The following is a 569,157-nucleotide window of genomic DNA, read 5'->3' as shown; positions in this document are numbered from 1 at the left end:
TGGTTATGGCGGCCTTAGCAACGAATACAGCAAGTTGTCTCACTTCTCTACCTTAGTTTTCCTCTCTGTAAAATGGGGATAATGACAGTGCCTAGCCTATGGCAAAGATAGCAGTGGTCACCATTCTATCCGCTACCCCACATTTCCCCACCCGCCCCCAACCATTGGGCAGGTGCCACGTGACTGGCACTGACCGATGCCCTGTGTGTTGAAGTGACTTGAGCCACCTCTGGGGCAAACCATAAAAGAGCCAGCACGAGAGCCTCTAGCTGTCCTTTCCTGTACCTCTGCGCCTTTCCTGTGCAGTTGGCCGAGCCACAGGGTTGAAGCTGCCTGGGTCACTGGCTCACAGGATGAAGGACAGTTGCTTTGGACAGTCCCATGGCCCCACACTGACTTTGTGTACGTGAGACAGAAACCTTCGTTGGATGAGGCCCTGAGACTTTGGGGATTCCTTGTTACCACAGCACAACTGAGCCCATGCTGACTAATACATGACCACCAGGGTTGCTGTGAGGATTAAAATGGGTCAATATGTATAGAGCAAGGTTAGGGTCAATAAGTGTTGGCTGTTATACCAGCTGTGTGACTTTAGGCAGGATGCTTGACCTCTCTGAGACTCCATTTCCTCATCTTCAAAGTAAGACCACTGGCAGCATCTACTGTGGATTAAGTAAGGATTAAATAAGATACTGCTCGTGGCCGGGCGCTGTGGCTCATGCCTGTAATCCTAGCACTCTGGGAGGCCGAGGTGCCAGGAGTTCGAGACCAGCCTGAGCAAGAGGGAGACCCCGTCTCTACTAAAAAATAGAAAGAAATCATATGGACAGCTAAAAATATATATCAAAAAAATTAGCCAGGCATGGTGGTGCATGCCTGTAGTCCCAACTACTCGGGAGGCTGAGACAGGAGGATCCCTTGAGTTCAGGAGTTTGAGGTTGCTGTGAGCTAGGCTGACGCCACGGCACTCACTCTAGCCTGGGCAACAGAGTGAGACTCTGTCTCAAAAAAAAAAAAAAAGATACTGCTCGTAAGTGCCTGGCCCAGGGGAACGTCCTCTTCCCCTCCCACCCCCCCATGCTCACTGTGGCTGCCGGGTCAGTGTGTCTGCCTGCCTGTCTCTGAGCTCCTCTGAGCAGGGCTTGGCCAGCATCCACTGATCCTCCCCTTCCTGCTGTGAGTGCATTGGGACCTGCTCTGCAGTGAGGTCATTGTTCCAAGCATCTGCTCTTTGTTTTGTAAATCTTCCCACAGGTTTCCAGCTGCCCTCTGCCAGGCCTTGGATGGAGGCAGGGCCCACACGGGCCCAGTTTGGCAGGATTTATGCCCATGCAGACCAAGGGTCAGCCCCTCCCAGAGCCAGCTTCCCCGGGCAGACGACGAGGGCTCACAGGATCTTGGCTATTTGAAGGGTTAAGGCAAGTAGCTTTCTGTGTGCTCAGTCATGAGCAAGGCAAGACGTAGGGGAGCTCTGTGCCATGTCCAAGGAGAGGGAACATTTCTTCTGGAACAAAGGAAAGAGGGAGAGGCGCTGGAGAGAAAATCAGACTATTAAGATGCCGTTGAGCCAGCAAACTGAAAGCCAAGAGCTGTAACCAAGCATTCATGCCCCAGAGCTCAGCCAGGACCAGGAGCGGAGCAGGGACAGGCAGAGATGGCCTCTGAAGCTGCACAGGGGCCAAGGCAGAGAAAGGCGTGAAGAGGGAAGAGGAGTTAGAGAAAGCAGTGGCTGAGAGCAGCTGGAGTTGATACTGGAAGTTTGTGCTTCTACAACATGCGGTTATAGTAGGTCTCGCCTTACCTGGCCTAGGTGGTGTGAGCCATGGTTCTCCTGGGAGCCCCTGTGTGCTTTGAAGCAACACCTGCCCGGACCCCACTCCAGACCCAGTGAACCCGTCTCTGAGGACGGGGGTGGGTGATGCTTCTCAAAGTCAGAACTGCAACTAGCATCACCAGGGCATTTGTTAAAAAACTCTCAGCCCCCACCCCTGACCTATGGAACCAGAGAGTGTTGGGGTGAGGCCCAGAAATCTGTTTTTATAAGCCCTCCAGGGCAGGCTGAGGAACAGGAAAGTCTGAGAACCAGTGGGAGATTTAATGTGTGTCCAGAGTTGAAAACCACTGGACTCGTTTAGGGAGTTCGTTTTTTAACGAGTAGGGAAAGGGTGGATCTCGGTTTGGTGGCTCTCTTTTCTCTACTGAGGTCCGGAGATGAGAAGGAGGACAGCTGGCCTCTACTCCCTGGAGGGGGAAAGGGGATAATGACCTTCTCCTTCTTTAAACACCTTCTACATGCATAAGTGAGAACAAGACAAAAATTATTGTCACAGTTAATACTCCTGCCCACTCTGTCCTATTACCAACACCAACAACAGAAGAGCCCAGCCCCTCACCTGCTCAGGGCCGCCTGGACAACTCTACTGAGATGCAAAGACGGACAGCACAGGGTCCCCTCTCTGTGTCCTCGTGATCTCCACCTAAGCCAAAGTTCACACCCTGCAAACATAAAGCCTTTTTCTTGGGTTTTGGCACCTTCTTCACAATCCTGATCCTGGAGGAATTCATTTCTTGTTGTGGAATCACAGAGCGGTTGTGGGAAGTGGGTGGAGTGGGAACTTCTAGGAATCGCGGCTTCTTTTCATTCACGTCTTTCTGTTGTTTCCAGTCTTGTGTTCCTGTCAGCCTTTCCTGATGCGCTGGCCAGCAACAGCTACTCTGCTCTGTCTTGGGCCACCAGAATTTGACACCCACATTGGCGTTTCCAAGCAGAGGGCTGCAACGGCCTCCTAGATCAAATCAGCTAGAGGACGGAGTCTGGCTGAAACCCGGGACCCTTCTGCTTTCCTAGGCTGGGTGGAGAGGGGTGTGTGTGTGACAACTACATGTCCCTGATTCTATTCTTCTCCCACATCTGGAGAAACCTGTGACCCACACAAGCCGGCTCCTGCCCAGGGAGAGGCCACAGGAGAAGACAGAAACCAAGGCCAGGTGGACACGTCCAGAGGCCGCTACCGGCCTCAGTGGGCACGTCTCTGTCTGGCCCATGATCTCGGTTTCTGAACACATCAGCTTCGCCTCGCCCCTAGGCATGCCTGGCTTCCCTTGGTTATTAACCACCTTCCTCTTTCCTGTCTGTCTCTGCCTCGCGGGGTTCCGGCTGGCAACACTGCAGGGTTCCTCCTTGACTTCTTCCAAGTCTGCTGGGCAAAGAGAGATGTCTTGGATTTATTAAAATCAGCCCCATATTGGGGCCAGATGTTCTGCTGCAAGTGAAGTGGTCAGGACTGAAGTGGGGAAACAAAGTGAGAAAACAAGGAGGCCCCAGCAATGAATGAGGGTCTCTTCCCAGACTTCGCTGAAAAATCCCTTTCTGTCCTATTTTGCTCTGGGTATAGGCTCTGCCCTGCCTCTCCTCCCAAATCAAACATTTGGTTATGCATTTCTGTAAGCTTCCACGTCTCGCTCTGGGGCCAGGGGACTGGTGTTTGCTGGGCTGTTTCTTCCAAGACTTCTCGCCGCAGAGAGGGCACAGAGGAGCAAACACCAGAGTCCGGCAAGCGTGGGCTGAAGGCCTCGCAGCAAGTTGGTGAGTGAGTGCCAACCTGGTGGGCAGGAGCTGGTGGAACGGCTTTCGGTGAGGCTGGGTGGGCAGAGGATGTGGGCAAAGGGGCGGGCTTGTCACCTTCCTAATTGCAAAAGTTATATTAATAATTGTAACAATAAGTAGTCATAGTAATAATGGCAATGGTAACAAATGCTGTGTGAGGCATTATGCTAGGAACTTTGTATGTGTTGTACCATCTCATTTAGAGCCTCCAACACCACCTCCTTGCTGGCCCCAGCCAGGTTCTGTGGCTTTCTTATTATCCTCTGCATTTTGTACTTTATTTATTTATTTATTTATTTTTTGGAGACAGAGTCTCACTCTGTTGCCCAGGCTGGAGTGCAGTGGCGTCAGCCTAGCTCACTGCAACCTCAAACTCCGGGGCTCAAGCAATCCTTCTGCCTCAGCCTCCTGAGTATCTGGGACTACAGGCGCACCACCACGGCCGGCTAATTTTTTGTATTTTTGGTAGAGGCAGGGTCTCACTCTTGCTCAGGCTGGTTTCCTGAGCTCAAGCGATCCTCCAGCCTCGGCCTCCCAGAGTGCTAGGATTACAGGCATGAGCCACCACGCTGGGCCACATTTTGTACTTGAAGACTGAATCTCAGAGAGGTCTCAACTAATCAGGAAGGGAGTTGGGATTTGAACTCAGGCAGTTTGACTCCACAGGCTGCACTTTTACTGTTATGTGACGAACGCCCCAAGGGAATACGTGTTTGTCAAAGAAATTGTTAACAATTCAGATAAGGGAAGGGAAAAACCATAAAATACAATCTACTGACATTTGGTTTATATCTTTCCAGTCATTCATTTCTCTGTGCGGATATGCTTACATTATAGATAATACTTTATTATACAAAAATGGAATCATACGGTACTTGTTATATAGCCTACTTTTGTCATCTAGTATGTCCTAAATATCTTTAGCTGTCATTAAAAAAGTCTTCATTTTAATGGCTGCAAAGAATCATAATTTATTTAACCAACCCCCTATTATTCAACACCTGAGTTGTTTTCCAGCTTTTCCCTATTGTAAACAATGTTTAATGTTTAATAACGTTAAATCTTAGCATTCAGTCATAGTTACTTCCTTAGGATAAATTCCTGTAACAGAGTTTGCTGAATGAAAGGGCATGGAATGTGTTAAGGTGTTTGACACATATTACCAAACCGTCCTCCAAAAATCTCCCGTCAGATGAATGGGTGTTTCCCCACACTTCACCAGCACTGGGTTTTACTATTGTTTTTTTAAAATCGTTGCCAATTTTAGAGGTCATCGTTGTCTGGGTTTGCCTTTCTTTGATCTCTACTGAGCTTGAGTTTTATGCCTATGTTTATTTTGGGCTTGTATCTGGAGGGGAACAGGAGACACTTTGTCTAGGAATGTTTCGTGTGATGTTCCCCTGCCTTTGCACTGCATTGCTGGCATTGAAGCCAAGTTCTAAGGAGAGTCTCCTGGTACCACTGCCTCTTTCAGGTCAGGAGCCGATGAACACTGTTCCAAGAGGCAGACACATCCCCAGGGATTGCCCAAGACCCCAGAAAACCGGGCTGATGAATAAGTGCCTTTTATTTGTCCTATTACCAAAGAGAGGGACAAGGGTGCCAAAGGGCCTGAGCACAAGGATGTCCCTACCATGGTGTGTGGCACAGCTGTTCTGGGGCCAAACTCTGGGGGTGGAAAGACCTGGGTTTGCAACCTGGCTCCACCCTCGCTCCACGCCCCTCAAGCCTTATCAGTAAAATGGGGGGTAACCAGGCACCGGATTTCACAGGCTGGGAGGCCATGAGATGAGAGGAAGCATGGAAGGTGCTGGACACACAACTGTCATTCACTTATGAGTGTCTGGAGGGTTTCAAGAGAGGTATTTTGAGTGAGAAACAATATTACAAATGTTCACTTGCTTAAAATGTTCACGGACACACAACCAATCTTGTCATTTCTGGAAAAAAAAAAAACCATTAGAACTCCCCGTTTTACCTTCTTTATTTCCTCTGCCCAGGCTTAGTGTAATAGCTAACACTTATAAGCACCTACTACGTGCCAGGCCATTTACACGTGTTAACTTGACTTAATCCTTACCACAACCGCATGAGGTAGAAACCATCCGTATCCCAGTTTGCTTTTTACAGACGAGGACACTGTGGCAAAGACAGGTTGTGTGCTTTGCCGTAGGTCACACAGCGATGCAGTGGGTAGGGCCAGCACTGGAGACCGGCAGGCTGGCTGCGGAGTCCACACTCTTACCCTCCACGCGATACAAAGGCTGACGCTCGCAAAGATGGCGGCATCTCTGTGTATTTAAGAAAAAATGCCCAATGTCACTTACATTCCACTTCAGTCTGCCCTCTACGAGGTCACACGCGGCACCGCCCCAGCCACGCCAGCAGCTCCCACTCTTTGATGTCAGAGATACAATGCACTGCAGTGGAATTCCTGACCTCTGGAGGAGACTGATAAAGCTCCCGCAGGGCGCCGTTGCTGCAGATATGGGCCGAGCGATTCCGCAGGGCACGGGCAGAGCCGAGCTGCGGAGCCACACTTGCACCAGCCAGGCCCAGACCTCTCCGGACTGGACGACCCCATCAGTTACATGCAGGGAGGGCCTGACACAGGCACCGGGTTTGACTGCGGGTTTTATTGTTTCCTGATTGGGAACTTATTGGTACAAATGATTATAAATGAAGCCACACTGAAATCGTTGATGAATTTCCTTTATTGGAAAGTATAGAAGTATGTAGTAGTGAGTCTTCCCTGGAAACTCTGACATGGGACTCTGTGACCACGCAGATGTGGTGAGCTTCGGGAGCCAGGGACCCTGCTCTTCATTGCTGGGCCCCACAGCCTCGGGGGTCTGGCACACACAGGCACAATGACTGTCGGACTGAACTGCCTCTGCTGCTTTCTATCTTGGCAAGTTCCTTAAACCTTTCTGAGCCTCCGTTTCTTTATCTGTGAAATGGGAAAATAATATCCACCCAGATAGGAGTAGTTCTGAGGGTTCAATAAGAGATAATGAGCAAGTGCCCGGAACAGTGCCTGATTCATAGTGGGTGCTCGGGAAATGTTTAGTAAACGAAAGTGCTGCCCAAAGATGGAGACATCCCAAATCTCCATCAGTGGATGACCAGATAAACAAAATGTGGTATATCTACACAGTGCACTGAAATTCTGCAATATGCTGCAACATGCATGAACTTTGAAGGCGTTATGCTTAGTAAGAAACAGTAAGCCAGTAACAAAAGATCACATATTGTGTGATTCTATTTACGTGAAATGTCCAGATTAGGCACAATGGAGACAGCAGATTAGTGGTTACCAGGGGAACGGGGGCTTCCTTTCGGGGTGATGAAAATGTTCTGGAACTGTGTGGTGTGGTAGTGATGGTTGCACCTTGTGAATGTACTAAATGTCATTAATAGTAAATTTCTTGTTACGTGTATTTTACCACAATAAAAAATGTTATTACACATCATGGTGACTATAGTTGATAATATATTGTATATAGTCAGTATTCAGTACCGTAACCTGCTGTACAGGTTTGTAGCCTAGGAGCAATCGGCTAAACCAGGTAGCCTGGGTGTGTAGTAGGCTATAGCACGTAGGTTTGTGTAAGTGCATTCTATGATGTTCGACAGTGACAACATTGCCTAACAATGCATTTCTCAGAAGGCATCCCTATTGTTAAGTAACTCATAACTGTACTTGAAAATTGCTAGGAGAATAGATTTTAAGTGTTCTCACCACAAAAAAAAATATGTGAAGTAATGTATATGTTAATTAGCTTGATTTAGCCATTCCATAATGTATACATATATCAAAATATTATATTGTATGCCATAAATATATACGATTTTTAATTTGTCACTTAAAAAATAAATTTAAAAAAATGAAAGTGCTTATTTCAAGTGTTTCTTGAACGTCGTCCCCATTCGTTCATTCAACCCCTGCTCTTGCCGGGTCAGGCACAGTGGCAGAACACTGTGAATGCTGAGGTCAGGGACTGGGGCTTAACCACCCCTCAAAGATAAAGAGAAAGGCAGCGGCACCTAGAAGCGTGACGTCAGGAGCATTTCCTTCAAATGGGCTGCTTGGGTTCCTACTTCCACAGGCAAGTCTTGGCACACGTCTTCTCAACAGTCCCTCTGCTCCCCAGCCAAGCAGCACGTGAGCCAGGAAGCGGTGGGCTCCTGGCCAAGTGTGAACATGCCGCTAGCCAGCCAGCCAGACCCCTCAGGGCCAGGGCCACGAGGGAGAAGCGCCGCCCATCAGGCAATGTTTTGAATGCACTGATGTAAACCAGTGTCTTCTTGGCTCCCAGGTGTCATCTCTCACTCACGGAGGCAGCAGGCAGAGGGCATCTTTTCCTGGGAGGGAAACAGCTTAAATCAACAAGTCGGGGGGAAGAGAATGGTAAAAAATAGAAGTGGAATTAATGAACACTTCCAAAAGAAAAGAGAAAACCAGCCTCTACTCATTCATCCAAACTCTGGGAGATGCTCCGTGGAGCATCTCAGGATCCATCCCTGGAACCTCGGTTCTGGATTTCGGTGTTTGTCCTGCAGGAGGCAGCCTGCCTGCCTGGGACAGACGCTGAGGGACTCATTCTACTGGGCCCCCGTTCTGTTATAAGCTCTTCTGGGGCCTCCGTTCCAGACTTCTAAATATTTGTGGATTCAGTGATTAAGCGAGAAACGTCCAGACGAGGGCTAGCATGGGTGAAGGGCCCCAACCATCTTCAAGTGATGGTGGCCACGGTTCATTCCAAGGTCACCAGGAACCATGCATGCTACATACGTCATCCTGCCCTTCTTATTTTCCCCATTCTACACATGAGCAACCCAAGGCTCAGAGAGGGCAAGTCACTGGTCGGGGTCACACAGCTAGGACACACTGCTGCTATTTGAGCCTGGAGAAGAGCAGACTTGGGGTAGACTTTGAAAAGCTGGCACATGGGAAAGGGATCGGGCTTGTTCTGTGTGAGGGAAGCCTCTCATTTTGGGCTTGTTTCATGGCACTCACATGGTGTCTTAGGCTCTCTGTGCTGCTATAACAAAACACCACAGACTAGGCAATCGATAAACAATAGAAATTTATTTCTCACAGTTCTGGAGGCTGGGATGTCCAAGATCAAGGTGCTGCAGGTTTGGTGTCTGGTGAGGGCTGCTCTCTGCTTCTAAGATGGTGCTTGATTGCTGCTTCTTCTGGAAGGGATGAGCGCTGAGCCCTCACATGGTGGACGGGCAAACAGGGGTGATCGCTAGTTCCCTGCAGCCTTTTTATAAGATCGATAATCCCGTTCGTGAAGGTTCCACCCTCAGGATTTAATCATCTCCAAAGACCCCACTTCTTAATACCATCACATCGGTGGTTAGGTTTTGACACGTTAATTTGGGGGAATGCTCAGACCACAGCACACAGCCTGTGGGGTCTTAACAGATCGAGGTGAGAGACTGAAGGCCAAGGACAGGACAGAAGGATCCAAGGCCTGGGGTCTCTGTGAGGATGAGTGGCATGGATCCACTTCCCCACACTGTTGGTCATTTCAGCTCTCTGTGCCTCACTCATCTCATCCATAAAATGGGAAACAACTGATCAGGCCAAACCACTCTGCCTCACGCTGGCTTTCAACTGCTCCCTGTTGAATTAATAGTAAGCCCAACCCCTTCCTCTTAGCACAGCTCAGAGGCTCCTGCACCTTCAGGCCCCAGCTGTCCTCTCCAGCCTGCTGTCTCATCACCGCCTCCGACGCAGCAAACTGCTTCTTGGTCCCCAAACTCCCCGTGTCCCCTTCAGTCTCCAGGCCTTTGCATACGCTGTGTCCTGTCACTGTGTTGCATTTTCCTGGGTGGGAGAGAATGGGGCAGCAATTGAGCTCAGGCACTGGGCATTGGCTTGGTGATCCCAGCAAGAGTGTGCCCAAAACACCAGTGTGCCCCACAGGGGAGCATGCCCCACCGCGTGCACTGGGGCAGAAGGAGGTTGACTCCTTTCCAGCAGGGTGGCTCTGGCATGGACTGGATGCAGGCCTGGTCCTGTCCACCCTCCAGGTGGGCAAAAGCACCTGTCTCTTCCTTACTGCTCATTCTGGCCACCTGCTCAGGTGGGCAGGAGAAGCCCAGGTGGGGGCGGCAGCAAGGGGGTGTGGCATTCTGTGGTGGGCTGACCAGCCAGGCCCAGGCAGAGCCCGTGGTTTCCAGACCTACCCACTTACCCTGAGGTCTAAGCCTTAAGGAGCTAGACCTCAGCATTCCCCTGGGGTTGGACACTCAGAGGCCTGCAGTAGCTAGGGAGATGTCACAATGACTGGCAATGGCAGCTGTGGCCCTCTTGGCCTGCCGCTTCCTCAGTTTGGACAGACGTGGATTCACAGAGAAGACAGCGTGCTGGAAGTAAAACATCAGTGCAAGTGCTGTGATAAATGGTAAAGGGCACGCTGCCTGGGTGCTAGGGAGGCCCCGGGGGATGGGGGGACCCCACCCTTCTCCCCGTAGAGCGGCCGCTGCCTGCTCCCAGCGGCAGCCCATCGCTCCTGTGGGAGTGAGAGCAGCCGGGGTGTGGATGCTGTCGGGGCCTGCCCCTCCCTCACACCTCACCTCTCACTGGGCTGTGGGACCTTCCAGCCACCCCATCTTTGCCTGCGGGCGGAATGGCCTTTCCCAGAGTTCTGCAGTGCTGTTCTGCTGGGGCCATGGGCTGTGCAGGGGAACCAGTTCTCCCCAAGGGCAGGTTTGTGTGGGGATACGCCACCCTCGGCTCACCCCTGGGGTGGGCAATTCCAAGGCACAGGCTTCACACCGTGTCCGCAGGGGTTCTGCTCTGAGTCCCCAAGCTGGCAGCTGGCTTAACGTCACACCCTTTGCTGAATGCTCCTTTGCCAGCTGTCTGCAGCTCCCAGATAAACCATTTTGCTCCCAAACCCTTGTCCCACTGGCAGCTTCTGGTGTAACACAAACCAAGACACCCAATTTTTAAGAGAAATCAGAAATCAGATTTTTATATAAAATTCCTCATTTTTAAGTATTGGCCTCCAATGCCAATTGTTAAGAACAAAAACAAACACTGTGTGGGCCACACATCCATGGGGCAAACGTGGCCCGTGGCCAGAGGTGTGCAGGGCCGCGTGTGTACCTGGGTTTGCTGGCCTGGCCTGACAGTCCCCTAAATTCCTGGGCACTGTGCCTGTGGCTGTCTTCCTCCCCTGCACTGGCATCAGACTGCAGCCTTATTGTCACCATCCTCCTTTCCTTTCTCTCTTCCCTCTCCCTCCTTCCCCCTTCGGTCCTTCCTTCTCCCCACCGCCAATTTTCTTGGGCGGGCCCCCCTGCTGGGCCTTTACTACTGCTGCTTCTTCCAATAAACCGTGCAGCAGCGGCGGTCAGCAAAGGTTTTACTAGCTACTAGGGGATTACACCTCCAGGGAACCTATTTACTGTTAGTAACCTGTGTCCAGCTGTTGCAGAAATGGCTCCTTTAAGAACTATCTCAAACTCCTGTATCTCAGATAGTGTCCCGTGGTGTTTATGCCTGGCCTGGTTCCCCAGGGTCCCCACTCTCTGTGGGGGTCACCACATCTTTTGGGTAATGCCACGGAAGCCCCACAGGTGTGGGCTGAGTTGAGGAAACCAAGGACCAAGGAGGCTTTGTGACAGCGGCATGGATGTCTTGGGGCCTTGAACTCCCACCCACAGGGACCCTGAGGCTGCTGCAACCCCTGAAGGCTTCTCTTGCTCCCAGCCTGCAGCTCCGTGAGAATGTCGTGAAGGTGGGATGGGCCCTTAGACGGACCTGGACCTGTTCTCCCCAGTTACCACCTTCTTGTCTGCCTCCTGTGGCTGTTTGCACACAGCTGCAGGCTGCTGGTAGCTACACGCTCTTCTGTAGAATGGCAGAGTCTTGAAAATATTGTCTGGCAAAAAGAAAAACCCAAAAACCAAACAAACAACCCCCCCCCCCAGAAAGGTTTTCATGATAAAGGAATTCAACTCATAAGCATGGTTCTCTCCACAGTAAATCCGCAGTGCTGGGTCAGTCAGAGAAAAGCAGCCCCACTCAGAGCCTTTAATACGCTAATGCGCACTGCGACTTCACAAGAGCAATCCTGTGACCACAATTCCTCCAAACATACTTGGGGACGCACTGCCAGGCTCCAGGGCTGGGCAACTGCACAGGCCCCAGTTCCCAGGTCCCTACTGATCAAACTGCTTCCCAGACGGGTTCCAGCTGTCACTCTCAGAGATCCCTCCCAGGGCTGGGTAGAGTGGGGTGTAGGAAAGGAAGATTCAGGATCCCAAAGGGGTCTGAGAATGGGGGATGGGGAGGAGACTGAGGGGGTGGGTGGGTGGGGAGGTGTCTGGCTTCTCGGCTCTGCGATTAGGGCAATTTGTTTCTCCAGGGGGTCATTTGTGGTAGGAAACGCAGCCTAGAAATTAAACTAACTATATCCGGTCCCCAGAGCAGGCAGGGGAGACAGCAATAGCACCTGACTGCAGTGGGAGCTTCTATTCCGGTTGGGACGACGTTGCCTTGACTCAAATATTTTAGGGCTTGGGAGGGAAGTGGTTTGAGCTGCCAAACCTGGGTTGGGTGAAATGGCACAGACACAGGTGTGAGGCTGGGGGGAGGCGTCCTGTTCCCTCGCATCATACCTCACTGTGTCATCGCCCCCCTAAACTCGAAACACTATCCCCCCATCGCTCAGCTCTGCTCTGCTGCTGCCCCCTGCTGCTGTTCCTGCCTCCCCTGTCCCCAGACACACAAAACCTCACCAGCTCTGGCTTCCTGCGTGCCCAATGAACACTCTCCTTTCTCCCTGGGAAAACACCCACTCCCTCCAGGTAGCTCTTAGGAGACAAGAGGGGCTAAAATCTAATTTGAACTAAAGTTGTTATGACCGATAGACCAATGTAATCGCTATATGAAGACTCCATTAAATTTCTTAGCTGAAAGGTCCTTAGTAATCGGCTCCAGTGGTTTTTGAGATTTTGCTGAAGGTCAAACACATCTTAAGCAGGAGCTCAACCTGCAAAGCAGAGCAATGCGGTCCCCCGGCTCAAGCCCCATTGGCTGCCTGCCCTTTCAGCAGACTTTTACATTCCTAAAGGGGCTTTTTGGAACAAGGGTTGTAAACCACTGATTACACTCTTCATTCTAAAAGCAAACTGGGGCCCAGATAAAGTGAGTTATTCCAGGTCATACGGACAGATAGTGCAAAGCTGGGCCTTGACCCCGGGTCTCTTGATCGCTGACCTACTGCTCCTGCCCCGACCCATGACACCTGGGCACTTCCTCTCTCATACCTCATCCCTGCAGCTGGCGCCTCCAAGCACAGCCCCCACCAGACTGGTAACATAAAGAACGTGCTTCATGCCCCACACTTCATGCTGGAAGTCACCTCTTTCCTACTGCTGTTAATTTTTCCCCCGTTAATTTTTATGACCCCATTGCTGCTGAGAGCAAATGCAAAAGAAAGGCAGAGACACAGGGCAGATTTTGCTCATTGCATGTTTTCATTTTTAATTAAATAAGTCAAGTAAGCCATCAGGCGATGGGTTCACATTCTATTCCGCAAAGCAGACCCTGACCGCCGGCAGAGGCCAGCTCCCTGAAGGGCAGCCCTAGCGTTTCCAGGAGACGGCAGATTGTCTGTGGCCACGGCAAGGACATCTGGGATGACGGCAAGTGGGCTGGGAGCAACCTGTGGGGGAGCCAGAGGCTGACAGAATGAGCTACACACTACACATACACACGTGTGGACACATATGTAATACCATGGCCAAGTATGCCATGAAGGGGGTGTCTTAGAGCATGTGGCATGAAACATGATACAGGGCCGAGGTCTTGGCAAAAACACAGCATGTGCAGGATCCAGGAGGGAGCAGGGGATCCAGGCAAACTTGGACGAGAATATACAGATGAGATGGAGACTTCAGGCGGTGCCCAGCCCAAGCCCAGTGTCGGAGGAAGCAGCCTACAGGCGCATTCTATTCCTCAAATAAAGTGCCTGGTCTACAACACCAGCTGGGCCCGTGAAGATGGCGCCATGTCTGCATCCTTGGGAATATGCAACAAATTTGTCCCCATGCACAGTCATGGGATGCCAAAGGACACAAGACCAAAAGGATCTTGAAGCTCTTAAGTCTGAAGTTGCCAATTCTGCTTTGTGCTTTTGAGGTAAAGAGCAGCTTCCACTGCTTCTGACACCGCGGGCAGTGGAGGGTGACGTGGCTGTGCTCAGGAAACCCTCGACGCGGCTGCCCCGTCGCACCAGCCCCTGGCGGGAGCCCTCAGATGTGGAGTAAACTCGTCATGAAACATTTCTTTTCTGTCATTTCATTATTTATTTTCAAGTGTGTGTGTCACCCAGGGACAAAGGCTAGAATTTGCTTATGTTCCTCAGTATTTGCAGAGTGACTTGAACTTGGGCGTGCTACAGAGCTGCACAGCCAGGCTCCGCTTTCTCTTTCCTGGGGACTTGGGAAACGTGTCCCCCACTGACTACTCCCAAGGACACCCCAGGGTCCTCACCCACTCCACGGTTTATGGGCAGGCAGTGGGGCCATGGCCCTTGTGTATTAGACACTGCCCTGTTTCACCAAGGCCCGGGACGTTCTGAACCACCTACCTGGGCTGCGCTAAAGAGCTCATCCGCAAGGAGGAGAATGAGTACTCCCCTTGCTGCATGGGCCTCCTGTGCTGGGGAAGCTGGTGGCCGGTGAAGGCGAGGCCTCGCTGCTCCCCTGTCTCCAGGTAGGTTGGCTCTGTGGACAGGAAGGCTCCTGGTGGGGCCAGCTGGAACACAGCAGCAGCCGGGGCTGGCCTCTGCCCCCAGCTGGACCACCTGCTCCATCCACGCTGAAAACCCCAAACGCACGACTCTGACCACATCCACAGAGAGTCAAGCCAGTAGGTACCCCCACGCTGTCCTTCCCCAAACCCCGAGGGCTCCCAGAGCATCACTGAGCCCCAGGGGGATCCGTTTCAAGGCAATACCCATCCATTTAAGTCGTGCCCTCTCTCGGACACCTGGGCAAAGGTAACACAGCAGAAAGGGCCCAGTGTTGCATCTTCAAATCAACAAGAGAGAAACCAAGGATTCCCCTCGAACAATGTCCTGGGGCCGCCATGATGCTGGTTCACTCCCCTCTTGTATTCTGAATTCTTTTTGGGTGTCTTTGTGTGTTTGGTGTGTGTGTGAATGGTTTCTATTCTTTTGTCTTTCTTGATCTGGGTACTGCTTTGAGTCCCTGCAAATAATAAGGTATTTTCTGTCTCTTTTCACAAAATAAATAAATTAAGTCAACTTGCAATGTGCACATTGTCAATGTCCTGAGAAGTCCCAAAGGTCCATTTTCGGTACCGTCCTCACAGAGTGGAGACATGGCCTTGGCCCCAGAGGCACAGGATGAAGTTGGCTGTCCCCACACCAAGAGGGCCCCTAGGAAGAGCCCCGGATGGAGGTGGCTGGCCCCCAGCCCCAGTGGGGAACAGAGGAGGGAGCAGGGTGGAGACTGGGGAAGAATGGCCAGCACTTCTGGGCCTGCCAGAGACATCCTGGCCCCACTCTGCCCCGCGGTCAAGTTTTCAGAACTGGTGTCCCTTTGAACTCCAAATTAGAACCATCTCCCTGCAAAACTTATCCTTGGACTGTAAAACCAAGAGTGGAGACCTCCTTGAATGACGGAAGTCCCTGGAGACAGAGACCCCACAGCTCAAATACACTTATTCCACCAAATCCCACAAGCTGGCTCCTGTCCTCAAACAGTGGCTTCGTGCCAGGACACACTCTTCCCTTCCCCACAGCAATGCCAGCTGGACTCAGATCCTGTACTGCCCTGATGTCCGTATTACTCAGACCAAAACTCAGCCCTCTGGGTTTGACAGTGGGTTGTATCTGACAGAGAGGTTGTCCAGGAAATCAGAAACAGAGCAGAGCAGGCCATGGTGAAGCTCCCCGCAAGCTCTGAGGCGGCACTGAGTTCTGCTTGCTGCGTGGGGTGGGAGTGGGGAAGAGCCTCCACTTTGGAGATACTCACTGCTTAGTCCTAAGACCCTGGGGCCCCCAGGAAACCTGTCAGGGCCCAGGAGGGATTTTCAAATCTATCCTCTTCTCAGGGAGGGGGCAAGGGTCACTATTTATACTCCTTCTGACACTAAGCAAGAACACTGGTAATTCTGAGATTCATTCCACATGGGGTTCAAACAGAAAGCCCGTGGGATGCTGTGGGCTGCCACGTGGCCACCTAGGCTCCAGCCCTCTTGGGCAAGTCTCCTTCTCCCACCCCTTCCCTCTGTCAGGAGCCAAGTGCTCACTGCTGGCTTCCCCAGCCCCCCTCAGGCCCTCAAGCCCAGACTGCTTCAGGGCCACAGTCCTGCAGAAACAAAGCCAAAACACAGCCACAAAATAAGACACTAAGCCATAAATAACCTAAAATCCCCAAATAAAACACCCAGCCCATCCCGAGTTAAGCAATACTCTTCCCAGGGCCCTAAAGGAGGAATTCCAGATACTGGTTGTAACCATGGTGACCAGCTGGCTGACCTCTGTCCACGAGGGAGAAGGCAGGCTTCTCAGGGGAGGAGCGCATTGTGATGTGACTTCTCCCCCAAGAGCAGTCTGTACTTTCTTCTTGGCCCCACCCCAGTTGAGGCCTGGCTGGAAATGGCAGGACCGTGAGCTGCCTTTTGTCTCCAGGGACCACAGCTGCTTCTGCCAGTCAGGCCCCAGGCAACCTTCAAATATGGACATGTTCTCCGGGAGCCAGCCAAGCTGGACGGGCCTTCGGCCACACCATTTCAAAACATCCTGCCTGCCAGCCCTGAGGACGTGGAGGGTGGGTCTGAGGAGGTAGCCACTAGAATCCAAGGTGGGCAGGGCTTTGGACTCCGCAGTTCTGAATCCATTCAGTCCCAAACCTGGGCAGGGAACCGCGTCATTGCCTCCATTGTGTTTCCTTCCTCTGCCTCTCTAATAGTCCTAAAAATGCAATTAAAGGCTTCTCTTTAGATGTGTGATACAGATAAACCCTGTGGGCATAAACAACGGGAAAGGGTGTCTGTGTGCTTGTGTGCTTTTACGGTGCGTGTCTGTGTGTGTGGTCTGCTCCTAACGGGTATCTTTATATTCACGTGTGTGTTCTGCTGCTCTACACAGGGCGGATATTCATCAGTAACCAGAACAGCTAATCCATTTATGAAGATATTGAATCGTTCTGTGCTGGCAGGTAAACAGCCACTGTCACCTTATGAGCCTCAAATGCCACCCCTGATACCCTGGGTTGTCCCAGCATCTCCCCAAGGGCCCACCCAGACAGACTTCCCCACCATCCAGAAAAGAAAGGTTTGCAACGGGGGCGGGGCGACTGGGGCTGGCCAGTGCCTAGGCCCCACCTGGTTGTTAAATATTTGGACTTTGGCCCACAGGGTCTCCAGGCATTGATGTGTGTTTCATGTATGTTTATGTGTTTGTGTGTTTGTGTGTGTGTGTGAGGGAAATAAAGAGGCTTGTCAATAGGCCCCAGTCTGTCTGGGCCTGCCCAGGAGGCTGTAGCCCCTCAGGTCTGGGTGTGACGGCCCACAAAGGCACCAGGCACCGTCCTTCTCAGAGAGAAATCCCAGGGCCTGTGGCCGTGGCGGGGACACTAGCTGGCTGGGGGCCTACTGCTACAGCGAGGGGCTGCCTGCTCACGGGGCAGCGTCCCGCCCGCCCTCTGCGCGGGCTGCATTTCACCGCTGGCCTGGGTGTGAGGAAGGCAGGGCGGGCCTTTTGCCAGGAGGGGTACACAGGGCTCCAGGCCCCCTACGTGACCCAGAAGGTGCCCCGTTCCTCCAACAGGCTGACGGAGCGGTTGGTGAGGGAGGCGGCATCCCGTGCCAATTTGTAGCCGAAGAGGTGCATGGCGGGGCCGCAGGCCGCCTGCACCACCTCGGCCAGCTTGAAGGGCATGCTGAAGCGCCACTTCTCGAACTGCTCCGAGGAGTTCTTCTGGGTGGAGTAGATGCCGCTGCTGTCGCGGGCCGCCTGGGTGTTCTTCTGGATCCAGTCCTCCACCTGCGGGGTCAGGGGGATGCCTGCGAAGCGGTACATCTCTCGGGCCTTCTGCAGGGGCCTGCGCGCCACGTCCTCGTAGCGCACCAGCATGTAGCGGCCCTGGAGCCAGGCGGGCTGCCGCAGGCCCAGCTCCGCCGACAGGCGGATGCTCTCGCAGTTGCCCCGCAGCCGCTGCACCTCCTCCTCTCTCAGCCGGTCCTCTCCCTCGGCGAGCCACTTCTTCCAGGTCTCGTACTTGCCGGCGAAGGCCACCATGCGGGAGGCCAGCACGGCCCGGGGGTCGCGCACCAGCTGGATGACGCGCAGGTCCAGCCGGGGGTCCTCGGCCAGCGGCTGCAGGAACTCCAGCTGCCGGATGCGCACGGCCTTGAGGGCCATGTGCTCCTTGCGGCGGCAGGCCTCGGCGGCCAGCGTCACGTTGAGGGGGCCGCAGCGGCGGTTCTTGCAGTGGTACTTCTCAAAGACCTTCTTGACGAAGGGCGTGCAGACCGGGTCCTCGCAGAGGGAGCGGCTGGAGCCCCGGCGGAACATGAACTGGGTCAGGTGGTCCTCGGGCAGGGGCGTGATGAAGTGCTCCAGGACGTACAGGTCGCACAGGAAGAGCTGCTTGAGCACGTCGCGGTACACCAGCGCCGAGCCCGCGGCGTTGGCGCCTCCCGGCTCGAAGGACACGGTGCGCTCGATGTGCCACAGCGGCTCGAAGAGGTAGAAGATGTTGCCCTGCTGGTTGAAGAACTCGCCCACGAAGGAGGAGCCGGTGCGGGTCGTGGCCATGAGGAGCACGTGGCGCCGGGGCGGGCCAGGTCGGCGCGGCTCCGCCTCCTCCTCTTCCTCGCCGGCGGGCTCCACGCCCAGCTGCAGGCTGAGGTTGCGGAGGCGGCTCTGCAGCTGGGAAAAGGCTGAATCGAGCTCGCTCAGGGACAAGAGGGACGCGTTCTCAGCCAAGACCAGGGCTGGATCGGTGCTGTTGGCATCTGCCAGGGTTTGGGGGATCTGCTTCAGCTTGTCCGAGACCCTGTGAGGACAAAGGAAGAACATGGTCAGTGGCTGATTGGGGACCCCGTCTCCTGTGCAACTCTCAGGAGTCTTCCAAGCCAACCACCCAAAGCTGTCTTAGTTGGGTTCCCCCAAAAGCAGACTCTGAGACCAGGAGCTGAGTGTAAGTAGCTCATCTGGGACACGATCACAGGAAAAACTGGGTGGGGGAGTGAGGCAGGGGAGGAAAGAAGTCCATAGGGGAGGTGCTGCTATAGAGCAGGCTACCCCTGGGGCACACGAGGCTGAATCTGACGGAGAACTCTGGGAGACATTTACTCCCTGGTACTCCTCGCTTGCCAGCGTGCAGGTGCAGAGAGAGCTCCCAGGTGTAGACTTGTAGGGGCTTCCAGTAGGACGCAGTAGGCATGAAGAACAGCTGATGCTGAATGACCCGGGTGGGGCGTTGACCGTGTCTGCTACACAACCCGATCTTGGCTGATGCTTCGCCTGACCTACCCATCCTGGCCAATGCTTTCTTGCAGGGCTTGTGCCTGGGAGGAGAACAGGTCTAAGAAATCTTTCTATACCTGACAGGCCCACTGCACACAGTGGTACACTGCCCACCCAGGGGTGTGGGGGCATTCACAGAGTGGCCTATTTGAGGGACACTTCCCTGGAGTTGAGCAATACGCGACCTGGGAGGCTACACGGGGCAGCCCTGCCCACTGGCATATCCTGCCTGTCCAGGGGCTCATTCTCACACGTGACGTCAAGACTTGTATAGAAGATGCGCTGCTGACACAGGGCATCATTCTAGGCCAGGAAGTAAATTAATAGTCATAGCCACAGCCAGTGAATAATGGCACTGGGCTATACATGCTTTTACGTCTTCTCATTCAATCTTTATAACAAGGCAGGTCCCGCCATTAACTACATTTTAGAGAAGACGAATTGAAGACCCAGAAATGTGAAGTACTGGTATTATCAGTAAGTGTTTTCTCAAACTTTTCCTTTCTCTTACACCTGCCATCCCTCCCAAACTGGGCATTTAGTTCATCTTTGAACTGGTCATTCTCTTAGTTGCTAATTTAGTAAGTGCTTTTCTTCTAGAACCCCTTATTTATTTATTTGGAGACAGTGCTTGAGGACAGTGACACCATCATGGCTCATTGCAGCTTCCAAACTCCTGGGCTCAGGTGATCCTCCTGCCTCAGCCTCCCAAGTAGCTGGAACTAGAGATTCACGCCTGGCTATTTAAAAAAAATTTTTTTGTTTTTTTTTTGTTTAAGAGACGGGGGGGGGGGGGGGGGGGGGGCGGGTCTCGCTATGTTGCCCAGGTTGGTTTCATACTCCTGGGCTCAAGCAATCCTCCTGCCTCAGCCTCCCGAAGTGCTGAGATTACAGGTGTGAGCCACTGCACCTGCCTAGAACCCCTTCTTAATGAGCAATTGGCCTCCTTGTGTTATGAAATCTTTCTCATATGCATCAGAATTTTTTTTATAGATTAGTAAAAATGCTTTCCTGTTTTCATGTTACTTTATTCAAAGCTAATAAGTGCTTTCCTTAGTTTTCTATAACTAGGTATAAAAATCATGTGTTGCTTTACGGAGTTCTAAAGTTTTAAAAATACTTTATTCTTAAACGATGATGAGCCTTCTTAATGTCACTGTTTTGCCAGATTACTTGTCACTTGACTAAGACTGACCATCTTTGCCTCACCCACATGAATACACACTTCCTGTTGTTGCTTTGCCTAATAATGTTCCTTTGGGTCCATGAGGTTCTGTAAACTGTGCTAGCACTAATGATGTTCTGTATGACTAATTTTTTTTTTTTTTGGAGACAGAGTCTTGCTCTGTTGCCTGGGCGAGAATGCAAGTGGCATGATCATAGCTCACGACAACCTCAAACTCCTGGGCTCAAGTGATTCTCCTGCCTCAGCCTCTTGAGTAGCTGGGACTACAGGTGCGTACCACCACACCTGGCTAATTTTTCTATTTTTTGTAGAGATGGGGTCTTGCTCTTGCTCAGGCTGATCTTGAACGCCTGAGCTCAAGTGATCCTCCCACCTTGGCCTCCCAGAGTGCTGGGATTACAGGCGTGAGCCACTGCGCCCGGCCAGATGTTCTGAGCAACTTAACTCACTGGGAAGAATACAATGTTGGACCTTTCAACCAATAGAACAAATTTTTTTAAATTGACAGTTGCAGAATTGTGGTGTTTTTACATTTGATCTTTTGCTAATGCAATGAGCAGTATAAAGGAAAGGAAGGGAAAGGGAAAGGGAAAGGGAAGAAAGAAAGAAATGTGACGTGTCTTGCCTAAGCTGTCACAGCTGGAGAGGGCCAAGGTGGAGGATTCCAACCCAGGCTCCCTGAGTCCAGACCCCGAGTCTCACCCTGTGCAGGCGTGAGGATGTGTGCATGACCCACTGCCTGGGACACAGGAGGGGCCTGGTGATGACTGGTTAAAGAAATGCATTTGCAGGTCAACAGAGAGCCCTGCAGCACTCTCTGCCCCGACCCAGCCCACCTTATAAGGAAGACTTGTTGTACTTGTGTCCCTCACCTTGATATGATTTTATTTTCCTTTTCAATGAAGACAAAAACTATCACCACAAAAGCCAAGAAAAGGGCATATTTGCCCCTCATCCTCAGGCTGTGCACAAAGTCCCGGCAGTCCTGGGGCAGAGAGAGTCCTTTCTCCATGGGAAAAGTGGGGCTGTGGGGACTCCTCAGGCCGGCCGCAGACACTCAGCTCAGGGCCATCACTCGGGACCTGGCTTGTCGTCTTCAGGTGGGGGACACCCTCGTCCTGTGGAGAGACAGGTGGTCAGGACACCCTTGTCTGTAGACGAGGAACCTAGAGGATGCTTCTCCACCAGACTTTTGAGGACCCCCACCCTGCTTAGCAGCCAGGACCCCAGCCCCATTCTCTGGACAGACTATGGCCCCAAAAGACCTGAGGTCTCTCGAGTAGGTCATTTAAAATGCTAATGAACTCTCCAATTCATGCATCCCACCTCCATCAATTTCTCCCTTGACCTCACAGGTCAAAGGCAGATATATGGAAAAGAAGATTTCTTGCAGCATAAATATTTACAATAGCAAAAGACCATAAACACCTAAATAAAAAACAGTGGTGCATCCATGTGAGGGACTATTATGTGTCCACAAAGACTAATCAGGTGGCTCTATAAATGCTAATGTGAATAATCCACAAAATACATATTTAAAATAAAATCAAGGTGCAGACACAGTGTTTTTATGCAGGACAGGATTTCTCAACCTCAGCACTGTTGACATTTTGGACCAGATAATTCTTTGTTGTGGGGGCTTGTCCTGTGCGTTACAGAATGTTTAACGGCACCCTTGGCCTCTAGCCACTAGATGCCAGCAGCACCTGCCCTGCTCATTTGTGACAATCATAAATGTCTCCAGACATTGTCAAATGTCCCCTGGGGGTGGGGAGGTGGGGGGCGAAGAATCATCTCAGGTTGAGAACCTCTGATGTAGTATGATCCCGTTTGGGAAAAAAAGTGGGAAAAATATAGACGCTGGATACAGCGTGATACAGCTGTGACTGCAGGGACACAGGCGTGGTAACCATGGTTGCCTGTGGGACAAGGGGGATGGGTGGGTGGAGTGAGAAGGGTGGGTGAGCCTTATGTTTACTGAGTAACATTGTGCATTGTTAGACATTTTACCATGTGTATAAATTTTTAAAAGTCAACTACAGAGAAAAAAAACACCATAGCACATGCATTCTACCAAAATCCTTAACACGGCCGTAGTCCTCAGGTCTCCGGTTTCTGGGCAAGCTAGGTTAGGGCTCCCTACAGCCCCCCGACTGTGCAAAGACTCCCGTTCGTACCCGATGCTTTGTCCTAAAGTGACAACCGTTCAGTGCTGAGTATCCCTTCGCAGGGGACAGGGAGTGTGTGTGGGCCTCTCGTTATCCCTTATCCTGGGCTAGGACAGAGATACCCACACACAGTTGCTGAAGGACAGACGGATAAAGGAATAAATGACCCTTCACTAAAGCCATCTGTATTTGTTAAAGCTGGAGCATGACAGCATTGCCCCACGGAGCCTGGTCGCCATTGCTTTCATTCCCCCTCATCACCATCAGCAGCAACACGCACACCCTGTTCTGCACCAGCACCCCAGATTCCTGCACAGGCCCCGCTCCTGAAATTCCATCCCCCTTCTTGACCACCTGCTCCAATTTGGAGTTTGGGAACATCTTACCGTGACCTCACACAGGCACCCGGCTCTTGCTTGCCATTACTGCTTGTCGCTCTTTTTGGAAAAGATGGATTTTTCCCAAGGGAAGTGGCCAATGTTGACACAGGGGAGTGGGAGGGCAGAAAGGAGGGTCCCAGGGCTGTACTTTCATCATACAATGAAGTGGCCTCAGGAATAGCGAGAAAAATCTATCCTTTGGGGAAAGCAGTGAGGTGGGGGTTCCGAATGCAGGTAAGCAGATGGGCAGCCTGGCAGTGGGAGTGGAGGTCCCTGGCTGTGCTGGGGCGGAGGGTGCTGGGGGTACTTCCTGAGTATGGGTGAGTAGAGAGGAGCCCAGGAGGGAAGACAGCCACAGGCCAGCTCCAGGGCAGCTGGAATAGACCTGCCTCTTCCTACTTCTCCTGGGCCTTTTCCCATTAAATTAGTATTTCCTGAGCCCCTGTTATGTGCTGGTCTCTGGTCTAGGCATTGGGAATACAGCAGCAAACAAGCTGATGTGGCCCGTGCCCCCATGGGGCTTATACTCTGGCTGGGAGGGCCAAATGGAACGATGAGGGTAGCTGGAGCTTATTGAGTGCTTACTTCTCTGGGCCGGGTGCCATGCTAAGCACTTGCATTCCTCATCAAATTCTCCACAAAGCCCTGTTAGGTGGCAACTAGCCCATTTTACGGATCAGGTAACTGAGGATGAGAGAGATTAAGTAGCCTGCCCAAGGTTGCTCCAGCAGCAGCCCCTGACCACCCCTCCCAGGTCCAAGTCGCTTGAGTCTCCTGGTGCACCGCAGGCACCCCCATCATAGCACTTTGGTGGGGCTTTCCAGTTGAGCGTTTGCTCCCTTCCTAGACTGCAAGCTCCCTGAAGTTGGGACTAGCATCTAGATGGCACCTGGCATATACCAGCTGTCTCACAGATCACTGGTGAGCGAGTCTGTGGAGGCTGGTGCCTGGCGGGCTGTTGGCATGAATGTGTAGAATGACCAGTGGGGCCACATTCCCCATGCATGCTGTTTAGCCCGTCACAGGTGTGAGGCCACCTGTCCCATTGAGTGGGTGAGACCCAACGCTGAGTCTTCAGAACACAAGGTGTTGAAATCCTGACTTTCTGCCCTCTCAGCTCTGAGCTGCAAGTTGCCTGGGTCTGATGATGTGAGGGAAGCAAAAGGAGCTCGGGTCAGAATTGCTGGGTTCTAGTCCTTCCTATGCCTCTGCCATGCTGTGCAACCTTGTGTAAGTGACTTAATGTCTCTGGGCCTCAGTTTGTTCACCTGTAGCATGAAAAGGGCAGTCCCTACTGCATAAGGTTGCTGTGAGGAATATATCTGGTGCACGGTAACCATTCACTAAATAGGAGAAGGGTAAAAAGGTGGGAGTGGGTGGGGGGAGATGCCCCAGCTGCTCTCTCCCTTCTGGGTCTAGCATCTTTGGTAAGATTTAGAAGTTGGGTTGCCTTCATGACTAACTCCTGAACCTCTTCCTACCCTCCCTTCCAGGAACTATTTCTATTGTTGAGTTGCCGTCCCAGCCTCCTCAGCCCCAGAACAATACGGGGTTCTGAAGATCCCTCCTGACATTGCCCTAAAAGGAAGAAGTAAGGATTTCAAACAACTCTGACATGAAACACAAGGGCAGGCTCTTGGCTCCTTCGCCCTGCCCCAGGCAGGCCGCCCCTCTGTTTGGCTTTGGAAACTGACAGGGCAGCGGATGGGCAGGTACGGGAGATTTAGAGGTTCAGAAGAGGGGCGGGGGGTGGGGGAATGACAGAGGTCTCCAGGGCTAGGGGGTGGAAGAGGGTCACAGTGCCAGAAGTCACAGGGTCATGAAGGAGGGGACAGGGCCCGGATGGGGGTCACTCAGCAAAGCCCCAGGCAGAACCTGCCCTGCAGGAGGCTCTCTGTAAGAAGTGGGCCTGTGACATCTGTGACAGTGAACGAACCTTAGTGCCACCTCCTTCCCAAGTTGCCCAACACCAGGGCTAGTTCTGCCTCCCTTGCTTGGCTCATGAGAGGAACTGAAAAAAATCTCTTCCTCCTCCTCGTGGCATGGCAGATACCCCTCCTGGCCCCGAGTACTTGATACTTTTCATCCCTTCAACGCCCCAGCAACTATGTGACAGTCCAGGAAAAGGTGGCGTTCCCCTGCCTGTGTCCCAGCGGAGGCCACATTTGCGGGGCACCAGGGCCAGTGGTGAAGAATGCCAAGGGCACGTGCCAGCCCAGCTCTGCCTGGGTGCCGTGGGAGTGGGACAGCTTCCTTGGCCCCGTTGTGCCCAGTGCTCCGGCACGTTGAGAGCAGACACCGGAGGCAGGAAGAGAAGCACAGCGCTGCACAGCAGCAACCGTTTGGTGAGTGCACACGGTGTGCCAGGCCCCAGGCAGATGCCGGGAGTCACCCCAAGGGCTTAGTACCCGGCCCTCCAGTTGCTGGCAGTCAGCTGGGACAGGGACTCACACACTACCTATAACTACCGTACGGTTCTCAAAACACTGTCATTCCCTGTCTCACTTCTTCCCACCTCTCAGCCCGCTCCACCTGGCTTCTGTCCCCATCCCTCCCCATCCTGAGAGTGTCACCAATCTCTAGCTCTAGCGTGGCTTTGGCATGGCTGGTTTGGGTTTCCCACGCTCCAGGCTGCACTGCCCACGCCCTCCCTCCTGAGGCCTGCAGCCCGCTGGCTCCCCAACACCCCCTGTCCTCTTCCCGCCTGCCTCTCTGGCTTTCCCAGGCTCAGCCTCTTCTCTGGGAGCACACCTGGGAGTCTTCCCACCCGGGCAGGTGAGCACCTGCTCACAGCTGCGCCTCACTCAGCTCCTCAGCCACACCGAAGCCTCCTGGAGGCACAGACAATGCCGGTACTGCTGGAGCAGCTTCTGCTTCAAACACTCAACGCTCTGCTCAGTAAGACACAAGCCCTCCAAGGGCCTTTGAGACCCAGACCCTGCTCACCGCACCCACCTCTTCCCCTGAGACCCCCCCGCCTCTGCCCTTCCCTGCCCGGGGCTTCTGCACAGCTGGTCCCTCTGCCTGGGAGGCTCTTCTTCCAGACCTCCTCTGGCTGGCTCCTCCTAAGCAGTCAGGACTCAGCTCAAGTGTCCCCTCTTCCGGAGTCCCTCCCAGACCCCTGACCCAAAGGTGACCACCTCCCCTCCCCCATCCCTTCCCCCTCAGCATCTCGCTTCATTTCCTGCAGATGGAAACGTACCGTCGGCTGCCTCCTTCATCATCTCTACGAGGACAGCTCCACCTGTCCGCTCCACCGTTGCATTCCCAGTGCCCAGAACTGTCCCTGGCTCCATAAATACTTGTTGAATGAATGAATGAATGAATGCCTCTCCCAATGCATTTGGCCCGGTGCAAGTGCTTAATCATTCTAAGTTCACAGACAACATGAAGAGGAAGAAAGAAAAAGCAGTTGCTCCACATATGAGGGAGCCACCTGTCGGCACTGTGAGCACGTGCTCCGAGCGTATTCCACGCCCCGTGCAAGGAACTCGTGCGAGGCGTGTTGCGGTGGACGGATCCCATGGCTGCAACACCTGGGGCTTCCCGTAGTTCTTTCGGTGCAAACTGCTCCCAGCTGTGTGCTCGTCAGGGGAGGGCAGAAAACAGCCTAAGGCATCCCCAGGCAAATGGTGGTGAGGGAACACGTGGGAAGAAAAGTGGGCTGTGAGCTGAGGCCGGGCAAGCCCCAGCAAGCTGGGCTTTGGCTTCCTTCCCCTGCTCTCCCCGGGGGTCTTTCTGCTCAGGCCTCCCTCGTGACTTGGCAAGGCGCCTCACTGGAGAACGAGTTTTCTACTTGGATGGCCTCCAGCCAGGTCTTTCCACTGAGGCCCCAAATGGACCGCAGCCCATCTCTGCCTCCCTTCGGGAAGGGGGGACGTCCCGGCAAGCCGGCTGTGATAAGGGACGGCGCTGCCAGACATTGCATCAGGCAGCAAAACTCCACTCCCCTTGCTCGGGGAGAGAGCACAGGGGGTACGGGGCCTCGGCTGTTGCAGGCCCGGCTCACACGGCCTTTCCCACGGGCAGGAGGAGGAGCGCGGAATAGAGGAGCTGAGTGAGGGCAGGAGCTGGATGTGGAGGAGCTCTGGGCAGAGACGGGAGCACGAAACTCACTGTGGGAGTGCTCCAGCCAACCCGTGGGGGCCGGGAGGCTGCCCCCCGCCCCCTTGCCAAACACCTGGGAGGGGGCTCTTCTGTGAGTGGCCTCTGAGTCCCCAGAGAGTGGAGACAGAAGGAGGCAGGGAAGCCCCCAGGCCACTGGCACATGAGGACAGGAGAAGGAGCTCAGAGGGTGACCTGCCTTCCTCGGTTTTAGATGAGAAGAGCTTGTCCACCCAGTGCCTGTCCAGGCTGGGTTTTATTTTACTTGGGGACATCCTGAGATGCTCGGGAAGACCAAGGCCCCCAGGTACCAGGAGCGTAGTGTGTGACAGCAGAGGGAAGGCCCAGAGGCTGCCGGATGACCCAGTGAGTGAAGGAAGAAGAGGAGAGAATGCGACGTGCATGAAGGCGGACGCGGCTCTGTGCAGCAGAGCCATGGCCACTCCCCAGCACCCGAGCGCCCTGGGCTCCAGCTTCCCCTCCCAGGGAGGACCCGTCTCTAAATTCCTTGTGTCCATCCTCAGCCAAGACAGAGACAGAGTCGGAACAGCCCAAGTGAAGGTGTGTGTCACCTGAATGGCAGTGGACATTACATAGCTGGGAGGGATCACGGGCCAGAGCCACAAGGTGGACCATGGGACTGCCACAGACTCTCAGGGACCCGGCCCTGGCCAAGACATGCCCCGCTGCCCTTAGCCCTTCTATGCCTGCGTAAGACATAGAGGGGCACACTCTTTCTTGACCCCATTTGACACAGTCACTTCCAATAGCTGCATGAAGTGCAGGGCCCCAGAGGAGAGCTTTAGGCCCCCTGTCAGCCTGTCACACTGAACCCAGGCCCTGGGCCAGGTAGGAGCGGACCCACCCCTCCCAGCTTCGCTGCACTTGCAGGAGCAATGGTGGAGGCTGGGGTCCGGCATGCCCATGGCCATGCAGCCCGGTGGCCTGGGGAGAAGTCCACTGGCTCATTCAGAACTGGCCTGGACGTGGAGCAAGGTTCATGGCCAAGGATGTGCACCAAGCCCTGGAAATCCAACAGGTGAGAAGCTCCTCGAGCGTCCCATCAGGGTGGAGAGTGGGTGGGCTGGGCACCTGTGATGCACTGGCACAGTGAAGCAAGTCATGTGGGGACACAAATGCTGATGCAGAAATACGGAAATATTAATATTAATATTAAGTGATGGTTCTTCTCACTTTATACTCTTTTATGTTGTTTCAATTTTTGATGACCATGTACCTGTATCACTTTAATACCTTTTAAAAACCTAATCTAAAATTTCAAAAGTGGAATGTAAGATCATTTTGGAAGTGGTTTGAAAAATGCATGGGAAGAGGGCAGGACTGGAGGCCAGGAGCCCTGACAGTCCCTGCTGCAACGGTCCAGGAGAGAGACGGCGCCTGGGCAGGGCGGTGGCAGAGAGGTGGAGGGGAGGACAGACGATGCCCAACACGGGTGCCTCTGGAGGACGTCATGCTCCGTGAGATAAGCCAGTCCTAAAAGGACAAATACTGTACAATTCCACTTACATGAGGTGCCGAGACTAGTGAAAATCAGAGACAGACATCGGAAGGGTGTTTGCCAGGGGGCTGCAGGCTAGGGACTTAACGTCTAATGGGTACGGAGTTTCAGTTTTGCAAGATGAAAGGAGCGCTGGAGAGGGGTAGCAGTGAGGATTGCACAAGAATGGGAATATACTTAATGCCAATGAACTTAACAATGCACACTTAAAAATGGTTACAATGGTAAGTTTTATGCTATGTATATTTTTCCACAATAAAATAAACAAGTAGATAAATAAGCAACAATGCTCATGGACAAGGGGGGGGAGGGGGAACCGAGGAATCTAGGAGGACGCCTGGTTCTCGCAGTCTTGTTTGCCACTGCACCCGAGGCCCCTGGCACACAGCAGCACTCGGTACGTGCTTGTGAAGTGAATGAATGAACTTATGCACTATCTTAAAGAGTTGGCTGTTGTTTTCTGTCGATTGGTCTTCTCCCCCCAGGAGCTAGCAGACTAGGTACATATAAGATGCTTAATTTATTCTCCACTGAAAAAAGAAGATTGGCATAAAGTTAATTTCTTGCCCAGAAAGATGCTTATGTTATGCTGCTGCACCCAGAAAGCAGAACATCCCAATATCTACAGCTGTAGTCCATTTTATTTTTTTAAGTGTATGTGTGCGTGCATATACACACATGTGCACACACACAAACACGTGGGGGGAGGGGAGAGGGAGACTCACAAAGTCAGCAGTGATGTTCTTTAAAGCTACGGGTGCTCTGGGCTTCCTTGTTTTTACTTACTGCTTTTGAAGCCCTGTGACCTTGGGCAAGGAACTTAAACCTCTCTGAGCATGGTTTTCTCGTCTGTGAAATGGGGACATTATCTATAGCATCTATTGTATACTCAGGGTCATGAGAAGTCAGTGAGATGATGCCGGTAAAATGTTTCACCCAAGCCTGAGATGTGGTAAGTGGGGCCGGGAAGGAACTGCTGGCCTTAGTTCTACATGTAGATGCAGCAGATTCAGTGGCTTGCACACTGGTGTTGGAATCGGGGGGATGTCTCAGTCCTTCCGTCCCCCCAAAAAACACAAAGATGAACGAAGCAATGACAATCTGACCTGACCACCAGCTAGAAATGTCCCTCAGGCATAGCCACCACCTGGTCATTTACTGGACAGCGTTTGGCCCTGGGCATCTGATCCTGCCCCTCACCTCATCTGGGGGTAAACTTGCCAACTTGCCCTGTCCCAGACACTGCAGCGTCTGTGGCCCCAAGGCAGCAGGTCAGCTAGAGAGAGTCAGAAACCCCATGGCCAGACCCCCAAGCATGCCCTCCCCTCAGCTGCCCTGCAGGCCAGAGCTGCTCATACATTCCTTGTGGCCCCCTGTGGCCAGGAAGGGCTGAGTAGGCCACAGGAATGACAGGAGCCACGGAGTAGGGGGGAAAGACAACAGACCCTTGCAGGGCAGCCTTCTCCAGCCCACTCTGCTGTGTGAAGGGCGTGCACTCTGGGTCCTAGGTGCAAGGCCAGAACCCAGTAGATCTCAGAGCTATAGGGCTGAGAACAAGCTGAATGCCAGTGAATTTTGTCCCCAGGACACAGTCATGTTGTCAGCAGTGGCTCAGGTCAGCAGCCGTACACAAAGCAGCTTGGCTTTCCAATTTTAGTCGTACTTTCCTTCCACTGTGCGAGTCTTTCTGAGAGGTTCAAGAGAAATCCAACCTGTACATCATTCCACCAATCGTGAGAAAACATGGCTCTTATCTTAAAACTGTAGAATGCCAGGACTGGAAAGAGCTTGGAAATTCTGTTATCTACTCTTCCTCACTTTTCATTTACAGAAACTCGGGCTCAGAGAGGTAAAGTGCTTGACCAAGATATAAACTGGTGGTGACAAAACCTAGGTCTCCTGTCTCTGAGGTTACTGATGCCCCTGCCCAACTTGATCAGCTTGACTCTCATAGCTTAGCCCACTCTGGGATCTTCAGCATTGGAATGGCAAATACATGGCACTCACTCCACCATGCAGCAGTCCTGTGCCTGAGGCAGACATCACTAATCGATCATCATCCTCTTTTTTCAGGTGGGCCTGGATATAGCCTCACAAGCCTTCTCAACACAGGGCCAATCCATTAGAGTGGGCATGTGAGATAAAACCTAGTGGCCTTCACCACTTTAGAAGATCCTCCCCAGCTACCAAACAAAATTCCTCACGGCCCCTTAGTTTGGCATTCTATCATGTGACATCGCCCTACAATGCCCACCCAAATTCCAACTCTCCCCTGACTTACATAAACCCTCCATTCAAGCACATACACCATGTACACCCAGCCTTCAAACCTTTAAGCTATAAAGCTCTTTATTGCATAAACCACCACAGGTTACATTAACTGTGAGGTTATCAAGAATATAAAGCATCAAAGTTTGCAAAAAGATTTTTGCTTTTTGAAAAGAACTACAATGGGTGCAAGGTTCTCTTATAATTAATTCCACCCTCGTCCCTTGCTTGTCTTGTGCTTTCACGAACGAGAGAGGAGGTGGAGTTACAGCGAGCCTAGGAAATTGCCCGGAACTGCCGCCAACCCATTCCATGCCATAGCTGGCAAAAATCTGGACCTGGATAATTTTATATTATTACTCACATGCCTTTACATGTTTTTATGAATACAGGCAGACCTCATTGTGTTGTGCCTCACTCTATTGTACCTTGCGGTATTGCATTTTTTACAAATTGAAGGTTTGCGGCGACTCTGCATTGAGTAAGTCTATCAGCACCATTTTGCCAACAGCACGGGATCACTTTGTGTCTCTGTGTCACACTTCGGTGATTCTCACAATATTTCAAACTTTTTATTTATATATATATATATTTTTAATTTCAAAATATTGAGGGGGTACAAATGTTTTTGGTTACATGGATCACTTTTGTAATGCTTGAGTCAGGGCTACAAGTGTGCCCATCACCCAAATCATGTTCATTGTACCCATCAGACTTTTTCATTATTCTATCTGTTATGGTGATCTGTAATCAGTGATCTTTGATGTTACTATTGTAATTGTTTCAGACACTACAAACAGCACCCCTATATCTCTCCCCCTCCTGGGGTCTCCCTATTCCCCGATACACAACAATATTGATATTAGGCCAATTAATAACCCTACAGTGGCCTCTAAGTGTTCAAAGTGAAAGGAAGAGTCATCTCTCACTTGAAATCGAAAGCTAGAAATGATTAAGCTTAGCGAGGAAGGCACGCCACAAGCCAAGACAGGCCAAACACTAGGCTCTCACACCAGTTAGCCAAGTTGTGAGTGCAAAGGAAAAGCTCTTGATGGAATTTAAAAGTGCTACTCCAGTGAACACATGAATGATATGAAAGCCAGACAGCCTTATTGCTGATAAGGGGAAAGTTCTAGCGGTCTGGATAAGAGATCAAACCAGCCACTATATTCCTTAAGCCAAAGCCTAATCCAGAGCAAGGCCGTAACTCTCTTCAATTCTACGAAAATTAAGAGAGATGAGGAAGCTGTAGAAGAAAAGTTGGAAGCTAGCAGAGGTTGGTTCATGAGGTTTAAGGAAAGAAGTTGTCTTTATAATGTAAAAGTGCAAGGTGAAACAGCAAGTGCTGATGTAGAAGGTGCGGCAAGTTATCCTGAAGATCTAGCTAAGATCACTGATGAGGGTGGCTACACTGAACAACAGATTCTCCACGGAGACCAGGCCTTATATGGGAAGAAAATGCCACCAAGGACTTTCACAGCTAGAGAGGAGAAATCAGTGCCTGGCTTCAATGCTTGACAGGACAGGCTGACTTTCTTGTTAGGGGCTAATGCAGGTGGTAACTTTAACTTGAAGCCAGTGCTCATTGACCATTCCAAACATCCTAGGGCCCTTGAGAATTATGCTAAATCTAACTCTTCCTGTGCTCTGTAAATGGAACAACAAAGTCTGGATGATAGCACATGTGTTTACAGCATGGTTTAATTTTTGTTGTTGTTGGAGACAGAGTCTCACACTGTTGCCCTGGCTAGAGCGCAGTGGTGTTATCATAGCTCACTGCAACCTCAAAGTCCTAGGCTCAAGTGATCCTCCTGCCTCAGTCTCCCTAGCTGGGACTACAAATACAGGTACATGCCACCATGCCTGGCTAATTTTTTTTTTTTTTTTTTTTTGTAGACCAGGATCATGCTATGTTGCCCAAGCTGGTCTTGAACTTCTGGCCTCAAGGGATGCTCCTGCCTTGGCCTCCCAAAGTGCTAGGATTACAGGTGTGAGCCACTGTGCCCAGCCTATTTAATATTTTAAGCCCACTGTTGAGGCCTACTGCCTCCTGAGTAGCTACTACAGGTACATACCACCATGCCCAGCTAATTTGTACTTTTTTTGTAGAGATGGGATCTTGCTATGTTGCCCAGGCTGGTCATGAACTTCTGGCCTCAAGCCATTCTCCCACATCGGACTCCCAAAGTGCTGCGATTACAGACATGAGCTACCTTACACCACTGCGCCCAGTCTGGTGCCATCTTTGACACAGAGAACAAGCCCTCATCAGACCTGACCAGGCCAGTTCTGGTGGTTATCTTGATTTTGGACTTTCCAGCTTCCAGAACGGTGAGCAATACATTTCTGTTGTTTATAAGTTTCCTAGTATATGGTATTTTATAATAGCAACCTATGCAGACTAAGACACTCTTTGACCCAGCAATTCAACTTCTAGGAATGAATCTTGCAGATATATTTAATACTTGCATGAATACAACAAAGACACATATAATAGTAAGTTGTTTATAGTTGCAAAAAGTTGACCATGACCTTAATGCATGTTAATGGGCCAAAAAAAAAATTGTTAGCTCAATGTAATGTTAGGTACATTTATCAGTACAATACTCTGTAATGATTAAAAAGAAAGAGGCAGCTTTGTATGGGTTGATAAGAAATGCTATTTAATATATGAGTGATAAAAGGGGCAAGAGTATACGTGGCATACTTCCAACTGTGTAAAAATCGGAGTAGATACACACCAATGGTGACACGTGCGTAGGACAACTCTAGAGAGAGAAACAAGAAATTGGCAAGAGCGGTTGAGAGAAGTGGGAAATATGGTGGGAATTGACGTACACCTTTTTCTATTGTTTGAATTTGTTACCTTTTCAAAATATAAGGACATGGTTATAAAATAAATTGGAATAAAAAGAGTGTATAGGCTGGTCACAGTGGCTCATGCCTGTGATCCTAGCACTCTGGGAGGTTGAGGCAGGAGGATTGCTTGAGGCCAGGAGTTCGAGACAACAAGAGCAAAACGCCGTCTCTATAAAAAATAGAAAAATTAGCCAGGTGTCATGGCGTGCACCTGTAGTCCCAGCTACTCGGGAGGCTGAGGCAGGAGGATCACTTGAGCCCAGGAGTTTGAGGTTGCAGTGAGTGAAGATGACGCCACTGCACTCCAGCCTGGTCGGCAGAGCAAGACTCTGTCGCCAAAAAAAAAAAAAAAAAAGTATATAAAGTGGTGTCCCAATCCATCGCCCTACACAGTTAGTGCTTAACGCTTACTTGAGTGACCAAGTCCATCTAAGAAGGTTTGTGATGAAACTAACCCAGAACAAGCAGGAGCGAGCCTGAAAAAGATGGTGACTTGGTTTCCAGTGTCTTAAACCACAGAATGCTGTTAAGCTGAGGGTGGCAAATAGTTTTCATCCCATGAGCAAAAGCCAATAGGCTCATCTCGGCAGCCTAGAGCACTGTGCTGAGAAGAATGCTGAGGTCAGGACTGTTTTCTGTGGGAAAGAATGTGGTGGTTGATTAGTGATGTCTGTCATGTGTGTTGACAGGGGAAGGGTGGGCAGGTGTGTCACATATTTGCTACTCCTACTTTATGAGGAGCAGGCTGAGGAAGGCTAGGAATCTTCTGGGCCCTGGGGTTCTTTTTCTTCTTTCATTCCTTGTGTGCCCTATTATTCCTATTTTGGTCATGCTCATGACTGTAAAATCCTGTGTTCATTTGTGGGTTTTGGAGCTTTTGTCAGTTTTATTGATCAGCAACCTTTCGAGCAGAAATGTGTGCCTGTACGTATACATGCAGTGGGACTAGGGGCTGGCCTTCAGCACACACAGCTTTCCCATTTTGCTCTGCACCCCTGTAAAGACAGCTCTATTACAGAATTTCTGAGATAACTGGGTAGAGAAAGACTCCCCAGGCATAGGCCCAGGATTCCTAGTCCCGCTCTGTCTACTTACTGAACTTCCTAAGGAGAATTTGTCTCCCATCCAAGTACTAACCAGGCCCGACACTGCTTAGCTTCCAAGACCTAAGGAGAGTTTGAGTTTTCCTGCTCCTAGAGAATGTCTAAATAAGGGACAAGACAGAGAGAATTTCTTTTACTCCCTATTTTCTTCCAACCCCGCTTCTGAGTGTTTCCCCTTCCATTTCAATACAGAGGAAATTGAATTGGGATCCTGTGGGCGTAGGTTGGCATCCCACAGCCTCAAGCCCTCACTTAATGGCCCCAGTGAGAGCAGGAAGGGGATTTACTCCTGTGACAAAAAGAGGAACCCTAGCCTCTTCTCTTTTTCACCAGCGAGTTCTGCCCACCATCCCAGCTCGGGATCTATGGGGGCAGCAGGGGTCTCAGCCCGCATGTATCTGCGCTATCCCCTGGGCTGCCGTATGGCCACAAAGGAGCCCGTCTATACTCAGTCCTGGGACGGGAGAGCTACAGTCTGCAGGTGGGAACAGAGGCCAATTGTCCAAATGCTCTGAGCACTGGACAGAGGGCCGTGGACTTAGAGAGACTTGGGTTGGGTCCCAGCTCTCCCACGTACTCGCTGCCGACCTTGGGCAAGGGATTTAACTTCTCCGAGCCTAGGTTGGCCCCACAGGGTTGTTGTGAGCATCAGAGAAGCTGTGTGGGGCTCTAAAAATACTAATAGAAAAGACTGCACACAGGCTGATCATTATTGCTGGTCTGGAAAAATGTCACCCAGAGCCCGTCTATGCCGATGAGACTGTTGCTTTCCATTCCTTGGGAATCTCTCTTTCCCAGATGGGCTACAAGCTGCTGCAAGGAAAAGACACTGGCTGGTTCACTTCAGGTTTTTCTATGTACCAGCCCAGACGATCCTTGCCTGCTGCGGCTGTTACTGCTGGTCAAGGGCCCACCTTTCTAGCATTATTTGGAGGGATGCTCTCGCCTAACACACCAGGCCTCAGGCCTGGACACACCTGGATGTGGCCATGGCCAAACAGTCTGAAGCTTCTCAGCTAGGAGGGCACGTCAATTTCAACTCCTGGCCAAGGCTGATCAATGGGGAGGGGATGCCCGGAGTGCTGTAATTGACCAGGTGGGTCCCCAGCTGGAAGGGGTGCTGTGATTGTGGGTAGACCCGGGACATCAGGACTGTTTAAAGCTCCTTAGGTGATTCTAACCTAGAATCAGCAAAGATTGGGAACCACTACTTTTAGAGCACCCAACTTCACCACCTCAGGGCATCTCAGAGACAGCAGGAGCTGCTGCCTGTGCACACAGGAGCTGCCAGCAGGGCCACACTGGCGGGGGCTGCAGAGTCTCCTGCTGACCAGGAAGGGATGCCAGGAGAATGGGTCTGTGTTCCCTGCTTTACTCAGGACACAAGCGCTTGTGGAGCTTCCGGGACCGTATGTGAGTGATCCATTCAAAACCAGCTATACCTGGTATCCTACCACGGTATCCTACTCAGCAGTAAATGGGAACATTGATACACACAAAAACTCAGATGAATTTTGATGGAATTGTGCTGAGTGAAAAAAGCCAATCACAAAAGGTTACATACTGCATGATTCCATTTATATAACATTCTTGAAATGATAAAATGGTAAGAGAACAGATTAGTATTGCTGAGAGTTAAGTTAGGGGTGAGGGTGGGAGGGACGGGAGTGTAGGTATAAAAGGGCAACAGGGGCCGGGTGCGGTGGCTCATGCCTGTAATCCTAGCACTCTGGGAGGCTGAGGCGGGAGGATCGCTTGACACCAGGAGTTTGAGACCAGCCTGAGAAAGAGTGAGACCCTGTCTCCACAAAAAATTAAAAAATGAGCTGGGCATGGTGGCACATGCCTGTAGTCCCAGCTGCTTGGGAGGCTGAGGCAGGAGGATCACTTGAGCACAGGAGTTTGAGGCTGCAGTCAGCTATGATGATGCCACTGTGCTCTAGCTGGGGCAACAGAACGAGACTCTGCCAAAAAAAAAAAAAAAAAAAGAAGAAGAAGAAGAAGAAAGAAGCAAACTAGCTTCACAACAGTAGGTAGGGTTTAAAGAGATCTTTGCAAAATGGAACTAGAGGTGGGGTAGTAGAATTGAGCAGAAATGGCCACCCTGGGACAGAAGGGCGAACTAGTTGGGTTCAACCTGGAGCCTGGGTTTTTGCAGAACTATGGGTAGGTGACCCTCCTGGGGTCTATGCATGTGCAGTGATAAATGTGGGGACTTTCTGAGGGGGAGGCTGAAGGAGGAAGCCCCATCCTCATGACGAGGAGAGAAACAAGGGGACAGGACTCCGGAGGGAAGTACATGATATCTGGTCCTCCATCAGCTGGAGGACTCGAGGACTCCCCATTTAGGAGAGGAGCTGGGACTAGCGGCTGCAGCCACTGAGTCCTGTGAGACCAGACACAAGACCAGGTCCCCAAACAGTGCTGCTGCCGCAGCCCTGGGCAATCTCAGTGGGTCGGCAGGCATGGCCTTGGAGTGAAGGAGATTGGGGTGGCCGTGCCGGCTGTGCAGCACTGGCTGGGAGACCTGGGACTTCTGGGCTGTCTCTGAATTGCTCACTGGGCTCAGCAAGGGACACAGTAATAAGCCTCAGGCTGCTCTATGGCAATTCTGCAGCTCCCAGGCAGGAAGAAGAAGGGTTTGAAGAACTAAGACGGAAATTTTTAAAAGCGAAAGCTTTGGTCCCTAATGAACCTCCAAGTGGTAAAAGTTCACATGGAACAAGGACATTCATTTGCTGAGCACCTGCTCTGGGCCAAGCAAGGAACCAGGCACTGGGAAGAGAGAGGGAAAGAGCCCCTCCCCTGGGGGAGCCAAATAATTCCAGACGTTAATACCTAGTAATGAACCAGGGATTGTTCCAAGCACCTCATGCACATAAGTGAACTCGGGAAGAACTCTCGATAACGATCAGAGATGATCATCACCATCCCCATCTAATTAAGGAGGGGCATAAACTTATTCTCAGTTAAAGGACTCGCAGCTGGGATTTGAGCCCAGGAAGCCTGGCTCCACGGTCCATGGATTCAGCCACTCTGCTCCACAGCTAAGCCAGCCGATTCGGGCAGACAGAGGGAGCTTCACAGCAGGGGGCAGAGCAGTCCTGGCCAGGAACTGGTCTTTCAGGGCCTGTCACCAACTTGTGTGACTTTGGACAACTCTCTGGACCTCTGTGTGTCTCACATTCCTTCTCCAAGAAAGACACATGGCCCCAAATCCAAGGTTCTTGGAGGGTCTTGAAAGAAATATACTTGGGAGGCACCAGGCCACTGCTCACCTCCCAGGAAATGGGAGCCCACTGGCCGTCCCAGATAAGTGGCTGTCACTGGCTGCAGGTGACGAGGAGTAGAATGCTGCTCCTGACCCCAACCCTGGGGTTCTGACGGGAGCTGGGCTGCTGCATTAAGTCAGATCCCAAAGACTGAGTGGGCCTGGTCATCTGAGGCATCATCATGAAATGCAGCAGAGGAAACCAGGGACAGGGCCCTGTGGGCTCCAGTCCTCCACAATCAAGTCCAAACTCTGCCACCCGGGGACAACCTGGCCCAACCCCTCTTTCCAGCTGGTCTCCACACCTCCCCGCCTACCCTCCCTGTAGCCTCCCCATTCACAGAGGACGCACAGACAGACCATGACAGAGCTGGGATTTGAACCCGTGTCTGTCTGGCTGCAAAAAGGGGGCAGTGTGGTGAGGTGGGAGTAAGGGGCCAGACACCCCGGGTTATTCCAGCCTGGTAACTCACTAGCTGGGTGACTCCCAGGTGACTGCCTGACTTCTCTGTCCCATCTGTAGAGCAGGGTTAGTAACAGCATTGTGTTCATTTCCTGTGGCTAAGATAACATTATTACCACACACTTAGTGGCTTAAAACACATTATCTTAAGAGTTCTGAGTATCAGAAACCTGAGATTGGTTTCACTGGCCTAAAATTAAGGCGTCAGCAGGCCCACGTTCTTTCTGGAGGCCTTGGGGGAGAATGTGCTCTCTTGCCTTTTGCAGGTGCTAGAGGCTGCCCGCTTTCCCTGGCTCGTGGCCCCTTCCTCCTCTTCAAAGCCAGCAACGGCCGACTGAGCTTTTCTCATCATGCATTACTCCGACACACCTCTGTGTGGTCAGATCCCCTTTGGGGCTGCGTGCAGGGCCCACCTGGATGATCCAGGATAATCTCCCACCTCAAAATCTTAATCACATCCGTAAAGTCCTTTTACCATGCAAGGTAACATTCACAGGTGCTGGTGATTCATATGTGGACCTCTTTGGGGGCTGTTTTCAGCCTCGCACAAGCACTCACCTCATTAAATGGGGTACTACAAATTAAATGCTTCACACAGCGTTTAGCCCATAGGAGGCCAGTGATGCTTAGTCCCAGATGGGCATAAGAATCACTTTGAAAGCTTGAAAAAAATATCAGTGCTAGGGGTTCCCCTCTGAAGATTCTGAGGAGGGAGGTCTGTGCTTGGGAATTTTTTTTTTTTTAAGAGGACAGGGTCTCACTATGTTGCCCAGGCTGGAGTGCAGTGGCTGTTCACAGGTGTGATCATGGCTCACTGCAGCCCAAACTCCTGGGCTCAAGCCATCCTCCTGCCTCAGCCTCCCGAATAGCTGGGACAGGCGTGTGCCACTGCACCCAGCTTGCATGGGAATTTTTATAAGCTCCCTGGTGACCACTGGGCAGCCCGGGGTGGTTGACTGTCATCAGCATTGAATTCATGTTAGTAGCTATTCTTTGGTCCCCACAGCTACTTAGCACCAAACCTCAGTGCCTGGGAGCGGTTCAATAAATGTTTGCTAAATTGGATTGAACTGAATCACTCCAGGGGGCCCCAAACTGCCCCAGGGAAGGGGAGGAGGGTGAGAGGAGATGGGTTTCTCCCTGCTGCATCAGGGGCCTAAAGAATGAAGTTCTGTGGGCAGACAGAGGCTCGGGCCTCTGAATCAACCTCACACCCAGAAAGGGCTGCCTGGGGGGCTGGAGTGCTTTCTCCTCCCCAAAGTCCAGTCAAGGGGGCTGACCCCAGCAGAATCAGTCATCAACGGGCCATTGTTACTGGAACAGAGGGGCTCTGTGCCCATTCAACACTCCCCTCCCTGGAGAAGCTGCTCCCAGCTGAGGGCTGGCTTCTGCAGGGCTGCGAGGCTGGGGAGGGGGCCGTGGGGCCCCAAGGCTGTGGAGGAGGAGGATTAGGGGTGGGGGCTAAGAGTCCCCCAGTTGGAGGAGCAGAAACAATCTGGGATATATATAGGCTGGTCTCCAAAGTCGGCAGGCTGCAAAGCCTAGGTGCCGTGGTGGGCGTTCAGCTGCAATGCCAGGAAAGGTTCCGGTCAAAGCCGGGGAACCAGGGACAGCCAGTGAAACCCACCAGACTCCAACCAGAGCCAGTGGGGACAGCCTTCCCAGTGAGGCAGTCAAGCCTGACCTACCTTCTTCCCTTTAAAAAAACAGAAAGGTGAAACCCACATGGTAAATGGCGCCTTTCACTGCCTTTGGAAGAATAGTGTTTTCAAAAAGGCTGGGAGGGTTTTATGTTCTGTGGGTTTGGGATTTGAGAGGCAGGTAATTCAAACAGAGCAGGGCATAAATGTCCCTTTGCTTAGCAGACCTTTTCTACGTTCAGCACTTTATATTAACAGTGTGAGCTGGATTTTAGGAGGATGGTGTTAAAGATCTCAAAGCATCCTCAAAAATCTCAGAGATCCACAATTCTGGCGCAAGCCACCAGCAATTCTCATCTGTTCAATAAAGCAAATGCCCTGATGGTCTTTGCCAAGGGAGCACATTGCCTCAAAAATATCCTAGGAGGGTGGATCTCAAAATGGGGTCCTCAGGCCGGTGGCATCAGCATGACCCAGGAACTTGGTGGAAATGCAAATTCTCGGGCCCCATCCAGATCCTGAACCAGAATCTCTGGCGGGTGGGGCCCAGCAAGCTGTTTTAACAAGCTCTGCAGGTGACTTTGATGCTCACTAATGTTTAAAAATCACCGTTCTAGAGCGGCACTTCAAACTGTAGCTTGTGCAACTTGGTAGGTCGGACAGCTTTTGTTGTTGTTTTTTTAATATGACAGTATTGTGTAGATTAGAAAGTCTCATAGTGCTTCCTGTATGATAATGACAAATGTGAGTTTCATACAACTTTCGTTTCAGGGAGGGGTGTGTGTGTGTGTGTGTGTGTCTGAGGTTTTGGTCACTAAGTGTGAAAGCTACTGCTCTAGAGCAGGAATACAGGCCCGAGGAAGGCTCCCCTCTGTGATCTGTCTGAATGGGAGGTTTTAAAGATCACGGCAGGAGAGCTGCCCTTGCCCCATCTGATGCGGTCACGGTCACGTAGGCAGCGAATAGAGGAGAAGGACTGTGTCGGGGCAGACAGCCTCTTTACAACTCTGGCCTAAAGTTAAATTATTAATAAATTATGCATTTTCCCCATGCTTACGAAACTTTGTCCCCTGCCCCCGTGCAGATGTGCCTAGTGAGGTGTCTACAAGTGTGTGGACCAAATAGCTAATCAGTCACATCTAGGTAGTGGGCCTGGGGGTGATTTGTAATTTTCTTCTCTGTATTTATCCATTGTACTTGAATTTTGCATACTAAGCATCTAGCGTTGTTACAAAAACAATAAAGTCACTGCCTAAAAAAATTTCAAAGCCGAGGGTCCATCTCTCTGGAAATACAGAAAAAGGCAGGCAGTCCCCAAGGGAGGGCAGGGACCCTTACTCTAGGGCTGGTGGGGCCTCAAGTGCCACCCCCACCCCCATCTGTCCCTGGCCGAATTCCCCCCATCCCTGAGGCTAATCCCAAAACCCCACTTGTCCCCAAAGCCGTCCTGATCCTGCCCCAGAGACATAACCAATCCCCTAGGGGACTAGTACTACCCCCCCCCAAAACACACACATCTATCACCCTCATCTCCTTAGAAAGCCCTTTTGCACCTCCCAATTCTCACACCAGCCCCCTAGGCAGGCTGGGTTCTTACCTCTACTCTCCTCTTCATCATCCAGAGAAGCTACCTGACCTGGCCAAGGTCACCTGGCTGGAGGTAGGAGGCCAGGACATGAAGGGCGGGGTCTCTTGACCGCACATTCCTCTCCCAGCACCATTTATCTCTCTACCTTGCACAGTTCTTATATCTTTCACCTTTATCAGGTAATGTGCATACGCTATCAAGGTATAGCACCGAATACATAGAAAAAGCAAGGGAAGGGAAGGAGCCTATTCCAGGGCCAAGGAGAAACCTGGTATGTTGTTGAACTTCCCCTTGATACTGGGCCCCCAAGGTCAGACATGGGGGAGGCAGCCTGGTGGGGCTTGGGGGGAGTCCAGACATCACCTAGCTGTGCCTTGAACACTCCTGCTTTTGGCCCAGCAAGCTGTGCTGAACAGGGGCCCCTCAAGGTCATTTCTAAAGAATCAGCAGAGAGGAGGCAAGGCAGCTCCCCTCCGGGTGCAGGAGGAGCCCTCCCTGCCTTCCTGAAAGGCTGCTCCCTCGCTGCCCCGTCAACAGGGGCTGCCCTGTGCCTCAGCCTTCTCACCTGTAAACAGGGTGTGACGATATATATGATGACAGTGCCTACCCCACTGGAGCACTGTGAGGACTAAAAGATGGTAACGCATAAGCTCCCAGAACAATACCTTGCATAGAATAAAGGGTAGAGGGTCACTTAGTATGTCTACTAGTCCTTTTTTTTTTTTTTTTTTTTTTTTTTTTTTTTTTGAGACAGAGTCTCACTCTGCTGCCCTGGGTAGCGTGCATCATAGCTCACTGCAACCTCAAATTCCAGGGCTCAAGTGGTCCTCCTACATTAGCTTCCCGAGTAGCTGGGACTACAGGCACAGGCCACCACGCCTGGCTAATTTTTTCTATTTTTAGTATAGATGGGATCTCACTCTTGCTCAGGCTGGTTTCGAACTCCTGGCTTCAAGCAATCCTTCTGCCTCAGCCTCTCAGAGTGCTAGGATTACAGGCGTGAGCCACTGTACCCAGCCTTAGTACTAGTCTTGCTATTAAATTAGCTGTGGGGAATGAGAGGTCACCCTGCAGAGGAAGTGAGCCCCGAGATACCCTGCTGGGAAGCCTGGTATCACTGGGCTTAGAACCTGGTGATTGGCGCCGAGCAGCATGTTGGGGTTCTAGGCCCAGCCAAGCCACTATCTACTGTGTGACCTGCAAGTGGCTGACTTCTCTGGCTTCATCCCTCCTCTGTCAACTGGGGACAGCAATGCTACTTCACAGCGTTGCCGGGAAGACGAAATGGGATGACACCTGTAAAAGGGTGGAGGGGTGCCTGGCACGGAGGCGGGTTTCATTAGAGGAAGTGGTGGTGGTGTTACTATTACTGAATGCTCTATGGACCGCCCTTCTTAACAAGTGGCTCAGAGCTAGTCAAGGCAAGAGGGGAAAATGGAGACGGGCAGGGTTAACCGGAGCCTGGGAATGGCAGGCTTGGAAGCTGAGTGGACAGGCTGGGGCTGGCTCCCAGGAGCTACAGGGGATGGATGAGGGATGTGGGGGCCTCCATGCGTGCTGTGTGGGCGGAGTCCAACGCGACTGCTGAGGGCTGGGACTATGGGAAACCAACCTGGGAGCAACCTCTTAGCAATGAGCATAGGCAATTACCATAATAACAGTCCCAGGCAGAGCAGCACTCTGCAGGGGGCCCCTCAAGCTATTTCCAGGGCTGGTTATTTTCCAGGTTGTGCCTTGGGAGACCTAATGGTGGAACAGGGAACCCAATAGGGTAGAACTTTAATTGTTTTAAAACTGGATAATTTAAAATCAGCTTTTCCTGGGCTCGGTGGCTCACGCCTATAATCCTAGCACTTTGGGAGGTAGAGGCAGGATGATCGCTTGAGGCCAGGAGTTCAAGACCAGGCTGGGCAACATGGTAAGACCCTATCCCTACAAAAAAATTTTTAAATTAGCCAGACATGGTGGCATGCACCTGTAGTTCCCACTGCTTGGAAGGCTGAGGCAGGACTGCTTGAGACCAGGAGCTCGAGACCAGCCTGAGCAACATAGTGAGATGCTGTCTCTACAAAAAAATTAAAAAGTAAAAAACAATTAGCCAGGCGTAGTGGTGCATGCCTGTAGTCCCAGCTACTCAGGAGGCTGAGGCAAGAGGATCCCTTGAGCCCAGGAGTTTGAGGCTGCAATGAACTATGATCGCACCACTGCACTCTAGTCCAGGCAACAGAGTGAGACACTGTCTCAAAAAATACAAAACAAAAAAAATAAAAGCTTTCATACATGAAACTGATAATGCTGGTTGCCTCTATGGAGGGACCTGAGGTCTGAGTCAGGCGTGGGAAAGAGACTTCACCATGTATCTTTTCGTGCCCTTTCAACATTGTACTAGGGACATGTATTACTTATTTCATAAAACTTAATAAAACTACAAATAAAAGTAGGTGCCAGTTTTTTACCTATAGAGGTAGTGGCAAACTTCTTTTGAGGTTAAACTCGCTTATTTGGGAAAAGTTATTTTAACAGGCCTTTGGATGTAAGCAGAGGCAAAGACAAAATCCTATCCCAGAAAGGAAAATCTGGGGGCAATGAGAAGCAAAACTGCCCTGACACTCTAACTTCAAAGTCTACCTTTTCTGCAAGAGAAGTGACACCTCCGCAGAAATTACAAATGCAGTCATCAGGCCTGAGCCTGCAGGAGCCCGTAGGGAGGAATGGCTACCCCTACAGCTGTTGGGGATGGGGGTGAGAAGGAAGTGCAGGCGGAACCGCCCCGCAGGCTGTGGACTTATTAGCATTCCTGGGGGTTTCCCAGAAATGCTTGGGTGGGGGGACTGGAGTTGTGCAAACCACACAGAACTGGGGCTTGGGTACAGTGATGTGGGCACTAAAGGGCACAGGGGACCCCTGAAGGCTGTAGACACACAGACCTCTGGGTGTCCGCGCAGCACCTGTCCACTGAGGGCAGTGGCAATGTGTCACATGCCCACCTAGCCAGGCTTCTCATGGAGACCATGTGTTTCCAGGCCCTTCCACAGACAGGCACTGCTAAGGCCAGGGTGGTGCTGGCACCCAGGTGGAGAAAGGAACATGTCCCCTAAAGCCTGGGGAGGGCCTCTATGGCTTCAGAAGTACTCCAGGAGAAATGGTGACTCATTGCCTAAGGGACAGCAGAACTTTTCTCTCACCCCAGAGGGTCATTTGCCCCAAACACAAGCACCCGGTGACTGCAGAATGAATCAGAAGTGCCAGCCCGGGACAGAGAGAACTGAACAGGCCTGCGCTGCCCAGTGTCAGAGGGCAGGCTGGCTCCGCCCTCCTGCAGGAAGACACGGGCCCTCTCGCCTCTCTGCAGAAAGAAGACTCAAGTCTTGTTCCACCTCTTTCTGGCCGAGGGAGCTCAGGAGGCCAGAAAACTTCTCTAAGTCTCGGTGTCATTGCCTGGAAAATGGGGATAATCGTGCCTCCCTTGCAGGTGAGGGTGAGAGGGTGACATTCTGCACAGGGCAGGGCCACTGGCCCCTCCTCCCCAGCTAGCCTGGCTGTGGGCGGCATCAGCACCAGGAGAGAGCCGTGAGTCGCAGCAGCAGCTGTGGAGCTGGCGTCCTGCGCCCACAGGCTGGGCCAGGGGAGCTGGCACTAGGCCTCAAGCTTGACTCATAGTCCTTTTCCAGGTCTGGCCCACCAAAATCAGGACAGTCCCTGTGCTCCTTCCAGAGAGAACAATCAACAGGGGTTTAAAGAAACCTCTCACCCCAAACGGCCGCATCAGCAGGATTTGCATAGCCAAGGAAGCTGGCGCTCTCTGCCACCTCCCAAATGGATCCACAATCTCCAAGAAGCTCCGGGAGTGACCCACACTCGGAGATGGAAACGCCCCTGGCACTTCCTGTCTGCACTGCGCGATTTCTTGGGCAAATGTTGGGAACACTCCACCCCCCTGTGGTTCTCTCGTGGCTTTACTTGTGGCTGGATGGCAGAGTGGCTAAGAGCACATCTGGAGTTTGACAGCCATGGGTTTGAATCCTGGCTGAATGATCTTAGACAAATCACCTAACATCTCTGGGCCTCAGCAATGGCATCTGTAAAATGAGACTTCACGCGATCAGACTGATGCAAATAAAGCATCCAGCCCAAAGTACATAAAGAGCTCTCAGACACAACTGTATCCCCCGGGAAGGTAGGGCCAGTTTGTTAGTCTCTGAGTGTCTACCAGGACATGGCACAGTGTGGAGCACACAGCTCAGCCGGGCGCTACTTTCATAGGTGATTCCAACAGGACAGCAGGCACCATTGTCTTGGAAGAGCAACTCTAAAAGCTCAACACAGGCTCCTGAGCCATCCCCTCCCTGCCCAGAATTCCAAGTAGGAGCTTGGCACGGAAGCCCTTTTGGAAGCTCTTCGTGTCCATCACCACCTCCAGAAGCTTCTGCCTCAGCAGTGCGTATGAGTGGGGCCAGGGTGGGGGCCCCGGGGGTATGAGGCCAGCTGACTTGGCCCTGCCACCTGCGGTGTGAGAGTCCCCTCGTAGGGCTCTGGGCTCTGGGGTCATCAGAAGAACCACCGAGGGCAGACGGTAGGTGGGCGGCAGACAGTGAGACTCGATGATGTCATGTTTTCCCCAGATGAACTCCAAGGCTTGCCCCTGGGCTATGAATGGCGCTGTGTGCTGTGGCCTCCTGCCCTTCCTGTCGCAGGGACCCACGGCTGCAGCATCCCTGCCCTGCTCCTGGCTGCGGCCCCAGCCCAGGGCTTGTCCCGGGCTGCCGCTGCCATGGTATCTCCAATCTCTACTTAAAGAGAAGACTTGAGTGACAGCCAACGTGAATGTCATTACTGCCCCGTGACTGAGTGACCTTGGGCAGGTTACTCTGCCTCTCTGAGCCTCAGTTTCCTCATCTGTAAAATGGAGACGAGGGGAACAGCCTTGCTGGGTTGAATGGGGCTTGGTGAGGATGACTGTAAAGCACCTGGCACACAGCAGGTGCTTAGCAAGTGGAAAGTATGACATTCAAGGGCCTCCGTGACCACAATTTACTTTTTTAGCTGCAACAAAATCTGTCTCAATAATAGCTCACCCTTTTAGATGCTCACTGTGTGCCAGGCACTGCTCTAAATGCTTGTATAGAAATGCATTTTATTCTCTCATATCACCCCTATGCGGTGGGTATCACTAGTGAGAAAACCGAGGCACAGAGAGGGTAAGCAACTTGGCCATGGTCACACAGCCAGTGAGTGGGGAGCAGGGTTTCCCATGCAGGTAGCCTGGCTCTAGATCCTGAACTGTAACCACAACTCCACCCCACCTGTCTTTCTCTCTTCTCATGCAGCCCACAAATGACAGTTCAGTCCTACCAGACTCCTCACCAGTCCCTGCATTCGCTCTGAACTTTCCCAGCTCCGGGCCCTTGCCTGGCTTCCCTCTGTGCATCGGAGCACCCACCTCCCCCAGAAAGCCTTCCCCAAGTCCTCCCTCATGCCCACCTTTGTGGGCTCATCACAGTTGGACTCAAAGGTGGTTCCTGGTGCCCAAGTCTCCCCTCTTCATCTGGCCTGAAAGTGCCTATTGTTATCCCCAGCCCACCCTGCAGTGTCAGGCATGAGCAGGTGCACAGGTGAGGGCCAAGAATGCAGCACGGGGGGCCTCACTGCTTTTGCGAGGACGGCTTGCAGGCTGGAGCTGGAACCACAGAACACTCCTCCCCACCACTGGGGAGACAGCCTGCCGGCCGGGCTTCCTTCTCTCTGCTCAGGGGAAATGACTCAGCCACAAGAGGCCCCTGTTACCTGGGCATGGGGACTGGACCCTGGAGAGCTTGAATAGATGTCTGCAAAGGGGACAGAACTGCTGGTAGGGTTGGGTAATGGCCCCAGCTCATGTCATTCAAAAGGGTCTCCATGGACAGGCAGGAAGGGGCAGGACTGGGGGGCCTCTCAGAAGGTTTCAGGCCGACCTTCAGGATCCCAGCCCAGCACCCACAGGGTAATGACCTCAAGAGGCCATGTGCCCGGGGTCCCTCTCTCCTCGTCCCCTCCATCGCCCACACCAGCCACCCCTCCCACTCACTGTGACTCCCACCACGCTGCCCAGACACCAACTACCCCTGCAGGAGCACCCTGAACAGGGTCTGTCCCGCCGTCCCAGCCAGCAGGCCCGGGAGGGTCCTGCGTCACATCTGTCGCTCGCTCCTCCCACAATCAGGCGTAACCCCTCACTGTATGCCAGGGGCTATGCTAACGGGAGACACGAAGGTGAACCAGGCAGATGCTGTCCTGCCCTCGCAGAACTTATTACCTGGTGGAGACCACAGGCCACTGAACAGCAGTCGCAGTACAGCGGGGTAAGATGCGATGACAGGGACCCGCAGGCAGCTGTGGGGAGGGGCACTGGCCCAGCCTTCCAGGAGAATATGACATCTAAGCCGAGCGGAAAAGGGGGAGGAGGGAATGTCCTTGGCAGCCGGAAAGGCTACAGAGAGCAGGTGTGCACATCTGGAAATGAGGACAGTTTGGAACTTGGGGCGCAGAGTGCAGGTGAGGGCTGGGGAAGAAATATTCACTGAAACCCACAGGGCCCATGGAGGCCACTCGGCGTCCTGAGCCCTGTGCTTACTCTAGGTGGGGTTTCTGTCCTGCTGGAACAGCCACTGGGGAGACAGAGGCCTCCGATCTGCTCGTTCCCCTTGCTAGCGTAGACCACACCTGCTGCCGTCTGAGCCACGCGCTGAGAGCAGGTCAGAGCAGCGGGGAGCCGCGGAGGGCTGGGCCTTGCAAGAGGCAGCTGTACAGCCTGAAACGCCCTGCCCAGGTCAGCCAAGTGCCCAGGTCACACTTCACTCAACGTGCCCACAAAGGGCTGTGCGGCGCCAACCTCCCCAGAGCCTCCTAGCCAGAGCCCAGCGGCACCCCTCGGTGACAGTTAGGGAACGAGTGCTCATGAGTGCCACTTCTGTCCGTGCAGCCACAGCAGGACAGACGCACACAGGTGGTCCCACGGCAGGGCTGAAAGCACAGCCCTCGGAGCCAGAGCCAGCCTCGGCGCTCAGGCCCGGCGTTGCCCCTCACCAGCCGTGGGATGTCAGCAATGTCCCAGCCTGCCTGGCTCTGCCTTCCCGTCTGTGCAATGGCAGTAAAAGCGCAGCGACCTCAGGAGCTTCTGGTGACCACTCAATGCGTGGATGCCCGAAAGGCGCTCAGGACAGTGCAGGGCTTGCTAGCTGCGATTACTGTCACTGCTTCCTGTGTAACCCGCCCCAGACACCTGCGCCAGACGCAAAGGGAGAAGGAAAAGTGAAAGAGAAATAGCATCTCTGAGAACAAAAGTGAGACAGGGTGCCTGACCTTTGCGGTCATGGCCGCATTGGTTCTTCATCTTCGGTGGAGGGTGACATCCGCTTTGTGACTCCCAGGCTCTAGGTTTCTAATCTCAGGGCCTCTTCGGGCATGTCTGTCCTCACCCCTACAGGACAGGCCCTGGGCTTCCGTCCCCAGGGGAGAGTGGGGCACACGCAGCCTGCTGTAGCCCGACTTGTGAAATTCCTTTGCTGAAAATCGGAGCAGTCACAGCAGGGGGGTGGGGTGGCCCAGTTTGTTTTCAAAATATTTCCTCAGATAGCACTGCTTTGGCTCAGACACGTTAGCACTTTCCAGAATCCTGCAGATGGTGCGGCAGCTGGAGAGGAAGGGGAGGGGGGATGCGGGAGGAGAGTGGGCGTGGCCCAGGGCCAAGCTCAGGTAGCCGTGTGGGCCGGGGCTGGCGCAGGTGGGCGTCCACACGGCATGTGTGAACAGGAGTGTACACACGCACAACAGAAAGCGGATCAACCTGTACACGTGGTTTGCAAATGTCTAAGCTGTGGAGCCTTACTGTGAACCAGAACTTTCCTCAGAAGCCCAATGTGGAGAACAGATAAACGGAAGAGGGGCCTGGAGCCCCCTCCCATCAGGCCTCTGACGGGTCCCTGCAGAACTCTAGGGCTCCAGGGAACCTAGTTTGAAAACCCCTGCTGCTAAAGGAATCAGACCTTTCTCGGGGAGTCAGCACCCACACTGGTATAAAGTAATGAGCTTCCTGGGGAAGATGAGATTATCTTTCCAATAAATTCTAATCAGATACAGGAAATGCCATACATCCTGGAGAAGAGGGGCTCAAAGAGTGCAAAGTGATCGATCCCATTCGCTGACAAGCTTGTGGGTGTCCCTGGGAAGCCGCGCACTTGGGTCTGTGACTAGTGGGGCAGAGACTGTGTGGCGGATGACAGACACGTGCCTGGCTCTCACTGCAGCGGACACACTTCTAAACTCACATACACCAACCCGCTGGCAGCCCTGCGCTCCGGCAAGTTACTACTACCCTCCCCTCTTACAGATTAGGAAACTGGGTCCCAGAGAGGTTAAGTAACTTTCCCAAGGCCACACAGCTCCTAAGCAGCACCTCAGGCATTCTGGCTTTAGAATCCCGGCTCTTAACCACTACATAATTTGCCTTTCGAATCAGTGTGTCCCTGTGTTTGTGTACCTGTGTGTGCACGCATTTGTGCCTGTAAGGGTTGTTTGGGTGTGTATCTGTAATATGTCTGGCTGTTTACGGAAATGTTTGTGTGTGGGGGTCATTATCTGAGTGTGCGCGTGTGTGTGTGTGCACATTTCTGCCCACGATGATGCATGCGCTGGTCTGGGACCGTATGGGCGTGCAGCCCAGCCCACCAGCCCGTCTCCCACCGAGGCTGCGGCATTCAGGGCTTGCCTCACAACCCCCACTCCAGCAGCCTGGCAGCAGCAGGGCAAAGTAGCAGGACCCAGAACCTTCCAGCACTGCCCCGCTCCCCAGATCCCAGAGGAGTCAGGGTTTGCAGATTCAGCTCAGCACAGCCACACAGTGAGAAGGCCCCGTGACCACCCCCTGGCTATGAGGTGGGTGCCCCCCGCTGCCAAGCCCTGGTTCTCCCCCTCCTCATTGCTGGGTTTTTACAGTTGGTCACCAAAGAAATTGAAGTTAAGAGACTGACACTTTGCTTCCTATCTCATGGACTCCATCAAGTACAATAGTGCTGAGCTTCTCAAGATCACCACCACCCCTGAGCTATTACGACTACAGCCAAAAGCAAAGAAACTTGACATTTTAGTACAGGAAGCTACAAAGTAAAGGAATAGATGGATTTTGAACATTTCTTCACAGGTGGGTCCCACCTTAGGGAGACACGATGAGAAAAGTAGCTTTGGTCCACCCACCCTAAGGCCACGTTTAAGATACAAAGCTTCCTTAGATGCCACAAAACTGCAAAAAAACCTCCACTGGTCTCCACCATCAAAGTCAAACTCACCAACCCATCAAGAGGTCACCATCTGCCCCCTGGGCAGAGCCGGGGCCTGCGACTTAGTCAGATGGAGCAGGGCTGAGCTGGGACCCCCAGCGAGCTTCTCTCCCGCAAACATGTTCTTCCTGTCTGTGGCCACCGCGTCCCTGCAGCACAAGGACTGGCCGGTGCAGGGTGTGTTTCCTGACTTTTGAGGCGTCCAAAGTCAAGGAGGAGGGGCTGGGCAGGGAGGGGGCAGGTGTAACCACGGGAGGCCAAATAAGAACATCCCAGGCTGGCCTCCGAGGTGGTTGTTTACTTGTGGCATTCAGGAGAGGCTGAGCTGGGAACTGGCTTGTTTATTTTCCACACTTTTCCTCCAAATCCTTTTCATAGATTCCTCCCGAACCCCAGTGATAAATTTCCCAGAGCCCAGAGAAACCCACAGCCCTGCAGCACACAGCCATCTTTATTAGGAGGCCAGGGCGGGAGGAGGGGAGGGGGTGGGAGCTGGGAGACACGAAGTTACTGGTGGTCAGAGGAGGCCTGCCCCCTCCCTCCACACTGGCCAGGGCCCAGGAGCAACTGGCCAGATTTGGGGTGATGGAGACAGAAGGCTGAAGTGTGTCCACCCTCGGGCACAGAGCTAACTGTCCCGGCCTGCCAGGGGGCCACCCCACACCCAGCTGTGGAATCCACACGCTCTGGGTGGGACCAACAGCATTCTAGCATCTCTTCAGGCCTCAGAGAAGAAAAGGTCACAAGTATCAGTTCTGTTCAAGGACTGAAAAGGGGAACTGTTTCTGTTCAGACGTCACGCAAGCCAGAGACCTCTCTGAGTGGTCCCATGCAGCTAAGCCTCGCTCAGCACTCGTTGCTTTACAATTTCCCAGCAGAGACACTCACAGCCCCTCCCTGAACTTCACCCGTCACCTGACAACGGTCCCAAGTGTCTCCCGTGTGTACTGCCTGTGTGTCAGGCACTGGGGTGGAGCCAGGGGTACAAAGCCCCTGCCCCACAGGTGGAGCGGCATCTCCTCACACCCAGTCTCTCAACTTCCATACTGGTAGGCGTGCCCATTCTGCAGTGGAGCGGGGAGAGGGCCCCAGTGTCCTTGCAACTCAGCCTTGCAAAGGCTCTCGGAACTCACCCAGGTGGGCTTGCTGTGGACGTGGGCAGGGACCAGCAGGGCAGTACTCATCCAGTGCTTCTGGCTTCCTTTTAGGGGTGCCAGCCTCCCCTACTACGGACACCTGTGTCAGCAGCTCTTGGGGCACAGATGGGGCTGGGTGGAGCAGTGAGGACCTTCCCCAGCAGGGCAGGTAACCCCTCTCAGCCCTTGGGGGAGCAGGGGTATAGAATACCAACAGGCCTGGCACAGTGGCTTATGCCTGTAATCCCAGCACTTTGAGAGGCTGAGGTGGGAGGGCCACCTGAGGCCAGGAGTTCGAGACCAGCCTGGGCAACAGATTGAGGCCCCCATCTCTAAAATAATAATAAAAAAAAAAAATTAGCTGGACATGGTGGCACGTGTCTGTACTCTTAGCTACTCAGGAGGTTGAGGTGGGAGGATCACCCGAGCCCAGGAGTTCGAGGCTGCAGTGAGCTGTGATTGTACCACTGCACTCTAGCCTGAGTGACAGAGTAAGATCCTGTCTCTTAAAAACAAAACAAAACAAAACCCCAACCAGACTGAAACACGGGGGAATACTGAAGGCAGAACAGCTACAGCTCCGTGGCTTCACAATCTTGGCCCTCCACTGCACCTCTTCAAGCCTCATTTCCTCGTCTGTAAAGTGGGGGCAACAGACAACTGCTGTCCCTCTGTGGGGCATGTGTGTGAAAGGAGCAGCTGGGGAACAGATGAGCCAAGTGGTTGTCACCTCCCCTGGCCACCCCGGCTCCACTCATCCATCTCTTCTGTGGACCAGACACCGCCGGGGAGTCCATTGGGCTGGGAAGGATGGCCCCTCGTATGTACCAGTCAAGTGACAAGGAGAGGTGACAGGGAGGGCTGATTTCCCTAGGTAATAGATTACCCCGGGGAAGGCCAAAAAGGGAAAGGAATACAGTCATCTACTTGAGGATGTTTCCATTTACCTGGCAATTTCTTCCCTACGCAAGGTATGGCCATAGTGGCAGCTTTGTCCCCACTTCTCAGATAAGCAGCAAATCATCTCTCACTGGAGTTACTGCAACATATCTCTGAATTTGTCCGCAAACCGCTCACTGTTTCCTGACTCCAGATGCCACAGACGGCTCCAGCAGCTGGTACCACTCAGCCTTTGAGTCCTACGGCCTATAGTATAACCAGCTCGGCAGAGTGTGTGGAGAAAGAAGAATGCAGTCAGAGGCCCCAGGGCCACGTTAGTATACAGTAGCAGTGGTGTTTCCTTGTTGCCATGGAGAACCAGTAGGGACCTTACAGACAGCCTGGCATGATGGGGACAGCATGGGTTCTGGAGTCAGATGATCTAGGTTCAAATCTTGGCTCTGTCTCTCGCCACCTGTGTGACCTTAAAAAAATTACTTAACTTTTCTGACCCTCAGTTTCCTAATCTGTAATATGGAGATGAAATGCTAACCTTACAGGACGTAATGGCTTAAGGAGATAATATATACAGGGCTCCTGATTCACAGAAGGCATAAAGAAGGTGGAAAGGTGGTATGGGGAAGGGACTGGCTGCAGTGTCCCACCTGAAATTGGGGGTGGCCAAGCCCCAATCACCCCTTCTCTCATCTGGGGGCCATAGTCCTTGGCTTTGCTAATTTCAGCATTTCTTAATACAAGTCTGAAATGCACACTGAACCTAGTCAGAGTTCTTCATAGGGGGAATGAGTGGGGAATGATACATTTCTTTTCAATTATATTGAGCCACCCCCACATCTTTGTGTGCTCTGAATCACAAGACTACTGGCAATCCAGTTCTAGGAAGGTGGATGCTTCTGCTGTTCTGGGAAACTCACGCAAGCTGGCATGGAAGAACCCACACCAATACTCAGGACAGGGGCCATGACCACCCTCCACCTGCTGCCACCACAGAGCCACTGCTGGAGGACACTGCTCCTAGACCCTTCATGAGACCCATCTCCAGCCAGGCCAGAAGGAGCCAGGAAGAAAAGCAAATGCTCCCCAGTTCCGCATGTTCCCATGTCCCCTCTGCTCTCAGCACGTGGCCACCAACCTGGCCCATCTCTTTCTCCTCTTACCCACCCCTTTCCCCTGCAGCCAGGAGATGGGAGGGTTGATGGAATCAACTCCTCTCTGCCGCAGATCTAAAGTTATTCTTAAACTGAGACCCCACTGAATCTGCCAAACAGCACACTATCTACCAAACCCCACGCTGTCCCCAGCTTGGCCAGGTACAGAAATGGAACTTTTGCTGCTGCCCTCTTGGGGGGACAGAGGACAGAGGCCAATGATGGGGCTCAAGTCCTCAATGCCAGCCCACAGGGCACAGTACAACATGCTGTTTGGGTCACTTACCCAAACAGATTGGGCAGGGCTCCCTGGAGCCACTCAGAGTCCCCTCCTCTGTGGGAAGACCAATTCCAAGCTAGTGGAGGCCCACTGGGCTTGGCTCTTAGTGAGTCCATAATAAATATTAATTACTGGTGACGCTATTTATCACTCAAATACTTACCGAGTACTCACTGTGCCAGGCACTACACTAGGCCCAGGGAAACCCTTGGTTCACCTTGGACCCCAGGACACCACACATCAGAAAACAAACACAACTTCAGGTGCAAGTAAAATAAATAAGGCTTCAGGACCGCCCTGGTTTCTCCTGACCTTGGAAGCTTAAATTCCCCCAACTTCCCTTATACATCCACACCAGGGGCTGGAATCTCCTCACCGGGTCCCCCTGGAAGTCCCTCTGAGGAAGCACATCCGCTGGGGGGAGGGTCTCTGCTTCTCTCAAAGACCCTGTCACCGCCACGACCCAGCTGTCCGGCACAGCACCGACCTGCCAGCCTTTTCCACTGGGTTCCCAGACCCCAGCATGCCGGGCTGAGTTTATGAATCACTCCCTCCTCTCTCCGTGCCTCGCCTCCGGAAGGGCAGCACACACCCAGACACATCATCCAGACACCGAGTTTCCACACCAGATCCACCCCTGCTGAACCCCGAGAGCTGACTGCAATGTCTGCTTTCCCCCTCCCCACTCCTTGGCCTCGGTCCCGGCCACTACTTTGCAAAGACCAGGCAGCCCCTTCCCTGCCCGTTGCGCTTTGGGGGGAGGGGAGGGTCCTTCTCAGTGGGGGGCTGCGGGGGCAGCAAAGACCAGGGATTTATTTGAGGGGCATAAGGACGTGCCTGGTTTAAAGGCCAAACCCGCCCCGCGCTCCCAGGAATGCGCATTTCGGGCTGCGGCGTGTGCCCTGTCGGTGTGGCGTGCTCAGATCTGTATGCGCTGTGTGTCTGGGGCCTGAGTGGTGATGAGCTGTGTGTGTCTGGCAGGTGTGACTCTGGGTGCAGAGGTTGTGGGTGCCAGCGTGAGGTTTTCCCCGAGCCGGGATCTCCCTCTCCCACCCTCCGCTTCGCCCCCCTCTTCCCCCAAAGTTTGGCGCGCGCGCCGGGATGCGGAAGGCGGGGGGGCGCACGGCGGGGCGGCCTCCCCCAGGCCCGGGAGGCGGATCCGGGACGCCGGCGCCCCACTTACCCCGGCCGCCGAGCCTCCCCCGGCGCGGGCGGATCTGCTCCTCCGTGGCTGGGGTCCGACGCGGGCAGCATCCGCTCGCAACTTCGCCCTCCTCTCGGAAGATCCCGGCAGAAGCGGCCCAGCGGCCCCGGCTCCCGCGCGGCCCGGGCTCTGCGCCCTCCCCGGGGGCGGCGGCGGGCAGGGAGGGAGGGAGGCGCGGCCCGGCGGGTCGGCACGCGGGGCGGGAAGCGGCGCCAGGAGGGCGCCGTCCTGCCTGCGCGGCGAGCGGGCGAGCGAGCGGTCCTGCCTGGCGCCCTCCCGCTCCGGCCCGAGCCGGCGAGCGGCCCGCGACGGCGGCGGCAGCGGCAGCGGCAGCGGATTCCTGAACCGCGTCCAAGGCGCCCGGGGAGCCCTCCTCCTCCTCCTCTTCCTCACCCCACCCAGCTCCCACCACCGCGCGCCCTGCAACTTAGGAACCGTTGGCGAAGTTGGCGCTGCTCGGGCTGCGCGCCGGCCGGGCCTCTGGGGGAAGGAAGGGGAGGAGGAGGAGCTGAGGGGGAGGGGACCGGGACCCGCCCCCGGGGAGCCGCTCTCTCCAGGACCCCTCTGTAGGCCTTTGTTCCGGGCGCTGCACCTCGGCCCGCCCGTCCCCCGGGACTCGCTTGGGGTCGCTCGGATCCCCACCCCTTCCCAGCAAGGCCGGGAGGAGTTCCCAGCCACGGGGCGGGTGGGTGGGGCAAGAGGCTGCGTGGAGATCCCGCGGCTTCACCCTGCCAGAGCACCCCCAGGCTGTTAGTGACCCCCCATCCTACTCCCTCGGGAGACCCCACTGGTTGTGCGGGTTTCCGTCATCTCTGGCCTGGGGAGGATCTTCCTGCCCCGCCTCGGGGCAGGGAGACTAAATGCCAGGTCCTCCTGGTTTCCAAAGACCACAGCACCCTCTCCCCAGGCGGCAACAGGTCACCCTCCTGCCCTTCTGCGCCTTCCTGCGCCGCCGGCCCGTCCAGGGCTGCCGGAGTGCAAGACCCGGGAAGCGGGAAGGAAGTCGGTCCTCCCCGGCCAGCCGGAGCCTCTTGGCATTATCTTCGGACCATCCTGGGCAGATGGCGTCTCCGGCGGGGGCTGCCGGGCAAGCAGGGACCCTGTCGCCTCCCGCGTATGGGGCAGTGGCCGGCTGGGCAGCTCCGGCTCTGGCGAACAGAGGCTAGCTTCGCCAGGAACGTGGTCCAGGGCTCAGAACCGAAACACAAACCGAACCTCCCCGTCGCTTGTCCGAATCCTGGTGATGGCCGTGGCTCTGAGAACGCCAGAATGGCTTTGATGCCGCTTGTCCGGCTTTCCTCCTGGGACTTCCGAGTAATCAGCGTCCTGAGCTAATTCAGGCCTAAGACAGGAATCCTGATGTTCAATGGGAGTGTGGGGTTTAGACACAATAAGTGATTTCCTGTAGAGGAGAAGTAGGAAAAAAAAAAAAAAAGCAAAAACCTCAACATCTGCACTTGGCCTCCCCCTGTCATTCTCAACATTTACAGATGCGAAAACGGAGAGCAGACATGCTTCAGGCAGCAAATGAAGAACCAAATAGAGCGGAGCATGACGCGGGCCTTCCCAGGAGCCGGCCCCCTCGGGGGTGGGAGTTGAGGTCCCTGTTCCTTGCCTGGGTCCAGACCAGCTGAACTTCCACCAAGGCTGCCGGCAGAGCCAGCCTGGGCAAAGTGCTCCTGACTAGGATGCGAGACCTTGGTTTCTCTTTTAGCAGAAAAAACCCATTGGGTATCTTGGTCCTATGAGTAACAGTTCTGTGACCTAGTACAGGCAACCAGAGATTCAGTGTGAATTCAGACCCCATCTCACCTCTTGGGCAAACTTTCAGCATCCCTCTCTCTGCATCTTCCACAGACCTGGTTGCCCTCACGTCACCTCACCTCACCCCACCTCTGCCTTGAAGTCAGTCTGCGCTCTGGGACAGGTTTCCAGTGAGGGTATCTTTGCACGTGGGTTCCTGCCGATGCTATGGCGTCTTCTCGGATGGGAGGGCTGCCGTTGCAGCCTCACAGATTTGCCAAGAAGCTACATTTAACTGCACCCGCTGGCCTCATAAGGGAGACTTTCCCACTGGGACATATGAAGTCTTGGATTTTATTGTTGACACTTTGTGATGCACCTAAGGGATGCAAAGGCCAAAAGCCAGAACTGAGTCACCATCATATTAAAGAGAATGGGACTCTGGGCTGCTGTTGGAGGAAGGGGAAGGTGGAGCACAAGCGATCACTGAGAAATTCCTGTGTTCACCCAACCCTTACCAAGCACGTATTGGAGCGCATACTGGAGCCTACAGAGGTAAACAAACCTTAGTCCCACCCTCTGTCTAGAAAGGACATACGTCTAAACACACACTAATGATATAATGTGCTAGTTGAGGCAAGGGTGGTGAAGGGGTTTCCAGAGCATCACCACAGGCACAACTCCAGGGGGCACCAGGCACACAAAACGTGATATGACTCTTGGCCCCTGGGATTGTGCAATCTTGTAGCCTTATTCCTGGAGCTGAAGACTCTGGCCTGGGCTTAAGAGAGGAGCCGGAGTTGCACAGGCAGAGAAGGAGGCAGAGGTGAGACGAGGGCTTTCTGGGTGAAGGGACAGCAATTGAAAGGAACAGAAGTGTGAAAGGGCATTCATTCCCCAAGCCTGGGACTGGCATGACAGCCAACGCGTGGGCCTCCTGTGAAGGTATCCTCGGTGCAAATGAGAGGTAGAGGGTAAAGGTCTGATCCAAGACATTGCGAATTTTCATCCTAAAATAGTTTCCAGGCTCAACTTCTTCCCACAATTGCTCAGCCAAGAGAATTGGTCTCATTTTTTTACCCCGTTTGAAAAATGGTAAGAACGTTCCCAGCCAGAGGCAGAATTGCAAAGCGGTTAAAAATACGGGAGCTTGAGCACCATCTTAACCAAGCAATCCAAGTAACGTCACTAATAACAGGACAAACGTCCTGACGTGATGCACTAAGAACACAATGTTGAGTGTGAAGTATTCCTGCCAAAATATGCATCACTCCAACCTCACCATGAGGACACACCAGACAGACCCAAATGGAAAGATGTTTATGAAAGAACTGGCCTGTGATACTTAAAATGCCAATGACGTGAAAGACAAAAATAAATAAAAAGGCTAAGAAACCTTTCCATGTTAGAAGAGACTAAAGAGACAGAAGCACTGTGATAGGCAGGTTTCAGTGATGAGATGTCACTTCCGAGATTAGGTTACAAAAGACTGAGATTTCTGTCTTGCTAGAAGTCTCTCTCTGGCTCTTCTCAGTGTGCTTGCTCTGAGGAAGCAAGTTGCCAGTTGTGAGCTGCTCTCTGGAGAGGCCCATGTTTCAGGGAACCAAGGGAGGCCTGGCCAACAGCCAACAAGGAACTGAGGCCCTAAGTCCAACTGTCTGCAGTGACCTGAATCCTGCCAACAATCCCTGAATGAGCGTGGAAGCAGATCCTACCCCATTCGAACCCTGGGATGGCTTGCGCCCAACATCTTGATTGCTGTCTTGTGAGGGACCCTGAGCTAACGAGCCCAGCTAAGCCATGTCCAGATTCCTGACCCACAGAAACCAAGATGAAAAATATTGTTTTAAGCCACTAAGTTTGGGGTAACTTGTTATGCAGCTGAATATAGCTAACAGAACCTCTAAATGCAATGTGCCCTCCTGGAGTAGATTCTGGCACTGAACAAAAAAATTACTATAAATGACTATTTAGATAATTGGCAAAATATGAATAGGGACTGAAGAAATAATAATATTGTATCGATGTTAAATTTTCTGAGTGATAAATGTACTGTGGTTTCGGAAAAGGATGTTTTGTTCATTAGAGATAGATGCTGAAAGATTTAGGGTTATGGTCTCTCTCATTTCCTCTCAAGTGGTTCAGAAATAATAATGATAAATAATGATAAATATTATACATATTATATGTCACATATATAGTTACAGAGAGAGCATTTCATTCATATATAAATCATATTCATATATTAATTTGCATGACAAACCACCCAGAACTTAATGACTTAAAACAACAAAAATGTATTATTTCTCACAATCTTGTGGGTTGATTAGATTTAGCTGGAAGATTCCTTTGCTCCACATGGCATCAACTTAGACCACTCAGTCTACTGCACTTAGCTGGGCTGGGCTGGGCTGGGCTGGAAAGTCCAAGAAAGCTTCATTCACGTGTGTGGCGCCTTGGTGCTCCTCAACATGGCCTCTCTCTCCATGTGACTAGCTTGGGCTTCCTTACAGCATGGTGGTTTCAGAGTAGACAGATTTCTTACACAGTGGCTAGCTTCCAAGATGGAGGGATTGTAAGCTGCCCATCCTCCTAGGGCAGCCCAGCTGTATGCTGGGTCAGGAAGTTGCTGAGCCGTTCCAGGATCTAGGGCAAATCCTTTTCCATACTCCAGGAAAAGTTAGTTGGGCAGTGACTCAGGGAATAATCCTAGGCTCAAAGGAGGAGGGGAAGAGGAGGAACACAAAGCAGCTCCCCCAGCTGGAGGTTAAAGGGCCTACAGGTTGAACAGCCTAGAGTAAGCTCTTTTCTCACCCTGCTGCCTCCCTTGACACTTAAAGATGTCAAGGGGTCGAGAGAGGAAGAAAATATGTCGCTTCTTTAGCACAAAGTGCCAGGAGCTTAACCCATGCCATTTCATTTAATCCTCACATCAACCCTGCAAAGAAGCCTTCATTATCCACTTTGAAAAGAAGAGGTAGCAGAGGTCCTATGAGGTGCAGTGCCTTGAGCAGACTCATACTGCAAATGTTTTGGATCAAAGAATGTATTTGCTTCTCTATTCAACAAACATTTTTAGCTCAAGACTGTGCTTGGGAACACAAGGATGAATGATGTCTTAATTAGCTATTGCTGCAATAATGCTGCATAACACACATCCTCCAAATCTTGGAGGCTTACTCCACCAAATATTTATTTTCCTCATTCACAGGTCAATGGGTCAGCAGTATTCTGTTTCAGGCCATAGGTTGCTGGGCTAAGGACCAGGCTTTGGGTTCGGTTCAGGTCTACTGAATCTCTCCACATTCTACTTGGACCAGTGGCTACCCTGGGATACATACTGTGCGCATGCGGTGGGTCCTGCAGCCAGCTGGATATCTGGGAAGACTTTCTAGAGAAGGAGATGCCTGAGGTATAAGTGCCAAATGGCTGAAATGGAGAGAAGTAGGTGAGGAAGGGCATTGCGGGCAGTCAACACTGCGTGAGCCAAGGCAAGAAGGCTAGGAACAGAATGGCATGTGCAGGGAAAGTGAGGAGCGGTTTGCTGTGGCTGGAGTATAAAGGGAGAGGCAGTGGATGTGAGGAGGGGAAGGGAGGTAGAGGGAGGCAGGAGCCAGCCTTGGAGGGCTTTGCGCTGTTCTGGACATCGTCCCTCACTCCTCCAGGTTTCTCCCACATCTTAGTCCATTTGCTGTTGCTTATAACAGAATACCTGAAACTGGGTAATTTATAAAGAAAAGGAATTTATTTATTAGAGTTATGGAGGCTGAGAAGTCCAAGGTTAAGGGGCCGCATCTGGGGAGGGCCTCCTTGCTGGTGGGGACTCACTGCAGAGTCCCATGGTGACACAGGGCATCACATGGCAAAGAGGCCGAGTGTGCTAGCTCAGGTTTCTCTTACTCTTCTTATAAATCCCCCAGCCCCACACCCATGGTAACCCACTAATCCATGAGTCCATGAATGAATTAACACATTCATGGGGGCTCTGCCTATTACCTCTTAAGAGGCCTCAAGAGGCCCCACCTCTCAATAATGCCACACTGGGGATTAAATTTCAACATGAGTTTTGGAAGGGGCAAACATTCAAACCATAGCACCCCGCCTTGCTCCATTTGGCTCCATGTCCCCGGTAGCTGACCTGTATGGGCTATGCCCAAGGCTCTCTTATTTTGGGAAGATGAAGATGGCAGAATGTAGTTTTTGCCTTTTTTCAAATTACCCCTGTTGTGGACTCAATTGTGCCCCACCCCATTCATATGTTGAAGCCCTAAGCCCCAAAGTGACTGTATTTGGAGGTAAGGCCTAATGCTATGGTTTGAATGTATTTATATCTCCAAAATTCATGTTGGAACTTAAACCTTAAAATGATGGTATTAAGAAGTGGGGCCTCACAATCGCAAAGATGTGGAAACAACCCAAATGCCCATCAATACATGATTGGATTAGTAAACTGTGGTATATGTATACCATGGAATATTACTCAGCTATAAGGAATAATGAAGATACGACATCTCTATGGTTCTCCTGGAGAGAGTTGGAACCCATTATATTAAGTGAAGTATCCCAAGAATGGAAAAACAAGCATCACATGTACTCACCAGAAAATTGGTTTCCCTGAACATCACCTAAATACACATCTGGGAACGACACCAATCGGATATCAGACTGAGGTGGGGGGTGGGGGAGGGGATGGGGGTATGCCTACACAATGAGTGCATTGCACACCGTTTGGGGAGTGGTAACGCTTGAAGGTGCTGACTCGGGAAGGGGGGGTGGGGAAGGGAGGGATATATACCTACATGATGGGTGCAACGCGCACTACCTGGGGAACAGACACGCCTGGAGCTCTGACTTGGGGGGAAAGGCGGTACATGGGCAACGTATGTAACCTGCAATTCTGTATCCCCCATAACAATAAGATGAAATAAAAAAAAAAAAAAAAAGAAGTGGGGCCTTTGAGGGGGTGATTAGGCCATGAGGGCTCTGTTCTGATAAATGGAATTAACGCCCTTATAAAAGAGGCTTCAGAAAGCTGCCTGGCCCTCCCACCCCTTCCACCATGTGAGGACACCGCAGGAGATGCCAACTTGAGAGCAGAGAGCAAGCCTTTATCAGACACTGAATTTGCTGGTGCCTTGACCTTGGACTCTCCTGTCCAAGCCTCCAGAACTGTGAGAAATAAATTTCTGTCCTTTATGAATTACCCAGTCTCCAGTATTTTTGTTATAGCAGCACAAATGGACTAAGACAGGCCCTTATGGAGCTAACTAAAATTAAATGAGCCCCCCCCCAACAGACACAATTAGGCAGGGTCCTAATCCAATAGGGCCAGTATCATTATGAAAAGAAAACACACCATATATCTTTCTTTGTCTTCATGTGCACAGAGGAAAGCCCACATGAGGACACAGCAAGAAGGTAGCTGTCTGCCACCTAGAAGAGAGGCTTCCCCAGAAACCAAGCTAATGGTGCCTTGATCTTGGACTTCCAGCCTCTAGAAACGTGGTAAAATAAGTTTCTGTTTTTGAAGCTACCCAGTCTCTGGTATTTTGTTATGGCAGGCCTAGGAGAATAACATACCCCTAGTAAAAACAAAACTAGGATTAAAAATACCCAGAAGATCCACAGACAGTATCTACAACAAAACTAGGTTACAAGTGAAAACCAGAAGCTCAAAATACATGTGGGTGGGGACAATCCTAGCAGTTACAAGACTCGTGTGATATCAGTGTCTGGGGGCTTCTGATGGTCCCGAGAACAGGTAAACCCAGAAATTACCAATGAGTGGTCACACAATGGCAGGCGCATCTGGGAACAGCAGGTGAAACCAGAACATAATTCTACAGAATCCAATTTGCATGTGAGTGCAAGGGGACCACTGTGTGATCAGGTCTGATCGTTCTGGGGCCATCTGGGCCCAGTTTGGAAACATTTCATTTTATTGTGCTTCACTTTATTCTACTTTGTAGCTATTGCATTTTTTACAAATTGAAGGTTTGCAGCAACCCTGCGTTGAGCAAATCTATTGGTGTCATTTTTCCAACACCATGTGCTCACTTCATGTCTCTGTGTCATATTTTCACAATTTTCATAATATTTCAAACGTTTTCAGTATTATTATATTATTATGGTGACCTGTGATCAGTTATCTTTGATGCTACTGTAGTAATTGCTTTGGGGTGTCACGAATGGCTCCCATAGCAGACTGCAAACTTAATTGATGAATACGTGTATTCTGACTGCTCCACCAGCCAGCCGTCCCCCCTCTCACCCTCTCCCTGGGCCTCCCTCTTCTCTGAGACACAACAATATTGAAATAAGATGAATTGATAACCTTACATGTGTTTTACCCTACATAAGAATTTTTAAAAAAATCACCCTACAATGTCCTCAAGTGTTCAAGTGAAAGGAAGAGTCCCACATCTCTCACTTTAAATCAAAAGCTAAAAATGATCGAGTTTGGTGGGAAAGGCACGTCACAAGCCAGGACAGGCCAAAAGCTAGGTCTCTTTCACCAAACAGTTAACCAAGTTGTGAATGCAAAGGAAAAGTTCTTGAAAAAAGTGCAAAGTGCTACTCCAGTGAACACACACATGATAAAGTAAAAACAGCCTTATTGCAGATATGGGGAAGATTTAGCAATGTGGATAGATCAAACCAGCCACAGCATCCCCTTAAGCCAAAGCCTAATCCAGAGCAAAGCCCTAACTCTCTTCAATTCTGTGAAGGCTGAGAGAGGTGAGGAAGCTGCAGAAGAAAAGTTGGAAGCTAGCAGAGCTGAGTTCATGAGGTTTAAGAAGCCATTTCCAGGCCGGGTGCGGTGGCTCACGCCTATAATCCTAGTACTCTGGGAGGCTGACGCGGTAAGATTGCTTGGACTCAAGAGTTTGAGACCGGCCTGAGCAAGGGTGAGACCCTGTCTCTACTAAAAAAAAAAATAGAAAAAAAAATTAGCCAGGTGTGGTGGCGCATACCTGTAGTCCCAGCTACTGTGGAGGCCATGGCAGGAGGATTGCTTCAGCCCAGGAATTTGAGGTTGCAATGAGCTATGATCATGCCACTGCACACTAGCCTGCATGACAGAGTGAGACCCTGTCTCAAAAAACAAACAAACAAACAAAAAACCACAGATTTTCAATGTAGACAAAGCAGCCTTATATATAGGAAGAAGATGTCATCTAAGATTTTCATAGCTAGAAAGAAGTCATTGTCTGCCTTCAAAACCTCAAAGGACAGGCTGACTCTCTCGTTAAGGGCTAATGCACCTGGTGACTTTAAGTTGAAGTCAATGCTCATTGACCATTTCAGAAATCCTAAAGCTCTAAAAATTATGCAAGATTGGCCTGGCATGGTGGCTCACATCTGCAATCCCAGCACTCTGGGAGGCCGAGGCAGGAGAATCCCTTGAGGCCAGGAGTTCAAGACCAGCTTAAGCAACAGAGTGAGACCTTGTCTCTACAAAATTTTTTTAAAAAAATGAGCCAGCTCTGGTGGCATGTGCCTGTAGTCCCAGCTACTTCGGAGACTGAGGCAGGAGGATCCCTTGTGCCCCAGAGTTCAAGGTTGTGGTGAGCTATGATGATGCCATAGCACTCTAGCCTATGCAACAGAGTAAGACCCTGTCTCAAAAAAATAAAAAAAATGTTAAATCTACTCTGCTTGTGCTCTCTAAATGGAAAAACAAACCCTGGGCGACAGCACATGTTTTACAGCATGTGATAGAGAGTATTTTAAACCCACTGTTGAAACCTACCTGCTCAGAAAAAAAAAATTCCTTTAAAAATATTGGTGCTTTACTTATGTAAATTTGATGTTGTAAAAAAAATAAAATACTATTGCTCATTGACAATGTACCTGGTCACCCAAGAGATCTGAGGGAGATGTACAAGGAGATGAATGTTGTTTTCATGCCTACTAACACAACATCCATTCTGCAGCCCATGGATCAAGGAGTAGTTTTGACCTTCAAGTCTTATTATTTAAGGGGTACATTTCATAAGGGTACAGCTGCCATAGATAGTAGTTCTTAGTGCTAGATCTGGGCAAAGTAAATTGAAAACCTTCTGGAAAAGAATCACCACTCTAGATGCCATTAAAAACATTTCTGATTCATGGGAGGACGTCAGAATATCAACATTAATAGAAATTTGGAAGAAGTTGATTCCAACCCGCATGGCTGACTTTGGGGAGGAAGTCACTGCAGATGTGGTAGAAATAGCAAGAGATCTAAAATTATAAGTGGAGCCTGAAGATGTGACTGAATTGCTACAGTCTCATGATAAAACTTGAGAAAATGAGGAACTCCTTCCTATGGATGAGCAAAGAAAGTGGTTTTTTGAGATGAAATCTACTTCTTGTGAAGATGCTGTGAACATTGTTGAAATGACAGCAAAGGATTGAGAATATTACATAAGCTTAGTCGATAAAGCAACAGCAGGGTTTGAAAGGACTGACTCCAATTTTGAAAGAGATTCTATTGTGGGTAAAATGTTCGTATGCTACAGAGAAATCTTTCCTGAAAGGAAGAGTCAATCGATGTGGCAATCTGCATTGTTGTCTTGTAAGAAATTGCCAGAGCCACCCCAGACTTTAGTAACCACCATCCTGATCAGTCAGCATCCATCAGCTTTGAGGCAAGACCCTCCACGAGCGAAAAGATTACTATCAACACTTGGGGAAGGCTCAGATGATCATTTTTTAACAATAAACTATTTTTCAATTAAGGTATGTATATCATTTTTTAGACACAATGCTATCACATGCTTAATAGACTGCAGTATAGTGTAAACATAACTTTTATATGCACCAGGAAACCAAAAAATTTATGTGACCTGCTTTCTTGTAATACTCACGGTAGTCTGGAACTAAACCTGCAATATTTCCAAGGTATGCCTGTACACAGTTTTTTGGTTCCCCCATAAAATCTCAAAACTAATAGGTTGGAGCTCTCTTTCCTGTAAAATTCCCACACTGGGACTTTGAGAATAGACTCCAAACTGACCAGGACAGGCACACCGGGGATAGAGAAAGAAGTGCCCGATAAAAGCGGGCTTGAAGGATCATGGTGGGCTGAAGGATCAGAAAGTATAAACACACACACGCACACACACACACACACACACACATTGTCACTGGGACAGATTTAATTTTCCAAAAATGACTGCAAATCTGTCTCTTCATTTCACCTGCTCTTCTTACAGTATGACCTTGAAACTTGTCCCTTTAAATGGTAGGAACTGTGTCCCTGACTGGGACCTTGTGACTGGCTTGACCAAAGGAGTTCAGTGGAAGTAGAAGCCATGTAACTACCAAGATTAGTTCATAAAAATGCCACACATGTCCACATTTTTTTGTTAAAATGTTTGCTCTTGGAAATCAGCCACCATGCTGTGAGGAAGTCCAACAAGCCACATGTGGAGGTCACGTGTGGGTGTTCCAGTAGATAGCAGTGCTGACTGCCGGACATGTGCGGGAATGAGCTTCACATGTCCCCAGCTCTAGCTGCAAAGTCACCTCCCAGCCGAGTCACCAGAGAGATGGCCGTCCCTACTGTACTCTTGCTGAACTCCAGACCTACAGAATCGTGAACATGTTACGAATGGTTGTTGAGTTATGCCCTGAGTTTGGTGTGGTTTGTTATGCAGCAATAGTAACTAGAACAGTCACTTGTGGACTCAATAGAATTAGGAGCCCAAGAGCTGGGAAGTTAGAATATTATCCTTACTCCACGTCTCCTAAAATAACTGAAAATTCATTTTACTTTAAAAAGTAGCATCAGAAAAGGATCAAGTTTGGCTGGGCATGGTGGCATGCACCTGTAATCCCAGCTACTGGGGAGGCTGAGGTGGGAGGATTGCTTGAGCCCAAGAATTCGAGACCAACCTGAACAACATAGTAAGACCCTGTCTGAAAAACAAAAACCAAAAAACCATTTCAGAAACGAAGATGAAAACCGAAGGAATGGAAGAGAGAATAATCACAATACATAATAACTTAGGAGAAAAAATAAGATAGAAAAGAGGGCATTTTAAAATATAGAAATAAAACAAAGAGATAAAAAGGGTTCAAGAATAAATGCTAGATACAACAGATAGAAAAGGAAGGTTTTGTCTAGGTGTGGTGGCTCACGCCCATAATCCTAGCACTCTGAGAGGCCACTACGGGAGGATCACTTGAGGACAGGAATTCAAGACCAGCCTGAACAAGAGCAAGACCCCGTCTCTACAAAAAATAGAAAAATTAGCTGGATGTGGTAGTGCACATCTGTAGTCCCAGCTACTCGGGAGGCTGAGGCAGGAGGATCGCTTGAGCGCAGGAGTTGGAGGTTGCAGTGAGCTGTGATGACGACACTACACTCCAGCCTGGGTGACAGAATGAGACCCTGCTTCAGGAAAATAATAATAATAATAATACTTTGGTGAAATGTGAATTTTGATGGCATATTTGATGATCTAAGGAGCTATTGTTAAAAATTGTTAGGTGGTAACGGTACATATAATGGTATTGTGGTTCTGTTTTTGTGGATAACTCTCCTCACCTTGCTGTTACATGAGGAAATCCATCCAGATGAAATGACATGTGTGATGTGTGGGATTTCTGTCCAAATAACCCGAAGAGTGGGGGGCGGTGCACAGGGTGTGAATGAAACGTGGCCATGTGGTGATAATTGTTGAAGCTCATGATGGGGACACTGGGCTCATTGTGCTATTCATTCTGTTTTGCATGTGTTTACAGGTTTCTTTAATGAAAGGTTAGCTTAAAGGCTCCCTGTTCCTGCTGGTGCCCAGTGCCAGCCTGATGAAGAGGGGAGCGGGGCAGGCCGAGATGTCGGAGGTGGAGACAACGCAGACAGAGTGGCGGGAGGGGACAGCTGCTGTTGGGCAGCGGGGGAGGTCGGGGGAGGTCGGGGTGGAAGCCGGAGACTCAGGTCTCGCCACACCAAGGACTTTGAACATTTTTTAGAGTGGTGGGACACGTGGAAGAGTGCAGAGCAGAGGGGTGGCGTGAGCAGGCTTGCAGCTGGTGAGGTCGCTGTGGATGCAGCGTCAGAGTCGAGAAGGCTGGAGTTAGGACCCAGTTAGGGTCCAGCCAGGGAGCTGGTGCTGGCCTGGGCAAGGTGGTGGCAGTGGGGTGGAGCGAAGCGGACCCATCCTGGTTTATTTCAGAGCTGGCATCAGCAGGGCCTCGTGATTGGATGGCTGTGGGGAGGAGGGAGAGGGAGAAGCCCAGAGGTGAGGACAGAAGCCTGACCTGGGCCTTTTACAACCACAAACTTACTCCACTTCTCACAGCGCCTTAGAGGAAGACAGCATTGTGTTAGCCTGGGTTTCCTAGAGAGCAAAGCCTGAGATGCAGGGCTTGTGCCCCCGACTCTCTTAGGAAGCTGATCTCGGGGGACAGGGGCGGGGAGGGAAAGGGGAGAGTGAAGCGGGGCGGGAGGCAGTGGATGCAGGAGTGTGTCCCCAGCTGGCCACCACCCGGTGCGTTTGAATGAATGCTCTATTCCACGGAGGTATACTTCAAGAATTCCTATAAAGTACACCCCAGGACAGGCAGACCAGGGACAGGAGGCCAAAGGCAAGCAGCAGGGACGCGAGGCCAGGCGCCGGCAGGCTGCACCCTGGAGGAGCTGATCACAGTCGGTGCAGGGCTGGCTGCCCCTGCGGTGGTTGGAATGAGAACCAGGAGAGGTCAAGTGTATCTCGAAGTGGTGCCCAAGAGGTGTATGATACACTCTCATCGCTAATACCACCACCTCCAGCACCATCCTCGCTTCACAGATGAGGAAAATGACTGCTCACAAGGCCACCCCGATTCAAACCCAGTGGTCTGGCTCTCAGGACTGCATTCTGAGCCATTACGCTGAGCTGCCGCTTGGGGGCAGTGGCACCCCACCATCACCTTTGGTGGGGCTGGGGATTCAAAGCCTTTGAGGAGTTGGGGAATAGAGCCATCAGGATGGGCTTGATTGTTGATGGGTAGTCAAGGGTGGGAAAAAAGACAGAGAAGAAATGATAATCATATATTGGACAACAATATATTGCAATTTATACTCATCCATTCATTCATTGAACAAATACCTGCCAGGCACCCATTCCATGTCTAGTCCTGTGCCTGGTGCTGGAGAGACAGAGCTCAACCTGCTACGCTGTCCCCTTGCTGGGGAGCACACAGACGGGCGGAGAGACAGACACGCAGTAAGTATTGCAGAGCAAGGCAACAGGGTGAGAGGAGGGACAGTGCAGGGATTAAGAACGTGGGCTTCCGCATCGGCAGCCCTGCGCTCAGATCCAGTTCTGCCACCTGCTGGCTGTGACCTTTCTGAGCCTCAGTTTTCTCATCTGTAGAATGGAGCAATAGCAGTCTCTGCTGCATAGATACTTAGCATAGTTCCTGGCAGAGAGTGAGAGGCTTACAACTACCGCCATTGTGGGAGAGACACAGGGGAGGGAACACGCCCTTATCCTCAGGGATGCCACGAAAGGCTTTGCAGGGGAAAGATGCTTAACATAGGTTTTGCGGTGATTCCATTTGCCACCTTCACATCCCATCCATTCTCTGTCCCTCTCAGCCTGCTGTGTGCCCCAGGGGGTGGACTCTACAGACTGCATCGCCTGGGCCCCTGCCCCCTGGCTTCTGGATGGGCTCAGCCTATGACAGGCACTGGCAGGAGATGGAAGGGGGAGGGGAGAGAGGTCAGGATATTCACCCCTTCGTGGATCCAGCGCTCACTGGCTGCAGCAGCCCTGCCTCCTCTTCCTGCCCCAGAGGCCTCTAAGCTTCCCATGGGTACTATCCCTGAGTTGCTTCCCACCCCACATTGTCCCCCTAATCTTGCCCATGTCTCCATCCTCTGTCCTTTCACAAGAGCCTCCTAAGTGTGCCAGGACACTGACTGAATAAGCTTTGACTAGGCGTCCCTAGGAAAGAGGGAACAAGACCTTTAGGGCAGAGGGAACAGCATGTGCAAAGACACAGAGGCATTCATTCCTTCATTCATTCGTCATTATGTAAGACTGGCTACATAATTTGTGGGGCTCTGTAACAAATAAAAATGCTAGTATACTTGTTCACAAATTATTAAGAACTTCAAGACAGCATCAGCAGAGCATTAAACCAAGTGCAGAGCCCTTCTAAGCACAGGGCCCTGTGCAGTTGCACAGGCTGCACACTGATGAGGCTGGCCCTGCATTCATCAAATATTTGATGAATATCTCCTATATACCAAGCACTGGATCAGGCATTGGGGATACATTGGGAACAAGACAGACAAGAGCAGAGACATGGAGCTGGCAGCCTAGTGGGTGATAAAAGCAATTCTCACCAGGGGAGCTGCAAGAGTTTTGGGATTACTGAAATACAAAGTGAGAGGTGGGGGTGCCCAAGAGACAGAAGTTCCACATGCTCCAGAGAGAGGTGTGCACACCAAAGGAGACAGTGAAGGGTTAATGGGGAGCGGGGGTCAGTGGCGGGAAGTACCAGTGCCGTGTGGACAGTGAGGGGCTGGATTGGAAGGGGCGGCGGACTAGAGGCCTGGAAGCCCTCAAGCCTTCTGTGATGGTTAGAAGAGAACCAAAGAAGGCCCGAGCCTCGTCTGGGCCAGGCAGGTAGGGAGTCAGGGACAGGTATTATCCAATTTGAAAAATAACCAGTGAGCGCCCAGAACTGGGGCCAAAGGGGAGGGAGGCCGCCTGGGACTCCGCAGACCAAGCTCCGACCCTCTCACTCATCTGTGTAGCCTTGGGTGGTCATTGACTCTCAAGGCCTCAGTTTCCCCTTCTGCTGGTCAGGGGCATGGTGCCACGGCTCTGAGCACCCTCCCCGCTTTGGGATTCTGAAGTAGGGAGCAAAGCTGACTGCTCTGGGCTTGAGCCTCACTTCTGCTCCTCTGACTTCTCTGCACACACTGGTCTGGGCCATTGAGGAAGCCCACGTCTGCCAGCAAGTTCTGAGCGTTTCTGGAACGCCCCCTGTGTGCAAAGCCAGGCCATCAGTCGGAGCCAGACGTGCGGATGACTTGTCCAGGCATTGCCCACCTCCTTCTGGCTTTCGGAGTGTCTCCTCTTCCACCTCTCCAGTTTGGATACCTTGTTTCCAGCTGCTCAGGGTGGGAGCAGGACGAGAAACATCTGAATAAAGGGAAAACTCACTGGATTTGGAGCCAGGGGCGTTGGTCCCAGGCCTGGCTGTGCCATTAACTAGTGTGTGACCTCAAGCAAGTCACCTGCCTCCTCTGAGCATCAGCTTCCTTTGCCACACAATGAGGAGGAGAGATCGGATGATCTCTGCAGCAGACGGGGTCTTTCCTTCCATTCCACCTCCTGCCCCTTTATCCTTCTGCGCACACCGGCTCCCAGCAGCCAGGGCCTGCGTCTCTCTGTCGGAGGACTGCCCAGCACCGCCAGGACCTGCCTGGGCCGTGCTCACGAGGGAGCCATGGAAGGGCCTGGGAATTCACATCCTCCTGGGGCAGCTTTGTCAGCAGCCCCCTGATAGAACAACTCTAAGCCACGTCAACCTAAATAACAGAGAGGGGCTCTCTCCCATCCAGGTGCTAACCAAGCCCGACCCTGCTTAGCTTCCAAGATCAGACGAGACCGGGAGACAGGGTGGTATGGCCGTAGACCAGAGAGAGGCTTTCTACAAGAAAAGTATTTATCTGGGAATAGAGCATTGCAATGGGAATACACATGCCACAGTAAACTAGGTCATAGTCAGGGAGATAAATGAAGACAAAGGTTTTTAAAGAAAAAAATGAGGAGGATTACATACTTGTTTTAAAATAATCATCCTTGGCTACAATGATCCATAACAAGGGTGACACCAGTTCGAGGCTGGACAGGCAGTTGCTGGGCAGATGTCCTTGCAGAGGTATTTTTTGTGCAAGGTTGCTATGGCCTTTGTGCAAGGTTGTGGGTTTTGCAGTCTTTTGTGAAAGTTTTTGTTATCAGGCATGTAAGTGGGAGAACCCTCTCTATGGCCTTCCCGGGCTCTGGCTGTATTTGTCAGGGCTTATTTTTTTTAATGTTAGTGATTCCATTTTGAGTTTGACAACTTTCACAGGTGTGACCCATGCTGCCTCCAGAGCTGAGCTCCCTGCAGACGTGGGTCCCCTGTGGTTATTGGCATGACATCGCCCTCTTGCTTGGCCTCCATCACTTCCCAATCCTATTTAATAGTCCCAAATAATCACTGTCACGTGACTCCTAGACCTGCTTCAGAAAATCCCACCTAAAACCCTTCCCAGCCTGACCCTCACATCCTGTGTCACCTTGGGCAAATTACTTCTCTGGGCCTCGATCTTTCCATCTGGACAACAAAGACGTCGGACTGGCTGATGCTCAAGGTTCCTTGTAACTCTGGATCAGCAACTCTGCAGCCTTCCATTTCCCAGCCTTGAGCACAGCAGTCCAGCCCCCCAAACCTCCCTGCCAGATAAGCCGATGCGGCATTCTCTCCTTTCTCGGGGTCCAGATAAGAAATCGGTTCAGGCCGGGCTCGGTGGCTCACGCCTGTAATCCTAGCACTCTGGGAGGCCGAGGCAGGTGGATTGTTTGAGCTCAGGAGTTCGAGACCAGCCTGAGCAAGAGCAAGACCCCGTCTCTACTAAAAATAGAAAGAAATTAGCTGGACAACTAAAAATATATAGAAAATATTAGCCGGGAATGGTGGCGCATGCCTGTAGTCCCAGCTACTCGGGAGGCTGAGGCAGGAGGATTGCTCGAGCCCAGGAGTTTGAGGTTGCTATGAGCTAGGCTGACACCACGGCACTCACTCTAGCCTGGGCAACAGAGCAAGACTCTGTCTCAAAAAAAAAAAAAAAAAAGAAAAGAAAAGAAATCGGGTCAACAGTTCAGCCCTGCAGCCCTGGAGACCCTGGACCATTCTGAGCCTCTCCCCAGGGCCAGCTTGAGCAGCAGGGGCTCCTGGGCTGGTGGTATGTTGTCCAAAGATATCATTAGAAGGAAGCCCAGGGACCCGGTTTCCATGGTGACCAGAATGCCCACTCAGGGCTGGTGAAGAAGGCACAGAGCCACCTGACTGGGATTACAACAAGCCTGGCAACTAGACATCAGCCTTGGTCCAAGCTGGTCAAGGGTTTGCCTCCTTGCATGGGGAGGGGGTTCTTATACAGGGTGACTTATATATATATAGTGACTCCTACCCTGCTGGGGCACTTTGGATAGGTTTTGCTGCTGTGCTCAGAAATACCCCAGGTACCTCCCATCCCCTCAAATCCCTTTGCTTGAACTCTAAGAGATGGGAAGAAGGAGTGGGGTTGGTTGGCAAACTCTTTTACACCCTCTTCCACTAGGGACTCCAGGAGAGCCTGGGACTGGAGGACCAGGGTTCAAATCCTGAGCCCAGCTCAGCTGGCTCTGCAGCCTCCAGCCACCGCATAACCCTGCTATGCCTCAGCTGCCAGGCAGGCTGGTGATGAAAACAGCAACAATTTGGAGTCAGGCAGACCTGGCTTTGAATCTAGACTTTGCCCCTGAATTTATTCAACAAAACTTGCTGATTTGCCTTCAACATGCCATCCCTGTGCTGGGTGCTGGGATTCAGCTGTGATCAAAGCAGTCAAGGTCCCTGTTCTCCAGGGGCTTATTGTCTAGTGAGAAAAAGGCATAAACAATCAGACGATAGGCTGGAAAGTGGATGATATGCCAGGAGGTCGAGGTTGCTGCTGTGAAGAAATATAACGCAGGATCGGCTTTCTTTTTTTTCTTTTGTTAAGGTTTGTCTGTGCATATTAATGCATTACTACTTTTTATATAAACAATATTAACATTAAATATTAAGTAAATATAACCAATTAACATTACTTATATTTACTTTAAAAATTAAGTAAAATTAAGTTAAAATTTAAATTAAGTAAATATTAATACTCATGAATTTTATTAAACAAATGAAAATCTGCAAAAACAAAACCAAAAAAACCCTCAACTGTGTCAGTACTCTGTAAGTTCGCAATAACATGTTAGAAAGTAATTGAGGTACAATGACATTGGAAAGGGTTTATTTGAACAAATGACAACTTGCAGATTGGACAGGTCCAAACCAGAAGCAGTTCAAGAGCTCTGCAGAGGCGAAGCAAGGGATGGCTTTTATAGGACGAGCCCGGAAGTAAAGCCAAGAAAAGATGTGATTGGTCACAGTTATACAGTTGCCTTATTTGGTCTATCCCATTGGAAAATTCCTAGTTACATAATTGTAAGTTTGTTGGTTGCTTCTGATTGGTTGAGCTTCAGTTCTGTTTTTTTTTAATACAGGCATTTATAAGAAATAGCTCAAGTTGGCTGGGCACAGTGGCACATGCCTGTAGCCCCCAGCTACTGGGGAGGCTGAGGTTGGAGGATCGCTTGAGCCCAGGAGTTTGAGACTATAGTGAGCTATGATTAGGCCACTGTAGTCCAGCCTGGGCGACAGAACGAGACCCTGTCTCAAAAAAGAAAGAAAAGAAAGGAAGGAAGGAAGATGGGTGTGGTGGCTCACGCCTGTAATCCTAGCACTCTGGGAGGCTGAGGCAGGAGAATTGCTTGAGCTCAGGAGTTCGAGACCAGACTGAGCAAGAGCGAGACCTCGTCTCTACTAAAAATAGAAAAAGAAATTTAGAAAAAAGAAAAGAAAGAGAAATAGCTCAAGTTAAGTTTTACTTCTGTTTGCAAATCAAGCAAGGTCACTTACGACGCCAAACTGGCTCTATCTGCTCAGGGATTCCTCAGGCCTGGTTTCTGTTTCAATTTACTTTAACACACGTTAGATTCTCTTCCTCCTAAGGAGTTGGGGCTTTACTTTGTGGATTCTGGAGAAGGGGCAGGATGGAAGCAGAGTTTCAGTGAAATAACCCTGACAGGCACAAAAGGCCGCTAGTGTCTTCCCTGAGGCAGGACGGTGTGCAGCCAGCACTTGCTGGATGCCAAGACAGGCTGCAGAGGAACGTCAGTCCGCTGAAGTGCCCATGCACAGGAAGTGGGAGCCCGAGATGTGCTCTACCGAAGGTTGCCCTGGCACCTAAGCGACCATCCTCCCAAGCTGCACCGCCCCAGCCTGGCTGGTCGCAGCCAGCCCCACACTCAGCAGCAACCCGTCTCCTTTGGGGAGCAGTGGCACACCCATACTTCTAAGATGGCCAGGCGCAATTTGATGGTGGAGATGAAGCTCTTGCAGAAACTCCAGAGACCCCAGACTCCTCCCACCCCCTGGTTTTGACTCCACCCTACCAAGACCTGACTCCTAATTTGCAGAAGAGACTTCTGGCCACAGAGCATCACCAAAGTGCCAGTCGAGGGGGCCATCCGGAGGTCTGAGTGTCTGCCGGGGAATTACAGCACAGGGGTGGCCAGGCTCCCAAATTACAGGGCTGCCAGGCTAACTGGTGATTGGGATGGATAAAAATAACCCTGGCCAAGGGTCACAGTCCCTTCTGCACATAGCTCTGCAGCCAAGCAGGCTGCCACACACCTGCTTCCTCGGCTCGGAGTCTCCGCCACCAAGGGGAGTGGACAAGTCTCCATTTGTCCAGAGACAATCTGGATGAGAAAGGGGATATAAAATCCGATGTTAGTTATTTCACTTTTCTCCCCTCTTTGGGGCCTGATTTAAAAAAACAAATCTTGGGATAATATTTGGGGGCCTGTTTATAAAGCTTATAGTGTTGCAATTTATTTTTCTTAAAGTTCTTTGCTTTTAAAATGTGTCAGAAGGGCAAAACTGTGCACACACTTGGCTGCCACTTGTGTGAAAATGGCAGGGGAGGAATATCCCTATGCTTTTGTACAGAAGTGTGGATCATCTCCAGAAGAATTACCTAGAAACTAACAACATTAGTTATTTCCAGGAAGGGGAACTTGGTGGCGAGGACTAGAGGTGAGTAGAAATGTTTATGTTTTTCTTTTGCTTACTAAAGGGGGTCCCCAAAGACCCCCAAAATGGGGGCTGGTGTCACAGAGGCATGCCTTGGACCCAGCAACTCCATTTCTAGAAATTTGTCCCAGGAGATAACCAGTAAAGTACACAATGTCTACAAAAGGATTTTACACAGTATTGTTTGTGTACTGAACTAGGAGTAGTGAAATAAGTTATATATGTGTATGGAAAACTATGTAGCCTTCAAAAAGGACAACGTCGATCTAGAGACTTTGACCTGGAAAGACATACGTCATTGCTGAGGGAAAAAGGCACCTATAAACCAGCACGAGCTGCATGGTCCTGTTCATGTGAAACTCATGTGTGTACATCACATGGGTGATACCTGGGAAGATGATCGGGCAAAGGGTAAGAGTGACTTTTATCTCCCAGAAGTGGCAGAGTCACTTATATCAGATTGACAGACCTCCTGATAACAATTACACCTCTGGATGAAACAGAAAAACAACCATTTGGCGGGCCTGGAGCAGAAGAAGGAGGGGCCACAGGCTGACGGCTGGGTTTCTCCAGCCCAGGCCTTTGGTGCCCAGGGTATAAAAGCCACCCGGCACTGGCTCGAGGGGCCAGTTCCTGCACAGGTGTGGGGTGGGCGGGACTCTGAGGAGGCCAGGGGAAATAAGAAGCCAATGAAAATCCCACAACAGCTGAACATAATATCTGAAAATTTAAAATCTACTAAGAACTATTAATAGTACCCCCACCTACTTTAATATGCTATGCTTTCATTATCTTTCACTTCGCAATATTTTCTAATTACCCTTGTGGTTTCTTTCTTGACCCTGGAATATGTATTTAGAAGCCTTGCATAATTTTAAAATATTTGGGAGAGTTTCTGGATATCATACTATTATTGACTTCTGATAGAATGTGTCTAATTCCATCACATCAAAGAACATACTCCGTATTGTTTCAGTCCCTTTACGTATATTGAGACTTGCTTTATGGCTCAACACGTGGTTTATCTTGGTCAGCATTCCTTGGGCATCTAGAAGAACGTGTCTTCTGCAGTTGGTAAGGATACTGTTCTACGAATTTCAATTAGGGCTGAGTTCCTGGAGGAGGGATGCGGAAGATGAGATGACAACCCGATCAGGACAGCAAAGACTTTCCCGGGACTCCTCAGTAGCCGTGTTGGTCAGAAGTGTGTCACGGGGCCACTGCTAGCTGCAAGGGGTTGAGGCAAGCTGAGTTTGTAGTTTTCTAAGATTCTGCAGTAAACTCAAGAAAGGGCAGCTTGAATGTGTGCTGAGTGGGCCAACCCATAATACCTTCCAAACTGTCTTAGTCCCTCAGAAGTCGCATACTGTAACCATTGAGCCATTGCACATGTTGTTCCTTGCGCTGAGCACGCACACACCCATACACACATACACACGCACACCGTCTACACCGTCTTCCCATGAACATACCCAGCCTCTGGGCTCATCCTAAATGGCGCCTCCTCCTTGAAGCCTCCCCAGCTTCCCAAGGAGAGCTGCTTTCTTTATCTGGAGTCTTGTAGCTATTTCTGCCCACCTCTTATTATTTTAAAAACTTTCAAATTTAAGAAAAGTTGAGGGCCAGGTGCGGTGGCTCACGCCTGTAATCCTAGCACTCTAGGAGGCCGAGGTGGGTGGATCACTTGAGGTCAGGAGTTCGAGACCAGCCTGAGCAAGAGCGAGACCCTGTATCTACTAAAAATAGAAAGAAATTAGCTGGCCAACTAAAAATACATATAGAAAAAATTAGCTGGGCATGGTGGTGCATGCCTGTAGTCCCAGCTAGTCGGGAGGCTGAGGCAGGAGGATTGCTTGAGCCCAGGAGTTTGAGGTTGCTGTGAGCTAGGCTGACACCACGACTCTCTAGCCAGGGCAAAAGAGTGAGACTCTCTCTCAAAAAAAAAAAAAAAAAAAAAAAGAAAAGAAAGAAAAGTTGAAAGACTGGTAGAACAAACACCTGTGTATTCCTCATCCAGATTCACCAATTCTTAACATTTTTGCACATTTTCTCTCTCCCTCCTATCCTCCTAATCTCTCTCTCTCTCTCCTGATAATTTGAAAGTAACTTGCCAATATCTTGACACTTTACCTATAAACGTGTACATCCTCTAAGATTAAAGACTCCTACAGAATTGTAGAATCATTACGACACCCAAGAATAACATTAATTAGATAATATCATGGAACACACCGATGCCTGCATTGCATTCCAATTTCTTTAGCATTTTCCCACCAAGTGTCTTTTTTTTCCCCTGACCCGAGATCCAATGAAGTTTCACAGCTGCCTTTAGTTGCATCTCTCTTGTCTGTCTACACTGAAACCATCATCCCCCAACCCCATCTGTCGTGGGAGTGACTTTGTTGGGTCTCAGAGCCCTTTATTTATGCTCCTTCTGTACTTACCATACTCGGGTTTTGGTGGTGACCAATTCTGGGTGCCTTGTCTTGGGTTCCCCTGGAAGCAGAGCCTCAGATGAAGACTTGGGTGTGGGGGGGGGGGGTTATTGGGGGCGCTCTCAGGAAGCAGGGATGAAAAACAGAGGGGTGTGACAGGGAAGGAGGAAAAGCTGATAAAAGGCGTGTGGTTGAGGTCACTGTCTCACATACAATGGTGCGTCTGGTGGCGGAAGGTGAGGCTCCTCCGCTGGCTCCTGCTGGGTGTGGTTGGGGATGGCATCAGCTAGTGTCACCACCTCCCAGACTGCACCTGCCTGGGGGCCCACAGGCTTCCGTGGCTTTGGAGAAATCCCCGGGGCAGAAAAGCCTAGGGCTGCACACAGCAAGCCTCGGGTAACAAGCTGCCATCAGCATCCAGAGGGGCGGCCACCACAGCTGTGGCTGTGGTCAGAGGGAGTGTCGGGGCCACTGATGGCACCTGCTGCAGTGTGGGTGCCTTCCTGCACTAACCAAGTTAAAGCTCTTGAGGGCACAGAGAGGAGCAACCCTGCCTCACCCTTCAGGGCCAGAGCTGGCCTGGAGACGCGCCCAGGCACACGCAGGACCACGTGTCCTCTGTGGGTCTGTGCATCCCAGATGGATTCGGGCCTCGAATCCATCTCTTCTCTCCTCCTCCCTCCTGACAAAAGAGGGCCCAGGTGAGCCCAGGTGATCCGCACTGTGTTAAAGGAACAGGAGCTCCCTGAGGCTTGGCCGGGCTGCAGGAGGTGGGGAGGTGCAGGGGCTGGGCTGGAAAGGAGCCCAAGGGCAAGTTCATGGGGAGGAAGTGGGCCGTCTGGGGGCAGGATCCACACAGAGCAGGCAAGCTGTGGTGAGGAGAACATCGTGGCTAAAGGCTTCCTCCCAGAAGGAGGAGTGGGAACTAGGGAGGCCAGCCCAGCCTTGCAGGTAGGTCCCAAGAAACCTGGCTGGGGTAACGGGCAGTTCTCTGCTTGCCGAGTGTATGCATTCTCTGTTGCTGCCATAACAAATACTCCCAACCATCGTGGCTTAAAACAACACAGATTAATGATCTTACAGTTCTGTCGGCCAAAAGTCTAGAGAAGAGGCCATTTCTTTGCCTTGTCTGGCTTCTAGGGGCTGCTCACGCTCCTTGGCCCATAGCCAAGGAAGGCCTCTCTGGCTTTAAGGACTCATATGATTAATTTGGGCTGGCCTGGATAATCAGAATAATCTCCCCATCTCAAAGTCCCTAGCCTTAATCACATCTGCAAAGCCCTTTGCCTTGCCAAGTAGCATAGCCACAGGCCCTGGGCGGGGGCAGTGGGGCTCAAAGGTGGGGGCGTTACTCATCAGGCACACCTGCCCCCACCCTGCTGGGGCTGACCTGTTTCCGCCAAGGCGCCCTTAGGTTTTGTAAAGGAAGAGGGGAAGCAAAAATTTTAAAGACAGAAAAAATTTCAAATCCAGGGCCAGGGAGCCCGTAGGAAACAGGTACTCTCAACCCTCATGCGTGGGAGAATAAATTGGTCCACTTTTAGGGGAGTAATTTGGCAGCAGGTACTAAAATTTCAAATCCACAAACCCTCTGAATTAGCCACCCGCTTCCAGGAACCAGCCCTGTAGAAATACAGCATGACAATGTCGGTTAGATATTGATACAAATGCACAGTCACAGGTGTAGATGTTAATCTTTGTTGTAATATTGTAACACAGAAAAACTGAAAATTATATCCATGTCTGTGTCTGTATCTGTAGCTATATATCAACAGAGCACTGAGCAAACAAATCACGCTATATCCATGCCGTGGAATTCTATGCAGTCATTTAAAAAGGATAAAGTAGATCTATAAATACTGACCTAAAAATGTCTGTTTTTTCTTTTCTTTTTTTTTGAGACAGAGTCTTGCTCAATCACACACAAAATTTTGAGACCAGCCTGAGCTAGAGCAAGACCTCATCTCTACTAAAAATAGAACAATTAGCTGGGCTTCGTGGTGCACGCCTGTAGTCCCAGCTACTCGGAGGCTGAGGCAGGAGGATCCCTCAAGCCCAGGAGTTGGAGGTTGCAGTGAGCTGTGATGATGTCACTGCGCTCTAGCCCACCGTGCCCGGTCTGCGCTTCTTTAGCGACTCCCAGTATAAATGAGACCCCTCTCTCAGGTCCCCATTTTCCTTCACAGCCTCTAACCAAATTTTGATTCTTTTTGTAAAGTTTTTGTTCCCCTAGATCAGAAGTCCCATGTGGGCGGGACCTGGGTCCCTTTGTTCATCACTGCGTCCTCAGCGACCAGACAGTACCTGGCGCTTTGCAGGTGCACAAACATCTTTTCTTGATTACATGAATGAGTGAAAGTCTTTATTAAGCACCTACTAGAGATTAAAAGTTTTAACCAGGGGGCAAGTTTTCCCAGAGCCAAGCACAGTGGTGGCCAGAGTTAGCGCCCCATAGCTCGCTGCCCGATTCTGCGTCCTCCTCGGTCTCTGGGTTTAGGGGTCAGGGCTGTGCCCCTCCCTCGGGCTGCTGTAGGTCACGTGGAAGCCAGAGAAGACACCAATTAGCCAGCTAATGGGGCGCTTCAGGCATCACGATCGCGGGCAGCTCTAGGTCACTCCTGCCCCAGCCTGGCTCTTCCTGCCCACCTGCCCCAGCCCCTGGGCACCCGGCTGGGGGCGAGGTTTCAGAGCACCACCGTGCAGATTAGGGACCGGGGCTCCCCCGACGGCCCGCCCAGCCCTGCGGTTAGCGCCGTAAATGTTGTGTTCTTCTGCCCTCTTGTGGTCTGTTCTAGGATAGCAAGGGCTGGCTGCCTCACCTCCCTGGTGCTGTGCTGGAAGTGGCCACCAGAGGACAGTGTGCTCAACGCTCTCACTCAATCCCAGCTTTTCTTTTTTTTCCATGACAGCCTACCATTGAATAAAACCAGCTTTTAAAAAAGTAGATTTTTTTTTTCTTGCCCAAAGTTGGTATATAAAAAAGAAAGGAAGGCCAGGCGCGGTGGCTCACGCCTGTAATCCTAGCACTCTGGGCGGCCGAGGCGGGAGGATCGCTCGAGGTCAGGAGTTTGAGACCAGCCTGAGCAAGAGTGAGACCACGTCTCTACTAAAAATAGAAAGAAATGATTTGGACAGCTAAAAACATATGTAGAAAAAAAATTAGCCGGGCATTGTGGCGCATGCCTGTAGTCCCAGCTACTCAGGAGGCTGAGGCAGGAGGATTTGCTTGAGCCCAGGAGTTTGAGGTTGCTGTGAGCTAGGCTGATGGCACTCTAGCCCAGGCAACAGAGCAAGACTCTATCAAAAAAAAAAAAAAAAAAAGAAAGGAAGATATTTTTAACAGATTTATTGAGATATAATTCATATACTACACACTTCATCCCTTCAAAGTGTACCATTCAATGTTTTTAGTTTATTAGTGGAGTTATACAACCATTACGATGATCTAATTTTAAAACATTTTCATCACCCCAGGACAAATCTCCATCCCTTAGCTGTTAAACCCCCTGGATTTCCCCCAGCCCCTGGCCTTAGGCAACCACTAATCCACTTTCTGTCTCTATAGATCTGTCTCTTGCCTGCTTTTTGTCTGTTCTAGACATTTCATGTAAATAGAATCAAACAATATGTGTTTAACTGTGACTGGGCTTTTACCGCTTAGCACAACGTTTTCAAGTTTCATCCACGTTGTAGTATGTATTAGTACTTCGTTCATTTTTATTGCAAAACCATTATTCCATTGAATGGCTGAAATCTGACATTTTACTTATCCATTCAGGAGTTGATGGACATTTGGGCTGTTTCTGCTTTTGACTATTAGGAATAATCCTGCCATAAACATTCCTGTACAAGTTTTTATGTTGGATGTATGTTTTCGTTTCTCTTGAGTAGATATACCTAAGAATAGAATAGCTTGACTCTGTGTTTAATATTTTGAGGAACCACCAGACTTTTCCCACAGTGGCTGCACCATCCTACATTCCTACCCAAGTCTATAAAGGTTCCGTTTCCTCCACATCCTCACCAACGCTTGTGGTTGTCTGTCATTTTTACTGTTACCATCCTAGTGGGTGTGAAGTGGTAGCTCATTGCATCTTTTTGCAAAGCAAACATTTTCAAATGTTCTCTTCCTGTTTTCAAATTAGATGCATAAATTAGCAGTTCTCAAACTTTTAAATCTTGGGACGCTTTTACAGACTTAGGAATTTTCAGGGGCCCAAATATTTATAAATTTATCAAAAAGTAACAATAATAAAGCCACTACATGTAAACATAAACCACACATTTTTATGAAAAAAGTCTTCATTTCCAAAACTGACAAAGAAATTTACTGAGAAAACTAACATTGTTTTACGCTTTTGCAAATCTCTTAAACGCCCATCTTGGTAGAAGACTGTTGGATCCTCATATCCTATTAATACTCCTGCATTCGGGCTGTCACAATATGTTGTTTTGATTGAGGAAGATCCAGCCTCACACAAACATGCAGTTGGAAAAGAGAGGAGTATTTTCGTAGCCTTTTCAGACAACTGTGTATATTCTCCTTCGATGCTACCCCCAAACTCAACAAGTGGTAGTTTCTCCAAGGTTAGTTGCAATGTGGAATCTGAAACCATATCAATGAACATTTCATGTTCTTGCATTAAAATGCTTGGGTCTATCTTGTACTTTGAATTGATCTTTTACACACATATGACTTTGCAGCATCATATATTGGTCATTTGGAAAGTTTGGGTTCATTAAATCATGAAGATGTTCCCAAAAAATGACACATCACTAAACAATGTCAAAAAGTACCATTCATTAACATCACTATCCGTCTCATCAGAAAAATCTTGAAATACTGGGAAGTTCTCAAGCTTGTGGTAATGGATACAAATTTTCCAAAATTCTATTTTCCCTTGAAAGCTTCAACTTTATGATGATGCCACTGCACTCTAGCCTAGGTGACATACTCGGTCTCAAAAAAAAAAAAAAAAAAAAAAAAAATTTTGGGCCAGGTGTGGTGGCTCACTCCTGCAATCCTAGCACTCTGGGAGGCCAAGGTGGGAGGATTGCTTTTGCGGTCAGGAGTTCAAGACCAGCCTGAGCAAGAGTGAGACCCCCATCTCTACTAAAAAAATAGAAAAAATTACCTGGCCATGGTGGTATAGACCTGTAGTCCCAGCTACTCGGGAGGCTGAGGCAGGAGGACCACTTGAGCCCAGGAGTTTGAGGTTACTGTGAGCTATGATGACACCACTGCACTCTAGCCCGGGCGGGCAACAGAGCAAGACTCTGTCTCAAAAAAAAAAAAAAAAAAAAAAGTCTTTTTTGCCAAATACCCAAATCTGAATACCCATCATTCATCAGTCAGTTACTCTTGCAAGTAAAAATAGTGTTCCCTGGACCGGAGGCTAGTTCAGCTCCAACTCTAGCAAGCTCTTTTCCTCGAGACAGTCACCTTACTTAGGTGTGCAATTCCTGTTCGATCGCACAGAATATCAAAAAGATGTGTACTCAACGGCTCAGATTCGATGAAAGTTATCATTTTTACTGCTTCATCTATGACACCCTTACGCGACGCTGGCGCATTTTGTCACCGCCAGTGCATGTCTATGAGGAACACAGTGAGACCAGCCCAGTTTGGGGCCACTGCCTTGCTTCCTGCTGAGGTTCCAGCAGTTTTACCCACAGTGGCTTTTGAGCCACCAAATGTCATCACAGTGAAAAGTCAATCATGTCTTTGTGCTGTCTGGAAAGGGTTGTAGGCACTCCAGGAGTCTGTGGGCCTCACTGTAAAATCATCGACACAGATAATAAAACCCACAGCACTCACAATTTTTTTTTTTTTTTTGAGACAGAGTCTCACTCTGTTGCCCGGGCTAGAGTGAGTGCCGTGGCGTCAGCCTAGCTCACAGCAACCTCAAACTCCTGGGCTTAAGCAATCCTACTGCCTCAGCCTCCCGAGTAGCTGGGACTACAGGCATGCGCCACCATGCCCGGCTAATTTTTTCTCTATATATTTTAGTTGGCCAGATAATTTCTTTCTATTTTTAGTAGAGACGGGGCGGGGGGAGGGTCTCGCTCTTGCTCAGGCTGGTCTCAAACTCCTGACCTTGAGTGATCCACCCGCCTCGGCCTCCCAGAGTGCTAGGATTACAGGCGTGAGCCACCGCGGCCGACCAATACTCACAATTTTTTAAGAAAAGTCAGTATAACGTCTCAACCAATATATAATGGAAAAATAAAAAGGAAGTCATAAGTGATTTATAGTAAGTTCATGTGCATCTCAGTAGGTAGTTGTGCCTTGGCCAATCCCACAGCAGGTGTAAGGAGGGCGGCCACTCACACCCCGTGTGAAAGGTCACGGACGCCTTAAGGATACTGCTTTGGGGACTTGAATCCCAGGAGAGAAGCTGCTGCCAGTGCTATGATTTCCTGAAATGTTTAAACTCTTGGCAAAGCTCCCTACAAAACAAAGTGCTGTTTTCCATTCATTTGCATTCTCAGAGTATGTTTTAAAATAAGCAAAAAAATCTCTGTGTTTAGAGTGCAATGGAGTTTGGTTTTGCACTGACTTGAATATCTGAAGCTGTTTCCTCCCCCCAAGGTTGCAGCTGGAGTTGCCCCAAAAGTGGCGACAGGGGAATTCCCACAACGGAGTGCCCCAAACTGTCCCAAGATGGGGCTGGTTGGGATTTCAAAGAAAGCAGCACGAGGCTGGAGAGAGCAGCCAGAGCGTTTGTGCGGAGACCGTGCGGGGGCTGCAGCCGTCCTCAGTCCTGCCCGGTCTGTCCCCAGCGCGGGTAGGGTTTAAGGCATTTGGCTCAGGCCCGGGGCGGTTCTTCCAGTGTTTAGGGCAACAGCCTACGCACCTTTCTCAGTTCTCCAGGAATGCGCACGGCCCCGGTTGGGGTGCAAGCCTGCTGGGGAAACCCGCCGCGGGCTGGGGCACAGGGCTGGTCAGGACACAGAAAGAAAGCGAGGAAACTGGGGGACCCTACAGAAGGGACATTCGGAAGTCAGGAGAAGACACCTGGGACAGCTTTTTTGTCCCGACAGGCAGCACTGAGCATTGCGGGACGTCCGGCCTTCCCGGCCTCCACCTGCGCTCCCTCCCGCCCACGCGGGCGTGTCCCCAGCTAAGGCACCTGCGGCCCAGTCTCCATCTCACACCCCACGGGGGCTCCGGGGGGCTGGCGGGGACACACCCCACAGCTCAGCGAGTGACCGCCACCCTGCAGGAGAGTGCCCGAACGTGACACGATCTCTCGATGTGAAATGTTGGCAATGAGCTGAAATTATCTCTAAAAACCAGACGTGGGTGCCTTCAAGATTGTGCAAGTCAAAAGAATCCAGGGGACAGACTCCTCCGTGGCCTCCCATCTGAAGGTCCAGTTTCGGGCTCGACTTCCTCATTAGTTTGGAAATCCCCGGAGTGGTGATGTTGGGACGTTTTCCAAGGGGGGGGGTCTTGGGGGGCAGGATGGCAGGAGGGGGCAGGGTAGGGGCAGAGGGGAAGTTGGGGATGGGAAGCAAACCTGCTTCCTTTTAATGTGGTCGTTTATAGCACTGCTATAGAATTCCTGAGCGGCTTCACCCTTCATTTTAGAGCTGGGAAAATGAAAGGCGTGATTTGCCCCGAGAGCCAGCAGGGGGGTGGCAGGGCCAGCCTGGGGGGAGGGTGGGGGCAGGGCTGGAATTCAGGCCTCCAGGTTCATTCCTTGTCCAGGTAGAAGGTGACAGTGAGTGTACACACATTATCCCATTTTACAGACAAGGACACTGAGGCACAGGGAGAGGGAGGAACCCTCCCAACCTTCCCTAGGCAGCCAGCAGCCAGCATGGATGGCCCAGCTCAGGCCGGAGAAGCTCCCAGGAAGGAGAAGTCGCGATGGGCTGGGACAGAGGGGTGGCTTCATGGAGGAGGTGGCCCCCAAAAGACAGAAGGAGGACAGAGATAGGAAGCCAGGAGAGGGGCGTGTGTGTGTGTGTGTGTGTGTGTGATCTTAAAATTAATAAACACTCAGGAAAGGTGTGAAGTGACAACTGAGGCCTCCAATGGACTCTCTTGTTAGTTACACTGCCACCTCACCCCACGCAGACCACTGTCCACACTTCCCGCGTGTCCCCCAGTGCCACGGTGGACCTGCACAGATGCACATGTTGCACACAGACCCGAGCTCTTCTCCACGCCTCCGCCTCCCTCCACAAGGACACCCTTGCATCTGAAACCACTCAGCAGGGTTGGGGATCCTCTTTCACTTCTCTATCTGAAGTTTCTTCCATTAACGGTTGCATAAAAGTTGCATTTCCAGAGTCGAGGAGGGTGCGAGCCTGCCCAGAGCCCGCCCAGATTGCCAGGCTGGGAGGGACTTTCGAAACCCTGTTGGGTGGGTGTCCGAAGAGGGAACTGGAGTCTGCTGGTCCCAGAAACTTCCTTGAGTGCCTCCCCTGCAAGCAGACTTGTGGTTAAAAATGCAATCAATGTGTCCTTTAAAAGTCAGGACAAGCGTAACTCCTTATGGAAGAGGGAGGGGCTTCGGGGGTGGCTGGCAATGTCCTTTTCCTTGGTCTTGGTGGCAGTTCACCTGGTAGTAATTAGTTAAGCCGTAGTTGGATCAATGGAATTTTCTGTATCTGTATTTTATTTTACAATAAAAACGTGTTTAAAATAGTCGGTCAGGCTGGGCATGGTGGCTTACACCTGTAATCCAAACACTTTGGGACGCAGGAGGATCATTTAAGCCCAAGAGTTCCAGAGCAGCCTGGACAAGATAGTGAGACCCTCATCTCTAAAAAAACAAAAGAAAAGAAAAGAAAAATTAGCCAGGCTGGTGGCACAGGCCTGTAGTCCCAGATACTCCAAAGGCTGAGGCAGGAGGATCGCTTGGGACCAGGAGCTTGTGGCTGCAGTGAGCAAGGAGTGCACCACTGCACTCCAGCCTGGGTGACAGAGCATGACCTCGTCTGTGGAAAAAAAAAGAAGAAGAAAAGTGTATTGTGGGAAATTTACCAGCTGGCACTTGCAGTCTACCTCGTTATCTTTGATAGCTGCACTGTATGCTACTTACAGATGTGGGGTTGCTGCCTCAACGACTCTCACAGATCCCTGGTGCACCTGGAGAAGCCTGGGGGAGGCTGGGGAGTGGGCCACGGGCCGTGGGGTCTGCAGCTCTGCCTGGCTCTGGGCACAGGACCCCGGCTTAACGCATGACCCTCCGCCCTAGCTGCTCGTGAGAATCGCCTGGGCTGCTTTGTATTCGGGCACTGTGAGGTTCCCCTAATTTCCGCAAAGGGAGCTGGGTGAGAAGCACTACTGCTTCCCACATGCAGAGCCACGGACCTGAAGGAGGGAGCAGAGGCCCCAAGAACCCCAAGGGCAGACTTTGTTTCCTAAAAAAAGCTTTTTTGAAATATATATTACTGTTCCAATTATTAAAGCAATGCAGCTCTAATAAATAAATAATCCAAAGATGTACGTAAATAGACCATTCACAAAAGAAGAAATCCAAATGGCCTGTAACCATGGAAAAGGAGTCTCACTAGGATGTAGAGGGACATAAATTAAACCAGCAATGAAACATGTTCCCACCTGCAACATTGGCAAAGATAAAATGCTTAGCGCTGCAACACGGTGGCAGTCGGACCTCATTTCATATTCACACCTGCACAGTCTTCTACGTGGAATTGAGTAATACAGAGCAAAAGCATCGAACGTGCATTCTGTTTGCGGAGCAATTCCATTCTAGGAAAACACGTGCCAAGACATATGTTCATTGCAGAATTATATGTAATGGTTAACATAATTGGAAATAACACCAATGTCCAGAAATAAATCATTCAGTGCCCCACAGGGGAACATTAAGCAGCCATCAAAAGGGATGAGACTGATCTGTGTGAATTGACATGGAGAAATGGATACATTATAGTACATGAAAAAAGCAAATATTTATATATACACATATACATATGTGTATTTGTGCATGTATGTATGTATATATGTGTAAATATAGATGTGTCTATGTATATAAATGTTTATATATTAGGTATGTATATGTGTATGTGTTCACATATGTGTGGGTGTATATGTGTATGTCTCTATGTATGTGTATATGTGTGACTAAGAAGATATTAACTTTTTTTTTTGAGACAGTGTCTAACTCTATTGCCTGGGCTAGAGGACAGTGGTGTCATCATAGCTCACTGCAACCTCAAACTCCTGGGCTCAAGCCATCCTCTTGCCTCAGCCTCCCAAGTAGCTGGGACTATAGGCAGGTACCACCATGCCTGGCTAATTTTGTCTATTTTTTGTAGTGTCTCCCTATGTTGCTCAGGCTGGTCTCAAACTCCTGGTCTCAAGTGATCCTCCGACCTTGGCCTCCCATGATGCTGGGATTACAGGAGTGAACCACCACACCCGGCTGATATTAACTATTACCACTGGTTACCTCTGGGCAGTGGAATTATAGGGGTTCTTTCACTTCTTACTCCCATACACGTCTATACATATTTATTTTTTACCAGCAGAATGCACTGATTTTATAATCAGAAAAAAAGTTGAAAAATACCTTTTATTTTTAAAGAAAAAGGCATCTTCCAGTTCCACTATGTGCTTGGGTGGGAGTGCCACCTTTGAGAAAGGGTGCCCGCCTTTCCCAGCGGCGAAGCTGGGTAGCTCCAGGGTCTCCAGCCCTTCTTGGTCTTTGTTAATGGGGATGGAGGCAGTAATTTTTGCAGCAACAGGAAGTCTAGAGATTAGATTATAAGAAAAGAAAATAGGCCGGGCGCGGTGGCTCACGCCTGTAATCCTAGCACTCTGGGAGGCCGAGGTGGGCGGATCGTTTGAACTCAGGAGTTAGAGACCAGCCTGAGCAAGAGCGAGACCCCATCTCTACTAAAAATAGAAAGAAATTATATGGACAGCTAAAAATATATATAGAAAAAATTAGCCGGGCATGGTGGCGCATGCCTGTAGTCCCAGCTACTCGGGAGGCTGAGGCAGGAGGATCGCTTGAGCCCAGGAGTTTGAGGTTGCTGTGAGCTAGGCTGACGCCACGGCACTCACTCTAGCCTGGGCAACAGAGTGAGACTCTGTCTCAAAAAAAAAAAAAAGAAAAGAAAAGAAAATAGAAGCCATATTTCAAAGACCTGTATTACAAGTTTGTAAGACATGAGTCCAAAATAGCTAGCAGTTTGGTTCTTGAAAGAGCCCTGAATCGTGCGCGGTTAGTAACTTGAGCAAGTGGGTCAGAACCCTGTCATGAGACAGGTGGAAGGAAAAAATCCAGTCGATATTTTCTCCAGCAGCAAGTGAGACGTGGGGATCAGGGGGCAGTGAAGTCTATCAAATGGATGATGTCAGTCAAAGGACAATGTGGCACAGAACGTCAGTGTTGCGGCCGGGCCTCCGAGATGTGGCATATCAGTGTGTGAAAAGGTGGTCTTGAATTTCTGTGGGAGGGAAAGTAGACTATGGCGAGTACATGGATAAAAGTAACATGAGGCAACACGTGACAACGATCGTAGCTGATAACATTCTATTTCTGAGTGACCAGGCAAAAGAGAAGGCGTAGGCCGGGCGCGGTGGCTCAGGCCTGTAATCCCAGCACTCTGGGAGGCCGAGGCGGGTGGATCGTTCGAGCTCAGGAGTTTAAGACCAGCCTGAGCAAGAGCGAGACCCCGTCTCTACTAAAAAATAGAAAGAAATGATTTGGACAACTAAAAATATATAGAAAAAATTAGCCGGGCATGGTGGTGCATGCCTGTAGTCTCAGCTACTCGGGAGGCTGAGGCAGGGGGATTGCTTGAGCCCAGGAGTTTGAGGTTGCTGTGAGCTAGGCTGACGCCACTGCACTCTAGCCTGGGTGACAGAGCGGGATTCTGCCTCAGAAAAAAAAAAAAAAGAGAAGGCGTAGAATGGACGATTCTTCTTTGGCCACTGGTACAGTCTCAATTCCAAATCATGCATAGTCTTTGTGGTTTCTAAAGATAAGAATTAAAATCCTCTTTGATGTAACAAAATTAAGAAAAGGCACAAGTAATGCATAGTTATTAAAGAAAATGCAGAGAACCAGAGTAAGTTCTCCCTGGTTCTGACCCACAAAAGCTACTGCAGTGCTATTTTGGCTCGTTCACCTCCGATCTCTAGCCTAAGCCCTTTCTAGACAGCTGTTGTAAATAATGTCACATCCTGTTTTTCTCCACCTGATATTTTAGTGTCAGCATTTTCCTCCATCATGAAAAAGCCCCCACAAATGTCACTGTGATTGGTTGTATAATGTGTTACGAGTGTCTTGATTTTCTTTTTTTTTCTTAGTATGCGTGATCTGATTGGATCGATTTTCTTAATAACTGTATTATTGTCAGACATTAGATCATCTCCAATCTTTTGCTGTTCTGACTAATGCCCTGATAAGCATCTTTGTACGGATGCTCTCCTGGCCGTGGGCCTTAGGATCCATTCCCAGCGTCAAATTACTGCGCAAAGGAGAAGGAACACATTTAAGTCGCTGGGTACGCACTGCCAAATTCCTCTCTGCGAGGGTGAAGCCTGTCTCCACCACTGCGGCTGTGCACGAGCCCGCCCCTTGAGACAGAATTTTCCGTTTCATTCTCTAGTCAGGCTAGTTGGTTTTCTGAATTTTCTTCCTTCAGGCAGACTCAGTTTTCCCCACTTCTGTCCTCCCCTGTGGTTTAGTGCACAAAACCAGGCTCTGTGGGCTCACATCATGGCTGAGCACGATTGTCTGTGTGGCTTTGGGAAAATCACTTGACCTCCCTGGGCCTCCGTTTTCTTCCTCTAGCTTTTGCCTTCCTTCCCAGGTGGCTTGAAAGATAATGTATCTGACCTTGCTTTCCAGAGGTCAGGCGGGGTTCGATATTATTGTTCTCTTTCTTCTCCAAGTCAGCACCAAAACCCTCCCTCCGAGTGAGTTTTCCGGCCAGACATGCTTTGCAAGGAGAGCACCCTTGTCTCCCCAGCACCATGGAAGTGCCGCACACCTGTAGAAAGGTGCCTTTCCTGGGAACTGCTCCCTGTGGCCACCCCTGTCCCAGGAGAAAGAGAGCAGGGCCTATTGGCTCACGGATAGCTCTGTTTCCCCTTCCTTGGAAATCAGTGCAGAGAAGATGCAAGTAACCTTCCTCCTCCTTGGCCTGCCCAGAGACCGGAAAACACAGGGGAAGCAGCACCAAACCCCTCCATCCATTCACCCATGCACACGTGCATGGGGAGAAAATACGTCATCTTTTCTCAACCCTCAGAAATTCTTAGTCCAGATGCTCTCCTGAAACAAAAGACAGATTCCCAAGAGGAAAGCAGCATTTATATTTTTAACGTGTCTCCTGCCCATCACGTGGGAGAAATCTCAGCTCAAAAGTAGCTCTCAAAATAGGGGCTCAGAGTCCCAGCTTAGGTAGCATATCTAACAGAGAACAATAAATTTAGAGGTGACTTAGATCCGGAGCCAAGAGAAAGAGACACACGAAGCCTCATGTGTAGTAAAATGTTGTTTATTTTGGACATCCCGGTGCAGGTGGGTGGAGGCCAAAGAGCGTCCACACTGAGGGAGGGGAGAGCCTTGGGTTTTATAGAGGGTTGCTCAGGGGGAAGTGAGTACCTGGGCCAGAACAGCTGCTGCAAGAAAATTTTTTTCTTTTTTTTTTTTTTTTGAGACAGAGTCTCACTCTGTTGCCCAGGCTAGAGTGAGTGCCGTGGCGTCAGCCTAGCTCACAGCAACCTCAAACTCCTGAGCTCAAGGGATCCTCCTGCCTCAGCCTCCCGAGTAGCTGGGACTACAGGCATGCACCACCATGCCCAGCTAATTTTTTCTATATATATTTTTAGCTGTCCATATAATTTCTTTCTATTTTTAGTAGAGATGGGGTCTCGCTCTTGCTCAGGCTGGTCTCTAACTCCTGAGCTCAAACGATCCGCCCACCTCGGCCTCCCAGAGTGCTAGGATTACAGGCGTGAGCCACTGCGCCCGGCCAGAAAATTTTTTTCAAACGACCAATTTCTGGGACCCCTGGGTCAGTCTGATCCTGTAGAGATAAGGGAGGGGGCTACTTCCATCCTTATCAGGGGAGATAGGCACGCTGGCTGCAGCTGTCTGTTAGGTTTACAACCTCCAGGACTCTCCAGACTCCTGCAGCTATTGATTCAAAAACCTCAGTTTTCCAATAACCGCATTCTGTCCCATACATACTTTTCGAGTTCCCACCTGGAACAAACCTAACAGCGACAAAACAAAAAGAAAGCAGGGCTGAGTGCAGTGGCTCATGCCTGTAATCCCAGCACTTTGGGAGGCCAAGGTGGAAGGATATCTTGTGGCCAGCAGTTCAAGAGCCCGTCTCTACAAAAAATAGAAGAATTAGCTGGGTGTGGTGGTGCACACCTGTAGTCCCAGCTACTCGGGAGGCTGAGGCAGGAAGATCTCTTGAGCCCAGGAGTTTGAGGTTGCAGTGAGCTATGATGACGCCACGGCACTCTAGCCTGGGGAACAGAGTGAGACCCAGTCTCAAAAAGAAAAAATGTTTTTTGAGGAATAAGCGAAAGATGCAAAGAGAACCAAGAGCAGTCGGTGTGAAGTGCAGGCAGTGTGAAGTGCAGGCGGTGTGAAGTGCAGGCGGTGTGAAGTGCAGGCGGTGTGAAGTGCAGGCGGTGTGAAGTGCAGGGGATGTGAAGTGCAGCTCTCTGAGAGCTGACTGGGGCTGAGACGTGGGAGACCTGGATGAAGTGGGACAGGAGATGGCCTTGCAGAGTGCACGGGCATCAGCCCAGTGGAGGGAGGACAGGCATCCCAGGTGAAAGCAATGGCGTGAGCAAAGACAAGGGGTGCAGTGTGTTATGCCCGCGTGGGCTGGCTTGGCTGGAGCAGAGGGCGTGGGCAGGGAGGTGCGTTGGGAAGGTGGCATTGCAGGCTGTGGGCACAGGGGCAGAACGTGGAGGGGGCATGTTGGAAAGGTGAGGGAGAAGGAGAATAGAGCGTTGACTGCCAGGGAGACGAGTTCGGCCTCGATCCTGTGGGCACTAGAGAGCCAGTGAAAATTACCAAGCTACACGGAGGCAACAGGGTATGGTGGTGTGAGTGTGGCGGGCCAGGCTCCTTACAGTCAGCCTGGAGACCCAGGTTCAAATCCTCTACCACCTTCTAGCCAAGCAAGTCTTTTTAGCTTCTCCAAGTCTCATTCACTGAACAAAAAATACTGAGCTCCTACCACGCTGTTCTGCACCCTGGGAATTCAGTGGAAATCATGGCCCGCCACGTGCTGTTCTCACAACCATAACATCTGCTGTGAGGACTATGGATTGTGAGTAATAAGATTTCATTATCTTATAGGTGAATTGCAACACAGGCCAAAAAAAAAAAAAAAAAAAAACACACATTATCTAATGTCTGTTAAAAAAAAAGACAGCTAATATTATTCAGCTTTAAAAAGGTAGGAAATTCTGACACATGCATAACATGGATGAACCTGAGGACATACATCATGCGAAGTGAAATAAGCCAGTCACCAAAAAACGAATACTGTATGATTCCACTTCTGTGAGGTCCCCAGAGTCATAAGAATCACAGACAGGAAGTAGAATAGAAGACACCAGGGCTGTGGGGGAGGGGCTGGGGAGTTAATTTTTGGTGGGTGCAGAGTGTCAGTTTTACAAGTTGGAGGAAGTTCTGGCCATGGATGGTTGTGTAACATAACGCATGTGCTTCATACCACTGAACTGCACACTTTTTTTTTTTTTAATAGAGACAAGGTCTCACTCTGTCACCCAGGCTAGAACTCCTGGACTCTAGTGATCCTCCTGCCTCGGCTTCCCAAAACGCTGGGATTATAGGCATGAGCCACCACACCCGGCCTGAACTACACACTTAAAAATGGTTAAGCTGGTAAATTTTATGTTATGTTTTTTTTGCCACAATAAAAAATTAGGCTGAGCTGAGACTGAAGCCCAACCCCAGGCCCCACTCCCAGGACCCCTTCCAGAACTTCACTGGGTGAGGCTTCTCAGGGAGTCGACCACCCCACCCCATCCCCAGGCCTTTCTTTGGCCCAGACTGTGTCCAGACTGTGGACGCTTCACCTCTGTTCCTCCAGAGCCCATCCCACAAAGGGCCCTCTTCCAGCTTGATACACACCCAGGTGTGAAGGTGATCAGCTGGAGACAGGTAAGGGGGAGGTGTCTGTCAAGTTGCTTGGTTCTGATTATGGGCCTATAGGCACAGAATTTTAGGAGAATTGTGTTTTTCTTCTTTATAGTTTTCTTTTTCTGTGTTTTCTAAATTTTTTCAGTGACTATTCTTTTGAGAAGTGTTAAAGAAAGACTACATTTCAATTGGCAAGATATAAAAATAAATGCGTTAAGAATTAAAATATGGCCAGGCACGGTGGCTCACACCTGTAATCCCAGCACTTTGGGAGGCTGGGGTGGGAGGATTGCTTGTGGCCAGGAGTTCAAGACCAGCCTGGGAAACATAGTGAGAACCCATCTTCACAAAAATAAAAAAAAATTTTTAAAACTAAAATATAAAAGGTAAGGGTTGCTTTTGCCTCCCAGAATGTGGGATGTGGAGATCAGTGCTGGGTGTGTCCAGTTTGGCAATCTCGTTCTGTGTTCTCAGTTCTTGGTGTGCTCTTGGTGGAATAAAACCCGGACACACCAAAGACAAGCACGAGGTGAAATTTATTGAGGGGGAGCAAGATAGGATTATAGAGCAAGAGCAAGATACAGATGACAACTGGACCCCTTGTCGTAGCAAAAGAAACCTTGGTTGTGCTCTAGGTCTTGTTTTATAGTGTCGGGATAGGGACCTCCCCATGGTTCAGACGTCATCATGGAACCACTTTGAGGGACAGCTGGGAGTTATGAGCTGGGTCTTACTGCACATGTGGATCCCATGAGCCTCTCTGAAAGCCCGTTTGGGGGAGTGAATTGCAACATAGATTTAAGCTAATGACATGATAATTAGCCTTAGGTTGTCTTAAGTCACCTTCCAGATGCTATTGTATTAATACCTATGCCGCTTGGCTGGGCCCATGGGCTACAGAGTCCTCTGCATTCTTTGCATTCTTTTGCTGTTGGCGTGCTAAGTTCTTTTTTTTTTTTTTTGAGATAGAATCTCACCCTGTTGCCCAGGCTAGAGTGCCGTGGCATCAGCCTAGCTCACAGCAACCTCAAATTCCTGGGCTCAAGTGATCCTCCTGCCTCAGCCTCCCGAGTAGCTGGGACTACAGGCACGTGCCACCATGCCAGGCTAAGTTTTTCTATATATATATTTTTTAGCTGTCCGTATAATTTCTTTCTATTTTTAGTAGAGACGGGGGTCTCGCTCTTGCTCTGGCTGGTCTCGAACTCCTGACCTCTAGTGATCCGCCTGCCTCGGCCTCCCAGAGTGCTAGGATTACAGGCCTGAGCCACTGGCGTGCTAAATTCTGATTGGTAGATTGGCAGGGCGTTTCCTCCTCCCCCAGGTATGGCAGTCGCTTGGGACAGGATTAAGGTGGGGCAGCACCAAGACCAGAGCCTGGGGCTCACCCTTGTCCTTCTTCCCAGGTGGGGCAATTGCTCGAGGCAGCACCAAGGCAAGGCACCCACTTTGATCCCTGGGAGACCCGGAATTCCTGGCTATCTGCCTAACAGGCATATGGTAGGTACTCAAAGTGTTGAATGAGAGGCAGGTAGGGGTAATGGGTGAGGGGGCAGCTGCTGTGTCCTCTCTCACCACCACCCGTTTGTCCGTAAAGCGTTTTCTGAGGAGCTCCTAGGTGCTAGGAGCCTGGGAGCCGGGGGGGATTGGGCTCCTCAGCGGGTGGGGAGGTGGCAGGTTCAGGCCCTGGGGAATGCTGTGTCACGGGGGCCCGTGCTCACTGTGGGCTACAGGAAGCTTCCATAAAAGCTGGTGATGCTGGCACTGGATCAGGAGGGCGGCGAGGAGTTTGTGGGACTGGGAGAAGGGTACAGGCTTTCCCGGCCAGGAGTCCGCATTCCTTTCCTCCTTCACTATTCTCCCACGCAGTCATTCCGCAAGAGGCACTGAGCTGCGGTCCACACTGGACCCAACTCCCCCACGTCACCTCTGTTCCTAGAGACTGTTTCCAAAGCAACAAGTACGTACTAGGCCTTGACCTAGTGGCCGGAGATACAGCAAGATCATCTCTGCCCTCTTCACACTTATATCCAGGTACCCTAGACAGTAAATAAACGTATGCCAGCAAGGCAAGGGTAATGCCAGGTGGCAGAGAGAGGGGCCGGCAGGGAGGTGTGGGGTGAATATCTGGAGGGCATCAACCGCTAGGTGGGAATGACCTGCGGGGGGTGGGGAGGAGGGGGAGAGGAAGGAATGGCAAAAAAGACACTGGAGATTTGTGAGCCCCGAAGTAGGTGTGATTTGACTGGCACTTTATTATTAGTATTATTATTTAGAGGTGGGGTCTCGCTATGTTGCTCAGGCTGGTCTCCAACTCCTGGCCTCAAGAGATCCTCCCACTTCAGCCTCCCATAGTGCTGTGATTACAGGCGTGAGCCACGGCACCTGGCCCAGACTGGTGCTTTAAAGGCTGGCTTTAATTGGACAATGATCATGTTTTTCCACAAGCACCCTTTAAAAAAACACATGTGAAATTTTTTTTAATCATTAGTTTAAACGTGCAAATGATGCATTTTGTGACTTGTATATCGTATATGTTCTTTAAATATTTTTCCCATCTAAACTTGGGGCTGCAGATGTAGTTCCTTTGATTTAAGAAGAATGCCTGCTGCATCACACCCTGTCAACACAGTCAGCCAAGAGACGAGACTTGCTGCTGCCTTCATTTTCTAAATTCAAATAAGCCTGTGTCCCCATGACAACCTTTTTGCTTCTGAGCCTTGACTGGCCAAATGAGCGCTGGCCTCGTTCCTGCCCTCACTGATGTGCTGGGAGCCGGCTCTGCCTTCCCGTCCCTTCTCTAACGGCCCCTCGTTGGGGGCGGGGTTTTCGTGGAGCAATGCCCCACGGAAGACGTGTTGGGCAGGACTTGTGCCTTCTCTGTGGAAGGTGGGAGAACACCAGGAATGGGGACTCAGGGAAGCAAGAAAGACTGACCTCAGCCGTGGGGACTTGGTTGTGCATGCAGGACTTAGGCAAGAACAGCTTCGGGGGAGGGTTGGGTGAGATCTGCACCCGGGCACCCTGCTCTGGCGTGGAGGACGCAGAGCAGGGGACAAGGGAGGGAGCCGGGGGACCACCTGGAGCCCAGGCTGGGGTGGATTAGTTCAGGAACTATTTGCCTTCTCCCCATGTTCCTGAGCTTGGCACGCTTCTCTGGACAGGTGACTGACCCCAAGGTCTAAGAACTTAAGGCCCAACCCTACCAGAAAGCATCTGTATGACCTTGACAAGTCACCTAACTTCTCTGGGGCTAATTTGTCAGGTAGGAGAAGTCAGCCCAGCCCTGCCTAACTCTCAGGGAGCGGGAAAGATGGAACTGGGAGGGGACTGGCTTCGGGAAGGTCGTCATGCTGAGCTCCCCGCAGACTCCCCTGTCTAGCCGCAGCCTTACCTTAGACTCACCCTGCTTTGTGGCTCCAGGGCTCAGGGTCCCAGAGGCCCAGGGTGCCCAGGATCAGGGACTCGGGAACCAAGTGGTCAGCTGGCCAGCTTGGCTGCTGTTCCTGGCTACCCACGGCCCAAGCTTACACCTCAAGGGCATTTCTGAATCAGTGATATCGCTTAATCATGATCTCACTGGCCCAGTTCACGGGAGAGTGGAGAGGCAGGAAGGAAAGAGCTGCTAACAGGCCCCACTCACCCTAATTCTCCCTCACAGTGGCACCTCTGGCCTCAGTTTCCTTTTTGAGGTCTTGCTGTGTTCAGAGGCTGACCTCTGAAGGCCTGGCGCTGAGGGTCCAATGGGAGAGGTGTAGACCCACTGGGTGCCTAGTGCCCTACTAGGTCAGGGTCTCCCTGCCCACAGGGGCTGCAGGGCTGGGAAGCCACACACACAGGCAAAGCCACATACCTGTCCCGGGTAAGAAATACATTTCAAACCCCAATGCAAGCCAGCTCCTGGGCTGCGTGCACAACTTCCAGAGAGGTGGGGGCATTTGCGGGTGAAAGGGAGCCGGTGGCGCAGTGCACACTGGGCCGAGAGTTGGGAATCTGCGTTTGACTCGCTGATCTTCTGGGGGGTGACCTTGCGCAAGGCCCCTCTCAGAGCTGCCTGTTCCCCACCGGCACAATCGGGGCAATAATCTAGACCTTCCAGCTTTGCTGGTTTCAGTTCTTCTTTCTGAGGTCACGTTGGCTCTGTTCTCTCCCTCCTGCTAGGGCTGTGGTTTCGCAGGACTGGGACTCGGGCCTGCTTTCTCATCAGGCAGGGACCCCCAGTACAGTGAGTGGGTCCTCACCGCCGTGGTCACTGACCCTCTCACCTGTCATGACGCTCGGTAGGACCCGCCCGCACGTCCGTCTCTGAAGGGCCGCGGCGGGCCAGAGTCCGGCAGTCACCCCGCACGGGGAGGGAAGCCGAGAGCAATGTGGAACCCGCTGTGTCATGGGGCCCCCTGCCCTGCCCCCCAGAAGGAACGTGCCTGCTGGCCTTGACCTGCCCTCAAACATTAAGCCTTTTCCAGAAATACAAGCTGCTACTTGCTGGGGGGAGGGTGGTACACATCAGTTTCTAGCCCTGCTCTTTAGCCTTGTCCCTGTAACTCCCGGAACAAAGCGTGACAATCACCCTTCGTCTTTCCTTGGGCAAGACTCCTGAAGCCTCAGAGATTAAATGAATTCTCACATTAATTTTTTAAACAGATTATTGTTACCTAACCATTATCTCTAGGGCAAAAAACCAAAACAGTGGAAAAAGACTTGCTCAGGGAGTCGGGAAAATTAGGTTCTGTCTGAGCTCCAAGTTCACAGTTGCTGGGTGAACTTGGAGAAGTCCCTTGCCGCCTCTGAGCCTCAGTTTCCCTTCCTGTGAAAGAAGGCCATTGGGCGAAGGGCTTTCTGAGCGGCCGTAAGTTCTATTTTAACAGGTGTTGGTGTCTCAGGACCAGGGTCCCCATAGCCCCGGCACCAGGGCCCGGGGAGTCCTTCGCTCATTTTCTGAAAGTGGTGACATTTGGCCTGCAGACACTGACATCTGTGGCTCACCACGTGACCTGCTGAATCATATGGCTCACACAGGGCCTTCTCAGCCACCCTGCCGGTCCTGAGGGGCCGAGCCCTGTGGCTCAGCATCCACAGGAGCATGTGACCCAGGCGGCTGCTGCGGTGGCTTGCGGTGCCTTTCCTCAAGGCAGTGACCCCAGGTGAGGGCTCGAAGGCCTGGGTGGGGAGGGGCTGTGTCTGCCCCCGCGAGGCTGGCCCTGGCCCCGTCTCCTCCTGGGCCCCTGGAAGAAACGCCTGGCTTCAGTTGAGGGAAGGCCACTTCCCTTTGACCGTTGTAACAGCACCAAGGACTTTAGGCTTTTGTGAAGCCCTGAAGGGAGAAGGGTTCATACTTCTCTTTACGAGTTCTCAGTTCTTGACAGTGAACATGTAGAGTAGTCCCGCCTTATCCTCGGGGGACACATTCCAGCAGCCCCAGTGAGGCCTGAAAGTACCAAGCCCTGTAGGTAATACATTTTTCCCTAGACAAACAAAACTGTGTTGAAGTTTAATTTGTAAATTTGTCATGGTAAGGAAATAACACAACAACTGATAAGTAAACAGAACCATTATAACAATGGACTATAACAAAAATTATGTGAATGTGGTCTCTCTCTCTCAAAATATCTTAATATTTTCAGCCCACAGTTGACCACGCGTAACTGAAACCATGGAAAGCAAAATTTCAGATAACACGGCACTCCTGTACTGTCTTGGTAATCAGAAAACAAACAAACCCTATTGTTACTATTTTTTAATGACATTCCTGAGATCATCAGCATTCACAACTCTGTTCATCTCAGTATTCTTTTTTTTTTTTTTTTAGAGTTAGGGTCTCCCTGTGTTGCCCAGGGCTAGAGCACAGTGGTGTCCTCACAGCTCACTACAACCTCAAACTCCTGGGCTCAAGCAATCCTCCTGCCTCAGCCTCCCGAGTAGCTGGGACCAGAGGCACACACCACCTGTCAGGCTATGTTGCCCAGGCTGGTCTCAAATTCCTGGCCTCAAGTGATCCTTTGCCTCGGCCTCCCAGAGTACTAGGATTACAGATTACAGGCCTGAGCCACTGTACCTGACCTCATCTCAGGATTTTTTTAAAATAAAGAGCCCAGTCCTGGGTGGTAGAAGGAATATCAACTTCAGAGTAGACAGATCTGGACTGAAAGCCTGGCCCTACCATTTTCTAGCTGTGTGTCCCTGGGCAAGTGACCTAGCTTTTCTGAGTCCCAAGGTCCTTATAAAAGGGGAACAATAATATAATAGTCAACCTTATTGTGCACTGTCCTAGTCACTTTACATGTATTAACTCAGTCCCTCACAATACAAGGAAGCCACTATCATTGGCCTCATTTTACAGATGAGGAAATTGAGGCACAGAGAGGTTAAACATTTTGCCCAGGTCACTCAGTCCATGGTGGAGCTGGGCTGAGCTGGGCTGTCTGACCTCAGGCCTGGAAGAAAGAGCCTGCTCCTCATTCACACTTGGCTCTGGGCTCGGTGAAGTTTAAATGAGATAGAGTGTACGGAGGGCACCAAGCTCAGCACTTAGTGGGGGCGCAGCCCTTCCCCTCACTCCCTCCAGGGTTAGAGAGAGCCCATGTAAATGCCCAGCAACCCTGGGGACATCTGCCACCTGGGAGCACTGGACTCCAGAGCTACCATGTCACCATGGGGGCCCAGAGCTGGGTAGGGCCTGGATGTCCCACACCTGGGTCTCTCATGGTCCCACTGGTGATGAGGACAGCACAACTGGAGAGGGGCAGTGCCTTGCCCAAGGTCCTGCAGCTCAGTTGTGGTGAGTGGGAGCCAGGAACAAGGAACAAGGTCTGACTCCTGCCAGGGCCTTCTCTGTAGACCACAGCCTCCTAGACCAGGGTAGGGACCCGCTGGGATGCGGGGACAGGCCCTGCCAACTTGAGTCTGGATGTTGTCAGACACTCCCTTAGCAGGTGCTGGGCAGCCGGGGGAGGGGCCCTGGGGCTGCTGGGGACACCTGCCGGTTGTGGGCAGACCAGGGGCAGCTCCAGCCCACAGCCAGCACATAGCACTCCTCCTCCTCCTCCGCAGCTGGTGTTGGGAGGGCTGGTGGCTGCGGACTGGGGTTCCCGCTCCCTCCCTGATGTGGATGTCACTGCCACATCAGCCACTGCAGGCCCCTCACCCTCCTACCACCGCAGGGGTGAGGGGACTGTGGCCATGGGGCTGTAAGGTGGTTGCACTTGAGGGAGCGGGGCCAGCAGAGAGTTGTGGCTCTAGGCTGTGGAGCAAATATGGGCCCATCTGGGGGAAAAGGAGAGGGTGGGAGAACAGCTGTCCCCTGGCTCTGGGCGTTTCCCCCACTTTCTCCCCTTCTTAATAAACAAAAGGCAAACAACCCTCCCTGCCCCCAAGCTGATCGTTCACCTGTAACCTCCTCCTCCCTGGGGTTCCTGTTTCTGGTGTGCTCAGCGCCTGCCTCCTACCCACTCTTGCCTCATTTGCACAACAGTCTGCGACGAATGAGGACGGAAAGATCCAAACTCTGAAATATTTGAAAGAAGCTTATTCTGAGCCACATTTGAGGACCATGGCCAGGAGCCACGCCCAAGAAGCCTTGAGCAAGTGGACTCGCTGTGGTTGGTCACAGTTTGGTTTTATACATTTCAGAGAGACAGGGGTTCCAGGTAAAGTCATAAATCAATACATGAGAGGCATACGTTGGTTTGGCCCCAAAAGGTGGGACATCTGGAAGCAGGGGGGAGGGGGCTTACAGGTTATAGGTGGGTTTGAAGATTCTTTGGCTGACAATTGGATGAGAGAGTTAGGCTTTATCTAATAGACCAGAAAGGAAATGCTTAATTTAAGATAAAGATGTACACGCTCTGGGAGGTCCAGACAGGAGAATCTTTCAAGTTAAGGATCTGCTGGGGTACTTGGGTTAAGATGGGGGCTTTCTATCTTTTAGGTGATGTTAATGCTATACCGGAGTCAGGTTGGGAAGTAAACCACACTATATTTGGTAAACAAACCTACTTAGTAGGAATTTACCGTTTGTGATCGTGACTCATCTGGCCTCCTCAGGAAGGAATTTTGAGCAAAGGTAAAAGATTAGAGTTAAGTCCTCACGAAGGTGCAATTATTCACCTCTTATCTGGGTGAGGACACTGAGACTTGGTCACATGCCCAAGATCCCACAGTTGGTACAGCAAACCACAGTGTCTCTTCCTCTGGAAATGTTAAGACCTAGATTGTTTAAGGAAAATATTTTCTTGCTTCTTTCCCCTCCCCCCAAAAACAGCTTTATTAAGATATAATTCACATACCATACAATTCACACCAAGTGTACAATTCAGCTCAGCGCAAGAGCATGTGCTTGTAGTTCCAGCTACTTGGGAGGCTGAAGTGGGAGGATTGCCAGAGTCCAGGAGTTCAGGGCTGTAATGTGCAATGATCTCACCTATGAATAGCTACTGCATTCCAGACTGGGCAACATAGTGAGACCCCATCTCTAAAAATAAACGAATACATATGTACAGGCCAGTCATGGTGGCTCAGACCTATAATCCCAGCACTTTTGGAGGCCAAGGTGGGAGAATCAATTGCGGTCAGGCATTGGAGACCAGCCTGGGCAACACAACGAAACCCTGTCTCTACAAAAACATTTAAAGATTAGCTGGTCATGGTGGCACACACCAGTAGTCCCAGCTACTCGGGAGGCTGAGGCAGGAGGATCGCTTGAGCCCAGCAGTTCGAAGCTGCAGTGAGCTATGATGAGGCCACTGTACTCCAGCCTAGGGTGACAGCGGGATTCTTTCTCTAAAAAAAAAGAGAAAGAGAGAAATAAATAAAGTTACAATGTGTACAATTCATTGACTTTTAGTATATTCATAGAATTGTGCAACCATCGCCACAATTGATTTTAGAACAATTTTAGATTATTACCTGCCAAAGAAACTTTGCACCCCTTAGCTGGCCACCCCAATGTCCCCAACCCTGCTCCCACAAGTCCCCCACAACCACTAATCTACTTCCTATCTCTTTGGATTTGACTATTCCGGACATTTCCTATCCGTGGAACCACAGGATACGTGGCCTTTTGTGTCTGGCCTCTTTCATTTAGCATGATATTTTCAAGGTTTACTCGTGTTATAGCATGTGTCACTGCTTCATTCCTTTTCATTGCTGAATAATATTGCATTGTATGGCTACATCACACCTTTTTATTTTTATTTTATTTTATTTTATTTTATTTTTTTTTGAGACAGTGTCTCACTCTGTTGCCCGGGCTAGAGTGCCGTGGCGTCAGCCTAGCTCACAGCAACCTCAAACTCCTGGGCTCAAGCGATCCTGCAGCCTCAGCCTCCCGAGTAGCTGGGACTACAGGCACGCGCCACCATGCCTGGCTAATTTTTTCTATATATTTTTAGTTGTCAGGCTAATTTGTTTCTATTTTTTAGTAGAGACGGGGTCTCGCTCTTGCTCAGGCTGGCCTTGAACTCCTGAGCTCAAGTGATCCTCCCGCCTCGGCCTCCCAGAGTGTAGGATTACAGGCGTGAGCCATCACACTGGGCCAAGGATACATCACATTTTGTTTATCCCCATATCAGTTTATGGACTTTTGGGCTACTGTGAATAATGGTGCCATAAACATGCATGTATTAATACATGTTTTCAGGTGGACTTATCAGTTCACAAGGGAATACACCTAGGATCATGTGGTAACTCTATGTTTAACCTTTTGAGGAACTGCCGGACTTTTTCACAGCAGCTGCAGCATTTTATATTCCCACCAGCAACATAACAGGGTCCCAATTGCTCCACCGCCCGCCAACACTGTTATTATCATCTTTTGGATACTGGCCACCCTAGGGGGTGTGGAGTAGTAGCTCATTGTGGTTTTGGTTTGCATTTCTCTGATGATTAATGTTGAGTCTACTTTCATGTGCTTCTTAGCCATTCAAGTTTATTCTTTGTTAGGTTTTTTTTTTTTTTTTTTTTGAGACAGAGTCTCACTCTCTTGCCTGGGCTAGTGCCGTGGCATCAGCCTAGCTCACAGCAACCTCAAACTCCTGGGCTCAAGCAATCCTCTTGCCTCAGCCTCCCAGAGTGCTAGGATTACAGGTGTGAGCCACCACGCCAGGCCTCTTTTTTAAGTTTTAATCTTCTTTCTCTATTTTTTAAAAATGAGAAATACCTTCACAGTATATGGTGTGAACTAAAATAAAATCTTAAGGCTCCCCCTTACCAGCTGACTGAATGGAACCCCCCTCCTGACCAAGGGGATATCTGAAAACTAAATTTCCTGTCACGAGGAGGGAGGTCAGACATGCCTCATCATGTCCCGCTCCCTTAATGGAGACATCCTTCGTAACCCATTAACAGGCCTAGGGGTATGCAAGACAATTATGCAAGGTCTCAATTTACAACAACAAATGTATGTCTGGTGGCTTGCAGACCTCCTGATCTTAAAACATTCCTAGCCTTTAGACAAAGCTTAATGTCTTCAACAATTATAAGTCAAAGTATCTTTAAACCCACCTATAACCTGTAACCCTCCACTTCGAGATGGCCCACCTTTTCAGGCCAAACCAATGTATGCCTTCCATGTATTGATTTATGACTTTATGACTTTATCTGTAATTCTTGTCTCCCTGAAATATATAAAACCAAACTGTGACCAACCACAGCCAGTCCACTTGCTCAAGGCTTCTTGGGCATGGCTCCGGGTCGTGGTCCTCAAAATTTGGCTCAGAATAAGTCTCTTTAAAATTATTTTACAGAGTTTGGCTTCTTTTCTGTTGACAATGGTTTGAACTCTAAACTGCCCTACATCCTTCTAGAGATATTCTATGCAAATATGATGAAATATGTGTACATATTTTCTTTTTTTGAATACAAGTGGAGCATATCAAAAACTTCTCTGTCCTTTGATTTTCCACTTTATATTGTTATACATTTCAACATTGCTTTAGTGCTATAAAAGTCATGGGAAGTCCCAGTTCTCCGCAGGTCATGACCATTTTATTTACTTCCAGGGTAAATCAGACACCCTGGCCCCAGAACCCTCAAGGCCTCTGGTCTCTGCATGCAGCAGGGTTTTGTTTTGTTTTAATTAATAAACTTTTTATTTTTTTTGAGACAGGGTCTTGCTGTATTGCCCAGGTTGGAGTATAGTGGTGTGATCATAGCTCGCAGCAGCCTCAAACACCAGGGCTCAAGCTACTCTCCTGAAGTAGTCCCAGCTACTTCAGCCTCCAAGTAGCTGGGACTACACGCGTGTGCCACCACACCCAGCTAATTTTTCTATTTTTTTGTAGAGGTAGGGTCTTGCTATGTTGCCTAGGCTGGTCTTGAACTCCTGGGCTCAAGCAATCCTCCTGCCTTGGCCTCCCAAAGTGCTAGGATTACAGGTGAGAGCCACTGCCAATAAATTTTTTTTTTTAGAACAGTTTTTTAGGTTTACAGAAAACTGAGCAGAGGATACAGAGAGTTCTCATATGTCCCTTCCCCCTTCACAATTTCCCCTATTATTAACATATTGTATTCGTAGGCTATATGCTAGGGTGGAACTCACAGCTCAGGATGGGAAAGAATTTTCAACACAAAGATTAGCATAGTTTTAAAGAAAGAAAGTTTATTTTACTTCCCAAGGGAGGGAAGGGTGCAGCACAAGAGATAAAAAGGAGAAGTGCCAGCCCAGTGGACCAGCGGTTTGGGTTTTTATTGAGGGTAAAAGGAGAAGAAAAAAGAGAATAGCTATTGTTGCCATCTTAGCGAGAGGGCTGTGAAGAGGCTGTGTCTGTTTTTCTTTTTCTCTTCTCTGTGAGACTGGCTGATTACGGTCCTTGGAATGTGGTCTGGCAGGAACTGGGAGCTCACACCCTGGCTGTCACAGCTCCAGGCTATTCAAGGCTGTTAAAACAAACTAGCAAGTAAAACAACAGGTGATTAATCTGGTGGTTAATGAAACAAAGGGACAGTTGTGCCCTGTGATTTTTCTCTTCAGTGAAGCAATTATGTGCTGTGAGTTTATTTCTCTTTCTTTCTGTTAGATTGTTTATTTTTCTCCGTTAGATAGTTTATTAGTAAGGCCATCCTATCACTGTATTTGTTACAATTGGTGAGTCAACATTGATACATTACTATTAGAGTTCCTGCTTTGTGTTGTGCTTTCTATGGCTTTGGATAAATGTTTAATGTCCGTACCCACCACTCCAGTGTCACACAGAACAGCTGAGTAGCCCCTGTGCTCCCCTCCCTTTCATCCCACCTCCCGCCTCCCCTACCACCTGGCCACCACCCATCTCTGTGCTGTTTCTCCAGGTTCGTGGGGCAGGGCTTTGAAGGAGAAGCCTGCCCAGTTCACATATCCTCCTGGCCCCAGGGAGGGGCTAGAGCCAACTCTAGGTGCGGAGTGGGGGTCTGATGAGAGCCCACTTTACTGTGCCCTTGGAGAGCGGCTGGAGTCAGGAGTTACATGGGTCTCCTTGGTGCAAGATTTGGGTCTTACATTTTAAAGTGCCAGGAGGAGCTTACTTTGGTGATCCTCTGTGCAGAGGGAAGAGATTGCTTAGAAATCTTCAGCCATTGTGTCCTCTCAGAAAGGCAGTGTTCACACATCTGAATCCCCACCAGGACCTGAGGACAGGAACACCTGTACGTCATATACCCAGTGTGTAGCCTGGGGCTGGCCATGAATACCCATTAGGGGAATTAGTCGTTGAATGGGAGAATTTTTTTTGTTGAGACAGAGTCTTGCTCTGTTGCCCAGGCTAGAGTGCCATGGCATCATCATAGCTCACAGCAACCTCAAACTCCTGGGCTCAAGCAATCCTCCTGCCTCAGCCTCCCAAGTAGCTGGGACTATAGGCTTGCACCACCGCGTCTGGCTAATTTTTCTATTTTCTGTAGAGATGGGGTCTTGCTCTTGCTCAGGCTGGTCTCAAACTCCTGGCCTCAAGCAATCCTCCCGTCCCATCTTCCCAGAGTGCTAGGAGGTGTAAGCTTGGCCCCTAGCAAGCTTCTTTTTTTTTTTTTTTTTGAGACAGAGTCTTGCTCTGTTGCCCAGGCTAGAGTGCCATGGCATCATCATAGCTCACTGCAACCTCAAGCTCCTGGGCTCAAGTGATCCTCCTGCCTCAGCCTCCCGAGTAGCTGAGACTATAGGCGTGCACCACCATGCCCGGCTAATTTTTTCTTTATATTTTTAGTTGTCCAGCTAATTTCTTTCTATTTTTTTTTTTTTTTTTCAGTAGAGACAGGTCTCGCTCTTGCTCAGGCTGGTCTTGAACTCCTGAGCTCAAACGATCCGCCTGCCTCGACCTCCCAGAGTGCTAGGATTACAGGCGTGAGCCACCGTGCCCGGCCGCAAGCTTCTTAAAGATACACTAATGTAGTCAATTTGATTATAGCCCAGTTTTTGCTATCTTTTCAGGCTCCGAAACTATTTGATCTAATCTCATCTTTGCTATTGGTCACCCTCCGAGCTTGGCCAGGAGTACGGACTCCAGAAGGAAGGTGCTTCGGAAATTAGAGGAAGAAAAAGACACTCGAGGCTAGAGGGAGCAGTGTGGCTTCCCAGCAGGTGAAATGCAGCCACCTTGAAGTAAAGGGAGGCTTTGATAGATGCTAGGGACAGCGATGTTAAGCTGGTAAGTAGAACTAGAATTCTGGAGGGCTCTGGTCTCAGTTCTGTTATTTACTGGTGATGTTAGCAGTTGAGTCACTTCCCCTCTTTGGGTTTACTATGGTTCTCATTCTGACATCTGCAGATGCACAGCCAAGGCTGGCGAACCTCTTGAAATCAGTGCAAAATGTCGTGTCTGAGCATTTTTCTGGCAGAGTATTCTCAGCTTTCATCAGATTCTCAAGTGGGCTCTGGCCTCAGCAACTTGCTGAGTTTGCTACAGTGACTCAGCAGCTCCCTGTCTGCTCTGATGTCCTGCTGCCGCCACTGACTCACCAACAGGTGCACGCCCTCTCAGGGCAGCTCCTGTTCAGACTTCCCAAGAGAGCAGCCGATTGGCTCAGCAGTCCAGGATGAGTACATCCGTGGGTGGAGCTGCAGGGCCAGGCCACATCCTGGGCACCAGTCTGGCCTCCAAAACAGACTGGCTGCGTGGAAGTGTGCTCATCCCCAGCCCAGAGGGTGACCGGGCCCCAAGATGCCGAATGGGACCCGTGTGCAAGGAACCATAATGGAGCTGCGGGCCTGGTCAACACTGTGGCTTCCCCGTAGGGGGCCAAGATGACAGCAAGCCCCTTGTGTGGCCTTTCCACTCAGCCTGTATGTTTCACTTCCGTGTCCTCAGCCCCTGGTACAGTGCTGGGTATATATCACGTGCTCAGTAAATGTATTGCTAAGACAGTAACGAGACAAAAGGAGAAATGCTACTAGAAAAGCGAACGAAGCCCAGTGGGAACGGTGAGGAAGAAGTTTCTACCATTTCCTAAAGCATCGAAGAGGATTCCCTCTGATACTATCATTTTAACTGGGCTTGGAGGGTTGACTAAGGTTCACCGGGGAAAGAGGTAGGAAAGGGAGCTTGAGTAGGGGAGGGGGCATTTACAGGGTACATAAATGGGTACACAGCTCATTTGGGCACGCATAGAGAACGTGGGCAGAGGGGCTGGAACCACGGGATGGAGGGCAAGGTTGGGCATTTGAGGGAACACAGATTGCAAAATTGGGTTAGGGCCAAGGCCTTGTATTTTAAAAAGAAATGGTCAGAGAAGTGTGAGGACAACTGAGAGAGAGCGTATGTGCAGTGAGCGGTGTACTGTACTACCTAGAGTCCCCTTGCAGGACCCTCACCCAAGGTTATGACACCTCCCCTGGGGCAGTATTATCTTGGAGTATAAATACCCATAAGCCAGGTGTGGTGGTTTAGCACTTTGGGAGGTGGAGATGGGAGGATTGCTTGAGGCCAGGAGTAGCCTGGGCAACATAGCAAGACCCTATTGCTACAAAAAAATAAAAAATTAACCAGGTACAATGGCACAGGTCTATGGTCCTAGCTACTCCAGAGGCTGAGGCAGGAAGATTGCCTGGGCCAGGGACTGCAGTGAGCTATGATTGGGCCACTGCACTCAGGCTAGGGCAGCAGAGAAAGATCCTGTCTCTAATTAAAAAAAAACCCCATACCCCTTGCCCTAGTTGAGGACAATTCTACAGGGCTATCCTTAAAACAAGGTATTTGAAAGGACAGTCTTGCTAGTGAAATAACCAAAAAATATCAATAACAGAAAAGTTCTCTAACTCAGTTTTTCAGTAAGGGCTAAGATCAATCACATGAGCTTTCTCTCTCTCCCTTGGTCTGTGGCTCTGTTTGCACAATATCTGAAAAGAGCCAAGCAGAGAGAGAGAAAATATACATTTTTCTCCTTTACATCTGCTAGACCTATAGACTAAAAATTGCTTTTAGAATTTTCTTTTCACAGCCTTGAAGGGTTCCTGAGCAGACAGAAGGGTGTGTGTGTGTGTGTGTCTGCTCCGCGCAAGCTTCAGGCCTCAGTTCCTGCCCAAAACCATATCTCAAGGATGAAATTGCCACAAGATCAAACCCCGAGCGAAAAGCCTGCTTCTCTAGACCAATTTGCCCACATTCCAGATGTAACCAAATCTCCGGGACCAGAAACCGGGAGAGATGCACAACCCGATATCCTGTAGCTGCCTCCTGCTAGTTACCCCACAGCCACTTCTGTTATCAACTGACAACAATCACTGTTTTTTCCTTTCTCTGTCCCCATAAAAGCAGCAAGCCTCTTGGCCTCTGCGTGTGCACCTCCCTACCCCTTTTTTCTTTATTTTATTTATAAAATATTTTTAAAAAATTATTGTTTCTTCTTCTTCTTCTTCTTCTTCTTCTTTTTTTAACCACAAACTGCATCCATATAAAACCTCCCTAGTCTTTCTTTGGGTGCCATGCCATCTCTCCTCTTGCTCTTTTTCCCTTCTCTCTATCTCCTTCTAAGAAAGTAAAATAAACTTTTTTACTTTTATATATCCTAATCTGTGTGTGAGAAATCTTTTTCCCTCCACCGTGAGCACCTAGTGAGTTTCCACTCTTACCGTGTGGGCTGAGGCATCTGCTGCAACTTCTTTGCAGTTCAGTTTCCCCCTCTGCCCCATCTTGCTACCCTCACTGCCTCACAGGTGTGGTCCTCAGAGCATGCCCCAGTAAACTCCTGCCCAGGTCTCTCAGCCTCACAGGGTGCTTCCCAGGCAACCTCACCTAAGATACATGGCAAATATGTATCAATCCAAGAGCCAACTTTGATCAGTTGGTAAAAGCAGCTAGAGTCAAGGTCTACTGGTGGCAGGTGCCATGGGCGAGGAAGTGGGCAGTGATGCCAGGGGGGAGTTAGCAAGGAAGGAGGAGGAGGAGCAAACCAACAGTGCCAGGAGGTGCTGGTGGACTTCCAAGTGGGAATTGACTGTCTACTTTCAAAAAGCCATTTGGTGGAGCGATGGGCAGGGTTAGACTTAGTTGGGAAGGGGAGCAGTAGATGTGGCAAGTGTAGATGTCTGCTTCAAGGAGTAAGGCAGTTAAGGGAAGGGAAGAGAAAGGACAGTGGCATTAGTGAGGGTCGGGGTGAGGAAAGGTTTCTTTTAGGATGAGAGAGCCTTGGGCATATTTATAGTCTGAGAGGGAAATGCCAGTGAGGACAATTGACAGAGCAAAGCACTGGAGGGTGATATTAAAAATATTCTACAATGAGTAGGACGTGGGCATCAAACAACCTAAATGGACACAATATCAGTCCTGCCCTGAGGTCACAGGAGCTAATCAGCAAAAGCATATCTGGGTTTAGTGGCTAAACTCACAAAAAGGAGAAGAGCACACAATGCCTTGCAAAGAGAAGGAAAGACATTTCTTCCTCGGGGACACAAAGGAAGGGGTAAAGTAGGAATTGAGCATGAAGTAAAAAAGATTATGTAGGGACTTGAGCATTATTGAAAAGATCTGGAATGTAACAGAAAACTCAAGACAATGAAAACTTTATCAAGATATGAGTTTGTTTAAATAAATAAAGTCTTCAGGCCTACAATCTAGAGTGAGCATAATCATTAGGAACACAGGCTTCATCTTGTTGCTTTGTCATCCTTAACATGGCTTCTACCTCATGGTCCAGGATGGATGCTTAAGCTCCTGCCATTATGTCTGCATTCCAGGTAGCAGGAAGAAGTGAGGCTGTTGCCAGGGCTGATATTTAGGTGGTACACATCAGTAGAGCCATACCAGTAATTAAATTATGAAATACTTCTGTACCAGTTGGCAAACAGCTGCCAGCTCCCTGCTGCCTACCCTCTTGCTGGCTCATCCCCAGGAGCCATCCACCCCTCCAGGATAATAACCTGGCTTGGTTGTGGCCTTCCAGGACATTCCCCCAGCACTATGGCCGGTGTCCTGGTAGTACTGGTTGTAAAACATTTGAATATTTGCACCGGACATATTCCTTCTTTTTAAGAACAATACTTAGGGGCACCTGTTCTTTTCTCTCACTGGCCAGAATGAAGTCTTGTGGCTGCAAGGGAGGTAGGGAAATCTACTCTTTATTCTAGGTAGCCATGTATCCAGCTGGACATAGGGTTTTGATTACTAACTACCAAGGTCAAGGAGAAAGGGGTGAAGGCTATTAGAGACAGTAGCAGATCCCACCACAAGGGAGGGCCAAATAGGTGCTGAGGAGCACAGAGGGCTCACGGGCCTGGCTGGCCTGTTGATTCCTCCAGCAGCCCAGGGAATGGTGGGGGCAGAGGAGAAGTCAGAGGCTGGGGACTGGCGGGTAATTGGGACAGGTACCTGTGGGAGGGGATGAGCCTGCCTTGAGAGATGCCTCAGATCTCCAGACTTGGTGAAACAGCAAGCGTAGGCCGGGGACTGAAGGCCTGAGGTCTTGAGTAGGAGGATGCTGGGGAGAGAGAGCCTGTCATTGTTTGAGGCACAGTGGGGAGGGGACTTCCAGGGCAAGAGGGGGCTCCATGGTGGCTGTTTGGGGAGCCAGAGTGGAGCTTGGGAGCCAAGCAGGTGGGCTGGGCCTTCACAGTGGACGCCACTGTCCCCTTGGCTGTCCTGGCCAAGAACTCTTTCAGTGGTAGAAACAGTAGCAGACAAAGGCTCTTTGGGGCCAGACGGGAAATTATTAAAAGGGTCTGGGCCGGGCGCGGTGGCTCATGGCCGGGCGCGGTGGCTCACGCCTGTAATCCTAGCACTCTGGGAGGCCGAGGCGGGTGGATTGCTCAAGGTCAGGAGTTCGAGACCAGCCTGAGCGAGACCCCGTCTCTACTAAAAATGGAAAGACATTATATGGACAACTAAAAATCTATATAGAAAAAATTAGCCGGGCATAGTGGCGCATGCCTGTAGTCCCAGCTACTCGGGAGGCTGAGGCAGTAGGATCGCTTAAGCCGAGGAGTCTGAGGTTGCTGTGAGCTAAGCTGACGCCACGGCACTCACTCTAGCCTGGGCAACAAAGTGAGACTCTGTCTCAACAAAAAAAAAAAAAAAAAAAAAAAAAAAAAAAAAAAAAAAAAAGGGTCTGGTAGGTGGAGAGGGGGCGTCCCAGGAAATCCCAGGCATTATAATTGGAGCCTTATGCAGAACTGAGATCCAGAACTAGAAAGCCATCAGGAACCCCATAAGCGTGGCTCACATTTCTAAGGAAAAATATCTTTTCAGTTCCCTGAAGACTTGAACTACCAGAAAGGTGGAGGTGGAAGGGATTTTCTTTTCTCTTTAAAATTTTCCCATATTAGGGAGTGGTGGCTCACACCTGTAATCCTAGCACTCTGGGAGGTCAAGGCCTGAGGATTGCTTGAGGCCAGGAGTTTGAGACCAGCCTGGGCAATATAGCAAGATGCCGTCTCTATGAAAAATAAAAAATTTAATCAAGTGTGGTAGCCTGCACCTGTAGTTCCAGCTATTTGGAAGCTGAGACAGGAGAATCACTTCAGCCCAGGAGTTTGAGGTTATAGTGAGCTAAGACCATGCCACTGCACTCCAGCCTGGGTGACAGAGTGAGACCCTATCTCTATCTAGAAAATAAAAATAAAAAACACAGTCAGTGATCTCTCTTCCCCCCACAATCCAGTCACTTCTGAGCGGGGCGGGCTAGGAGCGCTGTGGCTGCCCCGTGGTTCACCCCCTCTGCGTGGTGCTGTGGGATGGAGAGTCGTGAATCTCCCCCACCAGCTCCACTGTCCCCTCCGGGAAGTCAGTAGTGGGGCTTGACTAGAAGATGGGGCCTTGGGCCCTTGCTCTGCCCATATTTCCTGGAACCCACTTCCCTGATGGGCTTGTCATGACCAGCCCTCGCTGCTTCCGCCTCAGGCCTCAAGGTTGGGCTTGACAGGTACCTGTCCCTTGGGGGGTGGCATTCCTTTGCTTCAGTACCATTGTTCCTTCCGGCTGGTTTCCTTAGTCATCCCATCGCTGTTCACCGTTTGGGATCTTTCCAGTTCCCACTCTTATAAAGGGCCCTCCTGTGAACGCTTTGAATAACATTCTCCTTGGCTTCCGGATTATCTCCCTGGGGGTACATAGCTAGAGAATGGTAGAATAGGGCCAAAGGGTCTTGTTGCCTACGACATACAGTTAAAAAGGGGTTTTAAGAGGATTTAAGCATCTGCCAACTTGCTAAAAAAATTGTAACAATCCACTTATTGTTTTTATAATCTTTATTAAAATTCCGTCCTCATAGGTTTCAGAAGGGGGCGGATGAAGTAGCATATTACTGTTGAGTTACAGGTCAGCAAAAGTTCATCTCAAGAACACTGACATGCTCCTCTAGGTAAGTAGGAGGAGTGCTAAAAAAGACTCTCTTGGTTCGGGTGTTAGTGAACCCACGAAGGGGGTCCACTGTTGCTCCCTGGACAGAAAACCAACTACTGAGACAAGGAGGATTGTCAAAGAAGAAAGGACTTATTGCAGGAGACCGGTGAACCGGGAGGTTGGAGGTACGGACTGTCTCAAATCAGCTTCCCCAACTAACAGGGCCAGGGGTTTTTCTGGAGGCGACATGAAGAATGCACGAGGGGCATGAGCATCGTTACATTTGGGGTGGAGTGCAGGGCACGCAAGCACAGTGAGAGATCATGCTAGTACATACATACCAGGATCAACGAATGGCGGATACGTCCCTCTCAGGGTGGAATTTTAGCAGTATGATGAGCTAGGGGTTAATATCGGTCATTCTTCCAGCCTTGTGCGCAGGTGGGATGCGGGGATGCAGGGAGTAGGCTGCTCAGCAGGTCCTTGGGCACGATCTGTGGTGTGGTGTCCTTATCTTGTCTCCTCTCGACAAATAGATAGTGTAAGGCTTTGTAGTTATCTGGTGGCTGCAAGGAGGTTCCACCGTTTCTGGGAAGGAAACTCAAAAGGAATGCATCCGTGCAACAGCAAGTTACAAAGTTCTGGTCGGCAAATCTTACTGGCCTAGAAACTGGAAACATAAGAGAACTACAAAACAAACAAACAAACAAACAAACAAAAAACAAAAAACTGCATAAAAATGTTTTCTTGCGTATGGAGCCGTTACACGGTCTCTGTTGTTAACCAGCCCTGAGGTCTCAGTAACTCCAGCAGAGTGAAAGGGTAGGACCTGAAGGTCTCCAAGCTTCCTTTTGGCTTGGAGTCTTGTAAGCTCTGTATGGAACACGGAGGTGCTTTCCTCTGCCACTGGCAAGGAGCTGAGGGAGAGGGGCTTGCCCTAGAGCCCCACCACCCTTGCACTTATCCAGCTTTTGGAGTGGTTTGCTTCACGCTTGTGCTTGGCCTTGGGGAGCCCAAAGATGGGGCAGCCACGAAGTCTCCATCTAGCCACTGAGGTTGACCTGTGAGGCATCCAGTTCAGACATGTTCTCCCAACTTACTCAGTGGCTTCACGTGGCCCACTGTGGTGCACACTTCCCCATCTGGCTCCCTAGTGGGAAGTCACAGCTGCAGTGTGCGGGTAGTGGCAGGGAGGAGAAGCAAAGGGTCTGAGACCTTTGTCTGCGGGCAGTTTCCCAGAGGGGACCCTAGATTGTAGGAGGTGGGAGGAACTGTGGATTTGCCCCTCCCTGGTCAGGAGACCTGGTGTCAGGCCACATACTGTCCCTGCCTGTTTTGTGACCTTGGATAAATATCTTTCTTTCCCTTTCCAGGCCTCAGTTTCCCCACAGGTACAATGATGGAATGGAACTAAATGACTTCTTAGGGCCTGCTCCAATGGGCTGAAATTCCCCTCCTTTCCTTTCCTTGGGGTTGACAGGTACCTGTCCCTTGGGAGGGGGTCATTCCTCTGCCCAGAACCTGGCAAGGTCAGCCACAGGTAGACAGTGGCTGGTTTTGTGTGGGCCACCCAGGCCTCCCTTTCTTTTTCTGGAATAAGGTAAGGATTGAGGGCTAGACAGGGCGGGGCTGCTTCCTTCTCCAGCAAGGCTGATTTTTAGCTAGGTTCTCAAATTCTGGCTTCGCTTCTTGGTCCTTCTCCAGGGGCTGGGGCACTTCTCATTCTCCCTCATCTTACTCCTCAGTCCATCTCCTTCACTCCCTCCAACTCCAGGGAGAAACCGTGGTAGGACCTTGGGAGGGATTGTATCTAATACTGTGGGTCATGGGGAGTGAAAGTGATTGTCTGTATAAAATGCTAAGAGGGAAACGCAGGGCACAGAATAAAGCTACACACCTACCGGACCAGGTAAGTACAACACAATTTAGGAGACAGTATGGGTCCAGTGGGAAGTCTGAATCCTAACTATGAGAACTTGGATAAGTCATTAACCTTTTTGAGTTGTTGAGGCTCAGAAAACAATACTCCAAAGTATGGTGCGGTGGCATGCTCAGTACTTTGTGTTTTTTTTTTTGAGTCAGAGTCTTGCACGCTCTGTTGCCCGTACTAGAGTGCCATGGCATCAGCTTAGTTCACAACAACCTCAACCTCCTGGGCTCAAGCAATCATCCCGCCTCGGCCTCCCGCTGGGACTACAGGCCAGAGCCACCACTCCTGGCTAACTTTTTCTATTTTCAGTTGCCTGGCTAATTTCTTTCTATTTTTAGTGGAGACAGGGTCTCGCTCTTGCTGAGGCTGGTCTCAAACTCCTGACATCAAGCGATCCTCCTGCCTCGGCCTCCCAGAGTGCTAGTATTACAGGCATGAGCTACCACACCTGGCCCAGTACTTTTTTTTTTGTTTGTTTGTTTTCTAAGCACATCACCTGGCAAATGCTTAGTACTTTTTTTTTCTTTCTTTTTTTTTTCTTCCATATAATAAGTACGGTTAAAATGCTTAGTACTTTGAACTAAAGGAGCCTGGAAGGCCTCAGAAGAGCCTAGAAGCAGAGTCTCTCTGACCTTCTCCTGCCCCTCTGTTTCTCACCATTCTTTCTTCCCCAAAGCGAGTCATAGAAACTAGAATTCTCTTCCCCCAAGCAATAAAACCTAGAAAGGTCACTCTCTCCCTTTTCCTTCGAAGAGCCTCATTCCAGAGCGGCCCTCTCCCATACCAGGGAGGAAGGAATCCTACACAGAGAGACAAAGAAGAATCTGAACAGATAGGCCTTGCTGGCCTCACCCCTCAGTCTATTATCATTAGATCATACTGTTTGTCTAATCACATTTCTATACACTGTTCATCAAATCTAAGCATAAAAGTAGTTTTCCCTGGGTCTTTGGATCTTCATTTCTGAAGGCTCCCATGTCACGTAAAACTTGGATTAAATTAATGTGTTATGCTTTTCTCTTGTTAACCTGTCTTTTGTTATAGGAGTGTAGGCTATGACCCTTATGACAGGTGAGGAAAGGTATTATACCTTTTTGCCCCTGTAACCAGCTCCATAAACAAGAAAACATTTTTATAGTTTTTTTATAGTTCTCTTATGTTTCAAGTTCCCAGGCCAGTAAGATTTGCTGACCAGAACTTTGTAACTTTCTGTTGCACTGATGCATTCCCTTTTGAGGTGTTTTTTTTCTTTTGCCAGAAATAGCGGAACCTCCTCGCAGCCACGAGATAACTACAAAGCCTTACACCTGCACACAAGGCTGAAAGAATGACTTATATTAACCCCTAGCTCATTATACCGCTAAAATCCCCACCCTGAGAGGAACGTATCCACCATTCTTTGATCATGGGATGTATGTACTAGCATGATTTCTCACAGCACCTGTGTGCCCTGCACTCTGCCCCAGACGTGTGATGATGCTCACTCCCCTCATGCATTATTCATGTCACCTCCAGAAAAACCCCTGATCCTGTTGGTTGGGGAGGTGGATTTGTGGCAGTCCATACCTCCCATCTCCTATAATAAGTCCTTTCTTCTTTGGTCTCAGTAATTAGCAACAGTGAACCCCCTTGTGGGTTCGTTAACACCCCTACAGAGTACTAATTCTCATCTGCAAAATGGTACCACTAATAGCAAATGGTATGGCATAGAAGAAAATATGAGGCTGAAATGGTATTTTACACACATAATTCCTAGCACCAACTTATTCAATTAGCAGGGTTTTCCTTTTAGGACCTTCACTTTTCCTTTCTCCACAAGATCCTCCCCCAACCCCCTCCTTTCCTCGCCCCCTTTCTGTCCCTCTCCTCCCCATCACGCCTCCCCTTCGCGCAGGCGCCCTGAGCGGCGCTGAGTCAGGCCGCAGGCCCAGCCGGGGGCGGGGCTTGCGCCTGCGCAGTGGACGGCGTTGGGGCGGGGCAGCTTTATAACAGCGGGGCGTCAGCTGACGGTCTGCATTGCAGACTGCGGAGTCAGGCAGCGCCATGTACGCCCTCTTCCTCCTGTCCAGCCTGCTGGGCGCGGGTAAGCTCTGCGACCCCCCTGCCTGAGAAAAGGCCCACGCGCAGCGTCCACCGGCCCCTGACGGGGCTCTACTGGGCCTTGCCCCTATGCTCCCCTGCCCGGGTTGGCGAGGGACGCGCACTGCGCAGGCGCGGACGCCGGGCCTGTCCCTGTGGGGCGGCCGGGGGCTACGGGCGGCGGTTGGGAGACGGGTGTTTTTGCGCCCCGGGACGAGTTGCCCAGGGCCTGGGTGGGGACGAGTGGGCGAGGCGCTGTGGTTGGGTAGGTGACCTTTCTCTTGGGGCTCGAGTGGGTATCTTCACGGCAGGGGCCGCCCGGAGCCTTCCGTCAGGCCGCCCTTCAAGTGTGGGGGTGGGTCTTGTAGGCTGACCCTTCGCGCAGCTGTGTTACGCAGGTGCCCGGCGCACGTGATAGAGATGGACGGCCGCCCCATCCCGCCCCACAGGGCACTGGCCCTTGGCCTCGCTTGCTCCAGTTTGTAAGGGCATTGAAGCTGCAAGGAAGCACACAAGTCTGTCGTCTGTTGATGTTTATGTTTGCATATATATTTACTCTGGAGCCTAGGTATTTGTTGCACGTGTTATGGGGTTTTGTGGTCCCAGTTATTTTGCCGTGTAGTCCTCATTTCACTCGCTTTAAAAATGTCTTGCACAGCTATTGACCGGTTTTAGCAGTGGCCTTTATTTTGGGAAAAATGCAAGTACCGTGAGAAGTTGTGCACAAAGAGTCTTATTCCTATTTGTTGCCCTGAAATAGTCCTGGTGGTTGTAATCACTGCAGGTTCTGAAGGCAGCGCTTAGGAACCAGCTGCACCGCCTTCTGGAATTAGAAGGGGCCCTCCTCCCCTCCCTGTGTCACCATGACCCTTCTTTATTCCCTGACTCTTGATTTCAGATCTTAACCTAGTTTAAATCATCCTGGTAAAAGGAAAGAAGAGAGGTTGAATAATTATAGAAATTTTATGGTTTCATAGTCATGGAGCCGGATTTTAGTTTCCATAAAGTGAGGATCCCACGTCTGAGTGTTTTCAGATAATGGCTCACTGAAGGATAATAAACCTCATCTTTAGGTTCCCTGACCTCAATTTCTGTTTTTTAGTAAATGTGTGTAATTTAGGGGCTAGCTTCCATTCTAATTACTATGCACCCACTCAGATTTTAATAAATAGTAACAAAGTGGGTAACAGTTGTGGAAAACTAAAGAAGTAACCTTACACCAAGCTGTTTTACTTGTGCGCTACGAAAGGTGATGTGCTTATAAAGAAAGATTTTTCTTTTGTAAATCAACTTTGTATTGCAGTTATTCCATGATCTGTATAACAAACTAATGCTAGTCCCTAAATTTCTATACTGATTCAGAGCAATCTTTTCCCTTTCTCTTTTATTTTTGCAGTGTTAAACAATTGTTCTTCCTGACATCGAGTCATTACTCACAAGACCCTTAAGAGTTCTGATTCACTCACATCACCCAAAAGTGACTTGATTGTTTCTTTTTTTTTTTTTGAGACAGAGTCTCACTCTGTTGCCTGGGCTGGAGTGCTGTGGCATCAGCCTAGCTCACAGCAACCTCAAACTCCTGGGCTCAAGCGATCCTGCTGCCTCAGCCTCCCGAGTAGCTGGGACTACAGGCATGCGCCACCATGCCCGGCTAATTTTTGTGTATATACATACATATATATATATATATATTTTAGCTGTCCATATAATTTCTTTCTATTTTTAGTAGAGACGGGGTCTCGCTCTTGCTCAGGCTGGTCTTGAACTCCTGAGCTCAAACGATCCGCCCACCTCGGCCTCCCAGAGTGGTAGGATTACAGGCGTGAGCCACCGAGCCCGGCCTTAATTGTTTCTTTGCAAATGTGAAATCCATCTCCAGTATCGATGGGAGAATGGTTAACCACGATATTTAGTTAACCAAGGGACCCTCTTTGAACGCTTGACTAAATGGAAGGTGTCATAATTGCCCTGGTGTAACTTTGCTGCCCTGCTTTTAGGATTATACCAAGGTCATGCTGGTAACAGTGTTTGAATGCTAACTTCCCTCGACAGCTCTGGTCCCATTGTGTCTTTTTGGAAATATTATTCCTAAAATTTCTTAAAAAAAAAAAAAAAAAGTCAGTATTGACTTTGTTAGTAAAAGTGCACAGTGACTGCTTCCTGGGAGGCACTTAGAACTTTAATCATGGAACTACTGTAGTACAGAGTGCCATCCTGGATCTGCAGAGGCTTTATGTGTACATTTTAATGATGTCCTAGTGGTAGAGACACTTGCTTTATTTATTTATTTTTGGAGACAGGGTCTTGCTTTGTTGCCTGGGATAGAATGCAGTGGCATCATCATAGCTCAATGCAACTTGCCACTCCTGGGCTCAAGTGATCCTCCTGCCTCAGCCTCCCGAGTAGCTGGGACTACAGGCTTACGCCACCTGTCCCAGCTAATTTTTCTATTTTTTGTAAAGATTGGGGTCTTGCTCTTCCTCAAGCTTGTCTCGAACTCTTGACCTCAAGTGATCCTCCTGCATTGGCCTCCCAGAGTGGTAGGATTACAGGTGTGAGCCACAGCACCCGGCTGAGATACTTGCTTTTTAGTTCCTTTTCTACCCATCCGGTTGTCCCTTCTTTTTCCTCACCTGAAGAAGAAAGTGAAGTGATAGCATGATGGGAGAATTGGAGAACACCTAATCTAACCTCTTTGTAAGGAATGAAGACACAGAGGTGACTCTTCCAAATTATAGGCCATTTACTTGGGATGCCAGGACCAGAACTCAGGACTCCACATAGTGCTTGCTCTTTCCACATCCCTCCATCAACATGGACCTCTTTTTTTTTTTTTGAGACAAAGTCTCACTGTGTAGACCTGGGTAGAGTGTAGTTGTGTCGTCACAGCTCACAGCAACCTCAGACTCCTGGGCTCCAGCGATCCTCCTGCCTCAGCCTCCTGAGTAGCTGGGACTACAGGCATGTACCACACGGCTGCCTACTTTTTCTGTTTTTTAGTAAATACGGGGTCTCGCTCTTGTTCAGTCTGGTCTTGAACTCCTGAGCTCAAGCGATCCTTCTGCCTTGGCCTTCCAGAGTGCTAGGATTACAGGCGTGAGGCACTTCACCCAGCCCAACATGGACCTCTTACTAACTTTTAAAAACTTAATGTCATTTACATACATGCACATTTTTTTTTTTTTTTTTTTTTTTTTGAGACAGAGTCTCACTCTGTTGCCCAGGCTAGAGTGAGTGCCGTGGCGTCAGCCTAGCTCACAGCAACCTCAAACTCCTGAGCTCAAGCGATCCTCCTGTCTCAGCCTCCCGAGTAGCTGGGACTACAGGCATGTGCCACCATGCCCAGCTAATTTTTTTGTGTGTATATATGTATATATATATATTTTTAGCTGTCCATATAATTTCTTTCTATTTTTAGTAGAGATGGGGTCTCACTCTTGCTCAGGCTGGTCTCGAACTCCTGAGCTCAAACGATCCGCCCACCTCGGCCTCCCAGAGCATGCACATTTTAAGTGGACAACTTGATGAGTTAGCACAGAGTGAGCTGACCCATGTAATCAGCCCTCAGGGCTGAGGAGTAGAGCATCAGCAGCATCTGGAAGCCCCTTTGCCTCCTCATTCATGACCCTGTCTCACTTGCCTCAAAGGAAACAGATTTGTTAACTTTTTGACACCATAGATGTAAAAACTGCCATTTTTGAACTTTTGCAAATGGAATCATACTGTAAGGGTATGCTGTTGGGTGATTCCTTTAGTGCAAAAGGCATGTGGTATGGTGGCTGGGATTTGGCAGGTGTTCCCTGAAGGTTAACTGCCCTGACTACTGTCACTTGTGTAGTTGCTAGCCAGCTGAATCGTGTTTGCCCCACTGAGGCAGATGTGTTTTCTAGGGATGCTAGAACATAATGTTTGCTTCTTTTAGTAGCTGCTGCTTAATTTTTTGTGATACAAGACATGAATTTATACCCTGGCCTGTTGAATATCAATAAGAACTCCAGGTCTCACCTGCCAGGAATTTGGGATAAATCTCGTTTGTCAATAGTAAATCAGTTTTATTTTGGGTAAATATTTAGTATAATTTCTGAAGGGTTCATTTGTTTTAGCCAGTGGTTTGACAAGACCTTGACGTGCATTTGACAAGTTGTTTTGAATATGTTTTATGAGAGGTAAAGTGTATTGGACTTGAACCCCTGACCTCAAGCCATCCTCCCACCTTGGCCTCTCAAGAGTTCTGGGATTACAGGCATGAGCCACCACGCCGGCCAGGTAAAGTGTATTGGATTGAGTGGTGTGGAGTTTTCTAGGTCAGGGGAAGGACAACTTAGTCCTCCATTTTCTTGGTGTGTGAAACTGGAACGACCAGGCAGCTATGGGGAAGGTTGAGGGCAGGGTGCTGCTGGCTAGGACAGCACTGAATGAGGCGTGCTTAGGAAGCTCTCAAGACCAAGACCAAACCATTTGGGCAAGTGTGCACGGCAGCTTTTTTTTTGGCATGGGATTCTAGGTTATTGTCTACCAGGCTCTAAGCCTTGCTTTCTTTTTGGTTCTGCTACCAGGAAGTAGGTTCTGGATACTCATTAAATCAATAGAAGGGAGTGCTAGTTACATTTCCCTGCGTTTCCTTTTAAAAAAAAAATCATTTTAAAACCGTGATGATATATATAATGATTGGGATGAAGAATTTGGTTGTTGCGAGAGTTGTGGTTGGTTTATTTTTTATTCTATGAAGTTCCACAACATACGGAATGACAAATTCCACAGCATTATCACATCACATTGCTGACACGAGCTGTGTGACCTTGGGCAAGTTACTTAAACTGTGTTTTCTCATTCGTAAAATGGCATTAATCATTTCCTATTTCAGTGGGTTGCTGTGAAGCTTTAATAAGTTATGTTAATATAGAAAAGGACTTAGTGAAGTACTGTGTGTGTGTTGCTGTACCACTAATAAAAACTTGTTGTCAGCATCCTTGTCCCACCAGCACACCCACCTTCTTCTGCCCTTGATTTTGTGATTTCCCTCGGCGTCTTTCATTTCAAAGGATGTGGTCAGTTTAATAAAACAAAATTAAATTGACTTATTAAAAATATGTATGCTGGGCATAATTAGTGAGTCAGAAGAACAAGGCAGGACAGGCAGACAGCAGGAGGGAGCTGAGAGTTCATGCTCTAGGTAGTCAGACTGGGTTTAGCCACTAGGTAAGTCTCGATATCAGAGCAGCCCTGCAGATCAGAGCTAGTGGGTAACCCGAATACTTGGATTTAGACCTATTGTCTCTAACCCCCAGGATATGTTCCAAGATCTCCAGGGGATGCCTGAAACTGGATATTACCACACCCTGGGAACCCGTGCCCTCAGGGGCCCATATGGCCCTCCAGATTTCCAGGTGCTCTCAGCGGCCCCTCAACTGAATCCAAACTTCACAGAACAAATGCCTTTATTAAAAGGATTTGTTCTGTAAAATTTGGATTTAGTGAAAAGTCTACACTCAAGGATCCAGAAGGCCACATGTGGCCCAAGGCCTCAGGTCCCCAATCCTGCTTTTTCCTATACATACATACTTGTGATAAAGTATAGTTTATAACTTAGGTGCAGTAAAAGATTAATAACAATAACTAATAAAATAGAACAATTACAACAACATACTGTAATGAAAATTATGTGAATGTGGTCTCTCTCTCTCTCTCCCCCCCCCCATATGTTAATATTTTCAGACTGAAGTTGACCTCAGGTAACTGAAAGCTAACGGGGGACTATTGTATATCCTTGGGTTATTTTTTTGCTTTGCTCGAGAAGTTTATCCATGTTGGTAATGTGTAGATCTATTTCATTTATTTTTACCACAGTACAGTATTCCATTTATATAATTTCGATTCTTTATTCTATTGATAGACATTTAGTTTCCTAGTTTTGCTTTTCTGTTACAAACTACTTCTATAAAAATCCTTGTATGTGTCTCCATGTGCCCATGGACAAACTTTTCTCTAGGGGATATAACTAGAAGTAGAATTGCTGAGTTGTGAAGTATATTTATTTTTGCCTTAACTGGAAATTGCCAAATTTCTCTGCAAAATGATTTTGGCAGTTGCTATTCCCACAGTATTGAGAACTTGTCCCCTGGGCTGTGGTCGTACACATTTGGCTCAGAATAAACCTCTTTAAAATTATTTAAGAGTTTAGGTTTTTCCGTTGGCATACATAACCATGGTACATTTGTCAAAAGCAAGAAATTAATATTGGACAATGCCATTAGACTGTAAACTTTATTCAGATTTTTACCTGTTTTTCCACTAATCTTATATGTCTGTTCCTGGATTCATCTGGTATACCACATTGCACTTAGTTGTCAAGTCTCCTTAATCTCTTCCCACCACCCAGCTGAGTATTTCATTGTATGTTTTTTGTTTTTTTTTGGAGACATAGTCTTGCTCTGTTGCCCGGGCTAGAATGCCATGGTGTCAGCCTAGCTCACAGCAACCTCAAACTCCGGGGCTCAAGCGATCCTACTGCCTCAGTTTCCCGAGTAGCTGGGACTACAGGCATGCGCCACCATGCCTGGCTAATTTTTTCTATATATATTTTTAGTTGTCCATATAATTTCTCTCTATTTTTAGTAGAAACGGGGTCTCACTCTTGCTCAGGCTGGTCTTGAACTCCTGAGATCAAATGATCTGTCTGCCTCAGCCTCCCAGAGTGGTAGGATTACAGGCGTGAACCACCACGCCTGGCCTGTTTCATTGTATGGATGTGTCAATTTAGTTAACTCTTGATGGATCTCTATATTTGAAAAAATGTGAGGTGAATTCTAATGACACTTCTAAATTTTGAAATTGGAAATTCTAGCCACATTTGGGTAGATACTGCTTTTGAAAAGAAATTATTTATATGAGAGGAAACATCATGAATAAGATTGAAGGAGATACATAGAAAGTTCTTTGGGCCAGTATTAGTGATGTTACTTATTACAATAAAAATCTTCTAGTAGCTGTGATGGGACCCTGTTCTGTGTAGTCTGTTCCCTAAGCTTTGATGCCAGAGGGTCACGTGGCTTCCTATAGCTCTAGGAATAAAACTCAGTGTGTCCAGTAGGGTCACACATCAGCTGGTGCTTGGCTACCTCTCAGCTCCTCTCCCTCTCTCCTGTCTGGGCTGCTGTCCAGCCTCCTGGCCCCTTGTCTGTGGTCAGGGCCTTTGCATTTGAATTCCTTCTCCCTGGAATGTCTTCCTCCCTGGATAATCCTTGGGCCTTGCTCCCTCTACTCATTCTAGTCTCTGCTCAGACATTGCTCTATCAGAGTCCCTCGGCAATCTGTCTGAAATAGCCACCCACCCAGCCCTAATCTTGCTCTTCCTTGCTTTACTTTTCTTCATTGCACTCACTACCACCTGGCATTATGATATATTTGTTGTATGTGCAGCATGTGGAACGGTGCTTGGCACGTAATAGGTGCTCAGCATTGATGAATGATGGTGTGAACTATGACCACATAGACTTGAACTCAGGAAGTGTTGGTAGGTTGGTGTGTGTGAAACTTAATTATTAGTAGTGCCAAGTCTTCCTCGTGATTAAATAAAGCATTTTCTTTTATTTTTATGAAATTAATTTTAAAAAATTGTTTTTAGAAGTTGACAAATCAAGAGTTTGGGCTCAAGTGAAATGTTGACTTTTATAATAGTTTGTGTCCAGGATAGACCCCTCTCCCCCACCCTGTTGGAGAGGATTTTATGTAGGTAGTGGGGACCTGGGACCCTAACATAGCTTAGATGTTTCAGGTGGCTCTGACTTGAGGTAAATCTGAAAGAGAACCAGCTATAATTTGAGGAAGTTATTTTCCCCTACTTTTGGTTCCAGACGTTGGTTGTTCTATAAATGTTTAGCCTGAAAGTTCTCAAACTTTTTGGTCTCAGGATCTCTCTTCACTCATAAGTTATTGAAGACTCCAAAGAGCTTTTGTTTATGTGGGTTGTATCTATTGATATTTACCATCTTATGAATTAAACTGACAGAGTTTAAAAATTAATCATTTTGAAATACTGATAAGCCCATTACATGTGTTATATTTTTAAAGAAAAAAACTATTTTTGTAAACACAAATGTATTTAGTGAGAAGACTGGCTTGCAAGAAGGTGATCTCTTCAACACCTGGCTGGATTCTCATCTGCCTCTGCACTCAGTCTGTCGCAATGTCAGGTTCATATGCCTCCACAAAAACTCTGTTGTACATTTGTGAGTGAATGAGTGAAAAGACGACTCACGTCTTAATATTATGAGGATTTTGACCTCTCAGATCTCCTGAAAGAGTTGTTGGGACTCTTAGGTTCTCTGCACCACACTTTGAGAACCACTGGTTTAGCTGATTTGCAGAAGCTGAGGTATCATAACAGCTAACCCTTACTGAGCTGTTCTGGTTTTTACTTAACATTAATTGGTTTAAACCTCATAACAACCCTCTGAAGTGAGAGTGACTGAATCAGAATGCTGGGGTCGTTCTAATATTCTGCCCTAATCTGTGCTGTGGTCTGAAAATTTTCAATTTCAGTATTTCAAATGAAGGTAGTATTTCTAGTCTATTAAAGTAAGCCTAAAGTGACGTTTATAGTAGACACAAGTATCTGAAACTTTTTAGTTAGTAAACAATCATGTGAGACAAGTTCAGAATACTGAATTTCCTTATTATTGGGGCATGTGTGAAATCTTTTTTAGCATATTGTCTTCTGCAAATGTTCAGAGACTGCACAGTGGGTTAGCAGGGATCAATGCACAGAGCTGGTGCTGGTTTGGGTGGCCAACTGAACCGACTTCTGTGGGGCACGCTGGATCTGCAGAGAAGCACTGCCATGGACCCGCTCGGCTCCCTCAAGGATCTAGAACCATACAGGTGCTGCCCCTGAGCCCTGCTTACCTGACCTTCAGGGGTTGCAACATAATCTTATCTAAGGTGATTTAACTTCATCTCTGATCATCACCTGATGTGTTGACACTTTGGAAGAAGAGCTTTGTTAGCAGGAGTTTTTATTGGACTAGAGTGTTCTTAAATGAACTAATTAGGAATTTCTCTTCCCCAAATTAATTAAGCTTCCATCACATCACAGTTGTATGATCTAAGAAGATTGCATTCTTTTTTTTTTTTTGACAGAGTCTCGCTCTGTTGCTCGGGCTAGAGTGAGTGCTGTGGTGTCAGCCTAGCTCACAGCAACCTCAAACTCCTGGGCTTAAACGATCCTACTGCCTCAGCCTCCCGAGTAGCTGGGACTACAGGCGTGCACCACCATGCCCGGCTAATTTTTTCTATATATATTTTTAGTTGGCCAGATAATTTCTTTCTATCTTTAGTAGAGACAGGGTCTCGCTCTTGCTCAGGCTGGTCTCGAACTCCTGACTTGAGCAATCCACCAGCCTCAGCCTCCCAGAGTGCTAGGATTACAGGCGTGAGCCACCTCTCCTTGCCGGAGATTGCATTCTTGTCCCCAGTCTGCCAGTCTTCATTTAACAAGATAATTTACCTGAGGGCTCTTACTTTCTCTATGTAGATAGATTTCTTGCCCTGGAATGATCTGGCTTGTGAAGAAAATTAAAAAGTGAGGCAGGCCGGGCGCGGTGGCTCACGCCTGTAATCCTAGCACTCTGGGAGGCCGAGGTGGGCGGATCGTTTGAGCTCAGGAGTTCGAGACCAGCCTGAGCAAGAGCGAGACCCCATCTCTACTAAAAATAGAAAGAAATTATATGGACAGCTAAAAATATATATAGAAAAAATTAGCCGGACATGGTGGCGCATGCCTGTAGTCCCAGCTACTCGGGAGGCTGAGACAGGAGGATCCTTTGAGCTCAGGAGTTTGAGGTTGCTGTGAGCTAGGCTGACGCCATGGCACTCACTCTAGCCTGGGCAACAGAGTGAGACTCTGTCTCCAAAAAAAAAAAAAAAAAAGTGAGGCAGTAGCGGGAGAGGAGAAGCAGGGAAGAAAGAACCTTTGTCTCAAATTACAATTAGGCCAGAGGTGATGGGATGTCAGCCTAGCAAGCTTAAGAGCTTTATTGCCACTGATTTCTTATGTGATAAGAGGACTATTTGGACCTTATTTACTCCAAATCAAAGCAGGCTGCCTCTGAGTATATGCTATCCCGAATGATTTAGTGGGCAGTGTTTTTATTCTGCTATTCAGAATGTTTACCAAAAGTGGGATTCTGTAAAGGAGAGAAATGCTCTTTGTCATGGAAGGTGTTTGTGACACTAGCTGGCTGAATAGTCAGTGTTGAGGGCATTGCATTAACTCCTGCTCCTAGGGGGATGGAAGTGCATGAATTCCTCTGAGAAAAATCCTGAATGCGGGAGACCTGAGGTAGAAGCTACCCCTCCTGGGGTTATCCTCTCTTGGTTTCCTAGCAGCCTGCCTGTTGCCATGGTGACGGATTACCCAGGCAGCAGATCTGCCACCCTGTGGAATGTGTGCTCTGATTGTCTGCACTGGGAGGCTGCAAACATTTTCTGTTATCTTTTTTTCTTTTTTGTAGCTAGACTCAAACAGTATTTAACATACGTCACTAAAATATTTAAAGGGAAAAGCATATGTTGTCTGGCTAAAATAATGAGGCCAATTGTTTTAACACATTCTAGGAAAGTTTGTCCCTGTCATTCTGAGGTTGTTTTTGAAAATCTTTGGTAATAATGTTGTGTACATGGGCTTTTCAGTGTCCTCACTGGAGGTAAGCCTTAGAAAAGACTTGTCATTTGGAGGCTACTCTTGCAAATGAGGTAGTTGATTAAGTGTGTATATTAGTTGGGGTAGGCTTGATTGCAGACGACAGAAACAGAATAATAACAGCTTATTTCTAGGCCTGGAGAATAAAAAGGCAACAGAGCATCCGCCTCTTTCCTAAGGAAATACCATTGAAATCTGTGTCAAAAAAAAGGCCTGCAAGATGCTTGTGCCTGTAGTCCTAGCTACTCGGGAGGCTGAGGCCAGGAGAATCCTTGAGCCCGGAAATTTGAGGCCAGCCTGGGCAACATAGCAAAACCTTAGTCTCAAAAGAAAAATAAAAAACGTGCCTTTCCTGGTTCTCATGCCTGGAACTAAGAAGTGTAGTGCTTGATTTTTCTCCGAGTGGTGTTCATGTCTTTAAGGACACCTGTAATCAGAAGTCTCCAGGGGCTCGGGCAAAACATTCTAAGAACTTTCTTAGAGTTCAACATACTGCCCCAGAGAAGGAAGTTGGTATTCGGGGACAGAGCGTAGGAGGATGAGAATAGAAATTAAAGCTTTGCTGGCAACATGTTTTGAAAAATAACTAACCAGAAAGTGGTTTTGGGTAGTTTTCATATATTGGTTATCTGTAAATACTGAAAATGTCATCTGCCTCATTATTATAAGAAGACTTGAAGCCCCTTGGAAGTCTTCTAGTTCAGCTCACCACTCAGAGGATCCCTCTCACACAGAATTGCTCATAGGTTGAGCATTTTGTTTCTGCTTGATTGCTTCCACCGTTGGAAAGTTCATCACGTAATGAAGCCACCCAGTCTCTTTTTATACCCCTGTGGGTGTTAAGTATGTTTCTTACCTTGAGCTGTGGTCTACTTCCCTTAACCTCTACCTACGGTTGTTCTGAGGTCTGTGGTCTGGAACCACCCGAATGGCTCTGTTCTCACGTGGAAAGGTAAAAGGTGTCCTTCACCTGTTTGAAGATGCCCTTGCTTATCTCTCAAAGATTCTTTATCCCGTGTCCTCACTTTCCTGCCCGAGGCTGAGCTGCTCACTCTGGTCACAGGTGTACCTGCCCTTCCTGTGGCCTGTGCCCTGCCATCCACTCATGCTGGCTTCTGACCACCACCTCCATCCTTGTGCTGTTGGCCTTTGCTTTCTTGTTTTGTTTTCCCTTTAGCCTGGCAGCCTTCCCGTTGAAGCCAGTTCGTTTCATTTTCCTATCTTCTTTTGGACTGTTAGCCTCTCTCTCAGCTCTTGCTTCTTTCTACTGTTTCTTGTTTGGACTTTTTTGAATTAGCCTTCCATTTAGGTGTTCTGTCATTTGTATCTCACACCTCCTGTTCAGTTCCTCTGCCACCCCCTGCCTGGGTAGTTGAGACACAAGCATGAGCTTGCTTGTCCTGTCACTTCTCAGAAGTCCCTAGAGGTTCCTGTAATACTGCCCCAGGTGAGCCCTTGGGGTGTGTGGGGCAAGTAAGGCCCTTCCCAGTGTACCTGAGATCTGTCCGCCTTTGCATCCTGGCTCCTGCCACTTCCCTTTGCTCCACCCCTGAGAAGACAAAGGACAATTTTTCTCCTTTGAAATGTTCTGGAATTCTCCTACCCACTTTCCACTTAGCCACTGTATCACCATCTTACAGGTGCGGGTTCCCATTTCGTCTTGAAGGCTTTGTCAGCTGTTCCCTTTGCTCCAGCTTTGTTCCCCATTTCCACTGCCACATTGTATCACATCACCGTTACTTACTCTTGGGGTCAGAGAAGGCCTGTTCACTTAGGTCTCCCGCCTGACAGCACCAGCCTTGGCCCCATCATGGAATTTGGTAACCATGCCTTCATCTTAGCCGTTTTCCCACTTGTGTGGAGAAAAAAACATCCTTGTCTCTGGAGCTTTGTGATTAAATGCTGGGGTCCCTGAGAACCTCCTGAAATGGTGTGCAAATTTTGTGTGTGAATACATTTTCTGGAAAAGTGATCCATATCCCAAAAGTTCTGGCTCTCTGTCAGGAAATCAGCTCACCGAATAAACACCTCTACCTCTCAGCAGCGTGTAACTCACTAGTGTCACCTGAGACTTGGGTTTCAGCCTGCGTTACTGATCCTGAGGACACACAGTGGCTTCTCTATTGACCTGTGTCAGCTCATCCTGGGAAATCAAATCTGTTTTCTGCCACAGACCATTTTTATAACACGTACTTTTGTAAGTTTGGCTTTAGGTTAGAGGTAGAAGGAGACATCTTGCTGAGAACTGAATATCTAGGAGTTGGAACAGATTCAGTGTCCACAGAATCTGTTTTAGGCTAGAACCTGATGACCTTTTTCTTTTTTTTCCCCCAACCACTAGACAACCAGGGAGCAATGACTTTTTAAAAAATTTTCTTCAAGATCCGAGACAGGGATCAATGACTTTATAAGTGTGACAGCTTCTCCACCGTGCATACATTTTGACCTCTAGTTCTGCGGGAGAGGCTTGCCTACCGTTCAGTAGGTCATTGATTAACAGCAACTTTTGGGATCAGGAGGTGCTGTTAGGTTTGTGTTAGCTGGACCAGTCTCAGAGACTGGGGGCTGCCTAAGATTATTTTCCATCCAGAGTAGCCAAAACATAAAGTCATTATTGAAGATCATGACTATTTCAAAATCCTAGAAGGAATAAACAACCTACAAAGTATTCTTGTTTATGCGCCTGTGATACTGAGTTGTGTTCCCAGAAACCTGATAGGTTTTGGTCAATTGTAGCTAGTTCCTGGCTAAGAAGGTTGGAGAAAGTAGCTGTATCGAAGTTATACTTGACTTTGCGTTTGTAAGAATGAGAATTGGGGTTACTTGCCCCTGCTTTTCTTGGTGAACCCTCTGTCTTGGCTCTGGTCTGCCGATGCCTTCGTCCGTCCTCTTCTGGTTTCCCTGTGTATCACTGTGTGTTCCTGTGTCTAGAGACTCATTTTGGTAGCTTCCCGCTCGTTACTTGGGCTCCTTCCTGATTTGGAGGTGGAACCAGGCAGTGGTGCTTTTCAGGAGTCCTGGGGGCCCAGCACCTGCAGGGTCTTGGGGCTCCCATTTGTGCAGTCTCTGTGACCCTGTGCTCCCCAGAACCCTTTCCCTCATGACTCAATTTCTGCCTCCCTTCCAGCCTCTTCCTTGGATCTATGACTGAAGCTGCCAACAACCTAGCTTGGCCATGTTACAGGTTAACTATTATGGGTTAAAACCTTTGTGAGACATCTGGGGAATTTAATTGAATCTGGCACGTTTTCCCATGGAAAGCAGAGTTCAAACCAACAGCTTTTGAAGTGTGGCCAGTTCGGTCGAGGTTGTGAACTGCTTGTGTGTGTGATTTTGCTCCCAAGGGTCAGGGAAGGCTATAACCTAGGCATCATAGTAATCATTCATTCGTTGGTGTCTAAAGAGTGATCTCGCTTGAGCTTTTGGGGGACTCATTCTTTGCATGAGTAGCTTGTGGAAGTAGTAATGACAGCATTTCATTCCCTTCCCTTTCCTGGAGGAAGAACACCTACCTATCTACGTGGTTGTTTACTATGTGCGTGTTACGCGTGTATAGAATTCCTGTACTCACGGCCGGGCGAGGTGGCTCACGCCTGTAATCCTAGCACTCTGGGAGGCCGAGGCGGGTGGATTGCTCAAGGTTAGGAGTTCGAGACCAGCCTGAGCGAGACCCCGTCTCTACTAAAAATGGAAAGACATTATATGGACAACTAAAAATCTATATAGAAAAAATTAGCCGGGCATAGTGGCGCATGCCTGTAGTCCCAGCTACTCGGGAGGCTGAGGCAGTAGGATCGCTTAAGCCGAGGAGTCTGAGGTTGCTGTGAGCTAAGCTGACGCCACGGCACTCACTCTAGCCTGGGCAACAAAGTGAGACTCTGTCTCAACAAAAAAAAAAAAAAAAAAAAAAGAATTCCTGTACTCTCTCATTTGGCTTACAAGGAGAACCAGCATACAACATGACTCCTGAAAACGTATTTCTCAGGTGGCTCTCGGGTTTTCTTCTCAGACTTGGGCCACATGCCTCCTGTTTACAACAGAAGTTGGTTCACCTCTCCTGTGAGATCTGCTGGAGTTTGACCCTGTGCTGTCATCCTCTGTGTATAGTCTAATGTAATCTGTTGTTTCCTAGCCGAACAGTTGGGTTACAGGAGAGATGTGAATCTGAGGGCTTTTTCTCCACTTTTGGTTCTAAAATCAAGAATACCGTAGACCTGTTCTAAGAAACATAGGCACTCTCAAGGCAGTTTATAAAATATTTTTTAACAATTCTATACACATAACATAATATTGGGAGTTTAAAAAATAATAATTCAGCCAGCCATCCTGCTTTCTTTTCTGATCGTTATACAACTCCTGTATAATTTCATATTCTTGAATTTTTTCCTATTTCGTACACATCTTTATAAGTATACAGTACATAATATTTTAGTAAAATATTGGTTTTTTCCCTCTATTTTTGGCCATTCAGATCACACCTATGTGTTTTTAGTATTATAAATTATGCTCAATAAATGTATTTATACATATCATATTTTACCTGTTAAACTGCTGGGCTTCTTTAATGGTTTTCTAGATGTGGATTTGCTTTTTAAGGAGGAATTTTTTTTCAGTCCTTGAAATACGTTAATTTGAGAAGTACTTACCAGCACACTGATATCAGCCCTAGAACAATGAATTTCTTATTACAAACTTATCACTATTCCATGACAAGTTTCAAGTTTCTTTTTCCTCCCTTGGCTAATTTTTTTTAAATAGATATTGGTGTCTCATTATGACTAGTCTTTTTTTTTTTTTTGGAGACAGAGTCCCCCTCTGTCACCCTGGGTATAGTGCAGTGGCATCATCATAGCTCACTGCAACCTCAGACTCCTGGGCTCAAGCCATCCTCCTGCCTCAGCCTCCCGAGTGGCTGGGACTACAGGCACATGATGATGCCAAACCTGGCTCTCCTCCTTGGATAGTTTATCTTTCAAAATATGGCACCTTGCTTTAACCTGGCATTTCTTTGGTCCTAGATGATGTCGAACCTTTTGTCTGTTTTCTCCTGAACCCACCTGTGAATGGGGCTCTTCCCAAGTCATTCCCTGATTACCATGGTAGATGAAACACCTGCACCTGGTTTTGAGTGGACACGTTCACTTTGTGGTATCAAAGTGGCTTATGCAGACTTATTTTCTGCTAGTAAACTCGTTTATATGCAAAAACTCACACAGTAGAATTAGATTTATAAAAGTGATCTACTTGGCTGAGCACAGTGGCTCACACCTGTAATCCTAGCACTCCGGGAGGCTGAAGTGGGAGGATCGCTGGAGGCCAGGAGTTCAAGACCAGCCTGAGCAAGAGCGAGACCCTGTCTCTACTAAAAATAGAAAGAAATTAGCTGGACAACTAAAAATATATAGAAAAAAATTAGCCGGGCATGGTGGCGTATGCCTGTAGTCCCAGCTACTTGGGAGGCTGAGGCAGGAAGATTGCTTGAGCCCAGGAGTTTGAGGTTGCTGTGAGCTAGGCTGATGCCACGGCACTGTAGCCCGGGCAACAACAGAGTGAGACTCTGTCTCCAAAAAAATAAATAAATAAATAAAAGTGATCTACTTGCACAACTTTTAAGTATCATAGTTTTCTATAATAAGGATATGAATCTTGGTATTTTTGATACAGGTTCTTATAAAACCTTCATCCTGCAGAAGTTAAAATTTTCCATTTATTTAAATCTATTGGTCTTTTCTCCTGTGGTTTCTTTCATTATTTATGGAAACTTTTTAAGGTTATGAAGATTTAAAGGCCAGACACTCGCTAATACTGTTTAAAAGTAGTTAGAGCCAGGTGCGGTGGCTCACCCCTGTAGTCCTAGCACTTTGGGAGGCTGAGGCAGGAGGATCACTTGAGGCCAGGAGTTCGAGGCTGCAGTGGGCTATGATCAAGCCACTGCACTCCAGCCTGGGTGACAGAGTGAAACCCTGCCTGAAACAAAGGAACAAAGGTAGTTGGAGACGATAAAAATGAACCAGATAAATGAGTCCCTTCCAGTTCTGTGACTTGACAACCAAGCTTCTGGACCGGCCACAGCCATGTGGCTTTGTGATTGGGGTTTCATGTGGCTGGTGAGGGGCCAAGCGAGGGCATCCAGCTCTCAGGCCAGGGCTAGCTCTTGGCCTTGGGGAAATAAGTGAGGTGGACCTAGTTTGCCGGTAACAGGCCACCTCTTCATGTTGGTTTTCTTTTTAGCTCTAGCGGGCCCCGTCCTTGGCCTGAAAGAATGCACCAGAGGCTCGGCAGTGTGGTGCCAGAACGTGAAGACGGCTGCCGACTGTGGGGCGGTGAAGCACTGCCTGCAGACGGTCTGGAACAAGCCAACGGTGGTGAGTGCCTGTCCATCCTCTGGTCCCAGCCGGCTCTTCCCAAGGGTCCCCTTTAGTGTCTGCAACTCACTGGCGAGTTGACAGAGCACTTTCTCTTGCCTGGTTTTGCTCATTGATCATTGTGACCTCTGCGGGAGGCAGGATCTGATGGGTGTACCTGTTTTACCACAGAGGAAATGGAGGCTCAGAGACGTTAGGTTTCATTTCCCTGAGGCTGCCCGGTCTCTTGGTGGCAGATAGGACAAGGTCTTCCGTGCCTGCTACCGTGTGCTGCACACTGCCTTCTGGGCCTCTGTGCAGGTCCCACGTCCCACCCCAGATTAGGGGCCAGCAGGTTTGCAGTGCCCATTCCCAGCACTGGGCACACAGCTGTGGCTCTGTCCCTGGTCACTCACTCCAAAAGGTACATCCTACTTTCTCCATTCGATATTTTGTTCTCTCACCACCCTCAGCAAACCACTGTTAGAGACGCTAGAGCTTAGTAGCTATTTAAAATTTTATATTTAGCTGTAACCACTCTGGGAAAGGTACCACTGATCTTTCATCTAAATGATGTTGAATATAGCATATCAATGTGGGGCACGGTCTAAGACGACAAGCCTCGTGTGCATTCTTCATGAGCCCCGAACCCTCTCAGGAGACCACGCTTTGCTGACTACGCCAGCAGACGCAGAAGGTGTTGCTCCTGGCTCACTCCGGGATGTGCAGGCCACCCTGGGGTACAGGCCGTGTGTGACTGAGTGCAGTTTGAGTTCTAAAACTTGTCAGTGCCCAGTAGTGCTCCTTCAGTAAGAGAAGAAAGCTTAATTATTAATAAAAAGCACTGCTCTTTTCAAAACAGTTTCTGAATTATTCATGGAACTGCCCTCTGTGGCCAAAACTACTTTCAGAATTGGTTCCTAAGTTGTCTTCGTCTTCAGTCTTGTTTTTAATACCGCTTCCTTTTTTCGAGTTTAATTATTGTGTGTTAAGTAAGGACTTTAAACCTTTTTTGACTGGATGATGTTGTGGCCTGGCTCTCTCTCAGTATGGCCCCATGCACAGCGCAGTTGGCCCTCTGTATCCACGGATGCGGAGGGCCTACCAGGGGACTTGAGCATCCTGGATTTTGGTATTCACTGGGATGAGTGTGGGTGTGAGGTCCTGGAAGTGCTATCCTCTCAGATACCAAAGTATAACTACATTAGCCTGACTAGGTCCAAAGGTTCCAACTGGTTTCTCTAAATGCACAGGTATCCTTAATCTCATCCACACAGGTTAGTTCTTTCTCCATGGGTTGAAAGTTGACACCAAGAAGGAGGTTTGTGCATTCTTCCACTAGAAATTCCATGGCCTCTGGCCTAGGTGGGGCACCGAGGCCCAGGCTTACCAGAAGATTGACATAAGTCCTTAACTTGCCTGGGAGGTAGAAGGCAGAGAAAGCACAGATAAAGCCAGTTCCAGCGTGAATGTACAGAATGTGTTTCCTGCCCCACCCATCTCTTACTCTGTGGTGTTGCTATGACTCTGTCATAGCATATGACTCTGGTGTTGCTATGACCTGAGCCTCGGTTTCCTCAGAGTTGTTGCAAGCGTTCCTATGGAATTGGTCTGTGCCATGTACACTGAGTAGGGGGCTAAGGGGAAGCGGGTACCAGACAAGGGTTTGTATTGAGTAAGCCACAGTGTTCTAATCCCTCACACTTCTTCCTTCCCTGTGGTGACCCAGTGCTTCTCATGTAGGTTGGGGAGCTAGGACGTGGTCTCAATTGTATCCGTGGTTAGATAGAACAGGATATAGGCCACAGGGGTTTTCAGCTGTGTGGGGTATGAATTGTGTCCTACAAATACAGATCTCTCTCCTCTCATGTTCTGTCTTCTTAGAAATCCCTTCCATGTGATATATGCAAAGATGTTATCACCGCAGCTGGCGACATGCTGAAGGACAATGCCACTGAGGTGAGTGGCTGTGAGTGGGGACGGTGTGTGAGCTGTTGGCATGGGTATCAGTTCCTTAGGAGGCTGGGGCTCTGGGGGTCTAAAGAGGAATGGTCTAGGCCTGGGGGTGACAAATGTCTTCTGTAAAGGGCCAAGGAGAAAATATTTTAGGCCTTATAGGCCACATACTGTCTCTGTCACATAGTCTTGTATTTATTTATTTATTTTTATTTTTTTTATTTTTTGAGACGAGAGTCTCACTTTGTTGCCTGGGCTATTGGGCTAGACTGCCGTGGCATCAGCCTAGCTCACAGCAACCTCAAACTCCTGGGCTCAAGCGATCCTCCTACCTCAGCCTCCCAAGTAGCTGGGACTACAGGCATACGCCACCATGCCCGGCTAATTTTTTCTATATATTTTTAGTTGTCCAGCTAATTTGTTTCTTTTTTTTTTTTTTTTTTGAGACAGAGTCTCGCTTTGTTGCCCGGGCTAGAGTGAGTGCCGTGGCGTCAGCCTAGCTCACAGCAACCTCAAACTCCTGGGCTTAAGCGATCCTACCGCCTCAGCCTCCCGAGTAGCTGGGACTACAGGCATGTGCCACCATGCCCGGCTAATTTTTTCTATATATATTTTAGTTGGCCAGATAATTTCTTTCTATTTTTAGTAGAGACAAGGTCTCGCTCTTGCTCAGGCTGATCTCGAACTCCTGACCTTGAGCAATCCACCCGCCTCGGCCTCCCAGAGTGCTAGGATTACAGGCGTGAGCCACCGCGCCTGGCCCTTGTTTGTATTTTTAGTAGAGACAGGGTCGCTCTTGCTCAGGCTGGTCTCAAACTCCTGAGCTCAAACGATCCACCCGCCTTGGCCTGCGAGAGTGTTAAGATTATAGGCGTGAGCCACTGCGCCTGGTCCACATAGTCTCTTTTTAAAAAATGTTGAAAATGTAAAGACCATTCTTAGCTTGGGCTATACAAAAATAGGCTGCAGGGCCTGCCTGTGTTGCTGACCCCTGGACTAAGTATGAAATGCCCAAAGTTAATTGGGAGGTTATATTGCATGCCACTAACATCTAGGTCCAGTTTGGCTATCTCTTTTCAGAATCTCCTGTGCCTGTGGGACTGCAGATCAAAGGATCTTCATTTTGAAGTTTCTTATCTGCTTTTGCCTGATTGATCTGATCGAGCCAGGGGCAACCACTGGGCCTTAACCGGGTCCTTTTCCCTGAAGGCTGGCTGTTTCCAGACTTGCCCTTCCTGGAGTCATAGAAGGCCTCTGCCTTCAGCCTGTTCGCAGGGAGGAAGGCTGTCCTGATTCTCACCCTTGCCTCGTGTCCTCTCGTAGGAGGAGATCCTCGTGTACTTGGAGAAGACCTGTGACTGGCTTCCCAGCCAGAATGCGTCTGCCTTGTGCAAGGAGATAGTCGACTCCTACCTCCCTGTCATCCTGGACATGATTAAAGGAGAGATAGTAAGTGATGGAGAATGGGCTCTTCCTTCAAGCTGCTGCTGGGGCCCGGGAGGGGTACCAGCCAGAGTAGAGTGATTAAAATGGAAAGTCGGTTCATAGCTTGGGATTCCTCAACAGTGCGTCACTGTAGTTTTGACATCCAAAGTAGCTTTGGCACAGCAGGTCACTCTGCTTGTAACTTGTTGGGGTTGGTGGGGGTGTGGCACATGGGGACTGGGAGGGTCACTGAAGGAATGGACACCACCATAACATTTATAGATGCCATTTGGATAGTTCATGTCAAATCTTTAAACGACTGTTTGAGCAAGCAAATAATTTCACTTTACTGAATCAATTTCTGTGAATTTATAGTTAAGGATAATTCAGGGAATGTCCTTGGGGGCTCAGCTACAAGGATGCTCATCTTTCATTCCACACGTATATACTGTGCACAAACCATGTGCCAGAGACTGGGTTTTCAACAACAAATAAGGAGCTAGCTTTGTGGAATCTAGAACGGCCTTGAGAAAGGAGAGGTTTGAGAGGTGTTTTGGTGAGGAAGGCAGGGGTCCCACCATACAAGGCCTAGGATTGCAAGTGCAGCAGGAAGCCCTTGCACTTATCAAGGAGAGGAGTGTCATGGCCATAGACACATTTTTCAAAGGGGTTGGTCTAGGTCCCATTGACAGGAAGGAACTGCAAGAGCAGAAGCTGGCAGGCCCTCAGGAGGTCATTGCCTTGTGAGAGAGATGTGTTAGGGCTGGTGGAGATGGCAGATTCAAATTCTGTTTTGGAGGATGAAGGGACTGGAGTTGCTTGTGCTGGAGGTGTGTACGGGAGAGGGAAGAGTTAGGAGTGCCTTCCAGGTTTCTGGGAAGATGGTGGTGGAGTCACTTGCTAAAATGGAGATGGAGGAGGAGCAGGTTGGATGGGGTAGAATCAGATCAGTTTGAGATGTCTGTGAGGTGAGTATGTGTGTGCGAGTCAAGATAAAAGATAAAAACTTGGGAGCTGCCAGCATATATGGAAGGTATTTGTAACTAGTAGATTGTGTTAGCTCATTTGGGGAAAGTGGCTCAGAATTGCTGCCCCTCCGCCTCCAGCCAAAAGCTCATACTCCTTTAAAGAAGAGCTGATAGTGAGCAGAGAGCATTTAGGAAGCCTAACAGGACAATTTGGGAAGCTCAGAGGCTGCTTGCTGTGTTCTTGGGCACTTGAATTGTTAATTTTGATATTCTCAGCAGTTTGACCATGGGCAACAGTTTTGTTTCTGTCTTTCTTGTTTTTCTTCCTTTCATTTCTTCCTTCCTTCCTTCATTCCTCCCCCGCCCCCCTTCCTTTCTCTTTCTTTTCTTCTTTGTTTTCTTTCTTTCTTTCTTGACAGGGTCTCGCTCTTTTGCCCAGGCTGGAGTGCAGTGGTTCAATCATAGCTCACAGCAACCTCAAACTCCTAGGCTAAAGCGATCCTCCTGTCTTAGCCTCCCGAGTAGCTGGGACTACAAGTGCACACCACCACACCAGCTAATTTTTAAAAATTTTTAGTAGAGATGAGGTCTCGATATGTTGACTCAGCTGGTTTCAGACTCCTGGGCTCAAGCGATCCTCCTTGCTCAGCCTCTCAGAGTGCTAGGATTACAGGCATGCGCTGCTCTGCCTGGCCAGTTTTATGTTTCTTTTTAAGGGATTTAAGGAGAGGGACTAATTCAGAGGCACCAGGTGCCTGTTTTGTTTTCCTTTGGGAGAGGATTTTCAGCTGGGCTTCTTTCCCGCCAGAGCCGTCCTGGGGAGGTGTGCTCCGCCCTCAACCTCTGCGAGTCTCTCCAGAAGCACTTGGCAGAGCTGAATCACCAGAAGCAGCTCGAGTCCAATAAGATCCCGGAACTGGACATGACTGAGGTGGTGGCTCCCTTCATGGCCAACATCCCTCTCCTCCTCTACCCTCAGGATGGCTCCCGCAGCAAGCCCCAGCCGAAGGTAAGGCAGTGGGCCCTGCCGCTGAGGACCCTATTTTTGGTTGCATTGGAAGTGAGATAGGAAAGGGGTGGTATGTGTGTGCATGGTTCTTAAATGAGGGACTGTCCCTTCATTTGACTTCACAGTGGCATGAGCTGGCCTTCAAATGGTTGTACCAAAGAGTTTCTAAAGAATACAATATGTAAAATATGCAAAGATTTCTCCGCTTTTATACCATACTGTTACTATGATGAACACCCAGTTGATGTTAAGCCTGTCAGTAACGCTGGAGCCTGACAGTGCGTTAGGCACTGTGCAGCAAGTCCCCCGGTGCTGTGGCCGTGAGCGTGAGCAGCCTTTTGCTAGGAATCTGAATCCTCTTGGTCGCAGTGTGGCCAGCCTAACTGCCCTTTCTCTGTAGGCTGATGGGGATGTTTGCCAGGACTGCATTCAGATGGTGACCGACATCCAGAATGCCGTAAGGACCAACTCCACCTTCGTCGAGGCCTTGGTGGAGCATGCCAAGGAGCAGTGTGACCGCCTGGGGCCTGGCATGGCCGACATGGTGAGCCCTGTCTCCTCACGCATCTGAGCCAGGGAGCTGGGCTCCAAGACAGAGTGGGAGAGCTAAGAAAATGTAATGTGTTACTTCCTGTGGTACCATTTTAAGTTCCAAGCTAATAGCTGTGAGGAAGAGGTTGTTCAACTAACATTCTTTTTTTTTTCCCCAGAAAGTAACTGGAATAGGTAGTGGGGACTTACATACACTTTGGTTAATTGAATCTGGATATGTAACAAAACTCCAGGGACAAAAGAATGGAAAGAGACCACTTTTGTGAATTTTCTTTTTTTCTTCCAGTCACTATGTATTAGCCTCTTCTAACCCTGTTTTTGAAAGCATGGCTGTTGTTTGTGTGTGAGTCTCATGATTCCAAGTCTGTTCGCACAGCAGATGTGGGCGGCCGTGGAAGCCGTGCACACTGGCTTGCAGGATGTTCACCTGGAAGCCTCCCTTAGTCCTGTGGGCTCAGAAACTCATTTTTTTCGCCCCTTAGATGGTTTCATTTCTTGGGCCCTCTTCCAGCATTTATTAGCCACACTTGTGAGGTGGATATGTAAGACAAAAATGCTGGTTTTGGTACCTGACAACTGAAAAAAACCTGCTAGCCCAGCATTTGGGGAGGTCGCTTGTAGTAACTCCATGCTCAGGGATACAGAGCGGGCTCTCTGGGTGGGAGTGGCTGGCTCTGGAAGGGGAGAGTTTCTCCCCAGGGACTTAGTCTCTTTAGGAATGGCGATCAGGTTCACATTCATTTATCTTGAAAGCTTGGGAATCCTGTAGTGTCATTTTTAATATCTTTGCATATTGCTATTTTAATTGGTTTCCCAATTAAGCCCTGTCTGAGGGCTGTCATAGTACCCTTGGTAATACGGTGATAGCACACCAATTATGACGGACTGTTCTATGAGGGTATACTGGAAGTGTCTCGATTTGGGTGAAAATATGCAGTTGAAAATCATTGCAACTTGACTCTACTGGATTTAAACTTTATAATCCTGAGAATATGTAAATGAATTTGAAGAGTAATCTCCAATTCCTAAGCAGTATATCGTTTAGCTACATTCTTTCTAAATTGCCCCTGAATAATTGCTGTATGACCTTGGGGCAAGTTTGGGCCATAAAATAAAGGAGATAGGAGCATGGACTCTCTAAGGCCCCCTGATAAACATTTTCAAAACATCTTTTGCATGCATTTCTTGTAAATTATAGAATTAGACAAATTGTCATTTTTATCTTATTACCCAGAGCAGACGTTTACAAAATTCTACTCTGGAAACTTGCTTGATAGTCACTAGTTGACACTGTTGGAAATGCTGTTCTGTTTTTTTTTTTTTCTGGTGCATTGTTGCAATAATTAGTTTAACAATCTGTTTCTCTCTCCCCAGTGCAAGAACTATATCAGCCAGTATTCTGAAATTGCTGTCCAAATGATGATGCATATGGTAGGTGGCAGGGGAAGCCCCTTGTTAGCATTTTTATTTTTTCAAATTTTGTCATTTCCAGGAATTTTTGAAAACTGTATGACTTAGTCTCCCTTTAACTTAAAGTGGGCCAAAGTGAACCCTCTGGGTAGCAGATTCTCCACTTGTAATCTCAGTACCTCCTCCTTGCCAGGGGGAAAGGCTGAAGCATCTTGGTCCCCAAGACTGCCCTGGTGGCTTCCTGGTGATTGGTCTTTGCAAATGTGGGCATATCAGATTTCTAGATCTGGCTTTAACCCTGGGATCTGTAGAAATAGTGTGCTCTGTAAGTAAGCCGGGCCTGTGTGACACTACTGTGTTACAGCCTTGGTGGAGGAATACTGCCTCCCAGAGTTGGTCCTTGCACTGCAGCAGTGCCAGCTGTAACTGCTGCTTGAGCCCCTAACTCCTGCACTGGCTTTTGATACATGGCGGCGGGGGCGGGCGGTCCTTCATTAGAGGGAGGGAACATCCCTCATCCCTCATGGGAAACGAGCTAGCTAGCTCCATGCACACGACTGCTGTCCAGAGCAGGGTGGCCTGAAGCCACCCTTACATTGGGAGCAGGCACGGGCCTCCTTAGATCTAACCGGCAAGGGTGAGAGGGATGGGTTATACCTTTCCCTCGCTGTCATTCTGAGTTTCTGACTACCCTGAGATTGACGTACAGTCTTTGAGTTTGTTCTCCAATCCAGAGGTCAGCAAACTGTGGCCTGCCACCTGTTGTATAAGTAAGGTTTTATAAACACAGTGATGCTGTTTTGTGCTACAGCAGCGCACAGTTAGTTGACTAGTTGCAGCTGGGACCTGAGGGCCCGAAAAGCCTAAAATATTTACTTTCTGACCCTGCTCTCACCACTCAAGTAAGCTGTCTAGGCACCGTAGTTTATTTGGGATTATTACTCACACCCTACCTTGTTCTAAAAACAGCCTACAAAGATATGCACCTGAAGTAGGTAAAAATAAGCCTTTGACGTGACTTGATCTAGTGAAGTGCTTCCTTATAGCTAACTTACGTATTTTTTTTTCATTATAAAAGTTACAGTGTATGGAAAGTTTTTGAAAATATGGACACTACTTCTCATGTCAAAAATCATTTGGGGTTTCAAAAAACAATGGGGTTGTATTTTATATACTACTTTGTAGTTTCCATTTTTTGCCTGAAAATATATTGGTCATTAAATATTCTTATACAAATGGTTTTTAAGTAGTTGCATAACCAGGTGTGTGCACAGAACATAATTTATGTAACCAATCCCCTGTGGCTGGCTGGCTGCTGTTTTGAGGTTTGCCTTTGGGATGATGAATGTCCTTAGAGCCAAATCCCTGTCTTTCTCCTTAGTGTAGATAACTAAAGCTGGAATTGCTCAATCAAAGTGCAAGCCTTTTGATAAATTGTCAAATTGGCCTTCTAGGCTGGCATTTGGCCACCTGGGGTAGATTGCTGTAAGACCTGGGCTGTGGAGAGTCAAGATCAGGCTTCCGGACCCCTCAGGGTGTGTTTTATAACACACACCCCCTTATTTGGGCAGCCCCATGTCTTGTGAGCTGCTTATCACTAACCTGTGGGGAAGGCCTTGCAGGCCTGGTGGGATTAGGCCCCTGAGGATGGAAACCATAAAGGAGCGTTTTCTGGGGACCTTGCTGCACAGTGTTGTGTGTCGGGCATGGGGACGGTGCACACACTAGCTGGATGGCCCTCAAGTGGTCTGCTGCTTAAGGAGGGCCAGAGTAGCTTTCAGGTCCCCCTTGTCCATGAGAGCAGGAACAAGGTAGGTTGCTAATACCCGACTACAGGAGTGTTTTCCCTGAACTTCCTGTGATATCCTTATACCTGGTTAACTGCTTGATTGTTATTTTAATTTTTCTTAACTGTTGTGTCCTTTCCTTTCCCTTATTTTCATCTCCGATTTCCTGTTTTTTTGTTGAACAGCAGGATCAGGTATGTGTTGGGGAATTTGCTTGTAGTAGTGGTCTGCTGCTTCTCCTGGTTAACTTTGCTCTTTTTTATTTTTGGTATGGCGTGATTAGCTCTGACAGATACAAGGAATGGTTGCAAAAGGCAGGGTCACTCTGTGTTAATAGGGTGGGGAGAGCTTCTGCATCTCTGTCCTGTAAATCGGCACTTGAGGTGTTAGAGGGTCTCCTCTCCCCTTCACGGGGCCAGAAAACAAAGCCAACGGAGCCTTGTGCTCTGGTCAAGTCAACACAAAACATACATACGTGCAGGCCACCAGTGTCATGATGGGAAACTGGGTGGTCCCAGAGGTGGCTCAGCTTCTTTCAGTGTAAGCCAATCAGGCAGGCCAGCGTAGGCCTGATTTCCAGTAGGACACCTTGTGTCTGTCACTACGCGAGTAGGGGTTGCATGTCTTTAGTGCTCTTCTTCATAACCCCAGAAATGCTTCTGCTGCATGAGCAAATCCTTTGCACACAGTTGGCAGACTGTTCCCTGGCTGTTGGATCCAGAGAGTTGGAAACAATTCCTTGATTGTGGCTTCTGCCCCCCTGGGTGACAGGGTGCTTTGGGCTCTGGAGCCACATCAGATGGCACACTACGGGAACTGAGCTCCAGTCTGTACTTGCCCTGAACTAGTGCCCTCTTATGGCCATGCTGAGCACTGCCCCTTCTGAGCATTGGCGTTTATCTCTAGGATTAGAGTTACAGATTTTTTTAAAAGGTATTTTGAAGTCTAATGGAAGAGGACTTTGGTTGAAATGTCTGAATTTTCCCCTCAGCCTCCTCAAAAAGTTAGAACTAAGCTGATCCTGAGACAAAAGCAGCCATACGCCTCCTGCATCTTGACATCTTTTTCCAAAAATCTTGCTGTATCTTCAGCCTCATTCGGATTCCCTCCCCATTCTTAAACATGTGCCAAAGGCAGGGTATTTGGGATATACTTTTCAGACTCTCCCAACCTTATTTAATTCTGGAGCCTTCTTGATATTAAAACATAGTCATGATCTAGCACTCTTCCCTTAACAGGTGTCATCTTTAACACTCCTCTTCCTGCTGCTTTCGGGTTTGGTGGTAGGAGGCAAATGCCATCAGGCCCAGAGGTGGCTGCTGGTTACATTTGATTGATACAGTATACAGAGTTTGTATACTTGTCTTGCTCATTGTGTTAGTCAAGGTGTCCACACTAACTGGTTCTCTGTGGTTTGGTGTCCAAATGGTGAAAGAGATCAGGTGTCTAAATGGTGAAAGGGAAAGGGATCAGTCTTGTGACTTGAAGTCAAGATTCATCAAATTGGGGGGTTGGGTTTTCACATGTACTGTATACAGTTGTGAACATAGAATGTGGTTTTAAAAAAAAGCCAGCATTTCCCCTTAATGTATCATTTTAAATGGTCCTGCCACTGAAAGATCCTGTTTGGGTTTATTTCTAACACATTCGATTTTCTGTTAGTTCATGGGCCAGTAGTTCCCTCTCTAAAAAGAATATATAGCTTACTTCCTACTGAGAGTGAGCTGAGAAGAACATTCTAGAGCAGACCAGCTGTCCTTGGAGATGCTGAAGGTTCTGGGAGTCTCCCTTCCTCACGGGGCCCTGGTGGAACAGCAGAGGAAGTGGCTCTGCCTCATGTCCCTTCAGAGCTTTGCATGACCTCCTCCCCGGATGTAACTGGCACATGTGCTCTGCTTTTGGACACAAGCCCTATCAAACTGAATCTGGAATCTGTCCATCTCGGGGGGAGTCAGCCTTGACACTGGGACCGGGGTGCTCCCCAGCACCCCATCCTTTGTGTGTAGAGAGTGGGACGGAGGGCGGAGGGTGGGGGGCGCCAGCCTGCATCTCACTGCTTGTTCTCTGCTCTCTTCAGCAACCCAAGGAGATTTGTGGGCTGGTTGGGTTCTGTGATGAGGTGAAGGAAATGCCCATGCAGACTCTGATCCCTGCCAAAGTGGCCGCCGAGAACATCATCCCTGCCCTGGAGCTGGTGGAGCCCATTAAGGTACCTGGTGTTCTTGTGTACCAGCTAGGCTGTGCAGTGTGACACCATCCCATGTTGTGTCACATCCTGCAAGTCACACTCCTTTTTTGGTTTCCTGCCTGGGTCCTAAACGTTATTTGAGTTTGAAGCCATTATTTGATGGTATTCCCTATACTAATGTGGCCATCCCCCGACCCCCAGTTCTTTCAAAAACACTTTATTCCCTTGGTTATAAACCCTAGTGTTCATAGGATCAAGCCTACATTTTTTTCAGCATGCCATTTGAGATGATTTTTCAGTGCCTGGCTTCATTCTGACCTTCTCACATGTACTTTCGGGGTCCTTTCCATACTTCGAATGCCCCTGCAGAGCTCATGTTGAAGCCTCACTGCGCCTGCTGCCTGTATGTATGTATGTATTTTGTTCACCCAGAACTCTTCACAAAGATCCTACTACTTCATTCCATAATGGATTTGTATGCAGTACTTATGATGGGTCAGGCAGTGTATTAGGGGCTATGATCAACAAATGATGTCCTTGTGCCCGTGGACTTGCATTCTAGTTCTCAGGGCCCAGGCCACATGATACCTTAACATACGGCACATGCATACATTTCTTGTTCCAGAACAACTCATGACATTTGACTGCCAGCTATCTTGTCTCCCTCTGTTCCCTTTGTCTGCATGTGCAGAGTTTGTGGCCCACAGGGAGGGCTGAAGCATCAGGTGGAGTCCAGGAGGCACTGCTTCCTGCCTCTCTTCCCACAAGGCGCTCCCAGGCCCCAGCCCACCCTGCCAGCCAAAGAATGTCCAGAAAAAAATGAAGAATTATAGCTTGTACTCTAACCACATGTGGCTACTTAAAGTGAAGCAAAATTAACACATTAACTGCCATGTGAGTTTGTATTTAACTCAATAGTTTTGGGCCTGGGCCTCATGAAGCATATGTAACTCACATGTCTCTTCACCTTGGGAGACGTGTGAACTGTTTTTCAAGTTGCATATAACTCATGCACAGAAAACAATAAAAAATAACAAGTTTTTCATTAAATTAGAAAGGATTGCTTTCAAAGTGTTTATTCTATTTTTGTAATAAAACACTATGGCCCCAAGGAAAAAATTTTCTTTTCTAGTGTGTCAGTGAGTGTATTAAAAATTCAGTTCCTTGGTTACACCAGCTGCATATCATGTATTAGTAGACACATGTAGGCAGTGCCCGCCATGTTGGACAGCAGACATAAAGAATGTTTCCATTGTCACAGAAGGTTCTCTGTAACAGTATTGCTGTATTTTTTTTTTTTTTTTTTTTGACCCGGAACCATACCCAAGAAGCCTTGAGCCAAGTGGACTCAAACAGTATTGCTATATTAAAGTAGGTTCTAGGAAAGCAGTCTCAGGTGCTAATGAGACTTGGGAAACTCAAGAGCAGACCCGAAATGTGTTTAAAACTCTGTCTCCTAAATATTGGACAGATTGAATGAAAACTGACTCAGATAAAACATTATAAAAGAAAAAAGATAAAAAATAAAGGCCAGGCGCGGTGGCTCATGCCTGTAATCCTAGCACTATGGGAGGCCGAGGCAGGAGGATCGCTTGAGCCCAGGAGTTTGAGGTTGCAGTGAGCTACGATGACACTGCTGCCCTCTACCCAGGGCGACAGAGCAAGACTGTGTCTCAAAAAAAGAACCTCACTTCCCATCCGTTCATGTTAAAAAAAAAAAAAAAACGAAAAGAAAAAAATAGTGGACACGTAGTGAATCCCTCACTCTGTTCTTGCTCCTCCATCTACCTCCCCAAAATGAACACAGAGTGATGAAATGATTGTAACTGAAAACATTATATAGGCACCTCTCTCCTGAAGTATGAAGTCCTGGGTGGTTTTTTTTTTTTTTTGAGTGTGAGTCAGGGGGAAGGTGATGGGGGAGGATTGAGGAAAGGAATGAGGCCCCCCATTGTATGAAAAACAGAATTGAACTTGGATATTGGGAGGAAGCCACACATCATTTCGAGTAGGCAGTGGCCCCTTGGGGTGACGCTAGCCTACCCTTGTCTCTGCGTCCCTCTCCTTTAGGGGAGCAAGACCACGGAACACAAGTCCCAGCATTAAAGTGCCCCTTCTACTCTTTCAACAGAAGGACCTGGTCCAGATGAAGGCTGGTGTGTCTTGCGAGGTGTGTGAGTTCTTGGTGAAGGAGGTGGTCAAGCTGATTGACAACAACAAGACTGAGGTATGCTGTCCTTGCAGAGGGAGGCTCTCTCCTGTCCCACTGAGCCGGAACATCCCACTGGGAGAGTCCAGTGGAAGAGGGGCTTGGCCCTTGCTGTTGTGTTACACCAGCCTGGGAACATGTACAGCCCCGTCCCCATCCTTTAGAAGGCAGTTTCTCCAGGCTGAGGGGGGGGAGTCTACTGTTGCCCTGCTTGGCGGCTCTGGTCTTTGTCGCTTGGTAGTCTTTTGAGGGAGGAAACAGCACCCCACTGTTGGCTCATTCCCTCGTCTTGTCAGTGTTTTCAGAATCTCTCTCACCCCTGCCCAGCCTCCCATCTTCTAACATGGTCCTCTCCTTGTGTTTCAGGAAGAAATACTCGAAGGTTTGGATAAGGTATGCTTGAAGTTGCCCAGGTCCTGGTCGGAAGAGTGCCAGGAGATAGTGGACACATACGGCAGCTCCATCCTGAGCATCTTGCACGAGACCAGCCCTGAGCTGGTGTGCAGCTTGGTCCACCTCTGCTCCCGCACAGAGCGGCCCGCACTGACTGGTGAGCCCAGGGCGTGGTGGTGGTGGTGGTGGTGGTGGGGAGGACAGTGGCCCTCTTGGGTCTGGGAAGGTCCTGCCAGCATTGAGCCCTGTGCCCTCCTGTGTAGCACAAGTGATTGAAGTGAAGGACGGTGGCTTCTGTGAGGTGTGCAAGAAACTGGTTAGCTATTTGGATCACAATCTGGAGAAAAACAGCACCAAGCAAGAGATCCTGGATGCTCTCGAGAAAGGCTGCAGCTTCCTGCCTGACCCCTACGAGAAGCAGGTACACCTTGGGCTGCTTTAGGCCAGAGTGTCAGAACCTCCTGGGAGCTTGCAGAGGCTGGGTTAGCTCACTGATCGTACCTCTGATTAAAGTTTTGAGGGAGGGAAACTAGCTGTTTTTTTTTTGTTTTTTTTTTTTTAATTATATTTGTTTTTCTAGGTTTACAGAGAAACTAGCTGTTTTTGCCTCACTGGCATGGAGTCCAGTGAGGTTTTAGTTAGACATGATTTGTTGGGTCAAGTGGAGCCACTGGGGCGAAACAACCTGAGCTTAGGCCAAGTGTAGGTGGGTGTCTGGGAAGGGAGGGCCCAGGGTCCAGTGGCCTGGGAATGTCAGGGACTCCGGGAGAAGAGTGTGTCCAGGGCCTGTCCCAGCCTTTTGTGCTCCCACTCTGCTTGGATGCACCCAGACCTGGACCTATCCCCGCTTCACTTTGCAGTGTGATCAGTTTGTGACTGAGTATGAGCCTGTGCTGCTAGAGGTCCTGGTGGAGGTGATGGAGCCTTCCTTTGTGTGCTTGGTAAGTGTCACCAGGCATGTGGGTCCTCTCGGGCAGCTGTAACCTGGGAGGAGCTGCACAGCCTGGAAGGGTTCCTCTGAGACTGTCGGCCTCGGGGCAGGGTTTCTGGGGCTGGAGGGTGGAAGGTGGAGGGCCGAGGCAGGGAGTCAGGCCTGGAAGCTCCATTGCTTTACTCAGCAATCCTGGTGTTCTTCTGAAAGATCTCAGAGTCCAGCTGCTTCTGCAAGCTGTTGTCTTAGTGTTGAAGGAGATCAGTTGGGCAGCTCTAATTCTCCCCTTTCTTTTGTCCTTTTCTCACCATATAGAAAATTGGAGCCTGCCCCTCAGCCCGTAAGCCCCTTTTGGGAACTGAAAAGTGTGTCTGGGGCCCAAGCTACTGGTGCCAGAACGCAGAGACAGCAGCCCAGTGCAATGTGAGTAGCTCAGCGGGTGCCACGAGCCTCGCCAGCAGGCAGCTCGGAGAATCCTGTTGTACAGGAACCTCAGTCATCAGCGTCTACCCTGTTTTTATACAGTGAAAACTGAGGCCCTGAATGGCGGTTAGGCTTCCTCACGGCCGCCCAGCCAAGGTCGGGCTGACTACACGATTGTAGTGGAGCGTGTGTGGGCTGATACTCTTTAGTATTTTTTTTTGCTTCTGTTTTCTTGGTTTTGTCTTCAGTTCGCTTGTGACAGTGTCAGATTTGCACAAGGTCACTCCAGGGATTGCACAAGGCCTGTGGGACTTACTGCCCAGACCCTTGCCCAAGTCCTCTTGTCCCGGGGCACGTTTGTCCTGGCTGCAGCCTGGCCTGAGTCTTCACTCAAGGCCAAGCAGAGCTCTTCTTGAATAGCCCTGAGGGGTGGCCCCTGCCCAGCAGCCTCAGGCTGCCATGTCACTGCCCTGGCTGGGCAGTCACCAGTTGGGGGACTTGTGCTGCTTTCCTGGGCGGGGATGTTTGGTCCGGCCCGTTACTTAATGTTTCTTTGCGCAACTTTTTCTTCCTCACTGGGGTTTCTTATGTGACCATGTCAGGGGATATTGTGTCATCACATACCACTGTAGGGAAGGGCAGAGGGGCCCACACCCTTGGCCATGTCCAACTCCTTCCTCAAGCCAGGCTCCAGCCCATCTGCACCGTCACCCCCACCCCACGGCACGGTCAGTGGTGGAACTGGTTTTGCCACTGTCCTGGGTAAATGTGCCTTTGGGTCCACTTTTCAAGGTCTGAGCTATCCCTGAGCTGTTGGCGAGGAGGTTCTGCCTAGGTCTCTCTGTGCAGCCTGTCAGCAGGATGCTGAACACCAGGTGTGAGTAGGTAAAGGGCCCCGAGCTGGGCCTACCTGCGTGCTCATCTGCGAGACACTATGGTCTTTGAATCTGCTGCTCTGACTCTTGCCTCATGAGCCCCCAAAGCTCTGATGGCCATGTGCTCCCTGGTTTTAAATGAGATACTGTCTGGGGTCTTTAGTGTCTGGTGCCATCCAGCTAACCCAGGACACATAATGGGTCCTGTTTTGGGGTGATGGGGTTTGTTGTCTGAAGACTAAACCCAGTTTCCTCTCTCCTGCCAGGCTGTGGAACATTGCAAACGTCATGTGTGGAACTAGAAGGAACATTGCATCTTGCAGAAACCGCAGCATCTTTTCCTACTTGTGTGTTTGGGGGAATGAACGCACAGATCTATTTGACTTTGTTATGAAAATAGGACCCCCCTACCCCCGCCTCCCCCATTTCTACCCCCTCATTGTAGCATTGCTGTCCTGTGGGGGGCAGCCCCTGCTGACATAGCTGCTTCAGTGTCCCTTTTCTCTTTGCTCGACGGACGATGACAATGTACACTGGAGGTCTTGCATGGCACCTACTGGAGGAGAAGGGGCTGTTGGTGCTGGCGTGCGTTTCTTGCCAGGAGGCCGTCATCCTCGGGCCTCACAGGTGCTTGGGCTTCTGAGGCTGTCTCCCACCCTAAGGAAGGACCCTCTCCCCTTCCTGAGCCTGTCGGCTGCTGTACAAAGCAGCAAAACAAAGGCAGTTTTATATGAAAGAGTAGATGCTCAGAATCAGGCTTTTTAAATAATTCTCATTGTAATAGCACAGATTTTGGAAGCAGCTGCTGGTGGCTCAGGGGACACTGGTGGGGCAGAGGGTTTGCGGTCCCTGGGTCAACCCTTGACTTAGCTGTCCAGTCTTTCCTGGTGATGCCTTGTCTTGGTTCTGTGGGTTTGGGTGGGAAGGAGGACATCTGCCTGAATGTAACCTGCTAGCTCTCCAGGGGGTCCTGTGGGCCTGGCTTGTGTGTGTGAACGTGTAAACAGTGGTGGCTGCCTTGTGCCTGCTCGTGTCCACCGGGCTGCTGAGGCCCTGCGTCAGCTCTGCACCCCTCCCCCATCTTACAGATGCTCTTTGGACCTTTCATTTCAAATAAATGTGGATGACAAGCTCCTAAGCCTCTGGCTTCCTGGTAGAGGGTGACAAGCTGAGGGGTCTGTGGGTGTGGGTGTGGATACTGTCTGGGGTCTTGGCTGCTGTACTTTTTGCCACTGAAGCTTCTGTTCCACTTCTGGTTGCCAAGAGACCAGCAAAGCCAGCAAGACGTGCAGTTGCTATTAAATGGACTTGATTTTTGTTTGTTTTGCACTGAAGTTTCTCTGATTTAACAATAAAGTTCTGTTAACCAGATCTGGACCTGAGTTTCTCTGACGCTCAGCCAGGACAGTTTGGTCTCTGAGCCCACGGCCGCCTCAGTCCCTAGCAGCCCTGTGACTCCTCTTGGCCAGAGAAAGAAAGCAAAGTAGGTAAGGAAAAAAATCCTGCCTGGTCCCCCGAGAGACCAGGCCAGCAGCGAGGCAGGGGAGCACCTGAAGGTCGGGCCCCATCACCCCTTCCAAACCCTGCCATCCCCGCCCCCTCCCCCTCCCCTTCCCCCCATAGGCCAGCCACGCGGGTAGTTTACCAGAGCCAGAGTGTATTGCCGGTTCCTTGTGAGTTGCTTCTCTTTTTAAACAGGCCATTCCAGAAACTTTCAGTGAGTGCCAGTTAAACAAATCCAAGGGGAAAATACTGAGAGGATAATGTAAAAAAGGAATACACACGAACACTACATTCAAAACCCAAGGGAGCAGCAGTCATTTCTCTTTATAAGCTGGGCACATTTGGGAAGCCAGTGAAATGGAGAGAATGCTTGTCCATTGACATTGACCTTGTCCATGGTGGGGGGAGGGGGGCAAGGATCACTCCCTGCTCCACCTGGACGTCCAGCAGGGATGGGGCAGAAATGCAGGGGGACTGGACCTGAAGTTAAGGTGTTGGGCCAGCAGGGGATGCCAGCTCCTGCCCTCCCTCCCCCGGGTGCCTGGCTCCCGCTCTGAGGGTTACAGGAGCTTGGTGGGGCGGGTGGTGCTTGCTTGGGTGGAGAGGGGATGGGGAGAGGGCCTGCTCAGCCCCTTCCAGCTCAGCCTGAGCCGAGTTGGTTCCTGGGTCCCCCGTGACCCTCCTTACCTTGTCCTTAGACACCTAGCATTTTTGTTTGGTTTTCTTAAAAAAATAACAGATTTTATGAAGGTAGCGATCAGGTGCTGAATGAGTGTCTGGCAAAAGTAGAATCTGTCCAAGCAGCTCGTGTGGGCTGCCAGGGTCAACCCAAGGTTGTCCCCGCAGTACTGGCCCGGGGAGGGGACCCTGCCCCTGCCCCTGCCCCTGCCCCTGCGCTTGCCCTGGGAAGGGGCGGTGGGACGGGCGCTGGTCACACCAGGGAGACTTCCCTGTCTAGTCACAGCTCCGTGATCTCCAGGGGGCTCTCCATGATCACATCCCGCAGCTTGTGCAGGGGCGTGGATTTGGCGGACTCTGTGCGGGCGTTGCGCTCGAAGGCAGTAGCCTCTGCGGCAGTCAGTGTCTCCAGTGAGCGGCCCAGGGCCTTCTGGTCGTCCTCAGGCAGGCTGTTGAGGTCGGTGGCCAGCAGCGTGCCCGTGCTGCCGTGCACCACGTGGATCCCGTCGGGCCCCTTGAGCTCCACGGGCGGCTTGTGGCAGAAGCGCAGGCTGCCCTGGCCTGGGCTCCGATCCCCCGGCTCCTCGTCCAGCTCAGTCTGGATCAGCTGCAAGAGGCCGGGACCACCCCTGCTCAGGGCCGTGCCCCAAGGAGCGAGCAGGTGGATGGCCCCGGAGTGCCACCTGCTATGTGCCTGTTTCCTCCCGACCTCCCGCAGGGACCACTGGGCTCCTGCCACAGCAGGCCTGTCAGCCTGTGTCGGTGTTTCTCAAACTAGGTGCAGAGGGGAACCATGGATGTGTTCTCAGGAGCATGGGCTTCCTGTGGAATCTTGAATTGTCTATATTCACGCTGAAGCTCTATGGAAATCCTGTGACTCAGTTGTGCTATCTGCGTTTGGTACCAAGTTGGCCTCAAGCAGAATCGACATGAATTGTGTCCCAGTAGAAAGTGTCTACAGGACAAGTTGGAGGGGATACATAGGGTGTGGCAGACGCACAAATGGCACTTTTGTCCTGTGTGGGGCTGTTCCACGTTAGCCTATTCCTGTGGGAATTTGGGCCTAGCTAGGAATCAGTTTTTAGATAAAGTCTGGCTTTTGAAAGTGTTGACATAATCATTACAGCACACGTATGGTGGGGGGGCGGAGAGAGAGAGGGGCACACCCCCAGGGCTGGGGCACGGCACACAGCTCCCGGCCACCCGGCCGGCTACCTCGGAGATGGAGGAGTGGCAGGAGGAGGCTTTTTGCACCATCCGCTGTGCAAAGAGCTTTTTGAGCCGCAGGTAATCCTCCAGGACCACCTTCAGCAGCGAGCCCTGGGGGAGGGAGAGGGTTAACCCCCCACCAAGGGCCCTCCCACCTGCCCCACCCCTCGCCCATTCCTTCTGGGAGTCAAGGCTGATCCTAGGGCAGAGGATCGGAAGCAGAGCCTGGTGACAGTGGCCAGCCAGAACCCACGTGGGCCCACTCTTGAGGCCTGGGCTCGAGGCCACCACAGGCGGAGCAGCTCCCTAGCAGCCCCCCGTGCCCAGGCCTCTTCTTAGCTGTGGTGTTCTCACCCCAGCGGAGGGCAGGTCTAGCTGAGCCTGGGGCTGTCCACCTCCCTATATCCTCTAGAGTGGGGTCCAGGTTCAGCCGGGCGTCTGGGTGCAGGAGCCTGTGGGGAGGGCTCACCTTGATGGGCCCCTCCCGAATGATCTGGCCCAGCTTGGCAATGTTGTCATACTCCTGGATGGCTGCCCGCAGGTATCGGTCATCGTCAGGCTTGACCGCTGCTGGTTCACGTCCGAAAGTTCCCTGGGGAGAGGGGAACGTTAGCTGGAGTCGAGGTATATACCACACATAGACAGGTTAGGGGACCCTGCCCCGGAAGAACCTAGCTCCTTGGCCAGAGGCAGCAAAGACCCACCCCCTCCACCCCTGTCCCTCACCATCGCCTGCACACGCCACCCCTAGCCCCCGCCCTGGCCCGGGCTCACGTGGGTGCGGGTGGGGCTGTTCCACAGGTCGGCGATCTCACTCAGGTTCTCTGGCAGGTCATCCTCGTGCTCGGCCTGGGCGGCCAGCTCCAGGTTCCGACAGAAGGGATCCAGCCACACGGGGTTGGCTCTGCCATTGGGGAGCAGAATGGGGTGGGGCAAGGAGGGAGGCTCAAGTAGCAGATGCCCTCCCAGCCTCAGCTCTCACCCCTGTCCGTTTCCCTGACCACCTGTAGTGCCTTCTAGTTCTGTAGCAGAACTGGAGGTTCAGGGCCACGGGAAGCAGGCCCCTTGGCCATGGCACCAGTGGGTGCGTGCCCCCATCCTAGGATCCCAATCCTCCTAGAACCAGGGTGACATGTCAGTCTGGACCACCTTTGGTGCAGAGGCCTCATCCTGCACCGGGTGCCCAAAGTCTATGTACACCCCCTGGAACTTGGGGCTGATCCAGGGTGGGGGTTTAGGAGGGTGGAGAGAGAGGGGCAGTCAGCCCACCAGGAGGCGCCCACACCCCAGGTGTCCTGTCTGTGCTCTCTCAGCACTTGGGAGGCTGAGGGCATCTTCTTCCCCGCTGGGTCCCGGCAGGCCAAGCCCCAAAGGAAACTGGGCAGGGCTTGAGGACCCCACTCACCCATCAAAGGAGTACTTGTTGGTGTTAGGCATGTCCATGATGTCGATGAAGCCGCGGTTCCCTGCAGGGAGAAGGGTCACAGTGTGCAGGAGAAGGGGCTCAACCAGCCTTGTGAGGGCCCCAGGGTCCCTCTCCCTTCCCACGGCCCTCACTCACCTGCTGACCCAGCCACGATGGCTTTGAGCTTCCTCTTGTGTCTGGAGAGAAGCAGAGAGAGGCGCTGGTGAGGGAGATGGCCGAGTTTGCATCTCAGGGCCGGCCCTGCCTGCCTCTCAGCTGTCTGGGAGCAGGCGGTCAGCCCCCAGCTGGGAGCGGGAGTGGGGGACACTCACACGGTCCTGTAGTACCAGTTCATGAGGACAAAGAGCATGGCGGCCAGGAAGAGGAGGATGGCCAGGACAATGATCGCCATCTGCGGGAGAGCAGGGCCAGGCATGACCCTGGGGAGACGGGGGCGGTGGGGGGGAGGGTCGTGTTGGGGGGGGAGGGTGGTGTTGGGGGGGGAGGTGGGGGGGATGGTGGGGAGGGCTGTGGGGTGGGGCTGCCACAGTACCTGCAGGGCGGACATGTCATCGGGCAGCCGGACAGAGATGGCAGGCTGCACGTCCAGCACATTGTAGTTCCGGAAAAGATTCCGCAGCTGTTCCTTGTTCTCGTCGATCATCTGGATCACCCTGGGCGAGGGGCAGGGGCCTTAGCTCCCCTCTTCGGCCGTCCCCCAGGAGCCACTCCCCGGGACAGTCTGCTCTGCTCCCACCTCCAGCCCAAAGTGCACCACCCCAGGCTGCGCAAGATGAAAGCCCACCTGCCTAGGACGGCTGTGTCTTGGGGGGCTCGTACCTCTGCATGGGATCCTGGGGGATATTCCCGTTCACAGGTGGGGAGAGTAAGGCTCAGAGGGACAGAGCTCTGCTCACACCCCCAAACTCTGCTCTCCCCACCAGCCCTGGGACAGAGCCCCACACAGCGGGCCGGATGGTGCTGTCTGTGCCTCCTTTGGGGGGACCCTCCCCAGCTCCAGGGCAAAGAGGCAGACAGACAGTCCCACGGTCCAAGAAAAGGCCCCCACTCACCGGTCCACGTCCAGGATGCGGTTGGTATCACGGTTCACCACGTGGATGAGTAGTTCTGTCTGCGCGAAGTTCACCCGCCCCTTCTTGTCCACGTGGAACTAGGCGGGAAGGGGCATTGTGGGGTGTGGCCACCACAGCGTGGGCAGGGGCGGGGTGGGGATGGGCGGGCCTCTTCCAGGAGCCCCTCCTGCCCTACCCTGCTAACAGACACATCACTACTGAATGCTCGCTGAGGACCAAGCACAGTGCTCATCACTTCACCCACACTGGGCCGGGTACTATGTATTAGCCCCATTTTACAGATGAGGAAACTGAGGCCTAGAGACCTGGGAGAACTGTCTCAAAGCCACACTGCCAGGAAATGACCAAGGGAGATATATACCCCCTTTCATGTCCCTGAACTTTCCATATAAGCCCTGTCCTTCCTCGTGGCCCGGTCGCCCTCTTCTCCCTCCACTGCCCCATCGCCAGGGTGGGTCTCATGGGGCACCTGCACGTCATCAGTGTTGACGATGGCACCAGTGATGTTGGAGAGCAGGCGGATGAACTCTTCCTCGAAGCCACGCACGCGATCCGGGATCTCATTAATGACAATCTTGACGCGCTGGTCGTCCCTCAGGATGTAGATGCCAATGATGGCTGTGTCGTTGTGGCCTGCCAGGTCTCGGGCCACAATGTCCACCACGAAGTAGCCAGGGCTGTAGGCCATAAAGAGGTCGAAGGTGCGCAGGATGCCGTCCACACTCCCTGCGGGAAGAGCCCGAGGGTGGGGCAGAGCTCAGAGGTTACCCAGTGCCGCCTGCATCCCCCGGGAAGGGGGCAAGAGCCCTGGGGTAGGCAGGCACTCCTAGGGGACAAAGCACAAATGCCCACAGGGCCCAGCAGGGAGCAGAGGTGACAGATGAGTGGGAACGGTGCCCATCCTTCAGATGGGGCAGCGGCTCAGACCTCAGCTCGGCTGGTTACTGTTGTGAAGGAGTGTAGCCTGTGTCGCCAGACCTTGCGCTTTTCCTAGAGAAATTGAGCATTCCCATTCTCATGTGAGATCCTCTAATTTTAAACCATTGCCTAGGTTTTTATTTAAACACTCTGCATATTAAACAAAACACAACTCTCGGCTGCGCTGGCCCAAGGCTGACAAGTTTGTGACTGCTGTCAAATGCTGGGGTGCCATGGACCACTTCTGAACCCCCCTAGTGTCTGTCTTTCTCCCTCTCTTTCAAACGCATGTAGTTCAGAATTCCACAAACATAGAACAGAGATGAGCAGAGGTGGTACAGCATAGCCTTCTCTTAAAAGACAGCGGACCTGGCTTCAAAATCTGCCACTTTCTAGCTGTGTGACCTCTAGCAAGCTATTTAACCTCTCTGTGCTTTGGTTTATTAAAATAAGAGCAGCGGGGCCAGGCGCGGTGGCTCATGCCTAAAATCCTAGCACTCTGGGAGGCCGCGGCGGGTGTATAGCTCGAGGTCAGGAGTTCGAGACCAGCCTGAGCAAGAGCGAGACCCCGTGTCTATAAAAAAAAAAAAAAAAAAAAGAGCAGTGAGGCTGGACATGGTAGCTTACACCTGTAATCCCAGCACTTTGGGAGGATGAGGCAGGAGGATCACTTGAGGCTAGGAGTTCAAGACCAGCCAGGGCAACATAGCAAGACCCTGTCTTTACAAAAGATTTAAAAATTAGCCAGGTATGGTGGCTCACGCTTGTAATCCCAGCTACTCAGGAGGCTGAGGCAAAGGGATCGCTTAAGCCCAGGAATTCAAGATTGCAGTAAGCTATGATCATGCCACTGCACTCCAGCCTGGGTGACAGAGTGAGACTCTGTGTAAAAAAACAAACAAAGAAAAACAGCCGTACGAACTCAAGGGATGGCATCTTGAACTAGACCTCATAGGATGGGGGAGGTATATCTGAAGGCAGAGATGGGGATCAAAATGGCATGCTGGGAAAGGAAGGCAGAGGGGTCAAAGGCCAGGGGAGGATGGAATAGAGCAGGCTGAGGGAACGATAAACAGGTCAGCTAGGTTAAGGACGGTTAGGTGGTGGAGCAAGCAGAAAGAAGGATTAGGAGGAAGACCTAGAGAGCCTTGAATGCCAGGCCAAGGAATCCTCCTGGCATTCAAGACTGGCATACAGGTAAGATGTGTGTAGAAGAGAAGGGGGAGAAGCCTTGCGGCTGGAAGTAAGGTAATGGGGCACCCAAAAGGGCACTTTCTAGAGTCTGACCCAGAGAATCTCAGCCATCCACATAGCAAATGCACGAGCGAGCTTGCATGTTTGTAGGCATTTCACATAAGTGTGCTCTTCGAGTTCCAGCTGCCCAGTGCCTAGCACGATGCCTGGCACACAGGAGGGTGAGGTGCACAAATGGAAAAACGGGAAGATATAATGGAAAGGAGAAGAGAAAGATGGAGAGAGGGATGAAAGGGTGGATGGATGGATAGGAAAGTAGATGGATAGAGGGAAGGAAGGTAGGACGGATGGATGGAAGGACAGATGGACGAAAGGAGGAAGGATGGACAAATGGATAGATGAAAGGAAGGAAAGATGAATGGATGTACAGATGGACGGAAGGGTAGATGATTGGATGGATGGATGGATGGACAGATGTTTGGAAGGGTAGATGGCTGGATGGATGGATGGACAGATGGACAGATTGGATGGATAAAGAATGGATATATGAGGAGACAAGAATAAAGAAAGGAAGAGCAGGTAGGTAGATGTAGAACTAACTGTTCTCTAGTTTTAGAGAACAGCTCGTTGGATGGCGGATGAGTAGAAGGCTGACACGACTGGCTAGAGGGCCACCCATATCCCGTGGTGCTCACACAGCCCCCATCTCCTCCAGATTACATTCCCCGTAGTGACTGGGAGGTCTTGGCTGGAGGCCACCCATGTGCCGCCAGGCTCCTACCCATGGTGAAGACCTGGCCCACATCTTCAGAGTCGTTGGCAAGGGTCCGGAAGTAGTGGATGGCCAGGATGCTGTAGAAGACGAGGCTGTTGTTGCCAATGTCTGCGTCCAGGGCCAGCACCTGGATCAACTCCGAGCCCACTTTGGCATCAGTGGCCACCCCTGCAGGAACGGGCAGGTGGTGTAAGTGGCAGGGCAGGGGGCCACCCCACACCCCGTGTCCAGACTCCAGTCCCTGCACCTGCAGTGTACTCAGCCTTGGTGAAGCGCGGCGGCTGGTCGTTGATGTCCTCTAGCACGACGCGCACCTCCTGCAGGGTGAGGTCACCGACGAGGTCGAGGGCTGGGGAGGGTCCACGGGGAGGCGTCCAGCTGCGGTTGCTGGAGGCCTTGACGATGAAGGAGAAGACGGCTTCTCGCTCCCGGTCCAGGTCCCGCAGCACCAGCAGGCGCCCGTCCGGCTGCAGATGGAAGTTCTTCTCTTCGTTGCCGGCTGAGGGTGGGACCATGGCACAGGGTGAGGGGGCAGGGCCGGGGCGGGGCCTATTTGGGTCATCTCCAGCCCCAGGGTGGGTAGGGCACCGGCTCCGTCAGGCCCCACCTGCGATGAAGTAGTACACGATGGCATTGGGGCCCTCATCTGCGTCCACGGCGCCCGTCACGTTGCCCACGAGGGTGCCGCGTGGCGAGTGCTCAGGCACTGTCAGCAGCTGGTACTGGGGGCTGCCTTTCTGCGGGGGGAAGGGGATGTCGTCACAGGAGGCCAAGGGAAGGCCTGAGCTCCCAGTCCCTGCTGGGGGCCCTGGGCCGTGACTTTGTGGCTACTGAGGGAGTCTACTGTCCAGGCCTTATGGGGAGAGCAGGACTGCTGTAACCTCAAGGAGACAAGGGCAGGGTCTGGGGACCTGAGCTCTGCTTCAGGGACTGTCACCCAGTGATGTCCTCCATGAGGGCAGGGCTAGACTTGGCATGTTCTCTGCAGTATCCCAGCACCTGACTGAGTCCCAATGAGGGGGGCGTGCACGTACTGTGCTGTGCACATGCATGTGTACACAGGCACGCTCAGAGTTTCCGGGGAGCAGCCCGTCCCACGTACACACAGGCAGGAAAAGCCACCACATCAGAGAGCTGGAGTCCAAACGAGGGGCTTCAGCCCTGCTGTTCAGTTTCATCTCAGCCCCACCTCAACGAACCCGAACTGATTGTCATGCTCCCTCTGTGTGTGTGCGGGTGTGTGTGCGTGCACATGCGTGCAAATGCAAGAACATGAGCTCCATGAGTCAGGCATTTTGGTCTGCTTTTTTTTTTTTTTTTTTTTTTGAGACAGAGTCTCACTCTGTTGCCCAGGCTAGAGTGAGTGCCGTGGCGTCAGCCCAGCTCACAGCAACCGCAAACTCCTGGGCTCAAGCGATCCTCCTGCCTCAGCCTCCCTACTACAGGCATGTGCCACCGTGCCCAGCTAATTTTTTCTATATATATTTTCAGTTGTCCAGCTAATTTCTTTCTATTTTTAGTGGAGACAGGAGTCTCGCTCTTGCTCAGGCTGGTCTCGAACTCCTGAGCTCAAGTGATCCACCCGCCTTGGCCTCCCAGACTGCTAGGATTATAGGCCTGAGCCACCGCGCCCGGCCTTTTTAACCATTGGTTAGTGTCTTGAAATACTGCTCAATATAGCGAACCATAGCTGCTTAATAAATAGTTGTTCTTGTAAGAAGTGCATGCAGACAGGTGTTTCCGTGTCTAACATCAAATGTGTATTCCGGCACAGTGTGTACAGGGGAGCGTGTGCATGTGTGTGCTTGCTGGCAGGTGAGTCCCTGTGTGTGACTGGCGCAGGGGAAAGGCAAACGCACTGGAGGCCTCACGAAGAGGGGTTCGTTGTCGTCAATGTCCTCCAGGGCCACCTGCAGCGGCTGCATGGTCTCATATGGCACCGGCTGGCCCATGTCGCTGGCCACCAAGATTATCTAGGAGCAAAGAGCGCAGAGGGGAAGGCTGAGGGGGCGTTGGCCTAGGGCCCCAGGCGGGCACTCTCTGGGGGCAGGGTCCCCTAGACAGTCCAGGTGGGAGGTCAGGCCCTGCAGCAGGGAAGCCCCTCCCCCAGAGGAAAGCCCCGCCCACCCCCGCGCCGGCCCCGCCCTTACGCTGTACACCGCCTGCTTCTCTCGGTCCAGGCGCTGTGCCGACTGGATGAGGCCGCTGACCGGGTCGATGGTGAAGTACTCCCAGTCCCGGTTGCCCGCCGTCTTCAGGAAGCTGTAGCGCACCGCCCCGTTGAGGCCCTCGTCCTTGTCGGTGGCGTAGACCTCGTACACGTTGGAGCCCAGTGGGATCTCCTGCGGGGGCAGGGAAGGGAGGCTCCTGGACATCCGAGGGAATCCCAGCTCCCGGCCCGTGGAGCGCTTGCTGTTCCTCCTGCAGCAGCGGAATGCCCTCGCCACCTCCCAGCACCCGGCTTGGCTGGACTCTTGTGGATTCCAAGCACCTGCTATTGTCCCTCTGCCTTCCTCCCCACCCGGAGCCAAGGACTGCCCACTGACAGTCCAGCCTGGGATCCACATGCTCCAGTCTCCCTCCATCCCTCCAGGCCCATTGCATGCCGAGGTTTAGGGGACAGAAGGAGAATCCAAAAGCTGAAGCCACAGCCACCCTTTGTCCCGTGTCCGTCTTGCTGTCTCTGCTACCCCGACCACAGGCACTCTGGGAATCCCCCGGCAGCACCATCCATCCAGTGGGGTACCTGAGAATGCCGGACGTGGGCAGGTGGCATGGTGGATAGAGATTGGCCGCCGGGGTCTACCCTGTTACCAATTCCCCCCAGAACCGGGACATACCTCTTCACCCTCTGAGCTCAGTCTCCTGAATGCCCTTGAGTTAAGTATAAGGTATCAAAACACCTAACTGAAACCAGACATTGACCCGTAAGACTGCCCACGGCAAAAGAAAAAGAGCAGATTTCTTTGCTTTTAGTTGAAAAATTATCAGCTCTGCATAGTTTCATTGTTTCTATCATTGATCATGACAAGCAGAAGTTCCAAATGGCAGTTACATGTAATTAATAAAAAGTGGGATGACAAATAGATAATTACTTAATAAATGCTGGACGTTCGGGAGACATAAATCTTTCCAAATATGGAGCCCTTGAAAGGGAAATCTTAGTAAATGGAGTCTTTCGTATGAAAAAGACCTAGATTATTATTAATTTATACCTTCCTCATTCCACAAAAAAGATTTGAAGCAGCTGACAAGGATATATAAATAAGATTGAACAAGTTAAAAAAATTAGGGTAAAGAAAAAAATGGTTGGCAGGAAGTTGAAGCTGAAGGGTGGGAGACAAAGTATGTACCCTAAGTCTCTGCAGGCTCATCAAGGTGGGCTGACCACTCTGAGCTCCCTAGTGGGCAGAGCAAAGACTGCTCAGTCATTGCAGATGTGAAACTAGACACAAGGTAAAAGCAAATCACAAGGTAAAAAAACCCACAATGTTTCTTAGAGCTCAGCCCTGGGAGAGTTTTCTAACGTAGGACCTCAAAGAGTGACAAGAAGGATTTAGCAATGACATTCTAAAACATGGAGACTTGCTGGAGTTTGGAGAACAAAGAACAAGTGGGAGACCCCCTAACTGTCCCAGTAAGGAGCATTCTGGGCTTGGGTGCGTAGGAGGAAGAGGGAAGAGCAGAACTTCCCCTATCTTATATGGCAACTTAGACCAAGGAATGGAAGAAAAATTGGAGAGATTCCAGAACCTCGGCCACTTCCCCTTGTTTCTTATTGTGATGCTTGTCTTCAGCTCCCAGGCTGTCTCCACACTGGTATCAGCAGAATGGCAGACAGACAGAAGGGGCATGCGTGTTTATTTTGAGACAAGTGTGAGGGAAGTGGGTTGTGGGGGAGACGGTCCTTCTTGGGAGACATCTAGGAGTAACAAGTGGGCATTTACTATTACTAGTCCTGTTTTGAAGATGAAAAAACAGACTCAGAGAAGTCATTTGCTCAAGGTCATTGGCCTGGTAAGCAGTAGAGTTAGACTTGAACCCAAGATCTTTTGCTAGCACGGCCCGTACTACTAACCACTGCTCAATACTGCCCTGTGTGGCACGGGGTGCGTCTGCTGTCTTCTCTGGCCTGTTCCCCCACCTTGACAATGGGGTCGAGGGACGAAGAAGAGGGCTGGATACTGGAAAGGGATGCTGGAAGGAAGTCCCGGGGGACAGGAGTACCTCTCTGATGTGGAGGATGGTGCCATTGGGCGGGCGCACAAAGACGGGGCGGTTGTCATTGACGTCGATGACCTCCACCAGGAGCATGGTGGTGCCCCAGAGTGGGGGCTGCCCGCCATCCGTGGCCACCACGGTCAGGTTGAACCTCTCATAGGACTGCAGTGGCCGCTGTGTGGTCACCAGGCCCGAGTCCATGTCCACGTGGAAGGCCTCTGGCAGGTGGGGCGGGAGAGTAGGGTGTGGATCTGAGTGAGGCATCCTTCCCATCCCTCCTCCTCCTCCTCCTCCTCCTGGCCTGGGGCTGCAGGCATGGCAGCCCGCCCCCCTCCCCCCGCCAAGGTATCATGGGTGTCTAGGGAAGGCTACACACCCACACCGGGGCCCTCCAGCGAGTAGGTCAACTCCCCGTTGGAGCCTTCGTCCTGGTCAGTGGCCATCATGGTGATGACAGAGGTGCCTGCCGGTTCGTTCTCGTACACACTCGTGCTGAACTGGGGCTTGGAGAACTGTGGCCGGCAGTCGTTGACATCCAGCACTTGGATCACCACCTGCGGGGGGAGGTCAAGGCCAAAGGTCAGGAGCGTGATGGGCAGAAGCTTGGGCAGAGGAGGGACAGGCACCACCTTGGGAGGGAGCCACCGTCTTCTGATGTGTTGGGGTCTGACCTCAAGGAATGTATTTAACCCCCTGAGCTTCAGTTTCCTTAGCAGTACAAGTGGGCATTATCGTCTTATCTCACACGTGGTGATGTGTGCTAGATCCTCAGCAAGGGGCCTGGCTCGAGGAGATACTCGGCAGTTAGAACCACGGTTAACAGGCAATTCGCACCTGTACCCTGAAGCAGGCGCCCTCTTGCCGGCCCACCCACAGCCCTTTGTCCTTGCTACTCCTCACGGTGGCCTGTGACTCTGGCTCTAATCTCTGGACCTTAATGCCGATCGCTGGGATTCGTCCACTCCCTAAGGCCCCTGTTGACTGGGATTTGTGTCTGGCCTGAGTCCTGGCTTCCCCTGCTGACCCCGCAGCCCAGGGAAGACCCCGTGGACACAGCAAACCCTGGCTGCTGTGGCCCTGCCTGTCCACACCCTCATCCGAATCAGAGCCCTTCACAGCAGCGACTTGCAAGACCCCCTTTCAGTGCATGGAGCACTTTCAACCCACGTGACCTCCCCAGGTCCTCGTCACCACATCTGCACCCTCCTTTTCGGACTTGACAACTGCAGCTCATAGAGGTTAACTGACATATGCAGTTTGCTCAGCTAGTGGAACCTTAGTCTTCCGACTCCAGATACTGTGCTTTTCGCAGCACGGCACATGCGTGTGTGACAGGGACAAGAGTCAGGTATGTGTGAGCGCTCCCAGCTCTTTCCCTCCACCTGCTGAAGGGAACCTGTCTCGGCTCATGGGCTTCTCACCACCTCACCCTTCACCCCAGCTTAGGAGAGTTTCCTGTGGATAATCAGGTTACTGTGAGGGAGACGTGGCAGATGAGCTCAGGAAGACAGGCGGGAGGCAGAAAGGAGGGAGACGAGGCAGAGAGAAAGCAAAGCTTCGAGTGTGGGACTTTGGGTGGAAAAGGGGAGATGCTGCCTCACAGCAACTGTGTGGACACTGGGATTGGGACAGGAATGGGGCTGTGAATCTGATCCCTTGTTAATATTCTTTAAGAAACAAATTTAGATGATTAATTTTATAGTTATGTTGGGCTATTGGACTGTGTTTTCTTTCAGTGGGGCACTATGGCAGCACTGAGCCCCGTGGAGCCCCAGGCTTTATTTGGGTTTCACCCAGGTGTGTTTAGCTGCCTTAGCAGTGGTTTGGCACAAGAGATGTCTCCCAGAGTCTCTGTCTTCCTAAGCCACAGCAATTGTGACCCACCCCGTCATCCTCTTGCCTTCTCCTTCCTGCCATCATGTCTCTGAGGGGACTTGGTGGCTCTACTCTCACCCTGCCATAGTCACTTGCTAAAGGCTTTGCTTGCTGTCTCCACAACCCCAGGCTCAGGTTGGCACCCCTCACCTGCACCGAATTTTCTCGACGGTTGCTGGCTACATCCCCAGGATTGTCTTTGGCCAAGGCAGTCAGGATATAGAGGTCCTTCTTCTCCCGGTCCAGAGAGGATAGCACACAGATGTCACCCTAGTAGGGGAAGGTGGCTTTAGGTTCTTTAATCATTCAACAGGTATTTATTGAGCATCTACTATGGCCAGACACTATTCTGGGCTCTGGAGATACAGCACTGGACAAGGGACAGTAGCCCCTGTCCCTAGGGAGCTCCCATCTTTCTTGCCTTCACTACCCTAAGCTACCTGGAGACAGGGTGATCAGCCCGGTCTGGAGCTAACTGCCTGACCAGGGCTTGGCATATAGTAGGTGCTCTATAAATATTCATTCTTCTTAATGCCAGGCCAGGAGCCATGTCTGATTGCCCACACCAAACAGGAAGGAGTGAACCCCACTGAAAGGGCAGAGTGCCGAGGGAGGGGGGGTTTGTGGGCATAGAGGGGCAGTGGGAGGGAAAGTCTAGTTCCGGCCTCAGTGACTGGGGAAGACCCCGGCTGACTGAGCAGCCCCAGCCCACAGGGCTCCCTCCCTATATTGAAAATAGCAGCTTTGAACCACTCAGTAGACATTTGAAATCGTCACCCATCTTTTCTCCTGAATTTCTGCTCTTCCATGGGTCTGAGACTCAGGAGAGCATGGGGGATGCACCCTTTGGGGCATCTTCCCTTCCCCCGCACTGAGTATAGGGCCTTGGATCCAGTAGGTGCTCAAACACTGTGTCTATTTTCTGCAACACTTCCCATGCCTTTCTTTTGACAGTTTCTTTTTTCTTTTCTTTTCTCTTATCTTTTTTTTTTAATTTTTTTAATTTTTTGAGACAGAGTCTCACTCTGCGGCCCTGGCTAGAGTTCAGTGGCATCATCATAGTTCACTGCAACAACCTCAAACTCCTGGGCTCAAGGGATCCTCCTGCCTCAGCCTCCCGAGTAGCTGGGACTAGAGGCGTGCACCACCAGGCCTGACTAATTTTTTCTATTTTTAGTAGAGATGGGGGCTCGCCCTTGCTCAGGCTGGTCTCGAACTTCTGACTTCAAGTGATCCTCCTGCCTCTGCCTCCCAGAGTGCTAGGATTACAGGCATGAGCCACCACGCCTGGCCTCTTTTGACAGTTTCAAAAAGCAGATCTTAATCAGGTTTTTTAGTCTGGAGAGAATATATTTCAGAAGTTGTCCCACAAAGATCTAGTTCCCAAAGCCTTTGGCCACTTCCTTCCATGTCTGCTGGGACAGAAAGGCTGCCGTCTACAGGATGTCTGGGCCTCTTAGAACAGGGTTTGCTGACTTGGCTAAAGAACCTTTGAGGCTACAGATGTCCAGGTGGCAGGACCCAGAAACACGGGGATGACTGCAGTAGTAGTTTTGGTGGCTTCTCAGCCCATGACGCTGGGCCCTGCCCACTTCTAGAACCCAGGCCTCCATCACGCACTTACTGTGGTGGGGTTGATGGCAAACTTGCCCTCTCCGTCCCCAAGGCTGTATTCAATGAGGGCATAGTTGCCCGAGTCGGCATCTGTAGCAGTGACTGTCAGGACGACTGTGCCCACAGGCACGTCCTCAAAGACGGCCTCCTGGAGCCCGGCGGGCAGGGAGAGAGTAGGACAAGGTCAGTCCTAGAGCCCTGGCTTGGCCCTAGGAACAATGATGCAGGGAGCCCAGAGCATCAAGCGGCTCACGGGCTGGGTACTGCAGCTTCGAGGCTGGCAGGGTCGGAGTGGAAGATGCCCAGACCCCAAGGAATGGGCACAGGCCCTGGACCCGGCCTGTTGGGCTGGCCCCCACCTGGTAGGAAGGCTGGTCAAAGATGGGGTTGTTGTCATTGATGTCCACGATCTCCAGGTAGACAGGGATCTCAGCAGCGCGAGGCGGGGACCCATTGTCTGAGGCCCTCACGGTGAAGTTGAGCCAGTGCACCTCCTCATAGTCCACTGTCCGGTTGGCAATGACCTTCCCTGAGACACAGAGGCAGCCACTGCCATTTTGGCCACTCCTCACTCAGGAAAGCTTTCCAAAGTATGAAGAGAGGGACCTGGAGCTCTGAGGGGCAGGTGTGGCCCTTGAGGAGGAGGGTGGCCAAGCAGCACTGCCCAGTGGCAGGCCAGAGGGCCCAGTGGCAGGCCAGAGGGCCCAGAGGGGCTGGAGTCCAGCTGTTCTCCTTATGGGGGGTGAGAAAGCTTCTCACAAGCCAAAGGGATGGACATGCCCGGGACCTCCCAGGACACTTCCCTCTTGGCTTTCCTGCTCCGAGTGGTAGTAACAGTAGGAGCCTGGGTGGCGGAGAGGGCGGGGAGAATTTATTCCAGGTTTCTGGCAGACATCAAGGGCGCTTCCGTCCCAACCCAGGACCAAGCGTGCTGTCCTTTCTCTAGTTCGGGAATCTGGGAATGGACGGGATGCTGGCCACAAGGGGCTGCAGTGGGCGAGAAGCGGGCCACGGTCCCTCTCAGGGGCTAAGCAGGCAGAGACCTGTGTCCCCCAACCTCCTCTGGCAGATTTCAGACCTACCTGCTGAGGAGTCTTCCAGCTGGACATAGCCTGGGGGCACGAGGTCCAGCAGGGTGTAGGTGATCAGCCCGTTGAGGCCCTTGTCGGGGTCCACGGCTGCCACAGCAATGAGCGTGGTCCCCGGGGTGGCCCCCTCCAGGATCCGCTCTGTGTAGTAGGTGATCCCGAAGGGCTTGAACTGGGGCGTGTTGTCATTGACGTCCAGGATGTTAACTGTCAGCTTGGCTGGGGTGGGGGTGGGGGGAGGGGTCAGTGTGGCTGGGCCAGGCCTTGCCAAGCCTCGGCCAAGCCGGGAGGACGTAGCATCTCTCAGCCCTCCTGGAACTCCCTGAGCATTGACCCCCCCCCCCCCTCAGCCTGAGGCATGTGGCCCTGTCCTCTGGTCTGGTCACTCACTCCTCCATAAGGGGAAGGGCTGGTGACCTTGGTGGAACCCTTGGCCCCTACTGTGCCCGCTTCCTAACCTGCTCAATGAGATAGGACTAAGATGATCTTTAAGACCCAATATCCCATCTGAGTTGTCCCCTCCACATAACCAGCCTGGGCCCTTTATCTTCTGAGCTTGACACAGAAGAGATGACCAGTGTGCCCTTCCTTCCGGAAAACATGGGCCTCTGGGCCGTGGCGATAAGCAGCCGACATCTGCCAGGCTGGTCCCCCACCGCAACCGCTGTCCTTGCTGCATGGCAGAGGCTGCTGAGGCCACCCCATCCCACTGCCCCACCCACCCCCACTCTGGCAGACCCTCCGGCCATGCCTCGGGGGTCCATGCCTGACCCGCAGAGGGCAGCACTGGGGCCCTCTCTTGCCCGCAGTGCTTGCAGCCCCAGTGCGGTGTCTGTGCCCTGCAGCCACTGTCCTTGCTCTCTGCTTCCTCTGTGCTGATCCTTGCGGCTTCCTATCAGATTATGAGGTTCCTGCCTCACACCCGGGCCACACCCAGTCACCAGTTCTGACAAACGGACTCTGACCTAACCTCTGGCAACCCAGCCTTTTCTCAGCCCCCTTGCAGGCTTCACCAAGCCTCCTCCCCACTCTGCGCCTTGGGGTTCGGCTGGCACACAGTGCCGAGCTCTGCGTTACAACTGCCACCCTGAGCCTCGCTGTAGCTGCCACCTCCCATGCCCTGGTGTTGCCTGACTCCTGCCAGCAACTGCAGCTGCGGCCCGTGGCCCCCCGCCCTGATGGCTCTGAGTAACCAATGAGAGATGTCTGCAGGGGACTTACCGTTTGGCACGCTGACAGAGCGCTCTGGTAGATCGCTGGCATTGTCAATCACCGAGAGAGTGACCTCATAGGTGGCAACAAGCTCCCGGTTCAGGGGGGACTTCACCATTACAGACCCTGTGGACCAGGCCAAGTCAGGTTCAGCCTGAGTAGAATCTCCTAAAACCTGGGCCCCCAGGGGTGCTCCTGACCAGACCTCCCAGTCCCCACAGAGGGCGACGGTGCCCAGTGGACCCTGGCACTTGCGGCGGGGATGGGCCCGCGGCTGCCCACACAAGCTGGGGCGCGCGGCTCTGCCCTCCATTCGGGACTCACTAGCCGAGACTCTGGGCGAGTCATTTAACCCCTGGGCACCTCCGTCTCCTTGTCTGCGAACCCGGTCATTACAGAACCTGCCGCACGGGGCTACTTTGAGGATTAGAAACCTTAAATGAGTTTCCATTTGTAAAGAACCTGGAGTGGTACTTGGCACACAGCAAGTGCTATATACTATACTTGCTTGGTTAAAAATCCTCACATTCTACAACAGCGGGACCGTGCCTCGCACTACCGAACTGTGCGCTGAAAGACGGCTAAGATGAATTTTGTTATGTGTATTGCATCACAATTTTAAAGAAAATGCTCATATTCTAGGGAGATCAAGTATAAAGGAAGGTCATGGCAGCTGGAAAGCCCTGAAGGGTTCCCTGGAGGGGACACTGGTGGGAGACAAAGGCCCACCCCTTTGTCTCAATAACATGGGGAGTGAAATGGGCGGATTGTGGGATGGGCGCATTCGCCCTATGTTAGTCTCAGCAAAGAGTTTCCTTCTCTTCTGCCCACTGCCTCTCAGAATCTCTGCCTCCTCCCCAAATTAGAGAGGAACCTTCCAGAAGCTTGGGCTTGGACTGGATGGACCTAGTTTGGCCGACCTCAGAGCTGGCTTTCCTGGGACCTTTCTTCTTCCTGCCTGCCAGAGGGCCTGGTGGCTCCTCCTCCCACTGGCCTCATCCTAGAGGGAGGCCTCCTCTCCCTCTTGGGCACTGGGGTCTCTGGGATCCCCTCCCCCCTCAGCGGATCCCCCTGCTGGGCTTCTGTCCTCCGTGGGTCCCCAGCATGGGGTGGTCACTTACCCTGGGCCGCCTCCTCCTCCTCCTCCTCCTCTTCCTACTCTCGCTCCCTGTCCCCCAGGCTGGGGAGCGAGGATGGGGAGAGGGCGGCTGCATTCAGTCTGCAAAGGCTGGGCCACGGCCTGGGCCCGGGCCCCACAGGGCAGGAAGGGTGGTGGGGGGTGCGGTGAGCATGGAGGAAGGCAATGGGGTGAAGCAGAGAAGAGATGAGGTGGGAAGTGACAGAGAAACAGAGCTCAAACCTGTGGGCCTGCCAGCCGTGAGGAAGAGAGAAGAGGGTTAACATCAGTTAGTTCAGGGTGCGGCAGGGAGGGAGTGGAGCGGGGCGTGGGGGTGGTGGGGACTCAAAGCTGACCAGGGCAGGGGACACAGGGAGGTGTGGAGGGACAGGCACAGGGGAAGGAAACCAGGGGAGCAAGCAGGAGCCCAGCTGGAGTGGAGAGCTCAGGGGCTGAGGCTCTGGCAAGAAGAAAGGGCAGGGAAGTGAGCAAGGGTGGGGAGAGCCTGAGGAAGGAGGCAGAGAAGACACTGGAAAGAAAAATAGAAAGAAGAGAGTCAGTGGGAGGGAGGGAGAACAGAAAGGAGAAAAGCGGTGGAGGCTCCGTGCAGCATGGAGCTGAGCAGGGCACGGAGCAGCTCTCCATGGTCCTGACCAGCCCATGCCGCCAGGGATTTTGCTAAACTGGGACGGGGCTGATTTTATCTAACCTCTCCTAGTGCTCCTGGTTTTTCTTTCTTCTTTTTTCCTTTGGGCCTTATATGCAGATTGAGCTAATCATAGTCATACTCTTTGGTTCGCTGTACACTATGATCACTGGCACCTCTCTTGCTTTCTGAATGTATCTACTCCCTTCTATCCCCATTCTCCTCCAGCCCTCGGGCAATCACTGTAATGTATTGAAGGATAGTTTTTACTTAAAAGTATTCCTAAAAATCATGTATTGTTTTGTGTGTATTTTACACTTATGCAAATAGTGTCGGGGTGTATATCTCATCCCATTTCTTACTGTTTTCAGTAAGAACTTGTTATGAAGCCCCACCCACATTGCTTGGTGTGAGTCTAATCTGTTACTTTGTCCTGCTGCCTGGCACCCCCATGGTGTGCACCCACATTTTACTCTCAATCTCCCACCACCACCAATTAATCTGCAGCGAACATCCTTAGACAGTCCCATTAACGCCCTGACAATTTCTTTGAGAGATATCCTCGGAAGTGGAATTGCTAGGTCCTGGGGTATGAGTGTACTTAGTGCAAGGCTGTCCAGATGGTGGAATCTGCCTCATGGTAGCGCACGAGGGCTCCAAAGTTCACACATTGTCACCAATATCAACACTGTCCAGCATCCTAATATCTGCTAATCACATACGGAAAACTGATATCTCATTGCCGTTTTACTATACATTTCTCTGAATAACAATGATTTTTAGCATTTTGCCATAGCCACGTTGATTTTTCTGTAATTCATCTGGGCCTTCCAAGAAGTACACCTGTCAGGTACCATGTCTTTCCTAACTCCCCCAAAGAGTGAAAACATCTAACTTTTGGTCAAATGGTAAAAACATCCAAATTACAATAAGCTGTATAAAGTGTGAAAGATAAGCCACAGTTCCCTTTGTCTTGTGACAGCATAAGAAAATCTTAGAGGATTTAAATGGCCAGCATACACAGGGAGAGAGGGCGCAAACACTTGGTTATTCAAAATGCATATTTAAAATAAGGTATCATTTCTTCTAAAGTTACAAACATGAAAACATTCCAGCATTTAATGCTGGCGTGAGTGTGGTGTGATGCGTAGAGTAAGGGGATCAGAAGACCAGAGGAGGCCGGGTACAGTGGCTCACACCTGTAATCCTAGCACTCTGGGAGGCCGAGGTGGGAGGATTGCTCGAGGTCAGGAGTTCGAGACCAGCCTGAGCAAGAGCGAGACCCCGGCTCTACTAAAAAAATATAGAAAGAAATTAGCTGGACAACTAAAGATATATAGAAAAAAAATCAGCCGGGCATGGTGGTGCATGCCTGTAGTCCCAGCTACTCAGGAGGCTGAGGCAGAAGGATTGCTTGAGCCCAGGAGTCTGAGGTTGCTGTGAGCTAGGCAGATGCCATGGCACTCTAGCCCGGGCAACAGAGTGAGACTCTGTCTAAAAAAAAAAAAAAAGAAAGAAAGAAAGAAAACAGAAGACCAGAGGAGCTGGTCAGGGGAGAGGAGGAAGAGAAGGAGGGAAGGATACGGTGCCGACAGGGGAGAGAAGACAGCGGAAAGGGAGCGGCAGGGAAAGAGAAGGAAGAGGAAGGAAGGAGGAAGGCAGGGAGCACGGAGCTGGGCAGGGAGTCAGGGCAGAGGCGGGTGGCAGGGGTGCAGGCCCTTATACCTGTGTTGATATTCACTGCGAAGGCGTCCTCCTGGTCGGGCACCAGGAGGTCAGTGTCATCCTTGGCCACGATGCCGATGATGTGGTACTCCAGCTTTGGGTTGAGGTCGCGGTCAATGGCGGTGACATTGGCAATGACAGTGCCTGGTTTGGCTGACTCCAGCACGCTCACTGTCTGGATGGGGTTGAGGAATTCGGGGCGGGAGTCATTGACATCATCGATCAGGATGGTGACGATGGCCGTGCCAGAGAGAGGAACAGTGCCCCGGTCAGTGGCCACCACTGTCAGCCTGTAGGAGTCTTGCTCCTCCCTGTCGATGGTGGCATTGCTGACGCGGATGACGCCGGTGACAGGGTGGATGAGAAAGCGGTCCTGAGCCCCGGCTTCTATCCGATAGACCAGCTCCCCATTGAGGCCACTGTCCTCATCTGTGGCTGTGACTTGAAGGACTGAGAATCCTGTGGGGGAGGGAACGGGGAGTGAGCACAGTGGCCTCTTCCAGAAAGATCGGACCAAGACACGTTTGTTGGTGCACAAGGGGCCCCTTCTCATGATAGCCAGTTTTTATTTATCTTTTATACACTTTTCATGTTAGCAATAATTACAGGAAAATGGTATTTTTATTTTTTGATTAGATAATATTTTATAATCTAATGGTTAGCTGTATTTTCTGCAAATTGCTTTTAGTCTTTTGCTCATTTTTCTGTCCATTTATACAAATTATGTAATTATAACAACTTGAGACAAATATCTTTTTCTCAGTTTGTTGTTTGCCTTTCAATATTGGCTATAACTGTTGGATGTAAAGAAGTTTAAATTTGTGGCAGTGGCTCAGTAATCCCAGCACTTTGGGAGCCTCAGGCAGGACGATCATGTGTACCCAGGAGTTTGAGGCTGCAGTGAGCTGTGATTGTGCCACTGCACTCCAACAAAACAAAACAAAACAAAACAGGCCAGGTGTGGTGGCTCATGCCTATAATCCTAGGAGTTTGGGAGGCTGAGGCAGGAGGAGCGCTTGAGGCTAGGAGTTCAAGACCAGCCTGAGCAACATAGTGAGTTTCTGTCTCTACAAAAGATAGGAAAAATTAGCTGGGCATGGTGGCACGCAACTATAGCCCCAGCTACTCAGGAGGCTGAGGTAGGAGGATCGCTTGAGCCCAGGAGTTTGAGGTTCCAGTGATGACGCCACTACACTCTAACCCAGGTGACAGAGCAAAACTCTGTCTCAAAATATATATACATTATATGCATAGAAATTTAATATTTTTCCTTTTGAATTCTTCTGTTTCTTTTATGCTTAGAACCATCTTATCCAGAAATCAGACAGTCACATGAATTTTCCTCTCTTTTATTGTTTAGTGTTTTCTACTCTTTTATGTTTTCTTTAGCATATTTCTGGGTTTTATTTTTTTGTCTGATATGGGGTGAGAATCTACCTAAATATTAGATTATATAATTAGATTACATATAGATTATATTAATATAATCTAACATATATTTATATAATTGATTATATTAAATCAGTTTTTTGCACACCAAGTAAGTAGCTTTCTCATTAATTGCTTCCTTTATCACATAATATTATATTCTTTAATTTACCAGTATCTGTTTTTGGGCTACTTCGCCCCAGAGTCTTATGCTCATATCACATGGTTTTACATACTATAGCTTTGTAATATATTATACTATTTTGAAAGGCAAATCTATCTTTATTATACTTATTTCTCAAAATTTTCTTACTCTTTGAAATTTAGAATCAAATCATATTTTGATTTTGATGGGAGTCATGTTGATCCTATTTTGATTTTAAAAAAAAAAAATTTTTTTTTTTTTTTTTTGAGACAGAGTCTCGTTCTGTTGCCCCGGCTAGAGTGCCATGGCGTCAGCCTAGCTCACAGCAATCGCAGACTCCTGGGCTCAAGCGATCCTCCTGCCTCAGCCTCCCGAGTAGCTGGGACTACAGGCATGTGCCACCATGTCCGGCTAATTTTTTCTATATATATTTTTAGCTGTCCATATAATTTCTTTCTATTTTTAGTAGAGATGGGGTCTCACTCTTGCTCAGGCTGGTCTCGAACTCCTGAGCTCAAACAATCCGCCTGCCTCGGCCTCCCAGAGTGCTAGTAAAATAGTCTTTCCATCCAGGAGCACGGATGGAGCATATTTAATCTGGTGCTGCGGACAAGACACTGAGGCTCGAGGAGGGCAGCAGGGAGCCAGGTCTCCCGACTCCCCTCGGTGCCTCTCTTCCCACTGGAGGTGAATTCTGTGCCCAACCTGAGCCTCCAGTCCCCACTGACCACCAACCAGCTCATGGTGGGGGCCTGGGGCCTGTCCCCTGCTTACCTGGTGGGCAGTTCTCCAGCAGGTGGACAGTGAGGGCGGCAGGGCTAAAGGTGGGCACATTGTCATTGTCATCCAGGATGGTGACCAGCAGTTGAGCCGTGCCATTGAGCAGCCCGATGTCCTCAGCCAGCAGCAGGAGGTCCAGGACGGGGGGCGAGAAGGCTTCCCGGTCAATGATCACATCTGACCTCACAGTCACCAGGCCTGGCACCCAGTGCCACCAGCCGGGGAGACATAAAGGAAAAGGGGTAGAGTGGGTAGACAGGGTGAGAGCCGACGGGAGATGGGGGCATGATGGGGAGAGATGAAAGAGGAACAGAGAAAGGAACACGATGACTTTCTTTCCCAAAGGTTCAATGGCCTGTGTTTAGGGAGGGCCCCCATGTGTCTCCTGTTGTCCCCTCCACAGGCGATCTCTGCAGTCCTCATGACTCCTGGCTGGGAAGAGTGACCCAGGGCGGGGGATTGACCTGCTCCATTGAGAGATGTGCCTCCCTGTTGGCACCTGTCACCCGATCAGCCTCCTGTGTGGGACCGGACTGATACGACATGGTCTCTGGGGAGCCTTGGGTCTGGCTGAGGACAGGAAAGTTGCTTTGGCTACATCTGGCGGGCTAGGGGCCTGGGCCTCTGGCCTGGGCATGGGAGATGAAGGCGGTGGGTCGGGGCTCTCTGCCTAGGCTGAAAGTGTGTGCGCCAGCAGGTTCCATGTGTCGTCTCCAAGCCTCCTCCTGGGTCCTCCTGCCTGGTCCCTTGGGTGGCCTAATCCAGCTGCAGGATAGGGACCCCGGGCTGTGAGGAAGGGGGTCCCCATGCAGAGCTGGGTCCGGCACTGAGAAGGGAGGCCCTAGAGCTAGCAGCGGGGCCATTCCCACCCCAGAGTCGGGCTGGGAGTGCCCGGCGTGGCACAGAGGCCTCACCAGTGCTGTTGTTGATGTCAAAGAGGCCACTTTGGGCGCCCAGCAGCTGGTAGGTCACCACGGCGTAGATGTCCTGGTCTGCATCCAGGGCCAGGATGGGCCCATTGAGCACCGTGAGGGGGGTCCCTGGGCCAGGAGGACAGGGGTCACTGCAGGCCCGACCCGGCCCCCTGCCCTCCCCCCTCCCCTGCCCGTCCCGGTGAGCCATGGCTGACGATGGATGAGAGGGAGGGGTGAGGTGGACAGGGTGGGAGGCCCTGGGGGCGGGCCTGCGGCAGCCTTGGCAGACTGAACGCAGATGCCTGGGGAGCGGCCTCAAAGCCCTGCTGGGGAGAAAACACGAGAGTGGTGAGCAAGCCCCTGGCCCGCCCAGAGCCACGCCTGCTTCCCAGCAGCCTTTGAGGCTGGCTGCTCCTCGGGAGGGTCCGGGGCTCCCTGACATCCCCTCCCACGTGGGCCTCGTCTGTCCACATGTGTGTGTACACAGTGCTCTATCTTCAGGGGCCTGACTATACATGGCCAGGAACCCACACGTGCGTGCCGGTCTCTGTGTTCACAGGCCATGAGCACGCACAAGCCCGGGCTTCCCTGGTTGTGAGCTTGTGTGCCTCTGCGGCGGGCACGTTTGCATACGAGGGCATCGTCGGGGCGCCCACGTGCTTGTGTGTCTGTGCACATGTGTAGCACCACACACGCTGGCACATGTGAGCGCACACATGCATACACACACAAACACAGGTTCAAGAATAAAATTCTCCTAGAGGGGACGCCTGCCCAGAGGTGAGGCAGGTGCTGGGGAGGCTGGAGCAGCGCGGGAGCCGCCCAGGGGCCCACGGAAGAAGAGATCCTGCTTCTCTGAAGGGAGGTGAGGCTGGTCGGTGCCCATGTGTGGGAAAGACCTACGCTGCCTACCCAGGGCCCCCAGCCCCCACCTCTGATTATAGATGCTCCCCAGAGCTTCCAGATGCCTGCGGGATGCCCTGCACTCCTGGGGTGGTGGGAGCAGGGAGGGGTGGGCTCACCCTCTCTCCAGGGTAGTCCTTACACCTTAAATGCCCCTCTTGGGGGACAGTGGGGCTGCTCTCAGACCACCCTGGAGACTAACGACCCCAACTGTCTCTTCCAACCAGACCTGTGGCCTCTTTGGTGGCCCCTAAGAGGCCTGGCAGCCCCAGGCCAGCAGCCCTCAGAGCTGTGGCCTCCCACGCAGCACCCTCCCGCACCCACTGGGGTCTACGGTCAGCTGTGCTGTTGGGCACGAGGGAGGTCAGGCCCCCCAGGCCCCGGTGGTGCCCGGCAGTGGCAGGCGTTCCCAGGCGGGCCCGGCACCTACCAGCGGGAGAGTTTTCCATCACCTCTGCCTGGTAGGTGCTCTCAGTAAACAGGGGGTGGTTGTCATTCTCATCCGCAAGAAAGATCAGCAGCAAGTCAAAATCCTGTGGGGGTGGAACAGGCAGATTGCAGGCCATGGCTAGCAAAGTGCCCCCCGTGGAAAGGGGCTGGGAGGAAGGGAACTAGGGCTCAGAGGTGGGGCGTCAACAAAGCCCACGCCAGGGGCCAGAGACCGGGTTCAAGACGCTGCTCTGTTAGCAGCTCGCTAGGTGGCCCTGGCATAGTCTCTGTTTTCCAGTCTGGCAAATGGGGATCTCAGCGCCCCCACAGAGGTGTGGTGAAGGTCTCAGGAGAGGGCTGACGGGAGAGGTATTTAATCATGGTCCACCTCGTGGCAAGGGGGGACTTCAGGCAGGAAGATGGGTCCTGTTTTTCAGACCCTCAAGGCTCACCGGATGCCCTGGTGAGTTCACCCTGACTCTCACCCGCCCTGCACTTCGCGCCTTTCCAACCTGGGAACCTCCCAGTGCCCCGGACGCCATCAGCATTTCAGAAGTGAGGGTACACAGAGGGCGAGTGACCACTCAAAGCTGCACGGTGACACAGTGGCAGAGGGGGGACCAGCCCCCAAGCCTCTTGATCCCCACCACTCAACGCTACTGCTTCCCAGGATGACTCGGGCCTCCCTGAAGGCAGAGGAAAAGGAGAGCAAGGAGGAGGCGGGAGCAGGGGGAGGAGGGAGGAAGCAGAGGAGGCAGGGAGCAGGGGGCACTGAGGGAGGGAGGCAGGTGGCTCATGACTTCCTCCAGCCCGAGTCTCCTCTGGCTAGACAGGTGGGGAAACTGAGGCCCAGAAAGAACCTGACAGCAAGTCAGGAGCAGAGCTAAGATGACCCAGGCCCTGGGACTCCTGGCCAGGGCTCTGCCACAGACCTCATGGGCTGGCGAGAGAGAGCCGTCCCCAACCCCAAAGGGACTATTCGCTTTGCCTCCTTTTAGTAATTTCTTTGGCTTTCAAGGGAAAAGCCACCCAGCAAATGCAACCCTTCCAGGACTTCAGAGCACGTGTCTGTGAGTACACGCAGGCCCACACGATGCACAACTGCGGGGTATCGGAGGTTTGGGTAGGAAAATAACGCTGGCATTCACTGAGTGTCTGCCACGTGCCAGGCACCGTGCTGAGGACTTGACATATATTGGCTCCTTCATCCTCTCTGCAGCTTTGGGGCTAGGTGTGACCTTCATTTTGCAGGAGAGAAAACAGAGGCCCATGGAAATTAACTTGCCAAAGCCACACACCTACTGACAGGCAGAAAGGGGGAACTGGGATTTGAACCCAGCCTTGCGCGCGCCAAGGCCTGTGCATCTATGCCCGGGCCGTGCCGCCTGCGGGAGGGGTGATGTGTTCTCTCTCCGGCCGCCTCCAGCACCCAGCCCTGCTCCCAGTGTCACCCTCCAGCCTCACCCTCCTGGCTATGCGTGGGTTCTCCGGGTTGTCCTTCACGGAAACGGTCAGCTTGTACTCCGGGATCCGCTCACGGTCCAGGGGCCGGTTCACAGTCACAATCCCTGTCTGGGATGTGGAGGGCTGGTGAGCTGAGCGGAGACCTATTCCCCACTTGGGGCTCTGACCCACGTGCCAACTACTCTGTCTGCAGCTCCAGGGGTGGCTGCAAATCCCCTCCCTAAATTGCCTATGCAATGGTCTAGAAGGCCACATGTGGGCTGGCAGGGTCTTGCCAGGGTGCGAGTGACCCACCGATGCCCAGGTCTCGCTGCCTCCAAGGGATGGGCCCTCTGAGGACCCCACGGTGTCAGCAGTCTACGGACGCTCCAAGAGGCTGAGTGAGGCCTTCCTGGTGCATCCTGGGGCGGACCAAGGGGTCCCAGAGGCTCTGGCCCCATCTCTGCACATGACAAGCCTCAGGGGTGGCTCTAGGTAACCTAGACCCCAGAGGCGGCTCATTGGGGAATCCAAGGCTCCAGGCTCCCCACAGAGACGTCCTCATCGCCACGGAGGAACCAGGACCGGGAGAAGCCCAGACAGCGGCAGACCCTCTAGGGCAGGGTCCTCTTTTTCCCTAGAAACCCTGGGGGTCCCCGGGCCAGGCCTGGCCCTACCGTGGCATTGATGACGAAGGCCCGCTCGCGGTTGCCCGCAGTGATGTTGAAGGTGAGGAGCGCGTTGCAGCCGCTGTCTGCGTCGCTGGCCAGGATGTGGGTGACAAAGCTGGAGACGGGGCTGTTCTCGCTGATGGTGACGTTCATGGGCAGGTTCAGGAGCACGGGGTCGTTGTCGTTGATGTCCAGCACCCGGATCCCCACCAGCATCTGGGGCCAGACGGAGGAGGAGGAGGAGCAAGGGATGGTGGACACGGCAACCCAGGGGGAGGTGGTGGGTGGGACGGAGCAGGGTGGAGGAAGGGAAGGCACCGTTGGTTGTGCAGAAGGAAGAGGAAGGAACAAAAAGATCATAGAAGAGGCAAGAGGATGATGAGGAGAGCAGAAAAAGTAGAGGCAGAGGAGGGCGGGGTGCAGAGGGTTAGAGGAGGGGCCGGGCTGGGGTGCAGAGGCCTGGCTCAATGGCAGCCTCTCCAGGGTGCTGGGTGAGCCCGGGGGGCACTTGGAAGTCTGTTAAGGGGCCGGGAGGCACGGACTGGCTCCAGAGCAGCCTCTCTGGGCACGAGGGTGACAGTGTTTACGGGACTCTCCATAGAGAGTACAGGGGCCAGCGAGGGGGAGCCAGGGGAGGGGCCCCCGACTCACCGTGGAGCTGAGGGGGGGCACGCCCCTGTCGCGGGCACAGAGGGTCAGGTTGTAGAAGGCAATGGTCTCCCGGTCCAGCTCCACATCCTTCCGGACCCGCAGCACGCCCTCCACCGGAGAGATCACAAACTCCCCTGGGTGCCGCCCCGGAGAGCCGGGGGTTAGTCAGGAAAGGCCGAGAGCCCAGGCCTCTCCCCGCCTCCTCTAGCAAGCCTTGCTCACCAGGGCTGGGGACAGCTGGCGCATGGGCCCTCCAGGGCCCCCACTTAGACCCTTATGGGACCTGCCCCAGGGCTGGGGCGTGCAGGTGCGTGGGCAACAGATGCAGGTGGGCCCGGGCCCCCTCACTCCCCCTGTGCGCCTGCGGTGCCAGACCAGACCAGCTCCCCTCCCTGGGCCATGGGCAGGCCAGGGACTGACCTGGCTAACATGGTTATGTTGAAAAAGTGGGGGCTCCTTTTCCAGGCACGCACCCTCCTTCTAACCACCACTGATCAGAAACGGATTAAGGAAGGGACCAGGCGCTCTGTAGTGCGCGATCCCTCCCAGGTACCATGTCTCCGAAAGGATATTGGGAAGGGCAAAGCGCTACACAGAGGAACGTTTTGCTAACGGTGACCTCACAGGCACGAGGACAGGCAGAGGGGAGGGACTAGGGGCAGGGACGTCCCCAGCCCCCGTGGTGAGCCACAGGTAGAGCGCAGAGGGGGTTCTCCCCGGCCTGTGGTGACCCCGATTTCCTTCCCTGATGGTGCCGAGGACCCTCAGCTGGCCCCCTGGCCTCCATCCTTGTCTTGGCCTGAGAGTGTCTAGAGCAAGAACCTCGGATTCTCAGACTCTGACCTGGAAGGGACCTCAGAAACCATCCAGTCCCTCAATGTCCTTCGGAGAATGAATTGGGGGTCCAGGGAAGGGTGATGATTGTCCACACTCCCACAGCAAGCTAAAGACAGAACCAGGATTCAAACCCAGGGCCCTGGGGCTCGGCCCCCTGGGTCCCACGGGACTTGTGGTCTCTCCAGACACCACCACGCAGAGCTGACCAGGGTGGAGGTGCAGGAGGGAGGGGTGAGGGCTGGGAGGGTGGAGGGGAAGAGGCAGAGGGAAAGGAAACCAGGGGGGCAAGAGGGAGCCCGGCTGGAGTGGAGAGAAGGCAGGGGTGGGATACGAGGGCTGAGGCTCTGGTAAGAAGGGGAGTGAGCAAGGGAGGTGGGGAGAGCCTGAGGAAGGGGGGCCACCTCTGTGCCTCTCCCAGGAACTGGACCAGGTAGGTTACTTCCTTCACTTTCCCTTCTGACACTTGGGGAAAGAGGCCCAGAGTGGGACACTGACTTGCTCATGGACACACAGCATACAGGGGCCCAGCAAGGACAGAGGCCTAAGCTCCCCAACAGCTCTCGCCACCTGCCTCTTCAGATCCTACCGCACCATTCCCCACTCCAGTTCCTACGGCTCTGATTTTCAAAAACAGCCCCTCCGAGTCCCACCTGCGGCTGGATTTCCCCCCAGCCCTTCCGCTCCCAGGCCCCTCTCCGTCCACACAGGCTTCGCCCTGCCTGGAGGGGCGGAAGCTGCTTGAAGCAGGATTTCCTGACCCCGATGCTCCACGGTCTCCAAAGAACTGGGGATTCCCTTTCCAGGGGTTTCCCAGCCCTGTCTCAGGCCCTGGCCACCTGCGCGCAGATGGCCTCCTGCCCTCCCTAAAGCCCAGGGAGACACCATAGCATCCGCTCGAAGGCTCAGGGAGGCAGGACGGAGGGGCTGAGGGGCTGGGAGGTGGGCAGGCCGAAGGCCCCCACACTGCGAATTATCCTCCTCTGCAGCTCGCCCTGGGGCCAGAGCCCCCAGCCCTGCACACCTTCTAGAGCCAGCGGGTTAAGCATAGGCTTTTGGTTCACTCATATCTATAGGTCTGCATCTGTGACGTCATTCCTCTCTGCCCCCGGGTATGTTACTCAGCCTTGCCTTGATGTTTTCATCTGAAAAATGGGCTAATAAAGAGATGCCACCTCAGGGTCGTGCTGGTACTGGACAAAGCCTGGCCCACCTTGTGTGTCATTAGGGAGATGCTGAAAGGGAGCCCAGGCACCCTCTCAGAAAACTGGGAGCCTTCGGGGAGGACGAGGATGCAGGGAAGGGGTCCCAGGAGTGGGCTGGACCAGCAAGGGCAGCTGCAGCTCCTTGGAAGGCTCGAGCAGGTGTGGCCGGTTTCCCGACTATTCGCTGACTGCAGAGCTCCTCCTCGGGGCTTAGCGGGGCTTGCAAGAGCCCAGTCACCCTGACGTCTCCCCACAGACGGGAGCCCCTCCAGGTGACCTTTACGTTGAGGTCCCGGGTGTGTGTCCTCACCGGGTGGTGTGTTGCTAAACCAACTCTGCACAGAAAGCGGCCCTGAATTGTAACATTTGTCACCTGCTCAAGTTACCAACGTGAATGCAGGGGTGGGAGGCGGTATGAGAAATGGATGCCTGACCCATGCCAGCCGGCTGCAGTACACCATTAGGCCATCGTCACCTCTCTGGGCCTCCATTTATCACTTCCGGGATGGAGGCCGTGCTCGCTGATTCCGGAGTAACCTTTGGGCTCTACATGTCTACTCTTCCTGCCTGCGGGGAGGGACCCCCCAGCACGGTCAGCCTAGGGAAACTCCCAGGCCCCTCCCTCCCTCAGGGAGCCTGCCTCGGTCTCCCAGGACACCCCCTCAAGGTCCCACATTCCTGGGAGGAATGGGAGGTTTTGCCCATGACTCCAAAGGCCCATGGATGGAGTGCTCTGCATTGCGCTGGGGCACAGGTGTGCGCCCTGTACCCCAAAGCTGGGATGCAGAGAGGACCCCCTCACTGGATGGGGGGCTCAGCTGCCCACCCAGCATCTGCCTCTGCCCCAGGCTCTGGCACTTCCTGTACAGGAGCAGGGACTCCCATGACATCACAAAACCTCCGTGTTTGTGAAAACGGCAGAGAAGAAAGGCCCTCGCTACGCTGGTTTCTGAAGAGGAAAGCACAGTGCTTGCCCAGAGAGGAGACCGTGGACGTGAACGGGAGGTCAGAACAGTGACCACCACAGGCTCTGGACAGCAGGGGCTCCAAACCAGGCCTTCCGGAAGCGGAAGCGGGTTGCTTTTGCTTCCAGCCTCTCAATTGCAAATGAGCCTCTGTTCAATGTTCTATCCTGGGACCCCTCTACTTCCTCTCTGCCTTCCTTCTGTCTCCTGGCTCTAAATGTCTCTGTGCTGACAACTCCCAGCCTCTCTCCTGAACTCCTGGCTTGAACGCGCAGCCCTAGCCAACATCTCCAACCTACCCTCGCCTTTCCCCCCACCACCTCTTGTTGCAGCTGCCTTCCATCTGTCAATGGCAACGCCATCTTTCCAGCTGCTCACGCCAAAACCTTCACTTCCTCTCACATCCCACGGCCAGTCAGCCCATCCTGCTGGCTCCACCTCTGAAACAGACCAGGGCTGGCCACCTCTCACCAGCCCCGGTGCCACCACCCAGTCCCAGCTACCCCAGCTCAGCCTGAGTGACTGCAACAGGCTCCCATCTGGCCTCCCAGCTCTCATCCCTAACCCCTGGGGTCTGTTCTGAGCACAGGAACTGGAATGGCCCTATTAAAACCTAAGTTAAATCATGTCCCAGCCTGAGCAAGAGCGAGACCCCATCTCTACTAAAAATAGAAAGAAATTATATGGACAGCTAAAAATATATATAGAAAAAATTAGCCGGGCATGGTGGTGCATGCCTGTAGTCCCAGCTACTCGGGAGGCTGAGACAGTAGGATCGCTTGAGCTCAGGCGTTTGAGGTTGCTGTGAGCTAGGCTGACGCCACGGCACTCACTCTAGCCTGGGCAACAGAGTGAGACTCTGTCTCAAAAAAAAAAAAAAAAATCATGTCCCTCCTCTGTTCAAAGACCTCCTATGGTTCCCACCTCACTCACAGCAAAAGCTAAGCCCTCATGATGGCCCTCAGGGCCCAATAGTATCTGGGCCCACTACCTCTCTGATATCATCTCTTCCCATTCTTCTCTTTGCTCACCTTCCTGCCAGCCACAGGGTCTTTTTGCTCCTTCATGAACATAGCAGGCATGCTCCGACCTCAGGGCCTTTGCACGTGCTGTTTCCTCCACCTGGGAAGCTCCCATCTCTCACCTTCTTCAGGCCTTTCCTATCTACAATTCCTGCCTTCACTCTGGCACTCCCCATCCTCCAGGTGGGTTTTATTTTTCTCCATAGCACTCAGCACTTCCCAGTATACTAATTCATCTACTTAATCAGTTGCTTCATTGTTACCTCCAACTGGAACATATACTCTATAGACGGGGATTTGTTCTGTGCCCTCAGCACCTGGCATATGGCCGACACGTGGGAGGGACTCAATAAATACTTACTGAATGATCAATTACAAATCCGGATATTTCACAAAGATTTGGATTTCTGCTTTTCTTTTAACAAGGGGAAGGCCTGGCACCTGGGCCTGCGACAATTGGTAGGAGCTGAGCTGCAGCTGCCACAGTCCCCACTGCTCCTTATTGTCTGTCCTGAACCCTTCTCCCTCAAATGTTTTTTGCATGACTCCAGGGGCCATTGGGTTTGGGATTTGTACCCTGCAGAAGTGAGTAAAATCTGACTTGAGAAATCACTCCTGAGGCCACGGCACACGCTGCTCCTCCATCAAGGAGAAGAGCCGTGACGGTTGGGAAGGTGAAGGCTATTAACGGGTGCGGGGAAAGCTGGGAGCTCCCTGAACGTGTGCCCGGGGGCTCCTGTCATCCTTCCTCTGCCCCGGGGCTTTCACTCTGGGCATGACCTAGGGGCATTTTCAATCAGATTCTCAAAGGGGTCTGTGACCCTCCAGACCACTAGCCTCTGTTCCCAGACTTCAGGGTGTTCTCACCACATCGTGTGGAGAAGGGGTAGGGGAAGATATTTCCATCATCTTCTGGATGGGGAAACTGAGGCCCAGAGAGGGCTAGATCGCACAGTGGTGGGGCCAAGGCCCTTGAGAGCTCCCGTCTTGTCCTCTCCTGAGCAGGTGGGGAGAGGCCGTCTGCATCATCCCCCCGCCTCGCCCCCCAGTGCAGGCCCCACTCACCCAGAGGGTCTCCGTCCACGATGCTGTACTCCACCTGCCCATTCGGGCCTGAGTCCCGGTCCTGGGCCAGGAAGGTCCACACTCTGGGCCCCGGCTGGCCTTCAGTGACGTCAAAGGGTCCCTCATAGTCCCGGGGGAAGGTAGGCACGTTGTCGTTGATGTCATTCACGTTCACAAGCACCTGAGATGGTGCACACGCTTAGGGGGTCCCACCCCAGCCAGCCTTGTGCTGGGCCCACCGCTCCGTGGGCCCCAGTTTCTTCATCTGCAAACCGGACCTGATAACCCTGCCTCACGCGGGATGAGGGGGGTGGGTGACTTATTGTTACTGTCAAAGCCTTTTTATGGGCGTACTCATCACAGTAACAATGCCATAAACTTCCAGTTATTGCTGTACGCTGGTCGTTTTACAGGGTCTCTTTCGCTCCTCCCACACCCAGAAACATAGTTTTTATTATCCCCCTTTCACAGGGGAGGAAACTGAAGCTCAGAGAGGCTAGTGACTTGCCCAGGGTGACACAGCTAGACAGAAGAGCAGGGACCTGGAACCCTGTTAGTTTGACTACACCCCAGTTCACACTTCTCCCATGAAGGGAAGGAAGACAGGGGTTGTCACCTGTCTGAGAGATACAGCAACACAAAGAGGTTCAGTGACACACAAGTCACACAGCAAGTTGGGGTCAGCTGCCGAGACTAGGACGGGGCCCTTAGATTTAGGCATTTCCCTTGGGCAGTCTTTTCCCACCTGCCCCACCGGAGCCTTCTGGGCCTTGTCCTTCCCCCACCTCCAAGCTGTGTCCCTCCCACCCACCGTGGTGGTAGAGGTGAGGCGGTGGGATGAGATGAGGCATTGGTCTGTGGCAGTGACGATCAGGGTGTAGCGGCCATGGCTGATCTCGTAGTCCAGCTCCTTGATGGCAGTGATGACGCCCTGGGGACACAGAAGGGACAAGGGTGGACCTCGGGCTGGTAGGTCTGGGGCGCCCACTGACCGACCCAGGAAGCAGGCCCTGACATCCTGGCCATGGCGGGGAACTCCTGTTGCCCTCTGTACCAGGCCCCACCCACCAACTTCTCATCCTCCCACACTGGGTACCCGCACGGTGTCCTCCTGGACTCTGTCTTTGCTGTGTCCCCTCATGTCACGGCACTCCCCTCCAAGCCCCAGAGAGGCTTCACCCCTCGTCCTGACCCTGCTGCCAGTTGCTGACCGTGTGTCTGTCGATCCGGAAGGTGTTGATGATGTTGCCTGCGACGATGGCGTAGGCAACTGTGCCGTTGGGCCCCTCATCTGGGTCCAGTGCCTGCACGGTGAGGAGGCTGGTGTTGACTGTGTCCGGGCCCTCATCCAGCAGCACCTCGTAGTGGGGCTGCTGGAACACAGGTGCATTATCGTTCTCGTCCACGATGGTCACGTACACGTGCGTGGTGGCCTGTGGAGAAGAGCACAGTCAGGTCCGTGGTCAGGTGGCTAGAGGGACTCAGGTAGATCTAGATGGCTGTTCTCCTGGGCTGAACTCAGTGTGGCTCAACATGGGGAGGGAGAGGGAGAGGGAGAAGAAAGCATGGAGGGGAGGGAAGCCACAGGCTGGTAGAGGAAGAAAGAATAGAAGCTCCATGAAAAGCCAAGCTAGGGAACTGCTCAGGTCCGAGATGGTACTTGTACCACCAAGCCTCTGTCCATGCCCATGGCAGACAGCACTAATCAATCACAGCACTGCTGAGGCCAGGTGCAAACTCAGGATCCTTGTCAGCACAGTTCTGTAGTAATTAAAACTGGTGTATGGGATGAACCCCAGTCGTCACCCCAGCCCAGAACTCTGCCTGGGCCGGGGCCCTAGTGGCCTTGGGTCTCCTGCCAGACTCCAAGGGGCAAGAATGTGAGGCACCCAGCTGAACATAGTATTTAAGATTTACCTATTTTTCATGTAAATGGAAGAAATATATATTTTCAGCATTTTTAAGAAGGAAGACATTGGGTTTATGGAGATTTCATGGGCAGAATTTGTTCAGCTGTGAAAAATAGAACTCATTGAACAAGACTTTGCTTCAAGAACAGTCTCTTCAACATGCTCTGTGACTGGCCATCTCTGGCCAGTCGGACCACAAGCAATATTCAGCACTCAAGAACCAACCAGAAACAGCTGGTGTGGCACTTCAAGAGCAGAGTAGAAAGCGGACACAGACTAGCCATGTGCTGGTATCCTTGTCCTCATCTTCCCTCCTACCCCAGTCATTCTCTGCCCTTCTCCGCCTGGGAAGATGTCCCTGGGCACTGACTGCCTTACCCGGCTCCCCTGCTGTCTGGCTTCCGGATGGCTTTGGCCAGTGGGAGGTCCTGGCAGAAGACAGGAGGGGGGGGCCTCCTTCCACACTCCCTCCGTTCCTCACTGCAGGGCTGCCCGTGGCCGCGTTTCTCCTGCTGGGGGGCCCCTTTCACAGCTCCAGCTCTCACTGGGCTCCGGCAACCACCTCCTCTTCTTTCCCTTCGGACACGTGGGTGGTAACAGCTCCCTGCGGCCGGCTGCTAGTCTCTCTGGCGCTTCAACAGCCCTCTCTAAATAGTCTCGCCATTAACTCTCTCCAGGTGAGTCCTTTCTGAGTGTGCCAGCTGTTTCCTGCCAGGCTCCTGACTAATACAGGCCATAATTAGTGACTAATATAAGATAATAAGGTGATAACACCTGCAAAGATGCTTGGGTAGAGAGAATATGACTAGACCATTGCCAAAGCCAGAGAACAGAAAACAGCTGATGCAAAAAGCTGACTGTGGACAACTTGTGGACAACTTTTTCCTTAGGCCTGCCTGGTTCTGGTGAGGGATGGATAGATGGGCAGGCAACCTGGACTCAAAAAGGCTGTCACTGCTCATGAGGAGGTGACAATTCCTCTGACCCGTGGCTCTGGATCTTGGGGGTGAGGTGTATTGGGTGGTTGCTGAAACTATTTCCAAAGCAGGTAGAGTTGGCAGCCTTGAAATGGAGCCGTGTGACCTTGGGCAGGTCGCATGCCCTCTCTGGACCTTTCCTGTCTGTTAATAAAGGACCTGGCTTGATCTCTAAAGTCTCTTCCAGCTCAGACATTCTGGGCTCTGGTCTGTTGTCAGCAGCCATGTGGACTAAATCCCTACCATTAGAGAGGTGACATTCCTTTGGGTTGCAAAGCCTCAGTAAGTCTTTATCAAGATAGCAAGCATACAAGGAGGGAAAATGCATTACCTTAACATTTCACAAACTTTTCCACCAAGAGAGGAGAGGGAACTCGCACAGTCAGGGGAAGAGCCTGAACTGTTTGCCTCAAGAATGAAATATCATTGAAATCTCTCATGTTCTCATTGAAAGCTCATATGGATCCTACATCCATCTCCATAATGTGTTTGTGGTTGTTTTCATTAAAAATAGTGTGGGGAGGGGCCTAAATATTTGAGTAAAAATGACTGTCACGGAAGGCTAGCATGTTCATCTGGTGGCGATGCACGGTCCTGGATGCAGCTGTGAGCTGTCACCACTTGAGTGCTGAGCCCCTCCCCCTGCCAGCGGGAGCACAGGCGCGCCACCTGCAGGAAAGGGCGGGATTCCAGCCTCACCTGGGGGTGGAGGTGCTGGCATTTCCCACTATCCCAGACTCACCTCCCAGACTCCCTGGAAGTGGGTCCAACCATGGTGCCGGCCGCAGGGGTTGGCAATGGAAGGTTCTAAGAAATTCACCCTCCGAGCCCTCTTGCTCTGAGACCAGACCTGGGCTTGGTGGGGGAGGGGGGTTTGACTTCCTCGGCCCTTGGAGTGAGGAGGAAGTCAGTGCCCCAAAGGCCCTCTCAGCTGAGCCCTTCCTGCGCTGCCCTGGTGTTGAGGAATCAGTGCTTGAGGTTCCTGAACCATGCCCCTTGAGCAATACCTTTGTCTTACCCTGACACAGCCCCAGGAGGCTCAGTGGTGGGCAGCTCGGTGGGGAGGAAGGAAGTGGGAAGGAGGAGGGGACTGGGCCCAGCTCAAGTGCTCTAGCCCCCTGGGGAGGGGTTGGCAGGGCCGTTGCTCCCCTCCCTCAGATCCCAGGCTCCCCCTCCTGCCAGGCCCTGGGCAAAGGGAGTCTGGTTGTAAGGGTGGCCTGGGCAAGGCCAAGCCAGGAAGTGTTGAAGCAGGGGTACTCTAGGGGCTCACCCCTGAGTGACCCACCTCACCTCTGCCAGAGGAAGGCCGGGTGGGAAGAGGGCCCAGCACCTACCTGATCTCAGTTGGCTTTGTATCTTCCCTGGTGGAAGAGAGCCCACATTTTGCCAGCAGAAGGGGCCCTGGGCTGTCTCCCAAGGTGGGGTCATAACGTCAGGATCATACCCAAGGACCTGGCGTATACCCTCTAGGCTCCCATCCCAGGGCAGTTCCCCGGTTCCAGGGATCCTGGGCCTGTACAAGGCCACCTAGTACACATGACGCCCTACCCTTCCTCTGTTATAGCCTTCCCTGGCCCTGGAGCGAGGGCTGAGAGCCCCCAGAGAGCCTGTGACTTGGATCAGGCTACCCATGGGGCACCCCGAATTCCTGGCTCCTATTCAGACACTAGCTTGCTTCCTGACCAGCTGGACTCTGGCTGTCTTCTGTCCTTCAGCCTGGGGGTCACCTATGAACTCAAGATCCCTCAGGGACCAGCAACCCCCCTGGTGGCTTCGACCAGTCTGGAGTGACATGGGTGAAATGGTTACACCCTCCCACTCCTCAGTGCCTGGTCCCAGCCATGGTCACCTCCACTCCTCCGTCACACGCTCACTTATTCACGGTCTGTCCATCAGATAGGAGTGCAATAAACACCCTCTCCACACCCAGCTTTGTGTCAGGAACTCAGAAACATCAGGCAGAGGCTGTGGTCCCCAAAAGTTTGTAATCTGGCTTGGGAGGCAGAAGAGCCAGATGACAAACCAACTGTTTGGTAACCTCGGGCCTGGTGTGACAGCTGCAGGGACTGGGTGGGGGTGAGGGCAGGGTCAGGGCACTTTGTGAAGGGGGTGCCTGAGAGTGTCCTATGGGTCTCCAGGGGACCAGGGGTGAGAGCTGGGGACACGCCTGAGGGGCAGCTGAGACGCACCAGCAGACGTGTGTGTCCGGGGTAGGGACGTGCCCAGCCTGTGGTGCACTCCAGCACCTGTTCTGTGTGTGCACACAAGGGTGTCTCAGGCTCTGAATCTACAGTCAAGCTGGCTCCAACTTGCCGGCTCTTCACAGTGTCAGATTCCGTCGTTCGTTCGTTCATTCATTCATTCCACAACTCGGAGCGCCTACCGCCACCAAGCCCTGGGCTGGCTGGAGGAGGCAGGGTACAAGTCCCTGCCCCCAGACCGGTCAAAGGCTGGTGGGGGAGGGCAGACACACACGGGGATAACCTGCGCCGAGCTAGGTTAGACACAGATCGACTTCTCAGGAGGCACAACAATAATCCTCTCCGAAAAGGACTGGGGGGCAGTAGAAAGGGCTTTAAAGTGGCGACCAAGTAGGGCTGACTCGCCAACGCGCGCTGGCCAGGAAGCCCCGCCCGCGGGACCCTCGGGGAGGCAGTGCGCCCTGCGGCCCCCCGGGGGCGCTGCGGGGCCTGGAGCTGCCGCGCCGGGCCGCCGGCCGCGCTCAGTCGCTCGCACTCGCTCGCGGGAGGTGTCCCCGCGCCGGCCGCGTCCCGCCCGCTCCCCGCGCATCGGGAGCTCCCCTGCGCGCCCGCGCCCCTCTCCTGCCCGCAGCGCCAGACGCTGCTCCGTCGACGGCGACATGGATGTCCCCGCGGCCCCCGAGGCCGGCAGCCGGCGCTGGGGGCCCCTGCTCCTCGCTCTCTTCCTGGCTGCGTCCCGAGGTAAGGTCGGGGGAGGCTGGGCGCTGGGGAAGAACGCCGAGAAAGGACAGCGGGTCGGGCTGGGTGCCGCAGGACGGGCACATCCTGGGAGTCCCCTCAGCTTGTTGTGACCGTGCACCGTACTCCACCCACAGCCCGGAGGCTGCCGGGACCGCTGGGCAGGGAGAGTGGCAACTCTGCCAAGTGCCCCAGCTAGGCGCTGGGGCATCTGCACGCTCTGACAGCTGTCCAAGCAGCAGGCAAGGCTGTCCTCTGACGGCTGCCTGTCCAACCCTTCCCTGCCCTGAGAGCCCAGGACACAAGTAGCTTCTCTGGAGCAGGAGAGGGACAGGGTGGGGGCAGCCCCAGTGTGTTCTAGTGGATGGGACAGGCTGTTGACAGCCAGCATCTCCCTGCCCCTCTGGCCTTAGGGCTCCGGAATCGCAGGGGGTGCTGTCCTCTCAGCCAGTGCCTGTGCCTTGGTGACACTTCTGGCCGACCCTTGGTGGGCACTGGTCCACTCCCAGACATGGGCAGCACTGCCCACCTGGTCCCTATTCTGAGCATCTGGTGGCTGAGGGTCAGCTGATTCCTGCCGCCCTGGAGAGGCTGCAGCTCAGGGAGCAGTGTGGGACACTGGGAGGATGCAGGACATCTCCCAGCTCAGCACGACCCCCTTCTGGGTCCCTGGGTAACTCATGGCATCTCTCTGGACCCAGTTTCCTCAGTTCAAACACAGAAGCCCCACACAGGGAAGCACCACTTTCCCCTTCCAAAGTCCAGGCTGTCCAGATGGTACAAGGGCTCCCGGGGTGAGGGCAGAGGCCCTGGGACCCTCTGCTTGGCCCTGGTTCTTGACTGCCCGGAGCCGAAGAGGCTGGATCTCAGGGAAGAGGGGGCCAGCAGGCAGCCTGTGGAACCAGACTTAATGGGAAGGGCCCAGGGAAATTATGAGTCATGCAGGAGTCAGAGGGAGGCAGAGGGCTTGGCAGAGGGACCCAATGGGCGGGCTGCAAGAGGAGAGGGAGATGGATGAGGGGGAGAGGAGGAGACTGGGAAAACCTGGAAGACACCTCAGAAACAAACTAGGGTGCCTGCTGGCAATGTGTTATCTCAGCACTCAGAGGCTGGCCCTGCACCTCTGAGGAGGGGCTCACAGCCCACAGACAGAGCTGCCTAAGATGCACCCCAAGATGATATCCAGAGGGAGGGGGAGAGTGGGGGCTGGGGGTGGACTGGGGCAGTCTGGACACCAAGGCCATGCTCATGGCAGGGCATGGCCTCCAGAAGGAGCAGGGGATAGTGGCAGGCAGGAAGACCAGCACCCCACCCTCCATGGGCCACCTGCCCTGCCCCATCCTCCCCAAATGACCCCATGAGGCCCTTCCTGTTTTCTTTCCCCCTTCCTGCCCTTCTTATCGGGGCTGTTCTCTGTTCAGCAGCCCATCTGGAAACTGAGTTCTAGAGGCCCAGAACCCAGCTTGTGGAGTATCTGGTAGCAGAGCAAAGCCCCTCACCCTATATTGCCCACAGACCTAGAAGCCTTCACTCCCAGAGGTCTTGGCTACTCACACAACTTGGTGCACAAAGGGCCATCCCTTCCTGGGTCCGGCTCAGGGAGCTCATTAGGGCTTGATGTGGCTCCCCACTGGAAGGAGTCAGGAGCATTCCCCTGGCTTTAAACTGTCTGGGATGCTTAGCTGTAGCATAGGCACACCAATAGACATTCATCCAACTACCTAGTGCAGCGTGCAACAAGGCAGATGGCCGACGGAGGCCTGGTCGTGCGAGGCCAGGGGGGTCTGTGAGTTGGGAAGGATGCTCATGGACCTGCTGAGGTGCTGGGCTGCCCTGAGCAGGGTTGCTAAAGGTCAAAGCCTTTGTGCTGGGAAGGTGAGATGGAGTGGCAGGTGCAGGCCTGTTCTTCCAGCTTTGGGGGCTGGGCCAGCACCAAGGAGAATGGTAGTGGTGAGTGTGGTGTTCAGGAGCCCAGGAAACATTGAAGATACTCTTTCCTGGGCCTGACTCAGGGCGAGATGAGTGCAGGGGGGCACCTAAGGAGCCAGGACCCAGCAGACCCCAAGGGTTGCAGAGCCTCTTCTTCCCCATGGGCATTCCCAGGACCTGTGGAAGTTAATATCTTTGCCCTGTCCTTACAGACTGACTCAGGAGTCCCAAACTCTGGGACTAGCACTTTCAAGCTCACCGGGGTGCACTGAGCCTAGGGAGGGAAGACCCCACCTTCCCCCGCACAGTAAGCCAGGCTGCAGGACCTTGTTGTGTAACCCAATGCTGCAAGCCTCTGACGCAGCCACGGTCAGCTCTTAGGAAACCCACAACCCACTGCCCAGAGGCCCTGGAGTAGAGAGAAACAGCCTGAGGCCAGTCCATGGCATGAGACACGTCTACCAATGCCAGGAACACCCAGGGGCCAGCAATACTGGGAGCCTCCTCCTGAGCTGGGCTGGTTGCTCCTGTTTCCCTCCAAGCAGGGCAGAGGTTCTGCTGGGGCCTGACCTCCATGGGAGAGGGTGGCCCAGGCAAGGTGTGCATTGCTGGGAAGCTAAAAGGGGCCACCTCCCTATATGCACACAGTATGGGGTCTTAGGCCTGAGCAGAAGGAAGAAAGGAAGCGGTCCTTGAGGAGGGACTTGTTGGCAGTGACCATGTCCCACATACTGAGCTTGAGGCCCCAGGCCTTAGGCCAACCATTGATCCAGGGTCAGTCTGGCCTCACCAGAGGAGGGTGAGCCAGGAGTCAGCACCGTGGCTTCCGCAGGGCCTGTGGATTCCCTTAGCAGCAGTACTGGCACTCCCAAAGCCTTCCTGATGGCATGGTGGGGGGATCGGAGAAGCAAGGGACCTGGGGTTGTGTGCCCTGCATGCCAGGGCTTCTGTACAGCCCTTTGCTGTTTGGCTTTTGGCCACATACTGCTCTGTGACATTGGGCAAGTTACTCAGCAACCCTGAACAAGTTCCCCCATCTCTAAAATGGGGGTGATGGTAGCACCTCCCTCAGAGGGCTGCTGTGAAGAGCTGATGAACAAACACGTCACACAGCACCTGGCTCGTTGTGAATGCCGTGTGATATTGTTATGGCTTCCAGGGGCCACATGCCATTGGCTTCCCCTCCGAGCTCCTTGCTGTCAACAGGGCCCTGTGGTGCCCAGGGCATGGGAAGGCATTGGCTGATTTCTCTAAAATCCTGGAGTCTGAAGGATGCAGGGCTGGGTCCAGCCACCTGTAGACACCTCTAGGCACTTATAGTCTGAAATGTCCATGGAGGTGCCCACAGGTTCTCCTGTTAACATCTTGCCCATCAGTAATTCAGTGAAGTTGTTGCTCTGCTGCTCACCGAGCAAGCCCAGTTCCTTTAACCTTTCTGCGTTGGATCTTATTTTCCACGGGGACCTGGGGTCAAGTCCTACCTCTGCTGTTCACTCATTGTGGGACCACACACACTTCCCCTTTATCTGTGCACGGGCAGGCTGGGTGGCACGTTCCCAGCGAGGCTGACCTCTCTCTTCTGAAGGGTAACTCCATGATGGTGATTCCCGAGCTTCAGTCACTTGCTTAGCACCTTTATGATTTCTGCAATGTCTGCCTGTTATCATATTTACTTATTTTTTTCTTTAAATCTACTCTTTTTTTTATTGAGTGAGTAGATTTTAAAAGGAAACTTTATATCACTGCTATAAGTGGAAAGCCTGTATCACTGGCCATAAATAGCACAAAACCATAAAATACGTAACGGGAAAACCAAATAAGGGTATTAAATTCTAGTTGGAAACTTTAGCCTGAGGAAGGCTCTGAGTCTGAAACCTGCTGTTGTCCCTTGAAAAGTAAAATAAAATAAGGAGACTAGCAAGTGAGAGAAAGATGGTTTGGCGACATATTGGCATCAAACTGGGACTTTCACTTTGATGTAATCAAGATTGAAAGAGAACTGAAAAGGGAATAACCTTCTCTATATATGATTCAACGTTATTGAACGTTGTAAAACCAAAAGTAAAACTACCCATGTTAGAGATGCTGCCAGGGAAGCTGGGGCCACCTCATTGGCCAGGCCATCTGTCCATCTGCAGGAAGGAGGTGGGGCTTCCAGTCTGGCCCTGGCTACCTCTAGTGTCTAGAGAGCAGTCTGATGGCACGAGGGCCCCAGGAGCCGGCTGCCTGGGTTCAGATCCTGGCACCACCACGGAGTGGTTGTGAGACTCTGGGCAAGCTACTTAACCTCTCTGTCCTTCAGTTTCCTCGCCTGTAGAACGCAGGTGATGTGAGTACCTGCCTCCTAGGGTGGGAGGCAAAAAGACCTGAATCCGAACCTCAGCAGGTCTTCGCAGCATGAGGTCACGAGGGCAGCCGGCTGGAGCTGGCAGCCTGGGCCGTACACAGTCCTCCTCGGGGAGGGCCTGGCGCTTCTGGGAGAGTCATCCGGAGAAGCGTCCACCGGCCAGGGCCTCTGGCCAGCTGCCCAGGCCCTCCCGGGGAGCACGCTGGCCTCCAGCCTCCAGCCCCGGATGCGCGGATGCTTTCCCAAGGTGCTGGAAGCGCCGCTTCCTCCAATAGAGCCTGGCTTCCCCTTCCCGGCCTCCTTGGTCTGATGTGAATGGACACTTCCTGCAGGGGCAGGTATCAATAAACACATCTGAGATGCCCTTTGTCCTCATGGGCCGAGGAGGCCCATGGGCAGACTTGCTGGCTTCGGGCCCTCAGCCTTTGCCCCGGGACACCTCCCTTCTTAGTGCTGGCAATTCTGTCCCGATCGGTCCCTGCCTGTGTTTCCCTCTGTGCTCTGCATCTTGATAAAGACACAGCCCAGTCTTTCCTTACGGCCCTGTGGACCATCCTGGGGGATGGACCCTGGTGGGGAGCTGGAACCAGGTCCCATGTCTCTTTGAGGTCCCCTGTGAAGCCAAGGACTAGGTCTTTTGTACCTAGTGCAGGGCTAACAACAGCAGGCTATTAATAACTGTTTGCTTGGCAACCCCTAGCGGCTGGACAGAGTTCAGCTGTTGGAGTGGCGCCTCCTAGGCCCAACTAACCAAGCTGGGGACCCACCTCCAAAGGCTGGGGCCCAAAGTTGCCTGGGCGACTGCAGGCTAGGTTCACGCCCAGTCAGGGAAAACACACAGGCCTGTCCACACCCACACACACCCATCCCGTGCACACCCACAAGGGTTCACCCGCGGCCTGCTGGGCGGAAAGAGGTGACGATCACAAAAACTGAGGTAGAGAGAAGACGCCAAACAAAAGCTCCTTTCCCCTGTACTGGGACAGAAACTGTTACTAGAGGCTGAGGGTGCCACAGCTAGAAAGTGGCAGAAGCAGGGCATGTCCCTCTCTGCCGTGAGCCTGGCTCCTGCCAGGACCATGATAAATATCTGTGGAATGAAAGAATGCTGTTTTCAGTTTGCATCTGAAAGAGCAACGGTTGCGTGGAGGGTGGAGAGGTCAACTCAGGGTCAGTTCATTCTCTCAATAGCTGAAGGATGAGGTGTCAGCCCCATCTGACCCTGGAGGGTTTGGAGGGACGGGGGGCTCTTCCTGTCTGCAGTGCTGGCCTGTCCACAGTGTGGCTCTCAGCTCAGCCACACAGGGCTGCTTGCCTTTGGGCAAGTAGCTTGACTTCTCTGAGCCCCTTTCCTTGTCTTTAAAATGGGGATGATAATACCCATGTCACGGGCTTAGGAGAATTTAATGAGACAAATGTAAAGTGCTCCACCATGCGGTGGCTCATGCCTGTAATCTCAATACTTTGGGAGGCCAAGGCAGGAAGATCGCTTGAGGCCAGGAATTCAAGACCAGCCTGAGCAACATAGCAAGACCCCATTTGTACAAAAAATTAAAAAATTAGCCAGGTGTGGTGGCATACACCTGTAGTCCCAAATACTCAGGAGGCTGAGGCAGGAGGATCCCTTGAGCCCAGGAGTTTGAGGCTGCAGTGAGGCATGATCGGACCATTGCACTCCAGCCTGGGTGACAGAGTGAGCTACTATCTCAAAAAAAAAAAATAAAATAAAATAAAAAAGAAAGAAAGAAAGTGCTCAGCAAGTGCCTAGCACAGCATAAGTGGTCATGAGCCCACAGGACTTCGGAGCTGCAGGGGGCCTGGGAACTCGGGGCAGCTCTCAGGGTAAGATGAAGAAGGGGAGGCCCCGGGAAGGGTGGGACCTGCCCAAGGGCACATAGCAAGGGCACAGCTAAGTGGGCACTGGGCCCGGTGATCTTGCTGCCCAGGGCAGAGTTTTAATCCTGAAACCAGGAATTTCCCGGGTTCACAGCATTCTTCTTCTCACAACCCCTGCCTCCGTACCCAGCGGGGAGAGCGGAGGGCGCTGGGCCCCAGAGCAGCACGGTGACTGGACGGTTCCCGCCTGGCCCAGGGCCTGGGTGGTTTTCCTGTCTCACATGTTCCCTGCCACCCTGGAGCCAGGGGCCTTCCTCCCCACCCACTTTCCCCGGTCTCCGACAATGACCCAGGTGTCCGAAAGGATCTGCTGCTGACAATGAGCAACATCCTCCAACCAAATAATTATAATTCCAGCCGGGCCGTGCACGGGGGCATGTGCAGGCCCTCTGCACGCCTGTGTGCTATTTTCCCCAGCGCCATGCCCTTGACTGTCCTCCCAAGGACAGGCTGCTCTGGGCCTTGTCCTGGCAGGAGTCTCAGACACAACAAACAGGATGTTTTCTGGCTCTCCCTCCCTCCCCCCAGGACGAAACCCTGTAGACCCTTGGCCCACTTCTGTCTAGCCCTTTTGCTTGAAAAGGAACATTCTCCCCTGCCCCCCAAACCTGAATCCCAGTGCAGCTTCTCCTTTTTTCTAAAAGGGGAAGAGGTCCTTTTGGGACCTGTGGGGTGGGTGGCCTGAGTGTCTGTGGTGGGGCGGTGTCGGGCATTGAGCAATGCCCCCTCTCCCCGGTCCTGACACTCTACTTCTGTGTTGCCCTTGGGTTTCAAGGAAGTTACCTCCAGGGTTCAAGGCCCCACCGCTGTCAATCCTGGGGTCATTAACACCACTGCTTGGACCCTGAGGGCTCTCAGCCTGGCTCCCTGCCCCATCTCCTTGTTCATGGGGACACACAGCCCGCCCACCAAGCTAGCCCCACCTTGCCCACATCTCAGCCTCACCCCATCCACACCTCTGTCCACTTGTTGGTCCCCACCCAACCCAGGTCAGCTTTGGGCTCCACTTCCTGCTTCTGCCTCCACCACTCCTCTGCCCGCCTTCCTCAGCGCCCCGCCAGGCCTGCAGCCCCACCTCTGCCAGGCCAGCCCCCCCCCGACAGCCCCCAAGCGTATGTGGTGGAGCTGAATTCCGCCTGAGCCCCAGGAGAAAGGAGTGGCATCTGGGAGAGGTGCCGGTGGGAGCTGCCACATGGCCTGCCGGGCAAAGGGGCAGCACAGGGCAGAGGTCACGCCAGGGTCCACTCTTTGGGCGGGTTTTGGTTCTTCTGGGAGTGTGTGGGAGAGCCCCTTCCCTAAGTACTCCCCACCTCCATTTTCTGGCCTAGCCATAGTTTTGCAGCCACACCGACCCCATGCAGGTGTGTGAGGGGAAGCCAGGCTGGCATGGACAAGGCAAGCGTGCAGCTAGGCCTTCTGGGGCTCGGCTTCTACCGAGCCCGCCGCAGGTTCGCGGTCAGAGAGCTGGTTAGTCCCTGCTCTGCAGGCTCCCACTGGGGACCTCGGGTGGGTCCTCTCCTGTCTGAGCCCGAGGGTCACATCTGCAGGATGAGGGGCTTGGGCAGTGGAGTCCCACCCCTGCTAGCCCAAGGAGCCACACTCATGCATCACAAACTCAAATGTCCATGGGGCCAAGCAAATATGGTGAGAGACTGAAGCAGGCCACGTGGCAACATTACAGAGTGCTGGGGACCCCAGCTAGAACGCAGGTGCCCCTCTAACGGGGAGGCTCCAGCAGACAGCTGCCTTGTGGGAAAGCTGCGTTAGTGTTATCTTCTTATTTTTAAAGAGAAGATAAAAGTCAGAATTTTCATATCAAATTCCAATTTTTTAAATGTTGCAATCTCAAAAAAAGTTACAAATACTTTGAAGGTCATATAAAATATGTCTAAAGGCTGGGGGTAGCTCTGGGCTTCCAGTTTTCTGAACTTTTTTTTTTTTAAACAGACAGGGTCTCACTCTGTTGCCTAGGCTGGAGTGCAGTGGCCCAATCATAGTCCACTGTAACCTCGAATTTGAGGCTCAAGCGATCCTCCTACCTTGGCCTCCCATAGTGCTGGGATCACAGGTGTGAGCCACTGTGCCCAGCCTCAGTTTCTGAACTTTTTTCTTCAGTGTAGTGTCTAAGTGCCTGAGTTTAATTCTGGCTCTAGCACAGACTTGCTGTGTGATTGTAAGTTAGTTACATAACTTCTCTGGGCCTTAGTTTCCTCATCAGCGAAATGGGAATAAAAACAATACTTTATAGGGTTGTTAGATATGCGCACAAGCCCTTAGCACAGCATATTCCTTCGTATTATTACAGTTCTAACTTGAAGTCTCCTGTGCTCTAGGCTCTGAGTTCATACCCTCTGGAACTTCAGTCAAACTACTTTCCGTTTCTGGGCCTCTGTGTTGCTGCCTGAAAAGGAGACCAGTATCTTGCCAAAGAAGTTCTGAAATCTCTGCTCATTTTGGCAATGACTTTCCAAAAATCTGGGGCTCCCAGACATGGCTCGCTCTCATATGTGGGCAGAGTGAGGGAGAGGCTCTGGTGTGTGTCTATCTGTCTTCCTTACCTTCTAGGACTTAAAACTCCACTCCTGCCGACATACTTTTTGGGGACATGGCTCTGCTGCCTTCTGGTACTCTCCTTTAAATGCATAAATACTCCAGGATACGATCACAAGCTGTTGTCAGTCATTCACACCTTAGCATAAAAGAGTTTGAAGCTTGCTTCTCCATTCCATGGTGGTCTTCACTCCCGGGAAATATTTATTGAATTGCTAAATGAATTAGTGAACTACTGGCTCCCAAGTATCAAGCACCCACTACTCGCAAGGCACTTTCAGAACACTTCATGTAAGTTATTACTAATCCTTGCCCTGACTCTGCCAGGTGGATGTTTTCCTTTCTGTTTTATGATGAATAGTCTGAGGCCTGGTGTCTAAGTAACTCACAGCTACTAGACTCCAGTCTCTAGTGCAGCCAGGCCAACTCCAAAAGCCCCACCTGGCTGCCTCCTTCTCTACTGGGCAAGGCCTTCTGCCCTTTTGCCTGGTCCCAGCCTGCGGCCAACGGTCCTGGGCTCTGAGGGCAGGGAAGGGGTGTCTGGAGGAGGATGTGGCATTATCTTGGTTCCAGGTGACGTCCGTGGCTGGGGCAATGAAGAGGACGTATCAGATTGGCTTCTGTACATACTTCCAAACCTTCCCTTCCTGTCTGCCAACGTACAGCAGCCCCTGAGATACCAATTAAGATAAAAATAACACCAACATACATAACTATAGCTATCCCGCACATGTCTGCAGAGGGCATTAGAGCTCACATCTTGTGTTCTCGTCTTTTCCTTATTCAGTCTTCTCACAACCCTGTGTTGTAGTCAGTATTTTTGCCATTGCACAGGTGAGGAAACTGAGGCACACACAGCTAGAGAGAGGATGGGGCCTCCAGCCCCAGTACTCTGTTTTCAAAAGTCTTCTGAGGGTCACCACGAGTACATGCTGGAGGGCTGGGGCAGGGAAAGGGGACCAGGAGGTTGCTTCATCTGCTTATTGGAAAAAACGGAACTAGGAAATGTTTCTAAGGTTGGATGGGTGGCAGGGGCATGGATGTGATAACCTTTCGTGCATTCGTTCCCTGTCCCTCAGACATCTTGGGTTTTCCTGTTTCCCCACCAGCTTGCCTAGGGCACCCTCTCTGCTGGTCGCAATCCTATCTGTCCATCAAGTCCAAAGACCCTCCCTCCTACAGGAAGTCCCTTGACCATCCCCGGAAGGCTTTTTCCTCCCTCCTCCAAGTGCCCTGAAGGCTGGCACCAGTTGGGCTTTGCGCAGGGGGTTCCTTTGTCATGAATGCAAACCTCATCTGCCCGGCCAGATCGTCAGCTCCCGAAGGGAGGCCATGTGTGCAGCATCCAGGTGAGACGCAGCACCTGGCGCAGACCTCGCACACGCAGGTGCTCTGTTGGTGCTCCCTGAGGAGGAGCTGGGAGGACACGTCCAGTCTCAGGAGTGGGAAGGAGCAGAAGGTGCTGATGGCTCCCAGCAGGGTGACCAAGGACAAAGAGCTGCTGTTCCAAACAGCCTTTCTGCCCCTTATCCTGCCTCCCACCCAAGAGGCTGGGCGCGGAGGCTGGGCAGTGCCAGGGCCACGCTGGGCACAGCCATAGTGTCTGCAGTGGGGAGCAGGAGCAGGGCGCATGCTCTACCTGGGAGAGGGACATTCCTCGGCCGTGTCAACTGCCTCAGAGTGTCCAGGGCACCCTCCGTTGGGGAAGCTCCTGGGCTCCTCCGGCACAGCCTGGGATGGAGTCGGTTCGTGCACTAACCGGGAGGCCAGGCTTAGGGAAGTCAGCTGACTCACCCTGGGCCTGCGGCTGGGGAGTGGCTGAGGCCAAGGTTCTTCCCCGCTCTGGGGGCACAAGGGAGTAGCAGTGCTGGCTCAGGCAGGTGACGGGGCTCTCCTCTTTCTGAGCAGGTCTGGTGGCAGCCTTCAAGGTAGCCACGCCGTATTCCCTGTACGTGTGTCCTGAGGGGCAGAATGTCACTCTCAGCTGCAAGCTCTTGGGCCCTGTGGCCAAAGGACACGATGTGACCTTCTACAAGACATGGTACCGCAGCTCGCGGGGTGAGGTGCAGGCCTGCTCGGAGCGCCAGCCCATCCGCAACCTCACGTTCCAGGACCTTCACCTGCACCACGGAGGCCACCAGGCCGCCAACACCAGCCAGGACCTGGCCCAGCGCCACGGGCTGGAGTCGGCCTCCGACCACCACGGCAACTTCTCCATCACCATGCGCAACCTGACCCTGCTGGACGGCGGCCTCTACTGCTGCCTGGTGGTGGAGATCAGGCACCACCACTCGGAGCACCGGGTCCACGGTGCCATGGAGCTGCAGGTGCAGACAGGTGAGGGTGTCCTGCCTGTGACAGCCTGGGAGCGCGTGGGGCTGTGTGTCTGACGGTATGACTGTGTGTGACGCTGTGCTGGGTGGTATGTAAGGCTGTATGGGTGACACTGGCACTCCAGAGAGCGTGTGTGTGAGACAGGGTGGCTGTGGGTGTGTGGAGTGTGGGTGTGTGGTTAGCTGGTGTGATGGAGAAGGTGGATGTACGTGGCTCCGTCTGTGACAATGGAACTTTTTAATGTGCAAGGCTGTACGTGCCTGGGCTGGAGTGTGACTGTGCTGATGATGACACCACGGCTGGGAGTGCATGGGCAACAGTGGGACTAATTTGCACCCTGGAGTGTGAGTCGGTGGATGGCTGCATGGCTTTCAGGGGACGTGTGTGCGTGTCCAGGAGAGAATGCAAAGGCTGGTGGGCCGGGTAGAGGTGTGGGCGCCAGCAGGCATCCACATGCCCCTGGGGTGGCATGAGAACAGGCATGGTGAGAACATGCCAGGGTGTGTGTGTGTGTGTGTGTGTGTGTGCATGTGTGCATACGTGTGCAGGCTCCAGCTGGGCCAATACTGCCGAGTGACAGCATGAGTACCTGTGACGGGAGGGGGACGCTGGCCTGGACAGGCCTCCCTGGCCTCCTGGGCCTGATGCCCACCTGACGGCCCTTCTCTTTGCTCCCGCAGGCAAAGATGCACCGTCCAAATGCATCGCGTACCCATCCTCCCCCCAGGAGAGTGAAAGTAAGGGACCTCCCTCTTGCCCCTGCTGGGCTCTCTGCTCTCCTCTGTCCTCATCCTGGACCCAGACCCTGTTCTGAACTCTGACCTCATCACCCCAAGCGCCTGGGCCCCCATTCTCCTTCTCTGCTGCCCGTCCCTTTTGCTTCCTCCTTGCTGCAGACCCCCAAACCCATCCCCCTACCGCCTGGCTCTGGAGTCTCTGCTCCTGACTCCCTGCAGGGGCTGCACCCTGGCAGTGCCCGTTGGCCAGGGGAAGGGCCCCGTGACAGGTACTGGGTGGCACATGCTGCTGAGTGCCACCCTCTGCAACTGGGGAAGGTTGGGGGACTGTGGGAGTCCTCTTGGCTTAGGATTCAACTACTTAAAGTTTCCTTGTTGCGTGTATGGGGTAGGGAGGAGGGGCAGGCTCAGGAAGGGGAAGAGAACTACCTTTCCTGAGCTCCTACTGGGTGACAGGCATTGTGCTGAGACCTGTTAAGTATTACTCTCACGGATTCTCATAAGGACTCCAGGAAGCAGGCGTCACCGTCTTCACTCTGTGAAACAGAGGCCCAGAGAGGTGGCACAACTTGCCCAAACTCGCACCGCCCAGAGCAGCACAGCTGCAATCTGGTGGCAGCCTGCTTAGCTCTGCTCACTTACCTTTTTCCCAGCTTAGTGGAGGGGACAGGAGAGGACTGGGTGTGCAGCGCAGTGGGTGCGGCCGGGCCCCTGGTGTTTGCCCAGAGGTGCCCTACAGGGCAAGGGTGCCGGGCACTCAGTCTTAGGGACGCCTTCCTCTTCTGAGAGGAGGTGGTCGTGGCTTCCACAGCCGTCTGTCCACCCGGGTGTGCCAGGCATGTGGTGCGCACCGGCCCCTGCCGAGGCCTGGAGACACCGAAGCGTCCAGGAGGACATGCACAAGAGCCTAAGCCGGAAGCAGGGCAGCTAAACTGCAGCCCCCAGCCAAGCTCGCAGGCTGCGGCGACTTTTCACTCACACTGCTGCTTTTTCAGACCAACAGATGGACTGGCCAGGAGCAAAGTAAGAACGTGCGTTTTGGCCTAAGCTGACACATGGGACTGAGAAAGCCTTCGGTTCAGGCCCCTCTCCCTGCACACTGCAGAGCCGGGTGTCGCTCACCCAGCCACCGCCACTGTCCTCACTTCTCCTCCGGATGGCTCCCTGCCGAGGGCGGAGAGAGGCCTCAGAGCAGCCCCTTCCTTCCCACGCAGCGGGTTCGTGACTGTGTGCACACACGTGTGCCCGTGTACGGGACGGGGCAGCCAACCCGGCGACGTTCACTTCCCCACGGCTCCTTCCACTCTGAGCAACCACCCCAGTCCCACAGCTTCCTCCGTGAGCTCTAGCAGGGACCGTCCCCTCTGCCACCACCCCCATGTCACAAGGTGTGGAAACCAAGGTGACGGGACTTGCTCCTGTTCTCTCAGACCCAGAACGCCTGACTCTGTGCCTAGGCGCTGTGCCGCCTTCCCCTGTCAGCACCAGCTTCCTGAAAATTAGCTGTACGCTTTCAGTCTTGGGGACAGAGACAAGCGATGTCAGAGGGGACAATGCTAGGGAGACCAGGGGCAAAATGGAGAGGGAGTGGAGCTGTAGTTCATTTCTCCTGATCTAGTTTCTAGAGCAGCAGCTGCTGGAATTCAGGGGAAAGAAAGCCCCTGGGGACTTCCAGGAGACATCCTCGGGCTGATAAGAGCCCGAGGGTGATGTGGAAACTTTGAACTTGGCTGTCAAGAGTGGGCCAGGCTCCCTCTGCCGGGCACCTCTGCCCTTGGGTGTTGACATTTTCATCGCTCTCTCTCTGCACGCATCAGGGATGCAAAGCCTCACTCTGGCCCTTACTTCTCTGAGCCACTCTCTCCATGGATTGGCTGCTTGAGGACCAAAGGGACATCCTTGGTTGTGTCCCCGCGGCTGAGGGCAGGGGATGGCTTCCATGGCCTCTCAAGTTCCCTTCCAAACTCTTGGTTCTAGCAGTCTGGGGACCTGGCACTGTGGCAGACACGGACCCACATGAAGAGAAACTCGGATGTACTTTCGGGTCGGGTGCGGGGGCTTCGGAAGCACGTGCCTTCTCTGGGTACCGCTTCCCTGCTGAGAACAGCAGCAGGTGTGTTCCTTTCCTTCTAACAGGGCGCCATTCAGCGTTATCTAAGGGCTGAATCAGGGACCAAAAGCTCTTACGTCCTTGGGGCCTAAGAGCTGGTCAGTAAGACATTGGGAGGGGTGGGGACTGCGGCGAGTACTCAGCCACCAGTCTAAGGCCATTGCCACCTGCTGTGTCCGCAGGGGGGCCCAGGGTTTCCAGAGCCACTAAATCTTCAAGCAAAGCCAGAAGCCAGATTTTATGTGAAGTCTCTCAATTATAAAACGTTGACAACTAAAAAAAAGAGTACTGTATGGGCCATAGTTGCAACTTGAGTCCATTCTAGTGAAGGCCGTGTGGTGGCGTGGTTAGGAGCACAGATCTGGAAGCAGCCAAGCTGTTAACCTCTCTGTGCCCTCGTTTTCTTATATGTAAGATGGGGATGATGATAAGTACTTACTTTCCAGGCTTGTTATGAGGCTAAAATGACGTACTTGTTTCAAGCGCTAAGGACCACGCCTGGCACAGAGCACAGCTGTGTAAGTGTTGGCTATAATTTCTTCTGGTTGCACAATTCTAGGCCTGACTTTCCAAGTCAACTCACCCATTCCCCTGTGCCAAGGCAGGACGGCAAGTGAATGGTAGCAGGCTGTGGACATGGTCCTGTTTTCTAACAGTTTTAGAAATACTTGCCTGGTGGCCCATGTCACTGTGCTTAGTGGGCCCAGGGCTGGCCGCTGGGTGTTGCTGTCCACTATTCTTCCCTTTGGAAAGGCCCCAACTCCTGCCCCCTCTGATGGGTGCTCTGCAGCCAGCCATGGTACCCGATCAGTTTAACGATGCTTCTAGCCAAGAAGTTCTTTGAGTTTTCCTTCTCTAAGTTCGGCCCAAGCCTCTTAATGTTATCCTTGGGAAGTAGGGGAGTAACTGGACTATGAAATGACATGAAAGCCCAAGTCAGCCTGAGGTGGGGGTAGGTAACAGGGGATGAGACCCGGGAAGTCGGTACCCAGAAAGCTGCTGCGTTGCCAAGGGGCTGTGGTTTTCACTGAGCCCAGGGAAGGGGGCTGGGCAGCTCATCTCCCCAACACAGGACGCGCTGTCTGCTTTCACCTGCCTCCACCCTGAGAAACCAGCCAGCCCTGCCCTCAGCAGCCAAACTCCCTCCTCCACACATGCCCACAGGGTACCTGGCAGGCCCTGGACAATGACGGAGCAGCCCGGGCCCCTCCCATCCCGCCCTGCCCTGTAAGGGCCTGGCACGCTCCCTAGTGTGGTATTGGCGGCTGCTCTGCCAGCGCCTGATCAACTTCCCAGGATAAGCCTGGCTCTGGACGGTGACCAAGCCATTCCCCTCCTCCAGTGGGTGCTAGCCCAGGCACTGGCCATGCTTGGGGCAAGGGGTGGGGGACCTCGGTGAGGCTGGGCTCTGCAGAGATGCCCGTGGCTTCAGAGGGCAGCTGTCCCCCACAGACCTGATGCCAAACCTCTGCCCCCCTGCCCCAGCCTCAACTCTCAGCCCAGGCTGTACGGAAACCTCAGGCTCTCGAAGTGAAGCCATGTCCTGATCCCCTAGAGGGGCCACAGAGGGGGAATCTTCACCTGGGGACAAGAGTTAGGCAGGGAGGTCTGTCTAAGCCCCCAAGGCAGGCAGGGATCAGGGATCGGAGAGCACCTGGCGAGCCTCACAGAACGTTGCTTAGTGACAGTCCAGGGGAGACCTGCTGTGATGACGAGAAAAGAGCGTTTTGCAACTGGCTGCTCAGATGCTGTCCACCATCAGGCTCTTTGATGGGGGTTTCGAAATAAATACCGAAACGTCTGAGTTACAGAACGTCTTTACCTTCAATATTCCACATCAAAATGCAGCCTCGCTAAGATCTGCAGGGAACTTGCTGTCACGCGGAGCGGAACTTGCTTTGTAATTAGCGTAGCAACTGTTCCTGCCCCAGTGGGTACTTGTAAAGTGCCTGAAAACAGTTTGTTCTCTTCTGCGGTGTGAACAACCCCCCTGAAAACTTGTTTACACCATCGGCTGGTAAAGCAACGCAAAAATGGCCCTTATTCCCAAACAAGTAGTGCAAAGGCAGCATTTAGACCACAGCCCATCCACCTCCCGGAGCTCGCTGGGCCGAAGCTGACCCTGACCAGGTATCCCGGCCCATCTTTTGGCCCGGGGAAGGGGTAAAATGGGGAAGGAAATGCGTTTATGCTGGTTGTGGTCTGAGGGCACGTCTGTTCCCAGCTAAACTTCTGCAGTCAGCAGATGGACTGAAATAAATCAAACCTCCCCACGCTGTTGGGATTATGAAGCGGCACAACCTTTTCAGAGGGCAATTTCGCAGTAGCCTAAAAGAAAACGCGCATACTTTTTGGCTCGGAGCTTTGAGGTCTAGAAATTTATGGACAGATGTACCTGCCCCAGTGAGCAAAGACGGTGCACAAGCGGTTCGCTGCTACATTATTAGTTACGTCGGAAGTAGAAGCAAACGTGTCTACCAGCAGGGGTCTGTTGCAATAACTCTGGGGCGAGCTGTGCGATAAAACCCTGAGCAGAATGAGGTAGGTTGCGGTGCTGGTATAGAAAGACGTCCAAGCTCTGCTTGGTGGGAAAAGCCACCGTCACGTGACCCCACGTCTCCTGTTCACGCCGGGAACGTGTCTGGACCACAAGGAGCTGCGGACAGTGACTGTGCGTCCAGGGGAGGGGGAGACTTTTGAATATATTTTTAATTTGTATGTTTTACTTTTTTATAATTGAGTTTAAATTTTAAAAATGTCAGACAAGGATTCACGTTTCTCTAGTTCTCGCCGCAAGCTTTTTCCCCGTGACCTGTGTGGTGAGATCAAGAGGTGGGGGTTCCAGAAGCCCCCCCCCCCGAGCTACGGGGTCTCTGGGTTGAGTTGAGGCTTTTTATTTATTATGGTAAAACCTATATAACATAAAATTTGCCATTTTAATAACTTTAAGTGTGTAATTCGGTAGCATTAATCACACTCACAATGTTGTGCAACCATCACTGCTATCTATTTCCAAAACTTTTTCATCACTTGGGCCCCTTTTGACCTTGAACTCTGTGGCCTGGGGTCTGCGGAGGGCCTGATCCCTCTTTTCTGGGTGGTCCAGCCGTCCCCTGTGGGCCGGGATGAGGACTCTGTCCCCTCTCCTCCCTGGAGCTGCCTCAGCTGTCAGCTATAGGTCTCCTTGCTGTGTGCTCTGGGCCCACTTAGCGGGGGTGGGCATGGGGCTGTCTTTGCAAGGAGGTCCCCAGACCTTCCATGCTTCTGCAGGTCACTGAGGGTCTGGCTGTGGGGCCCTGGGTAAAGGTGGGTCCCCCTACTGCCTGGCCTTCCCTCTCTGGGCCTCAGTTTCCCCTTGGGAGGAGCAGTGGGAATGGGGCTTCACCTTGGCTGCGTCTCTGCCCTTCCAGACATCACGGCTGCAGCCCTGGCGACGGGCGCCTGCATCGTGGGAATCCTTTGCCTCCCCCTCATCCTGCTCCTGGTCTACAAGCAAAGGCAGGCGGCCTCCAACCGCCGTGAGTAGCCCTGCCTGCGCGGGGTGGGTGGGGGTTGTGAGTGACCCGCCCCAGCCCCCAGCTCAGCTCCCGGGATTAGCAAAGACACGAGGCAGGCGCAGTTCCTCTCCACTGGAGAGATGGGAGCTGCCACTCTCCCTGCAAGGATCTGGGCTCAGTGGCCGAGGGAAGGGAAGGGAACCAGGTCTGCCATTTCTGGGGTCTGAGTGCCCGCCAGCACCTTTGACTCTCAGCCTGTGCTGGCTTGGCACTCCGTAAATATCTGCGAGTGAATGAATAATCACATGGAGTAGCTCAAATTGCTTTATAAAAATGCTGCCACTCAGAGATCCTTTGGGGATCTGCTTTAAGGTATGGGTAGGCTCATTCTGTAATTAGTTGCAACTATTGGGACAAAAATGATCCTTGGAACATCACAAGTGGGAGGGGCCTTAGAGATAGCTTAGTGCACCCCTTTCCTTATACAGACGAGAAGCCCAAGATCGGCAGGGTTAAGTAACTAACTGAATGTGACATAACTTAGTCAGAGGCAGAGCTGGGATTTGACCTCAGAGCCTTCAACTCATGCTCTTTCTGGGGAACATAATTCCACCCTATAAAACTTCATCAGCACCAGCGTCGTAGCCAACACCCCCTGACTGATAGGAGCGCTGTACCTGGCACTTTGCCAAGCTTGTCATATACACTGTCCCCTGTATTGCTCATTACAACTCCAAGAATTTGGTACCACCGTTGTCCCCATTTTATAGATGAGTAAACTGAGGCACAGAGGTTAAGGAACTTGCTTAAGGAAGCATATATTGACTGAGTGGTGGGGCTGGGCTTCAAATCATAGCCACAAATGCCATTTGCCCCCCCACCCCTGGGGTGACAGTGCCCCTTGCCTGGCTCCTGACCCTGCCCGTGAGCCTTGGTAAGTCTGAGTCCCCCGGGAGCAAGACCTTTGCCCCTGCACCCCCTGCCTGGTCTCTTCTCCTCTGCCTGGTTGCAGAAGGTAACTGAGGGAGGACTGCTGCTGTCACCAGGTGGCTTTTGGCTCGCACCTGATTTCCTGTGGCCGGGCCCTAACAACTTGACAACCCTCCCTCCCCTCATTCCTACAGGCCGACCTGGAGCCCCACAGCAGGTGACTTGGGGGCTGTGGCCACCTCACCCTTACTTTCGGGACGCCCAGATTCCCCTCATAAACCCACCACAACCTCCCTACAGGAATGGCTGAGGCAGGGGTGAGGTGAGGCTTGGAACAGAAGAGGACCCAGGGCAGCCAGGCACGGGGAGTGTGCGCTGGTGCACTCCAGGCGGGAAGCTGGCCTGGAGGACCTGCCCAGGGATGAGCCACATGGCTGGGAGCCCTCGGGAGGGCAGTCTGCTGGAGAGGCCAGCAGGTGGCCAGCTTTAGACCGAGCCTCAGTTTCCCCAGCTCTAAAATGGGACCAACAGTCCTGACCCCAGAGCGTGGTGGCGAGGGTGAGATGTGGGAGTACCTTTGCACACCTGCAGGTCGCCTGGCCCACGGGGGTTGCCCTGCAAAGCAGCCACCACTCTAGTAGATTTCAGGAACTTTGTGTCACTTCCCCGTGCTTGTTCTGCTGCTCCCCTCCCTCCCCGCCTGTTTCCCCATAGTCACTGGCAGCTCCTGAAAACGAGAAGGACCTGTGGGAGTACACGGGGTGCTGCAAGAAAGAGGGAAGTTGGGGCCACTGCATCTAGCTGGTGGCCAGTTTGGGGAGTGGGGAGCCCCAAGAGTGGGGCAAGTGGCAGCAGGTTGCGTGAGCAGCAGAAAGTAGGTGGAACGGCTGGGAAGTGATTAGGTGCTCAGACCCCTAAGGTTCCCCTGAGAGACGTCCCCTCTCATGCCACCCTGCTAGGCCACATAGGGGGTGGGACAGAGAGGACAGGGAACTGTCTAATTAGGAACTGACCCTGGACACTCCCACCCAGTAAGTCATGGCTAGAGACCAGAATGTGGCAAATGTCCAACTAGGAAACGACACAGTTAGCCAATTCAGGAGCCCGGCCTTTGGTTGATAACAATTAGTAAAATCCTGAAGGTCTGACACTGTGTATATCAAGCCATAGGTGAAAGCACGGGCTGCCTTTCGTTTCCTGGTGGCAAATGTTGTCCTACATGCTTGGAAAATGCAGACACTTTCATTTATCAATGGTCAAAATGGGCTACTCACTGAGACCCCGCCTGCTGGACAGCCCTGCAGAGCGCCACCAGACAGGCTCCCACGTGAACAGAGGTGGGGTCCAGGGCTGAGCAGGGCCCGCCTGAGCTTGGGTCCCACTCCCCAAGTGGCATCTGCCAGCAGGGGCATGGATGCTGTCTGGGGAAGCCTCCCCTCCTGTGACCAGCCTCTCTGTCTGTCCCTAGGTGCCCAGGAACTGGTGCGGATGGACAGGTAAGGCCCACAGAGACCTTCTTGAGAAAACTTGCCAGGGCCAGCTGGCAGGGAGGAGGTAGTTCTGTGCACAGGGCTCCTGCTGAGCTGCCTGGCACAGCTGGTCAGAGGAGCGCCCGCCATCTGCTGCTGCAGCCCACACATCTGTGCTATTGGCTGTCCTCCCGCCACCCTCGCCCAGCGGCTGAGCTCTGATTCTGCTGAGATGTGCCACACACTCTCCTTTGGGCCTCAGTAGTCAGCCTGGGCTAGGATGGGGATGGGGATGGGGATGGGGAGGAAGCAGCTGACCTGGGGCAGACACTGACATACGCGGAGGAGGCCAGAGGGCCCAGCCCCAGCCACAACCTGGGAGCTGCGGCTCCTCCCGGCAGGGAACCATAGGAGACACTGTCAGGCTGCTGCAGGCCAGGAGGGGAGAGGCTGAAGAGACCCAGAGGGGGCAGCAGGCCGGGATGGAGCGGACAGGAGGGTGTGTGTTGGTGCATTCTGGGCAGGGAGCTGGCGCGCAGCCTGGTCCAGAGGATGTGCTCAGGGAACCAGCCACATGCAGGGACTAGGCCCCAGTTCCTACAACACCAAACGCAGAGCTCCTCTGGGTGTTTGAAGGGATGATTTTCAAGACAGGTCAAAGGAAGTGCTGTTGGGAGTCCTGCTACAATCTCACAGTTGGGGGGTCTTTAGAGGTTGTCCTACTGCTAACTGGGAAGAAAAGAGAGCCCGTCTCCTTAGCTCAAGACAAGCTTTGGGACATTTAATCCTAATGCCATTAACTCTACCTACCAAAGAGAAACTTGTCCCTAAACTCCTGAGGCTGGTGTCCTGAAGTGCTTTTGATCCCAGGCTTCCTGGCGGGGCTGGGGCTGATGGTCAGACTACTGGTCAGACCGCAGGAAGGCGCTGGGGTCTGTCCTGAGGGTAGCCTTGCGGCCTCAGCCCTGGGCGGGTGGGAGAGCGCGGCCCAAGGCCTTTCCTCTGCGGGCCTGGTTCCTTCCTGCTTGCTGGGCAGGCCACTGAGGCTTGGGGCTGGGGAGGCAGGGGAGGGGAGGGGAGGGGAGGAGAGAAGAGCTGGAGGCAGGGAGGGCAGAGGCCATACTCCGGGCAGCACAGATGACTTTCAACTCTGATCCTATGGCAGCAACACTCAGGGGATTGAAAACCCTGGCTTTGAGGCCTCTGCACCCTCCCAAGGGATGCCCGAGGCCAAGCCCAGGCCCCCCCTGTCCTATGTGGCCCAGCGGCAGCCTTCTGAGTCCGGGCGGCACCTGCTCTCCGAGCCCAGCACTCCGCTGTCTCCTCCGGGCCCCGGGGACGTCTTCTTCCCATCCCTGGGTAAGCGTTTCCTGACCTTCACAGCACCGTGCCCTGCAAGGTCATGACCCCATGGCCTGCAGGGCATCAGCCTCACTCCCCAGCCTCCCTGGGGAGTCCTCGCAGCCTCAGGGTGTGGGGTGGGGGTGAGGGACAGAGGAGTCCCCTTTCACTTTGCTCCTCCTTTCTTTTGCAGAGCCTGTCCCTGACTCCCCAAACTTTGATGTCGTCTAGACCAGCCAGGGGACAGTGGGCAGTTGTGGCTGGGTCTGGGGCAGGTGTATTTGAGCCAGGCCTGGCCCTCTGAGTGGCCGCCTTGGCCCTGGCTCTGTCCCTCCTGCTCTGAGTCCAGACTGCGACAGCCCTGATGCCCAGCCCCTCAGCCCTCCGGATGCTACAGGGGGGAAGGGGGCAGACGCTGGATGGCTCAGCCCCTGTCCCAAGGATGTTGGGGTGCTGGGATTCCCCCCTAGAGACCAGAAATTCACCAGCTACAGATGCCAAATGACCTACATCCTAAAAAGACTCAGAACCTCCAGCTCTGCAGCAGCCTCTCTCCATGAGCCTCGGGACATGGCAGCTTCAATGGGACTGGAGGTGCCACCCTCCCAGGCCCAAGGCACAGGGCAAGATGTGGAGGGACTCTTCCCCGCTGTGGTGACCTGGCTCCCCCGCGTTGCCGAGGCTACTCTTCTGTCAGACCTACTCTTTGTACCCATGGGGGCACTGGGGCTGCGCCTGTCTGCCTGGGCCTGCCCACCCCCCGCATTGGAGCCATCCCCAGCTGCCTCCTACCAGCAGTTTCTCTGAAGACCTGTCAGCAGGTTAAGCCAATCTGGGGCTCCCACTGCCTACATTCTGGTCCCCAGAGTTCAGTGGCCAGAGGCCTCAAAACAGGAAGTACATATTGGGGCACAGTGGCCACTGTGAGCCAATCGGCATCTTGGGCAATCCGCGGCCAGGCCAGAGGTTGCACCACCCACCGCAAACAGCGGTGAGGGCAGGCGGGTGGGGCCTGCTGGGAAGGTGAGTGGAGGGGGCTCCCCCTCCTGCCCTCCCCACCCCTGACTCCCACTGGTCAGCGTGGGCCATAGCAAGGATGCCACATAATGTCTTGTCCACACTGGGACACCTCTGAGTGTGAAAGGGGGGTGCTATTAAAAACTACATGGGGCAACAGGTGCAAACCCTGTGCACGGATTGTAAGAGCTGGGCTTAAACCCCACTCTGCTTCCGAAGTGCCCAAGGCCTAAGGAACACGCTCCCCCACCCCTGCCTTTGGCCTTCCATTCCGTACAATCTGTGCCTGGCCCGGTCGGTGGGAGGAGCCGGGTGGGTGTGTTCCCATATCCTGTATCCGGCATGGCCTGGATTTGTTTTTATACATGTATACAAGTGGAGTCCTTTGTGGAATTGTGACTGAAGGATTTTAAAGCATGGGAGAAAGGGGGGAGGTCTCTGCACATTGTAGGGTGGAAACATGGAAGGAGGTGCCTGGGAGTGGGGAGGGGTGAGGCGGGCTGGGCAGAACCCCCCCCCAGCTTCCAGGGGACGGGAGCCCTGGGCGCTGTGGAGGGCATAGTCCCGTCGAGGCACTGGTCTTCTAGCAGAGACACTGGCTCTGCTGAGCTGGGCCTGGGGGTAGGACAGAGGGCCCAGTGGGCAGGGGTGGGGGCAGAAAAGGGGAGCAGCTCTGGGCTGTGAGCCGTGGGCCTGCGGCTGCGGCCAGGGAGCCCCACCTGGACACATGGCCCTGCTTCCAAGCTGCCCTGTTAGGCCCAAAGTCATGGGCCACTCGGGCCTCCTGCTGTGCCTGGGCTGCGCCGGGGACCTGGGAGTTTCGAGATGGGTCCCCCACCTTGAGTGGCCAGAACACTAAAACCCTCACTCCTGCTTTGTCCCTGGGATCCCCTCTTCTACTCCATGTGCTGCCAAGGACACTCAGTGCTAGCTGCTGTAGAAAGAAGGTGCTGTTCTGACAATTCACGGAGGCCCACAGGGCGGGAGTTGGGAAGTGACACCTGCTCCAGGGCAGGGCTGGGCTGCCCCTAGGGTCAAAGGACAAGCCCACAGCCCAGGAAGACTGTGTGCCCTGTCCCGTGGGGACGGGGACACTGGCCGGGCCCCAGCCCTCAGCTTCTGAGCTCGAGGCAGAGACAACTTCTAAGAATTTAGCTGCCAGACCCCAGGCTCGGCAGCTGCGTAGATGGAGGGAGGTGGCCCGTAGCAGAACAGCCACCACACTTCCTCCCCAGCTTCCTCCTGCACGGCCTCCGCTCTCTTCTTTGGACCCTCACAAGTGAACGCGTCTCAGCTTTGTGGCTTCCTGTTTTCAGTGAAATTTACTCTGTGCTCCTGGTTCCATCTGCATCCATGCCTGTGAGCCCCGCATGCGGCATGCTGGGGACACCCCCCTGCTGCTGCCGGGGAGGGCAGGGTGCTGGAGCAGCCCTGCATGTGGTCCCGGGATGGTGGTGCCTCAGGTGCCAGCCCTGGTGGCTATGGGCTGGGGTGCATGGGACATGGTGGCACCAGGGGGACAGGAGGAATGCTGGGGCCTGGAGGAGGTTTGCTTGGGAGCAGCGTGGGGCTGGAGCAGGAGGCTCCAGGTTTCTGGCCCTGTGCGAGGCCCAGGGGTGGGGTCAATCTGTGTTTCTAGGAACGAGTTCATTGTTAGGAGATCAATCAGGGATTAGAGGCTGCCTTAGCTATCTCCTGACATGCACATTTAATAGACACTTCCTGCCTTTCTTCCCTCCGAGGGAGGGGCTGAGGGAATGGACTCTGAGCCACCCTCAGAAGTTTGCTGACACAGTGGGGGCTGCTTGACACTCCCTAAAAACATGCCACGGAGGCCACTGGTGACTGCTGCTGGTCAGGCTGGCCCTGCCCGGGGAGGCTGTGGTGACGGGTGCTGGGTGGGCGTGCGGGAGCAGCAGAACCTGCTTCTCAAAGACTCCTGCCTGGCCAGAGCTCCACTACGCGCAGCAGCTCAGGGCCTGGGCAGAGGAGCTGAGGCATGGCCTTTGTCACGGGTGCTCCGTGGTGGGGGGGCTCGGGAGGATGCGGTGGGGCTGGGGGCTGCAGAGGTCCTGCCACCCACCCACCTCCACCAGCTTGGGCACTGTAGTCCTGCCTCATGGAAGAGGCCTTCCCGGTGGCAGCTGGAGCACTCCAGGGCTGGCCCGGCTGTGCTGGGGACCGGGGGGACATTCACTGAGGGAGCTGCAATGGGCAAAAGAGGAAGTGGGATTGCCGACCAGGATGCTGGGTACAAAGGCCTCTTGAAAAACCGACACTCACAGCCCAGCTGAGCATCTGGCTCAGCCCAGAGAGAGCACTGGCCACCTGGCCTGTTCGCTGGGCATTCCCTAATTTGCAGTGTTGCTCCTCTTACCCCACGGACGCCGTGTCTGCCTTACTGTTCTGTGAGTTCCCGAAGGGCAGGGTCCAGTAACAGTCTGGCCTTCACACTTTGTTGCAGAGCTAATAACTGATACACAGCCACTGCGTGCTGGGCAGAACCGAGAGGCCAGAGTTCTGTTCTGAGCCCCTCACAACGGGCAGGCCGCCTCCGACTTCCCACCAGCTCTAGTCCCCAGCAGCTCTGCCTGGGCCTGGTGGGACCTCCGACAGTCATGCCCTGAGCTTGTGCAGGCCAGGGGGCAGATCTTTCACTTTCTCTTGCAATTCTGATCTATGAGATGGCTTCCTGGAGTCTATTTAATATGTTGAGAGGGATTCTGAAGTGTGAATACAGATTGCTGAGAAAGCGCTGAGATCGGCTGACGTTGTCTGCCTTGGGCTCAGGAGAGGGGAGTGGCAGCATGTGTACCATATCTTTGCCTTTTCTGTTGTCACATTCTGTGCCTTTTAAAACATTTTCACTTGTGTTACTACTTGTTTGAGGTCTCCCCCATCCCCACCCACTGCTAGAAATCCTGGAAGGTTTTACTGTTCCCATTTAATGCATAGGGAAATTAAGGTTCTGAAAGGTCTGTGTCTTGTCAGAACAAGTGAATGGTGGAACTGGGACCAGAGCCTGGGTCTCCTGCTTCCCAGGTCTGTGCTCCTTCTTCGTCACTGAACTGAATGGCATCATAGGCCAGGGCTGGCTTAGCCTTCACCTTGGACTTGCCTAAGTGCATTTCAGGCCCTGGGAGATGAACCTGTGCCCACAAGTCCATGGCTCCACCTCACTCCACACCAGAAATGTTCCTATCTGTGCTCTGCCTGCCCTGCCTGGGCTTCTCATGGGTCCAGAAGACCCTGCTGCTGTCGTGTAGGTGTCTTCCGCGTCAGCTCCTGCCACCCCGTTTTCTACCTGGCAACTGAGAATCCATAAGACTCCCGAGAGGCACCGTGGCCCATGCATGCCTCGTGCTTGCATCAGGGCATGGGGAAGAGAGAAACCCTCAGCCAGCCACTGAGCCCCAGGGTCTGCTGGAGGAACTTAGCCAGTAGTATGTGCAGCATTTGGGCAGCTGCAGAACCTCCCTCAAGAAGCCAGGCTGGGCTGGGTGAGGTGCCTCACGCCTGTACTCCTAGCACTCAGGGAAGCCGAGGCAGGAGGATCGTTTGAGCTCAGGAGTTCGAGACCAGCCTGAGCAAGAGCGAGACCCCAGCTCTACTAAAAAAATATAGAAAGAAATTATCTGGCCAACTAAAAATATATACAGAAAAAATTAGCCGGGCATGGTGGCACATGCCTGTAGTCCCAGCTACTCGGGAGGCTGAGGCAGGAGGATCGCTTGAGCCCAGGAGTTTGAGGTTGCTGTGAGCTAGGCTGATGCCACGGCACTTACTCTAGCCTGGGCAATAAAGCGAGACTCTGTCACAAAAAAAAAAAAAGAAGCCAGGCTAAGGGGAGGGTCTGGATTGATTCATGCTGGTCCTCCGTGGTGGACAGCACAGGGAAAGGGCCAGGCTGGGATTTCCTGACCTTAAGCCAGGGGAAGAGGGGAAGCAGGGCTCACAATGGCAGCAGGGCCCAAGTTTAATAAACAGAAGAGCCCGCCGTCCTCAAGACGCAAGGTGAGCTGCCAAGACTATCATGGGGCTACCACTGGGGACTCGTGTACAGAAGGGGGGTACTGAAAGATTTTCTGTCCTTCTGCCTGGACAGGTGACTTCTGCAGGTCTCCCCGGCCTGAGAAGCCTGGCCCTGTTATCTGGGATTACATTGTCTGCTGGCTGTTACTCACGTGCCAGGGAGGCCCGGGTTAGGCCCTTCCTCCCTCCCCACCCCCTGCCAAAGTGCCTCTGAGGCTGGGCTCGGCCCCTGACCTCCCAGTTGCCTTCCCTCCTTCCTCCCTGGGCCCAGCCCTTCCTTCGCAGGGGCCTCCCTGACAACCATTTAGACCCCTCCCCCAAGTCTGGCCTCCCTGCCCGTGGCCTGGAACTAGCCAGAGGCCCAAGGCTGCACAATGACTTCCCCTGGCCGGGTGGCACACCATTGTGTGGCAGGCCTGGGGCTGGTCCGGATGCCCTTGTAGCACAGCTGTTCAGAGCCCGGGTGATACAGGCTGAGGCTGGGTGGAGGCAGCCCAGGCTGTTTGCGGCAAAGTCCAGCTCTCAGGAAACTGGGGGGAGGAGGGTCTCAGGGAGATAAGTAGATATGGCGGGGCTCAGACATAGGATTTTCCTTGGCTTGCAGCAGGCTCTTGGCAACTGAAACCCAGGCCCCTGCTTAGAGAACCTCATCTTTTAAGACAGGGACGCAAATGATGCCTCCTCCAGAAAAGCTACCCTGGCTCCCAGCTCTGAGCTCCTAGCACTCTGCTACATCCCAGTGTGGTAACTGCTACACATCCATCCTCCACCAGATTGGAGGCTACGGGAGCGCAGAACTGTGCCTGACACATCTCTGGCTTCCTAGCCTCCATTTCAGGCCTGGCACGTAGTTGTTGGATAAATGAATGAATGAATCTCGCACGCCCTTGTCCTCCAGGAAGGTTGGTCCTGGGCCAGTGAGGGCTAGCTTGAAACCAGACAGATAATTGCAGGTGGGAATAAAAAGGTGGTGTGTGGGCCTGCCGGGTTTCTCTGGACAGATCTGACAGGGTGGTACTTGCCTTCTGACCCCTGTTAGACTATGGCCCCCCTTCCTGGACTCTCAGGATGGCTGGCCTGATGCTGCTCAGGGCGCTGGTTGCTCCAGGAGAGGCTGGGATAATCCTCCTGCCTCCCACACTCATTCAGTGAAATCTGCCCACTGACGGAGAAGGGCCCTGCTCTGGTCACCTCTGGCATGGCCCTTGGCTCTGTCCTTGGGGATACTCATGACCCTGAGAGGGGTTCACTGCCCAGAGGTGAGGGTCCGGTGCTCTTTGGAGGTGAATGCCAATCACGGCAGGCATTGACCGCAGGGCTCCAGCTTGCCAGCTTCTGCCCCATCCTCTCCCTGGCTTAGCCAGGCCAGGAGGTAATGGAGCGGGCTCTTAAGAAGGCAGAAGGGCTGCAGTGAGCTGTGACCAAGCCACTGCACTCCAGCCTGGCAACACAGCAAGACCCTGTCTCAAAAAAAAAAAAAAAAAAAAAAAGGCCAGGTGGGGCAGTGGCTCACACCTGTAATCTCAGCACTCTCGGAGGCTGAGGCAGGAGGATTGCTTGAGCCTAAGAGTTTGAGACCAGCCTGGGCAACATAGAAAGACCCCATGTCTACAAAAAGTAAAAAACAGCCAGGCATGGTGGTACAAGCCTGTAGTCCCAGCTACTCTGGAGGTTGAGGCAGGAGGATGACTTGAGCCCAGGAGTTTGAGGTTGCAGTGAGCTACTCTGGTGCCGTTGCATTCTAGCCCGGGTGACAAAGCAAGACCCTGTCTCAAAAAAAAAAAAAAAAAAAAAGGCCAGCGAGACCAGCCTTTCGGGCGAACCCCAAATAGACTGTCACAGGGAGGGCGTGTGGACAGAGAGCCCTGTCTGCTCTGCTCTGAATGCTGCCTGGGCCTGAACTACCTGTGGCTCCCAGAACCCACCTCTGATTACTGCCTGCTCTTGGGCCTTTGTTCAAGCTGATCCCCAGAATACATTTTTTGCTTGGCTGTGCTGACCGTGACTGACTGGCCGGACTCAGCCCAGGTGTCAGCTCCTCCAGGAGGCCGTCCCCAAGCTCTTCCAAGGGCCCCGTCTGCACTGTGGCCCCCGCACATGGATGTCCTCAACGCCTTCCTTACTCAACTGCGTCTCTTCAGGCCATGGACCACACTGCCGTCCTCTACCTCCGGTGCCGGGCACACAGCGGGCACTCAGGGGACAGTGGCTGGATGAATGAATCAGTGAACAGATGAATGAATGAACATGGTCTAGTGCTAGTTTCTCAAACTATGTTCCTGTGGTCACTGCAGTTCTTCACTGCGGTGTCCCCTGCAAAACTAGCTCGAAGGAAAGGGGGACGAATTGAAGAAGGGCTAGATTCTCTTCAACTTAAAAGTTTTTTCCTATAAATCTTTCTCAAGTTGGAACCTGTTGCTGCTGGTGCCAGAATGGCAGGGACCGGCCTGTGAGGACAGTGGCCCACCTCTTCTGGGTGTTTACATGTGGCTGGCTGGGGTGATTTCCCATTTCTTCAATTCCCCATTTTTTCTGGGAACCAAAAGGAAGCCCGATTTTGCCTCCAAACCTCAGGGTCTTAGAACGTGTGTGTCCCACCGACTGCCTCCCTAGGAAGGTCTAGGACTGTGGGGGTGGGAGCGGTGTGCTCACTGGCCTATGTCAGGATCGGGGAGGGCAGTGTGGCAAATAGTGTCACATTTTGCCTCACCCCAAATCCATTCTCTGCCCTTTCCTCACTAACAGAGTCTGCTTTTGTGTGGGGGCAGTGAGGTATCTGGTCTCCAAGTAATAAGCCAATTATGAAAATCCTGTCCCTCATTTTTTCTAATCTCCCTTGTATCCAGGGTATCCATGTGATACACTTCTGGCCAAGGACACATACACAGAACTCTGGAGGGTGGTTCTAAGAAATCTTCTGCTTTCCTGATAAAGGGGAAGAAGTGGCTACCCTATCTCTTTGTCTTTTTGGCATCTTCCTGCCTTGAATGCTGACGTGATGCCTGCAGCTACAGCAGCTATCTTGCAACCATGAGGGAAAGGCCAAGAACATTAGCTCTGACATCACTGAGCATGAAGTCAATATTCGCAATTCTCTCCAGAGTTTTTGTTAACGTGAGAAACTTACTCATATTTATTTATGGCTCTATAGTTAAGTTTATGTTATATTGTGGCCAAATATATCATAGATGCTATTGGATGATCCAGTCTGAAGCTAGGTACAGTTGGGGAGGGGTTATGTCAACACTGGGTCCTTCTATGCTACCATAAGAAATGATACCCTCACCTGCCTCACCCCCACCCTGCCTAGTTAGTTACCTGTGTCCTGTCAATGTGCCTTGTTTAGTCCACTAGGTGTGAATGGCTGAAGTGATTAGTGGTGACACTGGGCATCCCTAGGGCTGCCCAGGGGGCTGCCCAGAGCCAGTCTCATTTTCTGGGCTCCTCGGAATGTGGTGGGGGCTTTCCTGGGATTATTGACCCAATTTCTACCAACGTCCCCAGAGACACTCCAGAGAAAGAGCCCAGCCCAGACCTGATGTAACTCCACCTCCCACAGTGCTGTTGGCAGAGGGGAGGGGCCTACCAGAGTCACCTGCTGTGGGGGGAAGGGACAGAGCTGAGGCCTCATTTATAATCAGGCTCCCTCAGGGAGACAGATGAAGAAGTGTCCCGAATCCTCCGCCCGCTCTTCGCAATGTGACCTTACAGGTCACTCCTTCAAAAGGTGGAGTTTATTTCCCCATGTCTTGAATCTGGGCTGGCCTTGTGACTTGCTGTGGTTAACAGAGTGTGGCAGAAGTGACCTTGTGCCAGGTCCAAGCCGGGGACTCAAGAGGCCTTGCATGCTTCCGCCCCCTCCGGCACCCTGCCATCTCCTGTGCACAAGCATGGGCCTCACCCTCTGGAGGAGGAGACGCCCCTGTCACCCCAGCCGACAGCCAACAGACCCTGAAAAGTGCAGCCACCCAGCTGATATGCAGCTGACCACACACAAACGAGGGGTTCCCACTGAGACCAGAAGAACTGCCCAGCTGAGCCAGGTCTAAACTGCCAACCTGCAGAACTGGAGCTAAGTAAGTTGTTGTTTCACACCTCTGTGTATTGTTTGGTTTGTAATGCAGCATTATTGTGGCAATAGATAGCTGATATCATCCTCCTCCTCCCCATGGTTTACCAAGTGCTTCCAGACATGAGCTCATTTGATTCCCCAGACAACACCTATGAGGTAGATACTATCTCTCTTTTGCAGATGACAGAACCGATATGCTCAGAGGTTCTGACTTGCTCATGATCATGCAGTCAGCTCGCAGTGCTCCTGACTCCAAATTCCCCAGTCTCAATTTACAAAGTACACCCACTGCAGTTTGTCACCCCTGATAGTCACCGAGCCCCTAAGGCCCCCACCCGCTTCTCCAACCTTGCAAACCTTGAGCATTGCCTTGTTCATTCGCGCATCGGCCTGAATCACGGATGTCAGTTTCTTCCCACCCTGACGTGCTGTGACAGCATGTCAGCCCACACGACATAGGGGAAGAGGGCCACCTTTCCCATAAGGCACCACCACGCGCGAGAGTGTGGCCCCACGGTGCACAGCTCGGCAGGTGGAGTAGGGGCTGGATTCACACCTGCTTGCTCCCCGGACCGGCCCGATGTAGAAGCTCCACCTGCGCCATCCCACAGCGCTGCTCTGTGAGGACCCAGAGGACTAAATACAGACTCAGAGTAGCTGCCGACCCGGGCGAAGGAGCACCCAGCCTTGCACACCACGGGCCCTCCACAGGCACGCGAGGGCTCACGGGCTAAAGGATCCCCGGCCGCGGGGAGTCCCACTCCGCCCATCTCGCTTCCCTCGCACAGAGCCAGGGCTGCCCCGGCCCGCCCTCCCCTCCCTGCGGCCACCCCGTCACTCACCGACAGGGTGGGGGTGCCCTCGTCCTCCACGGTGACCACCAGGTGGTAGAAGCTCTGGCGCTCGCGGTCGGGCGGGGCGGGCCGCGTGGCGATCTCACCGCTGATGCGGTCCATGCGGAAGGTCATGTCCTCATTGCCCTCAGTGATGTAGTAGGACAGGACACCGTTGATCCCAATGTCACGGTCGGTGGCCCTCACCTGGACCACAGCAGTGCCTCCGCCCACGTTCTGGGAGGAGAGCAGGCACGTGGTCATTCTGGAGTCTCGGCGTTTGGGGCAAAGTCTAGCACCTGCTCCCGGCAGCCCAGCGGCTTCCCCGGGACCTACGAAAGCTTCGCTCTGTCTACCCTGGAGCCGCGCTGAGGAGGGTCAGGGTGGCGGCGGTGAACATTCCGTGGGCACCAACTACACGCTGAGTCCTCTACAACCCACGAGGCGGGTACTGGCGTCGCCCCCACTTACAGGTGAGGAGACTGGGGTGCGGGGAAGGAGCGTGTGCGAGTCCACACAGCCTGCCCCTGGGCCGAGAGACGGACCTGTCTCATGCCACCCTGACTCACGAACGTCCAACCTGGCGTGACACCCAGCAACGCCGGGGCGAAAATTCTCCTGGAGTGGCTCAGTCTTAGGACTGAGTAACAGATACATATTTTATAATATAAAAAATAAGATTTCTTTTTATAATGAAAGCGGTTCTCCCAAGGTAAATTTCAGTTCTCTGTTAGGTGAAAGGCAACTTTCTTTTCTCTCCTCGCTTCTCCCCGACCACAGAAAGGCACCGAGATCGGGCCCAGGCCAGGGTTAGGGTGTAACTAGGAACGAGCCATGGCTCCCGGCCCCAGCGGACGCCAGAGCTGCGCTCACCTCGTTGACGCTGACATTGTAGCCAAAGGGGCTCTCGATCACCGGAGGGTTGTCATTGACGTCCAGGACGGTCACCTGCAGGATGTGGTCCTTCTTCCGTGGAGGGGTGCCACGGTCGGAAGCCACAACCTGTGTGGGGGAGAATGACTGGAGTCAGGGCCCAAGGGCGGAGGAGGACCAGGAACGTGGAGTCTGAAGGTGCTGTCCCCTCAGTGGGGAGGACTTGGGAGGGCAGAGAGACTCGCTGACCCACCCCTGCCCCCGGTGGCCTGGCCAGTCCTGGGCTCTCCCCAGAGCTTTTACCTTCTGCCCCACGCTGTGACCAATCCTGGCCCAATCCTCGTCTGACTTGGGACCCTCATTTGGAACCCGACTCCAGTGTGCCCAAGTCTTTACCTCCCGACCTACCCCTGACTGTATTCTGGGCAGTGCCAGCCCCTGAATCTGACCCCGGGCCTGCAAACGGACTAGGCTCCTGCCCTTAGCTTCAAAGGCCCCTGTCCCACACACTCAGATCTGGTCTCTGGAAAATAAGGAAAGAGCCTCAAACAATCTTCCCAGCAACGAGCTGGAGTCCTAACCACGGGCCGAGCCTGTCCCTGGGAGCCCAGCGCTGCCCACATGGCCGGGGAGGCAGCAGTAAGTGCTGCGGGAGCTCAGGCCCTTGCAGCCGTGCAGCCCCGAGGTCCCCAGAGAGTCTTCCGCAGACTTGCCAGCCACAGCCATTCTGCAATAATGGTGGCCTTTGTGGCTCCTCACACCTGCACTTGTTTCTCACCTCGGCAGAGGCAGGTTAGGTGGGGGTTTCTTTTTTTTTTGTATATTGCACAGATGGTTAAACCGAGGCCCTGACAGAGCAAGTAACTTGCCCAAGGTCCCATTGTGTTTGTGGAAGGGATGGGGCTCTCCCAGCTCCACCGGACCTTCCGTCCTGGCTCTTACGGCAGGGACAGACACCTCAGCTGCTTCCTCCCAGGAATCCAGAGACCACCCCCCTCCTTGGTCACCCTCTCTTGGTCAGCCGCACTGTGCTCTCAGCCCTGAGGGGTGCAGCTGGCCCCATGTGACTTGGTGACAGCAGGAAGCTGACCACCAGGGTGTGCTGAAGGTTGAGCTCCCTCCTCGACGGTCAGTAGTGGCCAGTCCAGGGGCTGAGCCAGCAGCCACCTCTCAGCCTGAGCGGGACAGTCCCCACCTTGAGGATATAGCGGTCGAGCTCTTCTCTGTCCAGGGGCCTGGCCACAAACACTTCCCCAATGGAGTCGTTGGTAGTGACGATGTCAAAGGCCCCAGCGATGTTGCCAGAGGCCAGGGAGAAGACCACCTGTCGGGAGGAGAGAGGGGGAGTGGTGAGGAGGTGGGGAGGCCTGGTGGCCACATCAGGCCAAGGGGACCTGCCCCTGCCCACCCAGGCCCCCTGTTCAGCAAGGGTGTTTGGGAATACAGCGTTTTATGCAGACGTGATTTATGTCCCTCAGAACGGGTGTGGCCGCCTAGGGAGGTGCGCCATGCCTGAGGCAGGCCCCTGGGCCTGGGGGATGCCAGCGTACTGGCCTGGGGCAACCAGCCAAGGTCACACAGTTTGCAAATGCTGAAGAGATTTGAGCCCACATGGTTGTGACCCCAAAGCCAGCATGTCTCGCCCCAGAGGTGTGCAAGCCATCTTTAACACCTCCTCAGACACTTCGCCCGACGCACAGAACAGATAACTGCAGTGTGAACACCGACGTGCTTCTCCTGCGCTCTGGGGTGTCCTGGCCTGGAGCGAAGGGCAATGCTTCCTGCTGCGGGCATGGCACGTCCCCTCAGGGGCCTGGGGCTGTGGGGAGGCTGGCCCCAGAGCTGGCATGCGAGGAGCAAGGTACTGTGTGGTTTGTGGGCATGGTGATGATGGAGTCGCCTCGCTTCGGGGGCCAGCCTTCAGGTTCCAGGTCCACGTGCCCCAGGCAGGGCAGCTGCGCCTCCGCCCTGACCACAGGCTGGGCCGGGTGCAGGTGTCTGCTCAGGGGCAGAGCCTGAATGAGCCTCCCCTTAGCACCTGTCGACAGGGACGGCTTAGACGGGCTCTCTACCTGAGGAGCTGTGGGGCCCCACTCTCAGGGCAGGTCCTGGCTATTTTGCGGGGTGCCCACCTGCCCGTTGCTGCCAGCATCAGGGTCCCGGGCCTTGACCGTAGCCACTCGCTGGCCCGCAGGACAGTCCTCGGGTACACTGACCGCCGAGTCGGAGGTGAAGTCAAACCGGGGGCTGTTGTCATTCTCATCCAGCACAGTGATGTAGACCTGGGGGTGAATGTGGTCAGAGACCTGCCACCCACTTCCCCTCCCCGGCTCCAAGCACCTACGTCCTGCAGTGGGTCCAGCTGGGACCAGACCCCCGGTCAGTTCTGGAACATCAGTGAGCTCTTGGAGCCCACCCAGGCCAATCCTGGTTTACAAAGGGGGCCCCAGCCCATTTGTCCCAGCAGTCTGGGGGTGGGGGCGCCACACTCACTCAATGCTGGGGGCCAGGAGGGCAAGGGGAGGGGACGGGCGGGGAGACCCTCAGAGGTGGTGGGGACGGAGGGAACTGGGAAGCCGGGCCCTGGCTAGAGGGGACGGAGGCTGGAAATGCTGGCCTGGAATTGGTATAGCTTCCTGTTTTTCAAAAGAAACAAGGAATCCAGATTTTTAAGTGAAATTAGCTGCTGAGTAATAAAACAAATTAAAGAAGAAAATGATGTGTGGGCTGACTAAAATACAACTGGTGACCAGATACTGCCTGAAGGCCTCCTTGTTGGCAAGCTCTGGGTCAGAGAGAAAGAATAGGCCCAGGGACAGGCCAGGCCACGAGGCGGCTTGGTGGCCCCGTTGGGGAGGGGCAGATGGGGAAGGCAGGTGCAGTCCGACTGCCCGATACAAACCAGGCAGATGCACACTGCACACAAGGGCAAACTGCTTCCTGGCCACGGCTCGGGCGGGCCAGCGGGCCCGGAAAGAAGGCCCACGGCGGCTGACGCCCGCAGCCACGGACAGCCACAGGCCACAGAGGCCGGAACCCCAGGCGCCGCCGTGTTCACTGACTGGGCATGAGCGGGGCGGGAGGAGGCTCGGGTTCTCCCACCGCGCTGCCCCGGGCCAGGGTTTGGGGCTCTCAGGCCCGCCCTGCCCGTCCGCACTGCGGAGGAAATGCCACTTCATCCTCTCTCCCGGCAGCTTCCTCCCGTCGGTTCCAGCCACGCGCCCGTCTTCAGGCGGCTGTCGGAACCTTAGGGGAGCCACCCTGGCTTTGCAGCAGGACCAACTCTACCCCTTACCCGCTGCGTGATTTTGGCAATAGTTATTCCAGCTCTCTGATTTGCTATTTCTCGGCTGGAAATCAGAATGAGACCACCTGCCACACTGGGGTGCTGGGAGGAGAAAGTGAGCAGACACAGAGTTGAGGGGTGTATGTTGCTGTCCCTGTCTCACATGCCTGCCCGGCACACATTCACGATTTCCCTCACCAGGCCTCTGCCTATCTGTCAGGAATGCTGGTTAGGGAGCTCCCTGAAGTCCCAAGCCCCAGTCTGTTCCCTGTGATATGGGAACAACAATGCCGACCGCACTGTTCTCAGGGTGAAAACAGACAAGTCCCCTGTGATCTGATCCCTCCCAAACCCCTTCACTCTGGTCAAGGCCTTGTTTTGGCTCGCTGTTTCCTTACACCACAGGACCTTTGCACATGCTGTTCCCACTGCCAGAAATGCCCTTCCTTCTTAGCCGCACTAACTCCTATGCATTCTGCAGAGTCAGCTACAGTCACTTCCTCGGGGAAGTCCAAGAGGGCGTCTTATTATAGGTTTTCTCTTGGGGAATCCATTCACTGGTGTGATCATTCGTTCAATGTCTTTCTCTCACTATACCTCATGTTCACGAAGGCAGGCGCTGTGCCTGGTTTTGGCTTCCCGCTGTAGCCTGAGCCCAGTGCCCGGCACACAGTAGGTGTTCCCCGCACAACCACTACTCTGATCATGGTGCTGACTGCGAGGCAAGGGTGAGGGCTGCTGGGCCTCGGTGGGCCAGAAGCGGGGACAGGTGCCCAGGGCTATGGAATTACATAGGAGTCTGTGTCCCCACCCGGGCCCTCGTGGTCCACTCTTCCCTCCCCCATCCCTGAAGGCCTGAGGGTGCTGCCCAAGAGCTCTGACGGCAGAGCCACCCCCCACCCAGCCTGCCCTTCCTGTCTGCCTGCCCACCCCTCCCCGGCCTCAGGGGCTGCCGGGCCAGGGAGGAGTCAGGTGGAGGTGAGCTGTGGTTTGGTTCCAGCCTCGCAGAGGAAGCCGTGCTACCTTTACAGGGCCCCTCCCCCTGCCTCCACCCTAGCACCTCACACCCGTTTGGGGCTACCAGGGTGCTGTATCTGGGGCAGTGGCGTCTGGGAGCCTCTGAGAGGAAGCCAGGGCAGAGCAAAGCGGGGTGGCCCTGTTTCCTGGAAGACAGTGAAGGTGACTGGAAACACAGGGGCCCACGCAGGAGTGTGTGCTCTGAAGCCCTCGCCAGCCACGCAAGGGAAGTGGCTGCTTGGCCCACGGAGGGGGCATCCCGGCCATCCCTGCTGCCTTCCTCCCAGGCTCCTCGCGACAGCCCAGGGGTGAGGGCCAGTTGGGCCCCCTGATGGACCCACGTGCAGAGGCTCACGAAGGCCCACTCCGCCTCCCTGGGTCTCGGCCCCTCTGGCCGGGAGGCCGGGAGCCTCTCGGGAGCTGGAGGTCACAGCACTGCTCCCCACCCCCCGCCCAGGGCTTGCTCAGCACCACCCTCCGGGATCTCCTGGGGGGGGTGTGGGGGCCACGTTGATCACAGAGGGAGGGTCCTTCAGGGGTCACTGCACCACAACCAGGGCCGCAGGAACCAGGCACCTCCAGGGAGCCGAGGGCTGAGGCCCCCGGGCAGCTGTGTTTGGCTCTTAGCCTGGACACTGGGTTGGCGTCTCCTCCTTAGGCTAATGTGAAAGGGACTCAGTGGGGAGTGACAATGTGACTGTGCCCAGGGCTGAGCGGGTGATGAGCCGGACGCCCCATGTGGGTTCCAGACGGCAGCTGACCCGACTGGGGGTGCCCAGGCCGAATGGATTGCAGAGTGCCCCGTGAAAGCCACACCCCTGCATCCCCCTCAGGCGGCCATCCCTGGGCCCACTCCCATTTCACGCCCAGCCTGGGCTCCCCTGCCCGCCTCCCCCTTCAGGCTGACCCGTGGCCCAGGAGCCTTGTCTGACACCTCCGACCCCAGCAGGCCACCCTCCCCCAAGTACCCCCAGCACACGGCCTTCCCTGCCTTTACTCGGGGGCTGTCCTGTGGGCAGCAACTCACCCCATGCCCACAGCAGCACTTCCCAAGCACTCTGGAGGCCCTGGCACTGTGCACCCCACTTCACATGCCTACACCCACCTCCGAGAGAGGGAGGGGGTCCCCTTTACAGATGTGGCAGCTGAGGCACCAGGACAGAACACGTCACTGCCATCACGCCCGCCTCCAGGACTGGTTTCCCAAGGGCTTCCTACCCGCCATCTCCCGCTACTTTCATCACACCCTCTGAAGAGGGCAGGGATGCTGGTGTGACCCTCATTTTAGATCCCAGGAAGGGAAGCACAGAGAGGTTAAGCAGCTTGCCTGTGACACACAGCCAGTGAGGAGCAGAGCTGGGAGGAGGCCTCAGTGGTCTTCCATTGCGTGTTCCAGCTACGCTGTTGTGAGTGCACCCCCACCCCAGGAACCCATGGGGGCCGGGCAGGACAGGGAGGACAGAGACAGGGGATGTGCCCGAGAGGGGCCTGGGCCCCAGGTGTGAGAGTGGATGGACTGGGGGGGGGACTTGCTGCAGGCCCACCCACTGCCTGTCTCTGGGGCGGGCGGGAAGGCCCAGCCGCACACGGCTGAACCAGCACTGGCCATAGTGACAGCATGAGGGGCCCGGTCCCCAGGCTACTCACCTTCTACAGGCAGGGTCGGCAGGAGCGGGGCAGCGAGAGAGAAGGCAGAGATGCAGATGGTTAGCGCTCTGGGCTCCTCCAGACCCCGCTCCCACCTGCCTGAGGTCCCATCCTGGCCCAGGCTGCCGGGAGGTGCAGCACGGCCGGCCACAGTGCCGTCCCTGGGCCAGCTGTCAAGACCCTTGCCCACTGCTGGCCCACAGGCTGGGTGGCTGGTGAAGGTGTGGGTTCGGCAGTGTCTTGGGGGGTGATGGGCTGCACCTGTGGGGCTCACACCTGCGGACCACTCACCACAGTGGAGTCCACCTTGGGGCCGCCGTCGTCTGCCACCACTGTCAGAGTGTAGAAGTCTCCCTCCTCCCGGTCCACCAGGCCCTTGACTGTGACGACACCCTACAGGAGGGGCCAGGGGGGTGAGTGACAACATCGCACCCTCACTGACCGTGACCTTCCCGCCCACGTTCCCACCTCCGTGTCACTCCCTCTGCCCGGCTTAACTTCCCCACGAAGCTGTTGGTTGAAACCCTGCTTCTCCTCGCGTCCCACTCGGAAGCCACCTCTGCTGGGAAGCGTCCTGCTTCCGCAGCCAGGCAGGACTGCTGGCTTACTCGGGCCCCAGAGGTGCTGCGTGCTACCACTGTCGTCTTGTCACACCTTCCCTGTGGTGCTGTGACGTGCATCCTTCATTATGCCCATTTCCACGCCTAGCCTGAGAACTCTCTGAGGGCTGGGAAGGGTCTTGTTCATCTTTGTGTTCGTTTGTGATCCCAGTATCCTCCAAGAGAAGGCCTGGCACACTGCAGTGACTCATACCTTGTGTCTTTTCAAAGGCACGCTAGAGCACAGACGGAGGAGCAAGAGCCAGGCTGCAGATGCGAGACAGCTGCACCAGGCGCCTCGCTACGAATAGCTATTGCAACGAAGCACAGAATTTATACCTGAGCTTCCTAACAGCCAAGGTCAAAAGGGAAAAATGATGACTTGTACAGCTTTCTGTGATATTGTGATAGAATAAGCAATATATTTTCTGTCTCTGTCCCTGGTTCCTGGCACAGAGCTCCTAATCCCTTGCTTTCTCCTGGGTGATAGGAATCTTTTGGTCCAAGGAGGCAACTCTTGGTGGGCTCCTGGATGGGCGCTGGTCACCAGAAAGACCAAGCCATGGTTAGCAGTTTGGACCTTTCATCCCCACCCCCACCCCCACCATCCAGGAGAGGGAAGGGCTGGGGATCGAGTTGATAATTGACCAGGCCTATGTGAGAAGCCTCCACAAAAACCCTGGACTGCAGGGTTCAGAGAGCTTTCAGACTGCTGAGCCCGTGGCGGTCCCCGAAGGGTGGTGTGCCTGGAGAGGGTACGGAAGCTCCGCGCCCCTCCCCCATACCTTGCTCTATGTATCTCTTCATCTGCCGCTTTGTATCCTTTCAAATATCCTTTGTCATTTATCGGGAATAAGTAAAGTGTTTTCCTAAGTTCTGTGAGCTGCGCTAGCAAATTAACTGAACCGAGGAGGGGGTCACGGGAGCCCTGGTTTATAGCCGGTTGGTCAGAAGCACAGATCACAACCTGGGGCTTGCGATGGCATCTGAAGTAGGGGCAGTTTCGTGGGGCTGAGCCCTCAGCCTGTGGGCTTGGACACTATGGCGTCCGCTGGAGAACTGGCTGGTGTATGGGAGGGACGCAGCCCTTAACCGGTGGGATCTGATGCTAACTCCAGACAGGAATGTCCAGAATTGATCTGAATTACAGCATAGCCAGCAGGTGTCCAGGGAGTCAGAGATCGGTTGTCGGTACCAGGGAAAGCCCCACACACATTCTGGTGACCAGAGGCAAAATATTCTATGATGAGTGTGAATATAGAAGGAAAAACAATTGGTTCTTCCTGTTGCAAACATTCACTGTCTGGCAACAAGGATACCAGCTAGCTACATACTAAAAGGCAAGTGTTTTGGGGATGTTTATCTCAAGGACACTGTATGACAAAGAGGAGAGCGCCGTGCAGACAGAAGGAGCTCGGTGAGTGCTGCGAGATTTAGAGGATGGTGCTACCGGCCCGCAGCCCCCCTCACCGTGACCGCATCTATCTTGAAGAGGGCTTTGGCCTGGGCGCTGGTGTAGGCGTCGAAGCGGTAGGTGATCTGGTTGAGGTTGTCGATGGAGTAGGCCTGGACCCGCACGACCTCGGTGCCCAGGGCCAGGTTCTCCAGGATGGCGGCCTCGTAGGAGGCGTTGGAGAACTGCACGGCCTCGTCCAGCTCGTTGAGCAGGGTGACGTAGACGCTGCAGAAGCCCTGGTTGAAGGGGGGGGCCTGGTCGGTGGCAGACACGTTCATCAGGTAGCTGGTCTTGGTCTCGTAGTCCAGGTAGTCCACGGTGATGACAAGCCCCGTGCTCTCGTCAATCTCGAACTTCCCCTCTGTGCCCGACAGGATGCGGTAGTTCACCAGGCCACCATCCCCTGCAGGAGGACACAGAGGCCGTGCAGTCCCGGGGCAGTAAGCGGGGCTGCCCTGTGGCTGCGGGCCTGGGCTGGCCCACTCAGCACGCGCTGCCCCACCTCTGTGGGCCGGATCACCCCAACCGATGTGGAAGAGATGGGTCAAGGTCAGTGTGGACGGCAAGGTCCAGCACACACTGGTGACCCTTCCTCTGGGGCCTGGCCCTGGCACCAGAGAGATGCCAGAGGGGGTCGGTTCTGCTCCGGGAGCCTCAACATTCAAGCTCAAGCCTCTCCCTTCGACATTTGGACAAACAGAGGATGGGGGATTAAGGACTTCTTGCAGTGGGGGCTTTGATCTGGAAAGTGTTAGTTAGGTGAGGCAGCAGGCCCAGAGGGGGCCAAGCCTTCATTTGGTTCCTCTGATGGAAGGGTTTCAGCGCCAGGGACACCTTCCCTGTGTTCCCCACTCCCTACACCCCACATTCCTGTGCCTTGGAACACACCATTCAACCAGGAGCTAGAGCTGAGATTCCTTAGGCTGAATTCATCGAGGAGAGGGCAGGAAACCACTAGGAGAATGCAAGACTTCCTTAAAGCTACTTGCAAAACTCCGAATGGGTGCGCATTTTCCTGGGAGGAGGACCCATAGCTTTTACTAGTTTCTCAAAGAGATTCCTGACCCAGAAAAGGCCACGAACCACTGGGCCATAGCACCATATGTGACTTAACCTGTATTAACATAGCCTTTAGGGAGAATAATCCACCTGAGGGTTTTCGGACATGTTTCTCCCTCCGCCCTGTCCGTGCTGCAGGGGGGAGGGGGATGCTGAGCTTGGGAGCTGGCAGAGAATCTGACACGAGGGAGAGCAGGAGCTCAGGGAGCCTCATCTGGGGGGTGGCGGACCCCCAGAAAGAGCTCCTTTCTGGCTGTGCTCCTGGCTGGGGTGCAGGCCTGACAGCCCAGGCCCCACAGAGAGGTCCGCGAGACCAGGCGTGTTTCTCCTTTGTTTTGCACTGCTGGCTGTGGCCAACCCTGGGGATCGTGACCTCAGCGGGGTTTAGGCCACCTCCAGGGCACACCGCCCTGCAGAACAGGAGGGGCAGTGCCGCTTGGGGGTCTGTGTGCCGGGCCCTGAGCTGGCCCTGTGGGACACGGAGCCGTGGCTGGCTGGAGGAGCAGGCGGCAGGCAGCTTGTACCCCTCCCAGCCCTGCCCAGTGCCTCGCCCAAGCCAGCAGGGAGCCGCCAGTCCTGGGATGATGAACCTGGACTTGTCAAGCTTGTGACCTGTCCTCTGTCCACCCACAGATGGGGACAGTTCCCCCTGACTCCAGTCCTCTTGGGCCTGGGTGTGGCGGGGAGTGATCAAGACCATCCCAGGGGCTGAATGAGGGAGCCTGAGGCATCTGAGGATGATGGTCACTGCAGGAGTGGCCTGGGTGGGCTGGGGAGGGTCACTTTGAGCAATGGAGCCCCCTGGCTTCCCCCCTGCTGGCCTCACCAGTGTCTCGGTCGGTGGCTCGGACGACAATGACCGACGTGCCGACGCCCGCGGTCTCTCGAAGCCCCAGGCGGCTGTACTGCTGCTGTGTGAACACCGGGGCCTCGTCGTTGACGTCCTCCACATACACGATCACCTGCGGGAGCGGGCCGGGGGCCAGGTCAGGGTGGGGCGCAGGGCTTGGCCCACTGTGGCCTATTGGTGTGGTCACAGCTCCCCTGGGCCAGCTGGGAGCTCCCTGTGGTGGGAGGGGGTCTGGGGCCGTCTTGCTGGTCGCCGTGTCCTCCCATCTCGCACGGTGCCTGGCACGTGGCAGGTGCTCAAACATTATTTGTTTAGGAATGAATCTTATCTTACTCTGGGCTCTGCAACCAACCCTGCGGGGACCTGTGACTAATCAGTGACTCTTTTTGACCATCGGGTTTCTCAGTTACGAAATGGTAATATCAATATCATAGTTCACATTCCATGCCAACTCCTAAGGTTGTTATGAAGACAAAATGAGCCAGGGCACACAAAAGTGCTTGAAAAAATTCAAAATGACCCCATTTAAATATCAAAATATATCTTGGGGAACAGACATAAAAATTTAATGGCGGTTGTAGCAGAGGATGTCAGCGCTCAGACCCCTTTATGATTCGCGTGCACCGTCTCGTGGCCAGTGGCCAGCATCGGTGGCTCTTTGAGGGGGACCAACCCCACCCCACCACCTGGGCCGCTGGAAACCAAACACCTAGAGAGCAGAAACGCCTGGAAATTTGCACCCCCTGGTGCAGCCCTTAGCCAATGACTGATGGGCGTGGAGTACAAGGGCTCCGGCTTCCTTGGCTCTGTTTGGGGCAGGGAGGGAACTCTCTAGAACTCCCTGTGGGTGGAGGCACCTTTCCCTCCATGGCACTTTGCTGGCTGCTTTTCCTTCCTGGTCCCACCCCCCTTCCAGCTTTTCCTGGGGACACTTCTTACACATCACCTTCACCCCATCCTTGTCTCAGGGTTTGCTGCTGGGGACCCCACCCAAGACGGCGGCTATTTCTGAATTGTGCAATTATGCATAATTCCCTCACTGCTTGTCGGTACTTTCTAAGTTCTTGTTAATGAATATGCATGTCGTGCATGATAAACATAACGATACAGTTTACAAGATGTTTAGGGAGAGCCACGTTTATGGGCGGAGAAAAGCGCCCCGGCCCCTCCCCAGGAGCACAGGGAGGGTCGGTGCAGGTGTGGACAGGGCTGTGTCGGGAGGGGAGGGCCTCACAGAGTGACAGCCACACGGTGCGGGCGCTCAAGGAGCTGTAGGGAAGCCCAGGGCCCCGTCTTTTCACAGATGGGGGAACAGAGGCCCAAAGAGAGGAAGTGACTTGCCCAAGGCCTCACAGCAACGGAGAGGGCTGGAAAGAGGATGGGGCTCTCCTGGTTCCCAATTCCCCAACCCTACGGCTCTCTGCTCTATGCTGGGGTAAGCTGGCCTGGGCGGAAGAGGCAGCCTCTTCCGACCAAGCGGAGCCAGGGCCAGCAGGAACCGGCCCGCAGAGTGCAGAGGGGAGCAGATGGGGACGGGACAGGGCAGTGGCGCCCCGCACAGGTTTCACACGTGGCACCAGCGCTGGTGGAGGCCCAGTGTCGGAAGCATGTCTGTCTGGCTTCTGGTCGTTGCTTCTGGAACTGGCCCTAGTTTCTCGTCAGGGCTTAGCAGGGAATTAGCTGGAGGGAAGTGAAGGGGCATCTGGCGGCCTGACTAGTGGGGGACTCCCGGCAGTGTGGAGCTGGGGGCGAGAGGCATGGGGGCGGCGGTTTGTCCACATCGCTGCTCTCGGGGCTCCCGCAGCCCTGCTGTGTCATCAGACTTTTCAAGTCCAGACACCCAAAACCCACTATGCAAACTAAAGTGTCCACCCCAGAGCACAGCTGCTCACAGGCTGGAACCTTCTAAATTTGGCTGCAGTGAGAACTTGGCTGGGGAGATCCTGGGTGGGGCGGTTGTCGGGGGGAATTTGCATGGATGAATTTCGGGAACTCTCTTTCTGTAAACAGAAACTAACTATCCATCTTTCAGAACTGTGAGCCTCCCTCTTCCTGACTCTGCCTGTCCCAGCGACCTTGACTCCAAGGGTCGTGGGGAAGAAACAGGGCCAGTCTGATAGGACCATAAAAAGAAGAGGGTAGTGGCATGGGGCCTGGGTGGGGCCTGCTCTCCATGAGTCTGGCTGCATGCCACCATCCTCTCGTTGGTTTCAGCCTTGTTTTTAGCAGCAGAGGCAGGAGGCAAGATGGTGTGTGGTTTGCAGACCTGAGAGACGCAGCTGTACAGGAAGCACAGAGGTCTGCCAAGCTCTTGCTGAGCGGGAGAGAGCTGCCGGGCCCCCCGAGAACCAGACCCACTGTCCATCCAGTGCTGTGCCCCCCAACGGGGGCGGGAGAGGAGACGTGTGTGCATGTGTGTGCGTGTATGTGCATGCACAAGCGCCATGTACGTTCTGAGACACCCAGTCTCTACGAGGACTTTTCCCTCCGCCATCCCTGACCCCTCTTCTGGGCTGTCCCTGGTCTCTGCAGCAGGAACTGGAGAAGGCGGGTGCCCTGCCAGCCATCTCTACTGCTGCTGGGCAAATGAACGCAGGGCAAAGCCCGAGTCCCCGCACTGTCTTCAGGAAGGTCCCCAGCTTTCCTGGGTCTCAGGGGTGTGGAGACTGTGCGGGCCCCCAAATTCCCACTTTAACATGACCCTTTGGGGACGAAGCAGTGGTTTCCAGTGTGCTCTGAAGAGCCTTGTGTGAGGCAGTGTAGCGTAGCGGTGGGTGTGAAACCTGGCTCTGCCCTTACTGCTGTGTGGCCCTAAACAAGCTGCCTAATTCCGCTTTGCCTCAAGCTCCTCATCTATAAAATGGGTATAACGACAGTGCCCACCTCATAGGGCTATTATGAGGGCCACAGGAGTTAAAGTCCATGAAGGACTTAGAAAAATGCCAGGCACAGTGTTGTGTGTGGTTTTATTATTTCTCCTGGTTCGCAGGGAGGTGGGTGGCTGAGCGGGTGTGGCTCAGGGTGCCCCACCCCGGCACCAATCGGCACAGCCTGGCTTGGATCTGTTTCACACAGGGCCCTGGGATGCTGCACACCATTTCATTTACAAAGAAGGTTTGTGGCTAAGAGACGTTTGCAGCCACAGTGCCAAGGCACTCTCAGGAGCAGGCCCTGGAGACAGGTGCCCACCACTCCTGCGGGGTGGGGACTGAGGGGGCCACCAGGAGGGCTGCGGTTAGGAAGCCTGAAGTCTAGGGACCAAACCCAAGCTTCGCTGACATCCGTCATTCTGTGGCCTGACTCGGGCCCCACAGAGGACAGGCTCTACCATGGGTGTACTGATCACACGTGAGCAAGCAGGTCACAGTCATGCAGGTGAGCATGGCTGTATGGGAGGGCCCAGGTGCGTATTCAGGTAACTGTGTCTGACCCTCAGTCGCCAGGGCCCGGTAAGAACCCAGGGGATCTGGCCCCCGTGGCCATTTCCACCGGGTAGCCCTCCCTCCGAGGGCAGTGGGAGGGACCCAGGTGTCTCTTTCCATCTCCCCCTGGGCCAAAGCTGCCGGGACATGGCAGGAGCTGGGCCCAGGCTGAGTCACCCACCCCAGCAGGGCCCAGGTAGCTCTGCTCATTGTTTCCAGCCGGGGAAACAGCGGTGGAGATGGGCTGATAACACAACCTGCTCAGTCTGCGTAAAAGCCCCTGCTCTCTCCACTCACTTCTCCCGTCTCCCTCCTACTCCTGACGTCTGGGTCTGACTCACTTCCCACCGTGTAGGGGAAGGGGCTGGCAGCTGCTGAGTGGGCAGTGGGGTGGGGGTGGCCTTGAGAGGTCATCTCATTCATCTCAGTCATCCCCCTGCTGCTGGGCAGGAGTGTGCGTGACCCCACCCAGCCGGTGGGAACATTTGTGTGTGTGCGAGGTTCAGGCTGAGTTGATTTCAACTGCACAAGTAAGGGGGAGGGGGCAAAAAAAGAATGCACTTGATGGGGCAGCTGGGAGACGTGACTGGGATATTTTAGGGACAGTTTCCATGGAAAGAGCACTGAACTTGTAGTCAGAAGATGTGGGCTCAAGTCCTAATTCTATGACTAGCAACTTCTCTGTGCCTCAGTTTCCTCATTGGTAAAATGAGGTTGGCATCTACACCTCCAAGATCATCTACGTGAGGTTTCCTTGGCTCACCCTAGGGAGCTATGTGGACACGGGGGTTAGTATGGCAAGGACACCTCTTTCATCTCAGGAAAGACAGCAGTATCAGCGACTCCCTTCCGTGCCTGGAAAACTGAAGCTCAGAGCAAAACGACAAGTCCAAGATCCTGGGCTGGGCATCCTTCACCAACCCCCAGCCCTAGTGCCCTTCCCCCACTAGGTCCCAACTGGTGGCCATCTCCAGTCTAGCTGTGGCCGTGGCCCCAGCCCTCACCCTGACGGAGCTCCGCATGGGGCCCAGGTCATGGTTGTAGGCCTCCACCGTCAGCACGTGCGACGAGTTCCGCTCCCGGTCCAGGGGCCGGGGCCCTCGCATCAGGAGCCCGTTGCCGACATGGATCCGGAAGTTGTTGCCGTGGTTACCTGTGTGGAGGGACAGATGATGTTCATGGGCTCTGCCCTAGAGCAGGGGCTCCGGTCCCCCTGGAACGTTGACCCTGCCCAGAGGTCTTGGGAACCTGGCTGGAGCCCACATGGCAAGGGGGCCTCTGCCCCGTGCTGCCTGGGCCCGGTGTGGCTGGGGGGGGCGGGGTGCGCATAAATTCACCTGTGCCCTCCTTGTGGGAAGCCTAGGGGGTCTCCCTTGACCCCTACACTCACAGGCGTAGGTGGAGTGAGGCATTTTAGTATTTCAGAAGGATCTGGGGTATGACAAAAAGGCACCCAAACCAAATTCTCTGTGGGTGGCTGAATCCAGGATTTCAGTGACATCTCCAGGCTGGTCTGGCACCCGTTGCCCCGTCCTGCAGTAACGGTACCCTGACTCCAGAAGTAGGCAGATCAGCACCTTTTATTTTCTGGCCAGAGTGACTGGCTCAGGGGTGGGCACTTGATTCTGGCTGGACCAGTAGACTCAATCCCTGGAGAGCTCACTGGGGGGCTGCCCTGGTCTTCAAGGCCCCTCTGTCAGGGTGGTGGCCTTGGGAAGCACTGTGGGACGCGAGGGACTTTGGGAGCGTAGCAATGGGATGCAGCACCCTCACTTTACATGCGTCCAACTAGAGGATTTCCCCGTTCCTCCCTTTGGCCCCGCCCCCTGTGTACAGCTCTTGGGGCTCCCTTGGCCTCACCTCCCAGACCTGGGGCAGCCTAGAGGGGCTCTGCCCTAACAGAGGCAGGAGGGCTGGCCCCCCATCCCAGGGCAGCCCCGCTTACCACGGAGGATGCGGTACCACACCCGCCCGAACTCGCCCTCATCTGCGTCTGTGGCTTTCAGCTGAGGGAGAAGGAGACACTGGAGTTACTTCTGGAATTCCACTCAGCAGAGAGAAAAGAGGTTTGTGGGCCCTTTTCCCTCCCTCCCCCTCCCCTCTCCTGTCCTGCCAACCTCATGGTTTCCCACAGAGGCCGGGAGTGTGGGGACGAGGGGACACGTGTGTCTTTCTCATCCCAGTGAGGACATCCGACCGTGATGGCCCCACACTGCCTGTCCAGGGCCAGCTCTGCTCCCTGACCCTCCTCCAGGGTCTCGGGGAGGACGGGGGGTGGATGCTGGCACTGCAGCTCGCTGGATCCAGGCTTGAACAGGTTGTCCCACACCTCCACAATGCCCTACCTGCCAGCTTTTGAGAGCCCAGAAGCCTCACCGAGGGTGGCTGGATTGCATGGCTGCTTCCTGCTCACACTTCCTTGGCCTGAAGCCATGCTGGCCATGCTGGGTCCCAGCTGGCCACTGTGTACTGTAACGGTCACTTTGTGGAAGCCGAGAGCCCTCCCCGCAACGACGGCTCCACGCTCATTCACGCACACGATCACTCCAGTCTAGTTTCAGTTCTCCCTGGCTTGCCTGGCCGTACCTCAGGCTTATGTGCTGTCTCTGGTGGGACCTGGGGCTGTGTTGTTCTCACTCCGAGACACTGCCCTGCGCTCAGCCCTTTTTACAAGGAGTCTGGGCTTGAGGCCGCTGGCAGAACCGTAGCTGGCCCCAAGGTGAGTCCTGTCAAGCCAAGAACTGAATACCTACTCTACCCACCTGAAACAGGTGGAGAACACCCCTGCAAGGTGGTGCAGAAAGAGGCGCGACTGTGTGGCCATGACATGTCATCCTGGAAGATTGGTGGTGAACTGCTCTGTAAGGCTCTGCACCCTCCCACTTCTGGATCCGCCCCTCCTTTTCTCCCCGCCTCTCACTTCAACCCTATGGTGTTGCCCTGGAGCCACCATGTTCTTACTGACCCCACCGCTAGGGCCAGAGGGGATTGGTCCAGGAGCAGGCACCTGATCAAAGCTGAGCCAATCACAGCCTTCTCTGGGACTGCTGATCTGGGGCCCAGAATGAGTCAGTCTTTCTAGCAGTAAGATGTGAGAATATCAACATCCCTGCCCCGGCCTCTCTGAGCTCACCTTCGCCACTCTTTGCACATTAACTCTGCCCTAGCCACGCGGGACTCCTTGCTGTTTCTTGGACGCCAAGTGCATGCCAGCCTCGGGGCTTTTGTCCTGGCTTTTCCTCTGCCTGGCAAGCTCTCCCTCCAGGAGTGTGCGTGCTCTCCCCTCCTCTCCCCCAGGTCTTCACTCACACATCGTCTTCTCACAAGGCTCTCCCCGGCCACTGTACATGAAGTTGTAGCACCACTCCAATACTCTGGCCTTCCCTGCCCCCATTGCCCTCCGACACACTGTATCTTTGTTTATCACTTATCCCCTCCGAAAGAGAGGGCTTTGTGCACTGCTACGTCTGTGGTCTCTAGAACAACGACCCTTGTGCACAGGAGGGACAACATATTGTTGACTGAATATGTGAACGACTGAGTAGCAGATCTCTGACATTCCGTGAGTACAGATGAAAGGCACACGCACACAGCACGGAGCACGGCAGTACTTGGGCCCCTGGTCCCAGTTACTCCGGGAGCCCAGCTGTGTCTCCTTTTCCCTGTTTGATTTTTCCTCTGATTCTGTGGGGTATCCCAGTATTGCTCTATATACTTCTCCCATTGCCCAAGATAATGTGAATTAGATTTTTGTTTCTTGCCACCGGAAGCCCTAATACAGGCTTTCCTATCTTTGCCCACTGGACAGACTTCCAGAGGAGAGGAGGATCTTGCTAGCAAGATCAAGAGAGCAGAGGCCACTGAGGGTGGGACTGACCAAAGGTTGCCAAAGGAGGGAGCTGTGTTTAGAAGGATGAGGAGGACCTGGCTTCGTAGAGAAGGTTCAGGAACATATTCAGGCTGGGAAACGTGAGCAAAAGTAGAGGCTGCTGAGGGGCTGAGCAAGGGACCGGGCACCCAGTCTGTCTGGAGTGACGGGCCCATGCTGGGACACAGCAGAGGGGTCTGGGGGGATGAGTGGAACAAGGGCCTCGATAGATAGCACAAGGGCAGTGGGAGCCTCGGCAGAACGTGCAGCACAGGCGTGACAGGTGGGGGCCAGTGCCAGCGATGAGCCTGGCACCAGGGTGGGCCTGGTCAGACTCGGTGGACAGCCAGGGACAGAGGGGTGTGTGTCCAAGGATTCCAAGGAGACTGCTGAAGGTGGGGAGGTGGGGAAGTATGCTGGAGTAAAAGGAACAAGGGCTCTGGGTCTGGCACATCCACGTGTGAATCCAGGCTTTGTCACTTACTGGCTATGGGACCATGGATAAGTACTTGACTCCCTGAGCCTCAGTTTTCTCATCTGTAGACTGGGCACAATGATAACCCACCTTGCAGGGTTGATGGAATGTTAGAGGTCATCTTGCAAAGTATCTCGCCTGGTGCCTGGCACAGGGATAGGTGTGAAGGTTGACATTATGAGTTATGCTGCCTTCTCCAGGGAGGCCCCCTTGATGGATACTGGAGGTGGGGATGGCTGGGTTGCCCTCGCTGTGCAGTTCTGTCTCTCCCCCTTCCCTGAGAATCCTGATAGCTGGAAGGTGGAGGGATGATGTGGGGTGCTTGGACAGTCCAGATCTGGGCGGGATCGGTACAGGATCGAGAGCCGAGCTGTCCAGGGCACGCCCTGATCGACTGTCTGTGATGCCCCCCTCCCCCAGCAGCCTGCACCACCCCAGAAGTTTTGCTTTCTGCTCTCAGGAGAACTGGGGCCATAGATGAGACGTTCCATCAGTTTGGGAAAATGAGGGCAGGGAAGGCAGGAATCCCAGTGGCGGCTCTGGGCACGTGGGAACAGCTTTGGGTGGGCTGCCGCTCATTCACGGCACCAGATGCCTGCTTCCCATGCCCCCACCCAGGCCAGGGGACTGCACCAGATCCCCTGCCACTAACTCACTGGATGACCCTGGCAGGCCACTGCTCTCTGGACCCCATTTTGGGGCGGGCAGACAGTGCCTCGTTCTGTGGTCAAGGGAAGGAGGGGAGAGCTAAAAACTGAAAACTGGGGCTCCGGGAAAGGGGTGGGTCCCACACCCAGGTCTTGGGCCAGAGCCACAATTCCCTGCCTGTGTTGCACTTCTGGGAGCCTGGAGGTCCCCGACAGGGCAGCCACTCACGACTCAGGCTCCTAAGCAGGTGGCTGGCTCCAGGGACACGCTGGCTTCCGGGGAGAAAGGAGGCTGGGGGAGGGGAGTGTGTGAGCGTGTGTGTGTGTGTGTGTGTTAGTGTGTGTGTCTGCGTGTGTTAGTGTGTATCTGTGTGTGTGTGTCTGTGTCAGTGTGTGTCTGTGTGTCAGTGCCAGTGTATGTGTCTCAGTGTGTGTGTATACGTATATGAGTGTACGTATATGTATCTATGTGTGTGAGTGTGTCTCTGTGTGTCAGTGTGTGTCAGTGTGTATCTGTGTGTGTGAGTGTGTCTATGAGTGTCAGTGTGTGTCTGAGTGTGTCAGTGCCAGTGTGAGTATGAGAGTGTGTGTGCGCGTGCGTGGTGTGGTGTGGAGGAACTCCGCCGAGGGTCTCCGAGGGCCACCAAACTGTAAGGAGCTCAGCCTCACTGTCCCTCAGTCCTGTGCTTTCTGCCCTGTGATCCCCTGAAAAACAGACCTTTGAATGTGCCTCTCACCCCTCACTTCTGCAGCCAGACGCCTTCAAGGGGAAGGTGCTTTTCTGAGGAGTGGAGGGAGAAGCCTGGAAGAAAAGGGGCCTGAGGGGCCGCTGGGCCTGGCCGTCACTCTGCCTGTCCTACCCGGCGGTGCCACTCTGGCCCCTCTCCCCGGTAACCTGGAGGCTGGCAGGCACTGAATAGCGGCCGCGGGCTGCCCGATCATACCATTTAAACTCGCAGTGGGGGAAGGTGAGAGCCATGGGGCCTCGAGAGGCAGCAAAACCCTCCCCCTGCATCTCCCCGGTGCCTCTCGCCCCGAGAGGGCTCCAAGGAGACAGGCTGGAGCGAGGCCAAGGCCGTGGGAAGGCTCAGGAGCCCCAGCTCCTCTGGACAGGCCCCCTCTCCCTCCTGCCCAGCTGCCATACCTACCCTCCTGCATGTCCTCTCCCCCAAGGCAGCGCCGGGACTTTTCCGGACAAAGCCAGGCCCAGCTGGAGAGCGAAGGGAGAAGGCCCACTCTGCCGGGGCTGGCTGACTGGGGGGTGCAGGGCACAGCAGAGCCCAGGGCAGGGCTGGGGGCATGGGCACCGCCCGCTGCTCCTTGGGCCTCCGTTGCACAGCTGAGAAGACCTCTCCACCGAGCAGGACTGCTGAGGGCTGGCTCTGAGGTCAGTGCCTGGGGGCTGCAGGAGCAGGTTCGGTGAAGGAAGTGGGGGTGAGACGCTTGCTGGGGGACTCTGGGGAGGATGTGAGGCTGTGCTCAGACCTGGGCAGCCCCTCTGGTTCTGCAGAGGGCGGAAACAAGCCCCAGCAAGGGGCAGTGGCTAGCCTGAGGCCACACAGACGTCTTCCCTGCCCACAGCAGGCCCTGCTCTGCTAAGGGAAGAGGAAGGTTCCAGACTGAGCTTACAGAGATACACCCAGAGCAGGGCCCGCTGGGGTACCCTGGCTCCAGCGGGAAGGGAGAGGCTTCGACTGCCCCCGAGATGACTCCCAGCCTTGGTCTGGTGGAGCCTTCTCTGCCCAGAACCAGCTGGCCCTTGCCGGCGGGTCAGCAAAGGGTGGCAGGGTGCCTGGCAGCTGAACTCGAGCATGCGCCAGGGAGGGCGTTTTGTTTTCAAGCACTTTGCGCTCTCTTGCTGCCACAAGAAGCACTCAGATGCTAATGACAACTCCACTTATCCGGTTATTAGAGCAGATCCCAAGGCCTGAAGCCTGGACCCTCTTTGCTAGCCTGCTAGGGTCTCCAGATCCATCTGAAGGTCTTGAAATAAAGTTAGGACTAGTAGGATTGAGCCATCTCCCATAGCAGACTGCCCGTTTCTCCCTCCCAGCCAAGCCTTGCCCAGGGTAGGACAGACAGCTGGTTTCTCCCCATGGGAGATGGCAGTGGGCGCACCCCAGCCCTCCTCCCTGCTCGGACTCAAGGAAGAGCCAACCCACGTCCGGTTGCCCGGCCAGAGCGCTCTCTAGGCCTGATGCCTGAAAGGCGGAGGCCTCGGGCAGCTAGACGGGCATCAAAGTTTCCAGCTGGGAGGGGTCGTTTTCTGTCTGGAAATGCTGGGAGGGGTGGTGGTAGGGCATGGGTGGGAGCTGGGGCACACTGGATGCCCTTAGTCGCTGGGCACGGGGAGCCAGGAGTTAGGTCCTGCGGCTGCTGGTGAGTGCCTGGGGTGGGCACGGGGGCTCCCCGGGGTGGGGGACCTGGTGGCCGGCTCCCCTCTCCACCACCTGGCGACAGGGGCTCCCTTTAGCTAAAGGGCTACACGCAGAGCCTGGGCATGACTTGAGGCCTTTCCTCCTGCCGGGCTTCAGAGCTAGCAACTCGGCTGAGAGTGAGACTAAGCCGCAAGCTGGGAAGGAGGAAATCTGCCAGCGCCCAGCCTCCTGAAAGACTCCCCGGTCAAAGAGAATACTTATTACTATTTTTTTATTTACGTTTATCTTCTTTGGGATTTCCTATCTTGCGTTAGAATTCAGAGATCACAAATGCTGGCCTGCAAGCTCCATGTAGCCTGCTCATGTGTCTTGTTTGGCCTGTGTGGTGTTTCATATATTTGAAAATTCATTTCAAGTTTATTTGGTCTTGGCAGTGTCTCCCCTCGGCCCCTTCTTTCTTGCCTTAAATTTGAATTAGTTGCCAACATTTAAACATCAGGAATGTTTGCCTAAAACTTCAGATTTCTGCCTTCTCACGGAAACTGGCAGAGCCGACCACACGGGGCCTGCATTCTGGCACCGTCAGACTGGGCTGGGCCCCTCCGTGTCCTTGAGAAGGCCCAGCCAGCGCTCTCCAGGCAGCCCTGCCCACCTGTCCCCTCTGGTCACTCGGTACCTGCTGGCCAGGCTCTGTATGCATTTTTATTTGCAACCCCAGACATATTCAACCAAAAGCTCAGCCTGATTTCCCATCTACAGGGACCATCTGCCGGTTTCCCTCTAATGGGATCCTCGTAAGTGATAACGGAAATGCCCCATCAGGTGACTGATGTCTCTGGGGAGGTTTCCAGCCCCTGCTTGTCAACCCCTTGGGGCTTATTTCCCACCTGCTCCCGGAGCAGCTCCCTGAGCTCAGAGAGAGAGCTGGGGCCAGAGGGGTGGAAAGGCCATGGGGCTAGGAGTCAGGAAACCCGGGCTTTGCTTGGCCACTGGCTCACAATGTGGCTTGGGCTTGGCTGCCCCCTGACTGGGCCTCAGTTTCCCTACCTGTCACGGGAGCAGGTTGAACTACATTGGAAAGCCCACAAGGCCAGGCTGGTGAAATAAGGTATGTGGTGGGCTTCGGGGGAGTGCGGTGAGCTGGCCCCAGGGCCCTGTCTAAAGGGGACAGTGGCTGCCAGAATTGGGCAGGAACACAGGCTTGGTGTTGCCAGTGGTGAAATTCTGACATTTTACGAGAGGCCAGCCACTCAGATATTTATGTGAAATCTCTTGGTTTTTTAAAAAAAATTTCACAATTAAATTTATAAAAACACTGCAAGGACCCAAGAAAACACACCTGTAGGCCCCCAGGTTGCAGCCTTGGGCATCAGATAGGTGCCAGGGTCCCTGCCGGCTGTAGCATCTCATCATGTAAGGCTCGCTCCTGGTCACAGAGCAACTTACTGACAGCTGGTCCTAGATCTCAAGTTTTCTCTCAAGTTCTCAGGCCTAGGACTCCATGGAAATTTATGGGAATGAAGTGAAAATGCCGAAAGGCAAGCCTCTTGTCCCCTCCATGGCAGACGGGTGGGGTGGGAGGTAGCAGAAAGAGGCCCTGCACTCAGGCCCAGCCCTGTCCCTTACCAGCGGTGTGTGCACCTGGACTTGACATCTTTCTGGGCCTCGCTGCGCTAACCTGGCATGTGGCCTTGGTGCTCTGCAGCTGGACAGGACCCAGCCCCATCGGTGTTCCCGGGAAAGCCTCCCCTCCCTCCCCTGCCCAGGTCCAGCTGATCTGCCTCTGAGCTTCTGTCCTGTTGCTGTTGCAGAAGCCATGAGCACAGAGGGCCCCAGCCTCACCAGCTCCCCGGCCACCACGCCCCTCACCTTCCTCTCAGCTCTGGTCACCCCGGGGCCCCCTGCAGAGGCAGCCGACCCCCTCCCCGTGCTCATTGCCCTGGCCTGCATCTTCCTCGTGCTGGCCACCTGTCTGCTGTTTCTGACGCTCTGCAAGCCGGCCGCGCTGGACCCGAGCCGCCGCGGGGCTCGAGAGTGCATGCCCCACCACCCCGGGAGCCCCAGCGAGCCCCAGCTCCGGCTCTGGAAGCGCCTGGGCTCGCTGCGCCGCTCCCTGCACAGCTTCCGCCGCGGCAGGCCTGCTGCCCCTCGACGCCCCCTGCCGGAATGCGGTGACAACCGCAGCGACTATGACTGCACGGAATCTACCAAGATGTGACAGGTGTCCACACACAGATCCACCTGCAGATTCTCCTGTCTCGGACAGAGCCTGGCACTGCAGGCAGACAGTGGCCCAAGCAACCTGGGCCACACGCTCACCCTCAGCGGTTTCCTGGGTGTCTAGGCCGGTGCCCTTTTCCAGAGATGGCCCCCGGAAGAGTACCTTCCTCTCTGCAGACCCCCCAGCTGCTGCTTACTGGAAGACCCCTGGACCAAGGGATGAGCACCCATAGCCACGTGGGCCCTTGGCCTGAGGCTCTGCAGGATACAACTTGGGGCTCCCTGGGGCCCCTTTCTGGCAACTACCTCCTGGAAGCAGCACCCCTGCTCCCCAACAGAAGCCCCACCCTCCCTCCAGGTGCCAAAAGTTGCCATGGCCACAGGTTCCCTCCAGCCAAGCGAAACACTCAGCCTGCCCTGGGAGAGGGTACTGTCCTGCTGTCTGTGCTGACTCAGTGCCCAAGGCAAGAGTGAACCCGGGACTTCTCTCCTTGGACTTCCTGGGCCCTGCCAGTGTCTTCCTGGTAATCCGTGGGAGCAGCCACCATGCTCCTGGTGGATCAGATGCCTGGGAGCAGCGGGGAGCAGGGGCAAGCAGGAAGCTACCAGATCACACCCTGGCAGCTGTCGTGACGGGCCCCCTTCAAGGCGCCCACGTTAGGGTCGGTCAGGAAGGGGCTGAGGATGGGTTAAGAGGCTGGTTTCAGAGTTCAGGCTGCTGCTGCAACAGAGTGGCAAGAGGCAGAGCACTGCCAGCAGCTGGAGGGGGTGCCAGCTGGGCTCTGCAGACACCTCACAGTGGCTCCATGCCTCGCCCAGGGAAGGGGGCAGCCTCCCCTCGGGTGGGATGGCCGGGACCTCTCCAGGACAGCTGTGGGACCCCAGGCCTGGACCACACTAGGTATGCTATGTGTTTTGGTGACTGCTGCACTGACTGGCTAGCTGCCAAAGCAATCCCACCCCAGGAGAGACTTCTCAGAGTCCCCAACCCTTGACCTCTCCTCCAAAGGCCTGGGTTAAACGCTTCGGTTTGGTCCCGAATTTGGAGAGTGGGCAGAGTGGAGCCTGAGCTGCCTAGCTCCTGTCCCAGACAGCCAGCTGGCCAGGGCCCCACCACGGAGCTGCCCTGGCCCATAAGGTCACCTTCCTGTGACCTATAGAGCAGTCAGCCAAGTCGTCTCAATGAGTGAGCTCTGGTATGCCACTCTCTGGCTCCAAAACCTTCACTGGCTCCCTAAGGCTAGCTGGATACAGCTAAGGTTTCTGAGCCCAGAGTGCAGTGCCCTCTGGGAGCTGGCTCCAACTTACCTTTCTAGTCTCCTTTTGACCCAAGACTGCAGGCAAACCGAACTACCTGTCCTCCCCGACTGTCGCCTACACCTCACTCTGTGGAGCTCTCTTTGCCCTCCAGCTGAACCACCCTTGGTCTCTCCCAGCAAGCCTGGGAGCTTGCAGAGAGCCAGACCTTGCCCAGCGCCTCGTTTTGACTCCTCGGCTCTGGGCACAGAAGTATGGGGCCTCTGTTTGCTGAGTGAGGGGTGGCCCAGCCTGGGTGTCCCTGCCCCGCGAAGCAGGAGTCCTAGTGGAAGCCTGCACAACACAGAGCCCTCTTCTGCTCTCGGATGCCCCTAGAAAGATTTCTATCCAAGCAGGCCCTGCTGGAGAGGCCCACTACGCTGGCCCTCCAGGCGGATCGGACCAAAGAGCAAGTCTAGCTGTGCAAGAAACTTACTCACGGGGCTTTGGAGAAGCCACCCTGAGACCATGAATTTCTCCCTGGGAAATGGCGAGAATCAGATCAGGGCTGCCCTACATTACTCAGACTCTAGGATTTCAGCCCAAGTAGTGTTGTGTAAATAGAAACCAATTCTTTGGGGTTTAGAAAGTGGGGCAGGCCTCCTCCCAAAAGGTTTTGTTCCTCCTCCCTTTCTGCTTGTTAACCTCTTCCTGGTTTGCTTCCCCAAGGCCTCCCTGAAACATCCCTGGCTGAATTCAGTCTGCAGTCATCCGCTCCTGGCCAGGGCTGCCTGCCACCAGGGTCTTGGCAGTTGGGGGCAGCAGGGAGGGCTGCCCTGAGGCCTGGAGGAGGAGGAATAGCTGGGATGGGGAGGGGAGCTCTCAGAGGTCTGGTGGTCCCCTCAGTTTGGGTAGGCCACTGGTCCTGGGACATGTCAGTAAGCCGGGGTGGGGCCCAGCTATGTGGGGAGGGGGTTCTCCAAGTCCTCATGAGCTGAGGCCCAGAGGAGAGAACACTCCTCCTTTCTCCTTCTGGAACCAGCCACCACACTCTTGCAAATCCCCGGGCTTCCTGGGCTCTCTGTGCTCCTGGGAGTCAGCCCCTGGTCCCAGGCCCTTTCCTGCCTCCTCCTGGTCCTGATGCAGCAGGTGGGCACGCTCCCGGCCTCCCACGCTCCTGCTCCTCCCAAGCCTGGGAGCCCGGCCCAGCGGGCAGGCCCAGATCTGCTGTGTTTGGCTCGGTCTCCGAGTGGAGTCGGAAACCCCGAGGCTGGCAGCGAGGAATTCATTCCCGGCCTCCCTCCCCACCCAGCAACTTTGGCCTCCTGGGCAGGGGCGGGGGAGGGCAGCGGGCTTCACTGTCAGGGTCCCCCCCTCTCTCCCTCTGAGCCTTGGGGCTGTTGCCCCTGCTCCCTGGGCAAAGGAGCCCTTTCTTCTAGTGCCTGTTTACTTCCCGAGAGGGAGCCTCGGCCAAGGGCCCTGTGAAAGCGGCTCTGTTCTGGGCCTCGCTGGGCCCTGGCTCTCTTTCCCCAGCTCCTTTCCGGGAAAATGTGACATCTCCCTCTCCTCCCTGCTCTGAACGGCCCCCTGGGTGGGGTAGGCGGTGTGGAGCGGGCTGTGGGGAGGGAGACCCAGGCCTTCCTTCTGCTTGTGGAGGAGCCAGGGCCCTGGCCTCAGCTACACAACCTGGGGCCCACTCTCCCCAGGAGTGGGGAGTGGGCCTGGGTCCCCCTATTCCCACAGCACCACCTACTTTCAGAGCAGCAGGTCCACCCTGGACCCTCACCTGTTTCTGTCCCTCCCCACCATGATGCCCCTGAGCAGGTGCCCTCAGAGCTGAGTGTGGCCCTGCCTGTCCCCAGCCTGCCATGTGCCCCGCGGGGCCATGGGCCACCTGCCTGCACGATGCTGTGGCCCTCAGGGATGTCCTCGGGGACGCTGGCCTCATAGCTGCTCTGCAGAAAGATGGGCCGGTTGTCATTCACGTCCAGGACGGTGACGAACACGGTGGCTGTGCCCGTGCGCCGCTTCCCCACGGGGCCGTTGTCTGAAGGAGGTGGAGGAGGACAGGTGTTAGTGGCCGCCCTGGAGCAAGCTTCCTGGGCCTGTGCACACTCCCGGGCGCCAGCCAGAGATGCGCCCTGTCCCATCCCACCCACGCTGGCCTCTTCCTTTCTAGGCAAGACCGACAGTAACAGTATCTAATCTTTAGAGAAGGCCACGCGCCAGGCAGTGCTCCAACCCCTTCAGTCCTCACAGTGACCCTGTGATGTAGACACTGTCATTATTGTCCCCACTTCACAGAGGAGGCGACTGAGGCACTCAAGTGGATTGAATGGTGGCTCCCATGGGAACCTGTGAATGTTAATTTATTTGGAACAGGGGCTTTTGAAGATGTAATTATATTAAGGATCTTGAGACGAGATTATTCTGGATTATCGGGGGTGGGCCACAAATCCAATGACAAGTGTCCTCAGTGGAGAAAGGCAGAGTGCAATCTGAGAGAGGAGACGGAGGCAGAGACCGGGCTGACAGATGCAGCCACAGCCAGGGACACCTCTAGACGCCAGGAACTGGAGGAGTCAAGAAGGATTCTCCCCCAGAGCCTTTGGAGGAAGGGCAGCCCTGCCAGCACCTTGACTTTGAACTTCTGTCCTCCAGAATCACGAGAGAATAAATTTCTGTTGTTTTAAGCCACCGAGTATGTGGTAATTTGTTACAACAAACCTAGAAACGGATACAGGCAGTAAGAGTAAAACGTCAAATGCTGTCAGGGCCAGGCGGGTAAGGTGCCCACCTGGGTGCGCCTGCCTCAAGGGGCTGCTGTCCTCGGCTCCAGTCCACAGTTGACAGGCAGACTGTGGGCCCAGGGACACCAGATCTTTTGATTTCTCAAGAGAAACCAAACATCTGAAGTTTTTAAAATAAAGTCTTCTGGCTTTTAAATGTTTACAACTAATTGTCATTCCCTATAAAACACTGGGTGGGTCAAACAACCACGCTGCAGGAGAGCTTGGCCCGGGGGCTTCTGCATTCAGGGACACGGGCTCTGCTTGGCCTCAGCCCGAGGTATCCAGGGACTCTGCCCCTCCAGTTCCGTGCAGGTCCCTCCCCGGGCTGGGGAGGTGGTGGGGACAGGAGCCTTGGCTCAGCCCCAGGGGCAGCTCCTGGGCTGTTCTCCCTGGCGGGAGGAGCTGGTGCTCAGTGCTGCGTGTCCAGGCAAGAACAGTCACCCAGGGAGGAGCACAGGCAGCTGGAGTTGGCTGGGGACCAGGGGTGACTCCATCTGTCTTCCCTGGGCCAGCTGACCACACACGCTGGAGTGCTGTCACCTACCCGGGGGACGTCTTGTCGCCCTCCTAAACACCTCTCCAGACCAGCCCCCCACCACCCTGAGGGTTCTGCTCACTTGCTCTGGCTGGGTCAGTGTGAGCAGGGAGGCCCCCCTCCTGCCAGCCAGTGCCTGAGGCACAGGGTAGACTCAGGGGGTGACAGCTCTCCAGAGGGTGGGGTGGCCGCCCCAGGATGGGAGGAGAGCAGGGGAGGGGCATCTGGGGCATGAGTGGGCTGGGAGGGACAGCTGGCTGGGAAGAGTGAGGCATAGAGAGCTCGGCCCCTTCTCACCCAGAGCTCACTGCAAACATGAAATCGGTGCTCTGGGGAGGGCCTGGGCGCCTGGGGGACCCCGGCTTCATCAAACCCTTCTCCAGGCCGGGCGCGGTGGCTCACGCCTGTAATCCTAGCACTCTGGGAGGCCGAGGTGGGCGGATCGTTTGAGCTCAGGAGTTCGAGACCAGCCTGAGCAAGAGCGAGACCCCACCTCTACTAAAAATAGAAAGAAATTATATGGACAGCTAAAAATATATATAGAAAAAATTAGCCGGGCATGGTGGCGCATGCCTGTAGTCCCAGCTACTCGGGAGGCTGAGACAGGAGGATCGCTTGAGCTCAGGAGTTTGAGGTTGCTGTGAGCTAGGCTGACGCCACGGCACTCACTCTAGCCTGGGCAACAGAGTGAGACTCTGTCTCAAAAAAAAAAACAAAAAAAAAAAACAAAAAAAAACCCTTCTCCAGAGCCCTCAAGAGCTCCCTGCTGCCCAAAGACCAAAGGCTAAACTTTTAGAATCTACCTCAACGTTTAGGCCTCCACGAGGGTAGGCCATACCATGGGCCAGCTGCCGCACACACACACACACACACATACACGCACACATGCACATGTACACACACACACACGCACACACACGGTTCTATCCCACCTCCAGGCCCTTGCATGAGCTGGTGCCTCTGCCTGAAACGCCCTCCCTGTTTCTCTAGTACTGAAACCTCACGTGGCCTTCAAGGCTGTGCCTGGCACCCCCTGTTTCTGCCCATCGGCATTACCTACTCTCTCCCGGAACGTCATGCCCTGAACGTCCCGGAGGACCCTCCTTTCCTGACTCTGAGGCCTGGGATTCTGGGCAGGTGGGACTGCCTGCGGCTCCAGGGATGGGCACGTGACTTAGGTGACAGGCACTGGGCCAGGACGGAACCAATCAGAGCTAATCTGAGGGCTTCTGCGGGGGAGACTGGGAAAGAGACTGTCTTCCCTGCTGCTGCGCCTGGACCTGAGAGGATGTAAAGGCGGGGCTGCGGCAATGATTTAGCACACGGGAGGCAGAGCCAGCCAACGCAGAGAATGAGGCCTGATTGCATCACCTGGGCCCTGAGTCCAGCCATACCTGAAGCTAGATCTCCCAGGGCACTGGTTTTGTGAGCCCATATTGCTGAAGTCAGTTTATTTTATTTTTAAATTTGAAACTAAGAGTCCTGATGACTCAACGGCACTTCCAGATGCCACTTCCTCCAGGAAGGCTTCCTTGACCTCTCCCCCCTCCATGCTTTCACCACTCTTTCTGCCCAATACTCTGTCATCCTTCTCCCTTTCTACTTTGTGTTGCCTGGTTTTGCAGTGAGTTGCCTGCACGTGGGTCCCCCGCCGTGTAGCCCCCGCCTTACCATCCTAGCATCTCGCATGTAGCACCGAGCAGCAAGCCTCATGCCCAGCAAGCAATCAGTGATATTTGGTAAGTGTCTGGTGGCCCCTTCTCCACTGGTGTCGGGGCAGAGTTCAGCCTTTGGCTCAAGGCCTGGCTCCTGGAAGGGCACCCCATGTGACCTCTGCCCAGAATCACCGTGTCGGTAGTGTGCGGGGCAGGCTGGCACGTACCGATGGCCTCGAGAATGAGCGTGTACGCGGCTGTGGTCTCCCGGTCCAGGCTCACCACCGTCCTCACGACGGCGTCGCGGTAGCCCACGCTGAACTTCCCATCCACGTTTCCACCTGTGGGCCAAGGAGAAGGAAGCTTTGGGTTGGGAGACAGCTCCTGGCCAGGGGAAGCGGGTGGCACCCGACTCTGCTCCTGACTGGGATGCGCTGCAGGTGTCCGGGAGTGGACGGCTGTGCTGTCAACTCAGCCCTGCCCGAGGGGCTCTGACGAGAGTATGGGCCAGGTGGGCTCAGGCGGGGGCGCTGGATGCGTGGAGTAAGTGTCTAACATTTACTGAGCACCTACTGTGTACCAGGCACTTCATATGGATGGTTTCATCTAGTCTCCACCTCACAGAGAGCAGACACGATCCTTTAGTGAGGTTTCTGTGCTGCTCTGAGCTTCCCTCGTGTGCTGACACCGAGAACCTGTCCTACAGAAGTGTCTGAGCAGTTCGCCTGCCCTGGGGCCTTTATATGTGGCTGAGGACTCTGGGGTCGACTGAGCATTCTCCAGGCCCCTCACCTTGGGCCTGGGGAGGGCTGGGCCGAGTGGGGACTCATGGAGGCTCCACAGAGGGAAGAGTAAAGGCAGGTGGACAGGAGACAGGTGCCACTGAATCTTCCTGAGTTCTGGGACAGGTACAAGTGCAAGGGTCTCTTCTCCGGGGTGGATGGGAGCCAGGAAAGGACTCCAGGAACGGTGCGGGAGACCCCTCTCCCGCCAGCTGGCGGGCAGTGCGGTGTTCTGGGCAGCAGAGGGCATCGCTGCATTAGGTTTGGGGTGAGCCTGGGCCAGGACTCCACGTGGCTCCCTGCAGAACGCACTGCAAAGCTCGGAGCGCTCTCAGCAGGTGAGCAGGAACCCGCCACTTTGGGGTGCTGGGAAGTCCTCTGGGTTCTTCCTTATCCTTACTAATTTGCCCCTGGGGAAAGACCCATGACCCCCAAACCTCCAGTGCTCCCCAATTCTTAAGTACCATCTGCAAGAGACATAACCTTGTTCCGGGGGGACAAGGAAAGAACTAAGATACGAGTAACACCGATAGCTGAGCCACAGGGCTGGGGCCATGTGAGGGGGACTTGGTAACTAAGCATTTTCTAGGGCTGATTTGTGGGCCAGACCGTGAGGAGGTGGCCTGAGGGTGCTGGTCCCTTTAGAGAGGGGAGGGAGAGAAGGATCTGGAGAGGAGAGACTGAGGGCTGAAAGTCACATCGGCTGCAGCAAGCTACGCATGGGTTGTGAGCCACGATTCTGGCTCAGGGGAAAGCTATCAGGGAGGCTGGTGTGCGCACTGCACCAGTGTACGGGCACAGATGCATATACAACATTTGTGTGATGTGGCTGCAGGCAGGTCGTGGACAGAGCAAAGACTGAGCCGATATAATGGCCAAGGGAGAGTTTAAGAATGTAGAAGACTACCCCCCCTCCCTGTTCCACACCTCTCAGGTGTATCAGGGACTGAAAAAGGCTGAGAAGCTGTTCTAATCCAGGAATGACAAATGCATGGCCTGTTTGCCACCACCTACCCATCCTACCACCGTGGCAGACATCACCAATGGATCACGGCTCCCTTTCCACTCTGGAGCCAGGCCATGGCCTCATAATCTGTCTCCACAGCTCTCCAGGTGATAGCTACTCAACATTTTTGAGCTAAAATCATTTCATTTGGGGAGATCTAAAGCATCTGCCTCTGAACAGAGGGGACTTCTCATGAGTAAAGGGTCCCTGGGGAGGAACAGGCCACAATCTTCTAGTCATAGCTTTGTGACCCTGACTTGGGGGGCATGGGGGTCAGGGCTCCTCCGCAGGAGGCACTGGCTCCACCTCCCTCCAGAAAGAATCTTGGTAGATCCTCCCCCATCTCTGCGGCCAACAGATTCAGGGGTCCCCAGGGAGCCCGACCAGTGCGATCCAGCTGTGAAGCCCAGAGCGCATCTTCAGAGGGGCTAGAGGCGGATGGTGGAGACTTGGCCTCCTTCCCACGCTCCCCTGCTCTACACCTGGGAGGGGTGGAGGGGTGGAGCCAGGGCCCCGGGGGGCCCGAGTGGAGGTGGGGGCAGGACCTGTGATGAAGTAGCTGAGCTCCGCATTGAGGCCCACATCATTGTCCGTGCAGTTCAGCCAGACCACCCGGAAGTCACGCGGCACGTCCTCGGACACGGACACGTTGTACACGGCCGGGAAGAAGGTGGGCGTCTCGTCGTTCACGTCCAGCACTGCAGGGCAGAACGGGAGCCCGGGCTAGGCCTGCGTTCTGCCTCAGACGGCCCAGCTCCAAGCAGTGGCTCAGGCCCCAGACCAAGCGGGACATGAATTTCCAAGGGAGTCATAGGCTCCCAGTGGCACCTGTGTCAGCACCTCCTGGTCATGAGCCCAGGGCCCCCTATGCCCACCAGGCCCAGGACCAAGCTGACCAGAGCTCCAGACCCTCCACTGTCCCTGTTCCCTGGGGGCTTGTTGCTGCTTAAGCTGTCAGAGGGGGGAGAGAGACCCCAGAGCCTCTCTCCAGTACGCGCCTAACAGCGATGAAGGGGACAACAATGCTTATGATAATGACGATGACAGTGACCCTTTGTGAGCTCCTCCCACGTGCCAAGCCCTCGCCAAGTGCTTCCCATCCAGGACCAGGCGTCCCCCCACGGCGTCCTTATGGGGCAGGCATCCTTAGACACGCTGTGTAGCTGAGCAATGGAAGCTCAGGGCAGCCGAGTGACTTGTCCAAAGTCACAGTGACAGAGCGGAGGGCTGCAGGCTTGAGGAGGCCCCTGTGTGTGACGAGGTCTCAGGGAAGGGAGCTGGCTTGGAAGATTTTCCCCCAAACGGTCCAATTTCCTGTAAAGACTTGTTTGTCAGCTCTGCGTGCCAGGCCCCTCGTGCTCAGGCACAGGGGCGTTGGGGTGGCCTTCACGGTGGACTGACCCCACCCACTATGGCTACTCTGCGTGGTATGGCAGGAGAAATGATGGGCTCGTTTGATGACACGGTTTCTGCTAAGCCTTGGAGAAAGGCCCCCCATGGGTCCTCTCTTCTTAAAGACTGGACACACTCCCCGTCTATCGTCCTCAAACCGGCCCCAGGAGCCCACAGGCAAGCCTTGGAACGACAGGAAAGAGAACGCTGGGCTCTCTCTAATCCCTGCCATCCTAGGTCTCCCTGAGGGGTGAGGGAGGCCCGTGCCAGGCTAACCACCCCCCCCCGCCCCTCCCACGCAGGCCGGCAGGAGCCAGGACGGGACAGAACAGGCCTAGCGAACAGGCCACGTCTTGCCCCTTAAGCCTTGCACATACTTCCCCAGGGTTACTCCTGGCCCTCTGGCAGCAGCTCATATCCCCACCTGGTCCCGAAAGTTAAAGACACATCCAGAGTGGATAAGAAACAGTACCCCACCCTGCACCAAGAGAAGGCAGAGCCAGGGGGATGAGGGATCTTAGGGAGTCTGGGAATCCCAGCTGCCTTCTTCCCAGGGCGATGCCCTTCCACTGCTGACCCAGGCGCCCCACACCCATGGGAGGGGAAGTCTTTCCACATGCAAACAACAACTCTGGCCTTCCAACGAGGACAGAGGGCCCTGCAGCCTCCCCCGCCCGCTCATGACCCCGAGAGTCCCAACCCTGCTCAAACCCTCTCTGCTGCTGCCGGGATCAGGAGCTAAGAGGACCTTGGCAGTGGGTCCAGGCCACTGCCCCTGGGCTCTGGGGCACTGAAGGCAGGGGCCGGGTGGGGAGAAGGCTCCGCTGCCGTTGTTAACTTGGGGGAGACAGGGAAGGTCTGCTGTGTTGAATGGCTCCAGTTGTGGAGGGCCCCCCATTAGCAAGGGAGCCTGTGCCCACAACTCCGGCAGACAGCGTGGGCTCCCTGCCCCGCCCGGCACTGCCCCAGGCCCGCGCCTGCGCGCTCCGCACAGAGCAGGCGCACCCCGTCCTCTCACCGCGGATGGTGAGCGTGCTGGTGGAGCTCTTGGTGGGCGTGCCCGCGTCGCTGGCCACTACCCGCAGCTGGTACTCGGCGATGCGCTCGCGGTCCAGCTCGGTGGTGGTGACCACCACGCCGCTGCTGCTGTTGATGAGGAAGTCCATGCGGGGCACGCCCACCTGCATGCGGTAGGACACCAGCCCGTTCAGGCCCTCGTCCAGGTCGATGGCCACCGCCTGAGGGAGAGGAGGGGCAGCGTGAAGAGTGGGGACACCAGGACTGATGCTTCTCCCTGAGAGGAGCCCCTCCTCCCTGCCGACCCACACTTGGCTGCAGCCAGACACACCTGCTCCCCTCTGAGCCTCAGGCCAGGCCACCGTCCCCAACACACCCTCCCAGAGGCTCTCTAAGGGGGCAGCGTGTCAGAGGAAAGCCATCCAGACGCCCTCGGGTCCAGATGTACTGAGGCCAAGGTTAGAATGGAGAAGGGACTTTTTAGACCAAGGGTGCAGCTCCCCACAGCCTTCCCCCTTTATACTCCGCTCTCCCTGTTAGGAAGCCCTCCCAGATTTGCTGCAGCGGGCTGCGGACCCTCCGAACTCTCCAGTGTTCAGCAGTCTTCCACCACCCTCCAGCCCTTCCAGTGCTGGCTTGGAGCAGCTGCTACAGCTTACAGCCCCCTTCAGTTTCCTGGAGCTCAGCTGCACAGAACGCTCAGGTAACAGGCTTCCCTCCCCCTGCTCGGTTTTGATTTGTAAGACAACAGCAAAAGTAAGATGATAGTAATATCGATGGTTATTTTTTAAAAGTCACTTGAGGATTTCATCATTGCCTAACACAGCCATGTGAGGCCACGTGCAGGCAAGGCCCCTCCTGCCCCTCCAGTGCCCATCAGAGGTCGCCCAGCTCATACCCTCAAAGTGTCACAGGCGCGGATTCAAGACATTTGGGGAAAACGTGTAGCAAGTTAAAAATAAGAGCTTTGGATTGCGCCAAGGCTCCCAGGATTGGCAGATAAGGGCAAAGTCCTGTGGTCTGACTCACATCCGACAGACTGGACAAGAGGATGCCCAGGCTCAGCTTGAACGCTCTCCAGGACAGGGGGCTCACTACTTCTACTTTTTGCACACAGCTCTACTCCCTGGAGAAGGTTCTGCACATCCTGCAGAAATCTTTGTCGGTGGAGGTTCTGGATGGGGCCAGGGAGCCACACGGCTCAAGTCAGCACCCCTGTCCTGCAGCTGAAGACAGCGTTCAAGTTGAACACTCCCTGCTGCTTCAGCCACCTTCCATGACTCGGAGCCACCTCCTCCGTGAGCTCAGAAGTCGCGCGGGTGGGCGTCTCTTCCCTCACTGTCTGTGTGCCCCAGAGAACTGGGTTTGGGGGTTCGTCTGCTCTCACCCCGCCCCTCTCCCGTTTGCGGACTCTCCCTAGGGGACTGGTTGCCGCTCCCTGGATGGCAGCGCCCCCTGCTGGGAATTTGGGGAGAATGTTCTTCTGGAGAGAATGAATGCTCTGGGGACCAGAGAACGCTATTAATCTCCTTTTACACATGAAGAAACTGAGGCACAGCGGGCCTGTGGGGCACCACCAAGGTTACCCACTCTGGCATCCCGACAAACAACCCTGTCTTCTTCGAATGGGAATGGGCGACCCCATCGTCTGTAGGGTTAAACCCTCATGGCAGACACTCAATGAACACAGCAGCTACCGTGTATTTCCTGCAGTGCAAGCGCCAGGTTGTTTCACGTGTATATCTGATTGAATCCCTACAGCACAGCCAGGCAGGTACTATTATCATCTCCATTTCACAGGGGAGAAAACTGAGGCTCAGAGAGGTTAAGTAGTTTGCTGCAGGTCACACAGCACACCGGTGGTGGAGTTGGGATCTACACCCATATTGGTTGGACTCCAAAGTCTGTGCTCTTCACCATGAGGGTCTTCTGGTGTTTCTACATGGCCCCTGGTAGGGCGTCACCTCCCCTAACTCAGCACCTTCAGGGTCTTCCTGACTAGAAGGATGATGGAACAGGAGGCAAAGGGGCCAGGTTCAAGGTCAGGCCCTACCTCTTCTTGGCCACAGGGACTTGGGCAAGTCTCTTTAAAGTCTCCTACAAAGTGGGGAGGGTCTCATCCACTGCAGGGAGCTGCCCTGGGGCTTACGCGAGGGCATGGGCAAGGGGCATAGCCACACAGGGAAGGTGGACTTCACTGGTCTGGCTTCCTTTATATTCTAGAATCACCTGCAGGCTTGGGGCATTGAAGGTCTTGGGCCAGACCTCCATATCAGGCCCTGAGAAACTTTCCAACTAGGCTTCCCAGAATTCTTTGCCTCCTTCTCCTTCTCCTTCCCCTCCCCCTCTCCAAGACCCAGCTCAAGCCCTCCTCCTCCAGGAAGCCTTCCCAGACCACCCCAGCCACTGGCGAGCTCTCACAGCACGGGCTCCTCATGCCTGGTGGGGCTTGTTTGCATACTCTCTGTGGCCACGGGGCTAGGCACCTACGGGCACACACTGCCCACTTGTTGGCTGGTGGGGGGGACAAGCTGAGGGAGACTCACTTGGTAGACGGAGACCCCTGCAGGGGTCCCTTCGAGCACCTCGGCCACAAAGGGCAGGTTCTGAAAGGTGGGGTCATTGTCATTGAGGTCCAAGAGGTTCACAAACACCGTGGCACTGCTGGTGGCTCTCAGAGGGGGGCTGCCACCTGCGGAGAATGGGGAGCGAGAGGGGGCCGAGGAGAGGGTAAGCCAGGTGCAAGAGGAAAGGGACAGGGAGGAGGGTGAGCGGGGAGAGGGCGACAGAGCACTTCCATCCTGACGGCCCCCCAGGAAGCAGCCTGGGCCTGGCACCCCCGCCCCAGGTCCTCCGCCCCCTCGGGGTGCTCTGTGGGATTGCAACCCGGACGTGGGTATTACTCCTAGTGACCAGACACAGCCCTTCTGGGTGGGCCCAGGACCCCCAGAGGACCAGTCACTGGGGGACGCCCACAGGCCCGAGTCAAAGGCCACAGCCCAAGGTGTGCGGGGCTGTGAGGGGTGCGGGGGTCCGTACAGTCAGTGACAGAGACGACGATCTTGCGCATTAGCTCCGCCTCGTGGGGGTCGGGGTTCTCCCGGTCCAGCATGACGTGGGTGGTGCGGATCTTGCCCGTGGTGCTGTTGAGGCTGTAGAACTTGTTGGGCGGCTGGATGCTGTACACCAGGGTGCCGTTCTCGCCCAGGTCCGGGTCCACAGCCACCACCTGCCCGCGACACAGGCCCCGTCACTGAGCCCAGCCCAGGGAGGGTGCCTTTGGGTCTGCCCGGGGTTATGTGAGCTCACACACTGGTCCCAGGCACCCCTGGCTTAGGCCCAGGAAGTGGGCCTCCCTCCTGGCCCCAGCAACAGGGTCTGAGGCAGGAGGTTCGGACAACGAATGAGCAGTGGAAGCCCTGTGCTCTCTGGCAACACCCGTGAGCTCTGACCACAGGCAAGTCCCTTTCTCCAGTTAATCCCAGGCCCCCGCTCTGTAAGAGTGGGGGTGGTAACCCCGCCTTGCCACTGGCGCACCCGACAGCACCCAGCACACACCTGCACACAGCAGGCACCCACTGTCTCAGGAGCGCCAGGTCATCTCCACCTACTTTGTCAACAACCCTATGAGGCAGAAACCTGTAATTATACCCATTTCACAGATGAGGCTCAGTGAGGCTCCCAAGGTCTGGCGGCCAGGAAGCGGCAGAGCTGGGACTCTACCCGCTACACAGCACCGCAGCACGGCTTTGTGTCCTTCCCCTCCAAACATGCAGGGTGACATGTCCATGGGCTCTGGGAGAGCAGGGGCCCCCAGCAGGTCCCTGACCATGGGACTCTCCAGAGTGGGGGCTGGGAAGGGCTGTGGAGTCCCTGTACCCTTGGCTGAGCTTTTGAAAGGATTTGAAGCCCTGGATTTTGGAGACTGGGTTCCTCTTTATCCAACCCTCTCCTCCTTCCTTTGGAGCTTTTGACTGTGAGGGGATTTGAAAAGAACTGGCCCCTGTGACCCCAGGGATGACAGGGCATGGAGAGGAGCCATGGGCTGGGCCCCAGCTTGGAAGGTGGGACCCAGCAAGTTGGGACAGTCATGGGGCTGGGAGGAGGGGCAGAGGAGGGACAGGGCTGAGCCTCCCTGCAAGGGAGAAACACTCCTGGGCAGACGCTCTGGCCCCCTCAACTCTCCACCCACCTCCTGGCCCCACTTATAAGCCCCCACCCCATGAAGGGACCAATGCTCAGTGCTGTCCCAGCCACAGTCTGCTGTCCCTTAGGTTCCCAGATCCTGGCAAAGGACCATCTGAGATCTCCGAGGGCTCCTTGTCCTTGCCGAGGTCCCCTGTGCCTGACAATGCCCTGCTCTGTTGGGGGAGCTCTCTAACCAGCCACCAGGGGAAAGCAGAGCCCAGAGAGGCACAGGCCAGACTCAAGGTCACACAGCACCTGCCTTGAAGCCGACCCAGCCTGGAGGGTCCTCGAGGACCAGGACAGCAGCAGCCCTCACCCCTAGCTCACCGCCCCCACCAGAGGTGGACAGATCAATGGGGGGAGGTGACCACAGTCCCTAGGGCCTCATCAGGACAGTGTCATTCTTAACTCCAGGACACTTGGTGATGACAGCTCCTTCATCTTACTTGATGTGGGGCCTTTTGTGCTGTGGCAGCAGAATCTGTCCCTCCTCTGGCTTAATCCCCAGCTGGAGGTGTCTCTGGGGCCACCAGACCAGAACAGACAGATGGGCTCCGTGGCTGAAAAAGCCTATCTGCCCCCTCCCTGGGCCCCAGGGAGGCCGGCGAGAGACGCCCACGCAGGGGCGGAAGCCTGCACCACCCTAGGCCCGCTTCTGCCTCGGAGAGGTGGGAGGCAGCCCCCGACCCACCTCACACTGCTCTGCCCACCCCTCTCTGCTCCCAGCCTTGCAGCACCAAGGGAGAGGGAAGAGGTGATCCCTGCCCTCATCATGCTGTGGGCATGTTGCCTCAGTTTCCCCAGCCTCCATAAAGGGGACCCCCCCATGCTGCAAACAGGAAATGGGGCTTTTAGGCACTCCAGGCATAACTCAAATCAGGCAAAGTCATTTTACTGATGGACAAGGAAGACCAGCTCCCCTACATTTCTGCAATGCTTCTCTCATCAGTTAGAGGAGTGAGAGATTTTTTATACCCATTTTCTGGATGGAGAAACTGAGGTATGGAGCAGTTAAATGACCTATTCCAGGTCAGCAGCCTGTTGCTGAACATGCTGAGATCAATTTCCCCTTGGAGGGGCCTCCACTTCTCTCCCTTTTGCCTGACCTGCCGCCTGTGCCAGAGAGTGCCTGGGGCAGCTGCTTCCAAGTGGCCCTGGTTTGCGGGTGGGCACTGGTCTCGGGCCTCTCGGCCCACTGCCTGGTCACAGGGTGGGTTGGGGGCTCGGAGTGGGGGCTGCGACCCCTCCTGCAGGCTCCCTGCTGGGCAATTCTGTAGAATCTCACCACTTTCCCCTCATTTATTTTCCATTTCACGCTCGTCATTTTTCTCCTGGCCTGACGGGGAATAATTCTCTCCCTCTCCCCTCTCCTTTATTTTGCTGGAGGGCTTTGAAAGGCTCTAAATCAATGCCCATCAGCCAGGTCCTTGAAGGAGGCTGCAGGAGCCAGGAGGGAGACTGGACCAAAATCTCACTGGCAGAGAGTGCACGGCTGGCCAGGGGGACGTCCTGGGTGCCCACGTGCCAGGCCATACCTGGCCCACACAGATGCGCACACCCCAACTCCGAAGGCACCCGAATACAGGCACACGTGGGCACACACTTGTCCGCACACAGGCTCTGAAAAGGCCCTGGGATCGCCCTGTGCCTCAGGCTCCAGGGGCTGTGGCCAGCGCCCCTTCTAGAAGGAGCCCTTGGGAAAGTCCTGGGCCACACACGCTAGATTCCTTTGACAAGGCAGACCCAGCCCCGGCCTGGCAGAGCCGGGTGGGGAGGGGAGGAAAGGTTAGATATTCAGCAGCTGAACAAGCCCTCAACAGTAAATATTTTGAACACCTACAATGTGCCTGGCACTGTGCTAGGCAGTGTGGTTCACAGGGAACAAGACAGATGGGATTCCAATATCCAACATGATGATGATGATGATGATGACTGCTACCATGCATTGATCATGCACCACGCACCAGTGCTTTCTATATTTTGGCTCATTCGAGTACGGACCACAACTCTATCAGGTGGGACCTCATACTAACCCCATTTTCTTTTTTTTTTTTTTTTGAGACAGAGTCTCACTTTGTTGCCCGGGCTAGAGTGAGTACTGTGGCGTCAGCCTAGCTCACAGCAACCTCAAACTCCTGGGCTCAAGCGATCCTCCTGCCTCAGCCTCCCAAGTAGCTGGGACTACAGGCATGCGCCACTATGCCCGGCTAATTTTTCTATATATATATTTTTAGTTGTCCATATAATTTCTTTCTATTTTTAGTAGAGATGGGGTCTCGCTGTTGCTCAGGCTGGTCTCGAACTCCTGACCTTGAGCGATCCACCCGCCTCGGCCTCCCAGAGTGCTAGGATTACAGGCGTGAGCCACCGCGCCCGGCCTAACCCCATTTTCTAGATGAGAAGATTGGAGCACAGAGAGGTTAAGTAGCTTGCTCAAGGTCACACAGCTGGCAAGTGCCCATGCGGGGGCAGCAGAGAGCACCCACCAGAGAGCCTAAGAGGGCTGTGCAGATGGCCCAGGGTAGTGGTTTTGAGACCTGGCCCTGAGCTGGAAGGAATTCCCCCACCAGGGGCTTTGAAAAATCAGATTTTTCTTCCCTAGAATGCTGGTCTCCATTTTCCACATCCCTCACCCCTGCCCTGCGCCACTGGACTCTCTGGGAGGGGACACCCCTACTCCGGTGGAGAGCCAGTCAGATCTTGCACACGTGGAAAGGTGGACAGGACAGGTGTGACGGCCAACCCCTTCCTCCCTGTCTTTGACCTTCCTTCCAGGTTGACCCCCTCTCCTACCTAGACCCAGGTGGGCCTGGCCACTACTGGGCGTGGTTGATGAGGGGCAGGATGGGGAGGGCAGGCATCACCAGCCCAAGGTTACTGGATGAAAAATTTGCCCGAGTTCTCCAGTTCCTCAGGACCTGGGCCACATGCCAAGGCACCCTCTGAGCCAGCACAGGAATAAGGACTGGGCCAGGTAATTTTCTAATCCCTTGCCTCAAAGTCAGACAGACCTGGGTTCGAGTCTCGACACCACCTCTTACTTGCTCTGCAAACTTGGGCAAATCCCTTGAACTCTGAGTCTCCATCTCCTCCACAGTGAGATGGGGGCAGAATCCCCCTGCCACGTGGGATTATTACGGGGATGGGAGAGAACTCACGAGAAGCCCCTGGCCCCGGGTGGGGCATGTCCCCGGTGTTCAGTTAATGGGCTGGCATGAGCTGTCAGGGTTCATGTCCATCTCGGGGCTGGGTTGGTGGCAGTGGGGCTGGCCATTTGGAGACTAGCCTCCCCAGATGAGGCCACATGGGACGCCAGGGTGGGAGGAGGAGAAGGCTTATAAATGTCACTCTCAGAGCTGAGCAGATCAAGTGGGCACCCGACCCTGGCTTTCCTGAGCTTGCCCATGACACTGGTCTCCAATTTGGATGCCCGGTGGCTTTGGCTATGTCTCCCCTCTGCAGCCCAAGTCACATCCCTGCACACAGTCACCTCGACTTATGTGCACACAACACACACAGGGGCCTGTGCAAACCTGGCAAATCCCATGCTAGAAAGTTCCTGGGGTGAACTTCAAGCCCCCTGCTGGGGCAGCCTTGAGGTCCAGCCTGTGGGGGAGCTGACCCTGGCTGGTGGACGCAGTGACGGGGTGGTGAAGGAAAGGCACTGGGGTAGGACTACAGCCTGTACCATTTGAGGGTGGGGGCCCTCCTGAGAGGGTGGCCAGAGTCCCGCAGTCTAGGGCACGTGCGGCTTACAAGCCAAAGCAGCCCTAGCTCCCCTGCCACTGTCCTTTGATGAAGCCTGGAGCCTGCTGACACTGGAGGCTGGGTGAGGGCTTTCCCTCAATCTCTGACCGCCTTTCACCACGCAAGAGAGCTTCCAGAACGTCAGGTCCATCAGCCCCACATGGGCAGGCCCGCAGGGCACGTCCGCTGCCCACCGCACCTACCGTGGTCACGTCGGAGTCGGGAGGCGTCATCTCCACCAGGTTGATGTAGTAGGGGGCATCCTTCCAGGTGGGGTGGTTGTCGTTGATGTCCAGGAGGGTGATGTTCACCTGTGGAGCCACAAGGGGCGCTGTGGGACGCACCCAGCTGAGATGGCCCAGGCAGGGCAGGGCCCCCAGCGGGTGGCACTCAGATGCCCGCCTGCCATCTCTGCATTGACTCCACCAACTCTGGGAGCCTCGGGCAGGGCCTGGGCTTTCCAGGACAGGAGCAAGAGGAATGGATGCGATGACCCAGAAATCCTTGCTGCAACCTGAGACTTTTCCCATGCCACCCCAGTCTCGGTTGAAGATGACTGACAGGGTGAGGGATCACATGGAATCCCCGAGCTTTCCGGTCTCAGCTAAAGCCAAGCAATTTCCCTGCTCACCTGCCACTAGGTGAATTATTTAGGGGGCTCCTATTCCTACTAGCAGGGGCCTCTCCTGACAGGGGAGGGCACTGGGGACTTTTCTGCCAAGCCCCAGGCCAAGTGATACCGTCCCCAGCCCCTCCGGCTGGGCAGTGATGGGGGTGGCTGTGGCGGGCAGGGGGAGGTCAAGAGACAGGTTCCGAGGAAGAGCCAAAACCCCAAACGGGGGATGAGAAGGAGAGGTGACTCTAGTGGCCTGTCAGCAGTCCTGCCCCTCACTCCCCATTGCCCTCTGCAGCCAAGAGCACATTCAGGCCCCTACGTTCCCTCCTCTAGCTTTCTACTCTCCGGGCGCAGTGGCGGGACAGGTGACGAGACCACGGATGGGGGCTCTGGGCCTCCACCGGTCCTACTACCTCACGGTAGGGAAACTGAGGCAAGGGCTGGCTGGGCAGTGACAAGGTCCCAGAGACCCTCCAGGGCCCCGCTTCCCGCCCCGGGCTGCTCTTCCTGGCAGGAATGCCACTTCTGTTTCTGGCAGGTGCCAAGGCAGGGAGGGAACAGTGGGGAGCGTGCCTTCTGCCACCTGCCCAGGTGGCCTTGTGGGGCAGGAGAGAAAGTATTTCATTTTGCTCCTCCTGAGTGCCCCACATCCCAGGTGGCAAGGGCCTCCTTCCCTACAGCTGTGGTGACCCCCAGGCTGACCTCTGCTGAGGACAAGTTGGCACCTGCCATCTCACTCACTCCCACAGTGCTCAGGACACAGGGGCCCACAGGCCCAAGGGGGCAAGTTGGAGATGAGCTGGGAACGGTGGCCGGGGACACGGGAGGGGTGGGCACTCACGGTGGCGATGCCAGTTTTCTGGTTGTGGCCCACACCCCCATCCACTGCCCGGACGATGAGGATGTACTCAGACTTGATCTCTCGGTCCAGCAGAGACGTGGTGGTGATCTCCCCTGCCGGAGGGGCAAGAGCGTGCGTGAGAGGGTTTGGCCCGGGGAGGGGGCGCGGGGCGGGAGCATGCCCAAGACACGTTAGCAAGCTGCAGTCACCTGGCGGCGTGTGCATGTTGGGGACGTGGTGTTCACAGAGGGTGAGGGGGAAGCACCCGGGCCTTGAGCCAGTTCCCTGGACCCGGGCACTCTCACCCCGTGCGGAGGAAGTGCTGCATCTGGTAAGCTGGGGACTGCAGGCCCACCAGGGGAAAGGCTGGAGAACAGGGCAGGAGGGCCTTGAACTCAGTCCCGGGGGACCTCTTGCCTAGACTTTTGACATTGTCTTCCAGGCTTTACCGCCTGGAACTAGTTACTTAAATCCTCCGTGCCTCAGTTTCCTCATATGGTCAAAAGGGAACAATAATAGGACCTACCTCATAGGGCTGCTATGGGATTAATTTAGTTAATATATGGAAATCTCAGAACAGTGCCCAGCACTGTTTATTTATATAGTCACAGAAATACGACAGGAAGGAGAAACACCAAGTGGTTCACGTGTGTTCTCACCTGTGACTCATTACTGGACAGTCCGACCTACGGTGCATTGAGAATTCATAGTTCCAAACTAATTTCCTAATTACCCGGTGAATGGCATAATTATATGGCCTTAAAATTTTTTTAGCATGTAAATAAGTTATTCTGCTAAATATGAACAGTTAAACCACATTTTTTGTCAGCCCATGTTTGACGTTTCTTTGTATGTTAGCGTAACTGAAATGCGGATGTCACCTGGTAGTGACGTGCTGGTATATGTTTGACAACCGGCTCCCCAAAAGAAAAAAAAGCCATTTGCTCATGTCCACGGTGTAAATACCCCCTCTAGGGCCCATTTGAGCTACCAAGTGGATGGTATTGAAGATGGAGTTCATGATCAAAAAAGCACACAGTTGGTGCTTGGGAGCAGGTGTGGGCCAGCATAAGCGTCTTTGGCACCATCGTCACAGCCAGGCCATTTACCATCTCTCATCAGCGTGGGAGAGACAGGGAGACCCAGGTTTGAATTCTGATCATGGCCCTTCCCAGACGCCTGGCCTTGAGAAATTTATTTCATTTCTTTGAGTCTTAGTTTTCTCATCTATAAAACAAAGATTAGTGTGACTTCCAATCAGAGGTGTCGTGAGGCTGAAATAACTACAGGTGAACTCCCAACACTCAGAAAATGAGTGTTTCCTTCCGACAGACTGTGAGCGTTCCTCACGGGCAGGGACTATGTTCCACCCACCTTTTCATGCCTGTCGCCTGAGCTGTGTGACCTGGGGCAAGTTGCTTAACTTCTCTGTGCTTGGTTTCTTCTACCATAAAACAAGGGAGCTGGGCCAGATGGTCTCTGGGACCCCTTCTACCCTGACATTTCCCTCCCTGGCATGCTGGCTTGTCCTCTGGCCTGTGCAGGGCTGAGCCGGGAGCTGGGGGTGGGGGGACAGGGCAGTGCAGGGCCAAGGCCAGGAACGGAAGACTGGCAAAGGTCTGCGCAACAAGCCACACGCCCTGCCGGGGTGGTGTCGATTAATTGGCAGGGCGAGGAAGAAATTAATCTCTAAAAGTTCTAAACGTGAACTTGTCGGCATGATGGATGGCCTCTCTTGTCTGGGAAATTAGATCCAATTAGGCCACCTCTGTGGAGCGGGCCTGGCTAATGTGACCAAGGAGCTCAGAGGAAAACGCTCACACCTTTGGAGAGGAAGAAGCTGTATTAAGGCAGCAAGAAAATATCCGTGTCATCATTAAAGGGCCCAGGTGGGCTGCAGCCGCCGACTGGGGGGGAAAGGGGAGTGGCTGAAAGGCCGGGGAGCCACCACTGCATCTGGGGGGGCGGGACGCAGCTCTAACGTGGCTCCCTACAATGCCGTGTTTGGCACCTGGGCTCTGGAGTCGGAAGTTCACCTCCTGTGAGTTCTTAGTCAAGTTACCTAACCTCTCCTGTGCCTCAGTTTACTCACTTGGAAATGGGGCTGATGCCAGTAACTGCCTCGCAGAGTGGGGAGGGGGTGGGATGGGATGATGCTGGTCAGGCCACTCAGAACAGTGCTGGCACGTGGTTAATATTCACGTGGCAAAGAGGGAGGAAGGCCCCGTCTTCTCAGGGGTGGGAGGAGGGGCTCATCATGGCCCGGATCCCCCTCTTCAGTCTTTGCACACGTCAGCACCAGCCGTCTGCGCCCTGAGCTTCCAGGGAGAGGGGACAAAAGAGGGATGGAGGATGACTTCAACCAGGGCGGGCGGGATAACAGGAAGACCTAATGCCCTGCTGGGCCGCTGACACGTGGCAGGCATGGCCAGTGTCCACCAAAGATTCCTCTCCCTTCCCTGGGTGGAAGTATTGCTGGAGAGTGGCTGCCAGGCAGGGCCTGTGCTCCCGGCTGTCCTTGCACCCAGACAGGCCACTGATTGGTCTGGCTGATGGGATGCGGGCAGAAGGGACACCGGTCACTTCTAGGCCTGGCCCATAGCTGCCCTCCTCCTGGCTCAATACTCCAAGTTCCCTTTTCCCTTCTGCAGGGGCCTTGGAGCCACAACGTGGAAAGAGCCTGGGTCCCAGAAGGCTGTCCACTAAACATCTGCATTGGACATTGGACTACTGTAAGAATTATTAATAGAATTTGTATCGTTTTAAGCAACTGTGATGTCAGGGTTTACCTCTTTAGCACCCAGAGTTCCCTTAACTCATACAGAAATGAGTACTTGGAGGCGGGGTGCGTTGCACACCCACTAAGCTGACTTGGAACCCCACGAGGACAGGGCCGACTCATACTCCTTGCTGTACCCCCGCACCTAGCATAGCACTGGCTTGGAGCAGGCCCCGGGATTTCTGAATGAACGTGCAGGGGTCCAAGGTTCCTTCCCAGGTCTGGCTGAAAAGCCTGGGTCTCTTGTTGCTTCTTTCTGCCCCCTTTCCTCCCAGGGGCAAGGAGGAGAGAAAGCTGGAGGGAGGCACACGGAGAGATGAAGAAGAAAGAAGAGAGGTACGTGGGCTGAGCAGGGAGCCTGAGGTGGGGGAGGTCTTAGGTGACTAAACAAAAGAGAATAATGATAGTAATTTTTTTTTTTTAGCACTTATTAAACGCCAGGGATTATTCTAAGTGTGTTCCCTATAAGAACTCACTTAATCCACACAACAGCTTCAATGTGATCATCCTCCTTTTGTAGGTGGGGAAACTGAGGCACGCAACTGTGTAAGAAGAGCAGCCAGGATTCGAGAACGAGGTTGACAGCTGAGGGAGGGGGACACTTGGGCTTGAATGAAGGTGTCCCCAAAGAGTAGTGTGTTAACCAGCTGTTTGTAAAATGGAACACATTTTAAACATAATAGGACTCTTCACCCTTAAAAGACATCCTTTAGTGGATAAATTCATGGTGTGATTTTTTTGGGGTAAGAGCAGCAATCACACTCACATGAATATTTCAGGGATAAAAGTGGGTGCTCAAGGCTGGCTTGCTCAACACGGAAAGGGAGGAGACCCCGGCCCAGAGGCTGGTCCCGGGGCTGGGTAGGGACAGTCGGCTGAGGTGGCGAGGACCAGGCGCTGGGATGGAGGCTTACCCGAGCGGGCATTGATCCGAAACTGGGAGGAGCCCTCCAGGGAGTAGATGATGGACTCCTGGCCGTACTCCCGGGAGCGGTCCAGGTCCGTGGCATTCAGGAACAGCACTGTGGCTCCTTCCGGAGATAAAGGAGAGAGGGGTGCCACTCACCCTGGGTCCCCAGGCTCGCGGTCCCAGGCCAGGGAGCAGCACAGAATCTCCTGTGACCAGCTCTCAGGAGGCGGGAAGCCTGTCTGCTGGGGTGCCCTGGGGTGAGGGTGCTCATGCACGGCACCTGTAGCCCAGGTCCCTGGGCTGTGCGGACTGGGCCCTCCCTGTCTTCTTCTGGCCTCCTCCCCTCCTGGCCCGACCTCATCGAGGACACCACGGCCGCTACCTGGCCCCCGCCTGGCGAGCCGGCACAGCAAATACACTCAGATCAACCAGCTTTTATTTTAAGTTAAAAAGAGATGAAGTTCCATATTAAATTATTCTACATTTATTGTATTCAATTTTGGTCTCGTTTTATCTTGATCACAGGGGAATTTATAGGGGTTTTATTTTCTCTTTAATGTCCAGTTATGGCCTTCACCTTCATTTCCAGCTCTGGGGATCCCGGCTCGGGGGCCGGTTGTTCCAGCTGCCCTGTCCAGCCCTGGGAGCAGCGTGTCCTGAGACTGTGCCCGCAGGGCTGTTGGGCTCAGCCCGTCCTGCCACCCTCGTGCCAGCTGGGCTGGTGAGAAGGCTCAGTGTGCTCCTGGAGCCGTCACACCCAGGCTGGGAGCCCACAGGACCTCGCAGGTGCCTTAACGAGCCTGAGCCTCAGCCTCCTCCTCTGCACACGGGTCTAATAGTAATGCCTACCCTGTGGGGGTGCTGGGGGGGACCCCAGGGGACACGGCCTGCAGGGCACCGCTCCGCCGCCGTGAGCACCCGCTGGACAGCAGAGCTGGGGTTACCACCCTGATGAACCAGTAGGCCCTGGGGGAAGGGGCCAGCAGGGGGCTGGGGGCCAGGCAGGGCACGGTGGCCCGTCCAGGCAGCCCTGGGGCCTTGAACGTGACCTTCAGGCCGGGCCTGAGCAGGAGGACCAGCACATGAGCTCTGACGCAGCCCTTCACCCGAGCACACCAACGTGGCTAAGGCTTAAGAGCCACAGTGAAGGCCCCTCCTGGGCAAAGCTTGGGGGTGGTGGGGAATGCAGGGTCCCTCTACGCATGACATTCTCCAGGGGATGCCTGACTGGGACACAAAGGCGGGCTGGGTGCAACTGAAGACCCACCAGCTCATCGTCAGGCACCACTGGGGTCCCAGAGGTTTTTTTAGAAGGCTCTGTGGTGCCACGGAAGGCAATTCATGACTCCAGCTGTCCCCTAACTCCACTGTGCCCTGACCCACTGTCCCCTGACTCCGCCATCCCAAACTCCACTGTCCCTAACTCCATCTGTGCCTAACTCCAGCTGTCCCCTTTCCCTTCAGCTGCTCTATCAGTTCCTGACATGGGACAGTCCACTCTTGGTGCAAGAGTCACGCTGCCAGCCTGCCCCGAAGACAGAGCAGATCCCCTGGAGTCTGAGCACGGAGCTGGTGGTCCTGGGGCTGCAAGCCGGGCCCTGACACCCGAGGCCTGGCCCCGGGATGAGGTTCTCGTTCTCAGCCTTACATAGGAACACATGCCATCTCTCAAAGCCACCCGCTCTGAAATCACGGCCCCTGGGACCTGCCTCCCAGCCCTCTAGTCTCAGAACTCTCTGCACACTCTAGATCGTTTAGTCCAGGTTGCTTAATTAATCAGCCATCGGTATAATCTGCCCTGTTCGACTGCAGCTGCAGGAGGCCCGGACCAGGTGCCCCGAGCGCCCGCACACAGAGGTGCCCTGTGAAAGCTGTTGCTGACAGATAACTGGATGTCTCCAAAGGCTCCCTGATCTGTCACAGGATTCTTGGCCTGGGAAACAGACATAGAATTCCATGGACCTCTCTGGATTTTTGTGCAATGCAGGGGTTTGTACACCACAGGTGCCACGCCTGCTGGCTGCCTGCATTCACGTCCCCCTGCCCCGTGCCCCAGCCCCCACTGCACCCAGGCCCATACCTGCCATGATGTTCTCCACCACGGAAACGAAGTAGGCAGGCTTGCTGAAGGTAGGAGGGTTGTCATTCTCATCCTGGAAGGAAAATGGGCAGGCTGCAGGATCCAGGGAGGCAGCTGGGCCGCTCAGCTGTCCAAGGCGGGCACCCAGGGGTCAGGCTGGGCCCAGCTGGCACTAAGGAGCTCTGGCCTCTACATGTAGCCAGAGCCAGGTGGGTGTTACGAGGGGGTCAGGCGTCCCTCTGGGGGGCTGTGGTTCAAGGAGGTAGGACAGGCCTTGGGGAAGTATGCAGGGCTCAGGAAGGGACGGTGAGGACAGGACGGACAGGGAGATGGAGAATGAAGGCCGCGCTGGGATTGCCGACCACTCCCTGCTCCCCTGCGCTCCCCGGGTCTTCCAGCTGAGCTCCAAGCTCACTCCAGCTCCCACCCTCAGCTCACCAGCCCCCACGCTGGGGGTGCCCACTCGGCCCTCCCACCCAGTTCAGCCAAGATGATGGTGGAAGGTTCTAGGGCTCTTCCAGAATGAAGGGAGAAAGGAGCACCCCTCCCCACAGATACTGACATACGCAGTGGCAGGCCAGGGTCAGGTGGTTCCAGAGTCTGACTCCTGCCCTGGGGTGACCGCAGGCAGGTGCAGCCAGGCCCGTCCTCACACAGAGAACAACAGCTCCCCCCCGTCCCACAAACCCCGGCCTAGAGCCCCACCCTGTCGGCTCTGGAGCAATCCCTCCTCCCTTCCCGCTGAGGGGCTGAGCAGGGCCAGGTGGGTGGCCGGTCTCAGGGGAACTGGAGCCCAGATGCCCCTCTGCCCCCTCCTGCCCCGGCTGCACCTCCACTCCCGGCCTCTCCTCTTCGGTGAGAAGAGGCTTCCTGCCCTTTACAAGGGTCATCCTCGCCAACTGCTCTCGCAACCCCTCCCGAGAATCCCTCCCTTGCAGGGACCTCCCTGGCCCCTTGGCGCCGACTCCTCCCCTATCCCTGAGAGCCTGGTGCAGAGCTCAGGGGTCAGGCTGAGTCCCGGCCCCCCAGGGCAGTTTTTATACTTCAGATCTTCAGGGTTTGTGCTCTGAGGCCTCATTTCTCAGGGAACTGAGAGCCCTTTGAGGGAGTGACTCTGTGCTAAGCCCCTTTTGCTGCAGACACTCTGGCTGAGCAATCATGGAAGAGATGGGGGCCAATCTCTGGCCCCCCACCCCTTGGGACCTGAGAGAATCAGCCCGCCAGGATCGTGGCTGCCCAGAACGGAATGGCCCTTTTCCTCTCCAGTCTGTCCCCTGGCTCTGGACTGCACACGGCTCCTGTGACCTGTCCCTCGCCCAGGATAACAGGCGGTCTCAGGACTCCCTCAACAACGCGCCTGGGCATCTCCCTGGCCCCTGGTCCCTGGCCCATGGCGCGGGCACGAGTGCCCCATATACTTAGACATTTGAGCTTCTGCTTGGCTGCACCAAACAGTGCCGAGAATGTCAGTGACAGAGCGTGAGGCAGAAACTTATTAGCGGTGATATTTCCCTGGATCTTGGCGCTGCATTCGCTATTAGTTCTAATTCAGCGGCTCCCTCTACAAAAGCTTATTGTCCCCTAATGGGAAATCTACAAACCGAGTTTGACTTCTTTATTAAAAACCAACAAGCAGTGGATGAAAAGGAATCACCGGGCTCCTCTCACCCCCCCTCCTGGAGCCCTGTCACTTCCACCTGCCTCTCCCCACCCCCAGCCTGTGCGGTGAGTGCGGCCGTCACTCCTTCATCTCTGCTGGGGTTGTTGGGTTTTTTTTTCCTTCAGTTGAGAGAAAATCCTTTTGGTGGAGGGAGGAGGCAGCTTAGCCGAGTGACAGCTACTTAGAAACCACCCATGTGCAAAATAAACCCAAAGTCGGTGACCTTTTCAAGTGTGGTCCTTAGACACAAGTGACTGTGCCCTCTGAAAACCGTGCTCGAGAGACAACGCTCACTCACAGCTGAGGTGGCACCTGTCTTCGCTGTCAGACCTTCCTGCTGCCCGGGGGTCAGGGCTGGCCCCTGCGACCCCATGACGGCTCTGAGGGGATTTGAACGTGGGGTCCCTTCTCCTGGACCGCTGCGGTTCCATGCCGGGGCAGCCCCTGGCTTGCTGAATGGCGAGCGAGGCGGGTTCCTGCCCCCACACAGCCCTGGGCATGGACACTCCGCTCTCTGGTGCCAGGGAGGGAGGCCGCTCTTCCGCTCGCAGTGGATAACAGGCCAGTTCAGCCCTTTGGGCTTCCTCTTCCTGCCTGCTCTGGCCCCTTTGAGGGGCTGAGGCAACAGAGACGCCAGGTCCTTTCCTTAATTGAGCCACAGGTGGGGAAGGGTCTGGGGTCTGGGGCAGAGCCTGGGTTTCAGAATCCCCTGAGGGCAGATCTTCAAAAGTTTTGCTACTCAAAGTGGGGTCCCCCGACCAGAAGCATCGGAATCACCTGGGAGCTGGTCAGAAATGTAGAATCCCGGCCTTACCTCAGACCCACTAAATAAGAATCTGCATCTTATTATAAGAAGATCCCCGGTGGTTCCGGTGCACAGGGAACTTTGAGACGCACTGGTCTCAACCACAGGTGCATGGGGATTCCCAAAGCTCCGGGCCTATGGCTGTGGCAGAAAGAATGTCACGCAGGAGTCATTCAGGTCAGGGTTCAGATCCTAGCCCTGCCCTTACTAGCGGGAAGTGAGGAAGGCACTGGTGACCACGGGCCAGCTACACTCCCTCCCTGAGCCTCAGCTCCCTCATCTGTAAAATGGGATTGAACAGGCCTGGGTGAATAGAAGCCCCCGGCACCTTGCTGGGGCTCAAGTGCTGGTTTCCATTTGGCTACCGGGGCCACCCAGCCCTGCGCTGGGGGAAAGCACTTCAGCTGATTTCCCCAGCCCTCCCCTCCCCTCCCCTTACCCTCTTCTGTGTCTGCTCCCCCAAAGCCTAGCGGGCTCCCATCTGCCCCAGCTGCTCTCTGGAAGTCCCCCTTGCACTAGCGACAGGCCAGGGCATGGGCGCTGCTGCTGGTACGCGTGGCTGTCTCATCAGCTGTGATGACCACCAACGTGCCAGCTGCCACCTGTGTGATCTCATTTCATCCTCACAACAATATCATAAGGCAGGTACCATGATTATCCTTTTCTAGATGAGGAAACTGAGTTTCAGAGCCCCAGAGCTGGAAGGTGGCAGAGCCGGGCTTCAGACCCATGTGCCTCCAAAGCCACGCCCCTCTTTGCATTCAGCGTCTGCTGGGGCGTGGAGCAGGCTTCAAGTTCACCTTCACGTCCTGCTGCTGCACTGCACGCAGGCGGCACTCACTGCACGCAGGCGGCACTCACTGCCCGCCCGGGCAGAGCAGCCTCCCGGCTGGTTGAAGAGTTGGGTGGGTTGGTCAGGGCTGTGGGTGTGGCCAGGATTAGGGGAGGTCTGGGGGTTGTGGTCGAGTTGCCCGTGTGGTGAAGCCTGCGGCACGTGGTCCTGATTGGCAGGAAACGCATTCTAGCTCTTTGGTGTCCGTCTGGCATGCAGAGGTGGGAGGCTGCAGTTCGAGATGGGCAAGTTCTTAGGTGTCTGTGGATCTTCTCTTCTTTGTCCTTCTTCCCCTGACACTCCCTGAAGCCCGAGGTCGCAGACATAAAGAATCTAGAAGCAAGGCCCCAACTCTCTGCCCTGCCCTTTGCTGTCCCTGGCTCTGCCCCTAAATCCTGCTCTTACCTGCCCACCTGGGGGCTCCCCCTTAGGCATCAGCTCCACTTCCACTTCCAGCTCCATCCTATTCAGCAAGAAAAGGGGCCCCCGGCCCAGACAAGGACCTTTGCACTTGGGAACTGGCGCACGCTGGGTGTGGGGCAGTGCCAGGGGCTGTGAGGGGAGCTGTCCAGCAGCCTGCTCTGGGGCGAGAGCCTCTGAGCTCTCCTGTCGGGTCGTAGTGCATCTCCTAACCTGCCCATCGGATCGCATCCTCCTGGAGCCGGCAGTGCACTGACTCTTCCAGCACGTGTCCACCCTCTCCTGCAGACGGGGCGGGGGATGCCTGTGCATGCACGGGGGTGCGGGGGGGAGTCTCAGCAGGGAGAGGCCCGCTGGCCCCGATGTCACACCACACTCTGCATCCCCATGTGGCACGGGGCAAATGAACCAGTGTGGAGACGGATGCAGTGACGGACAATTTCCGACACAAAAAGCACTAAGGTGTGCTTGATATTCATGTCAGACAAGCTGTGGTTTGATTTCAGACCCCTTTAGATCTTCAGAGGAGTGGAAAAAGGAAGGGAAAAAAGGCAGAGGGGGATATATAGAGAGGGAGAAGAGAGAAGAAGACCTTCCAGGAATGCCCTGGACTTCACAGAATGCGGCCAGAAATAAAGGAACCCCATGACAGTTCATCCTGGCCTGACTCCCGGCTCCCATTCCCCATCCAAGGGTGTCCTGAGGTCCCCAGATGACGTCAGAGCAGGACAATCTGGCTCTTCTTGAGTTTCGGGGCCCGGGGCCTCCCTTGGCCAAGCTGGGAGGCAGCTTGGTTGCTGCAGCGGTGGCAGAGGTTTGCTAGGGGCCGGCTTTGGGATGGTCTGCCGGTAACTCTCCGAGCTGTCGGGACGGCCAAGGACGTGGGGACACAGTTCTACACCACTGGGTTCAGGCAGGATCCGTGACACTCTGGGAAGCACTCACCACTCCTTACCCACGAAGGACAAGGCCAGAGCCCTGGGTACTTACAAACACCTCGATGGTGACAGGAACGGTGCTATTAAGAGGGGGGTTGCCAGCGTCTTTGGCCATGACAGTCAGATATATCAGTCCGTTGGGGATCTGTTCATAATCCAGGGGGCGGCTCACACTGATCACTGAAATGACAAGAGCAGAGACCCGGCACCCCTGTAAGCAGCCTTCAGATGCCCGGCCAGCCAGGGCTCCCCTTTGGGCACAGAAGGTACAGCTGGCATGGCCCAAGTCAGCTCTGCCGTGCTTTCTGAACACCTGCAACTTAATGGTCTTGTCTTAGGTTTACTGACTGCCTGATATGTTCCAGGCCCCTGTGCTGAGCCCACCAGCTGATAACTATTTTGGTGGTAATGAAAGCCCCACTTTTACAGATGAAGAAACCAAGCCCAGAGAGGTTCAGTAACTTGCCCAAGGTCACACAGCTAGCAACTTAATAGAGCTGGGATATGAGCCCAGGTCTGGCTGAATCCAGAGGCCAGGGTCCTCCCTAGTAGACACTACTGTCTGCTTGTCTGTCTGTCACACCCCCTCATCTGGCATTTTTCTTTATGTATTTTTCCCCATCAGTCTGGAAGCTGTTGGGAGGACAGGGTCATGCCCCAGGCTCTCTAGCCCTGTCCCTGTCACCACCCCTCTCTCCAGATAAGCAGAGTTCTCCATTTGTTGCCCAGCATTGGGGGTGGCAGGGAAGGCTGGGCAGTGGGTACAGATGGCAGCACCCTCCTTGGCCCCCTCTGGCCCTGTGTATTTTTCTCCTCTTTCTCCCTCTCTTATCTTCCCTCCCTCCCCCCTTCACCCAGGGGCTCTTTGTGCCCATCCAGTGGCTCACTCTGGGCACTATTCAGACCCCTTGGGGAGACACTTGGGGTCAGGTGCTGCAGATCTTACCTTTGGCAGAACTCCGTTTGGAGGTGAGTGGAGAACACTAACGCCAAAGGCAGACCCAGGCCGAGAGGCAGGATTTGCAGGGAGCTAGTACAGATACCTCGTCCTCAAATGTGCCCACCACTGCACACGCCTGGCCTCTCTCCATCAGTACTTGTTTGTGCTAAGCCATTGATTCTCAAATGGGGAGGGAAGGCATATTGGCTTGGGAGTGGGGGGCATGCAAAGGTAGTCTGCAAAGGCATTACAACAATATTAAACTGCAACCTTCTATTTGGAAAAGGGAAACAAAATTATTGCTTTAGTAATATAGAATCTAAGGGGATTCTTCTAGCAGAGAGGAGGGTACGGGGTTGGGGGTGGGGAGAGACATGGAACTTTTAAGCTTTTTAAAGAGGGGTATAGATTTTATAGAGAACACTGGGCTGTGGCCTCTGGGGCCAGGACTGCAATTTCTGCGACAGTGTCTCCCTGACCTCACTGTGGGGCACTGGAGGAAGGAGCACTGGACCTAGAGTCATTCCGTGTGCATCCCTTTGTTCTGCCTAATCCAGTCTTTAAGAACTAGAGAAGTTTCCGAGAGAAGGTGTCAAATGAGCCCTTAAAGCCAGCCAGAGGCTATGAGCTTACCAGCCAAAGGAGGGCAGGGCAAAGGGGCAGGGAGGAAGGGCTTTCCTGGGAGAAGGAACAGACTCTGCAAAGACATGGAGGCGACCACTGTAAGCGGAGAGAGCGTTGGGGGCTTGAAGAGGCTGGATTCTGGGGGGGAAGGGGTGCTGAGAGGCAAGGCTAGAATGGCAGCTGAGAGCCAGATCGTGTGGGGACTTAGTACCAAGCTCAGTGGCTTTGCTGGGCAACCTCAGGCAAGTTGCTCCCTGTCTCTGGGCCTTAGCTGCTTCATCTGAAAGATGGGGTGTTTTCTTTTGGGATATTGGAGCTTGAGGTTGCTGCTGCTGTTCCCTGCCAGGGCTCTGGGGATCAGGACTCACGGCAGGGCAGGCAGGGAAAGGCCACAGCCTGGGAAGGCTGACAGGAGGCCACAGGACCACTCAAAGAATGGTGTGGCTTAGCTAACAAGCTTCTGCCCCATGGACCTGCCCTGGCAGCCTTGGTAAGAAACGGGACACCCCACAGATTCCGGTAACATCAGATTCCCAGGATGCCTACAGGGCTGGCTGTGGGCCTAAGACAGAGAAAGATCCGGCTGGTGTGAGACACAGAGGTCAACCCTGTGAAAGGGGGACCTCAGGTCACATGCTGCTCCACCCAGCAGGAGCCCAGGGCAGCCTCCTGGGTCATCCAGGGTGTCAGGGAGAAAGAAGGGTGCCTGCCCCTCCCCCAGCCCTCCTTCCTGGGCTCAGTTCAGCGCACACAGACCTCCATAGCCCTCGTACACGCTGATGTCGAAGTAGCTGGCAAAGGCGGAGGCGCTGACGATGCTGTAGGTGATCTGGTTGTTGGGAGGAGAGTCCTCGTCCGTGGCCTGGAAGGAAGAAGGCAGACAGGGCCCAGAGCTCGCAGAAGGCCAGGGGCCAAAAGGGGTGGGCAGGGCTGGGCCCTGTCAGAGTTCCTTTTTTTGGGTGAGCCAGCCCTGGGTCATGCCCTGGCCCAGGACTCCAGGAGGCCCGCCTTGTCCCTCAGCTGGAGGCCACCCTCTGGCTCCCAGCAGACGCCCTGCTCCCCTCCAGGTGCTGGGTATGGAGGAGGCCTGGGAAACCTAGAGGACAGGCAGAGGCCCAGGAAGATGGGGGCGGGGGATGTCCCAGAGGCTAGGAGGGTTACTGCCATAGCTGGCATGACTGTCCCCCACACCCTCCCAGCCCAGCTTGAACCCCCCGCCCCAGACTGGGTCAGGGCCCTTGGGCGGTGTACCCTATCATTCCCTGGGCCCCCAACTGTAATTCCTTGTTTAATTTCTGACCGCGTTGCTCAGACCATCAGCTTCACACGGGCAGAAACCTTATGCCTCTTGACTGCCGCTGCACACCTGGAGGCCAGCATGGTGTCTGGCACACAGTTGCACAAATGCCAGGAGGAAAGAAGGCACTTGGCATGGGGCCAGGGAATCCTTCTACCCCTTGACTTTCTTCTGGGGCTGTTGAATTAATTAGCTTCTTTCCAGATTGTCTCCAACCCTAGCGAGCTTCCCGTGGGCCCCACCACTGAGTGCAGCGGGAGCCGAGTGGGACGGGCGGGCAGGGCCCTGGGGAGCCGTGGCCATGTTGGCAGGCCTGCGCCCACCCCTCCACCCTCGCCTTCCTCCCTCCCTGCGTCAGAAACACACTCCAAACAGAGGCTCTGGGTCCTGTCACTTTGGGTCGGCAGAGTGGGGAAGGGGCATGAGGACACTAAGGTCTGTGGTCGGAGGTCATGGAAGCTTGGTGGGGACTCGCTGCAGGAGGACACTTGGCTGTACCCCGTGGCCTGCGTGGCTCCTTCCAGCTGCGGCACTTCCTGACTGTGGGCAGCCGCTAAATAGCTCGGATGGGGTCCTTACGCAAGGAACTCCTCCCACTCGATGTCCTTGCCAAGGGGAATGGCGGTGGGGGGATCCTTGTGCTAAACGGTGACCTAAAATTGAAGCTGACGCAGACACTGTGCACGTAGCTCCACTCAGTCAGCAGGGACACCAGGTGATGCCCAGAGGACGCCCGCCACAGACCAAGAATCTGACCCCCAAATCTGTGCAGTGGTGGCTTCCCGAGGGTGTGGTCAAGGGGCAGCACAGGAGAAGGACAAGGTGAGTGGCTGGCACGCAGGACTCCCTGGCACCTTACCCGGAGCCGCACCAGCTGTGTGACAGAAGGCTCGTTCTCTCTCAGGGCACCCACGTAGGCGTCCTTCTGGAACGTGGGCACATTGTCATTGACATCCAGCACGTTGACCCTGACCCGGCCCGTGGTCTCCTCGCCGCCCCCGTCCCGGGCGATGACCGTCAAGGTGAAGCGCTGGATGAGCTCGTAGTCCAGCCTGGCGATCAGCACGATGAGGCCCGTGTCCTTGTCCAGGGAGAACCTGTTCGGGCAGGAAGGGGCAGAGAAAGGACACCGTGTTGAAAGCAGGCTTGTCGATACGGGGCTGCATTTACCAGCCTGTCCTTGCCTGAGGCGCCAAACAGAGAAATAAATGAAGTCGGAATCTGCCTTCTCTTTTGCTTGCGCTACACGAGGATGGCTAATTTGTAAAGGGGGCTGGGGCGTCGGGGGCAGGACCAGGATCACACGAGGGTGGGGTGGTCAGACACAGGTGGAGCTGCCGATTTAACTGAGCGGGAGACTCAGGCAGGATGACCCTCTTCCTGCTGTGGACAGGAGTGTCTCCTCACCGGAGGTATTTAGATGCCGGAGAACTGAGAGGGTCAGAAACTCTGCCATCCTATGTGGGTTTGCAGCAAAATGGTCCACACAGGCAGCAAAGCATCCGGCGAAGGGAGGGGCGGTTGGTCCTCTCTGGGGGCTCGCCCTTGGGTTCGAGGGGCTGAGCCCTGCTGGCAAACGTCTCCTGGGGAGCAGCACGGTCCAGCGGGACTCTCTCTCTAACTGCCTCCTCTAAACGTCCCCTTGAGAGCTTCAGCTGAGCTGTCAGTTGACATTTGTGTGCTCTGACCTGGTCCACAGCCGCCAGCCAGAAGCCTGGAAGGTTCTGGCTCAGAGACGGGGAAAGCCCCGGGGCTCAGAAGATGGGAAGAGATGAGAAGGTCCAAGGTGATCAAGACAAAGCCACGTGAACACGGTCCCCCGAGGGACACGGTGCCCGGTGCATTCAGCTGTGCTGGCGCCTTCCTCCCATTTGGAGGCCCCCATCACAGAGGGGCAGAGAATGGCTGGACCCACCTAACAATCTCCCAGTCTCTTCTTGATCATTCACACACACAGTCGGGGCCAGTAATTCAAGTTGACAGCCACTGTCTTACTCCTTCTGTTGGGCTTCTAGATTCATCAGACACTTGGCCTTAGAGCATGTTAAAATGAGAGGGCTTCCCCTTGGCTCGGATTAACTGAAGACAAGGGAAAGAAATGGCCAGAACCAACCCAGAACCATGTCACCACGGCGGATGGCAGGCCAAGGCTGGTACAGGTCAGGCACTGAGGCCATGAACCCACTGTGGGCTGTTGCACGATGACAGCCCCCTCTGGGGGAGGGAGGCTGTGTATCCTAGTGGTGATGCCCACATGCAGAGGCCTGGCCCTGGCACCTACCAGCTGTGTGACTTTGGGCAAGTGACTCAGCCTCTCTGAGGACAGTTTCCTCATCTGTAAAGTGGGGATGCTAACAGTGGCCGGCACCGAGTTCCTCTGGCATTTAGCTGTGAGGATTCCACGAGCAAATGCACGTAAAGCACTTGACAATGCCCCTGACACACAGTAAGGGCTTCCTAAACGTTAGCTGCTGCTGGTGGTAGTGGCAATGGCGATGTGCAATCGTTAGTGCTTGAAAACCTCTCAGAGACACAATTTTCTCCATTCCCAAAGCCAAAGGCTACCTTTTGAGAGCCGGAGAAACTATGCCCCAGAGGGCTGAGGGGACTTGACCAAGACTATACCACAATTAGGGCCAAATTAGCAACAGTGCCCACGGGTTCCGACTCCCAGTCCAGTGCTCCAGCTGCGGGGCCCAGCGCCCTCCCTCCCTGGGCACTGCAAAGTTTCCCGGGCCTCATGAGGAGCAGAGGCCACTGTGCGGTGCTGGGGGCCGAGCCTCACCTGTCAGGGTCATCACTGAAGAAGTAGCTGACTTCCCCGAAGGTGCCCACGTCGTTGTCTGTTGCCTGCAGTGGTGAGAACAGGAAGTCGTTACTGCCAGACCCGCGGAGGAAGTGTCCATGTTCTCCCCCACAGCCCCTCTGGCCCAGGCCGAATTCTCTAGAGCCATCATGTTCAATAACGTTGTCACTGGCCACACGTGGCTGTTTAAATTTATATCGGAGAGCACAGTTCTACAGGGCTGGTCTCCTACCAGTAATCTCTAACTGCGTGAAACTGCCCCCTGGACTCATGTCAGGCCGGGTGGGCTTTTTCTCTACAGATGCTTAGAGGGCTTGGGGGGGAGAGCCTGGACCTGTGGCCTGGGGTCACAGCCTGCAGTACTGTGACGTGGCATGAATGGAGGTGGGTGTGGCTTCAGGCATCCGGTGGTGTCTTCTGGTGACTCTGCCCCAGTGCCTAACTCCTCCAAGTCAGATGCGTTGCCCAGTGGGGCAGGAACCTTGGGGGGTCTGGTCCCCGCTTCTGTGACCCTGCAAGAATGTACTGCCCGCACAGGACAGACCTATCTGCCTGGCAACCTTCTCTCCTAGCAGTGTCCACCCATCCCATTCACCTTCTTTGGTCCCTTTCCCTGCTCAAACGGTCTGAGTGGGAGCTGCCTACCCTTCCCCGGTCACAGGGACAGGCCGGGCAGTGGCCCCGGCCCACAGCCAGGTCTATCAGAACCCCCTGGGATTATTCCTATTGTTGCTGGGGGTAAAAGCTTTCCTTCAGGGAGGAGAGCTGGGACAGTGTGAGCTGGGAGCTGCTGGCTGTTGCGGAGGATGAAGTTGCACACAGAGGAGAGGGCCGGATCCTGGTAGTTTTAGAGCCCTGAATCTGTTCCAACATCTCCTCCCACCCTCAGTTTGGGTTGTGAGTCCACTGAGTCCACTGAGAGTCCTCTTTTTGGTTTTCATTTTGTTTTTGTAGGGACAGGGGTCTTACTGTGTTGCCCCGGCTGGTCTTGAACTCCTGGATTTAAGTCATCCTCCTGCCTCAGCCTCCCAAAGTGCTGCAATTACTGGCACAAGCCACTGTGTCTGGCTTATTTAGACCCCTTTTAACCGGATGGTGCCAAGTCACTTCCAGTCAAAAGAGACTGAAGGGAGAGGGGCCAGGTTATGCGGATGACAATGGCAATGCTGCTGGTGGCCTACATCACCATCATATCATTGACATTTGCAGAGAACATCCATGCTTATTATGACCTCATTTTATACTCACAAGCATCCATGTAATGAGGAAGACAGACATTCCCACCCATCTCACAGATCGTAAAACTGAGGCCCAGCACCCAGTGAGGCCCAGCATGAGCCTGCTGCCACTCTGTGTTGTGAGCAGGTCAGGAGCAGAGTGGAGTAGAAGCTGGCCTCCCCACCCCCTGCCTGGTGCTCCTTCCTCAAGGCCACCCCGGTGGGGACCCCCTCCACCTCCTCCCTTCCCCAAGACGACGGCAGTTCTAGAGGGGGATGGCGTTTGTGGCTGGGACTGTGGGCTTCTGTATTGTCCCCGGCATGGTTATAATCCACAGCGCAGGCTAAATGACACCATTCGTTCATTCATTCAATAGTTACTTATCAAGCACATACTCCATGCCAGGCACTGTCCTAGAGGTGACCTCTGCTCCCCTCCCAGGCCCCTGCCCTGGAGCTGGACAAACTGTTGCCGCCACCAGATGCCAGGAGGGAACGGCCTCGGACTGACCTGGGGTTTCACACTCAGGGTTCTTCTATGATTTTAAGTGGATAAAGGCCCTGCTGCCGACGCGTTGTGATGCCTTTGTACTAAATATCTTATGAGGCTCCTCTTAAGTCTCCTGGATTCTACAAAATGCATTAAATTCCATTTTCTTTAGGATAAACCTGAATTTTCAAGGACAAGCTAATTTGTGTTCAGTATATTCAGTTCAGGAAGGCAGATAAGTGAAGCATACATTTCTATCCCAAATGAATAAAATGAAAAATACGATCTTATGAGTTAAGATCTCAGTTACCCAGAAAACTTGGCTACACGGAAGGATGCCGTTTCTGGGGGCTCGGGCTCCCTGCTTTTATAGGGCTGCCTCTCGGGCCGGATTTCCGGTCCGTGTCCCCAGGGCCATGTTCCCGTAGACTGCGTGCAGACCTCTGCCACTGCCCTGGCCGAGCTCCTCACAGGTTCTCAGGGGATGCACGTCGCGCACGTGATAGGAAGGTGCCAAGTGACGTCACCTGCCCGCCCAGCCAGGACCGGCTCCCCGGCGCTTCCCCTGCCACTGCCCCGAGCTACTCCTCACGAGCACAGCAACCGCGGGTTACTGAGCACCTTACCCGCGTTACTCGTTTCATCCTCCTAACAACCCTATGAGGCAGGTACGATTATCAGTCCCACTTCCAAGTTACAGATGGAGAAACTGAGGCACAGAGCTGGGAAATAGCTCACCCAAGACTTCACGGCTAGAAAAAGAACAATGCTGGGTTTGGTCCCTGCGCCGTCTTGCCACGCCCTCGGCCCCCATCTGTTATTGCCTCCGAACCAAGGGAGCACTTGTTCTCAAGGAAGGGAGCCTGGCTATTCCAGGGGAGAGAGGACCACAGCTCCCCATAATGACCCTAACCCCATCCTCCCCTTCCAGGGACCCGAGGAGAAGGGGAGAGGGAGGAATCCCAAGCCCTTCCCACCCCTAAGTTCCACTGACAAGTAATCAGCACCATGCATGGGCTGGCTGGACCGCAGTGACAGTGGCTTGGTGCAGGGAAGAACTGACCGAGACGCCTCTGAGCCCACTGAGGGGTCAGCGTGGTGTAGAGACCCCAGTTCCGGGCCACTGTCAACAGCCTAGGTCACTGTGTGACCAGACTGTACCCTCTCAGACCTCATCGTCCTACTTTGTCAAAGGAAAGGGTCTAGGTCAGGTGCGGTGACTCACGCCTGTAATCCTAGCACTCTGGGAGGCCGAGGAGGGAGGATCGATTGAGCCCGGCCTGAGCAACATATCGAGACCCCGCTTCTACTAACAGTAGAAATTAGCTGGACATGGTGGCGCATGCCTGTAGTCCCAGCTACTCCGGAGGCTGAGGCAGGAGGATTGCTTGAGCCCAGGAGCTCAAGGTTGCAGTGAGCTATGATGATGCCACTGCACTCCAGCCTGGGGGACAGGGCAAGACCATGTCTCAAAAAAAAAAAAAAAAAAAAGAAAAGAAAAGAAAAGAAAAGAAAGGGTCTGGGGAAGGATGAGGGCTGGGCGGCACCTGGTGGGCTCAGTGCCCTGCACAGACAGTGGCTGTCACACACAGATGCTTTGCAAATGCTTGAAAAATGAATGAGCAAACTCCAGTGAGAAGAGGGTGGCAGGCAGAGAGATGTGGATGAAGAAAAGGAAGACAAAAGGAAGGGGAAGACAGTGGAGCAAGCGGGGAAGGGGGAAGGGAAAAGTGGGAGGACAGCCAGCTGAGACGCAGGGGCTGGGCGTGCAGGAAGGGACGGGCTGGGCTGGCCCATGGGGGCCAAGCCCTCCCTATCTGGTGCCCCACAGAATAGCTCTGGACTGTCAGGGCGGGAAGGACCCTCAGGTGCCCTCGTCCACTCCCCTCACCCTGGGACCTGGAGCAGCTGAGGCCCAGGGAAATTAAGTGGTCAGCCCTGTGGGACAAGAGGGGACTGTCTTAGAGCAGAAGACGGCCCCCACCCCCTGGGGCCAGGCCTTTCCTGCCCGGGTTGGGCTGGGCACGCCACGGCTCCCACAGTGACCCCGTCCCTTGGGCCTCTTGCTGCCTGCCCAGGCCACCGAAGCTGAAGCTGACCAGGGAAGATTTGTGAGTCCTTTAGTGCCACCGCGTAATGACCGAGTGAAATATGTATGCCGGGTGAAGAGGAGGAGGGAGAGCGTTCATTTTCAAATGTGTGAAGGAGAACAAGGAGATGAACAGCTGCTTCCTGCCCTGCCAGGGTGGGGGCGGCCAGCGCGGACGCTGAGGGCCTCTCGGGGGCAGTCGGGCCAGGCTGGGCTTCAGCAGGGCCACTGGGCCCTGGGCCCGGGAGTGGGGGCAGAGAGTCTGCCCTCAGGGGAAAGCCCCTCCCCCTTACACACATTGTCCGCCTGGCACGTCCAGCCCCCTCTCTGACCAGACTGGACCCGTGCGGCCCCCGGACCCCGCAAGGTGGGGCTAGGGCTCCCCCCTGCACTCACGCAGCAGCCCCAGCCCCGGCCCCACGGAGGACTGACGCTGTGCTCCTGCGTGTCTCTCTACACCGGGCTGCGGCTCCCTGAGATGTGCCCAGAACCTAGGACAAGGCCTGGGCACAAAGGCAGCTCGTGAAAGGTACTTACATCCCTGTCACCTATGCTACGTCTGCACCCAATCTATGCGACACATACAACCGTACAGGTTTAGTTTTGCCACATCCCCGCAGGTACGTACTGTTATAACCCCGCCCCCTTTTACAGGTGATGATTAGTGACTTGCTCAAGATGTCACAGCTGGTGAGTGGTGGAGAGCTGGCCTTCGCATCCCAGAGTAAACCACTGGCGCCTTGTGGGACAGGCAGCCTGAGTGCCACCCTGTGGCACCGCGGCCTGGAGCGTCTCCACAGGCGCTGGTGACCCAGCCCCGCAGGGGGCTCTGCAGCGGCCTTCCCCACCGCCCACCTGCCATCCTGCCCCAGCCAGCGGGGGCAGCGCCTGCTCCATCCCAGCCCCTCTCTGCTTGTCATGGCACCTTGTAAACAACGTCCTCCCAAGACTTGCTGTGGCAGACCAACTGAAAGTCCAACAGACAAATAAAGTGACAGTGACGCCTGGGATCACTTTAGGAAGGAGGGTCTGAGGAGTGACCAAGGGCCTGTGCACAGAGAATAACATTTCCCTCCATGCCATGAACACCCCCTTCCCTGCCACATACTAGGAAGGAGCACATCTGTCTCCCTCCAGGGTGACTTCTGGGGTCTCCCAGGCCAGTCAGATGCTTCGGGGATGGGGGAAGGGGATGGCCCAGCTGGCCACGCCAGGTGGCTCTCAGATTGTACGTGGCAACTCTAAGAAATGCTAAACCAGGGTTTCAGGGGAGCACCTTAACTGTGCTCCAGGCTCCTCCCCCTGGTGTCCCTGTGTCTCTGCTACCATCCCACCGTGGCTCCCCCAGGCTCTAGGTTGGTGGTCACAGGTACACACTAGTAAATTTTACTAGTCGAGGCTCTCATAAAAGGACCAGGGGCAAGAAGTCAAAACCAATGGCTAAAATGATCATTCTCCTCTGCTCAAAAACCTTCAATGGCTCCCCATTACCTGCGGAATTAATTCCAGATCAACATCCTGGTGTCAAGGCTGTCCACAACCTGGTTGGCCTTAGGGTTCTTGTACCCACCTCTTCCCTGATGCACCCCAGACTGCATCTCATGCTGGTTACCCCATCCTCTCATTCTACAACTGCCGTCTGAACTCTGATCCACCCCTCTGGGTCCATCCCAAATGCCCCTTTCCTTAAAGAGCTCCCTGATTGTTCACTGGTCTTGACCCAAGAGCCCCTGGTCACATCTCTCTTGGAACACACAGCACAATCTGCCATTCTTGAAAACTGCCTGTGTTTGCCCCCGTGAAGGAGATTTCTGTATTTAATTCATTTTTGTGTTCTATCTTGTGCCCCAGAGAGGGCTCAAAATCTTTGCCAATTTAGTAAAATCTGAGATTTTCATTTCCAGCCACTGAGGGCCAGCATGACCTTCCCTCCGTGGGGCTGACGTCCCACCAGCGGACACCACGGTGGGCAGTGAGCAGTGACAGTGGGGCTGCTCAGATCGTCCGGGGGGCGAGGCCCAGGGTGACAACTCGTCTCCAAAGCTCAGGCCTCCTGCGGAAGCTCCCCAGGGCCGGGCAGGTGGAGAAGGGCACGGTGGGCGTGGTCGGCAGCTGGGAGTTGCCCCGCCTACTGCTGGAAGCACCTTCTTGAGGACAGTGACCAGACCCTCACTCAGTCACATACTCAGTAAGTACTTTTTAAGCTTTTCCAATGTGCTGGCTACTGTGCCAGGCACTGAAGTCACAGCCTAAGCATGACGAGGTCCTCACTGGAATGCGACTTAAAATCAGAATGAGAAGACAGATAACGAGGAGAGAAATAACTAAATAGCACAATTTCGGATAGTGGTAAGAACTATGAGGAAAATAAAGAGAGAAAATGGGCTTGAAGGTCAGAGGGCGCTGGTGTAGATGGATCTGTCCTGGAGAAGACCTCAGCAAGGTGACTTTAGCTGTGCCCTTGCCGCCCCGAGCCTGGAGGAGGGGCAGGACGCCCCCCCCCACCCCCCACCAGCCTCCCTCAGCCGAAGCGCCTGCAGCCCGGGTCGGCGCCCCTCCCTGCGGTCAGCACCGGTCCTGAGGTCGGCACGTGGGGACAGGATGCAGCCCGGACTGGCTGCTGCCAAACCCCTGATTCATTTTTCCCTCCGATTCCCCCCAACGCTGGCATTACCAGCAAAACTAATTCCCTCATTTGGGCCTTTATAATTGCATCCGAAAGTGCTTATTTCTGTGATGGACAATGCCGGCAGAAGTGTAATTTTCTTCTGCTGACAAAAAGGAAAAAAATAAATACACACAGGGGGAAAACTCCAAGGTTAAGACAAGGTGAGTGTAGGCGCCTGCGGTGGGGGAACGGCCACATCCCCAGACTGGCCAGGCCCGAATCACAGGTGCAGATCTTTCTCCCAGCCGCCGGGAGGTGGGGGGTGGGGCAAGATAGCATCCCTGCCGTTTTGATTTGAGTACTTAACTATGAACCACAAAATTCACCAAGCGTTTCCTGTACTTTATTTCATTCTATCTTCTCAGCCCTATGAGACCAGCACCCATATTATCCCCATTTTACAGATAAAGGAGGGAACTGAGGCTCAGAGAGATCAATCAACTCACCCAAGGTCAAACAGCCACAGTGCTGGGACATGAGCCCAACATGGTCACCTCCAAGGCATGTGCTCTTAACCACGCCCCTCCTCCGCTCCTCCCATTGGGGGCCCTGAGGGAAAGTGGTCTTCCTGCAGCTCGAGAGCTCAGCTATGGGAGCCAGGGTGCTCCCACCAGGGTCCTTCTCTCCACCCTGTAAAAGCCAGATGGGATCCCACATTTTCTCCTGCTTGCAACAGCAACTTCTGCCCCCCAGGCTCTGCCTGGAGGGTGGCACAGCCATCAGCAGGGGTCTCTGGCTGTGGTTTCCCAGGACGCAGGCCCTCAGTCTAGACTCGCAGACACCCAAGCAAGTGCCATCCACAGACCCTCGAGGAAGGCCCCCAACCCCGCCCCATGTTTGGTCTTGGATTGTGCAGGTGGCTCAGGGCCAGGACTGGTGGAAACTGTGTGTCCACCTGAGGTCACTGCTCAAAGATGGGACAGCCCGGCTGGCTGCAGGTGCCCTTCCCGACCCACTGCTGCTCTTGTCCCAGCACGCTCAGAATATGTTCTCCTTGCACCTTGTGTGCCCAGGACTCTGTGCCCTCTGATGGTCAGTGCCACCTGTCACACCCTCTCCCAGGGGACCCACCACCCCAACAGTGGTCAGTCCTATGTCTTTGTCCCCTTCCCGAGAACCCCCTTCTTACCCAGTCTGTCTGTGCGATGAACAGTCATCTACTCTTAGCCTCTTCCATTCATTTGCCCCAGAGCAAGGGCCACCCTCCACCCGCTGCCTTGCCGACACACTGTCCCCATGCACCCCTGCACACCTGTCCCTGTGCCTTGCTCTTGTCCCTCATCATGGCCTCATAGACACCCATCTGCTGGTGCTGGGTCTTTTGCCTCCACTGACTCCTGCCTGCTCTTACAGTCCTCACGTCCTCTGGCCTCCTGGGGTCGCCCTCCAAACCGTGGCCCATCCCTTCTGCCATCACCAATTCTCTTCTCTGACAGGTCAGACGCTTGCCTTGCTCAGGGCTTTTACACTCTCCAGCCGCCTTTTCTCTTCCTGTGTACTCATACTTCCCTGCCTCCTACACTCTCTCTCTCTCTCTCCCCCTGTCTCTGTGTCCCAGGCAGCCCCCAATACTTCCCTGCATGCTGCACCCCCATCTCACCCCCAAATACTCTCCCAGAAACGTTCTCCCTTTTTCTCTCTCCATTTGGCTCAGGTAGACACCACCCAAAGCTCCCACCCTGTCTCAGCCTCTGTGGTCCCCTCTGGACCCCGTCCCCAGCCACCTGAGCATCTGTCCCCACAGGCCACAGACTGGCAGGCCGCAGGCACACACTCAATCACTCCGCACCAGCGCCCGCACCCCGTCACGCACCCGTGCCCGGACGCCCCGCACGGGGCTTCTGCTCTGAAGCAAGGCGGGCCCAGCTGCCTCCGCCGCAGCCCTGGGTCCCAGCGACAGAGGCAGGTGGCAGGCGCCGGCGAGCAGTTCTGCTCCCATGCACAAATCTGCAGAGAAGGGCACGCGGTACAATTTGTTCAGGAAACAATAGCAATGTTTGACATGTCATAAGGATTGATGGAGCAGAAATTTACATGGGAGAATGCATTTTTAAACAGCTCCGCGGAGCCCGGTGCTTCGCTGGTAATGCTTTCCACATTCATCATCCGCAGAGCCCCTCTGAGTAAGTCCTTAAACTGCATGAGATTAACTGCACTCTCACAAGCTCCAGGGGGCTGGAGTGGCCGGGTCAGGCAGGAGGGCAGGGCAGCACGCAGTGAGGAGAACCTGGTAGCGCAGAGGCTGGGGTGACCTCCACACGCCTGCTGAGGCCCCCAAGGCCGGGCCTCCCCTGTCCCCGCGCTCCCTCCCACAGTGCTGTGGACGAGGACTTCAGCTTCTCTCTGGCACTTGAGGTAGAAGCCAGGGGCCAGGCGATTTCACCCAGTCTGCCCCAGGCTTCTAGGGCAACACTGGTGCCTCAGTTTCTCCCCTCACCTCAGATGGCAGTTAGCTAACCTAAGAAGGAAGCCAGGGCCAGATGGACGGGGGCATGGTGGGTGTTAGGTGAGCAAGGGAGAAGTTTGGCAGGAAGCTGCTGCTCTGAGCACCTTCATGGGCCTTCCTGGGGTGGCCATGCTCCCGGGAGAAGAGGAAATGATGGTGGCCCTAGGGAAAATGCCTCCCGTGGGACGATGTGTGAGGGATATGAGGGTACGTGTTCCGGGTAGGCAGTGGTATCAGGCAGTGAGCAGTAGGGCACAGGGGAGATGATGGAGCAGAGGAAAAGCCCCTGGTGCCTGCTCTGGGCCTTCTGAGTACATGGGAGGCCTTAAAACAAGAGGGTGCTACTGGGAAGGCTGGGCTGGGGCTCAAAACACCTGCTGTGGTGCAGGAACCAAATGGGAAGGCCGTGAGAAAAAGGTGGGGACCCGACTGGTGGGGGGCTGCAGAGAAAGGGAAGGGAACCTTCCCTCCCTTTGGTTTCATTGTGAACCTGGGCTGGACGGCTGCTACTCCATCACCCGTGCCCACGGCAGACATTACTAATGGATGGTGGCACTGACTACAGAGAAGGTCTCAGGATCCCTCTCAGTCCAGTTTTCCTGACAGCTGCTAACAGCCAGTTGCAGGTGGAACTTGGGTTAGCGCATCTCTGCTAGCCCTGCCGGACTCCCCGCTCCGTGGGGGTGAGACATGAGCTTCTCCCTGGGGGGCACAGCGCAAGACCAGGCACAAAGGGCCTCAGAAGGATTTGGAGCTGAGTGCACAGTCATGGAATCCCACTGGCTGTGGGGTAGGACCTGGGTTTTGCCCTCCGTGCCCAGCTGTGGGACTCTGGGTAAGACACCAGGCTTAGGCCGGTGCACTGTATGGCCTCTGAGTGGTGCCCGCTGCTGTCTGTCCTTGGGCCGGCAGTCAGTCCATCCTCCACGGAGCCCCTCTCCTCACTCACACCCACGAGCTGCCCTCCGCTGCTGCCACTCAGACAGCCTCTTGGTTCCTCGCAGGCCCAGCTGGCTCCTGCCTCACCACTTCGCACAACGGTTCCCTCTCCTAGTTTGTTCTTCCCAGACCTCCTGCCGGCAGCCCCTTCCCATCCCTGCCCTCAGCTGGCAGGATGCAACCTGCAGCTGTAAAGGCTGTGAAAGCTGCTCTGACTCCCGGGACAGCCACCTCAGAGCAGAGGTGACTCCTTTAAGGCAGTCACATGGGGGTGGTGGGAGTCAGGAAGTGCTGGGACAGGCTGGACTCCAGGTACGTTTGGAATCTGGAGCTGACAAGTCTTGCTGGCGGGGAGAAGCTCATGGTTTTGGCAGGAGAATCTGGGCGAATGTTGACTCGCCATCTCCGATTAGAATATAAGCTTTACGAGGGAGGAACCAAGTCTGCCATGTTCCCCACGGGTCCCCAGCATCCACCCAGGGCCTGGCTCACAGGAAGCCTTCAACAGATACCAGTGAAATAAATAAAAGAACGAATGAGATTATATTTGATGACTTATGAGGTCCTTTTTAGCAGAAAAGCCAGGAGTCTTGAATCCTAGGTAGAAGGACTTTTTCAGGGAGGAGAGGCCCCTAGAAGGCTGATGGGCAGCGGGGAGACAGAGAAGGGTGGGAGGGGTAAGGAGGTCAAAGGAAGAGGAACAGGAATAACCACAGCGACATCCACTCTGAGCCTCAGTTTCCTCATCTGTAAAAGGGGAATAACCACAGTACCTGCCTCATGGAGTTATTGTGAAGATTAAGAAGGAAACACACGCAAGGTGCTTTAGATCTGTGCCTGGCACAGGAACCCCTTGCCAAGTGGAGCTAGGGCTACGATTTCCACCCCTAGTTCTAAGAGCTCTCTTTTTCCAGCCCTTTGCAAACACGCTCCTGCTGAGCCCCTCTCACCCAGCCCTCCCACCCGCCTGGGCTGTGCCAGCAGCCGTCCAGGCGGAGGTGGAGGGGAAGTGGCGCTAAGCCCTGCAGGAGGGCTGCTCCAGCGCAAGCCAGGCCTGAGCCCCGTTTATTAATGTGTCAGTCCTGCAGGGGGAGGAAGGCTGACAGGCGCTCTCAAGGTGTGAGGTCTTGTTTGTTATTGCAGAAGTGGTGTTGTTCTTGGGCTCCCCCACCCCCTTCTTTATTTCCCTTTATTTTATTTTAAAACCTGGAAATAAAAATTGATGGGGAGCAAATTGCTCTGGCCAGCAGCTCTGTGCTTAAAGGAGTTGTAGTGGGGAAGCAATTACGGTATGTCAGAAGCTGTCAGGGTGGCCAGTAGCTGCCTGCGCCAGGTGCCTGGCACTGCCTGGTGGTCCCCGGCGCCTCTTGCTGGGGAGATGCCTGGAGGAGGGGTAAGGGGGCCTCCCTCAGAGACACAGGGATAACTAAGATCACTCTGTCGCTGAGTGCCGTCTGTGGGCCTGGCACTATGCGAGGCACTTGACGTGACTCATCCCTAATCCTTAAAACAACCAGCAAGATGCGGGTCACGTTCCATTTTACAGATGAAGAAACCGCTGCTACTAACGGCAGAAACAGTAACACTAACTCTCCCTGTTTAGTCCTCATTGGGTTCCAGGCATTATTTTAAGAAATGCATGTATATTGACATATTTAATCTCCACTCCCACTCTGTGAGATGCGTACTGTCTTCTATCTTCATGTTATGGATGGGGAGGGAAAGTGAGGCTCAGAGAAGTTAAGCGATATTCCTCAAGTCACACAGCAGTCCTGCGATTCTGCTATGTGTCAGACATGAAGGCAGGCGATTTACATAAGGTATTTCATCTACTTTTTTTCTTCTTTGAGATAGGGTCTTACTCCTAGGCCCAGGCTAAAGTGCAGTGGCATGATCATAGCTCACTGTAACCTTGAACTCTCGGGGTCAAGCGGTCTTCCTGCCTCAGCCTCCTGAGTAGCTGGGACTACAGGTGTGTGCCACCATGCCTGGCTAATTCTTTAATTTTTTGTAGAAACGGGTCTCACCATGTTGCTCAGGCTGGTCTTGAACTCCTGGGCTCAAGTGATCCTCCTGCTCTGCCTCCCAAAGTGTGGGATTACAGGCGTGAGCCACTGTGCCCGGCCTCTCATCTACTTTTTAGAATAACCTTAGTGATTAGTGGTTTTATTCAACAAGCTGTCGAGTATTTACTCTGTGTCAGGCACTACTCTAGTGAGTGAACTGTTTCATTTTCTCCCCATATTGACTCATATTATGTCCCCCATTGACCACATTATCATGCCCATTTTTTAGATGAGGAACTGAGGCCCAGGGAGTTTCAATAACTTGCCTGAGGTCTCTAGGCCTAAGTGGCAGAGCCAGGATTTGAACCTGTGTTTGATTCCAAAGCTGAAGCTTTTGAGCATACCGTGGACTGGGTGTCAGGATGCTGGCCCTGTGCCTGGCTGCCCGTGTGGCTTGGATAAGTCATTCCATGTTCTCGTGCCTCAGTTTCTCTAACTGTATTAGGAGTGGGCTCTCTCCAGCTCCGCCCTGAAAGGCCTGCTGAGCAGGGAGGGCAAGGCAGCCTCTCCGTGAATGAGCCTAGGCACTTGTGGGTGGGGTAACCCTGATCTTTCTCAAGCATTGACTGCATACATGCCAAGTAAATAAGCCAGGAAGTGTCCAAGGCAGCCTCGGCCCCCAAGGAGCTCCCTGCCCCACTGGGGAGACGTCGTCCCCACACAGGGCAAGAGAAAGAACCCAGCAAGGCCAGAGGTTAAGGGTCAAAAAATGGTATAGACAGGAGCGGCAATGGAGCCTGAGGGCCAAGAGAAGACCAGGGACCAGGAGTCAAAGGGTTTCCTGGAGGAGATGGAGTGGGATTCTCAGCTAGAATCCAGCTGGGCTCTGAGAGGTCTGGAGAGCATTCCAGGTGGGCAACAGAGTGAGCAAAGCCACGGAGGCTGCAGTCCCCGGGTGGGTGACTCCCAGTGGGGCTGAGGGGTGGAGAGAAGAGATGAAAGCACATTTTGGAAGAGCTGTCAGGCCCATGTGGCCAGCCTCTCACGTCCTTGGTACAACATTCTATCAACATGTCTCTGTTACTACTTAAGACAGCTTCAAGGGTGGTGCAATGGGTTGAATGGTGACCACCCCCCCCCAAAAAAAGATATGCCCTTTGGAGGAAGGGTAGCTCTGCCAACATCTTGATTTCAGATTTCTGACCTCCAGAGCTGGAAGAGAGTAAATTCCTGTTGCTTTCAGCCACGAAGTTTGTGGCAATTTGTTGCAGCACCCTAGGAAACTAATGCAGGTGGTAACTGGGGAAGGGGGTGGGGGAGGCTTAACAAATTCCAAATGCCTGCCACAGGCCAGGGGCTGTCCCCAATTTCCCTTGGTCCTCACAAGCCTGTGGGAATGGCATTATTAACCCATTGTGCAGATGAGGAATGGAAGGCTCAGAGAGGGCTGGCAATTTGCTCAAGGCCACACAGCAGGTGAGCAGCAGAGCTAGGCTTCAGAGCTGCCCAGGTGGAGCCTGCGATAAGCCGGCCAGGCCTCCCAGGTACCCATCCTGAGAGCCATCTGGACAGACACTTCCCTAGGAACAACGCAAAAATCCTGACTTGGCAAAGCTCCCCTATATGAGGTCAGAGCCCAGACTGGAATCTCTGATCATGCGAGGACCTGCTTGGTGAGCCTCAGTGTCCCCAGGCGGGGAGCAGCAGCCTGGCCAAGCGGCAGTGCCCCCCCGCCCACTCTCCTCCCCATCATGGTCATGGCTAACATCGTTACCATGGCTGCCAGGAATCCAGTGCTTGTGACGGGCAGCCCCCGTGCTGGGGCACCACATCCAAGAGGGGGTGCTCTGCCCCTCCCTTCACAGACAAGGAAATTGAGGCTCGCGCCTTCCTTCCCCAAGTAGGCACCGAACATCTCCCATGTGCCTGACTGTGGCAGAGGCTGCCGAAGTCACACACAGCTACTCGGTGCTCATCTTAAACACCAGGGGCTGCTTTACTAGGAGTGCCTGGCCTCTCTCTGCCTGCGGGCTTTTGTCTCGTGGAAGCAGCCACAGTGATGGGGGCATTCACGTCCCCAGAAGCTGCCCTCGCTCAGTGGTGGTGGAGAGTCGGTGGACCTACACCCCAGCCTCCTCGCCCCGAGCTAGCATAACTCGGAGGCACAGCCTCCATCCCAGAGTCCCAGTGGGACTGAGGCCTAGTTGCCCACAGTGGAAACTGGCTTCATGACGCAACCTTTAGCCACCTCGCCTCACTTCCCCACCGCCTGCCTTAGTTTCCTGGGATCACTTCCTGAGTAAGCTGCCTGCCCTCCAATCCTGTCTCAGCGTCCGCTTCTGGGGGAGCCAGACCTAGGACAGCACCCCCATGCTGGATGCTGGGGACACACGGTGAGCCAGACAGTGTGCTCACAGCTGCAAGTGGCTCAGGGTCTGACTGTTAGTCACTGGCAGAGCTGGGATCCTAGTCTGATGGTCACAAAGACACAGTAAAGTGAAAAAAAAAAAAAAAAAAAATCCCACTCCTAAAGCCCTTTTACAACACTGTCCCTTCTCTAAAGCGCTTGGGTTTGTGAAGACTCAATTGAGTGACTTTTTTTTTTCTTAAATCACATCTGATCACCAAACAAAGAAAGCTGGGATGCAGAAAGCCTTTTTTTCCTGCAGATGCAGGAGCAGGGAGGATGGCTGGCCAGGGGCAAGTGAGACAGTCACAATCAGAAATGACTTGGGGCCTCTCTGGGGCCAGTTATCAAGCTGGGATTGTGCGGTAGAGGAGAAGAGGAGGGTGTCAGGGAGATGTGGGGACAGACCCTGTGTCTGAGGTTTAGTTAAGTGGGACCTTATGTACTGAGGAGCTGGGAGCAGAGGAAAAACCAGTCCAATCAACCCCCGGGGGTGCAGCCCAACCAGGGCTGGGAACGCCCACCGTAAAATGCATCTCAGCAGTGCACCCTCAAGTCTGAAGCCTGCCCCTGTTGGATATGTAGGTGACAGGCAGCTCCTGGGCTAGTGGGGGAGTGGAGAGGTACCTGGGTGGGGGCTGGTCACCGCCCATGCTCCAGGCATGTGTCCTGACGCCAAGGTGACTGGGCGCCTGGCAGGACACCCCCACACCTGCTGTCATTGGTGGGTGCTTATTGGGCCGGCACGCGCAGCTCGCTAATGAACCATATTGATTCCACATTCTCGTGTTGTCTCCCTAAATGGCAAGCTACACATCTGATAGATTAAATACCCACACGATTGCCCGCCTGACATCTCCATCACTCCGCCCGCGGGTCCCTAATGAATTTTACAGCCCCACACCGCCAGAAGAAATTAAGGTCAAAGTCCGACGCAGGAAATATAAATCACCCACGATCTCCGAGACCAGCAGAGGGCCGCGGCCCGGCCCCTCACTCACCTGGGCCAATGCAGCCCAGGGCTGCTCCTTGAGAGTGAGACGCGGACTCCGTACGGGCTCGCAGGGTGGGAGGGGGCATGCTGGGAGCACTCCTGCCTGAGAAGCAGCCCCCACCCCCAGGCCCCTGGCATTTGGGTGCCTCACTCCTCTGCCCACCCCACCCGCAGTAGTCAGAATGTTCTAACACAGGCCGGAGAAAGCCACTGAGAGGAGAGCCGCCTGTCTCTTTTATGAAGACTTGCTTCCCTGGGAGTTCAAAACACTCTGGCCTCACTGTTCTTTAAAAATGTCCCCAGAAGGTAGAGGCTTCAGCAGCATTCTTACTTTCCAGATGGAGAAACTGAGGCTTAGAGAGAAAAGGGGCTGGCCCAGGGCTATTCAGTGAGTCAAAGACCTTGATCTTCTGACTCTGAGTTTACAGGTCTTACTACAGTGGAAGGCAGAAGGGGTCTTTTGTCCTGGTCTTGTTTCTCCTCTAGGTGGGTGGGTGGGTACCCCTGCAGGTGGCTGGGCGGGCAGAGAGAGCCCTGGACCTGGGTTCAGCTTGGACGTTGCTAATCAAGTTCAGTTTGTATGTCATTATCATATCTTTGGCCCCACAGTTTCACCAGGCTCTGGGGGAGGAGTTCAGTCTCCATGAGGAGGCTGTGTCACCTCATGGTTAAGAGAAAGGACTGTGGCATCCTAGAGACAAGGGGGTTCATACCTCAGCTCTGTCCTTTCCACGGTGTGTCATCTGGCACACAGCTAACTTCTCCGAACCTCAGTGCTCTCATCTGTAAAACGGGAGGCTAACTTCGACCTCCGCAGGGTGCCATGGGGATTTGATAACATGCACGTAAGGTGTGCAGATTGGCACTGGGAACTGAATATTGGTACCTATCATTTGTTTAGCACTTATTCTGTGTCAGGCACTTTACCTGTATTCTCTCATTGAACTCCCACACAAATCCGTAAGGAACTATCATCATCGCCGTTTTCCAGAAGAGGAAACTGAGGCACACAAAGACGATTTGGCAGAGATTTCACATCCCTGCTCCCTTGCTCACATTAACAGCTCTGGGCACAGTGCTACCTGGAAATACTGTTAATACAATCCCCATCCTCCTTTGCAGCTAGGCACAGCCACATGACTAAGTTCTGGCCAATGAGATAAAAGCGCAAGTTTGCAAGACATTTCCAGAAGTCTCCTTAAAAGGGAGAAAGGAGGAAAGAAAGAATTCTTCACTTCCTCTCTCCTGTAGCTTGAAATATGGGTGTGATGGCTGGAGTTCTAGCAACCATCTTGGACCATGAAGATGAGGCCACACCCTAGGAATGGCGAAGAAGAGAGCTTGAAGGAGCCACCCATGGCTGCTCACCTCTACACTGCTTTCATATGGGAGAAAAACACCCTTCGATCTTATTTAAGCAACTAGTTTTGAGGTCTCTGTTGCTGGTGGCTGTGTGGGGTCACTGCTGATGTAAGTAACCTATTCGAAGTCTCATAGCTCAGAAATGGCTGAGTCAGACTCAGACTATCCAGGTCTAAGTCTGGAGCGTGTGCTGGGGTCTTTACTCTTCTGCCCCTGTAGGGAGCACCTGAGAAACATGAGTTGATATCATCATCATCATCATGATCAGATGGTAAAGCAGAGAAGGCTCCTTCCAGAGATGTTCAAACTTAGGTCAGCACCCATTGGTTGGTCATGAAATCAATCTAGTGGGTCATGACTAGCATTTTAGAAAGCGAAATCTAGTAGAATAAAATAGAAAATACTAGGGTGTGTTATTGCATGCAGTCAGGAAATACTGTTTTGTTCGAGACAGGTGAGTGTGAGTGTGTATCCTGCGTCATGAAGTTAAATAGCTTTTACTACGGATCATAGTTCAAAAAATTTTTTTGAAAAACACCAAACAAACCAACAGGCATATGGGACTTTGAGCCACTCCAGGAATGAGCTGGAAGGAATCACAGCCACCATCCCTCCTACAGCGATTGTATAATACAGCAAGATTGATTCGCCCCAAACCCACAGGCCCAGCTCCACCTCTCCCTGGACGTCTGGGGGCCCCACCCACTTGCTCCCAGGATAAACTCTCAGGCCGAGGCCCTGGTGGCCACTCCTGGTCACTCCCACCCTTGTCACCTGGGTGCCAGGGCTCACGACCTTCCCAGCATGTGGCACAGGTGGCCTTTGTACCGGCACGTGGTTTGCAGCACTTATGAGCTCATTCTAGCCCTGGCCACTTGTATGGCTACCCACTGTCCCCTCACCCAAGGGGTGCATTTTCTTCGCTCTGGTGTCCTCTGAGCAATTGCCTGAGTCGGGACAAGCAGCAGCTAACCTGCTGGAGGGTGACTTCTGACGGGCTCTGCGCAGGAGGGTACTGTCTGGGGGCAGGCGGTCACGTGTTGTTAGCACAGGGGGCCTCAGAGAGCACCGGCACACCCCTTCATTTTCCAGATGAGGACACTGAGGCCCCTGGAGCCAGGGACCTGCTCAAGGTCATCTGGTGAGTGAGCGGCTCCCGCCACGCATGCCCACTTTCCTGGACTCTGGAGACGGCCCCTTCCGACAGCAGGCTGGCGCTGGGCTTGGGGATGGGCTCCTGGTGGGGACTGGCAAAGGGAGAAGAGTCCAGGGGCTTTGGAGCCAGGCAGACCAGGGCTTGAATCCTGGCCTGGCCACTCACTAGCTGGCTGACCTTGGGCAGGTTACTTCCTTCTCCGGGACTCAGTTTCTACTGTACAATGGGGACAGAAGAGATGAGTGACATGTGCTTGGCATTTACTAAGCTCACAACACCCGTCCTCAGGCCTGTGATGATTAACAACGGGGCCCTCTTGTTTGGGCAAAGAGGCCAAGGAGAGCTTCTCCTTGTCAAGGATGGTGGGTTCTGGAGGTACCAGTGACAGAGGCTCTGGAGTGCTTTACAGGCGGGACAGGCAATGGGGCCTCACATCAATTTGTCAAAAATCAATTTGCTGAATGACGAATTCGCTGGAAACTGCCCACTTCACACAAGGTCCAGGGCAATTCGCTTCAGGGGCAGAGGTGGGGGAGCCCCAGTTCCACATCCTGACTTAGGCCTGGTTAGCAACCCCTCCCTGCCGCAGCTTTCTAACCCCCAGCCCTGTCCAGGCTCCTTCCAGAATCCCAGGGTAGTGGCTACAGAAGGCAGCAGCCTGCTGTGTACTTTCTCTCTCTCTCTCTCTCTCTCTCTCTCTTTAGCACCTGTCCTACCTCTCATTCCATCCCATTTAGGTTTCACCAATTGATATTTAGATTAAAGAGATAAACACAGGCAAGGAGCACACAGGCCTGACAGTCAGAGAACTCTAGACCTGTCAATCACCATCAGCCAGCTCAGCCTCCTCTAGCTCCCGCCCCCAGCTCCTCTGATCTGAGATGAACCGCAAAGCCCATTAATGGGACCCAGAAGTACAGCCTTAGACTCACCCAAACAGGAGAGGGTGTGTCTACAAAGGCCAGGCTGGGGTGACCAGAGAGAGAGAGAGAGAGAGAAAGAGAGAAAGACTCTCTCTCCCCCCTCCCTCCTTCCTCTTCTCCTCCCCAGGCTGCAGATAAAGAATTCAATTTTCTTTTAAACGGTGGGGAAATTGGAAGAGATTTTGTTCTGCTTAAGCACAGCTGGAGTCTCAGGTCTCAAGGGTTTGAGAACAATGAGATCAATTAAGATGCCAATGGTGAGGGGTGTCAGGTGGGGCAGGGAGAGCACCAGGTGGGGGCTGAGCAGGCCCAGGCCTGGAGGGCAGTCTGGCTTCTAGCGTTGCCCAGGCAGAGGGCTGGGGCTGCCTTCCGTACCCTGACTGTCTGTCCTCTTGGGTTGTGCTAAAGTATGCAGACAGGGCCTTCCCCTTGGGTCGTGTTACCATCTCCAAAACTTACTAATAATTCATGTTGACAATTTTTGTCGCCAGCTTTATACAACAGTTAGAATTAAGTAGAACCAATGCTAGCAGAAGCAGGAGACGCTGCTGTTCTAGAAAGCCATGGAGAATCCCAGATGCCTGACACACAGCAGGCACCGGCACGCTTTGGGAGCACTTGCTGTATGCAGGCCCTAGCCTATGACCTTGACAGACATTATTTTGCAACATTGTCGAGGTAGAAATTACTCTTCCCATTCTATAGAGGAGGAAATGGAAATCGAGGGACAGTCATCTGCCCAAGGCCAGCTTGCTGGTAGGAAGCTGAGGCAGGACACCAGCCCGGGGCTGTCGCCCATGTAGTCAGGTGGAGATGAAGGAGGGTAAACCTTGCTGGCCTGGGGAGGACAGTGGGGAAGCAGCTTGAGCCTGGGCTGGGGGAGGAGGGTAGGGCCTTGGAAAGGATCTTGAATCTTCCACCTGCTGGGTTGGAGCCCTTGTCCCTCTGCTTCTCGCAGCAGCCTCAGGGCTGCGTCCACCCCGGCCCCCTCCGTCCCCACCCCCGGCCTACTCTCCACCAGCAGCCACGAGATCCATCCTCAAGTCTCTCCTAGACTCGCCCCCCGCCCCACGGGCTCCCGGGCCCAGCCAGGGTGAAAGGCCTCGCCACCTCCTGGCCTCATCCGTCCCGCCCCTGCCGTCTGCTCATCCACCACGGCCAGGCTCTGGCCTCGCAGCCTTTCACCCACACCCTCACCTGGGCTTCTCTTTCCTGGATTTTCAACCCGATCCCCACTTGCTTCTTTCTGGGCTCCATCTCAGGTCACCTTCTGTGAGACGCCTGCCCTCTTTGACCTCTTGATATGATCCAGTAGCAACCCCAGCCCTGCCAGTTCTGTCGTCCCCATGACACTTATGCCCACCCCGCCTGCTCTGACCTTCTTTGTTCACCATCTGTCCCCTGCCCGTGGAATGGACAGGGACGTCTGTGTGTCTGGCTCACCGCCGTCATCCTAGGCCCTTGACAAATAGTCACTGAGTGAGGGACTGTATGGGAGGTGCATCTGGAGGGCACCCTTTGCCCCCGAGGGTGCAGAGTCCTGCTCTGGGAGGGGAAGGGGACAGCAGACAGTCGAGGCAGACACGGGTGTCAGAGGGCCAGGAAGCCCCAGGGCACCGGCCTGGCCCAGCAGCAGGGAAGCAGGGTCAGCTCCTGCGCAGCTGTCTATGGAGCAGGCTGAGGGGCTGGGCAGATTTCACCCTGGCTTGGACTCACGTGCCTGATTAGGGATAGGAGGCCCAGGGATCCTGCAATCTGGTGGCCTTGGCCCCGGGGTGGGGTCTGCATCTCCAGGCCCCTGTCTGGCCTGCGAAGGGCATTCAGAAGCCATCCAGTCTGCCCTCTCCTTGGACTGAGCAGGAGACGGAGGCACATCAGGGGACGAGACGGCACAGGCCACACAGCGAGTCAGTCCTGGAACCCCGGCCTTGGGGCTCCCTGGCCGGCAGTCTCCTCCGTGCCCTCATCCCAGAGGGGAAGTGCAGGGAGCCTGGCACATACAGTGCAATGTGGGGTTATGAGGCTTCAGACTCGGACAAACATCCCTGCTGGCAACTGGCTGGGTGACCTTGTATGTACAATTAACCCTCTCTGTGCCTCAGTTTCCCCACGAGGCCTCTGCCTACCTTCTTCTCCTGTCCTCATCCCTTCCTCCAGGAAGCTGCCCTAGATGCCCCAGACCACAGGAGTCAAAGCTCCTTTGTGCTGCACACCCCAGGGCTGGGGACAGGAGACAGAGCGAACCGACTGGGAAAGGTTTCCAGTGGCGCCAGCAAGAAAGTAGCGGCGAGAGCCCTCTGCGAGTGGAGGGCAGCCAGGGGAGCGAGGTGCACAGCGTGCCGGGGACTCAGAGAGGGGGCACTGGCCAGTTACCAGGGACAGGGCTTCTCAAGGGGGGGCTGCCAAGTGGGCTGGCCCTTAGGGTCAGCAGATTTTGATACCCTCAAAATAGGAGGGAGAGGCGGGGGAGGGGAAGTAGTGTGAGCAAAGACACCGCCACAGTAATGTGGGGCTTGCAGGGAAGACCAAGGCTCCAGGTGGGCAGGGGGAAAGGGGGTGAGGGGTGCGGGGGGCAAGGGCTGGAAAGCAGCTCAGGGCCAGGTGGTGGAGGCCTTGAATGCCAACCCAGGCCTAGGGGGTTTGGACTCTATGGCCAGGCAGTGCCTGGGGGCCGCAGGGATTACTCCTTCCCCCTCCCTCCCTCCTGGACACAGGATGTGAAGGGTTCCCTTCCGCGGCTCTCCTGCTTGTCTGTGCAACACCCAGGAGGAGGGAGGGACACTGCCGTCTCGTGGCACTGTGCTCACACGTGCCATCTCCGCAAGGGGCACTGAACTGGAGTGAGCTGTGAGCGCTTCTAAGACATTTGTGTTTGCGTAATTCCTTGACGTTCCTCCCAGGGAGAGCTGGGGCGGGACATGCCCCTTCCCCTTGCCTCTGGACTTGCCTCAGTGACTTAGAACCAACAGACTTCAGGGGCGCTAGGTCAGAAGAGGCCATGCAGCTTCCGCCTGGTTCTCTCGGGACACTCCCTCCCCAGAGGCCTCCCCTGAGCTGCTGCCACTCGGAACCCCTGGCTCAGGCGACGACGACCATCCAGCTGAGTCCATCCTTCAGCCAGCCCAGTCCAGGCCCCAGGCACGGGAGTGAGAGGCCACCACTGAAGGGGATCGTCCAGGCCCCACTGTCCCAGCCTCCAGCTGGTCGGGTCACCCCAGGCCTTCCCTGCTGTACTCTTTCTCTATTCCTGACCCCCGAATCCATGAGCGTAACAAAATGGCTGTGGTCTACGATGGTAAGTTTGGGGTGGCTGCTCACACAGCAACAGGACCTGAAAGGAGCTCTGTGAGAAGGGAAGTCCCAGCACTTTGCTCAGAGTGCGGCCCAAGGCTAGCCTTTACTGCCTACCGACGGACTGTCGAATGCAGGAGAAACACGGAGAGCACCGAGTTTCTGGGAGCAGAGAATTATAAAACCGCTGTAGCAGGGCAAGCTGTATAATCCGCAGGGCCCTTTGTGCAAAAAGCATTCAGAACTCCAAGATGGCCCAGCAGAGCATTAACCCGAGTGCGGGGCTCCTCTGAGCCCAGGTCCCTGAGTCACTGCACACCTGGTAGCATTTATTGTCTGCCTCTCTCCTGAGAGTCTTGGTTCTTTCCCGCAGTCTTATTTAACCTTCCTCTGTGTTCTGTCCCATGAGGCTAGAGCCTGTGTGTAGGATTCCCAGGGTTGGGCACAGGCAAGAACTCAATCAATGTGCCCAGAGTCCAGGGAAGTTGAAGCCAAAGGCAGAAAATCTAGGAACCCAGAGACCTAAGCTTAAGAGCCAGTGATCTCTAAAGCTCCGCTGACCCCTGAATAGATGGAACAAACCTTCGTGGTGGAGAAGAATAACAGTAATAATACTAGTAATCACAGCTGTCATTTCCCCATTTGATGCACTAAGTGCTTTAAATCCCCTGTCTCTCTTAATCACGAGATAAGTATCTTATTATTACCCCCACAGCAAACTCTGGAGACTGAGGGTCAGGGCAAAGCTAAGCACCTGCCCAGGGTCAGAGACAGCAAGCGGCAAAGCCAGGATTTGAACCTGGGTCCCTCTGGTTTCAAAGCCTTGCTCCTAGCAAGGTTCCCTCCTACAGCAGTTGATATAGCCAGGACGTCTCCACTGATGTTACAGAGCAATACGCCCTTCCGCTAGGGACCGAGGGAACAGGGAGAAACTGGGGTGAGTCCCAGGGAGCACCATCGAAGTCCCAGGGAGGGGACTGGCCACCTCAGATCGCCTGGCGGGGCCATCGGCTTCCCAGCACCCTGGGTGGGGCCCATGTTAGATGTTTCGGATTCAGCAGTACGGGGGCAGGGGTGATCTCTGAGTCTGCAGGCTGGGGTGTCCTGGCAGTCACAGAGCTGGGGGAGAGGCCCTGCAGCCTGACAGCTGACGGAAGAGGCCCCCTGCATTTGAAGTCCTCCAGGATTGAAGCTGAACTTCACCAGGGCAGCCTGGGGCAATGACATCACACCCATCTTTTCCCTTTGGTGTCAATGGTGTTTGCTGTCGGTGTAGAGGAAGGAGAGAAGGGGACAAATAGCCACGGGGCTGGCACTGACGCAGCAGGGCTGTGTGCTGGTGTGTCAGGAGAGGGAGGAAAAGCCAGTTAGCTCTGGGAGTGGGAGGTGAAGGCCTTGGGAATCTTCCCCAAACTTCCAGATGGGGGATGGGAGAGGGAGGGGCAGGGCAGGAGAGGGGCTCTAGAGGCCGGTGGGTGGGTGGGGGACCCTCATAGCGTGGGAGGCAGGTCCACGTTGCTGGGAGTAAAACTAAACTGCAAGAGCGAGTCTCCTTTCCTCTTGGGCAGAGCGACTGGGACCACAGCGTCATGGAGCCAGAAGGCCTGGGGCCAGCACATGGCCCCATCACCTCACCGGGACCCCAGAGGCTCGGCGCTAGCCCAGGTCACACGGCTGCCAAGGCAGGGCTGCCACCCCAAGGTGGTGTCCCTGTCAGGGCTGGTGCTCCCCAGAGCCTCAGCCAGGAGGTCGGGCACGACTTGCTGCCATTTCCTGAGCGTGTTCCCAGCCAGGCTCTGCGCCGAGTCTCATTCGGGTGTCACGACACCCTCCCAGGAAGGATCCTAGCAGGTCCTCTCCCCCACGCCACAGAGGAGGGAAGTGAGGCGTGTCCAGGGCCCACCGTGGCAGAGCTGGGCTCGCACACAGGCTGAAGGGGTGGGGGGCGGCCAGATCAGACCCTCAGGCCAACGATACATTAGTAACACCCACTCCTGGTATCTGCCAGTCTTAACTATTCAAACCGCGTCTCTGCACTGTGTCGCCCAACGACCCAGCCAGGCAGGTGGGCGGTGCTACTTTCCCGTCTGTCCCGGGAAGGAGGGACCAGCCCACTTGAAACAGGATTCCAGGTCCTCCCCGATGACTTATGACCCGCCCAAGATGTCAGCAGCCTCTCAGGGACAGGCTGGGAAGGGGGGCAGGGAGGCGAGAGAGGAGCGTGCCTTCTGGCCCGACCAGGGATCAGGCCTGCCTGGAGCCGGGAGGTGGTGCTCTACCCCAGGGCTGAGCAGACTTGAGCTGCTCCCGGGGCCCACACCTGCCCGGTCAGGACTGTCAAGTGCCTCTCCTTGCTTTGACTTCCTGACTGGGGAAGAAGTCTGTCTGTCTGACAGTCCATCCTCTGTCCATTCCTGCTGGGGCCCACCGCCTGGAGCAGAGAGTGAATGCCCTGGAGTTCAGGAAGCTCCGCCCCAGGGGTGGCCTCCCTCCCAGCTGCTGTCCTTCTTCAGCACACTTCCCCTTCCCACTGCCCAGGGGACATGGAGCTAATAAATCCAGGGACATGAGCCCTGTACTGCAGGAGCCCAAGCTGGCTCCTTGCACACCCCGGGTACAACCTCTACCAGCTGTTTCCAAATGCCTACCACTGCTATAAGGAGGGAATAAGCAAGGGTGGGTGAACGGTTTGATACAGGCCTTCCCCACTGTCAGAACAGCACCCCAACAGGCATATTTGGGGTGGGTATCAATGTGAAAAGAAGAGAGATAGCCAAGCCCATTTATTTCAAAGGAGCAGGACCACATCTCCCTGCACATCACACCCGCCTCGCTGCACTTCAGCCACAGGGCCTTTGCACATGCTGCTCTCTCTTTCTCCACCATTTTTCCTTCTCCTTGTTTACCTGTTAATGACTACCAAATGCCACTTCCTCAGGGAAGACTTCTTGGACCCCAAAGTCAGGAACCCTATTATAGGATCTTGTAGCTCCCTGATCTCTCCGTCATAGCAAGTAATAGTTAATATGAAATAATACTTAATATAAGGATTCATTTCTTGGGCCAGGTAGGTATTCAATAAACATTTGTTGAATGAATGAATGAATGAATGGTTGGATTAGTCCCGTAGCTCTCGTACTGTCCAGAGGCACCCACAAACCCTGCCAGGTCCCAGACACTGACTGGCCAGGCTGCAGGGCTGCCCCATGCCTAGCAGGGTACCAGGACAAGACACTCCTTGGCCTGTCCCTCTGACTTCTGTTGCCAGGTCAGGAATCAGGATTGGAAGGCGAGAGGCACAGAGTGGCCTAGGAGAGGGAAACAAACCACACAACCCAGATGATGGGGAGATACCAGCATCATCCAAAGACTTGTCCATGCATGTACACACATGTATGTATATTGTGTGTATACACATGCCTGGATGCATGTAGTTGCAACATGTATATGCACTGGCACACACATGCATATACACATGTGTATATTGTATACACATACCCCTGAGTTTACATGGTTGCAAACCCATGTACATTCACAGGCAACAAAAGCACAACACACACACTCCTACACACACCCAAGCATACCCACACATGTGTGGGTACATGTACCCCTGCACACCCTCCCCTGCGTGGTCACCCTTCAGAGGCCCAGCTCCTGCTGACACTCATCTGGAGGAAGTCCTTCCTCCTCCCAGGAAGCCTTTCCTAAAGAAGACAGCCCTGGCTGCCCTGGGATTCCTGCTTCCCTGAGCCAAGTGCTCAAGTCTCCCTGACCCCAGTGACAAAGCTCACACGGCTCTGATCCCCGAGCAGCTTGAGGCCCAGAGAGGTGAAAACTCACCCGATGGTGCCCAGGTTCTAAGGGTCCAGAGCATCACCCAAGAACACAATGCTTGGAGTGACCCTGTGGCCTGTCCCCTTGGGTGCTGCAGAGAGAATTAACACTCTCCAGCTCTCTTTACCCTCAGCTCTGAATGTTGCTCCAAGGCCAACGCTCCGTGGTCCAGCACAGAACCTTCTGGATGGGCAGCTGACCAGTTAAGAACCCGTGGCTCGGGGTCAGGAGTCTGTGCGAATTCCAGTTCAGTCACTTACTAGCCCTGGGACCCCGAGCAAGTTCCTGACTTCCCTGACCCTTAGTTTCCTCATCTGTAAAGTGAGAATAACGGCGTCTACCGACCAGGTTAGAAATACAACTGACCCTTGAACAGCACAGGTTTGAACTGTGTGGGTTCATTTATATGTGAATTTTTTTCAACCAAACACGTGGATCGAAAATGCAGTATCCGAGAATGAGGAACCCACACATACAGAGAGCCGAGGTTTCGTATGTGCGGGTTCTGCAGGGCCAACTGCGGGACGTGAGTATGTGTGGATTTCGGGGAGGGGGGATGCTGGAACGTCCCCCGCAGATACTGAGAGACGACTATAAGGAGTATGAAGTGCATGGTTTACAGTCAGTATTCAATAATCACAGCTGTTGACATGACTGTCATAGTAGTAGTAGCAGCAGTAGCAGAAGTAATAGTGTCAGTCCTCAGAGGTCACCTCAGCCATCTCTTGCCTCTGGCATGAGTGCCCCGGGCACTAAGTCTAGAAGGTACCACGGGACACATTTTAATCTATTGTCTTTGTTTTACAGATGAGATGCTAAGACCAAAAGTAGCTTCTGTGTGACTAACCCAAGCAGGAGCAGGGTTAGGGCAAAAGGTGAAGCCTCTGAACCCCAGGTCCTCACTCTGTCCCCACCACCAGTGGGAGCTCATTCTGCTGTTACTGGAGGCTGTAAGGGCCTCAAACCCTGGGCTGGGGGCGGTCCAGGAGCAGGGAGGTGAGGTCTGGCCCCTCCACCCCCACCAGGATGCCCAGGCTGGCAGAGACAGCCCTTCCTCTGCCAGCTTCCCCAAACCACTCTTAAACTGCCACCTTCCCCCAGGACAGGCCACTGAAGCAGCGTCATGCCAGGGTGGGGGGTGGGGAGGCCCTTGCAGCAGGCTCTGCTCCTGCCTTTGGTGCAAATTAAAACATTTTCCTTTTCTTCATAATTTTTTTTCTGACACAACTGCCCATGAAACATTTTAATAACATCCCAGAAAAGGTCAGGGAGAAGGAATTTCACAGTCCCTGAGCAGGCAGCTATAACTTCAGCCCCTCCTGCGGCAAAGGAGGTGGGGAGATCAGGCTGACCCCAGGTGTGCGTGGAGGACGGCAGGGTGGGGAGGCCAGGGCAGGGCGGGCGGTGTGGGTGGCGTGGCCCGGAAACTTGCTGTGGGCTAGGAGCTCTGGAAGCCTCTTGGGGAGACCAGGAGATGCTGGTGGGTGGGTGGGTGATCCAGATGCTTTTACATCCTCTTTACAGCAACTGGGAGGTGTCATGCCCACTTTGTAGACGAGGAAGTGAAGGTGCTCAGGTGACACAGACGAGCCAGCACACAGGTCCTCCTTCAGACACACAGCCCTGCTGTGAGAGCTATCGCCGGGTGCAACAGACCCTCGCACCTCACAGTTCCACGAACCCTGGGGCTGGGGCTGGAGAAGGAGGTGGGTGAGGCCTGGGATGAAGGAATCGGGGAACCAGAGGCTGGGTGGATCGGTCAGCCCTGGGCAGAGGCCCTTGGTGGCCACAGAGGAGCCTGAGCTCATCTGTGAACCACCTGAGGGGGCCCGGGAGAGGGACTAGAGGAGGGTCAGGTGGGTCCACTGCAGGCCCTGCTCCAGCTCTGGATGAAACCCGGTCTCGAGGGCGCACATCCGTCAGAGTCTCCTCCCCAGTGCCAGCCGAGACTGGACTGGGCCTGACACACCTGTCCTTGGCGCCACTAGCCAGGGGTGTCTCTTCTCACACTTCACGTCTTACCCTTGCTCCATGGGTTTCCCCCAATCCTTCCCCAGAGCCACAGGAACTTGGAACTGCCAAGTGAGAACCGCTGTCCCCAGCAAGAATGCCAGGAAGGAATCCTCTGACGCCCACCAAGCCCGGACCTGACGCTAGAATTCTTTGCCACATGGTCCCAGACCTGTGTGGCACAGGACCTCCACCCCCTGTGCGGCCCCTGAAGCCCAGGGTGCTTGGTGCCCTTTACCCTGATGTTCAAAGGTGGGTGGGGGGCTGAAGACACTCCCTTTGGGTCCAGAAGGCCAGAGCCTCTGGCACTAGCTCTCCGAGAGGCTGGAAGAGGGTCCCAGGGCCTCCAGCACCAGGAGATTTATTGCGGGGAGCACCCTGGTGAAAGCCGGGGAGCCAGGGGCTGGAGGAAACAGCTGCAGCAGACTTACTGTTCACGTCTGACGGCCTGACTAGCTAAACATCTGTTTGAAATATTAATAACTGTCAGATGGGAAGGCCTGGGGGCTCAGTGTGGTTTCAGACCATCTGTCTGTAGAGTAAACACACTTTGGAGCGGGGTCCCGGTATCACAGGCAACGTCTCTGCTTGGGTTGGGGATGAAGAAAGAAATGGGCATAAGGACTCTGGGGGCTGCAGGTGGGCAGGGCGGGGCCAGCAGTGAGTTAAACCCTGTAACATTTATTGAGCACCTACTATGGGCAAAAGCCCCGAGCTTGTGTAGCACACATCTACCACTTTGATCTGCTCAGCATCCAACCCCTTGTCTTCTTACAATAGAAGCCTCCTCCCTATTTTCAGCCAGTGTAATTTGGACAGGGCTGCCTCTACCCCTGGCTCCATGAGGGGGAGTGTGACTCATGCCTGGCACACCAGAATCACAATTGGTTCCAGGATGGCCCAAGAGCTGGGCCAATGAGAATCCATTGGAACTACTGAAAAAGAATTTTGCCCATGAGAGTTGATAAATTGGAAAAAAGTCAGCCTAGAGGTGCTGGTGCCCCTCTCTGCCAATGCAAAAAAGCAGAGCCCAGTGCTGGAGACGGGACTCCGGCACGATTGAGTTCCGGGATGCAGCCATGCCTGAAATCACTTAGACATTTTAGTTGCATGAGCCAACCCTTTTTTGCTTGAACCACTTCAGGGTTTCTGTCCCTTGAAACCAATGGTACTGACTGATACAAATGGACACTGGGAGGGTCCCTTGTCAAAGGGCGAGTCCCAGCCACCGGCATCCGGTACCCTCAAGGAGTGCGTGCTTCTCTGGGGCCTGTGCCCAGATAGGGAGGGTCGCCCTACTCAGAGAGGTATGGCATCTTCCCACCCACCCAGGGCTTCCAGGGCTCCTGACCCACCCACACTCAGTCCCTCTCAGGGAAGAGGCAGAAAACCAGTGTCCTCAGCCTAATTTCTCACCCCCCAGGTTGGCTCTTTTTCCATGTTGCAGCCTAGGCCAAGAGAGCCCCAGTACAGAGAGTCCAGAAGCCTTCATACGCCAACAAACACGGCCTCTGGGGCCTTGGGGCACCCCCTCCCCTGATTGCCCAGACTCCATGGACAAAATCCCTCCGGCTGCCTCACTCTGGTCTGTCCCAGAGAGCTCAGTGGCCTTGTAGGACAGCGAGGACTCACCAGGACTGTCAGCACGGAAGTCCCCACGGTGACGTTCTCGTACAGGCTGACGTTGTACAGTGGCTGGCTGAAGATGGGCCGGTTGTCATTCTCGTTGATGAGGGCGATCTTCACCTTGGCATAGCCCACATGGTCGGGCACGCTCTCATTGGCAAAGAGCTGGTGTGCAGAGGAGGGGCCCAGGTAAGCCCCGACATGTTCCCAGAGCCCTTGAGCCCCCTAAGTCCTCCTTGGGCCAGTCCCAGCCTAGAGCGCCTGTTAGAGCCACGGCCCAATCCAGCTGCATCCCACTGTGAGCCCCTCCGTCACTGCTCTACAGGGCCACCGATGGCCACTGATTCTGCCAGGGAGGGGGCTGACGGGGGCTGGGCTGGCAGACAGGCAGCAGAGCCTCCTGATGCGGCTCTGAAGCCGTGACGGTGCCTGGTAAAATTCCACTCAGTTCCTGGACATTGCCTGTCCTTGGAAAGGGGAGCTCGGCCCGGCCTCTGCCATCTTGCAGCGGGCCTCTCTGGTCATACCCGCAAGGGAAAGTGGGGAGCAGTGGAGGCGGGATTTAAGGCAATGGTGTGATCCGCCTCACCCAGACTCCCCTGAAATCACCCCACCCGGCCCAAGGACTGGGGAGTGGGGGTGGGGCTTACGTCAAAGTCGTAGCGGTCCACGGTCTCGTAGTCCAGCGGGATGGCCACCCGCATGCGAATGTCCGCCTTCCCTTGGACCGAGGTGGGGGAGATGATGAAGTGGTGGGAGTTGTTCCCCACCAGGTACACCTCGAACATGCTGTTCAGGCCCTGGGTCAAGAATGGAGGAGAAACCAGTCAGAAAGGGCGCGGTGGCCAGGGCCCCCCAAGGGCGAGCGGGAGCTACCCCTGTGGGGCCGGTGGGTGAGGTGGGGGCAAAGTAGGCCTTTCCTGGCCCAGCACCCAGACCCCACCTGCCCGTGTCTAGGCCCTCTGGAAATTTCCTCTGGCTTTTTCACCATCCTCATCCTGTCGGATGCCCACAATGTCCCCTCCAGGTGGCTTGGTTCACTTCCATCTCCTGCCCTCTTTCTCTGCCCCAGTGACCCCACCTGGGGAGGGACCCGCCAGCTGCAAGACCCAGCGGGGAGACGGAGGAAAGGGCAGAAAGCGGTGAGAAGGGAATGGAGGGAAGAGAAGCAGTTAAGTGGCCATGACAGGCTTGGACAGGAGAGGACACGAGGGACGAGGGACGAGGCTGCTGCTGCGCCCCCTTCCTCCTCTGGAAGCAGCCACTCAGGGAGAACACTGGGGTGCCTACACATGAAATGGAACAACCCAGAAGACCGAGTGGCAAAGTGAACTGCCGCATACCCCACGCTGTGGCCAGCCCTGGAGGACACTGGATCCCAGGCTGAGCATGGAGCGGCCACCCCATCATGGGCTCTGCTGTGTCCCCATGGCCCAAGCCATAGTTTCAGGAGCTGGGCGGTGGGGTGCCTCACTCTAGCTCAGTGTTTCTGATCATTCTAACCAGGGCTGTGGCTCACAGAGCCCTCAGATACCCCGCAACTCATCCTCAAAGCATATGATGTGTCCATGTTACTAGAGTCCCTAGATTAGGAGAAGGAGCCATCGCTGAAGGTGGGAGATGTGGCTTCCTGACTCCCTGAAGTCTGGCCTGCTCAGAATGTGACTCAGCTTCCTTTTCCTGCCTGCATGGGGGAAGTTACTCCCACCCCCAAACTCCTCCAGGTGGGCGGCCTGTGCTTTGTAACCAGTCCAGAGCTTCCTCCAGACCTTGTTGCAGATGCCCAGTAGGTCACCAGCCAGGGCTCACAGTCCACAGGCAGGTCCCAGCCCACCCCGGCCCAGTGCCCAGCACAGCCCCTCTGCACACGGGCCCTTTCCTGTTGAACCAGCGGCTGGCAAAGGAAGCCTGCCTGCCTCTCTTCTTGGTTGCCCAGGGCCTACTGGGGGACTCCCTTCTGGAACCTGTTCCTGGTGATGGGAGACACCAGGCAACCCTGGTCCCAGAAGCCTTTACATGATCCGAGGGGATGGTCCCTGCAGGCTGGTTCCTGTCCCACTTAGGGCAGGCTGTTCAGCCAGGAAATGACACCCCCAGTGAAGCCTGAGAGTTCACTGGATTCTTACGCCCCTGGAGCTGGCCCACAAGTGTGCCACACATTTGTGGAATGAATGCATGTTAATATCTACCAATTCGTCTCCTGAGTTTTTTCCATTTACCAAACTGGCAAGATAAGGGCACTTGCTGGATTTAAGTTTTTCTCAGAGCCTGTGCCCTGTCCCTGGTACAGAGGCTTTGAGCAGGGTAGGGGAAGCTGACCCCCTTAGCCCTCTCTTGCTAATTCTGGGTCCAGACAAGCAGCAGGGGCTCCCCATGGGTTGTGGCAGAAACTCCTCTGGGCCTGCCGGGCTGCAGTTTCCAGTTCTCCCTGGCGTGGAATCCATCCGTCAGGTGGAGGGGACCAATTCAATGCCCGAAGGGGCACTAATAGGTAAAGCCAGCAGAGTGTGACAGCTCTGAACAGGTGACACCAACACCTCTCCTTCCCTGAACCTTGGGCCCTCAACCCCAGGACCTGCAGGCCGGAGAGCATGAGGGAGGGCCGAGCTGTGCCCTCTTTGATGCCCTCTGCCCGGAAGCCCACTGTGGAGTCCTCCCCAAGCCCAGGCCCTGCCCTTCTGAGGCTCACTTACCAAATTCTGTCAGTGGGAGTCGGCAGTCAAGGATATGGAGACAGACAGAAGCAGCCAGAGAGGTACGGAGAGGAGGAAGGAATCGGAGAGAAAAGTTGGTGAGATCCAGGTCAGGTAAGGAAGGGAAGCCCTAGGCGGACCCCAGGACCACACCTGCCCTAGGGGGGCAGCCCCCTCCGGCCTTGGATGGCTGCAGCGCGTGTTTGCGCAGGTGTGCTGGGCAGTGGAGCAGGACAGGGACAAGCCTGGGACCCAGAAGGAAGAGGTGCGGGGCATGATGGGTGCGGAGGCCAGAGGAGGGCAGGGTGCCCGTGTCCCTCATCTCTGTCCACTCCCTCCCAGAAGGCCGCAGCATGGGCTGGGAGGGGTGGCGCCCCATCCTGCATCCCACTCCCAGGAGCCTGGATAAACCCCTGCAGGAATCATCTCCAAACACTGTCATGTTTTTATTTTCCTAACATGAAAAATGTCACAGACATGCTAAGCAGACACATGGAAAATTTTCCAATAGTTAAAAACCATAAAGGGCACACAACTCGGCTCCCTCTCCCCGCTGGCCCAGCTACTCCAGAGCCCAGAGGCAGCCATCACACCCCATTCCCCTGTCTCTTTCCCCAGGAAATCCATGTGTATATGACCATTATATATGCTCCCTTCTTTGACACGAACGGTAGCATGCTATACACATTGCTCCGTGTCGGGCTTTTTCCATGTAAAACTATGTCTCGGCAATTGCTCCATAACTGCACAAATAGATGACGATGCTAACAAGGGCAATAAACAATATAGCACATATTTATGGAGCACCTACTCTGTGCCAGGCACTGCTCTAAACACCTTATAAGTACCAAGTATTTGCCTCATTTTCCTTAGTGGCTGCAGGGCTTCTATCCCCTGGTTACACAGTCCCCAGTTATTCTGCATTGCCGAGAGCCCCCTGAGGCTGCGGATCATGCCTCGGGGCAGTGTAAAGCCCCCATCAGACCAGGACACACAGCGGGTGCTAAGGGAGTGACTGCGCTTCAGCAGCTCTTCGTCACCTTCACTTGGTTACTCTTCCCATGGCCATGGGGTGGAGATGAAGACCCCTCCCGTGGAAAGGGATCTCAGAGAGGTTGAGTGAGCTGCCTGCGCTTGCACAGGGACCTGGCAGCACAGTGAGGGGTAAGAGCCCGAGCTCAGGCCCAGCTCCCAGGCCAGTGCACCTTCCCACAACCCCTCGTAGCTTCCCAGGCCAAAGGAAGTGCCAGGCTGGTTGGCGAGTGCACAGCCTGGGACGCACCGGTCCCGCGGTCAGCAGTGTCAGTCACCGGAGCTGACTGCAATGGCACAGCTGAGCACTCTGGGCTGAGCCGCAGGGGAGGCCAAGCAGGGGAGGCTGCCCCAGGAAGGGGAATTTTGAGCTGGTGTTAGGAACGGAGGAAGGTACTACTTTCGGACACTTTTGGACTAGCAGAGAAGGGATTCCAGGTGGAGGAAGTGGCTTTAAACACGATCCTTAGCGTGTCTCAGAATCACCCAGTGGGTTTGTTAAACTGCAGAGTGCTACCCTCTCCCATCACCCTTCCTTTCCCCGGAATTTCTGATTCTGTAGGTCTGGGTTGGAGGCTGTGAACTTGCATTTTTAACCAAGTTCCTGGTGATGCTGATCCAAGACCACCCTTTGAGAACCACCAGCCTAAGCAAAGGCACAGAGTGAGGAATACATAATCAATGATTTGTTATTATCTGCACAGGACCCATGTTAGGGAAGTTTGGAGCCATGTGCAAGTCACACCAGTGCTGTCCTCACCCTGGATCAGAACTGCCAGCAGAGCTCTCAAAAGAAATGCAGACGCCCAGAGCCACTGTGTCAGAATATCTGGGGGGCTGGGAAAGCTGCATCGTTGCCATGGTCCCCAGGGAACCATGCCGCACAGGCAGGGTTTGGAAGACATCAGTGGGGCAGGGAGAGCAGCTTGCAGCTTGCAGACACCCACAGGAGTCCAGAGAGGTGAGCAGGGGACAGGCATAGAGTGGTGACTCCACCGGCCACATACCCAAATCACATGGACAGCTTTAAAATACCCCATGCCTAGGCTGCACAGTAGACCACGGAAATCAGACCAGGGGAGGGGTGGAAACCCAGGCATCAGGACTCTGTAAAGCTCTTCAGGTTACTCGTGCCAATGTTCCCCCAAGGGTGAGGACTACTAGGGTAGAACAGTGGTTTTGCAAGTGTGTCCCTGGGCCCTGCAGCATCAGCATCACCTGGGACCTTGCTAGACATGCAAATGTGGGGGCCACGACCAGATAGATGTGCAGATCAGAAATTCTGGGGGTGGGGTCCAGCACCCTGTCTCAGCACGCCTGCCAGGCATTCTGTCGCACGCTGATGCCTGAACACCACTGGGATGGGCGATACCAGGGACGAGCAAGTCTGAGAACTGGAGAGAATCGACCTGCAAGATATGGTGTGTGAGCAGAGAAGACAGAACCACGAGCCGGCTGGGGCGGCTCCAATTGCCAATCTCGCGCAGCTGAGGTTGACCACGCGGGACTGAAGGGACGCCTGGAGATGGTGTGAGCTCCGCTTAGGTTCAGGTTAAGTACCTGGTGAGGCTGGAGCACCCAGAGGGGACAAGCTTCCCGACCCCACAAGAGAGTGCTCTGGGTCTCAATGCCTGAGGTCTGCTCCCCTCGCCTTCACAACTGCAGTCATCAGGACCCCAGGTCACCTCGAATGCTCAGCCTGCTCCTTCCAGAGCGTCCCCAAAGGGCCAGTTCCTGCTTGGACTTGATTTGTGACTGTCAGCCCTCAGTATATGTGTGTGAGATATTCACCCCATTCGCTAAGCTGGTGCAAAACCCTCACTGACTGCAGCCCTCAGCTGGGAGCCGTTTATAATGACAGCATTTGTTAAACGCAAGCATTCGTCAACTCCCAACTATGGGCTTCACACGCCTTAACCAGAATCTAAACAACGGCTCAGTAAATCCGCGTCAGCCCACCCCTTTTCTGGAGAGGGAAACTGAGGCCGGAGAGCGTCCCTGTTCAAGCTGCACAGCTGCTGACGAAGGGCTGGAACTCCCTCCTGGGGAGTCTGAGCTCTTAGCCGCCTCCGGCCACACAGCACAGCTCCCAAATGCTGCCGATGTGACGCCAAGAGCCAAGAGCGGGCGTAGCGCACAGCCCCGCTCCCCACGCCACAAGTGGCAGAATGAGGCCCGCGGGCCAAGCGCGCGCACCAAGGTCAGGAGCGGAGCGGGCGGGGTGCGCGGCTCCTCGCTCCCGCTGGGCCTCCTCGGCGCCCTTGTCCCACTCGGGGCCGCCTTCGTGGGACCGAGGCGCGGAGGCGGGAGTACTGCGGGAGCTGTCCAGCGGCGATTTTGTTGGGGAGGGAGATAAAGAGGAACATCAAAAGGAGCCCGGTGTGTGCGGAGAGCAGCCCGTGGATTAAATTCTCTTCCAGCTGGGAGAGGCGATGAGAAGGCTGATAGCCCAGCGCGGGCCGGGAGCCGCGGCTGCCCGCGGGGAGGCCGCGCCGAGGCTCGGCTGCGTTTATTTATCGGGAGGGGAAGGACGCGTGAAATGCGGCTTGGCTTCAGCACTTTGCTGCTGGTGACCGCAGACTTCCCCCCACGCCGGGGCAGCGCCTTATCAGCCCGCTGCCAGGAGGGGCTGCCCAGCCCCCCGCTTCCCCAAACCCTGCCCTCCTGCCCCGCCCCGGAGGTGGAGCGCGGGCCTCGGGGACAGCCACAGCCGGCACTGCCGCCTCTGCTCTCTGCGGCTCTCGTCCCAGCCGCCCCGCAGCAACGCGGCCCCGTGTGGTTTTGCAGCTATTTACTGAGCGTTTATTACGTGCTGGGCCCTCAGCAAACATCAGCTGTGGGAGGGAGGGGCAAGGGTGGGGGTTATGTTATTGAACCGGCACACGGGCCTTGCCCGGTGCTGGACTGCGGATTTCAGGCTGGCCCCCTGCTGCTGTCAGGCTGGGTAGGAGTGGCCTGACTTCTTTCTGAGTGTGGCTTCCACATGTCACCTGAGAGCTCTGAGCACCTGCGCACCTGCAGATGACCTGATCCCTCAGGGGGAGGAAGGCTGGACCCACCTCCAGGCCCCCTCCCTGGACCTGAGGCCTGCGGATGCCTCCTCCCCCTGCCTCCCCCCACCCCCAGCACTGTCCTGCTGACCGAGACACCAGTTTGCCCCTCAGGTTGTTCATCCCCCTCTCTCTCTGCCATCTGTCAGGGTGGTGCCTGGGTTAGTGACCCAGTGGTGTGCTGCAGGGGCAAGAGAGCAGGATCCAAACAGGCTCAGTCGCTTCTCAGCTGTATGCCCTTAGGCAACTCACTCCCGCTCCTGGAGCCTCAGTTTCTTCATCTGTGAAGTGGGGAGAGTAAGCACACCTCACAGGGTTAAATGAAAGCGCTATTGTTTCTTTGCCCCAGCATATTTTGTGAGCATGTGACTGTGTCTTCTTGCCTGAGCTAGGAGAGTCCTTGGTGGCAGGGGCCTTGTGAACCCCGAATGCCAAGGGACCCTGTGAACTACACCATGCCCCTGGAGGGGACCTTAGTTCCTTTCAACAGAAGGGAAAATACCAGGGTCATAGGAATGCAGAGTGGACCAAGGCCATCTCTGTGTGGGGGTGGGGGGCCAGGGGGATGCTGAGGTGAGGGAGAAGGGTCAGCGTTCTCAACAGGCCCCTAGGAGGCACTGACGGTGTCCCGCCAGCCCAAGCTGGGAATGGGGCAGGGGACCTGGATTGGAGAGAGGGGCCCTCAGAATCAATGCCACCCTCAGAGAAACCTACCCTGTCTGGAACCCAGGCCTGCCAGCAAAGAGTCCCCAAGACCCAAGATTTCAGGGTATGAAGCCCTAAACTAGTGGTGGTTAAAAGCACAACTTGTGGAGTCAGACCTGAGCCCACTCAGGCTCCCCCTTCAGCTGTGTGATTTTTGCACAAGCAATTTCACCTCCTTGAGCCTCAATTACCTCATCTGCAAAGCAGGAAGAATGAAGCCTACCTGATAGGGCCGTTGTGGGTGAGCTGCCACATCTTGGTCAAGGGCCTGGGACAGAGTAAGTGCTCAGTAAAGGGGAGCTGTTATTGTTCTAGGAAGGGTCCGTAGGGGAGGAAGTACCAGAGGGGCTGGTTCCTAGACCTTGGCAGGGAATGAGAGGAGCAGGCAGAGAGGGCAAAGGCTTGGCTGCTCACAGGAGTGAGGGGACCCACCATGGGCAGGGGCTGTAGGTCCCCTCCTCTCACCCACTGTGCCTTCTGTTGGTCTGATCCATGCTATCGAGTAGCGGAAAATCAAAGTCCATTGAAGATGTATTCTTTATCACTCCTTTGTCAGTCCTTCCACTTAATTAACCCCAATCAGGCAGGGCAAAGTGGGACGAGGGCAGGCCTCTCCCTCCCGTTTCGTGTCAAAGCGTGGGGGCTGCTTCTCCCTCCAGCCTCCACACCTAAGGGGGCACCGAGTTTCCCTGCCCCTGCCTGTATCCGGCCAGGGCTTGGCCGTAGCTCAGCCCTGCTTCCTCGTCTGCATTCCAGGCTTGTCTGGCTCCTGGAGCCTCCATTTCCCCATCTGGGAGCCGGCCACCTCTCAGGCCTGCGTCAGGGTGAAGGACGCTGCCCTCATTTCAGGCTCTCGTCCCAGCTACGTTCCTCTTCCCAAGCTCCTCTGTGGTTTGGGCCCTTGAGCAATATGGGCCTGAGGTCAGGAATCCGTTTTCTCTGGAGCTGCCATATATGGCTGTGTGACCAGGGAAGGCCCTTCTCCGCCCCCTCCCCCATCTGGGCCTACAAAATGGGAAGTTTCCTGATCCGCAAAATGGGAAGCTTGGACTGGGCAATTCTCTAAGGCCCATTAACACCCACTGTGCTCTTTCAATTGCTTTCCACCCTCCAGCCCAAGATCTCTCTCCTGTCCCTCAGGCTCCCTTCTCCTCTCTCCTTGCCTTCTCTGTCACTGCTTTGTCTTTCTCTTCTTTTCTCTCCTTTATCTTCCCCTCACCTCCTCTCTTCTGCTACAGACTGAATGCTTGTGTCCCTCCCCCATTCATATGTTGAAATCCTAACCCCCAAGGAGGGTGGGGCCTTTGGGAGATCATGAGGTCATGAGGGCAGAGTACTCATGAATGGGATTAGTGCCCTTATAAAGGGACCCCAGAGTGACCCTTGCTCATCCTGCCTCGTGGGGACACAGTAGGAAGACAGCATCTGTGAACCAGGAAGCAGGCTCTCACCAGACACTGAATCTACCAGCACCTTGGTCTTGGACTTCCCAGCCTCCAGAACAGAGAGAGGGAAGTTTCTGAGGTTTATAAGCCACCCAGTCAGTCTCTGGTAGCTTGTTACAGCAGCCTGAATGGCCCAAGACATCCTCTCTTCCCTTCCTACCTTCCTCCCCCCCACTTTCTCTGTTCACTGTTCCCTCCCTACCCCGTTCTGCCCCTGTCTGCCTGCCTCCCCGTCCTCCTCTCCCCAGGTTATCTGTTGAATTCCGCACACGCCTGCACAGACGGGATCAATCCGAGGCTGCCTTGCCTTCAGCTTATCTCTGCTCCAAATGATTGATTTTCCCTCTTTAAGAGTAATTTGCTGGTGAATTCCATGTATTGCAAAAACCCCTGTGAAATCTAATTCAATCCGATTGGCAGCTGGCACTTCGGGGAAAGAATGCCAGAGAGCCGTCATTTTCATCGCAGATGTGGATTATCTGTCCGTAGAAGTGGGCACAAGGCCGGCAGGTACCCCTCACCTGCTCGTGCACACCTCCCCCTCCCTTGGGTCAGCCCTGGAGCCAGCGTCCTTTTCTGGAAAGTGAATTCCAACGTGCACTGGGTACTTGCATAAGGCAAATGAGGGAATATTCTTCTGTTTTCCTAATTTGTAGCCTACCACCCCAGTGCGCTATGGGATCTCACACTTCCAAAGCCCGCTACACCTTGCCACCTGTCTCCTGTGTCCCCCTAACCCCATTCCTGGACACGGAACCCAACTCCAGGGACCCAGCCAAGCCCACGTCACATGGTTCATAGCTCAGCCCTGCTGTCCCTCTCTCCTGCATTCCAGGCTTGTCCTGCTCAGAGCCTGGGTTTTTCTACTCCGGTAGTGGGTCACCTCTCAGGCTTGAATCAGAAATGGTGGGGCACTGCCCCCAGGTGACCAGCTGTCCTGGTCTGCCTGAGACTGAGGGGGATCCCAGGATGTGGAGCAGTGCTGCAACCTGGACAGTCGCAGGTGGTCAAGGGCAGCAGATAGGGAGGCCTGTCTGTGAGAGCCCAGCAGGGGGCGTCGGCATCGCTGGCCAGGTGCGGGCCAGGTGCAGCTAGGGATCATGCACTTGGTACGGAGAGCAAAGGGTTCTGCAGATCTAGTCTCCACCACACTAGCCCCAGTTTTCTACAGGGGCTCCCTAAAGGCTGCTCTGACTCCAGGGACTCCCATCTCACACAGCGCACACGTAAAGGGGCTGGTCCTCTGCCAGGAAGGACGGGTGCACAGCTGACTAACGGCCCTGGCTCAGCCTTGGAGACCAATGCCCTGGGTGGGTCCTGTCTAGGGGGTCATAGGTGCCACCCATGTCTGAGGGATAAAGCAAAGTTAACTGGACCCATCTCCAAGTGGGAACTGCACTCTGGCTTCATTTCTATGTCTTAAGCAAATAGCCATTTCTGGTGGGGTTCAAATCTTTGGGCTGCCCTGGGCCTCTAGTGACCAGAGCCATCAGCCCAGTGGATGCTTGATGAGATGAAGTGGCCTTGGGGGCTGGTCAAGAGGGGTAGGCTCTCCTCAGCAGTGCCTGTGGGCAGGCCCAAAGGGCAAGCTTTATGTGGAAGACCCAGGTGACGTAGGGACCTTTCCAGTCCCAGATACAGCAGCTGCTGCTACAGCCACCTGGGCTGGTAATTCATGAGCAGAGGACAGGGACGGCCACATAGGATTTATGAGGCCCAAGTTCTCAATTCTAGGACGCCATGCTCTGCTCCCCAACCCCCGCCGCCATGATCCCAGGGGAGCCAGGCCATGTCCCTCCCTCCCTCCCTCCAGCATGGGACCCTGGTTGGAAGGCACCTACCCTACATGGAAAGCTCCACTATCCCTTCCATGTGGCCCTGTCCTGCAACCCGGGCTTGTCTCCTAGCACAGGTGGCCATATTTCTAACTCTAAAGTCTAGCCTTCTAATCTGAATATGTCAATTTGAACCTCACCCCTGTACCTGGCCTCAACCCCTTCCCTCACTCCCCTGGCAAACTCTGCACTTCAGTTTTGGCCAGGGTTGGGGTGGGGGCTAAAATGGGGTGTAAGTGTCCTCAGAGACGCAGGGAGGAGAGTCCAGATACAGGAGAAAAGGTGTGCATCGGGTCCCACTCCTCCCTCTGGGGCCCCTTCTAGGAAGATCACAGGCCTGACGGGACAGCCACTGGCCTCGGTGGCCTCCTGGGTATCCCGGCCTCTGCTTTCTGGCCAGGCCCTCTAGGGGCCTCTGGACAAGGAGCAGGGAGGGCAGAGTGTGGAGCTGGGAGTTGGCGCTCCCACTCAGCAGCTGCCTGGCGCTGTCTATTTACCATGCTAAACTCTTTCCCTGCTCCCACAGAGGGAGATGTGTGGCCAAAGAAATCTAAACACCTTATGGAAATCAGGAGGGGGACACGGCCAGCTGCTAATCACACCGCTTTGTATTCCACTGTCTCTCCTCTAAGAGCGAGTCCATCTTCCCCCTGCCTTTGCGGGTGGAGAGGAGTGGAGGGGGCAGGAGAGGAGGAGGAGCCCTGGAGCTGACCTGCTTTGTGACCTCTCTGGGCGGCCTTTCAAAATGAGGGATCCCATTGCCATAGGAGGCCATGAACCTGGGGTCCAGGGGTCCAGGGGTCCAGGAAGCCAAGAGCAGGTGTGTGATTCATCTCTTTCCCCTTCCTAGCCCTCTGCCAAGGGGGAGCTGCCCGGCCTTGGGTCCCCTTCCCAGTGAACAAAGACACCACAAATGCCCTAAGAAATGGGTCCTGGGCTGGGACAGGCACTAGGCTCAGATGGAGGGGTGACCATACCTGGTGACAGCCCTCCTTGTCACTCAGCTGCCTCTGGGCCCCTCCTACTTAACACATTCCATATAGGGGGTAGCTACTGGTGAATGGACAAAGGGATGAATGCATGAATGATCCAGGTGTGTGCGCGCTTATCTGCGAATGTGTAGATGTGAGAAAAAATGCAGGAGACAGAGACATAGAGGAGGAAGGGTGGTGCTATGGTTTGAATGTCCTCTCCAAAACTCAAGTTGAAGCTTAATCCCCCATGTGGCAGTATTGAGAAGTGGGGCCTTTAAGAGGTGATTGGAGCATGAGGGCTCTGCCCTGGTGAATGGATTAATCCATTCACGGATTAATGGATTAATAGGTTAATGGATTAATGGGTTATCCTGGGAGGAGGACTGGCAGCTTTATAAGAAGAGGAAGAGAGACCTGAGCTAGCACTTAGCATGCTCAGCCCCCTGCCATGTGTTGTGCTGTGCTGCCTTGGGACTGCGGAGGGTCCCCACCAGCAAGGTAGACCCTCACTGGGTGCAGCCCCTTGACCTTGGACTTTGCAGCCTCCAGAACTGCAAGAAATTTTGTTTCTTATAAATTACTCAGTTTTAGGTATTCTGTTGCAAGCAACAGAAAATGGACTAAGGTGGGAAGGAGGAAGAGAGAGAGGGAGAGGGAGAGAAAGAGAGAGAGGATCAGATTCAGAGACTTGGAGAGAGAGCGGCAGGGTGGATGGGTGGCATTCAGTGAGGAGCTAAGCTGTGGCAGAGATGAAACCAGGGAGGCCTGGCCACTGCCGTCAGGGCGGTGGCAGCTCCCATCTTCTCCATCTAGCCCCTGCCCCTTTGAGCTTCTGTCATTGTCACTGCTAGGACTCCAGACCCCAACCTCATCCCAACCCCTGCCTTTCCCTCAGACCCCACATCCAAGCAGGCCTGACCCCTGGCCCGGTCCCCACCCACCCATGCTCTCTGCCCTCACCCTCATTCATTACCCCCATTCTCCATGTGTCCAGAGTGATCAACCTAAAGTATAGTTCTGAGGATATCACTGGTGCTCAAGGGCCATCTATGGCTCCCAAGTGCCTGCAGAATTAGGGTCAAACACACAGCAGCATTCAAGGCTCTCCAGCCTACCTTTCCGGCTATATGGGGGGGGGGTGCATATAACATACTTGGTGACTTAACAACAGTGGAGAGAAGGATGGTGCTATGTTAGTCTAAAAGTCCACCGGTGGTGCTGTTTATGCTGCTACCTTTCACTTCATCCTTTTTTTGGGGTGGGTGGGAAGATCTTTAATAATTTATAATTTATTTTCTTAATTAACATGCAGTAAAACTGACCTTTTTTGGTATACAGTTCTATGAAGTTTAACACGTGCATAGATGCATCACCCACCCCCTCGAACCAGGATGCAGAACAGTTCCACCACTCCAAAATCTCCCTTGCCCTATCGTTTTACAGTCACCCCTCTCCCACCCCTAACCCCTGGCAACCTCTGATCTCTTCTTTGTCACTATAATTTTGTCATTTTGAGAATGTCACCCACATGCAGAACATAGCAGCTGACATACTCAGCGTAATGCCTTTGAGATTCATCTGATTCTCACTTCGCCTTGGTGATTTGCTTATTTAAGCACAGTCCCTGTAGGACTAGTTGGCATATCTGCACGGACCCCGAGGTGCCAGGTGGTGGGGGGCGCATCCCGCAGCCCTGTGAGAAACCTGGCCACCCGGTGTGCCAGAGGAGGGCTTTGGAGGCAGGTGGAAGAGGGAGCCAAGTGGATTAAAAAAAAAAACACGCTGTTCAGTAAATGTTAGCAGGTTTGGACATTCCCTAATGAGGGCAATCAAAATAAGGCATTATACTGAAAGCAGAGAAGCAAACCCAGAGATGCGTGCTAATTTGCAACTATTGATAGATGTTAGGGCTGCCTCCATCTTCTGAGTCCTGCCTCTGTTCCAGCGTACCCCACCCCCTCCTTCATCTCAATCACCCTGCTGTTCTTAGGTGCTCCCTCTTGGTCCTCCCTGCCTTCCCCCAGGGGCGGCTCCTCAGTCCTCCTCTTCTACCCTAACCTGAGTCATTAGGCTGTCCAGGCTGCCCAGCCCCCACCCACCTCTCCACTCTATCCACACCCCTTCCCCACGGGAGCCCAGCTAGACCCGTGGCTTTAAATACAACCTGGATGTTGGTGACACTTCCATTTCCACCTCCAACCTGGGTCCACACAGTGGGGGCTGGGGGTGCTGGGACACGCAGAGGAGCATTTCCACCACGGGGAACACCAAATGCTACAAGCCAGAGTCTCCCACCCCAGGCTGCTTGCTAGACACCTAGCAGCACGGTCCAGCTGCCTTCCTGGCATTTCCATTTGGGAGTCTAACAAGCAAGTCAAACGTAACATGTTGAAAGCTAACCTGCAGATTCCATCATCCCCTGGTCAAATCGACTGCTTTACCGAATCAGGAAGGAAGAACTCCATTTTTCTAACTGCTCAGGCCAAACACCTTGTGCAGCCGTTCCTAACTCCCTCCCTGCCTGCCTCCCACATCAGCGAATCCTGTCGACTCGCTTCAGAACAGATGCAGCAGCCGACCACTTCTCACCCTCCAAGCGCCTCCGCCGCCGCCACCCGGCCCCATCTGAGTGGCCGCCAAGAAGGGCCACCTCTACCCCGGCAGCCAGAGCTGCCTTTTTAAAAAATTTTTTTTAAATTGAGTTAAAATTCATGTAACATAAAAGTCACCCTTCTAACCACTTTACAGTGTACAAGTCAATGCTTTTTATTTAGTATGATCTTCACTAGGTTGTGCAACCACGACTACCTCTATCTAGTTCCAAAACATTTCATCACCCTAAAACGAAGCTCTGTATCCATTGAGCAGTCACTCCCCCTCCCCTTCCCCAGCCCCTGGCAGCCACTAATCTGCCTTCTGTCTGCATGGACTTGCCTCTTCTGGGCATTTCCTATCCATGGCATCACACGATGATGGCCTTTTGTCACTCAGCACAATGCTCTCGAGGTCCGTCCCTGTTGTCACCTGCGTCGGTACCTCTTTCCTGTCATGTGTGACCAACAGTGCGCGCTTTCTTTACCCATTCAGCAGCTGATGGACAGACATCTGGGTCGTTTCCAGAGCATCCTTTTGAAACCTCACGCACATCACATCGCTGCCTGCTGGTTCCCCTCGGGCGGCTTCCTGTGTCACTCTGAGAGCGAGCCCTGACCACGGCGCCCCTCTCTGACCTGTCTCCTGGCCGTGGACGCGCAGGCACACTCCTGCCTCAGGGGCCCCTTTGCTCTTCCCTCTGCCTGGAATGCTCTTCCACCAGGTATCTGCAGGACTCGCCTCACCTGGGCCTCAGTCTCTCCTCAGATGTCACCTTATCAGGGAGGCCTCCTCTGGCCGTCCTACCCCTCCCCAGCACTCCCTCCAACCCCTCATCTGGCTTGATTTCCCTCCGGGGCTCCTATCACCACCTGAAGGAATGTCCATTTGTTTGTTTCTTTAGTCTGGCACCATTGGACTGTAAGCTGCCCAGGGCTGGACTTTGTCCATTGTGTTCCCTGATGAGTGATTCCTAGAATAGCATCTGGCACCTAGTAGGTGCTCAACAAATATTTGTTGAATAAGCGAAAGCAGGAACTCCCAGGGCATCTCTTCTTCCCACCCCGTGGGCGCCTGTTACTGCGCCTGCATACCTAGCCATCAGGTATGCTTTCCCGTGCTCTGTGACCTTCCTTAAAAGGCTTCTTCTCTGAGCCTCATTTTGCTCATGGGAAAAAAGCAGAGATATCTTCTGCTGTTGACACTAGCACCTGTCAGGATCAAGGAGGGGAAAACATACTCTGTACTTTCTAACACAGGATGTAAACATCTGACAACCTTGATGCTGAAAACAACTTCTCACTTCTCAATTCCTTGTTAACAGATGGAGAAACTGAGGCCTGGAGAGGGAGCAGGGAGGGTCTGCCCTAAGCCTTCATGGACAGCAGCAGCACAGCCATGACATCTTGCCTTGCCACGAAAGGCCTTGCCCCTCTGCCCCCCAGCCCGCCCCTGCACCACTCTCCCTCTTCAGGGGATGGCGTTAGCAGGAGCCCAGGAAAGCAGAGCCAGGCGTGGGGCTGGGGAGGGGGCTCCTGTGCTCCTCGGTGGCCCACCCTCACCACAGCTGCCCAGCAGGACTCTGTGGTTCCTGCTACTTGTTGACTAGTGTATTTCACAGCCCGCAATCGTGGCGGTGGGGTAAGACACACAGGCACAACTCCCAGCTGAGCTGTGCTCCCCTACCCTTCATGACAGGGGAAGACAGGACACACCACCTGTTACTGTCAGGGTGCCACAGCGGGAGGTGGCAAATAGGGCAGGCGGGGGTGGGGGGTGGGAGGGAGACACCACATTCTAGAGTAAAACTGGGCTCACCGGCACCCACAGTGAAGGGGAACCTGGGAGGGCAGGAGCCAGCCAAGAGGTGACGGAGAGAGGAAAAGCGACAGAGGGCTAGTCTGCAAGCTCTGCTCCTGAGTCCCAGGGGATCTTCAGGAAGACCAGCTGCTGTTTGTAGGGAGCATGACTCTCAGGGTAAAACGATTCCACTACTTCCCATGGTGCCAGGCCTGTTCACAAGCGTGGGTGGTGGCGGGTGTGGGGAGGAGACCGCCAGGGACATGGTGTGAAGGGGGAACATTCCGCAAATCCAACAGGAAGGATGAACTCCCACCACCAGAGGGTACTCGTGGCCGGGAGCCACGGGAGCAGGTGGGGAGGGGTGAGGGACGGTGCTGGCACTGCGGCTGCCAACTAGGCCCTGCTTCACACCCCCTGCCAGGGCCATGGGCTCTGTGTAAATAGCATGCTAATTAGATTTACGATGGCACTAAATTAGGAGGTGTCTGAATCACGGCAGAGGACACCCTCTGGTCCTCAGGGAGGCTAGAGCTTAGCATGCTGGGAGGAATCACACCATGGGATGCAGCCGTGGACAGAAAAATCTTAATAATCATCATCATCATAATAAGAGCCTCGGCGAAGGCAACTGGGGAGAAATTAATGGGAAAAGGCGCAGATAGGCCTGTCTTGCTCCCTACAGCTTCCCTTCCAGGACGGCTTTGCTTTGAAGTCAACAGATATTTTCCTGGAGAGCCTAAATCTTAGGGGAGGAACCCTAGAAATCTGAGCTGAAGCTGTGAGACAGCCCAGGCCTTGCAAACAACCCCCTGCCCACTGCCAGGCCGGGGTGAGGGGGACAGAGACCCAGAGAGATGCTCACCCAGGCACCAAGGATCCTAGGCCCCGGCTGTGTGGACATTGCTTTGGGTGGACACTTACCCCTGCTACAGGGTCCGAATCACCAGAGAACCTTTCAGAAATAAGAGCAGCCAAGATGGGCCCCCCTGGCCTAGCACATGGGGTGAGGTGATGCACACTCGACTTCTCCGCATGCCTTGCCTTGGTTGCTCCCTGGACAAGCGCCCTCACCCCCTGCCTTCTCTCCACGTGACTTCATTGATGAAATCACAGGCTGGGTGCGAGGTACAGGATGGTGGGGGCTTTCCACACACTTCCTTTTTCCAGCCAGATCCCAGTTATCTCCTTCTTGGAGGAGAAGGAAGGGTCTGGATAATGGGATAATCACACAACCACTGAATGCAAAACCCGACACACGCCCCCAGCCTGGCAGCCTGCTCTCCCTCTCTCGCCTGCTTCTCTTTGCTCCTTCTAGATTTGCTTTCTAATTGCTTAGGAAATAGGAAAACGGAGGGTCACATCAGTGGGCAGGGGGAGTTTAGGGCAACTACAATGACTGTCTGGGCTGGCAAGGACATGTATCTATGCTCTCCCGCAAAGTAGATGCTGGGGTGTAGATTTCTGGGGCCCAGCAGAACAGTGGCCTGGAGAGTCCAGAGCTGGAAAATGGACCCTCAGCTGAACAAGTGACATGGAGCCAGGGGCCTTATCTCCTCCCTGCTCCCACCCGCGCCCCCACCTGGATGCCAACGCTAAGCCGATGTCAGCCAGTCAGCCACGAAGCACAAGCCCAGGGAGGGGGCTGGGGCAGGGTGACCGTTAGCGAGGACAGGGACCGAAGAGGAGTTTCTCATCTGTTTGTGCCATGGACCCGTCTGGGGAAGCCCATGAACCCCCTTCTCAGAGGAATTTTTTTTAATTCCATAAAACAAAATACATGGGACCACAAAGTCAGCTAATTATTTTGAAATACAGTTATCAAAGTATTTTTAAAAGGTTGTTATAGTCGTGTATGTAGTTCAGAATGCATTAAACAAATGAAATTCCGCGGCGGGTCTAATATATGCTGTCATTTCAAGGTAGCGATGAATGTAAATGGTATTTTGAGATTCCTGTTTTCACCTGTAATGTGATATGAAAATATCTGAGATTTCTCTCGGGCTCAGAACCACAGGTACTGCTCATGCCACCACCGCGGTCTGTGTCTGCATTTGTAATTAAAGGAAATGCTAAAGTCCAGTTAGAAGTTAGTGAAAATAAAGGTGCGGGTTTTTCTCCACCCGGGGTCGCGGTGCCCAGGGCGGTTCCGAACTCGGGGACTGAAAGGAGCTGGGAGGCCGCAGGAGAGGCTGCAGCCGGGAGCACAGCCTCGGTGGAGCTGCGTGGGGAGGGCCCGGGACAAACAGACCAACAGGAACAAATGCGAAAATAAATTTAAATAAATACAAGGTTGCGGGCTGCAGTTCCCTGACAGGCCTGGAACACACGTGGAATGGAAAATGAGGGCGATGGATAAAAATAAAGACCGAGATTAGCAGGAGAACGAGAGCAGCCTCCCCTTCGCTGCCCACCGCGCACGCACACGCACACGCACACACATGCACACGCAATGCACACCCCCGGCATTCTGCAGTGCAGCCTTCTCTCCGTCATTTGCTTTCTTTTATTTATTTATTTGATGTTCTCTCCTTGGGGAGGTGGGTAATTCTCTCAGTTTTTTTTTCTATGCCCCTCAAACAAAATGAATCGTGTCATCTCCTGCCTGAAACAGGAATCAGCTCCTGCCAGCTGTGTCCCCGCTCACCTCTGTGTTGCAGCCCCCGCCCCCCTCCCCCTCCTACCAGCCGTGGGGAAGTGGGAGGACCCACCCGCTTGGGGGGACTGACCCGTGGGACTGAATTCTCAACCCTCTAGTCCTAAGGGACCCCCAGAGGTGACGCGCCTCGCACCAGAGGAGGATGGCTTTCTGTCCACGTGCAGGGAGGGTTCTCGCTTCTCCTTAAGGCCCCGCTCAGGGCCGTTTCCCCATAGGTGACAGCTCTAACCCCACGCGCCCACTCGTGTCTACGCTGCGGGTCAGCTCCTCTCCTCACCAGCAGTGGGAGGTGAACATCGTCAGGGTTTGGAAAACAGAGGAGGGAGCCCCACAGCACATGCAAGAAGCACAGGATCGAGAGTTCAAGGCCAAGCTCTGCCACCCACTAGCTGTGTGACCTTGGGCAAGCCCCCTAAGCCCCTCCTCCTCTGTAGAAAAGGCAAAATAATACATGTATCTCCCAGGGCTGGGAGTTAACTCAGAAAGAGAGCTTCAAGCATGTCCATTCCCCAGACAGTGCGCATCGCACTCATCACGTAGGTATGGGCAATACATATAACCTGAACTTTTGTATCCCCATAATGAGCTGAAATTAAAAAAAAAAAAAAAAAAAAAAGAAAGAGAGCTTTCTATAGGCCAGGTACCATTCAAAACACACAGGAACTCATTTAATCCTCGTAACAGCCCTGTGAGGTAGATACTATTATTTTCTCTATTTTGCAGATAAGAAAATGGAATCAGAGCCTAGGGAAGTCCCCTAAAGTCACACAGATCAAAAGCGGGAGGGCCAAGGTATGAACCAGGCAGTCTGGCTACAGAGCCCTTGTTTTTGCTTTTAATCACTCTGGCTGCCTTCCTCTCTGCTTTACGTAAGGATGCTCCAGTGGGTACCAAACACATGGGCAGGCTGGGGGATGGGGGCGGAGAAGGGGCTCGTAGGGGACACCCAGGCCCCTCTGCCTGAAGTGGGATGACTCAGAGCCAGCTCAGTGAAGGATGGGCCGAAGGTGGGGGCAGGTGTGGGGTGGGAAGCTCAGGCCGCACCCTCTCCTTCCTACTCAGGTCCTCTCGGATGAATAGGATGTTAGGACTTGTGGAGTCTTAAAGATGACTGGGCCCACTCATGGTTTCCCAGAGGTGGACACCGAGGCACACAGTGGAGACCGGCTTGCCTGGAATCCCCGCGAGTGAGGAACAGAACTGGGCTGAGAACCTGGCTTGGGTCTCTTGCCGCCGCTCTCTCGGGGCAGCTGGGGTAGGTCTGGTAGCAGATGCTGTGGTCAGAGATCAAAACCCTGGGCCGATGGTGCCTCAGAGCGCCTGTGCCGCACAGACTGGAGGGGCCAACTCCATGCCCTCCGGGAAGAGTTCTGAAGGGCGGTTTCTCTTGGACTTTTAGGGTCTCATAAGGAGTCTGAGGGTTCTTGGGCTTCTTGCAATCAACTTAAGAGGAAAATGGCTAAACTTCAAGAGAGCCTCTAGTGACACACCAGAAAGCAGCTGCTGGCTGGAACGGGTGACCAAGGAAGGCAGGAGAGTCTCTCATGTAGGAGACTTTGCTCCATTTTCCTGCTTCCACCCTTGCCCCTGACAGTCCGTTTTCAACACAGCAATCAGAGGGCTCCTTGAAAAAGGTGACTTAAGCCATGTCCGTTCCCTGGCTTCCCACTGGGCTCACAGTAACAGAAAAATGCTTTCCTGCCTCACCTGGCCCTGACAAGGCCGTATCCTGCCCTGGCCGTCCGCCTCCTTTCTGCTCCTTGAAAATGCAAGGCCATTGCCCTTGTGGGACCTCTGCCATAACAGGAGAGCACCTGCTGCTGGAATGTTCTCTCTGCAGCTCTGTGTGGCTGCCTCCTCACACCGCTTAACCTCAGCTCACACAGCACCTCCTTGGAAGGCATTCTGAGCCCACTGAGTCAAAAATCACCCGCACCCTGCCACATCACTCACCCCGTTTACTGACTTCTAAACATCTGGTCTACCTGCAATGGTGTGGGGGCTTCTTCCTCCAGCACAATCTCCCCAGGACCAGGCACAGTGGCAGGCACGCAATAGGGGCACCATAATGTTTGTTGAGTGAATGAATAACTCCCCCCTGCATAAATTTCAATATAGTCCCTCAGGGAGACTTGCCGGGGGATCGGCAAATTAATGAGGCCCAAAGGCCTTTGTGAAATGATTCCAGCTCCCAGAAACAGCCAGAACTGGGCAGTAGGGGCCTCTACTGGGGAGGACACAGGAGAGAGGATGGTGGCTCCCCATTCCCCACTCTAATCCCTCTCCTCTGCAAAAATGATTCTCAAGGACAGCAGCAAATATGTTCTGAGAAGCTGTGGGTCAGGAGTGGGCAGAAATAAGGTGGATCAAACGCGCGTAACTCCGGAGAAGAAAGGTCCAGCGCACGAGAATGCGATTTCTCCTGACAGCAGATGAGAGGAACTGTCCATTTTCAGCTATCTGGGTCAACTGGGAGGGGTCGTGCATAACACAAATACTATTTTAAAAAAAAGCCCCTTGCTGGTATTTGCAAGGCAGCCAGAGGCGTGCGTGGGCCCCCACACCCCTGCCTCCCTCTCCCGCCCCTCCTCTGTCTGTCGGACCCTTCAAAGGAGGCGATGCAACCCACAGATGATCCACTCGCATCTAAGTACAAGAGTGGTTTTTAGGACAGCTGAACAGAAAATTCCAAGCCGCCCAACACGCTCCCGTGCAGATGGGCAAGGACTGCCCGTGGCTGACTCAGCCCAGAGGCATGTCAGGGGGGCGAGGCCAGGAGAGGAAAAGCTGAGCAAATGGAGAAACACAAGGAATATGTTGAGGGCAAGGGTGGGGGCAAGGATATGTGCTGTAGGAATCCGAGTGGGTGACAGTGTGGCCATTTACTGTGACTTCCCAGAACAAGAACACCGAGGAAGACACAAGAAAATGCCCAGCAGGGGCTCGGCAGCCCCCGAGCAGGGGAATGAGGCTGCCGCAACCTTTAATTTCCAACTCAGAGATGAGCTCCCCACACCAAGGCTGACTTCTGGGGCCTTTGCCTTCCATTTTTTCTTTTCCCCGATTTGCATCACAACCACCTATTTGCATCTCAACTGTCACCCGGTACAAATGGGTTGCTGTTGGTTTCGGCCCACCCCAGCCCTTCCTTCCCTGGCTTCTGCGGGTTTTCTATAACCGGGGAAGGAGAAGAAATTGCTCAGTGAGACCTGACAATGTGGATAGAGTCCCTGGGAGATAGAAAGGGCCTTGTTCGAGCACCTTTGTTGTTGTGAATGGCCTGGCAGAGCCTGAGATTCAGTAAGAGTCTGAGCAGGACCTTGGGTCTGGTGGGGACCGTGAATTAGATTAGCATCCTTATTAGGAAGGACTGCCACAGAGTTCCCTCTGGGGGTTAAACTGCTTCCTCCTTCCCTCTCTGTTTCTCATCAGCACCCACTACTGTCCACAGTGGACTTTTAGGGTCACCGTTCCTACAAAAACTCAGTAGGGCCCAGTCTGGGAAAAGCCCTGGGCCATCTCATTGCTACTTTATCATTCAGCCACCCGTTATCTCGACCCATGCTCGTTTCCAGAGCGCCTCCCAAGTTCCGGACAGAGTATACGGCGCTGGTTATGCTGTGAGTGCTGGATCATTCGGTGTAACTGGGAGACAGGTATTAACGAGATCACTACACTAATCCCTGGAAAACCGCAATCGGGAGTGCCAGGCAGTCACATGGTTCTACAGAGCCTACAAAGGACCCTGACCTCTCCTCACGCTCCCTTCCCTCCTCCAAAGTTGCCCAGTGAACACATTTTTCTGGACAGCAAGCAAATCCAGAGTCACCTTCAACCCAGACACAAGTCCCGACAGGTGTATTCTCCCCTCAGAAAGGGGACTGCAAGAAACAACAATCTTCTAAAATCTCTTTTGCAACAGTTGCCTGATTTCTCCCAGATTCTGGACGCTCCGGCAGTGCTCAAGTGCCAGTAACTTCTGTCTCCCGTTCCTGTCAGGAATGTGGCTGAACGCGCCACGCTGCGCACCTGGACTTACCCTTCGGTCGTGGTACCCAAGCCCAGTGCTGAATCCCTCCAGAGAGGAATGGGAGACACGGGAGAGCAGGGCTGGAGCAGAAAGCAACTGACCCCGCCCTCGGATGGAGGAACGAGCCTGGACCACATGGACGATGGCCCAGAGGACCTTACAGTGGGGTAGCCTGGGCTTCTGGGCTGCCTCTCCTCCTGTGAGCTCTCCCTCTGCACGTCGCTGTGCCCCGGAGGAGTGGGATTCTGTGGTGAGGAGCGGGCCTCTGCTGTCAGACCGGGCAGCAGTGACGGAGAGCAGGGATGATGGCTGTGCCTGGGCGGGGGGAAGTCACTCGAGGCAGGCTGGACCCAGACACCCCTCAGCATTCCTGCAGACACTTCAGACAGGGCTTCTAGCAAAAGGAGCCTGAGATTAAACCAAGGGGGCCGGGTGACCTTGGCAGCCCCCCAGCAGTCGTGGAGAGCAGGCCCTGCTGGCTTTACTGTGGGCGATGCTCGCTGGGCCCAGTCCTGGTCAGGGCCGCAGCTCCCGAGTAATGACAATGGCTAATGGTTTGTGTGGCAGGGCCCGTGCGGATCCCTGCATACATCTCTCCTGTCCTCTGCACGTCCCTTGTTGATACCCTCTGGGCAGAGGCAATACTTAGCTGCTTCTCCACAGTTCCCACCTTCTGCGGTGAGCTGGGGGCATGTAACTACTTAATAGTTCTGGCTAACGGGCCACTGGGAGGAAGTCACAGAGCCACTTCTGAGACGAAGCACAGAGGAGCCGGTGCTTAACCCTCTAGCTGTCTCTCTCCCGGCTGCAGTGACCGCGACACTGCAGACTGCACCGAGTGACCACACGGAGGGCGGAGTCCCTGCCGACCCATGCTGGACAGGTAATACGGGTGAGAAATAAACTTCCATTTTGGAGTTAACGTGTCACTGCAGTATAAACTGACCGACACATTCTCTTTGTTTTCTATTTCTTTTTTTAAACAGATGAGCACGGTGAGGCTCAAGAATTCACCTGGGGTCACAGAGCTAGTAAATAGCAAGACGGGACTTAAACACGGGCCTTGTCTGATTCTAGAGCTTGTGCTGCCAGTACACGAGCTGCCTCCCTTCTGGGGTGCCTCCCAGATCAAGCCCGGATTCCTTGGCTTGGCATTCGAGGCCCTCCGGGGCATTGTTCATGTGGGTTACTGCCTGTTCCCTGGATCTACTTCTCTGCCTCTGGGGCCTCGCTGTGGGCCCCTGCCCAGCCTGGCCAGCCAACCTTCCTGTGCGTCCCAAGGCTCCGCCCAAGACCCCTCTCGCCACAGAGCCTTTCCTGATCCTCCCAGCCCCTGCTGCCCCTGCTCCAGCAGAACCTGCACTGCCTGTGGCCACTGGACCTTGAACCCCATGCTGGTATTAGTGTTTCTCTTCCCGTGAGCATTGCTCCTCGCCTGAAACCAAGGATGGGACTTTCTTCTGATGTTCTCATTCACACAGTCATCTCTAAAGGGGGTGCCTGCACTCCAGGGCGATACAAGATGATCCACCGGGGTTTGAGAAAATATTAGAATATATTTTATACCTGTTTTTCTCCCCCTTTAAAAATTACTACATTTTTAAATATGTTTTAAAATGTATTAATACATATTTGCATAAACCTACTGTTGGCCCCTTGGGAGAGGGAGCATGGGTTACACTCCTCGTAAACAGTAGGTGATCAGGGCATTCTTTAGGTATCTCAGACAGACAGGTATGGAGTGACTCGCAGGAGATGGAAACACGGGCACACACACATGTGCGCACACACCCCCGCAGTGGGACTGACTCGCCCTGGTGGCCCTGTGTCTTTGGGAGGCCGTGTCCAGTTGAGAGACGCTGACAGCAGGTGGGCAAAGGATGTGGGAGGAGGGGCTCCTGGGTAGGCATGGCGGGGGGTCTGCCAAGCAGCCAGGGTGGAGAGGGGCTCCTCGGGGGAGGGGAGGAGGAAGCCCAGCCAGGAGCAAGGCCTGCGCAGGAGCCCCTCTGGAGGAGTAATTGAAGAGAAGCACCTCGGGCTGGAATCCTAATGGAATTCCTGAGCAGAGAGTGCGAGGGGAGCAGCAGTAATAAATAGTAGTCTTATTAACACGGTGGCTGCTGGTGGGCAGGGAGGGGGCACAAGGGGGACAGGGGGAGGCAGGCTGAGAGGGTCCTGAAGGGAGAGAGACCTGTCCCCAGACGGGCTCTGGCCCTGCCTGCTGCCTGCTGATGTAGGGTGTGGCAGGGCTGGCAGGAGGGGCTGTAGCCTGGCCCAGAGCCCCTTCCCTCCCCGTCCTCCCCACCCTTCCCCCACTTCCACTAGACCTCTTGAACAAGGTGATGCAGACATCGTCTTACGGCCTGAGATCTCCTCTGAAACACTTAGGTCCCCTGGGTGAACTCCTCACATGGAGAAGCGGTGTCATTATTACGCTGAAAACAGGAATCAGGCTTTATGCCAAGGTTGTCATTTATACAGGAGCATGAACTGGGGCACATGCATCCCAGAGAGATGATCCATCGGGGTGTGAGAAAATGTACTTATGGCTTATTTCTACCTTTTAAAATTGCTATTTTTGTGCATGCTTTATAATGTGCATACTGGAGTAGTATGATGATCATGTATATAACTTCTGAATAAATAACTACACACTGGAGGTGTGTGCCCACATGTTTTTCTCCAGGTGTGGGGGGTAGTCCAAAAGCAGAGACTATGGATTTTTGCAGGCTTATTTATCCTCAGAACCTAGCAGAGGCAGGGTCCAGCAATATTTCTTTCTATTTTATAGCTGAGGACCTGACGCCCAGAGACGCCTGGCATCCCTCCCAGGTTGCACAGCAGGGGCAGGGTGGCGCGTCTGGATGGGCCGTGTATCTGGGGACTCACCTCATCCTTGTCCACCACCTGGATGAAGAGGGGAAGGGCAAAGCCGACCTGCGCCAGCTCAGTGATGGCCACACTGTACTCGGAGCTGTTGAACTCTGGGGCATTGTCATTGATGTCAATAACCAGGATATTGAAGGTTGTGGTGACTGTGGCATCAGATGGGGTGCGGTCATCATTCAGCTCTGTGCCCTGCAGACAGAGGACAATCACTGCAGGGGTGAAGGCAGCCATACTCTCAGTGACAGCTACTGCTTACCAAGGACTTTCTCAGTGCTGGGCACTGGGCTTTAATGTGAATTAGCCCATCTGATCTTCACCACAACCCCAGGAGGAAGATTCCATCATTATTATCCCCATTTTAGTGATAAGGAAACTGAGGCTCAGAAAGGTTAAGTAACTTGTACAAGGACACACAGCCACAGTAGGTTTCAAACTCAGGCCGTAGGATCCTAGAACAGACAGGAGATGGATGAGATGGGGTAGGGAGGACCAAATAGATCTGGGGGTTCATCACGAGGCAAAGGGAGAGTCTTTACTTAAATTTTTTTTTTTTTTTTTGAGACAGAGTCTCCCTCCGTTGCTCAGGCTAGAGTGCCGTGGCATCAGCCTAGCTCACAGCAACCTCAAACTCCTGGGCTCAAGCAATCCTGCCTCAGCCTCCCAAGTAGCTGGGACTACAAGCATGTGCCACCATGCCTGGCTAATTTTTTATATAAATCCTTAGTTGTCCGGCTAATTTTTTTCTATTTTTAGTAGAGATGGGGTCTCGCTCTTGCTCAGGCTGGTTTCGAACTCCTGACCTCGAGCGATCTTCCCTCCTCAGCCTTCCAGAATGCTAGGATTTTAGGCGTGAGCTACCGTTCCCAGCCTACTCAATTTTGCAGATGACGAAACAGGCCAAGAATTTCTGTGCTGGTGGTTAATCAAGACATAACCGAGCATCCTCTATGGACTGAACGCTGTGGCTGGCGCTATGAGGGTCTGGGTCGAACTCAGAAATAGGTGGGCTGGTTCAGATATCTGGGTGCTCAGTCTCTGGATCAGAGCCCCAGGCGTCCAAATACCCATTCCCAGTTCTGACCCCAACCCTCTGAACCAGAATCTCTGGGCGGGAGACACAGAACAGGTGTCTTTCACCAGCTTCCCAGGGTATTGGGATTCGCAGCCAAGTCTGGGAACCCACCCTCACATTCTGTATAAAGATGGAAAGCTGAGCTGGAGTCCTACGGGGAATGGGGGTGGTGCTGGGACCATGGGGCTGCTCTCCTGGTGGAGCTGACCACTCGCCTGGGCAGGAGGGCAGCAGAGACAGGAGGGGAGGGCAGGAGTGGGGAAGGTGGTGTTAGCACGCCCTCCCGCAGCTTCCCCACCCCTGAGCAGGTGAGAGGCAGGGGCAAATTCATTGCTGCTGCAGGGCCTCTCAAGGTCAAGGAGAGCAACTGAGGGCCAGCTGGGCTGTGCCATCCTCCCCATGCCCACGGAAAGGGCTCCTTCTCAGAGCCCCTCGTCTCAGTCTTTGGGCCACCCCCTCCTCAGTCGATGGCTGGGGCTGGGGAGGCCCCTGTGCTCAGGCAGGATCCACACCCCTAAATGGGTCTTCCCAGGGAATGGCTCAGCAAGTCATTGATTTCAATTAAAACCGGCCATGAGTGGCAGGTGGCTGCAGGGGCAGGGGTATGTGTGGCTCCACTGCTCCTTCCAGGGTGGGGACCCCAGCAGCTTCCATTTCCTCCCTATGGCATTGCTGTTTCTTAACCCAAGAATGCCATTAAATTTAGAAATGGGACAAAACCCCAGAAATGGGGCAAACTCCAGAATTCTAGGTGACTTCAACAGAGAAAGGATGGCACAACAGTCAGGACCATAGGACGAGCACCTACTATGTGCCTCCTCATCCCTGAGATGGGGATAACAGTCCCAATGCTGTGCAGTATTGATAACAGATATGAAATGCCCAGCAGACCCACACTTGATACCTTCCCGACAGGGCCGGGGCAGTCAGTGCAGAGTGAAGGAGCAGAAGTGACGTCCTTCTGGAGCCTGCACCTGGGGCAGGACCCTCGAACGCTGCTGGGGCCTGGCGTCACAGCGAGGGCATCCCTCCACCTGGGGTGCGGGTGCCTACCCCCTGGGTCTCACCTTCACGGTCAAGATGAAGCCGTGGCTGTACAGGGGGTTCTCCCGGTCCAGCAGGCCATTCAAGGTCAACGCCCCACTGATGTAGTCCAGGGCAAAGATGCTGTTGGTATTCCCTGCAAGACAGAGAAACATTCCAGTGTGACTGGGCCCAGGGCTCCTCTCTGGGCATGCAGGACTAATCAGTAACGTAACAGGGACGCTGGTTAAAGAGCAGTGGAGAGAAGTCCACAGGAGCCCGCAGTCCAGGCACTCAGCAGACAGCAACGATCACAGAATGAGAACATCAGGCCCTTTCCAGTCTCCTTCCGGCCTCTCCCTGAGCCAGGGGGAAAGTCTTGGTTTGGCGCTAGTATACCGTTAACACCTCTCTAACACTGGCTCACTCCCCTTTCCAACAAAGTGAGAGCCGGCTTCAGGCTCAGAGCCTTCCAAAGGGAATGGTACCCACCTAGGACACAGTAACCTTGTTTTGTTTCCCTTGTGCTTATTTTCATGGTCACATTCTATTCTATACTATTCTATTCTAATTTTCTATTTATGGCAGTGATATAAAGTTTCCTTTTATGATAAATATAAGTTAAAAACATAATTCAGTTTAAAAAATAAGTGCTTATGTTAAGTCCTTATTAAAATTTAAGATACACATGCACAGTATTGACAGAAATCATACCCAAATGACACCTGTCTCAAAGCGATGCCTCTGTAACCCCACCCTCTCTCCCCTCCACAGACACCTGGTGCCCTCACACTGGTTTTCTTGGGTTCTCCAAATCACCATGCTCATTCCTGCCTTCTTGTCTTTCAGTGCCCACCTTCCTCTCTTGTCCTCACCCTCCCGGCCTCCCAGCCCAGTGCCTTCTTCACCTCTTCCTCCAGGAAGGCCACCCTGACTTCTCTAGCTGACCCTTCAGGTCCCTGTAGGCAGCAGCCATAGTTCTGTAACTGACTGTTCTCCAGTTGCTTCCTGTGTGTTACTCTGATCTTCCTGCTCTGCTGAAAAGCCCTCTGAAGATGGGGGACTTTCACAACTGCCCCCCAAGGTACCTGGCCAGTGTGGGTACATGGTGGCAGGCATGTTCCCCACCTGGGCCAGCTCTGCATGGGCTCCCACCCTTGCCCTGTGCCCTTCCCACCAGGCTGTGGATTCACCTGGGAAATCCCAATCCACTCTGCTCTCTTCTTCACTAACCAGGTTGCTGGTCCGTTCACATACTCCCTCCTTCCCATTCACTCCCACACCTAGCAACCCCCAGGGCAGCCGCCCCACAGCCAGGCCCTGAGCGTGGCATTGTGGGGCACCAACATGTCAGTCTGCCAGGAATGCCGACACTGAAGCATCTGCAGCCTGGGAAGCAACCTCTGGCACCTCTGAGATTCACAGCAGGGAGAGGCTGCTCGCAGACTGGAAAGCTCAAAGAAGGAAAGCTTCATGGAAGAGGTGGCATTAATTCCCTAGAGCTCATACTAGCTGTGTGACCTTGGACAACTTACCCAACCCCTCTGTGCCTTGGTTCCCTCACCTTTAAAACAAGGATAATAATGGCATCTACTCTATAGGGCTATGAGGATGAAATGAGTGCGGAAGTGTGTATATTGCCTTGGAACAGTTCCTCAGTAAGTGTTGCTGCTAACGTTTGAGCTGGACCCTGGAGCACACGCAGGGTTAACACCCAAACCTCAACACACAGGGAACACCAGGATTGCCTACCAAGCTGCCTTGCTCCTCCCCTACCTGGCTCTCAAGGGATCTGGGCATAGTAGGGCTTGTATCATCTCTCAGATTAATTAGCGGAAAGGACAAGGGGAAACAATTTCCTCTTCTAACTTTAGACTTTGGGACAGAGGCTGTTCTTGGCCAATCCATGCTGAGTTACCGTCTGTACTGGTCAGCAACGCAGCCCACTTATTCCCGGGGCAGTGGCTAGAGGCCTGCTCCCTCCTGACCTCCCAGCCCACCGCGGGGGTCGGCCGAGGCCAGGAGAGGCTGCTGATGACTAGAATCTGTTTAGGTCTCACGTCACTCCCAGACTATGGGCTTCGGGGTCTCTGACGCAGGAGGGGATGCCACTCCAGCCTCCTTCTTGCCTAAGGCTTCCTCCCGCGGCCATCAGAGACCAAGGTCCCTTCCTGCTGGGTTCTGCATGGCTGTGTCTGGGTAGTGGGGAGGACAGGATTGCAAGGAGGCACAGAAATGCATGAATAGAGGGAGTTTCTTTGGCTAGGAATTTTGCTGCTGGGGAAACAAAAGATGTGTGCTTTCATCTGTTCGTTCATTCAGTCATTTACAATTATTGTGCTTCTTCTAATGGGGACACATTCTATTGGGGGTTGTAGCCCTATAGTACAGGGCCATCGGTGCTGCAGTGGGTGAAGCACAGGCATGGCAGGGTCTCGTGTGGGGCTGGGTCCTCTGAGCCCCTAAGGCTGAGCCGAAGGGCTGCCCCAGGCAAGACCTCAGAGCCTCCCGCCCCTCCCCCCTCCCCCCCACGCTCGCAGGCATGAGCCTCCCCCCAGCCCCATGGCCAGCATCCTGTCATTCCAGATTTTCATATAAATTTATTCTTTCCAATAAAGGAACCTATCAAATGTTTAACTAAACGTGATTCAATTTTTATCTTTGTGAGATTTTTCTTATAAATGATTCACAAACCAGAAGCCCCTTGTTAAATGATGTGCTTTAGTTTTTGGTTTGGAAAACAGGGCTACCCACCCTGGACCCTCAATTGTGTCTCCCCACGCAGCACCTACGCCCCATTCATGGTCACGGTGCCCACTGCCAACCCAGCATCTGTCCCCAGCACGTAAAACACCCCTTGCCCGGACCTAGGCACCTTCTCCAACAAACCTGCAGGCAAACAGTCCCCAAATAGAACACACTGAAACAAACGGGGGACCCTCCCCAACACACACTCTTCTTTTTCACACATCTATCTGTGTGGCATTCACCTTCCAGCCTCCTGCCGAGAACGATGACTAACTCCCAGGACCAACAGCCAGAAAAGGCTACACCTAGAGAGCTGACAAGGCCACCAATGTGAGGCACTGACTCAGTGAGATGCTCTTACTGTCACCATGGCAACATTAGCACTTGCTGGGAGGCTGCTGGTCTCGGGCAGGGGCAGGAGATGAGCCCTGCACCCTAGGCAGGTGCCAAGCCCATGTCTCACTCAAAGATTCACTCATTCCTTTATTCACTTTCACTCATTCCTTTAAGTTCACATTGAGCACCTACTGTATGCAAGGTGCTGCAAAATCAGCAGAGAAAAGCAGGCAAGGCTCACGCCTTCAGTCTCACGCGGAGTGTCCTAAGGATTGACATGTATGCTATATCACACTACTGAGAGTGTAAGCACCTGCTGAGCTAAGGGCCCTGAAGACAAGCAACATGGAACGGAGAGGGGTTAAGATTATGTCCTCTGGAGGCAGACTGCATGGGTTCAAATCATGGTTCTGCTACTTACTAGCTGTGCGACCTCGGTCAAGTTACTTGCCATATGTGGGCCTCGGTTTACTAGTGCATAAAATGGGGGTAATAATAGTACCCACCCAGGGTGTTGCTGTGAGGGGTAAACGAGTTGATATGGTGCTCCCCTACCCAAGGAGCCCGTGCCTACAGCTGTTTGCCCAGCAGGGACACAGAGCCAGCAGTGCCAGGCTCTTGCCAGGAGACAGTGTTTACCTGTTGGCCGCCCTGAGGCCGAGGCCCAGGACAAAACCCTCAGATCCACAAGGTCTCACACCCAGGGCTCTAACCTCTGCTCCCTCCATCACTCACCCCTGGGGGGCACTGCTTCCCTGCCTCGCTCCCCTCCCTACTCCCCCACCCCTACACCCTCCCTTCCCGTGGGGCTGTGGGCTTGGCAGCCACACTCACGAATTTCTTTGCTCTCCTGGAAACTGACACCACCATGTGAGCCCTCTGGTCTCCCAGACATTCTTTATCCAAGTCCCACGGGGGGCCGGGGCGGCTCACTGGGGACGGCTTTCACCTGCTCAGCCCCCATTGCTGCGCAGAAGGGCAGCTGCTTCCCCTGGGTGGACAGGTGCTATCTTGAGTGAGTGGGAGGTATACCTGGCAGGGGAGGGGTTCTCAGGGTGGAAGTGGGGGCTGCACCTTTAGCGTCCTAAGGATTCCGGGAACTGGTGACTCAAAGCAATCACAAAGGAGAAAAGCAGGTCATTACTGGCCATGCTGGTTCTCCTCCGGGGGCAGCCACCTCCTCTAGGAGCTCCCAGAATCAAGACCTTTTCAGATTTGCAAGAGGGAGGTTGAGAGGGTATGAATCATGTCTGCAAAAGCGTGAAAGGCTGCCGAGGTAGGGGCCACCGCCTTCATTCCCCTATTTATTAAAAAATAGTAGCTGCTACTTATCGAACACTTACCATGTGGCAGGCACGGAGCTAAGCTATTCATACAATTATATTTCTTGTTCCTTTACAATCACCTTATAAGAAGATATCCCGTTTTCCGTGAGAGGAAGCAGGCTCAGAGATGTTAAATAACTTGCCCGTGGTCACATGACTGGTAAGTGGCCAGCTTGGACTTAGATTTATGTCCCTCTCCCTCCCACACGCATTTGCTCTACACACGAGTTTGCGCCCACTCTGCACTTGGCCCTGTACTACAGGACAAGGAAATATGGTCAGACAAGTAGGGGACCACCCTCCTTCCTAGAGTGAGGTATCAACAACCTTGCTCTTTCTCTCCAGAGGGAGTCCTAGATAAAAAACATATTCTGGAAAGTTCTAGATCAACTTCTCCATGATAGAGTTCTGCACAGCAGCAGAATGTGCACGTGGCGATGTCTTCCAGGCATCTGGGGAGGTGGCCTGCAGCTGGGACCAGTGGGAGAGGCAGGCTGGAGACTGGAGCTGTCAGCACAGTGGCACCAGGGACTCGCGCCGGCACTGAGGAAAAGTGGCCCAGGCAAGGCTGGCCGTCGTGGCCGATGTTTGGTTCTCCAAGGATAAGCAGGGATATTCAGAGGCAGGGGAAGAAGATGGCAATGGCAGGAGGCAGGAGGAGGCAGCCTCACACGGCACCCCTGGGCTCAGGAGGAGGGTCTGGCAAAGGCCACTGACCGGGTCGTCAGATGTCCCCAGAGCCAGACTTTAACACACTCAGGGAGGGTGGGGCACAGAAGTGGGGACAGTAAGTGCAGGTGCTGCTGCCCCAGAGTTGGTGTAAAAAACAAGGCGAGAGGTGGAGTGGCAGCTAGAGGGCGCAGCAGAGTCAAGCACAGGGCTTCTACAGTTTTCTAGACGGTCAAAGGCAGAGGGGAGGGAGGGGGACAGGGAGGGGCTGCAGGGGGTGGTCAGGCCTAGGGGGAGGGGCAGCTCTCTCGCTGGGCTGTGGGGGCAGGGGCAGCGTAGGCTCACCCTCCCACCTCCTGGTTCCTGTAGGCTGGTGGGCTCCCCGCCCCCACTCTGCACCCCTCCTCCTGCCTGCTGCCAAATCTCATCACTCCCACATCTTGTCCCCTTGTTATCTCCCCGGCAGCATCGTGACCCACAGTGGAGCCGGGTCTGGTGAAAAGCAGTTTAGTGAGTGGCCGATGGTGCGTGTGGGAACACAGGCTGATGACTTTCAATTGCTTTGTCTGCTCCGCTGGGCTAACAGCCACCGTGTCCTGCCTTCGCTCCCCTGCCTTGGAGGTAGAGGAAAACCCAGGGCTCCCCCTCCGGTCTGAGTCCTGCCCTTTCTGAGGATCCAGTGTCGCCTGCTACAGGAAGCTGAGCCTCATCTGTGGCTCCCCTGAGCCCTTGAGGGCTGGCCGCCCTGTGCTGTGGGGCCCCCTGTTCTCACGCCCAGAGACCCAGTGTGGCCCTCAGGAGCATGGCCCTGGGGATGAGGGCTGGGGTCCCATGCTTCCATCGCTGGCAGTACCCAGAATGGCACTCATTAAACATTTGTTGGATGGCCTGAAGATTGTCTTCCTGCAAGCAGCACATAAGAGGTGGGGGCACGTTTGGGCTCCCGTGTCCAAATATGAGAGAAAAGAAGAAAAAGCCGTGGCTTACGAAGAGCTGGTAATCTTCTGGGCCTAAGCAACCATCCCTTCAAATACCAGTCCCTGAACGGAGGCAGGAGGCTGGATGAGATGGCCTGTGGGATGCTGATCCCTCCCTGGCCTCTGACTTGGTCCCCTGGCCCTGCCCAGGAAGGAAGTGAGAAGAGCTGGGATTTACACTCCACTCCCTCTTCTAGCCACAGTCTGCGTGGGAGTCTATTACCCGACACCAAGTGCAGACTGCCTGCTGAGCACAAACCCTCGGGACGAAGACAGAGCCAGGTGCCAACAACAGCTCTGCACGTACCAGCTGGGAGGCCTCCTGCAAACCGCTAATTCCTTCAAGCCAGATTCCTCATCTGTAAAGTGTGGGTAACAGCTCCCACCTTACTGGGCTGTGTGAGGGTCAGGTGTGATCATGTATGCAAAGCACTTATTGTGGTGCCTGGTACATAGGAGGCACACATTTTGGTTCCTGTCTGTTCTTTTCCTGCCAGGCCTGTTTTCCGAATAGAAGAATCGGACCAAGTTGGTCCCAACTGTGGCTTATTCCATCCAGAGCGTGAGAGGCTGTCCCCACAATGGCCAGCATATACTGAGTTCTTGCCTTGTGCTGGGCCCTGTGCAAAGTGTTTGTGGGCATATCTTTCTCAGTCCTCCCAAATCCCTACAAGACAGGCAGACTATCCCCATTTTACAGATGAGGAAACTAAGGCACAGAGAGGTTAAAAAATAACCTGCGCTAGGTCATCTAGGCAGTGAGGGGTGGAGCAATGAGTTAAGCTCAGCTACTATGAAGCTAAAGAGTTCATGTCCCATCCAGAGGTCCTCCTCTCCACCAAAGGGCCTGTCTCCACTGCCAGGTGCAGCCCATTAAACAGCTACGTGTGATTGGACTAAGCCACCTGGGCCCCTGGGGCCGGCTGGCCTGCAGGCCCGTCACCGGCCAGTGGAGCCATGTCATTCTGATGGGTACAGAACTGCATCACCGTCGGATGAAGCTTGGGAGTCAGCATGAGATATGGGCTCTGGGCAAGATATCTTATGAATTAAAAATTGTTACTTAGCTGCCTGCTGACAAAAGGGGGCCTGCATCCTGCGTGGCATCTGGGCTGGGCTGCATTCAACAGCTCCGTGATCAACATATGGCAACCAGCGGTGTGGGTTACCGCAGCTTTCAACCAGGGGAGGGGGGGGCTGAGAGCCTGCTGCCTACCTGAGGGCCCTGGGGTGGGGGGTGGGGGGAGCTGACCCCCTGCACGAAGCTTTCCCCAAGCTGCCTGGTACCCTCTTCCCTGCAGATCTTTGCTAGGTGCCTCGCTTGCATTCGGGCCTTAGCTCAAATGTCACTCCACCGAGGAGCCCTCCCCACCCCACCCCACCTTCCCACCCTCACCCATCACACTCCCTCCCGTATCTGCTTTCACTTCTTTCAAAGCACTTCTACTTTCTGAAGGTCCCTTTCATCTGTTTATGTGTTTCTTACTGTTCCCCCACTAGAATGGAAGCCCCGGGAGGGTGGGGACTGGGTTTCCCCAAGTGCCCAGCAGATACACAGTAGGTGATCAATAAATGCTTTCTGAATGAAGGAGTGGGCTGAAGCAGGAATGTCAGAGGGCCATTCTGAGGCTAGTGTAGAAAGCTACGGAGCAGCTGATAACGGGGTGACTCCCAATGTCACACACCAGAGAACATCACAACTGCACCAGGGCCCACGAGGAGGGATTGGCCAATTAGCAGATCCAGCTGGGGCTGTAATACCCTCCGGGTGCAACCGCAGTGATAGTTTGTTTGAGCGGAGCCATCTTAGTTAATTACAGTCATTACTGTCCAGCCAGGGCAGGACAACCTTCAGGCCCCCACGTAGGTGCGAACTGCAGTCTGCTTGTCGTACCGGCACTTCACACAATGACGATTTTTATTAAGCTCACTTAAACCAACACATGATTACCTCTCCTAATAAGACTACAAACTGGACTCTGATTAATTTGCTAATAACTGGCTCCAATTTATGAAACATTAACTTGAGTGGCCAAGGATAGTCAAACCTATGATGTTGGGATTGCCAAGGGTCAGGCCACGCTCCTCCCACCCCCAGCAGTGCGCCGTGCAGGGCTCCCTGGGAAATGGAAAGCCCTGGAGAGACGGCCCCGGTCCTCCCAGGACGCTTTCCTGGTGACCAGCAAGACGTTACCAGGGACTACAGTTAGCATCACAATCTCTCCCTCTCTTGAAAAACCTTTACTCTGCAACTCGGGGAATTTATTCAAAGGGAATAAACACAGATGTGCCCACAAATGCAGCCACCAGTATGTTTACCACGGTGTCATTCAATAAGGAAAACTGGGGACAGCCTAAATGTCCAACGGTAGGGGATTAGTTAAATAAGTTACGATATGGAAATTCAGCCAGTCACTAACAAGTTGAAGAAGAGAAGTTAGTGACTTGAAAAAATAGAAATGCTTAAGATATGTTTTTAAAAAAAGGAGTCACAAAATAGCCTAGTTCTGTAAGATTTTTTTTTTTTTTTTTTTGGTTTAAAAAAATATATGCATAGGAAAAGGAATGAAATGTTAACAAAATGTTAACCAAGATTATCTGAGTGATAATGCCAGGACAGTTTCTCATCCTCAGCACTGCTGACATTTGGGGCTGGATACGTCTTTGCTGTGGGGGGCCTGGCCTGTGCATCCCAGGATGTCTAGCAGAGTCCCGGGCCTCTACCCACCAGATACCTGTAGCACTTTCCCCGACAGGTGACAGCCAAAAAATCTCCAGATACTGCCAAATGTCCCCTGGAGGGAAAATCGCCCCTGGTTGAGAACCATTGCCCTACAGCCATTTCAGCTTTTCCCTTTTGGACTTGTTTGAATTACTTTAAAAAAAAAAAAAAAAGGTCAATACAAGTTCCTTTAAAAAATAATCCCCGGAGTTCTGCACCTACACAGTGGCAATGGTTGAACAACATTGTGAATGTGATTAACGCCACTCAGTTGTACACTTTAAAATAGTAAATTTTGTGTTATGTATATTTTACCACAAGAACACCCCCAATGTTTGACGATGTGTGTCTGTGTGCTCCAAGCTGGTGCTAGATGCAGGCTGATTTGTGCACTGACTCACTGGAATGGGCAAGTCTTCCTCTACGTGGGTTACCACCATTATTCACAACAAGTCACTGCATTCCCTCTCCCTGAGGGCAGGGACCTTTCCTGCCTTGGCCATTGCTACATCAGTGGGGCGATGGAGGAAGGTTATTTGCTCACAGAGGCGTTTGCGAGGCACCGGAGAGGTGAGGGCCCTGCCCCCAAGCGGCGTCCAGTCTAGATGCAGAAACAGGACCTGTGCCAAAAAGGAGCCCAGCCCTGCTGAGGGCAGCTCACCAGGCCCTGGAAGATTCCTGCAGGGGGGGCTGGCGGAGGAGGGGCTCCTTCATCTGGGTGTCGGAGGGCAGGGCTGGGGCAAGCAAGGAGAGAGAGGGCATTCCTGCCAGGGAGACCAGCATGAGCCAGAGGGTGGAGGTGGGGCCGTGGCTTCCCAGGTGGGGAGCCAGTAGGAGGGCGGACGGTTCACAGGAAGCCATGGCAGCAGCAGCTGATGCCAGGAGGCGGGAGCTTCTACTGCCAGGCAAGCAGTTTGGATTTCTGTCTGACGGCAGTGAGGAGTCTCTGAAGGAGGCAGGCGGCGGCAGGAAGGCCTGTTGGTGATGAGGGCACAGGGTGGGTGATGGTAGTAAGAAAAAGAGCAATAATGAGAGCAATGTTTACTGCGAGCCCACTGCATGCCAGGCAGGCTTCTGCGTGCTTTACATGTTGTCCTTCATAGCCACTCCATGTGGAGGCCATCATCACCATTATTCCCATTATTACTGTTGTGCCCATTTTACAGGTAAGAAAACTGAGGCACAGAGAGAGTAAATGATTTGCCTGAAGCCACACTGCTGGTAAGTGGCAGAACCAGGATTCAAGGCCAGGCTGTGTGCCTCCAGAGCCTGCAGGCTTGGTCCACATGCCAGCCTGCCCCCGAGAGATGGGAAAGAGGTATGTTTCCGCCTGTTGACAAAGCACTTTGCATGTCTGTTCACATGCACAATCTCAGTGGGTCCTCAAATGCCCTGCGAGGCCAGCACTGCTACCCCACTTGTCAGATAAGGAAACTGAGGCTGAGTCAAGTGAAGTGACATGTCCAAGGACACGTGGCTACTTAGTGACCCTGTTGGGATTAGAACCTGAGTCTTCTGGGTCTCAAATGGCCCTCATGGCTGCCCTAGGCTTGGTCTCGCCCGTGTGGGACTGGTGCTCCCTCGCCCTGAGGGCCAGGGGCTGGCCAGGAGATGAGCAAGGTGAGAAGGAGAGCGGAGGGCTGCAGGTGCCTCTGGGCCCCACCTGCTCCCTCGCCTGCTCACCTGGTTACCTCCTGGGCCTGGGGCAGGTGGGCCCAAACACCCAAGCCTCCTCTCAGCTGGGGTCCCCCCTTAGGCCAAGGGGGGTGCCAAGGTGTACTGGGTCCCCCAGCCTGTGCTCCCCAGAGGGCCGTCTGCTCTGCCCGCTGCTGGGCACGGCCCACATAACTCAGCCGAGGTTTGGCACTCAAGAGAGGTCAGGGCTCAGGGAGATTTACGGCCCGATAAAGCCATCTCAGTCCTCACATAAGCAGCGTTTGATATTTGATGATCTGAAAGGCCTTGTCCCAGAGCGGGAGGGGGAGGGGGAAGGAGGAGGGGAGACACTTAAGAAAACAAAGAGGACAGTGATCAGACACCCAAGGAGAAAAGGCACGAAGGGGGTATGCGCTGCCTGTCATCCTGGTGGTGCTGCCACCTCTCCTGTGAACCCTCCTTCGGCACCTCGGTGCCGATCCAGCAATGGGACATGGGGGAGACAGCCCAGGGACAGGGCTACTCGGGGCGTGGGGGCACCACAGACCACCTACCACACCGCCGGGCCTCTCTGGCCTGGGCACAGGGTGGGGGTGGGGTGCGTAATGCCCCCCCTCCCCTGGAGCCCACCCTTTAATGGGGACGCCTGGTCACCTCCAGCCGGAGGACAAAGTGCACGTGTAAAGAACCCACTCCAGGACTCCCGAGGCCCGGACATGCAGTCAGGAGACGGGATTCCTGCCTCTGGGCTGGCGGTGCTCTGAGCCTCGGTTTCCTCACAGGAGGTGAGAGTATCTTCCCAGCTCACAGGGCTGTTTAAAGGCTCAATGAGACAAGGAATCTGAAAATGCTTTACAAACTGCAAAGTGCTGAGCCTATGTCAGGATGTGTCAAGGATGGTGACCCAGGTGCCTGGGGCAGGTGGGACCACGCAGTGCCTGGAACTGGGGGAGGTTAGAGAGGGAAGACGGGAAGCGGGGCTGGCTGGGTGCAGAGCCAGGCGCAGGTGCACACTGGAGTCTGTGGGACACGGAGGCTTGGCGCCCCGAACCTTCCCTTCAAGTCCTCTTCCCCAGGGTCCAACCTCTTCCTCTAAATGCCATTCGTTCAGTCCATTGTCTCTCCGCCACCGTGACCACGTGGAAGCAGCTCTGGCAACAGAGGGCCCTGAAGTCCCAGCTCCACCACCTCCGAGCCTCAGTGTCCTCACCTGCCAGATCAGGACGACAACAGACTCTGGCTCCTGGAGTGCGGGGAGGACAGAGCTGGCACAGAGCAGCTCTCCCGGGTGTGCTGGGCCCTCCCTGACTTCCCTCACTTCTCCTCCGGGAGTGTTGAGCCCAGCAGCCCCACGGCTGCCCCCTCCCGCCCCAAGTGCCGCAAGTTCCAGAGTGAATGACTTTCAAATCTCTGGAAGGAGAGCCCATCACACACACCTTGAGCTGGGTAATTTATGAATCAAATTGTGCTCCGTCAGGGCTCCGCAGCCCAGAAATAGATGTGGTCGGACGAGGTTCAGGGAGCCAGCCTCAGACACAGTTATCTTCATAGAGACTGGCCACCAGCTGGCAGGGCCGGCCCGACAACTGACCTTGAGGGGCTCCCTGGGGGCTGCAGAGCCCCCCTCAGCCTGGCTCCTGCTCCGAGGCCTGAAGAGAAGACAGAGATCTGCCTGGGGCTCAGAGGACAGCTGTGACCCTGGGCAAGTCATTTAACTTCTCTGGGCCTCAGGGTTCTCCCCTGTTTAAAAAAGACAGGGCCTTTCTATGGCAGTGGTTTTCCAAATGTCTGTTTTAGAAGTAGATTCTTTTATCAGACAAAATCTCACGCAGAACCCTAGTATACAGCCAAAAATAAAGCTAGCTGCCTGGCTGAAACAGATGGAGGGGCTGAGTCCAGCACACCGGGTGTCCCCCTGACCCCCAGAGGGGACCCCAAGGGATGGAGTTAGTGGTCAGGGGCCTCAGGGAACCTGGAGGTCCCAGGACTTTTTCAGTTTTAAGATGCCATGGCAGTGTAGGAGGGCACAGGCTCTGACTTCGCGTTACCTAATCACCCAAGAGCAGGAAACTAACCAGGCAGGCCAGGGATCAACAGGTCTTTATCTGCATCTGATCTTTCTAAAAGGGGCAGCTGTCCCAGTGGCTGGGACCAGGGTTCAAATCTCAGTATCACTCCTCACAGGTGTGTGGCTGTGGGTGAGTCACTGACCCTCTCTGGGTGTTAGTTTCCTTGACTATAAAAGAAAGGGCTAATTCTTAATCTCATAGAGCTGATGTGAGGATTAAAGGTAACGCATCTATTTCATTCAGCCCAGTGTACAGCACATAATAAGTGCTCAATAAATATTAGCTGTTGTTATAAATTCTTTCGGAAAAGGAAAGAAACTTGGCACTCGACACATAATACGCTGTTTTTAAACCTCACAACCTTGTTAATTAGTAAACTGAGGAAAGAGGTCAAAGAACTTGTCCCGAGTCATAAGGCTTATAAGTGGTTGAGCTGAAATTTGAACCCATGGCCTTTAATGCCAAAGTCTGTGTTTTTTCTCCTACTTCTTTCAAGAAACTCTGCTTCTAGAAGGCTCCACCAGGAAGGCCACAGATTGTGCCAGGCCCGCTTTCCTGATGTTTCAGGGTTTTCCGGCATCTGGTCAATGACTCAGAGTATAACATCAAAGCAGATGTTTCTGGTCAGGGAATGACTGAGGGAAAAAACTACAGATTTAGTTTAGCACAAACCCACCCAGCAATGTGGAAAACATAAAAAATCCTATGCCCTACTCAAAATGAGTCAGAATCATCATGTTCACAAGAAAAGATGACAAATTTGTCCTCTGGGGCAAAAGCCACCAGTCTGAACACAAGAAGGCCAGGGTTTCCCCAGGAACCCTGATGCCATGGGGTACAGGTAAGGCCAACTTTTAAAAAGTTCTGTGGTCAAATAAATTTGGGAGATGCTGAACAGGTATCTTTGCTGCAGGATTTGTCAGAGCCTTTACTGTGCTAAGGAACATTGTGACTTGCCAGGACAAGGCATTGTGATGCAGTGTCTTTCCAACTTTTCTGGCCACAGAACCTTTTTTGCAAAGGCTATCTCCAGAAGCTGCTGGACTGGAAAACCCACTGAAGAAACTGAAGGCACAAAAGGTGTGTTCCCACAGCTTCCCTCCCATGGGGTCTCTGAGCAATACAAGTTAGACGTGTCAAGTGTCAGAGATGGAAAGTGGAAAGGTGCTTAGAGCCTATCATGTTCAAGCTTTTCCTTCTACCCCTGGGGAAATGAGGATCAGAGATGAGGAGTAACTTGGCCAACAACACACAGCACGTTAGAAGCAGGTCTGACACCATACAGGTTGACCTCAAGTCTGGCTCCAGTCTGGGTGCCCATCGAGGCCACAGGTCAGGTGTGGATCTCAGACCACTCTTAGGAAACTTTGGGGACCACACTTGTAAGAAAACCTTTTACCGTGGAAAATTTCAAACATATACAAACTTAGAGACAAGAGCACAGTGAGGCTCTATGTCCCCATCACCCAGATTCAACAATCGTCGAAATTTTGCCAACCTTATTTATTTTAAAATCACCACCACCAATTTTTTATGGTATTATCACAGCAAATTTCCAGTTCATCTTTAAATAGCGTATACATCTCTCATAGGGACTTTTAAAAATGCAACCAAATATGCCAATCACACTAAACAAAATGAATGATTCCTCAATGCCACCTAAGACACAGTCCATATTCAAATCAGGGACCCCATTTTTGAAGCCAACATCAGGATCAGAGGCCTTTTTACTCAGTCCTCAGAGATCACTGAATTTGGAAAGAAATGGAGTCTTTAACAATATCTGCAATGTTTCATTTCTTAAACAAGAACAAAAAGAAGAGCAAAAAAGATTGAAAGCAAATGTAACAAAATGTCAACAAATGTCATCAGGGTGGTGAATACATAGGGGTGTGTGTATCAGTTTCTGTACTTTTTGGAATATTTAATATCTCACATTTGCCCGTGAACTTGGCCCTGTTTCTCCGAGGAGGTTCCAGGGCCGGGTAGGGAGGGGTAGTTGGCCATTTCATCCCGGCAGCCTCCAGAACTGCCCTCATCCTTCCAGCTAGAGCCTCAGCCCCAGATGTCACGTTATGTCCCCAGCCCCTGGCCCAGTGCCCCGCACCAAGTAGGCGTTCAGAAAATGCTTGATGAATGAACCCAGCCAGACAGGGAGGGATGTCCCAAGATGCTCCCATCCCCTGGCTCACACAGGCAGGAACTTCTGCTGAGCAAGCGAGAAGCAGGAAAAAGAGAGGTGTCCTTGCCTTTTTGACCAGAAAGGAGGCGGCTCAGCAACCAAGATCTTTGCAAAGGCTTCAGTCACTTTTTTGAAAAGCAGAAGTCACAGGACAGAGTTCAGGGTCTTTCCCACTGGGCCACCCTCAGGACGCGTGGGCTGGTGTCCTTCTCAATTACAGGGGCTCTCGGCCCTGCCTCCCTCCCCATCAGCTGGCCTGGGCTACAGACGCTAGTCTCTTGGCAGGAGGGCAGTTTCTCCGGGAAGCTCCCAGCGCAGTGGACACCCTATAGCATCCCCACGCCAAGCTCTGGGAGCAGACACTCCTGGAGGGGAGGGGGAGCAAAGGACCCTGCTGGAGACAGATGGCATCTTTCGGGGTGTTGTGCAAGATCGAGACTCTCGGGGCCCATGGAAAAGAGGAAGTAAGCTCTGTGCTTGTGGAGGAAGCTCCTGGCACAGTCCCCAGCACCAAGCAGAGCCACAGAGCCCAAACGCTCCCTTCAGCCCAGGCCAGAAAGGAGGGCAGGCTTTGATCTCCAGCCCCTTGCATAAACCTCTGCCCACTCTCCCTCCCAGCGCTAAGCCCCAAGCAATGCCAGCGTTGGCAGCCCCCGTGCAGGCTCCCCGTCGGAAGATAACTTATGGCTTTAATTACCGAGGGCCGGGTGTGAGCCTCAGGATGCAGCCAGCCCCACCATGCTCAGTCCCTGTTGACAAGGGGCTGCCAAGTTGGCAAGGGTGGTGCCGCCGTCTGCCTGCACGCTGCCACGCTGACCCCCACTCTCGGCGCTGTGCCTGGGCTCTCCCTTCCCTTCCCGGTGCCCACAGCCTGGGCCCGCCCTGCTCTTTGAGGGTGGGGTGGGACAGCAGTGTGGTGTGTCAGAAGAGAATCTCTGAGGACAGTGGCTTTGTCTGTCTTGTTCATGGCCATATCCCCAGCAGTGGGTACATGAGTGCTGCCTGATAAATATTTATGAATAAGCAAATGAGCCCAGACTCCTTGTGTGACAAAAGGGGACAATGACAGCCTCCCCAAACTGCCCAGAAAGCTACAGGCAGAGCCAATAGACCAGAAGCAACTACCTTGGCCCCAGGGCCACACCCCTCCTTCCTCACTGCTTGGTAGATGAGCTGCCAGGCCCTGCCAACCCCACTCCCCTCCCCCTCCTTGGGAGGCAGGCTCCAAGGGACCACCAGCAACGACCCCTGACAGCTTCTCATACCTGTGGCAGTTTCAGGGCAGAGCAGGCGGGGACAGCCGGGGTAGAGTATCCGAAAAAGCCAGCCTAGGAAGCAAGTCTCGCCTCAGTGCTCTGGGCCTGTTTTCTCATCTGAGGCTTGGGAGGGTTGGAACGGATGATATCTGGTCCCTGTGGCCTGGGACAGGTGAGGCCCCATGAAACAGGGTCCCCGTGTTGGGAGAAAGATGGAGCCCAGCAAGGGGAATGAGGAGGCCAATGGTGCCTGCCCCGCTCCCCTCCCCGCCAGCCCAGGTCTGCTGTGGGTTCTTGCCCAGGCCTGGGTTATCAATCTCCCTCCACCTGGAGAACTCCCCTAAATGAAATTCCTATTGGCGTGGGGCCTATGATATAACAAGTCACTCGCTTTGCCTGGGAAATGAAAGATGATGAGGCAGAGTTCCTGGGACAGAGGCGAGCTCCATCAATCTGCCAGAGTGTGCTGGGGATTACTTTGTGGGATTAATTATCCGTCCTTCAAACAAAGACCTGACCTCAGCGGCCGGATGTCCCCAACCTGGGAGGGAGGGAGCGCCAGGCGGCAGGGAGGTGGGGCCCCGGGCTGGGAGGCAGGCCGTGGGGCGGGCAGGGTGAGCGGGCATTGTAAAGTGCCGGTTCATCACTTCACTCTCGTAAGATGCGCCGTGTGGCCTCCTGCCCCGCAGGTCCGCCTCACTCCCAGCACTTCCTGCAACTTGGCCCTTCGTGACCCATCCAGCTGGGCCTCCCTTCCGCTTCTCACATCGACCCAGGCAAGCTAGCCTCATCTCTTCTCCTCATTACTCCTCCTGCTGCCCCGACTCAACAGGAAGGGGTCCCGGTATGGACGGGGAAGGTCTATGTTCACTGGACAGAACAAAGACTGGACCACGGGCCAGTCCAGCACCTACCACTTCACCAATCACATGACCTTGAGTTTCTGGACCTCTCCGAGCCTCAGTTTACCCATCTGTAAAATAGCCCATGTCCCAGGGCCTAGACAGGGTTGTCATGATGATCCAATGAGGCAGGGTGGTTCCGTGGAAAGCATATGGACTTTAGACTCATGCAGACCTGGGTTTGAATCCTGGCTCTGCCACTTCTTGGCCTAGCATGACCCTAAATGTTATATAATCTTTCTGAGCCTCACTTTCCTCATCTGTGAAACAGAGACACCAATAGTGCTTATTGTGTGCATAAGACGCAATCTCTATAGAGGGCCTTGCATGGGACAGACATCCTTGTGTGGGATCCCACGACACCCTATTGTCATTACGGCTGCAAAAGAGGTGGGGTCCCGGGGACTTTCTGTTTCCTGCTCTCACCCTAGGCCAGTCCCTCCTCTCTGAGCAGAGCCAGGGCGAAGGCACCACCCTTGGTGCCAGGGAAAATCAGTGCTAATTACAGAGTGGGCTGCCCGGAGCAAAGCCCCAATTAGTGGTTCTGAGTCACATGGCCATGGAGGAAAGTCGGTTGGTGTGGGCTTCAGTTTCCCTGGAGAACTAGGGGAAGAGAAAGATTTCATGGTAGGAACATGGGAGTCATATGGTAACTACTCTGAGCTTGAAAGTGGCTAGTGTGTGGCAGAAAGTTCCTGGATGTGGGTGCAAGTGGCTTGGTGCCAACTGCTTGCTGTGCCACATACAACTCGGGCAATCCCAGACAGGACACATCCCCTCAGATCATTGTCTCAGGGACGGATAACTTAGGGGAAGGCCCCTGCAGGTGCCCGGGCCCACACGAATAGAAGTCCCCCAGGAAAGAACGGCTTCTCTCTGGGCTGTAAAGGTGGTGTGTTTGGGACCTGGGCAGGGCTGCAGGGGTCAGCAGCTCATGTCCCAGGGGCCTGTGGACCTGTGGATTCCCAGGAAGTCAGCGGTCACTACGACGGAAAGGGAGGGAGTGAGGCAAAGGAGACAAATGCTTGTGAAGCCCCAGGCCAACCAGGCAGCCGTGCCAGAGGTGACACTGTCCTGGGCATGGGGTCAAGGGATAGTGGGTCGGAGAGAAAATGGAAGCTGCGCTGCTGGGTGGGCATAAACCTCCCCATTAGAGATGGAATGGGGGCGACCAACCTGCTCCTGTCAGCTAAGCAGATGACGCAAGTTGGTGGTCAGGGAAAGCTCCCTGGAGGAGGTGAGTGTGATGAGTTTTAGAAGAGGGGAAGGATATAGTAAGATGGGTAAGGGGGGACCAGGCAGACTAATTAGGTAAACAGAATGACATAGGCTCCTCCCTGCTCCTCCCAAGAGCCCTTCTTTTAAGAATGTGCAGTGAAAAGCCGTCACTTCCCCTAGGTGAGGTCAGTGAACAATAGTAATTTACCAAGCACTTTCTATAAACCAGGCACTGTGCCAGGCACTGCCCCTCTTTGAGGTAGGTGTTTTCTTTATTTACAGAAGAGATTTGTCAAGGTCCCACCAACAGTTGAACTCAGAGTCAGGATTTGAACTTGGACCTATCTGATCCAAAGCCCTAAGCTGGTATCTCAGTATGCTAATGCCAGAGCCATTTCTCTGGTCAGCCATTTTGTTCTGTGGGTGACACACCCCGTCACTCCAGGTTGGGGCAAGGCAGGCACAGGGTCCACACGTCCTCATTCTGGATCGTGTGCCTATAGGATAGTCAGAGGCTGAGACAGGTGTTCTGGATCCTGGAGAAGCAAGAGGAGAAAGCAACACCAGGGGCTTCCTGGGCATGGGGTGGGCAGGGGTGGGGTGTAGGATTTAGGTAGAAGGGGAGTTAGCTTTTCCGGATATGTTGGGTCCACCTTTACACCCTGAACTACACCTACATCACTGGACCTCAGATTTGATCTGCAAAACTGGAGCCCAAACTGCCAGGGTCCAAATCCTGGCTTTGACATTTACAAGCTGAGTAGCCTTGGGCAAGTTATGTAGCCTCTCTGGGTATCTGTAAAGTGTGCGCAATGATAGTGCCTTCCTCTCCAGGGCGCTGTGAGGAGTAAATGAGTTAACACACGTGAGCTGCTTAAAGCAGTGCCAGGCGCATGGCCATTACCCAGTGACTACTAGTAAACGCCATCACGGTTGGGCTTCGTCTTCACCCCCATCCTACCCACTCTCTTCTCCAAGATGAGTACCAATTCCAGTGCTTCGCTGCGTCTCCAAATATGAACGTATTCTTGTTAAATATCTGCTGCTGCTATTGCTTTCTTGCTTCTTTTATATTACAGAAATGGTATTATGTTATCCCTTTCTATTTCTTTTATAAATTCTCAAAACTAGGTTTTGAATATTTACCTAGTTTGCTGTATGTACATCTGTCGAGTCGAAGCATATGAAATTGCTGCCACTCAACCATTTTTGACCTACCAAAAGTCCCTCAGGAAAGAGTGGTGATTTTATGTGATTCGACCGAATAGCGTGTGGCTTCTAACTGCCAGAGAGTATACTGTAGTGCAGGGGCTGCCAGACTTTCTCTGGAAAAGGCCATAGCAAATATTTTCGACTTTGCAGGCCAAGAGGCAAAATCGAGGATGTTATGTTGGTATTTCTTTAACAAGAAAGCAAACAAATTTCCACAAAAATTTTTGATGAATTCAAAATGTAATAATGATTGAGCAGGGTCTCATTCTTTCGCCTGGGCTGGAGTGCCCTGGCACGATCCTAGCTCACTGCAGCCTCAGACTCCTGGCCTCAAAGGATCCTCCCACCTCGGCCTTCCAAAGTGCTGGGATTACAGGCGCGAGCCACCACGGCTGGCCCCTAGCACAATGTTTTATAATATAGGTCTACCGAGAAAAACGGAATTTTTATGGTGGGAGATAACATTTCGCTTAACTGGAGTTCACATACAGTGTTTACTAACCTCAGATCAACTGCAAAACTACTTTAAAACCTATTCTGAGCTTGCAGGCCATACAAAAAAAAAAAAAAAAACAAACCAGGCAAGGGGAGGATTTGGCTCGTGTGCCGATGTGGGATGTGAAAAGGTTGGTCACTGTAGATGCCATGTACATTTCTCTGATTTCTCATCAGTTTCAGGATCTCTACCTGTGCCTAAGTCATCAGGGTTCCCCATCCTATGACTATCCTTTGCCTTTTTCTGTAGGATATCCTAACTTTTCCCTGTTGATATGCAGGAATTCCTTACACATTCTAGCTATTAGTCCCTTATTGGTTTTAACTGGTGCAAAACTCTCCCTATATATCATTTGTTGTTAACTTTGTCTATATATTGCTATTGAGTTGGAACTCCTTTGATGTAGATCAATTTTTCTTCTATAGCATGTGCTCTTGGGGTACTAAAAAGTCCTTTCCTACTACAAGGTCACAAAGATATACCCACATGTTTCCTTTTATGAGCTTTATATTTTACCTTTTACATTGAGGTCTTTAATCCATCTGGAGTCCACCTTGGATATGGTGCATGGTAGGGATCTTGCTTTACTATTTTTTTTTTCCACATAGTGAGCTAGTTTTCCCAACACCAGCTACTAAACAAGTCATCCTTTCCTCAGTGATTTGTGGTGCCACTTTTGTCATATAACAAGTTCCCATATTTATCCATGGCTCTGGTTCTAAGAGTTCTATTCTGTCCCATTGGCCTGTCAGATGTATCTGGAGCCTGCCCCACTCATGGCCCTACTGCCCTGTCCTGCACTAGCTGCCCAGCTGACACCATCTCAGGCTGCCAGGTCCCGACACCTGTGGACACTCTTGTGATGGCAAGCTGGCCACAGTCTGACCCCTCTAGGAAACCTGGAATGGGAGAACTGGACTATAGCAATGGTTAGCAGCTGAGACAGCAGCTGGAAGACATTGCAAGAGCAACCGTGATGAAGAGGAGGCAGCCTGGCCATTGTGGACCAGGTGAGACCATGAGGGAGGCAGCAGAGGGGGGCAAGGGCTCAGAGAGGGCAGAGAGGCTGTGGCAGGCTGATAATGGCCAAAGACATCCAGGTCCTACACCCTGCAACCTCTGAATGGTACCTTACATGGCAAAAGGGACTTGGCAGATACGATTCAGTTAAGGAAGTTGAGATGGGGAGATTCTCCTGGATTTTCTGGCTGGGCCTTACATGTAATCACAAGGTCCTCCTAACAGAGGGGCAGGGGAGACTTGACTGCAAGAGAGGAGAAAGCAATGTGACCAGGGAAGAGGGGCCTGGAGCAATGCAGCCACAAGCCAAGGCATGCTGGAGCCACCGTAAGCTGGAAGAGGCGAGGAAGGGATTCTCTGCTGGAGTCTCCAGAAGGAACCAGCCCCGTGACACCTTGATTTTAGCTCTAAGAGGACCCATTTCAGACTTCTGGCCTCCCTAACTGTAACAGAAAAAATTTCTGTTGTTTTAAGCCACTAAGTTTGTGGTAGTTTGCTGCGGCCACCATAGGGAACTCACACAGATGCTGTCAGAAGGAAGAAAATGCCACTTGGTGTCGTAGCTCCTGGTCCCAGAAGGCCCGACTCTGAGGATGGTCTGCTCTCGACACCAGCGGGAACCCTGAGCCTCACAGAAAGCCCCTGTCCCCGAGCTTCTGGAGGGCACTTGGATTCTTGTAATCACAAGTGCCCTGAAAGGAACAATCCACTCTCCTTCGCTTGGGCCTCAAGACCCTTCAAATCACCTTCCACCTTTCCTCTTCTGCAGCCTGGTTGGCCTGTCCACTGCCCTTTAAATGTCCCTTGGTCCTCCCTCTAAGCCTTTGTTCATCTCAAGGCTTGGGATGCTGTCCTTGCCACCTAACCAACCCCTCCATCAGTCCCAAGAATGCCCCCTCCTGGGCACCAGTGCACCCTGTTTCCAAGGTGGCTTCACTCCCACCGTCCTGTCCCACGCAGGACTGGCACTCCTGAGCGTGCACTGTGCCGGGAGCTGTTCTCAGCCCCTCACATGTACTGAGGTGGTTCTCAGAAGGAAAGTCACCCACACCACTCGGGAAGGCACTCCTACATCAGGAGTACCCAGTCTTTAGTCATCTGGATGCCACTCTCCTGATTCCTACCATATTTGTATGCAATTTGTATTATTATCTGTTTAATATTTTTCTTTAATTTGATTCAATTTTTTCCCTTTAAAAATCGTCCTAAAAGAAACTATTTAAGAGCATCACAAGTAGAGAACCAGTTCATTGGCCATACACAGGGGGTGACTGTCGCGTGGGGAAAACGAGCGGATGTGGTTTGCCCGTGTGGTTAGCTGCATCAGCTTGGCCTCTGCAGGCTCCAGAGGGGTCAAGGACGTGAGCACCCAACTGGACTTTCTTCTGGACAGAACTGACGAGACAGAAATTCTGAAAGGGCATGAAGAAGGGAATAGCTGTCTCGTTGTGTGATTCCATGTTATTTCACGCCCCACCTGTGCATCATTTAAAATCACCTCTCAGGAGTATCATCTCACAGCTGGGAAGCCAGCTCTGGGGTGAAGCCACTGTCCTCGCCCCCGCCCCAGCCCCAGCCCCTTCAGCCTCCTCTGATCTCCCCCAGGACTCACAGACAGCACCAGCCACCCAGCAAATGCCACGTGGCTGGACAAGCAGGTCCTCAAGGTTTCCCATTTCCAATGCCCATTACATGGCCTTGTCTCCCCAAGACCACCCAGTGTGGGAGCCGGCTCACTGAGCCCTCACTAAGCACCTGCTGAATCATTAACGGGCAACTTTCCTGTCCCTACACACTTCTAAAAAGGGCCAAAAGCATCCTAGGGCCTCAAATCCTCATTTCCAAAGTGCTCCTTTAAGTCTCAACTGAAATGCTCTTCCTGACATTTAGGACTCCCATCGTCATTATGAAGAAAACTAGTCATCAGCCCCTTTAAGGTAACCATTGGTCTGCTGGGTGTTGCTGAGAAGTGTCCTACAGTCTCTGCCTCAGGGACTCAAAAGTGCTTTGTTGATATGGTCCTTCGGAGCAGGGGAGTCCTCATGCACCCACAGCGGGAACAGCGAGAGCATCGGGAGCGGGTGAGAGGGCCAGGGAGCTGGAAAACAGAGCCGGCCTGATCCCACCCCACCTCTCTCCCAGAAAGAAATGCCATCTGGGGGGTGGGATGGAGCACAGCCCGGCAGAATGAGATGTTGAGCAATAAATTCATTCTGCCAGAATGTTTGTTCAGTTCAATCAATGTCTGAAAATATCTCCTCTGAAATCTCTGTTTCCAGGATATTGGTCAAATATTTGAATGGGAGCTGCGAGTTAATTGACTCAGAGCACTTGACAGAGAGGCCGAGAGACAGGCTGCGGAGGGGCACAGGAAGTCTGGCCAAGCCCAGAGGGAGAGCTGGAGACCCCAAACTGGGGCAGCCCGGGCAGGTGCTCGGGGCAGGGGCTGGTAGAGAAGAGTGGATCTGGAGCCAGCCTGCTGGGTTCAATTCCCAGCTCTACCACCCACCACCACCTTGGGCAACTGGGCCTCAGCTTCCTCACCTGTAAAATGGGGCTAACAATAATAGTGCCAGCTCATAGGGTTATTGGCAGGATTAAAAGAGCAGATGCAGGTAAACCATTTAGATCTGCTCCTAAGCACCCAAGAAGTGTTAGCTATGCTTGGCCCGGCATTCAAAGCTCTCCTAATGTGAGTCCTGACCCACAGGAGTGTGTTGGGGCTGGAGAGGAAGGTCCCCTGAATGTGTGCTCACACCCTACCCTGCAGCTGGCCACACTGCCCCTTCCTCAGGGTCTCCCCGAATCATGCTTCAAGGACTGCCTTTCCTGACCTCTTGAAGTATTTATTATATATGCCATGCTTCGCCTTTTATGATGAATTACCTGTGCAGTTGTTTCTCCCTGGGGTCTGCACTGGACATGGCTGCTTAACGGGCGGGTGGGCTTTCAGTAGGCTGACATTTTGGCTAAAAGAAAGGTTTCTTCTCTTTTTCTTTCTTTCTCTCCTCCCTCACTCCCTTCTTTTCTTTTTCTAAAAATTGCTTTAAAGCATGAGCTCCCGAGGAAAGATGGGGCGGGGAGGGTGGCAAGGTGTCCTCGTGGCCCTGTCTGGCCCTACAGAGGGAAGGGCTGTTTGCATTGGGGGGGGAAAGGTGGCCTGCTGTGTGCGGGGGACCAAGCAGCGGTGCTGGGGGACCCAGATCCCAAATGCAGCCTGTGCAGGGCGAGGAGCTCCCCTATTTCTGCCTGGAATACATTTTGGCTCCAGGGTCATGGAGCGTCCAGAGGATGCTGGGCCATTCCAAGGGCCGTGGGGTGTGCTAACAGTAGGGGCCTGGTGGGTGGCTTTGCACAGGGGACACCCACAGGGGTCAGGAGCAGCAGACCTGGCAGTTAGAAAGCATATGGGAACTGCCTCCTTCCCCACCCTGCAGGTGCCTCTGCGACATGTGTGGGGATTTTACAGACAGCTGAACTTGGGTTATGCAGGCATGGGGGAGGGGCACGAGCCAGTGACATCTGGATTTTTAGAGACCCCGTCAATACCTATACACTGAGGAACCCAGGTATCGTTTTTCCTGTGTTTATCATCAACCGGACTATCATTTCTTTGATGCTACTAATAATAGATAACATTTCTTGAGTGAGTACTATGTGAGGCAGTTTTGAGAGCTTTACTTGCATTAACTCATGTAACCCTTAAAATAACCCTATGAATATTTCCATTTTATGAGGAAACTGAGGCACAGACAGAAGTAACCCCCTCAAGGTCACCTGAGATTTGAACCCGGGCTGACCGTGGGAAGGGACTGTCACTAAGGCCTCTCACCCCCCTACTCCCCGTCCCCAGGGTGCCTTGCACATAATAAATACTGATGCTATGGATACGCTGATAGGAACGTAGGTGCAGATGTCAATGTTTTTGTTCCCCTGGAAAGTCATGAATCAGAGCTGCGTGGGGGTGGGAGAGGGCTGATGGGCTGAGTAGCTAGAACTCCATCTGGCTGCTTACCCTCTCTGCAGGGCACCCCAGGGGGTCTCCCTCCTGCGGCGCCCACCCCGTCCTCTCCTCCCTCCCGCTCTGAGGGGCAAGGGAACAGCAATGTGGGGTTGCGGGTGACTTCAGGCTTAATATCTTTGTAACCATATTGCAAAAGGGCATGCCTAAGACGGTGCCTTATGCTTAATCTTTCTCTTTTATTGCTTTTTCTCTTGTATGATTTAACCTTGTACCAGGTATCAAGCTAGATAAATAAAAACTTTTATTTCAGATTAGCCCCGGCTGGGGGCTGCCTTGAAAGCTGAGCAGCCATCCAGTGAGTCAGATTAAAAAGGGCGCTGGGCATCTGAGCTGCTTAGTGGGGCTCGACTCAGGTTCAAAGCCTCCAAAAGATACTAGGAGACCTTTTCCAAGGTGGAAAGAGAGAGACAGGGATCTCCTCCCGCGCCCACAGCCTGGCAGGCTGCAGCAAGCAGCTGAAATCACCCCAGACCACCTTCCCAAATCCCCTTCCTAAATGCCTCCTCACCCCAGCCGCCTTCTCCTCACCCCGGCATCTTCTTCCTGATGCTTAACACAGCTGGGAATCACTGTCTTTGCCGACTTATTTATCATCCCTCCTCTGCACTAGAACATGAACTCCACGAGGGCGGTGACAGTGGCCTTTGGTCCCAGGGGTCTAGCATGGAGCGGGCATGCAGTAGCCATTTCATTTCATCCACTGGTTAACTGAATGAATGCGTGAACATATGCATGGCTGAATGAACGAATCCTAACATTCCAGTCCTGCGCACAGACCCATAGGTTGACAGGAATTACTTGGCTTCTCAGGTGGAACAGGAAGTGGTGGCAGAAAGAAGGCGAGTTTTAGAAGCAGGAAGGTCTGGGTTTGAATCCTGGGCCCGCCACTCATGTGTCACGTGACCCTAAGCAGGTTTCATGAACTCTGAGCTTCTTCATCTGTAAAATGTCTCTAGCCAGTGACATTCTGGGGGTATAGTGACAGTGAGAGATGACATATGTAGCCTAAAGCAAACTCGCACACACTCAGAGAGAGATGGAGAAGGTGTTCACAGCAGCACAGTTTGTAATAACAAAAATCAACTCATACACTCACCGACACAGATAAATGTGTGCTGTTTTCACATGATGGAGTAATATACAACAGCAAAAATGAACAAACAATACCGACACCAAACAACATGGAAGAATCTTGGATGTATAATATTGAGCAGAAAACACAAGTCCTAGGAGACTATGATACTTTTTTTTAATAAAGTTCAAAGACGACTAAACCCAAGTAATATGTGATCCATATATATATGATAAGATATTTTCTAAAAACAAAGGAATGAAAAACTGCAAGATTCAAAGATGTGGTTCTGGGGGATGGGAGGCCGGGATGGGACAGAAGAGGAACATATGGGCAGATGGAAGGTGTGGGTGACGGTCTAGCTTTTGGTGGGCTGGTCGGTTCATGGGTGTCCACAATATTATTAAAAGTTAAGAATCAAATGGAAGAGAGCCACCATGGCCCAATGTCGATCGTGAGCCAAAAATTATGTTTAAATCAATGCTGTGTACCGGAGGTGGACCAAGTGAAGAGAGAAAGAGAATGCAAACTAAATGTTGGCTAATTTCACATTCCTCCAAAGATCTCAAAGCCCTTGGAAGTCAATACAAAGCAGTTATCTTAGAGACGAGGAAAAAGCAGAAAAGAGCCAAGAAAGAAAAAAGACAAACACCTGCTGACATGGGGAAGCAGGCTAGAATCCCCTCACCGCCACCAAACAACCTCCAGACATAAATTAGAACCCTCCCCAAATCCCCAAATCCCCAAAGGGTGGGTTGACTCAGTCTGCCGGAGCCCAGGCAGTCTGAATAGCAGCGGCTCTCTGAGCTGAGCCCTGTGCAGTCCACGCCTTGCCCAGCTGGGGAAGCGGATTCAGGCTGCAAAGAAGGGGCAGGTTCTGAGGGTGCTTCCACAGTACAGTGGGCACCCAGGAGGCTATATGTCCCATGTAAGGGACAGAGACTCCTGCCCATGAGGAGGGCATGGGGAAGACGAGATGCAGAGAGGCAGAGTCTCAGACTGTGCTGCCGTGAAACCTCTTAAAAGTCCATGACCGTGTTATTTATGGGAAGGAAGCAAGGGGCCAGCGCTGTTACTGACCAAGAGCACACCGGGCCTCATTAAGGGAGAGGAGGAACAAGGAATCATGAGCACGGCAGTAAAGACTGGTTTATCAGGAAGGTGGGCCGAGCAGCACGAGAGGCTGGCTGGCGGGAAGCGCACCCTGGAGAGAGGAGGGAGGAAGATGGGGAGAATGAAGTGTGGGCTCTCCTGTGGTCCGTCAAGAGGCCGTGAGTGTTGGTGTGATAGATTGTTGTTTTGGTATGGTAGAGGGAGAGAACTGTAAATATAATAATATTGCCAGCTTATTTGTATAATTAAGTAAAAAACCCTCCAGAGGCTCTGTCCCTAGATTTTCTTGAAAAAGAGAGCTTTGGGATGCAAAAGGGCCAAATCTAAACCTTGGATAGCATGTTCATTCCAGCTTGACAAAGAGTGCTTGTCAACTGCTAATGGCTACCAGAGGGCAGGCAAGAAAGGCATGGAGGCCCATCCGTGTGCTGGGATCATTTAGTGATGTCTGCCGTGGGTGAGAGATGGGGTGTTCTGGTACATGTGCTGATGTGGGTCTCGGGTGGCATTCACAGGTCTAGGGTGTAAACAGGTTGGCTTTCCTTGTGAGTATGCCCCTTTCTGGCTAGGCCACCACTTCAACCCCAGAAACCTAGACTCAGAGGTTAGTAGTTTGTCTCCTCCTTTTCTTGCAACATCCACTTTCAGTCCATCACCAGAGCCTGCTGTCTCCCCTCCGGTACATCTCCACAATGGCTCCCTAGACCTCCCCGGGCAAGGCTAGATTGGAGCAGTAGCCTGTTAGCAGAGTGTCCTCATTCCAGTGCGTCCTGCTCTAATCCATCCAGAACTCCTGTGAGCTCACTCTCCCAAGGACCTCATGTTCATTTCCCCCACCCCAGCCGCACTCAAGAACCCACTTCTGTTGCCTCCTATGTCCTCTAGCAACTGGCCCCCGCCCCTCTGATCTGCCCTCCACTCCTCCCTGGCCACCTCTTGGCTCTGGCCAGGCGGGCCATTCCCTCTGACGCCCTGAAGTGTCTGGGGATTCCAAGCCACCCCAGGCCAGGGGCTGCAGTGTTTGATTCAGATTCCAAAGCAATTCTGCTTCTCCTGAGTTTTCACTTCTCAGGGGGAGAAAAATGCCAAGCGGCTTAATCACAAGGGCTTTGATGTGTTTCGCACGATAGTCTCCTGTGATAGCTGCCCCCCACCGGGCCATGGCCAGGGGCCTGATTCAGTTATTGGCATATGGGGGGGTTGTGCGAGCCTGACTGTATCTGATTATTCTCTCTGTCAACACACACACCCATGCGCGCATGCGCACACACACACACACACACACACACACACGCAGCCTTCCCCTCACAGCCCTCAATGTATTTTCAAGGATGCTGCTCACTTGGTAGCATTAAAATAAAACCCAGAGACAAACAGGAGAGGTTTTGTCTTTTGCTAACATACCTGGGCGGGTCCCCTGGTGTGACCTGGTCATGAGGCCACTGCCTTTCAAGCTGGAGTGAGGCTTTCAGCCTCGTTACTTCTCACCTGTCCTTTATTCTAGACCAGTGTTTCTCAAGCTTCTTTTCATTCTGGCCCACCTCACCCCCGACCCCTGGCCCAGCAGCCACTTGAGACATTTTTTCCTAATTGCTCAACTCCCCCCACATGAAATTTCAAGATGACGGATATAACATGTATCTGCTTTATATGTAAAAAGACTAAGATATTTTTTGTTCCCATCAAGTACAAAGTCTCACCCCCTTGGGGGTAATATCACCGTTGTTAAGAGCACGTGCTCTTTTAGGCCAGAGCTTCTCAAAGCGAGGTCCCAGCCCAGCAGCAGAAGCACCCTAGGGGCCACCCCCAGAGTTTCTGACTCCGTAGGTTTAGGATCAGGTGCAAAACTTTGGATTTCTAGTAATTTTCAGATGGTGCTGAAGCTGCCAGTCTGGGGACTGCACTTTGGAACTATGTTGGCATGGAAACTGGGCGGTTCTGGGGCCTGAGAGACTTGGGTTCAAATCCCTGCCCTGTCACTTGGCAGCTGTGACCATTTGCCAGTCTCTGCCAACTCTCTGAGCCTTGCTTTCCCGTCTACAAAGTGGAGCAACGTTATCTTCCTCATCGACTGTTTCAAGGGATGACTTGTGTCCAGACTGTGCCTGGCACATGGCAGACACCCAGTAAACGGGGTTCCCCTCTCCTCACTCTGGGGAGGTTCCCGAGCTGCAGAAGACAGCAGATGGAAAGGGGTGTGGGTCACAAGAAGGGACGAGGCCTCTCCAGCGTGGAGAGAGGACAGAGCTCCCCCTCGCCTAGAGCACTGTCCCATCAGCGCCTCCCGCCAACTCAGCCTCCTCGCGCTCCTTGGGCTCTGTCTGGCTCTGTCCCCCACTCGTGGCTGGCTGGTGGGGACTGCCACTCCCTCTCAGCTGGACACTACGCCATTCTCCCCGCTGCTCTCAGGACCAAGGCCCAGCATTCCCCTGAGCCGGCCCTCCCACATACTGCCCAGCCTGGCCCTGCCTCCTGTGGCCTCATGTCCCCACGACCTCCCTTGTGCTCTGTGCTCTGCTGCGCCGAATTACTGCAGTGGCAGGAAGGTGCCGCTGTCCTGCTCTCGGATCTCTGCACGCGCTGTTCCTCCAGCCTGCCCTCCTCTCTTCCTGCTAGAGTCTCCCCACCCCGCGATGTGATTCTTTCTCACAGTATATTATGGATATTTTTCAACATACACAGAAGTAGAGAGAACAGTCTAATGCCCCCCCCGGCCCCGCCCACCAAGGAGCCATCGCTGCATGCCAGCCTCAACATATCCCGAGCTGCCCCGGCACAGGGTTCCACCAGGGCACCAGAGCTGCCTCTTTACAGGAGAGTCTCCAACCCAACTGCGGGCTTCTGAGGCCGAGATGGTGCCTCGGTCCCCACCATCTCTCAGGACATTAGCACAGCTCCTGGCCCAGGCAACTGTGGGTGGGCGTTAAGAGTCCATGTTTGTTGAGCACTTACTATCAAACCAGGTGCTCTTCTAGTGTTTGCTTGTGTCAGCTTGCTCACTCCCCACGGCATCCCGTGAGGCACAGGCCATCACTATCTCCATTTTGCAGATTGGAAATGGATGCCCAGAAGGCCACCCAGCCGGTTGGTGGTAGAAGCTAAGCCGAGGCAGCCTACTTCTAGAACACAGCTGCCCACGGAAACAGAAGGTGAGCACATGTGTAATTTAAAATTCTCTAGTAGCTACAGAAAAAGAAAAAGGTGATGTTAATTTAAATAACGTATGTAACCCCGTATATGCAAAATATTATCATTTCAATACGTCATCAATGTAAAACACTATTAATGAGATATTTTATGAACTTTTTTTGTCATACTAAGTCTTCAAGATCCTGTGTGTTATGTTTACAGCACATCTCAGTTCAGAGTAGCCGCATCTAAAGTGCTCAGTAGCCGCGTGGGCGACCGCAGGGACCAGCACAGCGGGTGGTCACTTCACTACCATGGACAGCGCCCCAGAGCCGCTACTCTCGGCCACTGCTCTGCAGGCAAACGAACGAAGGAGGAAATGAACAAACAGGTCCCAGGGACCCTGGGTCCCGCTCACTCCGTGATAATTAATAATCCTTAACATTTTATGGCCCTTTAGAGTTCCCCAGCACCATCTCATGCACCGTGGGGATTATTAACCCCATTCCATGGGTGAGGACCATGGGGCTGAGAGATCAAACATCTCGCTGGGAACACTGCTGGCAGAGCTGGGCCTCAAACCTGTAACTTCAGGCTCCAAGTCCAGTCCTCTGGGGTGGGATGGGCACAGCTGCCCCTTGAAGCAGGACTGTCTCTGCCTGGCAGAGGAGGGATAAGGCCAGAAGGGGTGTCTGCTGAGACCACAGGCTGGGCTGGCCATCGCGCAGGGGAGCCCACAAAACCTTGTTTGGTTTTGGTCAGGCCCCCAAGGAGATGATGCCCCTCGTGGGTGGCAGGACAGGTGCAGGCTGAGGGAGCAGATGGGGCCCATGCCAGGTCCTCCATGGGAAAGAACTTGTCATTCCCCAGTCTCAGTTAGGCCACGAGGGGCCGAGAACAAATTGATGGCAATGGAGCCATAACTTACCGCTGAAGGCCTCTTTGTTCTTGGCAAAACAGAGGGGTCATTAGTAATGGGGAAAGCGCTGGTGTGCGGACATAAATCCCCGCAGCTGCGGGGCTGATAAACAGCCCCGAGGGAACGGGGCCTCGGGGAGCCGAGCAGGTTAACCTGTGCCATGGACCCCTGTGGGCTCGGGCCTGTGTCCACCCGCGTGGGGCAGGCAGGCCTCACTTACACGCAGACACAGCCACCACCAGCCCAGGCTCCTAAGGTGACTGGAGACTTGAGTCACCCACACTAGTGGCCCTCAGGACTCCTCACCTGGCTCTGGGGGCCCTCAAAGACCTCGGTTCTTGCTTTCAAAGGAGAATGGTTCCTGAGCACCTAGGGCTGGGGCGGGCTCCTGGTGGCCCTCGGGCCAGCCGGCCCAGCCTGCGGGCTCAGCAGACACCCCGTCTGGCCTCATCCGTCCTGTGCGGTGAAGATGCCCTCGGGTGACTGGGCACATGAGCCATCTCTCCTGCCTGCTTCATGCTAAATGGGCACTGGCCGAGCCACCCAGGAGAGGGCTGCAACCAAGTGTCACCAGAGGGGCAGGTGTGTGAGACAGGCCCTTGGCAGACAGTGTTCTTTTCGGCAGCATCTACACTGGCCAAGGGAAGTAGAGATGAGGCCAAATCCTGGCCCGCTGTCCACCTGCTCCCCTGGGACTGTACCCTCCTGCCTATCTATCTGCCTGCTTTCAGCTCCCAACGACATTGGCTCTCGGGGAGACCGTGCCAGCCCAGGGCCAGGGCAAAGGGGGCGGGAATGGGGCAGGGCAGCCCAGTGGAGCCAGTCAGGGTGGGTGGGGAAGGAAAGGAAGACCGCCCTTTCCTCAAGCTGCTCTTTATCCGACAGGGCTTTGAGCAGGCTAGGGTGGTGACCAACACCCAGTTGACAGAGGATGATCGAGGGCCACCCTGTAAGTGTGGTCCCAGTGCTGACTTAGCAAGGATGCCAAATACTTGGCACAGGTGCCGCCCTCTCCCTTGCCACACCCACAGCAGACTTGACCAGTTGAATACTGCACTGAGCCTGTTTGGCTCCAGGATCCTCTTCAGGTAGCCATTGCCAATCAATCAAAGTTGGCATGTGAGAGGAAACCCATTTGTCATCCTTTCTAAAAGCCCCCAAGGCACATCTGTGCTGGCAGTGGGAATCCTATAAAGCTATGCTAAGTGCCCCAGGCCTTCCAGAAGTTTCTGCCTCCTGCCCCCACCTCCAGACACATCCCTTCCATGTGGTTTCACATCCTAGGTCTCCCTCTCATTCTGCTGTCTGCACTTGGGGACCTGGCCCAGGAGACTATGCCCCTCCAAAGTGTGGCAGGCAGCTGTCCCCAGATGCCCCATCACTGCAGGAGTTTCCGTCTGGCATGCCCTCGGGTCGGGTCCTCGCTACCAGCCCCTTCCAGACTGGGGTGTATCTGGAACCAGCCCAGACGCAGTGAAGACACAGAGACGCTCCCCCACCCGGCCCCACATCCCCTTCCCACCGCCACTTTATCCCGGCCCCTTAACTCCATCGCCCTGGGAACTCTCTGGTGTTTCCTCAGTTCCCCAGCAAAAGCTCCTTGTCTCAGGATGGGCCTCCCCAGTCCCCGCCCCACCTGGAAAGGGCCCTCGGTTCCCGGGGCATCCTGCCCTCCTGCAGGACGGTCTCCTTCCGAGGACTGGCTTTCTCATGTCTTGCCCTAGGACCACCTGCACCACAACTGCCTGGGACACTGTGAGAAGGGACCTTCCCTGGATCCCATCCCAGACCTGCAGAAGGAGAATCTCTGTAGGGGCCAAGGTCTCTGCATTTTTGGTAGGAGCCCCAGGTGATTCTTGGGCATGCTGGAGTTGGAAAAATCACTACCCTAGAATGTCATTCATTCATAATTCATTCATTCATAACACAAGTACATATTGAGGTTACTCTATGCCGAGTCCTGCACTGGGAACCAGAATGGGAAATGGGGGGGCGGGGTAGAAGGAGGCCCAAACCCGTGCTCCTGCTGACATTCACTACCAGGGCTGGGCTGGTGTTTGCTCTGGGTCCTGAGGTGCCCCTGGCTTAGGGACACAGTAATAGTCATGCCAGCGACTGCAGGTCACAGGAGCCCATGACACCCCTGATTCCCTGCATTTCCAAGGACGTGAGGTGTCTCCCTCCCACCAGCTAATCCCTAGGTTCCCAAGGTAGTATTAGCTGCTAGCCATAATAATAATATTAGCTAACACTTATGAAATACTTTATATACATTAATTAAGATCTCTACATATATATATTTAATAATCTGACACCCCCCCTTTTTTTTTGAGACAGGGTCTTACTCTGGCACTCAGGCTAAAGTGCAGTGCTGTGATCATAGCTCACTGCAACCTCAAACTCCTGGGCTCAAGTGATCCTCCTGCCTCAGCCTCCCGAGTACCTGGGACTACAGGGGCACAACTGGGCCCAGCTAATTGTTTTATTTTTTGTAGAGATGGGGTCTTGCTGTATTGCCCAGGCTGGTCTTGAACTCCTAGCCTCAAGTGATCCTCCCAACCTCGGCCTCCCGAAGTGCTGGGATTATAGGTGTGAGCCACCTCATTCAGTCTCATCTGACCCTTAAACCACCTTGAGGTAGGTACTCTTATTATACCCATTTTATGGATGACAAACTGAGGTATAGGGACCCACCCAAAACAGTCTGGCTCAAGAGACTCCATCCTCTACATTCCTGATCACTATGCCCTGCTGTCTTTTGAGCATTAGGGAGAACATGCTGCAACAATGCCACTCCCTGTTCTTGTGGACGTGGGGGTGTGGTAGGCAGGGACAATGAGTGGAAACTGGTCTGGTGGCCTGCCATCCTCTTGGCCATTGGTCTGGACTGCCCAGATGCGCCAGGCTGACCCTTCACCAGCTCGTGGGCTGAGCAGGGGGCAGGGCAGAGCCTGTGCGGGGGAGGAGCAGCCTCTTACTGGACCTCTCACCAGCAACCTTGCCCAAGACCACCCAGCCCAACAGCCAACCGGAGCTGCCGTTTTGCCGGTCTCTGGTGGGATCGTGGGTCAGGGAACCCTGCAGTCAGCCCCTTGTCTGCTCGGCCACAGGATCTGGGTAGGGAAGGAGAAGGCTAAGGTGTCTCCCCCTGCAACTTTCCAGATGAGACACGAATTCCCAATGGTTGGAAAGGTGAAAAGAGTATGAAATCAGCTGAAGTTGCTGCTCCATTTGTTCTAAAATGATGTCAAAACTGCTACCTTTTCATCAAACAGGAAAAGAAAAAGAAAAACCCAGAGCACAGAAGGAGGTTAGATGGGAGTCACCAATGCCCCAGGCTTAGAGCCCCAAAGTGCCCCCAGGCCTCAGATCTTGGACCGCAGCACACACTCCCACCCCCAGTGCCACCCAAGCAGCCCCCAGACACTGTGGCCTCCTTTCTTCATCCAGTCGGTCCCCTTCTTGGGTCCTTTGGTGAGGACTGTCCCCCTAGAGATAGTCCATACACTGTTCCACATGCCCACAGACTTCTCCCTAGACCCTCAGAGCCTGAGACCCCTACAGAGGTGCTTCTTGGGTGGAGGACACAGGGGCAGTCTTTGCCTTACCTGACACGATGGTGTAGCCAATCCCCCGGGGACGTCCTTTATCCTGGTCGATGGCAGTGATAATGCGCACCGTCGTGCCCTGGGCGGGAGAGAGGAGGGACTTGAGTTTGGTCCCCTAGGCCGCTTTCTCTGTAGCCGTGGTGGCACCGGAGCTTCCCTCCCCAGGCCGACTCCCGGCAGCAAGGCCAGCCCAGGAAGGAGGTGCCGAGTGCTCAGGCCTCAGCTGCCCCCACTGTCCCTGGGACACACACTGAAGCCCCCTCCCCCAATCCTGTGGGGAGGCCCAGCCTCACTGATGCTCTCACTCCCCCTTCCCCTCCCCACGTCCCTCGTCATGTCGGATGAACCACCTGCGGGAGAAGAACAGAGAAGGGGCATCCAGCAAAGAGACAAGAGATCTGGTGTCTACCTCAACCACCCATCACGTTGCTGTGTGACCTCTGGCCTCAGTCTGTCCCACCTTAGTATAATTGACAACACCCCCCCCCCCCGGGACCTTGCTTTCACTGGGGTCTGAATAAGGGAGAACATCATGGATCAATTACTCTACGGATGAAAGCACCGTAAGTCCTGAAAGCAGGTATCTCCAGGGATGACCGCAGCAGCCCTGGAGGCCACCATGGCCCTGGGAACCACGCCCCATACAGCACTGCTCCTGGTAGCTCCTGCCTCAGTGGCTCTGCCCCACCCCCCACTCATTCTTCCTGCAGCACTGGCGGGGCAGGGCCAGGAGCTGGGACTACCAGGATGGGGACACAGTCTGGTGAGGAGCCAAGGACATGTGCAGGGACAGCTTCTGCACACACACGGAGAGCATGCAGACACATATGGCTCAGATGGACAACTGTACGGAACGGGGGAGAAGTCCAGCTGGAGGAACTGGCAAAGGGTTGCACAGATGGCGACATTTAGGATGGGCCATGAAGAATGTATAGGAATTTTCCAGGGAAAGAAAGTGAGAAGGAAAGTGTTCTAGGTCGGAGATACAGTACAGGCAAGGGCGTGGAGGCACGAGACTACCTTAGGAAGAGATCCTCGCATATAATGGGCATATTCAAACATCAGCTGACTGGCTGGTTGACTGACTGAATAAACAGACAAATGAGAGGACCCTAAGGTCACTGCCGCCACTTGCTGAGTCGCCCCTTGCCCAGGGAAGCCCTAACCTTGCTCCCCGGGCCCTACCATACCATTGCCTGTGCCCGTGCGCCTGCCCACCCTGCTGGCCTGAGGTTCTGTCCCTCGCTTGCAGCTTTCCCTAGTGATGGACAGAAGAACAGGTCCTGTCCCCAGCCTCTGAGGATATATCAGCGCTGGCATCTGCTTGTCTAATGAAGGGCTCTGGTGGCCTTGGCTGCCTCTGCTCCACTCACCATTTGTCAGCAGGAGGCTGAAGCCTGCACTGCACCCCCCGACCCCATCTCCTGTGCTGAGAGGCTTGTTCCCTGATCACAGGCTCTCTACCCTGGGGGAGCTGCTCCTCCCCACCTCCTCCCAGTCTCACTGCCAGGACGCGGCAGGGGACGGCACCACCTGTCCCTCCCCAGGCACTGCTGCCCTTCCCCGCGGTCCTCCACCTGCTCCTGGCCCGCCAGGGCAACTAGGCCCAGTGCCTGGGACAGGGAGCCTTAGGAGGACAGGACAAGGTGGCCAGTGTGGGCCTGTGCAAAGACGGGACCTGGTGGCCAAAGAACCCTCAGTCCTCAGAGCCCTGCGAGCACCTCCCCCTGGGCATTCCAGCGCTGGGCTGCCCAGAGCCCTGTTGGGGGGTGGGCTCAAGGGGGCCAGCTGGCTCTCCAAGACAGGAGGACAAGGAGGACTCTGCCCAGAAGGGTCACATCCGAGCTTCCATGAAGCAAGCTCTGACAGACTCCTGGAAAACTTTGGGGTTTCATCTCTTTTTGGGTAAATAAATCCACTTTTAATAAAACCCTGAGCTTTTAATACAAGTGCAGCCAGAAAGACTGGAAATGTTATGAGAAGGAATTAACAGGGAGGAGCGGGGGCTCCTGGGAACCCACGGCTCTTGTTCCAGAGTCTCAGTGATTATATTTTCAATATACTGAAACTTATTTCTAAAGACGAGGGGATAGAGAAGTGCGGCCTTGCCCAGCCCAGAGCCGGCCCCGCTCTCGAGGGCGCTCTGGCTGCAGTGGTCCTCCAGGGATCCTCCCCGGCTGGCCAGGAAGGCAGACGGGCAGGCCCAGGGCCAGCTGGAGGGCTCAAGAAGCCACGGGGCTTCTTCCCTCCATGGGAACCCATGTTTCAGGGAGCAACGGGCCTCCTGGCTAATGAGGCTCTCCCTAGAGACGCTAACGACTTGCAGGCCTGTGGGGTCCTGCCTCCTGTGATGGGAGGGAAGAAGGAGTACAGCAAGATGGTTAAGGGTCTGGGTCTGTTGCGAGACTGCCTGCATTTGAATCTTTTGAGTAAGTCACTTTTAACCTCTCGCTGCCTTGTTTTCCCCATCTATAAAATGGGTATAATCACAATCCCCACTCCGCAGCAGCTGATACATGTAAAGCACCCAGAACAGCACCTGATGCACAGCAAATGCTATGAATGCAACTGTTAATATTAAATGGGGCCTGGAAGTGCTAGGTGCATCTGATGAAAACTCAGGTGCCTCTTCCCAGATAACGCACATACATGTGATGTTTCTAAACAATTTCAGCACATTCAAACTCCTTAACACCCCAGATTAATCCTCTTCACCCTAGAGACAAGGAGTTTTCTGTGCATTATAAGAACATCTGGTCTGGGTGTGGTGGCTCACACCTGTAATCCTAGCACTTTGGGAGGCTGAGGCAGGAGGATCACTTGATCCCAGGAATTCAAGACCAGCCTGAGCAACACAGGGAGACCCCATCTCTATAAAAAAAATAAGACATTAATAATTAGCCAGGCATGGTGGTGTGCGCCTGTAGTCCTAGCTACCTGGGAGGCTGAGTTGGGAGCATCACTTGAGCCCAGGAGTTTGAGGCTGCAGTGAGCTAGGCTGACACCACTGCAGGGTGACAGAGTGAGACTGTGTCTCAAAAAAAAAAAAAAAAAAAACAAACCAAGAACAGCTAACAGCCTCCCAGGAGAACTAGCACTAGCTGAGCACCGGCTGTGTGCCATTCCCGCCCCCTCTCTTTCCTCACTGTGCAGGTGTGTGTAGGTGCTCTCACACCCTCACAAGGAAACGGAGGCCCAGAGGGTTCAGGCGCTTGCTGAGGGTCACAGGGATGGTGAGTGGGTGGGTGAGGGTGACTGGGGAATGGGAGGCCCCAGCACATGGGGGCCCATTGCTCCCTGGCGGGGAAGTGAGAGGCCCAGGGTTCTGCACCCCGCGGGTGTGCCAGGAGGGGTGGATACAGCCCCAGCCCGTGAGGCCTGGGTACCGGCAGGAAAGAGGGGCCACTGTCGAGAGAAGCTGGATTCTCTAGAAGGGACCCTGTCTCTCCCTTTTTTTGCTTGTCCCCTTCCAGGAAGCCGTGACACAGGAGCCCGCCTGGGCTGCGCCTGGCCTCAGGAGTCCCTGTCCTCCTCCTTCCCTGCCAGCTCGGCTGAGACACCCCCGCCCCCACTTCCATGACAGGATTAGGGACTTGAAAGGGGGACGTGCGGTTTGCTTCGGGAGTGGGAGGCGCCCTCGGTGGGGAGGAGGCCGCGGGGCTGGAGGGGACTTCCAACCAGAGCTGCCACAGCACACCCTGAGGTAGAAAATCCTATTTCTCAGTCCTTAATTCCAGTCAATTCCAGTCAAAGGGCTGATAGGCATCGGCTGGCAGTAATTTGTGCAGTTTATCCGCTCTTTTCACCTTCCATCGGTCCTTCACTGACGGGCAGGCCGACATGCTGCTGCTCGAGTGAGGAAATTAAAATCTGATGCAATAATCCCAAATAAGAAGGATTTTATTAGGTAATATATACACTTTAGATGAGGCCGCCCGCCCGATGCACTGATACAGGGAGGCGCATGCTGGGAGCCGCAGATAAAGAGGGGGGCGGGGAGCGTGGGGAAGGTCCAAACGGGGCCCTGGGCAGCAGAGGCTGGGCGGGTGGGTGCCGGGGTCCCCGGGGCGGGAGGCTGACAGGCCACGGTGTGCCACAGCCCTGGCCGGCCTGGGAATTGCTGCGTTAAATCAGGGCTCCACACCGTAACGGGACAGGGAGGGCCCAGATCAAGGCACAGAAACCAATTAGAAGCCTGGAAAAACCAGCCTAGGCGTGTGGGGAGATCAGCCGAAGGGGAAAAGCTTTGCAGGAGACGAGGGGACTCAAGAACTCCTCCCGGCGTGGAGAAGGGAGGGAAGGCAGGTGCGTGGACACGGAGGATGCTTCTGCGGGCGCCGGGAGGGCCAGGCCAGGCCCGGGGCAGTCTGAAAGCCCAGACTCACTTCCCCTCTGGCTTCCCCAGCCCAGTCACGAGCCACCCAGTGGGGCCCAGACCTGCCCTCCCAGACTGGGCGTCCAGCAGCTGCCCAGGCACTGGCCTTAGTGTTCTTGAGGGGGACAAAGGGACAACTCTGGCAAGGCAAAGAGACATCAAGATCCCTGAGCCCGAGAGGAGAATCGTATGAGGTGCTAAGGACAAGCGTGAGGAGACTAGGCGCTAAGGTGGGCAAGTGTCTGGTCTGCCCAGACTGAGGGCAGCTAGCCGTAGGCCGTGGAATCATCTGGAGAACAGAGGGTGTGGTTTAGCACAGGGCCTGCACACAGGCGGGGTCTGATAAATGCTGATGGAGGAATAAAGGAATGAAGCCCAGAATGAATGGATGGACACACTCAAATCTGCAGACCTGAAACAGAAACATGTACTAGTTTAATTTAGGATTGCTCTGCTAAGACACAGGGATGCTGGAAAAACACAAACCAAGGACACCCTTCTCGCCGACCACTGCGCCTCTGAAAGGAAGCTGAGGCTGGGAGCCCCAACCCAATCTGGCCACGATAGATACTGACTGACCAGGTCACCAGCCACCGTGGTTGAATGTCCTATAATTGCCAGCAGGCACATCTTATCATTAAAGCCCCAAGGTGAGGGAGGCACGACCGCAGACACTATCAGCCCTGGTTTCCCAGCAAGGAAGTGCTCAGGAGGCCGTGAGAGTTGGCCAAGGCGAGTGACGGCAGTGTGGGGACTTCTTGCACTCCTTGGGCTGCCCGGCCACCCACTTCAATCCAGCTGGCTTCAGGCACTTTCTCTGCACTCAGCCCTGGGCATGATGCCCTGGGAGACCCAAAGAACACGGGTTACTTTTGAGCTCCCAGGGCATCCTGTGAGTCCCAGAGAGTCGGGAAACCCACGTACACAGGAGAACATTACAGGTGAGACTATAATTACATGGAAAATTATGCTGCATGGAGAGAGTCAATTCTACCAGAGTTGAGGGAGCAGGATCGCCACCTCTGGGACTGGCAGGGAAGAAGTCAAGAAAAAATTCTCAGAAAGGGGGAGAGTGAACTGGGTGGGTGGACTTTGGATTGGCAATGAGAGCAGGCTCGAAGGGTGGAGAGGGTGCAGGATGGGGAGAGCACTATGGCTCACTTCCTCATTCACCCATCCCATAAACACTTCCCGAGCACCCACCGTGTGCTACCCCAGCAGACTTTAGTGCAGCAGGCAAGCTGTTCAACGGCCCTAAGTACCCTGGGGACATTCATGGGCCAGGGGCAGATCGTTTTCATCTGAAAACAGCATGTCAGATCTAACCCGACACTGAGATGTCAGCCTGGGAATGGTGGGGTGGGGGAAGAGTGAAAGGGGTCTGGGGAAGTCATGGGAGACGAGCTGGGCCGGGCTGAGCAGGGACAGTCTTCAGTCTCAAAAGCTGGGGCTTATCCTTGTCCGTAGGATGCAAAGCAACAGAGGCTGGGGGTGGGAGACATCGCCCTCTGCTCTCAAAGCAGCTTCAAACATCTGCAGTAGCAAATTTGCTTGTTAGATCCTCCCTCCACAGCTGGCCCCAAGAAGGGAGTGGCCAAACGCTAGTCCCACACCAGGAGGCTGGGCCCAGTACTTGGAAACAGCCAAATCAAGGATGCCAGTGGTCGGGATAGCCATGATCTCCAAGCTGGGGTCAGGCCCAGGGGCACAGTGTGCACCCGGGGACAGAAAACCTGCCTGTGACGCATATACACACCACACACACCATGGGGTGCTACTCAGCCACAAAAGGGAATGAAATAACGTCCTTTGCAGCAACTTGGATGGAACTGGAGACCATTATCCTAAGCAAAGCATTTTAGGAATGGAAAAACAGATACCACATGTTCTCACTTACAAGTGGGAGCTAAATGAAGGATATATGTGGTCATAAAGAGCTGCAAGGGGCACTGGCAACTGACAAGGGGAGAGGATGGGAGGGGGTGAGGGATAAAAAATCTGCCTGTCAAGTGCCATGTATACTCTTCTGGTGACAGGCACACTGAAAACCCTGACTTCCATGTAACAAACAACACTTGCATCCGCTAAGTTTTTCAGGAAAGAAAAAAAAAAAAAAAAAAAGGAAGCCTGCCTGTCACTTAACCTCACTTCTCTGAGCTGTGCAGGTGTGTAGGTGGGCCCTGAGCACGCGCAAGCTTCCCTGAAGTTTCCTGAAAAGAAAGGGCACATTTTTCTTCCCACAAATTCTGTTCCCCAACCTGATATCAGGAGTTGTGTCTGCCCAGAGGAGGTGCCCTTTTCTAAATTATCAGCCCAGGTGGGTGTTTCGTTCTAGTTTGCACAGAAGCACGGACGGTGACTGGACTAGGGATGCCTGTCATTGCCTGCCTGTCCCACAGCTGAGAAAAGCTGCCCCACCCACACCCCTGGGAGTGGGCAGCTGCGTGCTTTGTTCTCTAAGATGCCCAGTCCCAGCTGACTGGACCAGGGTGGACACGTGGCCCAACGGCAGCCAGTCTACAGGCCGCCTGGCGACCTATGACCTTGTGACACTGCACAAAATCAGGAGCCTCTCTTGGTAACCTGGACTTGAGAAACCCTAAGACTGAGCAGTTGGGGACGGCAGCTAGAGCCAGGGCCCGTGGGGAGGGCAAGCTGTCGCCATCCTGGGCGGTGCTGATGGCCAACAGACGCAGACTGGCCCGTGGGGGACACGGCTGAGCCACACTGATGTTCTGTGGAGCCTGAGTCCAAATCCACCCTCCAGCCCCGGCTGGATTTCCCACAGCCATCTCCACCCGTCCACACACACCTTCCTGAGCGGCTCCCTTGCTTCCCTAGCAGGCCTTGTTCTCTGCCCCTGGGAGCCCTCTGGGGTGACCAGAGGGTGAGGTGGGGTGTGGGGTGAGGAGGGGTTGGGGTTTCACTGTGCTAGGGTACCCATCACCACCATGCCTGGGGACTGTGGGGGGGGCAAGCCAAGGGGGAGCCCGTCCCCCAACCAGGGCCGGGGGGTCTTACCGGAGGAGAATGCTCGTAGATGTTGGTGCTATAAGGCAGGTTGATGAAGATGGGGTCCATGTCCTGGACGTCTGTGATGATGATGGCCAAGTTGGCCAGGGTGGACAGAGGCCTGGTCTTGTCTTGATCCTTCGGGAACAAATAGAGTATACAGCCTTAGGTTGAGTGATGTTGTAGACATGCACACACATATGTACACGCATGCACACACAGAGACCTATAACGTGTGATACAACGTACACATACACACACACACACACACACACACACACGTGCTCTTGCACTTCCGCAGGGAAGGGCTTCGTAAGAGGAAGCTCAAGAACGCTAAGAACCTATCGGAATTCCTGAGCTTTGGAGGAAAACACAAACTGGGCCTCTAAGGCCCAGAGGAAGGTGGCCTGCCCAGTGTCACAGAGCAGGCTGGGTGAGAGCCAGATCTCCTGCGCCACTGGGCCAGCCTGACCACCCAACGTCTGTTGGTGGGGTGACTGGCTTGGGCTAAAGCAATGGTGCTGTCCTCAGCCTCTTTGCTGTGTTCCACTGGGGGGCACTGCCCCTCTCTGTGCCCATTTCCTGCCCCCCCCCCATCTCAGGGCAGCAGGGGACTGAGTAGGATGGAGACTCCTCAGAAGAAAGGCCGTCTGGCCACAGAGGGGGTTACTCTGGGACCTGCGTCCCTGCTCTGGCTGTGAATTTACCGGTCAGGTGATTTTCCCAGTCAGACCAGCAGGGGGCGCTCCAGGGCCTGTGACATCTGGGGGGCTCCAGGAAGGCGTCCCTAGAGGTCCTGCAGCCCACACCCCTGAGGCCAGGCAGGCCAAGTTAGTTGGGAATTTCATCCTATAAAAGTTCATCAATGAGCCTGTAGTCCCAGCTACTCGGGAGGCTGAGGCGAGAGGATCTCTCGAGCCCAGGAGTTCAAGGCTGCAGTGAGCTGCAATCGCACCTATGAGCCGCGACTGACTCCAACCTGGGCAACACAGTGAGACTCGTCTCATAAAAAAAAGGAAATTTAAAAAAGGCTTGCCAAGAAGGGACCCCCGAAACCCATCTTCTGTCTTCTGTTTAAGTAGCCGGCTGCTATGGAAGAGCGACAGCCAGCAATAATGGCAGCCACAGTGCTGGACACGGATCACAGACCAGGCCCTGTGCTGGGCACTTTGTTTACATTTGTAATTGTTATGGCCCCATTATTCAGATGAGTTAACAGAGACTCAGAGAGGTTAAGTAACTTGCCCGGAGACACACAACTGGTAAGTGCATAGCCAGGACTCAAACTCAGGTCCTTTTACATAAAAATTTGCCCTTAACAGTCTGGACTTGAGCTCTAACATCAGCTCAGTCTCTAACCTGCTGGGTAGCCTCAAACGAGTTCTTTTCCCTCCTGAATCTCAGTATCCTTCTCTGTGAGATGGAGGGCTCAACTGAATGACCCTGGGCTTATAAATTCTCGAAGATTCTCTCCCTTGGTTTGTCCTGAATGATGCAAGGCACTGACATTACAAGCCTGGCACCTGCTCCTGCCCACCAGAGATAGAGCTGCAGCGTCCAGGAGGTGGGAGGGCTGGATGGGGCAGGCCAGGAGACGGTGGGAAGGGCTGCAGGGGTGGGCAGTGGGTGCAGCCAGAAGAGGAGAGTCTGGAAACAGGAGCTGAGCAGAGGGCTGTGGGGAGACAGCCCACTAGACTCAAGGCCAGGGGCCCACAGCCCAGGCTTGGGCACTGCCCACCAGGAGAGCTCCCAGCCAGGGACCTGAACGGCCACCAGGCACCTGGGGCCAGAGTGGGGAGGCTCAGAACAAGTCCCCCAACCTCTTGGGCAGGGGATGCCAGTGGTTCTGATTTGCCATTACCAGGCTTTTGTGGGCTGCTGGCTTTCGTTCATCCTGGCACATGCCCTCCCCATCCCACACCTGTGGCTGCATCCTGTTCGTGCCACAGACACCCCTGTCTAGCCCACCCTGGACTCTATGGTGGGGAAAGGGGACAGCAGTGGTTACATCTGGAGGAGCAGGCATTCTGCCAGGCTCCAGCTGTGACTCTGGGGCCTGCGACTCTCAGCAGCTTGTTCTCACCCTGGTGCCCACACACTGGTGGCTGGGAACCCACACTGCTCCCTGGGACGCCGTGCAGAAGAATCTCCTTGTGGAAATGCCTAGTGGCCAAGGCAGAGTGCCAGCCCCAAGAGGGACTTGTGGTGTCAGCTCATCCAGGAGTGAGTGGGAAGCCGTCCGCTGACGGACTTCTAGTACCTCTCCTGTCCTCTGCTCCTGACTGCTGGGAGATTAACAGCAATTTAACTGTATTCATCATCCCAGCTTGAGCCCAGGCCTCTTGGCAGGCCCAGCCACCTGGATTCTTACCTGTGCCCAGCTCTGGTCTAGTCCCCAGGGCCCAAAGCCACGTTTATGGTAAAAGAAAATTATCCCACAGTGAAAGGTTGGTAGAGAAAGAGGAGGAGCATCTGCATGTTTCTGGGCCTGGGTGTGTGCAAATGAAGGGTGGCAGAGAGCAGCGTGTGGGTGCAAGGGCGTGCGGAAAGTGCAGGTGAGTGTGTGCAGAAAGCAAATTCTGGGCTTGCAAGTCCCCTTGACCCCAGAAGTTAGTTTTATAAACAGCAGTTTTACAAACACACACACCTCCTCCCAGGCGACCAATACTTAACTAGGGGAGAAGGAAAGAATGTGAGTGTCATCTGCAGTGATCTCCCCACAGCCCACTGGGTCAGGGTCAAACAAGTTTGCATTTCCTGGCTTTTGAAGCCCCTCTGCATCTCAGCCAAGCCTGGGGGAGCCCCATCTTTCCAAACTGGGTCCTCAACCCGGGATCTGGGCTCTGTGACCTGCCGGTGCTGCTGGGAGCCCCCTGCAGCTACACGGGGCCAGGGGTGGGTGCTGTGTGTCAGGTAAATGGATTCTGGAGGGTCAAGAGAGACTCCTATAGTTTGTTTTGCTCTTGGCCTAAGCTTTTTTTTTTTTCGTTTGTTTGTTTTTTGAAACAGGGTCTTGCTCTATTGCCCAGGCTGGAGTGTAATGGCTTGATCATAGTTCCTGCAGCCTCAAACTCCTGGGCTCAAGCGATCCTCCTGCCTCAGCCTCCTGAGTAGGTGGGACTACAGGTGTGCACCACCATGGCTGGCTAATTTTTAAAAAAAATTTTGTAGCGATGGGGTCTTGCTATTATGCCCAGGCTGGCTTCCAGGACTAAGCTTTAGAAACAAAAATCTAAGGGACAGCAGGTCAACTTTTGGCCCTGCTGCCAGCTGACGGCCCCAGCTATGCCCTGAGGCAGCATCCAGGAGCAGGGAAGAGGGGACTGCAGGTCAGGATCTTATTTAGGGTGTGGCTGGCCTGTTCCCCAGACCCCACAAACAGCTGGCAACAAAGGCCAAGCTCTGATGTCCTACAGTTTCAGAGACTCCTGGCCACGGGGCATGGTGATCAGAGCACTGCACTAGGAGTTAGAAAACCTGGGTTTGGGTTCTTGCCCCGCCACTGTTCATCAGCTGTGTGAGTCTCAACAGTCAGCCATAACATGGCATAATCACTTCTCTCCTGCCTCTTGTCCTTGACTAACGCAGCCTGGAATTCCCAGGGGCCAGGAGGGTGCCTGGCACAGGTGGATGCTCCCTACTGTGTGAGTGTCACCACTCTGGGGAGAAGAGGCCCTTGGCTCCTGCCTGTTGGGTGGTGTCAGGACACAACTGGGTGGACACCTCCATCGTGTGTCCCAGAGAGCAAGAGCCCTGCACTATGAATGTCCCAAGGAGGTTACCAGAACAGGCTCTGAAGTTGGGCTCCTGGGTGACTATGGGCAAGTCAGTGAATTGCTCTTGAGCCTCAGTTTTCTCATCTGTAAAATGGGCATCTTAATAACACTTACAACACAGGGCTGCTTGAGGTTTACTAGAGACAGTCTGTTTAAGTGCTCAGCACAGTGCCAGGGACGCAGCACGAGCCTTCAGTCACGTCGGCCATCATTTTTGTTATTACTAAGGCGAGTATCATTATTATAGATCCTTGAGCAGCATGGAACTGAGTCATGTCCCGTTGGGATGCCCCATTGCTCTCTCCGAGGGTGGAAGAGGCAGACGCCTGGTTGCCGGGGCCCCAGTATGGCGACTCACCGTGGCGTTGACCGTGAGCTGGTAGGCCTGCGTGGTCTCGTAGTCCAGCTCCCGGATCACTGTGACGATGCCGCGGGCACTGTCGATGGTGAAGAACTGGGAGGGGGGCTGGAAGGAGTAGAGGACGCTGCCGCCCGCACCCAGGTCGGGGTCCGTGGCATTCACGATGAAGATGGGCGTCCCCACTGGAGTGTTCTGGGGGTGACAGCAAAGCAAATGCAAGGATGAGCCACGGCGTGGAGCAGCTGCCTCCATCAGGGACTAGTCCCCAAGAGCCCATGAACCACAGCCCTCCAGCCAACCAGACCCGGGGCTTTGTCATTTTCATTCTAGGAGGGTTCAGAGGAATTCAAAACGCAGTATCTATTTTTTTTTTTTTTTATGGCCTCCTGGTGGCTGTAAGAGCACCAGCTCCAAAGATGATCTGCTCATCCTGGAGTTCTGGATGAGGGGCCTTTTGGTCCCCAAACACATTTCTTGAAGGTTTCATTTCCGCTGTCCAATGCCCCTTGGCTGTCCAAGCCACAGGCTTCATTTTCAGGGACCTCCTGGCAGTCCTTCCCGCAGGGGGATGACAGACCGTGTGCTTGAGGCAGGGGTGTTCTTTGTAGAGCGCCTAGGCTGGAAGGGGCCTCCAGAGAACAATGCCACGGAGTTGCCATGACTTCTTCCTAACTGGCCCCTGTCAGCAGGCACATGTGGGGCTGAACGGACTGGCTCATAACTGCCCATGCCAACCACTCTGTCCCCTGGGGACAGGAGGCTGGCAGTGAGAGGCCCCTCCTCCTCACCAGCCGTGACTCCCCAGTGCTCTCTGCACAGAACGCAGGCCCTTGTGGTCTGACCCTGCCTCCCCTTCACATTCTATCTCCTGCTGTAGATAAAAGTAGAGCTATTTGTACTTCTCAATCCCAGCAGGCTCCCTCAGGCCTCTGGGCCTTTGCACATGCTTCTTCTCTGCTAGGTCTGCCCTCCTGGACTCGGCTGCTTGGAAGGGGCTCATTGCCTCCAAAAGAGAATCAGGTCTGCAAGGGGTTGGGGCAGATAAGGGCTAGGGTTTCAGGGATAGAGCAACCACTTGTTAGAATCCTAGCCTTGCTGTGTGCCTTTGGGTTAATTATTTAATCTCTTCGATCCTTGATCCCCTCTCTGTATACTGAGGTTAATAATATCTCGTAGGGTTAGTGTGAAGGTGTAGACATCCCAGCACGTAAATGCTGAGAAGACGGCAGTTGTGATTTTAACGTCTGAATGCCTTCTAGAGGGTGCTCACAAGGGCCCTTCAAGGGTAGGGCAAGGAGGTGTCAAGAAGCCCTGACAGTAACAGGACCATCCTGGGCATTGCCTGCCTGCCTAATCCCCTCTCCCTGTCATGACCCACTGGGTACCCTGTTCTGCCTCCCCCTAACCCCAGGTCCTCAATGTACAGCACCTCCAGGCTCCCTTGCCGGTTGCCTTCCAGTTGGGTTCTGCCAATGGAAGGTTCTGGAAGGAGCTCAGAGGGCAGGAGAAAGGGTTTGGGGTCTTACTCCTCCATTCCTTCCAGCTCCAGCCCAGCACCTTCTCCTCCCCAGCCCCAGCTGTCAGTGGGCTCTGGTAAAACTATTTTCCTTCCCTTCTCCCTTTAGCCCTAGGGGTATAAGAGCTTCCCACTGTTGCTAACCCCTGGGTGCCTCAACCTCCCTTATTTTCCCCAGCCCCGCCCACCCCTCTGTGAGTAGTCTCCTCATGGAAATGCCTCTACTGGAACTACCTGAGATGACCTTTTTCTTGCCGAGACCCTGACCGATACAGGCATCCTACAAGTACATACCCTGATTCACCACATGCAAAGCCCTGGGGACCGAAGTCCCCTGGCACTGAGCTCAGTAAAGCCAGCCCTGTCCTGACGTGCTCACCAGGGTGGCACCAGCCTTAAGGAGATCTTTCTGAGATCCATGGCTCACCATGGTTCTCTCTCCTGCTCCATCTCCCCCTCACCTCTAGCTCACACATAAGTGCAAGAGCTGGCCCCACGTATCCAGAACAACACTCTCTGTGGGTGCCCACAGTTCCTGCCACAAGAAGGGATGGCCACGTTCTGACTTCAGTATTGAAAACAGTAGCTGCACAGCATGTCAGAGCACTCGGCCAGTCAACCAACACCCTCCGTAGGAAGCCAGTGCCCAGGGGAGAGGGATGGCTCCCACGAGATGTCAGCTCTCCAGCTCCTGGCCTCAGGGAGGCGAGGACATTTTACGCATCCATACCACGTGGTCCAGGGCAAAGGTTTTCTATGCATCTGATCAGAGGCTTTAAGAGCACAATCCCGGAAATGGTAGAAAAGTGGGAAAAGAAGTGATGGTCCCTGTGTCTGACCTTCTTGGATTATGTTTCATGCCCTGCAGTGAAAACCCATTTAATTTCTGCATAACTTAGAAAAGGTTTTTAGCGGGCCTGGCAAAGAACCATTCATACACTTAGAAGGGACAGGCTTTTGAAGAGAAAAGAATGCTGACTTCCGGCATTTCAGGTCCTCGGCACCATGCTCCATCAGGGAAATAGGGCTGAGGGGGCACTTAGCACATACACGGGGGGCTTCTCTGAACACCCAGCTATTGTTCTGCAGAAATGCACAGATGTGCACATAGGACTGTAGCCTCAACGCAAGCAGATTTCCTTCATAGGGCCAGGTGCATCTGGGTTTCCAAGTATACTGTGGGCAGTAAAACCTGGTGGCTCAGAGCAAGTCAGACCCCCTAGCTTTGAGTCTGGGCCTTTCTAGTGGGAGACCTCAGACATACACTGTTAAACCTCCTCAGTTTCCTCATCTGTAAAATAGAGCTGTTTGCAGTACCTACTTTCTAGGGTTGTTGTGAGAATGAATTGTATGAGATAAGGTGTGAAGAAAATTAAAAAATATTCTCTCTGGGCCAGGCACATGGCAATATTGAGCAATATTCAATAAATGGTAATTGCAATTGTTATTATAGTAATAAAGTATTATCCCAGGCAGGGTGAGATGAGCCCCACTTAAAGGGAGAAATATTAGAAATAGTGTACACAGCCAACGAATCTCTTCTCCTTGAACTTGGACAGATGGGAACCTTAAAATTCAGAAAGAGGACATCTCCATTGATTGGTTTGTGGCTACTGCAGACAGGGTGAGGATGGGGGGGCCTCAGGAGAGCCTCCCAAATGGGTTTGAGAGCCTTGGATCCAAGGCAGGGGTGAGAGGGGAACCTGGAGGCCAGGGAAGCTCCTAACCAAGAAGTCCAGTCCTGACCACGCACCACTATGGGATGGCTCAAATGTAGGAGCTGGATGGACTTTGCGGATTATTCAGTCTAGCCTTCCCCTTCTATGATGCAAAAAAAGAGCCCAGAGAGGAGACGTGTCTTGCTCCAGGTTCCACAGGTAGTCATGGCAGAGCCTGTGAGTAGAAACTGGGTGCCCTAACTCATTTATATTGCTCTTTCCACCTTTCCTACAGAGATGCCACCAGCTGCCTCCCTGCCACCCTCGTCCAAGACACGCTGCTCCACATGACCACACCTCTGCTCAAGGGAAGGGATCTAGTCAGCCATGTTTGTCCATGTGACTTCAGATCCAGGCTGCATCTGATTGGTCTAGGGGTACCCCACCTGACCCAAGCAGGCCAATCAGATGCAGCCTCAGAAATTAAATCAGTTTTCCGTGGGAATCTGAAAAGAAGATCTTTGTTATCTTGTTAGGGCTGGAGTGGGCACCATGACAGACCAGAAGCCACATGGAGGCCACAATTACAGGGTGGCAGAGAAGCCACGAGCAGTTAGAGGAAGCCCATCTGCAGTGAGGGGAGCAGAGCACAGTGAGGGAAAAAAATGGAGACGAGGCCCGGAGAGCCTCCCCGCCCTGGTCTTCACAGGCCCCGTCTGACTTCACTTCCTGCGCTAGGCTGTGGTGCTGTGACCCTATCTCTGCTGTCCTTCCTGTGGGCACCCCCTTGCTCACACCGGCCTCCATGGGTCTCAGCTCCCTGCTCCCACTTGGGACGCCCAGGCCATGCCCAGCCATGGGTGGGGCTTCCTCCTTCCTGTAGCTCCGCCCCAGGCTCACCCCGACCCTCTCCTGCTGGGATTCTGCCCTTTTAATGCACATAGCTGGGCCACAGAACGCAAAGCTCCAGGCCACCACTCCTAGACTGCTAATGAGGGCACAGTGCCGGCAGACACGAGGCTGGGAGGTTATAATGGGGAGAAGAATAAAGCTTCCCGGATGAATGCAGGCTCCCTCTTCTTTTTAAGTGTCCCCAGACACTCCTTTTAACATGCAAATCCACTCAGGTCACTGGCAATTATCAGCATGCATGTGGGGAGGTGGCAGGTGGGCAGGGGACAGCTTGATCTCGGACTTGACACAATCAGCAGGACAGGCCTAGAGGAGAGATGCCTGGCACAGCCAGGCTCTGCCGTACGACAACAGGAGATCGGGGGAAGGTGCTTCTCTGGTGTCTGGGCTGGGGTTTGGGGTCTACAGAACCGTGGGCCAGAGCTCTGCAAACAGTGCCAAAAGGCCCATTTCAGCAGGGCGTCAGGCCTGCCCTATTCTCGGGCAACCTGTCCCTACACATTCATTGTGGAAACTGGTCCTGGGTCCACCTTCTTGCTGGAGAAGAGCAGCTCCGGTCTTTGGAGTAAAGGCCCCAGGGGGCATGACTACTTCTGCTCCTGAGCAGGCCTCTGGGTCTGCTTCTCTGCCCCTACTCTGCTTCCAGCACCCCATTCTCCATGGGACCCCCGCCCAGTCCTACCTACTCCCTTATGGCTCTGGGCCATTTCAAAGGAAGTCTCCCAAAATGCACTGCCTGTGCCTTCAGGGGACCTGGGAGTGTGTTTAGGCAACCCTTACACCTGTCAAGTAGTCCCTCTCAGCAGGTGGCCCACGCCACTGCAGGTCATGGGCAGGGCAGGCCCTGTTCTTCCAGTCCCCATTTAAGCTCCACATCACTTCTGATGGACCTGCTGTAAATGGGCCACCCTGTGCAATTCAGAGACAAATAAATCTTTTTGCTACTCCTGGGGTGACAAGGGAATAGACTCTGGGAAAGTTCTGCCATACAAGGGATCTTGTTCATTAATAATAATGATAAATAGCTCCCGTCTCACGTGCAGTGTGAGTTACATTACACTCCAGGCTTCTCCAGAGGTGGCTCAGGGGTGCTCACTGGAACAGGGTGCAGGGGTGTGTGCAGCGAGGGAGAGCAGGGCCAGGGGAGAGCAGCAGAGGGGCAGGGAGGAGAAAACAGCGGTGGCGGTGGCGGTGGCGGTGGCGGTGGCGGTGGCGGGTGGGGTAAAGAAAGGAGGAGGGCATAGGACGGTGAGGGAGGAGGGGAGGGCACAGGGCACAGAGGAAAATGGGCTGGGACAGGGGAGGGCCAGGACTGGGGCCAAAGGGAAAAGGGGAATCAGAGGAAGAGAATTTGCAAGAGAAGAGAGTTGAGGGGAAAAGAACTAACTGAAAGAGGGAAAAAAGAAACATTATAGAGGGAAAGTTGTGAATAAAGGAAAAGTATAAAAATGAAGGAGCAAGAGAAAGGAAGGTAGGAGAGAGGAAAAGAAGGATGCCACGCCCTCTTGTCTTCCCGGCACACCCCCCGCAATTAGATTTATTCCATACCCTTGACCAAATCTCAGCAGAAAGCCCTACCGTTTCCACCGTAGGTGCCATCTCTAAAGGCGTTATTAATATTTATGGAATGCTTGCTAGATGCCACTACAGTGTTTAATATCTTATTATAGAGCCTGTTATAAAATGCATTAGTAATAAATTCCTGACAGATGGAGTTCTGACAAGGTGCAGGCGCCTTGGTGGATCAGAGCTAGGGACAGAGGCTCCCATGCTGCTCAGAGGCTGGGCTGGGGGTGCCTGGGGGGTGGGTGGGGAGGGGAGGGGGTCACCACTGATTCCACCCCTGCCATCTGCCTGTGGCCTGGGATTTTCACACATCTAGCTCATTGCTTCCTTTTCCCACAGGGGAGAAGTGGAAGCTCAGAGAGATGAAGCAACTTATCCAAAGTCACACAGCTCAGAAGTGGTGGAATCAAGATTCCAGCTTTCTGTCCCCAGACCACAGGGGCCAGAGATGAGGGTGGAGAGTGGGCTCAGGGCCCCTCCTCGGTGGAACTGATTGATCCACTGCCCAGTCTGGAAGAGCTGGTGGGGAGGGTGGCAGCCCAAGAGGAGGACTTCAGGTTGTCCAGTTCAGAGAAGAGAGGGTTGATGGGGAGCCTTAGCCCAAAAAGAATTTCAGAAGGAAATTCACACTTTCACTAAGAATAAGGAAACAGGCTCCCATTGTAACAAGAAGAACTGAAGTCAAAAGTGAGGAACTTTCTGAACAAGGGCCCCTGGGGCAGAGGGGAAACATCTGCCTTTTGGTTTCTGTGGCTGCTAAAACAGGCACCACTGCATTGGTGACCCTGCAGGCCCACTGGGGTGCTTTGGGCGGGTCTCACTCCCAAATATGAGGCTTTGGAGGTTTCGTGGCATTTTAGCTCCTGGGAGAGCAGTAAAGGAGAGGACACGGGTCCATGGGAGATGTGGGCTCTATTTCTTTCTCATATAGGCAAGAAGGCGTTTGCGAGCAAGATTCAAGGAGCAACGCAGAGGGAAAACCAGGAGGGGCAAGTGCCCACTAGACCTTGATAGATGTCTCAGGGGCCCCACTGTTGCCAGGGAGAAGGCAGGCTCGTGTGTGCACAAACCCACACGTGCACACACGCACTCCCTGTGGAGGAATCAGGAAGCGATCACTTCAGACATCTCTTCTCTCTACCAGTGTCTGCTCTCTCTCGGGGGATGCATGCTGGATCTAGAAGATGGCGGGTATTCTCTGAGAGTCAGGGTGGGCTGCCAGGTGGAGGTGCTAGCTCTGTGGGCAGAAGGATCCCCAGAGGGCTGGGCCCTAAGTCACTCACACCCCGACACAGCTCGAGAACTTTTCCCTGGGGCTGGGCTGGCCTCCCCAGCTGTTCTCGGGACCTAGCTCAGCACTCTCCCATCCCTAGGTCCCTCCTCAGAGTCCCGCCTTTGCCACCCTCCAGCTGTGGGCTGTCTCTTCTGAACTCCTGGAACACATTCATCAAAGTCTAATGGCCCTGCTGACCTGACGGAGTGATCTTGAACTTCCCCCTCTCTCTGGCCTCCCACTCCTCATCCTTCTCTTCCTCTTTGTTAGGTACCTTGGCCGCCTCTTCAGTCCTAGCACTGCCGCTTGCGCATAGAAGGCATTCAATAAATGTTTTAGAAGCATCGAGACTATGTGGTGAACATGGCAGATTGAACACATCCATTTATTTCTGTTTTCGTCCCAACCCCTCACCAAAATGACAATAAGGGAATTAAAAATGCATAAATCCACAAGGGCAAAAAGAACAGGAGAAGAGACAACAGCAGATGAGAGATGTCAACAAAATCCTGGTAACTGGAAACAGATGGGCCAGTTACAACCGCCCTAGGAGACGGGAAAGCCGCCGCTTGGGCCTGCCTCGCAGGACACGGGAAAAGCTCAGGCCCTAGAGACACCAGGGGACGCCGAATGTGAGGGAATGGGGCAGGGCTGAAACAGGAAGACTGGGCGAACATCTTTCAAAGGGGTGGCTAGACTCCCAAATCCCTTCCCCAACTCTTGCAGAAGACAGATTTACTTTCTGGAGGGTCTGAGTTAGTGGGGCTCTGGACTTGGGCTGGGAGCTGCAAAAGGCCCTGAAAACAGGAAATCTGCATCTCCCGTCCCCCATCAGGCCTCTTTTGCCATTCGGCCCCTGAAGACTGAGAGCTAGGGAGGGCATGGCAGAACCCGCCCAAGAGAAAACAAATACAGGCAGTCCCGGGTGATGGACGGCCAGACTTAAAGCGTTCTGTACTTACAGCCAGGCTCCTATGGCTCCCCATAAGGATGACTTGTAATTAAATAATTAATAATTTGGGAACTAGTTTCTTCCGTAAACCTGCACGGTGCAAGTGGTTTGTCGACACAGCATCTCTACCTAGCAGCTAGTCTCGTAGATCGATGGAGAAGCAGCTGATAGAAACACAAGAACACCACGGATCGGAAGACCCAGAGCCAAGAAAGTTTACAACAAAAGGATTAGCTGAAGCTTTTCGTCTCAGTGAAGCAGGATTTGCTAAGCTTGTGGAGCAAGATCCTAACACTGAGAGGTTTACGAAGGTTTCCCGTGCAGTTAGTGAGGACATTAGCTGCTACAAGGCCATTTATGATGAAGAAAAGAACAAGGCTGTGTGAACAACCCTACATACCTTTTGCAAGACACTGACTTGGGTGGTGAGCTCCCCCATCGAGTGACAGAATCAAACCCTGACTCTTCGCACCCACCCAATCTTCTCCAGCACCATCTCCGTCATCAGCTTCTGATTAATGTCAGCTGCCTTCCTGACGCAAAAATGCCACTTCCAGTGAGCAAGACATTGAAGCAGCATTAGGTGAGTGTTCACCTTTAACAGTCTTTTTTGAAATTTCTCCTATCTCCTATGTAAACCTTTTGTATGACTTTGTTTTTATGTTATGTTTGAATGAAAAGAAAGAGCACAATAGTTTCTGTAACTTATTATTACAGCACACGGGTATTATTATTATTACTGCAGTATTAAGCTGCATTATTATTACCACATATGAGCCATTATAGTATTGTTCTTACTATTATTATTACTAGCGTATATGTGCTGTTTACCATGGATCCAAGTTACATACAAATCTGACCTAAAGACATTCTCAGGAGTGTAATATCTTGTCCGTAACCTGGGGACCACCTGTATTAACATGTTGTAGTTGCCTCAGAGAAATAGCTAGGTCCTCATCTAATCACCCCATAATGAAGCCCACCAGTGAACAAGCAGCTTCCACCCTACGCTGCCCCAAACACACAGCGAGCTTCCAGGCAGCTGCATGTGAACTCTTAAATATGAAGAGACAACTAAGGATTGCTAAACATTTGAGAAGAGCCGCTTGTATGAAAGACAGAGGGGAAAAACAGAAAAAAGGCATAACAACAATAAGTATTTTTAACATCTTTAGCAAGACAAGACATAGCATCTTTGGAATAAGAATATTCCGAGAAGAAGAAAGGTCTAGGAGAAATTTAAAACTCAACAGAAGAGTTGGAAGATAAAGAAATTTCTCCAAAAGTAGAACAAAACTCAAAGAGATGAAAATGAAGGAGAAAAGGAAGAAAATCAGAGGAATTCAGAAGACCCGTCACCAACTAACAGGAATTCCAGAGAGAAAAAACAAAGTAAATGAAGGGGAGGAAATTACCGAAGACGTAACACAAGAAAATACCCAAGACCTGAAGGGCATGTTTCCAGATTGAAAGAGACCACTGTGTGTTCAGAAGAAAGACCCACTCTGAGGCATAAAACCATGAAGTTTCAAAACACTGAGTATAAAAATATAAAAAATCCTAGAGACTTTCAGAGGGCACTCGAAAGGCCACATGTAAAGGATCAGGACTCAAAGTGGCATCAAAGTTCTCAATAGCATCACTATGGGCTGAAGCACAGAGGAGAAAATAACTTCACATTACGAGGAAAAGTATTTCCATTCCAGAATTCTATACTCAGCCAAACTATCAACAAATATAAGCATAGAATAAACACATTTTTCAAATAAAGTGAAAATAAAATTCCATGAACCCTTTTCCTGGAAATTACTGATGGGTGTACTCCGCCATAATGAGAGGTAAACCAAGAAAGAGGAAAATATGGGATCCATGAAATGGAATCCAATACAGCAGAAAGATGAGAGATTTCCCAGGGTGACTCTTTCCCTCTCCCACGCCCTCTGCACGTCACGCCTCCTGCCATTCCACCTGCAGAGCTCAAGTTCTGACTCTCTCTGGAGCAGCCAGTCCGGGGTGGGCAGGAGGATGGGCAGTCCAGGGAAAATGTTCCCAAGAAAAATACAAACCGAATTTTAAAAATCAACATATTTTTAATATCATGAGAGGATCCCTACAGAAAACACTGAAGAATACTAAGCAAACAAAAAAGAGGTGATTATTCAATCTAAGGAAAACAAAAGAGGAAATATAATTACAGTATATTATGTGGCTCTGCCACAAATGCCATTTACATAATCACAATACCATATACACTAAATGCTGTTTTAGCTAAAGGAGGGATATGATTATGTCTGAAGGGTGGATGGTGAATATCAAGAGAGCGGTGTGTGCGTGTATGTGAGTGTGTAAGTGTGACTGTGTGTGTGGCAAAGGTAAGGTAGACTATGACATAAAAGTGAAATTCGCATCCTCCATAGCTGGAAGTCAATAGATAATGTTCAAAACTAAAAAAATATATACAAACATGTGATTTTGAATAAGATAAATATCAGAAATCAAATGAGATTGTCTCAGGGTGGGAATCAGAGTGGGGAAGGATGGCGCAGGGCACTGATGTTTTTATTATAAGCTGAGCTGTGCTATTAATATTTGACTTTTAAACTCATACATATATTACTTTGATAAAAATTAATATAAAAAATGACAAAAAGTCTCTCCCTATGGCTGGACCACCGAGTGGCCTCCTCCCTCTCAGCCCTGCTGTAATGGATCCTGCAGAGTCCCTGCCCTAAAGCGCTCATCTCCCATCTCATTTTCCTCCTCGAACACCATCATTCCTCTTTTACCTCCAAGGCAAAGTCTCCCAGACCTTGAATGTCACCACCGTCTGATCAAACCTTCTCTCTCCAAACCCACCTTTCACTACTGGCCCACTGAGGCCCTCTGCTCTGGTCAGGCTGGTCTACCTGCCAGCCCCAAAGTGTGGCCCCGCCTCACACCATGCTCACGAGGCTTCTGTCTTTTCTACCTGTATTCCTTTGGGTATTTAAGTATTTCCCCTAGAGAGCAGAGGTCAGACATCACCCAGTGTCTGGGGACTGACGCTCTCTCCCTTCCTAGAAGAGGCTGTCGGCTCCAACCAGGTTTCCAGCACACACGCCCAGCTCCCATCCCATGCACACACTGGCCCCAGCCTTTGCCGGATGCTGGACCCACAGGGCTGGGTGGAGCCTCATCAGAGGGACATCTGGGACCTCCTTCCATTCTTCTCGGAAGTTGATCTCCAAAGCCAGTGTGATACCCAAGTGTGAAATGGCCCCAGGTCCTTCTTACTCAGACACTAAGGATATCCCAGGTAATTTTCCTCATCCCCAACCTGGCCCAGGGACCTTGTAGAATGAATGAATGACGGTAGAGTTTGGAGACCCCCCTGCCGTGCCACCTTTCATTAGTGCTCACATTCCAGGACAGTCCACACACCTGCCTCCTCCAGACACCCCTACATGCACCCACTCACTTGCTGACCAGCAGGAGCAGAGGGACGGAGCGTGCGGCAGCACAGGGTACTATGCATCAGGGATGCTGCACGGCTGGCCAGCCCACCCACCCAGCAGTTGGCTGAAGGCCATGTGCAAGAAAAGAAGAGGACAGGAAGGGCCATGGTGGCTCTGCACCACCCAGCAGGCAGCACCACCCTTCCCTCAGGGGCTGGGCTTCCATTTCCTCTCCATGGAATGGGAGCAGCCACTGAGATTAAAGGCATGAGTTGAGACATCCTGTCCTGAGCTGCTCAGAGTACCCTCTACTCCATCCCAACCTGAAAGATGAGCCTGAGTGGCTGCTGGGAGCCTCGTCCCCTAGCCCCAGCAGGGACTTTGAAACCAGCTTCTGGAGGCTGGGAAGGATCTATTTGGTGACTATATTACCCTCCATGCACACTGGCCTGATTGGGAAAAATCCAGAAATAACAGTCCCAAACTCTGGGTCACATTCTGGCTGCTCTCCAGGAACAATCTGCATGACTTCCTTCTCTGTTGCCATAGGGTGTCAGCATAAACACCTAATGCCTCAGTTTTCCCATCTAGGAAATAGATATAGTAATCCCTGTACAATCTTCTCCATAGAGCTGGGGTGGAGAGAAAAGGAGTTAACAGTGGAAATGCACTTTGAAAAATCTAAGGCCAACAAACAAACAAACAAACAAAATCTTTGCAACCTTCTCCTGAGGCAGCAAATTCTAAGAGAAAAACCCAGGCGAGGTACGATGTGACCTATAGAAGAGTCCTCTCTAAAAAGCCAGCCTGCAGTCATAACCTGGGTCACCTGGGTTCCAGGACATTGTCTCTGAGCCCAGGGCTGCAGGGGGCTGAGGCACGCAGCGGTCTTGAGACTTGGTAGGTTCTAGAAAGTGGTGACTGATGGATGCATGTAGTCCCCAATAATAACTCACATTTACTGACGACTGCCTACACGTCAGGCCCTGTTTTAAGTGTTTCATGTGCATTATCTCGTATAATCCTGATGGTGGCCCCCTGCAATACACACTATCACTGTCCCCATCTTCCAGATGCCCCAGGCCCTGTGATGATGAGCCAGAGCCCTGGGGTTCACACCCAGGCAGGCTGCTGCAGAGCCTAAGCTCCTCTCCCAACACCATACTCTTCCCAGTGATGCCTGTGCAACGCTGACCAGGCCCAGGGGCAGGGGGCTGGCCAAGATGACCTTGAGGAATTGTGATCCTGTCATGCTGGCTAAGTGCTAGGGACGACTAAGGAGGGTTACAGGGGTTGCTACAGAATGACTTAGGCCAGCCAGAGGTTCCAGGTTCAGAATATGACAGGTGTCCGGAGTCTCTGGAAAGGTGCTAGAAGGGGAGGAGTCAGCTACCTGGATCTATCAGGTTCTTTCATTCACCTGTCCCTAACACATTTATGAAGCAACACAGCACGGGACTGTGTTGGCCACACTCACATCCTCCTCTTTCTAACACAAAAATGGCTAAGGGTAATTATGCATGCTTATCTATGCAGAGGAAAACAGACACAATAAAGGGAGGATGTGAGGGAGCAAAGGTGTCAGGGAATTTGCAGTTTGAGCCCTAGCTCCACCCCTTATGTGCTGTGTTGTTGCAGGGAAGTTGGGAAGCCTCTCTGAGCCTCAGTTTCCTTATAGTGAGATGGATATAATAAGAAAGCCTGCCTCATGGGGTTATTGTGAGGTTTATGGGAGACATTGTGTGGAAAGAGCTTAGTGCATACGAGGTATTCCATACACCCTCTGCTCTTATCATAACGTTATCACCTCGTGGGGCAGGCGTAAGGGTTAAGGGCAGAAGTGTGTATAGACAAGGGTATGTAAACTGTAACGTACTTTGTAAATGTTACTTATGATGGGGGGTCTGGAAGGGAGTGGATGGTTTTGAAGGCCGAGGTCCCTGCTCTGCGCTCAGAGATGAAAGGCCCGGGGAACCCGCTGGGTGGCATGCACCATGCGCCTCCGTCCCAAGCGTCCCACTCTGGATGTGCAGAGGCCTCTAACGCTGCCCTGAGCTCTCTGTACCCAGATCCATTGCTCACAAATGGGGCTCCATCTCCCAGCCCCCAAATTCCCTCGCAGATGATGAATCACGTTAAACAAAATGAATATGCAAATCTCCTTAGGGCGGGTCTTACATCTATGGGAGGCTGCGGCTAATAAATGGATTCTGAATAAGAAGACAGCTCAAGCAATGCAGCCTCTGCTGTCTCTCCTCCCCCTCCCCTCGGGCTCCTCCCAGCCGTGGGCCCCTTGTCCCCAGCCAGGCGTGCATTCTGAAGGGGCGGATGAAGGAGGTGGCAGAGGCCTGGGCAGGCATGAGTGTGGGTTAGGCCCGGTGTGGTTTTTGCCTCTCCCATCCCTGTGGGGACTGCTGCCGGCCCTTCAGGCAGTGTGAGGTGATAAGTGGAACCTGTCACTTGGTGCCCGGGGGCTTAAAGGCAGACAGAGCTGGGGGAGGCTCACACCTGGCGTCAGGGAAGCTGAGGGCTGGGGAGGGCTGGGAGAGAGGGGGGTTGGTGGGCCCTGGACCCAGGCAGGGAGAGGGTAGCTGCAGAAACTCACTGAGCAAGACTGGAATGATCATAGGTTAAAAAGACTTTAGAGCTCGCCTGTTCCAACAGTTCATACTCCTGGCTGCGCATGAAAATCCCAGAGGGGCTTTTAAAAAATATCATTGCCGGGGTCCACCCCCAGGCTCTGCTGTTTTTAAATTCCCAAAGGAGTTCTCATGCAAAGCCAAGGTGGAGAAGCACAGCCCTAGCCCAGTCACCCCACTTTACAGACGGGAAAATGACAGAGACCTGGAGAGTGGAGGGGACCGGACAGGATGTTCCAACTGAGATGCCTGCGTCCGTGCTTACCTGCTATCGTCCCCTCCCCTGTCCCGACACGGATGCAAGGTGGCTGCCTGAACACACATCCTTCTTAACCTCTCGGGAAGCAGTGTGGGATGGCAGAAAGAGCCCAGCCTCGGGGACAGAAGACCTGGGATCCCTGTGGCCTCTGTGTGATCCTGGACAAGAATCAAACCTTTCTGGCTTGTGGGTCCTTGTCCAGACAATGGCGGAGCTGAAGCACCTTACTGCCACATTCCTTTCCTGCTCTGTAAGGGTATAACTGTGAGTCCTTCCTGAAATCTAAGGCTCTCCGCTGCAAAACCAGCCCCTTTGCTCTGGGGCTGTCCTCAGAATATATAAAGGCAGCATGTTCTGAAGTGAAAATCAATAAACGCAATTCTCTTTCTCTTTCGTTTTTTTAAGAGCCTCACTCTCCATTGAGACACGTGACACCCTCAGGTGGACAAAACACAGGTTACAACGCCCCACGGCCGGCCGTAGGTGCCCCCCTGTGCTAGGTCTACAGGGCGCAACTCCTGCATGTGGGCGATTGGTGGGAAAAGACCGTCTGAGGACAGCCAAGGTCACGATGGACCAGGACACCAGAGGCCTTGCACCCTGTGGCCCTGTCCCACCAGCCCTCCAGTGGACCACGGGCCCCGGAAAGACGGGAGGCAAGTCCCAGCTACCTGTCCCGCTCCCTCTTCCACTTCTGTGCGAACTTGGCCAAGTACTGAAGCTCTTTGAGCCTCAGTTTTCTCATTTGTACACTGGGGATGAAAACACCTTCCTCCTGGATCTGTGGGTCCCCGATGAAGTGACGATTCTGAGACACTTAGCCTAGGGCCAGGCCCACGGTCATGATAGTAGCAGTTGCCATCATTGCAGCGAACTTCACTATTGCCAGGTAGTGGCAGCCTCACATTCTCCTACTTGGGCAGGGGTGGCCCAAGGAGTTCCACTCACCCAAGGAACACAGCTCGGGAGGGGAAGGAGCCCCACTCTGTTGTCCTTGGGAACTGTTCCAGGATAGAGGTCATGAGAGTTCTAAAGGCTGTCTCTGCTGCAGGTGGGAATCCCCCGCAGGGGTTGTGGGAGGAACAGGGCAGGGGTCCCATCCCTCGGTCTACTGTGCCTGGTAGACCAAGGCCCACAGGGCACTACCACTGGCTTCAGGGACAGACAGAAGTCCTGACACGCAAAGACCAGAAGAAGATCACTAGACTGACCCCAAGAAAAGATGGAGACCTGGAATCCCAGATGCGCCCTGCTCAAAGGTGGTCCTAGGACAGCCATGGCCTCATCTGTTAAGGCCAGACTTGACCAAGAAACAAACTAGCCTTCCTTTCCCTAACAGAACCTGGGACAGGTGCCTCTAGGGTAGTTCAAAAGGATAACCAGCCTGGTCAGGAAATCCCAAGGGCCTCCCCAGACCCCTGCTGGAATTAAGAATGCTGAGATCAATGTACAAGGAGAAACACAGCTTTTCTTGTCCCTCCTCCTCCTCCTCCTCCTGGCCCCAGGGTGCCCAGGGAAGGGCCCAGCAGCTCCTAGGGCACGCTGACCTTCCCCCAGGAAGCAGGAGAGACCAGGGGTAGGAATTGCAAATGACTTTCATTAAGCAGGGTGCTAATACCATGAATTACAAATGAAACCCAGATGAAGAGGACCCTGGCAGCCTTACCTCTGTTTGATATTAATTGGGCGACACTTTGTTTTAATGGTACATTAATTAATGCGGAATTTCGACGGAAGTCCTCGTGACACTCACATTAATACAAATGAATTCATTACCGTCGGTGTTATTACAAGAAATGACAAATAAATCTGTAACAGTGGGACCCTTCAAATAATAATCACGAATCATTAGGTTTGCCACTCGTTCGTACTGTAGCTTGCAAATATGTGTGTGTTTTCTGCTGCGAGTGCGCCTCTGCCTCTTGGCTGGGGGAGGCAGCGGCGGGGGCTGTCTGTGGGGGTGGAAGGGCAAGCCTCTTCCAGACGTTTCTGCATCTGTTTTTCCTCCCACCTCCCCCACCCCTAGGCACTCCTCCTGCTCTCCCCAGAGCCTTCCCCCACACTCAGCAACCTCCGGGTCAGAAGTGTGATTGGGCTTGGCCCCCCCAAAATCCAGCATGCCCAATGGTCCTGAAGATGGGACAGTGGGGAAAGGAGTCACAGCAGTGGGACCCTGGGGTGAACCTGGGTTGCCAGGGTGTGGCTATGGCAGCCATTTGTTCTCAAGATGTTTCCCACATTCAGATCGGTCTTAATATTTCACCTCAAACCTCAGAACATCCAGGGAGAAAATTCACTTGTCCAGTGACCAGCGTGATGCTGGAAATCTTATATACTTCTTCCTCATCGGCTGTCAAAGTGGTCCCTGAGGCTTTGTCCCCATCGTAAAGGAGAGGAAACAGGTTTAGAGAGGTTAAGCGGCTTATCCACACTCCCAGAGGAAAGGCCGGGCTTGGGACTCAGCTCTGCCTCAGTCCAAAGCTCCCAACACCAGCTCTTTCCAAAGAGAAGCCCACGTCTGCCCAGGATGAGTCAGTATACTAGTAGAGGCGGGGTTAGCTGGATACACCAGCAGGTCAGTCTCAACCCTCCACTCCTCTGCTCTGAGCTTCACACTGTGATATTGCAAGGGCAAGAAAGGGACCCCAACAATCTGGGTCAGTAGCTGTCTTCCTGGTTGTCTCTCACACCCTCCAGTGCCTTAAAGCTGTGGTCGAGACCGTTTTTGCTTCTCTGGGGCAGTAAGCAACACCCCACAAAACCCCGCTGGAGGAGAATGTGAGACTGGCCTGAGTGATTCAGGCGGATTTTCCATCCGAAAATGGTTGGCATGCAGGCCACCTCCGCTCCTTCTGCACTCACGGCAGGCAGTGCCAATCGATCACAGTGCTCTTCCCAGACTCAGCCTCAGGATTCCCAATCCAGCACACTAAGCAGCTTCGATCAATGCACTGGAATGGCATATGATTTGAAAGCTGTTTGTTACCCCTGTTTAGCGCATCTTTCCCTAGAGGACTTTATAATAGGATCCAGTCTCCTCTGACGGGGATGCCCAAGAGCAGTTCAGCCTGGCAGTCAAAAGGTCAGTTCAAGGACTTCTCTGGGTTTCCTCCAACTTGGGAGTCTGGAGCTATATGAATCAGTGCTTCTTCCCCTCCTACGTGAATCAATCAGCCAATCTTATCTTCCACTTACAACATCTTTCGGACCTTTGGCTAACAGATGAGATGACACGGACATCAAATCCAGTTCTTTCCACTGTGGGTCTCTACTCCTGTGACCACCTCTGGGGGCCCTTGCCAGCGACCTGCCCTCTGCCCCGGCCCGAGGAGGTTGACGCCAACTGGCTGTCAGCTGCTGTTTCGGAGGCCAGATCCTGGCTGATTAGCAGTGGGCCACAGCCCACAGCTGGGTGTCTGGGGGACTCCGGCCCCTCTCCTGCTCACTTCCTCCTCATTCACACTGGAGCTGAATGGGCCAATTAATCACCTAACACTGTTAACTGTACTAATTACGCCCCGCTCTTGAAATTTGTGGAACAATTATTTACTGTCTCTGTCCCGTGAGCTATCAATTACGGTGATTGCAGGCGGGAAGTCACTTTTCTTGAGCCACGACAGAGGCCTACCCAGACTCAGAGCTGGTTTTCTTAAGAATTCTTGGTGGCTGTGCCTGAGCTTAGGCTACATCTAGCACATGTGGCAAAGGCAGTGGCCTCTTCATGGGGACAGGCTTCGCAATCTAATAAGAGGCAGCTCAACACTGATCTTAAATGCAGACTTTTTTATATACAAGTTGTCCCCCTAAAAGATGAAATGACAACCACTAAGTACCAGCCTGGGGACTGTACTACTTCCTTCTTCCTTGTGTCTCTGTGAGTACACAGTGCCCTCCTTGGCCAGGTTTGGCATCACATGCCAGGAGATCTACAGGGAGGTGGCACATGTACACCGGGCTGCATTTTCCTCCTGGTTCCCCAAGTCAGGGGCTCTTTATTGCTGCTTCCCAACCCACTTAAGACTTTGCTTCCCCTGTTTTCTGTACTTTCCACTTGGAGGAGAGCTGGTGCCTGTGACCAAGATTTTTGCTAAATGAAGGAAGAAAAAGATGTCACATTCAGGGGGAAGAAGCTGTCCATCCCACCTGGACCTGGAGATGTTCCTGTCCCCCAAGGCCATTGGTCCTGGAGCACAAACCCACAGGCCATCACCCTCTGCCACACACAACACACACAAAGACACTCTCTCCTCTCTGCCCTCCCCGCACGCCCAGCTGCTGGATGACAGTATGTGATGTGGCAAACACGTATTTATTCAGGCACGCAGCAGGCCCCGGCAGGCTGTGGCCCTGTCCCTGGGCTCCCCCCATCCCAGCCCTCCCGCCGCCCCAGTGCTCATTTCTGAACGTCAGGGCAGAAAGCACTTAGATCCAACTGCTGAGCCCAAATCTATTACGGTACGGAGAAATGCACTCCGTCACCACACAGCTGACAGGCTCCAGGCAGGCTGGGGGAGCAGCCACCAGCCTCAGACTGACCCCATCCCACTGGGCCTCTCTTCTGGCTCCTGTCACTGGCTGGAGTCAAGCAGGCCAAGTGGTCCATAACCTTGGCTACAACAGCCAAGGGACCCCCACCTCCATGGAGGCCCCTCTGGGTCCCAACAAGCCACTGCCCACTTGATACTTCCACAAAGAGTCAAAGACACTTTGGACTCCATACGTCTAAGAACAAACTCTAAATCGCCCTGGAAACTGTCCCTGGCTCCACAAATGGCAATGCATTCCCTCTGCCTGCAGTTTCCAAGCCAGGAGCCAGGCTCTTCCTTGCAGTTTCCTCTCCCTCCCACCCGCCCTCCTGCCTCGCCTGGACCACCCAGCAGCCTCCTCTCTGGCCCTGGCAAGTGGATCCCCCAGCTGAGGTATGGATGCTCTGAAACACACAGCAGCTTGGGGTGCGGCAACCCTGTCCCCACCCTCCAGTAACCCACCAGCGCCTTCCTGCTGACCTCCAGTTACCATCAGGGAAGCCCTTACAGCCTGCCTGGCTAGGGGCTCCCCTTCGCTCCCTCAGCTCCTCTGGACCTGCTCCAGCCCTCCGGCCTTCTCCCACTTCCTCAACTGAACCGGTGCTGTGCCGCCTCGGAGCCTGCCTGTGCTGTCCATCCTCATCCTCACCCTCCATTCGTGCCTACTTGGCCTTCCCATCTCAACCGAGTCCTGTTTCCTCCAGAACCTTCTCTGACCCCCAGTCTGGGGCAGGTCCTTGGCTGTATTTGCTCAGAGCTGCCTGGGCTTTTCCCTGGGGCTCAGTCTCTTCATACTTAGATGACTCTCTGGCCACCATCTGACTCCCCCACTAGATGTAAGCTCCTGGAGGGCAGGGCCACACCTGCTTCTGCTCTCCCCTGCGTCCCCAGGGCCCAGCATGGTGCCCAGCATCAAGCTGGTACCAAAAAACATTTGTTGAATGGATGAGATCCTGGGCATCCCTCTCTTGACCCCTCCTCATTTTCCTATCTAGTGAGAAGGTTGGGAAATACCAGCTCCCAAGCTTCTCTCTTTCATCCTTCAACAGATATCTACCAAGCACTATGTTCTAGACGTGCTAGGCAGGTCCCTACCCTCATGGGGCAAGCCATCTAGAAGCTCTGTCCCTCCTCTGCATCGAGCGGTCTGCCGTGAAGGATGCTGCACCTGCCCCTCCACTACCTGGATCTGGTACCTGGGGTCTTTGCTCCTGCTGTTCTCTCTGTTTGCAACATTCTTCCTTATTCATTCATTCAACAAATACCTACTGAGCACCTAATATGTAGCAAGCAGAGTTCTAGGTCCAGGGGACACATGGGCAATCTCCTGTGCATTCTTCAGTCTCACCTTGTTATCACCTGCTCCAGAAAGCCTTCCCAGTTCCCCGAGCCGGGGTGGGGGCCCCGTCTATGGGCTCCATCGCAGCACCCATCACATTGCATTAACACTGCTCACAGTGCATTAAAACTCCGTGACTGCCTTGCCCCCCACGGTACCCCGAGCACCACCATGTCCCTTTCCTTGGGACACAGAAGCCACTCTGAATATATTTTCTGCATGAACAAATGCCTCTGTTTCTTCCACTTGTATCTCCGCCAGCTCCAAAGGTAGAGAGGAGACACTTTGGACTGAGCACAGCTGGCCGAAATAAGCATGGAGAAGGGACATTTGTAAGGAGGCCACGGCCAACAGTGGGGGGGAGGAGGCGGGGCTTTGAGACAAGACCCCGAGAGTAGAACCAAGCTGCAACACCAGGATTTCCCTGCCCTGAGTCTGAGGACGCTGCGGCCATCAGGTCAAGGGGAAATGAGGCTGCAGGACCGGAAGTCCCTGGACGGGCAAGCTCGGACCCTGGGTTGCACATGACTCCAAAGCCCCCACTTTTGACCTTACCCAGGTCTGGCCCTGGTACTTCCCTCAGGTGTCTACACAACCCTGATGCCCTCCTGGCATTGCCTGTACTCCACGGGGTGTGGGGGTGGCCTCTGCACCCACTTTGCCTCTGCCTGGAGAGTCGCCACCCCCAGGTGGTACGTGCTTCACTCCCTCAATGTCTCTGTGTCCTGTCCTCAGAGGAGGCCGTCCCTCGCCAGCCCTCGCCTGCTTTATCTCCTCGTGGCCCTCTTCACCAACAGAGTTAGCTGTACATGTGGCTTTGCTGCCTTCCCGGCTAGATGAAAACTGCCAACCACAGAGACGTTGTTGTTTTTGTTCAGCTCTGAGAACAGTGCCCGACACACAGTAGGCCTGCAAGAACTAGCTCTGGATTGAATGACTAGGAACAAACAGGAAGATGGTACGTGGCACCCAAAGCTTACCAGGCTGCAAGTTCAAAGACTCTGGGGGGTAAGCACTTCCCGCCCCCCCCCACCCCACAGACCAAACAGAAATCGGCCACCTGTAGCCCGTGCAGGGGACACAACGCATGCTCGCGGATGACAAGCTGAAGACAACCCGAGAAAGCTGACAACGTGCGAACTCTCTCACTGTTAATGAAACACACGGGGAGATGAGAACAACCTGATGGGTTTCTCTGAGGGCCACTGACCTCTCTCCAGGGACAGCCGCTCCATCGTCCCCCTCCCCTGCAGCAGCCTGGGAGCACCCAAGCCTGTTTCAGCCCAGCCTCTCCTCTCCGCAGCCTGTGTAGCAGGAACTAAAGAGATTAAATGATCAACCACAGGGAAAGGCTGGGTGAGAAGCGCTGTCTCTTCTACGCCATCACATCTGGTGCTTTTGGCCTAACGGCTGTTTGGAGGATATAAATCTCTCCTTCAGCAGTAACTCACGGGTGGGACGTGGTTTCTCTCTCCCGGTGCCGTGGCCAGAGGGTCCGGGGAGAAGGGGTAGCCCTGACCCTGGCCCCAGGCTGACCCCAGGTCACACATTGCACCAGTCACAAATAGACACCAGACGTCACCCACGGGCCGCCCCCCACCTCTACATGTAGCCATAAAATGACTCCCTAAATGTGAAGAAATTGGAGTACCATTTGAGGGGCTCTTGGCTGGCTGAGAAGTCAAGTGAAAATGATCCGATTCCCTTTGAAGGTGGAAAGAGCTAGAAAAAGCAGCACTGTCTTCCTCTCCCAGACAGCTGCGGCCAAAGTTCTTTGCCTTGTGGGTCTTGGTGGTGGCACTGGTGGCTTCTACTTTGTGCCTAATGGGAGGGGGATTTGGGAGGTTCAGTGCATCCCAGGGCCATGTGCTCACGACCCTTGGGCCTGGTGTGGGTGTGTGGTCCTCTCCTCTGTCCCGGTCACTAGCCGGTTAACCTCTCTGCCAGCATGCCCACCCCCGCAGCCAGAATAGGGAAGAGGGGGCAGCAGCGAGGGGCAGGCTCTGCCAGGGCCCTGATTGCCGCTGTCCAGCCCCCAGCCTGCTCCCTCTCCAGCCTCCTCCGCTCCGCCCTCCCTCGGCGAAGCTGGGGGTGATTGGAACCCCTCCTGCTAAGGCTGATTAGGTCTGATTTCACCAGCCTGCTCCCACCTCTGGAACCTTCCCCTGTTATTAAAGTTGTTTTCCGTCCACTCTCTCGGTCCACTGGATGAGGTGAGTTTATTTGATTTGATTTCTCCCCCCTCCTCCATTTTTCCCCCCTACTCCCGGCCTCCTCTCCTGTGTCAATGGCAGCCATGCAGTCCTGAGTTCAGTAAGAACCAGGAAAATTAACTTCTAACCTCAGAGTAAAAAGGGCTATAATAAAGCCAGGTGAATAATAAAAGCTTCATCTAATGTAACTTTGATTAAAAGCTGAGACCTGCCTACTCATCCTACTCCGCTCCACAGGGACAAGGCTGGCCCTTTAACAGAGCTGATGGCTTAGGGGACAGCAAATACAGCCTGCTCTCACCTCCACTTTGCTCTTCCCCACGCTTTGTTCTCCTCCTCGGGCTGTGTTTTACAAGTGGGGCACCTCCAAGAGGCCCAAGGCCCCATCTGCTGGGCTTCCCTCCACCCTCCGTCCTCAGCAGCTTTGAGAGAACTGAGTCACAGCTCCCAGCAGCCCTGGGACCCTCCCCACCCCCACATGGGAGGTGGCTGATGACAGGGTGTGGGAGGTCCAGCTCCACACTGGCCCCTGAACTCTACAGGGCCTGAGAGTAATCACAGGACCCACCTGGGCCTCTGTTTTCCCATCTGTCAAATGGGAAGAGAACCTTCTTCCTTGCCAGAGTGGCCAGGAGAAATATGAAAACTTGCAGTAAAATTCACGTTACTGATGGAAAGAAAGGCGGTTGACTTCCTCCCCGTTTGCTCAGACTGTCATAACCAGAATCCTCTACAAGGCCTGGGTGTTTGTACAGCAAATCACCTGGCACGTGTTCACCTGGCACGGACGGCATCAGCTATAGATGGAGCCTAATAAGCAGTCGGCCAGTCATCCCCAGGGATAGACCCTGGAGAGGTCACTGCCAACGTCACATCCCATCCTGTGGGTGCTTTGACAGTGAGGGCTGTCCCTGGGCCCCATCCTCTAGTCTATGCTGGCAACGTTTCCTCCGGGGCTCTCTGGGTGATGGAAACCCTCAGGGGCAGGAGGCCTGGAGGGTGACAAGCTCCAGATCACACTAGGATGCCGGAGTGAGAGTCCTTTCCCAGGCTCCCTGTGCGCCTGGGGCCAGGTGCTTAGCTCTCTGGGCCTTGGTGCCCCAGGTGTGGCCTGGGGCCCCAGAGGCATCTGCATCCAGGCACTGTGGAGTTCCGGACTTGCTGGTCTTGCATCAGAATGTCCTTAGAGCTCTACGACAACCTTGGCCTCTGGATGGGCATAATTCCACAAGGGCGAAGCCTACACACTCACGTTCAACTCCCTTTCCTAAGGACTTTCCCCGACCCTAAAGCCAGGAGGCACTAGGCCCACTTAAACCCCCAGGCCCATGGAAGCCCCTCCAACTTGCCCTGGAAAGGGGCTCCCTGCTCACAGCCACCGGCATCCTCAAAGAAGCTGAACTTGTAAGAACCTGCTCTGCCTGTGCTTCTCTGGGAGGCGGGGCGAGGACAGCTGGAGTGTGACAGCCTGGAGCCCAGCCCAGCGGCCAGCGCACTGCACGGAGGGGCGGTTCGGTTTCCTTCACCACTCCTAGCCTTCTCCCCCTCGGGGCACCGGGCTGTGGAGGCAGGAGTCTGATGCTTTTCAATTTCACGCCAGGTATCGGTAGCCAGTCCTTGGCTGGCCTTATCTCCTCGGCCTCCTGCCCAGGTGGGTGCCCACAGAGCTCAGCCTCCCTGCAAAGCCAGAGAAAGGCTGCTCCAGGGATAAGACTTGTAGGCAGAGGGGGCCCCGGAGAACGGACATCTGCTGGGCAGGCCGGGAGGCCAGGCCCTGAGTCCCGCGGTAGGAGGTGGGGGCCTTGAGACTAAGAATCGCCAAGCACACTAAGACCCTGAGGACAGAGGGCCAAGGCTGAAAGTCAGAGTCACAGATTAATCATTATTCTTAGCTGTACGATCATTAGGGATTAGTTCATCCTCTATCCCACTCTTCCCCATTTTCCATATGAGGAAACTGAGGCTCTGGCGAAGTGAAATAACTTGCCCAGGGTCACACGGAGCTTATAGGGCTGCGATCCAACCCCAGGCATGGTGCTCAGATCCTGGCTGTTACCCACCAAGCTGTGCCACCTCTCTATCCCCAGGTACGCGACATGGACGCTCGGAGAGGGGCTTCACACACTGAGATATCCCTAGTCATCACGCATCTTCCTCCCGCGTGTGACCAGAACACTGCCTCTGAGAGCCTCGGTTGCCCTGTCTGGAAAATGGGGAGAGGAAGAGCAGCAGGTACAAAAGTCCCTGGTGATGGTCTATGGGCCACATCTGGCCTACTGCCTGTTTCCGTTCAAACCGCTAGCTAAGAATGGCTGTTACATTTTTAAGTGTTTAAAGAAGAAGAATATTTTGTGACATGTAAAAATTACATAAAATTCAAATTTCAGCATCCATAAAGTTGTCCTGTCACCCTCATTTGTTTATATGTCGTCTGCGGCTGCTTTTGTGCAACAAGAAAGTTGAGTGGTTGCAACAGAGACCATATGGTCTGCAAAGCCTCGGGTATTTTCTCTCTGGTCTTTTACAGAACTTGTTGCTGACCTCTGATGTAAAACGCTGAGCTGGGCCTGCACACCAAACCCCGGCACAGCCAGGGCTGGGGAAACCCAGGGAGGCAGCTGGGTGAAGAAATTCCTGCTGGAAGCTCTCTGTTCACATGTGCTAAGCGACTCCCATGAAAATGACGTGTGATGCCACAGGCACACTCCCTGGTATCCCCCAGTGTCTGGAGTGAAGAGGTTTCCTCCCAGCAGCCCGTAGTTCTGGGACCTGCCTCCCACCTGCCCTCCAGCCCAGAGCTGGGGCCCCAGACCTGCCTTCCCAAAGTTTCTGCTCCTACCAACTTCCTGGGGCTCATGCGTCCACGGGCTCCGTGCCCGACTGGCCAGGGACTGGCCAGGGCTCGAGTGTGTTGTCAGTAAGCGGGTGGCCGTGTGGCTGGGGCGGGGGCCGGGAGGAGAGGAATCAGAGCGGGTAATTGCTGCGTGAAAATGACAGCACAGTCATTTATCCACCCCAAACTGGGCCCCCGCATACCAAGAGGCAGCCAGCGGCTAGGAATCAATACCGCCCCAGAGGAGGGATTATTAGGGAGAGAAGGGGGTTTGAAAGATCCATAAGAGCCTGATGACGGTCTGTTTCCAAGGGGGCCACCAGCTGCATGAGAATTGTGTGCTCGGGAACAGGGCTCAGGCAGCCTGTGCGACAGAAGCCTGGGCTGGCGGCAGATCTGGGACCGTCTCCTTACCCACCTCCTGACACCAGAAGGAAGAGGTGGGGGCCTGCTTGAGAGGAACGTGGGGTTCCACCCCAAGAGCCAGGCCTTGGGGTGGAAATAGTGGGAACCGTGCGGGAGACCCATCCATTCCAAGCGTGCACCTGGCCCGGGGACAGCAGGCAGAAGACCTTGCTCTAGTCCCAGCACCTGATCAGCTGTGTCCTGCTGGACAAGCCCTTCCCACTAGGGGCTGGGATGGGCAGTCACCTGGGAACGTGGCATTAGCACAGAGCTGGGCTGCCGGGAGTCTGTGGGCCGAGGCCCTGCTGGCACGACTGAGAGGGGTAGGCCGAGACACTCCTTCTTGAAAGAGTCCTTCCAGCCCCCCTCAGGGCCTCCCTGTCCTCTCTTTGGCCTCTGAAAGGGCAGGGAAGAGGTGAAACGGGGGTAACCCCTGCTCCCTTTTCTCTTGGGGGAATAGAAGGGATCTTCTTGGGGCAGTAGAGACCATGTCACGTCATCATCGACAGCACATGTGTGTGGTTTGTGCGGGTGGCAACAGAGCGGTCCCCACTCCTCTGTCAGCCCCCGAGGGCCAGCAGCTGTGAGCCTGGGGAGGATGAGGTGGACAGGCCATTCTGCGACACAGTCTGGTACCCAGCCCGCACGGGCACTGCCCGCAGGGTCTGCGGACGCTCAGCACCATGGCGAGTAACCCCGTCAAGCTGAAACCGCCCAGCGAGGTGGGGAAGGCAGAGGAAAGTGAGCTGCTTTCTGGTCCCGGATCTGGGCTGACAGCGGGGCTGCTCCCCAGCGCAGACAGACCCAGGAGGGCTGTGGACTGTGGTCTGCCAGCCTCGCCCCCTCCCATCCCCACCCAGCCCCACCTCACCGTCCAGGAGGAAGTCCCACCACCTGGCCACATAACATCTGAGATGAGCTGGTGCTCCGCATCCTTAATGCGCAGAAAGTCCTGGAAGGGTGCCCCCCACCCCAACCCTAGGGACTTCCTGTTGAAAGAGAGGCCCATAGCTCCCAGGCGCAAAGAAAGTTTCTAAAGCCAACCTGCTCTCCGCCAGCCACTGCACCAGCAGGGACCCCTGCTTTCCACCTCTGTGTAATGGGAGGAAGGCAAACACTTATAGCCTGTCCTCAAAGGGAGGGAAGAGGGAAGACGGGTAGGGTAAACAGGAGAGGGAGAAAGAAAAGAAACAGGCAGAGAGATGGAGAGACAGGAAGAGGCCAAAGGAGTCAGAGTCAGGGATAAATGAGAGGAGGGAGGGAGAGAAAGGAGGAGAGGTCCAGGAGAGGCACAGGTGGAGGGAGAGGGAAGAGAGATGAGGGAGGGGAGGGGAGGGGAGGGGAGGGGAGGGAAGGTTGGAGGGTGAGGGGCGTGAATATGCAGAGTTCTCCAAGTAGGATAGAGGCCAGTGAGGAGTGCAGCCTCGGGAGACAGCAGGAACAAATTGGGTTTTGAAATAGGAGATAAAAGAAGCTGTTATATCTCCAGTTTTGCATCATTTAGTTCATCAGGCTTGACATGTGTCTAACAAACAAAGCCACAAGCAAGGAAGGAAAGGAGAGAGAGAGAGAGACAGAGAGAGAGAGGTAAAGGAAGGGAGGGAGCTTGGGGGAGCGGCCCTGCCCTGGCTCTGCACACTGAGCACCCCTGCTCCAAGTAGCCAGGAGCCAGGGAGTGCCAGGCTACAGGTGGGCGGGGGCAGGACAGGCGTGAGAGGTGTCAGTCCTGGGCTGCACCATACACCAGGGTGCTCACTCTGGTTCCTGGCTGGGGTGCTCAGGGGAAGGGCCCAGGGGCTGAGGGGAGGACGGGTCCAGGGTTCTGCTCTCTGGAGGGCGCTGCCACCCGCCACCCCACCAGCTGGGAAGAGAGAACTAGGCAGGGACAGGCTTGGGGACAGCTTATACCAGGAGGGGGCAGCGTACTAGAAACTCCAGAGGTCACCAGGAGGCAGGTAGAACTGCTTTCTCTGGGTCAAAATCAAGAGAGGGGAGCATTGACAGAGCCCAGGGCCTTTGCTGTGATTCCCACCCGTGTCTGCCACCTTCTGATTCCGTCCCTTCACCAACCACGAACGCAGCAAGTCCCCGCCTCCAGCCTCAGTTTCCCCCTGAGTACCGTAGCGATAAGAACTCCTGCCCTGGCAACCTCACAAGGCCTGGACGAGGATTTAGGAGAACAGAGCAGGCAAAAAGCACCCGGTATACTGTCAGAACCCAAATGTGCTCATTTAAAGAAACGAAAGTACAAACAGTTGTGATTGATTGCTAACTCCCGGGAGTTTATCGCGCGCTGCATCCACCGAGAAGGCAGTTCTTGTAGCTGCCTGTCATTCGCCAGAGTGTGTTCCCTCCGCACCAGACCGTCCTCATGCACTCGCCTTGTATTCTGTTTTGCTAAAGTCTGATTCATCTGAAGAACACAGAAAAGTATGTTGGACATGACAGGGGAACAGGAAGAGAAATGGTTTTTTTTTAGGGGGGGGTGGGCCAACGGTTCCAACGATCATGGGTTCTAGAACAAGTCATTTCTCTTGTCTGGGCCTCAGTTTCCTCAAATGTCAAGTGAGGCCAGATAGGCTGGAAGGGTCTTTCTGATTCTGACAGCTGAGGCTCCGGAATCCTGGGAGGGCGACGGTGGCTGTGCTACACCAGGACACAGCCAGGCACCAGGCTGGCATATTTACCCTCACTGTCCAGTGGTCGGGGACGTGGTGGTAAGTTACTAACACATGCTGGAATGCATGAGAAGGTCTCAGCTTTGGGTTAACCCTTGGTGTATTTGAGAATGAACTCATTTATCACTTTCTTAGTTTCTCTTTCCTGAGCAACGTGACCAGTAGAGACCACAGCGGGGCGTGTGAGGCAGGAGGAATGTGGACTCAGTTACCTTTCTCCCTGCCTTGCTGTAATCTTGGCCCTGACTTTGGGTCTCAGTTATTCCCATCTGTGAAATGGACCCAGTGCTATGAACGGCGCTGGCTGCTGGCTCCTACTCAGGAGGCCTTGGAGAGAAACTGCTGAGAGATTTATCGGGCAGCTACTTCGTGCGAGGCCTCCTATGAGAAGGCAGGTTTGAGTCCCAGCTCTGCCCTACAGCAGCTGAGGGCACATGAGCAGCTGATTTAAGTTTTTCTTGGCTTCACTCTCTTCATTTGCTAAATAAGATAATGATAGCACTGTCATCTCAAAAGAGTCGCGAGGAAATGAAATGATGTTTGAAATTAGCCGACACAGCACAGGCCCGAAATGGGGACTCCTTAGATGGTCCCAGATGGTCATCTGGGGCCTAGGACGAGGCTGGATATGTTCCCTACGGTGCCTTTTTGGGGTGGACGTGGGGACAGGCAGGCTCCAGAGACTAAGCACACATGTGGTCCATTCACTCCTGGGCTCCTCGCTACACACAAAGTGAGAAGGGATGGGATGTGGAAATTACCTTGACAACACTCAGTTTTTAAGGAAATACAAAGAGCCACTTGGCAGAGGCAAAGCTATTATTGGCTGCATTGTCCTCAACATCAGTGATACCGGAGAAAAATCCCTTATATTAATGTGTTTTCTAGCATTTTGACTTTTTTTGGGGGGGGGGTGACATTCTGCTAGCTAATGAAAATGCAAATGGGATGGCTCCCCCTCCCCAGTGCTCCGTCCGTCAGAGCCCTGATGGATCATGTCCCGAGCTCTCTGCTGTGTTTATTACTACTAATGACTTTCTCGTTATGATTTGGCTCTGAAACACAAGCGATGGTTCTGGGAGAAATCCCATTATTTCCACACATTATTCAATTAGAGAATCAAGCTGCTCTTCTGCTGGGGGACTAGGGGCTGCCAGCCCCAAAGGGTGGGCACTTGCCCCTGCTTCCACCCCGCCCCAGGCCCTCGCTGTGGACCCAGAGGGAGTTGGAGGGATGGGACAAAGTCTGACGGTCCTGCAGCGGTTCTGCCCAGCACATGGTGTCAAAGGCCACTCAGAGCAGCCTTGCAAACAAATATCCCAACATCCCGACTCTCGTCCCAATTTTACAGGCCAGACTGTCCTCAAGGCTTGCAGAGGCCTCCCATGGCACGAGGGGCACAGCTGAGGGGCTCACCTGGTCTCCTGGCCCCCCAGTCACCCCACTGCACCCTGATGGGTCCCTTCCCCCACCTCTACCACACAGGATCCCCGCCCCCCACCTTACTGTGACACTATCTCCCTTCCCCATCACGTCACACGTCACATGCCCCAGCTTACCCCACTGACCCCTTCTGGAATGGGACAGAAGGACTACGGATTGATTGGTGGTGGTGGGTTTCCATTATCCACTGTCTCCAACTCTGCCCCACCCAAAAGTGAGCCTCCAGCCCAGCCCCATTCCAAACCCATGCTGCAACCCAAATCCCGGCAGCCTGCCCACTCACTGCCTGTTTTCATGATAGTCTTCCTCCCACCCACTCTCCTTGTGTCATGCCACCGCTCCAAAACATTTAGTGGCTCACTATTTCCACTCCATCAGAAGCAAATCCTCTGCCTTCTAAAGCCCTCCACAGCCTGTTCCTTCCACCGTCTCTGGCTCTCTCTCCCCTCCTCCTCCCCAGCACCTTCTCTGGTTCGGTCAGACCAGCCTCCTCCCACCGGCCCATTGGACCACGCTCATCCCTCCTCCTGCTCCTCTGTCTAAACGCAGCCCCCATCACCTGGGCACCTGTCAGGCCTCACCAGTGTTCAGGGGCACCTCCTTCCTTCCATGGAGCCCTCTCTGTCCCCACACTCCCAGCCTGCACTTGAGTAACCCTCCCGTGTCTCCCTGTCCCCATGCTGTCCTGCTCACTTCTGCATTGGGCTCTCCTTCCCATGACTGGCGTGTGGGCTCCCAGAGGGCAGGGGCCGCACCAGGGCAGGGAGCGAGCCTTCTGCCTGCCCTCTGGCCCCCAGCCAGTGCAGAGCCCAGCCAGCCGGTCCCTCAGCATGGCGAGTGAGGACTTCAGCCAGGAGTGCGTGTCCTTTCCTCGGTGGTTTCCCCAACTGTCTGTCTTGAGCTGACATTGTCTGTTTCGGTGATGGACACTTTCCACAGTGTCCAAACCCAATGCCACATGGAGAGAGCTGCCTGTTCAGCACTTCTGGGTGAGAACAAAGTCGAGATGTGATGCCATTTGCCCGGCTTCAATCCTTATGTGCTCAGGGCACACAGGGGAGCGTGGACTCTGGCTGTGCCTTGGCAAGTCCCCCCCTTGGGGCTCACATCAGCTAGCCAGCCCAGGGCAGATGCCACTGGGCCTGGGGAACACGCAAACCCTGCTGCCAGGCAGGACACAGGTCAAGTCCTACCCCACAGAGCTCTGCATAGTGGAAGCCCATTACGACTGGTGTCTGTCCATCAGCGAAGCTTTCTTCCTGCTGCTTAAGACCCACTGAACGGCCTCAACGTGAGGCAGTTCCCTTGAACCACCGGGATGTGGAGCAAAGCCCCTGGGGTGTCACAAAGCCCCATATGTCTGTAAGGCAGACTCCTGGGGCCTGTGGCTCTGAAGACTCCTCGCCACCTAGAACAAGCCCAGGAAGGCGGGGGGGCCTGGGCCCTGAGTGAGGGGATCGGAGCTCACCCTTCTGCCAGCAGAAAATGGTGATCTGATCAGGAATGCAAGTGGGCACCGAGGAAGACGTGGCCATAATTCACGCAGCGTCTTTGGGCTTAACCAGAGGTTACAAGCACCATCCACCCGCCCCCACCCAGGCCGCCCTTCCTTCAGTCCTACTGCTGTCTTTCTCCTGCTCCATAAACCCCAGCTCCAAGCCATAAAAAGTGCAATGAGCAGTCTGGATGGAGACTGGGCATGAGCGGGCAGCCAGCCATGCCTCCCTCGAGAGTCTCGGAGGACACAGGCCTGTGGCAGAGTGAGCCCAGCCCCGAGGGGTGCTCTCCCGGCTGCCTGCATGGGGAGGGGGAGATAGGGGGTCTCAGGCACCAGGACAGGGACCACTGGCTTTCTCAGCTGGAAGGACCTCTTCCCCCAGCCTGCCCAAGCCAAGAAGGGCCTCTACAACCCTGGAGTTTAGAGCAAGAGTGAGTGCCCATAGATCCTCAGCCGCACTCCTCAGTTCCAAGCAATCGGTCGGGCCTGTGGCGGTGTCTGTAACTGCCCTGCCTTCAGTGTCCAGCACGGGGACAGGTGCCACCCTCAGCTCAGAGCCGCCGAACAGTGGAAGTCAGGGCTGGGAGAGAACCTAAGATGTCAGCAGGGTCTAACATCGAGGTACGCGGCTCTGACCCTCGTACGAGTTCAAATGTTGGTCCTGGCGAGGCAGGGAGGTGGTGGCGAACTGGGGTGCACATGGAGATGGGCCGGCCGTCAAGCTGGCAGCGCTCTTCTAAACTTCAGGAATAAAAGGTAATTCGTGCAAGTGCCAGGCTCAGAAAGTTTTAAACAAAATCATTTCATTTCTGTATCAGCCAACAGAAGGCTGACTTGGGTTAAGGCACCCGCAATAGCGGGGCTGCGCCAGCAATGGGAAGATCTTTCCAGCAGCGATGGCGCTTTTGTGCTCCTGGGGCGGCCAGTCCTCCCAGAGGCAAGAGTGGCAGGAAAAGTGAAAAATCAGGACAGGTGCCCCTTGGTCGATGTGAGGGGGCCTGTTGCGTGGGCTCGTTTATGAGCCAGCCTGACCCAGATTCCGCCCGAGATGATGGACACTTACCCCCAAAGCGCGTGGATCTGGGGTGGACTGGAAAAGTGCTGGCTACTTGGAAGGAACAGTGGGATCTGGGGACAATCAGGCATTGGTGGGGACGCGATGGATGTCTCGGAGTGAAGGGATGCAGCAGCGCCTCGAGGGACAGCCTGACACACTTACGAAAGGCATCAGGAAACACTGGGCTGTTTATCATAAAATCAGTAAAGAAAATAGAGTGGTTAAAATTCAGCCCCTGGCCGGGAATGTGGAGGGGACAGTGGGAGCTTCAAAGGAGATACTTTCTGAAACCTCTGGAAAAAATAATGCAGGAAAACGGGAAGTGGGACAAGATGGCTTTTCTACAACAGGGAGTTATAGGTTTAGACAGCTGGTGATGGTGGGGGGTGAGGGCAGAGAATATCTATTTGCACACCGTGTTCTGCCACCCCATCCATCCTCCCTGCAGCCGACAGAGACCCTTCCCAGAAGCACAGCTACGACTGCATCCCCCACGGCCGCAAAGCCCTCCAACCTTTCCAGCGCCTAAGAGGAGAAAGTGCAAACCACCGACTGGGGAATGCTGGGTCCTTTATCACGGGGCTCTCATCAACCTCGGTTTCTAACTTAGGCTGCCCCAGCTAAGCACCTTCCGGCCTTTGCAGGCCCCACTGGTGTTTGTGTGTGTGTGTCCAGCCAGCCTTGGTTCACAATCGTGTGGGTTTCTCCTTGTCTCCCTCATTAGACTAGAGGCTCCTGGAGGGTAGGGCTGTGTTCCGTTTGTGTCTTCCATATCCCAGGAGCCAATAAGTATTTGTTGAATTTATTACTCATAAAATTAAAGGCTAAATACAGCATGGCAGGGCCTAACCCTAGAGGTGAACAAGGAAGTAGTAATATCCTCATTGTGCAGGCAAGGAAGCCAAGGAATAGATTATAAGTGACTGGTGGCAGGGACAAGAATCAGAGGGGTCTCGTGGTTCCAGAGCACACTGTGCTGCTTCTCCACTCACTCCCTGGATGCCGTCTGTGACACAGATGTGGATCCCACCCAGGAGATGCCAGAATACAGGGACAGTGTCACACTCCGAGGTGCCAGATATAGTGCTGGGCACATACAGACAACTAAAAACACTTGCTAGGCTCAAACTTAACCCTACTGATTGGAAAGCTCTAGTCCTTAGTGTAAAGGAAGCTCGGGGTTGGAGACTCAAAAGGCCAGGTTGCCCGAGTCTCCGCCTAGCCCCCTAGTTGCAAGTGGACCTCAGAGAGGGCCCACGGGCAGGGCTACACCAGGGGGGCCTGCCTGGCTGTGGCCCCAGCCTCTGGAAGGCCAGGGGTTAACTACCTCAAGTTCCATGGGCTCCCCACCACCCCTGTCCTGACACTCAGTTCTCCTGAAGGAGGGCCTGCCATTACCCTGATTGGACTCTCCGAGATAATGGCGGGGCCTCAGCGCCCAGCTGCTCTTGTGGCGGGCGCTCTCTCCCTCAGACAGCCGAGGGGCGGGCAGGAGAGCGGCTTCGGGGAGAGGCAGATGGGGCTGTAATGAACTGGAGACATGTGACAGCTACAGAGGAACAAGTTCATCAATTAGAGCCTTCCTGCCCGAGGGCTTCTGGGAAGGGCTGTGGTGGGGGAAGGAGGGGGGACTGGCCTCCCTCCAAAGGTCCTCATGCCTTGAGCTGACTCAGTTCCCCAAGTCTCAGGCCCCCGCAGAAGTCTCCGCCCCTCCTTCCCAGCTCCCAAGCAGCTTCTTCTGCCTTTTGCTGTGGGGTCTCTCAGAGGGACTCGTCATTTCTGGGAGGGGCTGGCTTTTGGTTTCCCTGGGGACGAAGGGTCTTCTGAACAAGAGTGAGAAACATTCAGTCCAGCCCCACATTCTTTAACTCCTTAGAAAACCAAACTGGTGAGCAGAATGTAAAATTAATACTGCTGCTCCCCTCTGAGCGGCTCTGAACCGTACACTCAGAGGCTACTGATGAGGAAAGGCTTGGTCCAGAGGGGCTGGCCCTGGGGTACCACGCTGATGCTGAATCAGGCTGAGTACAGGAGTCAAACATGTCGGCACTTCCTGGCTATACAGGAAGTGCCAGCTGTGGGTGTCGTCTGTGGTTAGGAGGATCAGGGCAGTGATGGCCTATGGAGGCTCCCTTGTCCTCAGCCCCTGCCTCAGCAAGGGCAGGGACAGGCACACTCTGGTGAGGTGAGTGTGGTCACTACTCGAGCAGGCAAACACTGTAGGTGACTCAGACACATCTCAATTTCATCTATTTTAAATAAGGGGCAAATGGGCATCTTAAAAGTGAAGAAGAACAGTACTTTTGGAGATAGGTTAGTGCCAGTGGAGTCTGGGAACACCCAACAAAGGGGCTCAAATTCGTGAACAAGGAATGCTGGACTATGACCTCGGGGGAGGAGGGGACACCGATTGTTTCCCTGGCAAAAAGCTAGCCCTGAAGCCCAAGGGTCCACAGCTGCGGGATGCTGGGGAAGACAGGACTGCTCTGTACAAGCCCTTGTGAGCCAGTCACAAGCGGGGCAGAGGTTCACACACTAGTGCTAATGGCCCGGGGGAGAGCCCAACCCCGCAGCAGCCTCCCGTGGCCACACTGGCATACACTGACCCCAAGCCCAGCCAGCAAACCTGGATCAACGGGGTGCCAAAGGCAGGGAAACATATGCCAACTGGACATAGGAAGAATTTTCTTATAATACAGAGAGGCCTGAATTTGTCCTGGATGATTCCAGAGAGCCAAGAGCCCCATGTCACAGCAAGGTGCACACACAAAGGTGCTCTATTTGTGGTGCATATGCTGGCGGCTGCTAGCCAGCTGCGTGACCCTGGGCAGTCACAGCGGGTTCTGGGCCTCTGCTTCCTTACCTGCATGATGAGAAAAGAGAATGCACTTTTCTCCAAAGTGGTGAAAGAACGAAATGATGCCTGGAAAGTCCTGAGCACAGTTCCTGGCCCCTGGGACATGTTCAGTGAGGATCAGCCATGCGTTATCACTGTGTTCATTGGCAGGACAGAGCTGGGAAAATGAGCAATCTGACTCCTCCCACTTCGGATGGTCACGGGTGGTGCAGGCCAGCCCTGGTCGGAGGCACGTGAGATGAGACTAGGCACGGCAGGGACTTGGGAAAGAGTGAGAAAGACATGATGGCTCCATTTACCTGCAAGTCCTCCGGAGACCCAGCCTCGCACACCTGCCCGCTGCTGACATGCCAGCCAGGCAAGAAGAATGACAACACCATCGCTCCAGCCCTTGGCAGAGCAACACTGAGTAGAAAGGGGCACTTCAGGCGGGGGTGTGCATATGAGAAGCGGCCTGGCAGCCTGCAGAGGCCTGTCCACCTGTCCTGTGGCTGTGGCTCTGGCTACTGAGGGGCCCCACCCAGCCTGTGGGCACCAGCAGGGTGAGCTGGGAAGGCCTGGGCTCAGCTGGGAGCTGGCTGGCAGAGCCACGAGGGGTGGGGCTGTCTCTCCTTGCCGGGCCTGGCACACGGGCCCGGAGCCCCCAAGGAGCACTTGTTATATGCCAGTGGAGTCCTGTGCGAGGAGAGCCTGGCCGGCAGAGATAAGCTGCGGCATCCCAGCACAAGCCCGGGCTCCTAGGAGCTGCTGGAGCACATATTAATGGGACCCATTCAGCTCGGCCTGCATGGCAATTAATAACCGGCCAGGCAGAGAGACTGAGTTTGGCGTGCACGTGTGTGCGCGTGTGCTAGGGGAGGGGGGTAGGCTGGGTGTCGGGGTGGGGCAGTTTATCCTTCCTTAAGGAGGCCTCCTCCTTGCAGCAGGCCTGGTCCCACTCCAGGCTGGGCAAGAGGGGCCTGTCCTGGCCTAATCCCTCCAGCTGAGCTCTATGGGCAGGGAGGGGGCAGGAGGAAGGAAGGAGCCTGTTCCTTGGGCTTTCAGAGCTCGGGCAGCCCTGAGCCTACTCTCCCCACCCAGGTGGGGCTGGGGGTGACTAAGGGAGAAACTGAGTCTTAAAGTATGAGCGTGATACAGTCAAGGCTCCCTTCTCCTTAGACTTCCATATTCTGCCAGATGTAGTGAGACTGAGCGGGTGTGTGATGGAAGGAAGAATGGGGGTAGGCAGAAGCATGCTTGTCTGGTGCTTTTGTGCAAAATTAGAAAAAGACACCCTTCAGAGAGGACCTTGCCCTCTGAGTACATAGCTTGGTGAGCAAATGGCCCTTCTAGGGCCAGAAAATCATGCTCCTTTCTCCAGGCACTGCCATCCAGCTCCAAGGTGCATGGCTTCATGAGCAGCACTGAGGCAGCATTTCACCAGCACTCTCCTTGCTCAGTGCACTACCTGCACAACCTCAGAGGGAGGCCCTGCTCCAGAACTGGCTATTGTCACCCTGGGTGGCTCCCTCACAGTTGGGCCCTGCATTGAACATTTGGGTCACTCTTACTTAGCCCATGGCCCTGGTTGTGTCCTAGAACCTTAGTTCTTAAAGTGAGGTGGGAGGACCAGCAGCGTTGGCATTATCTGGGAGCTTGGCAGAAATACAGAGTCTCAGGCTTCTGCCAGAGGTGGGATAGAACATGGAGAGAGAGAGAGACTCAATGTAAAGAGATCCTTCTACAGAGTAGGGGCAAGAGATGTGTCCTATTAAAAGACAAAGCTGTCAGGAGAGAGTGGGGGACACAGGCAAGAGCCTGTTCTGCTGGTTTCAGTCCAGTGCCGGGTCCCCCTGCCCAAAGACCTGCCACTGGAGCCCCTCCCCCACACAGCACACTGGGGGCTGTGGCTGTCTGCTCCAGGTGTTTGGAGGCCCGGCGGCAGCTCAGAGTTCCAGGGGGCATGCTGCATGGAGGCCCCCAGGGTGGGGACGGTTCTGGGGTGGGCTCCATTCCTCGCCTATAGGTCCCCATCTCTCCACGGACTTTTCATCAGGATTCCCAGGCTGGCGCAGAGGCCCAGGCACCTCAATCACTCCTATCGCGCCGGTCGCAGGAAGAGAATAGCTTTCAGCTCAATTACCCTTCACATTCCAATATCATAACGCTCCGATGAGGCTTTTTAACCAAAAACAAAAAAGCCGTGTCTGCCGCAGGCCGGCTGCAAGGCCAGCCGTGCAGAAGGGACGGGCCTGCCCGCCTGATGGTCCCTACCGGGCCCTCCAGGGGTGACTATGGGAAGGGACCTGTCCTAAGGCACCAGCCAGGCCGAGAGGGCACTGCGGTCCTGGGCCTCAGTTTACCAACATATGCCCTGCCTCCACTCACCAACTGTTGGGATGTAACTGACTGTGAACTTCCTTGGGGAGACAACACCGAGACCCAAGTCCCAAGGGGCTCCATGAAGTGACGTATCGCAGGGTGGTCTTCCTTGTCACAACACCATCCCTGCCTTCTCCTCCTGGGGACAGGAATGCCATCCAGACCCCTCTTAGTGCCACGGCATCATGGCATTATTCAGCCAGGTCATGACCTGGGGAGCTGGGCTGTGGGTTACACGTCATTATGTACCCATTGGCTCTTCTGTCTCTTGTAACAACCCTGACTAGCCAGGAAGCTAGCCAGAGCCAAGGTTATTAACCCCACTGTACAGATGGGTAAACTGAGGCCCAGAGAGATGAGAAGAGAGGCCCCAAAACATATGGGAGGATCCCAGTCCAGCCATGGGTGGCTGGGAGGTGAGGTCTGCTCCAGTTCAAAGAGTCCAAGTGGAAACAAGCTCATCTCTACTCTCCTGCACTTGAAGTGATATGCAGGGGTCCCCCTGGGCCCCTCTCAACTATGGAGCACTTACTATGTTGCCAGGCAAGTCCTGTTCCTAAGCGCTTCACAAGGTTTTGTGACTGTCCCCATTTTACAGATGAGAAAAACTGAGGCTCAGAGAGGCTAAATCACTAGCCCAGGGGCAGAATTCACACCCAGGCCTAACTCCTGGTGCCTGGTCTTGCTTCTCTGCTACCTTCAAGATCAAAGACCTCTAAACCATTCCGGGTAGAGGGGAAACTGCTCCCACCTGCACACTGTTCTCATGGGGCAGACAAAACCAAGTGTTCATTCCAAGAACCGTGCATGCTCTGTGAATTTTGAGAGCACACACGTTCCACGCACACCCACTCCGCAGCACAACTCGGAGGGCTACACACAGTGCCCAGAAGAGGAGGCTGGGCTGCTTTCTTCCAATCAGCTGTGATTTGTCTGCCTGGCCAGCTCGGTGCTAATGGCCTTGATGGCAGCGTCCCCTCCCTGTGTCCTCCTGGCCTCCTGCTGGTTGTGGCCGATTTGCTCATGATTTAGCACTCGGGGGCACTGACCCGTGAGGGAGACACCTGGGACAGAAGGAGGCAGGGCGGACGTGGCGAAGGTGTGTGCACGCGTGCGTGCATGGTGCGGGGCGGGAGGCCCTCTCTCCAGGAACAAGGTGCCCAGCCTGGCTCTCCAGGACTGGGGAGGTGTCTGTCCTCCCCACCCCACTCTGCCCTATGCTGGCCCAAGGCACTGGGGTGTGCTGGAAAGAGGAGGTGAGGGGAAGGCTCAGGAGGGCGGCAGGGGGCCCCAGCCCAGGACCCCTGCCCTGGGAGCCCACTCCACCCTCACAGAGCTCTGCTGGCTGCTGGGCTCTCGGAGGACCTGACCCGTGGGACGCAGCCCAGCCCTCCACCCACGGCAACAGAGACACGGCGCAGGAAGGGGCGCAGGGAGGGGCCGACAGGACCCACATCCCGTATCTGCTCTGTGGCAGGGACAACTGAGGGTCCCCCTGGTAAAAAGGGGGATGATCCCAATACCTGGTCACAGACGGGTTGTGGCAAGCACGGCAGTGACGGCACATGCAGCCTTCGTTATTGCGAGTGCTTTCCTGGTGCCCAGTACCCCTGGACTTCAGGGGTTCAAGGAAATCATAAGACACAGACCCCATCTCGCACCAGTTTGTGAGTCCTGGAACTCGGGACGGGGAGGTCCAGGTGTCAGACAAGTGTATAAACAGAAGCTGGAACAGGAGGTCGGAGGAGGGAACGGTCACTCTGAGCCCCGTGCCAGGCCTCCTCAGGCTCATGCCCCATCCCTTCCCTCTTAGTGCCCCTGGCCCTCCGGCAGCCTTTTCCATCTTTGGGGGTCTGTACTCACCCCAGAAATAAAGAAGCAGGTAGGGGGCCGAGGGACAGGGGGGCCCCTCTGCCGGCTCAGACCCAAGCCAGTCCCAGACCCAGACGCAGCAGGGAGCCCGGCCTGCGGCAGGGCAAGGCGGCGCAGGGATGGAACAGAGCAGGAATGGCCACGTTGCCACACTCATCTAGAGCTCATCTGTCCAACTCTGCTGCCTGGAGGAAGATGTGCTTGATATCGACACACGCCCTGGGAGGACAGGGGGTTGGGAGCCAGGATGGCGCAGGGTGGGGACACGGCCCAGCTTCCCTGCAGCACCACGGCTGGGATGCGCGGACCACCCTGCTCCACCCCTCAGCGACCCAGAGAGCCCAGCTTTGGGTGGTGGCTGCCCAGGTCCTCAAGCACTGGGTCTCCCAAGAGGCCAGGCTTCCCCAGAGGGGCAACAGTGCTCAGGCCCCTGCTGAGTCCTCCTCCGTGGTGTCCCAGCAGCATGGCGGCCACTTGGATGCAGCACTTCCCAGCACCCCTTACCTCCAGCTCTCCCTGTCTCCACACCCACTGCATGGGCTCTTGCCCGGAGCTGGCAGCTCTGGACTCCCCGACTCTCCCACCTCTCCCCACAGCTTCCGCGGAGCCCCTCCCCAGCCAGCTGCCCTCCCCAGCCCCGGATGCCCTGCCCGTGGCTGGCCCTCGTGGTGGATCACTCTCAATAACCACCAGCTTCGTACTCACGTCCATTCAACCCGCCTCTGGGGCCACCCATTCTCTGGCCTGAAGGGCCTCAGAGAAGCAAGGGAGCCAGAGCTTGGGGGTGCTGCAGGGGTGCACTTTAGGATGCACACCCTACTGCTCTGCCTTCTAAACACCCCGTATCAGTTTCCCGTGGCTGCCGTAACAAACGACCACAAACACAGTGGCTTAAAACAACACAAATTTATCTTCTTACAGTTCTGGAGGTCAGAAGTCCAAAACGGGACTCACTGGGCTAATATCAAGATATTAACAACGCTGCGTTCTTTCCTGAGGCTCTAAGGGACACCTGTTCCCTTGCCTTTTTCAGCTTCTAGAGGCCACCCACATTCCTTGGCTCCTGTCCTCTCCTTCTGTCTTCAAAGCCAGCAGCATAACAACCTCAAATATCTATCTCTCTCTCTCTCTCTCTCTCTCTCTCTCTCTCTGCGACATCTGTGACATCTTCTCTGACCCTCCTTCCTCTTATGATAAGGCCCCTGGTGATTACCGTGGCCCACAGAGCAAAACCACACAGGATAATCTCCCTGTCTCAGGAGAGGTTTTTGCAATATCCCTTGCACGTCAAGATCCTTAACTTAATCGCATCAGCCAAGTCCCTTTTGCCATGGGAGGTGACATACTCACAGCTTCTAGGAACTAGGACGTGGACATCTTTGGAGGGGGTGTTATTTTGCCCCCCATCCCTCAGCCCCACGAGGTGACACCCTTTCCTCCAGTAGCCCTAAGTGAGGCGTCCTCAGTTTCCTGCCAGTTGCCTTCAAACCAGCCTCAGCCGGGGACTCAGACGGCACTTCTGAGATGCCTTCGGCCTGCGGCCTCGGGAATAGAGCACTCCAAGGATTGGTTCATGGATTTTCTCTCTTAAAGGTTAGAGAAGGGGGGCAGAAGCTCCCCAAAGGCAGGGACTGCATCATGCAACAGATCGTTACTGAGTCCCCAGCGGGCTCCAGGCCCTGAGCGCCCACCCTGTGCTGGAAAGATGGCCCCGTGGACGTGCCCTGCTCTAACAGAGCTCGCAGTCATGTGCGAGAGACTAACAACAGTGATCGAATCAGACAGTCCTGCATGTAAGTGAATGATTACACCCCAAGGTCAAAGCTCTGGTGCTCTGAAGGCCCAGAACCCAAGAATCCGTTCTGCGCTGGGAGGAGGGATGAATCTGGGGTCAAAGATCTCAGGGGAAGGTAGGAGTTCATGAAAATGGGGGAGGGTGATGGCGTTCCAGAGAGAAGGAAAGGGAAAGGCCGTGTAAAGGCCCCGTGGCACAGCGCCCTCGGGGCAGGAATACAAAAGAGCAAGGGGAGGGATGCTCAAGGGGAGGCTGGAGAGGGGCCAGGGCGAGACCCTGCCAACCCTGCAGGATTCTTCCGTCTCAGAGCACCACAGACAGGTTTTTGCAACATCCTTTGCCCATCACAGGGACTCAATATAGTTGGATGAATGGACGGATGGAGAATGAATGAATGAGCCTCTTACCCTCCTCCTGCCCTCACCAGTGACCTGCCCCATCCCACCCTGCTGCACGGCAACGGTTAACCGGGATCTCCAAGGCTTGCTCACTTATTTATTTATTTCCCTACGACTGCCGGCGCCGACCCGTGCCGCCCGAGCGAGGCTCCGTGGAAATGTCTGTAATCGCCAGCACACTTTAGGCATTACTTCCACACCATTTAGGGCTTTCCGCCCCAATAGCTGCTATTGCATCTCCCTCCATCTCCATCTTTTAGGCTACGTTGGGAGGAATTTTTTTTTTTAAGGTTTGGTAGTCCCTGAATTTGGGGAATCTGAGGGTTTGAGGGAGATGAAGAGAAAGACAATGCTTTAGAAGAATTTATTATTCTTCTCCCATTCCCTTGGCCCTGCCCCAGCCCTGACCAGGAAAGAGGAAAAAAAAAAAAAAAAAAAAAATCAGTTCAAACTGCTAAGAAGCCTTTAAAGATTTTTGTTTTCCTGTGCAGGCCTGAGATTGGGTTGCTGATATGAATCGCAGCTTGGTGGGAGGCTCAAGGTGCTGGAACACAGTAAAGGTCACTTGGGAAGCGTTCCTCCCCCTAACCACACACCCTCCTCCTCCCACCGTCTCCAGGCTCAGGGCTGGCTCCTCTGAAGGCAGCAGCCTCACAGTAAACCCAAACCCAGAGTGGATACTCTAAGGTAAGATGCACGCGGACTTGCTTTGGAGGCAGAATGAGAACGAGATCTGGGAATCGCTGTGTGACCTTGGACAAGTCACTTAACCTCTCTGGGCCCATTTCCCCAGCTCTAACATGAGGACAATCATACCTTTCTTAGCAACTTGAGGGACTACTCTGAGGATCAAAGGAAAGAATATGAGGGCCCTTCCTCATTCTCTCAACCCAAGTTTCCTCCATTCCATTTAGTTCCCTGTGACTGCCTTTCCCCCATCCCAGCACCTGGGCAGCTCTGTGTCCACCTGCAGAGGACCCTCAACCAGGGAGAGATGTCTCAAGGCAATGACTGCAGGGGGCAGTCCCTCCAGTGCACACCATGTGCAGACTGTCCCATGTCACCTGCACAGTGTCAAGCCTGTGTCAGCACCACACCCACGCCTGCTGCATCAGAAACAGTAAGTTTCCCAGTGACCCCCAGATGTAGGTGGTGAGATCAGGATTCCAACTCTGGCCTCGAGATTCCCAGCACAGTGCTCCTAAGCACTGCGGGAACGGCCTCCAAGAGGAAGCTGGCTGTCTGTTCCCGGGGGCTTAGGTGATACTAAAAGCCTAATGGAATATAGATCACAAAATGACAATGGGCAAGAGCAGTCTGTGGTGCTAGAAGCCAGGACAGTGGTGACCCTTTAGGGGATGGGGAGGAACAGGGAGGGACATGAGGGTGCTTCCAGGTCCAGGTGAATTTCTGGTCCTTGATGGGGTACAGTTACACAGATGTGTTCATTTTGCAATAACTCATAAAGCTGAACACGTGATTGTCCACTTCTCCGTATGTGTGTGTAAGTAATACATTTACTCAAAGCAAAACAAAACAAACTTACAGAAGCCTGTGGGGGCCAATGCAGACAATGCTCCAAGGGTTAATCCATGTCACTTGCATGAGGCTCTAAGCTCGAGGCCTTGCTGTCCTGTGATGAACAGTCCCATTTAACAGAGAGGCAGACTGAGCCCTGGAAGGGTGAAGTGACCCGCCGGAGCTCCCAGCTGCAGGTGGGGCTCATGCCCCCTCCGGGTTATAGCTCACCTCCCTCTAACTCACTGAAGTCACCCACCCCAGTGTGCACAGGCAGGTGACCAAGACAGGAGGGGTTGCCCCAGCCTGAGCCAGCCGGAGGAAGGCTCAGCACCCAGATGACCCGGGTCCAGAGACAGGAGGTCCACCCAGAGTGGGGTTGGAAGGTGGGGTGGGGTGGGTGTAAGGAGCAACTGCCAAGGACAGGGACTTGTGCTTCAAGTCCAGCAGATAGGAGACTCAGCGAAGGGCCTGGGGTCAGATCCCAGTGGCCACTTCTGAAGGGGACAACTGCTGTGGCTTCTCTAGCACTTGGTTTGCTTGTGGGCACAGAGGACCAACCTCTCCCACCCTCTCCCACTGGCTCGTTCTGAGGAAGGAAGAGTGGGGTTTGGCTGACGGTGGGAAGAAGATGGCACAGTGGGCTTGGCTGACAGCATCTCGGGGCAGGGCACAGCAAGAACATGAACAAAGGCTGGGCAGCAGGAAAGTGACACCCCATAGCGGGGGCTGAGGACAGGGAGGACAGGAATGCCTGGAGCTTAAAGTCTTATGCAAATGGAATGAATTTCTGCAATGTAGGGTTTGTGCTGGGAATGGTGGTAGGTGCAGCTGGGCCCAGACCAGGAGGTGCAGAGATGGGCAGGGTCAGTGGGAAAAGCCGCCCACATCCTTTCCCTCTCGGGGGGGCAGGACTGGGAGGGGGACCAGCCTGAGCCTGCAACCCTCCTGGACAAGGACGTGACCAGGCGTCTGGCTCTTAGTGGCTGGCAATGCCCCGCGCCCGGAGGTGGGCTGGCCGACTGGGGATGAAGACAGTGATCGGGGACGATTACATTGTACCTAGTGATTACGCCCTGGGTGAAATCTCTCAGTGGTGTTATCTCATCTGGAGAGAAGAGCGGGCTTTTTAATAGATGGACAGGCGGGTTCCACTTAAGGTTATTATGAAGAGGGAGAGCCCAGCCCTCACAGCTTCCAGCCAACACCACAAAGTTGCAAAGTAATTAAAGGCTGCTAAGGAATCAGAGAAATTATAATAATTCCATCAACCAACAGCTCGCTTGCTCTATTTCTTCCCCCTCCTGGTAGAAAACAAGGTGGGTCAGGCAGCCTGCAAACACATCAAAACAAGCCTATTGTGTGGCGGGCCTCAATGTCACAGGGGCGGCCAGGCCTGTCCCCAGGCTGTTTTGACAATACTCTGAACTTGTTAGGATAAGGGGAGGGGCTGAGACAGAATCCCAGAGCCCCCAGAAACAGGGGGAGCAGCGTAGCAAGCTGGGGGTCGAGCCACACTCGTGGGCACCTGTGACCTGCATCGAGGACGCAGCCCGGGTCCAGGGCTCACACCGGAGGCAGCACCCGCAGCCAGCCTGGCTCCGGGCACCCAGGGCCCCTGGGGAACACGGTCCGTGCCTCTGGCCCAGGGACGGGCTCCGGTTCACAGGGTCTGGAGACCAATTCCCCGAGAATCTTCCCCGGCCACCTGTGATCTTCCCCCGCCACCTGAAGGGCGACCCTGGGCAAGTCTCTTGCCCCCCTGGGTGTGCTGCCCCACTAGGGAATGTGTGGTTGGATTAAGTCACCTTGACGGTCACTCTGCGCTGGTTTCAATGAGTCTGTGTGGAGCACTCTCAGCCTATCACTACTTATTTCTTGATGACGATTTCATTTCTCCCTTGTCATATGTCTTTATTTCATGTTTTCCACACGTTTCCTGATTCCCACTCGACTGTCAGCTTCCTGGTCACCAACACCAGCCAGCCAGCCCGCACGGACGGAGCCTGCCTGCCGGGCTCCTTGGATTTCCAAGCCACTTTGCTGAAGTTCTCGGAGACCTTTTCCTAACGACAGTTAATACCTATCAGTTACCAAGCGATACCTACGTGCATGGCACTTCATACACGTGGTCTCAGGGCACTTTTACAGATCCATGTATCCCTATCTTACAGATGAAGAAACTGAGGCCCAGAGAGGCTAAGACCTTGCTCACGGCCTCCAGTGTGGAGTGAGAGCCTACATGCGCATGGCCCTGTCACAGTGTGCCGTGGTAGGGTCCCCAGATCACATGGGCACAGGTTCTCGGGGTGCAGGAAAGCAAAGCTGTGCCTGCTGCAGGCAGGGCCTTCCCAGCCCTATTTTCTACGCCTGCCCCCACCCAGGGTGCCCCCCTGCTTGGAGAAAAGGGGTGAGGGCAGGAGACCTGCACCCTTCCCCCAACAGGCCCCACCCCGGGGTGAGGAGACCATTTTAGAGAAAAGGAGCTGACCCTGAACGCAGACAGACAGACCCCAGGCGCGTGGGGCTGACAGCCCAACCCTGCAGCAGAGCCCCCCCCAGCAGCCGCCGTCTGCCTCCATTTAGAGCTGCCTTATTTAAAGGGCAGGGGGCCGCAATAAAAGGGGTCCCAGCTCGTGCCAGAGAATCCCTAATGCCCGCGAGCCGGGCTCTGCACAGCCCCCTGCTTCGTATGCATGGCAGAGGGTCCCGCAGTCACTGCAATAGAATTATATGGGCCCCCAAAGACTTCCAGCCAGAATCGGCGAGGAAACCGATGTAATTAAGAACATTATTACCATTAAAACAAAATAATAATTTTAATTACATCTGGGCTCCCTGAATCTCCTGCTCCCGCACTGTCCTCTTTCCTGGTGCTGAGGGTGGTGGAGGGTGTCCATGGGCATGGGAGGAGGGGTGTTATGGAGGTCACGGGGGGCCGGGGGTCCTCCCCACTGGCCGGAGAAGGGAGCAAGGAGCCTCGCAGTGTGTGGCTGGGCTGAGCTCTCTGGGCCCTGGTTTTGTGGGACTCTATTCTCTCCTCTCCTCCAAGGAGGAGGTGGCAGGAAGGTGTTGACTCTTTCCTGCAGGCAAGGGGAGCAGGCTGGCATTTAGCCCGTGGCAGGGGGTGGAGGTCACCTACTTCTCACAAACAGTGCTGTGTGCACAATGGTGACGGAACTCGTGGAGGCCTCTGGGGCCCACTAACCCTGCACACCACAAGGAATGGGTGTCACCATGACCACGCTGGGTCCTGAGCCACAAGGCGATGTCCAGCAGGGTGGTGCTCACTCCGAGGACCAGCTCTGAGTGCAGCCTCTCCACTGGACCCCTCAGCCCGTGCGTGCGGTGTGGGCGACAGCCCTCAGCCTTGGCTGGGGGGAGCCTATGCATGGGGCCCAGAGGGCCCAGCTATCTCCCCGACCCTGGCTGGATCAGGGAGTCATCCCGCAAGCTGTGACACATCGTAAGCAGGCCATGGAAAACTGCAAAAGCACACGTGCAAGGATGCTGAAAAGTGGGAAAGAGTTAAAAGGGCCCTGCAGGAGGCAGGACACCAGAGGGAAGACGATGGCTCTAGCTGCAGGCGTGTCCAACACTGGAGGACATGCAGAAGTCAGTGAATTCGCCCTGGCCTCAGCTTCTCATCTATAAAATGGAAAGAATAATTCTCCCCTAACTTGCAGAGGTGTCACGTGGACAGCTAACAGATGATGTTATGGAAATAAGTACCCTCAGGACGGTGGGAAAGGGGCGGCCCTGCCGCTCTGCCCTGCGCATCTCTGTCTTCGTCGCGACCAGCCCAGAGTGTTGTCCTGGCTGCCGCAGGCTGTGTGCCTAGAGAGGAAGGCTCCAGGTGTGTGTCACTGTGCTGATGGAGGTGCTCGCCCAGGGCACAGAGACACTGCTTGGCCAGAACAAACCGCTCTGGCCCCGGGATGATTTATTGGCCTCCCCTCCAGATCAATAGGCGGGTGGTTACAGATGCAGAGGGGCCGCCGGGCACCGTGGCCCCGAGGTATAAATTAATATGGCCTGTCAAGGGGCTGTCTCTCCTGGCGTGGGCGATGACACGCTCATGAGTGGAGCTGACACTGCAGGGGGAACAGTGGGCACAAGCCAGTGGGAGCCCCCACCCTCCCCCCACCTCTCGCTGCAACCTGAGGACGCAGTTTATAAGTCACGCAGCACCTGGAAGGCACGCTGGCCTGCACAAGGGTAGCTGCGGGGACTGCTGCCGGCGCTGGTGGGTGCTAATAAGGTGGCCTCTTTGGCCAAGTCCCCCTCTGCATGCTCTGGGCCTCATCTGGCCACCAGTCCAGGGCTCCTCACATGCCACAGTGCAGAGGATGGCATGGCTGGGACCCAGGAGCCGGCGGGCACCAGCACAGACGCTCTCAGGGGTCTGGGAGGAAGGTGGGGTGTGGGGGCCATGTGAGCGTGCCCCCTCCAGCCCAGCACCAGGCCTGGCTGCTCCTCGGCCCACACTGCACTGTGCTCAGCAAGGAACCCCTCGCCTCGGTAAGACGGGTGGCGGGGAGAAGCACTCTGCATAAACGCTCCTCGTGTCCCCAAAACCACCCAAGAGGCAGAGCCAGCGGCATGGCTCCGTCCATTTGGGACGTCCATCCGTTCAAAAGACACTCAGTGAGCACCATTCTCACGCCCGGCCCCGGGCTGGGCACTGAGGACGCACAGGTGACCACGCTCGGGCCCTGCTCAGTCTGGTGGCAGAGACAGACGTGCAAATGCCAGCCACGACCATTCACTGGGCACTCGCTCACCCTGGGCCCCGGGCCGAGCACCCCACACACAGGATCTCGTTTACTCCATCTTCACAGCCGTGTCTGCAAGGCAGGACAATTATGTCTGCTTTGCAGGGGGACGTGAAGCTCCTCGCCGAAAGTCACACACCCCGCCTGTCACCTGATCGTGGCTCCGTCCCTTGAGCAGCTTTGGGCCAGTCGTGTAACCTGTCTACATCCGTGTCGTGTCTGCAGAATGGGGATGACAGGAGTGACTGCCCCATGAGGGGTGGTGAGGGCTCAGTGAGATCCCACAGAGCACAGCTCTAACAACTTATTATTATTATTATAGAAATGAATTATTTATTTGATTTCATTGACAAATGTCTCCACGAGCACCCTTCTGCTCTCCACCTTCCCACTAGTAAGGAGGTCCAGGGAATGAGTGACTTCCACCCGTCCTTATTCAGTGACACGGACAGACGGTGTGGCTTAGAGCCTGGGCTCTGGCTCTGACCCTGCCTCGGCCAGCACTGAGGCTCAGGCAAGGACTGTCCCTCTCTCAGTCTCCTGTTATCTTGTCCCAGCTCTAGCCCATCCCCACAAGCAGCCTTGTCCCCTACCTCAAGCTGGTCTCCTGGAGCCACAGGCAACAAGGGTCTGGGCAGGACCTGTCACAGAGACCTGGGCAGAGACCCAGAGGGCCACTTCCCGCCTGGCTTTGTTTCCATGAGGTAACAGTGGGGACCTGCAAGGGGTACACACCCACACAGCCACTGTCCCTCCTCAGCAGCGTCTCTGATCAGGGGTTAGAGTTCACCTCTCCTTTTGGGACATTCCAATATATGCAGAGGCCAAAGGATCTCAGAAAGTGAATGATATTCAGAGATACCATAGTCTCCATCTCTAATAAACTCCTACTCATCATCTAAGGCCCCAAACAAATAGCCCCCACGTACAGACCACAGTGCTTCCATCACGCTGCACATGCACGAACTACTGTGGCATTTAATACATTTAAGTAGTTATACATTCACTTACTTGTCTTTCTCTTTGTAAAATTACCTTTCCTGAGGATAAAGACCTTGGTCTTAATCACCAGCATTTTACTAAATTATACTATGAACCACGAACTTGGATGAGGACCTTTCCTACCTACATCATTATAGCTCTCACAACAATCCTGCAAAACAGATAGATATTGCTGCTCATCTCACAGATAAGAAAACTGGGTCCAGAGAGGTTAAGCCACCTGTCTAAAGTCACACAGCTGGCAAGTGGTAGAGTCCTTTTCCCTACCCTCCATGTCTAAGTCAGCTTAGAATCCCTGGGCCCCGCTCAGTAGCTATTTAATAAATATCTGTCATGTTCATTGAAAAAAAAAAATTAGTGGATCAGATCTGGACTTTGAAGGACAGGCAGAGTTGAGTTAGGCTGAACTCTAGTACTAGTTAGAAAAGTACAGTGTTTGTGTATTAGAGACAGACAGACAGACAGACACATTAATAGTCACTGTATCAGCCGTCTGGCTGATAGGAGAACTCATGTGGTGGAAAACCAGAAGATAATACCAAAAGGTGAGTTGGAAAGGTAGGATGAGGCCACGTGGGTAAAAGCCGAGACTGCCCAGCTTAGGAGTTGAACTTGGCAGAATGTCAAGGACACAGCCATCCCTGAGACCCCAGAGGGCCCTCCTGACTCCCTGACCCCGCCAGCCACCAGGCACACCCTGACTTCTCACCTCACGCCCACCCCTGCCCAAACAGCCCGGCACTAGGGTCACCTCCGGGGGCACACCGGAGGGCTGAGAGGGTGGCCCTGGGAGGGGCAGGACGGGGCAGCGCTGAAGGTCAGCAAGGCAGGCACGCACCCCTAACGGAGGTGCTGGAGCAGCACCGCTGGGCACAGACACAGGCAAACGCGTTTGAGCAAATTGCAACGCCATAAAAGTCTATTACAGCAAATCAAACAGCAGTCAGCATGACAGCCATTAGCCTGAAATGAATACACGGGGACTTAATGAGGTCTGTCGAGGCTGGCTTGGTGAATTAAGTTGCCAATTCTAGCAGGATTTCCCTTTTCTTTACGGACTTGAAAGCATCCACGCTGCCTCGTTAGGGCTTCGACAAGTGAATTGCAGGGCCTTTCACCCTGATAAAATGGATAATTACATGGAGAACAGCTTAGTGAGGGGAGAAGGGGTGGGCGAGAGGGGAACTGAGAACAAACAAACCCAAACACACACCTGCCTGGCTGTTCCCAGCAGGGGCGGGGCGGAGGCGGGGGCGGGGGCTCTCAGAGAGGTGGGGACCAGGGAGGGGTGGGCGGGGTCAGCGAGCTCCTCCTGATGAAGGGGCAGTGCCTGGCCTTGGCCGGTCCCCGCCACCCCACCCCCACTGTTCCTGGCCTCAGGAGCCTGGGTCCCCGTGGGCCACATGTCCAGGCAGGGCTGAAAGTTCTCATCCATAATGGGCTGCCTCAGCACCTCTCAGCAAACCTCTGGAGGGATCCCCCAGGGCTTCCCGAACCTGGCTGGTCTCACTGCCACAGAGGAGTTGGTTTAAAATGCAGCTTCCTGGGCCGGCGCTCCCCAGCCTACTGATTCAGAACTGTAGAGCCCGCTCCAACTCCCTAGTCTGATAGCTGTTGGGACTGAAGCCACCAGAGGGGCAGTGACAAGTCTAAAGTCTTACCCAGCCAGTTGTTGGCACAGCTAGAACTAGAACCCAGTGTCTTGACTCTAGTCTCCCTCTTCCCGCGCTACAATACAGGAGAATCCACTGCTCACCTTGGCCAGAGTCTGCTGGAAACACACCTATTCCAGGAAGCCTGCTGAGATTTCTCTAATCACTCTGGCAGCCCTCTGGCCTAACAGGGTCTGCAGTGCCCCACCCCATGCCCCACCATTTCTCTGGTTTGCATTGTCATTCCGTTCACGCCCGCAGGGCCTCTGCCACTGAATCACACTTCTCAAGGGCAGGGGCCTGGGGGTCTGGGGCAACCTCAATGCAAGCAGGAAACCTTGGGCTCAATTCTGGGCCAGGGGCCAGTAGACCCTGTGCGGGTACCCTAGCTGGGGCCTGGGCCAGACAGCTAAGTTCCATCTCAGGTGACCACACCATGCCAGGGCTGATCAGTACCAAGCCACCTCAGGTCGGGGGTAGCCTGGCCTCCGTCCAGGTGACACCACATCTCCACTGGCCACACGGAGCAGCCCCAAGTAGGGCATCAAGTATCGGGCCACTGAAGTGACCTGGGCATGTCTACACACAAGCGAGTAAACCACGCGGGCCTTCCTCCAAGGACTATGTGTCCTTTGCGGCCGGCCCCTCTCAGCCTCCCCTCCCCTCGTCAGACGGGCAGGAGCAGGCCACTTTATCCTGCCTGCCCTTCATCTTTATTAGATAAGGAAGACTATGGCCCAGAGAGGTGAAGTGACATGCCCAAACGAACCCAGCAATCCGGGAGCAGAGCAGGGGCGAGGCCCAGGGTCCCCTGCCTCTAGTTCTAACTCCTGCCATTCCATATCCCTGTGGCCTCCCAGGTCTCTGTGCAACGAGAACCTGGCTCGGAGCCGAGCCCACAGCAGACACTCAATAAATATTTGTTAAATAAATGAATGACCAAAGAGGCTCTCTCCTTGGAGGCAGAGGCCTTTGGAGAATCCCAGGGGATTCCAGCAGGGCTGGGTGTTGGAGGTGACATCTTCTGGAGCGGGACAGAGGAAAAGCCTGGCCCTGACCCAGGGCTGGGGGGGAGGGATGCGACCCCGAGTCCCCTTGCCAGTGCCGCTGCCGGCTGCCCCTGCGAGGGAAGACAGAGGGCGGCCATGCCTGCCAGGATGGCAGCTGAGCAATGGGTCCGAGGCTCATTAACTCTGAGCCGTGCCCTTGGTTTCTGAGCCCAGGCCCGGAGTGCAGGCTGGCACGTAGAGGCCCTTAATTAAATTAGGGAGACTTCCAAATGAGAGAGAGCTGGAGCCAAGCTGCAGTCCCCGGGCACTCTGGCCACAGCTCAGGGCACCGTGCCCCCATGCTTAGGACTGTCCCACCCCTCCTGTCCCACCCCAGACAGGGGAAGGGCACAGTGCCCCTGCTGCATCCCCACCCGAGCATTTGTCCTTCCCTCCGTCTGGCGCAACAGCTGAGTAACTCAGGCCAGGGACTGGGTCTCGTGAGCTAGATCTCGTCACCCTTGAGGGAGTCTGAGCCTGCCCTGGAAGTCAGAAGGTTCAAAGTCAAAGCTTGTGCCCTGGGGCAAGTCACTCCCATGAGGAGCCTCATATATGAACTGATATTCTCTGAAAACCCTTTTGTTCCCTGACCCAAGGACTGATAACATAAAGGGGTTAGAATTCAAATGCCACGGTGCCAACCAGCTCTTCCAGAGGGTTCTGTCACCTACTGTTCCCATCCCAACCCTTTACTGCTGCCCTAAGGGACTCCCGGTTAGAAGCTCTTTACCCACCACCTACACGGTCTTTGAATCACTAACTGCCAGCGCGGTAAGACTGCCATCAGCCTCCCAGGTGAGGGCCAGCAAGTGACGAGAACCCCGGTGCCATCGGGCACCAGCAGCCAGCTTATTAACGAACCGTTTGTAATGCAATAATTTGTACTTCTCAATTACCAGCAATGGCTTGATTTTACACGCATGCACTCATGCAAACATGCTCAGAGTACACACGCCAGGGCCAGGAGACAGTGGGGGCGAGTGCAGGGCTGGGGAAAGCCCCTTCCTGGAAGCGCAAGCTCGGTGTGTCCTGGGGGGACCTGATTTTGGCCAAAGCGGGAAGGCCTGGGGTCAGGCCTGCCCAAGGGCCACACTTGGCTGTGAATGAAGGGAAGAGGTGCGACACCTCCCCCTCTCGACTCCTGTCCCACAGCTGACCCCAGCTGGAGCTGTGGGGCTCAGCCACGGCAGGCCGTGTCTTAGGCATGAGGCCCTACCAACCCACTGCAGGCCGCCCTTCCTGTCCCCAGGCTGGCTCCCATCCCCAGAGGTGCCGGCACGTTCACCAGCCTGCCCAGGGTTGACACCGGGGCTGAGGTCTGGAGAAGTGGGCAGGAGAAGAGCCGGCGCTGCCCTCTCCCCAGCTGACCCCCCCCTGCACCCCGCGGCCGAGGAGCAGCAGCCCCCAAGCTGCCAGGTGCAACCCCGGCAGCTCCTACCTCCGGGATGCGGACACTGTAGGGCTGGTTGTGAAACGTGGGCGCGTTGTCGTTCACATCCCCCACCTGGATGTTCACCTTCCGTGTGATCACCTGGCGAGAGAAGGGCGGGGCATGAGCGCTGCCACTGCCTCCGGCCTCTTTCCACCCAAGGGGCAGTGCCCACGAACGTGCCTCTCAGGACAGCAGGGGCCCAGGGCACACTCACCCCCTGGTGGTCGCTGACGGAGAACTCCACCGTGAACTCCGACTTGGTCTGAAAGGAAAGGGAGGGAGGGGAGAGGGCAGAGTTAGAGAGGCGTGCTGAGGTCCTGGGTCCCCGGTCCTAAGAGGGGGTGGGAGGGCTCCAGTATTGCCCCAGAAACGTGCCTGCTTGGGACTGGATATCCAAAGTCTTCCCTAAAAACTAGCATTGCCCTTTGGGTTGGGGAAGTAGGTGTGGAATATGGACACTTCTCTTAAAAGAGCAATAAAAGAAAGAAGTTAAGCATTTCAGTATCTTGGCTCTGTCTCTAAGTTGCTGGGTGATACTGAGCAAGTCACTAGACATCTCTGTTGCCCCTTCATCAAATACAAGGAGAGGGCACAGATTGAGGTTGTGTTCAAACCCTTATCCTAATTTGCTAAGGGCTACCTGCTTCTCTGGAAAATGTCCTTTGGGGGAACATTTGGTGGGGGTGAAGGTAGCCGTGTACTCCCCATGGAGCCCCATTCTACAGAGGATAAACCCAAGGTCACTGTCCTTCTTGTCTATCCAATGTTGCCCCTTGCTTTGAGAAAACTCTCGGCATCCCGTTCTAATCCTAAATCCAGACATCAGCATTGGCCCTTGAAGAGAGACACCATTCAGGCAGGAAGATGCTTCTTCAGAGCCAGAATGGGGTCTCAGAGGAAGGCCCCTAAAAGATGATGAGCCACCCTTGCCCCAGGGTCTGCTTCTGCCCCCAGGAAAGGACTGGGGCAGGGGTACAGGCAAGTCATACCTCTCTGTCCAGTGGCTGCCGGAGCCACACCACGCCAGTGTCAGGCTCCACAGCAAAGAAGCGGGAGGCCTCCTCCCCAGACACGCCAAACACCAGGGGGTCATTGTCCATGTCTCGGGCCAGCAACTGGGTCACAGAGGAACCTGGGGTAGCCAAGGGAGAGAACAGATGGCAAATATGGGAGGTCAGCTTCATTCCTTAGCACTTTGCTCAGGTGGCTGAACTCCTAGCAGGCAGCAGCCACTCAACAAACCTCCAGCAGGTCCCCGATCATCACAAGAACACCTGTGAAGCTTTGGGCTCTGACCCAGGCTCCCCACCTCCACCCTGGCCTACTTGTCACGGCCCTACTGATGGCAGTAGCAGGGAACCATCATTTACCATGTTCTGAGTGCATAAGGGACAGCTACAACTTTTGTCTAACCCCCTTTTCTGATTTTAGTTTGAAGACCCCCCTCTCTAAGTAGCTCAGATGAGGTTAGGCCAACATTTCAAGTCCTACGTTCCAAGATGGGCACATAACTCAGCCATAGCCAATCAGAGGATTCCATTTCCCAGGTCACGATGATTGGTTCAGGCATGAGCGTGTGATCCAAATTAGCCAATCAAAGCCAGCCCTGGGACTTTTGCTGGAACAACTGGGAAAGAGGAGCTCTCTTTCCACTGGGGTTGCTCAGTGGCATCACTGGCAGCCATCTTTGTACCACACAGGAAGGGCCTGCCCTAGAATGAGGCCAACAAGGAGGAAAACAGAGCCAAATGGTGCACAGAAAGGCACATTTCTGATGGTTGAGAGTCTGTAGCCAGCTGTGCCTGATATTAGTTCCATCCTCTGGACTTCTCAGCTATATGAGCTAATAACTGTCTCCCCCTACCCAACCCCCCACACACCTGATGCCTTTTCTTTGGCCTAAATCAGTTGAGTTGGGTTTCTTCTGTCTTTTGCAAATGGAAGCACTTTTTCTAATTCAGAGTATTTTGCAACGCGTTCTGGCATTCATTTAAGAGTGACTAGGTGCTGGCCTTGTGATAAGCACTGGAGTACACAGAGCTTAAGAAGATGTAGCTCAGCCATAAGGAACTCCAGTCTAGAACTGGGTGACAAGCTCTAGTTCCTATCCTCAAGAAAGGGATCGAGAGGTAGGTGTCATCCCTCACCAGGAAGCAAAGCCTGGGGCAGAGGCCACCCAGGCATCAGGATGCTTGGCCTGTACACTGCCTAAGAAGCATCTTCTCCCGGGGTTCACAGCTCCTGGTATAGTTTTCAGGTAAGGTGACCAACCACCCTGGTTTGCCTAGGACTGAGGCATTTCTCAGTCCATGTGCTAAAACCAGGAAGCCTCAGGCAAACTGCGACAGTTGGTCACCTTAGTTTCAGGAGGTCCTTAAACTCTCATACACAAAATGTTATGAGTGTACAGCGTGTCATTTTCTGAAAAGAGTGAATCTACAGTCTTCATCCAATCCTCAAAGGGGCAGTTAGATCAGAACCATGGCCTCGGGCAAATCACTTCTTTCAAGGTTTCAGTTTACACTATAAAATGAAACAGACATCTTATTCCCCAAATATTGACTCACATATTTACCAAATTGCTCAGAGGATCAACTTTAAAAGAAAGATTCCAAATTCTAGACATTTTATCTAGAAAAGAAGGCTAATGAGCTTTTGTAAGTGAACTTTTAAAAAGAACAGTTCTGGCTGGGCGTGGTGGCTCACTCCTGTAATCCTAGTACTCTGGGAGGCCGAGGCAGAACTGCATAAGGTCAAGAGTTTGAGATCAGCCTAAGTAAGAGAGAGACCTCATCTCTACTAAAAATAGAAAATATTAGCCAGGCATGGTGGCACATGCCTATAGTCCCAGCTACTCAGCAGGCTGAGGCAGGAGGATCACTTGAGCCCAGGAGTTTGAGGCTGCAATGAGCTATGACGATGCCACTGCACTCTAGCCAGGGCAATAGAGCAAGACTCTGTCTCAAACTAAACAAACAAATAAATACATAAATAAAAATAAAAGAACAATTCTAACGTGACAATGGGGGCTAACATTTTTGAGCCCTAATCATAAGGCAGGCACTGAGCTAAGGGATTTCCACGTACTAATTCAGTCCTTACTGTTATTCTCCCCATTTAACAGGGCAACAAAGAGTGAAGTAATTTACCATGGCCTCATGGTTAGTGAATGGCTGAGATGGAATCCACATGCCAGGCATTTGGGGCCTAGAGCCCACATCTGTTTCCAAACCTCACACATCTCAACACTTGAATATGTGAACTCAAGATTTAGGACTTGCATAGACATAACTCTATCAGACCCTAACTGGAAGTCCAAAACTTGGAAGAGGAAGATACTGGGCATTCACTGGGCTCTTATGATATGTTAGACTCTAGGTCCATTCCCATGGGTTCTCTCTTTAACCCTCCCAGCAGCTCTGAGTGGTAATCATTATTCTATCCATTTTATAGATTAGAAAGTTGAGGCTCACAGAGGCAAAGCAGTCTCTCCAAAGTCAAGCAGCTGAACAACAGAGTAGGACATGGCAGCATCCAGTGCAATGGGAGGAGGTGAGAAATGGGAGGAGGAGGAGTAAAATCATGGAACAAAGTTGGAGCAACCTCAGAGCCCAACCTTTCCATTTTAGAGATGGAGAAGCTGAAGGCATTTAGCAAGGTGCCCAAAGTAAGATGGTGAACAACAAAGTCAGGACTCAAACCCAAGCTTCCAAACTCCCAGATTCCCAGGTCCATGCTCTTTCTAGAAGGTGCAGGAGTGGGTGTGTGAAAGTCATAGATAAACCAAGCACATCTTCCCAAAGAATCTGCATTGTTCCATGACAAACAATAGTTTTATACTAAAACAAACAGGAACATATTGGGAGCAGAATGTCACATTTATTTTTTGAGATATAACCTAAAGCTATAATAGAATTTCCAGCCTCTCACCCCGACTTCCAGGAATAAACATTTCCTTTCCATTGTCCTCAGGGGACCTTTAGTGGCAAAGTTTGAGAAACACTGAGCTACTTCCCAGTGCCTTGGGCAGATTCCACACGGGGATACTGGGGCCCACAGGTGCTCTGCTTGCCCACAGTACGACGAGTCGGCGGCAGTCTGCAGCCCCCTGGACTGCAGACCTCACCTGCCAACCTCCTTCAGGCCCAGCCCAGGTGGGGGATGTGGGGCCAAGCTCCCGGCGGCCAAGGTGACAGATTCTGGGAAGGCCACACTGGCCCTCCGGCCAAGGCTACACAACTGGGCCCAATATCCCAAATGGCTCTCTCAGCCCTGCCGCTCAGGTCCTCCCGGGAAGGGGGGCACTGGGCAGGACAGGGACGCAGCCATCAGCTGCTGTCACCCACCCTGTAATTTCCTGGACTTTTATCCATTTTCCCCTCAATTATGTGCTGCTCAAAATGGTCCTTTTTGGCTTCCTCACGGGCTCTTGCCTGCTCATGCCTTCTTTTGTGTCCCAGGTAATTGCTAGTGACCTTTTCTAAGTGTACTAATTAGAGGTGCTGATTTAATATTATATTTAAGACGAGACGCCCCGCAATTTTCCAGCTGGGCACATACTCCCCCGCCCAGCACTGTTCCGCCGCTCTGCAGAAGCGGCGCCCTGGCTCCTTCCTCCGCTAGGGGAGGCTTCCAGCAACCACTGTTTGTTTGCACCGTTCCCATGGAACTGAGGCCAATGCGTGAAGTTCCCAATTGCAGCCCAGGGCCCTCAGCAGCAGCCAGTGAGGAGAACTACTCCTGGCGGGGTGACCCTGGGTGTACCTGCCACATACTAGGTTTGTTTCCCACCTGATAAACAGAGAGTGTCCCTTGCATCTCGGGGCTGTAAGATCCCTGGAGTTCTTTTTTTTTTTTTTTTTTTTTTTTTTTTTGTGGTAAAATACACATCACATGAAATTTACCACCTGAACTATGTAAGTGTACAATTTAGTGGCATTTAGTACGTTCACAATGTGGTGCGACCATCACCACTATCTAACTCCATGACATTTCATCACCCCCAAAAGAAACCACATACCCATTAAGCAGTCACTCCCCATTCCTGCCCTCACCCCCGGCCTCTGGCAACCACTAATCCACTTCTTGTCCCTAGGGAGTTGCCGATTCTGGACATTTCGTGTGAACTGAATCACACAACACATGGCGTTTTGTGTCTGACTTCTCTCACTTGGCGTTATGTTCTCAAGGTTCATCCGCGTCACAGCACATGTTGGCTCTTCACTCCTTTTTACAGCTGAGTAATATTCCATTGTGTGGATGCAACACGCTTAACCATTCTTCAGCTGATGGACATTTGGGTTATTTCCCCCTTTTGGCTATTGTGCATAATGCTATTATGAACATTTGTGCACAAGTTTTTTTTTGAACACCTGTTTTTAATTCTTCTGGCCATATGCTTAGGAGTGAAATTCTTGGGTCATATAGTAATTCTAAGTTTAATTTATTGAGGAGCTGCCAAATTGTTTTCCACAGTGCCTACATCATTTTACATTCCCACCAGTAATGGACGAGGCCTGGAGTTCTTTTTGGTGGTAAGGAGGATGCTCAATGCTTCACGGGGGCTGGGGCGCCCCTTTGTGATAGAGATGGGAGCTGGGTGGGCCCCCTGCCCACTACCCTTCAGCACATACCATTTCCCCAAACACAGCTTGGCCTCCACCCGCCAGCCCCTGGGACTCTCTGCCTGAGGGGTTCTGGCCGCCGGAGACTGCTGCTCCCCCAAACGGCACAGGCTGGGAGGGCCAGGGAACTAAAGCTGTTTTAGCAAAGCTCAACCAATGACTGTCGGAAGACAGAAGATAAAGATGAGAGACCCAGCTCCCCTACCTCTCAAGGGCATAACTCAGAGGGACGTGCTCTACACTGGCTCTTGGAGTGTCCCAACAGATTAATCTCCAGTTGCCACAGTGGTGACACGGTTGACAATGCATCTTTACGGCTTCCTTCCCTTCCCTGTCTCACATCCTCACGCCCTTAGCTGGGTTTCCCGTGATCTTCTCCCCAAGTAAACACTTGTACTTACATCCTCATCACCAAATCTGTTTCTGGGGGCACCCAAACAAGACACCCTCTAAGACTGTGCATTGGAACCCCCTGCAGAGCCTGGTACAATGCAGATTCCCAGTGCTGGGAACGGTGGGGTCGGCTGGTGGGGAGCCCAGAGTGTAAACTTTTGAACAGCAGCCCCTACTCTCCCCGCAAGAGACCTTTGTGCCCAGCCAGATTTAGAAGTGCTGGAGTTTGTTTATAGCAGAGTGATATTCAAATATTTAACAATGGGCACAGTACAGGCATCAACCAATCACAAAAAAACGTTGGCCATAAACAACCGGACCAGTAAGTACTGCCTGTAAGTCAGCCTGGTTTATGGCTCACATTTGAGATGCAGAGAAAAGCTCTTCCAGTCCCAGGATGATTTAAAGGCTCAGTCTGAGGGCTCCTGGCTCAATCGGTGCAGTTGGAGGATTCTGCGCACTTGGCCCCCTGCCCTCAGGGTTCATCCCGCTAGACCAATCCCCCCACCACTCTACACCAACGCTACCCAGGCTGGGCCCAGCCTAGCCTCATGGTGGAAAGCAGAACATTAAAGAATTTAATCATTCTACATCTGTGTTCATAGCAGCATTAGTCACAATAGCCAAAAGGTAGAAGCAACCCAAGCGCCCACCCACGGACGAATGGAGAAGCAAAATATGGTATATGCATCCAATGGAAGATTATTTAGCCTTAAAAAGGAAGGAAATTCTGACACATGCTACAATACAGATAAAGCTTGAGGACATTATGCTAAGTAAAATAAGCCAGTCACACAAAGATGATTGCAGTACGATCTTACTTATGGAGGTACCCAGAGTAGTCAAATTCATAGAGACGGAAAGCAGAGTGGTGGTTACCGGGGCCAGGGGAGGGCAGGATGGAGGACTGTTGTTTAATGGGTACAGAGTTTCTGTTTCCAACATAAAAAGAGTTCCCGAGATTGGTTATACAACAATGTGAGTGTACTTAAGACTATTGGACCGTATGCTTAAAAATGGCTAAGATGGTAAATTTTATGTAACGTACATTTTACAATTTAAAAATTAAAAAAAAAAAAAAACAACTTATATCAGATCATGTCCAAGGCCCAAGAGATCTAGCCCAAGATAGCACATCCTCTGCATCTCACAGGCTCCCTGGGCTCACCCCTCTCTGCCCCGACAGGCCGTCTCCCTGTTTCTGACAGGCCAAGTTCGTGGCTGCCTCAGGGCCTTTGCCCTGGTTGTGGCTTCTCTGGGAATGTTCCTACCCTAGGTCACTGCATGCCACTTTCCCAGTATTCACTTCTCAAGTCAAGAGTTGCTGTCTTGGGGAGGGCTTCCTCGAATTCTCGATCAGACGGACAGAGTCTAGCTAACAAGACACCTGGTCACCCAGTGTCCCCACACCCCAAGTGACTGTCTTCACAGTCTCTCTCGGGAAGGATCTGTTTATCCACTCAACTTGCTAACCAGCTACCCAAACCCACCCTGCCTGCCACCAGCACACCTGTGTAAGCTCCATGGGAGCAGTGGCCTGACCTGTCACATTCCCCGTCCTGTCCCTAAGCCCAGTGCAGGGGCTGGCACCCCAGAAGCACTCAACACATAGTCATTGAGTAGACAATGAGTCCTGCCGACTGCCTAGAGGTGGTGGGAGAAGACAGCTCCCAAAAGTCACGAAGATCTCTGAGCTTGATGAGAGAGAGTGGATAGCAAGTTAATTCTTAATTATGTGCACTAATGGATGGGGAAAAGCACGGCTAATCGAAACTTAGTAATGCCCAAACCCACAGCACTTGGCTTTGGACGCAGGTGGAATCATGGCTGTGCAATGGCTAGGGGCAAGTCTCTCAGGAACTGGCCCTGTACCCTATGCTGGGGACTGTGTACCCTCTTCTGAAAGCTGAGTCCCTCATCCTGGGGCCGTGGACCCCGACCCGGAAGCCAGGTAGGGATTTGCTCAGCAGATGGCAAAGGTCCCGGGGAGGAGCAGGGCTGGTGACCCATGTTCCACTGTGGCCTCGCCCCTCAGCGGCAGGCTGTGTCTCTCTTCCAGGCAAGGGGCGGACAATCCCAGCTTCCTCTGAGGCCCTGCTGGGCCCATGCTGATCGCTGAGATGACTGTTATTGCTATTATTGTTGTTATTTGCGAGAGGGCGAGGCTGGGATTGGTGCCGTGGCCCTCCTGGAGAGCTGTGGCTCTCTGCCTGCTAGACAAGGGCTGGGCCAGGCTGCAACGCTTTTTATTTTTTCTGCATGGGAGATGGAGGAAAGCTATGTTTATTCCCAAAACACCGAGAGGGTTCTGAATAAGGGTAAGAGAACACACATGCTTCGCCCTTGCGGCAGCGTCCCTACTAAAGCACACCTTTGATTGCACCACCCCCTGCTCAAGCACCTGCCATAGTTCCCAGAGAATTAAAACCGAATTCCTTGCCATGGTGTCCCATGCTCCTCCCAACACGGCCTCAACCTCCCTGACTACTCACATTTCCCGCTGCAGCCTTGGGCCCAGCCTGCCAGACCGCGGGTGTCATCCCGCAAGCACACCCTGCCCTTGCATGCTCCCACACCTCTGCTGCTGCTGTTCCTTCAGCCTGGGAGCCCCTTCCCTCTCTCACTGGCTCTCGAATCCCAGCCAACCTTAAATGCATGCCCCAAACACCACCTCTGCCATGAAGTTCTCTCTCCTCTCTCTCTCAGATTCATTGTCTGTGGCTCTGCACAGCAGGCAGAGTCTGTGTTCTGGGCCATGCTCGGCAGATCTGCCTTCTCCTCTTCCTCACCAGCTCCCTCCCCCACCGCCCCCATGATTAACTGCTGGTCCTCTAGGAGCCAGGGAGCTGGCCAGACACATTTCTTTATCACACAGACCTTACTAATCAATCATAGCACCCTTTTCTGTTCAATCTATATCAACTTCAGAATCCTTCACAACACTGGGTTCCATGCATCCACCATAATCAATCCCACAAGGCATGGCAAAGCAAATCTTCTGCAATCTGTGACCTAAAAGGACTTCACACCAGCCATGATCTACTGTCCCTTCCCATCCAGGGGCCAAGAATCTAGCATAGCAGTCTGCCTCGACCAGGTTCTGGAGGGACAGGATCAGCCTTGGAGTCTACAGGCCAGCTCAGAAACAGGGACGAGCTATGGCTGAAATGAGAACCAGACAAAGCCCCTTCTCATTTTGGGGAATGGGAGGCCAGGGCCCTGGCTGGGAGAGGGCTGTGCCTCGGGGAGTAGCTGGGCCAAGGAGATGCAGATGCAGACCCCAACCCCGAATTCCAAGGCCATGGGTTATGACCAAGGTTTTCTGAGAATAACCACTCCGCACCCCAATCACCCCCACTATGGCCATGTGGCCTGACACACAGCCCCCACCCCATCCCACCTCCTCCTCCTGTCTGACCTTGGTCTCTGCCAGAGCCAGGGGCTTCTCCTTCCCCCTCCCCCTGGTGTGAGTCTCCCAGAGCCTGAACTGGCCTTGGAGCCTGCAATCTCATTTGTCTCTCCCCTGGGACCAGACAGGCCAGTTAAGTGCCTTGATTCCTGGGGATAATCTCATCATTTGTCTTAGGTTCCCCCTCCCCACTCTCCTGCCTCTGGCCAGCCTCCTTCTCTCTAATCTCCCCCGGGTCTTGAACTTGGTTTGACCTCAGGGGAGCTGTTATTTGTCCCAGGCTCTGCCTATACCCACCTGGGAGAAGCCAGAGGGGATAGAGCCAGATTGGACACTGGCCCCTTCTCTCCTGGGAGGCAGGTGGCCTCCAAGCCCGCCCTCCACTGACCAACACCTTGCCCTGGATAAAGGGAACTGTCCCTGTCTCTATAACCCACAGGCCATATTCACACCTGCTCTTTCCTGCAACCCTGTCCACTCAGAGTAGACGCATGAGCTGACTGGGGAAAGGACACTAGCGTTCATTAAGCACCACTGTTTGCCAGGCACCGCACTCAATGGTTTGCATTCACTCACTGTCATTTACTTCTCTCGACGGCCCTACACAGAGGGGTTACATCCCTGCTACACAGGTGAGAGCACTGAGGCTCAGAGAGGCAAAGTGACTGACCCAAGGTCACACAGCCAGGAGGTGGCAGAGCCAAGATTCCAACCCAAGTCTATCTGATTCCACCACCTTCAAAGCTTTTCTTGCAAAGACTTTTATCCAAGCCCCAAATCCAGAAGCTGAACACAGCCTTCTTCTCATCCACAGCAACTAACCCCTGTGGGGGCTGCCAGGTGGCCCTGGATATTGGTCTGAAGGTGAGCACCCAGGGGCAGGGACGGGGGGGGGGGCGCTCCTCCAGCACGCTGGCTTCCCACAGCCCCCTTACCACCCGCCAGCAAGATGCCATCCTCGCCTGAGAGTCAGAAGAGGGGCTGCCGCTCACCTGGCAAACACACGCCTGGCCGGCCACGGGGCGGCTCCAGGGAAGAAGGGGGCATTAAACAGAGCAGGACGATACAAACCAGAGGTGCTGGCGGCATAGACATGGGGTACATGTGATAGTTTGCTACACGCACACGATGTGTGAGGATCAAATCAGGGTGTTTATTGCAGGATTTCCATCACCTGGAACATTTATCATTTCTTCGTGTTGGGAACATTTCAAATCTTCTCTTCTAGCTCTTTTGAAATATACAATAAATTAATGTTCACTATAGTCACCCTACTGTGCTATCGAACACCACAACTTTTTCTTTCTACCTAACGGTGTTTTTGTACCTATTAACCGAACCCTCTTGTCCCCCGTCCCCATACACTTCCCGGCCTCTGGTGACCACAGCCCACTCTCTACCTTCCCGCATGTGAGTGACAATATGTGAAATCTGTCTTTCTGTGCCTGGCTTATTTTACTGAACACAATGACCTCCGGTTCCATCCATGTTGCTGCAACTGACAGGATTTCCTTCTTTTTATGGCCAAGTAGTATTCCATTTTGTCTACGTACCGCGTTTTCTTTATCCATTCATCCTCTGAAGGACACTTAGGTTGATTCCATACCCTGGCTACTGTGAGTAGCGCTGCGGTAAACCTGAGAATGCAGCTATCCCTTTGACATACTGATTTCCTTTCATTTCACACACACCTTTTTTAAAATGAATACACCCAAGAGGAAAGATCAGATGTTGAAAACCAATAATTAAAGGACCTGGTCCTGACTCTCAGAAACCTGGAGCTCTTCCGCCTCTAGCACAACAGCAAACAAGGGCCGGCATTTGCCGAGGGCTGCCAGGCCGGGAGGCAGGCACTGAGCCCCTACAACCCAGACTTGGCACTTGTAGAGCTGTGTCCCTGCCCTTTGTCTGGTCCAGGGGCTGTGACCCTCAGGACAAGCACTCCATGGAGTCCAGGGACAGGGGGTTGGAAGCTTGGGACACAGGAGAAGCTTTGGGAGCAAGGCAGCCTCAGAGAATTCCCTCTCTTAACACTGAGAGAATTGGCCAGGCATACAACTGACGTGGCTGGCCCTGGTTCACGCTCAGCTAAAGCAACTAGCTGTGTGACCGTGGGCAAATCATTCACCTCTCTGAGCTTCCCCTCCTCCCCATGAGGGGGCTGGTGTCAACGGCCAAAGCACAGAGGTCCTTGGGTTGAAGTGTCATGTGCCCATGCTGGTCCCCAGGTAGGTCACAGTTTCTGGGCGTCATGTGGAGGTGTGCAGCAGGGAAGGCCTGGTGACAAGTCCAGGGCCACCCAGCTGAACTGCTAACAGGTGGTGGAGCTGACACTTAAATTTGTCCCCAAGTTCCCTATACAATGTTCTTTCTGCTACACCACATCAAGGTCCCGTCCAGTTAAAATATCTGCAATATTAAGGTTCTGTCTGCCACATACTATGCTCGGGGCAGGTGCTTAGCACTAGAGGACAGAAGGGCACAGACCACCCAGTCCTGGCTCTCCAGGGGGACAATGTGGTTGAGATACTTGGAGAATGAGCTACCACAGAGCCAGCAGCCAGGGTCCATGGGAGACTGGATATTTTTTTTTCTGCCCAGAAATAGCAGCCTGAGCATGAAACAGCCATGAATAAAGGGGCTCTGGAATGTTCTGTCTGACCTTCCTGAGTCCTAGCTGCAGCTCCCAGGCCCACAGGGGCTGAAGTCCTGTCTCAGGGCTCGGAGAGCCAAACGGTAGTTACCAGATTTAATAACAGTGATAATAGTGGGGTGGGCGTGTTTTCCCCTCTCCCGAAACTTTTCAATTCAGTGAATTGTTCAGTCAACTTTACAAAAGGAAATGTGGAAAAATGACGGCAAATTGAACTTGACATTATCATTAAAATAAACAGAGCACTGCAGGCCATTAAAGGCTCACGAGGAGATTATCCAAACACTAGCCGGCACACGCGCGCGCACACACACACACACACACACACACGCTGGCTCCTTCCTGCTCAGAAGCAACCCTGGCGCTCCCCTCCTGCCCTGAGCTCCAGAGCGAAGTCCCAGCTCACACTCCCCACAGCTCAGGAGCGGGGCTGTGCTCGTGTCACCCATCACAGTCCCCTGGATGTGACCGTGGGGGAGGGCAGTGGCTGGCTGGAGGGTGACTCTCCACGAAAAGGCTGCCACCTCCAGGGTGGCCTTTGCTCCTCCAGGCCTCCGTCCCAGCGCAACAAAGGGTTACTGCAGCCCAGTGGGCCTCGGCCCGCGCTGCACGTTAGAACCACCTGTAGCACTTTTGACCCCAGACCACTTACCTCAGAATCTCAAGGTATGAGTCAAGCATCAGGATTTGAAAACCAACAGAACCACCCAAGTGATTCTGATGGGCTGGGAAGTTGATATCTGGGGCCTTGGTGATGTCTGAGGCTCCTTCAATCTTCCGGACACGTCCGGGAAACTATGGCGTAGGAAAGCCTACAGGTCAGTGGCTCCCAAACTTATTGGCGCATTGGAATCACCTGGAGCTTTCAAACTATACCCGTGCCTGTGTCGAATACCCTCAAGGTGGCGATTAATTGGTCTCGGGTCCAGCTGGACTCTGGAAAGTTCTGTGTTGCTACTGTGCAGGAAGGGTGGGAACCACAGCTACAGGGAAGCCAGGGACCTCAGCCAGGTCCCCACATGTTCATATTCGTGGGTCCCTAGCTGCAGTGGAGCACGTTCAGCTTAGGCCAATCCACAGGCAGAGCAAAAAAAAAAAAAAAATTATATTCTCTGTTGTCCCTTCCCATGTTCAAAATTTTCCAAATCCCAATATATATATATTAAAAAAAAGTTAATTGGTGGCTTTGATGTAGTGCGTCTCGACCTGATTTCATATTAACATCACCTGGGGAGCTTCTAAAAATAAGGATGCCCTGGTCCCACCCCGCAAGGATTCTGTTTTAATTAACTGGTCCAGTGCAGGGCCCGGGCATCAGTGTATTTTGTTATAACTCCCCAAGTGACTCCAGCACGCAGCCAAGCTGAGAACCGCTGGGTTAGGGTAGTTATCCCCAAACATAGGCGTATATCAGAATCACCAGGACAGCTGGCTTAAAACGCAGGTTCCGGGGCCCCTCCTGGAATTTCTGATTCAGAATCTGCAGTGCTAACAAGCTGCCAGGTGATGCTAATGCTGCTGGTCGAGATCACGCTTTTGAAAACCCCGGGCTAGAGCTTCCGTGGGCCCAGGTCCTAGCCCTTAAAAACTCCCTTCAAAGATAACTTGGTTCTAGGGAATCTGGGCCCCGAGGCCTGACTTCAGAATCCCGTCGCCTTCTGCAGTCCCGCTGTACACCCCTTAGCTAGAGACCCAACCCGACTTCTCACCTTTCGACAGTGGAGAAGAAACTACGAAAGGTGCAACCAGAAAAGCACGTGAGAAAGACACCCTTCCCTCAGCCCTCCTCTCCTCCCACCCTCCCACCTCGAAGAGGCCAGAAAAGTCCCTCCAGAAATCACTTCCTCTTTGAGGAGACTCATAATTACCCACAATGATCACAGCACCATTCATTTTGCCCTAAAATTAATACATCACGTTGAGAACGATATCGCACTAATTTATCACAAGATTTATGAAACTTGCACTTTTTCTAATGAGATTTATGCAAATGCTGCTCTAGCCTCTGTTTGTGTTTTTAGAAGTTTTAACGGGGAAGAGGGGGTCCAGCCCAGCTGGCAGAGGCCCTGCCCTCATTCAGGGGCTCCATGGTGGCTCCTGCCCTGGGAGGGCCCAGGCGAGCAAGCGCCTTCAGCCTTCCTCCTCCCTACCCCCAAGTCCCATCTCTCCCCAGGCACAGCTGCAGCCCGTCCTCCCACTGGGCTCACCTGCCGCCTTAGGTGGGAGGCAGTTACAGGTGGTGGGGCTGGGTCTCTCTCATTTAACCAAGGCCTTCCAGGTGCTCAGACTCTGAGAACAACTGCAGGGGGAGAGCATCCTATTAGCCAGGGTGGAGACTGGCATGAGGCAAGCACGACACCCAGGACATGCTCAATCGAGGTGCTGCCTCGTGCCTGCACAAGTCCAAGAGGACCTCATGAATTTCTGTGCCTGGGGCAACTGGCTTGCCTCACCCTAGTCCCAGTCTTGCCAGCATTTACTGAGCATCTACCGTATGGCAGGCACTTTGCATGCACAACCCCATTTAATATTTACCACAAACATGTGAGGAAGGTATTTCCATACTCAAATGAGAAGACTGAGTCTCAGAAAGGTTTCGCAACTTGCCCAAGATCACACAGCTAGGAAAAGGTAGAGCCATGATTCAAGCCCCAGGACTGTCTGACCTTGAAGACAACATTCTTATCCAATACCAGCCCCAAATGATTCACAGAAGGCCTTCCTTCCACGGAGGGTTTACTTACACTCCACATATAGGGTTTCATCCTATATACTCAGGTATCCAGAACATAGAAGAAAAGCAGGAAATTCGCCCCAAGGCTTTTGAGTAGCTAAAAGTCATGGCACAAAATACATGCACTAGATTTCAAGCTCATTAAGAAAAAGAGAGAGGTGGTCAGATCCTCACTCAGAGCCTGTTAACTCTTGGTTTACATATAATTATAATGAGGTTGGTGCTTTGTTTTTTTTCAATTCATGGTAATCTCTGGCAGGTACATGGACAATAATAGGAAGCAAACAACAACTTCTGCTCACAAAAGGGAAAGATAAAAACATTCTCTCAAATGTGAGAATTTAAAATCATTTGAGTCCCTTCACTAGCTCCTATCAGTGACAAATGCATCATTATATTAACACACTGCTATTCATGGTGATACGTTCAATGATGTGCCAACAAAGTGCCGAGTGGTAAGTCATCCCTATGTGAGAAGGTAGGTATATAGTAGATCTTATGAATATTCCATGCAAGTCATTATAATTAAAAAAAGATTTCGTGCTTAAAGGAAAGCTTCCCAAAGTGTATTTCACGAATCATTAATTCCCTGGGAGGCTTACAGGTACTCCATGACAAAGCGTTCCTTGGTCAAAAAGGTCTAGGGAACATTGCAGTAGAAAAAAATATGAGCAGGGTTCTTTCCCGCAGGACCTCTCAGGAGCCTTCATTGCACGGGTGTGCGCCGCGAAGCTCCACGAGGTGGTGGAGAAGAAACCGCCTTCCCCAAATCTGTTCGGCCAAGAAACCCTTTTTTCCGAGAGCTTCTCAAAGGGCACTAGTGGGACAGAAAATGATAATTGGAGAAACCCTGGCCCCGGAGCTTCTCCTTCCGGCTGTTTAGACTTCAGGCTTGTCTCTTCTTGGGGCGGGCAGGTGAGTGGCCGGGCGGGTGGATGGAGGGTGGATACACAAATGAACAGACGAGGACAGGGACAGATGAGCTGTTCTCACCCGAGGGACTACCAGAATCCCTGCCGTGGAGGGTTCCACGAGCGCAGAGTCTGAGAACGCTCCCCCACGTTCTGCCTGTGTCCCTGCTGGTTCTAAGTCACCATTCAGGAGTCGGGAACCTGGGCCTGCTCAGCTCTAAGGATGGCAGTGGGGGCCGGGGCGAGGGGGCACCGTGTGAGCTGCTTTCACTCGGGCCAAGTCCTGAGCCCCTGGCGTCATAATCATGGTAACTGAAAATATGTGCACAACACCCAAGACTTAGGAAGGATCTCCCCAGCCACTGAGTCCAGGTCTTCCCCACCCCCAACCCCCACACTCCTGGGCCATCCAGGGGCTGCACACTCTTGACAGAAGACACTACAGTTTGGCGCAGTTGAGCAGCATGTCCAGAGCCGTCCAGAGCCATCCAGTGTGGGCTTCCAGCACTGAAGCCAGGGGCCCAGGTTCCGCTCCTGGCCCACCTGTGTAGCCTAAGCAAGTGGCACCACCTTGCTGGCCTTGTTCCTGCCTAAGAAGCAATGACAAGTGTCAAGCTAGAAAGCACAAGAGGAGCACTTCCCAATCCAGACATCCCAGAGAGGTTCCCAGACCCCTGCGGCAGATCCAACCACAGCACCCCCGACGCTGTGTCCCAACCAGCTGTTGATCCCCGGGTCTGCATCTCCCACCTGCCTGCGAGCACCCCGAGGGCACGGACTGTGCCCCTTGTTCCTGGATGTATTTCCAGAGCCTCGAGTAGTACCTGGCACAGACAGGCCCTCGGTCGGTGTCTACTGAACTGACAGTGATCGTCACTTCATTCATTCATTGTCTAAACGCAAGGTGGCAAGGTTCTAGTGCTGCAGGGTGTGGTTCTTATAATGGTAAAGGCCACACCAAGGACTCCATCCTCAGTCTCTGCTGGGCACGTCCCGAGGGATGTCCTGCTGCCTTTGTGTGAGGGGCAGAGGGAAGAGGGGGAGAGTCAGACAGCTTTCCTAATGCCCAACCTGCCTGCGCTCTGCCTAATTGGGATGGATGTTCTTTAATTGGGTGTGTTTAGTTTTTAGTCAGGCAGAGGGCAAACTTCTGGAGTCCTTGGAGGTCCTCTGTCCATTGGAATTAGTTTCCATCCTTCCAGTGCTGTGTAGACACAGCTGGCAGCTCTCAGGCCCCACGTGGTGGAAACAGGGGGCATGGGTAGGTGGGAAGTGGGAACAGGTAAGCGAAGAGCTGAGGTCCCCTTGCCATGTAGCCAAGGAACTGCCCAGAGCTTGGCCCCCACACACCTTTGCACCCACACCTGTCACCACGGTTACAGACACTCTCAATGCAGCAGTTGGGGTGGGGCTCTGGATCTAGATTTGGTTGGGTTTGAATCCTGGATCTCCTAGTTCTACTCAGTGAGCGACCTTGGGCAAGTTGCTTTGCCTCTTTGTGCCTCAGTTTCCTCATCTGTAGAATGGGAATAATAACAATAAGTACCTTACAAGTTTGCTGTGAGAATTAAGTTAACGTATGCAAAGCACTTAACAAGTGCCTAACACATAAGGCCGTGTTCAGTAAGTGTTGGTCAATATTATCATTTCCCAAGTAATTGATAAAGACGTCATGGGTGCCTGGTCTGAGCCAGGGCCTGGCCATCCTTCATGGGCCTCATACATGCAGCACTGGCTCAGCTATCAACTCCTGGATAGCTTTGGAAAGTCACTTGGCCTCTTTGGGTCTCAATTTCCTCCTCTGTAATGTGATGATCTTCCATCTTATCCACTAATCTACTCATTATTCACTCACCTACTCAGTCATTCATCACTCAATTAACATATACGGAGGATCTATCCCATGGCCTCAGTATGTGTGCCAGACACAACACTAGACAGTGGGAATCAAAAAGAGTCATAACATAAATAGCAAGAAAAATATTCCTGCTCTCAAATAGGCCATGGTTTACATGGTCTTGATTTCTGGTTCTGACAAAGTGGTGTAGGTACCTGGATAAAGCAGGAAGTTGGGAACAACTGAAAACACCAGATAAGACTTTTTATTTTTTTAGAGACAGAGTCTCCCTCTGTCACCTAGGCTGGGACCTCAAACTCCTGGGCTCAAGCAATCCTCCCACCCCAGCCTCCCAAGTAGGTAGGACCACAGGTGTACACCACCACTCCTGGCAATTTTTTTTTTTTTTGAGATGGGGTCTCACTATGTTGCCCAGCCTGGTCTCAGACTCCTGGCCTCAGGCAATCCTCTGGGATTACAGGTGTGAGCCTGTTTTTAAACTTATTAAGTAGATAAATGAGTTGATAAGAAAATAAAGAATACTCAAGCTAAATACTAAGTGAAGAAAGAAACTCAGAGAGGCTGGGTCATTTACTAAACCAGGTAAAACTGAGTTTTCATTTTGACAGCCCCCGGGGCTCAGAAAGAGGAGAAAAGGGCCTAATCTTGCCTCACCCAGAGTAGGGAGTCTAACAGGAGACACCCCTACTAAAGCAGGGACCCTAAGGAACCACACCCTTGTCGTAAGGGGAGAACCAGAAATAAATCCATATCCCCACGCAAACCAGAAGTCTAAAAAAAGAGAAGAAAGTGACCTCTCTGATGCGGTGGTGCTGGATAGGGCAGGATGGCCCTTGAGGAAGCGTAACCTTAAGATGGCGCACGCGCACCTGCAGCCCGAATCCTCACTGCTAGGGGGGCTGAAGACCCCTCAGTGGAGCATTTAATCTAAAGTGGCCCCAGACAAGCAGTGAGCTTAACAGCTTAACACAAACCCCTCTAGAGGAACCCGCCTGCATCTCAGGTCTCAGAGAATCTCCCGCCCCATCAACCGCGTGAGTAGCTCACAGTCAAAATTCACACACACACACACTCACACACACTCACACGATAAGCAAGCCATTATGAATGAAAACCTAAAGAAAAAAATAGCATAATCAGACCCTCAAACACTTCAGATATTGAAATTATTGGGCACATATAAAATATGTTTACTATCAGTGGTCCCCAACCTTTTTGGCAGCAGGGACTGGTCTCATGGAAGACAGTTTTCCCACAGAGCAGGGGGGCAGGGAGGGGCAGTGGTTTCGGGATGATTGAAGCCCATTACATTTATTACATCTGCAGCTGCTCCCCAGCACTAGCATCACCGCCTCAGCTCCACCTCAGATCATCAGGCGTTAGGTTCTCACAAGGAGCCGCAACCTAGATCCCTCGAGTGTGCAGTTTACAGCAGGGTTCACGCTCCTATGAGAATCTAATGCAGCCACTGATCTGACAGGAGGCGGAGCTCAGGCAGTGATGTGAGCGGTGGGGAGAGGCTGTAAACACAGACGAAGGTTCGCTGGCTAACCCACCACTCCCCTCCTGCTGTGTAGCCCAGTTCCTAACAGGCCACGAACTGGTACCGGTCTGCAGCCCGGGGCTCGGGGACCGCAGTTTACTATGTTTCAATAACTACAAGAGAGGCTCGCATATAAGCATAGAGCAAGGAAAATTTTTAAAGGGATCAAATAGAACTCTTAGAAATCAAAATCTGATGATTAGAGTTTCAAATGTATTGGTTTTATAGATTAGACATGATTGAAAAGAGAATTAGTTAGCTGAAAGATAAAATTGAAGAAATTATCCAGGATGCAGAACAGATGGTCAAAGACGAACAATATAACAGAGGGTTAAGAAGCATGGAGGAGGCCGGGCGCGGTGGCTCACGCCTGTAATCCTAGCACTCTGGGAGGCCGAGGCGGGTGGATCCCTCGAGGTCAGGAGTTCGAGACCAGCCTGAGCAAGAGTGAGACCCCCGTCTCTACTAAAAATAGAAAGAAATTATATGGACAACTAAAATATATATATACAAAAAATTAGCCGGGCATGGTGGTGCATGCCTGTAGTCCCAGCTACTCGGGAGGCTGAGGCAGGAGGATCGCTTGAGCCCAGGAGTTTGAGGTTGCTGTGAGCTAGGCTGAAGCCACGGCACTCACTCTAGCCCAGGCAACAGAGTGAGACTCTGTCTCAAAAAAAAAAAAAAAGAAGCATAGAGGATAAAATTAAAAGGCCTAACTTACATTTCACTGAGACTCCAGAAGCAAAGAATGGTGCAGAAGCAATATTTGAATAAATAATGACTGAGAATGTCCCAGAATTAATAAAAACTCCACACAGATTCAAGAAGCCCAATGACCCAGTCAGGTCACAGCAAAACTGCAGGACACCAAAGAAAAACAGAATATCTTAAAAGCAACCAGAGAGGAAGAACAGACTACCTTCAAGGAACCAGCATTTAAACTGGGAGGTAATTTCTCAAGACAACAATGGAGGCCCAAGTCAATAGACTGCTCTCTTCAATGTCCTGAGAGAAAGTAAATGCCAACTTAGAATTCCACATTAAGCAAAAATATCTTTCAAGAACAAGAATGAAACAAAGACATGTTCCGGCTATTTAATTGGTCTCTTTAGGAATCAATAAAGTCACGAGCTCAATGCCGTTAGGGATCAGGTAGGAAACAGAGATGAACAAAGAAGTTCGGGTGAGGACCGAAGGGAACGGGAATGGCAGGGCACGTGTCCCATCTAAAGCGGCAGCTTTCTTGGTTCCAGCTGATGATTGCCAGATGCAATCAACGAAAACTGGACATCTACGTTTTGTTAGAAAAATTCCAACATTAAGTGTTGGCAAATAATCAGATGTTTAAAGAAACTCTGAGTAGGTCAAACAAATAAAGGCTGGGAACAAAGTGCAGCAAATGGATCGCTGGTGTAATACTGGTTGGAGGGGACAAATGAGTGACTAATCAGGTGGAACCGCACAAGGGGTGTCAAGGCACTGCAGCCAAACCCAGCAGTCAGGGGGCCCAGGCCTGGCAGACAACCCTCATTCCTGGGTGGAGCGGTTCCCATGTGTTTCTCTGGTAACTGTCCCCAAACTCACAGCATCCTGTACTCAGGCCAACGTTCCTCTGTTTGGAAGCCCCTTCACCTCCCTTCTCCTAGAAAATGCCTTTTCCTCCACACTGCAGCCCAGGCCTCTCCTGGCAGGGGCCGGGAAGCCTTCCCTGACCAAGCCCACCCCCAAAGCCGCGCATGCCCACTGACGGACTTCATTAGCCACATGAACAACTGTCTGCGTTCCATCTCCCCACTCCCCAAGCACCTGACCCTGGCCTACGGCCTGGCCCCTTGCAGGGCACAGAGTTGGCACCTGGTGGACAGCAGTTGAGGTTCCCAGAAAGGTACAGAGAGGGGCAGGGGCCACGGCCTGGGGAATGCGGACGCCTCCGCATTATGTATGCAGCCACGGTGTGTGCACGGGGCGGATGTATTATGCAAGGGCCTCCAGGCTGGATGCATAAGTGATCATAAAGAGCATTAATAGGCAAAAACTGAGAAGGGAGCAGGCTGTTTTTATGCATGGGGAGGGAGAAGGAGGGAGAAGGAGAGAGGGGAGAACAGCAGGCAGCCTGAGGACGGTGGCTGCAGAGCCTCCAACGCTCACCAGGGCGTGCTGGGCACGTTCCCGAGGTGGGCAAGACCGCTTCCCCACGCTTACGACCCGAGGGGGAGGGGAACTCTAAATAAATAACCACACCATGAATTATTTCACGACAGTGGTGATAAGGGCCATATGGAGAAACGTGAGCAGCTAGGCCCCACCCCACCAAATGATTTCACAATTCTTTTTAGTAATTATTTGATTTATTTTAATTTTATCAATAGTTAATTTTCATCATCCAAAATTCAGAAAAAGCCCCCCACCCATTCAGTCCTTACCATGCAAGAATTGCTGTTTGCATTTCTTAGGTATCTTTCCTGAGATAGGTTTAGGATGTGCACATATAAGCAAATACGTGTGTGTGTACAGCTGCCTCTCGAACAATGCTGGTTTGAACCATGCAGGTCCACTTATATGCAGCTTCTTTTTCAGTAAAAGTTATACTGAGTATGCTGCCTCCCCCGCCTCCCCTTCCACCTCCTCCTTCCGCCTCTGTCGCCCCTGAGACAGCAGGACCACCCCCTCCTCTTCCTCAGAATGCTCAACGTGAGTGAGGATGAAGACCTTTATGATGATCCATTTCCACTTAATAAATGGTAAATATATTTTCCCTTCCTTATGATTTTCTTAATAACATTTTCTTTTCTCCAGCTTACTTTATTGTAAGAATGCAATATATAATACCTATCACATACAAAATATGTGTTCATCCACAGTTTATGTTATTGGTAAGGGTTCCAGTCAATAGGAGGCTATTAGCACTTAAGTTTTGGGGGAATTAAAAGTAATATTCAGCTTTTGACCGTGCAAGGAATCGATGCCCCACTTTTGTACGAGTGGCAGTCTACTTCCCTGTACTTGGCTGTATCTCTGACGGGAGATCTTAGAGATAAAGGAAATGACACGTGGACTTGGACTTGGAGGATCAGCTGGAGTCGGGCAGGTGGGAGAGGAGAGAGGACCACGCCAGGCAGGGGGACCAGCTTGTTCTAGGTACACCCTGGGGAGCTGATGGAGGGGCTGCTTCTGCCAACAGAGGGAGAGGCACGGAGCATAGGCCTTGCCCACGCTTGCACCCCTCCCAGGGGCAGTCTTTGCCCATTGTGTGGCCTGGTCACTTCCTCCGTATGGATCCTCCCTGTCCTGCGGCTCCACAGAGGGTGGGCTGAGGCTTTGCTGCAGCTGCATTGCAGTTCCACTTCTCCTCTGCCCAGTCCTGCTCCCCTCACCCCTGCACACAAATGTCCATCTCAGAGTCTGTTTCCAGAAACCCTGGCCTAAGACAGTGAGAAGTGGTCCAAGAATACGAGCGCTGGAGGTGAGGGTGGACTCCAGCCTCACCCCCTACTGACTGTGGAATGCCTCCATTTTCTATCTATCAAATGAGGATTAGGATATCTCTGTCCTACTCTGTTCTAAGCTGGTGTAAGACGACATACGGGGAACCCCTGGGAGACAGGATGCCACCTTAAGTCACATTACCTTCAGTTGGGCCCAAGGTTGATCCCATCACAATCCTGCCCTCTGCCCAAGGCTGGCGCATGCTACAAAGGCTCCTCCCTGCCTCCCATCCCATCTCTCCTCAAGGCGCACCTCCTCCAAGAAGCCCTCCTTGACAGTACACACTCTTCTGCCTCCCCTCCTCTGTACTCTCGGAGCACCTGAAGTCTCCACCAGCTAATCTGCTAATTCAGTGGTTCACACCGAAATATCCCTAGAAGCAGAGAAGGGAACTTGTACCTCTGGAAATGAAGAGCCTAAAAGAAGCAGACCCCAAAGATGAAACTGTGTTTAATATTGTAATTGTTTGCATCTTAATTTACTCACTTATTCATTCAATAAATTGTCACAGACGTCTAAATAACAATGGACAGGTGTGGCTCCCGCCTTCCAGGAGCCTAGAGTCCAGTGGGCCTGTCTTGAAAAATCTATGTAAATTCTGCATTCTGCTCCAAAACATCAATATATTCATGCTTATTTTAATATAAAATGTTCTTTTCTCCATTCCATTACCAAATAAAATTAGTTCTCCAGGTCTCCAGGAAGATAAGTCAGATTTATCGGTGGCTTCTGTGTGCCAGCTGGGTCCACACATCCCAGCATGGGAAGCCCAGACACCCCTCCTGTTTGCTTGTGGCTTTGTTGTGGAATCAGAGCATCCTGAGGGCAGGACAGCATCGCCTGAAGCAACGGACTCCAAACCAGCCCTGGAGTACCCACCTCCTCCACGTTGCTTCTCTGCACATAGCCCCGGTTCATTCAGACAGCCAGAGGAAGACCCTCAAGCCCAGGGAGGCAGGCCCGTCTCCTGCCTCGGGGGATAATGATGGTGGGCTGAGCTGTCAGGCAGGCTCACTGCCTGGGCTGACTCTGGCCAAGGAGATGTACGGGCAAGTCTGCTTGCGAGCAAGTGGAAATATCCTTCCAAAGAAAGAATGAACTTTGGCTCCCCCTCCCTTGCTCCTGCCTGGAATGTCCTAGATATGGCAGCCTGAGGACAAGAGCTCAACGCAGGGAGGATGGCAAAAGACAGAAAGAACAGGGATCTCGGAAGGTGTCATTCACCCCCTGAACCTGCGGTGGGGAACCTGTTCATGTTGGAAGGCCACATTAATTTAGCCGTAATCAAATAAAGCCGCATTCAAGAAACTTCAATTAGATATACTTAACAATGTACATTATTTTGTAAAAATCTAACTACTATGTACTTAGTCATTTCAAACAATGAAAACTATTTGTTAATTTTAAAGTTAATGAACCTTTTAATGACTTTGTTGTGTCTGCTTTTTGTTGGAAAGCATTTGAATATTTGGTTGTATCCTGGAGGTCCACAGTTTCAGTTGATCCTCTAGATGGTCTCAGTCATTTGTGACCTTAAGGGTGTCTTGATTTGGGCTAGGGAGGAGATTGTAGATTTGCAGCAATAAGTGGTTGAAAAGCAAGAAAGCATTTTTGGGGCATGTTGCCAAAGGCCTGGGTATTCTGCATTTTTCCATATTTCAATTGGATCTTTCTTAGCATCAAACAATGACTTTAAAATTTCGTCTACTGAGAGCTCAATCAATTTCATCTGTAGTTCTTTAGGTGCCTTGGTGATATCAACTCGGTGAGGCTGAAATGCTAATTTGAATGTGATGTCATGATTCTCAAAGTCAGTGAACCTTTCATTGTATTCTCCAATTAATAGGTCTATAACAGCTGTGTATTCTTCAAATGATTCACATTTATCATCCTGCTCATCAGTGGCCTTTGCTAACTGGGGAAAATGTTCATCCAAAATTTCCTTTTGAAGAAGAAGCGTCTTGAAGAAAGATAGTTTTTTTCGAAATGCTTGGATTTTTTGCCACATATCATATGTTGACTTAGTTTTACTTTGCAAAGAAATATTAAAGTCATTTTGATTTGAAATGATATCACACAGAAATGCTGCATTCCTATAGAAATCTTTCTTTCAATAATTTGCATCGCTGATTCTGTTCTTGATAACATTTAACTATCTGTACTCACAGAGATAAAATTTTGGCTAGCACCTGTCCCTGTGATAGCCAAAGCACTTTAGAATGATATGGCAAATCCACACTGAATACCTCATTGTTGAACTTTAGCATGTTAGTAAACTGAGGATGCCTGTGTTGCATTTGCACGAATATAGTTAACAATACTTATAACTTGTTGCAAAGTGTCACTTGATATAGTAGTTTTAGCACAGAGCTTTTGCTGATTCAAGATACAATGAAAAGAAATGAGAGCATCTTTCTGAGAGAGAAGGATCTCTTCTGAGAGAAGAGAGGGTCTCTTCTTTTTTTTAATCTGTGCAATAAACCCTTCATGTTTTCCTGTCATGGAAGGTGCACTGTCTGTACATACACTCACTTTATGTACCAAAGTCATCCCAACTTCATGACATTTATCTTGAAAGTTGTTGACGATATCTATTCCCTGTGTTTTGTCTGCAAGAGTGCCCACAGCGAGCAACTCTTCATAGTAAAGAAAATCTTGTTATGACCTGAATGAAGTATAAAACCTGAGCCAAGTCAGTAGTATCAGTTGATTCATCCAAAGTGATTGAATAATATATATTTTCCTTTTGAACTATTGCATGAGGTTGTTCTGTTAAGTTGAAGGCTAATTCATGCAGCCAGTCAGTTATGGTTCTCCTTGAAAGAGGCAGTTGTTTGTACTCTGAAACGTTATCAGGGTCTAAGCATCCTACAACTTTGACAATGCATTCTTTCACAATTTCTACATCACTGAATGGCTTCCCTTTTTCCCCAAAGTATATAAACTACTTTATAAGTTGCTTCAGTGACATTATTTCCAGGTCTTATTGCTGCTTGAAAGAATTGCCTTTGCTTTTGCTTTTCATCTTTTAATTTCTGTAATACAACCTTTCATGTCTCCTCCTCTAATTTAAACTATATGTGGCCCTTCTGAGTATTATAATGCTGATGAGCATTGAATTTCTGTAATGTTGATACTGCAGTATCACGAAGCAAGCAAATCATCTTCTCTTTAGCAGAAACAAGATAATATTGCAGTTCCCAATCCTCATTAAAAAAATCTGTTTTCTTTCTTCAGCATTCTCTTGGTCTTCTTTGACATGATGGGCTGTTAAGCAGACAGGATTAAAAAATACTCTTGAGCTGTGCAACTATTCACAGATTCCACTTCAAACAGAAACACGGTGTACGTTGCCAAAGCTGATAACAGACTGGAGTACTTGACCCCCGTAAACTCTTGCCAACCAGCCTCCGGTGATAGTGGCGTCAGTCAGGCGGGGGAAGTTCAAGCTACATCATGAGCGTAGCAACCGTCAGTTTGGCCATTATGGCTACTAATGTTCTAATCGTGCCAGTCAATCTGGGAGGATTAATTCATTGAAACTTATTCTTTGGTATTTTAAATACATTCATCTTAAAAATAAAATAAAAATATAAAAGATGAACAAAAATGTATTAATAAAAACAAAAGGATGTGTTCTGTAAAATTAGGATTCAGTCAAAAGGCTGCACTTAAAGACCTGGAAGGCCACAGGTTCCCTACCCCTGCCCTGAACCAACCAATTCCAGCAACTGCCACCCCCCCCCGACCTCTTTCTATAAGAAAAACACACACCCCTATTGGGTGTGTGTTTACACCACTGCCAGCCAATTTTCTGTAACTTGCAGTCAATATCCTAAACAACACGGTTCTTTAGCGTGAACTTGTGTGTAAGTTATTCATTCAGTCCCCACAATGGCTATGAGGTCGCCATTTCACAGATGAGTCTATCAATGCATACGAGAAGGTCGACACCTACTTGTAATAAACCCAGCAAACGAGGAATAGAAGGGAACATCCTCAATTCAATAGACTTTATGTGCCAGAAACCCACAGCAGGCATTATACTTAACGGAAAAGCCTTTTAAGATCAGAAACAAGACAAGGATGCCCACCATCGCTGCTAATGTTGACAGATGACACAGTGGGTGGTCAAAAATTGTCCCCAAGGTCACCACCAGGAGGTGGCAGAGCAGGGCCGGGCTCTGACCTCCTGACTCTCAGGCCTGCGCTCTACTGACGGAGCTGTCACACAGAGGACCTGCGCAAGTGCCACATACCCGGGGACCCAGGCAGGGCCGGGGCCTCCCCAGCAGCCATGCCTGTCCCACACTGCTCCAAAGCTCTCGGAGCCTCCTGCCCACCGCCTCCTCTTTCTCCGCTCCCCTGGGAGATGGAGGAGGAGAGAGAAAGATACTTGGCAGGTGTCTTGCAAGCACCTCGGCCCCGTCTGCTTATCTGCGTCCCTGCCACCTCGCCACGGCAAATTGCTTGTTGATAAATGAGGCTATTTAAGAGCGAATGATGCCGGCATTACAGTTATTAATGAGGACGACGTGGAGAGATGTTTAAGAGCGGCCAGACTGTTCTCACATCCTCCCACCTGTGAGTAATGGGGGCCGCTGCGCCTCAGGCCCTCGCCCCCCACATCCAGGCACAGGCCCTAGGACAGCCGCAGCTGCACGCTGTGGCCGCGGGAAGTGTGGGATGGCAGGAGGGCCCCAGAACCACGAATTCCACAGGAGCTCTCTAGCTGGAGGACAAGAGCCAGCACCTCCTTCCAGAAGCTCAGGCAGGGAGGACACAAAAATGGGATGTAAGAGGCATGCGTGTACGTGTGCATGTGTGTGTGCGCGCAGGAGAGTGACCGTGGAAGCGCAGGTAACGTGTGCAAGCATGTACACCAACAGAGTGATTTTGCTTCCCCCAGTCCCAGGACTGGAACTTACTCTCTCTACGCCTCAGTGTTCTCACCTAGAGAACAGGTGCAATATCGCATCCGTCACACAGACCACTGCGGAGATTAAATCAGCCAATCCGCATAAAGCACTGAGCACAGGGACTGGCCCCCAGGATGGAGAAGGCCCAGGGGGTGCGAATTTCCCCCTTTCCCACCATTGCGGCTATTAAGGGGAACTTGCACCTGGGGACGAGTGATGGAGAGGAAGTGCCAGGTGCAAAGCCCCCAGCCTCAGCCACAGCCCTGCGGGCATCTGGGCCACCGCTGAGTCGTGATTTAGTGTCAGGCCCCTGCCTCTGCCCACCAGGATGGGCCGCTGGACAGCATTTCTGTATCTTCTGCAGCCGAAGATGCTGTCAACGACACCGCTCAATGTCCTTTGTGCTGGACCCACATGATCAATTCCTGCCTCAGATTTACTTCCAGGGAGAAAACTGCCTCTACAGATTAATCAGCACGCTTTCTGTTGCCTGGAAACACTTCGGTATGGTTCCCTTTTGGATTTAACTGTCAGAAAATTAGGGCCAAATACAATGCCCCAAATGTTGTAATCTGCTCCACTCGGGCCCCTGACACCACCTAATCCCTCTGCTTCCTCCGGATACGCCGCTTTGTGTCCTCCTCCCGAGTCTCCAGTCCCACCGGGCTTTCCCTGCTAAGCCCCCCAGGTCCTCTTAGAGGTAAGAGAGCTGAAATACCAGCAATACCCCCAGCCTCTCCCCTGCCGGTGGGGTCCATCCTCCCAAGAGGCCAGAAAGTTCTGGTATCAACTTTAAAGCAGTCCAAGGGCTGAGAGAAGAATATAGAGAGGTCTCTCTCTTGGGGTGGTGGTCCAGGAAGGTGAGGAGGTGTAGACCTGCAAGGGATTCTGGGACCTCTATGGGGAGCTCTACTTTGGAAGTTCAACACTAGAGGAAATAAGGAAATGCAAAGGGAGAAAGGAGAGGAGGGGAAGGAAAGAGAGAAGGAAGGAAAGGAAAGAGGAAGAAAAAGACCAAGGGAGCGACTAAGAAGAGAGGGAAGACTTACAGAGGAAGAATTAAGGAAGCGGAAGCCCAGTGGCTGCTGGAGATGAGGCTGTGGGGTGGGGACACACAGAGTGGGGACACCGGGACTTGGCTCAGCCCCCATTGCAAAGGGCCTCAATCCAGCTCCTGCTCCCCTGGGAAGGGAGGGTGGGAAGAGGACCCAGCCACGCCAGCCCCTTGCAGGGAAGGGCGGCCCAGGCTCTCCTGACACCGCTCAGCACTGAGCTGACGGGAAATAGGCGAGATGCCGCACGGGCCCACTGCTACAGGCTGGCAGGGGCTCGTTCACCCCGGTAGGCAAGGGGACCCCCTCAAGGTGCCAGACTCAGGGCTGGCCCCAAGGACCCTGCCATAGCCACTTCCAAGACTTCCAGAGAACCAGAGAGTGCAAGGAAGCCCCCAGGCATTCGGAGTTGGGCTCAAAATGGAATTTGGCAGAGGAGAAATTGATCCCAGAAGTCCTTTCCTGCCAGTTGCCCTCTCCAGAAATTTCCCAGCTCCCAGAGTTTAAAAGCTTTCCTCCCTGGCCCCAACTGTCCATCGTTCAGGCAGAGGCTGGTACTGACCAGACTATTTGCTGAAGGGCCCCCAGGTACAGAGAGGTGGCAGGTCAGGGCCTGGCCCAGGGCACCCGGGGCCCCAACCACCCTGGTTTATCCTACAGGAGCTCCACAAGAGGCACCACTGAGATACTTCCCCGAAGCCCTGGTCCCTTCCCGGGGGCTCTGGGGCATCTTCTGCCCGTGCAAACACACACCCCTTCCTTCCCCGTTCCCTGACTGCCAGGGGTGGGTGTGAGTGGGCAGCCTGCTGCCTGCCTGCGCCTGTTTCAGGTGAGGCCCACTCTAGGCCTTCTCCCCTTCACTTGTCCCGGCCACTCTGTACCCTCTGGGGACAGAGAACTCTCTCCCTTTTAATGTACCTGTTTATCAAAGCACTTCTTTGAGGGGCCCCTCAGGCTGTGCTGGGGCCCTGCAGACACCCAGGAGAAGCCAGTGCACCCACAAGCTGAGCCACGTTTCAGGACTCCCACCAAGGAAATGTGGCCACCACCAGGGCCACAGCTGACAATGACAAGGCCAGGCGGTGGGGCTCCCCAGGGGTTGCAAAGTCCCCACCCCAAACCTCAACCCTGCCACAAGGTTCCCCGGCTGTGAGGCTGAAGATTTTCACAAAGCCATCTGGACACATCCACTTGGACACCCAAAGCCAGGCTGTCTAAAAGGGAACGTCCAACTCCCTCCTAGAAGGCATCACTACCTGCCTAGCTCCAAAAGCCAGACGTGGGGAGCCATGTTTGATTCCACCATCTCCCTTACGTGTCACCCCAACAGCCAGCTCCTCAGCAAGTGCTGTCAAGGCCATCCCCAAATACACCCCATCCACGTCCACGTTCCCCTCCAGTCTGAGCCTCCTCCACCTGGTCTCCCTGCACTGGTCCCGGGCCCTCTGCCCTTCTCCACACTCGGTATCCCAACCCCGTCCTTTCCCTCATCAGACCCATCAGGGCATGCAGGACACGGGTAACGCTCCCTCCTGCCTCGTGCCTTTGCTCCTCCATCCTCACATCCACGCTGTCCCTCAGGTCTGGGCTCCAGCGTGGCCACCACCTCGGGGCCTCCCCGACAGCCCAGGCTCCAACAGGCCTGCAGAGCAGCCTCACTTTCGAGGTGGTTTGGCTGCCCCAGGCCCCGTCAGACCCGGGACAGCAGCGTCCATGTCCTGCTCGCCACAGCCTGGCTTAAGTGCTTGTGGAATAAACTGCTGCAGAAATGCCAGGGCCCGACGGGGGTAAGGACCACACGTGAAGGTGGGTGGACGTGCTGCAGACTGAAGCCCACAGGTCCTGCCCAGCCCCTGTGGCAGGCACGTGTCCAGTGGTGCCTGATGTTCCCATGCACACCCTCATTCCCCAACCCCCTGGCACTCCTGTGGGGCCATGCACGGGGTCTGGCCGTGCATGGGTACAGGAGGAAGTGACCTGTGTCTCCTCCCAGCCAAAGCCTGGAGCAGAGGCACCTTCTCCCCTCTCCTGCTCCCCTGCTGCAGTGCACTTGGAGGCAACATGGTGAGGTGGCAGCAGAGCCAGGGACTGTAGCAGGTGGACCTTGCAGTGGGCAGGTGCCCAGAGAGTCACCCACCTTGCACTTTGTGTGCAGGAGAAAGAAGCCTTCGTTGTGTTGAGCCCCTGAGATGATACTAAAAAGTACATCATCTCAGCCACGTGCCTGAGCAGTGGCTCCTCAAGTCCCCATATGGGTCCCCTCATGGATACACACACACACACACACGCACACACACGCACGCACACGCACCCCACCGAACCTCACGCTGCTCTCACGGCAGTGTGTGCCTCTGTCCGTCCCCTCCCCTTTCCCGTCCCGGCATCGCCCCAGCTTGGTTCCCCCAGCCCTGGGCCTCCCCTGCTCCAGCTCTCTCACTTCCCGGCACCTGGCAGATCCTCACAGCTCATGTCCCAGTAACCTGGCCGAGGTGTGAGGCTTCCCGGGAGCACATTGTCTTTTGGAGAATTGAAGGTTTAAAGCCCCAGAGGAGTGGCCCCTGATGGTGGCATCTCTGCACTGGCGGGAGCAGGGGCAGGGAAGTGTTCCTGGCTCAGGAGAGCCCGTCGTGGTCCCTCCGAACCCTCTCAGCCTGTCACAAAGGTCCCCTGCAGATGGGCAGGCTCACCCTTGGCCTTGGCCCCTTCCCCACTCACCCCTGCTCTCTTACGGGATTCAGTTCATCCCCCACCCCCAGTTCTTAGAAAAAAACCTCCTGAAGGCTCCCCCCTGCAGGCTCCCAAGAAACCCTGGTGAAACCGCTCCCTGGGAGAAGGGAGAGGAGAGATGAAAGAGATGAGCAGGGGGCAACCCCAAAGCATTCGCCCTGCCTTCCCCTCTCCCTTTGTGAGGGCAGGTTAGAGATCGGTCTGGAACAAAGAGAACCTGGGTTTAAATCCTGCCTCCTTTACTACCTGCTGTGTGACTCTGGGCAAGGCACTTCTCCTTGCCCTCTCTGAGCCTCATATTCATACTGGAGACAATTATTCCTGTTTCTTAGGGTGGTTCTGAGGACTAAAAGAAGAAACACATTTGGAAGTTCCTAGCTTGACACAGATGCCCAGTAAACGGCCAGACCCTTCCTTCCCTCAACCCCAAGCCATCGCGTCTCCATGTGACCAGCGAGCAGACATGAAAAATACCAGGACAGACAGACCAGCTCGCTGCCTGCCCAACCTCTCCACTCTTATAAAAAAAGGAGAGGAGAAAAGACCTTTCTTCAGTTTCTCCAACTGGAGTTACTAATGTGCCATTGAACTTGGGGTGACCCTTAGCTCTGAGAGCAGCACCAGAGAGCCCTGAGAAACAGGGGGAGGGAGTCATGGCATCCAGTGAGCTCCCTGGGGCCCACGTGTGCCCAGACCAGCACCAGGTCCTGGAGACGGACAATGGTCAGATGCAGCAGGAACTGCAAGTGGGCCCCGGCCACAGCTCTGTCCCGCAGGGGTGTTCAGGATGCTCCGGGAGAACAGAGGGGGCAACTCACTATGATAGGGTATGTCACAGCCTTGAAGGATGTGAAGGAATCAGCATGGGGCAGAGGGGGAAGGAGGGCATTCATGGGAGCTGCAGGAGCAAAGGCCCCGGGGTATGCGGCTGTTAGGCGTGTGGCTAGGACTGCGCGTCCCCGGGCACGTAGGAGTGGAGGGGCATAGGACGCAGTGGTAGGAGATGCGTGTGGCTGAGATGTTGAGAGGGGACAGCAGGGCCTGGACCATGAAGGGCCCTGTGTGCTGCACTACAAAGCTTTTATTCTATCCTGTTGGCACCAGGGAGCTATAAAAAGATTTTAAAGTAGAAGGGTAACCTGGCTTCATTTGTACTCTTAAAAAGATTCTTTTGGCAGATGTGTAGAAGATAGATTTGCGTAGACAGACACCGAAGGCAAGGAGACTAGTTGGGAGGTTATGATAAAACCTAGACCACGGACAGCAAATCACTCTCACGTTACGTGCCAATTCTGATAGGTTGGCAGTGGCTGTCTGGGACGCTGTGTTGAGAAAAGAAAAAGTACGATTGGCTAGTGATGTCTGGCCTGGGCACAGGCTGAGAAAAACGTGGCATGAGTGCTAGGGATTTGCCGATCCTGCCTAAGCAGAGACAGTAAGGGCCCCGCAGGGACAGCAAAGGACAGGCAGTGTGAGACACTTCAGAAACAGCAAGATCTAGTGACTCAGCAAAGGGCGAGAAAGTTGACGTGCGAAGTTCTGGCATAGGGAACTGGTACCAGTAACTGAGTTTCAGATGAAAAGGAGAAGACAAGTTCTAGTGGAGACCCGTGTCTGAGCTGTGATGCTCATTAGTGAGGTCCAGGACACAGGTGCACATACAGGCCTAGAGGTCTCAGGACAAGGGGTGAGCTGGAAAAGGGTTACCAAGCTGGACCTTGCACGTGGCAGTGGAAGCCACGGCAGAGTTGAGGTCCGTAGGGAATGGACTTCCCTGTGCGGAGGGTGCAGGGAAGGGGGCTGAAGACAGAGGCTGGGGGAAGCCCAACCTTCAAAGCGGGGCGTGGGAGGAAGGCCAAGAAGGGGTGGTCAGGAGCAGAGCCTTGGGGGAAAAGAGGGAGAAGCGCCAGGAGCCGGCCACGTGGGATGCCACGCAGAGGCCAAGAAGCAGAGGCTGAAGAGTGACTCCCTCTGGGGTCTCACTCAAGGCCAAGGGTGAAACAGCCCTAACCCCGCCAGTGCTCCTCTCGGTCAAGTCACCCCTCCCAGATTCCCTAGGCAGATGTCCTCACTCAAGAGGAGACATAAGAGGTGGGGTGTCCAGCTCCTGAGAAGGTGGGAGCAGTCAGGCCAGCTCGGGAACGGGGGTGCTCTGAAGTTCCTGGCGATCCTTAGGGTGAGATGTGCTCGCTCTGTAATGGTCCCCGAACGGGTACGTCCAACTTCTGTAGGACGCTTCTCTCTGTGATATATTTCACAATTCAAACCACTTGAAAAATAAAAAGTTTAAAACAGGAGCAAAGTGGACGAGGCCCAGCACACGGGCCCTCTCTGCGCTGCCTGCTGTCCCGTCCTCTGTGCCCTCGGCCAAGTCAGTGGTTTTCCACTTGGACCGGAAGTGTCTGTTCCAGCACCAAATCTTTCCAGAGAACCCGAAGGAGCAAATTGGATCTGGGAACACATCTTCCCCCTTTCTTGGCTCCCTACCCAGCCATCTGCTGTGTGACCTTGAGCACGTAGCCTCCCTTCTCTGAGCTCTGGATTCCTTGTCAATGTGGTGAGATGGTTGGGCTGAGAAAGTGAAGACCCTTTCAGACACAGTCACAAGTGCTCCTCAGCTCCCACCAAACAAATCACCAAAGGTCTGAAAGCTGCCAGTGAGGTGGGGGCTCCCCACGAACAGAGGGTGAAGGACCTCGGAAATCGTCTCCACCACCCTCTTGTTCTGAAGAGTGGAAACTGAGGCCCAGGGAGGGCAGCTGACCTGCCTAGGCCAGGCAGGAGACTGGAAGAGGAGCCAGAGCTGACCCAAGTGCCCGGCTCCTTGTGGGCTTGCGTGTTTCCCACCCGCCCCAGGCATGGGCCCCAGGCACGGACCCCAGGCACGGGCCCACGGCCTCTTCCCTGTGTTCCAGCCTCTGCCCCTCAGGTCCTGCTCTCTAGGACCGTTGGCTGCAATCCCTGCCCCTGTCAGTGGCCAGATCTTCCCCACCTTTTCCCTCACACCCCTGCCCCCAGCCCGCCACCCCTCCTCAGGCAAAGCCAGCGGGGGGTGGGCACCCCTGGGTGACAGATGGGCTGCACACTGTTTTCACTTGTCACGCAGGCATACAGAATGACAGACCTTGGGAACCGGGCATTAATACCAGAGATTTATAGTCAAATCTGTCACGCCTGAAGGCACTTCCCCCAAACTTGGCTCGGCCTGAAGGTCGCTTTTCCGAGGTGATAAGTGCAAAAAAGATGTCCTCATCCGCCCTCCTGCAACCCTCCCCTTCCTGAGCCAAGAGCTCAGGCTGCACAGCAGGAAATGGAGAGAGGAAGGCAGGAGCAGGAATTCTCCAAACCAGAGAGTCTAAGCCCATCCCCCCCCCATGTCCCCTCTCCTACTACCCCTCGCTCCCCACCACGATCCTCAAAGGCAGGGGCCCAGGAGGGTGGAGGGCAGAGGACACCCCTGGGCAGCTCCCAGGGACGGCACTGTGCATCAGGGGGCCAGGCCAGGTGAGCACCTCTCTGTGCTGGCTTGAGGGTGGGGAGGCGTGGAGAGGGAGAAGGGAGAGAGAGCAACACCTGGCCCTGCAGAGGGAGCAACGTGGCCCTGCCCCAAGGTTGCACAGCTCCAGCCAGCATCTAACCTCAGGCGACCTGAGAACTGGAAGCCGCCCTCGCAGGACCTGGAGAGGCAAATAAGCACCAGCCAGGTCATTCTGGTGAGGGGCAGAGGCCGGCATCCATCCACTCACCAGACAGGTACCTGAAGTTTCTAGGATCTCGGAATGGAAGCGCTGAGAGGAGTCTTAGAGACTGACCAGGCCAACGGCCCCGTCTTACAGATGGGGAAACTAAGTCTCAGAGGGGAGCAGTAAGAATCCAGGTCCACTCATTCATTCAACGTTACTGGCACTGCACTGGGGGCTCGGCCTGCAGCCAGGGCTCTCGACCAGCTGACTGCTCTAAGCAAAGCTGTGCTGGGCACAGAGGGGCACAAGGACGGATATGTTCTCTCAAGGAGAGAGTCTGACAGACGACACAAGACTTAAGCATGTGGACCCTCCAACCACAATTTGAAAATTAAAAGCAATGATCACAGCTAAGGCACTGACTCATCCTGCCCAAGCAATGTCCCTAGGTGCAATACATCATTTTCTCCATTTTACCAAAGAGGAAACTGAGGCACAGGTCTAACAGCTGCTAACTGCTAGAATGCAAGGCCCACCTTCTAACCACCATGCTCTACCATCTCCCGGGAGAAGGCAACATGGCAAACACTGTCATGGACAGGCCTTGATTAGCTGCCAAATGTTTGGCCAGTGAGGACTACACTCTCTCCAAGTGGGGAATGGTCTCCATGGGCTCAGATGGTCTCTGAAGGATTCCTGGAGGAGGTAGCAGAGGCTTTGGAATGGAGCCAGAGCCTCAGCAGGGACACCGTCCTAATTAAAAAGGAAGCTTCCCAAATTGATCCCCTTATTTCAAATCCACGTTAGGGGCTGGTAGGCATACGCTCTGACCCCTCCTGAGGGACTCGCCCTGTTAGCCCCACCCAGGGGACTCCCTGGAGACGGAGGCCGCTGGACCCTGCAGAACAAGCTGGCCCAGGCAGCACGATGAGGCTGCACTGGCAGCTGGCGCCCCTAGCTCTGCGGCAAGGGGGCGGGGGAGGCAGCGGGCACCAGCGTCCTGGACTCTGAAGCCTGGCACGAGAGCAGTGCCATTCCTGGGTTATAGATGAGCTAAATTAGCTGTGATGCTCATTAGTGGCAGCTCCTAATTAGTGAAAATTAATATTGGCTTTGATAAAGACGTCGGCGCCAGCTCTCCAAGGCAGAGGCATTATCGACCTTGTCAGCCGGGCTAACGACTAAGTAAGTGGAGGCGCCCAGGCCCAGGAGCGAGCAATGGGTCACCAGGGAGGGGGCAAGACGCTCATAGGGGCCGTCGGGGGGCAGGCTGTGGGCACTGCCTCCCGCAGCTCACCCGGGCCCCCAGCCGTCCTCCTGCAGGGACCTGCCCCACATCCAGAGCTGCACCTATGATAATTATCCCTAATCTCGTTTGCCTCTTCTGGGCCCCAGGCAGGGTACCAAATATTTTCACATGTAGTTAATGCTCCCAAGAACTTTGGGAATAAATGCTTTTTTCACCTCTACTTTACAGAGAGGGAAACTGAGGCTTGGAGAGGTTGAGGAGCTTGCCCTGGGACATCTGGGTACCAAGGTTTGGGCCCCGACAGCCTAACTCCACGACCTTGGTATTACCCTGCCCTGCCCTCGCCCCACCCTCAGGAGAGGTGACCTGGAGGCCAGCAGCTCGGGACACCAGCACCTCACACTGCATCTGGCACGTGGTGGGGGACCAACAAACGCTCATGAATGAACAAACGAATAAACACAGGGTGCTCTGGGTTCTTCCAGAGCATTTGTAAATATTCACTCCTTCCGTCTTCCTTCTCCGTCCAGCTAATGCTGCGGAGAACGTCAGTGTATTCCAGAACACCGCCTCTCTGCACCCTGTCCTCCCGGGCAGTGACTGCCCGGACCTCGGCTGTGCCGTTGCCAAGTGACCAGCTCTGGGGCAGCCCCCCCCCACCTCGGGCCACTTGGGAGATGACTTGGCGGATGTGGCCTCCCTTCCCCCAGCTCCCTGCTCCCCAGCCAGGGACCTGAGTCCCAGCCTGGGGTAATGAGAAGTAACAGATACATCTATTTTTAATCCAAATAAAGGGAAAATGTTTGCCACCACAGAGTTTATAAAAATAACAATGCATTACCCAAGCATTAATAACAATAAAGATGTCAAACTGTCAGATAAGAAGTTAATCTCATTCCGAGCACAATTAAAGATGCTATTATCCCACCACCTGGGACCACTCTGGCTTGTACCTCTCAGCAGGCTCGACAGATAACGGGGCCGCCACACACAGAGCAGGGGAGTCCTGGCACCGCCAGCCTGCTCACCCACCCCTTGCCCTCTGACCCCTCCCTGAGACCACCTCGCACCTCTCCCTCGGGGACCCCAGCACAAGGACTCGGGCCCCACTGGCCGTGGAGTACCTGGCAGGACCTTCAAGGCCAACGACTGAGGACAGAGCAGCTGGGGCCTGGCCTGTGGCCTGCCACTCACCCCTGCACTCCCCGGACAGGGGAGCCTGGGCCAGCACTCTGGACAAGTGCAGGGGACAATCCCTCCACTGGTCAGTGGTCAGTCTGGTCAGTGAGGGTCCAACCAGGAAGAGAGAAACACTGTTACAGCTGCACAAAGAGGGGGTTTAACACAGGGCCTCGGTCACATGGGTGACGGAGGAGTTAAGTGGCCCAACGGGTCGGGAAGTGACCCAGAAGCTAGCAGCAGCAGGAAGCCACCACAGCCAGCTCTATGCTAGAGGGACAAGGGAGGAGCTGATGTGACCAGAAGCCAGGAAAGACACAGCCACTGGAGTCACCATGCAAGGAAAGAGTGAGGGAGAAACACCCTGGCTCCTCCTCCCTCGTACCGCCCATCTCCTGCCAGGGCCTCCCTCTGGCTAAACCCAGGCGGACGCCCGCTGACCCGCGAGTCCAGGGGAGCAGCCCGTGGGTTAGCTCCCACAACTCAGAGCAGAGCTGGAGAAGGCCCAGAATGGATCCGACGGCACACAAGCTCAGGGCTGGCCCAGGGTCCAGTCCTGACATGTAATCAATCACCCACCATTTACCGAGCACCAAACCCATTCCAGGCACACCTGTGGATGGGGGACAAAAACACAAATTAGAAGTCACGTTGACTCTCACAGCAGTCACTGCCTAGTGAAGGAAACGAACACACAAACAGATCATTTCCGTGTGATAGGGCTCGTGCTGGGCTGTAGCACAGGCCACGGGAGCAGAGGGGACAGACCCCGAGGAAGGACTCCAGGAAGGTTTCCCAGAAGAGAGATGGCTTGGGAGGGATGAAGGAAAAGAAAAGGGAAAGGACACCTAGGCCAGGCCTGCCAGGGGGCAGGAACACTGGGAACAAGGAGGTCCCACCATGCGCACGTAAAGGGGGCAGAGGGCACACGAGGGGAGGCACCAGGGCCAAGCGGGAGGAGAGAGAGAGAAGGCGGAGCCTGGTCACAGAGGTGGGAGAGATGCGGGGGCCTGCGACGCAGCGTTCCAGGTCGTGAAGGGTCTGCAGGGCCAAACGCAGCAGGGGGTCCCGGGAGATACGGTCTGCAAAACATGCATGGGACCGGGCAGGGTGAAAGCCACGTCAGTGGCACAGTGGGAGCGAGAGCCGGGCTGCCGGGGGTGGAGGGTAAGCCAGGGACGGAGGTGAAGAGCGAGCGAGTGTACGAGCCTGGCTGCTCACCCCACCCTGCCAACACTTCCACTAAGAGAACGAAACACGAGCCACAGCCTGGGAGAAAACATCTGCAAAATCACATATCTGCTAAAGGACTCAGATGTATGAGTCCTTTATCTACATATAAAGAACTCTCAAAACTCAATAAGAAAATGAACAACGCATTTTTTAAAAAAATGGTTAAAGATTTTACTAGCTGCTTCACCAAAGTAGATATATGGATGGCAAATGAATTTGTACGTGAAAAGATGCTCAACATCATCGGTCATTAGGAAAATGCAAATTCAAACCACAGTGAGATGCTACACACCTACTAGAATGGCTAACATTTAAAATACCTCCCAGCATAGAGGTCGCCAGGGCCTGGGGGTGCGGGGAGAATGGGGAGTTATTATTTAATGGGTACAGAGTTTCTGTTTGGAATAATGAAAATGTGTTCTGGAAACAGTGCTGATGGCTGCACAACATTGTGAATGTACTTAATGCCACTGAATCGTACACTTAAAAATGGTTACAGTTGTAAATTTTATATTATGTATATTTCATTACAATTTTTTTTTAAAAAGGCACCCATGCCACGTGCTGGTGAGAGAAGCAACTGGGACCCTCTTACACTGCTGGCAGGAAAGTAAAAGGGTACAACCACTTCAAAAAACAGTGGGCAGATTCTTAAAAAGTTAAATCTACGCCAGACGCAGTGGTGCACACCTCTAATCCCAGCTGCCCAGGAGGATCACTTGAGCCCAGGAGTTCAAATCCAGCCGGGGCAACACAATGATAACTCATCTCTAAAAATTTTTTAAATATATTTTTTAAAGGAAATGGAAAAGTTAAGCCTATACATACGATTCAGTAATGCCACTCTTAGATATTTTCCCAAGAGAAATAAAGCAGGTCCACACAAAATACACAAATGTTCATAAAAGCTTTATTTGGAATAGCCCCAAACTGGAAACAACCCAAATGTCTATCAATGGGCAAAAGGATAAACAAATTGTGATACTTCTTTACAATGGAATATAACTCAATGAAAAGGAATGAACTGTTGACATACACAACATGAATGGATCTCAAAATAATTATACTGAGTAAAACAAGGCAGACGAAAAAAGTACATACACTATTAGCCACTTACATGAGATTCTGGGAAAGGCAGAATGATCTGCAGTGACAGCAGGCAGCTCAGGGGTTACCTGCGGAGGGGGTGGGGGACAGAAAGGAAGGACGCAAAGGAAACTTCTGGGGGTGATGGATATATTTGCTATCTTGATGGTGGTGATGGTTCCATGGTCGTAGATTTATGTCAAAACTTTAAATGGTGCAGTCTATCATCTGTCAATTACACCTCAATAACACTACAGAACAAAGTCTTTTTTTTTTTTTTTTTAAAGGAGCTTGAATGGAAAAGGAATGAAAGTTGGTGGAGGGAGACACAGGGTCCAGGAGGGCTGTGAGTTAGGACGGAAGGGACACCCTGCGGTAGGTGCTCAAGGACTATTCATCAGCACTGCCCTTATGTTGCTCTGTATCAGCCATGAGCCTCTCGAAATGTCTTCATCGCAGCTCATGTTTACTTTGGACTCCATCAAAACTCCTGTGGCAGACTCTCGGTGGCTGAACTCGGGGGCTAGTTAAATCTTTTTATGCAGGTGGTTGGCCGTACCTCCCAACAGGTGGAAAGCTCCTTTTAATGTTAAATATAAACTTAAAACTCCCTTGGTGCTGAGCACAGAGCTCTGCTTATGCCATTTGTTGGATGAAGGATGGAAGATGGAGGATGGAGGAAGAGGAGGAGGAAGGAAGGGGAAGGGAGGGGGACAGAAGGGAAGGGAGGGGCACTGGGCAGCCTGGCTGGCAGGGGCGGGGTGCACACATTGGGGGTCGAGGACATTGTTCTAGGTCAGAGCACCCATCCTGGCTACAGTAACCCCTCTTTTCCTGGGTGCCACCAAAAGGACTGCCCAGAGGTCCAGGGGCCAGGGAGACAAGGGAGGTGGGAGATGGGCAGTGGCAGAGAAGAGGGAGAGGAGGGTGGCAGAGAGACGGGTGAGAGAAAGGCACACGGGCTAGGCACGGCAGGGGGTTAATGACTGGGCCCATCTGAGCTGGGAGCAGGGCTTCGAGGACAAGAAGTCAAAGTCCCTCTCTCGACGACAACCCCTTTGGGGGATGTGGGAGGACAGATAATGAACTAGTGACTGAATCAAAGACGTTAAACACAGGCAATGACGTAGGCAGGAGTCCAGGAGCCCCGAGGAGGAGGGGCCAATGCTGCCTGACGGTGCCAGTGACAGCCCCACCCGGGCTGTGTGTGGGGACAGCGTAGTGGGAGAACAGCCCAGCAGCCCCTGCCTCCGAGCCTTGGCCTGTCCTCTTCATTTCTGCCTGCTGAGGTTCCGCCCAGCATCCATCAAGACCTGGCTTAAATCCCACCTTCTGCTCGATACCTGACCCTGGACAGTGTTAGTCCAAGGGCCTGTGGTGCACACTGAGCCACCAACACACACATTCGCTCCTTTAATCCTCAGCAGAGACCAACAAGTTTGGAATGAGGACCCTGATTCCAGCACATCTCCAGGGTCATGCACAGAGGTGTCAGAGCAGAGAATTTGGGGCCAGTATGACTGCAGTGCCCGTGCTCCTTCCAGAGGGCCCCTCCCCAGGGGCGTGACTCTCTGCTGTGCCCACCCCCAGCCCTCTCAGCTTACCCTCCTTAGGACCCACGGCCAGCCTGGGCAGTCACGGTTGGCTGAGAAGAGTGACCCTCTCACTGCAACTGCGAACGGAATGCCTGGCAGGTGGGGCCAAAGCGCCTGCTGAGAACCTCCAGCACCCAGTGGGTGCTCAGGGAGCACTGTGGAATGGAGCAGAAAGCCCATCGAACGCTGATGTTGCCCACTTCAAAACCACACAGTTCTAGGATTCTGTTCCCCACAGAAAGGCCCCAGTAGGCTGGGACAGAGCAGGCCTCTCTCTGATCCACAGCTGCTGAGAGTCCACTATAAACGCCTCCTCTGCAGGCTTCCTCCTCTGCCCGGGAGACTGAGATTTCTGAGCCACAGCCTGTGTGTGCGTACATGTATGTATATGCATGAGTATATGTCTGTGTGCATGCACTATATACACAAGTGTGTATGCATTGTGTGCACAAGTATGCAGGTGCAGGACCCAGCAGGGCCAGGAGCTTCACTGGCAGAGCTTGAGGAGCTGGGGACAGAAGAGGATGGGGCCAGGTCACAGGTGGGGCCAGGTCACAGGTGGCACCAGGAGCCTATGGGATGGGGCAGAGGTCGGAGCTGGCCCATCAGGGTTTGTTTCAGCCCCACTTCCTCTCTGAGAGGAAGAAGTAAGAGTCTGCCTCCCTCCGCCCCACGAAGGGAGGCTCAGGAAACAAACCACTGGGTTGGCCACAGGGATGGCTGGAACCGAGGGACCCCGATAAAGAGCACTTGGGGATCATAATATGGTGGGGGAGAGGCGCATAGAGGCACTGGCTAGGAGTTGGGAGCCTGGGTTCTCATTCCAGCTTTGCCTTAACTTGCAGTGTGGCCTGGGGTTCCACTCACCTCAGTTTGCTCATCTGCAAAGTGGAGATAATGATATCAGCCAATGCACACAGTGCTGTCTAGGTACGAGGCAATATTCTAAGCCTTTTACATGTGCTAAGTTCCCACACGCCAGCCCTCACAGTGGATTTTATCATCCTCCTCACTTCATGGATGAGGAAGCCCAAGCACAGAGAGGTTAAGTAACTTGCCTAAGGTCACGCAGGTGGTAGGAGGCAGAGTCAGACTTCAACACCCCAGCAGTCAGCTCCCGTCCTGGTAATCTCTGCTCTCACCCGCTGCCCTGCACTACCTCCCTGCCCAGCCTCACAGGCTTGCGGTACTGGGGAGGCATTAAAGGACTCTGTCAAAGGTGGGTGTCAGTGGTTCTCAAAGTGGGGTCCCCAGACCAGCATCATCAACATCCCCTGGAGCTTGTTAGAAATGCAGATTCTCAGGCCCCACCTCACACTTGCCGAACCAGAAGCTCTGGGGACGGGGCCCAGCAACCTGTTTCAGCAAGCCTTCCAGAGGATTCTGATGCACGCTAAGATATGACAACCACTGGCACACGCTATCCACCTACAAAACGTTCTTGTGCAAGTTCACACGTTCACGTCTGTACACGGCACACCCTGAACGCAGGTGGGTGCTCCCAGCAGCCCAGGTCCAGGTGACCCTTCACTCTCCTGCTCTGGGGTCTCCAAAGGGGCTCGCGAGCCATTCTGCCTTGTGCCCAGCCCCTCCTCACAGTTCCTCCTACCATCCTCCACAGAGAAACACCTTTGGCCCCACAAAGAAAGCAGAGGCTATGTCCTTTAAGTAATGACAGCCCCGAGCAGAGCACACCCATCCCTGCAGGGCTCACAAGCTGTCCTTTTGCTCTCCCCAGATGCCAGCCTCATAATGAACAGCAGCCTCCAAGGCAGTCTGCAACCCCGTGGGTGTACACACACACACACACACACACACACCCTGCTCAGGCTGCCTCGTCAATGGCGGAGATGTTCCAGTGGGTCACTACAAATGTATAGAAGAAGCCAAGTATGAAAAGAAGGTGAAGCCGCACTCTCTTAAACACACACCACGCAAGGCGACAGGTGCATTCACAGGCATCACCCCACAGACACATCAGCACACACACACACACACACACACGCACGTGTGCAGGGACACACTCATATGTGCACACACACAAGCATGCATGTGCACACACGTGCAGGAACACGCATGTTGGCAGGTACACACGTGTGAGCTGGGACACGCGCTCATATGTATGTGTGCACACTCATACACATGGGCAGGGACTCACACACGTGGGCTGATACACACATACACATGTGAAGAGAGACACTCTCATGTGCCTGCACCCACATGGACAGGGACACACCTCACATGCTCACACACACGTGCTCACACACACGCTCAGGCAGGGTGCTACCCCTGCAGGAGGTGGCCCTGGGGTGCGGGGAGAGATAGCACAGTCCCTCTTGCTTTCCCTGAGCATCCTGCCTCCCTTGGACTCCGTCCCGGGGTGTGGCAGCAAGAGCTGACCAGCAAAGGGGGGGTGACGGGTGACGCGCAGCCTCTTCCAAGACATCACCTTCTGAACATCCTTCTCCTCCCACCTGGAGGAAAATTATGACTTTCTAGGGAGAATTTTTTTTTCTTTCTTGTGTTTTCTTCCTCTCCCCTCGTGCAGGGCCCGGCACTAATTTATGACTATTTTTCCAACTCCACTGAAGTAAGAGGGTAATGGCTTTCAGCCGTTTGCTTTCTCTCTCCTGTCACTCACCGCCAGCTACCTGACAGGACTGCAGACAATGTTCCAATCACAGGGGCTGTTTTTTTTCCCAGGGAAGCGAAAAATTCATAGTGGCTATGGGGAGAGTTATTTCATTCCCAGATGGAATGACCTCCGATAAACAGCTGTAAAAATTCCCAGCCAGCAGGGCTGCCTCCGGCCGAGGGGTGGGCACAGCGCCCCTGAGCTGGCCCGGCTGGGGGCTGGGAGAGCTGGGTGGCACTGCATGGCTCGGGGCCCTCGGTTTCCATTCCCCAGGCATCTCCAGCCTCTTGACCTTGGGTGGGTCACACTGCCCCTTTGCACCTCATGTGCCTCTTGGCTACCTAGAGAGAATGTTCTTTGTCCTCAGGGGCAGGGATGACAGCCAGGCATGGGGACAGGGCTTGAGAGCCCACGCATTCCCTCGAGGGCTGCCTGTCCCCTGCTGAGTGGCTCTGGCCAGGCTGCTGACTGCAGAACAGACATGCTCCACACCAGGCAACAGGGTCTGCTGCCATGATGCAAACTTTCTCTACCCACACTGTCAACACTGCAGCCACCCAACACGGGTGGCTATGGAACACTTGCAGTGTGACCAGTGTGAATGAGAAGTGAATTTTATGTTCTTATTTAATTGTAATTAATTTGCATTTACATAGCCACATGTAGCTAGTGGCTAGCTACCACACTGGACGGTGCAGCCCTCCACTCTTCCACATGCTTGAAGTAGCTCATGCTGGAAGAAATGAAGCTATAACCATCTTGCCCTCATCCTGGGCTGCTGTGAGGATTGAATGAGACAACGCATATGAAGTCTTGGCCCCCAGTCGGCCCTCCATAAATGACAGCTCTCATTAACTCTATGGGACAGTCAGAAGGACAGGAGAAAAGGGGATTTGAATTCAGGAGTGTCACGGTACAATGCAACTTTGAGTGACTTACGTTCCTGTTAGTACTAGGTTTAACCAGTAAGGAGATCTAGCTGCCACCAGGAAGGGGCATATGGCAACACGTGACCTGGGCCCACAGTCCATCATCCACGAGTGGGCCTGACATCCATGCACTTCCATCCCCTCCACACCCTCCACCCCCCACCACGCACTCGGCATCACTCAGAACCGTGCAGGCGAGTCATTGGCCCAGGCTCTAGCACAGTGGGGCTGAGTGGAATTGCTTCTGGATGGGACAAGTCCTCACCACAGATAACTGGCGGATCCAGGAAATGCAGCAGGAGTGGTGGGGGAACGACCATCCGACCATCATCTAGGTCCCTGCAGGTAGGGACACACTGGCAGGCTGCCCTGGATTTCAGTCTTGGCTCCACTGTTAACTAGTTCTATGACCACGGCCAAGTTCATTATTCTTTCTAAGTCTCAGTTTCCTCATCTGCCACATAGAAACATAAATACCTACCTTATGGGTTATCATAAAGATTTGATGCAATAATGTGTATAATGTACCTGGTACCTTATAGGTGCTCAATAAACAAGCTATTATTACTACTGTCATTACTGTTATTAGCAGGTAGCAGAACACCTTGGTTAAGAGGGTGGGTGCTGGTGTCAAAAGGCTCAAGTTCAAATCCCACTCATCAGCTGTATGATCTGGGGCAAATCACTTCTCCCTGTTTGCCTCAGTTTCCCCATCTATAAAATGGGAATGGTAATAATTGTACCTTCCTCACAGCATTGTCATAAGGATTAAAAGAACTTATAGCAGTTACTGACCCAAAGTAAGTACTGTATGTGTTGGGTGTTGGATAAATGAAAACATTTTTTTTTTTTTTAAGAGACAAAGTCTTGCTCTGTCTCCCAGGCTGGAGTGCAGTGGTGCAATCATAGCTCACTGCCATCTCAAACTCTTGGGCTCAAGCAATCGATCCTCTTGCTTCAGCCTCCCGAATAGCTGGGACTATAGGTGCATGTCACCACACTTGGCTAATTTTTTAAATTGTTTGTATAGATGGGGTCTCAATATGGTGTCCACGCTGGTCTCAAACTCCTAGACTCAAGCCATCCTCCCCGCCTTGGCCTCCCAAAGTGCTGGGATTACTTTATAGGCGTGAGCCACCTCACCCAGTCTAAATGAAAATATTCTAATGAGGACTCTAAACATAGGGTGATACGTAAAAAAAAAAAATCTCTACACCTTTCTCAAAAAGAAGTGGCCAATGTAAGAACCCCATCGGGCCAGGGCTGTGATCTGTTGAGGGCAGGACACTGCCCCCACGGAAGGAGGGACAGAGACTGGGAAATTCAGCAGACAACCTTCAGGCAAAACAGGTGAAGTTCTAAAATGAAGACACCTTTGGCCCCTGGGTCCTGGCTCTTGGACACCCTGGGAACTTCACACCCACTGATGCCAGTAACAAGAGAGTCACTGTCCTAATTTACAGATGAGAAAACTGCCAGGAGAGCTGGCCGGTAAGAGAATACTAACTTTCCCCAACCCCCATTCAGCCATCCCTGCTGCCCCCACTTCGCCCAGAGCCCTGGGGACCCAGACAAGGGATGCTGAGAACAGAGCCTCCCCGAGGGGAGGAATGGCAGGGGACAGGGATAGCCCCGAACTCATTCCTCATTGTTCTTTTAATAGGCAGAGGACCGGAAACAAAATAACTGGATTTCAGGACAGGAAAAGGCAACACTTCTTGGCAGCTGGGTGAGGTCAGGCTGGGAGTTACCGGCCTTGACAGTGTGCCAGGCTCTGTGTTGGGCATATGTCACATGTCATATGTCATCTCCCCAAACAAGGGCACCGTGTTGGAGCAGGGACAAGCACCTGGGGGCTCCCGGGCAGCCTGTCCTCTCAATATGGCCCTTGATCTAATTTCAGAACGTGGCTCTTTACTGCCACTTCTCAAATAGACTCAGATATTTATATTTTTGGAGCTAGGAAGCAGTGCCAGTTTTCTCATTGATATGTTTCTAGTCAACCAAGTAGATAATCTAAGTTGTGAAAATGTGCACTTCCCCCCGTGGCATTCAATGAAGCTATTTTCATTTTAGATGGGTGAACTGCGGCTGGCAAGCATTTTCATTTTCCTACGTTGGCCTTTAGACAAAAGAAGAGCTTGTCCACCTTGGCCCCCAGGCTCTCTGAGGTCGGAGGCCCGGCCCAGAGGACACTCCCCACTTGCATCTTCTGGTCTCCTGTGTCCTAAGAGGGAGGGAGGGAAGGGGGAGGATTTAGGACTATCAACATCTATACAGCCTTTTGGGGCAGGTGAAGGTCGCCAGGTGGAACAGGAGTGTCCGTCCCAGCCACCAAGCACCTGGTGGGGCCAGACCCTGTGCTCACCACATTTGTTATTTCACTAAACAATCTTAACAGCTCTGCAAAGTATGCTCAACCAGCCCCATTTTACAGATAAGAAAACTGAGGCTCAGAGAGGTGACAGAAGTGCCCGAGGTCTCTGCGTGCGTAGGGGCAGAGCCAGGGCTCAGAGCACTTTCCTCCTGGGCACACGGCCTCTCACAGCACACTGTGAGCACTGCGCCAAGAGCTTGTGACCCATGGCTTGGCTGCTGACTCCGTGAGGACAGTGAGTTCACTGGCTTCAGAAGCCACCCTCCTCCTCCTCCTCCTCCTCCTCAGCCACAATCATCCTCCTCTTCCTCCTCCTCCTCCTCTTCCTCAGCCACCCTCCCCCTCCTCCTCCTCCTCCTCCTCCTCCTCCTCCTCTTCCTCAGCCACCCTCCTCCTCCTCCTCCTCCTCCTCCTCCTCCTCCTCCTCCTCCTCCTCCTCCTCCTTGTCCCTGAAACCCCGGCTTGCACAGCTCCGGCAGGACTCCCTCTGAAGCAGGTGGGGGGGGAGTGCCTGAAGAGGGAAGCAGTTCCCTTCTCCTTAATTGACTGTAAATTGCTCCAGAGCTTTTAATGAAGGCCGTCAGGAGTAATTATGTCCGCTGCCCACGGCCACTCTGTGTAAACACAAAAGGCGGGGCTGGGGGCACGCTGTGCTGGGCATCTCAGCCCCGGCTCCGGCTCCATGCCTGCCCTCCCCATGGCCCCCTCTTAATTCACACATCTGTTACTGATGATGAGCTCCCGCTGGAGTGTGGAAACACAGGCGTGTCCCAGGCAGGGGACCTGCAAAACGGCCGGCAGAGGCAGGTCCCAGGAAGCCCAGCGCGATGCCCAAAGAGCAGACACTGCCAGGGCTGCAGAACTGACCGGGCCTGGGTGGTGGAGGAGCCAAGTGCAGGGGCCGGGAAGCAGCGTGGCCAGGGCAGCGGTGTCCAGCGGGGTCTCCAAACCAGCAGCAGCAGCATTCCCTGAGAACTTGTTGGAAATGCAAGTTCTTGGGCTCTACCCTGGACCTACTGAATCAGAAACTCAGGGGTTTCCACACTCAGGGGATGAGGCTGGCAATCAGGGTTGTAACAAGCCTTCCAGGGGATTCTGGAGGGTGCTGGAGTTCGAGAACTGCGTGCTGGTGGAGAGAAAAGAACGGGATGGGAGAGGCGTGTTATCCTCAGTTTGTAAGATGGAGAAACTGAGGCCTGAAGAGCAGGGGCAGCTTACCCAGGGCACCCTGCGGGGAACAGAGCCGGCACTGCAGACATGAGCCCGCTCCCCAGGGGCCAGACCGCTGGATTTAAACCCTGGGGCTGCCATGTAACAAGCTCCTCAACTCTGGACAAGTCACTACTTCCCCTATTACGCAGGCGTGACGGTGGCCTCTGCGCTGTGGTGAGGATCCGGGGCGAGGGAAACAGTGCAGGGCTGTGGGCTGCTGTCAGCCCAAGTCGCTGCCGTCTCCTGCCGTCCTGCGGTGTGACGGGGCACAGAGATGAGCAAGGGTCAGCAGGAGACGCAGTCTGTGTTAAACACGTCAGAAGGCTGGCGCCATCGCTGGGCCACCCCCAGGGACCCCCCAGGGCAACAACTGTTCATTACTGGGCCGCACTGTGGGGAGGGCCCTGCTGCCCCTCGCGCGTCTCCCCTGGCATCCCTCCTCCGGACGCCTCTCCCCGGAAAAGCCTTCTCCTACCTGCAGCTGTCACCGCCAGGCTGAGTGTGCTCATGGGCCGGACAGACATGCAAGTCAACACACGCAGAACTAGGGCCCCCCGTGTGCTGCCCCTGTGCCAGGGCCCCGGGCTCTCTGAGGAAGGAGGCCAGCGTGCTGCACACGCCAGGTGAGCCCACCTAACAAGGCTTGAAGACCTGGGCCCTGGCCTGCCCTGGAAGAATTTGCAACTTGGTCTATTCCTGTCTCCACCCCGTCTGTCCCCTAGAATACCGCGGGGCTGCAGGGGTGGCAGGAGCAGGGACTGATTAGGACAAACAACAGGGGTGACCAGGGTTAAGTTGAGCTGCCGGGCCCACGAGGGCCTTGCTCCCCTGACCTCGTGCCCCTGTGTGTCACCTCCCCAAAGAGCCTACTGAGTCCCTGCTCTACAGATCCTTCCCGACCTCCCAGGGAGCACGCCAACCTGCAGAGCTGGTGTCCCTAGTGATGAGGCTGGCTACCCCTGGGGGTGACAGGTGCCAGAAGTCAAAGAGATGTGTGCGTAGGCTCTGGCCCACTCACCACCCCAGCGACCCAGCAGGTGGGCCCCACTGCCCCCACCCCACCTTCTGGGGCAGCACAGGGCGAGAAAGGGGGCTGGATGGGCAGGGAGGCGGACACGGTCGGCACCGTGATGGGGCCAGAAGCTGCTTCTTGGCTCCCAGCCGGGGCGAGCAGGGGGCCGGGGCCCCACCAGCACTGCTCACCAGGGAGCGTGGAGACAAACGCCAGCTCCCTGCCCGTCAGGCCTGAGTTATCTACAACATAGGGTTTCTCTGGAGAGCTCATAAAGCAGGCGATGCGGCGAAGCAGGTTCAACACTCAATAATCTCTCCATCGCTCTCCAGTCGGACGCCGGCGTATTCATCTTGAATTATCCTTTTCAAAGGCCAAATCAATCCTAGGAAGCGCTAGGGCTCCTGCCGCCAAGACAGCCAGGAGAGGGGAGCCCAGGGGCAGCACTGTGACAGCAGGGCATGGCCTCTCCCTCGCCCAAGGGCCGGGGCCCAGAGAGGACCAAGCGTGGAGGCTCTTGCCCCTCTGTCCACTGTGGCATGAAGGCAAGTGAGGAAGATGGTGAGCCAGGACTGACCCCGTAGCAGCCCCAGTGCTGGAAGGTCCTCTATGTCCACTCTGATCTGTGCCAAAGAGGGTAGAGCATTGCTTATGGAGGGAAAGAGACGTGGGCTTGAATCCAGCTCAGCAGCTTAATGACCTGGAGCCCCGGGCAGGTGACAACCTCTCTAAGCCTCAGTTTCCTCATCTGTAAATCGGGCTTCATAACTATCTCCTTCATAGGGCACTGCCAAGATTAAATGGGCAAGGTGGCAAAAAGCCCTCAGCACAACACCTGGCACACAGGAGGGGGATCAGGAGGGAGAAGGTGAGCCGAGCCTGCCCTGAGGGTGAGGAGCTACAGAGCTGGTGCTGTAGAGGAAGGAGCAGATCCAGGGGACACCCTCTGTCTGCAGAGCCTGGACCCCATCGTGCGAAGAGGGACAGGCTGACTCCAGGGAGCTCTGGGGCAGACCCGCATGGACGGGGGGCGGCAGGAGGCAGCCAGCCCGTCGGTAGGCAGGTGGTGCTCGCTGCCTGGCGAGACACGGAGTTGCCAACTGCCGCAAGGGCCCAGCCGGCACCTGCACCTCCTGCTGACAGGCAGCTGTACCGGGGGTCCTGGTCAGGCTGGAAGGTGGGACCAGGGGCCTCTGGGCCTCTTCCAACTGGAGGGTAAAAATGTCCTTTGGAAGAGTAATGCCTAAAACCACACCAAATATTTATGTGTTGGCACAGTGGGCTTTGGCCATATAGGACATCTTCCCTCAAGCTGCTTCTCACCTAATTGGGAAAAATACTAGTAAAAATAAAAATAACAGCTCACATCCATCCTATGTGCCCAAACACAGTTCTAAATGCCTGACTTTCATTAGCTTATTTACTCCTCACCACATCCCTATAAGCAGATAACAGTGTGATCATTACCCACATTTTCTAACTGAGTAAACTGAGGCAGAGAGAGGTGAAGTAGCCTGTGACACAGCCCACACTTGGTGAAGATGCAACAACGGAGGGCTTCTTGGAAGAGGAAGCATCTAAAGACCAATTGCTCTATAGGAATGACGCCCCCACTGGTACCGCTTTCATTTTCAAAGCTCTTTCATAAGCTGCTGTGAGGTTGGCCAGGCAAGTATGACCATCCCTGTTTCCAGAAGAGGAAAACGAGGCTCAGAGAGGCTAAGGGACTTGCCTGTGGCCACAGAGCTAATAAGTGGCAGAGCTGAGACCAGAACCCAGAGGCCCTGTGCCTCCCTCGCAGTGCTCAGTGCACCGTGAGGGGACCTTCCAGGAGACCCCTGCACATGGGACAACTTTCCTGGGTGTCCAGGCCCTTTCTTGGTGAAGGGCTGATGGAACAACTTGATGTCCCGTTCCAGGCTAAGCCGTAGTTGGACAGTCAGGCTCGCAAGTCCCCTGAGGCATGTTAAAGAACAGTCGGATGAGGGGAGTGATGACAAGTTCAAAGTCGGCCCTGCCTGCCACCGTCTCCTCCGCCAGCTGGAGAGTTTTCAGCTCTTGTAAATTACACCTTCGGCTGGTTCCCTGGGAGCCCAAGTGTTCCCGGTTGGCTGCAAGCTCAGCACATCCCCGACCCGACAGCACAGCTGAGCCAGGCTCATCTGCCCGTCCTCGGCCCCCACGAAGGCGGTGCCTGCTGCCTGGCCACGCCGCTGGTCACTGGAAAAGGCCACGGACCCCGGAGCAAGAGACCTGACTAATCTACTTTCATCTGGTTTTGCCCAAGTCATTTTCCAGCATTATTTCTTACTCTGCATAGTATGTCCAGCAAGGACAGGCATCTTCTGAGTAACGGGGAGGCGAGGCCCGGATGGGGAAACTGACTTCCCCAAGCTCACACAGCTGCACGGGGGCACAGCCAGCTGTACCGGCCAATCTCCCCTCCCCAGGAGCAGCTGCCCCTTAACCCGGCACCTCTCCTGTGTGGAACACTGGCCACTGAGACTCTTTCCTGGGCGACAGACGGAGGAAAGACTCTACACGATCCTGAGAGGCAGCATAGCAGGGTAGGAAGAGAATGGACATTGGAGACTGAACTTGGAATTCAAACCTAACTCCGCTGCTTGTTGGCTGTGGGACCTTGGGCAGCTTGCTCTCTGAGCCCGTAACACGGAGACAGGATAGAACAGACTTCCTGTCACCACTGTAAGGATTAAATGAGATCATGCAGATAACCTAACCAGTAAAACGGGCACTAAATAACTACTAGTATTATTATTATTTTTATTTTTAACCACAACAACCTATTTTGGCCATCCAAGACACAACACAAATTGCTTGCCCCACTCTGGTCAGCCTGTTCCATCACCCTTTTCTGTAATGCCTCCCCTGTGGCTTCATCCTGCCAAAACCCAACCACTCCATGCCACCTCTATGATGAAGACCTCTCCATCCTGTGCCCAGGATGAATGCCTTCCTCTTTGGGGCATTAGCAACACTCTGTAGCTCATGCCTCCCACTTGCCCGGGGAGGGCTGGTCATTTAACACTGGCTCTCTTCTCCACTCAGACTGGAGCTCCACAAAAGCAAAGACAGAATTCCAGAGTTGTGATTAAGTGCACGGGCTTTGGGGTCAGGCAGCACTGAGTTCAAGTCCAATTTCCATCCCATACAAGCTGGGTGACCCTGCGCAAGTTACTTAACTTCTCTGAGCCTCTGCTTCCTCATCTGCAAAATGAGGGTGATAAGACCCACTTTTCTCAGTTTGCGATGAGGAGTCAATGAAGCATTGTGTATGAAGAGCTGATGTAGACACAGAGTGAGTGAGTAATAAAAGATAGTTGCTATTTCCCTAGTTCTGTTTAATGTGCATGTCCCTGCCCCACCCCCAGCACAGCGTGGCACAGGTGTCCAGGGCATGGCATCGACAGCATGCCCGCACAGCAGGCGGCACATCATCATCATCATTAGTGTTTCTGTGGCTGCAGCCAACCCACCTCCACACCTGTGTGCTGAGGGGCAGTCCACAGCCGGGGCTGTCACAGGCTCCAGACATGCCCAGGCAGGGGCCTCCTAGGAGTGGCTGCAGCCCGCAAGACTCCCAGGAGGGCACTGATGTGTCCTATCACCCCCTTAGAGAAAGGCAGAGAGGAGGCAAGGCCACAGAGGTGCCCAGGCCCTCCCGGGGGTCTTGCAAGTCATCCCTCCCACCTCACAGAAGGAAGAGTAAAACCCCAGCTCTGTGAGGGCACCAAGACCCGAGGGCCCCAGGTCAATCGTTCCAGCAACTGATCATCTGGAAGACACTAGATCACCTTCTTCTTCTAAAATTAAGGCCCCCTTGCCAACATCCCAGGGAGCCTCTGGGCTACTCTTATTTCCCCTCTTTAAGCACTCTACCCCCAGATCGTGGCAGCTGTGAGGCATCTAGGGCCCCTGCTCCAAACCTCAAGTCCCAAGCTCGAAGCCCACCAACCCAGGACACCTTCCCAGGCCTGGAGGCACCACGGGACTGCATGGGCAGAGCCCCCTGGAATTCTCTCTGCCGCTGGTGAGTGAGGTAGGGGAAGGCTTCAGTCTGGAGCTCAACAGCAACTTGTCGGGGACGTTGGGCAAGCTCCTCCCTCTCCAGCCTCAGTTTCCTATCTGTAAAGTGGGACTGTTTGTCTAGAACAGCGGTCATCAAACTGTCTTCCAGGAGGCCCTGGGAGTTTACCATGGGCCTCTGAAGATCCTGCAGGAAGCGGGAACGCAGAAGTGAGGAATACAGGCTGTTACACGCACAACCCCACTGTCCACCCGGATCTTAACTTCCACCAATGATTATTTTGCCTTAGAATAATATATAACACTCTGTATATTTTTCTTCTCCGTTGCTTTCTGTCTGTTCCCCTCACTAGAATGTCGCTCTGTCAGGTCAGGGATTTTCATCTGTTTTGTTCATATTCCCAGTACCTGGAACAGTATCTGAGGCAAAGAAAATACTCAGCAAAACATTTGTTGCATGAATAAATGAATATAAGTACATATATATGTGTGTGTCTGTCTGTCTGTCTACATACTAGACTTCTGGGCAAGATTCCATTTGCCCAAACAGTTAGTTCCACAGCTAAAAAAGATGTTTAGAAATCATCTTGCCGGCAGAAAAAGAACATCAGTGGGAAAGCTGGTGAAATCTGAGTAAGCTCTGTCATTAACAGCGTTGCATCGATGTTACTTTCCTGGTTTCCATAATTGTATTATGGTTATGCAAGATGTGAACACTATGGGAAGCTGGGTGAAGGGTATATATGGGACTCTTTGTGCTATTTTGCAATTTTTCCATAAGTCTAAAATTATTTCAAAAGAAAAATTTTAAAAAACAAATAAAAATTAAACCCACTGGTCTGGACCAGTGCTCTTTGAAGCCTAGTGGGGGTCCACTCATGCTACTTGAGATGGTCTGGGGGTACGAAGAAGATGTTTTTTAATCTTAAAAGCTATGTATTTATTTTAATATGTGTTAGGAAAACAGCATCTCAGTCCTGGGATTTCATGCTGATGGTATAAAATGGACATTTGTCTCTCTATGGGGGTGCCATCTAGTCCCACCCCTCTTGTTTTTGGAGGCTTTCCCATTAGGTGTAGCTAGGAGACCCTCACTAGCCCCCACACCCTTGCAGACTGAGCCCAGACACAGGCCATGGGCTCAGCCAACCGGACATTGCTGTCCGGGCCACGAGTGGTAAAATTCATTCATGATAATAGCAGTGACCAGCTGGCCAGATTGTCTGGCCAATTTACAGGCGAGGTCCTTTAGCTGTTGTCAATTCTGAGAGCTCCCAGCAGCCTTCCCGCGAACGGACAGCCAGAGGTGCCTTCTCCAGCAGGCAACAAAGAAGCTTGTCTGATACATTTGTCTCCTTTTAAAAACCTGTTTACAGGAATTTAAAAGCAAGTGAACAAGTTTAAATTACAGCTTCCGTTTTTAAGCACTTGCTATGTGCCAGCCATGTAACAGTCACACAAATCCAAAGAGGTAAACGCAGTATTATTATCCCCATTTTGCAGATTAGGAAAGTGAGACACACAGCTTGAAACAGACCTGGGATTCACACCCAGGCAGTCTGGGCCTCACTGTCTGCATCTGTAAAGTGGGAGTGTTGGACTGAAACAGCGGTTATCAAAAAGAAGTCCCAGGGGTTCATCACGGGCCCTCTGCGGATCCTTCAGGTGGAAGGTAAAAAGCAAGGTGAGGGATACAGACTGTTACCCCCTCCACCGTCTGCCTCTGACCTTAACTTCAACCACAGGTGATTATTTCTCCCTGGCACTCACTACTGTCTAACACACCCTGTGTTTTTTTGTGTCACTGTCACCTACCAGGCTATACCGCCTCTGTACCGACGGTCAGCAGAAAAGCCCAACCACGCAGGCAGCACACACCCAGCTGATATTTGGGACCCCCTGGACCCCTCACATTCCCGTCCCTCTAGTCCTACAGTCCCTGTTGCTTTGCCACCAGCCTTGGCCAAAGGACTGCTCTGGGGCACCATGACCCCCTCCCGCCTGCGTCAGTCCTAAGGAACCTTCTGGTTAAGAGTAAAATGATTCTCACGTTGTGGTTCTTCCCCCCTCCCAAGAGATGGTTTCTTCTCTTTAAAAAGAGAAGGGGAGGAGCGACAGCTCCTTCCAGAGCACCAGGTGCAGAAACTAGTCCTAGCAAAGGCCCCCACCCCTCCTGGACTCCTCTCTCACCTGGCATCTGGGTGGCCGTCCCTGAGCGCAGGCTGCCCACACAGCCGCCATCCCCTCCGCATCCGCCCTCCCTGTCTCCCTGGCCGCGGGGAGCTGGGGGCCTGCTTGCAGTTGCTCCGCTCCCGTCTGCGAGACCGCTGACGCGGGGTCAGCCCAGCTGAAAATTGCTCTCCCTGGGTCCAGACGAAACAGCTGGGCATTGATGGAGTTTACGGAGAAATTAATCAGCGCAGACTGGCAGCGGTGCCAGGCGCTGCCTGGGCCCGATCCATCCTAATGAATCCCGAGCTCTCACCTTAATGGCTCCCGACAAGACTAATGTACTCATGTGGGTGATTAGCACGGGCACTGTCACCTTAATTGTGGCTCAGATGCTTTGGGGGTACAGGGGGTCATGCCTGGGGAAGTCGGCTCCATGTGCACCAACCTTGGTGACAAACAGAAGGACAGGGAGCCAAGGGGAGGGGAATCTGCAAGGCACTCAACACCACCCATTCATTCCCTCGCCCACTCGCTCACCGAGCAGCTGCCGAGGCCCACTTTGTGCCGGGCACTGTGCGTGGCACCCTCCGTGCCCGCTCAGCTTGCTCGGCTGTGGAAGGGAGATACTGCCACCTCCCTAGGAGAGTGACTGCGAGGTCGACAGGGACCCATGCATTCCAAATGCTTAACGGAGGCCCCGGCAGGAGGCTGGCTGTCAATAGTTAGTAGCTATTACCACTCTGCAATCTGATATCATCCATAAATACTAAAGTGATAATTAGTTGTAATGTCGATATTAATAAAATTAATAAGTAAAAATTAATTGTCCAATGGGGAGTCACACACAAATAACGACAGAACGTGCTGAGGGACTTCAGAGATGCAAAGACAAAGCTGGAAGGAGAGCGGGGGAGTGGAGGCCGCGGAGGCCTCGCAGAGCAGGTAACCTCTGAGCTCACCTAGAAAGACGAGCAGGAACGCCCCAGGCCGGGAAGGGAAAGGCGCTGGCCGCGGGGACAGCATGGGCAAAGGCACAGGGAGAGAGGGCAGGACGGTCGGGCACTGGCCGGTCAGCATGTCTGGAGAGCGGGGTGTCTGTGGGGAGTGGGGTGACAAGCCGTGAAAAGGAGGTCACACATTCCTGTAGGCACTTGGGTAGCTTGTGGCTGGGGGTGTTTAGAAGAGTGGGGGACCCTGCAGCCCTCCAGGGCCCAAGGCATGAGAGTAGTGGCCAAGGCCGATGGGCTTGGTACCCACCAGGACCCCTCCTGGACTTCCTTGATCAGCTCGGTGTCTCCAAGCCAGGCTTCATGCTGCCCCTGCTGTGTCCCTCCCCTGGGGCCAGCCAGGGCCCAGATGCCCCAAGGGTCCCCAGCAAATATGCCACGTGCAGCTCAGGCAGGCAGCTGGGATGATAAAAACAGGACCCCTGGCACGGCGCAGGCCTCGCCATTCACAAACACAGGCACGTACAGCGTCTGTGCCATCTGCAGGAAAGTGCTCTCCTGGGCCCATTCCCTGGGCAGCCATCCCCATCGTCACCAACATCACACTCCTGACGCACCCTGGGGAGGGGGGCGCCTGGCCCGAGGCTCCAGGAGGGATGGCGAGCAGGCATGGAGCCAGCCCACAGCCCCTGCCTTGGAAGATTCCCCCACATGCTCACCAAGTCCAGACACTCACTCCTTCCCTCTGGCACCCCAAGTTCCAGACACATGCGAGGCACAGGGCTAGGCCCTAGGTACACAGTGATGGCCAGGCACAGGTGAGTGATAACAGCATCACCATGGGGACTAACAGAGAGGATGCCCAGGCACTGGAGAAGGCAAAGGAAGCAGCACTTTACCGCTGTTGGGCAGCACCAGGAAGGCCACCCAGAGGTGGTGGCACTGAAGGGACCTGGCTGGCGAGCGGAGGCCCACCACGTTCCAGCAGCAGGACAGAAATGCATGGGCCGCGAGGCAGGGACGTCCTCTCACACTTAAGGAGCTGCAAGGAGACCAGTGAGGACGAAGTGGGACAAGCGAGGGGATGGAGGGTAGGGGTGAGGTCCGAGAGCCGCAGGGGTGGGGGGCGGGGACTGCAAACAGCCGCGGTGCCACTCACGAGTGCTGGCTTTCACCCCGCCTGGGTGGAGGGGCCGGAGCAGACTGTGAGCAGGACCAGCCCATGGCCGTGATGAGGAAAGGCCACAGCAGGGGCTAGGGCAGCATCAGGGCCACCACTGAGACATGAGCAAGCTGCTGGGATAAACCAGGCTTGGACCATGGTGGTAGGACAGGAGGGGTGAGAAGATTCCAGAACGATTCTGAAGATAGAGCCAACAGGATTTCCTGATGGATGGATGTGAGGTCAGGGAGAACAAGAGGCATCGGGGATGAGCCCAAACTTTTGACCTGAGCAGCCAGAAGGAAGGAGCGCGGCCAGGATGGGAGAGGCTGGCAGGGAGGCGGGTGCTCAGGGAGACCAGGAGTTCACCTGCGCAGCAGCCTGGGCAGGAAACAATAAAGCCAGGAGTTGTCAGCACACAGGTGGCATCTAAGCCTCGAGGCTACACTCGACCACCAGGGGTGAGAACGAGGGGAAGAGACACAAGACCTGAGCCCCGGGGCCCTCCAACGCCAAGAGGTGGGGAGATGTGGAGGAACCAGTCAAGCGGCTGAGACGGGGACGGTGGTGTCCCAGAGGAGAAAAAGATCAACCCCTGGAAGGTCACAGGTCTGGGGATGGACAATGGGATTTAGCAACACAGAAGTCACTGGTGATGTCAACATGAGCAATGCCGGTGCAGGGCTTGGAGTCGAGTCGGTGGGTGGACGGGAGACAGCACCCCGGCAGCCCCTGTCCTCACCCTAAAGGAGTCCATTTAGGGTGCGGCCATTCACTGCTGATAGCCTGGGCTGTGGTGCCGGTGATGCCAACCAGCGTGACCAGGGCCTGGGCCATCCATCCGCCCCCACACTGCCCCCCCCGGCCCGGCTCTGCTGCCAGGGACTGATATTCACGACGGGAGCAGGACACGCAGGGACAAGGGGCCCTGTCTGGGGGAGCGGGGCCATGTCAACAGACCGGGAGAAGGCAGAGCTACTTAATGACCTCATTTGGCTTCTGTCTTCTCTGGCTGGGAGACGGTCTTCGAAAAAGAACATCGCACAGAGGGAATTGGGGCCGAGACAGGTGAGGAGACAGCAATGGAACACGCAGCCTCTGCGGGGGATGTCAGATGGCCACGCTGTGCCCTCCCCTTCGCCCCCGAGCCACTGGCCCATGGCTGGGAATTGAGGCAAGAGCAGAAAACGCGGAAAGGCCCAGAAGGCTGGGGTGGATAAAAGTCCCAGTCTTTAACCCAGGAGAGCACGTGCACAGGAACTGCATAAAGAGAGCCTATAACCAAACTCTGCCTCCAACTCTTAAAAGGAATTTAAAAAATCAATTAATACGTAAAAACACTTAGGACACTGCTTTGAACATTCCATAAATGTTGTTACAATAATACACATTATAGGTACAGTCTATCATACGTATTATTTTTATTATTCTGTAAGGCTCCCACAATGAGAATTAGACCCAGTGGGCAGTTCCAGGGAGGCAGGTTTCATACTAGTATTAGGAAGAATTTTTTATTCCTGCAACTGTCCCACAGCCCAGAAGTGAGCTGCCTCGTCAGATCACGAGCTCCCTGTCACTGGGTGTCCAAGCAGAAGCTGGATAATGAGCCCTGGCGCTGGACGTCTGAAACATCAGCCCTCCCCCTCTCCCTGCAGGCTGGTGGGAGGCCGGCACCCATGGAGCCTGCCATGGGCGAGAATCTGCACCTGCCCTCTGCCACGTGGGTGCAGCACCCAGCCGAGGGCTCCGGGCCTGTCTCACCCAGGCTGCCCAAACCAAAGCCCACCGGGCCCATCTTTCTGAAGCCTTCTCATTGGCAAGATGGGGAGGTAGGCACCCAGAGAGGTACGGTGCTGTGCGGAAGGTCACACAGCCAGGCTGCCCCATCCTGATATAAAAGGAAGAGAGGAGGCTGCCTGAGTGCTGGGCCAGCTCAACACTCACCCTGCCCAGACAGATGAGTATGATTGTCTTCCAGCTCACTGAGCCCCCTCTCAATCCTACGGGGCCCCCTGGAGCCGGGGATCAATCCCCACCGCACTAGACAGACGCCCCCGCTGTGACTGCCAAGTGGAGCCTTAACAGGGCTGAGTCCTGGGAGTTGCTCCCGGAGGCCGATCGATGCGGCATTTGCAAAAGACAATCAGGAGCCAGAGCCAAAGGCAACGGAGCAGGGCCTGCTGGCGGTGCGCTGGGTGGGCGTGCAGCCTGACTCGCCGTGCCAGCACTGGCCAAGCCGTGCCTGCCCCTCCGCAGCCCACCCGATCACCTTCCCGCACCACAGGCCTCCGAGGACCCCACGCTCAGGGCTGAGCCTGCGATCACAGGTTGGGGACAGAACCTGCAGTGCTCCCTTGAGAGGGGCCCTCACCTCCCCCAGCCAGCACCAGGGTCAGTTAGTGGCTGGCCAGGCCCCTGCCTCAGTGGCCCTCCTGCTCCAAAGGAATCTCCCAGAGGATGAGGTTATTAACGTGGACACCAACGGTGATGAGCGCTGCTAATCACACACTCGTTTGCCTACATACATGAACTGGGTGCCCACCCTGCCGGCTCTGTGCCAGCCCCATCCGGGTCTGGGTGGGCAGGGAGCCACGGATGAATTCCACCAAAAGAGCACAGCTGTGTCACAATTCCAGTGCCCACAAACATCCCCCAGCCCAGTACAGAGGGGAGCATACAGCTCAGCAGGGTCCCCAAGAGACCTGCGGGTACACTCCACCCCCAGAGGGGCGAGCTCACCCTTTGGAAGGGCATCCTACACAGGCAGGCTGCTCCTTCCAGGATGGCCCCTCAACGCCCACATCCCCAAACCCCAACCCCAAATCCAGCCTTACGACGCTCATCTGTTGCCAAAAGTATAGCCACTTTCCACCGAGGGCCCCCCAAACACCCCAGAAACAAAGTGCTACTGGCCACGGGGACAACCCCACAACAGGCAGAGCATGCCCACTGTGCCCAGCAACCCCCTGCAAAAAGCGTCCACCAGACAGAGCGAAAGGGGCTGCTCACACCCCCACAACCAGCAGGGGAGAGTCTGGGCCCCCCTAAGGTGCCCCCTTCAGCAGAGACCTTCTTTGAAGGATTGTGCAAGCACTCTGCCACGCACTGGCACTGGTTGTATGTGGAGGAGTGTTTTAAACGACTTAATGGGTAAATATCTTAATACCTCTCCCCACTCCAAGCCGTCCTGTCTCATTTTCAAGTACAAGTGATGCTCCAAAAGCATGTACCGCGCTGACCCCCGATGTGCACAGCCTCTGGCACACAGCCCCTGCCTCTGCACCCGCAGAGGAGGCAGACCCAAGTGCAAGAAGCCCCAAGGACAGGCACTTTCCCTAAAGTGACATCGGCGAGAATGAGAGGACAGAGGAGGGCTGTCGCTGGAAGGGGGCGGGCCCCTTTCAAGGATGCCGTGTGCCTGCGTGCTCACAGGCACCTTCCCACCAGCACAGCTGCAGGAGGGTGCCTGCAATTCACCCCCGCTTCCTGAGAAACTTCTGGGTCCACAGAGCTGAGCTAGGGCCATGGGGTCCTTCGGCTCACCGGGCCCCCTCTCTGCAAATCTCTAGTGGCAGGCGTGGGAGCCAGGCCCTCGGGAAGGCAGGTGCTTGGCTGGGGACGGGGCAACTCCAGCCGGGCACTGGGTTGCTTGTGATCACGTCCTAAATGGCTATTTTTTTCCTAATGGCAAAACCAGGCATACTCAATACTGAAAACTTAGTAATCACAGAAAAGTACGAAAAGCCACAAAACAAACTCTACAATAGCTGCAGCCTTCAAATATCCACAAGGGCTTCAAGTGGAAGAGGAATCCAATCTAGTGCCAGCCATGGAAGTGAAGCCCCTGGGGCTCAACATGCTCCATCACTGGACGTTCGGAACTCCCCTCTGTTGGAATGGGCCACACAGGAAGTACCGGGTGCCCTGTCTCCAGAGGGACCCCAGATGAACACCGTGGAAAAGATTCCAGTAACAGGTGGAAGATGGTCTCGACCTGTAAGATCCCCTTCACTTGCGGGAAGGGAGGGCACCCCATGCCACCCGGCACGCCCACCAGCCGGCACGCACTCACCCACGGGCGTGTCCTCGCTGATCAGCAGGTAGGTGTCAAAGAAGTGGTTGGTGAAGAAAGGCAGCCGGTTCACCTGGCCTGGAAGTCAGAGGACAAGAGTGTCAGCCACGCACCCCCACGCCAGCTTCACACACTCTGTAAGGTCAACTTCTCAGCACCCCGCAGGCCACTGTCCTGCCTCGAGGCAAATGGCAGAGAATGCCAGTGGGCGGGCGGGCAGCGGTCAGGCTGCGTGGCCAGCGAGGCCTCCGGCCACACGTGCCTAGAAGCACAGTCCACACGGGCAGTGCTCTGCATGCAAAATACACACGGGATTTCAACACTTTGTGCAAAGAAAAATTAGCGTAAAATAGCTCGTTATTCTTTTATATTGATTACATGTTGAAATGATATTATTTTGGATATATTAGATCAAGTAAAATATATTATTAAAATGAATTTCACCCGTTTCTTTTTACTTTTCTAATGTGGCTCCCAGAAAAATTAAAATTACACATGTGGTTTGTGCTGTGATCTTTTCTTTTTTCTTTTAGAGACATATATTTACTTTCTCAATAATAACTTGCCCAAAGTAAAAGGAAAATACAAATGTATGCAACATGATGCGACAAAAATACAATTAGTCCTGGCACAGAAGGTTCTGTTTAGTTATGGCCACATCAGATCTGTTGTCTAGGCTGGAGCGCAGTGGTGTCAGCATAGCTCACAGCAACCTCAAACTCCTGGTCTCAAGTGATCCTCCTGCCTCTCCCTCCTAAGTAGCTGGGACTACAGGCATGCGCCACCATGCCTGGCTAATTTTTTTTATTTTTTGTAGAGATGGGGTCTTGCTATGTTGCCCAGGCTGGTCTAGAACTCCTAGCCTCAAGCAATCTTCCCGCCTCGGCCTCCCAAGGTGCTGGGGTTACAGGTGTGAGCCACTGTACCCGGCCTTGTGCTGTATTTCTATTGAACGGTGTGGCTCTAGATAGAATGTGAGCTCTGCAAGGACAGGGGCTTGGTTGTCCATGGTAGCCCTGAGCCCAGCACAGGGCCTGGCACCTAGAAGACCCACAGTACTACTCGTCATGTGAAAGAACGGCTGGCTGATCCCACAGAACGTGATAACGGCAGTGACAATAACGGCTACCCTCTATGGGTCCCCTTCTCTGTACTAGCTACTTAGACCACCTCACTCAATCCTGACGGGCAGGCAGGTGCTGTCACACCCGCATCCCACCAGGGAAAACGAGGACTACAGGGGACAAGTAAGTTGGCTTACTCGCTTGCTCACACAGCTGGCCAGCGGCACAGGCCCAGACCCCAAAGCTTGTTCTGCTAACCGTGTGCCACGCTGGTGGCCTTGGAGTAGGGGCCGGCTGTGGAAGGGGTCAGGGTGACGCCCACATGGCTGAGGAGCTTAGCACCTACGGGGAGCCCTCACGCCACAAGTTCTCCCCACAGAGCCTCCCCAAGGCCCCAAGGCCGGTTTCGCCTGCCCCCACGCTCCTCCCGGGGCCTCCCGCCGGCCAGCGAGGGCACTTCCCCCGTGGTCCCTGCCAAGCGGGAGGGAGCTGGTCTGGCTCACAGCGGGGCCAACACTGTGCAGCACTCGCCATGAGGGGCTCCTGCTGGGCCTGCCAGGGTCCCTGCTCACTGGGGCTCCCTTAGCACTTATCTCTCAGCGCTTGTGCCAGGCTCCCAGAGGGCGAGGAGGCTGGAATCAGGGTGGGGCACTTCCTCCTCCAGCCCGGGATGCCTCCTAGTGGGGCCCGGGCAGAGCTAGGAGGCTCTGGCATCTTCCTCCCCCAACTCACTCAAGCAGCCAAGCCGATGCCATTTCTGGTCCCTCATCCTGGCCCCTCTCTCTCTTCCTGGACAGGACTGCTAGCCCTCCTGCCATCATGTGCCAAACTCCTATTCATCCTTCAAATCTCCTTATAGACATCCCTTCCTCCAGGAAGCCCTCCCTGACCACTGCAAATACCCATATGCACCTGCACACACACTTCCACCCTCTCATGCCAGGAACGTAAAAGCCTCAAAGAGAGGCTGCCGGTCAAGGGCCTTGCCTGTTTGGAGACCTTCCTGTGCCTTTTCTAGCCCCATGATCATCCCATGTCTCAGTTTACCCGAGTGTAAAACTGCCATAATAATAGGACTTACTTCACGGCTAACCTGAGGATTAAATGAGATTACATACATAAAGCGCTCAGCACCGGGCCCCTGGCACACACCCAAGCGCTCGATAAATGGTAGCTCTTATTAACATTGGTATTAATAAAGGCGCCGCCCTCGCAGCCAGAGGGGAAGGTTTCTGATCCCTGCTGGGGGCCCGGGCTCCGTCTCAGGAAAGCAGGAAGCCGCGGAGCAGGGTCCAGGGTGCCCAGAGAAGTCAGGAGCAGGTCGGGCTGCTGGGGGTGGGAAACCAGCGAGGAAAAAAAAACTGCCTGCAGGAGCGTCGCTCATTTTTAAATTTTATTTTACAAGACCTGCCGATAATCAGCCGCCGAGAGCTCTGCACCGGCAGCTGGGCAGAGACGTGCGTCGCCTGCCACATCCCAAGCAGGACCCGCGTTCCCAGAGCAGGGCCGCCTCCCTCGGAGCCTGGCGGCCCTGGGCTGCCAGTGCAGGCACCTAGGACTAGGAGGGACAGACAGGTGTGACTTCTTCTCTCAAAAACCACCTTAAAGCATGACAGCCGTGTGCTCCTGAGGCAAAGCCGCTGCCTTGAGCCCTCCTGTGAAGTGGGAGCATGAGCGGATGTAGAAGGGGCGGTGACAGTGGCTGATTGCTGGGGGAGGAGAATCCCGGCTTCCCGAGCCCACGCCACCCCTGTGTCCTGGCCCCACACAGCTCACCCCACCACAGGCCTGCAGCGCCAAGCTCTGCCCCAGCCCTCTCCCTGCCCGCCCGGCCACCCGCAAAGGTAGACAGGGAGTAGGCCGCCAGCTTTCGGCATTTCAAACACCTTGCAGGCCCGAGGGAGAGGGGAGAGAGGGAGGACAAGGACTTCCACACACCGGGCGAGGAAGGAACAAAGGCTGGGCGCGGTGTGCAGGGGACCTGACGTGGAACTCCCAGGCACTGGTGGGCACAAACTTCACCCAGAACCAGGGGCTGGGGGTTCCTCTGAGGGCCTGAGAACACTGGATTTGAGCCGGGCTGAATCCAAGCCCGGGCCTGGCTCCCCAGGCTCAGCACGGTGACGGGGGCTGAAGGCACAGTGGCTCACGCTGAGATCCACGCTGGGGAGAACGACAGAGTCCCTCCACCGCCACCCCCACCAACCCTGCCCTCCAAGACAAGGAAGGAGCACTGGACGGGGGCACAGAGACGCTTCCAAAGAACCAGGGGCCTTGCATGCTCCGCGACTCGCTGCTGGGGGACCTTGGGCAGACTCCTCTCCCTCTCTGCCCTGTTTCCCAGCCTCAGGATGGAGACAAAAAGCCCCGCCCTGCCCCCCACGCTGCCTCCCTGCCAGAGCCATCCTGTGCACCAGGGTCACTGCTGTGGTGGCTCTGCGTGGTCCTGAGTGGCCCACAGGAGCCCCAGTGGACAGGAGCGTGACATGCTGACGTCGGGTGGGGAAGCTGGGCAGCCCCACGGTCAGGTGCCCCTCAAGCCCAGCGCCCGGGGACCACCGGAATGACACAGCACGATGTTCCCTGGCCGGCCAGGCTAGGATGGGGAGGGGTGGGCCCGCTCAGGCCTTCACCTCCTGCCTCCCCTGCAAGCCCACAGATGACGAATGACAAGTGCCGGGAGCACACAGAGGCCAGAGGGGAGAGGGCGGGAGAAGGGTAGGAGGCTTCGCAGGGAGGTGACAGACTGATGAGGGGTTTTGACACTGGGCGGGTTTCCCTGAGCCTGACCCATCTCTGACTGCAGGGATGGGAGGAGAGTCCAGCAGGGAGACAGGGCCAGGTGGAAACAGAGTGGGGACAAGTGAAGGGCTGTGTCAGGGGCAGGTGTCCAGAGGACGGCATGGGAAGGTGGTGTCGTCAACCACTCACCCTTCGTCCCTAAGGTCAGCCACTGCCCTGCCATGCTAAAGGAACAGCACTGGCCACTTCGGATGGGGACCAGGAAGAGGTGACTGTGCCCAGCAAGGAGAGAGGGAAGGACCCTCGTATGTATGGCAAAGTAGGCTAGCCCACTGCGGGCTGATCACCCGTGTTTTGCCATAAAATTGCTGGGTAGCCCTGGGCAACTTGCTTAGCTTCTCTGTTTCTGTGCCCCATTTTGCTCCCCCTAGAGAAAGATTACTGCTGATATAAAAGAGCTAACACTTACCAAGCACCTAAAAGGTGCCAGGCACTATTCTAAGTGCTCAACGTACATATTAATTCATTTGACCATTGTGACAACCCAAGAAGGAAAGTCCATTATTGTTCCCGTTTTAGAAATAAGGACCAGGCAGGGAATATAAATGAGGGAGATGCTGGGTAGGTGGGGGCGACTGAACCAGAGAGGTCAGGACACTTGCCCAAGGGAGCCCCGTGGAACATGTGGGACTGGAACCCAGAGGCTGGCTCTATGCCCCTTTCTTGTGCCCGCCTTGAATGCCTGACCCGCGTTTCATCTGCAGAGCTCAGGGGAGACGGCCGCGTCTCGCCGAGGAAGGCGGCCGAGGCCCCAGCACCTGCTCGTTTTCTGCGTATGTATCTCACTTTAACTGACGAAGAAAGTGAGCAGAACAGAGTAGGGGGAGGGCATGAGCGTCCAAGGTCACAGAGGCCCTGGGAGGGCTGAGGAAAGTGCTGTGACTTCCACTGTCCAGCAAACCCACAGGGCAGAGCTGCCCCTCCCTGCCCCTTGTGGGAAGCCTCATCCAGGGGCGGGTGGCGGGTGGTATCCTGCCTACAGCCCCCACGGAGGATCAGAGACCCCTGCTTGGTACGACCACGGGACAGCTGCTTCTCCAGGATTCAGTTTCTCCTCTGGTAAAATGTGCCAGGAGTTGAGAAAGAGTCTGAGACTCCTTCCCATTCTTCCTCTGAGACTCTGAGATTGTGCTGTGCTCCTGGGCTGCCTGAATGGGAGTGAGCTTCCTGTCGTAGGAGGCATTCAAGTAGGGATCCCTCCAAAAGTGGAGGCAAGGAGAGGAGACTCTCAGGCTGCAGGATGCCAGGGACACTACCACAAGCATGAGGCTGCAGCTTCCTCCAGAGATTCCAGCTGGCTCCCTGGAGTGGGAGAAGGCGCTGCCCCCCACAGGAATGTGTTTGCCTGTGTCGCCAGGCAGGCCATGCTCACAGCTCTTCCCCAGAGCCGCCCTGGCCCTGGGGGACACCATGCCAGGCATGCCTGCTGTCCCGGCCTTCCTCAGCGCAGCCCAGAGCTGCTCTGCTCCCCACGACCCGCTGTCTAGGGCCGAGAGACAGGCAAATGCCGAGGCCTTTCCCGGCCTCCTCCGTGGGCCCCAGAGCTGGCACTCTGAGCCGGCTGCTGCGAGGCCGGGGGGAGGAGGGCTGGTCCCCTGCAGAGACGAAGGCTCCCGACTGCCGCCACTTTGGCCATGATGAGCTTCCACCAGGATGCCCTTCCTCCCTCTCCCCTAATCTACAACTACTTGTTGGTCGTCCAAGCCAAGGTCAAATTCTCACCCTTCTGGCCGGGTTCCTCCTATTCCTGCAGCCCAATTACGCTTTTCTTCTGACGGACTTCTCTGGAGCCATGTCCCCCGTCCATTCCCACTCTACTCACCCTGCATTACAGCAAATCTGGGTGTGCCCTTCTCCCCGCTAGCCTCTGAACTCCTTGGAATGAGCTATTTCCTCCAGCCCCCAGGGATGGGCACAGTAGGCACACTAAGCATCACACAGTAGGCACTCAGGAGACAGCTGTGAAACTAAACAGAACTGTGGCCGGTCCCTCACCCCAGCAGGGCAGGTCACGGTCACGGATGTTCCTCCCCTTAGAACCCAAGTATTTCTCAAGGCTCCTCCCATTGCCGCCTCGTGCCCCAGCCTGGGGACAGCTGGTATTTTCAGCCCCGTGAGAGCTGCAGAAGGCGACCGAGGCCCATAGAGAGAAGTGTGTGCCTCCGTCACACAGCAAGGCAGGGCTCCGGAGTCCCAGGGCACAGCCGAACTGCTGGCCCCGACGGCCTCCAGCCCGGCCTCCCGTGCGGGGGGCAGCGGAGGGGAAGGCCGGACTTACCCCGGCATCCGGAGATCAGCACAAAAAGCCAGACCACGTGGCAGCTGGTGGCAACGTGGCACCGCATGGCTCCTGTGGGGACAAGGAGAAGAGAGTGAGAAGCCTCCTACGTGGGGGGCTGCTCTTCAGCCCCTGGGGCACCCCCAACCCTGCAGCCCCAGGGAGACCAGGGCCAGGAAGGAGGAGAAGGAACCAACTCAGATGGGGGAGGGAAGGGGACACGGGAAAGAAGAGATGGTCTGTGTCATTTGGTTTTGTCATCGTCCAATCCTGGGTATGAGTAACCAGGTTGGGGGTGGTGCCCATAGGGACGTGTCTGCCCTGGTGGGGACTGGCCGCCCTGCTTGGGGGACTCTGTGTGCAAAGCTCAGTGGAAGACATGGAGGGTGCACTGGTGACAAGTTCCAGGCTCAATGGATGGAGGGAGGGGCTGCTGCCTCCAGCCCCCAGGAACACATACCCCAAGAGTGACAGAGCCTGGTTAGCTTGAGGACACATCAAGGAGACAGGTGCTGATGGGAAGACAGGGGTCTGAGAGTGGGCTGGCAAGTCCAACAAGCCCACCACGACATGCCCAATGAGCATATCTTTTCCTGTGTTGTTTTAATATCCACCATATTATCCCGTAACCTTCGATATGAAAGGAGGCAGCGGGTCATGGTGTCCAAAGAGGCACAGAGAGGGGAGGTGACCTGCCCAGGACCCCACAGCATCTGTGGGAGGCTGAGGCTGAATTTGGGGGGCCTCAGAGCTGAACTCTACAGAGATCTGGGGCCCAGCTGATGGAGACTCTGCAAGGCCAGGTCCCGTCTCTAAGGATGGCAGGGAGGGTGGACTGCTCTCTCCCACCACGGCAGCAGCCTGCCCAGCCCCATTACAGCAGGGCCATGGCCTTCTGGCTCTTTCTTGCTCCTCCAGCAGCTCAGGCCTCCCTAGGGCCCAGCAGTGACGCCAGGGGCCTTGCTCACCAGCTGGGAATGCCAGCCCCCCACAGAACCATCAGCCCTGTGAGCACAGGACGGGCTCACACACATCCCCCTCCAGCGAGCAAGTGAGCACCTGCTGTGCATCTGGCCTGGGGGGTGCTCCCCTCCCTGGTTCACAAGGTGGGGTCTGGAGGATTAGAGCCATTAAATGATTTGCTCAGAGACCCCCAGCTGGTGAGTGGCGTCAGCACCTGGAGCCAGGTTGACGTACCACCTCCCTGTCAATGAGCCACCAGGAAGGACACGGGGAGGTGAGTGGAACTGGAAGAAAGGATGCTTTGGAGAGACTTGCACATCGCTGCAAGATCTAGGGCTGAGAGATGAAGAAAGAGCCGAGAGCTCAGCCCCTTAACTCTGGAGCTGGAGCAGTCTCTCCCGGCCAGCCCACGTCCCGAGTGGACAACGAGGTCCCGCCAGACGGTTCCTGACCCAACACGACACACAACGGTCCGTGGCACCCTTTTGTTTCCCTTATGACATTGTACTTAAAATGTCTTAATCACAAAGCATGAAACAGTCATTTCCAGAATAGAAATCTCCAAGATGTGTTTGAATATAAAGGACGAAACCGCCATCCCATCCCTGCACGTCCACAGCCCTGAGTTGCCAAATATTCACCGCCCACCACAGGGGGCTGCAAACTGCACTGCCTACAGGGCCAGGCAGGCAACCTGAGTGAGAGGGACGCCGGCTGGGTGGCGACGATGGCCATTTGGAGGCCACATGCTCTGTCCAAAAGCGGCAGCTGCTGATGTGTTCCAGCCAAGAGGGAATGTGGACCCAGTGTGGTGCAGCTTCTGATTTTTCTCTGCGAAAAACTGCAAATCAGGCTTTTTACAACGATTCAATTTCGAAATGTTGGCAAGTAATTCAATCTGTAAGTAACACTTTTCGTGCCAAACATGACCTGTCTGACGGCTAGAACGGGCAGGCTGAGCCTGGCGCACATCCCACCAGGCCTTTCTCTGCACCCAGGCAAACACGTTCCCACTCACACACGCGTGGAGCCGCGCGGCTGCCGTTCACCTTGAGAATGAAGGAGGCACCCTCTATATAAAAGCCATTTGCTGGCCAGGCTCAGTGGCTCACGCCTGTAATCCTAGCACTCTGGGAGGCCGGGATGGGCGGATTGTTTGAGCTCAGGAGTTCGAGACCAGCCTGAGCAAGAGAAAGACCCTGTCTCTACTGAAAATAGAAAGAAATTATATGGACAGCTAAAATTATATATAGAAAAATTAGCCGGGCATGGTGGCACATGCCTGTAGTCCCAGCTACTCGAGAGGCTGAGGCAGAGGGATTGCTTTAGCCCAGGAATTTGAGGTTGCTGTGAGCGAGGCTGACACCACGGCACTCTAGCCTGGGCAACAGGGTGAGACTCTGTCTCAAAAAAAAAAAAAAAGCCATTTGCTTTTCCCACGTCATGATATTCCACAGATGACCCTCCAGGGCCAACGTTGCTTAGAACCACTTTCTTCTTTTTAAGAGCTAATGACAGTGCATAGTAGGGTTGTTTCACAATGCAGACTTCATCTCCTACTGATGGGCATTTGGATGTTTCTAGATTCCTGCCATGACAGACAACGCCACCGTGAACATCTCTCCACACATAACGTGTTGGGACTTTGCATTTCAGTTCAGCTCTCTGACAGTGGCATTGCCGCATACAACATAGAGCATGTGTGTAAACTTTTACTAGACATTGCCATGTTACCTTCTGGAAAAGGTGGCAATTCGCAGTCCTGCCAGCAGTGTACGAGAGGGCCTGTGTTCCCACCTGGAAGCGATCCCTCTTTTAAATGGCTGCCAATCGGACACATGAAAAATGGTATGGCATTGTTGCTTTAATTTACATTTCCCTAACTACTAGGAAGGCTGAGCAAGATGCCTTTTTCTAAATGCTCAGACCACTCTCCATCTGTTCCCTTGCATTATCCTGTCCTATCCTGCAAAGAAGCCAGCCACCAGCACTAGCATTACCCCTGATTTACAAGTGGAGAAACCGAGGCACGGTGCAATTAAGTGACAATCTGACACCTCATACTGAGTATCTTTAAACAACAACAAAAAAAAATTCCAGCCCTCTGCCTTTCCAAACCAGATGTTATGAGAATTAAACAACATCTGCTAAGAACATCATCCACAAATAGCTGGGGAGTTGTGGAACTCCCACCATGCTGCTGGGTGTTGCAGGAAGTTTGCAGTGGAAGGAAGGAAGAAAACAAACACTTGCTAGACAATCCCACCAGCCAAGGATTTTCATGGTATCATTTTTACTAAGTCTTTCAGAAAATCTCTATGAAATAGGTAGTCCTGTCCCCCTTATACAGATGAGGAAATTGAGGCTCAGAGAGGTCCCTCCACGATCTGAACCAAGTCTGCCTGACTCTGAGTCCCACGCTGTTTCCGTCACGCCATGCTGCTGCTCCCGTTTCCTGACCATATAAAAAGGGAAGGCCCGGCCTTGCCTCAAGGAACGCGGTACACACCACACAATAAGCACAGGAGGAAAGTCCCCCAAGAAGTGAGCACCTGCACACAACACACACGATGCGCAAAGCCTCTCGCCTCCCACAGAACCTGCTCAGGCCCTGACACTGCTGGGCACGCGGGGCCCCCGACCTCTCTCCTTAACGTCTGTTCATCTCCCTTCCCCTTCAGAGGCGATCAAACTGCCTCAGTGACCCTGTCTGTCAGTCCAGGGTGGACAAATACAAGCCTGGTTTTGCAGGATTGATGGGGGCCACCTCCAGAGTATGCAGAAACAGAGACCATCTTAGCTCCATCCTGACTCTGCCTCCATCCTTACCTCGGGGAGAGGCGGCACAGGCTGCAAATGGCAGAGCAAGGAGGCCAGGCCTGAATCGGTTCATCCTCCCACCGGGTTTTCTCTGAGGTCCCAGACCTTGTTCTTCCTCTGGCCCCTTTGGCCATGGGGAGGAGAGCAAGGCCTGGAGAGAGCAGAGGCAGATGGCAGCAGGAAGAGGCCCTTGGGTCCCGACCTCCAGCCCAGGTGTCGTGATGGATGCTGCCTTTGTCTGCTGGCATTCCCTCAGCATGGGGGCTACAGCAAGCTACACGGGGCCCCCGGGACAGCCTGACCTCTCTCTGCCCTGTGCAACAGCTGCTCCTGCAGCCTCCTGGCCTTCCCACCTCCCACCAAGCACAGCCAGGTGCTTCCTCTACCGGGTGAGGCTGCCCACCCACAGGACAGGGCCTGAGCTCCCACCAAGCCTCTCCTCTCCCCACTGGATCAGGAAACAGACACGCCCTTCCATGCTGGGTTTCCTGCCTGGCCCTGGGCACGTGCCAGAGAACTGCCCCAGAGGCACAAGCAGAGTCAAAGCCACCTGCCCCAAAGTCTTTCAGGTGCCTGGCTTAGAGCTCCCCCACTGCCTGGGAGATACACAGTCAGGCCCCAAAGCCCTCAGCCTGCTAATTTCCAACATCCTACTTTATGCCAAACCCTGTGCCAGGCACTGTGGCGACATACAGGGCCGTGAGAATGGCTGGAAACATGTTCTAGGTGTTAAACAAGTGATAAAGACTGTCACTACCCAGGGCCATCCGAAGAGAGAAATTCCAGGGTTTGCAGAGGAACTGAGGTTTGAGCTGCACAGATGCCAAACATTCACATTTACCAAGTCTATGCTGTATGCCAGGAACTGTGATATACCACGTGTTCTACATGCTGAGGCTCAGAGAGGTTAAACAACTTGCCCAAGGTCACACAGCTAAGAAGTCATGGGACAGTGACACAAGAACATGCAATTGAAGAAGCGGGAGAACAAGCCATCAGCACATCTGGGAGAAACGTGTTCCAGGCAGAGGGAGCAGCCTGTGCAAAGGCCCTGAGGCGGGTGCCTCGTGCGCTTGAGGAACACGAGGAGGCCAGTGTGGCTGGAAGTGGGGTGCGTGGCGAGGAGAGCTGTGGGAGATGGGGGCAGAGACTCCTTGTAGCCCACCAACTGTGAGTAAAGGAGCGCCATGAACGACTTCCGTTTCCAAGCAGCCTGGGGGCCGCTGGGATGGTGACGTGCCACAGGGACAAGCGCAGAAACAGATTGGTGCAGAGGCTACTGCAGTGAAGCTGGCCCGGGAAGACGGAGGCAGGGGTGGGGTGTGAGATCTGGCAGATTCTGGGCATATTTCAAGGTGGGGCCGAGAAGGTTTCCTGCGGGAGAGGACGTGGCTGTGCAAGGAACCGGGTCCAAGCATCTGGGAGGACGGCGTTGCTATTCGCCAGGACAGGAGAGGCTGCAGGTGGGGCTGGCCCGGGGCAGGATCAGAGTCAGCTGGCGCATGGCGAGTCTGGCTGCCGACAGCCACAGGGCGATGGCGGGAGGCAGCTGCGATAGTTCCACCAGAGTCCAGGCCTGAGGCCGGGCCGGAGGCAGAAGCGTGGGGGTCACCAGTGAGGAGGGGATACCGCGTGCCACCAGAGGCAAGATCAGCAAGGCTCCCACACCCCTGAGCGGGGGCACCGTGGCAGAGAATCAATCGATCTTTGAAAATTGTCTGAAGAGCCTGGGAATGCAGGCACCCCGTGGCCAGCAATTCCACCTCCAGAACTTTAGCTAAGGAAGGCAGCGTGGCTGTGCCTGGACCCTGAGCCACAGAGATGGCCACTGTGCTTTCTTTATGACAGTGGAGCAGCTTAGATAGCCACCGGGGCCTGGCTCAATTGCGGGGCGTCCCCAGGAAGCAGAGGACAGTGTGTGGCTACGTGCGTGTGTGCACGAGCGTGGAGAGTGTGCACACGCGGGGCTGTGGATGTGAGACGGTGGCGCTACGTGATCTGAGGCTGGGGTGATGTCACTGTCTCCCTAGTCCCTTCTGCATGTGCCACATTTTCAGTAATAAGCACCCAGTGTTTTTACAACCAGTGGCCTGGCTCATGTCCACTCTACCAGAACCCTGCCACAGCCTGTGAACGTGTGGGCAACTCCGAATAGAAAATTCCTTCCTACACTCTCCTGAGCCGCCCTGAAGCCCCCGGTCCCAGGTCCACCAGAGGAGACTCTCGGAGTTGGAAAGGTCCTCAGGGGTCCCCTGGCTGACCACACTCCCTCTGCTGCTACCAGATGCTTCTAGGGACATGGAGCTCCCTGCATCCTGGGCAGGGGGTCCCAGGCTCCAGAGGCCCCTACCTCTCTGTCTCTTAATCCCTGCCGTACTGGGCCTCCCCATGCTGGGTGTGGTCTGGTTACTGCCAACATCAGAGGACTTCCCCATGCCGCCTCCGTGACCCGCCGTGAGCCGAACAGCCTAAAACCCAGGCTCAGAGACAAGGCCCTGGTCTGAAGCTTGGCCCGTACCGGGGGTCCTCCTCTCCCCAGGTGAGGAGTTTGGAGGAAAAGCGTGTGCCAGGACGTATACAAAACTGGGCTCTGCAACGTCTTCTAGGAGATGTGCTCACAAGGCGCCCACTGCCCAGTTGGGGCCCCTGGCCCAGCCCTGGAGGGCCCCCTCCTTCCTGTCCCCACATCTTCACCCAGACTGGGGGAAGCCAGGTTCCTTGTAAAGCTCCCCCACTACCCAGTCTGTAGGGATTTCACCAAAAGCCTCTAGATCCCAGAAAAATAACTTAGAAGCCCAGGGCAGCCTGGGTTCCTAGACTAGAAAGCCACATTCCTTGTTGCTGTTGGAGCAAAGCACTCGCCTCTGTTTTGGGAAGCGGCTCGTTCTGGGCCTAACTCCCAGGGCAGGGCCTACATCAGCACCCCCACCTCCCCCTGCAGCCGCTCAGGAGGCTCGAGGGCAGGAGTGCACAAGGCGAGAGGCTGCGCCTCCTGTCCAGCACTCCAGGGCAGGAGGGAGCAGAGCAGGAGAAGGGCGAGGGCAGGAGGGGACATCTGGGCAGCGGTTCTGTTTCTCAGAAGTGAGAGATTTTCACAGCAGGGTGCCACAATTTAGTTTGAACTGTTATGAATTCCCATAAAATCAGATGCACTCAACTTTGAATAGAAATACAGAAATGCACCGCAGAAATCAAATACAATTTGGGGATTATTCACCACCGCTACACACAGAGAAGTTCGTGCGTGCAGAAGGCGCCTGCAGACAACACCATTAGGGCCACTAACGGATGAGCCCCCGTCAGCTGCCAGTGCTTCACAGCCCACACCATCCAGGGCGCTGGCCACAGAGGCTGCCCCGGGAATGCAGGGACAAGACCACCTCGTGGCCACTCTGTTCTTGCACCCTCCCCAAGATCCCTCCCAGAAGTTTCCATGAAGTGACGCCTGGGGGTGGGCAGGTAAGCCAGGCAGGGCTGGGGGGGGGCACGACCTGAGACCCCAGGGTGGGGTGCCACAGGCCTCAGCATCCTCCACGTGGGGCCTGGTGTCTCTGGGTCCCCTTGACCTACACTTTTGAAAAGGTCATTCAGCAAGAGACATGTTTTACTTCACTTTATTCTTTTTATAAGCAATATACAGACAGGCTAAATAACTAAACAAAAAGGTGTACAGCAGAAGTGAGTCTCTCAAGCCCCGTGCACACACCTCCTTCCCAGAGGCGGCCCTGAGGCATCATCCCAGAAGTCCTTATGTTCAGATAACCAGACAGCACACCGGGCCCCCTCTCTTTGAAGAGGGCCCAGACGGTATTCACGCGACTCTCGGCTGTCTCACGTCACAGTGCGTCCTGCAGACGGTTGCATTCCGGTACCTGCTGAGCTGCGAGGTGTCCTTCTATGTGGGGGACACACGTTAGTCCTCCGCCGATGGACATTTAGGCTGTTTTTAATCCTTTGCTTTGACAAAGAAAGCCACAGTGAATATCTTTGTTCCTACGTGTACACATGAGTATGTCTATGGCACACTCAGAAGTAGGAAATTTTCCTATTTTTATAGGTGTGGACAAACTGCCCTCCAAAGAGGGTGCACCAAGTCCCACTCCCCCCAGACATCGGGAAAGGGTGGGTTTCTCCACACCTTTCCCATCGCTGGGCTCTCGCTGTTTCGAGCTCCAGAAAGACAGATCCTCGATCCTCAGCCCCATCAGGGCATGGAGCAGAGAATGGGGTTGATCGAGGGCAGCTTCCTCCCAGCCCCCGACTCACCAGGGGGGTAACAGCCGACAGGCCCTGGCCCAGGCCTGGCTCCCGCGCCTCACTGGGGTCACCACCAGTCGCTGCACCCTGTGTGCTTCCCCTGCACTGTGGCTGGCTGTTCCCTCCACCTGGAGCCCCAGCTGGCCCCATCGTGCACGTCCAGCCGTGTGGCTCAAATGCCACCTCTTCTAGGAAGCCACCCTGGGCCCCTGCTGGAGGTGGGATCCTCAGTGCACCCTCGTACGTTTTTGGAGGCATCTTCCCCAGCTGTGGGGTATGGCTAGGCATGCCCACGTCCTCCTCCTGCCACAAAGCCCTCGGCTCCTTGCAAGCAGAGTCCGCTTCGTCTGCTACAGCCATTTGCCCACCGACACGTGTCTCTACAATTTAACAGGTCCAACAGCATCCGATTCCTTCTCTAAATAGGTTCCAGTCCTCGCCTTTCCCATCTCAGCAAATTCATCTCTACCCATCCGGTCAGTCTCGATACCTTCTTTTGCTTAATTCAGTTAATGAGTATCTTCCACACACCCGGTACACGCCACTCTCCTCCCTGCCCCCGTCACCGTACTTCAGCCTCACCTGCCCCCGCTCAGCCTCGGACCTCCCAGGCTCATTCCCAGCCCCTGGCCCTCACTGTGCTTGATCAGATCACTGGTCCCAAGCCTTCCCTCCTCTGCAGCAGGATGGCACACCTATACCCACACCAGAGTGGACTTTCCCGCCCTTCATGCTGAACTTGGTCGTGAGATCTGCTTTGGCCCAGTAGGATGACTAGGACAAAACACGACACACATAAAACAAGTGTTGGTGGAAAAATTGGAACTCCTGTGCCTTGCTGGTGGGACTATAAAAGGACATAGCCACTGTAGAAAGCAGGGTGGCAGTTCCTCAAAAAAGAAATCACAGAATTAGCAATCTGATCCAGGAATTCCACTTCTGGGTATATACACAAAAAAACTGAAAGCAAGAACTTGAACATACGTTTGTACACTGATGTTTATAGCAGCATTATTCGCAGTAGCCAAAAGGTCAAAGAAACACAAATGTCCATCGATCAACAGTTGAATGGATAAACAAAATGTGGTATATCCATACGATGGAATATTATTCCCCTTAAAAAGGTAGAAAATTCTGACACAGGCTACACCGTGAATGAGCCTTGAAGACATGCTTAAGTTAAAGAAGCCAGACACACAGGACACATATTGTACTACCTATACGATGTACGTGGCATAGTCAAATTCATGGAGACAGAAAGCAGAACTGTGGGTACCGGGGGTTGGGGGAGGGAGGGATGGGGAGTTGGCGTTTCCTGGGTAGAGTTTCAGTTTTACAAGACGGAGAGTTGTGGAGAAGGATGGTGGTGACGGTTGCACAGCAGTGTGAACGTACTTACTGCCACAAAACTATGCACCTGAAAATGGTTAAAATGATATATTTTATGTCATGCATATTTTACCACAATTTAAAAAAAAAAAAAAAAGAAAAGAAAAGGCTACAGCACATCTCATGTTATCACTCAAAAAAAAAAAAAAATTAACAATCCGTGCAGAAGGGCACACCGATCACAGCAGGGGCCAGCCCAGTCGGGATAATTTCTGAGTGCCACCAGCTGAAAATCAGCCCAGGCACCATGCTCTAACCCTGATTTTGTCATGTCTCAGCTCACCTGTCCCCTGCTCAGGGAGACCATCCCTCATCGCCCCCCACCACAGCTGGCCGCCCTTGTTTTTTTCACTGTACCCAGTTCTTGCCTTCCAGCTCTCAACACATTTTGCAGGTACATATTCATCTTTGCGTTGGTTCTGTGTCTCCCCTCACCTTTAGTTTAAGTTCTAGGGGGGTGGAGGGACCCAGACCCCCAGCCAGGGGCTGAGACCAAGCGGAGAGGGTGTGGAGGAGGGTCTGGCAGGGTGGGCGCCCCTTTTCTCTGTCCATCTCTCAAGCTCTTCCCCACTGTCACCTCTAACAGAAGGACTGGAACATGACAACAGGGAGGGACCCTAATGGGCCAAGAGCCAAACCTGCTTTTGAGGCAGCCTGTTCTACAGAGTATTTTCTTTGTGAAAATCTCCTCTAGCATAAACTGGCTCGACCTTCTGGGAGGCCACGTGGCACAATAAAACTATAGCCTTAAAAACAGTCACACCTTTTGACTTAGCAATTCCACCAAGAGGAATTCTCCCTAAGGAAACAGTCAGAAACATGGCAAAAAGATTTCTGTCCCGAGCATGTCGGCAGCAGCAGTTATACTGGTAAAAACAGGCAACTCCATAATCAATGACAGAGGTTCACATGAGTAAATTATGCTATGTTCGGACAGCAGACTACTAGGCAGCCACTGAAAATCATGTTTTCGGAGGACATTTATTGACAAGGAAACATGTCCATGACAAATTGTTAAACAGAAAGTGTAAGCTACGAGACTTTGTGTAATGTGTGCCCATGTTGGAAAAACCCACAAATTATAAATGTATATATCTGTATAGAAAATAGACAACATGTGTTTGTATCTTTATTGTGTCTTTGTTGTATCTTTGAATAATTAGATTACTGGTGGGTTGTTTTTTTTTTTTTTTTTTATTCTCAGTGTTTTCCTGTATTTTCTAAGCTATCTGCATTGGGTTACTAATAGCATTTAAATAAAGTAGCAGATATCCCATTTAAAAACAAAGTTAGTAATCAAGACAGGATGGTTCTGGAATATGGAGGAACATACAGATTGATGGAATCGAATCAAGAGTCCAGAAATAAAACCACGTGTCCATGGTCAACTGATTTTCAACAAGAGTGCCTAAACATTTCAACTGGGAAAAAACAGTCTTTCCAACAGCTGGTGCTGGGAAAACTGGACATCCATAGGCAAAAGAATGAAGTTGGACCCTACCTCACTCCATATACAAAAATGAACTCAAAAGAGATCAAAGACTTAGATGGAAAAGCTAAAACTATAAAACTCGCAAGAAAAACTGGTGTAAACATTCACGACCTAGGATTAGTCAATGATTTCTTAGATAGGACACCAAAAGCACATGCAAGAAAAGAAAAAATAAATTGGACTTCATCAAAATTAAAATCTTTTGTGCTTCAAAGGCCACTATCAAGAAAATGAAAAGACAACCCACAGAATGGTAGAAATACCGGCAAACCACATATCTGATAAGCGAGTTGCATCTAGAACATATAAAGAACTTTAACAACTCAACAGTAAAAAAGACAAACAACTCAAATAAAAAATGGGCAAAGGAGATGAATAGACATTTCTCCAAGGAAGACATACAAAAGGCCAATAAGCACATGAAAAGATGCTTGACATCATTAGTTACCAGAAAATGCAAGTCGAAACCACAATGAGATATCCTTTCCCACGCACTAGGACAGCTGAAATGAAAAAGACAGTGTTGGCGAGAATGGAGAGAACTCAAACCCTCATATGTTGCTGGCGAGAAGGTACAAATGGTGCAGCCACTTTAACAACAGTCTGGTGGGTCCTCAAATGATTAAACAGTTACCATGGGACCCAGCAGTTCCTCTCCTAGGTACATACTCAAGAGAAACGAAGACATATGTCCACACAGAAGCTTGTACCCAAAGATTTATAATAGCATTATTCATAGTACCCAAAAAGTGGAAACAAACCAAATATCCTTCAACAGACAAGTGGACAAACCAAATGTGGTACATCCAAACAATGGAATGTCACTCAGCCATAAAGAGGAATGAAGTACCGATACACGCTACAGCACGGATGAACCCTGACAACATTCTACTAAGTCAAAGAAGCCAGTCACAAATCGCATATTATGAATTCGTTCATATGAAATGTTCAGATTAGACAAATCTACAGAGACAGAAAGTAGGTCAGTGGTTGCAGGGGCAGGGGGTGATGGGAGGACGAAGGGGACATAGCTAACGGGTATGGGGTGTCTCTCCGAGGTGATGAAAATGTTCTCAAATAGGCTGTGACGATGGTTGCACATATCTGTGAATGTACTAATAACCATTGCATTGTATACTTTAAGTGGATAAATTAGATCATATGTGAATTACAGATCAATAAAGCTGTTTTTAAAAATAAAATATGCACTTAAAAATAAATAAATAAATAAATAAAGCAAGCAAGCTAGTGTAGAAACCAAAGCTTATCAAAATCAAGCTAGGTAACCTGTCAAGTTCCCAAATGCTGGGAAGCCAGCAATTTCCATCCTGTGCCCCCCACCAAGTCCAGGCAGCTGCTAGGAGAACATCTGTCTGGTGACTGAACTCTGCAAAGGCTTTCTGTACGTGTGACTGTAAATGCAGACAGGTAGATGTGACACCCATGTCACAGATGGGGAAACTGAGCACTGAGAGGATGGATTTGATGCTGCGGATCAGCCGGGGGGGGGGGGGGGTGGCCAGCAGCAGAGCCTGGGACTCTCGGGCGGGGAATGAAGGTGAGACCAAGAGCACGTAGCTGCCCACCTCCTGCTGTGGTCCCACCCACCAGGAACTCAGAAACCAGCCAGGCCAGGCCTGGGATTTAACAACCTGGGAGCCTATTCATTCATCCCTCTCTCTCTCTCTCTGTGCCCCGCTGTGATGTCAGCCCCGCTGGCTCCCTCCCCTTCCACCCTCACCCACTCCTGGACACCCTTCCATGACATTCTCCCGTCTTCACAGACACCCCTTCAGCACTCAGCCCCTCCTTCCTGTCCTTGGGTACAAACAGGAGTTCTCTCCCTGGGCACAGCCATGAGTCAGCTGTGTGACCCTGAGCAGGGCATCAGGCCTCTCCAGGCCTCAGTGTCCTTATCTGCAAAATGCTACCTAGGACATCACAGCTCCCGCCTTTGCTTGCCCTGCAGCCAGAGGCCCTTCCTCCCACTTGGCCACATAGGGACTGAGGAGCCTTCACTGAGTCCCTCCCAGCCCCCCAGGCAGAAGCAGTCCCTCTGCTCTGTGTCTGGGACCCCTAATATGTGACTGATGCTATTTTAAAGCCCTTGACCTGGTGCCTGGAGAGCTCTGGTTTGCATGAGTGTTTCCCTGATGACGCTGCATGCCAGCTCCTCCCCAACCAGCCCAGAACCTGGTATACAGTAGGTGCACAGTGAACACCCAATGGCTGATGGAATGAGCAAACAAGGTGCCTTCCAGCTTGGACAGCCTGACACTGTGCTGCAGGGAAGGCCAGGACAGGAGCCCGCCAGCCAGCTGTAAGACACACTCTCCGCCAAGTCGGGGCAGGGGTCCCTGCAGGGACAGGGGACACTGACCTCCTTCTGGGAAGCTGCGTCCCCAGCCCAGGAAGCAGGGAGGAGGGGCACAAGGCACGAGCCCCCTAACGGTAAGTTTTCCCTTTGAGTTCAGTGATATATCTTTTCCAGATTGCCTGTGACAGCTACTTCCTCCCTACATAATTGAGTGAGATGCTGTTTGCATTGTTTTTGTGCATATTAATATCACAGCTCCCAAAAGGAGAAAGAGGGGCCCAGTGGGGCTCGGTGGGAAGGGGCCCTCGACTAAGAGCTCAGTGAGAAACCTGGGTCCCACCAGGCTACCTGCCTGAGGGGCGAGAGGGACACTCCCACACAGAACCCTCAGGCGGAGTGAGACCCAGTTGCAAACCCCTGCTCTGCCTGGTTTCCCCTCTGTCCTGACTGAGACGACAGCACCTGCGAGGTGCAACGTCGTGAGGCCCAAATGACAGCACACCCAAGAGCGCCCAGGAGTGCACCTGGCATGCGACACACATCCTACCGATTCAAGCGTCCCCTTGCCTTGCCCCACCTCTGTCCCCCGTGTCTCCTGCTCAATTCACAAGCTGATAACGACAGTCGTAGGGACGGCAATGCTCCGTTACGTGTGTAGAGCACGTCACCCTGCCATGCTCATCACAAGCATGCGACACCTGCCCTGCAGGGTCCGTGAGAGCAGGCAGGACACACCCCAGAGCCGGCGATCTCAGAACAGGGCAGAGAGCGCCTCCCGTCCCGCCCTGCCAGGCTGAGCACCGCCAGCCTCTGGGTCGCTTGGCCCTCGCGCACCTTGGAGGCAGGAACATCACCCCATTTTCCAGATGGTGAAACTAAATCTCAGGGAGGATGAGAGGCATGACCCTAAACCCTGCGGTGCTGAGACCCCGGTATGCCTGGACTGAAATTTGGGATTTAAGTTGAGCCCCCACAAAGCTGTCACCTCCTGCCACCACCCTCCCTACCTCCCTCCCCCATTCCACCCCTCAGCAAACACATCACCCACGGGGGCCAAACCACCCTCCCAGAGCTGCTGACTGGCTCTCTCCCCTGCCTGTCCACTGTCAACCTCTGCCCAAATGTGCCCCTCACCGGGGCCCAGACGAGAACAGTCCTCCTGCTCCAGAGGCAAAGGACCTGCCCAGAGCCTGGGCAGGGAGTGGCTTCACACCCGGCTCTGGCTGGAATGCACAGCTGGCCATGTGATCATCACTGAGCCCCAGCTCTGTAGAGGCACAAGATTCCATAGCATGTTCCTTCTCCTCCTTCAGTAGGGCTTGGCCATCACCTCCTCTGGGAAGTCTTCCCTGATTTTACCAGCTAGGCTTTAGCATGCCTTCCTCTACCTCACCATCCCCTGACAGACTCCCCTGTTCAAGCCCTCCATACGCCGTGTGTGTGTGGGCACACGTCTGTCTCCCTCACTGGACCTCAAGGACATGCCTAATTCACATTGGTCACGCCAGAGCCTAACACAGGGGCTGCCATAACATAGGAGGTGTTCAATATTAGTTGTTGAAAATATAAAAGAATAAATGGAAGGGAGGAAAGGAGGCAGAGAGGGAAAGAGGGGTACCACAGCACAGCCCTTCCTCCCAGAGGCTACAGCGGGGGTGTCCCAATGCTGAACTCCCTCAAGAACTCTGAAGACTTTGCCCCTCTGCCCTGTCCCCAGGAAGCTGTCCAGGAAATGGAGTCAGAGTAGAGGCCGCAGTGCTATGGGGAAGGCAGACGAGCACACAATTCCTCTCCTTTCTGGGCCTCCACTTTCCCATCTGTGAAATGGGAGTCCAGTTCCCGAGGACAGACCAAGCACACAGAGAGTTTATAGTGGGTCCTTCAACCAGGAAAACCACCCGCATTGCTGCAGCTGCGGATGAAGGCGGTCTGAGCTGGCGGGCAGGCCTGCAGAGGCCGGGGGGCTCCCCACCCCAAGCCCCTTCCTCCATTATACAAGGAACACTGAAAACCTGGGGCAGAAATCTACAGCCAGAAAGAACCTGGAGATCCCCAGCAAGCTGCTCATTTTGCAGATGGGGAAACTGAGGCCCAGAAAGAGAGGAGGGAAGAGTTTTAGCATGTGCTGAGTGTGCCTACCACATGCTAGATTTTCGACAGAACTTCATAAATCCTCACCATGACCTGTGAGGAAGGCTCAGGGAGAGTCTGGAAGCATCTGAGGTCTCAAAGCAGCAAGTGATGGCAGCAGGATTCGAACTCAAGTGGCTCTGGCTCCCGCTCTTTCCACGGTACCACACGGCAAAGGCTTCCCCGAGCCAGGAGCACTGGAGCCCATGAATTCAAGATGGTGGTTCCTTGACACCCAATCTAGTGCCATCTCTTCTAAGCAGTGTGGGACCACCCCACACTGTCCCACCTTCCAGACCCAGTGTGTCTGATTCAGAGAATCACTGAACACCAGGATTGGAGGGGACCATAGTTGCCTCCTCATCTGACTATTGTACTCTACAGCATCCTCCTTCATAGACCTTCAACCTGAATTTGTATACCTCCAGTGACAGGAAGCTCACTACCTATCAGGACACATTCCACCTTTTGGACGGCTTGGTTAATTAGGATATCCTTCCTCTTAATGAATCAAATCTTGGGTCTCTTTTAAAGACCCAAAGACTTCACATGACTCCTGGTTCTCTCCATCCACATCTGCTCCCGTTCAGCCCCTCTCTCACACACCCCTTCTCACCATCCACACCTGCCTCTTTTAATTTATTTTCTGACCCTCTTCCCCTCCTCCTCCTTAGTAACCACTTTCTAACCTTTTCTAAGGACAAGGATATCTTTTTTAAAATACTCCATTTAGGAAAAAATATTTCACATCTGTATGAGCAATACACAAATCATAATTCTTAAAAATAACAAATTGCAGGCCAGAGTAATCATAAGTAAATTGATATTGATAAATAAGCTTTTCTCCAGAGCAGTAGGTGGTTTATTTTAATCTAATGAGTTTTGTATTTTCCCAGCTTTCAGATTCCATGATGAAGGGCTGTCTGCAATAGAATTACGACGCTCTCCGAAATATTGTAATTTAATGCCTCATTTTGTCAAGACTTTCTTGAAAATGAGATTTGTTCCCAGTGAAGAATTTTTCCCCGGCTCTTTCCCATATGCCCCCACCCGCCTCCCCAGCATCCAGGTTCTCCTCGGGCCGGGCCAGGGTGGGGATGAAGGGGGAGGGGCCAGGTCACACATGGGGGGGCAGGCAGAGGGGAAAGGGGCAGAGGGGACGATGCCTGGCTGGACACAGCCGTGCCGTGTGACCCAGCAGTGCCTCTCGCCATCAGGGAGGGGAGCGCAGACCCCCTTCCCCACGCGTGCAGACAGGGCTCCTACGAGCGGGTTAAAGGGGGCAGCAGAAGGCCCTGGAGACCCCACAGGCTGGGCAGCAGCACAGACCGAGGCTGGGGAAAGAAAGGAGCAAAGCTCTTTGCGAAGAGGCTTTGGGGGTCGTCTGGTGGAATGTCCTCCAAGGACAGGGAGCTCAGCACCTCCTCAGCCAGCCTGGTGCTCTCAGGGGACACTTCCAGGCCACTGCGGAGACCTTCTAGATGGGGGTGGCGCTCAGAAACACTGAAGCGGGTAGAGCAGAGGCAGAGAGAGCAGCCAGAGCCCGGGACTCACACCCGGACTGCCCAAGAGCCGCTTAGCCTTCCTGTGCCTCAGTTTCCCTCATCTCTGAAATGGAGACGATAGTAAGACCTACTTCATAGGGTTGTTATGAGCATCAAATGAGGAAATATGTGCCAAATACCTGGAGTACAACCTCACACACAGTAAGTGCTCACCAAGTGTTCTTATATTAGCATCGTCACCATCAACGTGTGTGTACACAGACTATTGGAGAGGATGCTAAAACCAGAACTGACCCCTTCTGGGAGGGAAACCTGGGTGGCTGGAGGCGAGAGGAGGGGAGAGATGTGTCGCACTGGATTCCATTTGGGGCCTTTTGGATATTCTGTGTGTGCTATATTACCTACCCGAAAATAAATTTGAGAAAAGCAAGATAATTTGGTCTTTCAAAAAACAGAAAGGAAGGAAGACAAATTTCTTCTTCTAATGGACCCCAATCTGCCTTCCAGTAACTTCCCCTCCATGTCTGGACTTCTGGTCTCCAGAGTCACATGGTCAACTCCTGCCCTTTGGAGCAAGTCATTCATTCACTCAACAAACTCCTCCTGAGTGCCAGCCACAGCTGCTGGGTGCAAGGCCTTCCACAAAAGCCAAGACAGACCCTGTCCCTGCAGCCTGGTCACCAGCAGGGTCCCAGGTGCTAGGAGTGCAGCCCCTGGGGACGCCTCCCACTTCCCTTCTTGGATCACGCTCCCTTGTCCTCCTGCCTGAGTTAAGCTTCAGCTCCCACTTCTGGTTTTTAAATTCGGTGAGTTGACCACTTAATGACACACTGCTCAAGTGTTCAGAGGTAAAGTGAAGTGCTGTTCATGACTAACTCTGAGATGCATCCAAAAGCAGTGCTGTGCTGGGCAGATGGGGAACGGACAGACAGATACATGACAAAGAAAATGAAACAAACATAAACTATGGAATTCCGGCAGTAGGCATATAGGTGCTCACTGTACAAGTCTTTCAACCTTCTACATGTTCGAAAATTAACATAATGGTGGGGAAAATGAGGAAAATTAAAACTGCACAAACCTGCAAGTGGTTTTGTATTAATACATCTGAGTGGCCCCCCAATGCCCTTCTAGGCTGGGGACTTTCCGTGGGGAAAATGTCTCGCATGTCCATGCTAAAGGGCCTGGGAGCTGCCTCCAGGGCCTTCCTCACACCAGCCCCACTGGGAAAGGCACAGTGGCGGCCGCGGGGGACAAGGAGAAGGGCCAGGGTAGAGGCTAAGGGGACGCTTCCTCATCCCCCTCCAGGTCACTTCACTCTCCAGGGAGTCCATTCCGGCAGCACAAGAGCCCTGGGCCAGTGCAGCCAAGAGAAGAAAGCGTTGCGCACTGTGGTATTGCAGGGTGCAGGGAAGGCGGTACCAGAGGGAGGGAGGAACGTTCGTATCTTTTAGAGCAGAGGGAGGGAGCAGGTGGCTGAATCCACACTGGGGCCACAGAAGAACACCAACCCACGGTGCCCTCAGGGCCATAACATGGAAGCCCTGACACCTTCCCAGACTTTTTGGTCACTTAACAATACAACAACAAGAAGGATAAAAATTGCCATTATGGTAGCTATCCTTTGTTGAATGCATACTATGTGGCAAACACTGTTTATTAGTTAGATCTTACAACCATCCCATAAGGAGGACGCTGTTATTGTTACACCCATTTCACAGACGAGGAGATTGAGACTAAGAGAGAAGAGGTCATGAACCCCAGTACACAGTGAACCGGGATTCAAATCCCAACTGGGTGCTGCTTCCAGCTATGCTGCCATAACTTTGGCAGACAAACCAACAACCTTAAGGAGACTAGAAAATCTGGACCAAAAACTAAAAGTCTGCTTGAAGGTACCAGAGAGCTGTCAGGGCAGACAGAGCCAAGGTGCAAAGATCCCCAGAGAAAGGAAGCTCCGGGGGTAGCCCAACCGTCTGAGAGCCTCCTCTGCACTCAGGGCTTTGGCAAGAAACGGGAGTGGAGAAGCCAGCAGAACTCGCGCCATCGCATAAGCCTGGGGAGATTAAAATTGACGGTGGGGCCAACAAGGCAGCGAGGGCTTGAGGATCCCAGATCCCAAGGAGAAGTGAACTCAGCACTCAGGACCAGTTTTCCCCTCAAAATATCTGCTATTTCTTAAACTGCGGCGAGAAGCAGCTAAGGAACCAAGCAGAAAGCACCAGAAGGGCAGAATGGCGGAGTTTTCAGCTGACTCACATTAACAGGGAGACAAAAATTGGAGTTTAGACCCATCAAGGAGACCAGTTGGAGTTAATACCCCAGGCTGTCGGTTACCTGAGCCCTGGAGAGTTGTTTCAGGAGTGGATAAGCCAGAAGTAGATCAAGCATTATAAACACTTTCACAGGGCCAGGCGCGGTGGCTCATGTTTGTAATCCTGGGAAGCCGAGGTCGGAGGATCACTTGAGGTCAGGAATTCAGGTCAGCCTGAGCAAGAGTGAGACCCTATCTCTGCTAAAAATAGAAAAATTAGCCAGGTGTGGTGGCACGGGCCTGTAGTCTCAGCTACTTGGGAGGCCAGATCGCTTGAGCCCAGGAAGTGGAGGTTGCTATGAGCTAGGCTGACACCTTGGCACTCTAGCCTGGGTGACAGAGTGAGACTCTGTCTCAAAAAGAGTAAAAAAAATTTTTTAAATAAATAAAAATAGAAAAATTAGCCAGGCGTGGTTGGCATGCACCTGTAGTCCCAGCTACTCGGGAGGCTGAGGCAAGAGGATTGCTTAAGCCCAGGAGTTTGAGGTTGCAGTGAGCTACAATGACACCACTGCACTCTACCCAGGGTGACAAAGTGAGACTCTGCCTCAAAAAAAAAAAACACTTGAACGCAGCCTGAGTCAGCTCAGGCCCTGCCTGGCCTGCGATGATGGGCTGCTCTGCTGCCTGCCAGATGATAAGGAGAATTTTCTCTAAAAAGGATCAGCATCATCCGGAGCCTCGACAAGGTTTCATACAAAATGACTGGCGTGCATAAAAAATTACCAGCCCTACCATAAACAGGACAAAGGAAAAAAACAGATAATAAAAACAAGCTCCCAGGTCACTCAGATACTAGAGTTATCAAATATGGGCTTAAAAAATTATAGTGATTATACATTCAAGAAAATAGTTGACCAAAAAATACAATTTCACCAGAGAATTAGAGACAACAAAATAAATGAAAAGAAATTCCAAAAATGAATAATATAGTAAGTCAAGATCTGAATAGATGGGTTTACCAGTGAATTAGACACAGCTGAAAAGAACAGTGAACTGAACTTCGTCTCGTAGAAAATAACGAGAATGAAGCAGAGAGAAAAACACACAGGAAACTGATAAAATACTTTAATATACGTGGTGAAAAGAAAATGTCTAGTACAGGTGTGTAATTTAAGTCCCAAAGAAAGAACAGAGAGAATATGGCAGAAGCAATAATTGAAAATATATTGGCCAAAAACCTTGAAACTGAATTAAAATATCAAGCCACAGATTGGATTAATGCTATGAATAAAAATCAGGATAAATCAAAGTACAACTGTTAAAAACCAATGGCAAAAGCAAAAAATTTAAAGGAGCCAGAGAGAAAAGACACATTAGGTTCACAGATGCTAATAAAACTTACCAGTGACTTTTTGAAAGAAACTATGAGAGCCAGAAGACAATGAATTGAATGACATCTTTAGTGTGACAAGAAAATTCTACACTCAGTAAAAATTTCCTTCAAAAGTGAAGGTGTAAGGCCGGGCGCGGTGGCTCACGCCTGTAATCCTAGCACTCTAGGAGGCCGAGGCGGGTGGATTGCTCAAGGTCAGGAGTTCGAGACCAGCCTGAGCAAGAGCAAGACCCCGTCTCTACTAAAAATAGAAAGAAATTATATGGACAACTAAAATATATATAGAAAAAATTAGCCGGGCATGGTGGCGCGTGCCTGTAGTCCCAGCTACTCGGGAGGCTGAGGCAGTAGGATCGCTTGAGCCCAGGAGTTTGAGGTTGCTGTGAGCTAGACTGACGCCATGGCACTCACTCTAGCCCGGGCAACAAAGTGAGACTCTGTCTCAAAAAAAAAAAAAAAAAAAAAAAGTGAAGGTGTAATAAACACATTTGAAGATGAACAAAAACTGCAAAATTCCCACAGCAGACCCAGACTATTACAGATTGTCAGACAATGAGAAAATTATTCCAGAGGAGAACATGAAATACAACAAAGAATAAAGAATATCACAGGGTAAATATATAAGCAAATGAATATTGACTGAAAGAAGAAAGTATAATAATGTCTTGTGAAATGTAAAATATATGTACAATTAATATTTAAAACATCCACTAACACTAAAGGAAGAAGGGTAGTACGTGGAGTTAAAGTGTTCTAAACTCCTATCTTTGTCTAAGAGACATAAAAAAAAAAAAAAAAAAAGATGACTCCAGTAAGTTAAGAATACAAGCTATAATCTTTAGGGTATCCACTACAAAAAGACTATAGGACTATATAATTAGCAGGCTAATAGAGGAGGAAAATGAATAGTAAAAAATACCCAAGGAATCCAAAAGAAGGTAATAATGTAGTACAAAAAGGAAGATCAAGCAGGTGGATAAATAGCAACTAACTATTAAGATAGTAGATATTACCTAAATACATCAGTAATCACATTAAATGTAAATGCAACAAATACTCAAAGACAAAAAAAGGCTAGATTTTAAAACAACTACATTCTGTTTACAAAAGACATACTTCTACTATAAGGACACATAACCCTGAAATCAAGGGATGAGAAAAGTTTTGTCATGCAAAATCTAGTCAAAAGAAAGCTGGCATAGCTGCTAAAACAGCAGACATGTTACACCTTAAGGAAAAATCTGCTTGACATCAGTAATACTAGCCACTAGATATTATAAATATTATTAAAGACACATATTTTAAATACAGACGTTTCAACATGATCAAAGGGTAAATCCACCAGGAAAACAGTTGAAGATAAAGTAAAAAGATAAAGCAATTCTAAATTTTTACCTACCTAATAATTGCAGCTTCCAAATACATACACAAAAGTTGACAAAACTGGAAAGGTAAGTAGACAAATTCACAATAGTAATGAAAGACTTCAACACACCTTTCTCAATAACTGATAGAAAAGGTAGAAAACAAATCAGTAAGGATACCAACATCCGAACAACATGATTTACATATTTAACCTCACTGACAAAACTGAACACTACACACAATAACAGAATAATCATTATTCTCGTGGGACAATGGAAAAATATACCAATATCCACCATGCCGGGCCATAAAGTAACTCTCAAAACATTTCAAAGACCTGAAATCTGTCAAAGCATATTCTCCGATCATAGTAGAATTAAGCTCAAAAACAACCATATAAAAATATAAAATATAAAAAACTAGAGAATCCCCACATGTTTGAAAATAAAGCAATGCAGTTCTAAAAAACCCATAGGGGCGGGGTGCGGTGGCTCACGCCTGTAATCCTAGCACTCTGGGAGGCTGAGGTGGGAGGATCGCTTGAGCTCAGGAGTTCGAGACCAGCCTGAGCAAGAGCGAGACCCCATCTCTACTAAAAATAGAAAAACTAGCTGGGCATGGTAGTGTGCACCTATAGTCCCAGCTATTTGGGAGACTGAGGCAAGAGAATTGCTTGAGCTTAGGAGTTTGAGACTGCAGTGAGCTATGATGACACCACTGCTCTCTAGCTGGGGCAACACAGCAAGATTCTTGCCTCAAAAAAAAAAAAGTAAATTAAATCCAAAGAAAATAGAAAACAGGAAATACACATTCCCAATAGGAACAGAAATTAATAAAATAGAACATAAAATTTAATAAACAAAAATCAGTAAAACTAAAAGCTACTTACTTCTTTGAAAAGACCAATAAAATTGATTAATCCAGTAATCAACAAGATGACAAAGAAAATCAGAGAGAGGGTACATATAACCAATATCATCAATGAAAAACTATCACTGCAGATTTTATAGAGAGTATAAAGATTATAAAAGAACAATTAAGGAGATACTATGAATATCTTTATGGCAATTCATGTGAACATTAACATAAAATGGACACAGTTCTCAAGAATACAATGTGCTAAAACTGACACACAAAACACAGAAATATATATAGTCCTATCTCTGCCAAAGAAATTGAAGCTGTAATTTATAACTTTCCCACTAAGAAATCTAAGCTCTCTATTGAATTCTTCTAAACATTTAAGGGGGAAAAAAATCCTACAAATCTTATCCAAACTCCTCCAGAAAAACAGAAGAAGAAGGAAGAGTTCCCAATTTGTATTATGAGATCACAAGAGCTTGATACTATGATATGACAAGGATATTACAAGAAACGAAAATCACATGACCATAGATTTTAAAAACTCTTAAACAGAATATTAGCAATTCACATATGCCATGCAAAATAGTCAAATAAAAGCTATTGCAGCTATTGCAATAGCAGACAAGGGATTATGAAAAGAATAACACATCATAGTAAAGCTAGATTTATTCTAAGAACGCAAGGTTGGTTAACTTTTGAAAATTTATCAGGATAATTCACGACATTAACAGAAGAAATAACATCTTAACAGATGCAACAATACATTTGATAAAATTCACACTTATTTTTTTGGAGACAGAGTCTCATTCTGTCACCCTGGCTAGAGTGCAGTGGTGTCATCACAGCTCACTGCAACCTCAAACTCCTAGGTTTAAGCGATTCTCCTCCCTCAGGCTTCCAAGTAGCTGGGACTACAGGCAAGTGCCACCACACCCAGCTAATTTTTCTATTGTTGGTAGAGACGGGTCTCACTCTTGCTCAGGCTGGTCTCGAACTCCTGGCCTCAAGCAATCCTCCTGTCTTGGCCTCCAAGAGTGCTAAGATTACAGATGTGGGCCACCACCCAGGCCAAAATTCCACACATATTTACAATAAAAACTCTTAGCAAAAAGGAATAGAAGAGGCCTATGTAAAAGAACCCACAGCTAACGTCACATTCAATGGTGAAAGATTGAAAGCTTTTCCCCTAAGATCAGTAACAAAACAAGGATGCCTCCTACTGCCACTTTCATTCAACATAGTATTGGAAGTCCTAGCCAGAGCAATTAGGCAAAAAGAGAAATAAAAGGCACCCAAATTGGAAAGGAAGAAGTAAAATTATCTCTTTGCAGATGACATGATCTTATATGCAGAAAACTCTAAAGATTCCACACAAAAAAACTGTAATAAATGAATTCAGCAAAGTTGTAGGAGCTTAACAATATGAGTTTTCATTACACAAAATCAACACATAAAAATCAGTTGTATTTCTATACACAATTAATGAAAAATCTGAAAAGAAAATGAAGAAAACAATTCAATTTACATCACCATCAAAAAGAATAAAATACTTAGGAATAAATTTAACCAAGGAGGCAAATGACTTGTACACCAAAAACTATAAAATATTGCTGAAAGACATTAAAGGCATAAATAAGTGAAAAGACATTCTGTGTTCATAGATTGAAAAACTTAATATTGTTAAGCTACTACTATTGTTCAGGTACAATACTACCCAAAGCAATGTATAGATTTAATTCAACCTCCATCAAAATCCCAATGGTATTTTTCACAAAAATAGAAAAATCCATCCTAAGATTTTATATGGAATCTCAAAGAACCCCCAAATAGAGAAACAATTTTGAGAAAGAACAAAGTTGGAGGACTCACACTTTCTGATTTCAAAACTTACTACAAAGCCACAGTAATCAAAAAGTATGGTAACGGCCAAACGAAGTAGCTCACACCTATAATCCCAGCATTTTGGGAGGCCGAGATGGGAGGATCACTCGAGGCCAGGAGTTCAAGACCAGCCTGGGCAACATAGCAAAACCTGTCTCAAAAAAAACAAACAAACAAACAAAATGTGGTATTGTCATAAATACCAACATACAGACCAATGGAATAAAACAGAAAGCCCAGAAATAAACCACAACATATATGGTCAACTGATTTGCAACACGGGTACCAAGACAATTCAATGGGAAAAAAACAGTCTTTTCAACAAATGATGCTGGGAAAACTGTATATCCACATACAAAAGAACCAGATTGGTTTCTTATCTTACACCATATACAAAAACTAACTCAAAATGGATCAAAGGCCTAAACGTAAGAACTAAAGCTATAAACTTCTTAGAAGTATATTCCCCTTAGAAAACACAGGAGAAAAATTTTCATGATACTGGATTTAGCAATGATTTCTCAGATAACAACACCAAAAGTGCCAGTAGAAATAATAATAAAAAAGATGTTTGATCTTCAGCAAGATTAAAACTTATAGGCATCAAAGGATACTATTTACAGAGTTAAAAAGCAGCCTATAGACTGGGAAAAATATATTTATAAATCATGTATCTGATAAAGGATTAATATCCAGAATATATAAAGATGTACAACTCAACAACAACAAACAACCCAATTCAAAACTATGCAAAAGAGTTAAACAGCCATTTTGTCACAGAAGATACACAAATGGCCAATAAGCACATGAAAAGATGTTCAACATCACTAGCCACTGGGGAAATGCAAATCAAAACCACAATGTGATAGCACTTCACATCCATCAGGATGGCTATTATCGAAAAATAAAACATAACTAGTATTGACATGTGGAGAAACTGTAACCCTCGTGCATTGCTGGTGGGAATACAAAATGGTGCAGCTGCTGTGAAAAACAGCATAATAGTCTCCACAAAAAACTTAAACATAGAATTACCATATTATCCAGGAATTTCACTCCTAGGTATGTACTCAAAAGAATTGACAACAGGAACTCAAACAGATATTTGTACACTCATGTTCACAGCAGCATTATTCACAATAACCAGAAGGTGGAAACACTCCAAATGTCTATTAAGAGATGGATAAATAAAACCTGGCATATACATACAGTGTGGTCTTATCCAACCTTTAAAAGAAATGAAATTTATATACATGCTACAATATCAATGAACCTTGAAAACATTCTGCTAATTAAAATAACCAGACACAAAAAGAAAAATACCATATGATTCCACTTACACAACATACCCAGAATAGGCAAATTCACAGAGACAGAAAATAGAAGAGTTTACCAGCAGCTGCGGGAGAAAGAATAGCGTTATTGTTTAATGGGTACAGAGTTTCTCTTTGGAATGAAGAAAAAGTTTTGGAAATGGATAGTGGTAATAGTTGTACAACATTCTGAATGTACTTAATGCTACAGAACTGTACACTTAAAAATGGTTTAAATGGTAAATTTTATTTTATACATATTTTACCACAATTTTGAAAATAAAAGATTAGAACAAAACTTTCCTAATTTGATGAATGGCATCTACAAACAAAACTAAAGCAAACACCATACTTAACGGTAAACTATCAAAATCTTGCTTCTTGATACCACAACCAAAATAAGGATGCCCGTTAGTGCCACTTCCATTCATTATTTTGCTAGAAGTCCTTGCCATTGCAATAAGGCAAGAAAAAAAAAAAGCTAAGTACTGAAAGGAAGATACAAAACTGTTATGAGTCACAGAAAACATGATCATACATGTTAAAAAAATCAAAAAATTCTATATATAAACTACCAGAATTAATAAGTAAATTTAAGTAAGGTTGTAGAAAACAGGTCAATATTTTTAAAATTCAATTGTACTTTTATATGATAAACAAATAATTAGAAACAAAAAAAATCACAATAGTATAAAAGCATAAAACACATAGAAATAAATCTAATTTTAAAAGTACAAGACTGCTACACAGACAACTAAAAAGCATTCTTGAACGAAATTTATTACGAACTAGATAAATGGAGGAGCATATATTGTTTATGGATTGGAAAACACAATATTATAAAGATGTGTATTTTCCTCAAATTGACCTCTCTCTCTCAATCAAAATCTCAGCAGGGTTTTGTGGAATTTCAATAGATGATTCTAAATTCATATAGAAATGCGAAAAGCTAGAAATAAATAAGAGTCTTGAAGAAGAACAAACTGAAGGATTTACACTACCAGATAGCAAGACTACATATATAAAACTATAGTAATTAAGCTATAAAGCTTATATTGGTATAAGAACAGTCAAATACCAATAGAATTACATATACACATGTGTATGCCAAAAGGCACCCACACAACTGTTCATAACAGCCCCAAACTGGAAGCAACCCAATTGTCCATCAACAGTAGAATGGGTAAATTGTGGTATATTCACACCACGGAATACTATGCAGTAATGAAAATGAACCAATGTTAACCACACACAACAGGATGAACCTCACAAACAAGTTAAGTGCAAGGAAACATCACAAAGAGAACCCACTGTATGATTCAATTTATATAAAGTTCAAAATAGGCAAAATGAATCTATGGTATTATAAGTCAGGATAGGAGTTACCTTTGGGGGATAAAGCTGGGGAGATGGTTTTGGGTAACCGCTTTTTTCTTGGTCTGGGTGATAGTTACATAGGAGTAGTCACTGTGTGATAACTCGGGCCATATGACTTGTATGTATGATTTGCACATTTTTCTCTATGTGTTATACTTCAATGAAAAAGTTGACTAAAAAAGTCCCAGTTGGCCTGGCACCAACATCAGTGCTACTAACTGCTGCCCGCCTGCCTCTCTGCCCTCCTACCACGGGAAGCACAGTGCTCATGGACACAGAGAAGACACAGCATCAGGGCAAGCGGCCCTCTCCCTCCAGGAAGTCTTCCAGAGCTGCCCCCTCTTTCAACCTACATAGCCTTTCTCATAGGTATGATAGTTACTTTTGGCATCCCCAGGCAGCCTGCAAGACCATGAGCTCCCAGAATGCAGGAGCTAAGAATAACAGTAGCATAATAATAAATAACAGCAACATTTGTTGAACATTTACTATGTGGCAAGCATTTTTTCTAAGCATTTTACATGTGATAACTCATTTAATCCTCCTAATAACCCTTTGAGTTAGATACTGTTATCCCCATTTTCCAGATGAGAAAACTGAAGAACAGAATGATCAATGATTAATTAAGTTGCCTGAAGTCACACAGCTCGTAAGTGGAAGAGCTAAGATTTGAACCTGGGTGGTCTGGCTCCAGGGCCAGAAATACTTCCCCTTGTTTAGGGGATGGGCCCTCAGCTAAGGCCTGGTGCCCCAGCCATACCCACCCAGACCAGGCACAAAGGAAGAGTTACTCCCCACCTCTTCCAGGCAGGTCAACGTGCCTATGCACAGAGATGACGTGTGTAGCCTCTTGGAGGCTCAGTTCTAAGACTGCAGGGCAGCAGGCAGGCCCCAGCCACTGGGCCTGGGCTCCAACGCCGGGGGAGCAGGCTGAGGCTGTAGCATGGGCCTGGGGAGAAGTCCCTTTGCAATCCTGGGGAGGAGGGTCTCAGAACTGCTCACGGGTCAGGCCCCTGATGACAGCACTCAAGACAACAGAGGAAGGAGACACCAGCAGCACCTTTTCCTGTCCCAGGCACTGACCAGGGGCCCTCTGCTGCCCACCCCAGGCCAGAGGTCAGGAAACAGCCCCTAGGAAGGTAAAGCCAGGTTCCTTTGAGAATGAGTTCTAGCCTCCACCCTCCACCCTCCACCCAGCATACACATAACCAGTTTCTCCGGGGGTCTGCCTTCCACCCCTCCTGCTGCACTGTCATCCCACTCCCTTTGCCCTAAACAATGCGTTTAAGCTCCCTGCCCTTTGAAGAGGCCCTCATCTCCGCCCAGGGCCTTTCTTCGCCTGCCTGGGAGGTACGGGAGCAGCAGCACCTCCTGTGTGCCAGGTCCGGACGGGTGCAGCCAGGGCTCCAGTGACAAACACTTCAAATGACAGACTCCACAGCATTAGAAAGGAAAGCCAGGGTATCCCCTACCCCTCGTCAGAGGCCAAAGCCTCAGGAGACAAAAAGTCCTGCCCAGAAGGCTTCTTTTTCCAAGGCAGCCAGAAGTAGCCCAGAGAGAGGGCCACCTTGGCAAAAGTGACACAGCACATCTGTGCCAGTGACCAAGGGCAGGCCTGATACCCAGTACAGCAAATGGACCTGGAAATCAGACCGAGGGGGCAGGGCATGAGCGGAGGCCCACCCTCACATTCAGCCATCGCATGGGTAGGCACATACCGCCCCCCCCCACACACACACGTGTGCATCCAAGCCTGTCTGGGTCGACGCCAGAAAGGAGGAGTGGTTAGTACACTGAACCTCTGAGCCAGACAGCTGAAAGGAAAGCAGGAAGTGAAAAGGAGAAATTGTGTTTCCACCTGGCCTTTCCCAGTCCCCTGTGCCCTCGCCTCTGACACCCAGGCCCTCTACAGTGGCTCCTGAGGAAGCTGTGAAGCACACAGGTGCAACGAGGTCACCTAGTTAACAGCCTCCCTCCCGCTGTATTATTCATGGGCTCCCTTCTTCCGGCCTGAGCTCCAGTTTCCAACAGCCCTCTGGCGGGCAGCAGCCCCAGCTTGGCAGGTCAGCCGGCTGGCCAGTCTCACCCGCAGCCTCCCCCACTCTTCACACCCCACACCCTTCCCACGCCCTTCCTGGGATACGCCACCCCCATGGTAACTCAGCCCCCAGCGGCCACGTGCACTTCAGATAAAGGGGAGGACTTTGGGGGCAGTGAGGGAGAGCCAAGAAAGAAGACCTTGGCTGAGTCGGCACGAGACGCTACAGTTTCCAAAGGGAGCTGAAGCACTCCTCCTCTCTGTCACACACACACACACACACACACACACACACGCACGCTGAACCAACTGTCCCGAATATGGTGCTCTGAGGAAGTGTGAGAGCTCATGGAGACAGGCCATGCCTTGTCCGTTCGGTATTTATTAAATATTTGTTGACTTGCACACCTTCCCCAAAACACTGATGTCAAACTGATAAGAGTGGGCCTAAAGAGTGTCATCAAGCCATTCCAACAACATTATTTTTTGGGTTTCAAGATTGTCATGTTATTGAAATCTCTCTCTGCATATATCTTATAAATAAGATATCAATGCACAGTTCAAGTCATTAATGCATAGTGATAATAAAAACAACATATATTTATTTATCGTGATTTGTATCTATCTCATTTTGCCAAGCACTTTGATGTATTTCACAAGAGCCCCTTAATCCCTGAATCAAGTGGCTTGGCCAGAAGGGGTTCGTCCCCTACTTTACAGATGAGAAAAGTGTGGCTCAGAGGATGAAACCACAGGGGTCCACCCGGGGACTATCTCTGAAGTCCTCACGTACTTGTCGGGGGCACTTTTCTTCATCATTCACACACATTTCCCTGCCTCATGGTTACCATGCAAACGCCAGTGCCATAAAAGTACAAGCGAAGTTACTGCGGCCAACACGCAGGAAGTGCAGGCCCAGGTGCGTTTAGACTGACATGCTCGGCCAGGATACTGCAGGGAGCCCGTGAGCCAGCCCGGCCAACGGCAGGGAAAGGCGCGGGGCTGGGACAAAATTCCAGGCACCGCTGCATGCAGCCCCTCGCTGTACAGATGGGAAGGGTCTGGCTGGGGTCTTCAGGTCCAGGCAAGCGCAGAGACCCTGACATATGTGGTCTTCCCAGACAGGAGCAACCTGCTCAGGGCAGATGACCTGCTTCATGCGCTGTCACAGATGTTCCCTACCCAGCCTCACTCTCTCACAGCCCCTGCCTGGGCGCTGCAGGCGCCCGAATGTTGAACTTTAGCCCAGGGTCAATGACAGGTAAAACACAGACAGCAATAAACATACATGGCAGGACTAGATTAAAAGGGGGTGAGCCAGCCCCAGCCCCAGCCCGGCCACTGCCTCTCTGTGGACCCCAGGTAGGTCTTTGGTCATTTCTGAGCTCAGTTTCCATCTGTATGGGCAGGGATATGGCTCTGGCCTCCTTTAAGTGCAATAGAGAGTAATGATTAAGGAGCCAGCCTGCCTTGGCTCAAATCCGCCCCACCACCTGCCAGCTATGTGACTTGGGCGAATTAACCTCTCTCTGTGCCTCAGATTTCGCATCTGCAGAACATGGGTAACAGCAGACCCTTTCTCTCATGCAGGTGTGAGGACTGAGTCAGGTGTTTTAGGTGCAGGGCTAAGTGCGGGGCCTGGCACACAGTGAGTGCTTAATAAACATTTCTCGTTACTGCTGTTGGCTCTGACACTGAGTCTGTAACAGAAGTCACCACCTGGCCGTGCACGGGCCACATGCAGCCTGCTGAAGGGTTTTCCCACCATACACACTCCACAAGGACAGAGGCCACCAACGGCCCCCGGGGCCTGGGACAGTGCCTGCCACATTGTAGGGGCTCGGTAAGGACTCGCTAAATGAATGAATGGCCTCACTCTGTTTTCACATATTTGAATCAGTTGCTACATTTTAAATAGGTAGATTTTGTTGGGTTTTTTTTAAAAATCTGGATTCTTCTGAAAAATCAAAGGGTCCAGCCAGCCTAAAAGTTGTTCTGCACACCTGCCTAGGAACACAAGAAAAATGGTAGCGGCTGCGTCCCCTTTTAACAGGATGAGCATGTGCAGTTTGCCACAGTGCCTGCCAGCTGCCTGGACCCGGAATGTTCGCCCCTGGCCCGGGGAAGCCCAGGCAGCAAGGGCAGTTTGCATTTACCTGGCCCCAGGCGTCTGCCCACTGGGACTTCTTCCACGCCCCAAGTCTGGCAGAGGAGATGGGGCCCAGGTCTGCTAAATGTCCTGAGAGACACTCTGGCATCCAAGTGCCCTCTGCTGTGGACAGGCCAGACCCCCAGCCCACCCCACCCCGAGAGGGGGACCCAAACACTATACACTGCTGCAGCTTCCTCGGCCTCCCAGGCCATCTCACTCCCCGCTTGGAAAACTCCCAAGTGCAAAAAGCAAGAGGAAGACGAACTTCATACTCATCCTTTTCATGGAAAGAGCACGGAGAAGATGGGGAAACAAACACACCCCAATGCACACACCAAAGATAAATTTTTCTAAGGTACCGCTATCCACTGCAGGCCCCACGCCAGGGCAGCCCACACTTGGTGGGCACGGCGTCCAGAGTGCTGGGGGGCTGCCCGTGCACACAGCCCCCTCCTTACCGCTCCTCCTCCTCCCCATCCCTGCCAGGCTCAGCTCCATCGGGACCTCATCTTCCCATCCTCCAAGAGGCCTCCCCTGGCCACCCGGGCTCTCCCTCTGGCCGGTCAATTACCCCCTGGTTTCTCTGTAGTGCCGACAAGCACCAGTAACTGCCTTACGTGCGTATTTACTGTCTAGCTCCCCCAGGCCAACACAGTAGCCACCAGCCACGTGTGACCATTGAGCATCTGAAATGTGCTTACAGGGGGATGCATGGAGGGACGTGCCACTGGAACACGAGCATGTACTGAGCCCAAATTGTGATGTCCCATAAATATAAACTACACACCGGATCCTGAAAACTTAGTGCAAGAAAGGACATAAAATATTAACAATTTGTTGCATTGATTACATGTTGAAAGGATAACATTTTGGATATACTGGGGTAAGTAAAATCAACTCTCAAAACTCATTTCACCTGTTTCTTTTAACAAACGTGGCTACTGGAAAATTTTAAACCACACATGTGGCTGGCATTATTTTTCCATTGGAAAAAGCTGCTGTAGACTCTCAGCGTGAAGCCCAGCAACTAGGTAGAGGCTGGTACACAGGTGATGCTCAGCACTGGGTGACAGAAGGGCCGAATGATGGGCCTCCCCAGTGGCGATGGGGCCCCCTGGAGCACAAGAGAGGATGGGTTTGGAAGGGCCCCACCCCACCACCCAGTATGTGCTGGTTTTCTAGTGACAGCTGACCCATGCATCTCCCAACCCCTGTAGAGGAGCAAAGAGAGGCCTGGCTTTGAGTTCTGTCACCCCTGGGTCCCTGGAGAGTATATCAGCAATCTGGCCACAGAAAAAAAAAGGGCAAGATGAGCCCCCTCCCGGGCCAGGGGCAGCTCAGAGCAGGAGAAGGGATGTGGCGGCCCAAGAAAATGAAGTCCTGTCACTGTAGGCTAAAAACAGAAGTGGGCAGAGCTAAAGGGCACCCCTTGGAGGGACCCAGCCCACCCTTACTCTCACCTAACCCGGGGAAGCCAGGAAAAGCCAGCCTTCCTTGGGGACAGGATTAGTGATACAGATGGATGCCAGACAGGGTCGTGCTGCCCCTTTTGTTTTCCCTCTCTGCCCTCCCACTCCACTCTCTTGCTCCCTCCTCTACTTCCCTCCCTCCCTCGCTTTCACCGGCTCCCAAATTACAGCCTTCCTTCAGAAACAGACACAATCAAGGTGGAACACAGGGCCCTTGTCACAAATGGCATCTCAGGTCCTCTCCAGATGGAGCATGGCCTTTAAAGAGGAAGGCAGTGCCGCTAACAGCCTGCCTTGGGGAAGATGCATCTCCAGGAAGGCACAGGCCAGAAAAAAAAAACTCCTTCCCTCTTTGGCTGATCAGCGGCAGGAGGCTCTGGGTGACTGTGATTGCAGGGCCAGGCCCCGGGCCACCAGGGTCTGGGAGACAAAGGCCTGCCTGCTCTCAACACGCCGCGTGCTGGGAGGGCAGGAGAAGGGCTCTGCCCCTGACTGGCCACCACCCAGGCCAAGCTCCATCTGAGGGCCTTGAACAAGCCACTCCCTGGCTCTGGACCTCAGTTTCCCCACTTGTAAAATGGCAAGACTAGCTGGTCTCTAAGAACTCTTCCAGCCCTTGAGTAGAGGTCACAAAAGCAAACGGCTAAAGGGGCCAGGAGGCAGTGCAAAGGGGCAGAGTGGGGTCCAAAGTGATACAGTAGGGAATGGTGAGGACTGTGTAAAACTATAGCCTGCAGGCTCCCCTAGGTCTAAAGATGAGTTTTGCTGCAGGCAGAACTCACACGTGTGACAGAAGTGAGCGTGAAGTCAGAAGTGGGACAACGTGGCCTGGGGTGGGGGTGGGGCGGGGCATGAGAGAATCTGCCAAGGGGCTGGAAACATTCTGTATCTCTGTCAGGGGCGAGGGGTGGGTACACAAGTGTATACATATGTGAAAATTCACCACTTTCATTTAAGATCCATTTACTTTGCCCTATGTATATATTCCCCAATTAAAGAATTTTTAAAATAAAAGAGGTAGCTGCAACTCAGCTCCAACCAACAACTGTCAATTGGGAACATGGACCCAATGTTGCCAGTTCTATTCAGAGATGCCAGAAGTCTAGATTTTTATGTGAAACTTCTGGATCTTTTTACCATTATTATTAAGTAATTCCAAATGAAAAATCATAGCACCATACACACACACGCACATATATTCAGGAAGAATTCAATTTACGAACTTATAGATCATCAAGCTCGGAAAATACGAAAAGGTTTCACCTCTTTACTAGAATGTAATGTGCCTAACACATAAGTGAAAAGGGATATAATAAAAGCTATATTTTGCATGTATGCTGTGTGCCAGGTACCACACAAAAGGTCTTCTACACAGTTTTCATCTAATGTGTGCTCACAGCAAGTCTACAGGGCATTTGAAAATTATTCCCATTTCACAGATGAGAAAACTAAGGCCTGGACCAGGTTATGTGCCAGACTCGAGGCTCCAGAGCTCAAGAGTACAAGGATTGGTGTTCAATCCAGTTCTGTCTGCCTCCAAACTGTCATATAGAAATCATGAAGGGCCTGGGTTATGATCATAATAATGACCAACACTTGCATGGGGTTTTAGAACATGTAAAAACTATGACTGCTAAGCCTGAGCCAGCTGTGACACCCTCGGCAACACAGCCTGCAGCTCCTGAGGATGAGGAGGGATGTCTGATATTCCCATTCAATACGCTGGCAATACACTGGGCCATGTGGACATTCACTATCGAAGGGAGACAGTCCCAAAGGCACGAATCCTAAGGCCCAAATATACGGCTCTGTGAGAAGCAGCAGCCGCCCATCCCACTCCCCATGACAGACCCTGATCGAATTTCACCGTGAAAGGCTAGAAAGCTGTCTCCATGTGGCCATGTGGCTACTTCTTAAATGCTCCAGATTTCTCACTGACACCCTTCTAGTCAATGAGGTTGGTAAGAATATGCATTTTCTGCCCTGTGGATTCAATAAAGCCATTTTTATGTTGAATCCAAATGAATACGGCCCATAAATGTTCTAATGTTTTCTGAATTGTATCTTGCAAAAATGATCATTCACCACTGGTGTAGACATTCAGATCAACGTATAGTAATTTCCAGCACTCAGGAAGCACCTCTTGTGCCCCAGCCATCACACCCCCAGAGGTGTGACCATTATTCTGACTCCTAGCACATACATGGGTTTTGCCTACAGTTGTGCCTTCTCCATGGGGCCTCTGCTCCTCAGCTCTCCACAGTCCCCACCACTCCCTGTCGCCTTACATTTGGCCCTGCTTCACTCTCTTGTCTGCACCCCAGCCCCTTTGGGCATGTGACTTTGAGGCCTCTACTCCAAGGGCAGCTGCCTAGAGCCCAGGGCACAGCAAATGAAAGTAACCAACACGCATAGCTAAAACTGATTTTAGGCAAGTAAGCACTTGGTGTGTTAATGATCCCTTAACAATAGGGCTAGAGAAGGCAGAAGAACGATCACGTGGCAGTAGCCCATGCAGTCAATGAACAGTTACTGAGCACCAACTCCACCTGTGCGGTGGGCCCTGGGGATACAAGGAAGACAAAGACACAGCCTGTGCCGTGGAGGAGCCCACCGGCTAGTGAGGGGCTAGATGCAGAGTGGTAGAAAGCGCCACGGGGGGACCCGGAGGAGGGAGGCACAGGCTGGAGCGCAGCCAGCCCACCCCACCCAAGCAGTCAGGAAGGCTTCCTGGCTGGAGCCACGAACTCCTGAGCAGTGTCAGTATGACCCACATTACAAACATGAGGCCGGAGTACGGAAGAATCCGGTCCAATCCCTATTTCTCTTCTACTGGAGGCAAAATACTCCCATCTTGAAATAACCTATCCAGCAGGGTCCAACTTGTAAATGACCTTGCTCACCTATTAATGGACAAACAGGACTGCCCCAGTGCCAACAGGAACTCAAATAAAGGCTCAAAATAATTTTTAAAAAAAAACTCTAATTAAATTTGAAACCAATGAGTTCAAAGACAAGTTAATTTTTACAAACATTTCATACATTAAACCATGAATTTTTTAAAACCTGGGGGCTCAAGAAAATAGTAAGACTTTTATTAACCTAGTTATTTTTGAAACTTTTTTTTTTAGAGACAGGGTTTCATTCTGTTGTCCAGGCTGGCACGCAGTGGCATGATCATAGCTCACTGCAGCCTCTGACTCTTGGGCTCAAGCAATGTTCCTCTTGCCTCGGCCTCCCAAGTAGCTGGGACTACAGGTACCTGCCACCATGCCCAGCTAATTTTTTTTTGTAGAGACGGGGTCTAGCCATGTTGCCCAGGCTGGTCTTGAACTCCTGGCCTCACGAAATCCTCCCACTTCAGCCTCCCAAAGTGCTGAGATTACAGGCAGGAGCCACCACGCACGGCCTGATTTTCAAATCAGTGTCAGAATGCTTTTACGTTAGCCCGCTCTTTGCAAGGCCCGTGGTCATGCTAATCCATGTCCTCCCACAGATCCTCCTTGCAACCCTTCCCCCAGCAGAGCTGCCTTCTTCCTGACAAAGAGGCTAGCCTAGGGGAAGGACATGCTCTTTTGGCAGGACTAGGGTGCATGAGCCATGTGATGACCTTTCACCTGTGACACCACTGATCCCACCAGGCCTCTGATCTAAACCTTTCCTGTAGTCCTTCAGATCACCAACTCTCAGGCCAGCCTTGATGGCTTCAGGGTCACCATCATTCCTCCAGAGGACCAGGGGGGTGAGCTGCCACTATGCCTTGGAATCAGCTTTGCGTCTTGGGACTAGGGGCCTCCCACCACCCCAGGACAGTAGAAGTGGGATGTCCAGTCCAGGCTGGGGCGTGGGCAGAGCTTGGTCAGTACCCTCTCCTCCCCGGCTGCTCCAAATTGGCACCTACGCAGCTGCCCCTCTGCATTAGTCCAGTGGGCACCAAGAGGTGTTATCAATAGGCCACCCCACCCATCTTGGAGGGGCAGATGAGGTGAAGGACAGTTGCTCAATTCCTCTGTTTGTGGCACAGCATCTACCCAGCCTCAGGCGCCCTAAAGGCAGACCATCTCCAGCTTCCAGAAACCCTGTCCCCTCCACCCACCTCCTACTGGTCTATGTGCAGTTTTTTGTTTGCTTATTTGTTTTTTAGAGAATGGGTCTTGCTTTGTTGCACAAGCTGGAGTGCAAGGGCCATTCACAGCCCTGAACTCCTGGATTCAAGCGATTCCCCCACCTCAGCCTCCTGAGTAGCTGGAACTACAGCTGCACACCACCTTGTCCAGCTCCATGTGCGGTTTTAATTGCACAGAGAGCTGAGCTGTTATCCTAATCTGTTTAAAGGCCCCCAAAACACCAACATCCTTGAGGCATTAGCAGGGTACAGCCACCAAGGGGCCAGTGGTGGACTTTTAACCCAACCCAGCACAACGGTCCAGGGAAAGAGGTTTCAGTCTTATTCTCATCCCTCCATTCTTATCCACTGCCCTATTCCACACTCTGCACCAAGCCATGAAATGCTCGTTCCCTGCAAGACAGTGTGGACCAGCACTCAAACCTCACTGAGCCCACGAACCCCGCAGAGATCTTTTCAAATACAGACTGTGATTCAGGAGGCCTGGGGAGAGGGCCCAAGCATCTGCATTTCTAACAAGCTCCCAGGTGATGCTGATGCTGCATGTCCTCAGGCCACACTCAGAGGAACAAGGCTCCACTAGACCTTCACCTTCCAGAAGAATGTGCATCTTAAATTTGCACTTCCGAAAGGTGACCTTTAAATTATTTAGCTCAAAGAAATGAACCTCAAAAGGTGAAACTGCAGGTAAGGTAGCCTGTTGGCTGGGGGAGCTATTTGGGAGGCAACCAGGACCATCTGCCATCACAACCCTCAAATCAAGCCCTTTGGTAAGCAGACGTGAGGAGCCCCACCATGTGGCGGTGAGGAAGGCCAAGACAGACGCATATGGGGGCCCAGCCCAGGTAAGGCCAGGATGCTGGGCCTCCCACCCCTCTCTGCTCCTCCAGTACCTGGAGCAGAGCTTCCTGGTTCACAGTCATTTACATAGTGCCACCTTTCCAGCTCGTGGGGTATGCTCCCTCTCTACCATGCAGGCACTCTGCCTTCCTGCCCTGGAATTCAGCACCAAGCATTGCTATTCCTTCAGCCAAGAGGCCCCTTCCCAGCCCCTCCTCTGCAGAGCGACATCTGGTCCCCCACACCCCCATAGGTGCTGACCGCAGTGCGCCTACCCCTGCACCATGAACCAAGCACTAACTCCGAGCCAGCTCTCCCCTCCACGGGCTGACTCATCAGCACCTTGCTCCTGGCCTCAATCAGGTTCTTTAGGCCCACCCCCAACTGGCACCCTAATTTTTCCCCGTGCAAAGGTCTGACTCCACCCAACACACACACACACACACACACACACACGCGCACACAAAACACACCAATCCTCCTGTCTCTCCAGCTTATTTTAAAATCCAAATTGGGGTGGGGGCACTTGCCAAGGGGCTGGACGGCAAGGGTCAATGCCTGCTCTGGTCCTAGAAGGCAAAGTTCGCAGAAGAGGAAGGCTCTGCTATATGAATTACTGGGGAGGGTGGGGGCGTGTTACTACCCAGGAAAGGATAATTTCCTCCCAGTGGACCGCTGACTGCGCCAGGCGTGGGGCTGGGGTCGCAGTGGGGCGGCGGCTGGCAGCCAGCGGCCAGGGCAGTGGATCTCCATTCACCGCATGGAGGCAGCCGCTCTAGGTGCCCGCCCCGGGGAAAGCAAGGCACCGAGTGCCCGCCGTCTGGAGCCGCCACCACCTTGGAATGCGCGGGCTCTGCACGAGTCCTGAGCTGATCTGCGGTGGAGACCGGGGGCAGTGCTCCCAGGCGGGAGCCCCTGGGGACAACCAGCACCGCCTGTAGCGGGCCGGCCCCGGGGCCGGGAGGCCAAGCATGAGCCGCACAAGGCTCCTGGCTCCGCGAGGGGCGCGTCTTCCTGCAGCCAGACCGGACTGGGGAGAATGGATAAGTCCCCTGGAGTCTCCCGCGGGCACAGCGAAGTGATGAAGGGAGCGGACCTACGTGACTTTAGGTCCCTTCAACCCGGCTGCCCACCCCGCAGTGGGGGTGCGCCCCACCCCATCACCACTGTCCAAATGGGGACCCAGAGCTCAGATGGGGACGGGATTGCATTCCAACGCCCTCTACTCCCGAAATTCTCCCCCTACTTAGACCTGGACCCTCTCTGAAGCGCCAAGAGCAACGTCCCCGAATGTTCGCGGTCCCAGGACCGGGGGTAGGGGGTCGGATGCCTCTCCTTCCAGGGCCAGCGCGGAGGAAATTCGAGTTCCCGGGAATCAAAGTTGCCGCGTGTCCGGCCGCGGGCTGCGAGCAGGGCGCAGAGCCCGGCCAGGGGCCGGCACGGAAGGAGGCCCCGGGCGCCTGCCGCGGGCGATGGCCGCGCCGGGAACAAGTGGCTCGGCAGCTGCGATCGCGACCAACTTTCCCGCCGCGCGGCAGGCGAACGGCGCGGGGAAAGCGAGGGAAGCGGGGAGGGAAGGGGCGGTGCGCGGCTCGTGGTACCGTGTGCGTGTGCGGAGCGGCGCCGCGCCGCGCCTCGGGCTCTGCTCTCCGCCGGATCGGCCCCGCGGGCCGCCTGCTCGGGCCCTGGCTACCGCCGCGTCTCGCCGCCGGCGCGAAGGCTCATCCGCGGCTCGCCGGCCGCTCCGGGGTCCGCTCGGGCCGCCCGCTCGCCGCTCGCCGGCCGCAACTTCAGGCGCGCCGCGGGCTCGGACGAGGCACGCCCCAAACGTCCCGAGGCTCGGCACCCTCGTGCTCCATGCCCGGCGCCGGCCGCCCCGCCCCGCCCGGCTCAGCGCCCGGCCGCCGTCGGACGAGTCCTCTGGCCGAGCATCGCGCCCGCTGCCCGCGCCCCTCTCTCCCGAGCCGCCGCCGCCGCTCAAGTCCGCGATCAACTTTCCCTCGCTTCCCCCGCCCCGCTCGGCCCCCGCCACCCAGACCCCGCCTCCTGACGCTCCCTCCCTCACCTCCCGCCTCGCCCAGCCCCCGCCCGCCCGCGCTCCGCCGATCGCCCCCGCCCAGTGGGCCGCCAGGACCCCGAGCCCCCGGCCCGTTCGCGCCCGGACCCCCGGGAGCGGCGCGGAGCCCAGCCGGGCGCTCAGGGCATGAATATTTCAGTGCTGGCGGAGCTGCCCTCTGCCGATGTCATGGCACCGGCTGCTGTGGCAACTCCACGAATCCCCCAAAGGGGCAGGGAGGGAGCCCGCAGAGGCGGCTCCAGGTGCGTGCCAGAGCCATGCCCCGCAGGGCCGCTGGCCGTCCCGCAGAGGGGCACGCGGAGGGGTGGGAGCCCCGCCAGCCTCCCGCCGGCTCCGCGCCTCGGGCCGAGCAAGGAACGCTCCCGGGAAGCCCGAGCGAGCCGGCGGGCGCTCGGCCTAGGTGAGCCCGCGCCATCTGTTGGCTTTAAGCGCCCTCTCTCTGCTCCCGGAGTTGCTGAGCGGTCCCTCCAGTCCTTGGGGCCGCTTGGCGCTTCGCTCTCACCAGCTGCCTTCGCCCACCCCACTCATGAGCTCCCACCTGCGCCCCCTCCCTCACTCGAGCTCAGGATGCCTCCACGTACTTAGAAGCGAGGGACCCCGGGTTGGAACAGACCCTTGAGGTCACCTAGGCACCCTCACCCGTGCGGGAGGCCCTTCTGCAGCAGCCGGGAGTAATGGTCTCCCAGCTTCTTTTTGTACATCTATAGGGACAGAGGCTTCGTGACTTTCTGAGACAGCTGGATCCGGGAGGAGTCCCCTACCCATGTGATTGAAGAGGGTTGTTCCCTGCTCTGAATCTTGACTTCCCTAGGCTAAACATTCTGATTTTTTAAAAAAATTGTTTCTCATATGGCAGGATTTCTGGACCTGTCACTGTTCCAGTCAGTATATTGACAGTAGCTGCCTGGAGCCAGGCTCTGGGCTGAGACTTTCTGGAGCTCAACTCACACTGTATCTTCAACACAGCCTTTCTGGTAGGCCCTGCCATTATCCCAGTTTTACTGTGCGAAAACGTGCTCTAGGGAAGTTGGTGACTTGCCCCTGTGGTGGAGTCATGTATTAAACTCAGAATCTGGTTCCAAAGCTCCAGCTCTTTACCATTCATTCATTCATTATTCATTCATTCATTCATTCGTAGTCACTGCTATGTGCTACCTAACTGAAATAGGTTCTGGAAATCTGATGGGGAACCAAACAGGCTTGGTCCTTGTGCCTCGTGGAGCTCCTCTAATAGGAGAACCATGCATTAGTCAATGAGCGCATCTGCAGGTAAAATTATAGCCAGAATCAGGGCCAGAAAGAAGAGTGCTTTAATGTCACCTGGCCTAGGACATCAGGGAAGACTTCCCAGAGGAGGTGACTGAGCTGAGTTCTCAGGGATGAGCAATGGAGGGAGAGAATAGACTTTTAGACAGGAGAAACAGCATGTGCAAAGGCCCCAGGCACCCACTGTGGACAATGGCCACACTGGGGTAAGTGCATTGGTGGCTGCAGTCACCACCAACTTGTGCAAAGGTAGGAAGGAGCTGGCATGTGTAAGGAAGTGAAGGAAGTCCAGAGAGGGTGGGGAGCACAGTGAGTGTAAAGCCAGAGTGGGAGAAAGGGCAGACTGTGCGGGGCATGTTGGCCTTGATCAGGGGTTGATCTTTACCCTAAGGGTGAAGGCTTCAAAGCAGGTGGTTGGGGTGGAGGTCGAGGGGTAGGACAGTCATGATCTGGTCTGTGGTTAGAAAAATGGGGACTTGATGAGGAGGCAATAGATGACAAGAGGAGACTGCTTCAATTAAAAATATTTATTTGCCAAAAACTATGTGCCAGGAAATTTTGTAGACCAGGGGCCAGAAAACTACTACCCACAGGTCAAATCTGTCTCACCACGTGCTTTTGTAAATAAAATTTTAGTGGAACACAGACACGCCTATCCAGTTCTAACTCCTTTCATGCTACAAATGCAGAGTTAAGGAGTTGCGACGGAGACAGAAGGGCCTGCAAAACCAAAAATAGTTATGTCTGGCCCTTTATAGAAAGAGTTAGCTACTCCTGTGAATCCAGAAACTTAGAACACATCAGTGAACAAAACACGCACATGAGCATGCACACACACAGATCCGTGCCCTGGTGGAACTCACATTTCCGTAGGCTGCTATGGTTGTCCAGGTGGTTGGTGACAGAAGTCTGGAGTGGTGGGGCAGCGGGTGAAGTGACAGTGGAGAGAAGTGGCATTCAGGAGGTAAAATCTACGGGACTAGCAGAGGGAGTGATTAGGGGTGAGATGGAGGTAAGTGTCAAGGAGACCCCCTGGGATTCTTCCATTGATTGCAGCGGAGCACAGTGCGACAGAGTCAGCATTGCCAGAGTACCTCTACTTCCCCTTTTCTGAAATTGAAAAGAAAAGAGAAAGAAAGAAAAAAGTGACATACTGCCTCCTTCCATATATAGGACATCTTGTCCAGGCATCTCCAAAAGTGGCCACATCTCTGCAGTGCCTTCAAGTTCATCTTTAGTCCGGAGACACATTCGATTTTAAGATCCTGCAAGGCAGGGACTGTGTCCTTGTTCATTTATCTAACACACATTCCTGGGGCATCCGTAGTATGCCAAGCTCTGGGCTGGGTGCTGAGGACACAGAGAAGCATATGATGTCATTTTGGTCCTCAGAGAAGCTAGAGTCCAGTTGAAGAGATAGAGACAGAAACAAACAGTTATGAAGCAGTAGGATGACGCCATTCTTGAGACCGGGACTTGGTTCAGCAGTGACAGAGGGGACCCCAAGCAGGGTGCAGTCCACTCTAACCAAAGAGATTGGGGAAGACTTCAAACAGGACAGACCATTTAAACAGAGCCTTGAAAGACACGTGTTCCTGGCAAGATGAGGCCAGTGAGGGCATTTGAGGTAGAGGGGGCTGTGTGTGCAAAGTCACAGGGACATCAAACAGTTTAGAGACTTCAGGTACTGCGGCAGTAGGGCTGGACCAAGGAGTGCGCTGGGCAGAGGTAAGAGGCGAGTCTCAGGAGGTGAGCAAGAGTGGACCATGAAGGGCCTGGGGGCCGTGCCGGGAGCCCTGGGCTTCTTCAGCAAGTGATGCTGGAGAGGGAGGGGTGAGGCTTGGAGGTGCAGATGCACAGTAACAGGCAAGAGCATGACGAGCTACAGGAAGGAAAGCAGGGGACAAGGCATTGTCCCAGGATGGCCTGGGCTGGCCCGTGGAGCAGGGGCATCTCCCTTCCATATCTTTGCATCCCCAAAACACCAAATAACCAGCCAGCTTGCTGATACTCTCAGCGAATGAGGAAGGAAAGGAGGGAAGGAGACATTCCCAATCTTTTGTTTCAAACATGTCCAGCCTCTTGAATCACCTGGTACTGGATTTGATTCCACCTTGGCTGTCCAGCCTCCACTAGGGTTCTTTCTGCCCTGCTGCCTTCCCTGGGGAAGAAAGAGAGGCCATGTGGTGTAATACAAAGCTCTCTAGGCAAGGACGCAGTGGACGAGGGGCTTAGCCTACTTGTCCAAGCCTTGGTCTCCTCAACTGCAAATGGGCGTGATGGCCCCCGGCCCCCAGCAACCTCCCAAGGTTGCCATTCAGATCAAAAGAGGAAAATACACATTAAAGTGCTTTACAAACTGTAGAAACAAAACAACACTCACATACAAGTCTCTCCTCCCCAGGAGGGTCCATTATTATTTTTAAAGTGTGTAAGCGCCTCTCCTCTGGGTGTCCTCCATAACAGCGTCTGTGTCCTGCCTCAAACAGCACTGCTTCCTGCTCTCCCCTTAATCCCATCCACGAGCTGGTAAAAAGCCGTTTGTCGCTTCCTGCAGGCGTCCCCAGCCCGCTCGCCCTCTCCAGGGGCAGCGCCTGCCGCCATAAACCAGACATGTGTGCTCCCGAGTTTGGTTTGTGAGCCCTTGGAGCCTGGCACAGCTGTGGCAGCTCGACTTGCCTTGTGAAGGAGCAGGCTGGGAAGGCTGACAAGGTGGGCTGGGGCCACCATGTGCAGAGAGGGGTGGGGTGGGGACAGGAAAGCCCTGGAGGGCATGGGGCTCCCTGGGCCCAGCCTCCGAAGCTCACCCCTGCTCTAGGTGGCCTGAGGAGCGAGGCTCCTTCCCTCATGTCCCTGCCCCCTCTCTACTCCCCCTCGCCCATCATTTATTTATAAGGTGTTCATAGCAAAATGAATGACAAAAAGTTAGAAGCTAATTAAAGCTGGCACAGATTGGCACACGGGGCCATGAATTATGCATTGGTGTAGCATGGCGCTTGGTGGCAAGGACTGGCACCAAGTGCCCTAGGCACGGTAGGCAGTGGGCATGGGCCCCAGCTCTGCCTCGTCCTCCACCCTGCCTCTCCCAGGGGCCCCCCATCCAGGGCCCTCTGCCGCTCTGGGGCAGCTGGAGCTTTGTCAGCCACCACCCCCTGGTGGGCAATTCCTCTCTGCACAGCCCAGCATGTCCTGGCTGAGAGAGGAGGCAACAGCACGATCACAGGCTGGACTCGTCCCACAAAACCATGTCCCTGGGGCTCCAAACACATGCCTGTCATCCACAGGGACCAGGCTGGGCTTCCAAAAGGGTGGCGGCAGGTGGAGGAGGCCTGAGATCCAGCCGGTGGATGGTGACATGGGCACAGCCGAGCTGGAAGATACCTTTCAAAACCATGCAGTCCAAACCTCAAGGTGTACTCACAGATGGAGAGCCTGAGGCTCAGAGAGGGACAGGATCTGCACAAAGTCACACGGCAAATAATCATAATGACAACGATGATAAAAATGATAATGCTGGGGGTTATTTAAAGCTGCTTTTGTGCCAGCCACAATCCAAGTCTTTGTATGGAATGTCTCACTCAATCCTCACATGAAGAAGACACTACAATTATCCAAACTGACAGAAAAGGAAACTGAGGCAGCATAGGAATATAAAAGCAGATTGCCCAAGGTCATGGAGCTAACGAGGGGAAAGTCCAGGTTCAACTAAATCCAAGCAGTCTGGCTCCAAGCCTTGTCCCTCTATGGGCAAGGACAGTCATTCTCAACCCTAGAAGCTCCTGGGCGGTGAGGCAGGGTGTAAAAATAAGATCAGAGATTCAGATTTGATTGCTCTGGGCTAACCTCCGAACATGGCATTCTGGAAAGCTCCTTGAGTGATTCTAATGCGCAAAGGAAAATCATTGGCAGGGGGATATGGATTTTGACCCCAAAAATCATAGATGTGATTTCTTGCTCTGCCACTACCAACTCTGCAACTTTGAGCATACGGCTCAACCTTTGGGGGCCTCAGTTTCCTCATCTGTAAAATGGGGTTAGTAACAGCATGGCCTGGAGTTGGACTATTTAGGCTTGGTTTGAATCCTGGCTGTGCCTCTTGGACAGGTTACCTAACTCCTCTTTGCCTCAGTTTACTCATCTATAAAATGTTGGAACACTAGCAGAGCTGTTGTGAGGATTGGATGAGCCGATGAATGTAAAGTGGTACCTGGCATTTAGTAAGTACTCATGAAAATGGGAGCTGTGGGCATTAGCTGTCCTGAGATTGGGGGACCTTGCCCCTGCTGGCCACCGGCGCTGTGGCCAGGATCAAATGTGGACACACACATATAACAGAGAGGCTTTGTCCACTGCAGGACACAATGAAAGGCCGTCAGGCAGAAGAGACTGGGTCTCCTGGCTGCCTGTCCTGGGCCCTGACTCCCTATTCCTTTGCAAATGGGAGACAGGAATACGTTATCATCACAAGCACTTCAGATCACGGAGACAAACCACTGTTCTCAAGTTGGTGTGTCTCCTTCCAAGGAATGTTCTATGTGCATATGGAATATATAGTGTTTGGCTGGGGGCAGGGGTAGGAGAGAAAGATATCTATCGTGCCACACTTCTGTATTTTTGAATTTTGAACCATATGAATGGCTCAAATATAAAAATAAATATCAAGGGTATGCTTCAGGCAGAAAGAAAGTGGTCCCAGATGGAAGCTTGGATATTCAGGAAGCAATAGAAAGGGAAATACAGGCAAACACAAATGAATCTTGGTTGTATAAAACTAATGTCTAAAATACATGGAGATAATTAAAATACATGACACCATAACACATGAGTTAGGAAGGGGGTAAATGGGGTTGGAACGCTCTAAGGTCCTTGCATTGTCCACAAAGTGGGTAAAACTGTGAACGTATGGTAAATGTTAATAAATCAAGGACGCCTGCTCCATCTCCAGGCTAACCCTAGAAGAATGGCAACTGGATGTATCACTAACCGAGTGAAGGAAAATGAAATAATGAAGTGATGTTGTGTGTGTGTGTGTGTGTGTGTGTGCGTGTGTTTTCAAATTTAAAGAATTTTTTGTTGTTTATAAACAGTCACTGGACACTGCATATATTGTTTTATAACTTGTTTTTTTGTTTTTTCTTTTAAGATATGTCCTGTAGCTCTTTCCACACTGGTACACAGAGGGTCTGCCTCCCTCTTTTTGTCTGTGGGTGTGTATTCCACAGAATGACGGTGACGGCACAGCTAATGTCCATTAAAAAGAGGGGCAGAATCCACTTGCTCAAGGCCTCTTGGGTGTGGCTCCGGGTCATGATCCTCACATTTGGCTCAGAATAAATCTCTCTAAAATTAAAAAAAAAAAAAAGAGGGAGAGGCCGCCTTTCATCATGTGATCCAGCCTCTAGAAGCCACCCAAGAAAAGAACTTGCTCTCATTTTGTAACAGTCGTCAGAGGACAGGACTTCCTCCCCCCCCCCCCCATTCGGTATGGTCTACACATCACTTCCTGCTAGATGCAAGCCTTCTGCCGGTTACCTCTTTGAATCAAACAGTAAGGAAGTCATCCCCTGCTCTATTCTGTTGTAGCCTATATAAACATCCAAAGGAGAATGCCCTCATTTGTGCTAGTGTGTCTTTAACACTTGATAATCTCTCTTTCTTGGACCAGAAGGAATCAGGCCTTCTGCTCAGCCTCTATTATAGTGGTGAGAAAAAGGTTTTAAAAATAAATTTAAGAGTTTAAAAGTGAGGGATTAAAATTTGAATTGGATCAATAACAGTACAGTTGTTACATGGAGAGGCCAAAATTGGTAAGTATGGTAAGTGAATGATTAAAATCGGGAGCTCTTGACCTGAAGAATTAAGTTGAAGCATCTCTGCATCACCGTGGTATTCAAAGCCTCCCAGCCCCCACCCCATCTCTGCAAATAAGGTCAGTGTTCCCGTCGAGGTTCAACCTAACCTCGCTTCAGTACAAAGCATCTATCTCAACTGGCAAAATGCACAGATACAGAGAGGGTGCTTAGTGCAGTACTCTTTAAGATAGGGAGCAAAAAGGGGAAGAAACCTACATGTTCCTCAATAGGGGACTGGTTACACAGACCATACTCTGAATCATCTGTCCTATGGATCTTTGGACCTCTTTGGACCTCCCTATCCCCTGGCCTGGGCTTACATTGTCCTCTCCCTTGCCATTGCCTGCTGCCCGCCCTCCTCTCTGCTGAAACCCATTCTTCAAATCCCATCACCTCCTGGAAGTCTTCCCTGCCCACTTCCCAGACTGGCAGGTCCCCAGCCTCCTCCGACCCCCAGGAACCTCACTGTCTGGACGACTCCGCATCTGTGTATAGCACGGAATCTTTCATGATCTTTTCATAGTCTGTCTGTCTTGTTTCCAATTAGATCATAATCTCCCAGAGGGCAGGGACCAAAGCGTGTCTGAAGGCACACTGGACACGGCTCAGAAAACCAGGACGCAGCCCTGACTCTGCCACAGTCTGCCTGCAGGACCCCGCATAAGGCACCCCACCCCCACCCTGAGCCGCAGTGTCCTCATCTAAACATGAGGAGTGAGTTCAGGGTCCCAAGGTCCTTCCTGCTCTGAGGTCTAAGACCATTTCATACTGTTCTGTATCTTCCTGTAGAATAATAAAACTAAGATTTTTACAGCTTAAGAGGGTTGCATCCATGATCGTATTTAATCCTTATAACAGCTCCATGATAGTGGTACTATTGGTATTGTCCCCATTCCACTGATGAGAAAATTGAGGCACAGGGAAGCTGTATCAGTAAAATTAAACTAGGTTACACTGTGATATAAACAGACCCTGAAACTTCAGTGGTGATAAAAGTTTACTTCTTGGTCACACATGGTGCAGTGCTGGTGGGATGGCTTTCCTCCAAGGGTGGCTTGGGGATCCAGGGTGCCCCCAACTTAGAGCTATACTGCTGGAACACATGTCCCTGAGGGCACACAGGTCACTGTAGCAGAGCAATAAAGGGTGCAGGAGTCCACAGGCTCCCAACGCCTTGGCCTGGAGTGGACACGTCACTCCTGTTCCCCCATTTCCCCAGCCAGAACTAGTGTGGCCTGTTAGGGACTGGGCCGCAGAGCTCCCCTGCACCCCGCCCACCACGCCCTAGTCCGCAGAAAAATTGTCTTCCATGAAAGCGGTCCCTGGTGCCAAAAAGGTTGGGGACTGCTGCTGCAATGGACTGGCATCGTGAGGTCAGAAAGAGAGGAGATGGCAGCCCGGCAGACGTAACATCAGGGCAGGCAGCCACTGTCCACGAGCATAATCCGAATAGTTCCCCTCCGCTGAGCACCTGCCATGGGCCAGGCGCTTTATCAATGTTCCATCTGATCCTCCCAATGTCCCAGAAATACAACCCCCGTCCACTCTACAGGTGAGGGAAGTAGGGCTCAAAGAGGTTGCGTGAACTGGCCAAGGTCAAGCAGCTGGGAAGCGGCTGGACGACCCCCAGGTCCCGGTGGGTTTCTCACACAGGGCCCTGCGGAGGGCGTGGCCAGAGAGGAGGGCGCTGAGGCCTAGTCTGGGCGCTGCCAGCCCTTTGCTGCCAAAGCCAGGCAGAGGGTTCTGGGGAGAAAGGGGAGAAAGGAAAAAGGCGATCTGGGGGCATCCTGAAAGTCTGGCAGAGACCACCTGCCCTGGTCCTGCCCGGCCCTGCAGCAGGAAAACTCCCCGCAGGGGCTGGCCCCCGGGGAGTCCAGATCTGCAGTGCAGGGCGCCACCTGGAGGCCGAGCGCCGCGCGGCACCTCTCGCCCCTCCGCGCCCAGCCCTGCTTGGCGGGGAAGGCTCTAGGGCAACTCCTACAGAGATGGGGCCAGAAAAGCAGCGGGTGGTGGTCCCCAGCAAAGCCTAGAGGTTCTTCACCGTCTGCTCCGCCCTCCCACCCCCCACCCCCGCTCCCCTGTCCCCAGCCATCCAGGGTTTCTCCCTAGCCTTGTTTCTATCACAAATAGCAATTGAAGACCTCCAGTGGGCCAGGTACCCTAAGAGGCTCATTTTGGGACTGGGAGTCTGGACTCTTGGATTCAGTCTCTGCCCAGCCATTAGCTGGCTGTGTGACTCTGGGCAAATCACTGCCCCTCTCTGGGCCTCTGCTACCTCCCTTGTGTTAATAAAATGCATGTCACAACTAGAGACAACATAGTGGGTGGGGCCTGGAATCAGACAGGCCTGAGTTGTTTTTGCTTTTTTTTTTTTTTATTTCAGCATACTATGGGGGTACAGGCCTGAGTTTGAATCCCAGTTGTGCCAAATCCTTGCTGTGTGACCCTTTGAGCAATTTATTTATTTATTTATTTATTTAGGAGACAGAGTCTCGCTCTGTCACCTGGGCTAGAGTGCCGTGGCATCAGCCTAGCTCACAGCAACCTCAAATTCCTGGGCTCAAGCAATCCTCCTGCCTCAGCCTCCCGAGTAGCTGGGACTACAGGCATGTGCCACCATGCCCAGCTAATTTTTTCTCTATATTTTTAGTTGTCCAGCTAATTTCTTTCTATTTTTAGTAGAGATGGGGTCTCGCTCTTGCTCAGGCTGGTCTCAAACTCCCGACCTCGAGCAATCCTCCCACTTCGGCCTCCCAGAGTGCTAGGATTACAGGCGTGAGCCACCGTGCCCCGCCCCTTTGAGCAATTTAATTAGCTTCTGTGTGCCCCAGTTAACTCCTCTGTAACAAGAGTTGATAATGCCTATCCAAAGAGTTTTATTAACAAGATTAATAATTAAGTTGTAGCCTGTGTAGGTAACAAAACATATACAATATAATACATGAAGTGCCTAGCTCAAGTCTTGCTCCCTTTCCTCGGCTTCCTCAAGTTTTAAAACTAGGGTTCAGCTCCCAGGGCTTTCCTACCCTTCTCCCTAAGAAGGGTGGAGATCAGCCTCCTGATTCTCACACTCCGATCATGGACCCTGCCTCCCTGCATTAGGCCAGCAAGTACCAGAAGCCCTGGTTCCTGGAACAGAGCTCCTAAGCCAGGCCCATCCAGTGTATGGGGAGGGCCCTCTACCTCCTCCTAGAGTCACCTCCAACTTCACGGTGGAGACTTAACCTCTCTCTACTGATTCATTGCTATCATGGTGAATGGCATCTGTCCGCTAGAGTTCCACAGTGCACAACCACAGCAGCTGTTCATGGCTGCCTATTGTTGAAATTCTCAGCAACTAAAAAACAGGTACACTGGGATACAGCCCCATACCAAGTATAGTGAGAGGCAGGAATAGCAGACAGAATGTCTGTAGCTTGAGAAGGTTTCAAGAAGACTTCCAGCTAAGACAGAGGCCCAACTCCTCTAGGGGGCAGTACCAAATACACTCCTCCTAATGCATCCAAACTGGGGGGAGAGTGGATCCAGCTTTTATGATTTATAGGCCTTGGGTTTAATCTCCCTGAGCCTCAGTTTTCTCACCTGTGAAATGTGCGTATAATCCCTGGCCTGTTTACCTACACCATTTGTGAGATGAAGAAAGATCTGAAGTCCCCTATAAACTGTCCGGTGCTGTTCAGATATAATTCCCTCCATCCTTCACTTACTCGTTTATCGAGCACACAGCCAGGCAAAGCGTCAGTTGCTGGGGATATCGTGGGGAGAACAATAGGCATCTCTCTTTGCCTTGAATGTCTTGGAGAACAAAAGAGGAAAGAAGGAACTGGCACCTTTCCGACGGGCACCATAGCCGCTGTCTCCCTCCCTGCCCGCATTTCCTTCTAGGAATGACCACAAGCACTCACCGGGTGTCCCGCACTGTGCCCGGCACATCACACACATATAGCATGTTATTTAGTCCTTTCAGCAAACTGTAAGGTAGGCACCCCCATTTTAGAGATGAGGAAACTGAGGCTCAGAAAATTTAACTCTACATAGAGAAAGCTGGATTTAAATCCAGATCTGTTGGGCTCTCCAGTAAGAGTTAACCTCTAAATTAAACAAGGGAAAGATGATAATTACTGAGGGCTTCTTAGGCATCAGGGGACAGTGCTGGGCACTTTACCAACCTCATTTGATTAAACCCCTACACCAACCGTGCCACTTACGTATATTAGCCCAATTCTACAGATGAGGAAACTGAGTCTCCGAGAGATGGAGGGAAGCTCCCGGTCCTTTCCCTGCTGTCCTGGTTGACACCGTGGGAGTCGGGCAGATTACAGTAATCATCTAATGCCTGAGCAGCACTCTGAAGATGAAAAGCCCTTATTGAAAGCGCTAAGTATGGTGATTAAGTCGGAAGGTGGAATTAGCTGCACAGGGGGAGCAGGCTGCAGCCATCAGGAGAGGATTAGTGACTTGCTGCCCGATTCAGCGGAAGGCAGGATGGGAGGGAAAGAAACTGAGAGTTTTACAGCTGCACGGTGCTGCTCGCATCTGAGAGGGTAGGAGATTCTGTGGGCCTGCAAGCAGCCGTCCTGCCCCAGCGCTGAAGGGACGGGGCAGCATCCATGGAAAGCAAAGTGGGCTCCCAGCTCCCTTCGCCTTTCTCCCATACGTCCGTCCATCCATTCATCCATCCACCCAACAATTACTTTCCGAGGACCTACCAGGTCTCGGGGGCTGTCCTAGGCACTGTGGATACAGCTGAGGACAAGATAGAAAGCTCTCATGAAGCTCCCAGCCCAGGGGAGGGAGACAGACGTTTAACAATAATCACATGTCAAGGAATTATTGTTCATTTTTTAGGTTTAATAACAGGATTGTGGTTATGATCTTTTATTATATTTTTAAAGACATTATTGGCCAGGTGCGGTGGCTCATGCCTGTAATCCTAGCACTCTGGGAGGCTGAGGCAGGTGGATTGTTTGGGCTCAGGAGTTCGAGACCAGCCTGAGCAAGAGTGAGACCACGTCTCTACTAAAAATAGAAAAAAATTAGCTGGACAACTAAAAATACATATAGAAAAAATTAGCTGGGCATGGTGGTGTATGCCTATAGTCCCAGCTACCTGGGAGGCTGAGGCAGGAGGATCGCTTGAGCCCAGGAGTTTGAGGTTGCTGTGAGCTAGGCTGACGCCACAGCACACTAGCCCTGGCAACAGAGTGAGACTCTGTCTCAAAAAAAAAAAAAAGACTTATTGCTATTATTTTTTTGACAGGGTCTCTCTATGTGATCCAGGCTAGTGTTGAACTCCTGGGCACAAGCAATCCTCCCACCTCGGCATCACAAAGTGCTGGGATTACAGGCACGAGCCACTGTGCCTGACTAAGACTTAAGTTTTTAAGAGCAGTTTTAGGTTCACAGCAGAATTGAGAGGAAGGCACAGAGATTTCCCACATACCTCCTGCCCCCACACATGGACTGCCTCCCCCATTATCAATGTCCCCCACCACCAGAGTGGTACATTTGTTACAACTGATGAGCCTACACTGATCTATCATTGTCACCCCAAGTCCAGTTCACATTAGGGTTCCCTCTTGGTGCTGTGCGTTCTATGGGTTGGGATAAATGTCTTATGACATGTATTTGTGGTCCTGTTTTATACAAGAGACTTTACCTTTTAGTGATACATACCAACACATTTACAAATGTGATGCCTCAGATGAATACAGGAAGGTGAGAGTGAGTGAGGGTACAGATAAAACAAGATTGGCCCTGAGTTGATCATTGTTGAAGCTGGGTGATGGGTACATGGAGTTCACGATACTAATACTACTCTGTTTTCTTTTGTAAACATTAAAAGGTTTTCATAATGAAAAAGTTTTTAAAAAACACACGAGCAAGCTGTGCATTGTGGCTCACATCTGTAATCTTAGTACTTTGGGAGGCCAAGGTGGGAGGATCACTTGAGGCCAGGAGTTTGAGGTTGCAGTGAGCAATGATGACGCCACTGCACTCTAGCCTGGGTAACAGAGCTAGACCCTGTCTCAAAAAAAAAAAAAAAAAACCAAAAAGCAAAATACGCACATAAGCAGCTATATAATTACCACTCGTGATAAGTGTCCCAAAGGAAAAGTGAATGGTGTGATGAGAGATTATTGTACAGGGACCTGATTTCAACTGGAAAGTGGGGGTACAGTGTTGGTTTTTGACAGGGTGAAGCACTGGAGCATCCTTAAGCCTAGCGATCGCCGAAGTAACCCTTTCTGTTCACTCCCTCCGCAGTGTCCTGGGGAGAGGGCCTTACCTTTTGGACATCACCAGCAATGTCCTGGCAGACCAGGGTCCTGAAGAACCCAAGACAAGCCCCCGAGTTCCCTCATCAGTTGTGATGGAGGGAGCAAGGGGGTTCCCAGTTGCAAACCTGCACCCATCACCGCGCGTGCCTGTCTCAGGTGTGTGCACTGCCTGCCTGCCATGAGCACGGCCTCCTTAGAACAATCCCAGGGGAGGGAATTAGGACTCCCCACTTTACAGATGAGCAAAACAAGGCCCTGAGGGGTAAAAATGGACTTGCCCAAAGTCAGCAGCAGAACCAAAGACGCAGGCTTGTGATCTTGTTAGTGTCTCCCCATCTGCCCCCCACCTGTTAACGTAGCCATCATCATTCCTGGATTACGGGAGAGGGAGGGGTGAACAATTATTAACAAGAAAGACAGCTGGAACGTCAAGCCACAGGTGCTGTGGGCCCAGAGAAGAAGGCAAGGGCATTGCTCTTGAGGGTACATGCCTAGGAGGTGAGGGTAGGTGACAAGGGAGTGAGAGCTACAGTTTCCTAGAAATGTGTAGAAGCAAGTGACCTTGGGCCTCCAAACATTGGAGAAAGCAGAGCTCATGGGCAATTCCCACCCCCTGCCCCCACAGTGCCCCTCAGCAGCAGATGACTTGATTGAGTGCCAGGTATTTGTGAAAGGAAGGGTTCCAGCTCCAAGTTAAGGGCCACATGCTGTGGGCTGGATGGTGTGGGGATGGACCTTGGAGTGCTGAGTGATGGGCCTCAGGCACTGGGAGTGAGGGGCTCTCACCAGTGTCCCCACCAGTGTCACCAGTTTCCAGGCCAGCAGTGTCCACGCTAGATTTTTTCCAAGGTGCACAGCCCATAGCACTCCTCACAAGACCGGATCCCTGTGTCAAAAGACAAAATTACAACAGATTTAGTTTAAAGATCTCATTAGCTTGATTGTGATTCTAGATTCATCCCATAAAATAGAGTAAGTGTTCCGATGAGCTGAGCAGAGACTGGCTTTATAGACAGAAGGGCTGCAGAGAGCAGAGGCAAAGAACAAAGACAGTGTTCGTTGGTTCAAAGCTACTTTCCTTGAAAGGTGGGGACAGGGAGAAAGAACAATAGAAGAACTGATTGGTTAGCATAGTAGCAGACGACTTCAAGATTAAAGCAGAGGGAACTTCATCATCATGCCGATTGAGATTTAAGCATGCCTGTTTGATATATTGTTTATTCCCTCTTTCTCCTGATTCTGGGTTTCGTGACATGGAACTCTAGCATGGGTGACTCCATTTTGATTTTTAGTCTGGTCTGTTGGGGCCTAGTGCAGAAACTTAGTCCAAAATGATGCCCTCCTGTAACTTTTCTGTAACACCCGCCCGCTCTGAGAAGAGCAGGAGTGACAAAAGAACAAAATGTGGGCTGGCCTGTTACTGAACCAAACTGGGGTCTGTTCAGCCGGTGCAGCGAAGCCAGACACTGAAGCTGAGAGCTGCAGCAGGAGAAAGAGGCATCTTTATCACAGGGCACCGTGCTAACGTGTAGGATTGGAACTCCTCCCTGGCGTACAGGCCAGGGTTTGTAAAGGAAAGGGCACATCTCAGGCAGGCAGAACTGTAGATCAATCTGTGAAGGTCGTCCTGAAGGGGGTGGCTACAGGTCACACGAGGATTCAGAGATTAGCCAGAAAGGAGTGTTAAGGTGGGTGTGATGCCCTCCAGGCCCCTCAGGGGAAAATTGAGGAGAAAGAACTGTGGTCAGAGTTTAAGTCCTCAGTTCCCCCTTATCTGCATTTTCCATCAGGCGGGGGGGTTTCTGAAAAACAACTCAGTGACATATGTTAATATGCCATCTTTTAGTTTCCATAGGGAACCCAAACACCTTGTGGCTCTGGCCTACTTCTCAGCAGGTTGTCCGTTCACTTTTCAAGGCCAGCCAGGTGCCTGGAACTTCCCCTGAAGGGACTGAAGAGCTTCCTTATTTCCAGGCTTGGGGAGGAGGGGTGCCTAGAAGGCCCCTAAGAGGGGTCCCTGCCTGTCTCAGCCCTCTGCCCTCACTGGTATGAAGCTCGCCCTCTGGACTTAGGCAGATCTGGGTCCAAATCCCTGGACAAGCCACTTCATTCTTCTCCAAACCTCTGTTTGACTGTTGGGGGTAATTGAGGCTTTGAAAGGATGAAGCTGTTACAGCCCAACCAGGCTCATTTGCCCCCTGTGCAAGAGGAAGCGGATACACTGAGACAGCAGGGGTGACAGCAGAGATAGAGTTTAATATCACAGGTGCCATGCAAGGAGACAGGAGGAATTTCTCAAATCATTTCCCCGAGAATTTGGAAGAAAAGGTTTTTAAAAATAGTTTTTCAGGCAAAGGGCTAGGGAATTGGGCCTGCTGATTGGCTGGGGATGAACTCATAGGGTCGGGAAGCAGAAATTGTCTTCTTGTGCTGAGTCAGTTCCCAGTGTGCAAGACCAGTTGAGTTGGTTCCATGGCATGGGCCACTGGTCTGGTTGAGTCAGTTGTTCCACCAGAATGCAGGGCCTGGAAGATATCTCAAAGACCAGCCTCAGGTTTCACAAGGGTGATGTTATCTATGGGAGCAATGAAGTGTGAATTAAAATAAAATCTTAAGCCCCCCCAGCTGAATGGACCCCCTCTTGGCCAAGAGGAACCCAGAAATACTCTAAAGCTGAGTTGCTGGCCATGAGAAGGGAGGTCAGACATGCCTCCTCATGCCTCCTTCTCTTGGTGATATCCTTTGTAACTCATTAACAGGCCTAGGACTATACAGGACAGGGCTTGAACCACACCTGCAGGTCCTCAATTTACTCAACAGATCACGAGTCTCAGTATGTGTCCAGTGACTTGTCTCTGATTAACGGACTTCCTTATCTTAACTTGAAACATTCCAAGCCTTTAGACAAAGCTTCACTTCTTCAACCAATTATAAATCAAAGAATCTTTAAACCCACCTATAACCTGTAATTGCCCATTTGGGAAGCCCTGCCTTTTCAGGCCAAATTATTTCAGAGTCTGGGTTCTTTTCCCTTGACAGAAGAACGCTAAGAATCTTCATGACCATCAGCTATGTGACTCCTGAGTAGTAAGCAATTATAGGAAAGCAAGCTAGGGAACAATGGCTGGTTTTATATGTGTGTGTGTGTGTGTCTGTGTGTGTGTGTGTCTCTGTGTGTGTATTTAACTATGCCTATACTTTTGCAGACTTCAGGCCCCTACCACTGTTCCCACCTTACGGCTTCTTATTAATTTTACAAAGGGTGGTTTCAAAGCCACAATGAGAGCAAAGCACTTAGCAGTGCATTTGGTCCTCTGTGAGTGCCAGCCACCAGCCTCCTCCTCACTGGGCAATGACACGTCCCCTGTTGTTCTCTGTCTAAGGCGGTGTTCCTCTAGAAGCTGACTGGAGACAAGGATTCAAGTGTAAGTAGTTTATTAGAGGTGATCTCAGGAAGCCCCAGTTGAAGAGTGAGGAAATGAGACAAAGAAAGGAAGGAGACCCAACAATAAGTGTGTTGTTGAACAGGTTACCATTGTAGACAACCGGAGCTCAAGCCCACAAGTGAACTCTGGGTAGCAGTGTAGCAGAACAGCAGTTCTCAAACTGGAGCAGAGGCTCACTAGGAGGGCTTGTTAAACACCTATGACTGGGCCCCATCCCCCAGAGCTTCCCCAGTCAGTAAGTGTAGAGAGTAGGATGAGAATTTGCATTTCTTTTCTTTTATTATTATTATTATTACTATTTTCTGAGATCATGCAGTGAGAGATAATTTGCATTTCTAACAAGTTCTCAAGTGATGCAGATTGCAGCTGGTCTGGGACTGTACCCTAAGAACCACTGTCTCAGCATGATCCCACTCGGATCAGGAAGCTAGGGAATTGATCCACCAACTCCTTGTCCATCAGCATTTGAGGACTGTTTCCAAGGGCATCCACTCTCTAGCACTCAAGTTTATGCTGGCCAAGCTTGCTCCCACAACCAGAATAGCCCCATTAAGCCTATTGCTAGGGCCTTTGGCTGGGATACAGGGTGGGGAGGAGACCTGCAAGGTAGCTTGACATCTGCTTGAAGGATTTCAATGAAAGCTGGGGTGAAGGATGCCTTTGTGTAGAGGCCCTAGCAATGCATTCACATGGTCATATATTTTTGTAAAATGAACAAAAATATTTGTGTTGTGCTTTCTTTTTACATTCTAAATAAGTATTCTTTTTTTTTTGTACCTAATTTTATATTTGCGATTTTTAATTCTTTTTTCTAAAGATGGCTCCCCAAATAGGCTAAGCTTTAGACCCCATAAAACCTGGATTGGCCCAGGCAAGTCCCAATAGGAACACAGATTTAGGTTTCCTGAGTTCCAGATCACCCAGGTTCAAATTCCAGCTCTGCCGCTCCCTAGTTGAGGTAGTTCGGCTTAAGATGTTTAATCTGTCTAAACCTCCGTTCTCGTTTACAAAAGGGGAACAGTAACCATACTTTCCCTACAAAATAGATTGAGGAACAAATGAAATAAGCCTTGCAAAGAGCCAGGCCCACAATAAGTGCTTAACAAATATGAGTACCTTTTGGGTCATTATGTGTTCCCACGGTTTATTCTTGTTTTTTATCATTTGCCTTGATGATCTTCTCTTTCTTTCAAGCCCAGGTAGGAATGAGAGAACTGGGAACAGGAAACACTGCCTTCTCCGGAATTGGCAGGTCGCCACCCCTCCTGCTACCACACTGGTTCTCCCCGCCCCACTGGCTCCGCCCCCTCACCTGGGCGTCCGCCCCGTTGCCAGGTAACCACCGCCCGCCCCCGCGCGGGGATTGGCTGTACGGCCCGGCTACCGCCATGCCCCGCGGCTCCCGGAAGCCGGCTCGGCCTTGTGTTTAGAAGCTCTGGGCGGTTTCGCAGCCAGAGACGCCGGCGGGGGCGGCGTAGGCCGAGGCATTGGGAGCAGTTCCTGTCCGAGCTGAGCGCGGCTGGCCGGCATCCCTGCGGGTCACCGAGCGGGACGGCCTCGCGGGGCTGACAGTCCGCCGCAACCCGCTTGGTCTGTCACAGCTGTGGGAGTCTCCGGGCAGTCCAAGCCCTGGGAAACCGGGCTGAGTCCCCGGATGCGAGGCGGCCGGCGGCGGCTTGGAGCATCTTCCAGGAGCCCACGCCCTGCGCCCCTCGCCACCATCCCCTCCCGTGCCTCCCCAGCTAGATCTCCAGGACCTATCCCACCAGTCTAGCTTACTCGCTTCAGCTCTGTGACCTTGGGCGGAATAACCTTGAGAAAAGAAAAATAGCTCAGAGCAGTCCGAGCTAGTGAAGTATGCAAAGTTTATCAGGCCCAGAGAGACAGGAGTATGGGACTTCAGTAACACCACCACCCCCGTCCCCCCCCCCATGCTCGGGGACAGTTGTTTAAAGACATTTTTTCATGATTAGTGCCTCACCCATCATCTTGATGTTCTGGAATTGGTCACATGAAGGACAATGTAGCCAATCAGTAATTTATTTTAATGTAAATTTGTGGTAAACAGCTTAGGAAATGTTTCTTCTTTCCTTAAAAACCCACTTGTAACTGCTGCTAATCAAGACGGTATATTCTGGGCAACTTGACTATACTCTGGGGTGGCCATCCTCTAGCTTTGGATTCCAATAAACTATATACTTAATCGTATTATTAAAGGTTGACAACCTCTGGAAGCTTTTTTGACTTTCTGGTACTGATAATACCAATAGTGAATAATAATAAGTGACATTGTTGCTGGTTGCTTACTTCCTACCGTTGAAAAACGTTTTAATGTTGAAGTTTAAGAGGCAGGTATTAAATCCATTTTGGAGATGAGTAAACTGAGGCTCAGGGAATAATTTAATTTGCTGTAACTCACACAGCTCTATGGGGCCAGATTTCCAAACCCAAGCAGTGCAACTCCAGAGCCTGCGATTTTAACTTAAAGGCTTCTTGTGAGGTTTGACAGGAGATTTGACAAGAGGATGTCCTGTCTTAGCCAGGTGCTTGGCAACTACTGAAGGCCTGGTTGAGGTTAGTGGACAAATTGTCATAGTAGTTGTAACAAGGTGGCTTTGGTCAGAACTTTGTAAGGGACAGGGACAATCTGGGATTCATTTCTACTACTCTTCGGAGTTTCAAGTCTTTAAAAATCTTCAAGGTGCTTTGGCTTTGTGTCTTCTACTTCCTACATACACTTTTGTCGCGCCGCAGTTGCCAGCAAGTACGACACGACCAGTTGGAGTTCTTCCAACAGTAGTTTAATGAGGAACCTACAACAGTTACATGGCGAGAGACCTCGAACAGGAAATGCAAGCTGCTTTTATAGCCCCGGATAGGTGTGTCCCACAAGCGTGTCCCACAGGGATAGGTGGAGGGCCTGACTATGCATGTCCTGGGCGGATACACTAGGAGGCCTAGACCGCTCCCCACACACTTTGCTCTACTTCTGTTTTTACACCTTCTTCTCTCTTCTACTACTTACAGCTCGCTGCACCGCTGAAGCCCTTTGCCTCTGAAAAATGGTCAGGTTTTTGCCCCAAACTTAAAGAGGACAATCAGTAGCCCAAGAAGTTCTCACTTTTCTTGGCTAATGAAAATACTGAAAACACTAACCACAACAGGATGACTCTTGATAATGGGGCCCTAAATTTAAAAGGGGGAGTTTATCTAGCCTGTGACTGTCTGGGTTTCAAGGGAGACAGCTGTCTATGTTCTTCCTAAAATGTCAGATACCATTTTGGGGTTTGAGGACTCCTGCCTGGATCTTCTGCCTATAAAATGATAAACTTGCTATATTGAGAAAAAAATAGTATTTGCTATATCCAAGTTTGCTAAACCAACTGATTTTTTTAGAGACAGGGTCTCGCTCTGTTGACTAAGTTGAAGTACAGTGGCATGATCATAGCTCACTGCAACCTCGAACTCCTGGACTCATGCAATCCTCATGCTTCAGACTCCCAAGTAGCTGGAACTACAGGTGCTCAGCACCATGCCTGGCTAATTTTTTTTTTTTTTTTGTATGGACTGGGTCTCACTATGTTGCCCAGACTGTCTTGAACTTCTGGCCTCAAGTGATCCTCCTGTCTTGGCCTCCCAAAGTGCTGGGATTATAGGCATGAGCCACTGCACCTGGTCTCACCTGTATTTTTTAATTTCTTTTTCAGTTGCTTTACTTATATTTACTTTTTAAAACTGTATATTATTACTTTAACGGAAAACCAATGTCACCTGTCAAGGTAATAAACCACAGAAAGAAATGCAAATAAAAACAAAACATTCTAGTGGGCAAGACCTGGAATTGAGGTTTGGTTTCTTTTTGTTAAAAAGGGAGAATGTTGAGTTTTAGCAAGATGTTGAAGAAGTGAACCAATAAACGGAAAGTTTCTCCTGCAGGTAATCAGAACTGAAAGAATTGAAAAGGGAAGAGCTTCCATACACAGATTCTGTGTTGTTTAACGCTCTGCCTGGCAGCACCTAAAGTCACCCAGCACAGTACCAGCACTTCTCTTCCACATTTGAAGAAACAGTGGTCACGGTAGTGCTCGGAGCCCCCAGTGTTCATGTGCACTATGCAGCAGTTGCTCTGATTCTCTTAGGGTCTGTGGGGCAGGTGGCGAGCGGGGATAGCTCCTAGTGGCTCTATCGCAGCCTCTCCCCTTTTCTCCTGTGTCCCTCCTTCTCTGTGTTATAACCATCTCAGGCACAGGTGAGATGAACTGTTTACTGGGATTTGATGTGCACCAAAAGCTGCTCAACTACTGCTGCTGCATCTTCCCAGGACCCAAAGAAGCAAGTAGGAACAGCTATTCTTGTCTTACTTTCTGAGGCAGGGGAGGCTCAACTCAGAGGCAAGCAACCCCATTCTCTGCACTCACAAACAGTGTCTCAGTAGGAAGGGGACCTTGGGAAAGGGCTTTACATGGAGTAAAACGTAGATAAAATGACACCATCAGCACAGGGAAACCTTAGGAGATCCAGGTCCTACACCAGTAGAAGCCCCATCCAACTCATGGTGGTGGAAATCCCTGGCTACTACCTTCTACAAACCAACTTTTCCCTTCTGCCAGCTGAGGACCTGTACCCTTTCAGGATGGAGGTGGCAGGTGGTGATGGGGGAGTGGCAGCCAGTGTCACTCTTCCTGTAGCCATTCTCTGAACAAAAATCTAGGCTTCTAGGGATGTTTCCCCGCCACACCCCCACCCTCAGAGATACCAGGATGGAGGCTCCTGGCTTTTACTAGGATC

The 569,157-nt window shown here is 53.3% G+C and overlaps 5 protein-coding genes and 1 pseudogene across 8 annotated transcripts; 4 read left to right on the top strand and 2 right to left on the bottom strand.

Annotated features, from left to right (window-relative positions):
* Nucleotides 1–17,403: 17,403 nt before the first annotated feature.
* On the bottom strand, nt 17,404–21,358 carry CHST3 (carbohydrate sulfotransferase 3). Its single transcript, XM_069460731.1, has 2 exons — nt 21,202–21,358; nt 17,404–18,670 (listed from the first exon to the last, which is right to left on the bottom strand). Exons 1-2 carry the CDS (start codon nt 21,339–21,341, stop codon nt 17,404–17,406), a joined length of 1,407 nt encoding a protein of 468 aa, XP_069316832.1. The 5' UTR covers nt 21,342–21,358.
* Nucleotides 21,359–118,495: 97,137 nt separating this feature from the next.
* Nucleotides 118,496–152,170, top strand: PSAP (prosaposin). Of its 2 annotated transcripts, XM_069460980.1 has the most exons (15): nt 118,496–118,601; nt 135,528–135,661; nt 137,525–137,599; nt 138,920–139,045; nt 140,798–140,998; nt 141,399–141,542; nt 142,925–142,981; nt 144,933–144,941; nt 146,825–146,956; nt 149,067–149,162; nt 149,511–149,694; nt 149,801–149,958; nt 150,398–150,478; nt 150,784–150,891; nt 152,033–152,170. In XM_069460980.1, the coding sequence occupies exons 1-15, from the start codon at nt 118,562–118,564 to the stop codon at nt 152,066–152,068; spliced, it is 1,581 nt and encodes a 526-aa protein (XP_069317081.1). In that variant the 5' UTR covers nt 118,496–118,561; the 3' UTR covers nt 152,069–152,170. The 2 variants fall into 2 exon arrangements, with proteins under 2 accessions (XP_069317081.1, XP_069317080.1); XM_069460979.1 differs by lacking the exon at nt 144,933–144,941.
* A 1,357-nt stretch (nt 152,171–153,527) lies between these two features.
* Nucleotides 153,528–547,438, bottom strand: CDH23 (cadherin related 23). Of its 3 annotated transcripts, XM_069460801.1 has the most exons (70): nt 547,049–547,438; nt 507,500–507,571; nt 501,356–501,433; nt 440,446–440,588; nt 439,671–439,718; nt 439,463–439,555; nt 386,542–386,736; nt 382,417–382,545; nt 375,021–375,099; nt 340,412–340,524; nt 338,273–338,461; nt 315,262–315,267; nt 313,219–313,368; nt 312,575–312,733; nt 283,090–283,154; nt 281,164–281,401; nt 279,764–279,869; nt 277,496–277,623; nt 272,789–272,861; nt 270,713–270,829; nt 267,020–267,132; nt 265,766–265,873; nt 260,667–260,856; nt 260,174–260,319; nt 257,629–257,848; nt 255,764–255,916; nt 253,658–253,771; nt 250,347–250,495; nt 239,570–239,630; nt 238,629–238,777; nt 234,179–234,314; nt 232,308–232,696; nt 230,530–230,631; nt 230,239–230,241; nt 226,421–226,570; nt 225,484–225,612; nt 224,289–224,417; nt 223,425–223,652; nt 187,707–187,928; nt 187,307–187,426; nt 186,496–186,676; nt 181,405–181,538; nt 180,760–180,969; nt 180,104–180,211; nt 178,641–178,743; nt 177,308–177,433; nt 176,388–176,591; nt 174,041–174,499; nt 170,562–170,678; nt 169,335–169,559; nt 168,612–168,781; nt 168,263–168,400; nt 166,789–166,908; nt 165,140–165,317; nt 164,770–164,981; nt 162,693–162,884; nt 162,402–162,515; nt 161,150–161,279; nt 160,790–161,041; nt 160,549–160,710; nt 158,125–158,381; nt 157,635–157,732; nt 157,115–157,235; nt 156,894–156,973; nt 156,718–156,758; nt 156,562–156,622; nt 155,931–156,060; nt 155,626–155,748; nt 155,163–155,267; nt 154,153–154,554 (listed from the first exon to the last, which is right to left on the bottom strand). In XM_069460801.1, exons 2-70 carry the CDS (start codon nt 507,564–507,566, stop codon nt 154,228–154,230), a joined length of 10,065 nt encoding a protein of 3,354 aa, XP_069316902.1. In that variant the 5' UTR covers nt 507,567–507,571; nt 547,049–547,438; the 3' UTR covers nt 154,153–154,227. The 3 variants fall into 3 exon arrangements, with proteins under 3 accessions (XP_069316903.1, XP_069316904.1, XP_069316902.1); XM_069460802.1 differs by lacking the exons at nt 174,041–174,499; nt 176,388–176,591; nt 177,308–177,433; ... (43 more) ...; nt 507,500–507,571; nt 547,049–547,438 and adding an exon at nt 171,674–171,980 and having other exon boundaries at nt 153,528–154,554; XM_069460803.1 differs by lacking the exons at nt 155,163–155,267; nt 174,041–174,499; nt 176,388–176,591; ... (44 more) ...; nt 507,500–507,571; nt 547,049–547,438 and adding an exon at nt 171,674–171,980 and having other exon boundaries at nt 153,528–154,554.
* VSIR (V-set immunoregulatory receptor) lies at nt 192,174–213,756 on the top strand. Its single transcript, XM_069460338.1, has 7 exons — nt 192,174–192,324; nt 202,952–203,380; nt 204,058–204,114; nt 209,635–209,742; nt 212,120–212,147; nt 213,286–213,479; nt 213,655–213,756. Exons 1-7 carry the CDS (start codon nt 192,243–192,245, stop codon nt 213,690–213,692), a joined length of 936 nt encoding a protein of 311 aa, XP_069316439.1. The 5' UTR covers nt 192,174–192,242; the 3' UTR covers nt 213,693–213,756.
* Nucleotides 213,750–214,388, top strand: LOC138376532 (uncharacterized; annotated as a pseudogene).
* C28H10orf105 (chromosome 28 C10orf105 homolog) lies at nt 246,809–247,210 on the top strand. The gene has a single exon (XM_069459882.1). The coding sequence runs from the start codon at nt 246,809–246,811 to the stop codon at nt 247,208–247,210; it is 402 nt and encodes a 133-aa protein (XP_069315983.1).
* Nucleotides 547,439–569,157: the final 21,719 nt, after the last annotated feature.

Source organism: Eulemur rufifrons, chromosome 28 (assembly GCF_041146395.1).
Source record: "Eulemur rufifrons isolate Redbay chromosome 28, OSU_ERuf_1, whole genome shotgun sequence".
In the NCBI taxonomy this organism is placed as follows: domain Eukaryota; kingdom Metazoa; phylum Chordata; class Mammalia; order Primates; family Lemuridae; genus Eulemur; species Eulemur rufifrons.
Note: the sequence above shows the minus strand (reverse complement) of the source record. Positions and strands in the feature narration are given on the sequence as shown.

Excerpts from the sequence above, each read along its gene's own strand:
- VSIR (XM_069460338.1), top strand. The coding sequence starts at position 192,243 with ATGGATGTCCCCGCGGCCCCCGAGGCCGGCAGCCGGCGCTGGGGGCCC. Across the intron at positions 203,381-204,057 it reads GGAGCTGCAGGTGCAGACAG|GCAAAGATGCACCGTCCAAA; the intron begins GTGAGGGTGTCC and ends TTGCTCCCGCAG. Across the intron at positions 213,480-213,654 it reads CGTCTTCTTCCCATCCCTGG|AGCCTGTCCCTGACTCCCCA; the intron begins GTAAGCGTTTCC and ends TTTCTTTTGCAG.
- PSAP (XM_069460980.1), top strand. The coding sequence starts at position 118,562 with ATGTACGCCCTCTTCCTCCTGTCCAGCCTGCTGGGCGCGG. Across the intron at positions 139,046-140,797 it reads ACATGATTAAAGGAGAGATA|AGCCGTCCTGGGGAGGTGTG; the intron begins GTAAGTGATGGA and ends CTTTCCCGCCAG. Across the intron at positions 146,957-149,066 it reads AGCTGGTGGAGCCCATTAAG|AAGGACCTGGTCCAGATGAA; the intron begins GTACCTGGTGTT and ends CTCTTTCAACAG.
- C28H10orf105 (XM_069459882.1), top strand. The coding sequence starts at position 246,809 with ATGAGCACAGAGGGCCCCAGCCTCACCAGCTCCCCGGCCACCACGCCC.
- CHST3 (XM_069460731.1), bottom strand. The coding sequence starts at position 21,341 with ATGGAGAAAGGACTCTCTCTGCCCCAGGACTGCCGGGACTTTGTGCAC. Across the intron at positions 18,671-21,201 it reads GAAAATAAAATCATATCAAG|GGTCTCGGACAAGCTGAAGC; the intron begins GTGAGGGACACA and ends TTGTCCTCACAG.
- CDH23 (XM_069460801.1), bottom strand. The coding sequence starts at position 507,566 with ATGCGGTGCCACGTTGCCACCAGCTGCCACGTGGTCTGGCTTTTTGTG. Across the intron at positions 267,133-270,712 it reads TCGGATCAATGCCCGCTCGG|GGGAGATCACCACCACGTCT; the intron begins GTAAGCCTCCAT and ends CCCCTCCGGCAG. Across the intron at positions 160,711-160,789 it reads CAAGGCTGAGTACACTGCAG|GGGTGGCCACTGATGCCAAA; the intron begins GTGCAGGGACTG and ends CCGTTCCTGCAG.